This window comes from Choloepus didactylus, chromosome 10 (genome assembly GCF_015220235.1).
Source record: "Choloepus didactylus isolate mChoDid1 chromosome 10, mChoDid1.pri, whole genome shotgun sequence".
NCBI lineage: Eukaryota > Metazoa > Chordata > Mammalia > Pilosa > Megalonychidae > Choloepus > Choloepus didactylus.
In genome coordinates this window covers 12,561,596-13,138,311 of record NC_051316.1, presented here as the reverse complement: position 1 = coordinate 13,138,311, position 576,716 = coordinate 12,561,596, and the positions used below count along the sequence as shown (strand labels likewise).

Here is a 576,716-nt window from a genome sequence, read left to right as displayed (position 1 = left end):
ATGAATGTCAACATTGCAAGGTGTTAAAAATAGAGTGGTCTTGGGGAAAATACAGTCAAAGCAAACTAGTTAACAGACACATGGTATTATGCTTCCTTTAACGTAAAACAAATACAATATACCAGAAAGGATTGGCTTTTATAAAGGGGATATTAGGTTACAAATTTAGAGTTCTAAGGCCACAATGGTGTCCATACTAAGGCATCAACAGGAGGATACCTTCACTGTAGAAAGGCCAATGGCACCTGGAACACCTCTGTGAGCTGGAAAGGTGTATGGCTGGTGTCTGTTTGTCCTTTGCTCCTGGGTTGCATTGCTTTTATCTTCTGATTCCAGTGGCTTTCTCTTTAAGCATCTGTGGGTTCTCACTTTGCTTCTCCAGGGCAATCTCTGGGCTTCATTTCATAGCTTAGAATCACCAAACATCTTTCTCTACATTTGCAGACGTCTGGGTCTGCATGGGCTTTGAGAGTTCTCTCTCTCCCTGAGCTCCTGCAAGGACTCCAGTAAACTAATTAAGATCTGCCTTGAATGGCCAGGGTCACACCTCCATGGAAATAATCTAATCAAAATGTCCCACCCACAATTGGGTGGGTCAAAACTCCATGGAAACAACCTGATCAAAATATCCCACCCACATTAAGTCTGCATTCACAAGATTGGATTAAAAAACATAGCTTTTCTGGGGTATATAACAGTTTCAAACTGGCACAGTTGTACAAATACTCTTTTTCCGTTGGAAATATGGGAAGTTTGGTTTCCTTAACTTCTGGTATTTGGGAGTATTAATTTATATATAAGCACTTATTTTTCTTTAAGCCAATTAGAATAATGCTCTTTTAAGGAGTTTTATAAGTTGATTTGGTAGTACCATGTAGAAGCAGGAAAATACCATACAACAAACATATAGACAGCTCACAGCTTCGATGTAAATTCTTTTTCAGTCATGAGAAGACATAAAAACAGTAACACAGAAAACATAGAAATATATAACTCATCAGTTTATATTGAGGAGCTCACTTTCTGTCCTTTCCCACTCTTACATTATTTTTCAGAATTTCTTCTTAGCAGATGGGAAAGTTGATGTTATTTGCTTATAAAAGCTTCCCATAGATACTTGTATGGGAGAATTTTAAGATCATCTTGGCCCAGATAGTTAATTGTTTAGAGGATTTGCCCTATTTCTTGGGCCTCTTTGTCCCATAGATATCTTATGGAAAGAGAGATCCCATAGAACCCTTTCTAGAATAGTCCAACAGGGTTTTGCCTTCCAGGATTTAGGATCTGAGATTCCATACAATATGTGTACAAGCTGATATGCATCAGTAATCCTGGGTCATAGGCACCCAGAATAATACCAAATTCTTCTATGAATAGTTGTGCCTCTGAGTTTCATCTTTGACCATGGGTTAAAGGTGATGGTGGCTGGAATGCCAGGGTCTGTGGAGGGTCTAACATAAAAGGGCATCTGTCTAGTTTCCATTTATTCCTCACCCTCCAAGTAAAAAGTAAGAGGGTTAGTAGATTTGGAGTAATTAGGAAAGTAGGGAAAAGAGAAGGGAATGAAGGCACAGTTGGAACCAAGTCAGTTTCTCCACAGTCCTTGTCAGTTCTTTGGTTCTTGTTTCTTAAGGTTTTCTACTTGCTTTTGTAAGGAGATTTTATAGCTGTTTTGATAAAGGTTTTTTAAATGTTTTTGTTGAGGTTTTGTGATGGTTAGGTTCTTGTGTCAATTTGGCCAGGTGATAGTACCCAGGTATCTGGTCAAGCAAGCACTGACCTAACCATTACAGCAAAGACATTTGTGGCTGGTTAATAAACCAGAAGGCTGGCTTTTTAAATCATCAGTCAGTTGGCTGCAGCTGACTGATTACATCAAGGAAGCATGTGTCTTTCACAATGAGAGAATGCAATCAGCTGGATTTAATCCAATCAGTTGAAGACATTTGTGCCTGTTTGAATATATTATGTCCCCCAAAATGCCATTATCTTTGATGTAATCTTGTGTGGGCAGATGAATCAGTGTTGATTAGATTGTAACTCTTTGAGTGTTTCCGTGGAGATGCAGCCAACCCATCTGTGGGTGATGACTCTGATTGGATAATTTCCAAGGAGCTGTTACACCACCCATTCAGGGTGGGTCTAAATTTAATCACTGGAACCATATAAATGAGCTGACAAACAGAAGGAACTCGGTGCAGCTGAGAGTGTCATTTTGAAGAGGAGCTACAACCAAGAGGGACACTTTGAAGAATGCACAGGAGCTGAGAAGAGAGAGTAGCTGCAAATGAGAGTTTGAAGACGGCCATTGAAAGCAGACTTGCTCTGGAGAAGCTGAGAGGTCTGGAGAAGCTAAGAGAGGACAAAAACCCCAAGAGCAGCTAAGAGTGACATTTTTGAGGAGCTGAAGCCTAGAGAAGAACATCCTGGGAGAAAGCCATTTTGAAACCAGAACTCTGGAGCAGAAACCAACTATGTGCCTTCCCAACTAACAGAAGTTTTCCATATGCCATTGGCCATCCTCCAGTGAAGGTACTTGATTGTTGATGCATTAGCTTTGACACTTTATGGCCTTAAGACTGTAACTGTGTAACCAAATAAACCCCCTTTATAAAAGCTGATCCATTTCTGGTGTTTTGCATTCAGGCAGCATTAGCAAGCTAGAAAAGATTTTGGTACAGGAAGTGGGGTGCTGGTGCTGCTGAGTTTGCAAATACCAAACATGTTGGGATGGCTTTTTAAATGGATAAGGGGAACATCCTGGAAGAATGGTGAGGAGCTTGATAGAAAAGGCCTAAACACTTCAAAGAGACTGTGGAAAGATGGACTTTGAAGATACTTCTGATGAGGTCTTGAGCAGAAATGATGTATGTGTTGTTGCAAACTTGAAGGAAGGTGATCCTCATTTTAAGGTGGCAGAGAATTTAGCAAAATTGAGTCCTGGTGTTGGATGGGAGGCAGAATTTGAAAGCAATGACCTGGAATATCTAGCTGATGAGATCTCCAAGCAAAATATACAAGAATTAGCCTGGCTTCCCCTTGCAGCTTATAGTAAAATGAGACAGAACAGAGATAAGCTGAGAAATGAACTCTTGGTTTCAAAGAAACCAGAAATTGATGGCCTGAAAAACTCTGGGCTTCCAAGGTGTGAAATCCCAGAAGCTACAGCCCAACAAGAGGAAGTAACCAAACATGGAACCCAGCTGCCATTTCAGTACAAGCCAAGACTGGAGAAGGAGTTAAGCAGAAAGGATTTGTAGAAAGTCCTATTGTCTGATGGCTTTGACCCTAGTGTGCTTCATGTGAAGCCAACAGAATTTTTGCAAGCTCTTTGCAGACAGAGCCACTGCCAGTTGGGACTGTAGGAGAAAGACAAGGAACAAATTGAAAGAAAATTTTTCCAAAGACAAAGCCATGGAGGTTGAGGTCTGGAGTCAAGAAGCCTTGGGCTGGGAGAGCAGAGTGGCCCACATGCATGGAAAGGGTGAGTTTGCCCCGAAGGTCAAGGGTGGGCATTCTGCCTTGATGCTCCAGAAGACTTTTGCCACCCTAGGCCCCAAAGAGGGTGGAGCACATTCTCAGGGAATTGGGGAGAGCCTGGCTGCCAACCCAGTGTTCCATAAGGGATTGAGCATGTGCCCCAGAGATGGAAGGGAATCCAGGTGCTGCCCTGATGTTTGAGGAGAGTGGGGCTAAGAAGGTGGTCTCCCCAGTGTGTGGATATGTTGGAGAACTCACCCCAGCATTTGGAGAGGAAAGGGATGCCAAAAAAGGCCCTTAAGAAGGGTTAGAATCCTGCTCTCTCAAGCCCCAAGGATGCAACATCATTCTGTTAATGACTCTCAGACTTTGAAGTCTAATGGAGTTTGCCCTGCAGGTTTTAGAAACTGTTTTGTTCCTGTTGACTGTGTTTTCCTTTCAGTTTCTCCTTGTGGAAATGGGAATGTTTACCCAATGACTGTCCCTCCTTTATATACTGGCAGTACATAACTTGTTCAAAATTCCACAGGTCCACAGCTAGAGGGGAATTATGCTGTTGGATAGACAATGCCTGTAACTGATTTTGATGGGATCTTGTACTGAGCTATTGTTACTGAAATGATTTAAGTTTCTGTGATATTCTTGTGGGATGAATGCATTTTTTATATGGAAGGATCATGACATTTTGGGGTCCAGGGGGTGGAATGTGCCAGTCTGAATATTTTGTCCCCCAAAATGCCATTTTCTTTGATGTAATCTTGTGTGGGCAGATGAATCAGTGTTGATTAGATTGTAACTCTTTGAGTGTTTCCGTGGAGATGCAGCCAACCCAACTGTGGGTGATGACTCTGATTGGATAATTTCCAAGGAGCTGTTACACCACCCATTCAGGGTGGGTCTAAATTTAATCACTGGAACCATATAAATGAGCTGACAAACAGAAGGAACTTGGTGCAGCTGAGAGTGACATTTTGAAGAGGAGCTACAACCAAGAGGGACACTTTGAAGAATGTACAGGAGATGAGAAGAGAGAGTAGCTGCTGATGAGAGACAGATTGAAGATGGCTGTTGAAAGCAGACTTTTGCTCTGGGGTAGCTAAGAGAGGACAAAAACCCCAAGAGAAACTAAGAGTGACATTTTTGAGGAGCTGAAGCCTAGAGAAGAACATCCTGGGAGAAAGATATTTTGAAACCATAACTCTGGAGCAGACACCAGCCATGTGCCTTCCCAGCTAACAGGTTTTCCAGATGCCATTGGCCATCCTCCAGTGAAGGTACTTGATTGTTTTTTTGGTTTTTTTTTTTTTGTTTTTTTATTATTTTTATTTTTTATTATTCATTTTATTGAGATATAGTCACATACCACGCAGTCATACAAAACAAATCGTACATTTGATTGTTCACAGTACCATTATGTAGTTGTACATACATTACCAAAATCAATCTCCGACACCCTCATTACCACACACACAAAAATAACCATAATAATAATTAAAGTGAAAAGGAGCAACTAAGGTACAAAAGAACACTGGGCGCCCTTGTCTGTTTGTTTGTTTCCTTCCCCCACCTTTCCACTCATCCATCCACAAACTAGACAAATGGGAGTGTGATCCCTATGGCCCCCCCCAATCCCACTGTCCCCCCTCATAAGCCACATTTTTATACAATTGTCTTCAAGATTCATGTGTTCTGGGTTGTAGTTTGATAGTTTCAGGTATCCACCACCAGCTACCCCAATTCATTAGAACCTAAAAAGGGTTGTCTATATTGTGCATAAGAGTGCCCACCAGAGTGACCTCTCGGCTCCTTTTGGAATCTCTCTGCCACTGAAGCTTATTTCATTTCCTTTCACATCCCCCTTTTGGTCCAGAAGATGTTCTCCATCCCATGATGCTGGATCTACATTCCTCCCTGGGAGTCATATTCCACGTTGCCAGGGAGATTCACTACCCTGGGTATCTGATCCCATGTAGGGGGAAGGGCAGTGATTTCACCTTTCAAGTTGGCTTAGCTAGAGAGAGAGGGCCACATCTGAGCAACAGAGAGGCATTCAGGAGAGGCTCTTAGGCACAATTATAGGGAGGCCTAGCATCTCCTTTGCAGCAACAGTCTTCCCAAGGGCAAATTCAGTGGTAGAGGGCTCAGTCCATCAAACCACCAATCCCCTATGTCTGTGGGCATGTTAGCAGGCTAATACCCCTGCATCCTCCACCAGCTCCTCAAGGGGGCCCTGCATATTTTTTTCCTTGTTTTTTCCTTTTTTAAACTTTTTTTTTTTAAATCAACTGTTTGAAAAATAAAAAAAGAAAAAGAAAACATACAATAAAAGAACATTTCAAAGAGACCATAACAAGGGAGTAAGAAAAAGACAACTAATCTAAGATAACTACTTTACTTCCAACATTTTCTTACTCTACCCCAAGAAAGTAACCTAATATAGCAACATTTCTGTGAACTTGTTCCTACTATATCCATCAGAAATTAACAGAACATAGTCATTCCTGGGCATCCCCAGAACGTTAAATAGCTTATCTGTTCTTGGATTATTGTTCCCGCTTCCTTAATTGCTCTCTATTGCTAGTTCCCCTACATTCTACATTATAAACCATTTGTTTTGCATTTTTCAAAGTTCACATTAGTGGCAGCATATAATATTTCTCTTTTTTTGCGTGGCTTATTTCGCTCACCACTATGTCTTCAAGGTTCATCCATGTTGTCATATGTTTCAAGAGATCGTTCCTTCTTACTGCCGTGTAGTATTCCATCGTGTGTATATACCACATTTTATTTATCCACGCATCTGTTGAAGGACATTTGGGTTGTTTCCATCTCTTGGCAATTGTGAATAATGCTGCTATGAACATTGGCGTGCAGATATCTGTTCATGTCACTGCTTTCTATTCTTCCGTGTATATACCGAGAAGTGCAATCGCTGGATCGAATGGTAACTCTATATCTAGTTTTCTAAGGAACTGCCAGACTGACTTCCAGAGTGGCTGAACCGTTATATAGTACCCGCAGCAATGAATAAGAGTTCCAATTTCTCCACATCCCCTCCAGCATTTGTATTTTCCTGTTTGTTTAATGGCAGCCATTCTAATCGGTGTGAGATGGTATATCATTGTGGTCTTAATTTGCATCTCTCTAATAGCTAGGGAAGCTGAACATTTTTTCATGTGTTTCTTGGCCATGTGTATTTCCTCTTCAGAGAACTGTCTTTTCATATCTTTTGCCCATTTTATAATTGGGCTGTCTGTACTATTGTCATTGAGTTGTAGGATTTTTTTGTATATGCAAGATATCAGTCTTTTGTCAGAAACATGGTTTCCAAAAATTTTTTCCCATTGAGTTGGCTGCCTCTTTACCTTTTTGAGAAATTCCTTTGAGGTACAGAAACTTCTAGGCTTGAGGAGTTCCCATTTATCTATTTTTTCTTTTGTTGCTTGTGCTTTGGGTGTAAAGTCTAGGAATTGGCCGCCTAATACAAGGTCTTGAAGATGTTTTCCTACATTATCTTCTAGGAGTTTTATGGTGCTTTCCTTTATATTGAGATCTTTGGTCCATTTTGAGTTAATTTTTGTATAGGGTGTGAGGTAGGGGTCCTCTTTCATTCTTTTGGCTATGGATATCCAACTCTCCCAGCCCCATTTGTTGAAAAGACCATTATGACTCAGTTCAGTGACTTTGGGGGCCTTATCAAAGATCAGTCGGCCATAGATCTGGGGGTCTATCTCCAAATTCTCAATTCGATTCCATTGATCTGTGTGTCTATCTTTGTGCCAGTACCATGCTGTTTTGGCAACTGTGGCTTTATAATAAGCTTCAAAGTCAGGGAGTGTAAGTCCTCCCACTTGGTTTTTCTTTTTTAGGGTGTCTTTAGCAATTTGAGGCATCTTCCCTTTCCAAATAAATTTGATAACTAGCTTTTCCAAGTCTGCAAAGTAGGTTGATGGAATTTTGATTGGGATTGCATTGAATCTGTAGATGAGTTTGGGTAGAATTGACATCTTAATGACATTTAGCCTTCCTATCCATAAACATGGAATATTTTTCCATCTTTTAAGGTCCCCTTCTATTTCTTTTCATAGAGTTATGTAGTTTTCTTTGTATAGGTCTTTTACATCTTTGGTTAAGTTTATTCCTAGGTACTTGATTTTTTTAGTTGCTATTGAAAATGGTATCTTTTTCTTGAGTGTCTCTTCAGTTTGTTCATTTCTAGCATATAGAAACATTACTGACTTGTGTGCATTAATCTTGTATCCCGCTACTTTGCTAAATTTGTTTATTTGCTCTAGTAGCTGTATCGTCAATTTCTCAGGGTTTTCCAGATATAAGATCATATCATCTGCAAACAATGACAGTTTTACTTCTTCCTTTCCAATTTGGATGCTTTTTATTTCTTTGTCTTGCCAGATTGCCCTGGCTAGCACTTCTAGCACAATGTTGAAAAACAGTGGTGATAGCGGGCATCCTTGTCTTGTTCCTGATCTTAGGGGGAAGGCTTTCAGTCTCTCACCATTGAGTACTATGCTGGCTGTGGGTTTCTCATATATGCTCTTTATCATGTTGAGGAAGTTTCCTTCAATTCCTACCTTTTGAAGTGTTTTTGTCAAAAAGAGATGTTGGATTTTGTCAAATGCTTTTTCAGCATCTATTGAGATGATCAATTGATTTTTCCCTTTTGACTTGTTAATGTGTTGTAATACATTGATTGATTTTCTTATGTTGAACCATCCTTGCATGCCTGGAATGAACCCCACTTGGTCATGGTGTACGATTTTTTTAATGTGTCTTTGGATTCGACTTGCAGGTATTTTGTTTAGGATTTTTGCATCTATATTCATTAGGGAGATTGGCTGGGAGTTTTCCTTTTTTGTAGCTTCTTTGCCTTGTTTTGGTATTAGATTGATGTTAGCTTCATAAAATGAGTTAGGTAGTGTTCCATTTTCTTCAATGTTTTGAAAGAGTTTAAGTAAGATTGGTGTCAGTTCTTTCTGGAAAGTTTGGTAGAACTCTCCTGTGAAGCTCTCTGGCCCTGGGCATTTATTTGTGGGAAGCTTCTTGATGACTGATTGGATCTCTTTGATTGTGATTGGTTGGTTGAGGTCTTCTGTTTCTTCTCTGGTCAGTCTAGGTTGTTCATATGTTTCCAGGAAATTGTCCATTTCCTCTACATTATCCAGTTTGTTGCCATACAGTTGTTCATAGTACCCTCTTATAACTTTTTTAATTTCCTCAGGATCTGCAGTAATGTCACCTTTCCCAATCATTATTTTGTTTATATGGGTCTTCTCTCTTTTTGATTTTTTCAGTCTAGCTAGGGGCTTGTCAATCTTGTTGATCTTCTCAAAGAACCAACTTTTGGTGTTATTTATCCTCTCCATTGTTTTTTTGTTCTCTATGTCATTTATTTTGGCTTTAATCCTTGTTATTTCTTTTCTTCTACTTGGTTTAGGATTGGTTTGCTGTTCATTTTCTAGCTTTTTCAGTTGATCCATTAGTTCTTTGATTTTGGCTCTTTCTTCCTTTTTAATATGTGCATTTAGTGCTATAAATTTCCCCCTCAGTACCACTTTTGCTGCATCCCATAGGTTTTGGTATGTTGTGTTCTCATTTTCATTCGTCTCTATATATTTAGCAATTTCTCTTGCTATTTCTTCTTTAACCCACTGATTGTTTAGGAGTGTGTTGTTTAACCTCCAGGTATTTGTGAATTTTCTAAGTCTCTGATGGTTATTGACTTCTAGTTGTATTCCATTGTGGTCAGAGAATGTGCTTTGAATAATTTCAATCTTTTTAAATTTATTGAGGCTTGTTTTATGTCCCAGCATATGATCTATTCTGGAGAAAGAACCATGAGCACTAGAGAGGTATGTGTATCCTGGTGATTTGGGATGTAATGTTCTATATATGTCTGTTAAATCCAATTCATTTATCAGATTGTTTAGGTTTTCAATTTCCTTATTGGTCTTCTGTCTGGTTGATCTATCTATAGGAGAGAGTGATGTGTTGAAGTCTCCCACAATTATTGTGGAAACATCAATTGCTTCCTTTAGTTTTGCCAGTGTTTCTCTCATGTATTTTGTGGCACCTTGATTGGGTGCACAAAACATTTATGATTGTTATTTCTTCTTGTTGAATTACCCCTTTTATTAGTATGTAGCAACCTTCTTCATCTCTCAAAATATCTCTGCATTTAAAGTCTATTTTATCTGAGATTAATATTCCTACACCTGCTTTCTTTTGGCTGTAGCTGGCATGAAATATTTTTTTCCATCCTTTCACTTTCAATTTCTTTGTGTCCCTGTGTCTAAGATGAGTCTCTTGTATGCAACATATTGATGGATCATTTTTTTCGATCCATTCTGCAAATCTATACCTTTTAATTGGTGAGTTTAATCCATTTACATTCAGCGTTATAACCATGAAGGCATTTCTTGAATCAGCCATCTTATCCTTTGGTTTATGTTTGTCGTATATATTTTTCCCTCTCTCTATTAATATCCTTTATTGTACCCATACCGAATCTCTTTAGTACTGGACCTTTCTCCATGTCTCTCTCTCCTTTCTTTGTTTCTCTGTCTGTAGGGCTCCCGTCAGTATCTCCAGTAGGGCAGGCCTCCTTTTAGCAAACTCTCTCAGCATTTGTTTGTCTGTGAAAAATTTAAGCTCTCCCTCAAATTTGAAGGAGAGCTTTGCTGGATAAAGTATTCTTGGCTGGAAATTTTTCTCACTCAGAATTTTAAATATATCGTGCCACTGCCTTCTCGCCTCCATGGTGGCTGCTGAGTAGTCACTACTTAGTCTTATGCTGTTTCCTTTGTATGTGGTGAATTGCTTTTCTCTTGCTGCTTTCAGAACTTGCTCCTTCTCTTCTGTGTTTGACAGTGTGATCAGTATATGTCTCGGAGTGGGTTTATTTGGATTAATTCTATTTGGAGTTCGCTGAGCATTTATGATTTGTGTATTTATGTTGTTTAGAAGATTTGGGAAGTTTTCCCCAACAATTTCTTTGAATACTCTTCCTAGACCTTTACCCTTTTCTTCCCCTTCTGGGACACCAATGAGTCTTATATTTGGACATTTCATATTATCTATCATATCCCTGAGGTCCATTTCAATTTTTTCAATTTTTTTCCCCATTCTTTCTTTTATGCTTTCATTTTCCATTCTGTCATCTTCCAGGTCACTGATTCATTGTTCAACTTCCTCTAGTCTTGTACTATGAGTGTCCAGAATCTTTTTAATTTGGTCAACAGTTTCTTTAATTTCCATAAGATCATCCATTTTTTTATTTAGTCTTGCAATGTCTTCTTTATTCTCTTCTAGAGTCTTCTTGATTTCCTTTATATCCGGTACTATGGTCTCATTGTTCCTCTTTAGTTCTTTGAGTAGCTGCTCTAGGTGATGTGTCTCTTCTGATCTTTTGATTTGGGTGCTTGGGCTTGGGTTATCCATATCGTCTGGTTTTTTCATATGCTTTATAATTTTCTGTTGTTTTTGGCCTCGTGGCATTTGCTGAACTTGATAGGGTTCTTTTAGGGTTTGTAGACCTATTGTAGTCCTTATCTCTAATTTATCAGATCTACAGCTTCGTGGAGTACACTTTCTCTAACTAACCAGCAGGTGGCATCCACGAGCCACCTGTTCTCCACAAGCCAGTTCTCCCCTGCTTAGCCTTTTTGATGAGTGGGGGAGTGAGTCTTGTGGGGCCCAATTGGTGTACCAAGCTTGCGTGTGTTGTTGGTGTTGCCTGCCCTGTATATGGGGCGTGTTTCTGGGCAGTCGGGGAGGGGGGTGGCCCTAACAATCAAATCTCCCTGGTGATCCTAGAGTTTTAAAGCTGCTGCAATAGTCTAATCCTTCAGTTCAGTCCTGCCACAGTTTGTCTCTGCCACTGACCCACAAGTCCTTGGTATTGGCGTATGGCTCCTGAGACTTGCAAGTGGGCCCCTCTCCCAGGCTGTGCACCCTGGGTCCTCTGTTGAGGGATGACTGTGCTATGTCACAGGTGAGTGCCGTCCCCTCAGGGCAGTTCTGGGCTGCTGGGCTGTGTAGGGAGGCTCCCAGTCTGCTCAAATGATGGCTGAATGGGGCTTTGTTAATTCACACTGCTCCTCCTTCCGAACTCTGGGACAATCAGCTGAGGTTGCAGGGAAGGCTAATGTCCACGCCCAGTTTTGTGGAGTGTGCCTGTTATTTGAAGCACTTCCATCACACTGGGTTGTCTGGGGCAGCTCTGGGCTATGGGGCTGGCGATGGGCAGGAGTGTTTCCTGTCCACCAGGATGGTGGCTGTGAGCGGACACCCCCCTTTTCTTGGGAAGTTGTGGTGTTTAGTGAATTTTCTCAGCCACTGGATTATTGCCTTTTGTCTCAGAGCTCTCTTAATTCTGCTCTTGACTTGACGTGCCCAAATTGAAAGTCTTTGAAGCTTTCTGTATTGGGCTTCTTAGAGTAATTGTTTCAGAAAAAGAAAAAAGGATTAAAAAAAAAAAAAAAAAAAGGGCCCTCCTCAGAGATCTAATGGGTTATTGAAATGCTAAGAGACAAAGCAACCAGGGCCATTAAGGAAAGGTCCACAGGGCAGAGAGATCAGCTTTTCTTCGGGATTTCCATATGCACCTCAAGGCCTGAGCTCCGCCCTTCCTCTTTCTGTGTTCACCAGGACTCCAAAAATCCTCTGCTTTTATTTTGGAGTTTTTCGTGTTTTTTTTTTTTTTCTATGCCTGTCTCCTCTCTGCTGGGCTGGCTGCTCTCAGACTCTCTGGTGTCTGGTCTCAGTCTATCTATGTTTGGAGTTTGGATCAGTAGAATGAGTTTCCGATAAGGGCTGCCACTGCAGTTCTCCCTTCTCCTTCCCAGAGCTGACAGCCCCTCCTCCCCCGGGACTGAGCCTGGCAGGGAGGGGCGTGGGTCCCCTGGCCGCAGAAACTTACAGATTTCGCTGATCTCAGCAGTTCGACATTTTCATGTGTGTTGTATGAAGTATGCCCAAAGACAGATTGCTCTGTGGTGTCCAGTCCTCGCAGTTCCTGGCTTTCTACCTACTTTCCTGGAGGAGTAACTGAAACATACAGCTCACCAGTCTGCCATCTTGCCCCACCTCTGGTACTGTGGTTTATATTGAGATCTTTGATCCACTTTGAGTTAATTTTTGGGTAACATGTGAGGCAGGCACCCTCTTGCACCCTTTTGGATATGGATATTCCACTCTCCCAGCCCTATTTGCTGAAAAGACTATCTCCCAGTTTAGAGGCATTGGAGGCCTTATCAGAGATCCATCATCTGTAGATCTGGGGGTCTATCTCTGAATTCTAAATTCAATTCAATTGATCAATATGTCTATCTTTGTGCCAGTACCATGCTGTTTTGACAATTGTAACTTTATAATAAGCTTCAAAGTCAGGGAGTGTGAGTCTTCCCACTTTGTTTTACTTTTTTAGAGATTTTTTTAGCAATTCTAGGCATCTTCCCTTTCCAAATAAATTTGATAAGTAGCTTTTCCAAGTCTGCAAAGTAGGTTGTTGGAATTTTGATTGGGATTGCATTGAATCTGTAGATGAGTTTCGGCAGAATTGACATCTTAATGATATTTAGCCTTCCTACCCATGAACACGAAATATTTTTCCATCTTTTAAGATCCCCTTCTATTTCTTTTAGTAGAGTTATGTAGTTTTCTTTGTATAGGTCTTTTACATCTTTGGTTAAGTTTATTCCTAAGTACGTGATTTTTTTAGTTGCTATTGTAAATGACATTTTTTTATGGGTGTCCCTTCAGTTTGTTCATTTCTAGCATATAGAAACATTACTGACTTATGTGCATTAATCTTGAATCACACTACTTTTCTAAATTTGTTTATTAGCTCTAGTAGCTGTATCATCAATTTCTCAGGGTATTCCAGATATGAGATCATATCATCTGCAAATAATGACAGTTTTACTTCTTCCTTTCCAGTTTGGATGCCTTTTGCTTCTTTGTCTTGCCAGATTGCCCTGGATAGTACTTCCAGCACAATGTTGAATAACAGTGGTGATAGTGGGCATCTTTGTCTTGTTCCTGATATTAGAGGGAAAGCTTTCAGTCTGTCACCATTGAGTACTATGCTAGCTGTGAGTTTTTCATATATGCTCTTTATCATATTGAGGAAGTCTCCTTCAATTCCTACCTTTTGAAGTGTTTTTATCAAGAAGGATGTTGGATTTTGTCAAATGTTTTTCCAGCGTCTATTGAGATGATAATTGGTTTTTCTCTTTTGATTTGTCAATTGTGTTGTAATACATTGATTGACTTTCTTTTGTTGAACCATCCTTGCATGCCTGGAATGAACCCCACTTGGTCATGGTGTATGGTTTTTTTAATGTGTCTTTGAATTCAATTTCCAAGTATTTTGTTGAGAATTCTTGCATCTATATTCATTAGGGAGATTGGTCTGTAGCTTTCCTTTTTGTAGCATCTTTGCCTGGTTTTGGTATTAGATTGATGTTAGCTTCATAAAATGAGTTAGGTAGTGTTCCATTTTCTTCAAAGTTTTGAAAGAGTTTAAGTAAGATTGGTATCAGTTCTTTTAGGAAAGTTTGGTAGAATTCCCCTGTGAAGCCATCTGGCCCTGGGCATTTATTTGTGGGAAGCTTTTTGATGACTGATTGGATCTCTTTGTTTGTGATTGGTGGGTTGAGGTCTTCTGTTTCTTCTCTGGTCAGTCTAGGCTGTTCATATGTTTCCAGGAAATTGTCCATTTCCTCTACATTATCCAGTTTGTTGCCATACAGTTGTTCATAGTATCCTCTTATAATTTTTTTAATTTCTTCAGGATCTGCAGTAATGTCACCTTTCTCAGTCATTATTTTGTTTATATGGGTCTTCTCTCTTCTTGATTTTGTCAGTCTAGCTAGGGACTTGTCAATCTTGTTGATCTTCTCAAAAAGCCAACTTTTGGTGTTATTTATCCTCTCTATTGTTCTTTTGTTCTCATTTATTTCTGCTTTAATCCTTGTTATTCCTTTTCTTCTACTTGGTTTAGGATTTATTTGCTGATCATTTTCTAGCTTCTTCAGTTGATCCATTAGTTCTTTGATTTTGGCTGTTTCTTCTTTTTTAATATATGCATTTAGTGCTATAAATTTCCCCTCATACCACTTTTGCTGCATCCCATAGGTTTTGGTATGTTGTGTTCTCATTTTCATTCATCTCTATATATTTAGCAATTTCTCTTGCTATTTCTTCTTTAACCCACTGATTGTTTAGGAGTGTGTTATTTAACCTCCAGGTATTTTTGAATTTTCTAAATCTCTGATGGTTATTGACTTCTAATTATATTCCATTGTGGTCAGATAATGTGCTTTGAATAATTTCAATTTTTTAAATTTATTGAGGCTTGTTTTATGTCCCAGCATATGATCTATTCTGGAGAAAGTTCCATGAGCACTAGAGGAGAATGTGTATCCTGGTGATTTGGGATGTAATGTTCTATATATTTCTGTCAAATCCAATTCATTTATCAGATTGTTTAGGTTTTCAAATTCCTTATTTGTCTTCTATCTGGTTGATCTATCTGTAGGAGAGAGTGATGTGTTGAAGTCTTTCACAATTATTGTAGAAACATCAATTGCTTCCTTTACTTTTGCCAGTGTTTGTCTCATGTATTTTGTGGCACCTTGATTCGGTGCATAAACATTTATGATTGTTATTTCTTCTTGTTGAATTGCCCCTTTCATTAGTATTTAGTGGCATTCTTTGTCTCTCAATTCCTTGCACTTAAAATCTATTTTATCAGAGATTACTTTTGCTACTCCTGCTTTCTTTTGGCTGTAGCTTGCATGAAATATATTTTCCATCCTTACATTTTCAGTTTCTTTGTGTCCCTGTGTCTAAGTTGAGTCTCTTGTATGCAACATATTGATGGTTCATTTTTTGGATCCATTCTGCCAATCTATATCTTTTAATTGGGGATTTTAATCCATTTACAATCAATGTTATTACTGTGAAGGCATTTCTTGAATCAGCCATCTTATCCTTTGGTTTATGTTTGTCAGATATATTTTTCCCTCTCTCTATTAATGTCCTTTAATGTACCCATGCTGAATCTCTTTAGTACTGAACCTTTCTCCATGTCTCTCTCTCATTTCTTTGTTTCTCTGTCAGTATGGCTCCCTTTAGTATTTCCAGTAGGGCAGGTCTCTTGTTAGCAAATTCTCTCAGCATTTGTTTGTCTGTGAAAAATTTAAACTCTCCCTCAAATTTGAAGGAGAGCTTTGCTAGATAAAGAATTCTTGGTTGGCAATTTTTCTCACTCAGAATTTTAAATATGTCATGCCTCTGCCTTCTTGCCTCCATGGTGGCTGCTGAGTAGTCACTACTTAGTCTTAAGCTGTTTCCTTTTTATGTGATAAATTTCTTTTCTCTTGCTGCTTTCAGAACTTGCTCCTTCTCTTCTCTATTTGACAGTGTGATAAGAATATGTCTCAGAATGGGTTTATTTGGATTTATTCTATTTGGAGTTTGCTGGGCATTTATGATTTGTGTATTTGTGGTGTTTAAAAGATTTGGGAGGTTTTCCCCAACAATTCCTTTGAATACTCTTTCTAGACCTTTACCTTTCTCTTCCCCTTCTGGGACACCAATGAGCTCTTTATTTGGATGTTTTATATTATCTATCATGTCCCTGAGGTCCATTTTGATTTTTTTTATTTTTTCCCCATTCTTTCTTTTGTTTTTTCATTTTCTGTTCTGTTATCTTCCAGGTCACTGATTCATTGTTCAACTTCCTCTAGTCTTGTATTATAAGTATCCAGAATCTTTTTAATTTGGTCAACAGTTTCTTTAATTTCCATGAGATCATCTATTTTTTATTTACTCTGGCAATTTCTTCTTTATGATCCTCTTGGGTCTTCTTGATGTACTTTAAATTCTGTGCCATGGTCTTCTTCATGTCCTTTATCTCCTCTGATCTTTTGATCTGGGTGCTGGGGCTAGGGTTCTCCATATCATCTGGTTTTTTCATATGCTTTAAAATTTTCTGTTGTTTTTGGCTTCTTGGCATTTGCTTAACTTGATAGGGTTCTTTTAGGATTCGTAGACCCATTAAAATCTTTATCTCTAATTTGTCAGATCTACAGCTTTGTGGAGTACACTTTCTCTAACTAACCAACAGGTGGCATCCACAAGCCACCTATTCTCCTCAAGCCAGTTCTCCCCCACTTTATCTTTGTGGTGAGTGGGGGTGTGAGTCTTGTGGGGTCCAATTGGTGTACCAAGCTTGCATGTGTATTCGGTGTTACCCACCCTGCATATGGGGTATGTGTCTGGGCAGTCAGGGAGTGGTGGCAGCTCTAACAATCAAATCTCCCTGGTATTCCTGGAGATTTAAAGCTGCTGCAATAGTCTAATACTTCAGTTCAGTCCTGCCACAGTTTGTCTCTGCTGCTGACCCACAAGTCCTTAGTATTGGCATATGGCCCCTGAGACTTGCAAGTGTGTCCCTCTTCCAGGCTGTTCACCCACAGGTCCTCTGTGCTATGTTACAGGTGAGTGCTTTCCCCACAGGACAGTTCTGGGCTGCAGGGCTGTGTAGGGGGGGTCCCAGTCTGCTGAAAGTATAGCTGAATGGGGCATGTTAATTCACACTGCTCCACTTTCCCAACTCTGGGACAACCAGCTGAGGTTGCAGGGGAGGCTAATTTCCATGCCTGATTTTGTGGTGTGTGCATCCACCAAGGGAGGTTCTGGGCTGCAGGGCTGTGTTGGGGCATTTCCAGTCTGCTGAAAGGATGGCTGAATGGGGCATATTAATTTCCCCCTTTTCACACAGCTCTGCCTTCCCAGCTCCAGGAGAACTAGCTGAGGGTGTGGGAAAGGCTATTGTCTACACCTGATATTGTGTTGTGTGTGTGTGTGTGGTTGGAAACACTTCCCATCACACTGGGTTGTTTGGGGCAGCTCTGAGCAGTGGTGCTGGGGCCAGGTAGGTGCATTCCCAGCCCACCAGGAAGATGGCTGTAAGGGGATGCCCCCTCTTCTTGGGAAGTTGTGGTGTTTGGAAAATTTTCCCAGCCACTGGACTTATTGCCTTGTGTCTCAGAGCTCTCTTAGCTCTGCTCTTGTTTGGGCTCAAATTGCAAGTCTTTGCATCTTTTTGTAATGGGCTTTTCTTAATTGTTCAGAAAAAGAGAAAAAGGTAAAGAAAAAAAAGAAGGGCCCTCCTTGAAGATCTAATGGGCTTTTGAAATGCTAAGAGACAAGGAGATTAGGGCCATCAAGGAACAATCAAGAAATCAGAGAAACCAGCTCTTCAGACAAGGAAACTGAAACTCACCTTCTGGATTTGCACATGAGCCTGACTCTACTTAAGCCCTGCCCTTCCACATTCTGTGTTCACCAGAACTCCAAAAAGTCTCTGGTTTTATTTTTGTGTTTTCCTTGCTGTTTTTCCCAGCCCTGTCTCCTCTCTGCTGGGCTGACTGCTCCTGTATTCTGTGGTGTCTGGTCAGTCTATCTATGTTTGGAGTGTGGATCAGCCATCTGAGGTTTCAATAAGAGCTGCAACTGCAGTTCTTCCTCCTTTTCCCAACACCAATGGCCCTTCTCCCATGGTAGTGAGCCTGGCAGGGAGGGGCATGGGTCCCCTGGCCATGAGAACTTACAGGTTTCACTGATCTCAGCTGTTCCACACATTCATGAGTGTTGTATGAAGTATGCTCAAAGTCAAGTTGCTCTCAGGTGTCCAGTCCACACAGTTCCTGGCTTTCTACCTACTGCTCTGGAGGAGTAACTAAAACCTACACCTCACCACTCTGCCATCTTGCCTGTCATTACTTTTTGTGCCTTTGCATTTTACCTCCTGTAGGATGTAAGAAGTTGAGTTACATACCAAACCATTAAATCCAATAATATTTGCATTCATAGCTATTGGAATGGTTGCATTTATCACAGGTCTCTATTTATTTGTGCTTTGAACCCCTGTTTAATGTTCTTTCATTTCAGACTGAATTGCCTTCAGCATTGCTTTTAGGGAAGGCCTAGTGGTGATGTATTCCCTCAGCTTTTGTTTATCTGAGAATGTTTCAATCACTCCCTCATTTTTTTACATTTTTATTGTGAAATATTAACATACCTACAGAATGTTGATAACTTTCAAAGTATGGTTTAAAAGGAAATTAGAGATGAAATTTCAAAGAATGTTATGGGTTATACATTCCAAAATTTCAGTTATTTCCTTATTGTGAAATATTATGTATATACAGGAAGGTGACAACTTTCAAAGTATGATATAACAAGTAATTATACAGGTAATTTTCAAGAATCTTATGGGTTATAGTTCCACATTTTCAGTTATTTCCTTACTGTGAAATATTATATGTATACAGAAAGGTGATAACTTTCAAAGTATAAATTAATGAATAGCTATAGGGAAAATTTCAAAGAATGTTGTGGGTTACAGTTCCACAGTTTCAATTATTTCCTTCTAGCTATTCTAATATCCTAGATCTAAAAAAATTGTATAAAGATTCAGTATTCATAATCCTCTCTTATATCTTATCTTGTCTGTTGCTATCCCTTCCTCTCATTTAATCACTTTCTTGATCTTCAGGGATGTATAGGCAGTGACCACTCTAATTTCATAGTGAAATGGGGTGTCAACATTATGAGGAAGGGTTCTGTTTTGGTTGATGTTCTTGAAAAGACTGTTGCCTCTGGGTTTTGGAACACTCTGGAGAATTTAAGTTGCTGAAAAATAAACTTAATGAGTGAAACTTTTATAGAATCTCAAACAGGTATCTAGGTATTTCAGAAATACTGTTGGTTAGGGCTTGGCATACTGTGGCCATTTGGGATATCTAGTTGCATAAGAGTAACCTCTACGATAGCCTCTCAACTCTGTTTGAACTCTTAGCCCCTGTAACCTTATTTTGTTACCTTTCTTTTCCCCCTTCAGGTCAAGAAGGTGTTTTAAATCCCTTCATGCCAGGACCAAGATCATTCCTGGGAATCATGTCCCATGTCACCAGAGAGATTCACTTCCCTGCATTCCCTCATTTTTTTAGTTAAATTCAGTTTTATTGAGATATATTCACATACCATACAATCATCTATAGTGTAAAATCAACTGTTCACAGTACCATCATATAATTATGTATCAATCACCCCAATCTATTTTTTGAACATTTTCCTTACACCAGAAAGAATCAGAATAAGAATAAGAAATGAAAGTAAAAAAGAACACCCATCATCCCCCATCCCACCCAATTTTTCACTTAGTTTTTGTCCCCATTTTTCTACTTGTCCATCCATATACAAGATAAAGGGAGTGTGATCCACAAGGATTTCACAATCACACTGTCACACAATGGTTATACAGTCTTCAAGAGTCAAGGCCACTGGGTTGGAGTTTGATAGTTTCAGGTATTTACTTCTGGGTGTTCCAATACATTAAAACTTAAAATGTGTTATCTATATCATGTGTAAGAATGTCCACCAGAGTGACCTCTCAACTCCATTTGAAATCTCTTGGCCACTGAAGTTTTATTTTGTTTCAGTTTACATCCCCCTTTTGGTCAAGATGTTCTCAATCCAATGATATAAGGTCCAGATTTATTCCTGGGAGTCATACCCTTTGTTGACAAGGAGATTGACACCCCTGGGAGTCAGATCCCAGGTAGGTAGGATGGCAGTGAAATCACCTGCTGAGGTGGCTTAGCTAGAGAAAGAGGGCCACATCTGAGCAACAAAGAGGCACTCAGAGGGAGACACTTAGGCACAACTATAAGCAGGTTTAGCCTCACGTTTGCAGTAACAAGCTTCATAATGGCAAACCCCAAGACAAGAGGGCATGGCATACCAAGCCATCAGTCCTCAATATTTGTGAGAACCTCAGCAACAATCCAGGTGAGGAAGTCCAACACGTCCATATTTTCCCCCAGCTCCTCAGGGGGGCCTTGCATATATATTTTTATTCTCTGCCAAAATTACTTTGGGATGTGTTCCTATTTCACTTTAACCTATACAAACCTATCATATCTCACTTCCTATTTGAAGTTCAATATAATTGTGGTGTTTGGACAAACTGATATAGAAGTTACATTGTTTAGAAAATAAAGATCTTATACCAAATAAACACTTCTTCCCTTGGTCTCACATGGAAGTTGAACTTTTAACACACAGTCACTTTCAACATTTACCCTTTGGCCTGATTTGCCTTAGTCTTAAACAGATCTGCTTCATTCATATCTCTAATTAAAGTCTGGGCTTTTTTTCAGCTTTTTAAATAAATAGTTGCTGTATGCATTAATACTGACATTCATATCTGCAGAGCTCTAGATCTGAGTTTAAGGTGTCATGTAGATATCCAATGTTCCAGAGACCAATCAAGTTATACACAAAGGAGTAAGCATTACAGAGTTTGGAAGTAGCCATTGCAATTCAGAAATAGATTTGATGGCTGTAAGAGCTTACAATCTAGGGACCTTTACAATAATCATTTCCCTGTTAGACTGTGCTCTAAGATTCACTTCTGAATTTACACATTGTAGTTAGTCCATATTGGTGAGGCATTATAGTGTTTGCCTTTGTTTCTGGCATACTTCACTAAAAATGCTGTCTACAGGATCATTCACCTCATTGTATATCTCAGTTTCACTCCTTCCAGTGGTTGCTCAATATCTCATTGTATGCATACACCACAGTTCACCATTCTGTTCCTCAGTCAGTGTACCCTTAGGCCACCTCCAGCCATTGCAAATCATGAATACTGCCTCCATAAATACCAGTATGCAAATGTCCATTCATGTCTCTGTTCTCATATCTTCCAAGCATATACCCCAAAATGAGGTTGCAGGACCTTATGGCCCCCACATACTTAGCTTCTTGTAGAACCGCCATACTGACCTCCAGAAAGGCTGAACCATTGTTCCTTGTCATCTGCAGTAAATAGGTACATCCCTCTCTCCATGTTTTCTCCCACATATTTACCCCTATTTTATTTTTCTTATAATTTTATAGAGATATATTCACATACCATACAATTATCCACAGTGTACAGTCTGTTGTTAATAGTAACATCATATAGTTGTACATTTATCACAACAGTCAGCACTTGAACATATTGATTACTATGAAAATGTGGTGTTTTTTGGTGAATAATAAAAAGAAAAATAAAGTGTCACACAATACAGTATAATAGTAAGGACAGAAAACAACACTACTACAAAGAATTCCATATCCCTCTCTTATATCCCCCACTCATACACATTTAACTTTGGTATATTGACTTTGTTACATTTAATAGAAGCACATTACAATATTACTGTTGACCATAGACTCCAGTTTGCTTTGATTATGCTTTTTCCCAAATACCATCCCTTTTTCTACACTCTACATGGTTGACACTCATTTGTTCTCCCACAGGCAAAAACATTTTTATATTTGTACATTTAGTAATAGTCATTGGCCACTCCAGTTTTTGCCAAGTTATACAGTCCCAGTCTTTATCATCTATCTTTACCTCTGGTGTCATACATTCCCCTATCCAACCTCTTTAAACTTTACTCACAGACATCTTTGTTCAGTGTACTTACAATATTGTGCTACCTTCACACAGTATTATGCTATCTATTTCTGGATCTATACACTCAATCCTGATGAACATTCTATAATCCTTCAGCATCAAATGCCTGATCTCTAACCTCTTTCTACCTCCTGGTAGCCTGTATTATCAGCTTTTAAATCTCAAAGTTTGCTCACTAATGTTAGTTCATATTAGTGAGACCATACAGTATTTGTCCTTTTGTTTCTGGCTAACTTCACTCAACATAATGTCACCAAGGTTCACCTACATTATTATATGTCCCATGACTTTATTCTGCCTCACAGCTCCATAATATTCCATCATGTGTATATACCACAGTTTGTTTACTCACATATCCATTGATGGACATTTGGGCTGCTTCCATCTCTTAGCAATCATGAATAATGCTGTAATAAACATCAGTTTACACATGTCCATTTTTGTCCTAACTTTCAGTTCCTTTGAGTATATACCTAGCAATGGAATAGCTGGGTCATATGGCAAATCTACACTTAGCTTCCTGAGTAACTTCCACACTGTTTTCCAGAGTGATTGCAGCATTATACATTCCCACCAGCAATGAATAAGTGTATCTCTTTCTTTACATCCTCTCCAGGACTTGTAATTTTCTGTTTTTTGGATAATGGCCATTCTGGTAGGTGTAAGATGATATCTCATTGTAGTTTTCATTTGTATTTCCCTAGTAGCCAGTGAAGTTGGACATTTATTCATGTGTTTTTGAGTCGTTTGTATTTTCTCTTCAGAAAAGGGTCTGTCCGTGTCCTTTGTCCATTTTTAAATTAGGTTGTTTGTCTTTCTGTTGTTGGGTTGTTGGGTCACTTTATATATTAAGAATATTAAACCCTTATCTGATATGTGATTTCAAAATTTTTCTCCCTTGTGTAGGCTGCCTTTTTACTTTTATAGCAAAGTCCTTTGATGTACAAAAGTGTTTGATTTTGAGGAGATCCCATTTGTCAGTTTGTTCTTTGGTTGCTCATGCTTTGGGTGAAACATCTAGGAAACCACCTCCTATCACAAGATCTTTAAGATATTGCCCTATGTTTTCTCCTAAGAGTCTTATGGTCTTAGTGCTTATGTTTAGTCTTTGATCCAATTGGAGTTAATTTGTGTATAAGTTGTGAGGTAGGAATCCTCTTTCATTCTTTTGGAAATGGATATCCAGTTCTCCATACACTATTTATTGAAGAGGCTGCTCTGTCCCAGTTGCTTTGGTTTGACTGCCTTATCAAAGATCAATTGTCTATAGATGTGAGAGTCTATTTCTGAATATTCAGCTCAATTCTGTTGCTCAGTATCTCTGTCCTTATGCCAGTACCATGCTGTTTTGAGCACTGTAGCTTTGTAATATGTTTCAAAGACAGGTAGTGTGAGACCTCCCACTTCATCCCTCTTTCTCGAGATATTTTTGGCTATTCAGGTCCCCTTGCCCTTCCAAATAATTTTGGTTATTAGGTTTTCTATTTCTACAAAGTTGTTGGGATTTTATTTGGTATTGCACTGAATCTATAAATCATTTAAGGTAGAGTTGATATCTCAATTATATTTATTCTTCCAATCGATTAACATGGTATGTTCTTCCATTTTTTTAGATCCTGTTTAGCAGTTTCTTGTAGTTTTCTTTAAATAGGTCTTTTGTGGACTTGGTTAAGTTTATTCCTAAATACTTGATTCTTTTTGTTGCTATTGTAAGTGGATTTTTTAAAATTTCTTCCTCTTGTTGCACATTACTTGTGTATAAGAACTTTACAGATTTTTGTGTGTTGATCTTGTAGACTGTGATTTGCTGTATTCATTGATTAGCTCTAATAGCTTTGCTGTAGAATTTTCTGGATTCTCTACATATAGAATTATGTCTTCTGCAAACAGAGAAAGTTTTACTTCTTCCTCTCCAATGTGGATGACTTTTATTTCTTTTTCTTGCCTAATTGCTCTAGCTAGAACTTCCAGCACAATGTTGAATAACAGTGGTTATGGTGGGAATCCCTGTCTTGTTCCTGATCTTAGATGGAAAGCTTTCAGTCTCTCACCATTGAGTACTATGCTGGCTGTGGGTTTTTCATGTATTGCCTTTATCATATTGAGAAAATTCCCCTCTATTACTGTCCTTTGATGTGTTTTCATCAAGAAAAGATGTTGAATTTTGTCAAATACATTTCTGCATTGATCAAGATAATCATGTAGTTCTTTTGCTTTGATTTATTGATGTGGTGTATTACATTGATTTTCTTCTGTTGAAACAGCCTTGCATAACTGGAATAAACCCCACTTTGTCATGTTGTGAAATTCTTTTAAACTGCTGCTGGATTTGATTTGCAAGTATTTTGATGAGGATTTTTGAATCTATATTCATTAAAGAAATTGGTCTATAATTCTCTTTTTTGTAGTATATTTGTCTGATTTTGGTATTAAGGTGATGTTGGCTTCATAGAATTAGTTGGGTAGATTTCCCTCTTCAATTTTTTTGATGAGTTTGAGCAAGATTGGTATTAATTCTTTCTTGAATACTTGGTAGAATTCACATATGAAGACATCTGGTCCTGGGCTTTTCTTTTTGGGGAGTTTTTTGATGACTGACTCAATTGCTTTAATAGTGATTGGTTTTTTGGGGTCATTTATTTCTTCTCAGGTCAATGTTTGTTGTTTATGCTTTTCTAAGAAGTCCATTTCATGTAAGTTGTCCAGTTTACTGACATATATCTGCTGATAGTGTCTTCTCATTATCTCCTTTATTTCTGCAAGGTCTGTAGTTATATTTCCTTTCCCATTTATGATTGGATTTATTTTCATCTGCTGTCTCTTTTTTTTTTATTTGTTAGCCTAGCCAGGGGTCCATCAATTTTGTTGATTTTCTTGAAGAACCAGCTTCTGATTTTGTTGATTCTCTCTATTGTTTTCCCATTAGCCGTTTCATTTATTTCTGCTCTAATCTTTGTTATTTATTTCTGTCTTTTCCTTTGGGATTACTTTACTGTTCTTTCTCTAGTTCCTCCAGGTGGACAGTTAATTCCTCAATTTTTGCTTTCTCTCTTCTTTTAATATAGACATTTAGGGCAATAAATTTCCCTCTCAGCACCACCATTGCTGCATCCCATAAGTTTTGATATGTTGTGTTTCCATTGTCATTTGCCTCAAGGTATTTTCTAATTTCTCTTGTAATTTCTTCCTTTACCCACTGGTTTTCTATGACTGTGTTGTTCAGTCTCCACATATTTGTGCCTGTTATTTATTTCCAACTTCCTTACATTATGATCAGAGACAGTGTTTTTTAATATCTATTTTTAAATTTGTTGAGACTTGCCTTGTGATCCAGTATGTTGTCTATCCTAGAGAATGTTCCATGAGCACTTGAGAAAAAGTGTATCCTGCTGTTGTGGTGTATAGTGTTCTATAAATGTCTGTCAAGTCTAGTTCATTTATCATACAATTCAACATACCCATTTCCTTGTTGATCCTCTATCTAGATGTTCTATCCATTGATGATGATGTAGTGAGGACTCCAAATATTATTATGGAGTTATCTACTTCTTTCAGTGTTCTCAATGTTTGTCTCATGAAATTTTGGGCACTCTGACTTGGTGCATAAATATTTATGATTATGTTTTCTTGATGAATTGACCCTTTTATTAATGTATAGTGTCCTTCTTTCTCTCTTTTAATTATTTTACTCTGAAATTAATATAGCTTCTCCCACATTTCTCTTCTTGCTGTTTTCATGAGATATCTTTTTCCAACCTTTCACTTTCAGCCTATTTTTGTCCTTGTGTCTAAAGTGAGTTTCTTGTAGACAGCATGCAGATGGGCCCTGTTTTTTAATACATTTTGCCAGTCTGTGTCTTTTTATTGGGGATTTTAATCCATTAACATTTAGTTTTATTACTGTAAGGGCAGTACTTTCTGCTATCATTTCATCATTTGGATTTTATATGTCATGTCTTATTTTTTCTCTCTTTTTACCTTTCATGATAATCTTCATTTCTACACTCTTCTCCAAACCTCTTTCTCCTGTCTTTTCTTATCAGCCTGTAGCATTGCCTTTAGTACTTCTTGTAGTGCCAGTCTCTTATTCACAAATTCTCTCAGTGTCTGTTTGTCTGAAAATATTTTAATCTCTCCCTCATTTTTGAAGAACTGTTTTGCTGGATATAGAATTCTTGTTTAACAGTTATTCCCTTTCAGTATTTTAAATATATCATACCACTGTCTTCTTGCCTCCATGGTTCTGTGGAGAAATCTGTGCATAGTCTTATCAAGCTTCCCTTGTAAGTGATGGTTTATTACTTAGGTTTCTCTAGGGAAACAGAATCAATAGGAGATATCTATAAATATAAGATTTATAAAAGTGTCTCTTGCAACTGTGGGTAAGCATGAGTCCAAATTCCATAGGGCAGGCAGCAAACTGGCAACTCCAATGAAGATGCTTGGTGAGCTCCTCAGGAAACAAACTGGCACCTTTCATGAACATGTTTGATGAACTCCTCAGGAAATGAACTGGCAACTTTGATGAACTCCTCAGGAAACACTTTGCTAGTCAGTGTAGAAGAAGTGAACGTCCTCTATCTGTCTTGCCTAAAAGTCTTCAATTGATTGGATTAAATCCAGCTGACTGCATTCTCTCATTGTGGAAGGCATGCCCTTCATTGACATCATCAATCACAGCTGCAACCAATTGATTGATGATTCAATAAACCAGCCTGTTGATTTATTAACCAGCACAAACATCCACAAAGCAACAGGTAGGCCAGTGCTTGCTTGACCAGACAACTGGGTACCATCACCTGGTGAAGTTGACACATGAACCTAACCATCACAGTGCACACCTTGTCAACATGGCAGTTATACACATCACCTAAAACCATACTTTATCAAGTAGAGAACAATAACTCATATGTTTTGCCTAACAATACTCTGCTGTGCAGTGTGCAACCAGAAATCCACTAAATCTCTCCAGAATAGGGTGCAAGTCCTTGGGTGACATCAACACTTAAAATTGATTTCCTTTAGCATAAATACTGCAAAATGAACAATACAGCTTATGTCATATGATAAGGGGATAAGACAGAGAAGCAAGGATATTTGCTTTACAGACAAATACAAACATATTCATAACAAAACAAGGAGATATATTCATGCCACCGTAGTCCTCATTTCTGTAACTGGTCATGTGGCCATATTTCATATTTATATCTACCTTCCTCCACTACCCATTCCATTCTCCCTTTACCCTCAGCAAGCACTTCAGCTGGCCATGGTTCTTTGCCTGGTGGGATGACCCAAACCTTCATTCTTGAAGTTTCTTGGCCATTGGTAGTCCTGCCTGGATTGGGTTGTTGCAGTTTTCCATTGACTTTAATCACAGTTCATGGTAGTACTAAGAGACACCCTAGGGGATCTCCTGTATTCCAGGAAAACTCTTCTTTACTTCTATTGTGTAGTTGCAGTGCTATTTCCCCTTGATAGTCAGGATCAATCACCTCAGCCAGTACAGTAACCCCCTTTCTTGCTTGTTGATTCAGAGGCATAAGAAGCCCAAAGTGGCCAGGTGGCAGTCTTAACTTCCATTTCAGTGGGATTCTTGTTGTGTTTCCTGGTGGAAGCACTCCTATTCATGGAACAAAGAGTTGTAGGCCAACAGAGCTTAAGCTTGCAGGGACAGGAAACAAAAATTTACCTAGTGGATCACTAGGAGTGATAGTGAATGGTGCCACTCCTGTTTCCACCCTTTGATTACTGGACCCATGAATTCTGGCTATGGGAAAAATAGCACCACATAGTGGACACTGATTCAGAGCATACACACCCTCCTGGAGAACACTGCCCCAGCCCTGCAAGTATTGTCACCTAGTTGGTGCCATAGTTGAGTCTTCAACAGGCCATTCCACCATTCTATCAACCCAGCTGCCACTGGATGATGGGGAACATGGTATAACCAGAAAATTCCTTTAACATGTGCCCATTCCTTTACTTCATTTGCTGTGAAGTGGTTTCCTTGGTCAGAAGCAATGCTGTGTGGAATACTGTGCTAGTTTGAATGCTTTATGTCCCACTAAACACCATTATCTTTGATGTAATTCTCTGTGGGCAGACCTATTAGTGTTGATTAAATTGTAATTCTTTGATTGTTTCCATGGAGATGTGACCCACCCAACTGTAGGTGATAACTCTGGTTGGATGATTTCCATGGAGGCATGGCCCTGCCCATTCAGTGTGGACCTTGATTAGTTTACTGGAGCACTATAGAAGCTCAGACAGAAGGAGAGACCTTGCTACAGCCAAGAGGGACACTTCAAAGAATGCACAGAAACTGAGAGAGTAGCTGCAGATGAGAGACAGTATGAAGATGGCTGTTGGAAGCATATTCTTGCTCCAGAGAAGCTAAGAGAGGACAAACATCTCAAAAGCAACTAGGAGTGACATTTTTGAGGAGCTGCAGCCTAGAGAGGAACATCCTGGGAGAAAGCCATTTTGAAACCAGAACTTTGGAGCAGATGCCAGTCATGTGACTTCCCAGCTAACAGTGGTTTTCTGGACACCATTTGCCATTCTCAAGTGAAGGTACCTGATTGTCGATGACTTACTTTATGGCCTTAAGACTGTAACTTTGTAACCAAATAAACCCCCTTTATGAAAGCCAATCAATTTCTAGTGTTTTGCATTCTGGCAGCATTAGCAAACTAGAACCGATTTTGGTACCACGGGAAGGGTGCTGCTGTGTTGCAAATACCAAACATGTTGGAACAGCATTTTAAATGGAGAAGGGGAAGAATTCTGGAAGAATTGTGAGGAGCTTGATAGAAAAGGCCTAAACTGCTTTGAAGAGACTGTGGAAATATGGACTCTAAAGGTACTTCTGAAGAGGACTTGAGCAGAAATGATGAATGTGTTGTTATGAACTGAAAGAAAGGTGATCCTTGTTTTAAAGTGGCAGAAAATTTGGAAAATTGAGCCCTGGTTTCAGATGGAAGGCAGAATTTGAAAGCAATGACTTGGAATATTTACTGATGAGCTCTCCAAGCAAAATATAGAAGAAGTAGCCTGGCTTTTACTTGCGGCTTATAGTAAAATGTGAGAGGACAGAGATAAGCTGAGAAATGAACTCTTGACTTCAGAGAAACCAGAAATTGATGGCCTGAAAAATTCTGGGCTTCCAGAGGGTGAATTCCCAGAAGCTACAGCCCAACATGAGGATGTAACCAAACATGGAAGCCAGCTGACATTTCAGTACAAGCCAGGGTTGGAGAAGGAGTTAAGCATAAAGGATTTGTGGAAAGTCCTATTGTCTGATGGCTTTGACCCCTTGTGCTTCATGCAAAGCCACTAGAATTTTTGTGAGCTCTTTACAGGCAGAGCCACTGCCAGTTGGGACTGGAGGAGAAAGACAAGGAACAAATTGAAGGAAAATTTTCTTCAAAGACAGAGACATGGAGGTTGAGGTCTGGAGTCAAGACATCTCAGGATGGGAGAGTGGAGTGGCCCACATGCATGGAAAGGGTGAGTTTGCCCCTGAGGTCAAGGGTGGACCTTCCACCTCAATCTTCAGGAAAGGGGTTGCCACCTCAGGCCTCAAACAGGGTGGGGCACATTCCTAGGGGACTGGGGAGAGCCTGGCCACCACCCCACTCTTCTGAGGGGTTGAGCCTGTGCCCCAGAAATGGAAGAGAATTTGGGTGCTGCCTCAATGTTTGAGGAGGGTGGGGCCAAGATGGTGGTCTCCCCAATGTATGGATATGTTGGAGCACTCACCCCAGTATTTGGAGAGAAAAGGGCTGCCACAAAGGCCCTTAAGAAGGGTTAGACTCCTGCTCTCTCAAGTCCCAAGGATACATGATTCTGTAAATGATTCTCAGACTTTGAAATCTAATGGAGTTTGCCCTGTGGGCTGCAGGAACTGTTTTGGTCCCTTAAACCCTGTTTTCCTTTCAGTTTCTCTTTAGGGAAATGGGAATGTTTATCCTATGGCCATCTCTCCTTTGTATATTGAAAGCAGATAACTTGTTCTAAGTTTCACTGGTACAGAGCCAGAGGGGAATTTTGCATTAGAACAGACCAAACCTGTAACTGATTTTGATGGGATCTTGCTATTATTACTGAAATGATTGAAGATTTTGTCATGTTATGAAGGGATTAATGTATTTTGTATGTGGAAAGATCATGTCATTTTGGGGTTCAGGGTGTGGAATGTCCCAGTATGAATGAATGTATTATGTCCCCCTAAACACCATTATCTTTGATGCAATCTTCTGTGGACAGACCTATTAGTATTGATTAGATTGTAATTCTTTGAGTGATTCCATGGAGATGTGACCCACCCAACAGTAGGTGATAACTCTGGTTGGATGATTTCCATGGAGGCATTTCCCAGCCCATTCAGGGAGGACATTGATTAGTTTACTGGGGTACTGTAGAAGCTCAGACAGAAGGAGCAACCTTTCTACAGCCAAGAGGGACACCTTGAATGCACAGAAGCTGAGAGAGTAACTGCAGATGAGAGACAGTTTGAAGATGGCTGTTGAAATCAGACTCTTGCTCCAGAGAAGCTAAGAGAGGACAAACATCTCAAGAGCAACTAGGAGTGACATTTTTGAGGAGCTGCAGCCCAGGGAGGAACATCCTGGGAGAAAGCCAATTTGAAACCAGAACTTTGGAGCAGATACCAGCCACATGCCTTCCCAGCTAACAGAGGTTTTCCAGAGACCATTGGCCACCCTCCAGTGAAGGTACCCAATTGTTGATGACTTACCTTGAATATTTTATGGCCTTAAGACTGTAACTTTGTAAACAAATGAACCCCCTTTATAAAAGCCAATCCATTTCTGGTGTTTTGCATTCTGGCAGCATTAGCAATCTAAAACAAATGCCGTGATAGTGGATAATGCATTCTGTAAGTCCATGGATGGTAGTTTTGACAGAATCACTTCATGCAGGGAAGCAAACCCATATCCAGACCATGTGTCTTTCCAGTAAGAACTAAATGCTGCCCCTTCCATGATGGAAGTAGTCCAATGTAATCAACCTGCCACCAGGTAGCAGGCTGATCACCTTGGGGAATGGTGCCACATCAGGGACTGAGTATGGGTCTCTGCTCCTAGCAGATTGGACACTCAGCAGTGGCTGTAGCCAGGTCAACCATGGTGAGTGGAAGTCCATGTTGCTCAGCCCACACATAACCTACATCCTCCCACCATGACCACTTTGTTCTTGAGCCCACTGGGCAATGACAGTAGTTGCTGTTGAAAGCACCAAATGTGTCATTTTATCCACTTGGTTATTAAAAACTTCTTCTGAAGTCACCCACTGTTGAGCATTCACATGAGACACAAATATCTCCATGTTGTTTGCCCACTCAGAAAGACCTATACACATAACCCTTCCCCAGACTTCTTTGTCACCAATCTTCCAGACATGTTACTTCCAAGTCCCTGAACATCCAGACAAACCATTAGCAACAGCCCATGAATCATATACAAAGCAACAGCCCACAAATCATATACAAATGCACCTTGGGCCAGTTCTTCTTCCAAGCAAAGTGAACAACCAGGTGCACTGCTGGAAGTTCTGCACCATGGGAGGATTTCCCCTCACCACTGTCCTTCAGGGATGTGCCGGTTTGAGTGTATTGTGTCCCCCAAATGCCATTATCTTTATAGTCTTGTGTGGGGCAGAAGTTTTGGTGCTGGTTAGATTTGCCTGGAGTGTGCCCCACCCAGCTGTGGGAGATAATTTTGATGAGATGTTCCCATGGAGGCATGGCCCCACCCATTTGGGGTGGGCCTTGATTGGTGGAGCTATATAAATGAGCTGACTCAAAGAGAGAAAAGAGAGTGCAGCTGGGAGTGATGTTTTGAAGAGAAGCAAGCTTGTTAGAAAGGAACGTCCTGGGAGAAAGCCGTTTTGAGGCCGGAGCTTTGGAGCAGATGCCAGCTGCCTTCCTAGCTAACAGAGGTTTTCCGGAGGCCATTGGCCATCCTCCGGTGAAGGTGCCCGTTTGCTGATGTGTTGCCTTGGATGCTTTGTGGCCTTAATACTGTAACTGTGTAGTGAAATAAACCCCCATTTTATAAAAGCCTATCCATCTCTGGTGTTTTGCATTCTGCAGCATTAGCAAACTAGAACAAGGGACATACCAGAAAGGGGCTGCAGTGCTTCAGCTGTCCACTTTTGAGTGGTTCCTGCATATCATGCAGACCCATCTGTAAACCAGGCCTGAGTTTTCTCTTCCTCAGTCAACTCATTGTAAGAAACTCCCCAAGATTCCATAGCTGTGGGCTGGGAAAGAGAAGATAAGGTGGAAGGAGCATGGTCCATATGCATTTGGGCAACTTCCTCATGTAACTTATTTATGCCTTCAGGACCTGCTCAAGTTCTATCTCATTTATACCATTTCCATTTTATGATGGAGTGCTGCTGTGCATGCCTAACTTTATGGCTTGGTGGGTAGGACAACACCCAGCTCATGATAGGTAACTCAGGTCTCATGGTAACTTGGTGGCCCATGGTTAATAGTTCTGTCTCTACTAAGGCCCAGTAACAATCCAAGAGCTGTTTCTCATATTGAGTAGTTATCTGCAGAGGATGGTAAAGCTTTACTCCAAAATCCTAAGGGCCTGCATTGTGATTCTTCTATAGAAGCCTGCAAGGGCTCCAAAGAGCATCTCTGTTTGCCACTGACACTTCCAGTACTGTTGGGTCAGCTGGATCATATGGTCCGAGCAGCAGAGCAGCTTGAACAGCAGCCTGGACCTGTTGCAGAGCCTCATCTTTTCCCAATCCCCATTCAAAACTCAGCAAATGTACCAGAGTAGCACAACCAAATGAGGAATATGTTGTCTCCAAAATCCAAAGAGGCCAACTGTGTTGTGTCTCTTTTTTGTTTGTAGGAGGGGCCAGATGCAACAGCTTACCCTTCACCTTAGAAGGGATATCCCAACAGGCCCAAAACCACTGGACACCTAGAAATTTTACTGAGGTGGAAAGCCCCTGTATTTTTGTTGGATTTATCTCCCTTCCTGTGCCATGCAAATATGTTACCAACAAATCCAGAGTAGTTGCTACTTCTTGCTCAGTAGGTCCAACCAACATGATATCATCAATATAATGGACCCATGTGATGTCTTGTGGGAGGGAGAAATGATCAAGATCCCTGCAGACAATATTATGACATAGGGCTGGAGAGTTGATATAACCCTGAGGTAGCACAGTGAATGTAAACTGCTGGCCTTGCCAGCTGAATGCAAACTGTTTCTCATGGTCCTCACTAACAGCAATTGAGTATAAAGCATTTGCCAGATCAATAGCTGCATACCAGGTACCAGGGGATGTGTTGATTTGCTCAAACAATGATACCACATCTGGAGCAGCAGCTGCAATTGGAGTCCCCACCTGACTAAGCTTACAGTAATCCACTGTCATCCTCCAAGACCCGTCTGTTTTCTGTGCAGACCAAATAGGAGAGTTGAATGGGGGTGTGGTGGGAATCACCACCCCTGCATCCTTCAAGTCCTTAAGCATGGCATTAATCTCTGCAATCCCTCCAGGAATCTGGTATTGCTTCTTGTTTGCAACTTTGCTAGGCAGGAGCAGTTCTAGTGGCTTCCACTTGGCCTTTCCTACCATAATAGCCCTCACTCCATGAGTCAGAGAACCAATGTGAGGATTCTACCAGTTGCTCAGTATATCTATTCCAATTATGCATTGCAGCACTGGGAAAATAACAACAAAATGTGTCCAGGGACCCGCTGGACCCACGGTGAGATGGATCTGAGCTCAAACTCCATTGATCACCTGACCTCCATAAGCCCCAACTCTGACTGTTGGACCAGAGAGATATTTTGTGTCTCCTGGAATTAATGTCACTTCTGAACCAGCATTTAATAATCCCCAAAGTATCTGATCATTTCCTTTTCCCCAATACACAGTTACCCTAGTAAAAGGCCACAGGTACCCCTGGGGAAGGCTGGGAGGAAGATTAACAGTATAAGTGTTTGGCAGTGTAACAGGGTCCTTCCCCAAGAGTACCCAGCCTTCCCCTCATTCAAGGGGCTCTGGATCAGTAAGCTGTCTCAAGTATGGGAATTGATTAAGGGGCCATGACTCACTGCTTTTGTAATTCAAGGGAGACTTTTGTTCACTTGACCTAGAATTCTTTTGCCCATCTATTTTACTACTTGGTACTCCGTGATCTATGAGCCAATTCCATAGGTCTGTAGGGCAGGCAGCAAATGCAACTCCAATGACGATGTTTGATGAACTCCTCAGGAAATGAACTGGCAACTTCAATGAACTACTCAGGGAAAACTCTGATGCTCAGCCAAAGAAGTGAAGGTCCTCTATCTGTCTCACTTAAAAGTTTTCAACTGATTGGATTAAATACAGCTGACTGCATTCTCTCATTGTGGAAGTCATGCCCTTCATTGATGTCATCAGTCACAGCTGCAGCCAATTGACTGATGATTCAGCAAACCAGCCTGTTGGTTTATTAACCAACCACAAACATCCTCACAGCAACACTTAGGCCAGTGCTTTTCCGACCAGACAGCTTTGTACCATCACCTGGCCAAGTTGACACATGAACCTAACCATCACAGATGGATTGTTTTTCTCTTGTTACTTTCAGAATTCTCTCTTTATCTTTGACATTGAACAATCTGATCAGTAAGTGTCTTGGAGTAGGTCTATTGGGGTCTATTCTGTTTGGGGTGCACTGTACTTCTTGAATCTCTAATTTTCTGTCTTTCAGAAGAGTTGGGAAATTTTCAGTGATTATTTCTTCTGCCCCTTTCCCCCTCTCTTCTCCCTCTGGGACACCCATAACATGTATGTTTGTGCATTTCATGTTGTCACTTAGCTCCCTAAGACCCTGCTCATATTTTTCCATTCTTTTCATCATCTGTTTTTTCATGTGTGTGAATTCAGATGTCTGGTCTTCCAACTCATTGATCCTTTCTTCTGCCTGCTCAAATCTACTGTTGTATCCTTCCATTTTCTTTTTCATCTCCTCCATTATTCCCTTCATTCCCATAAGTTCTGCCATTTGTTTTTTTCAAGTTTATGAATTCTTCCTTATGGTCATCCAGTGTCCTCCTTATACCCTTCATCTCTTTTGCTATGTCTTCCCTCAGTTCATTGACTTGATTTTTAAATTGATTGAGATTTGTTTGAACATCTCCAGTTAGTTCTTCCTTCAGTTCATTGAATGTATTTAGCAATAATTGCTTCAACTCCTGTATCTTGGTTGAACTATTAGATTGTTCCTTTGGCTCTCCATATTTTCATGTTCCCTAGCATGGCTCTTTACCTTAAGCTGTCTAAGCATCTGGCTTTCTTGATTGGTTTATTCTGGAGCTCATTTTCACTCTTTTACCTAGGGTTTTCTTGTTGATTGGCTTTGTTCTCTAGCATTTGGTGTTCAGTTCAGCTTATTCTAGACAGTTAACTTAGATTCTGTTTAGCTGATCAGATTGTCACCTCTTGTTTTTCTGTTTCTTGCCCTGCCTCTATGTAGCCTTTTTGCATGATGGTCTCCTCAGATATGGTCAACCCCAGTCAGGTTTTCCCAGCCCAGAGAGGCCCAGGTCTCAGGAGGAGCAAATGGAGTTTCCTTGAGAATGAGACATTCCTGTGGGGCCTTTAGACTCTGTGCTTATCCTATGCTGTCCAGCAGTTGGTGCTTGCCATCCTGCAGTTCTCCATCTGTGTAAGGAGGCATGGAGCCTTTGGTTATCCCAGTGGCCCTGACCCTGTCAGGGGCATGGATGACTGAAACTGGTTCCTGAATTCCAGCCCCTGTGGTCTGAGTTCCCAAAAGGGGAGCTACAACAAGAGCTGGGCCATGCCCCCCTTTTCTTGGGAAGTTATTGTGTTTAGCAAATTTTCTCCACCACTAGACTTATTTCTTTTCTCACAGAGGTATCTTAGCTCTGCTCTTGCCTGGGCCCAAATTGCAAGTCTTTGAGCCTTTCTGTAATGGACTTTTTAGAGTAATTATTTTTTAAAAAAGAGAAAAAGTTAAAAAAAAAAATAAAAGAAAAAGAGGGCCCACTATGGACAATTTACAGTCCTTGCATATCTAATGGGCTATTGAAATGCTAAGAACAAGGAGTTCAGGGTGATTAAGGAACAACCAAGAAAGCAAAGAAACCAACTTTTCAGACAAGGGCTCTCATCTCCTGGATTTGTATATGTGCCTGATTCTGTTTGAGCCCTGACCTTCTCTATAGTATGTTCACTGGGTTTCCAAAAAGTCTCTGTTTTTATTTGTTGATTTTCTGTGGTATTTGCTAGTCCTATCTCCTCTCCACCAGGATGACTGCTCCAAGATTCTCTGGTGTCTGGTGTCTGGTTCAGTTTATCTATGGTTGGAGTTTTTGTTCTCCCTCCTGGTTCCCAGACATGATATATAAAATCCAAAATACAAAATGGTAGAAGAAAGTACTGCCCTTACAGTAATAACACTAAATGTTAATGGATTAAACTCCCCAGAGACTGGCAGAATGGATTAAAAAACATGATCCATATATATGCTTTTTACAAGAAACTCACTTTAGAAACAAGGACAAAAATAGGCTGAAAGTGAAAGGTAGGAAAAAGATATTTCATGAAAACAGCAACCAGAAAAAAGTGGGAATAGCTATATTAATTTCAGACAAATTATACTTCAAAAGTAAAACAATGAAAAGAGACAAAAAAAGACACTATATATTAATAAAAGGGTCAATTCATCAAAAAAAAAAAACAGTGATAAATATGCACCAAGCCAGAGAGCCTAAAAATTCATGAGGCAAACACTGAGAACACTGAGAGAAGTAGATACCTGTATAACAATAGTTGGAGACTTCAGTGCACCACTCTCATAATTGATAAAATATCTAGACAGAGGATCAATAAGGAAAAAGGGATGTTGAATTGTATGATAAATGAACTAGACTTGACAGACATTTATAGAACACTACACCACACAACAGGTGAATACACATTTTTCTCAAGTGCTAATGGAACATTCTCTAGGATAGACCACATGCTTGATCACCTAGCAAGTCTCAACAAATTTTAAAATATTGATATTATAAAAAAAACTTTCTTGGGTCATAATTGAATAAAGTTGGATATAAATAATAGGCACAAGATTGTAAAATTCACAAATATATAGAGGCTAAACAACATATTCTTAGAAAACCAGTGGGTAAAGGAGAAATTACAAAAGAAATTAGTGAATACCTCAAGGCAAATGACAATGAAAACACAACATATCAAAACTTATGGGATAAAGCAAAGGCAGTGCTCAGAGGGAAATGTATTGCCCTAAAGGCCTATATTAAAAGAGAAGAGAGATCAAAAATTGAGGAATTAGCTGTTCACCTGGAGGAACTAGAGAAAGAAGAGCAAACTAACTGTAAAGAAAACAAAAGGAAAGAAATAAAAAAGATCAGAGCAGAAATAAATGAAATTGAGAACAGGAAAACAATAGAGAGAATCAATAAAACCAGAAGTTGGTTCTTTGAGAAAATGAACAAAATGGATGGACACCTATCTAAGGTAAGAAAAAAGAGAGAGAGCAGGAGAGTGGATGCAAATAAATACAAACAGAAATGGGAATGAAGATTTAACTATTCACCCTTCAGAAATAAAGGAGATAATGAGAAGATACTATGAGCAACTATATGCTAATAAACTAGACAACTTAGATGAAATGGACAACTTCCTAGAAAAGCATATAAAACAAATATTGACTCAAGAAGAAATAGATGACCTCAACAAGCTAATGACAATTAAAATATTGAGTTAATCATCAAAAACCTCCCAAAAAGAAAAGCCAAGGACAAGATGGCTTCACTTGTGAATTCTACCAAGCATTCAAGAAAGAATTAGTACCAATCTTGCTCAAACTCATCAAAAAATTGAAGAGGAGGGAAAGCTACACAACTCTTACTATGAGGCCAACATCATCCTAATACCAAATATCAGGCAAAGATACTACAAAAAAATTATAGATCAATCTCTTTAATGAATATAAATGCAAATCTCCTCAATGAAATACTCACAAATCAAATCTAGCAGTACATTAAAAGAATTATACACCATGACCAGGTGGGGTTTGAGGTGAGCAAGGCTTGTTCAAAACATGAAAATTGATTAATGTAATACACCACATCAATAAATCAAAGGAGAAAAACCATATCATCATCTCAATCAATGTAGAAAAGGCATTTGACAAAATTCAACATCCTTTCTTGATGAGAACTCTTCAAAGGATAGGAATGAGGGGAACTTTCTCAATATATGAAAAACCCACAGCTAACATCATACTCAATGGGGACAGAATGAGAGCTTTCCCTCTAAGATCAGGAACAAGACAGGGATGCCCACTGTCACCACTGTTATTCAGCATTGTTCTGGAAGTTCTAGCTAGAGCAGTTATTTAAGAAAAAGAAATACAAGGCATCCAAATTGGAGAGGAAGAAGGAAAACTTTCACTGTTTGCAGATGACATGATTCTATATGTAGAAAATCCAGAAAAAATCTACAGCAAAGCTATTAGAGCTAATGAAAATACAGCAACATGGCAGGCTACAAGATCAACACACAAAAGTCTGTAGTGTTCTTACACACAAGAAGTGTGTAATAAGAGGAAGAAATCAAGAAAAAATTTCATTTACAATAGCAACCAAAAGAATCAAGTATTTATGAATAAACTTAATGAATGCCACAAAAGATCTATATTAAAAAAACTCCAAGAAACTGCTAAAAGAAAGCAAACAGGACCTTAAATATTGGAAGAACATACCATGTTCATGAATTGGAAGACTATATATAATTAAGATGTTAATTCTACCTAAACTGATCTATAGATTCATTGCAATAATAATTAAAATCCCAAAAACTTACTTTGTATAAATATAAAAACCAATAACCAAACTTATTTGGAAAGGCAAGGTGCCCTGAATAGCCAAAAATATCTTGAGAAACAGGAATGAAGTGGGAGGTCTCATACTACCTGACTCTGAAGCATATTATAAAGCTACAGCACTCAATACAGCATAGTACTGGCATACAGATAGTTATACTGACCAGTGAAATTGAATTGAGTGTTCAGAAATAGAACCTCTTATCTACAGACAATTGATCTTTGATAAGGCAGTCAAGCCAAAGCAACTGGGACAGAGCAGCCTCTTAAATAAATGGCATTTGGAGAACTGGATATCCATTTCCAAAAGAAGGAAAGAGGGCTCCTACCTCACACCTTATACAAAAATTAATTTGAAATGGATCAAAGACCTAAACTTTAGCACTAAGATCACAAGAATCTCAGAAGAAAATGTAGGGCAATGTCTTAAGAATTTTATGATGGGGGTCGTTTCCTAGACCTCACAACCAAAGCACAGGCAACCAAAGAACAAATAGACAATTGGGACCTCCTCAAATTTAAACACTTTTGTACATCAAAGGACTTTGTCAGAAAGGTTAAAGAGCAGCCCATGCAATGGGAGACAATATTTGGAAGCCTCATATCAGATAAGGGTTTAATATCCAAAATATATAAAGCAATTGTACAATTCAACAACAGAAAGACAAACAACCCAATTAAGAAATGGGCAAAAGACATGGACAGACACTTTTCTGAAGAGGAAATACAAATGGCTCAAAAACATATGAAAAAAATGCTAAACTTCACTGACTATTCAGAAAATGCAAATCAAAACCACAATGAGATATCATCTCACACCTACCAGAGTGACCATTATCCAAAAAAAACAGAAAATTACAAGTGCTGGAGAGGATGTGGAGAAAGAGGCACACTTATTCATTGGTGGGAAAGTAGAAGGGCACAACCATGCTGGAAGACAGTTTGGTGGTTCCTCAGGAAGCTAAGGATAGATTTGCCATATGTCCCAGCTATTCCACTTTTAGGTATATACTCAGAGGAACTGAAAGTTAAGACACAAGTGGACATTTGTAAACCGTGTTTACCATGGCATTATTAATGATAGCCAAGAGATGGAAACAGCCCAAATGTCCATCAGTGGACAGGTGGAAAACAAACTGGTACATAAACATGATGGAATATTATGCAGCTGTAAGACAGAACAAAGACATGGAACATATAATAACATGGATGAAACTTGGTGACATTATGTTGACAGAAGTTAGCCAGAAACAAAGAGACAAATGCTGTATGGTCTCACTAATATGAACTAACATTAAAGAGCAAACTTTGAGATTTAAAAGCTGATAACACAGGCTATAAGGAGATAGAAAGAGGGTGGAGATCAGACATTTGATGCTTAAGGACTATAGAATGTTAGCAATATTATATAGATCCAGAAATTGACAGCATAATACTGTGTGATGGTAGCATAATATTTTAAGTATACTGAACACAAAAGTCCATGAGTAAAGCTGAAAGTGGTGGGCTAGGAACATGTATGTCACCTGAGGTAAAGATAGAAGATAAAGATTGGGACTGTTTTACTTAGCAGAAACTGAAGTGGTTAATGATTGTGACTAAGGGTACAAATATAAAAAGTTTCTTGCATGTGGGAGAAAAAATGAATGTCAACCATGTAGAGTGTTGGAAATGAGATGGTATTGGGGACAAAATGTCAAAGCAAACTGGAGTCTATGGTCAACAGTAACATTGTAATATGCTTCCATTAAATGTAAAAAAGGCAATATACCAAAGCTAAATGCATAGGAGAGGGGGATATAAGGGAGGGATATGGGATTCTTGGTAGTGGTGTAGTTGTCTGACCCTACTATTACATTGCATTGTATGATATTTTATTTTTCTTTTTATTATCTTTTTATTATTCATTTAAAAACTTTTTTGTAGTAATCAATATGTTCAAGTGCTGACTGTGGTGATAAATGCACAAGTGTATTATGATACCATGAACAACTGATTGTATTCTGTGGATATTTATATGGTATGTGAATATAGCTCTATAAAATTATAGGGAAAATATAAACAGGGATAAAAGTGCTGGAGAAAATGTGGAGAGAGTGATGTATGTATTTACTGTTGGATAGGAGGCAGAATGGTGTAACCTTCCTGGATGACAGTGTGGTGGTTCCACAAGAAGCTAAGTATGCGGTTCCGTGAGGGCCTGCAACTTCATTAGGGGGCATATACTTGGAGGATCTGAGAGCATGGACATAAATGGACATTTGCACACTGGTGTTTACGGATACAGTATGCATGATTTGCAATGGGTGGAGGTGGCCTAAGTGTACATTGACTGAGGAACAGAATGTTGAACGGTTGTATGTGCAAACAATGGAATATTGGGCAACTGTGAGAAGGAGTGAAGCTGTAAGACATGCAACGAGGTAGATGGATCTTGTAGACAGCATTTTGAGAGAACTACACCAGAAACAAAGGCAAACACTACAATGCCTCACCTATAAGGACTAATGACAATGTGTAAACTCAGAATTGAATATTAGAGCACAGTTTATCAGGGGAATGCTTATTGTGAAAGTCCCTAGATTGTAAGCTCTTACACCAGCCACATATATTCTTGAATTGTAGTGGCTATCTCCAGATTCCAAGATGCTGATCCCTTTGTGTATAACCTGATCAATCCCTGGAACTTTGGGTATCTGTGTGACATCTGAAACTCAGAGGTAGAACGCAGCAGATATGAATGTCAGTATTAACACATACAGCAACTGTTAGAAAAGCTGAAAAAGAGTCCAAACTTCAACTAGAGATATGAATGAAGTATATCTGATTAGGACTGGGGCTAATTGGGCCAAAGGATGAAGGACAATACTGTGTTTTAAAACTTCAACTTCCATGTGACCCCAAGGGAAGAGATGTTTAGTTGGTGCCAGATCTATATTTCCTAAACAATTTAACTTGTACAGTTTGTTCAAACACCATAATTACATGGAACTTTGAATAGAAAGTGAGACCTGGCAAGTTTGTGTAGGTTAGTGTGAAATAACAACACATCCCAAAGTAATTTGGGCAGAGAATAAAAATATATATACAGGGCCCCCCTGAGGAGCTGGGAAAAATGCAGAGATATTGGACTTCATCACCTGGATTGTTCTTGATGTTCTCACAAACATTGAGGATTGGTGGTTTGGTGTGCCAAGCCCTCTATCTTGGGAGTTGCCTTTATGAAGCTTGTTACTGCATAGGAGAGGCTAAACCTGCTTATAATTGTACCTGTGTCTCCCCCTGAGTACTTCTTTGTTGCTCAGATGTGGCCCTCTTTCTAGCTAACCCAACTTGGCAGGTGAACTAACTGCCCTCCCCCCTATATGGGATCTGACTCCCAGGGGTGTAAATCTCCTTGGCAACACAGGATATAATTCCTGAGGATGAATCTGGACCTGTCATCATGGGATTGAGAACATTTTCTTGACCAAAAAGAGGATGCAAAATGAAACAAAATAGAGTTTCAGTGGCTAAGAGATTCCAAATGGAGTCAAGGGGTCACTCTGATGGGCATTCTTACACACTATATTGATAACTCATTTTGGGTTTTAATGCATTGGAATAGGTAGAAGTAAATACCTGAAACTATCAAACTCTAACCCAGTAGCCTTGACTCTTGAAGACAATTGTATAGCAATATAGCTTACAAGGGGTGACAGTGTGGTTGTGAAAGCCTTGTGGATCACACTCTCTTTATCCAGTGTATGGATGAAAGAGTAGAAAAATGGGGACAAAAACTAAATGAAAAATAACATGGGATGGGGGATGGTTTGGGTGTTTTTTTTACTTTTGTTTTCTTATTTTTACTTTTTCTGATATAAGGAAAATGTTCAAAAAATAGATTGGGGTGATGAATGCACAACTAACTATATGATGATACTGTGAACAGTTGATTGTACAACACAAATGATTGTATATGTGAATATACCTCAATAAATCTGAATTTAAAAAATAAAAAATTAATGACCATTCCAGTGGGTGTGAGTTGGTACCTCATTTTGGTTTTGATTTGCATTTCCCTAATGGCTAATGATGTTGAACATCTTTCCATGTGCTTATTGGCCATTTGTATATCTACTTTGAAGAAGTGACCATTCAAGTCTTTTGTCTATTTCTAAATTGGGGTGTTTTATTTTTTGTTGTTGAGTAGTGAGAGGTCTTTATAAATCCTGGGTACTAAATCCTTATGAGACGTGTGTTTTCCTCCCAATTCTGTTGGTTGACTTTCACTTTCTTGATAATGTCTTTACATGTGCAACATTTTTTTAATTTTGATGATGTCCAATTTATCTATTTTTTCTTTTGCTACTACCTATGAATTTCCCAAGAATGCTATTTATAGCTTTTGTTGTAGTTCAAACTGGAATCTAATCTAGATATATATGCTATTTTTGCTAGGTCTTTTTAGTCTAATTTAATATAAACTAGCCCCCCCTCCCAGCTTAATGATGTTTGCTTGGTTAGATTCAAGTTAAACATTTTAAACAAGAATTCTCTATAGTTGAGACTCTGAGCTGTACATTGCATCACAAAATGCAAATAATGACTGAATATGACACTAACAATTGGGTTTAGGTGGGGTTATTGCCTGATTCCTTCATTGTAAAAGTGCATTTTTCCTTATTTGACCAGCAACTCAAATATCAAAGCACCCATCAAACTTTCTTTTAATGGTCTTGCCTGATTTATTTATTTCATTAGTTGTTTTAAAACAGCAAATTTTTAATTGTATAATTCTTTATAAACTAGTTATAATTCACTTACAAAGAAGAGTGGTCATTCATCAATTAGGTCTAGTTTCTCTCAAATATGGTTCTTAATAGTCAAAAGCTTAAAAATTCCCTTTTGTAATTGAGGGAAAAAAGTGATATTTACTGAAAATTTGCCAAATTAGTTGTTCTGGTTTGCTAAAGTTGCCATTATGCAAAATACAAAATGGATTGGCTTTTATAAAGTGGTTATATTAGGACACAAATTTACAGTTTGAAGCCAAAAAAGTGCCCTAACTAAGGCATCAACAGGAGGATACCTTCACTGAAGAAAGGCCAATGGCATCTGGAACACCTCTGTCACTTGGGAAGGCATGTGGCTGGCATCTGCTTGTCTTTGCTCCTATGTTCTGGTTTCAAAATGGCTTTCTCCAAAATGTCTCTGGGATTCTGGCTCTCTTAGCTTCTCTCTCTCAGCTCCTGTGCATACTTGTTTGTCATCTCAGGGCATTTATCTCTAAGCATCTGGGGTTCCTCTCTTAGCTTCTCTGGGTCAAACTCTGGGCTTTTACTCTTAGCTTATCATCTCCAAGCATCTTTTTCTGGATATCTAGGTGTCAGGGCCTATGTCAGTCTGGGCTCTCTTAGGGACTCCAATAACCTAATCAAGACCCACCTTGAATGGACAGGGTCATACCTCCATGGAAATAATCCAATCAAAAAGTCTCACCAGCAGTTGGGTGAATCACATCTTCATGGAAACAACCTAATCAAAAGATCTTACCATAATAAGTCTGCACCCACAAGATTGGCTTTTGTGTGGGATATATTAGATTAGAACCAGCAAAGTAGTCCAGAGTGTTCCCTTACTCAGTTTTCCCTAATGTTAATATCTTACATAACTATGGTGCATATGTCCAAACTAAGAAATTAACTAAACTCTAGCCTTTATTCTGATGTCATCAGTTTTCCCACTAATGTCCTTCATCTATTCCAAGAACCTATTCAGGATACCACATTGTACTTAGTCATCATATCCCTTTAGTCTCCTCTCATCTTTGGCAGTTCCTCAGTCTTTTCCTTGTTTCTTATGACCTTGAGAAGTTTTAAGAGTACTGGTGTCATTGAGAATGTCCCTTAATTTAGTTTTTTTGATTATTTCTCATGATTATACTGGGTTTATGGGTTTGGGGGAATAATACCACAGAGGTGAAGTGCCCTTTTCATCACGTCATGTGAGGGATATATAACATGAGGTCACTAGTGATGTTAACCTTGATTGTTTCATTAAATTGGTGTCTGCCAGGTTTCTCCACTGTAAAGTTACTATTTTTTCCCTTTCTATATTCTTTTCTTTGTAAGTGAGTCATTAAGTCCAGCATATGTTTAAGGGGAGATGCATTAAGCTCCATCTCCTGGAAGAAGGACTATCTCATGCATTATATGCAATTCTCTAAGGAAAACTGAAATGAGCTGTCTTGTGAATTAGAGTAGGATTTACAGTTAGGCTTATGGTTAGGCTTATGTTTGGGGTTAAGGTTATGGTTATAATTGAGATTAGGCCTAGGGCTAGAGTTTAGTGTTGAGCTAGTACTAAGGCTAGTGTTAGGATTAAGGTTAATATTAGGGCTGTTACTGGGGATAGGACTATGCTTAGAGCTATAACTAGGTTTTTAGTTACAATGAGGGTTAGGGCTAAATCTAGAGCTAGAAAGAGGTGTACTGTTAGAGCTATAGATAGGACTATATTAAGGGTTAGAGTTAGGGTTGTGTTCAGTTTGAGGTTCAAGATCTGGATCCAATGTGTGAGTCCAAGGGCAAAGTCTAGTTCCAATGTCCAGGTCATGTCTAAATCTTGGTCCAAGACCCAGTTTCAAAGACCAATTTTAAGTTAAGGTCCAAAATCTAGATATAAGCCTAAAATCCTGATCCATGGTCCAGACCCAGGTCTAATATCAGTTCCAATTTCAAATCCACATCAAATGTCCAGTTCCCACATCCAGATCCAAAGTCCAGGTCCAGTGCAGAGGCCCAGGACCAAATTCCAAGTCCAGTCTCATGGTCTAGATCCAGAATTGGAGTCCATGTCCCAGGTCATGCCCAGTTCCAACCCATGGCCAAGATTCAAGAAAAATGTCCCAGTGTGAGATCCAGGTCTGAGATCCAAGCCAAAGTCCAAAGGGCATTTTAAATATACAGTTCTGAGATCCAAAATGCAGTTCTAAGTTCCAGGCCTATGGTCCAGGTCTAAAGTTGGGTCCATGGACCTGGTCATATTTAGGTCCAAGATCCAGAACCAGGGCTTAGATTGTGGAGCAAAAATTGGGGCTTGTCTCCTCAATCAAGAATTGGGAACATATCCTCTAGTGTCAGGAATGGAGGCTCTACCTCCTGGGGGTGGGAAGCTGTGTTTAGCCTCAAGGACCAGCATAGGGGATTTGGCCTCTGGAGCAAGGTGCAGTGCTTCAACCTAAGGGGCGGACAGCTCATGGAGGAAGTGGTGGGGTCTTAGCCCCTGGAGCCAATATTGATATTCAGTCTCTCTAGGGAAACACACTGGCTTGTGACCTTGGTTGGAAGTCTATTTCCGTAGTGGTAAGGGGAGACTCCTTGTTAGTTGGAGAGAGCATATCCTGGGAAAGGGAATGAGGTGAGTTCATCAGATAGCTGCTCAGAAATCAATCAGATATCTGGATTTCTCTGGGATTGATGAGTGACACAATGAGAATTGTGTCAATTAGTTATTTGAAGTGTTACTGAGGTGTCTGGATTAGTTTGTTGACTGGATATCCATCCCAGAGAATGGGTTGACCAAATAGACTACTGAGAATCCAATCAGCTTAAAAGTGTATGGGTTTCATCTGCCAGATTGGGGATTGGGGGGTCTGTTGTCAGCAAGGAGCATGTTTCAGAGCAGAATCACCTGGGTTCCCAGCACAACCAAGCCAGAGATCTCCAGAAGTTGGGGATTTGCCTTTGGAAAAGTGAGGTCAGGATGGAAGTGGTAGGGATTGGAAAGCCCATCTGGGCAGTGTCTGACTCCCAGTGTCCTGTGGTGCTATGCACTGAGTAGATCCCCTCCCTTCCATCAGCTACTCCAGCTGCCCTGCCTCTCAGTGTGGTGGTCAGACCCAGTTGGCTCCTGGTGGAAGTGGGCCCCAGCCTGCAAGAAGTTGGTACTGCCAGGAACTCGCCTTTGGTGATGAATATATAGGACTTAGAACCTGGCAGCAGGGGTCAGTACTTATACCCTGGAGCAAAAAGCAGGGATATTGGTTCTGGATAGAGAAGTGGAACTAGGACTCAAGATTGAAAACTGGTCATGTGGCCTCAGGCAACATATGGGCTCCTAACCTCTGGAAGCAAAATTGAGAGACAGCATCTGGAGGAAAGCAGAAACAAAGTCTTTTGTGGCTCAGGAGTAAGTTTCTGTGGTAAGATGCAAGTCCTTGAAGCCAGGCCCAGTGAAACTGTCCATGGTGCCTAGATCAAGAATTGTGGGCCTCCCATACTTGGTTTGAAGACATGGACCCAGTGCCTGTTGAAGCCAGGTACCAGTCCACTTGTCCTGGGAAAGGGGAGAAGACAAAGCTTCTGGTGTGGTTGTACTGGTTTGAATATATTATGTCCCCTCCAAAGCCATGTTTTTATCCAATCTTGTGGTATATTTGGATTAGGTCATTTCCTGGAGATGTGACTCACCCAATTGCAGGTGATACTTTTGAGTAGATGATTTCCATGGAGATGTGGCCCCACCCATTCAGGGTGTGTCTTCATTAGTTTAGTGGAGTCTTTTAAAAAGAGCTGACACAAACTGAGATGCTTGCTGATGCTTAGAGATGGTTGGAGATGTGGAGAGAAGGATTTTCAGAATTGCTAAGCTAAGAGATGAATCCCAGAGTTTGCCCTGGAGAACCTAATAGAGACACAGAGACATTTTGGAGAATGCCATTTTGAAATGCAACCCAGGAGCAAAGGAACAGCAGATGCCAGCCACATGCCTTCTCAGGAGACAGAAGTGTTCCAGACACCATCAGCCATTCTTTAGTAAAGGTATCCTGTTGTCGATGCCTTAGTTTGGACACTTTTAATGGCTTTAGAATATAAATTAGCAACCTAATAAATTCCCTTTCTGGTATTTTGCATAATGGCAGCATTAGAAAACCAGAACAATAGGTAAACAGTGTGTGACTCTAACTTGCAATAAAGTAATGGGTTTGAGATGTGCTTTTTTGCACTAGATTGCACACAACTTCATATAGTACTTATGAAAATTCTAAGTGTTCTTTGAAATGAATGGTTAATTTGGGGCTTAATTTCCATATACTGTGTAGATCCTAGTCTCCTGGTTGCTGTACTTTCTTCAGAAACTCAGCTGTCAATATGTCACAAGGAATACATGCAAATAAAAATTTGCAGGGAAAATCTTTCATTGAATGACTTGAGAAGTGTCTCCTCCTCCACTATTGCCTGATTGGTGTTTGTGCCACTTAAGAATTTATCCATTTCATCTAAATTGTATAAAATATTGCCACAAAGTGTTTTATGGTATTCCCTTACAATCCCAATTTTTGTAAGGTTGGTAGTGATGGCTCCTTTCATTCTTAATTTTGATAATTTTTGTCTTCTCTTTTTTTTCCTGTGTCAATCTAACTAAAGGGTTTGTCAATTTAGTTGACCTTTTCAAAGAACCAACTGACAGTTTCACTGATTTTCTCTATTTTTCTGTATTTGAGTTCCTTGATTTTCATTTAATCTTTATTTTCCTTTGAGATTAGTTTGCATCTTTTTAACTCATTTATTAAGGTTAAAGTTTAGATTATTGATTTGGTATCTTTCTTCTTTTCTAATATAGACATAATAGCTATAAATTTCCCTTTAAACATTACTTTTGCTGCATTCCATTAATCTTTTTACAATTGGTGTTTATTTAAAGTAATACATTTGCAACCCAAACAGTCCTCAAATTGTACATTTTAGATTTAACCAACTTCATTAAAATACTTTGAAGACAGCTGCAGCCACAGTTTCAATTACATGATTATTTATTTGCCAATTTTCCCTCTTTTCTTTCTCAAATTACCTCTCAGAATAGTTCAGTAGAATTTACACTCCTCATTTTTTTGTCTACACCCTTTTATGCAAAATCTGCTGCCTCACAGGTCCAGTGCTCTCTTAAAGTGAAACATCATGTTATTATAAAAGTACTCAGGGAGGAGAAAAAGATGTTGGCATAGAGAGAAGTGGAAGTTAGTCCCCATGCAACAACTAATAAACAACCAGGAACAACTAGTAAATAATCTGGAATAAATGCTGGGGGACAAACAAGACTGTCCACACATCATACACCAACCTGGATTGGGAGGAATGCCTGGGCTCACAGCATAAAATCTGTAAATAAAGACTGTGGACCCATGCTGAGGGCCCATCCCCCATGGCACCCCAAACTGCAAGACCTTGCTATGATAGAGAGCAGCAAGCACTCTCTGAGCAAGCAGATATACCTTAGTCCAGCTCCAACTGGGGTTTTGATTAACAAATGTGGATGGCTGAATACAAGCTACAAATACCCAACAAGCAGACAGAGACTTTTAGTGATGACTAAACTTAAAGAGCTAATGGATTTCTCTGTGCCAGGAGGGGGAGCCCAGAAGATTGGGTGCTATCTCTGGATGGCAAGTGAAGCTGGAAGAATTCTGGACTGGCCTTGAAGGGGGGATTTCTGTCCCTTTCTCTCTTAACCTGGGTGGCACAGTAGAGAAAGCTGCAGCCATTTTCAGTTCACAGACCTCTGATACAGACAAGGGTGGAGATAGAAGAATCAGAGAGACAAAGAGCCTATTTAAATGCAAATGAAAATTCCCTATGGGGTGTATCTTCCCTGAGAGTAAGGAGTTGCTGGCCAGCCTTACAACTGCTTCCCATTCAGAACCAGACCCCAGAGGCTGGGGAAAACAGCCAAAACAGAAATTGAGGACTAAGGGGGCCACAAATCCTTACACCAGTCAGGAGCTACAGGCTGACAAGTGCCACCTGCTGGGGAGGTTAGGAAAAGCACAATGAATTGAGGCCTCACAGGGTGTGTCAATCTTCTAAGACACACCCTCAGGGAGAACTGATATTGAATATTGCTCCCTTCTGAGATCTGAGCCCATTCTGGTCTGGGAATACCTGATTGGGGTAACCAAGGAAACAAGATTCCTAGACAACAGAAATCTACAACCTACACTAAGAAAAATGAAGTTATGGCCCAGTCAAAGGAACAACCTTACACTTCAAAGGAGACACATGAATTGAAACAACAAATGATAAATCAATTCAAAAAGTTTAGAGAAGATGTGGGAAAAGCGACGAAGTTCATAATGAAAACACTGGGTGAATATAAGGTAGAAATTGAAGGTTCAAAAAAACAACAGGCAGAATCTATGGAAATGAAAAGCACAATACAAGAGATGAAAGACAAAATGGAAACATACAAGAGCAGATCTCAAGAGGCAGAAGAAAACACTCAGGAACTGGAGAACAAGACACCTGAAATCCTACACACAAAAGAACAGATAGAGAAAAGAATGGAAAAATAGGAGTAACATCTCAGGGAATTGAATGACAACATGAAATGCATGAATGTATATGTCATGAATGTCCCAGAGGAGAAGAGAAGGGAAAGGGGGCATAAGAAATAATAGAGGAAATAATCAATGAAAATTTCCCATCTCTTAAGAAAGACTTAAAATTACAGATCCAAGAATTGCAGCATACCCAAAACAGAATAGATCTGAATTGGCCTATGCCAAGACACTTAATCAGTTTATCAAACATCAAAGATAAAGAGAGAATCCTGAAAGAAGCAAGAGAAAATTGATCCATCACATATGAAGGAAGCTTGATGAGACTATGTGTGGATTTCTCAGTAAAAAACATGAAAGCAAAAAGAAAGTGGTGTGATATATTTAAGATACTGAAAGAGTAATTCTGCCAACCAAGAATCCTATATCTGGCAAAACTGTCCTGCAAATGAGAGAGATTTTAAAATATTCTCTGACAGACAATGACAGGGTTTGTAAACAAGATACCTGCACTACAGGACATACTAAAGGGAACACTACAAAGACAGAGAGGAAAAGACAGGAGTGAGAGGTTTAGAACACAATCTTGGGTGATGGTAGAACAGCAATGTTAGTACACTGAACAATGGTGACTGTGAGTACAGTTGAAAGAGGAAGGTTAGGAGCATGTGGGACACCAGAAGGAAAAAGGAAAGATAAAGACTGTGACTGTATAACTCAGAGAAACCTAGAGTGCTCAACAGTTGTGAAAAAATGTACAAATATGTTTTTACATGAGGGAGAACAAATGAATTTCAACCTTGCAAGGTGTTAAAAATAGGGTGGGATTGGGGGAAAATATAATCAATGCAAACTAGGGACTATAATTAACAGAAACATTATGCTTCCTTTAATGTAACAAAGGCAATATAACAAGGCTAAATGCATATAAGAGGGGGACACAAGGGAGGCATATGGGACTCTTGGCATGGTGATGTCTGAATCTATTCTACTTTAGTTTAATGCTATCTTTCTTTTTGTTCCTTCCTGGCTGTCATATTTTGTTTTTTTATTCTCTCTTTTCTTTTTCTTTTGTCTCTCTAGCTTCTTTGACTCTTTTTCCTTCTTTGTGGAACAAATGGAGATGTCCTTACATGGATAGTGGTGAGGGTGGTGAATACATAAATACATGACTACAAAGGGAACCATCAATTGAAATATAAATTACCATGAAATATAAGTTACCAGGATATAGAATGAGACTAAAGAATGGGGGCAGTTGGTTATTATGAGCAGAATGCTTGACTGGGATCAACTTAAGTGTTTGAAAATGGACAGAGGTGAGAGTAGCACTTTGTGAGAATTGTGCTGAATTGTGTGTGAATGTAGTGGAAAGGGGAAGCTCAGAGTCACATATGTCACCAGAGGGAAAGTTGGAGGTTAAAAGATGGGAATGTATAAAACAGTGAATCCTGTAGTGGACAATGTCCATGATTAACTGTACAAATATTATAAATCTCTTTCATGAACTAGAACAAGTGTACAAAACTTTAACTGGAAGTTAATAATAGAGGGGCATATAGGGAGAAAAGTATACCTATTGCAAATTATATAACACAGTTAGCAGTATTTTAACATTCTTTCATCAACAGTGACAAATGTGCTATACCAACACTATGAGTCAATAATAGAGGGGGGTGGTTATGGGTAAGGGAGGATTTGAGTTTCCTTTTTTGTCTTTATTTCTTTTCTGGAGTAATGAAAATGTTCTAAAAATTGAAAAAAAATTAATTGTGATGGATGCACAGCTGTACAATGGTATCATGGGCAATTGATTGCACACTTTGGATCTTTGGATAATTGTATGGAATGTAAACAATTTCAATTAAAAAAAAACCTTAAAAACATACTCAGCAAGACTTCTTATGGCTTCTTTCATATTTTCATTCTCATCTATTGTTTCAAATTGCATTAATCTCAGTTTATTGAAACCTGTAGTATTGTAACACCATTTTTTTTTTTTTACATCCTCTCCGGCATTTATTGTTTCCTCTTTGTTTAATGGCAGCCATTTTATTGGTGTGAGGTGGTTTCTCATTGTGGTTTTGATCTGCATTTCCCTAATAGTGAAGATGAACATTTTTCATGTGTTTTTTAGACATTTGTATTTTCTCTTTGGAAAAATACCTTTTCATATCTTTTGCCTATTTTATAATTGGGCTGTTTGTACTAATGTTGAGTTGTAAGATTTCTTTATATATGCAGGATATTAGTCTCTTACCAGATATATAGTTTCCAAATATTTTCTCCCATTGAGTTGGCTGCCTCTTCACCTTTGTGACAAAGTTTTTTGAGGCACAGAGCTTTTGATTTTGAGGAGTTCCCATTTATCTATTTTTTTTTTTTTTTTGGTTGCTTGTGCTTTGAGTGTAAGGTCTAAGAAGCGACCTCCTAATTCTGGGTTTTGAAGATGTTTCCTTACATTATCTTCTAGGAGTTTTATGGTACTCTCTTCTATTGAAGTCTTTGATCCACTTTGAGTTAATTTTTTTTATCTTCATTTTATTGAGATATATTCACATACCACGCAGTCATACAAAACAAATCGTACTTTCGATTGTTCACAGTACCATTACATAGTTGTACATTCATCACCTAAATCAATCCCTGACACCTTCATTAGCACACACACAAAAATAACAAGAATAATAATTAGAGTGAAAAAGAGCAATTGAAGTAAAAAAGAACACTGGGTACCTTTGTCTGTTTGTTTCCTTCCCCTATTTTTCTACTCATCCATCCATAAACTAGACAAAGTGGAGTGTGGTCCTTATGGCTTTCCCAATCCCATTGTCACCCCTCATAAGCTACATTTTTATACAACTGTCTTCGAGATTCATGGGTTCTGGGTTGTAGTTTGATAGTTTCAGGTATCCACCACCAGCTACCCCATGTAACACCATTTTTTAATATGATGTTGCAACAGCTGGCCTGCTTCCCATTTGACTTGAGAGTGAAGTATTGTCTCCTCATTCCATTAATTTCTTACATATTGTTTTTATTTCCATTCAACCTAAGATATTTTCTAATTATTCCCCATCATTCAATCTTTGGCTCATGAACTATTTAGAAGTGTGTGGTTTAGCTTCTGAATATTTTTGGATTCCAAATATTCTTCTGTTCCTGATTTTTATTTTAATTCCATTGTGGATGGAGAACATACTCATATAATTTCAAACCATTTAAATTTATTGGGACTTGTTTTATGGCCTAGCATGTTGTCTATCCTGAAGAAATTCTATAAGCAATTGAGAAAAATGTGTATTCTGCTATCATTGAGTGGAGTGTTTTATATATATCAGATGTATCAAATTTGTTGTAGTGTTATTCAAGTCTTCTATACCCTAACCAGCTGTTATGTCCATTACTGAAAGTGGGTTACTGTAGTTTCCAAATATTATTGTTGAAATGTCTAATTTATCCCTTCAATTCAGCCAGCTATGGCTTTATATATTTTGGGGTTCTCTTGTTAGTGAATGAGCTAGACAGAATGTGTTATATGTACCACAGAAAATGCCATGTTCTTTTATTATATTCCTGTGGGTGCAGACCTATTGTGGGTAGGACTTTTGGTTAGGTTATTTTGATTGAGATGTGACCCACCCCATTCAAGGTGGGTCTTAATCCTTTACTAGAGTCTTTTATTGGGATAAAAGAAAAAGCCCAGACAGCTCAGAGAGAAATTCCCAGAGAAGTTTGGAGAGAGCTGGAAGAAAAAGCCCCCAGAGGAGTTGAGACATTGAAACCCGAACCCAGGAGAGAAGGACCAGCAGACTTTGCCATATGCCTTCCCATGTGACAAAGGTGTCCTGGATTCCAGCAGCCTGACTTCAGAGTCCAGGTATCATCTTGATGATGCCTTAATTGGGACATTTTCATGGCCTTAGAACTATAAAATTTTAAGTTAGTAAATCCCCATTGTAAAAGCCAATCCATTGCTGTATATTGCACCCCGGAAGCTTCAGCAAACCAAAACAGTGAATATATATTTATACTTGTTTATCTTCTTGATAAATTGACACATCTGTCACAAAACGTCCCTCTGTACATCTAGTAGCATTATTGTCTTTACCTCTATTTGTCTGATATTAGATAGCCACTCCAGTTCTCTTGGGGATACTGTTGGCATGGTACAAATTTTTCCATCCTTTAACTTTCAATCTATTTGTGTCTTTGAATCTAAGGTGTGTTTATTGTAGACAGTATATATTTAGATCTTTTTTATTTATTCAGTCTCACAATCTGTCTTTTTAATTCAAATTTTTAATCAAAATAATTCACATGCAATTGTAAGAAATAATATAGAGGTCACTTTTAAACAATACCCATTGTATCCCAATGGTAACATTTTGCAAAACTAAAGTATAACAACCCAAACAGGGTATTGACATTGATACAATCTATTGATCCTTTTCAGATTGCCCCAGTTTTCCTTGTACTCATATATATTAGTTCTATGCAATTTTATCACATGTGTAGGGTTGCATAACCACAGACAGGATACTGCAAATTCCATCACCATATGGATTCCACCATGCTGTCCTTTAATAATCACATCCACCTCCTACCTGCCCTCTCCTATTCTGAATGCCAGACAACCACTAATCAGACTCCCATTTCCACTTTTGTCTTTTCAAAATGATATTTAAATTGAATCATAATGTATGGAATCTTTGAGGATTGACTATTTCACTTGGCACAATCCCCTTAAGATTTATCCAAGTTGCATGTATCAATAGTTTGTTCCTTTTTATTGCTGAGTTTTTATTTTATTGTCCATTTTTATTGCTCAATAGTAATAACAAACCATGTATTATGGTTTGTTTAACCACTCACCTGTGAAGGACACCTGGTTGATTCCAGTTTTAGGTTACTACAAATAAAACTGGTATTAACATTCATGTACAGGTTTTTGGGTGAACATAAGTTTTTATTTCTCTGGGATAAATGTCCAAGAGTATCACTGATGGGTACATGGTAACTATTATTTTTATAAGAAGCTGCTAAAGTGTTTTCCAGAGCAGTTGTAATCTCTGTTTGGATTGGAATGTTTAACTTATTCACATTTCATGTAATTATTGATATGGTGGGATTTATGTTTGTCATTTTTGCAATTTGTTTCCTTTAGGCTGCAAGTCTTTTCTGTTCCTGCTCCTCCTTTACCACATTATTTTTCATTAGATGTTTCAAAGTGAAACATTTTAATTAATTTTATATTAAACTTTTTTCTTAATGGGTGCTTGTTCTAGTTTGCTAATGCTGCAGAATGCAAAACACCAGAGATGGATTGGCTTTTATAAAAAGGGGGTTTATTTGGCTACACAGTTACAGTCTTAAGGCCATAAAGTGTCCAAGGTAACACATCAGTAATTGGGTACCTTCACTGGAGGATGGCCAATGGTGTCTGGAAAACCTCTGTTAGCTGGGAAGGCATGTGGCTGGTGTCTCCTCCAAAGTTCTGGTTTCAAAATGGCTTCCTCTCAGGATGTTCCTCTCTAGCAAGCTTGCTCCTCTTCAAAACATCACTCACAGCTGCACTGAGTTCCTTCACTTTGAGTCAGCTCATTTATATGGCTCCACTGATCAAGTCCCACCCTGAATGGGTGGGGCCATGCCTCCATGGGAATATCTCATCACAGTCATCACCCACAGCTGGGTGGGTCACATTCCAAGCAAATCTAATCAGCACCAAAATGTCTGCCCCACAAGACTACATCAAAGATAATGGCATTTGGGGGACACAATATATTCAAACTGGCACATTCCACCCCCTGGACCCCAAAATGACATTATCCTTCCAAGTACAAAATACATTCATTCCATCACAATATCACAAAAACTTAAATCATTTCATTAACAAAAGTTAAGTACAAGATCCTATCAAAATCAATTACAGGCATGGTGGGTCCTAAGGTGTAATTCTCCTTTAGCTTTGGATCTGTGGACTTAGAACAAGTTATATGCTTCCAATACACAAAGGATGGACATTCATAGGATAAACATTCCCATTGCCATAAGGAGAAAGAGTAAGGAAAACAGGGTTAACAGGACCAACACAGTTCCTAAAACCCACAGGACAAACTCCATTAGATTTCAAAGTCTGAGAGTCATTTACAGAACAACATTGCATCCTTGGGGCTTGAGAGAGTGGGAGCCTAACCCTTCCTAAGGGCCTTTTCAGCAGCCCTTTCCTCTCCAAATGCTTAGGTGAGTGCTCCGAATATCCACACATTGGGGAGACCACCTTCTTGGCTCCATCCTCCTCAAACATTGGGGAAGCTCCCAGATTCCCTTCCATCTCCAGGGTACACACTCAACCCCTTCAGAACAGTGTGGTGGCAGCGAGGCTCTCCCCAATTCCCTGGGAATGTGTTCCACCCTCTTTGGGACCTTGGGTGGCAAAACTCTTCCAGAGCATTGAGGTGGAATGCCCACCATTGACCTCTGGGGCAAACTCACCCTTTCCATGCATGTGGGCTGCTCCACTCTCCCAGCCCAAGGCCTCTTGACTCCAGACTTCAACCTCCATGGCTCTGTCTTTGAAGAAATTTTTCCTTCAATTTGTTCCTTGTCTTTCTCCTCCAGTCCCAGCTGGCAGTGGCTCTGTCTGTAAAGATCTCACAAAAACTCTGTTGGTTTCTCATGAAGCATGCAGGGATCAAAGCCATCAGACAATAGGAGTTTCCACAAATCCTTTCTTGATAACTCCATCTCCAATCTTGGCTTGTACTGAAATGGTGGCTGGGTCCCATGTTCAGTTAAATCCTCATGTTGGGCTGTAGCTTCTGGGGATCCACCCCCTGGAAGTCTGGAGTTTTCCAAGCCATCAGCTTCTGGTTTCTTTGAACCCAAGAGTTCAATTCTAAGTTTATCTCTCTCCACTCACATTTTACTATAAGCTTCAAGAACAAGCCAGGGTACATCCTCCACATGTAGTCTGGAGATCTCCTCAGCTAAGTATTCCAGGTTGTCACTTTCAAATTCTTCCTTCCATCTGACACCAGGACTCAATTTTGCCAAATTCTCTGCCATTTTGAAACAAGGATCACCTTTCTTCCAGTTCACAACACATTGAACATATCTGTTCAGTGCCTTGTCAGAAGTATCTTTAGAGTCCATATATCCACAAACAGTCTCTTCAAAGCAGTTTAGGCCTTTTCTATCAAGCTCCTCACAATTCTTCCAGAGTCTTCACCTTATCCATTTAAAAAGCCACTCCAACATGTTTGGTATTTGCAAACTCAGCAGCAAAAGCACCCCACTTCCGGTACCAAAATCTGTTCTAGTTTGCTAATGCCGCAGAATGCAAAACACCAGAGATGGATTGGCTTTTATAAAAAGGGGGTTTATTTGGCTACACAATTACAGTCTTAAGGCCATAAAGTGTCCAAGGTAACAATCAGTAATCAGATACCTTCACTGGAGGATGGCCAATGGCATCTGGAAAACCTCTGTTAGCTGGGAAGGCATGTGGCTGGCATCTGCTCCAGAGTTCTGGTTTCAAAATGGCTTTCTCCTAGGATGTTCCTCTCTAGCAGCTTGCTCCTCTTCAAAACATCTCTCACAGCTGCACTGAGTTCCTTTGCTTTGAGTCAGCTCATTTATATGGCTCCACTGATCAAGTCCCACCCCAAATGGGTGGGGCCATGCCTCCATGGGAATATCTCATCAGAGTCATCACCCACAGCTGGGTGGGTCACATTCCAAGCAAATCTAATCAGCACCAAAACGTCTGTCCCAAAGACTACATCAAAGATAATGGTGTTTGGGGGACACAGTATATTCAAACTGGCACAGTGCTCTAGGGATTACAATATGTATCCTAATTTATCAAAATCTATTTTATATTAATACTAATTTGGTTCCAGTAAAATAATAAAATATGGAAGAATTTTACTCAAATATAGCTCCTTTCCCCCTCCTTTGTGCTATTATTGTCATATATATTACATCAATGTAAGCTGTACACCCAACAATACAGTTTTACAATTATTGCTCTATATCTTAGTGATTTTACCTCTTAAATATCCCCTGAATCCATTTACTTCTCTCTATCCCTACTACTATGTCCAAGTTAACATCATCTCCATCATTCACATGCACACACTTTCTCAACTGTTCTCCCCACATCCATTCTCTGCCTTATAGCCATGTGTATCTACTTAACAAACAAATCTGGTTACATTATTTCCATCTTAAATCCTGTAGTAGTTTTAAAACCTAGCTGAATATTCTTTGACACATCTCCCATTGAAAAGTGGGCTTTATGACCCTTCCTTTTGAATCTGGGTGGATTTATAACTGTTAAAAAATAGATTATGGGGGGATTCTGGGAAGATGGCAGCATAGAAAGAAGTGGAAGACTTAGTATCCCCCAGAACAATTCATAAATGAAAAACTAGTAAATAACCTGGAATAACAGTGGGGAGACAAACGTGACTGTACACTCAACATCCACCAACATGAATTAGGAGGAATGCCCAAGATCACAGCATAAAATCTGTAAGCAAAACTGCGGACCCATGCTGAGAGCCGAGAACCTAGAGCCGAGAGCCCCTCCCACACGGAAGCCATGCCGTGCACTTTCTCAGCCCAGCTCCAAGTGAGGTTTTAATATTAACTGCTCAATACAGACAGCAAATCCTCAACAAGCAGACAGGCTTTTGGTGACAACTGACCTTGGGAGAATCGGGGAACATATCTGTCTCAGGATAGGGAGCCCAGAGGATTGGGTGCTATATCTGGCTGAAAGGTGAAGCTGGAAGTTTTTTCTGTCCCTTGCTCTCTCTCTGTGGAGAAAACCTCAGCTGTTCTCAGCCCACAAGGCATTGCAGTAAAGACAGCCTCAGACATTGTGCAATCTGAAATGAGCTGAGAGCCCCGCAGCACAGCCCAGTGGCCCAGGGCTTCCCTTGAGGGATGGTGCACACTGATGACATAGCATGGCATTCCCTCAGCTGAGGGCAGATCATGGCTGGGAGGGGGGATCTGCTCGGAGAAACCAGGGGCGCTATGCCAAGTCCAGTGGTTTGTGCAACACTGAGAGAGAAGGTCTGTGAAGTGAAATGAAGGCTTAGTCCCCTGCAGCAGCCTTGAATCTCCTGGAACCTGGGAGATTTGAACATTAGAACTGCCCTTTCTCCCTGGCCACCCATACACATGCCCCACATTCAGGGCAGATGGCTCCAGCCACACAACCAAACTGAGTTCTCCAACTGAACCCACAAGAGTCATTTCCCCACACTCCATGGAAAAAAGGTTGAGAACTGATCTGAGGGATATAGGTGACTCACAGATGCCATCTGCTGGTTAGTTAGAGAAAGTGTACATCACCAAACTGTGTCTCTGAAAAATTAGATCGATATCTTTTTTGATACAACCTGAAAGAACCTTATCAAGCAAAACAAATGCCAAGAGGCCAAAAACAACAGAAAATCTTAATGCATATAATAAAACCAGATGATATGGAGAATCCAGCTCCAAACACACAAATCAAGATTTCGGAAGAAACCTTGTACCTCACATAATTAATCAAAGAATGAAAACATGGCAAAGGATTTAAAGGACATTAAGAGGACCATGGCCTAGGATATAAGTGCCATAAAGAAGACCCTAGAAGAGCATAAAGAAGACATTGCAAGAGTAAATAAAAAAATAGAAGATCTTATGGAAACAAAAGAAACTGTTGGCCAAATTAAAAAAGACTCTGGATATTCACAATACAAGACTAGAGGAAGCTGAACAACATCTCAGTGTCCTAGAAATCCACAGAAAATAAAATGAAAGAACAAAAGAAAGAATGGAGAAAAAAAATCAAAAAATCACAATGGATCTCAGGGATACGATAGATAAATAAAACGTCCAAACTTAAGACTCATTGGTGTCCCAGAAGGGGAAGAGAAGGGTAAAGGTCTAGAAAGAGTATTCAAAGAAATTGTTGGGGAAAACCTCCCCAACCTTCTACACAATATAAACACACAAAGCATAAATGCCCAGTGAACTCCAAATAGAATAAATCCAAATAAACCCACTCTAAGACATATTCTGATTCGACTGTCAAATACTGAAGAGAAGGAGCAAGTTCTGAAAGCAGCAAGAGAAAAGCAATTCACCACATACAAAGGAAACAATATAAGACTAAGTAGTGACTACTCAGTGGTCACTATGGAGGTGAGAATGCAATGACATGACATATTTAAAATTCTGAGAGAGAAAAATTTCCAACCAAGAATACTTTATCCAGCAATACTCTCCTTCAAATTTGAGGGAGAGCTTAAATTTTTCACAAACAAATGCTGAGAGACTTTGCCAATAAAAGACCTGCCCTACTTCAGATTCTAAAGGAAGCCCTACCAACAGAGAGACAAAGAAAGGAGAAAGAAATATAGAGAATTTTAACAGACATATATAGTACCTTACATCCCAAATCACCAGGACACTCATTTTTCTCTAGTGATCACAGATCTTTCTCCAGAAGGGACCATAAGCTGGGACATAAAACAAGCCTCAAGAAATTAATAAAAAAAAATTGAATATACTCAAAGAGTATTCTCCAAACACAATGGAATACAAATAGAAGTCAATAATTTTCAAACTATAACTCCACTATTTACTTCCTACATGATAAAAAATACACAAACTCTAAGTACAAATCAATGGTTTTGAACTCAATGTAAAATATGTAATTTTAGACAACTATATAAAGGTGGGGGGACTGAAGGAGTATAGGAACATAGTTTATGTGCCCTACTGAAGTGAAGGTGGTATCAAAGAAAAACAAGATTGATAGGGATTTAAGAGGTTAATATTAAGCCCCACAGTAAACACAAAGAAATTATCAGAGAATATAACCATAGAGATGAAAAGTAGAGTTTGGGTTAAGAGAAATGGGGGAAGGGGCAATGGGGAGTTAAGAAAGGAGTGTAGGGTTGCTGTTTGAGGTGAAGGGAAATTTCTAGTAATGGATGGTGGGAAAGAGCATAACATCATTCTAAATGTGATTAATCCCACTAATGGAAGGCTAGGGAGGGGTGGAATGGGAAGATTTAGGCTGTATATATGTTTCCACAATTGAAAAAAAAAAAAAAAAAAGTCTAACTAGATGACAATTGAATGCTAAGGATGAACTTGGATGGGATTGGAGGGTGGAGGACAGATGGCTCGAAGGGACTCAGTTGAGACATAAGGAAAAGGAAATATAGAATGTAAGCATTGTATCATTGTTGAATCTCTTACACTTCTTAGCTGCGCTTAATGGAATTACATAAAAGAATGTTCTTGTTCATGGGAAGTACATACATGAATTATGGTGTATGTTCAAGGATGTGTGCAGCTAACTCTCATATGTTCAGAAGACAGAGAAATAGATGATGGATGATAGGGAGGGAAGGAGGGAGGGAAAGAAATAGTGATTGACAGCATGTTATAGTTGGTTTGATTGAGCTATCAGGGGAGGGGGGGTCAGGTATGATGGAATTCTGTGCATGGGGCTAGTACTATTTTTGCAACTATTCATGTAACTTTGAATTTATTTCAAAATAAAAAAATAAAAAAATGATAGATTATGACAGAAATGATGCCTTGCAACGTCTAAGACTGGGTCTTAAAAGTCATGTGGCTTTGGGAAACACCCTCTCTTAAGCCCTGCCTGAACTGTCTTGTAAGATGTTCAACTACTCTGGAGAGGCCAAGCATAGTTGACCTGGCTGACAGTTATTAGTTTCCATATATCTGAAGCAGATGCTTTAAATTATACTGGAAAGACTGTTATAAAATACTTCCTAAATGCTACCCCAAATGGATGGGGAAATTAACAGAATTTAAGTCCAGATGCATCAACCTTAGTATGCATCTAAACAGGAGTAGGGGATCAACACCTCTTAAAGAAAATTAATTTAAGGCTCTTGCCTGAGACCTCTGTTAAAATCAGTTGAGCCAATGGATTTCCATCTATCTCAGCCCATGCTCAACTGTATAGAGCTCTACTGTTTCAGTTTTGTTTGCTGTAAAAGTACTTCACAGAGCTTTTTTGAAAATTAAGTGAAATAATGACTAAATATAGAAAATGCCAAATGGAAGCTGCTTTTCTAATCATCATCATCTCTTTATATCTATCACGGATTAACTAAGTGTGGGTCAGTGATACATATCAGTTATTTTCAGAAGACACTTCTTGGGCAGGGACCATACTTTAGTCATCCTGTACCCCTACTCACTATAGCAATGCCTAGTATACATAGGATGCACAATAACTGAGAGCCAAATAAGAATCTAACTGAAAATGATTTTAAAATCTTATAATAGAGGATCTAAGATAGTAGCATAGAGAGGAGTGGAAGCTAAGTAGTTCCCCTGGAACAACTAAAAAAAAAACAGAAACAACTAGTAAATAATCCATAATAACTGCAGGGGGAAAAACATGACTGTCCACTCATACACCAACCTGAATTGGGAGAAATGTCTGAGATCACAGCATAAAATCTGTAAGTAAAACTGAAGATCCAAGCCAGAAGACCTCTCCCACCACAGTCCAAGCTGCAAAGCCTTGTGGTGCCAGAGAGAAGCTCTTCCCAAGCAAGCAAATATGGCTCTGCTGAGCTCCAACTGGGGTTTCAATTAGTGAGTGTGAACTGTTCACTATGAGCTATGAATCCCCAAAAAGTAGAGTCTTTGGGTGATGGTTGACCTTGGAGAGCTGGAGGGTCACCACAGGCTAGCCCTGAAGGGGACTTTCTGTTTCTTTTTGGCTCAGTGGAGAAGCCGCAGCCTATTTCAGTTCCCATGCTCTGACCCAGACAAGGGTGGAGATAGCACAGGCAGAGAGACAATTGAAATTCTAATGACCTCGTGCTAGGGGGTCTATCTTCTTTAGGAGGAAAGGGGTGGGGCCCAGCTCTACTACCCACCTGCCATTCAAAACCAGACTGCAGAGCCTGGGGGAAAACATCCATGGGCCGCACCTCCTTATGCCATCCTAGAATTACAGGCTGACAGGTGCCAACTGCTAGGCAGAAAAGCACACTGACCTGAGGCATCACAGGGTGGACCAATTTTCTAAGACACACCCTCAAAACCAGATACTGAATATTTCTTCCTTCTGGGACCTGAGCCTATTCTGGTCTGGGACCACCTGATTGGCATAACCAAGGAAACCATGCCTAGACAACAGAAAACTACAGCCTACACTAAGAAAAAAGAAGTTATGGCCCAGTCAAAGTAACAAACTTACACTTCAACTGAGATACAGGAATTGAAACAACTAATAATAAGTCAATTCAAAAAGTTTAGGGAAGATATGGTGAAAGAGCTGAACCATATAATGAAAATGCTGGATGTATATAAGGTAGAAATTGAAAGTTCAAAAAACCAACTGGCAGAATGTATGGAAATGAAAGGTACAACACAAGAGATGAAAGACACAATGGCAACATACAACAGCAGATGTTAAGAGACAGAAGAAAACACTCAGGAATGGGAGAACAAGCCATCTGAAAGCCTACACACAAAAGAACAGATAGAGAAAAGAATGGAACAATATGAGCAACATCTCTGGGAACTTAAGGACAAAATGAAAAGCAAGAATTTATTTGTCATTGGTGTCCCAGAAGGAAAAGAGAAGGGAAAAGGGGCAGAAGCAATAATAGAGGAAATAATCAATGAATATTTCCCATTTCTTATGAAAGACATAAAATTACAGATCCGAGAAGCACATTGTACCCCAAACAGAATAGATCTGAATTGGTCTGTGCCAAGACACCTAATAATAAGATTATCAAGCATCAAAGATTAAGAGAGAATCCTGAAATCAGCAAGAGAAAAGCAATCTATCACATCCAAAAGAAGCTCGAAAAGACTATGTGTGGAATTCTCAATAGAAACCATGGAGGCAAAAAGGAAGTGGGGTGATATATTTAAGATACTGAAAGAGAAAAACCACCAACCAAGAATACTATATCTGGCAAAACTATCCTTCAGGTATGAGGGAGAGCTTAAAATATTCTCTAACAAACAGTCAATGACAGAGTTTGTGAACAAAATACCTGCTCTACAGGAAACACTAAAGGAAGCACTGCAGACAAAAAGGAAAAGACAAGAGTGAGAGGTTTGGAAAACAATTTTGGGAGATAGTAGCACAGCAATGTAAGTACACTGAAAAAAGATGACTGTGAATATGGTTGAAAGAGGAAGACTGGGACTGTGGGACACCAGAACAAAAGATGAACAATAAAGACTGGGACTGTGTAACTCGGGGAAACCTAGGATGCTCAATTACTGTAATAAAAGATATAAATATGTTTTTACATGAGGTAGAACAAATGAATGTCAACATTGCAAGTTGTTAAAAATAGGGTGGGATTGGGGGAAATACAATCAATGCAAACTAGAAGCTATAATTAACAGAAAAAAAATAGATTGGGGTGATGAATGCATAACTATATGATGGTACCATGAACAATCAATTGTACACTTTGGATGATTGTATGGTATGTGAATATATCTCAATAAAACTGAATTTTTTTTAAAAAAGTGGATTTTCCAAACCTCCCCATATCTCTGGCACATTCTCATACTTGCTCAGCACATTAATTTATTTCAGTTTTTTGCCCATTTTTAATTGGGTTGTTTGTCTTTTTATTGTTGAGTTGTAGGATTTCTTTACATATCCTTGAACATTAATTCTAATTGGAAATGTAGTTTCCAAATATTTTCTTCCATTGAGTAGTTGTCTTTTCCCTTTCATGAAAAAGTCCTTTGAGGCACAAAACTTTTTAATTTTGAGATCACATTTATCTATGATTTCTTTCATTGCTTGTGCTTTGGGTGTAAACTCTAAAAAATTGTTGCCTAACAGAAGATTATGAAAATGCTTCCCTACTTTTTCTTCTAGGAGTTTTATAGTCCTAGTTCTTATATTTAGGTTTTTGATCTATTTTGAATTAATTTTTGTGTATGCTATGAGATAGGGGTCCTCCTTCATTCTTCCAAATTTGGATATCCAGTTCTCCCAGCACCGTTTGTTGAAGAGACTATTCTTCGCCAATTGAGTGAATTGGCAGCCTTGTCAAAAATTAATTGACCATAGATGGGAGAGTCTATTTCTGAAATCTGAATTCAATTACATTGGTCTCTGTATCTACCCTTGTGCCAGTAGCTGCTGTTTTGACCACAATAGCTTTGTAATAAGTTTTAAGGTCAAAAAGTGTGAGTACTCTGACTTCATTCTTTTTTCATAAGATGGTTTTTGCTATTTGGGACCACTTACACTTGAAAAAAAATTGATAATTGGCTTTTCCATTTCTTCAAAGTAGGCTGTTGAAATTTTGATCAGGATTGTGTTGACTCTGCAAATCATTTTGGGTAGAATTGACATCTTCACAATATTTAGTCCTCCAATTCAAGAGCATGGAATGTCATTCCATTTATTTAGGTCTTCTTTGATTTCTCTTGGCAATTTTTGGTAATTTTCTGTGTGGAAGTCCTTTACACACTTGCTTAAATTTATTCCTAGATATTTGATTCTTTTATTTGCTATTGTAAATGGAATTTTTTTCTCCATTCCTCCTCAGATTGCTCTTTACTAGTACACAGAAACACGACTAATTTTTATGTGTTTATCTTGTCCTCTGCCACTTTGCAGAATTTGTTTATTAGCTCTAATAGCATTGTTATTGATCTTTTGGGTCTTTTTATATACTGGATCATGTCATCTGCAAATAATGAAAGTTTCACTGCTCCTTTCAAATCTGGATAATTTTTATTTCATTTTCTTGCTTAACTTCTCTGGCTAGAACTTCCAGTACAATGTTGAAAAAGAGTGATGACAGTGGACATCCTTATCTTGTTCCAGATCTTAGGGGGAAATCTTTCAGTCTTTCACCATTGAGTATGATGTTAGCTGTGGGTTTTTCATATATGCTCTTTATCATGTTGAGGAAGTTTCCTTATTTTCTTATTTTTCTAAGTTTTTTATCAAGAAAGGATGCCGGATATTGTCAAATGCCTTTTCTGTTTCAATGGAGATAATCATGTGGTTCTTTTCCCCTTCATTTTATTCATGTGGAATATTACATTAATTGATTTTATTATGTTGAACCACCCTTGCATACCTGGGATAAATTCCACTTGATCATGGAGTATAATTCTCTTAATGCACCGTTAGATTCAATTTGCAAATATTTTGTTGGGAGTTTTTGCATCTACAGTCGAAAGAGAAATTTGTCTCTACTTTTCTTTTCTCATAGTATCTTTATTAGGCTTTGGTATTAGGGTGATATTGGCCTCACAGAATAAGGTAGATAGTGTTCCCTCATGTTCAATTTTTTGGAAGAGTTTGAGCAGGATGGATATTAATTCTTCTTGGAATATTTGGTAGAATTCCCCTGTGAAGTCATCTGGTCCTGGGGTCTTCTCTGTTAGCACACTTTCAATATCTTTCAGTCTTTTTACTAGTAATTGGTTTGTTGAGATCCTCCATTTCTTCTTGAGTCAATGTAGGTAGTTTGGTTTCTAAGAATTTGTCCATTTCTTATAGGTTATCTAATTTATTGGCATACACTTGTTCATAGTATCCACTTATAGTCCTTTTGATTTCAGCCAGGTGAGTAATAACATCCTCCTTTTTATTTCTTATTTTCATTATTTGCACCCTCCCTCCTTTTTTCTTTGTCAGTCTAGCTAAAGGTTTGTCAATTTTGTTTGATTTTTCAAAGAGCCAACTTTTGATTTTGTTGATTCTCTCCATTGTTTTTTGTTTTCTTTCTCATTTATCTCCACTCTAATCTTTGTTATTTCCTTTCTCCTGCTTGCTTTGGATTTAGTTTCCTCTTCTTTTTCTAGTTCTTCCAGTTTTGAGGGTAGGTATCTGATTTGAACTCTTTCTTCTTTTAAATATTTAGAGCTATAAATTTCCCACCCCCCAGCACTGACTTTGCTGCATCCCATAAATATTTGTATGCTGTAATTTATTTTTTACTCTCCTTAAGATATTTTTTAACCACTGGATGTTTATGAGTACTTTGTTTAATTTCCCTATATGTGTAAATTTTCCAGTTCTCCCTCTGTTATTTCCTTCTAGCTTTATTCCACTGTCGTCAGGGAAGACAGACTGTACAAATTCAATATGTTTTAATTTACTGAGATTTATTTTGTGACCTGACATATGTTTTATTGGAGAATGATCCAAGTGCACTAGAGAAGAATATATATTCTGTTATTCTTGGGTGAAGTGTTCCATATGTGTCTGTGAGGCTCTATTTGTTTAGAGCATCATTCAAGTCTTGTGTTTCTTTATTGATTTTCTATCTAGATGTTCTATTCATTAATAAAAGTGATGTATTAAAAGTTCCCTACTATTAATTTAGAGTCATCAATTTCTCTCTTCAAATCTGTCAGTATTTGCTGCATATATTTTGGGGCTCTGCTGTTAGGTATATAAGTATTTATAATTGTTAGGTTTTCTTATTAAATTAACCCCTTTATTAGTATATAATGACCATGTTTGTTCCTTGCAGTGGCTTCTGATATTAGTATAGCTACCTCAACTCTCTTTTGATTACTACTTGCATGGCATATTTGCTTCCATCTTTTCACTTTCAAGCTACTGTGACTTTGAATTTAAGATGAGTCTCCTGTAGACAGTGTATCCATTCTGCCAATCTCTGCCTTTTGACTGGAGAGTTTAATCCATTTATATTTAAAGTCACTACTGATAATGCAGGACTTCTGACATTTTGTCACTTAGTGTCTGTAAGTCCAATGCCTTTTTTGTACCTCAATTTTTCCATTAATGTCTACTTTTATATTTATTTATTTGTATTACCATATTGAGGTCCTTCTCATATATATATATATATATATATATATATACACACACATACATATATATATATATTCCTTGTGGTTACCATGTAGTTAAAATTTAACATCCTATATATATCTGTCATATTTGATTTGATACCAACTTGACTCCAATAGTATACACATACAATGTTCATATACCTATTTGCTCTCCCACCTTGTTTTGTACTTGTTACAAATTATATCCCAGTATTTATTTAAATCATTCTTCACTAAATGTTTTCTTGGTGTTTAATACATGCCAATTAAAATTTTTGAACCGGTAATGAGAAAGCAATAAAGGATTAAAAAATTAAAAAATAAAAATGATTATAATAAATTTACAGATTTCAAGTCCCACAAATATTTTACAACTAGACTCTCCCCTCATATCTCATGAGATTTTTAAAAATAATTTTCAAGTTATGTATGTTCCTTTTTATAAATTTTAGAGCATGTAAGTCTTTTTATTCTAATTTCAAATGAATCTCTACCCATGTTTCAGACTTCCCTCCTCCTCCTGCTGCACCCATGGCTCCTGGCAGGATAGAGAGGAGGGGGCACCTACTTGATCCTTGGTTCCCACTGACTCCCTTCCTGCTCCCCTCCAGCTTCTTGCCCATACCTCAGAGCTTATATATTGGTTTTTAGTAATAAGGGAAACTCTCACATCAGAGAGAAGTGTGCTGCCACCCAAAGTCTGGAAAACTCTTGGCTCCTAGTCCTTGACACAGTGCTCACCCCACAGGTGAATGCAGTTCACAGACTTTATCTATGTCCCCTCCAGGGAAGACCTCAGGGGGTAAAGAGGGAAGAGAGACAAAGGTACCAGCCTCATGGAGGCCAGGGAAGACCCTATTCTGCACTTAGCAAAGAAAAAAGGAGAGAACAAACTGCTTTAGGGAGGAAGAATCATCTTCTTTGGCAGGAAGATACAGTTTGACAGTAGTTTCTTCTCTGAAACAAAAAGGAGAAAACAAACCTCTTTCTGGAGTAGGGCATTTCCAGAACAAATCAGTCTTCTTCAGAATAGCAGAGTGTCCTCTATTGGGAATTGGAGAGTGCATTTAGAAAGTAGACTCTAAAGGTCAGAATGGTTGCTGATTGGTATGTTACTAAAATGAAATGAAATGGAAGGATTTAACTTAATTGGATTTAGTAGCTGAAAAATTTGAAAATTGGAAGAAAATAGTACAGAGGAATTCACCCACACTGTGGCTCATTAATGCATTCAACAAGTATTTTATGAGGACCTACTGTGAGCAAGGCCTCTGTCTATAAGCTAGAGGTAATGCAGTGAAGAAAAATGGAAATGCATGCCACTCAGTTCTTGTGACCTAGAGAGGAGAGGTGAATGAATAAAGAAAATAATTCAGGGAAATAAGCAGCATGTTGGATAGTGATGATTGCTATGGAACAAATGAGAGCAGGGAGGGTCTGGGATATAGGGAGATGATGTGGTGATTTGCAGTAGAAAGGTCAGGGAAGGTAACATGAAAAGAATGAAATGAGTTCTTTTTTTGGAAATGAGCTGAGCAGACTCCAGACGAAGGACAGCCATGTGAATGCTCCAAGACAGAAGTGAACTAGTATGGAAGGCAATAGAACAGCAGGAGACCATGAGGGCCTGCAAGGCCACATTGAAGACAGCTGGAGGGATGGGTTGAGCAAATGAGGAACAAGATTTGACTCACTTTTCTATAGTATACCTCTAGTTATTGTGTGGAAAACATATTTAAAAGGATGTGGAGGGGAAGATGGTGGAATAAGAAGAGACAGAACTCACTCCAACAAAAACACCTGGAGAGGAGAGAATGAGGATGGCAGCATAGAGAGGAGTGGGAGTTAGTTAGTCCTCTGGAACAACTAATAAACAATCAGGAACAACTGGTAAATAATCTGGAATAACTGCTGAGGGATAAATGTGACTGTCCACTTGTCGTATACCAATCTGGATTAGGAGGAATGCCTGTGATCACAGCATAAAATCTGTAAGTAAAGACTACAGACCTATGCTGAGAGCCCATCACCCATGGCAGCCTGAACTGCAAAACCTTGCTGTGATAGAGAGCAGCATTCTCTGAACAAGTGAATATATCTCAGTCCAGCTCCACCTGGGGTTTTGATTAACAAATGTGGACTGCTCAATACAAGCTACAAATCCCCAAAAAGCAGACAGAGTCTTTTAGTGATGACTAACCTTAAAGAGCCAGCAGAATTCTCTGTGCTGGGAGGAGGAGCCCAGAGGACTAGGGGCTATCTCTGGCCAATGGGTGAAACTGAGGAGACTGGGGGCTGGCCCTAAAGGGGGGCTTTCTGTCCCTTTTTCTCTCTCGCAACCTGGGTGGTGCAGTGGAGAAAGCTGCAGCCATTTTCAGTTCACAGATCTCTGACCTAGACAAGGGTGGAGATAGCAGAGTCAGAGAAACAAAGATCCTATTTAAATGCAAATGAAAACACCCAAGGGTGTCTAGCTTCCCTAAGAGGAAGAAGGTGGTGCCCAGCCCTACTACTGGCCTCCAATTCAGAACCAGATCCCAGGGCCTGGGAGAAAACAGCCAAAACAGAAAATGTAGGCCACATGTTCTTACACCAGTCAGCAGCTACAGGCTGACAGGTGCCACCTGCTGGGCAGGTTAGGAAAAGCACAGAGGCTTGAGGACTCACAGGGTGTGTCAGTCTTCTAAAACACACCCTCAGGGAGACCTGATACTGAATATGGCCCCCTTCTGAGATCTGTTCCCATTCTGGTCTGGGAATACCTGATTGGGGTAACCAAAAAAACCAGATGCCTAGACAACAGAAAACTACAACATACACTAAGAAAAATGGAGCTGTGGTCAGTCAAAGGGATAAACTTACACTTCAACTGAGATACAGGAATTGAAACAACTAATGCTAAATCAATTCAAAATATTTAGGGAAGATATGGCAAAAGAGATTATGTGTATAATGAAAACACTGGGCAAATATAAGGTAGAAATCAAAAGTTTGAAAAAATAACTGGCAGAATCTATGGAAATGAAAGGCACAACACAAGAAATGAAAGACACAATGGAGACCTGCAGCAGCAGATCTCAAGAGGCAGAATAAAACACTCAGGAACTGCAGAACAAGACACCTGAAATCCTATACACAAAAGAACAGAAAGGGAAAAGAATGGAAAAATATAAGCAGGGTCTCAGGTAATTGAGTGACAACATGAAATGCTTAAATGTATGTGTCATAGGTATTCCAGAAGGAGACAAGAAGGGGAAAGGGGCGGAAGCAATAATAGAGGAAATAATGATAATTTCCCATCTCTTATGAAAGACATAAAATTACAGATTAAGGAAGCACAGCATACCGCAAACTGAATAGATCTGATTTGGCATATGCCAAGACACTTAATAATCAAATTATCAAATATCAAAGACAAAGAGAGAATTCTGAAAGCAGCAAGAGAAAAGCAATCCATCATGTACAAAGGAAGCTTGATAATACTATGTGCAGATTTCTCAGTAGAAACCATGAAGGCAAGAAGGAAGTTGTGTGATATATTTAAGATACTGAAAGAGAAAAACTGCCAGCCAAAAATCCTATATCTGGCAAAACTGTCCTTCAAATATGAGGGAGAGTTTAAAATATTTTCTGACAAACAGACAATGAAAGAGTTTGTGAACAAGATAACTGCTCTACAGTGTGGGAAACTGAGTTTTCCATGTTGCCTGAGGTATATCTAGGGTGGTGGCTTAGAACGCTGAGCTGCAGGCCTGCATAGATGCCATGCAGGCTCGCCCTGTAAAGACGTGTATACACCTAATGTAAGTCTTACGATATACACCTGATGTAAGTCTTGTGACTATGATGATGACGTTCCTAATGTAAATGTAAACAAGATGTACACACCTGATGTAACTACACCTGATGTAAACGTAGGTATCTGGTGGGCTTTCCCAAGCCCGAGGATCTTTAGCATATGTACGTGATCTGCTCTAATAAATAGCTGGAGCAAAGATGCATTGGCGTCCACTTGCCCTAGAGGCAGTGGGTCCCCTGCTCCCTTAACTCTTAGCTTTGTGTCCGTGTGTCATTCCTGCACCACCCTGTCAGCAATAAGTGGTGCCCGAACAGGAACTTAAGAACTGGATCTGGTTCCTGACAGAAGAATCGCTTGAATGAAGGAGGTACAGCGGCACAGGAACTCGGGTGGAGGTAGCGGCCGTGCATTTGTGTTCCTATGTAGAACGACCCCGAGCATTAAGCAGGGTAATGGGTAATGCTGAAGGACACAATAAATAGGTTTCCTATATTTCCCTCTTACGGCAGTGGCTGCGGGCCAGTGGCATTAGGGTGGGGAAATCATAGATTTTGGACATGGTCTTTGGTTGAGTCTGTTCTTGAAGCTTTGGAGGCTGAGGTTGATGAGGAAGAATATAAGTCTGATGATGATACTGGTCCCAATCCTCTTTCTGATGATAATGAGGGTAAAAAAGATCCAGTGAAATCTCAGGTTTTTTTGTTCTTGTCAGTGTTCCGGACCTCCTTCTGTGCCTTGCTGTGGGGAATGGCCTCTGCCTTCCCCCCGCTCCTCTTCCTGTGCCTGGCGGTGCTCCGCTGACCAGGCCAGCCAGTTTGTCAGGCGTTCAGCAGGGTCTTGCGGAGGTGAAACGGTGTGGAAATTTAGAGGCTATGAGTTATCCTGTTGCTTTCCCAGTCACAGTTACTGAGGAAGTGCCTCCTGGCCAAGATGCTAATCAATTTAAGACTTGGTAAATGGAATATGTTGAAATACAGGCTGTTAATAATCAACAAAGTGATGTAAACATATCAATTGGGCAATTACTGAAAACTGACATTTATTCTACCATTGATAATAATCTGGATATTGAACAAGTTTGGTGGTGGTGTTTAAAAGCTTGGAATAGAATCGAGGCTAAAGGGAGATGGAAAATGTTAACGAATATACGGAGTGTCAACTGTTTCTTTTCCATCCCTTTAGCAAATCAAGATAAAACAAAAATTTACATCCACTAAATTTGCAGCTTTCATGGCTGCTTGGCAGATTTGTCACACCACCGGTATTCCGTATAATGAATGGACAATGGGTACTTTATTAACATAGGGAAGAGGTTATGCTTGTGTTTCCCCAGGTAACAGACGAGCACCACTTTAGATACCGGCTCAACGACTGAAGCTGTACCATGAACCCAGCAAAGAAAATAAAATTCCTATGGGACATCGAGCCACCAGTGATGCAGTTCCAGGGTCTGACACTGAAGACAACAGTGATTGGGCCAACACCCCAAACTAGGGAAGCCTGACATTCAACTTGGGGACAGATAAAGAAATTGTCAGGGCACTTAAAAACAAGTCCACTGAGATAAGCTGCCTATGATGGGTTCTAATCTGATGGCAGCAATGTTGGCTCTTATTGCTATTGCTGTGAGTAAAAACAGTTCGTTCAGGTTTCCCTCCTCCTCATTTTGGCTGCCTGGGTCCAAACCATTGTTGGGCATGAAGGCCACGGGGCATGGGCTGTCAAGGAGACAGAGCTGACCCTCTTGGGGGGCATTGCCCCTCCCTTACATCACCCTGTATGGCCAGAGATGAGTAAGATTCCTCAGGGAAGGAACAACCTAAGACAGGCACAGTCACAGAGGGGCCATCAGGAGAAAACTTGGGGGCCAACAGAGGTGAGGCTCAGAACCTCACCCCCCCCAGCTTTGCAAGGGTCTGAACCGTCACCTCTTTTAAGAGAGGTCTCCTGCCCCCATGGCTCCTTTGTTTCCCATGCCCGGCTCAGATTGGAGCCCAAGTGGCAGACAGAAATCTAAGCAGCAGCTAAGATAAAAAGGGGGATATGTGGGAAACTGAGTTTTCCATGTTGCCTGAGGCATATCTAGGGTAGTGACTTAGAACGCTGAGCTTCAGGCCTGCATAGAATGCTGTGCAGGCCCGCCCTGTAAAGATGTGTATACACTTAATGTAAGTCTTACAATATACACCTGATGTAAGTCTTGTGACTATGATGACGATATACACCTGATGTAAGTCTTGTGCCTATGATGATGACGTTCCTAATGTAAATGTAAACAAGATGTACACATCTGATGTAACTACACCTGATGTAAACATAGGTATCTGGTGGGCTCTCCCAAGCCCGAGGATCTTTAGTATATGCACATGATCTGCTCTAATAAATAGCTGGAGAAAAGATGCATTGGCGTCCACTCACCCTAGAGGCAGTGGGTCTCCTGCTCCCTTAACTCTTAGCTTTGTGTCCATGTCTCATTCCTGCACCGCCCTGTCAGCAGTACTACAGGACATACTAAAGGGAGCACTACAGACAGGAAAAGACAGAAGTGAGAGGTGTGGAATACAATCTTGGGTGATGATAGCACAGCAATAGAAGTATACTGAACAAAGATGACTGTGAATATTGAAATAGGAATGTTAGGAGCATGTGAGACACCAGAAGGAAAGAGGAAAGATAAAGAATGGGACTGTGTAACTCAGTGAAACCTAGAGGGCTCAACAATTGTAATAAAATGTACAAATATGCTTTTACATGAGGGAGAACAAATGAATATCAACCTTGCAAGGTGTTTAAAATAGGGTGGTATTGGGGGAAAAATGCAATCAATGCAAATTAGAGACTGTATTTAACAGAAACATTGTATTATGCTTCCTTTAATGTAACAAATGCAGTATAGCAAAGCTAAAGTCATATAAGAGACATAGGGAGAGGTATGGGACTCTTGGCATTGGTGATGTTGTCTGACTCTTTATTCTGCTTTTGTTTAATGCTATCTTTCCTTTTTTTGCTTCCTAGCTGTCATGTTTTGTTTTTTTCTCTTTCTTTTTCTTTCTTTTGTCTATCTTCTTTTACTCTTCTTCCTTCTTTGTGGAAGAAATAGAGATGTCCTTATATAGATAGTGGTGACTATACAGGGAACCATTGATTATTTACTTAGGATGGAATGTATGGGGTGTGAACAAAACCATCTTAAAAATGGGTTGATGAAGAAACCTTGAGGACAGTATATTGAGTGAAATAATTCAGACACATAAGGACAAATATTGCATGGTCTCACTGATATGGACTAATTATAATATGTAAACTCATAGACATTAAACATAAGTTACCATGATATAGAACAAGGCTAAAGAATGAGGAGCAGTTGCTTATTATGAGCAAAATGTTCAACTAGGTTGTACTTAAGTGTTTGAAAATGGACAGAGGTGATGGTAACACTTTGTGAGAATAACTAACAGTGCTGAATGGTGTGTGAATGTGGTGGAAAGGGGAAGCTCAGAGTCATGTATGTCACCAGAAGGAAACTTAGAGGATAAAAATGGGAATGTATAAAAGTGAATCCTGGGGTAAGCAATGTCTGTGATTAACTGTACAAATATAAATCTCTTTCATGAACTAGAACAAATGTATGACACTATAACTAGCGGTTAATAATAGAGGGGCATATAGGGATAAAAGTATACCTATTTCAAGCTATATAACTCTATACTGCAGTTAGTAGCATTTTAACATTATTTCATCAACAGTAACAAATGTACTATACCAATATTATGAGTCAATATTGGAGCAAGATGGTTAGGAATATGGGAGGATTTAAGTTTCTTTTTTTGTCTTTATTTCTTTTCTGGAGTAATGAAAATGTTCTAAAAATTGAAAAAAATTAATTGTGATGGATGCATAGCTCTATGACGGTATCTTGGGCAATTGATTGTACACTTTGGATCTTTGTATAATTGTATGGAATGTGAGAAATCTCAATGGAAAAAAGCTTAAAAAGAAACACTTACAGAATAGGCAGAAACTGTCCAAGGCAGTGGTTCTGGGGCTCAGGAGACCAGGGAAGAACTACTGCAACGTACAAGGAAGAGCTGGATGAAGAAATGGAGAAACTATGATGGAGAAACTGCAGTGAGTGACTGAACTTGGCCATGGCTCTCAGTGCCCATCCTCCATCCCCAAGACTGGCAGCTTTAGGTTAGCCTTGTTCACTCCCAGCTGGCTGCTGTGGACTGGGAGTGACAGAGAGGCCCTTCCCCAGGAAAAGACGGGAATACAGCACAGTTCTGACCCAAACTGTTGGCCCAGTTTTCACCTGTCTGGCTGCTGCAGAATGGTAGAATCAAGTAAGTTTTCCCACCCAGGAATAGAAGGGGATTTGGCACAGTTCTGATCCAACTGTTGGTGAAATTGGATCACAGGGTTTGAAAGACTTGACCTTTTCTGGATGGGAATGCTTAGCAGTTCTGTGTCATTATTTCCACCTGCCTCAGAAACAGGGGAGAAAGAGGGTTAAAAATAACTTTCCTTTGTAGGGTGGAGGAGAATAGTTTGCTGAAGAGCACCATCTGCTGGGAAACCTGGGAAAGTGCAGTCTTGGAAGCTGCTTTCCAGACCCTCTCCCCAGGGCCCTTTAGTATTGGCCTCCACCCCTGCATGGGACCTACACCCTATTTGGGCTGGGAAATACTGATGATCCAAATGTCAAAGAAAACTTTCAATGAACCCAATCAGCAACAAAATCTTTGACAAGAGAGATGTTCTAGTTTGCTAATGCTGCTGTTATGCAAAATACCAGGAATGGATTGGCTTTTATAAAGGGGGTTTATTAGGTTACAAAATTATAGTCCTACAGCCATAAAAATGTCCAAACTAAGGCATCAACCACAGAGTACCTTCACTGGAGAAAGGCCAATGGCATCTGGAACACCTCTGTCAGCTGGGAAGGCATGTGGCTGGCATCTGCTATTCTTTTGCTCAAAATGGCTTTCTCCAAAATGTCTCTGGGCTCTCTTAGCTTCTTCAAATCCTGTGCATCTAAGCATCAGGGTCCTCTCTTAGTTTCTCTGGAACAACTTCTAGACTTGCATCTCCAAATGTTTCCAAATATCAGCATAAGTGTCAGCACTTAGTTTTTCTCCAAAATGTCCCTCTCAGCTGCTCTGAGATCCTTCTGTTTGTGAGCTCATTTATAGGACTCCAATGATTAAATCAAGACCCACCCTGAGTGGGTATGGCCCATATCTCCATGGAAATAATTTAATCAATCATTTCACCCACAGTTGATTGCATGACATCTCCATGGAAACACTCAATCAAAAGATTCCAACCCAATCAACACTAATACATCTGTCCCCACAAGATTGTATTAAAGAATATGGCTTTTGGGGGGAAATAATATATCTAAACTGGCACAAGAGGAAAAACAACATTCAAAATAATCTTATCAAGATAATCAGATGCTCAGATACCAGCATAAAATTACAAGACATGCTAAGAAACAAGAAGATACGGCCAAGTTGAATAATAATATTAAAATGTCACAGGAGACACAGAATGGAAAAACTAATCAAAGATGTTCAAACAAATCTCCTAAATAAAGTCAACAAGATTGATAAAGGGATAAAGGATATTATGTTATTAGGAGAGCATAAAGAATTGAAAAAATACATAGAAAATTAAGAAAACTTACAAAAATGAAACACACTGTAGATGAAATTAAAAATATACTAGAGACACACAATAGTGGATATGAGAGGCAGATAAAAGGATCAGTGATCTAGAAGACAGAGCAAAAAAAATTTGAACAGAAAAGAAAAAGTGGAGAAAAGAATGGAAAAATTTGAGGAGGGTCTCAGGGAAATGGCTGACAGAAGGAAGCATGCAAATATACATGTCAGAGGTATTACAGAATGAGAAGAGAAGGGAAAAGGGCAAAAAAAATATTTGAGGAAATAATGGCTGAATATTTCCCAACCCTCATGAAAGACATAAATCTGCAAATTGAAGAAGTTCTATGTAGCCAAATAGAATAAATCCAAATAGACCCACTCCAAGACATACTAATCAGACTCTCAAATGCCAACAAGAAGAGAATCCTGAAAGCAGCAAGGAAAAAGGCAATTCACCACATTCAAGGGAAGCCACAAAAGACTAACTGTTGACTTCTCTTCAGGCACCATGGAGGTGAGAAGGCACTGGTATGATGTATTTGAGATAATGAATGAGAAAAACTGCCAGCCAAGATTTCCTTATTCAGCAAAGCTGAACATTCCCCATGGAAACATCAGAACATATATTCTGATCAAGTGCTCATGAAACATTCCCCAGGATAGAACACATGGTAGGGCACAAAACAGATATTAATAAATTTAAAAAGATTCAAATTATACAAAGTACATTCTCTGATCATAATGGAATGAAGCTGGAAATCAATAACAGAGAACTGCAAAATTCACAAATGTGTGGAAGTTAAACAACATGTTCTTTTTTCAATTCAATTTTATAGAGACATATTCACATACCATGCATTCATAGAAAGTGTACAATCGATTGTTCACAGTACAATTATATAGTTGTGCTATCATCACGAAAATTAATTTTTGAACATTTCCATTACCACACACACAAAAATAATAAAAATTAAAGTGAAAAAGAACAATTAAAGTAAAAAAGAACACTACTTTTTTTTTTTTGCCCCCATTTTTCTATTCATCCATCCATACACTGGACAAAGGGGAGGGTGATCCATATGGTTTTCCCAATCACATTGTCACCCCTCATAAGCTACATTGTTATACAATCATCCTCAAGATTCAAGGTTCTGGATTGTAGTTTGATAGTTTCAGGTATTTACAGCTAGCTTTTCCAATTCATTAGAATCTAAAAAGGGTTATCTATATTGTATGTAAGAGTGACCTCTTGGCTCATTTTGGAATCACTCAGCCACTGAAACATTTCATTTCATTTCATATCCCCCTTTTGGTCAAGAAGATGTTCTCCATCCCAAGATGCTGGGCCCAGATTCCTCCCCAGGAGTCATATTCCATGTTGACAGGGAGATTTACATCCCTGGGTGTCAGATCCCATGTAGGGTAGGAGGGCAGCGATTTCACCTGCCAAGTTGGCTTAGCTAGAGAGAGAGTGCCACATCTGAGCAACAAAGAGGCATTCAGGAGGAGACACTTAGGTACAATTGTACCCGCTATTTGCAGTCATCCAAAGGGCAAGTCCCATGATAGAGGGCTCAGCCCATCAAACTGCCAGTCCCCAGTGACTGTGAGCACATCAACAACCATTGAGGTGGGAAAGCCCAACACCCTTGCATTCTCCCCCAGCTCCTCAGGGGGTTTCTGCATACTTTTTTAATTTTTTAAATTAACTATTAACTATCTTAAAAAATTTTTAAAAACATACAATAAAAAAACATTTCAAACAAACCAAAACAAGGGAATAAGCAATAGGCAACTAACCTAAAATAACTACTTTACATCCAACATGTTCCTACTTCACCCCAATAAAATAATCTAATATAGCAACATTTCTGTGAACTTGTTCCTACCATACCCTCCAGAAACTAACAAACCATAGTCATTCCTGGCCATTCACAGAACGTTAAATTTACCCATGATAGCTTATCTTTTCTTATTGGGTTGTTCCTGCTTCACTAATTGCTCTCTATCACTAGACCCCTACATTCTACAGAATAAACTATTTACTTTATATTTTTTAATATTATCATTAGTGGTAGCAAAAGATATTTGTCTTTTTGTGTCTGGCTTATTTCACTCAGCATTATGTCTTCAAGGTTCATCCATGTTGTCATATGTTTCAGGACATCATTCCTTCTTACTGCCATGTAGTATTCCATCATGTGTGTATACCATATTTTATTTATCCACTTATCTGTGGAAGGACATTTAGGTTGTTTCCATCTCTTGCCAATTGTGAAGAATGCTGCTATGAACATTGGCAGGCAGATATCTGTTCATGTCACTGCTTTTAGATCTTCTGGGTATATACTGAGAAGTGCAATTGCTGGATTGAAGGGAAAATCTAGATCTAGTTTTCGAAGGAACTGTCAGACTGTCTTCCAGAGTTGCTGAACAATTATACAGTCCCACCAACAATGACTAAAAATTCTAATTTCTCCACATCCTCTCCAGCATTTGTATTTTCCTGTTTGTTTAATGGCAGCCATTCTAATTGGTGAGATGGTATCTCATTGTGGTCTTAATTTGCATCTCTCTAACAACTAGTGAAGCTGAGCATTTTTACATGTGTTTCTTGGCCATTTGTATTTCCTCTTCAGAGAACTGTCTTTTCATATCTTTTGCCCATTTTATAATTGAGCTGCCTGTACTATTGTCATTGAGTTGTAGGATTTCTTTATATATGCAAGATATCAGTCTTTTGTCAGTTACAAAAGATACAAAAACTTTTTCCCATTGAGTGAGTTGCCTCTTCAACTTTTTGACAAATCTTTGAAGTATAAACACTTTGAAGTTTGAGCAGTTCCCATTTATCTATTTTCCCTTTTCTTGCTTGTGATTTGGGTGTAAGGTCTAGGAAGTGACCACCTATACAAGGTCTTAAAGATGTTTGCCTATATTATCTTCTAGGAGTTTGATGGTACTGTCTTTTGTATTTAGGTCTTTGATCCACTTTGAGTTAATTTTTGTGTTGGGTATGAAGTAGGGGTCTTCTTTCATTCTTTTATATATGGACATCCAACTCTCCCAGCTCCATTTATTGAAAAGACTGTTATGTCCCAGTTCAGTGGCTTTGGGGACCTTAACAAAGATCAGTCAGCCATAGATCTGGGGGTCTATCTCTCAATTCTCAATTTGATTCCATTCCAGTACCATTCTGTTTTGACTACTGTGGCTTTATAATAAGCTTCAAAGTTAGGGAGTGTAAGTATTCCCACTTCATTTTCCTTTTTTAGAGTGTTTTTAGAAATTCATGGCATCTTCCATTTCCAAATAAATTTGATAATTAGCTTTTCCAAGTCTGCAAAGTAGGTTGTTGGGATTTTGATTGGGATTGCATTGAATCTGTAGATGAGTTTGGGTAGAATTGATATCTTAATGACATTTAGCATTCCTATCCATGAACATGAAATATTTTTCCATCATTTAAGGACCCCTTCTGTTTCTTTTAGTAGAGTTATGTAGTTTTCTTTGTATAGGCCTTTTACATCTTTGTTTAAGTTTATTCCTAGGTATTTGATTTTTTTAGTTGTTATTGAAATTGGTATCTTTTTCTTGAGTGTCTCTTCACTTCATTTGTTTGTAGTGTATAGAAAGATTACTGAATTATGTGCATTAATCTTGTATACTGCTACATTGCTAAATTTGTTTATTAGCTCTAGTAACTGTATCATTGATTTCTCAGGGTTTTCCAGATATAAGTTCATATCATCTGCAAATAATGACAGTTTTAATTCTTTCTTTCAAATTTGGATGTTTTATTTCTTTGTCTTGCTGGATTGCCCTGGCTAGCATTTCTAGTACTATGTTGAATAACAGTGGTGACAGCAGGTATCCTTGTCTCTTTCCTGATCTTTGAGGTAAGGCTTTCAGTGTCTAGCCATTGAGTACTATGCTGGCTGTGGGTTTTTCATATATGCTCTTTAACATATTGAGGAAGTTTCCTTCAATTCCTACCTTTTGATGTGTTTTTATCAAAAAGGGATGCTGGATTTTGCCAAATGCTTTTTCAGTGTCTATTGAGATGATCATGTGATTTTTCTCTTTTGATTTCTTAATGTGTTGTAATATATCAATTGAGTTTCTTATGTTGAACCATACTTGCATGCCTGGAACAAACACCACTTGGTCATGGGGTATTTTTTAAATGTGTCTTTGGATTCAATTTCCAAGTATTTTGTTGAGAATTTTTGCATCTATATTCATTAGAGAGATTAGCCTGCAGTTGTCCTTTTTTGTAGCATCTTTGCCTGGTTTTGGTATTAGACTGATGTTGGATTTGTAAAATGTGTTCGGTAGTGTTCCATTTTCTTTGATGTTTTGAAAGAGTTTAAGTAAGATTGGTGTCAGTTCTTTTAGGAAAGTTTGGTAGAATTCCCCTGTGAAGCCATCTTATCCTGGGCATTTATTTGTGGGAGGTTTTTTGATGACTGATAGGATCTCTTTCCTTGTGATTGGTTGCTTGAGGTCTTCTATTTTTTCTCTAGTAACTCTAGGTTAATATGCTTCCAGGAAATTATCCATTTCCTCTATATTGTCCAGTTTGTTGGTATACAGTTGTTCATAGTATCCTCTAATAATTTTTTTTAATTCTTTGGAATCCACAGTAATGTCACCTCTCTCATTCACTATTTTGTTTATATGGGTCTTTTCTCTTTTTGATTTTTCAGTCTAGCTAGGGCCTGTCAATCTCATTTATCTTCTCAAAGAACCAACTTTTGATGTTATTTATTCTCTCTATTGTTTTCTTGTTCTTATGTCATTTATTTCTGCTTTAATCCTTGTTGTTTCTTTTCTTCTACTTGGTTTAGGATTAGTTTGCTGTTCATTTTCTAGCTTCTTCAGTTGTTCCATTAGTTCTTTGATTTTAACCATCTCTTCCTTTATGATGCATGCATTTAGTGTTGTAAATTTCCCCCCTCAGTACTACTTTTGCTGTCTCCCATAGGTTTGATATGTTGTGTTCTCATTTTCATTCATCTATATATTTAGCAATTTCTCTTGCAATTTCTTCTTTTACCCACTGATTGTTTAGGAATGTGTTGTTTAATCTTCAGGTTTTTGTGAATTTTCTAAATCTCTGATGGTTATTGACTTTTAATTGTATTCCATTGTGATCAGAGAATGTGCTTTGAATAATTTCAATTTATTTAAATTTATTGAGGTTTGTTTTATGTCCCAGCATATGATCAATTCTGGAGAAAGTTCCATGAGCACTAGAGAAGAATGTGTATCCTGGTGATTTGAGATGTAATACTCTATATATGTCTGTTAAATCCAATTCATTTATCAGATTGTTTAGGTTTTCAATTTCCTTATTGGTCTTCTGCCTGTTGATTTATCTATAGTAGAGAGTGATGTGTTGAAGTCTCCCACAATTATTGTGGAAACCTCAATTGCCTCCTTTAGTTTTGCCAGTGTTTCTCTCATGTATTTTCTGGCATCTTGATTGGGTGCATGAACACTTATGATTGTTATTTCTTCTTGTTGAATTACCCCTTTTATTAGTATGTAGTGACCTTCTTTGTCTCTCATAACATCCCTGCATTTGAAGTCTATTTTATCTGAGATTAGTATTGCTACTCCTACTTTCTTTGGGCTGTAGCTTGCATGAAATATTTTTTCCATCCTTTCACTTTCAATTTCTTTGTGTCCCTTGTCTAAGGTGAGTCTCTTGTATGCAACAAATTGATGGTTCATACTTTTTGATGCATTCTGCCAATCTATATCTCTTAACTGGGGAGTTTGATCCATTTGCTTTCAATGTTATTACTCTGAAGGCATTTCTTGAATCAGCCATCATATCCTTTGGTTTATGTTTGTCAGATATATTTTCCCTCTCTCTTAATGTCCTTTAATATTCCTGTGCCAGTTTGAATTATTATGTCCCCCAAAATACCATTATCTTTGAAGTAATCTTGTTTGGGCAAATATATCGGTGTTGATTAGATTGTAATTCTTTGAGTTTTTCCATGGAGATGCACCCCACACAACTGTGGGTGATGACTCTGGATAGTTTCCATGAAGGTGTGGTCCTGCCCATTCATCATGGGCCTTGATTAGTTTACCACAGCACTATACAAGCTCAGACAGAAGTAGCAAGCTTGCTACAGCCAAGAGTGATCCTTTGAAGAATGCACAGGAGCTGAGAGAGGAACTGCAGTTTACAGAAACATTTTGGAGATGGCCTTTGAAAGCAGACTTTTGCTCCAGAGAAGCTAAGAAAGGCCAAATGCCCTAAGAGCAAATGAGAGTGACATTTTGGAGAGAAGCTGAAGCATAGCAAGGAACATCCTGGGAGAAAGGAATTTTGAAACCAGAACTCAAGAGCAGACACCAGCCATATGCCTTCCCAGCTAACAGAGGTTTTCTGGACACCATTGTCCATCCTCCAGTGAAGGTTCCCAATTGTTGATGACTTACCTTGGACACTTTATGCCCGTCCGACTGTAACTTTGTAACCAAATAAACCTCCTTTATAAAACCCAATCCATCTGGTGTTTTGCATTTCAGCAGCATTACCAAACCAGAACAGTACCCAGACTGAATCTCTTTAGTACTGAATCTTTCTCCATCTCTCTCTCTCTCTCTCCTTTCTTTGTTTCTCTGTCAGTAGGGCTCCCTTTAGTATCTCAAGTAGGGCAAGTCTCTTGTTAGCAAATTCTCTCAGCATTTGTCTGTGAAAAATTTAATATCTCCCTCAAATTTTTTTATCTTCATTTTATTGAGATATATTCACATACCACGCAGTCATACAAAACAAATTGTACTTTTGATTGTTTACAGTACCATTACATAGTTGTACATTCATCACCTAAATCAATCCCTGACACCTTCATTAGCTCACACACAAAAATAACAAGAATAATAATTAGAGTGAAAAAGAGCAATTGAAGTAAAAAAGAACACTGGGTACCTTTGTCTGTTTGTTTCCTTCCCCTATTTTTCTACTCATCCATCCATAAACTAGACAAAGTGGAGTGTGGTCCTTATGGCTTTCCCAATCCCGTTGTCACCCCTCATAAGCTACATTTTTATACAACTGTCTTCGAGATTCATGGGTTCTGGGTTGTAGTTTGATAGTTTCAGGTATCCACCACCAGCTACCCCAATTCTTTAGAACCTAAAAAGGGTTGTCTAAAGTGTGCGTAAGAGTGCCCAGCAGAGTGACCTCTCGGCTCCTTTTGGAATCTCTCTGCCACTGAAGCTTATTTCATTTCCTTTCACATCCCCCTTTTGGTTAAGAAGATGTTCTCCGTCCCATGATGCCGGGTCTACATTCTTCCCCGGGAGTCATATTCCACGTTGCCAGGGAGATTCACTACCCTGGGTGTCTGATCCCACGTAGGGGGGAGGGCAGTGATTTCACATTTCAAGTTGGCTTAGCCAGAGAGAGAGGGCCACATCTGAGCAACAAAGAGGCATTCAGGAGGAGGCTCTTAGGCACAACCATAGGGAGGCCTAGTCTCTCCTTTGCAGCAACTGTCTTCCCAAGGGTAAAACTTATGGTAGAGGGCTCAACCCATCAAACCACCAGTCCCCTATGTCTGTGGTCATGTTAGCAACCATGGAGGTGGGGTAGGTGAATACCCCTGCATTCTCCATAGGCTCCACAAGGGGGAACTACATCTTTTTTTTTCCTTGTTTTTCTTTTTTTTTTTTTAACTTTCCCTTCTTTTTTAAATCAACTGTATGAAAAAAAGTTAAAAAGAAAACAAACATACAATAAAAGAACATTTCAAAGAGACCATAACAAGGGAGTAAGAAAAAGACAACTAACCTAAGATAATTGCTTAACTTCCAACATGTTCCTACTTTACCCCAAGAAAGTTACATAATATAGTAACATTTCTGTGAACTTGTTCCTACTATATCCATCAGAAATTAACAGACCATAGTCATTCCTGGGCATCCCCAGAACGTTAAATAGCTTATCTGTTCTTCTTGGATTATTGTTCCCACTTCCTTAATTGCTCTCTACTGCTAGTTCCCCTACATTCTACATTTAAACCATTTGTTTTACATTTTTCAAAGTTCACATTAGTGGTAGCATATAATATTTCTCTTTTTGTGCCTGGCTTATTTCGCTCAGCATTATGTCTTCAAGGTTCATCCATGTTGTCATATGTTTCATGAGATCGTTCCTTCTTACTGCCGCGTAGTATTCCATTGAGTGTATATACCACATTTTATTTATCCACTCATCTGTTGAAGGACATTTGGGTTGTTTCCATCTCTTGGAAATTGTGAATAATGCTGAACATTGGCGTGCAGTTATCTGTTCATGTCACTGCTTTCTGATCTTCCGGGTATGTACCGAGAAGTGCAATCGCTGGATCGAATGGTAACTCTATATCTAGTTTTCTAAGGAACTGCCAGACTGACTTCCAGAGTGGCTGAACCATTTTACAGTCCCACCAACAATGAATAACAGTTCCAATTTCTCCACATCCCCTCCAGCATTTGTAGTTTCCTGTTTGTTTAATGGCAGCCATTCTAACCGGTGTTAGATGGTATTTCATTGTGGTCTTAATTTGCATCTCTCTAATAGCTAGTGAAGCTGAACATTTTTTCATGTGTTTCTTGGCCATTTGTATTTCCTCTTCAGAGAACTGTCTTTTCATATCTTTTGCCCATTTTATAATTGGGCTGTCTGTACTATTGTCATTGAGTTGTAGGATTTCTTTATATATGCAAGATATCAGTCTTTTGTCAGATACATGGTTTCCAAAAATTTTTTCCCATTGAGTTGGCTGCCTCTTTACCTTTTTGAGAAATTCCTTTGAGGTGCAGAAACTTCTAAGCTTGAGGAGTTCCCATTTATCTATTTTCTCTTTTGTTGCTTGTGCTTTGGGTGTAAAGTCTAGGAAGTGGCCGCCTAATACAAGGTCTTGAAGATGTTTTCCTACATTATCTTCTAGGAGTTTTATGGTACTTTATTTTATATTGAGATCTTTGGTCCATTTTAAGTTAATTTTTTGTGTAGGGGGTGAGGTAGGGGTCCTCTTTCATTCTTTTGGATAAGGATATCCAACTCTCCCAGCCCCATTTGTTGAAAAGACCATTATGACTCAGTTCAGTGACTTTGGGGGGCCTTATCAAAGATCAGTCGGCCATAGATCTGAGGGTCTATCTCTGAATTCTCAATTCGATTCCATTGATCTATATGTCTATCTTTGTGCCAGTACCATGCTGTTTTGGCAACTGTGGCTTTATAATAAGCTTCAAAGTCAGGGAGTGTAAGTCCTCCCACTTCGTTTTTCTTTTTTAGAGTGTCTTTAGCAATTCGAGGCATCTTCCCTTTCCAAATAAATTTGGTAACTGGCTTTTCCAAGTCTGCAAAGAAGGTTGTTGGAATTTTGATTGGGATTGCATTGAATCTGTAGATGAGTTTGGGTAGAATTGACATCTTAATGACATTTAGTCTTCCTATCCATGAACATGGAATATTTTTCCATCTTTTAAGGTCCCCTTCTATTTCTTTTAGTAGAGTTATGTAGTTTTCTTTGTATAGGTCTTTTACATCTTTGGTTAAGTTTATTCCTAGGTACTTGATTTTTTTAGTTGCTACTGAAAATGGTATCTTTTTCTTGAGTGTCTCTTCAGTTTGTTCATTTCTAGCATATAGAAACATTACTGACTTATGTGCATTAATCTTGTATCCCGCTACTTTGCTAAATTTGTTTATTAGCTCTAGTAGCTGTATTGTCAATTTCTAAGGGTTTTCTAGATATAAGATCATATCATCTGCAAACAATGACAGTTTTACTTCTTCTTTTCCAATATGGATGCCTTTTATTTCTTTGTCTTGCCGGATTGCCCTGGCTACCACTTCCAGCACAATGTTGAATAACAGTGGTGACAGCGGGCATCCTTGTCTTGTTCCTGATCTTAGAGGGAAGGCTTTCAGTCTCTCACCATTGAGTACTATGCTGGCTGTGGGTTTTTCATATATGCTCTTTATCATGTTGAGGAAGTTTCCTTCAATTCCTACCTTTTGAAGTGTTTTTGTCAAAAAGGGATGTTGGATTTTGTCAAATGCTTTTTCAGCATCTATTGAGATGATCAATTGATTTTTCCCTTTTGACTTGTTAATGTGTTGTAATACATTGATTGATTTTCTTATGTTGAACCATCCTTGCATGCCTGGAATGAACCCCACTTGGTCATGGTGTATGATTTTTTTAATGTGTTTTTGGATTCGATTTGCAAGTATTTTGTTGAGGATTTTTGCATCTATATTCATTAGGGAGATTGGCCGGTAGTTTTCCTTTTTTGTAGCATCTTTGCCTGGTTTTTGGTATTAGATTGATGTTAGCTTCATAAAATGAGTTAGGTAGTGTTCCATTTTCTTCAATGTTTTGAAAGAGTTTGAGTAAGATTGGTGTCAGTTCTTTCTGGAAAGTTTGGTAGAATTCCCCTGTGAAGCCACCTGGCCCTGGGCATTTATTTGTGGGAAGATTTTTGATGACTGATTGGATCTCTTTGCTTGTGATGGGTTGGTTGAGGTCTTCTATTTCTTCTCTGGTCAGTCTAGGTTGTTCATATGTTTCCAGGAAATTGTCCATTTCTTCTACATTATCCAGTTTGTTGCCATACAGTTGTTCATAATATCCTCTTATAATTTTTTTAATTTCTTCAGGATCTGCAGTTATGTCACCTTTTTCATTCATTATTTTGTTTATATGGGTCTTCTCTCTTTTTCATTTTGTCAGTCTAGCTAGGGGCTTGTCAATCTTGTTGATCTTCTCAAAGAACCAACTTTTGGTGATATTTATCCTCTCTATTGTTTTTTTGTTCTCTATGTCATTTATTTCTGCTTTAATCCTTGTTATTTCTTTTCTTCTACTTGGTTTAGGATTGGTTTGCTGTTCATTTTCTAGCTTCTTCAATTGATCCATTAGTTCTTTGATTTTGGCTCTTTCTTCCTTTTTAATATATGCATTTAGTGCTATAAATTTCCCCCTTAGCACTGCTTTTGATGCATCCCATAGGTTTTGGTATGTTGTGTTCTCATTTTCATTCGTCTCTATATATTTAGCAATTTCTCTTGCTATTTCTTCTTTAACCCACTGATTGTTTAGGAGTGTGTTGTTTAACCTCCAGGTGTTTGTGAATTTTCTAAGTCTCTGATGGTTATTGACTTCTAATTGTATTCCATTGTGGTCAGAGAATGTGCTTTGAATAATTTCAATCTTTTTAAATTTATTGAGGCTTGTTTTATGTCCCAGCATATTATCTATTCTGGAGAAAGTTCCGTGAGCACTGGAAAAGTATGTGTATCCCGGTGATTTGGGATGTAATGTCCTGTATATGTCTGTTAAATCTAATTCATTTATCAGATTGTTTAGGTTTTCAGTTTCCTTATTGGTCTTCTGTCTGGTTAATCTATCTGTATGAGGGAGTGATGTGTTGAAGTCTCCCACAATTATTGTGGAAACATCAATTGCTTCCTTTAGTTTGGCCAGTGTTTCTCTCATGTATTTTCTGGCACCTTGATTGTGTGCATAGACATTTACAATTGTTATTACTTCTTGTTGAATTGCCCCTTTTATTAGTATGTAGTGGCCTTCTTTGTCTCTCAAAACATCCCTGCATTTGAAGTCTATTTTATCTGAGATTAATATTGCTACACCTGCTTTTTTTTTGGCTGTAGCTTGCATGAAATATTTTTTTCCATCCTTTCACTTTCAGTTTCTTTGTGTCCCTGTGTCTAAGATGAGTCTCTTGTATGCAACATATTGATGGTTCATTTTTTTTTGATCCATTCTGCGAATCTATATCTTTTAATTGGGGATTTTAATCCATTTACATTCAACGTTATAACCGTGAAGGCATTTCGTGAATCAGCCATCCTATCCTTTGGTTTATGTTTGTCATATTTTTCCCCTCTGTCTATTAATATCCTTTATTGTACCCATACCGAATCTCTTTAGTACTGAACCTTTCTCCAAGTCTCTCTGTCCTTTCTTTGTTTCTCTGTCTGTAGGGCTCCCTTTAGTATCTCCAGTAGGGCAGGTCTCTTGTTAGCAAATTCTCTCAGCATTTGTTTGTCTGTGAAAAATTTAAGCTCTCCCTCAAATTTGAAGGAGAGCTTTGCTGGATAAAGTATTCTTGGCTGGAAATTTTTCTCACTCAGAATTTTAAATATATCGTGCCACTGCCTTCTTGCCTCCATGGTGGCTGCTGAGTAGTCACTACTTAGTCTTATGCTGTTTCCTTTGTATGTGGTGAATTGCTTTTCTCTTGCTGCTTTCAGAACTTGCTCCTTCTCTTCTGTGTTTGACAGTGTGATCAGAATATGTCTCGGAGTGGGTTTATTTGGATTTATTCTATTTGGAGTTTGCTGAGCATTTATGATTTGTGTATTTATGTTGTTTAGAAGATTTGGGAAGTTTTCCCCAACAATTTCTTTGAATACTCTTCCTAGACCTTTACCCTTTTCTTCCCCTTCTGGGATACCATTGAGTCTTATATTCGGATGTTTCATATTATCTATCATATCCCTGAGGTCCATTTTGATTTTTTCAATTTTTTTCCCCATTCTTTCTGTTATGCTTTCATTTTCCATTCTGTCATCTTCCAGGTCACTGATTCGTTGTTCAACTTCCTCTAGTCTTGTACTATGAGTGTCCAGAATCTTTTTAACTTGGTCAACAGTTTCTTTAATTTCCATAAGATCATCCATTTTTTTATTTAGTCTTGCAATGTCTTCTTTATGCTCTTCTAGGGTCTTCTTGATTTCCTTTGTCTCCCGTACTATGGTCTCATTGTTCATCTTTAGTTCTTTGAGTAGCTGCTCTAGGTGCTGTGTCTCTTCTGGTATTTTGATTTGGGTGCTTGGGCTTGGGTTATCCATATCGTCTGGTTTTTTCATATGCTTTATAATTTTCCGTTGTTTTTGGCCTCGTGGCATTTGCTGAACTTGATAGGGTTCCTTTAGGATTTGTAGACCAATTGAAGTCCTTATCTGTAATTTATCAGATCTACAGCTTCGTGGAGTATACTTTCTCTAACTAACCAGCAGGTGGTGTCCACGAGCCACCTGTTCTCCACAAGCCAGTTCTCCCCTGCTTAGCCTTTTTGGTGAGTGGGGGAGTGAGTCTTGTGGGGTCCAATTGGTGTACCAAGCTTGCGTGTGTAGTTGGTGTTGCCTGCCCTGTATATGGGGCGTGTTTCTGGGCAGTCAGGGATGGGGGGGTGGCCCTAAGAATCAAATCTCCCTGGTGATCCTAGAGTTTTAAAGCTGGTGCAATAGTCTAATCCTTCAGTTCAGTCCTGCCACAGTTTGTCTCTGCCACTGACCCACAAGTCCTTGGTATTGGCGTATGGCTCCTGAGACTTGCAAGTGGACCCCTCTTCCAGGCTGTGCACCCCGGTTCCTCTGTTGAGGGATGACTGTGCTATGTCACAGGTGAGTGCCATCCCCCCAGGGCAGTTCTGGGCTGCTGGGCTGTGTAGGGAGGCTCCCAGTCTGCTGAAATGATGGCTGAATGGGGCTTTGTTAATTCACACTGCTCCACCTTCCCAACTCTGGGACAATCAGCTGAGGTTGCAGGGAAGGCTAATGTCCACACCCAGTTTTCTGGTGTGTGCCTGTTATTTGAAGCACTTCCGTCACACTGGGTTGTCTGGGGCAGCTCTGGGCTATGGGGCTGGTGATGGGCAGGAGTGTTTCCTGTCCACCAGGATGATGGCTGTGAGCAGACACCCCCCTTTTCTTGGGAAGTTGTGGTGTTTAGTGAATTTTCTCAGCCACTGGATTATTGCCTTTTGTCTCAGAGCTCTCTTAGTTCTGCTCTTGTCTTGACCTGCCCAAATTGCAAGTCTTTGAAGCTTTCTGTATTGGGCTTCTTAGAGTAATTGTTTTAGAAAAAGAAAAAAGTATTAAAAAAAAAAAAAGGGCCCTCCTCACAGATCTAATAGGTTATTGAAATGCTAAGAGACAAAGCAACCAGGTCCATTAAGGAAAGGTCCACAAGGCAGAGAGATCAGCTTTTCTTCAGGATTTGCATATGCGCCTCAGGGCCTGAGCTCTGCCCTTCCCCTTTCTATGTTCACCAGAACTCCAAAAATCCTCCGTTTTTATTTTGGAGTTTTTCGTGTTGTTTTCTTTTTCTATGCCTGTCTCCTCTCTGCTGGGCTGGCTGCTCTCAGATTCTCTGGTGTCTGGTCTCAGTCTATCTATGGTTGGAGTTTGGATCAGTAGAATGAGTTTCTGATAAGGGCTGCCACTGCAGTTCTCCCTTCTCCTTCCAGGAGCTGACAGCCCCTCCTCCCATGGGACTGAGCCTGGCAGGGAGGGGCGCGGGTCCCCTGGCCGCAAAAACTTACAGATTTCGCTGATCTCAGCAGTTCGACGTTTTCATGAGTGTTTTATGAAGTATGCCCAAAGTCAGATTGCTCTGTGGTGTCCAGTCCACACAGTTCCTGGCTTTCTACCTACTTTCCTGGAGGAGTAACTAAAACATACAGCTCACCAGTCCGCCATCTTGCCTCTCCCTCAAATTTGAAGGAGAACTTTGCTGAATAAAGAATTCTTGGTTGGCAATATTTCACTCTCAGAATTTTAAATATGTCATGCCACTGCCTTCTCACCTCCATGGTGGTTGATGAATAGTCACTACTTAGTCTTATGTTGTTTCATTTGTAAGTGGTGAATTTCTTTTCTCTTGTTGCTTTCAGAACTTGCTCCTTCTCTGCATTTGATAGTCTGATGAGAATATGTCTCTGAGTGTGTTTATTTTTATTTATTCTATTTAGAGTTTGCTGGGCATTTATGATTTGTGTATTTATGTTTTTTAGAAGGTTTGGGAAGTTTTCCCCTAACAATTTCTTTGAATACTCTTCCTAGACATTTATCCTTCTTTTCTGGAACACCAATGAATATCATATTTGGACATTTTACATTATCTATCATATCCCTGAGGTCCATTTTTTATTTTTTTGATTTTTCCCCATTCTTTCTTTAATTGCTTCATTTTCTGTTCTGTAATCCTTGAGGTCACTGATTCATTGTTCAGCTTCCTCTAGTCTTGTACTATGAGTATCCAGAATCTTTTTACTATTGTCAACATTTTCTTTTATATCCATAAGATCATCTATTTTTTTATTTACTTTTGCAATTTATTCTTTATGCTTTTCTAGGGTCTTCTTCATGTCCTTTATATCCCATACCATGCTCTCATTGTTTATCTTTAGTTCTTTGATTAATTGCTCCATGTACTGTGTCTCCTCTGAACTTTTGATTTGGGTATTTAGGTTTGGGTTGTCCATATCATCTGATTTTTCCATACACTTTAAAATTTTCTGTTGTTTTTGGCCTCTTAGTGTTTGCTTAACTTGATAGTGTTCTTTTAGGATATGTAGGCTGATTCAAACACTTGTCTCTAATTTGTCAGGTCTACAGCTTTGTGGTATACACTTTAACCATCATGTGGCATTCATGAGCCACCTATTCTCCTCAAGCCAGTTCTCCACAACTTTGTCTTTGTGATGAGTGGGGATCTGAGTCTTGTAGGGGTCCAATTGGTGCACCAAGTTTGTGTGTGTTGTTGGTGCTACCTACCCTGAATGTGAGGTGTTTCTGCAGTTAGGGATGGAGGGTGGCTTTAATAATCAAATCTCCCAAGTGTTCCTGGAGATTTAAAGCTCTTGCAAGAGTCTAAACCTGCAGTTCAGTCTCACCACAGTTTGTCTCTGTCACTGACCACAAGTGCTTGGTATTGGCATATGGTCCCTGGGACTTCTGAGTGGGTCCCTCTTCCAAGTTGTGCCCTCCTAAGGCCTCTGATGAGGGAAGACTGCTACATCACAAGTGAGTCCCCTCCCCCAAGGGAAGTTCTGGGCTGCAGGGCTGTGTAGGTTGTTCTCAGCCTGCTGAAAGGATGACTGTATTGGGTATGTTAATTTCCCCCTTTTCACACAGCTCCACCTTCCCAGCTCTGGACAATTAGCTGCAGGTGTGCAAAAGGCTATTGTTGATGCCAGTTATTGTGGCATGTGCATGTGTTTCTGGAAACACTTCCTGTCACACTTGGTTGTTTGGCACAGCTCTGGGCTTTGGCATTCATGCTGGGCAATAGCATTCCCAGCCCACTGGGAAGATGGCTGTAAGGAGTGTGTTTATTTTCCACTTTTGGCTAACCTCTGCCTTCCTCACTCTGAGACAATTAGCAGCAGGTGTGCAAAAGGCTATCATCCATGCCAGGTACTGAGATGTGCCCACAGGTTGTGGGGATTCAGTTTCTGTCACAAAGTGAACTTTGTGGTTCTCACTGCCATATCTGCATCTGCTTTTGGGTTTTTAAAACTAGCCCAACTGCAAACACCAACCCATGGTTTCCCCAGACTGCAGTGTGGCTGCCAATTTTTCAGCAGGCTTACTCACTCATTTCCAAGTGCATAGTCCCTGTGGATTTAACAAACTTTGTCCAGCTGCTGCATTGCAGGAACTGGTGTTCTGGGTCACATTCTGTCTTTTATCTAGCATTTTTCATGGAAACTTTTTTTGCCCTGTCTCTCCTAATTGCCATCTTCCCAAAGCCTCTCAAACATGTTCTTAAACAATCAGTGGGTCAAAGAAATTGCAAGGGAAAACAGTAAATATCTTGAGATGATTGAAAATGAGAGCATAACATATCAAAAATGGGATACAGCAAAAATCAGTGCTGAGGGGGGAATTTATAGCCTTAAATGCCTACATTAAAAAAGAAGAAAGGAAATCAAAGTCCTAACTGAATGCCTGGAGAAACTAGTAAAAGAATAGCAAACTAATCCCAATGCAAGCAGAAGGAAACAAACAACAAAGATTAGAATGGAAATAAATGAAATGGAGAAAGAAAAACAATAGAGAGAATCAATAAAACCAAAATATGGTTCTTTAAGATGGATAAAATTGACAAATCCTTAAGTAGACTGACAAAGAAAAAAGAAAAGACGCAAATAAATAAAATCAGAAATAAGAAGGGAGTCATTAACACAAGCCATAAGAAATTAAAAAGATCAAAGAAGGTTATTATGAACAACTGTACACCTACAAACTAGACAACTTAGATGAAATGGACAATTTTCTAGAAATACATGAACAGCATACACTGATTTGAGAAGAAATTCAAGACCTCAACAAATCAATCACAAATAAAGAGATTGAATAAAAAACCTCCCTGTGCTGGTTTGTATATATTATGTTTCCCAGAAAAAGCCATATTCTTTAATGCAATTTTGTGGGGGCAAACATATTAGTGTTGATTAGGTTGGAACATATTGGTTCAGTATTTCCATGGAGGTGTGGCCACACCCATTCATCATGGGCCTTGACTAGTTTACCATAGCCTTATATAAGCTCAGACATAAGTAACTCACTGCTGTAGCAGAGACAGACATTTTGAAGATGGCCATTGGAAGCTGATGCAGGCATTTTGGAGAATGCCATTTTGAAACACAACCTGGGAGCAAGAAGATGTCAGCCACCTGCCTTCCCACTTTAACAGAGGTTTTTCAGATGCCAGCAGCCTTTCTCCAGTGAAGGTAACTTTGTTGATAGACACTTTGTGGCCTTAAGTCTGTAACTGCATAACCAAATAAACTCCCTCTAAAAAAGCCAGTCCAATTCTGGTGCTTTGCATTCCAGCAGCATTAGCAAACTGGAACACTCCCCAAAAAGAAAATCCCAGTACCATATGGCTTCACAGGTGAATTATAAGAAGCACTTCAAGAAGAATTAATACCAATTATGCTCAAACTCCTTCAGAAAACTGAAAAAGAGGGAATACAACCTAACTCATTCTATGAAACCATCACCCTAATACCAAAGCCCAATAAAGATAGTGCAAGAAAACTGCAGATCAATCTCACTAATGAATACAGATGCAAAAATCCTCCACAAAATACTTGCAAAATTTTATCAAACAGCACATTTAAAACATTATATACCATGATCAAGTGAGCTTCATCCCATGTATGCAAGTGTGGTTCAACTAAGAAAATCAATTAATGTACTATACAACATTAACAAATAGAAAGGGAAAAATCTTATGATCATCTCAATTGACACAGGGTTATTTGACAATATCTAGCATATTTTCTTGATAAAAGAGACTTTGAAAGGTATTTCAACATGCTAAAGGGAATACATGAAAAGCCACAACTAACATCATACTCAATGGTGAGAGACTGAACGATCCCTTTCCATCTAAGAGCTGGAACAAGACAAGGATGCCTACTGTCACCACTTTTATTCAACATTGTTCTAGAAGTTCCAACTAGGGCAATTAGGCACAAAAAGAAATAAAAGGCAGAAGAAAGAAAGGAAGAAGTATAACTTTCACCATTTGCAGATGACATGTTCCTATATGTACAAAACTCCCCTCAAGAAAACTATGACAAAACTACTAGAGCTAATAAATAAGTCCAGCAAAGTGGCAGGATTCAAGATCAACATGCAAAAGTCAGTAGTATTTCTATACACTAGTAATGAGCTCTCCAAGGAGATAATCAAGAAAAAGAAATTCCATTCATAATGACAACTAAAACAATCAAATATGTAGGAATAAACTTGACAAAGTATGTAAAGGACCTGTACACAGAAAATTACAAAAAAAATGCTAAATCAAAGAAGACCCATACAAATGGAAAGACATTCCATGTTTATGGTTTGAATGGTTAATGTCATTAAGATGTCAATCCTACCCCAATTGATCTACAGATTAATACAATGCCCATAAAATTCCAACAGTTTACTTTGCTGAAAAGCTAATTATCAAATTTATTTTGCAGGGAAAGGGAACTCAAATAGCCAAAAAACATCTTGAAAAAGAATGAAGTGGGAGAAATCATACTTCTTGGCATTAAAGCACATTACAAAGCCACAGTTGTCAAAACAGCATGATACTGACATAAGGATAGATGTATTGATCAATGGAATCAAATTGAGAGTTTAGAAATAGATGCTCAGATCTATGGTCAACTAATTGTTGGCAAGGCTCCCATGTACACTCAACTGGAACAGAACAGCCTCTTCAGTAAATGGTGCTGGGAAAACTGGATATCCATATCCAAAAGAATGAAAGAAGACCCCTACCTCACTCCCTATATGAAAATTAAGTCAAAATGGAATCAAAGACCTATATATAAGAGACAATGCCATAAAACTATTAGAAGAAATTGTAGGAAAACCTCTTCAAGATCTAGTGATAGGCAATAGTTTCCTAGACCTTAAACCCAAAGTACAGCTACAAAAGAAAAAAATAGATAAATGAGACTTCCTCAAAACTGAATACTTCTGTGTTTCAAAGGACTTGGTCAAAAGGCAGCTGACTCAGTAGGAGAAAATATTTAGGAACCATACCTGTGATAAAGGTTTGATATCCAGTATACACACAGAAATCCTCCAACTCAACAATAAAAGGACAAACCCAAATAAAAATGGGCAAAACACAGGAATAGACATTTTTCCAAAGAGGAAATACAAATGGCTAAAAAGCACATGAAAAGATGCTAATTTTCACTAGCAATTAGGGAAATGCAAATCAAAACCACAATGAGATACCATTTCACAACTATTAGAATGGCCACTATTAAACAAGCAGGAAACTACAAGTGTTGGATAGGATATGGAGAAATAGGAACATTTATTCATGATTGGTTGGAATGTGAAATGGCACAGTAACTGTTGAAAACAGATTGGAAGTTCCTCAGAAATCTAACTATAGACTTGCCCTATGATATGGCAATCCCACTACTCATTATATACCCAGAACTGAAAGCAGGGACACAAACACACATTTACACATTGATGTTCATAGTGGCACTATTTATAACTGCTAAAAGATGGAAATGATCCAAGGGTCCATCAATCAATGACTTGCTAAACAAAATGTGGTATATACATATGATGGAAAATTATCCAGCAGTAAGAAGGAATGAAGTCCTGAAGCATGCAACAACATGGATGAACCTCGAGAACTTATGTTGTGTGAAATATGTCAGGAAAAAAAGGACAAATATTGTATGATTTCCCTAACATGAATCAATTATACTATGTAAACTCATAGGCATAGAATCTGGAATATAGGATACCAGTAGATAGAATGAGGCTAGAAAATGGAAAGCAGCTGCTTACAATGATGCAGAATTTTTAGCTAAGTTGAATTTAATGAGTGGAAATAGAAGCGATGGTAGAACATTATTGTGAGTATAATTAATAGTGCTGAATGGTGTGTGAATGTGGCTGATAGGGGAAGATTAGAGTTATATATATCACCAGAAGGAAAGCCAGAGAGTAAAAGATGGGACTGTATAACTCAGTAAATATGGGGAATGATGACTCTTATTAAAAGTACAAATACAAAAAAATTCTTCCATGAACTAGACAAATGTACAAAATTATTACAAGAAGTTAATAATAGAGTGGTAGATGGGGGAAAATGCACCTTTTGCAAACTATCAACTATGATTAACAGTAATATCTTAATATTCTTTCATCAAGAGTAACAAATATACCACACCAATGCTAGGGATCAATGATGAGGGGATAAGGTTTATGGGCTGGTTTTGTTTTGTTTTTTCTTTTCCTTTCTTTCTTTCTTTTTCTTTGCTTTTCTTTTCTTTTTTTTTTTTTTTTTTTTTTTTTTGTAGTAAAGCAAATGTTCCAATATTGATTGTGGTGATAAATGCACAGTGATGAAACTGTGACCCATTGATTGTATACTTTGGGTGGATTGTATGGTATGTGAATATATTTGAATAAAGTTGCATTAAAAGAGCTTCTGGGAAGATGGTGAATTAGGAGAGACAGCAAAATTCTTTTCCATGAAAAATACTACAGGACAGAAAGTGCTCCAGAACAGCAGTTCCAGGGTTCCACCAGCTGAGCAGGGACTTCTACATGCATAGTTAATATGTAGTTGGAGAACCTGAGAGACTGCATTTAAGGGTGGTGAGTGTTTGGCCCAGAACACTGCTGGGGAATGGGTAGCTGGAGACAGCTGATGAGCATGGAGGGGTGCAGCCTTACATGTACCAGACACCCTCCTGAGCACTTGGCTAGGGTGGTAACCCTCTGGATCCATGTCCAAGTGCACCTGTGTCAGGGAATGGTGGTTGGAGCAGGCAGACAAGCATGGAGGGGGGGCAGCTTTCCATGTCTCATGCAGCCATCTTTGCAATTGGCTGGGGAGATGGCCCTTCACAGCTCCATGGCTGAGAGCTTCCTTAATGAAATTTGGGATTCAGAGGGCTTGTGACAGCATCTACTCTTCCTTCATGGAAGCACATGGTACACACAGCCTAAAGGCAAGGGCACTGCATGGAAGTGCAAGGAGCCCTCCACCAGTCCCAGGAACTTGTGGCTGTACAGCAGAGACTGTGGAGCATTTGAGCTGGAAGGTGAGACACAAATATGTGTAGGCACAGAGTACTCCGTCCACAGCCCCAGGAATGGCTGGGACCACTGTGTCCTGGAGTGTACTCCTTGTCAAACTGCAGAGGACTTGTCCCCCCCACTCAGTGCTGACAGTCTCCAGTGCTCACAGAGAGGCGGGGCAAGATGGAAGACTGGTGAGCTGTATGTTTTAGTTACTCCTCCAGGAAAGTAGGTAGAAAGCCAGGAACTGCGTGGACTGGACACCACAGAGCAATCTGTCTTAGGGCATACTTCATACAACACTCATGAAAATGTCGAACTGCTGAGATCAGCGAAATCTGTAAGTTTTTGCGGCCAGGGGACCCGCGCCCTTCCCTGCCAGGCTCAGTCCCGTGGGAGGAGGGGCTGTCAGCTCCGGGAAGGAGAAGGGAGAACTGCAGTGGCTGCTCTTATCAGAAAATCATTCTACTGATCCAGACTCCAACCATAGATAGACAGAGACCAGACACCAGAGAATCTGTGAGCAGCCAGCCCAGCAGAGAGGAGACAGGCATAGAAAAAAAAAAAACAACACGAAAAACTCCAAAATAAAAGCAGAGGATTTTTAGAGTTCTGGTGAACACAGAAAGGGGAAGGGTGGAGCTCAGACCCTAAGGCGCATATGCAAATCCCGAAGAAAAGCCGATCTCTCTGCCCTGTGGACCTTTCCTTAATGGCCCTGGTTGCTTTGTCTCTTAGCATTTCAATAACCCATTAGATCTCTGAGGAGGACCCTTTTTTTTTTTTTTTTTTAATCCTTTTTTCTTTTTCTGAAACAATTACAATAAGAAGCCCAATACAGAAAGCTTCAAAGACTTTCAATTTGGGCACGTCAAGTCAAGAGCAGAACTAAGAGAGCTCTGAGACAAAAGGCAATAATTCAGTGGCTGAGAAAATTCACTAAACACCACAACTTCCCAAGAAAACGGGGGTGTCCACTCACAGCCATCATCCTGGTGGACAGGAAACACTCCTGCCCATCACCAGCCCCATAGCCCAGAGCTGCCCCAGACAACCCAGTGTGACGGAAGGGCTTCAAATAACAGGCACATACCACAAAACTGGGCGTGGACATTAGCCTTCCCTGCAACCTCAGCTGATTGTCCCAGAGTTGGGAAGGTGGAGCAGTGTGAATTAACAAAGCCCCATTCAGCCATCATTTCAGCAGACTGGGAGCCTCCCTACACAGCCCAGCAGCCCAGAACTGCCCTGAGGGGACGGCACTCACCTGTGACATAGCACAGTCATCCCTCAACAGAGGACCCGGGGTGCACAGCCTGGAAGACGGGCCCACTTGCAAGTCTCAGGAGCCATACGCCAATACCAAGGACTTGTGGGTCAGTGGCAGAGACAAACTGTGGCAGGACTGAACTGAAGGATTAGACTATTGCACCAGCTTTAAAACTCTAGGATCACCAGGGAGATTTGATTGTTAGGGCCACCCCCCCTCCCCGACTGCCCAGAAACACGCCCCACATACAGGGCAGGCAACACCAACTACACACGCAAGCTTGGTACACCAATTGGGCCTCACAAGACTCACTCCCCCACTCACCAAAAAGGCTAAGCAGGGGAGAACTGGCTTGTGGAGAACAGGTGGCTCGTGGACGCCACCTGCTGGTTAGTTAGAGAAAGTGTACTCCATGAAGCTGTAGATCTGATAAATTAGAGATAAGGACTTCAATAGGTCTACAAACCCTAAAAGAACCCTATCAAGTTCAGCAAATGCCACGAGGCCAAAAACAACAGAAAATTATAAAGCATATGAAAAAACCAGACGATATGGATAACCCAAGCCCAAGCACCCAAATCAAAAGTTCAGAAGAGACACAGCACCTAGAGCAGCTACTCAAAGAACTAAAGATGAACAATGAGACCATAGTACGGGATATGAAGGAAATCAAGAAGACTCTAGAAGAGCATAATGAAGACATTGCAAGACTAAATAAAAAAATGGATGATCTTATGGAAATTAAAGAAACTGTTGACCAAATTAAAAAGATTCTGGACACTCATAGTACAAGACTAGAGGAAGTTGAACAACGAATCAGTGACCTGGAAGATGACAGAATGGAAAATGAAAGCATAAAAGAAAGAATGGGGAAAAAAATTGAAAAAATCGAAATGGACCTCAGGGATATGATAGATAATATGAAACGTCCAAATATAAGACTCATTGGTGTCCCAGAAGGGGAAGAAAAGGGTAAAGGTCTAGGAAGAGTATTCAAAGAAATTGTTGGGGAAAACTTCCCAAATCTTCCAGTGCTCACAGAAAATTGGTGCATTGATTAGACTCAGTGCATAGACAAAGTTGTGAGAGAACTGGCTTGAGGGTAAGAGGTGGCTCAAGAGTGCCATCCGCTGGTAGATCAGGGAAAGTGCACTCCACCAAGCTGTAGCTCTGCCAAATTATATATAAAGGTTCAAATACTCCTGCATATCCTGAAAGAACACTACCAAGATAAGCAAATGCTGAAGCCAAAAACAACAGAAAATTATAAAGCATATGAAGAAACCAGAAGATATGGATAACCCAAACATTCAAATTAAAAAGCCAGAGGAAACACAGAACTTGGAGCAATTAATCAAAGAAGTCACACAAACACCAATGTCATGGCTCAGGATATAAAGGACATGAAGAAGACCCCAGAAGTGTATAAAGAAGAATTCAAGAGTAAATAATAAAATAACCAATCTTATGGAAATAAGTTACTGTTGGTCAAATTAAAAATATTATTGAGATATAACAGCAAATTTAAAGAGGAAGAGGAATAAATTAGCAATCTCAAGGAAAGAGCAATGGAATGTGAAAGGATAAAAGAATGAATGGTGAAAAAAATTGAAAAATTTGAAATGGAGCTCAGGGAAATGATGGACAACATAAGCACCCAAATACAATAATCACTGATGTGTCAGAAGGCAAAGAGTAGTGTAAAGGGCTAGGAAGAGTTCTCAAAGACATTGTTGGGAAAAACTTCCCAACCCATTTAAATGACATAAATATGCAAATCAAGGATGCCCAGTGAACTCTAAATAGAATAAATCCAAATAAACCCACTCAGATTGTCAAATGCTGAAGAGGAGAAAGTTCTGAAAGCAACAAGGGAGAAGTGATTTACCACAAAAAAAGGGAAACATTAGACAAAGTACTGTCTACTTAGTGGGCACCATGGAGGCAAGAAGGCAGTGGTATGACATATTTAAAATTCTGAGAGACAAATTTCCAGCCAAGAATTCTTTATCCAGCAAAGTTCTCCACAACTGAGGGAGAGTGTAAACTTTTCACAAACATTTGTGGAGAGAATTTGTTAAAAGGAGACCTGCCCTACAAAAATACTAAAGGGAGCTCTACTGGCTGAGAAAGAAAGATGGGAGAAGAGAGGCCTGGAGAAGGGCACAGAACTGAAGCATATTAGTAAGGGTAACTTAAAGGAAATAAAGAGAGGGAAAAAATATATCTCACATTTAATCACACTCATTGACCACTCTAGATTTGACTAAGTTATAGAGTTCCAGTCTTTATCTTCTATCTTCTCTTCTGGTATCATACAGACCCATAACCTTCCTCTTTCAAATGTATTCACAGTTGTCTTTTTTCAGTGTACTTACAATTTTGTGCTGCCATCACACAGTTTTGTGCTATCCATTTCTAGATCTACACAATCAATCCTCTACAACATTCTATATCCCTTCAAACATCAAATGTCTGATTTCTATCTTCTTTCTACCTCCTGATATCTTCATTTCTACACTCTTCTCCAAACCTCTCTCTCCTGTCTTTTCCTAGCTGTCTGTAACACTCCCTTTACTATTTCCTATAGAGGAGGTCTCCTCTTCATGAACTCTCTCAGGGTCTGTTTATCTGTAAATATTTTAAATTCTCCCTCATTTTTGAAGGACAGTTTTCCTGGATATAGGATTCTTGGTTGGCAGTTTTTCTCTTTCAGTAACTTGAATATATCATACCACTGCCTTCTTGCCTCGAGGATTTCTGCTGAGAGAACTGCACTTAGTCTTATCAAGCTTCCCTTTTATGTGATAGGTTGCTTTCCTCTTGCTGCTTTCAGAATTCTCTGTCTTTGACAATTGAAAAGGTAATTAGTAAGTGTCTTGGAGTTGATCTATTTGAATCAATTCTGTTTGGGGTATGCTGTGCTCTTGGACCTGTAATTTTATGTCTTTCATAAGAGTTGGGATATTTTCATTGATTATTTTCTCTATTATTCCTTCTGCTGCTTTTACCTTCTGTTCTTCTGGGACACCTATAACATGTATACTCATGCACCTCATGTTGCCATTCATTTCCCTGAGACTCTGCTCATATTTTTCCATTCAGATAGGGATTTGTTCTTTGTGTGCATGATTTCAAATGTCCTGTCCTCCATCTCACTGATCCTTTCTTCTGCCTCTCCAAGCCTATCGCCAATGTGTTTTCCATCTCTTCCATTGTGCCTTTCATTCCCATATGTTTTGCCATTTGTTTTTTCAAGCTTATTACTCAGTGTCTTCTTTATATCCTTAATCTCTTTTGTCACATTATCTCTCACCACATTGATTTGATTTAAAAGATTTGTTAGTTGCTTCAACTCCTGAATTTCAATTGAAATGTTAGTTGTTTCCTTTGACTGGGCCATATCTTCCCATTTCCTGATGTGGCTCATGATTTTTGCAGGTGTCTAGGCATCTGATTTTCTTGATTGGTTTATTCTAGAGATTGTTTTCTCACTTTTGCCTATGTTTTTCATGTTGGTTGATGTTGATCTCTGTCTTTTTTTTCTCTACCTGGCCAGTTGTCAGATTGGTTCTGCCCCCTAGACTTCACCCCCAAATCAGGGGTCCAATGTGGCCTGTCACCAGGATGCAAAGTAGGCACTGGGCACCCCAGCAAGTTCACTATGTGTGGTATTGCAAATCTGCTGGCTCCCAGTGGTACTCTATTTTCCACTGGCTCACAAGACCTGGGTTTGTTTTTGGACCCTGCTTTAACAGTTGGGTCTTCCCTATTTCTCAGCCAAAGCAAGGCTGGGTTTATTTTCAGGGCATGTAGACTAGCTCCTGTGTTCCTACAAAAGGGTCTGAATTAAAAAAGTATTTTCTTGCCTTGCACTTTCCAGGCTATCCAGCAGATGGCACTTTTTGTAACTTAATCATCCTCAGAGGCTGCTTTGCCTCTGAGCACAGACCTTGTATGATCCAGCTGGGTGAAATGGCAGGATTCCTATTCCCTCAATTTTCTGGCCAAAATCTGACTCAAAATGGAGCTCCACCTGTGGCAAAGCACTCTGTCAGCTGACCCAGCACACCAGTTGTCTCCAAGGCAAGGAAATGGCCACCAGCTGCTGCTTCCCTCAATGTTGGGGGAAGGGCTTTCAGACCCAGGGCTGAAAGTCCATCTCTGTCCTCATTTACTCAGTCTCTTTGTCCCTCACTGATCTGGACCTTGAAATGTCCTCCCCTGTCCACTGGGTCTTCAAACTGTGAAGATATTTTTCACTGCTGTGAGATTTTTAAATCTGTTTCCCTTGTGGGAGGGTTCCCATCTGCAGTTTCTGTGCCTTTCCCACACAGAGATCGAGTGATGGGATTTGTTTATTTAAATCTTCTCTGATTTAAACTGTTAATGTTTTGCAATTTTCTGCATACATATCCTTTACTTGTTTTGTTAGATTTATACCCAATTTGGGGGAAGCTAATGTAAATGGTAATGCTTTTTTCATTTTCTAGTTGTTCATTGCTACATACAGGAATACAATTTTTTACATTTAAGTTCAATTGTTCCAGATACTTATGTTAATGTACTCATTATCTCATTGTTTCAAACTTCTTAAGATGGTGAACTTCAGCTATTTCAAACACTTTAAACAATAAAATGAATCATTCTGAACCAAGAATGTTAGCCCAAGAAAAATAAAAAAATAAAAAGAAAACAACAAAACTCCAAATCTTAAAAGACAGAGTTCTAATAGGATGCAGTCTGCTTCAAATCAGAGACAATCTACAGTGCTGTCCCTCTTAAAGCCAGAAAACCAGAGTCTGGGCCTTAAGGGAGAAGCAGAATGGCTCCTCTCACCATTACACCTATAACCCAGCTCTGCAACTATAAGTGTTGCTGGTGGGAGGTCTAAGTTTCTAAAGGAGTGATGCTGCCACAACGTGACACAACTATGGTGCCAATAAATTGGAAGACTAGACAGTCACTTGGCCATTTTGACCTCCTGATTCTGCTGAAACAGGAAGTTGGCTCATGTGACTGATCCTCATTTCCAAGGGAAAATGGGTTGCTGCCACACAATGGGGGCAAGAAACACAGGGAATTCTCTGAGACACCTTTTGCCAATTCCATTCCCAGTAGAAAGGTTAATGGAAAGTCACAGAAACTAAAAAGGGCAGGGACATTTAGGATTCAGATCCTTGAGGAATGAAGGTTTGGGTCACCCATCAGGTAAAGAACCCCAATGAACTGAAGTTCTGATGAGGACAAATGAAATATGGAATAGGTGGTAGAAGAAGTTATAAGTATCAGCTATGGCCATGTGACCAGTCACAGAAATGAGGACTGGAGCAGCTATGCACATTTTCTTCCTTGCTTGTTATGTGTGTATTCAAATATAGTAAGTGTTTTCTTCTTATCTCTCCTTCATATTTTATACAAGTTTTACTGAGGTTAATTTTACCTTTTAGTAAGAGAATATTCAGGTGGGACTATGAGTGATTTTGGAGGAGTAATCAATATGGTTCAGAAATGGATAAAATGACTGATGGGACTTTGCATCTCTTCATTTTGGGGAAAATGTGAGTGCATTGTTTGCATATAAGAAAGCTGCATCTCACTGGGTGGAAAAATGAATTTAGTTTTTGGCTGCACTGAAGTGCAACTCTGTGTAGAAGGGTGCCCATGGACAAGTATCTACTACCAATTATTCAGGTACTGTATCCCAGCTCCAAATTGCCTTTTTGCACTTGGCACCCAACTTCTGCTTTGCCCATGAATCTGTTAGCTCTGCCAATAGAGGGTGCTAGAGGAAGATTGCAAGGCTCAAAAGGAACAGGAACTGACTTGTTCCTATCTGCTTCTCATTTCTCTGAGAATCATCCCAGTGACAATTCTTCATCCTGGTAGAGGCAGTTCGTTTCCATAGCTACACAGCTGAACCCAGTTTTCAGTTTTCTAACATGTACCAAAACAGCTAAACTGTGCCAGCTCCAGCTTCCATCACCATGGACCCTTCCTCCAAGCCTAGAATAACCAATGCCAGCCAGCTGGTGGCCCTCTTCAGAGGTCTGAGTTTCAACTCCCTGGGGACCCTTCTCTAAGATTCCAAGTTTTAACAATTCAAATCTGTACCTTTTGATCCCTCAGCCCTGGGGGAACTGCAGTTGTGATGCACATATTTTAGACCAGTGGTTCTCAACCAATCATTCTGGTATCAGCAAATCAGTATCACTTGGGAACTTGTTAGAGATGCAGAGTCTCAGGCACTCCCCCTGCCTACTTAAGCAGTAACTCCAAGAATCTGTGTGTAACAGGATCCCCAGATGATCCTGGTGGATGCTGAAATTTTCAAACCATTGCCTACTACCACCTTAATGTTCTGGTGTAACTCTTTCAGTTGCCTAGCTAACAGTATAGCTAACAATTCTTCATAGGACAGTCTCTGGTGTGGTTTCTAATTGAACCCTGACTGGTACAGTAGCTATTTATGAATAAATAGACCAGATGGCTTCACCAGTGAATTCTACTTTTAAAGGCAAATTAACACAACTCCTCCATAAATTCTTCCAAAAAATGCAGAGGAGGAAACATTTCCCAACTGTTCTATGAGGCCAGCATTATGCTGATACCAAAGCCAGACAGACATCACAAGAGAAGGAACTACAGACCAACATCCCTTAAGAATATTGATGCAAACATCCTCAGTGAAATATTAGTGAACTGAATCCAGTAGCATATTAAAAGCATTATACACCAAGATCAAGTGGGATTTAGCTCAGGAATGAGAGTGGGGTCCAACATAAAAAAATCACTACACCAGATGAATAGAATGAAGGGAAAAAATCACATGATCATCTCAATTGACAGAGAAGAATTTGACAAAATCCAACACCATTTCATGATAAAAACACTTTAAAAAACCAACAAGAAAGCAGTAATAGAAAGAGGACTTCATCAATGGGATTATGAAGGTTAATTTAATTTGTGAGCTTGGTTAGGCTATGGTGTCTGGTTGTTTGGTCTGCCAAGCACTGCCCAGTTGTTATTTTGAGGGTCTTTTATGGATTTAAATCAATAGGCATATGATTGCATCTATGGCTGATTACATCTACAATCAACAAAGGAGCCTGTCCTTAGTAATGAGAGGAGTCTCCTCATCCAATCAGTTGGAGGACTTAAAGCAAGAATTGAGGCTTTCAGTAGTCAGAAGAATTTCTATCTTTGCTTTACACAGCCAGCTTTTCTGGGGGAATTCAGCATCATTTTCATCAAGTTTCCAACTTGCAGCCTGCCTTACAGAATTTGGACTTGACAATCCCTACAGATGCATGTTACAATTCCTACAATAAATCTTTTACATATCTGTATCTATATATCTATCTCCTGTTGGTTCTTTTCTCTGAACCATGTCTAAAATGAGGATAAAGGGAATTTATGATAAACCCACAACTAGGGGTTGAGGTCCCATCCAAGCTGAGGTATTGAAGACACTTTTCTGAAGTAATCTGGAAAAAATTCCACAGACAATGCTCATCAGTTTCCTCATCTCTTGTTCTCAAAATTCTTTATTACATCACTGAATAGTGGATGAGGATAAGCAAAGGGAAAAGAGTGGGGAAGTATGAGATGAATCTGTCTTGTGTAGACAACTGTGTGCAATGTTGCACAATAATGATTACCCTTTAAAAGTATACAAATCTAAGACATGGCAGAACACTATTGACTTTTCACAGGAAAAGAGACAGTCAACCCAGAAACTTCTCAAGAGAAACAAAATTGGAATTCCTAAATTCATAGCTGTGAAGAATTCATCAATAGGTCTCTACAGTTATCAGATGGCTTTATGATTATACTGAGCACATATGGAGTGATAATTTTTGTGGCCAAAAACTCTTCTCTACTTGACCATTTACCAGATAAGGTCATGGGAAAAAATTAAATTTTCTGCCTGATGAAGCAAAAAATAATTCTATAAATGGATTACTCTCAAACATCCTTTGTCAAGCTCAGAAGGAAATCATATTGAAAGCCTGTCATTTCAGGAGAGGGATTATGTATTCTAATGCCTCTGATCCTAAGGAAATGCTGCACTGTGAAAGAATGAAGAAATTCCACTGGGAGAAAATTTGGATGAGGAACATATATTGGTCACCACAGAAGCATTCAAGTTGAAAGAAGAAATTCAAGAATGAAAGCCCAGTCTGCTGAACCTGCTGATGTCATCAAAATTCAAAATCATAATGGAGATATCAAGTACAATAGGGCATTAATGACATTATAATTAAAGAAGAGTCTGAATCATCTGATGAGTCCAGCACATCTCCCACCGAAATCATTCCTGATGTGCCAGTCACATTACGCATGCAATATTCTGAAGCTAAACGTCAGGAGGGTCAGGTGGGTCAGCTGGTGCAAGAGGTCCTCCCTTTCTCCAGTGTGCCACCAGCACCAGATTCAGCTGTCACAATCATTATCAATTGCATCCTACATTGACTGCTGTGAGTGAGAACTGATGCAGAAGTTTAAGGAGCAACTAGAAGAGATAACTCAGGTGCTTCTGACTGAGATAAGAAGCCACTGAGATAATGAAGATGACCAAAGATCTGCTTCAGACAATGCAAGATTCTAAGTTTCAGATAGAGTCAAGCACATCACTGCACATTGACAATTCCCAGCCCCAGTCTTAAGGAGTTGTGCCCTAGAAAGAACCCACTGGGCAAATGAAGAAGACTCACCCAGATCTTATGGAAGCCAAACATTTCTGTGGTTCATGATTATCCCCCTTTTGAGGTCCTTGGAGAGTCTTGTGTTGCCTGCCTTCAGCAGCAGCAACTGCCAGAGCAGCATTCTGCCCTGATGGGAAGCCAGTAACTGCAGAAATGCCTGCCAACCCACACCAGCATATCTACACCCTTTTTCAGTAGCCCTCTGGCTATTAATGAGATGGAAATTGTAAGCACCATGGAGATGAGTCATAATTTTCTTTCTGAGGAGAGGCAGGTGTCCTCCATGGATTTGTGGTTAATGGCTCATAACCCAGGTTCTGAGACAGTTTCTTCTTCAGGTCATGCTGTCTTCTGGAAGACCAAACAAACCTTACCATCCTGGAGAACCTGCAGGATTACATCCAAGTATGGCAACAACCATCAGACCCTCAGCATCTTTTCTTTCATGTGAATACCTGGCCTGCTAATGGACAGGCAGCCCCACATGGCCAAATAGTCTGGCACCAGAGGAAAAGTCCTGAGGAAGCAGCCCAGGAACTTCCATGTCCACAGGATTTCCCAACCCTGGATATGAACCCATTAGACCAAATGAGCTATTTCCTGTTTGCAGAGAAACCCAACATAGAGGAGCAGCAGCAGCAGTAACTCTTTCACTAAGGAATGAGAAGACAGGGGAAACTAGATGAATGAGGTCTGCATGGACAGGGGCCTCTGAGGTGCAGAGTCCCTGCAGGAGGGGTAGTAGGTGGAGACTTTCTTTCATGGCATGATATCTTTGTAATTATTGCTTGAATGAACATAGCTTGTTTCTTGGAAGTTGTGTTGTAGAAGTAGTGCCTGATCCCTGATGTGTAACTGCTGTGCCCTGCCTGTCCTGCCCAGCCTCACACATGTGTGCTGACATAGGCAGGCAGGCTGCAGAGTCTGGTCAAGTTAAGAAGCACTTTCTGCCAACTTTCTTCAAGGTGGTTAAAATCTGGTAAGAAGCTATTCTGCCTTAGCTGTGGAAATTCTGAGGCATTAGCCTTGGTGACCAAGCCCTGCTTCTCATTTATGGTCTTGCTGGGGAAACCCAAAGTGTATAGGATTTTTACTGTGGGAACCTGAAATTAGGTCGACCATTTAATAGTTAAAATAGTGGAGCACAGGTGCAAAATGACAGAGTAGGAAGTTTTACAAATTGTTCCCTCTTCTAGAAAACAGAATGAGCTGAAAAAAGATTGAAATAACTAGGTGGTAACCCTGGAACCAGAATGATAATCTAGAACAACTAAAGGAGGGTCAAAGAATCCAGAGGCTGCTTGCATTCACCTTTTGTAAATGAAAGTGAGAACCAATGACCAGCCTTCATTTCTCAGCAGCTGTGGAAATGTGGTTGGTTTCTGGCAGCAACCAGATGGGGCCAGGTTTGGCAGAGGAAACCTTCTTCTTCTGGGATATAAAGACCTAGTGCACGTTCTTTGATGTGTCTTTTTTTTTTCTTTTTTTCTTTTTTTTTCCTTTCTGTCTGTTTTCCTTCTCTGTGTGGATGTTTGCTGGTCTGGCAAATCCATTGGGGCCCAGCAAAGATGCTGACCTTGTTTTAGCACTCTTGGTAGCAGCAGCTTCTGGTCTCACACCAGCATTTACCAGAATTTAAAGACTTTGTGCATCATTTTTTTAGGTTGGGTTTCTTCTTTCTCTTTCTTCTTTTGCTTAGTCTGGCAGACCTCTGAGGGCCCAGGGTTGACCTTGGTCCCAGAGCTCTTGGCAAAAGCATCTTGTGGTCTTACACTAGTATCTTTTGGAACACAAAGAGCCAGCAATTCTTTTATTTTTCTGTTGGTTGCTTTTTTATTTATTTTGTGTTTCTGGGACTAGCAGTTTCCTGAGGGATGAGCAGAAACACTGATATACATTATTACCTTAACAGCAGCAGCTTCTGGCTTCCTATTGGCATGTAACAAGACTTGGAAAGGAAGTGTGCCTTTCTCCTTGTGTTTTTTTTTGTTGTTGTTGTTCTTTTTTTGTGTGTGTATGTGTACTGTTTGTTAATATCTTTTTCTATTTTTCTTCCTCTTGCTTTTTATTTTTTCCTTCTTCTACTTGGTGTGGCAGACTGAAGAGTGGGAGAACTAGATCTCCAGGGTGGTCACAATGTAATAGAATGTCCAGTTCTCAACAAAAAAAATTACAAGATATGCAAAGAGACAGAAAGTGTGTCCCAGTCAAGGAAAAAAGGAATTTCAGAGAAAATATTCCAGAGATGCACAATCATTGGAATTATTAACCAAAGACAACATTCATCAATAGCATTAATGAATTAAAGGAAAACATGGACAAAGAACTAAAGGAAACCAAGAAAACAATATATGAGCAAAATGAGAATTTCAGTACTGAGAAAGAAATTATAAAGAAGAACTTAATGGAAATTCTGTAACTCAAATGTACAATAACTGAAATGAAAAATTCAACAGAGGGGTTCAACAACAGATTGGAAGAGTTAGAAGTAAGGATCAGTGAACTTGAAGATATGACATTTATAATTTCAGGTTGAGGAGCTGAAAGAAAACAGAATGAAAAAAAAAATGAACAGAGCCTGAGGAACCTGTGGAACATCAAGCACACCAATATACCTTATCATAGGAGTCCCAGAAGGAGAAGAGGGAGATAAAGGGGCAGAAAAAAATAGTTGAAGACAGAATGGCAGAAAACATCCCAAATATACAAATTCAAGATGCTCAACAAATGCTAAGCAGGAGGAACCTAAACAGATCCACACTGAGGTACATTATAATCAAATTCTCAAATGCCATGAATAAAGACAGAATCTTAAAACCACAAGAGCAACATGTCACATATAAGGGATTCTTAAATAAGATTTTATTTGCTTTCTCAATAGAAACCATAGAGGACAGAAGGCAGACATATTTAATGCATAATGATGCAATTTGTGAACAGAACATAAAAGGGAGGGATGGTGAGATAAATGTAGACTATTGAAGTCAAATTGGAATTAACACAAACTAAATTGTAATAGATTTAGGATGTTAAATTCCCTTGGTAACCACAAAGACAAAATCTAAAAAATCTACACAAAAAGAAAGGAAAAGAGATTCAAAATGAAAAAAAAAATCTAAACAAAAAAAAGAGTATCTAGACAAAAAGGAAGGCAGTAATGGAGGAAAGAAGGGACAAATAAAGGCACAAGACTCACAAAAAGCAAAATGGCAGAAGAAAATGTTGATGTATCAGTAACTAACTTAAATGTAGATGGATATAACTCTCCACTCAAAAGGCAGAGATTGGCAGAATGGATAGAGAGACATAACCCGATTATATGTTGTTTACAAGTAGTGACCCATGTTAGATCCCTAGATACAAATGGGTTGAAAGTTAAATGATGAAAAAACATATTTAATGCAAACAACCAAAAGAATGCTTGAGTGGCTATATTAATAACAGACAAAATAGACTTTAAGTCAAAAACTGTTAGAAGAGACAAAGAAAGACATTATATATAGATAAAAGTGTCAATTCAACAAGAAGATTTAACAATGATAAACATATACACACCCAACAATGGGGTGCCAAAACATATGCAGCAAATATTGGTAGAACTGAAGGGAGAAGTAGTTCTATAGAAATAATTGGAGATTCCAATACATAATTTTCAATATAGGATAGAACATCTAAGCAGAAGATCAGTTAGGAGAGGACTTGTGTGCACTGAAGGAAATTAAGGGCTTCATATCCAGAATATATAAAGAACTACAACTCAACAAAAATAAGAAAACCCAATTAAAAATTGGGCCAAGGTCTTCAATAGACATTTTTCCAAAGAAGATATACAAATGGCCAGTAGATACATGAAAAGATGCTCAACATGATTAGCTATTAGGGAAATGTAAATTAAAACCATAATGTTATCACTTCACACCCACAAGAATACTACTATTAAAACAAACACACACACAAAAAAAAAAAAAAAAAACAAGAAAAAAAAAAAAACCACACATGATGAAGAGGTTGTGGAGAAATTGGAATTCAAGTGCACTGTTGGTGGGAATGTAAAATGGTTAAGGTGTTATAGAAAGGATGATGGCAGCTCCTCAAAAATTTAAATAGAGAACATCCAAATCACCCACCTATTCCACTTCTAAATATATACAAAAAAGAGTGAATACAGGGCCTAAAAGAGGTACTTGTACACCAATGCACACAGCAGCATTATTCATAATAGCCAAAAGGTGGAAACAATCCAAGTGCCCATCAAAAAATGAATGGGTAAACAAAATGTGATGCATATACATTATTATTCACCATAAGAATAAATGAAGTAATGAGACATGCTACAACATGAAAGACCCTTGAAAACATTATGCTCAGCGAAATACCCAAGGCACATAAGGATAAAATTTGCATATCACTTAGAAGAAATGACTAGAAATAGCAAATTCATAGAAAGCAGATTGGCAATTAATGGGGGTAGTAGATACAGATAGGAGTGTGTGTTAAAATGAAAAGTTAAAAATAATTGGTGTAGGGTTCTACCATTTAATAATTTTTTTTTATGCTGCAAAAACCAAACAAAAACAAAAAAATCCTCCCAGGTAATATCATATTTAATGATGAAAGACTAAATACTTTCCTCCCCCTAAACTCAGGAGCAAGACAAGGATGCCCACTTTCCCCACTTGGATTCAATATTGTACTGGAAGTTCTAGCCAGGGCAATTAGGCAAGAAAAAAGAATGGGTCCACCCTGATCAAGATGGCAGAGTGAGATGATTCAAGGCTCCTCCCCATCCCCAGAAGCTTTGAACAACCAGTAAGAACTGGCAGAAATATCTTTCTCAAAGTTCCAGAAAACAGTTAGAGGATTACAGTAACAGGGTTAGTGTCAAATCAAGAAAAAAGAAACTTAAAAGCATCAGTATCTCATGGAACACTGGCTGGCCTCTCCCTCACCCCTCACTGGCTTAGTGCAGAAATGGCCCATGCTTCCAGTGCAGACTGCTGATCCTGGTTCTGGAGACAGCAGAATAACCCTCATGTACACACTGGGAGTATGTATGTCTGGTCCAATGTGTCTGGTGGTGGCTTGAGGGACTTGCCATCCCAGAATGTGCCCTGCTTTTAGAAGGAAGCTCACAAAACTCTCCTACAGAATGCCATGGGAGGGCACTCAAATCATGAAGTGGGGCATACAATGCAGTGCCTGAAATTGTGAAGAAATGGTTTCCTAATGTGCTCATTTGAATGTATTATGTTCCCCCAAACTCCATTATCTTTGACGTACTCTTGTGTGGGCAGAGCTCTCAGTGTTGATTAGATTGTAATTCTTTGAATGTTTCCATGGAGATGTGCCCCACCCAACTGTGGGTGATGACTCTGAGTGGATAATGTCCATGGAGGTGTGACCCCACCCATTCAGGGTGGGTCTAAATTAAATTACTGAGCTATATAAATGAGCTGACAAACAGAAGGAACTCAGTGCAGCTGAGAGTGACATTTTGAAGAGAAGCTACAGCCAAGAGGGACACTTTGAAGAATGCACAGAAACTGAGAGAGTAGCTGCAGATGAGAGACAGTTTGAAGACAGTTGTTGAAAGCAGACTCTTGCTCCAGAGAAGCTGAGAGGACAAACATCCCAAGAGCAACTAGGAATGACATTTTTGTGGAACTGCAGCCCAGAGAGGAATGTCCTGGGAGGAAGCCATTTTGAAACCAGAACTTTGGAGCAGATGCCAGCCACGTGTCTTCCCAACTAACAGAGGTTTTCCAGACACCACTGGCCATCCTCCAGTGAAGGTACCCAATTGCTGAATGTGTTACCATGGACACTTTATGGCCTTAAGACTGTAACTGTGTAACCAAATAAACCCCCTTTTATAAAAGCTAATCCATCTCTGGTGTTTTGCACTGTGGCAGCATTAGCAAATTAGAACACCTAGGGAAGAGAGAACATTTAGAACATGATACATGGGGAATTTCTAGGGCCACACATACATGCCCAGGATAAGATCCATGCACAGAAGTATCTGGGAGGCCTCTATACTTTGGAGCTATTATCTAAATTCAGGGTATGGAAAAATCCTGAAGGAGAGGGCTTGCACATTATCAATCTGCAGGAACTGAGGAAGGTATTTTTTCTCTTTCTTTCTTATTTTTGGTTAGCTCCTGGTATTCAAGGAGAGCTCAGTCATAAAACTGGCTGGATGTAAGCTTAAGGAGCAGATGTCTCAGAGTCTAAGTTCCAGAGATACATTAAAATATCAAAATGTCTAGGTTTCAACAAAAGCTTACGAAATATAAAAAATAGGGGAGAAAGGGGCAAAATGGTGGCATAGAGAGGTATAGAGTTTATTTAGTCCCCTGGAGCAAATAATAAACCACCAGGAACAACTAGTAAATAATCTGGAACAACTGCTGGGGGACAACCGTGACTGTCAACACATCGTACACAAACCTCAATTGGGTGGAATGGCTGAGATCGCAGCATAGAATCTGTAAGTAAAAACTGCAGAACTGCACCAGGAGTCCCCTCCCCCCATGGCAGGCTGAGCTGCAAGACCTCACTGTAGGAGAAAGCAGCATTCCCACAGCAGCGAATACAGCTCAGCCTAACTCCAACCAGGGTTTTAATTAACAAATGTGGACTGCTGGATACAAGTTACAAACTTAGACAACCCCATAACAAGCAGCAAAGTATCCTGAGGTTGCTCCCAGTGGAGAGGAGGTGGGGCTCATGGAGAGAAAAAAATTAATTAAAAAAAGCAAAAAATACAGAGACTTTTAGAAATGAACCTTAGAGAGCCAGAAGTCACCTGTGCCCTGGGAAAGAGCGCCCAGGAGACCAGTTGCTGCCTCTGAAAGGGGGCTTTCTCTCCCTTTTTCTCTCTTTCAACCTCAGTGGCTCAGTGAAGAGCCTCAGCCATTTTCAGTGCTCTGACCCAGACATGGGTAGAGTCAGCAGAGAGACAAAGGAACTATTAAAATGTAGAAGATAACTCCCTAGGGGATGTATCTTCCCTAAGAAGAAGGAAGTGGGGCCAAGCTCTGGGGTTGGCCCTCCCTTCAGAACTCAGACCTCAGGGCCCGGGGGAAAACAAACAATCCAGAAACATGTGAAAGTTAAAGGGACCATGCCTTTTTACATGAGTGGGAGAGACAGGCTGACAGGCGCCACCTGCTGGGCAGGTTAGGAAAAACAGCAGCTAGAGACCTCAAAGGAAAGTCTGTCAATCTTCTAAGACACACCTTCAGGGAAACCTGACACTGAATATTGTTCCCTTCTGAGACAATAGGAAAAACAAAGATATAGTCCAGTAAAAGGAACAAACCTACATCTCAATTAAGATACAGTTGAGATACTGTTTCACTTTAACAAAACAATTAAAGATATTCAAAGAAATGTGCTAAATCAAATAAAAACCAAATCAATGAGTTCAGGGAAGATATGGCAAAAGAGATGAAGGATATAAAGAAAACACTGGGTGAAGATAAAGTAGAAATTGAAAGTTAGAAACAACTGGCAGAATCTATGGAAATGAAAGGCGCAACACAAAAGATGAAAAACACAGTGGAGACATACAACAGCAGATCTCAAGAGGCGGAAGAAAACACTCAGGAACTGGAGAATAAGACAACTGAAATCCTACACACAAAATAATAGATAGGGAAAGAATGGAAAAATAGGAGCAACGTCTCAGGGAATTGAATGACAATATGAAGCATATGAATGTATGTGTCATGGGTGTCCCAGAAGGAGAAGAGAAGGGAAAAGGCACAGAAGCAATAACAGAGAAAATAATCAATGAAAATTTCCTATCTCTTATGAAAGACACAAAATTACAGATCTAAGAAGCATAGCATACCCTAAACAGAATAGATCTGAATAGACTCATGACAAGATACTTAATAATCAGAATATCAAACGTCAAAGACAAAGAGAGAATCCTGAAAACAGCAAGAGAATAGTGATCCGTCACATGCAAAGAAAGCCTGATAAGACTATGTGTGGATTTCTCAGTAGAAACCATGGAGGCAAGAAGGAAGTGGTGTGATATATTTAAGATGCTGAAAGAGTAAAACTGCTAACCAAGAATCCTATATCTGTCAGAATTGTCCTTCAAATATGAGGGAGAGTTTAATATTCTCTGACAAACAGACAATGACAGAGCCTGTGAACAAGATACCTGCTCTACAGGAAATACAAAAGGAGCAACAAAGAGAGATAGGAGAAGACAGGAGCGAGAAGTCTGGAACACAATTTTGGGTGATGGTAGCACAACGATGTAAGTACACTGAACAAAGATGACTGAGTATGGTTGAAAGAGGAAGGTTAAAGGCATGTGGGACACCAGAAGGAAAGAAGGAAAATAAAGACTGTGACTGTGTAACTTAGTAGAACCAAGAGTACTCAACAATTGCAATAAAATGTACAAATGTTTTTACATGAGGGAGAACAAATGAATGCCAGCCTTGCAAGGTATTAAAAATGGGGTGGTATTGGGGAAAAAATACAAGCAATGCAAACTAGAAACTATAGTTAACAGAAACATTGTATTATCCTTCCTTTAATGTAACAAAGACAATACACCAAAGCTAAATGCCTATAAGAGGGGGACATAAGGGAGGGATATGGGACTCTTCACATTGGTGATGTTGTCTCTTATTGTACTTTAGTTTAATTCTATCTTTTGTTGCTTTTTAACTCATTTTTCTTTCTTTTTCTTTTGTCTCTCTACCTTGACTCTTCCTCCTTCTTTGTGGAAGAAATGGAGATATTCTTATATAGATAGTGGTGATGGTGGTGAATGCATAAAAACATGGTTATACAGGGAACCATCGATTATTTACTTAGGATGGGATGGTGGGTGAACAAAACCATCATTTAAGAAATGGGTTGATGAAGAAATTTTGAGGGCACTATATTGAGTGAAACAGGTCAGACACAAAAGGACAAATATTATATGGTCTCACTGATATAAATTAATTATAATATGTAAACTCGTAGACATGAAATATAAGTTACCAGGGTATAGAATGAGGCTAAAGAATGGAGTGTGGTTGCTTATTATGAGCAGAACGTTTAACTAGGTTGAACTTAAGTGTTTGGAAATGGACCAAGGTGACAGTAGCACGTTATTGTGAGAATAACGAACAGTGCTGAATGATGTGTGAATGTGGTGGAAAGGGGAAGTTTAGAGTCACATATGTCACCACAAGGTGACACTATAACTAGAAGTTAATACAGGGGTATATGGGGGAAAAATATACTGATTGCAAACTATGTACTAATGTAGTTTTTTAACATTCTTTTATCAACAGTAACAAATGTACTATACCAATACTATGAGTCAATAACGGAAGGGGGTGATTAGGGATATGGGAGGATTCAAGTTTTCTTTTTTGTCTTTATTTCTTCCCTGCAGCAATGAAAATGTTCTAAAAATTGAAAAAAAATTATTGTGATGGATGCACAGCTGTATGGTGGTACCATGGGCAATTGTTTGTGCACTTTGGATCTTTGGATGATTGTATGGTATGTGAACTATTTCAGTAAAATTAAAAAAAAAAAGCAGCTGTAGACTATACATAAATGAATGAACATATGTTCCAAAAATACTTTATTCATAGAAAAAAATTAGTGATTGAGACATTTCCATATAAACAAAAGTTGAGGGGCTTCATGATCTGTAGGCCACCCCTACAAAAGATGCTAAAGAGAGTTCTGCAGGTAGAAAGGAAAGACACTAGACAATAGATCAAAGCTGTGTGAAGAAATAATCTCCAGTGAGGATACACAACATGGGTAAATATAAATGCTAGCGTTATTGTAATTTTGGTTTGTAACTTCACTTTATACTTCCTACAGGATCTAAAAGGCAAATGCCTAAGATGTAACAATAAATCAATGGGGACTCATAGTGTATATATATGTAATTTTGACAAGAACTAGATAAATGTGAGGGGATGGAGGGACACGGAGAAAGTTTGTACATACTATTGAAGTTCTGTTGCTATCAAAGAAAAGGAGATTGTTATACATTCAGGATGTTAAATTTAAGCCCCACAGTATGTACAAAGAACATATTGGAGAATATGTAAGCTCATACAGACAGAAATTAGAGTACAGGTTGCTAGGGGTGGGAGTTAGGGGAATGGGGAAAATAATACATAATGTGTATAGTTTCTGTTTGGAGAGAAGGGAAAACTTAGTAATGGAAGGTTATGAGGGTACTGCAATACTGTGACTGTGATTAGTCCCATGGGGGATGGATGGTGTTCCAGCTTACTAATGCCACTTTTATGCAAAATACCAGAAATACGTTGGCTTTTATAAAGGGGATTTATTTGGTTACAAATTTACAGTCCTAAGGCCATAGAAGTGTCCAAACTATGGCATCAAAAAGAGGATACCGTCACTGAAGAACGGTCAAGGACATCCAGAGCACCTATATGAGCTGGGAATGCATGTGGCTGGTGTCTGCACTTCCTTTGCCCCCAGGTTACATTTCAAAATGCATTTTCCAAAATGTCTCTAGGTTTCTTTTCGCTTAGCATCTCCAAACATCCTTCTGCCTGTATCTCCAAGCTAAGTGCAGTAAGCATCTCAGTCGGCCCCCAGGGTCTAACATCTGTGTCCTGGCTTAGTATATCCCAGGGCATTTTCATCACTCTCATCTCTGTGAGTTCCCTTTAAAGAACTCCAGTAAATGAATCCAGATCTACCCTGAATGGGTGGGGTCAAATCTCCAAGGAAACATTCAATCAAGAGGTCATAGCCTAATTAAAAAGATTAATATGACTGTCCTCACAAGATAGCATTAAAGATTATGGATTTTCTGGGAGACATAATATATCCAAACCGGCACAGATGGATGGATGGATGGATGGAAGGAAGGAAGGAGAGAACTAAAGAGACATTGACAATGCAATATATGATCCTTGATGGGATCTAGCAAGGGAGGAGAAAAGTCTCAAGGAGACACTATTGGGACAGATGAAAAAATTATAGCCTGTAAGCTTTGTATCAATGTTAAATTTCTTGAGCCTGATAACTGCACTTAAAGTGGTTACATAAGAGACTGTTCTTATTTGTAGGAAATGTACATGGCAGTCCTAAGTATTCAAGGAGCATGACATATAAAACCTATACTCAAGTGTTCAGAAAATGGACTGATAAATAGACAGATAAGACAAAGAAACATAGGATATGATAAATGTGGCAAAATGCCAAAATTGGTGGAACTGGGTATCTAGGGTATTAGAGGTATATTGGAGTTTTCTGCATGGGTTTTGTATTACTTTTGTAACTGCCCTGTATGTTTGAAAGTAGCTCAAAATAAAAAGTTAAAAAAAAAAAAAAGAAGAAATGAGAGGCATCAAAACTGGAAAGGAATAAGTAAATTATATCTATTCACAGATGTTACCATCTTATATATAGAAAAATCCTAATGAATCCACAAAACAATGATTAGAGGTAATAAACAAACTTAGTAAAGTTACAGGACACAAGAAAAAAAAATAAACTGCATATCTATACACTAGCAATAAACAATTCAAAAATAAAATTAAGAAATTCCAGTTGCAATAGCATCTAAAAGAATAAAATATCTAGGAATACATTTAACCAAGAACACAAAAGACTTGTATAGTGAAAATTACAAAACACTGCTGAAAGAAATAAAAGACTTAAATAAAAGGAAAGAAATTCTGTGTTCATGGATTGGAAGACAATATAGTTAAGACGGCAATACTACCTGAAGTGATCTACAGATTCAACGCACTCTCTATGAAAATTCCAATAGCCTTTTGCAGAAATGGAAAAGTCAATCCTTAAATTCATATGAAATTGTAAGGCACCCGAAACAGCCAAACAATCTTGAGAAAGAACAAAGTTGGAGCACTTAGACTTCCTAAATTCAAAACTTACTACAAAACTGTAGTAATCAAAATGGTGTGGTACTGGCAGAAGGTCTGAAGTACAGACCAATGGAACAGAATTTGAGAGTCTAGAAATAGAACCATACATCTATGGCCAACTGATTTTTGACAAGGGTATAGAGACCACTAAATGGAGAAAGAATAGTCTCTTCAACGAATATTGCTGGGAGACATGAATATACACATGTGAAAGAATAAAATTGGATCCCTACGTCAAACCATATATAGAGGAACTAAAATTGGATCAAAGATGAAAACGACAGAACTCTTAGGAAAAACACAAGAGCAAATCTTCATGACCTTGGATCTGGCTATAGATTTTAGATAGGACACCAAAAGCAAAAGTAACAACAAAATAGATTAGACTTCATCAAAATTTAAAACTTTTGTGGATTAAACAACAATAGCAAGAAAGTGAAGACAATCCACAGAATGGGAGAAAATATTTGCAAATCATGTATCTTATAAGAGCGTAGAATCTAGAATACATAAAGAATCCTAACAACTCAACAATAAAATGACAAAACCCCAATTTTAAAAATGGGCAAAGGAAATGAATACATACTTTTCCAAAGAAGATATACAAATGGCCAAAAAAGCACATCATTAGAAAAATGTAAATTGAAATCACGAAATACCACTGCAAATCTACTAGGATGGCTATTAAACAAAAACCAGAAAAGTGTTAATGAGGATGTGAAGAAATTAGAACCCTGATGATAGAGAGAAATTGGAACTCTCATGCACTGCTGGTAGAAATGTAAAATGGTGCAGCTGCTGTGGAAAAGTTTGGAAGTTCCTCAAGAAGTTAAACAGTTACCACATGACCCAGGAATTCCACTCTTAGGTATATATACTCAGATAAACTGAAAGCACATGCTCATGCAAAAACTTGTACAAGCTACATTATTCACAAAAGCCCAAAAGTAGAAACCACCCAAATGTCTAAAAACTGATGAAATGATTAATAAAAAAGGTGTATATCCATACATTGGAATATTTTTCAGCCATAAAAGGGAATGAAGTACTAATATATACTACAACATGGATAAAATTTGCAGACATTGTATGATTCCACTTATATGAAATGTTCAGAGTAGGCAAGCCCATAAAGACAGAGAGTAGATTAGTGGTTGCTAGGGGATTAGGGGAAAAGGAATTAGGAGTGAGTGCTAATGGTACAGTGTTTCTTTTTTTGGGAGATGGAAATACTCTGTAATAGGCAATGGTGATGGCTGCATAACCTTGTGATTCCACTAAAAAACAATGACTTATACACTTTTAGTTAAAATGGTAAATTTTATTTTATGTGTATTATTTCAATTTTTAAAATCTACCTAATTAAAAGTAAATAAATAAATGACATTTGTTACACTGGGACACTTGTTATACTGGGTAAAGTAATTGCAGTTGCTATGCACAATGGTAAAAGCAGAAGTAAAGTCACTAAGAGAGTATTTTAAAAAATAAAAATAGATAGCTGAGTTTGCAGGAAATTTGCTAAAAAAAAAACACAGATATCATCTGCATTGGCTGAAAGATTAGTAATTCATTTAAATTGAAATTACCCAAAACAGAAACCAGAAGACCAATGGTCTTATCTCCTTTAAAGAAGCACAAAAGACATAAAAGTATACATTGCAAATTTATTATGCATTAGGAAGCTTAACTTAAAAACCAACAGCATAGTAAAAAGATATGTTATCTCTGTTCATGGCAGAACAGGTTTCAAAATATATTTTCTTTTAAATGTATTCAGTCAGTACACAATCCTTTATAAAAGTTGTATATATATTTTTTGTCAATACCTTCATTACATTTATAAATACAAGATTTACACAGCACCCCATCAAAAAAAAAATTAAAACTCGTTACAAATATCTACATATATTTCACACCTATAAAACTTTCAAAGGAGTGCTCTGTTAAAGGTGTGCTCTATTTAATGGTCCATTTACTGGTGCAGCAAAATACATATAAATATGTAAAGTTTTCTTTGTCCATAAAACATCTTGAAAAATTAGCAAGACACTTGTGAAACTGAGCTTCACTAAACCATCATTTTAGGAAGGAATCTGAGGTGTGCTGTGAGATTCAGAAGTGAGATAAACAGACAGAAATGAAGAGTATGATTGAAAACAAAGGCATACTACAGAGCAGTTAAGGCAGGAGTGTGATGGATGAGACATGGGAAGGAAAAGTAATAAAGTAGTATGTGTGCCTGAACTTGGATATAAATTCCACTGGTATCCAGTTACTAATTGCCATTCACACTTAGGAATGTTCATATTTGTTCAAAAAAATTTTAGAAGCACCCTCTAATTTCTATGTTGCCTCCAGAATGCTTGATCTGTGTTTTCTTCTGTAAAATTACCCTGGATCACCAAGATTCTAAGTCCAGGAATCTAAGTTCGTAGTCCTACATGATTTAAATTTATAAGAAAATTATTTTCTTCTGGTAAAGATGATCAGTGATCAACATTATTAATGCCCAGAGCTGAACATGCTAAATTTCATTCTAGCCAAGAATAGGAAGTGGAGAGAATGAAAGGAGAATAAAACTAGGTTTAGTTTGACCTTTGATAGATCCCTGATAAGAGTGGCTCTTAGAGTGACCACTCATAAACACCTATGGGCTAAGTGGGCATGTGTTCAGAGAAACAGGAAGAAATAAAACGAAAAGATTCTTTCCCTGAAATCTTGCCAACATGGCAGTCCCACTACAATCTTGCACCTTCTGCTGAAAAGGGTGGGGAACAACTGCTGACACCCTTACTCTAAGAAAAGCCACCCTTTTCTACCAGGTATGACTTTTTCCATTTGAGTTTCAAAATTCAGACTCCAGATAACCTTGGGAGTTGCACATCGTTTGCAGGAAAGTATTTCAAATCTTATCTTGTTCTAATGTACAAAAAAAATAGAAGAGAAAAAAAGAAAAGAAAAGAAAAGAAAGAAAAGGAGGCAGGAGGAGAAAGAAGAGGGAGTGAGGAGTCACTTATCACTTGGCATCTCCCCCACAGCACCAGGAAGTCCCCATGTGGTGTGGCTCCCTCCGTGGCTCTCAGAGATAGGGTCTGCAGAATCCCCCTTCCTGCTGCTTTTACAGCTCAGTGCACTGATTCCCAGGCTCCTCAAAGGAAGAGAGCTCCCAGATGCTGCTGTCTTGCAGCAGGGGCTCAAAGTCCTCCTCGCTGCCTCGTCCTGGGGTGTTGGTCAGGCTGCCACTGATGCTGCTGCTATGCTTTCGAATTCCACTGGCTTTACTGTATTCAGGGATAAATAAGGCAACCACAAAAGACATAAGAACTATACATGCCCCAAATAAAAACGGTGGGCCTGGGATGACAGCTCCCTGATGGGATAGGAAACAAATGGAGACAAAGAATTCAGTTAGTCTTTTCAATCCAAAATTGGTTCCAATGACCCAACAAAGCACACCACCAAAAAACTGAATCATTTTCTGGGTAAGACAACATTTCATTAAATGACAAGGCAAGTTCTAATAGAGCCCAGTGCCTGAAATATGATAAATGACAACTAATCACTGATTTCTGTACCATTTTTAAACAGCTTAATCAAACCTGTTAGCCTGTAAGTGACAGCTCTTGATCTCTAATCCCATTGTATGACCTTAGATCACACACTTCTGTACAGGAATATTAATTCTAGTTTCCTCTGTCACTGACTGTATATGTCTGACCCTCAGCTTCTTCATCTGTTAATAAGGACAATCATCTTTCCCTTGCCTTTTTTTTGTAAAAAACAACTAGTAACGTGCCCAGCGCAGAGTTCATCACATGAGATACGCTCAATCAACAGTTGTTCCATTCCTCATATCACCATCTGCTACTAGGATGGCCCCAGGTCTCCTGCCTAGGATCCAGCTCCTGACCCTTTTTGGTCTGGTCTATCTTGCTGCCAGCTGTTAGCAATTGGGAGAATCCTCAACCCATGGGCATATGACAAAATAGTGTCATCCTGCCTCCATTCCTCCCTCTGCCAAGACCCCTTGTGAGGAACAAGCAAGTAACATTACACACAAGCTCCAGCTAAGAGCTCGAATTAGAGTTTGTATGAGACTTCCAAACAGGCACAAGCCACTAAGCATTGCTGTGGAAACAGTTTTATTATTCCTCTTCTGTGTCATTTGTTTCCTGGCTCAGCTGAGGTTGTGGTACAGAGGGAAGGGCAGTGGACTAAGCATCAGAAGATAAGATTCCTAGTGTGGCCTATGTGCCCACTGAGCTGTATGACCATGGATAATCTTTGCCTCTCTCTAGGTTTTACCTTCTCCACCTTTAAGAAATAGGCCTCTGTTTCTCAAACTGTGGCCGGATGACCATCTGCACTTGTTAAAAATACAGAATCCTCGTACCCACCCCAGACCAAGTGTCAGAGTCTCTCCTGGTGATTCTGCTGCACACAGAGTTTGAAAACCAGTATAGGGGTTTGACTAGCTAACTTGTTTTCTATCTCCCCCACCCAAAAAAAAAAAAAAAAAAAAAAAATCTAGTTTTGTATGGAACTCTATACCAAGTATTGCTTAGAAAGGAGGGAAAAATTATCAATGATAGAGAAAGCACTCTAGATCAATTTCTAGATGAATTTTTAAGTCATTTAAATTATATTATATTTCACCTGAACTATGCCAGGGAATACAATTCTAATCAGGGTGATTGTGTAGGTGAAAACAGAATCAGAACAAAGTTAAGAAAAATCTTTTACACCAGACATTAAATCTATGAAATGTCTGTTCCCTGATCCCAGAAAGCACTGAACACAGCACTTACCATTGTCAATACAATAGTAACATTATATAAATAAGAACTCTTTTCAATCTTAAGGTCAAACAATTTTGCTGTAATAAAGCAAAATCTGCTGTTATAAATCTATATTCATTACCAATTTACCTGCAGGGTAACTTTGTTGGAATTCAAATCTGGTTCCGATTCGGTTAGCTCGACGTGGAACATGTAGAATATGAAGCCATACAGTGCTGGCCCCAGGCCATTGCACAGCCCTCTTATTCCAGTTATGATCCCCTGGGCAACTCCTACATCAGAACAAAGAAAAGTGAAGAAGCCAATCTTTGTAATAAAGGAGCTCAAGACTTGGAGCTTACGAGCACTTGCTTATAAACTATGATATACAGATTCAGCTGAACCGAGTAGAAAGCATGCTGAGAAAAAGAGATTAAACATAAGTCATCTTCTCAAGCATTCCACAAATGTTTTCTTGCATTTCATTTCATATGTCCTTTCAATGGGTTCCTCACTGTCTGTCCTAAGATCTATCTATAAGGAGATGAAATGACAGCAAAGTTTCTGAAATTGCATTTAGGCTGAATTCCCCCTGCAACAGCCAGATTTGCCTATAAATGAGGAGAAATAAAAAGCAAAATTTAAAAATTCCCCACTTACAGGCAATTTCTACTTTTCAGCTAATTGAGATTTCCCTGCTCTGCTTATTTGTTCTTGCACAATTAAACGTTGCCCTTCACCTCTTACAACCTGAGGCGGCTTGGCTGCTGCATGTCCCAGGCACCCCTGGTGCAGACTCCATTTCCTAACAGCTGCCTCTACATTCTGGGCAGCAGGTCCCTGAAGACCTGTTATTGGAAAATCCCAGAAAAGCCAATTTCTAGAGAACTCTGGTTCCTTCAGTGGCAAGTAAAAAATTAGCTTGAACCATATGAAAAGGATAAGTAAAAAATGGTCTAATATCAGCAATTCAATATAATTCAACCTAATAAATGTGCTCTAATAATTTTGTGAGCTGACATTTAGAAACATCTGTATTGATACATGTAAGTACAAAAACAGTCAAAGGAAATTCATGCCCCAATGACAGGAGGCACAGAAGGTGACTGTCAGACCAAGGCAGTGTCCATCCTCCACTAGACGGTACACCGTCCCTTCAGACAGGACACCTCAGGAGGACACCTGGCCATCAGCCTCCAGGCTGAGTTATCATAGCCAGAGGTGACACATGGAATCTGCAGTTTTCAAGTGACACTGTTTAAAAATGGTTAAGGATAAGATGGCTAATTTCTGATGTGGAAAAACAGGTGCAATGAATAAACTATCTTTTCCAGTCTGGGTTTTCACCAAAACTTTTTAAAGGATTCTTAGGCATTTTTGTTTTTTAGGTTTTCCCTCTGAAATTCTCTACTTTCTGACAACTGTAAGGTGAACCATTAGGAGATGAAGAAGGAAAAGGATTAATTCTGGTAGCTGGGGGGAAAGCCAGAGGCACAAAGGAAGACAAACTAAGAGTCTAGATGGTGGAGTGCTACTCTCTACATAACACTCCTAATTTTAATTTTCTTTTTCACTCTGCATCCAACTATCAACAACCACACTGAGTTACTTTTTCTTTTTCCCTTCAAGAACCATTTTGCAAATTAAGCTAATGGACTTGGAGTGATTCCATTTTTAAATATAAATAACTTACTGCTTTACTAACTGGTCAGTCATTATTTCACATCTGTTACAATGTAGTACAGTCTAGTTAATTCTGATAGTAATAGACATAAGAAGAGTCAAAACTAAAAAGGGAAAATGGATATTTCTTGTTAATTCTTAGCATCCTGAACTGCTGAATCCAGGTTTTAAAAATGAGTATAACATCCAAGCAGGAAGGAATGGAGAGTCTAAGGTAAGGAGATGGCTGTCATCTCCTGCTCTGTCCACATAGAGAAGAGCATCAAGCTTCTTAGGCTTTGGGGCAGGCAGGTCTCAGTTGAAGGAAGGAGACAGTGAGGGTGACAGTGACCTCACCTTGCTGATCTGACTCTGCGTTTCGTGAGACGAGGGCACTGATAGCTGGAAACGTGATGCTGGACATAGCGGCCACAGTCCCTGCTGCCCACATCATCCTGCGGTGAGAAGACAGGCTCTGGTCAGGCAGCAGGCCAGCCCAGGAGCTTGCAGTTTGGAGGACCAGCAGGGTTTTGCAAAAGTACCAATAATTTCTATTTTCTCATGCTAAGCTTTATTTTTTTCCCTCTTTAAAAAATGGACTTTTTCTTTCCTCTTTTTTTTTTTTCTAATATGGAAGATTCCTTATCACACTGAATACTGATTACCTTAGGGCCTGGGATGGGGAAATAGAGAAGCAGAAAGGGTTTCATTTCTTAATTTTATTTTACTTCTTTCAAAATCTCTTCTCCCTGGTTTCCCTATTTCCACTTTTAGAAGTAAGCTCAATTAAATTCATGAGGGGATTCCTTTTGTTTATATACATAGTACATTTTGCCCACTCACATCCAATTTTTGCTTTGTGGTTTGCAAAGGCTCATCTTTACTTTGGCCCTCAAGCTGCTCAGTTTGCTACCGCTGACCAAAGCCAAAGCACACTGTGTCACCAACTGATAAAACAGAGATCTGAAGTTTAGGATAACATCCTGCAGGCTTCCAACCCTGCTTCTTTTAGACCTTTGACCTTTGCTCAATGAATGGGGCTTAGCATGTGTATTAAGTGGGAGTGTGAGGAAAGTGGGGCCCTAACTGGACTTGTGGCTGGTTGGCCAGACTTCTGTGGGGCTGGCTGAGCCACACACCCTTACCGAAAATAAAAAGCTCCTCATGTCTACAAAGTCTTTTTAACATGTGGGTGTATGACTGCATCAGCTGCTGAACCAAGGTTCAAATCTTAAGGAAAAAGAAGAATCAACTAAGTTAGTCTGATACGAAGTCACACAGAGAGAATGACAGAGACTCTTTCCTAAATAATTTACCAGGTGGTTCAACTGAAATCACAGAATTTCAGAACAGGCACATATCTTTGCTCCTCAAAATGACTGCTGACCACCAAAGCATTTCTAATAGTTTCTATAAACCATGTCATCCATTTATGTATGTAAAGTAAAGAACAATTCAAATGTTTAAAATGAGATATGCAATCCAGTATTTGGCAACAAGGCACACAGGAAAGCTTACCACATAATAAAACAGCACTGGAGATTCGTTTTATTCCTTCTTATTCCACAGGGTTTATTATGACTTTCTTTCCCATTTAAGGAAACCTAATATGCTAGCAGTAATCACTGCCTCAGAACACACCAGACTTTGGAAGAGATCGCCATGTTCATCTAAATCAAATGATTTATTTTATAAAGATTATATTATTACCCAAGGTTGCTCAGCTAATTATAGCAGTGAAGCCCACCATAATCAGTCATTTTACCTTGTCTTTTTTGTGTTTTTGTTTTTAACTACATGTGATGTCTCTAAGAGTTGACAAGTGTGTTTTAAAAAGTAGACATAAAACTTTATTGGGGGGTGGGGGAGAGGTACATGCATTCAATTAAGTAACTGCTTACTTAAAAGCCTGCTAAGGTGATCTTTACACATAATCCTGAATTACCTAGCTCCGTCTTTCCGCAAATTAAAACCTGAACAGTTTTTGAAACGTTGAATACACTTAACCAGTAAAATTCCATAATGTTCCAAAAAATCATGCAGCAACAAAATAACCTTTGCTTTCTTCTCATCACACCCAATCAGCTTGAACTCCTCTAAAAGGTGCATTTGTCAATTAGTTCATGATAATGTAAGGGAGAGGCTTACCAGGCCTGAGATCCAAAACCGTACCAGGCTAACTGCAGCATCTGGAAGCCCAACCCAAGGAGGACAGTATTCTTATTGCCTAAAGATTTCATCAAGATGCTAAGAAAGACTGTCTGCAAAGTAAAGGAGACAATCGTGAGAAACCACAAAAACACACAGAATTTGAACGCAAGCTCTGTAAGTGGAGCCCAGTCGTCAAAACCAGGGACCTCCACAGGCGTACTGCATGATACCAAATCTCAGAGAGTGGGCAGTATTGATTTCTTCTAAAGGTATGAGTATTCAAGGGCTTCTGGACTGACCCAGGGCTCAGGGCCTGCAGCCACCTCCCTAACAAGCCCATCTATCTGGGGGTCTTCTGGCATCCCCCCCCCAGAATTATTAGACCCTTCTTATCTCCTATGGAATAGCCTTTCACCAGTGATCATGATTGGGGGGGATATGCCTCACCTCTCTGGAGATATGCCAATCATTCAACAATCAGTGAATAGCAAATCTGTGCTGAACATTCAGAGAGTAAGTGGAATTTTGCTGGAGGTTAAATCTTACAAACTTGAGACTGATATAATTTGATTGTAACAAATATACTCTGTTAAGAATAACTAAATGGGTAGTCTGAACAGGAGTGAAATAAAAGACAACTCTGGACTTATCAACTGATTTGAGTTAAACAAAAACCAAACTAAAATCATGAGCAACTTGAAAGTTTAAAATAATTTACATTTGCCAATATAACAGTTGCCTCTTTGTTGCTCAGATGGGGCCCTCTCTCTTTAACTAAGCCACTTTGGCAGGTGACTTCACTGACATCCCCCCACTTGGGACCTGACTCCCAGGTGCATAAATCTCTCTGGCAATGCACGATATGACTCCCAGGGATGAACCTGGACCCAGCATCATGGGATTGAAAACATCATCTTGACCAAAAGGGGGATGTGAAATGAAATGAAATAAAGCTTCAGTAGCTGAGAGATTTCAAATGGAGTCGAGAGGTCACTCTGGTGGACATTCTTACGCACTACATAGATAACACTTCTTAGGTTTTAATGTATTAGGATAGCTAGAAGTAAATACCTGAAACTATCAAACTTCAACCCAGTAGCCTTGACTCTTGAAGACGACTGTATAACAGTGTAGCTTACAAGGGATGACAGTGTGATTATGAAAACCTTGTGGATTGCTCTCCCTTTATCCAGCATATGGAGAAATGAGTAGAAAAATAAGGAAAAAAAGTAAATGACTAATAGGGTGGGATGGGGGAGATGATTTGGGTGTTCTTTTTACTTTTATTTCTTATTCTGATTCTGATTCTTTCTGGTGTAAGAAAAATGTTCAAAAATAGATTGGGGTGATGGATGCACAACTATATGATGGTACTGTGAACAGTTGATTGTACACCATGGATGATTGTATGGCATATGAATATATTTCAATAAAACTGAATTGAATTTAAAAAAAAAAAAGACAAAAAAACCAAACCAAACCAAAATCATGAGGAACTTCAAAGTTAAAAATAATTTACATTTGCCAGTACAATAATTCACCAAAAATCAAAAAATCAAAGTCTTTTGCTTTGATGCATTCCCATGAGCTTTGTCAATTCCAATATTTGGGGGAAACAGTTTTGCAGCCTTCCCCATTTTCTTCTCAAGAGTCAATGCAGAAGGGTCCTCTGTTCAGCCAACCAACTTTTAAAAGACATATGGTGGCTGCTTCAGGGGATAGCTTGTAGGTAGTCCCAGTTGAGTGGGTATAGTTGAGTGAATTTAAACAGTATATGCCCTGCCTTCTATAGGCCTATATTTACAATAGATAGGGAAATTTTATTGCTATTTATTCACTACATATATTCTAATGCACTGATTTACCACATTTTTTTTACCACATTTTTTTTAACCCTGAGGATAGCAGAGTTGGAATAGTTACATATTTTCAGTTCTGCTTTTCACTTCTATTTACTTTTCAACACTAAAATAACATTGAGACATTTTACTGGCTAAGCTTATTTTGCCATATGGGCATTCAGATTGTAATTATTCATAACTTTGGTTGTTGTAAAAGCAAATGGAAGAATTGACCAAGCAGAAGTTACAAGTACATTAAAAAGTACTGAAAGCTTGTATACAAATTTCTCCTAGATTGTAACCTCATTGTTATATTAAAAATGGTATGGCCCTGGGCATTGTGTCAGTGTCAGTTTCCTGGTTTTGATATTGTAAAATAATTGTGTAAGATGTCACCATTGAGGGTGGTGGTGCTGGGTGAGGAGTGAGCAGGATCTCCGGGCAGATTTCTTTGCAGCCTTCCATGAAACCACAATCATAATTACAGTTATTTAAAAAGCTAAAATATACAATGATATGGTCAACATGACACTCACCTGAGCCACAATAGACAGAATTCCCACCATAGCTATGAATGCTGCAATTTTAACAGATCCAAAACCTATGACCTGTGGAAGTGGAAAGAGAACTCTTTAGTAACACAGATGTAAAAGTAGTTAACAAGAATTGTTATCTTCTATTAAATCCAGAAGAAAAAATAGTTGAGGAAAGCACATAAACCTTGACAGTGGTAACTTAAGGCAGTACTGAAAACCGAGGCTCTTTAATCCAGAATTTATATCTAAATCTGATATAAGAAATCATAAGAAATATAAGAATATAAGAAATCATTATAAGCAGATACAACTTTATTTTCTATTACACGTCTACCTATTGTTTCATATTCTCTCTCCATCTGCAACAAACCAACAGACATATATAATGGATATCAAGCACTGAAGAGAACATTGAAGAAAATTATTTGACTTTAGATGCTGCCAATACATAATTTGCTCATCAGTAAAGCCAGTGGCTCTCTCGCACATGAAAATCATGTGGGGAACAGAGAAGGGGAGAGGGAAGGGAGAGGGATGGATGGCGTCGGTGAGATGCTACAATAGAATCGAGACCAATTAAATAAAACTCTCTAGGGGTATGACCCAGGCACAGGTATGTTTTAAAAAGCTCCCTGATGATTGTAATTAGCAGCGAAAGTTAGCTGACAATGATTTCTAAGCCTCTTTACCTTAACAGTAGGTCTGAAATGCTTAAAAACTTTCAAGTTTTAAATACCAACTTTAAAAAGTTAAATAATTTTTCCTGCAACTGAAATTCTATAAAATTCAGAAATAGGACTTCAGAGACTATTTTACACATTCTTCTCATTTCTTAAATGAGTATATTGCTTCAAGCCACACAACTAGTTTATGAAAGAGCTAGGGCTAGAACCTCTGGCTCCCAATCCAGTACTGCTGTCATTAATAAAATTCTATTACCCACTAATCAAATGCAATTATTTTTAAAAAACTGGAACTGAAAATGTGGGCTGCTTTATTTAGGGACTGATTATTTCTCAGCCTATATTTGTTATTTATTATACAGTTTACCCATTTTAAATGAGCAAGTGAATGATTTAGTATATTTACAGAGTTGGGCAATCATCATGCAACCAGTTTTAGAACATTTTCATCCCCCCAAAAGAATCCCTATAATCAATGGCAATGAATCCTCATTCTGCTGCCCCTCCACACTTTGCCCATCCATTTTTTCAAATGGGCTATTTGTCCATTTGAGTTGTAAGGGTTCTTTATATATTCTGGGTACATGTTCCTTACCAGATATATGATTTACAAATATCAAATGTAATTTTCACTAAAAAAAAAAAAAAGTGTATGTTAATATCTCTTAAAAGTGAGCACAATTACAAAGTAACAGAATGATTCTGATTTGTTGTTGTAATTGTTTCTGTTGATGACATAAGGATATATACAGGAAAAAAAGGCTGGAAGAATAAAATATCTGTCATTTTATCTGGATGAAAGAATGTAATATGGCTTTTTACTTTCTTCCTTGGGTATTCCCATTTTCTCCCTAATTTTTCTACATTAAATATAATCCCATCATTCTTCCTTCTAAGTCTCTACCATTCACCCAACAAAATCTATCAAACCAGAAACAGAACTGATTAAAGAAAAGTTTTACTTAAATGCCACCACAGAAAACACATAGGCTCATACTCTCAGGAAAGCCATCAGAATGGAGAATTTAACAAGTTTCATTAAAAATATCTCCAAAAATAGAGAAACTTATCTTTCAGGAAGAGGTCTACTCTGCCACAGTGGATTAAATCATTAGCGGAAGGTATCCCTTCCAGAGAAATCAGTAAAAAACCAAAGCAGGATTCTAATGGAAAGGCAACTCATATCTGAGCAATCCCAGAATACTGAAAGAACAGTTGGCAAAGGGAACTTTCTAGAAAATTGTCTTACATCACTGCCTATTTTTGAGAACAAGATACAGTATAAATTTTTAAAGATAAAAAAAATCAGAAGAAAGAAAAGATTATACTGATTAGTGCTTGCTAGCCACCTTGACATCTCAAGCAGCAACTGAGCCATACATGGACTAGAATATTGGTGCCTTCTGAAGGTAATTGTGCCAGTTTGATTGTGTTATGTCCCCTAGAAAAAGCCATATTCTTTGATGCAATCCTGTGGGGCAGACATATTAGTGGGGATTAAGTTGGAACATTTGGATTAGGTTGTTTGCATGGAAATGTGCCCCACCCAACTGTAGGTGATAACTGATTAGATATTTCCAAGGAGGCATGGCCCCACCCATTCAGGGTGGGCCTTGATCAGTGGAGCCATATAAATGGGCTGACAAGCAGAAGGAACTCAGTGCAGCTGAGAGTGATATTTTGAAGAGGAGCCACAGCCAAGAGGGACACTTGGAAGAAAGCACAGGAGCTGCAGATGAGAGACAGTTTGAAAACAGCTGTTGAAAGCAGACTCTTGCTCCAGAGAAGCTGAGAGAGGACAAACATCCCAAATGCAACTAAGAGTGACATTTTTGAGGAACTGCAGCCTAGAGAGGAACGTCCTAGGAGAAAGCCATTTTGAAACCAGAACTTTGGAGCAGATGCCAGCCACATGCCTTCCCAGCTAACAGAGGTTTTCCAGACACCATTGGCCATCCTCCAGTGAAGGTATCCGATTGCTGATGTATTACCTTGGACACTTTATGGCCTTAAGACTGTAACTGTGTAACAAAATAAACCTCTTTTATAAAAGCCATCTCTATGGTGTTTTGCATTCCGGCAGCATTAGCAAACTAGAACAGTGATGTTCCTTCCAGCTCAGAAAACTGGTCATGATCAGACACAGATCAAGGGCATCCCTGAAATAAACCTTAGCTCTTTGTGAAATCTAATGGTTATTACTAAAAAATTCAAACATTATGATAAATTCTACTTCTGCTAATTTTTTCTTTCTGTGTAACTGTAAAGGAAATTTCCTCCATATTTTAAAACATTGTTGCATTAAAGGTCCCTTGTTTACTGTCATATGTCAGCTCCTATATTTATAACCACAGCAAACTTATACATGTCTTCTCTCCCAAAATACCTTTACACAGATTCCAATCTTTGATGTTCCTCATGTTCAAAGGAGACTAAACAACTATTACATACCTGCCTGAGATACAGAAAAAAACTTGAATACTGTCCAGCTTCAGGAAGATATGAAAGAAACACGGTGATGCAGATTAGCAAGACAGTAGAATCTTTTCCAACTTTCTTCAATGACTGGGAAAAAGCAGAGAAACACACAAAAAGCCAATAGATACTAATGTCATCAATGTACTGGGGTATTAGCTTCATCTTTTGATCTTATTAATAAGGTGAAGATAACGAAAGTTGACTGGATTATAAAAAGAAGTGAAAGAACCTTAACAATAAACCCATTACTATCTCTATGGAAGTCACAAGCCCTAATTTCAGAGATATATGAATTATGGATTATAAATTACAGGTTACAAACATTACAGATTTAGCTGGAAATTTTGTTTCTTCTAAACTTGCTGATCTTTGTTAACAACACTGGTTGACATCTCGAAGATAATGAACAGATTCTGAAAATATATTCCTTAGGAACCTTTAAAAGAATTGCTTCTCTCATTCATAATATAACTCCTTATAATCTATAATCAGCTCAAGATTTTCACAGATACAAATTCACTCTATTCTTTAAAACATTAATATTCAAGTTGCCTGTAAAACTGATAGACATATAAGTATGCTCCAGCTGTGGGCTCAATGACAAGTCACTCTCTGACCAGTAACAACTTCTTGAACATTTGTTACAACCTCATTGGAAAGTTCTTCTTATATTCCTTTCTATGCAGAATTGCTGACTAAAAGGTGCCTTGTCACTAAGGACTGGTGAGTGCTGCAGTGCAGGCTAGGTCACCATAGCTGTAACCTTTATATTATTAATAGCAAGAGCAACTAGTATCTATGGAGACATGCTACACACTGGACATTAGAAGAGTTCATTTACATACATTATCTGTAATCATCACAGCAGCCCCGAAAAGCCAGCCACAGGGCCTGTTTCCATTCTACAGGGAGTTCTGGGTGTAAACTGACAAGACAGTGGGGGCACCTGCCCAGCTCCCAGACCCCCTCCTGACTTCCTTCTCTGAACACATCTTCTTACTGTCTGACACAGTGGCACAAACAGAACTGGCAGAACTCCCCAGGTAATGCCCTGAGGGGTTGTTAGAAAAGAATTTGTGATGATATGAGTTCATTTTCTTATATGTGTTTTTCCTAAAAGGAAAAACTTGGGAGATAAAAAGCAAAAATCACCTCTGGCCCTTTTTTTCCATATTTTCTTCAAGAACAATTTCCAACCACATAAGGTAGGGCGAAGGGGGTGGGGGACTAAGCTACTTACTCTCAGTACTTTTTCCAATGGTTAGTGTGGACCCCTTCTCCCCCAAGAAAGAGTATAGAAAACAAAGAATCTATTCAATCTGTATCTATAAGTTAAAAGCCTCTGGTAAAAGTCAATATGTATTAACGACTTAGAAAATAAGTACTGTAGTCAGACCAAATGCATTTATCCTTTTTGAATTAAAGTGAATGAACATGACTACTTTATTTTGTTAACAAAGGATGAAAACAACTTTAGAAACAAAAAACAAAACAAAACACCTTCCTTCCCAAGCTCTCAAAGGGAATAACTGGACATTTTCTCTCTTTCCTTTATTATCCCTAAATGCTTGACTTAAGAAGTACCAACTTTATGTATTTCTTGGTACGTTTTCCCTCAATGCCCTACTTGCAATTGAACTTTTCCTATTTTTACTGGAGGAAAAAAATGAATCGAGAACTGGTAGTATCCTTGAGACTGCAGAATGTTCTTTTAGTTACATGGCTTAGAAAAATATTTAGGAAAGTAAACATTTTCATGTTTTTATTTACCGCAAATGGGTCTGCTTGTTTCCATGAAATCCGAACTCCCCAGGAAACAGGTCTCATTTTCTCTGGCAGAGATTCTGGAACAGCTAATAAGATGAAGCAGATATCCAAAAGGGCAACCACCGTGGCCACCAGCACAACGAGGCTGTCTCCGTAACTGGCAGACAGGTACGCTCCAATGGCCGGGCTGCTGACCAGACTGGCTGCGAAGGTAGCTGAGACCTACAGGGAAACACACAGTCATTCAGTCCTACCAGTGGGAAAGCGTGCTCACTCAGGGTCCCACGGGTTCACACCCACAGCCATCCTTCCTTGGATTTAAACAAGACCAAAGGAGTGTGTCACCACACAAAATTTAAGAATGAAACAGAATTCAAATAATTTTGTTTTAAGAGTTTGTCAACAAACTATTAACTAATTTGAGAGACCCTGGAGATCCGTAAGAGTAAAAACCCAATATTAGAGGTGAAAATGTGAAAACCTTTCCAACAAAGAAAGCATACAATCCTTGGTCTTCTTTAATTGGGGGGGAACTGGGAATGGGAACGTGAGGAGGAGAGGCATGAAGAAGTTTTCTGTGGGGCTAACAATAAAATCTGTAAATTACTCAGTGGCTGGGCTTGAGTTTGTCTTCCAAAAACACTGTTCTGTTGCCCATTTTATTTGGTGACCATTTTATTAGCACTGAGATAAGGAAAAAATCCCTGATATTCTTAGAAAGAAAAAAATGATAGCAAAAAAAAAAAAAGTACAAAAAAATTTGTGGAGTGATTGAAGCTCCACGCTGTGGATTTCGGCCATCCCGCACTCCCTGACCACCCACCCAGTCAGTACTGAAGATTGCAGATACAGTTGACTATGCCTGCAACCTTAAGCCATGCTGAGCCTCTTCTCACCAAACCTATAGGAATGTGGGATGCCCACTTCATCCTCCGATGCAATCTGAATGTCTAAAAGCAAAAATGGGCAGTTTCCAGATTATAAGCAGATTTAGTGACAAAAGCCTATGTGTAAGTTGTTCAACCTTCTAATGGATTTTAATAGAAACTCCAGAAATCATTACCTATGGTTATAATTATGATTCCTGGTAAGACAACGACATTCCTCCTTCATCCATCATCCCACACCAAATACAAAATTATAGTGAACTTGAAATCAGTATTAGACTGAATATATTACAACAGCTAATAACAAAAACAGCATTTCTGCAAAAACAAAGTGGAGAATTCTAATTTGGGGAATAGACATTCCTTTGACTGATATTTATGAGTACCTACTATGTGCCAGGAAAATTAGACAAAAGCTCTGGCTCTTGAGATTTTCTACATTGTTTGAGGAGCTCAAGGCAACCACATAACTGTAATAACATGCAATGAGTTAAGGGAGCATTGCTGTGCTGTCCTCAGGTACTAAGGGAGCATACCATAGGGTCCTTAGGTACTAAGGGATAACTGCTCACTGTCCTCAGGTACTAAAGGAGCATTGCTACAGAGCCCTCAGGTACTCAGGAAGCCCTGCTATAGGGTCCTCAGACACTAAGAGAGCACTGCTGCAGGTCCTCAGGTACTAAGGGAGCATTTCTACAGAGTCCTCACGCACTGAGGAAGCATTGCTGCAGAGTCCGCAAGATACTAAAGGAGCACTGCTATAGGGTCCTCAGGTACTAAGGGATCACTGCTCACTGTCCTCAGGTACTAAAGAAGCATCACTACAGAGTCTTCAGGCACTAAGGAAGCATTGTTATAGGGTCCTCAACTACTAAGAAAGCATTGCTACAGAGTCCTCAGGTATGAAGGGGGGCACTACATAGGGTCCTCAGGTAAGAAGGAAGCATTGCTACAAGGTCCTCAAGTACTAAGGGAAATCACTGCAGAGTCCTCAGGTACTAAGGGGGCACTGCAGCACAGTCCTCAGGCACGAAACGAACACAGCTGCAGGGTACTCAGACACTAAGAGAGCACTGCCACAGAGTCCTCAGGCATCAAGGGAGCATTGCTGCAGGGTCCTCAGTCACTAAGGATGCATTACTACAGGGTTCTCAGGTACTAAGGGAGCACTGAGACAGGATCCCCAGGCACTAAAGAAGCATTGCTATAGGGTCCTCAGGTATAAGGAAACATTGCTGTAGGGTCCTCATGTACTAAGGGAGCATTGCTACAGGGTTCTCAGGTACTAAGGGAGCACTATGGCAGGATTCTCAGGTACTAAGGGAGCATTGCTATAGGTCTTCAGCCCTAAGGAGGCATTGCTGCAGGGTTCTCAGATACGAAGGGAACATTATGGCAGAGCCCTCAGGTACTAAGAGAGCATGTCTGCAGTGTCCTTGGGTAGTAAGAAAGCATTGCTCCAGGGTCTTCAAGCACTAAGGGAGCATGCAAGCAGTGTCCTCAAGTACTAAGGAAACATTGCTATAGGGTCTTCAGGTACTAAGGAAGCATTGCTACGGGGTCCTCAGGGACTAAGGGAGCACTGCTATAGAGTCTTCAGGTCTAAGAAGGCATTGCTACAGGGCCTCAATCCTAAGGAAGCATTGCAACAGAGTCCTCAGGTACTAAGGGAACACCGCTAGGCACTAAGGGAGCACTTCTAGGTACTAATGGCGCAGTGCCGCAGGGTCCTCAGGCACTAAGCGTGTGTTGCCATAGGGTCCTCAGGTACTAAGCAAGCATTGCAGCAGAGTCCTCAGGTACTGAAGGGGCATGTCTGCAGTGTCCTTGGGCACTAAGGGAGCAGTGCCGCAGGGTCCTCAGGCACTAAGGGGGCATTGCTACGAGTTTGTCAGGTGAGAGATTCTATGACCTGCCGCTCTATAGCAATCAATGTTACATGGTTCTACAATAACACTAACAATCTCATATCTGCATAAAATCATTCAATCATTAATTAGTTTATTCATAAGTGCTTTTCATTCTCTTAGTCCTCACTGCAATCGTGGATGCAAATTGACAAGGTACTCTATTTGTAAATGAGGAACTGGCAATAGAAAAGATTTAATAGCTTTCTTAAAATCACAGAGATGTGCAAGAATTAGAAGACATTTTCCAATCTTTCAAATTAATCTTTTCTACATTTGCAGAGTCAGATTTAGGGCTGCTAAATTGCAGCTGAAACTAGTGTTTTTTTAATTCTTCAGCAATTCAAATATCTCTGCTTGGTTGAATAGTGTCCCACCCCCCAAATTCCTATCCACCCATAACCTCTGAATGTGATCTTATTTGGAAATAGGGCCTTTGCAAGTGTAATCAAGTTAAGATGGGGCCGTACTGGATTGAGATGGCCCCTAAATCCAAAGAGGGTGCCCTTATAAGAGGGAAATGTGGGCACAGGCATACACACACGGAAGACGGCCATGTGAAGATGCATCTACAAGCCAAGGAAGGGCAAGGATTGCTGGCAAACACCAGAAACTAGAGGAGCCAAGGGAAAACTCTTCGCTACTGCCTGCAGAGCGCACGGCCCTGCCAACACCCTGATTCTGGGATTCTGGCCTCTAGAACGGAGGGAGAATAAGTCTGTGGTTCTTTGATACGTTAGCCCTAGGGAATTAATACATATGCTAATTACTGCTCTGGTTAAAAAATATAAAGTCTATTCCTTACCCATCCATAAGCAGTACTTCGCTCATGCTCCTGAGTGATATCAGCTACATAGGCAAATATCACAGAGAACGTGACAGAGAAGATTCCAGACACGGAAATCATGGCAAAATACCACCTATAAAAAAGACCATTTTTATTACTCAGGAGAGAAGTTGTATATGTACACTGATTTACTTATCTTCTGTAACCAGAGAAAAAGTTATCACATAAAGATTATAAATCAAGAAATATATGTGTATATTTAAGATACAGAGGACAACTAATTAAGTAAACTCAACATGGAAATGAAGTAAAAACACTAATTTTGCCACTGCTCAAAGAGGGTCAGAACATGCAGTCTAAAAGAATGAAAAAGTAAGAAGACTAAGTAAAGTTATAATTTGAAAGGTAACTGTTAACAAAAGAAAAATAAAAATTTTCTGAATTTCTTGGCTTTAACTAAGAAAAAGACATACATAGTAACTGATTTTAAAAAGAGCTACAGAAAAACAGAAAGCATAAAAATATTAAGAACCAACATTTCCATCATAAGCACAGATGCTAAAAACAAAAAAAATAGAAATGAGTATTTTTCAGCCCCAAAGCTGGACTAACATTTAATGAAAAAAACATTACAATGCTGCCTTTATATACATGAAGAAAATAAGCCTGGAATCATCACTTTTATTTAGCATTATTCATCAGTCAACACAATTAGCAAAAGCAATGACCAACATGAAAACTGGAAGGAAAGAAGATGATTTACAGATGGCATTAATATACCAAGCAATAAAAGAGCCAATTTTTAATAGGATAAACATGATAAAATTTATTACAAAAGTTTAACAGGAAATGGAGCAGATCTAAAGAAAGAAAAATTTGTAACTATTGAGAGGACATTAAAAAAAAAAACCCTAACTTTTTAGAAAAGGAGGACATGTTCTTGGGCAGAAAGACTCAGTACCAAAAAGGTATTTTATAAAAACTCATACCTGGTAGGATTCATTATGAGTACCCTACAAATTTAGACTGTGACAAATGCTGACAATAACATTCCTATCAGATAAGTGAATGAGGATATTTTATTTATTAATAGTACCATAAAAAAAGACTTCCTATTCTTCAGAGGAAAAACATCTCGGCAACAGTAACACTGGCCATTTCTCTGGCCACCAGAAAAACAACTAAGTTAACAGCTCATGTGCAGATTCCAACCCACAACCCAGGCTGCTCCATCTTTGGAAACTAAACAGATTTTAATTTTATTATTTCTCCCTATTTATCACACTGAAGGAAAAAAATGAAATCAAATTAAAATTGCATCATGATTTAGAATAGGCTGCCCCACTATAGTATATACAAAAGTGACTCCTGCCTAGCATGATATGCTATGTTTACATCAGTGTCCCAAAGCAGTGAATGAGCTGACATAAAAAAACTTCAAGTCAACTGAACTGCAATGGTGAGTGCAGAGATTGTCAGCTCACTCCCAGAAATGAACTCATGGCAATAGTGGTTGCCCTTAGAGCCATGTTTTATTTCTATTTCTTCCCCTAAGTTACTCGTCTTAAGACTTAGTTTTGTAAGGTCCTCACTTTCCCATTTGAATAACAGGCATGATTGCCCTGCCCAGCCTGGCTTTCAGTATTACCAGGGAGAGAAAACAAAAACACAGGTACAACTGCTTTGGAATGATTACCAGTGCGATGGAGATGCACATATTATTCACATGTGATCCAAAACAGCCATGAAGGGGAGGACACCGAGCCACTCACCATGGGCTGACTCTCATCAGGGGGATTGGGAAGCAGGTGAAGAAGACTGTGACGAGGAGAAAGGGCTTCCTCCCCCACACATCAGACAGAGCACCTATGAGTGGGGCACTCAGAAAAGATAACAGGCCCTGGTGAAGAAGAAAGAAACAAAGGTTACATTTATAACTTCATCCTCCAATTAGTTATAATTATTATTTTCTAAATGCATTAGAAAATGCATCAGCAATTCATTTTATTGCTCCCAAAACAGAATTGGAAACATTTCATACAAACTGCTATTTTTAAAAAATTCCAACAAAATTTGTAAACATGCTGTTACAAAGGGAAGAAAGGAGTAAAAGTAGCTGCTTTTTTTCCCCCAGAAGGAATTAGAAAAGAGGTGATATGAAATACATGTATCCACAGTTGGCACTTAAGATGAGCATGTACCAGGCACATGGGAAGAAGCCAGAAACTCAATTCAATTCAATAGTAAGTACTGCATATCTAATGTCTAAAGCTCTGAGTTAATGAACAATGAAGACACCCAAATGAACACTCACTTTCTGCCCTCAAAGGACCTGTAATTTAATAGGGATAAGTAAGATGAGTATGCATATACTAAATGTGGAAAGAAAAGTAGATTTGCTATCAACCAACATAAAGGTTCTATCTGCCTGGTAAGTTTAGGAAGAAGGAAATAATGCAACGTGAACAACAGCAGAGTTGAGGCTACAAGGAGGCAAGTTTTAGATAGAAGGAATACCACAGAGAAGCAAAGGAAGTAAAGAAGCTAACGTCACTGTGGCAGCTAGCCCTTTTCCTATCACTTACGTATCTACCTGACCTCAAAGCCGTGTGAGGTAGTCACAGGTACCACTCAGACCCTGGTAGTGCCTGGGATGTGTCCAGCCTTGGTCCTCACTTCACGTTTTGTCTGCATACACAGCCACTACCACCTGCCGTACATATGGGCACTTTCCAAACTCTCCCTAGCAGGACTTTGCTTCAAGCTCCACACCTACAGCCAAATGCATTTTTCTACTTGGACACCTCACGAGCTCACCATTCCCTGTATACCTGACCATCCTCCCTTACTTCCCACCTTGGAAAAAGCCATCCAAAGATTTCTTCCTCCATCCCTCCCCTCCCCAAAGGCTATTTTTCTGACCAGTCTCTAATAAAGATGTCTCTTCTACCCATTCTCTCCTTCCATCTCCTGCTATGGACACACTTCAGCTCAGAGGCCCTCGGCATTTCTTACCTGGCTTAAAATAAAACAGTGTCTTAACTGGCCCCCAACCCCAGCTCTGTCTCCCTCCAATCTGTCTCCCACACATCCACCACTTTTATAAACACAAACCTCTAAATTCTTCAGGAAGTATTTATACATGAAATGATGAGTGTCTGGCATTTACTTTAAATACCAGAAAATAAAATGGGAGGGGAGAATGGGATGGATGAGACAGAGTGGGAAAATGGTAATAAAACTGGATCATGGGTACATGGGCATTGCTTATATTATTTTCTCTACTTTTTAATGTGTGAATTTCCGTAACAATATGCATAAAAAATTCTTTGGCTTGGCAAACAAATAGGGCCCTCCAAAATCTCCACCACCCCCCCTCATTCTATGCTTTGGCTATTTGCAGAGCCCCTGATTTTCTGAACATACCACATCCCTCTGTGCCGAGGGGCACTGCCAAGGGCCTCCCTGTGCCTGCATGTGCTTCCCACACTTGTCCTCGTAAACTACTGGTCATTCTTCATGCCCCTGGGCCAGGAGCCCCGCCTTTTCTACAAATAGTACCCCTATTAAGTTAAGCACCATTCATCGCACCTTTTCAATAGGGCAAAACAAATTCCCACCTGCTGCCTATTTCTTCAGCTGTAATTGTTATGCTCTATTACAATTACTTGTTGTTTGTCTATCTTCCCTATTGAACAAGAAATTGAGGTAAGGTCAAGAGAGATAAGGACTCTTCATCTCTGGATGGCAGGTACCTACCACAGGGCCTGGTAAATACAGACTTTCAAAAACGTTTTGTGAACCCAACAAAATTTTTAAGGAAAAATAAGTTCAAAAAAGTTTCCGAGTTCACATAGCTAGGAAGAAAAAGGAACGGGATTCCAAACCCCTTAACCCAGTGTTCCCTACTGTGAAATGTAAAAAAGACACATAAAACAAAGGGGAGGCAGGAGGCAGATTCCATAGAGGGAAGGCAAGTGAGGAGATAAAGCTTTTGGCTCCTCTAAAATTAAAAATCAGTCCATGCCCCAGGGGTCAAATTTTGTCATTTCTGAGCCAGAATGGACTTCAAGGGTACTCAGTCTATTCTCATAGCTACAGAGATTAATAGACTGAGGATTAATTTCCTTATTAAATGATTTTCCTTTAGTTCAGAACTAAAACACTACACAAGCAGGGCTCAAATTTAAGACTTACGACTCTCAGCTCCATAAATTTTAGATACAAGATCCATAATATTGCTTCAAAATTCTCTAAAACTATGAAGTACCCAAGTAGCTAGACAGTATAGGCTGGCCAAGAAAATTACACAATGAAATTTAAGAGGGCAAGGCAGTAGAAATAACCACCACAAAAACCTCCAAAGCAGCAACAAATCTTTTTAAGGACAAAAACCCAGGAAAAGTTTTTAGACAGTTCTGATTTCAGATTTCATACACTGCTTTAAAATATGGAATGCATGCCATTTTTTAAACAAAGATTACGAAAAGACCAAGCATTAAAATTATACATATATAAATGCAGTTTCTGTAGAAGACATTTCCTTCTAGATTATGGATTTAAATTGTAATCTAATCCATTCTTCAAATAATGTTATTTAAATAAAAGTCTCAGTGACAATAATATAAAAATATCCTCTGAAGGAATGGGGATAAAAACTAAAGGACAAATGGGGTGGGATGGGGGGATGATTTGGGTGTTCTTTTTTCACTTTTATTTTTTATTCTTGTTCTGGTTCTTTCTGATGTAAGGAAAATGTTCAGAGATAGATTGCGGTGATAAATGCATAACTATGTTACCATACTGTGGATAGTGGATTGTATATCATGGATGATTGTATGGTGTGTCAATGTATTTCAATAAAACTGAATTTAATAATAATAAAAAAATATCCTCTGAGAGAATGAATCCACTTTTCTATTAAGGTGCTAAAATACCATTTTAAAAAAATACATACCTCCTTGGAAAACTTATATTTCCTACAAATCAAAGACTGCCTCCTATTCCAGAGCTGTTTCTTCATTAATCAAATTGGTCTTAGATCCCATCAGATCACATTATCAGAGCTATAGTTGAGCAGGGCACTTTGTACCTTAATTGGACAAGTGCTTCATTAGCCCTAAAGAGCACAATTTGCAAATAGGAATAAGATGTATAAAAATGAAAACAAGACTGACATCAAAGCCCTGTTCTTTATATGAAATACTCAACATAATACAACTATAGCCCAATGAGTATTGGATGGTGTGTGGACCTCAGGTTGTGAACAGCAAAGCTAACCAACAGTTAACCACTGTCATTTTGGTTATAATTGGCTTCCTAGTCCAACTAGATGTTTAAGGTTGTAAGACATAGGTTCTGATTTGACAAAATAGCAATTAAAGCTTATCATTCAATTAAATGCATTATCCAACAAACTTTTAAATGCATACAAAGAATGGCAAATACAACTGACTTGCAGCAAACATATATATATTTATACACATATAAATTTAACAATTTATATAACAATCACAAAAGGCTTCAAGGCTTCAATATATATTTCCCTTAATGTATGGAGTTGGCAAAATATTAACTGAAAACAGTTTGGATCAGTATCCTTAAAAAGCTTTAAAGCTAAAAATAGATTTTTTGTTTTGCTTCAAATATTATAATTAACCTTGAAAATGAGTTTGAGGAAGAAACAGAGCCAGTGAATAAAAAGTACAAAGTCATTTAAACAATTGTGAATTTTTTAAAAAATTCACATCTTATGATAAATTTTCAGTTTCCCTTAATCAGCTAGAAGGAACTGCGATATGTAGAATAGGTTACCTCAAAGTTAGATTCATTTGTTTTGACTTCTCATAGAGTATTTTACCAATAATGACATTTTTCTCTTATTTCTTTAAAGTAGATCAAAGAGAAAAATCTCATGCCAATGGAACTGTGATTCTTATTTACACAACCGATAAACAGAAATCTTTTCACATAAATACATTAAAACAGGGGTCACCTTTCTAACCTAGGACATACTAAGATCCTGCACAGAACTTCCCTTCCGAGTGCATATAAACCGAGAGGGCAAAGGAGAAGCGAGTCACAAAAAATGAGTTTAATTCAATCACGTGATTAGTGGGAAAGAGGGTTTGTGAGACACGGGGAGGGGGTAAGAGAAAAGCTGCATGACTGGGAAACAGCAATTTGGACAAGAGGGCTCGAGTTTGTTTGGGAGTTAGGGGAGAGAAGCAGGGAAGATTCACTGAAAGGAAAAAACTAACAAATGCAGAACGAAGTGCAAATCAAATTTATCTAATTAAAATATAAAGAAATAGGCTTTTCCTTCCAATCTTAGAAATATGGCCAGTGCATAAATTTCTGATTCCAAGAAACCTCAGCACGTTTTAAAATAAGAACAGCTCACGTTCATTTCTGTTCTCTGCATTTCACACAAATCTGCCTCATCCTGTGAGGTGGACTCTACAGGGTAAGTAATTAGCCCGAGGCTCACGGCTCATAGGTGTCGTGGATTCAGCTCGGTGTCTGTGTGGCTCCAGAACCTGAGCCCTAACCCCTATTTAATTTGTCACTGACACTTCAATTTCTCTAACCTCAAGCATATAAAATACCAGGCTTACCTACTTGTGAGTTCTCTTGAACATGTTTCAATAATGGATAAATTAGCATTTTGTTATAAAAGACTGTACTTAAAATATATGAAGTCATCCCTCTTGCAAACTGTCTTAACAATTTTATTTACAGATACTAAAAAAGGATAGTCTTTATTCCAGGTCCTGTCCATATTAAGAAATCAAGTGTCATTCTCTACAGAAGCATTCTATACCCACAGAGCTATGAAGGGTCTCTGAAGGTATCTTTTTTTGTTGTTGTTGTAACAAGAATTTTTAACCACATCAATATTTTCTGGGTGCTTATGCTGAGCTACCATGCTAACTAAGCACTGCTGCATGGCTTATCTCAGGAGACAGTTCAGATGCAACTCTTAGTACTACAGAAACCCTTAACCTATTAAAAGTCCCTGGAAGAGTGTCCTGGAAAAGGCTCTACTTGGCCATCTCCTTAAACAGACTTGACAATTAGGTCTGCGACTGGTAGGAAGCACATCTGGATCAAAGAGAGCCTGTGAAGGCCTCCTGTAGCTTGCCGGGTTTCACACCTTCTCCCCTTTCCAACCCTGTTCTGTGATGTCAAAACTAAGTGTCTACAGGGCACCAAGTGTCTAGACAGAATTAAGACTGCCTGTTTTTACAGCTGCCTTTATCACCCCAGACATAAATCAGCCTTGGATATCTGCACCCGATTCCTCTGGTTCACTTAGTTTTAGCTGGTTTGGGATATTTATACAGACTTCTAGCTTTGTAATACATAGAAAGCACACTGAAGGAAACTTTCTTCTCATCTATTAATTCTGAGGCTGCACAGAGTTTCAAGACAGATCCTGGGCAATCAGATCCGCTGGATTTAATGCAGAAAAAGAATTAGGCAGCCATTCCAATTGCTCTCACCAACCAGCACTCACAACTGGCAGTGCATCTGCTGGGTCAAACCAGGGCATCTCAGTTCCGTGTTTTAATTGACCAAATGTAGGCACAACTTCTTATTGCTAATCATATAACATTTGTTGCGAGTTTTGATTTCGTAAAAGGAAAAGCTGCTGTAGAAAAAGGATTAGAAAGTAAGAGTATGGGAATCTGAGAGGTGAGATCAGGTCTGAGTGTTTTCTTTTTGTTTTGTTTTGTTTTTTTCTTTTCAATTAAGAGAAAATAGTACTAAACTAATAATCATTAAATTAAAATATGGGATGATACTCATAAAATAAAGTATGTTTCTTAAAAATAAAGAATTGAGCAATCCTCATTAGCAAAAATAAACAAAGAATTTGAAAGATAATTCAAAGAGTAGCCAGCAAACATTTGGAGAAAATACCCAACCTCATTTGTAATCAAAGAAATACAAATAATGAGAAATAAAACAATGAGATATCATATTCAGACTATAAAATTGGTAAAGATCTGAAAAATAGTTCTTGTGTTAGATTGTGATAAGGTAAGTCTTACATACTGCTGGACTGTGAAAAGACATAATCTTTCTAGAAGATAACTTGGTACTATATGTACAAGACCTTTAAAAATGTCCAAACTCTGACTCACTAATTATACTTTTACAACTCTATTTTTAGGAAATGACAAAAAATGCAGGTAAACATTTATTATAAACATTTTATTACAGAATTATCTCCATCAGTTTGAATTGGAAACCATCTCAATAGGGAAATGGGTAAACAAATTATGGTATATTCATAAAATGGAACAGTATAAAGCATTACAAATAATACAGACAGTCCTTGCTTTGCATGGTAGTGCAGGATTGTAAAAATGACTGTGCAAGCTAAACCCATGTAAAGTGATCTTAATGGGAAAAACAATGGTTATTCCATGATCTTTAAAAACACTGAAAATTAAAGTGCTTTGTTTCTTTGTAAAAAAAAAAAAATGTATCAAGTGTAGTTTGAGCAGCACTTGCCCTCTTTTTGTGGCATAACTTACACAGAGCATGCATCTTTCTTATGTCTTGGAGAATTGTCATGCTCTTTTCTATGTTTGGGTCAGCTTCCAACATTTTACCCTTTGCACTTTCAATGTTACAGTGCTGGTTTGAGACTGTTGTGTACCCCAGGAAAGACTATGTTCTTTTGATTCACTCTGGTGGGTGCAGTCTTACTGTGGGTAGGATCTTTCCATTGGGTTGTTCCAATGGAGATGTGACCCACCTATGGGTGGGACTTTTGATTAGATTATTTCCATGGAGGTATGACCCCACCCATAGTATTCTGGCATCCTCTATGAGAGGATAACAGGCAGAGAGACACTCTGAAGAGAGCTGAGAGAGACGTTTGGAGATGCAGACAGAAAGACATTTGGAGATGCTAAGCAAAGAACTGTGCCGGTTTGAATGTATTATGTCCCCCAGATTCTTTGATGCAATCTTGTGGGGCAGACATATTAGTGGGGATTAAGTTGGAATATTTGGATTAGGTTGTTTGCATGGAAATGTGCCCCACCCAACTGTGGGTGATGACTCTAATTGGATAATTTCCATGGAGGTGTTACCCCACCCATTCAGGGTGGGTCTAAATTAAATCACTGGAGCCATATAAATGAGCTGACAAACAGAAGGAACTCAGTGCAGCTGAGAGTGACACTTTGAAGAGGAGCTACAGCCAAGTGGGACACTTTGAAGAATGCACGGGAGCTGAGAAGAGGAGCTGCAGATGAGAGAAAGTTTGAAGATGGCTGTTGAAAGCAGATTTTTCCTCCGGAGAAGCTAAGAGAGGAGAAACACCCGAAGAGCAACTAAGAGTGACATTTTTGAGGAACTGCAGCCTAGAGAGGAACATCCTGGGAGAAGCCATTTTGAAACCAGAACTTGGAGCAGACGCCAGCCATGTGCCTTCCCAGCTAACAGAGGTTTTCCAGACACCATTGGCCACCTCTAGTGAAGGTACCAGATTATGGCCTTAAGACTGTAACTGTGTAACCAAATAAACCCCCTTTATAAAAGCCAATCCATCTCTGGTGTTTTGCATGCCAGCAGCATTAGCAAACTAGAACAGAGATGAAGCTCAGAATTTGCCCAGGAGAAGCTAAGTAAGAACCCACAGATCCTTAAGGAGAAAGCCACTGGAATCAGAGCTGAAAAGCAATACAATGCAGGAGCAAAGGACCAGCAGATGCCAGCCACGTGCCTTCCCAGATCACAGAGGTGTCCCAGAAGCCATTGGCCTTTTCCTCATAGAAAGTAGCTACCTCTAGATGCCTTAAATTTGGACATTTTCATGGCCTTAGAACTGTCAATTTGTGAAATAATAATCCCCCATTGTACAAGCCAATCCCTTTCTGGTATTTTGCATTTTGGCAGCTATAGCAAACCATAATAGTCATCAAGTATCTCCATGCGTTCCTTGAATGTGAAGGTTTTTACCAATGTCACTTCCTCTAGGACATCACTTTTCTCACTTAAGTTGAGAATTTCCCTTCCTTGAGTTCCTGTGGCTGCATATCTACAGTCCCTTGAACAGAAGCAGGTCAACATTCCCACAGTCAGCTGTGTCTTCTGTAACTCCACTGATGTTTGATTCAAATTTAATTTCTAGCATCATCACTTCTCACTTCTTTGTGGCATATTCTTCCTTGTTGGCCAACTTTCTCTTTCAATTATCCCCTTTTGTAAAAAGTCATGTAGTTTTGCCACTGGGAGACAAGGGGCAACACAACTACATGCTTTGCTGACTGTGAATGAACTATCAGAAGCACAGTGATAACTGTGGAGACTTTGAAAGAAGTGGTGGGACTGTGCACTGATCATGAAGGGCCTGTTATTTACAGTGATTTGTGAACTGAAGAGCTAGCAACAAAGTTTATTATTCATGCAATTACTCACAGTGAATAGCAGTGGTAACTGAAATCTGAAAGGGTAGATATGGTGGTCTGTGAAGGCTTCACTAAAAACTGACATTTGAGCCAAGAGGGAAGGGATTTAAGGGAGCGATTCTGCCAGTACCTGGGGAAAAGCAAGCCAAGCAGAAAAAAACAGTACCTGCAAAGCTCTTAGCAGGCGTACACTGAGGGGTCATGTAGCTGCAAGGTCAGGAGGGAGGAGGAGGAGGACAGGATGCCACTGGACCTGGGTGCAGAAGTCATGTGGCTGCTATAACTTCTGAGCAAGAGGAGAAAACTTTGGGAATGTTTTGAGAAGAATGCCACACACTGGCTTGTATTTTATCAGGATTTCTATGGAAAGTGGTCTAGAGAAGAAGGGACAGTGGCCCAGACCACGGTACTGAAGAGTGTAGACCTATTTTGAAGGTAGGACCACAGAATTTGCTGATGGATTGGATTCAGGATACGGGAGACCAAGTTAAAGCTGACTTCGGGGATTGTGGTCTGGGGAACGATGGCATGTACAGCAATTAAAATGGGGAACACTTTTGAAGGGTCAGGATGGAGGGGAAGATCAGGGGCTTAGTTTCTGAGATGTTAATGTTGATATGCTTATTGGACAAGGAAATAGAGATGTCAAATAGGGAATGGATATACAAGTCTGGAGCTCAGGGCTGAAGTTCCAAAAGATATCTATTTGAGGGTTCCCTCTGCCGCCAGCATCGCTGGCGTCCAGAGGGCAGTAGTGGACCCAGTCTGAAGAGGACGGAGGCCGGGCCACAAAGGCGCTCACCATGCCCTGAAATTATGAGGACAAGCCAGAGGGAGGCACAGGCGCGAAGGAGACCTGGGCACCTGACTGCTGTGCTCAGACTGTGTGCCCCAGGAAGGAAAAATGAGGCCCTCAGCAGCGTTTCAAGGAAGGGAACTGCAAAGCTTTGAAATACTCATTTTTCGAATGTAAAAAGTCAATGTTGGATATCAGATCAAGATTCAGAGGAAGAAAAGGATATTGATACTATTATGTTGAAAGCAAGATGAAAACAACAGTGGATTTTCTCTGGTCATTAATACAGAAAAGCCAAAATAGGAAACACCATTTGCTGTATCTGGTTGGATCAATTTTTCCCTCCCGGGAAAATGGAAGAAAATGGATGAATTCTGTTTTTGAATAGGTGTAAATTAAATAAACATTCTCTTCCTCTAAGTTACATTTAGAATAAAAATTTAGTTGAGACAGGTATGGGCATATAATAAATATGTTTTGAGAATTGTTCTAAAGCACAAAGAATAGAATGATTATTATCAAACTTGACTCTTCATTCAAATAGCACAATTTGTACATCCTTTGTGAATATTATGAAAGCCACCAATGTGACTGATACAATCAATAATATAGATCCTGGTGAGAAAGTGTCTATTGCAAAAGTTTAGGCTAAAATTTTCTTTTCTTTTAGTCAATCTGTCCTATCTAGTTCTTTTTAAATTTGGTTTTATTGATGAGATGTACTCACATAACATATAATCATCCAGGTGTACAATCAACTGTTCACAGTACCATCATACAGCTGTGCATTTATCAGCCCAATCTTTGAACATTTTCCTTACACCAAAAAGAACAAAAATAAGAATAAAAACTAAAAGCAAAACAGAACACCTAAATCATTCTACTCCCCCCACCCCTTATTTTTCATTAAGTTTTTTGTCCCCATTTTTCTACTCATCCATCCATACACTGGATAAAGGGAGTGCAATCCATAAGGTTTTCACAATCACACTGTCATCCCTTGTAAGCTACACTGTTATACAATCATCTTCAAGAGTCCAGGCTATTGGGTTAGAGTTTGATAGTTCAGGTATTTACTTTTATTCAATACATTAAAACCTAAGAAGTGTTATCTACATAGTGTGTGAGAATGTCCACCAGAGTAACCTCTCGACTCCATTTGAAATCTCTCAGTCACTGAAGCTTTATTTCATTTCATTTCGCATCCCCCTTTTGGCCAAGAAGACTTTCTCAATCCCATGATGCTGGGTCCAGGCTCATCTCCAGGAGTCATATCCTGCATTGCCAGGGAGATTTACCACCCTGGGAGTCAGGTCCCACATAGCAGGGAGGGCAGTGAGTTCACCAGCCGAGTTGGCTTAGCTAGAGAGAGAGGGCCACATCTGAGCAACAAAGAGGTTCTCTGGGGGAGACTCTTATGTCCTATCTAGTTTTAAAGTAAATTGTATTTGATTCCTTGGAGAAGAAATGTTTCATTTGCACTGAATCACTGAAATAAACAATTTGAAAACCTTAAAAAAAAGAGAGAAAGATATCTATTTGAGAGTGCAAAGTGACGAGTCTGGACAATATTGTCAAGGGGATGAGTGTAGACAGAAAAGAAATTGTTGGCCAAGGCTTGAGCCATCTATTTCAGAAGTCCAGGAGACAAGGAGCACATAATGCTTGTCAGAATCAGGGTTAAAAAAGAAGTTAATCTGAAAATGTAATAATAAAATGTGTACCACATGACCCAGCAATTCTACTCATAAGTACATACCTAAGAGTTATAAAACATTATGTCCACCCAAAACTTGTAAATTAATGTTCACAGTGGCATAAAAGTAAAAAAGTGGAAACTAAAGGCCCGTCAACTGATTAACTATGGTAGATCCACACAATGCAATATTATTTGAAAAAAAGGAACCAAGTACTCACATATACTACAATATGGTTGACCCTGAAAACTGTATGTTTTAACACTATGTTAAATTAAAGAAGTCAATCAGAAAAGACCACACATTTATGATTCCACATATATAAAATGTCCAGAATAGGCTCATAATTTGGTGTTTTTTAAACACGCTTCTAAAATGCCTGTTTTGAAAAGCTGTACCACTACATATTTAACTATACTTTTAATTTTAGGCATTTTAATTGTTTCTATTTTTACCATTATAAAGGAAACTATAACAAATAGGCTTGTACCTGAACTTCTGAATAACTCTATAAGAACAATTTTCTAGAAATGGAATTACTTTGTTAAAAGACATGAATATGTTCTTTTCAAAAATAGTGCTAGAAAAACTTGATATCCACCTGCAAAAGAATGAAACAGAATCCCTACCCTATACCACATATAAAAATTAACTCAAAATAGATCAACAACCTAAATGTAAGAGCTAAAATTCTTAGAAGAAAACACAGGGTAAATCTTCATGACCTTGGATTCGGTAATTGATTTTTAGACTTTGTACCAAAAGCACAAGCAACAAAGGAAAAAATGGATGAACTGAAACTTCACAAAATTAAAAACTTTTCTGCATCAAAGGACATTATCAAGAAAGTGAAAAGACAACATACAGAATAGGAGAGACTATTTACAAATCAATTTTTCTGGTATAGGTTTAATTTCCAGAACATATAAAGAACTTCTACAAGTCAAAATAAAGAGACAATCCAATTAAAAATGGGCAAAGGACTTGAATAGACATTTCTCCCAAGAAGCTATACAAATGGCTGAAGCACATGATTAGACACTCAACATCATTAGCCTTTAGGGAAATGCAAATAAAATCATACCATTTCACACTCACTAGGATGGTGATTCCTTTAAAAAAAAAATACATGAGAAATAACAGATTTTGGCGAGGATGTGGAGAAACAGGAAGCCTTGTGCAATGCTGGTGGAAATGTAAAATGGTGTAGCTGTTTGGAGTTCTTCAAAAAATTAAACCATATGATCCAGCAATTCTACTTCTAGGTATATATCCCAAAGAACTGAAAACAGGGACTTGAAAAGATATTTGTACACCAGTGTTTATAGTAGTGGAAACACTCAAGTGTCCATCAACAGATGAATGGATAAACAAAAACAAAATGTGGTATTAACATATAACAGAGTATTATTCAGTCATAAAAAGATACATGCTACAACATGTCCCGATACATGCTATAACATACATGAAATTGACAACATCATGCTGTGTGAAACAAGCCACACATAAAAGGACAGATATTGTATGAGTCCAATTATGTGAGTCCATGAGAATATGCAAATCCACACTAGGGGCAGGGAAAGAAGGAAAGCAGGAGTTATTGCTTAATGGATACACAGTTTCTGTTTCGGGTGATAAAAATGTATTGGTAATGGAAGGTGGTGATGGTAGCACAACATTGTAAATAATAACTAATGCCTCTGAATTGTATTCTTTTTTTTTTTTTTTTTTTTAATCATCATTTTATTGAGATATATTCACATACCACGCAGTCATACAAAACAAATTGTACTTTCGATTGTTTACAGTACCATTACATAGTTGTACATTCATCACCTAAATCAATCCCTGACACCTTCATTAGCACACACACAAAAATAAGAAGAATAATAATTAGAGTGAAAAAGAGCAATTGAAGTAAAAAAGAACACTGGGTACCTTTGTCTGTTTGTTTGCTTCCCCTACTTTTCTACACATCCATCCATAAACTAGACAAAGTGGAGTTTGGTCCTTATGGCATTCCCAATCCCACTGTCACCCCTCATAAGCTACATTTTTATACAACTGTCTTCGAGATTCATGGGTTCTGGGTTGTAGTTTAATAGTTTCAGGTATCCACCACCAGCTACCCCAATTCTTTAGAACCTAAAAAAGGTTGTCTAAAGTGTGCGTAAGAGTGCCCACCAGAGTGATCTCTCGGCTCGTTTTGGAATCTCTCTGCCACTGAATTGTATTCTTAAAGATACATACACATGCACACACACACACATACATATAAAACATATACAGACATACCTCGGATATAATGTGGGTTTGGTTCTAGACCTTTGCCTTAAAGTCACAAGAATTTTTTGGTTTCCCAGTGCATATAAAAGTTGAATTACACAACACTCTAGTCTATTAAGTGTGTAATAATAGTAGCATAAGGTCTAAAAAAATCAATGTACATACCTTAATTAAAATGTGACAGAGACACAAAGTGAGCACAAGCTGTTGGGAAAATGGTGCCAACAGACTTGCTCAATGTAGGGTTGCCACAAACATTCAATTTGTAAAAAACCCAGTATGTCCAAAATGCAATAAAGCAAAACAAAATTAAAACAAAGTATGCCTATACATACATATGCATATGTATGTTACCATAGTAAATATTTTTTAAAAGATATTAATATTTTTAAGGCTTTTAAAATATTGCCTTCCATTTGAAAGGTGTACTAATTTATTCTTCCCTCAGCAGTGCCTGAGGACACAATTTACACACATTGAACAACCAGTTCTTGTCAGTTTAAACCTTTTACCAATCTGATAGATGAAAATATTATCTCGTTTTAATTTGGGATTCTTTGCTTACTAGTGATAACCTTATTATTTTATATTACCATCTTTACAAATGGCTAGCTTATGTCCTTCTTTGCCTTACTGGGGTATCAGTCATTTTCTTAAGATTTTAACTCGAGAGAGCTTTCATGTCAAGAGTATTAATCCTCTGCTTTATATAATGAAAATAACTTTTTTAAAAAAAGTAATCTCAGCTATCTATTTAATTACATTTATCTCTCTAGGAAGAGAAATGCTCAATAAATAATATCAATATATTGGGATTTAAAAGAAAGTGCCAGGCAGGTGAACTTGCCACCCTCCCCCCTACATGAGACCCTACTCCCAGGGGTGTAATCTCCCTGGCAACACAGGATATGACTCCCGGGGATGAATCTGGACCCGGCATCGTGGGATTGAGAATATCTTCTTGACCAAAAGGGGGATGCAAAATGAGACGAAACACTTTCAGTAGCTGAGAGATTTCAAATGGAGTCAAGAGGTCACTCTGGTGGACATTCTTATGCACTATATAGATAATACCTCTTAGGTTTTAATGTATTGGAATAGCTAGAAGTAAATACCTGAAACTACCAAACTCCAACCCAGTAGTCTGGACTCCTGAAGACAATTGTATAATAATGTAGATTGCAAGGGGTGACAGTATGATTGTGAAAACCTTGTGGATCACACTCCCTTTGTCTAGTATATGGATGGATGAGTAGAAGAATGGGGATAAAAACTAAATGACAGGTGGGGTGGGATGGGGGAGATGGTTTGGGTGCTCTTTTTTTTTTTACTTTTATTTTTTGTTCTTATGCTGATTCTTTCTGATGTAAGGAAAATGTTCAGGAATAGACTGTAGTGATGAATGCATACCTAGATGATCATATTGTGAACAGTTGATTGAATACCATAGATCACTGTATGGTATGTGAATATATTTCAATAAAACTGAATTTAAAAAAAAAAGTAGAGTACATATTATAATTTTAGAGTATATCAGAACAGTAGCAATGAACGTGGATTTAATTTATTCAAAACAGCATGTGAAAGAACTACTACTTATAAATACATAATTATTGATTAAGTCATGACTTAAACATACTCTGTAGAACCTTTATCTCATGAAGTTTAAAACATGTTTAGCCTTGTTCTAATTGTGATGATAAAATTTTTCCTCAAAATAAAGACTACTTACAATGAAGAAAATACAGCAGCAAAATAAAATGATTTGCCATGGACCCAGTGAATGTAGAAGTTAGATTTATGTATGGTGAATGTATGCAAAGTAAAAGAGGGGAATAAACTGAGTTGTGGAGGGGAAAAAAAAAAAAAAGTGCCAGCATATACTGACAGCAGGAGTTTTTTTTGTAGGTTTGTAGAAAAGTCATACAGAAAGTACAGAGTTCCCATATAACCCCAGTATTAGTCAGGACTCTCCAGAGAAACAGAACACACAGGATATACCTATATATATATAAAATGTAAATATTATGAGACATTATAGGAATTGGTTGACATGACTGTGGGGATGGGCAAGTCCAAATTATGTAGGCAAGGCGACAAGCTGGGAACTCTGGTGAGATTTTCAATGAATTGCCCACGAGAAGCTGGCTGGTTGAAGCAGAGATGGAAATTCTTTCTTCTGACTGCTGAAACCACCAGTTCTCAGAACGCCTTCAACTGACTGGATGAGACTTCTCTAATTGTGAAGGCAATTTCCTCAGCTGATTATAGATGTAATCTGCCATACATGCAATCAACTGCTGATGATTTAAACCCATGAAATAACCTCACAGTAACAACCAGGCCAGTGTTTGCTTGACCAAACAACGGGACACCATAATCTAGCCAAGTTAGACACAAGAACTTAATCATCACACCCACTCTCACATACACAGTTTCCCTATTATTGATCTTTTCCATTAGTGTGGTACTGCAAACAGCATTTTGTCATTTGTCTTCTAATTTCCATTATGGGGTTCTTGACTTACAAAGTTTAAAATACCAATGTAACTAACTCAGTCTTTTTCTTTACAAATTCTTTTTCTAAAAAAAAATAACCTTATAAGAAAAATAGCCACCAATAATTTCTTCTAATAGTTTTGTTTAATGTATTTTATTTTTCTTTGTAATGTTTATTTAGTATTTGGCACATAAATGCATTGTGCTAAAAGCTTTACACATACACTCTCATTTAATCCTCACAATCACTCTATTAGAAAGGTACTTTTATCTTTCCCATGTCATGAATAATGAAAATGAGGTATGGTAAGGTTAAAATTATTTGATTAAGATAACACTGGGTGGGGTGGGGGCAAGATGGTGGCATAGGGAGGTGTGGAATTTAGTTAGTCCCCTAGAGCAACTAGCAAATAGCCAGGAACAAACAGAAAATAGTCTGGAACAACTGATGGAGGGACATCTGTGACCAGACAACATCATACACCAGTCAACCGTACAAGAAGAAATTGCAAAAGTAAATAAAAAAATAGAGGATCTTATGGAAATAAAAGAAACTGTTGGCCAAATTAAAAAGACTCTGGATACTCATAATACAAGATTAGAGGAAGTTGAACAATGACTCAGCGTCCTTGAGGACCACAGAATGGAAAATGAAAGAACAAAAAAAAGAATGGGGAAAAAAATCGAAAAAATCGAAATGGTCTCAGGGATATGATAGATAAAATAAACCGTCCAAATTTAAGACTCATTGGTGTCCCAGAAGGAGAAAAGAAGGGTAAAGGTCTAGAAAGAGTATTCAAAGAAATTGTTGGGGAAAACTTCCCAAATCTTCTAAACAATATAAATACACAAAGCATAAATGCCCAGTGAACGCCAAATAGAACAGAACAAATCCAAATAAATCCACTTCAAGACATATTCTGATTAGACTGTCAAATACTGAAGAGAAGGAGCAAGTTCTGCAAGCAGCAAGAGAAAAGCAATTCACCACATACAAAGAAAACAACATAAGACTAAGTAGTGACTACTCAGCAGCCACCACGGAGGCGAGAAGGCAGTGGCATGACATATTTAAAATTCTGAGAGAGAAAAATTTCCAACCAAGAATACTTTGTCCAGCAAAACTCTCCTTTAAATTTGAGGGAGAGCTTAAATTTTTCACAGGCAAACAAATGCTGAGAGATTTTGCTAATAAAAGACCTGCCCTACTTCAGATACTAAAGGGAGCCCTACCAACAGAGAAACAAAGAAAGGAGAGAGAGATATAAAGAATTTTAACAGACATATATAGAACATTACATCCCAGGTCACCAGGACACACATTCTTCTCTAGTGATCACGATCTTTCTCCAGAATGGACCACATGGTGGGACATAAAACAAGCCTCAATAAATTAAAAAAAAAACACACACAAAAAAACTTGAATTTGTTCAGAGTACATTCTCTGACCAGAATGGAATACAAATGGAGGTCAATAACCACCAGAGGCTTGGAGAATTCACAAACACCTGGAGGTTAAAAATGAGGGGGAGATGAAAAAATTCTCAGATAATCAAAAGTTGAGGGACTTCATCACCAGTAGAGCAGTCCTATAAGAAATGCTAAAGGGAGTTGAGCAGGCTGAAAAGAAGGGACACTAAACAACTGACTGAAACTACATGAAGAAATAAAGATTTCCAGTAAAGATCACATGGTAAATATCAATACCAATACTACTGTATTTTTGATTTGTAAGTCTACTATTTATTTCCTACAGGATCTAAAATACATAAACTGTAATGATAAATCAGTGGTTTTGGACTCAATGTAAAATATGTAATTTTTGACAAGAACTACATACAGGTAGGGGAATGGAGGAGTATAGGAACATAGTTTATGTGTCCTGTTGAAGTTAAGTTGGTATCAAAGAAAAACAAGATTGTTACAGACTTAAGAGGTTAAATTTAAGCCCCACGGTAAACACAAAGAAAGTATCAGAGAATATGACCATAGAGATGAAAAGTAGAGTATGGGTTACAAGAAATGGGGGAAGGGGCAATGGGGAGTTAAGAAATGAGTGTAGGGTTTCTGTTTGGGGTGAAGGGAAATTTCTAGTAATGGATGGTGGGAAGATGATAGCATTGCAACATTCTAAATCTGATTAATCCCACTAATGGAATACCAGGGAGGGGTTGGAATGGGAAGATTTAGCTGTATATATGTTTCCACAATTGAAAAAAAAAAAAAAAAAAAAGTATAAATAGATGACAATTAAATGCCAAGGATGACCCTGGATGGGATCTGAGGATGGAGGAAAGGAGGCTCAAAGGGCACAGATGGGACATAAAAAAAATAAATAAATAAAAATAAAGGAAATATAGAATGTAAGCTTTGTAACAATGTTGAATCTCTTACTTCTTATCTGCGATTAATGGGACTGCATAAAAGAATGCTCTTGTTCATGGGAAATATATGTGTGAATTATATTGTTTGCTCTCGTATGTTCAGAAGACAGCAACAGATGATGGATGATAGGGAGGGAGGGAGGGAGGGAGGGAAAGAAAGAAATGGTGGTGTGACAGGATGTTAAAGTTGGTGGATTGGGGTATCAGAGGAGGGGGGTTGGGGCATGCTGGAATTCTGTGTATGGGGTTCATATTGTTTTTGCAACTGTCCCTGTAAGTTTGAATTTATTTCAAAATAAAATTAAAAAAAAATACCTTCTTGTTTCAACTTTTATTCCAATTGCCCTATTTTACATGTTATTGTTAGCATCCTCAAATCATTTTTGAAATTAGGCAAAGAATATATAACACTCTTTACAATTAGTGTTGCTCAAATCAGTGAATTCAGCAAATTCCTAGAGCTGAATTCTGCAAATTTCACGGTATATTAAAATTAAATGTGTTGTTCAGCACAAAGTAAAATTATGTACAGGCTGACATTATCTAAGCTGGGAAGGGCAAAATAGGCCCTGTTCCCATATTAAGACTAAGTAAGTCAGTGGATGAGAACTCAGAACACTATTGCTAAAACACCAGACTTGCCGAAAAACTATATATTCAAAGAGAGCTCATGGAGAAACACCCAGAGAGAGGTGACAGAGAAAAGCCCCAAGAGGAACTGAGAGAGGTGGGAACGGAAGCCAGAAGCTGAAAGCAACAGAACCAAGAGAGAAAGAGCAGCAGATGCCAGCCATATGCCTTGCTATCTGACAGAGGAACCCTGGATGCCAGCAGCCTTCTTCAGAGAAAGGTAGGTGATGATTCCAGTTCACAGCTTTGGAGGGATCAGTAGCACAAATCAGCTTGCTTATAGTTCTGCCACTGCTGCATCAGGGTACGTATAGCTTCAAACTACCAAAGATGTAAATGAGAGAAACTCATCACAAACTACCCATAAACCAAAAGAAAAGATTAGCTTTCTCTCCAGGATTCTCTGCAGACTTGATGGGTGAGAGACGCCATCCCTACAAAATCCTTAGTTTGTATTACCTCAGAACAAGTAAACATCTCATATTAAAAAGAACATCTGAGAAATGTAAGACAGCTACTGAAAACCTCTCCCAAGAGATTCAGCAAAATAAGAACAAATCTCACTTTCTTAGGACTCTGGAGGAAGGTAAAGACTGGAGAAGAATCCCACATATGCTGAATCAAAGAAAGAGAACAATATTAGGTAGGAAACTTCTGCCCTGCACTGGCCAGTCCTCTTCTCTTCCCTTCCCTCCATCCCACTCAGCTTGGGAAGTGCCCAGAAGCAATGGCTGGGATCCCTACTAGTGGGGACATAGACTATAAAATCTCTCACAGCAGCGAGACAGATCCCTACTTATATCCAGACACACACCCAAGTCCACAGGGACCCATGGCAGGACTCAAGCCACTGAGGAGTGTAATACAAAAGGCAGCAAGGAAAAGCTTCCAAAATAGAGGATAAGGGAGGTGTTCGAGTTTGCTAAACTGCCATTATGCAAAATACCAGAAATGGATTGGCTTTTATAAGAGGGATTTATTAGGTTACAAATTTAGTTCTAAGGCCATAAAAGTGTCCAAACTAAGGTATCACTTCTTTACTGAAGAAAGGCTGATGGAGTCTAGAATACCTCTGTTAGCTGGGAAGGCATGTGGTTAGAGTTTGCTGGTCCTTTGCTTCCAGGTTCTGGTTTCAAAATGCCTTTTAGGTTTTAGCGTATTGGAAAAGCTAGAAGAAGATACCTGAAACTGTCAAACTGCAACCCAGTAGCCATGATTTTTGAAGACTGTATAGCTATGTAGCTTACATGGTGTGACTGTGTAATTGCGAAAAACTTGTGGCTCACATTCCCTTTATTCAGTATATGGACAGATGAATAGAAAAATGGAAACAAAAATTAAATGAATAATAGGGAGGAAGAGGGGGATGGGATGTTTGGGGGGTTCTTTACTTGTATTTTTATTCTTTTTTTTCAGTAATGAAAATGTGCAAAAATTGATTATGATGATGAATGCACAACTATTTGATGGTACTGTGAACAACTGATTGTATACTGGATGATTGTAGGGTGTGTGAATATATCTCAATGAACTTAATTGAGAAAAAAAACTGAAAGAAGCAATTGACATCTCTACAATAATAGTGGGAGACTTCAACACACCACCCTCCTCAATAGATAGATCACCTGAACAGAGGATCAATAATGAAACAGAGAATCTGAATAATATGATAAATGTTAGGTCTATATAAATCTAACAGAAATAAATAACAACATTACACCTCAAAACAGCAGGATATACATTCTTCTCAAGTGCTCATGGAACATTCTCCAGCATAGACCATATGCTGGAGCACAAAATAGTCTTAATAAATTTAAAAAGATTGAAATTATACAAAGCATTTTCTCTGATCATAATGGAATGAAGGTGGAAATCAATAACTACCAGAGAACCAGAAAATTCATAGATATATGGAATTTGTACAACAAGTTCTAGAACAATCAATGGGTCAAAGAAGAAATTGCAAGAGAAATAAGTAAACATCATGAGATATATGAAAACGAGAACATAACATATCAAGATTTACAGGATACAGGACAAATGTTGCAAGATCTCACTAATATGAGCTACTTATATAAAGTCACAGACATAAAATATAGAACACAAGTTACTAGGATATAGAATGAGGCTAGAGTATGGAGAGCAATTGCTTAATACATGCAGTATTTTTAACTAGGTCAACTTAAACATTTGGAAATAGACAAAGGTGATGGTAGCATGTTAATTAACAGTGCTGAATTGTGGGTGAATGTGGTAGAAAGGGGAAGTTTAGAGTCATCTAAATCACTGAAGGAAAACCAGAGGTTAAAACATGGGAATTTATAACACAGTGTATCTTGTGGTGGATGATGACTGTGATTAACTATACAAATATAAAATAGTTCTTTCATGACTAGAACAAATATATGGCAATATTACAAAGAGTTAAAAGTAGAGAAGTATATGGGAAAAATTTACCTATTGCAAACTACTTAACAGTAATATCTTAATATTCTTTCATCAGCAGTAAGAAATGTACCACACCAATACTATGGGTCAATAATAGGGGGTGATTAGGGGAATGGAATGTTTTGGGTTTTCTTTTTATTTCTTTTTCTGAAGTAATGAAAATGTTTTAAAATTAATCATGATCAGTGTACAACTTTGTGATGATAATGTGAGCCATTGATTGTACAGCTTGGATGGTTTCTATGGTGTCTGAATATATCTCAAGAAAATTACATTAAAATATATATTCAACTAAATCATGATATTTCCTTCTTTCCCAATCTCAAAGTCTCAATCTAAAAAGAAGACAGCAGCTTTTTTAACTCCATTCAGTTAAAAAGCAGAGCAATTAGAAGTTAAAGTAGTCAAACCCATTTAAAAAGAGCTGTGCATATCTTAAAAAAAATGAAGTAGAGCATATTAAGTATTCACACTGCTTTTATCAGTATGCATTCCATGACCTACAGATTTGTATTGTGCTTAGTTTGGAATTTGGTAATGCAGCTAAGAATCTAGATGAAGGTTTCCAGAATAAACAGTAATTGTTCCCCCAAGTTTCACTTAAACCTCCAGAAATAATTTACTAACAATTCCTAGCTTTAGTTCATTGCAAACCACACACAAAAAATTGTTCTTACCTTTACACCTTGAATTAGACCATTCATGAGGAATGTGTGTTGTGGAAATGTTTCATGTAGAACCTACAAAAAGCAAAGAAACATCAGGACAAATTCAAAATCAAATTAAAGGGGAAGATTTCTGCCTTTAATAAAGGCAGATAAAATAAATAAGATCAGCCTTATAATGAAAATTTTAAAATATGAACAAAATATGAAAAATATCTTAAAAGGATGAAAAGCTAACAAGATAGTAAGGCAAGAATCTAAAATAAGATAAAAATCTGAACTGGTAAACCTAGCACCCAAAATTGCTTCTGCCACAAAAGCAACTACAGCAAAAATAAGTTATTGATTGACTACCCATCTCAACCACCACCAATCTTAACCTCACACACCAAACTCAGGTATGGATTGGGCCTGTGGCCCAGCTTCATTCACCAAGGAAGCCCAGAAAACCTCAAGCTTTGAATTTGGATTACAGAGATGCCAGACTCTTAGCACCTGCAGATGCCTACTAGGAAAATGTCAAAATCACCTCTGAAGAGACCATCATGTAGACCTCAAATTGATTATACATATATTCCTTCAAATACGGTGACCAGCACACAATCAAAGAAAACCAGATACACAAAGAAATAAGATAACATGAGCATAAAAGAGCAAAAAACACATACACAAACACACAAAACAATCAAGCAAAAAAAAAAAAAAAGAAAAGAAAAACAAAAAACCCCACGAAAGCCAGAAATAGACTATCAAGGATTTCACTTTTCTGGATTTAACCAAAATTTTAAAATGAATATGCTTAGTATGTTCCAAGATATAGAAGACAAGATTGAAACTCTTGAACTAGAAATTGTACAAAAAGTATACAGCAGATCTAAAAAAGAAAAAGAAACTCCATTATGGAAAAAAAATATATTAACTTTCATTAGGAAATCAATGAGCTTGTTTAACAGAACATTAGACACAGCTGAAGGGAGAATTAGTGAACTGAAAATATGTCAGAATATAAATAGAATGCAGCATGGAGAGACAAAAAGATAGAACATAGAAGAGAATAAGAGAAACAGATGATCCAATAGGAACACATGAGGGAAGTTCAATTAAACTTGTCCTTTAAGGAGACTGAGGCAGAGACAATGTTTCAGGAGACAAGGACTGAGAATATACCAGAACTGATGAAAGATATCAACCTAGAGATTAAAGCAGACTAACAAATCCTAACTGGTATAAAAAGAAATCCACACTCACACATAATCAAATTAAAATTGTTGAAAGCCAAAGGCAAAGAAGTCAGAGGCAAAAATACTTATTCTCTTCGAACAAGCAAGTTACCCTAGTAGAAGACTCCTTAACAGCACCACTGGAATCCAGACAAGGAGCATACTAACATCAATATCATGAGGAAAACAAAACAACTTCTAAGCTAAAATATTATACCCAGCTAAAGTGTCCTTCAAGCAAAAACTGCACGAGTTCACTACCTTACTGACAGGATTGTATATATTATGTCCCCCAGGAAAAGCCATGTTCTTTGATGTAATCTTGTGTGGGCAGACGCATCAGTGTTAACTGTATTGTAATTCTTTGAGTGTTTCCATGCAGATGTGCCCCACCCAACTGTGGGTGATGACTCTGGATAGTTTCCGTGGAGGTGTAGCCCCGCCCATTCAGCATGGGGCTTGATTAGTTTACTAGAGCACTATATAAGCTCAGACAGAAGGAGCGAGCTTGCTACACCCAAGAGGGACACTTTGAAGAATGCACAGGAGTTGAGAGAGGAGTTGCAGATGAGAGACAGTTTGAAGACAGCCACTGAAAGTAGACTCTTGCTCTGGAGAAGCTAAGAGAGGACAAATGCTCCAAGAGCAACTGAGAGTGACATTTTGAAGAGGAGCTGCAGCCTAGAGAGGAACGTCCTGGGAGAAAGCCATTTTGAAACCAGAACTTGGAGCAGACACCAGCCACATGCCTTCCCAGCTAACAGAGGTTTTCTGGACAACAGTGGCCATCCTCCAGTGAAGGTACCCAATTGTTGTTGCGCTACCTTGGATACTTTATGGCTTTGAGACTGTAACTGTGCAACCAAATAAACTCCCCTTATAAAAGCCAATCCGGACGAGAAAACTAAGATGGCATCTAGGCGAGACAGGGCAAAAAAACACCTCCATAAAAAATACTAGATAAAAACTAGAAAGCAACCCAGAATACCAGTTACAGCAATGCGCCAGCTGGACAAGTTCTGATAGTTCCACAGGGGCTGTATACTTGGTGAAACCAGGAGTCTGCATTCTGAAACGAGTGAGTAAGCTTGCTGGAAGACCCGCAGCCACACGGCGGTCTGGGAAACCCAGGGCTTGGTGTTTGGAGAGCAACTGGCTCTTTTTTTAAAAAAAAAGGGAAAAACCCAGGAGCGGCTGCAGTTGCGATAGTGGGAACCACGCAGTAAAACACAGCAAGAGGGGGCTGGGCCAGCCTCTCAGTGTCTGGCCTGGAAGACAGTCCACTGCATATACCCTCAGGGCCCAGGGAATGGAGGGGAGAGCCAGAAGCTGAAAGAAACTCCGCAGCTTGCAGCTGGCTCCCCGGAGGACTGGATGAACTCCTGCCCGGGGTCATGCCCACAGCGCAGAGCCCTGCCAGTTGTCCCGGAGCTGGGAAGGAGGAACTGTGCGAGGAGGGGGGGGTTGAGATGCCCCATTCTGCCATCTTTGCATCAGGCTGGGAGCACTCCTGCACGGTCTGGTGGCCTGGGGCTTCCCTTGAGGGATGGCGCGCACTGGTGACGTAGCAGGCATTCCCTCGGCAGAGGTCCTGGAGGATCGCGGCTGGGCGGGGGGACCCGCTCGGAGAACCCAGGGGCACTACACCAAGTCTGGTGGTTTGTGGGACAGCGAGAGAGAGGGTCTGGGGCTGAAATGAAATGAAGGCTTAGACTCTTGCGGCGGCCTTGAATCTCCGGGAACCTGGGGGATTTGAATATTAAAGCTGCCCTTCCTCCCTGGCCACCCGTACACACGCCTCACATTCAGGGCAGAAGGCTCCAGCAACGCACCCAAACTGAGTTCTCCAACTGATCCCCACAAGAATCATTTCCTCACACACCGCGGGGACAAGGTGGAAAACTGACTTGAGGGGTATAGGTGACTCACAGATGCCATCCGCTGGTTAGTTAGAGAAAGTATACATCACCAAACTGTGTTTCTGAAAAATTAGATAGGGTTCTTTTAAGTTGTAAAAAAAAGATACCAATCAAGCAAAGCAAATGCCAAGAGGCCAAAAACAACAGAAAATCTTAATGCATATGATAAAACCAGATGATATGGAGAATTCATCTCCAAAGACACAAATCAAGATATCAGAAGAGACACAGTACCTGGCACAATTAATCAAAGAACTATAATCGAGGAACGAAAACATGGCAAAGGATTTAAAGGACGTCAAGAAGACCATGGCCCAGGATATAATCGACATAAAGAAGACGCTAGAAGAGCATAAAGAGGACATTGCAAGAGTAAATTAAAAAGATAGAAGATCTCATGGAAATAAAAGAAACTGTTGGCCAAATTAAAAAGACTCTGGATATTCACAATACAAGATTAGAGGAAGCTGAACAACGTCTCAGTGTCCTAGAAGTCCAAAGAACAGAAAATGAAAGACCAAAAGAAAAAATGGAGAAAAACATCAAAAAAATCGAAATGCATCTCAGGGATACGATAAATAAAATAAAACGTCCAAACTTAAGACTCATTGGTGTCCCAGAAGGGGAAGAGAAGGGTAAAGGTCTAGAAAGAGTATTCAAAGAAATTGTTGGGGAAAACTTCCCCAACCTTTTACACAATCTAAATACTCAAAGCATAAATGCCCAGCGAACTCCAAATAGAATAAATCGAAATAAACCCACTCCGAGACATATTCTGATCAGACTCCCAAAGACTGAAGAGAAGGAGCAAGTTCTGAAAGCAGCAAGAGAAAAGCAATTGAACACATAAAAAGGAAACAACATAAGACTAAGTTGTGACTACTCAGCGGCCACCATGGAGGCGAGAAGGCAGTGGCATGATATATTTAAAATTCTGAGAGAGAAAAATTTCCAACCAAGAATACTTTATCCAGCAAAACTCTCCTTCAAATTTGAGGGAGGGCTTAAATTTTTCACAGACAAACAAATGCTGGGAGAGTTTGCCAATAAAAGACCTGCCCTACTTCAGATACTAAAGGGAGCCCTACTAACAAAGAAACAAAGAAAGGAGAAAGAGATATAGAGAATTTTGACAGACATATATAGTACCTTACATCCCAAATCACCAGGACACTCATTTTTCTCTAGGGATCACGGATCTTTCTCCAGAAGGGATCATAAGCTGGGACATAAAACAAGCCTCAAGAGATTAAAAAAAAAAAAAACCTGAATATACTCAAAGCACATTCTCCAACCACAATGGAATACAAATAGAAGTCAATAATTTTTGAACTGTAACTCCACTATTTACTTCCTACATGATATAAAATACACAAACTCTAATGACAAATCAGTGGTTTGGAACTCAATGTAAAATATATAATTTAGGTAACTATATAAAGGTGGGGGGATGGAGGAGTATAAGAACATAGTTTATGTGTCCTATTGAAGTGTAGGTGGTATCAAAGAAAAACAAGATTGGTATGGATTTAAGAGGTTAATTTTCGGCCCCACAGTAAACACAAAGAAATTACCAGAGAATATACCCATAGAGATGAAAAGTAGAGTATGGGTAAAGAGAAATGGGGGAAGGGGCAATGGGGAGTTAAAAAATGAGCGTAGGGTTGCTGTTTGAGGTGAAGGGAAATTTCTAGTAATGGACGGTGGGAAAGAGCATTACAACATTCTAAATGTGATTAATCCCAGTAATGGGAGGCTAAGGAGGGGGTGGAATGGGAAGATTTAGGCTGTATATATGTTTCCACAACTGAAAAAAAAAAAAGACAGTCTAAATAGATGACAATTGAATGCCAAGGATGAACTTGAATGGGATTGGAGGATGGAGGACAGGAGGCTCAAAGGGACACAATTGAGACATAAGGAAAAGGAAATACAGAATGTGAGCTTTGTATCATTCTTGATCTCTTGTACTTCTTAGCTGTGCTTAATGAGACTGCGTAAAAGAAATGTTCTTGTTCATGGGAAGTGTATACATGAATTATAGTGTATGTTCAAGGATGTGTGCAGCTAGCTCTCATATGTTCAGAAGACAGAGCAATAGATGATGGATGATAGCGAGGGAGGGAGGGAAAGAAATAGCGATGTGACAGCACATTAAAGTTGGTGGATTGGGCTATCGGGGGAGGGGGGTCAGGGTATGATGGAATTCTGTGTATGGGGTTAGTATTGTTTTTGCAACTGTTCCTATAACTTTGAATTTATTTCAAAAAAAAAAGAAAAAAAAAGCTAATCCATGTCTGGTGTTTTGTATCCCAGCAGCACCAGCAAACTAGAAAACTTACTAACTTCAAAATGAAAGAAGAAAAAAATATATATATGAAAAGAAGGAAAATATCCAGATGTAAGGTTAGAGATGCAAAATGAAAAATGAGAAAAAAAGGTAAATATAAATGAATACTGATGCTACAAAACAATAAAGTGTCTGTTGAGTTTTAATTGTACAAGATTAAAATGCCTCACAATATTAGCACAAATTAGGCAAATGAACTTCAAGTATTATAGGGTCTTTTATTACGCTGGATGAGGGTAAAGATATTATTATTAGACTTTCATAAGTTTACATGTTGTGATACCATGGTAACCACTAAAATAACAAGAATAGAATAGAAAACTTCCAATCCAAAAAGAGAGCAATATAATGATAAAAACTACCAATTCAAAAGATGGCAACAAGAAAAGAAAAACTAAGATGTGTGGTACTAAGTAAAAAATAATATGGTAATTGAATTTAAAAAGACTACATCAGTTAAAAGACACAGAAATGTTCTCTATAACAAAATTTGGGGAAGGATGTAGACCCTTAGGATCTCTTATACACTGCCAGTGGGAATCTGAATCAGCAAATGTACTTTGAAAAAATAATTTAGAAAAATCTTATCAAACTGAGCTTTTGCATACCTATGGTACAAAACCCCAAAAGAAAATCATGCACATAAACACAGGATATGTACGAGAAGTTTATAGCAGCAGTGTTCAAACAATGAAGAAACTGCAAACTCAAATACCCTTCAACAGGAGAATGGAAAAATGAACTGTGTTAAAATTGCACAACAGAAAAAAAGCAGGTCCCAGAAGAGTGTGAGTATTACACCGAGGATAACCTTTTTATAAGTTCAAAAACAGCCAAAGTTAAATAATAAATTATATATATGCATATGTGCTTATGTATATAATAATAAACAGTAAAACTATAAAATAAAAATAAAGTAAATGATAAAACGCAAAATTCACAACTGTGGTTACCTCATGTATGGGGAGGGGAGAGTAGGGGAAAGGGATAGGCAAAAAAGACATGGTAGATATACATTGTTGTCAATGCTCCACTATTTGGGTAGAGTATGGCTTAACAGGTAGTCAACACATCAAGAAATAAAAAAGCTTTTTAAAAATTTAAATAAAATAAGAGGACCATGGATAGACCCATGGTATTTATGTATCAAGTACCAAATGTTATCATTAATCTAACTCTATGCAACTATGAATTACAAAAAAGGTGGAAGGGGTAGATAATATAGATAGAGCAACTGTCCCTCACTTTTAGACAGGCAATAACAAAATGTTTCATCTCCATAGCTTTAAAAAAATGAAATCAAAACCCATTCAAGGAGAGTATTTCCAGCCTTTCTCTTAACAAGATTTTAAAGGTTTAGAAAAATTTTGTCATCTCCTAAGTGGCATTTGAACTCTATCTGCTTGTACTGAAGACACAGAAAAATACAGAACACCAAATACCACAAACAGAAAACAATCACATTTCTCACAAAAATCTTTCCAAAATAACAGATTTCATTGCATAAAGATACACACAAATTTTCTTTGGAAAAAAAAAAAAAAAGGAAAGAAAATCAAGATTAGAACTAGTCAATAAATTAAGGTATCACATGCATCACAAAAATGTGAAAATAACAAAAAACAAGTCAGCATATTTTTAAAAATGCTTCCCTAAATCTCAGTATGCCAGTTATTTATCCACTGTGTTTTAGCCCAACCCTCTCCCTTCTACACTTTACTCTGTCAAACCAAGGCTGAGAGCTTACAGACATTTTTCAGACTCCTCTGGCCATTGGCTTCCTCTTAGATTCTGCCAATGGAAAATTAGAGAGTTGGAAGAGTCCTTATGAACACTGCTCCAATAACTCCAGGACAGCCCTCTTGCTATCACATGGGACACAAATATCTTCCTGTTTTTTGCCCACTCAGAAAGGTCTATCCACATACCTCTTCCCCAGACTCCTTTGTCACCAATTTTCCAATCATATTCCTTTCATGTCCCTGACCATCCAGCCATATGATTAGCAACAGCCCATGAATCAGTATACAAACGCACCTCAGGCCAGTTCTTCTTCTAAGCAAAATGAATAACCAGGTGCACTGCTCAACGTTCTGCCCACTGGGAGGATTTCCCCTCACCACTGTCCTTCAGGGACATCCCAGAAAGGGGCTGCAGTGCTGCAGCTGTCCACTTTCAGGTGGTGCCTGCATATCATACAGAACAATCTGTAAAACAGGCCCAAGTTTTCTCTTCCTCAGTCAACCAATTGTAAGGAACTCCCCAATAGGCCAAAGCTGTGGGCTAGGAAAGAGAAGGTAAGTGGAAAGAGTGGAGGCCATGGGCATTTGGGCCACTTCCTCATGTAACTTACTTGTGCCTTCAGGACCTGCTCAAGCTCTATCTCATATATACCATTTCCATTTTATCATGGAATGGTGCTGTGCACATCCAACTTTATGGCTTGTTGGGTTGGACAACACTCAGCTCATGATAGGTAACTCGTGTCTTGTGGTAACTTGGTGGCCCATGGTTAAGTGTTCTGTCTCTACTAAGGCCCAATAGCAGATCAAAAGCTGTTTCTCAAATGCAGAGTAGTTATCTGCAGAGGATGGTTAAGGCTTTACTCCAAAATCCTAAGGGCCTGCCTTATGATCCTCCAGTAGGAGCCTGCCAAAGTCTCCAAACCACATCTGTATTTGCCACTGACACTTCCAGTACCATTGGATCAGCTGGGTCATATGGTCCAAGAGGCAGAGCAGCTTACAGCAGCCTGGACCTGCTGCAGAGCCTCATCTTGTTCTAGTCCCTACTCAAAACTAGAAGCTTTTCTGGTCACTTAGTAAATGGGCTGGAGTAGCACACCCAAATGAGGAATGTGTTGTCTTCAAAATCCAAAGACCCCAACTAGGTGTTGTGCCTCCTTTTTGGTTGTGGGAGGAGCCAGATGCAACAGCTTATCCTTCACCTTAGAAGGGATATCTTGACATACCCCACACCACTGGAAAACTAGAAACTTTACTGAGGTGGAAGGCCCCTGTATTTTTGTTGGATTTCTCTCCCATCCTCTGTGATGCAGATACCTTACCAACAAATCTAGAGTAGTTGCTACTTCTTGCTCACTAGGTCCAATCAACATGATATCCTCAATATAATGGAGCAGTGTGATGTCTTGTGGGAGGGAGTAATGATCAAGATCCCTGCGGACAATACTATGACATAGGGCTAGAGAGTTGATATAACCCTGAGGTAGTACAGTGAAGGTATACTGCTGGCCTTGCCAGCTGAATGCAAATCCTTTCTGGTGGTCCTTACTAACAGCTATTGAGAAAAAAACATTTGCCATATCAATAGTTGCATATCAGATACCAGGGCTTGTCTTGATTTGGTCAAGCAATGATACGACATCTGGAACAGCAGCTACAATTGGAGTCACCACCTGGTTAAGCTTACGATAATCCACTGTCATCCTCCAAGACCCATCTGTTTTCTGCACAGGCCAAATAGGAGAGTTGAATGGGATGTGGTGGGAACAACTACCCCTGCATCCTTCAAGTCCTTAACAGTGGCATTAATCTCTGCAATGCCTCCAAGAGTCCAGTATTGCTTCCAGTTTACTATTTTGCTAGGCAGAGGTAGTTCTAGTGGCTTCCACTAGGCCTTTCCTACCATAATAGCCCTAACACCATGAGTCAGGGAACCAATGTGAGGATTCTGCCAGTTGCTGAGTATGTCTATTCCAATTATGCATTCTGGTACAGGGGAAATAAGCACAGAATGGGTCCAGGGACCCACTGGACCCATTGTGAGATGGACCTGAGCTAAAACTCCATCGATCACCTGACCTCCATAAGCCCAAACTCTGACTGGTGGACCAGAGTGATGTTTTGGGTCTCCTGGAATTAATGTCATTTCTAAACCAGTGCCTAATAATCTCCCAAATATCTGACCATTTCCTTTTCCCCAATGTACAGATACCATGGGAAAAGGCCATAGATCCCCCTGGGGAAGGCTGGGAGGAAGAGTAACAATATACATTTTTGGCAGTGTAACAGGGTACGTCCCCAAGGATGCCTGGCCTTCCCCTCATTCAAGGGGCTCTGCGTCTATAAACTGTCTCAAGTCAAGGAAATTAATTAAGAGTCCTTGACTCTTTTTGTAATTCATGGTAGATTTCTGTTCACTTGGCCTAAAATTCTTCTGCTTATACAGCTCTAACAAGAATTTAGTAGACTACCCATCAATTTTACTGCTAGTTACTCCATGATTTACTAGCCAACACCATAAGTCTCTGCGAGTGATTATTTTGACTGCTGCTGTGAGCCCTTTTTCCATTATGGTAGCCAAGCCCACCTTGTCTTTGATGATTTAACTGCAGCCACATGGCTTCTGCCAACTTGGGATCCAATTATCCCCATTGTTTTTAAGGAATCCAGCTCAGCGACAGCAGTTCCCACAGTAATATCTGACCTACAGAGAAGGGTGACTACAGAGCTCTTCAGGGATGATAAAGCTAGTCTCACAAATTTATTCCTCAGTCCTGGTAAAAGGCATGTCCTATGGACATTCCAGGGGTCTGAAAACAGGTCTTCCATGATAAATCCACTCTAACACTCCAATCTCTCTAAGCCTTTGAATCCCGTCCTCTACATTATACCACAGCAGTTCTGGCATTTCGATGTCAGGTAATGCTGGCCACCTTTTGATCCACATTTCAGCTAACCAACCAAGCAAACTGTTAACAACCTTTCTAATCCCTTGAGCTACAACACTGAATGCAGAATCTCTGCTTAATGGGTCCATATCAATAAACTAAGCCTGATCCAACTTTATATTCCTTCCACCTTATCCCATTACTTTAATATCCATTCCAACACATATTCCCAATTTCTACCTATATAAATTGGAAAAGTCATGCAGTTCTTTTGGCATATAGCATAGTTCCTCATGAGTCACTTTGTACATCACCCTTCGGGGCCTGTTGGGACTTTGGTTATACGTCTTGAAGCAAAGACTGGTGTTGGGGGTGGATCTTGAAAAGAATTAGAAGTATCCCTCAAGCCGTTTACCTCAGGGCATTCCATTGCAGTTTCATCTCCTGAAACAAGATTAATCTCTCCAGACAGAGGAGTGAAGGCTGTTTCTTGAGGGTAGGTGATTACAGGTTTAGCAGGCACTGACAGGTTAATCTCTTTAGGTGGAGCTTGGCTGGAAGGCTCCTCAGGGCAGACTGGAGGTTGGGAAGCTATTTCCTCAAAGCAGGCTGGAGGCTGGGTACCTGTCTCCTCAGGGCAGACTCCAGGTGGGGGTGGCTGTTTCCTCAGGGCAGACTTGAGGTGGGAGGGGCTGTTTCCTCAGGGCAGACTACTGCAGATATATCTAGCAAAGACTCAGCAGAATCCCGGGAGCCAGCCAAGGGCCAGTGACAGAAACAGATCCTTCTGGGAACAGACAAGGTTTGAGCATCTCAGGCCTGCTGAGTTAAACCTTTTCTGTACAGGATTAAGAGAAAATCTTATAGAGTCCTACAATGACATACTGGACAGCAATGAAATGTTGCTACATACAACACAGGTGGATCTCATAAACCTACTAAGCTAAAAAAAAAGCCAGATAACAAAGAATACACACTGTGTGATTTCACTTATATAAAATTAACCACATACAGAGAACTAACCTGTCATGTTGGAAAGCAGGATAAAAATTACTTATGGCTGTTGGGAGATAGGAGGGATTGTACTGACTGGGAAGAGGCTCAAGTAGCGCTGGATATACGGGTGTGTTTACTTTGTGAACATTCACTGATCTGCGTATTTATGATTTGCTCATCTTTCTGAACATGTTATGCTTCAGTTACATGTTTACACAAAAACAGAGAGGATCCAAGATGGCGGCATAGAGAGGAGTAGAAACTAGTTAGTCCCCCTGGAACAACTAATAAAAAACCAGGAACAACTAGTAAACAATCCGGAATAACTGCAGGGGGACAAACGTGACCATCCACTCATCATACACCAACCTGAATTGGGAAGAATGCCCAAGATCACAGCAAAAAATCTGTAAAACTGTGGATCCAAGCCAGGAGACCCCTCCCCCACAGTCCGAGCTACAAAGCCTCATGGTGTTAGAGAGGAGCTCTCTCCCAGCAAGCGGATATAGCTCAGTTGAGCTCCAACTGGGATTTTAATTAGCAAGTATGAACCACTCACTACAAGCTATGAATCCCCAACAAGCAGACAGAGGCTTTGGGTGATGACTGACCTTGGAGAGCCGGAGGGTCACCACGGACTAGCCCTGAAAGGAACTTTCTGTCCCTGTTTGGCTCAGTGAAGAAAATCTCAGCCATTTTCAGTTCCCAGTGCTCTGACCCAGACAAGGGTGGAGACAGCACAGGCAGAGAGACCGATGAAATGCTAATGACCTCTCCCTAGGGGGTCTATCTTCTCTAAGAGAAAAGGGGTGGGGCCCAGCTCTACTACCTGCCTTCCATTCAGAACCAGACCCCAGAGCCTGGGGGAAAACAGCCACTGGCCATATCTCCTTACACCAGTCTGGAATTACAGGCTGACAGGTACCACCTGCTGGGCAGAAAAGCACAGTGACCTGAGGCAGTTTTTTAAGACACACCCTCAGGGAAACTGGATACTGAATATGTCTTCCTTCTGGGGCCTGAGCCTATTCTGCTCTGGGAAAACCTGATTGGGGTAACCAAGGAAAACATGCCTAGACAACAGAAAACTACAACCTACACTAAGAAAAACGACGTTATGGCCCAATCAAAGGAACAAACTTACATTTCAACTGAGATACAGGAATTGAAACAACTAATAATAAGTCAATTCAAAAGTTTAGGGAAGATATGGTGAAAGAGATGAACCAGATTATGGAAACACTGGGCGTACATAAGGTAGAAATTGAAAGTTTGAAAAACCAACAGGCAGAATCTATGGAAATGAAAGGCACAACGCAAGAGATGAAAGACACAATGGAAACAGACAACAGCAGATCTCAAGAGGCAGAAGAAAACACTCAGGAACTGGAGAACAAGGAACCTAAAAGCTACACACAAAAGAACAGATAGAGAAAAGAATGGAAAACTACGAGCAATGTCTCCGGGAACTTAGAGTCAAAACGAAAAGCAAGAATGTTCGTATCGCTGGTGTCCCAGAAGGAGAAAAGAAGGGAAAAGCGGCAGAAGAAATAATAGAGCAAATAATCAATGAAAATTTCCCATCTCTTATGAAAGACATAAAATTATGGAACCAAGAAGTGCAGTGTACCCCAAACAGAATAGATCTGAATAAGCCTACGCCAAGACACTTCATAATCAGACTATCGAATGTCAAAGATGAAGAGAGAATCCTGAAAGCAGCAAGAGAAAAGCAATCCATCACATACAAAGGAAGCTTGATAAGACTATGTGCCAATTTGTCAACAGAAACCATGGAGGCAAGAAGAAAGTGGGGTGATATACTTAAGATACTGAAAGAGAAAAACCACCAACCAAGAATACTATATCCGGCAAAACTATCCTTCAAATATGAGGGACAGCTTAAAATATTCTCTGACAGAAAATGACAGAGTTTGTGAACAAAATACCTGCTCTACAGGAAACACTAAAGGAAGCACTGCAGACAGAAAGGAAAAGACAGGAGTGAGAGGTTTGGAAAACAATTTTGGGAGATAGTAGCACAGCAATGTAAGTACACTGAACAAAGGTGACTGTGAATATGGTAGAAAGAGGAAGGCTGGGACCATGTGGGACACCAGAACAAAGGATGAACGATAAAGACTGGGACTGTGTAACTCGGGGAAACCTAGGGTGCTCAACGATTGTAATAAAAGGTACAAATATGCTTTTACATGAGGTAGAACAAATGAATGTCAACATTGCAAGGTGTTAAAAATAGGGTGGGACTGGGGAGAAAATAAAATCAATGCAAACTAGAGACTATAACTAACAGAAACACTGTATTATGCTTCCTTTAATATAACAAAGGCAATATACCAAAGCTAAATGCATATGGGGGGGTAACAGGGGAAGGGTATGGGACTCCTGGCATGGTGATGTTGTCTGACTCTTTATTCTACTTTAGGTTAATGTTATCTTTCCTTTCGTCATTTTCTAGCTATCGAGTTTTGTTTTTTGTTTATTTGATTGTTTTTCTCTCTGTCTCTTTTCTTTTTCTTTTGCCTCTCTGCCTTCTTTGACTCTTCCTCTGTCTTTGTGGAAGAAATGGAGATGTCCTTATATAGATGGTGGCGATGGTGCTGAATACATAAATACGTGATTAAAAGGGAAACAACGATTGTTTACTTGCGACGGAATGTATGGTGTGTGAACAAAACCATCTTAAAAGAAAAGGGTTGATGAAGAAACCCTGAGGGCACTATATTGAGTGAAATAAGACAGAAACATAAAGGCAAGTATTGCAGGGTCTCACTGATATAAACTGATTATAATATGTAAACTCATAGACACGAAATATAAGTTACCAGAATATAGAATGAGGCTAAAGAATGGGGAGCTGTTGCTTATTATGAGCAGAATATGTTCAACTAGTGTGAACTTAAATGTTTGGAAATGGACAGTGGTGATGGTAGCATGTTGTGTGAATAACTAAGAGTGCTGAAAGATGTGTGAAGGTGGTAGAAAGAGTAAGCTCAGAGTCACTCATGTCACCAGAAGGAAAGCTGGAGGTTAAAAGATGGGAATGTATGAAACAGTGAATCTTGTGGTGGACTCTTGTATAGTTAATCTTGCAATTAACTATACAAATGTTAGAAATCTCTCTCACAAACTAGAACAAATGTATGACACTATAACTAGAAGTTAATAATAGAGAGGCATATAGGGAAAATATATATACCTATTGCAAACTATATACTTCAGTTAGTAGTATTTTAACATTCTTTCATCAACAATAACAAATGTACATACCAAAACTGAATCAATAATCGAGGGGGGCGTGGTTAGGGGTATGGGAGGATCTGAGTTTCCTTTTTTTTGTCTTTACTTCTTTTCTGGAGTAATGAAGATTTTCTAAAAATTGAAAAAAAAATGTGTTGATGGATGCACAGCTGTATGATGGTACCATGGGCAATTGACTGTACACTTTGGATCTTTGGATAGTTGTATGGTGTGTGAACAATCTCAATAAAAAATTTAAAAATAAAGTTTACACAAAAAGAAGTCTACATTTACTACTTAATTTTAGTCATAAGGAAACTTTTAAGAAAATAAATCATTCCATAGAATTATTTTTTCCTAGGATTAAACTCCCAACAGAGCTTAAAATCCTATAATTTTATATTGTGAGGGTACAAGAGCAGTTTTCCTATTTTCTGGCATTCTGAACAGAGACATACAAATTGAAATGATCATAGAGTCACAAGAAACCAGCTATTTCAGTAGTTTTCCAACTACATTTCTCAGAAATGTTTTAGAGACCCTATTAAGGTTTGATTTGAATTGCCTTTTTAAAAATGTATTATAAACAAATTAAAAAATCTATATGAAAAGTACTGGTAGACTTCTGGCTTTTGACACAGTTAATGCTCATTATATCTTCACAGCTGTGTTAGAGAAAGAAAAAATCAATGTATTTCACTGTGCTGATAAATTACAGATAATTTAAGTGGCATTACTTATCTGATTTTAACAATTATAAGGCCCACAAAGCAGGTAAGTTCTAGGTACTCTGGCCATAACAACTATTAGAAAATTATCAAAACCCTAAGGTGAGCCTGGAACAACTGTGATGTTCTTTCTCCATGTGACTACAGCTAGAATGTTTCCTTTACTTCCTTTTCACCTGGAGAGCAAATTAGCCCAAGTACCTGTGTACTAAGCCCAAAATGCCTGACAAACAATCCTGTCCTACCCCACTCTAACTCCCAAGGAATACTAGTTAAGTGAAGGAAAGAGGAGGGCTGGATGGCAGAGTGAAAAAGGGGATGACAAGATAAAATATATATTTGATGAATGAATGAATGGATGGGAACATATTTTGAGAGTCAGGAAGGAGGAATGGGAAAACTGAATATGGAAGGAAAGCGTTTAAAGAGCATCTCTCGGTTATCAGATCACTACAATGGAGAGGATGGGGTAGTGGTGAGCACTGGGCCCTTGATTCTTTAGCAGGATTTCAAGGTGGTCAACTTGCAACAGATGATCTGCAAACTGCAAGAAATGAAATTTTGCACTTTCAGGAGTTAACATTAAGAGTACCTTTATTGAAATCAGTGCACAATTTAAAAATATCTGAGGATGCTTAAATTAATTTACTCAGATTACTTTATTTATGATAACATGAAATCAGGCCCCCTAAAAGGATGCACAACCTGACTAGAGGGTAGAATGCTAGGCAAGGACGTAAAAGGACAAGAGAGAAGTAATTTTTATGTGCCAACTACTACTACTAGATGGTAAGGACTTTGTATGAGGCCTATTTAATAAACGTGATCCAATGTTTTGGAGGTGGAAACCTTTTTCATGGTCCTTAATAAAAAACTCAAGTTGTGATCTAGGGCATGGCTACCTGATACAGACAACAAATCTCAAAGAGAAAACAGCTGACAATTAAGAAGTGAATTACTTTATATTAATACAAATAGAAGGTCCTAATTAGTGCTGGCATGCAGGATCACTCAGTCTGGACAAAATATTAATATGTAAGTACTGTTCTGCATCTCCAGAACAGAGCTCAAGACTGCTTCATTCGCCTTAATGAAAACAGGACAGAGTATTGTAAACTGGATATGGTAAGGGAAAAAAAAAAAAAAAAAAAAGACCACACATGAACCACAGTGGGTAATGGGTTTAAGATGCCCCAACTAGAAACTAGACAAGAGGAAAGGTCCAAATAAAGCATTAGAATAACTGAACACCAGTTCTAATGAAATAAATCCTAATATTGTGCCTTCTTTATTAAACAACCCAACTTTATCACTTCTCTATCTAACTAGAAAGGGCAGAAAAAACAGGATATGCCAGAGAAAATACACTTTTCCCAAAGGGAGAAGTAAAGCAGCTTCTCCCCATCAAAAAAGAAATAAGGTTAGCAAGCTTTGGTGTATTAAGGGGGGGCAGGGTGGAGAAAACAAAGGATATTGAGCTTAATTTAGCACCACCAAAGAACCCAGAAAAACAAAATAAACAAATCTATTAACTCAGCAACTCTTCTTTCATGATGATGTAGAGTGATACTAGCAACTCTGTACTCCACATAACTAAATGTTCATTTTAACCAAATCTTTGTACACAGCGTAACTGCTCAGAATCCTCAAAGAAGCAGTAAAGCAGCATTTCCCCTGGCTCTAAGAATGCATTCCAGGGTCTAGCAGGGACAAAAAAATCCTAGAAAAATTACCTGTTTTGAGTAGTAAGAAGGAACGTGCATCAGTCCCTGAAGGCTACTAACGTTAATTAACCCTGGAGGCTACTAAAGTTAATTAACTAAAGTTAATTAGTAAAGTTAATTAAGCTAATTAAAATTAAAAAAGGATCTAGCATTCTGGTCTAGGGTCAAAAAGGCTTAAGGACTTTAACTATCTGGAAGGAGGTTTTAGAATTTCTGACAAGACATCAGTCATGTTAATGTATTCTTTCTTTATTTTAATGTGAATTCTTACCAAAGAATGATCACAGGATTATTTCTGTATTGGGAAAACTGTGGAACCACTAGAACGGATCATAGGCAACTGATTGCATATTATTTTGAAACTCTTAATTTTGTAACCTAAGGGAGGTGGGGGGAAACATCAGAGTGCTAGGGCCAAAGTTAAAAAGTAAAACAGTTCCTTAAAATGAGTAGCCTGATGTGTCTATATTCATACTAAAAATATTTTCTGGAGAAATAATCACTCTAGGTCACATATATGTATGCCTGCAACACATTTATTTGGTCAAAGAAAATACTTAATTAGCACCAACTGCATCCCAAGCAACAATAGGCACTAGGAAGGGACACAGTGATGAACAAAGCAGTAGGATCTCATGAAACTTACAACAGAGACCACTATGTCCACTAACTAATAACTATATATTGTAGTAAGCACTATAAAGGAAATGGCAGTGAAATACGAAAAAATAAAAATGGATTAAAGATGCAGGGAGGAGTTTTATAAGTTTTTAAGTGAACTATTCCATACAAGTTGCAATTTTAATCAAACAAATTGTATTTAAAATGCGGAAGAAGGATTAAAAATGGTAAAATGCTTAAGGCAAAGCTGACAGTAAGGCTATTAGACATGCTGCAAAATTCTCTATTCTCTAAACCAATTTGGGAAGAAATTTTACCTGTCCCCAATCTTTTGGTAAGGCAAAATGGAGATTGGGAAGAGTTAACCACTAACAGGTTTTAAACAACAACCAGAATAACTGAAAAGACCTATTAAAGAATCTTTATCAAAATTAAGTGTTAAATAGTTACTAGGCAACTAAAATTTGATACCTTCTAGCCAATCATTTCTTTGGCATATTCTAACCACACCATACATCAAACATCCAAATTCTTGCTAAGAAATTCAATATAGACTTTGCAAAGAAATGCAAACCTACCAATAACAGAAACCTGGATATTCTTACAATTATCACTTTCATTGTTATAAGGTACTTACCAATCTTCTATTATAATGTTCTTAAGTCAAAGGCTGCTAACAGTCACATAAAGCGAGTTACAAACTTGAGCAATGCTGTGTGAGTATTTCCTCCTCTAGGGTATCTTAAAGATCTTCCTAAATGTAGCTCATTCATATGATAGCATCTCTGAGATTCTACTTCAGTGAGTGCAGTGCTACTTGGGAATATCTGAAGAGCAGCCCAGGTGTTGATGCAGATGGATCACAGACCACACAGTGGAAACAGCACAACGGAATAACGAGTTTTAACTCACTGTCAAGAGCTACTCCCAAACACATACCCAGGCACATAGCCCTGGGAATGAATGCTTAAGAATTTCTCTTTTGCTCTCATAAACAAGGACCCAGTTCAGCAATACTTACAGTTAACATTGGAGTTGTCAACAGGCCCCACGCAAAGAATTCAAGGAAGATGACAATAGCAGCATGGTATACACTTGGTCGACCAAAGCCTTGTAGCTAAAAAAAAAAAAAAGTTATTATGAAAAATAATAAACAGATATAAGAAGTCCATTATCCTAAAATGGTCTCTATAACAAAAAATAATTATAATAAGTTTAAGACCTACCTTATATTATTTAAGATAAAACTTCATTTTGTGGTATCATTGATTCCTTCACTTCCCCAATCATGGTAGGTACCAAGATTATAGACTTTCTCCTTGTTCAGTCAATGCAAACTACGTGAGCTTTGATAGAAAATCAACTGGGTCGTCAAACACCAAGGTTCAAGGACTTGATTCTGTTCCTTACTAATTCTATGCTTCTCAGAAACCTCAGACTTCTCTAAGCCTTCAGTTTCCTTAGCTACATAGTAAGAGAGATGAGCATAGGGGTCATATTTGCAAAAGCTTCAGGGGCAGCACAGATGACTGGGGGGAAAAGGGTAGGGAGGAGGTGGAGATGACAATAGGAAATGTAAGGATTCAGTCAAATTTGAAAATATATTCCATACTAAAAGGTATTAAAATCCAGGTTTTTATTTTTTTGTTTTAAAGACTGTGCCTAAACTGCAGCTGCCAGATTATAACTTCTGAAGATGAAACCTAACATTTCTTTCAATTTAATATTCTTTGACACTGACATTGCTTATTACAAGATCAAGTGCTTTGCTTAGCATTTGGTTTAACTGGAAGTGATCCTTACAAGGCTTTTTAAAACCCGTATCATTCCCATGCTTATATTTACAAATTTTCAAAAGTTAAAACTACACCTGCATGATTTAACTAGAATCTAACCATGAAAAAGTGATCAGACAAAACCAAACTGTGAGACATTCTATATATAAGACAACTGTACTGGTCTTAAAAATGTCAATGTCATAAAAGGCAGGGAGACTGCTCCAGGTTAAAGGAGACTACCTGCAGCCAAATAGATGATTCTGGATTGGATCCTGGATGAAAAGCAGACAATAGGAAACATCTGAATATGGACTATATATTAAATGATAGTATGACATTAATGGTAAATTTCTTGGGTTTGGCAATATCCTTATTCTTGATGTCTGTAACACTGTCAAACGGAATACCAAGGAAACAAATGGCACAAAAATACAAAGAAAGCAAATGTTACAAAATGTTAATTACTACACTTAGATGAAGGGAATAAGACTGTTCATTATTATCTTTAATTTATTTTAGTTTTGAAAATTTTCGAAACAAGAGCTAAGAATTATTAAAAATTCAAATGTGCAAATGTTTAAATCTTTGCAATTTCAAATAGCACTTTTAAAAAGCCATTAAATAAGAAGACATCTGCAAAACATAAAGCATTCACAAAATTTTATAAGTATATATGTATGAATGTGTGTATTTAAGCATCTGACTTAACACAAACCAATCAAAAGACCCTTAACATATTACACAACCTTCAAAAAAGCACCAGTTTTTGCTAGTCCTTTACCAACAGAATAGTAAATGAAAATGGAAGTAACTATTCAGCCTCTGCAGGCAACTAAGTGTTCCAAAACATTCTACAGTTGAAGGCAATGACATCCTTCCAGGGGCTAGAGCCAGAAATCTTGCTATCATCCCTGACTACTCTTCTCATTTGTCTGTCTCTCTGTCACACAAACACTCATATCCCTTCCTTCCAGAAATCCTGCAGGCATGACCTTCAAAACATATCCAGACTCTGACTACTCCTCACCATCTCTGTTGCTCTCACCCTGATCCAATCCTCTACCATCTTCTGCCTGGATTAGAGTAGCCTTCTAATGGGTACTCCTGCTTCCACCCTTGCTCCTTTACCCACCACAAATCATGGTATTTACTCTTGTGTTCCTCCAAACGCATTCAGTCAAAGTTCTTTCAAGTCCAACAAGGTCCTACACTGCAATTCCCTCATTATGTTCTATTTGTCCCCCAGAGGATTTCTACCATCCTTCACAATTTATTTTTACTTGTCTGCTCCACTGCCCTCCAAATGTAAATTCAGCTAAGCGAAGGATTTTTTTTTCAATGATGTATCCCAAACGGCCCTTCTCTCACCCCACTATAGTAATAAATACTCGACAACATATCCATAATATCTGTGGGACAGAAGAAGGATCATTTCTCAAGCTAAAATCTTTTCCTCTGCCCTTTTATTTTAAAAAGCAAAATCCAGAAAGAAGAAAATTCAATGACCCAGTTTCTTCAACAAAGAAACAACATGAGTAAAGAGAAAAAGGAAGTACTATGTAGTATACAGATTAAAAAAAAATTAGGAGATACTGAAAATGGTTGTGGTACTGAATGATACTAAGCAATTATACTGGCTGTGATAATAGAGACATTAAGTTTTTTTTTAAAAAAGTCCTTGTCTCTTAAAGAATCATATTAAAGTATTTATTTGTAAAATGAGATGACATCTGGAATCTGTTTTCAAATCTCCAGCAAAAACAAACAAAAAAGATGGATAACATAGATGAAAATAATAAGGGTGAAGAGTGATGGTTAACTCAAGACAAGTGACAGATAAATGGCAGGCAGAGATCACTGCACTTCTCACTAAGTGTAACAAAAATTCCATAATGAGAGATTTTTTTAAAGTTTGGAAGATCAATAGCAAAGATGACAACTTGTATAAAACTATTCCAAGTATGGGTTTAACCTACATTCTATAAAATTCAGTTTATAATTTATTTGGCATTCCATCAGAACTGGTAACTCTTCACTACACCAATGTTTAGATATTAACTTTCAGTGACTGTTTCAGGTACCTTGTCTTCATGAGAAGGACACAAGTACATCTGCGATCTCAGAAACAATGTTAAGGCAAGTACATACTTGGACTTAGCACTTCTCTGCTACCTAATGCTTTATAATATAACAATAGAATCAAATAAATTTATTGGTTTTCCACTTTCTTTTTCATGGAATATACATATATATGGATCATATGTTTTTATATATACTTAATTACAACTGTTACATGAATATATGCAAGTTGTAAAACTTTAAAATAAGGAAATATATTCTATTCTCCATAGGTAATCACATGGTTAGAAGTCTGGCATATATTTTTATGCATGTACATTCATAGCTAAAATATACTTTTACTTAAGTGGTAACAGGTTATATATATTCCGTGGCTTGCCTTTTTTTTTACTTGAATCTATTTCTTTCCATGTCACTGTATTTAGCGCCTCATTCTTTTTAATAGCTACATGATATTTCATTGTATGAATATACAATTTTAATTTGCCACTATTGCTAGTTATCTAATTTCTACTATTTAAATACTGTTACAATAGACTCATAAGAAATATTTAAAAATTTTATTTTGAAATAATTTTAAATCTACAGAAAAGCTGCAAAAACCAAGTACAGAGTTCCCAACTATTCCAAATATTATCACCTTGCATAACCTGGAATATTATCCAACCAGGAACTTAACATTGATACAATACTTTAATCTATGTAGCTTATCTGAATTTTGCCACTCTTGCTAATAATTTCCTTTTTCTGGCTCAGGATCTAATCCATTATTTCACAATGCCTTTAGTTCTCATGTTTCCCTAGGCTCTTCCAAAGAGAAAATTCCTAAAGTCTTTTACTTTTTACTTCTAAGATCCTGACATTTTGAAAATTACTAGTTGGTGTTCTTTTCATCAACTATTTTGTAGAATGCCCCTTAATTTGGATTTGTCTAATGTTCTCTCATGTTTAAATTGAGGTCATAAATTTTTATTGTTTTTTAATTGAGATATAATTCACAGGTCATAAAATTCACTGCTTTAAAGGACACAAATCAGTCATTTTTAATATATTCACAAGTTTGTGCAACTATAATCAGTATCCAATTCTAGAACGTGTTCATTACACCCAAAGAATCTCCAGACCCACTAGCAGTCACTTCTCATTCTTCCCTCCCCCTCTTTTCTTTCTCCGTGGATCTTCCTATTCTGGAATCATAATAAAGGAATTTATAAATGTAATCATACAATATGGGGCCTTCTGTCTATGGCTTTTTTTCACTTAGCGTAACAATTTAAAGGTTCAATCATGTGGTAGTATGTATCAGAACTTCACTCCTTTTTATGGCCAAATAATATTCCATTGTATGGATAAATTACATTTTGTTTCTCCAGTCATCAGTTGATGAACATTGGGGTTGCTTCCACCTTTTGACTATTACAAATAATGCTGCTTTAAACATTCATGTACAAGTTTTTGTCTGAATGTGTTTCCAATTGTTTTGGCTATACACCTAGCAGTGGAGCTGCTGGGACAACTAATATCCTCTTACATATACACTTGCACAGCATTCTAGGAATTAAACTAGAATTTAAGCAACAAAAGAAAATCTGGAAAACTCACAAATATGTGGATATTAAACAACACACTCCTAAATAACCAATGGTTCAAAGAAGAAATCACAAGGGAATTTACAAAATCTTGAGGTGAACAAAAATGAAGGGAACTTCCTCAACCTGATAAAGGATATGTATGAAAAACACACAGCTAACACCATAGTGAATGGTGAAATACTGAACACCTTCCCCTTAAGATCAGGAATAAGCCAAGAAAGGATGAGCACTTCCATCACTGTTACTAAACACTGTACTAGAGGTTTTTAGCCAGAGCAATTCAGAAAGATAAAGAAAGAAAAGTCACCCAGATTGAAAGGAGAAAGTAAAACTATCTCTATTCACAGATGAAATGATCCAGTATATACAGACAAATCCTAAGGAACCCACTAAAAAACTATTAGAACTAATAAATGAGTTAAACAAGGCCGTAGGATACAAAATCAAGATGCAAAAGTCAATTGCATTTCTATACACTAAGCAATGAACAATCCAAAAAAGAAACTAAGAAGATAATTCCATGTACAATAGCATAAAAAAAATTCTTAGGAAGAAATTTAACCAAGGATATAAAAGATTTGTATACTGAAAACTATAAAACATTGCTGAAAGAAATTAAAAGACCTAAATAAAAAGAAAGATATCCCATGTTCATGGATTAGAAGACTTAATATTGTTAAGATGGCAATACTACCCCAAGCACTCTACAGATTCAATGCAAACCCTATCAAAATCCCATTTTTTTTGTTTTGGCATAAATAGAAAAGCTAATCCTAAATTTCATATGAATTGCAAGAGCCATCAAACAGCCAAAACCATCCTGAAGCAGAATAAATTTGGACTCGTATTTCCTGATTGAAAAATTAATACAAAGGTACAGTAATCAAAATTGTGATAGTGGTGCAAGGATACACACAGAGATCAATGGAACAGAATTGAGAGTCCAGAAACAAATGCACACATGTGTGGTAAGTTGATTTTGACAAGAGTACAAACACCATTTAATGGGGAAAGAAGTCTTTTCAAGAAATAGTGCTGGGATAACTGGACAGTGACATGCAAAAGAATGAAAGTGGACCCCTACCTCATCATACCATATACAAAAACTAATGCAAGATGGATGAAAGGCATAAATGTAAAAGGTAAAACTATAAATCTCTTCGAAGAAAACATGGGGCATATTTTTATTCAGATTTGACAATGGGTTCTTATAAATGACACTAAAAGTATGAGCAATGAAAAAAAAACAAATAAATTAGACTTCATCAAAATTAAAAACTGCTGCACTTCAAAGGACACTATATTAAAGAAGTGGAAAGGTGACCCACAGAATGGGAGAAAATAACTACATATCATATATCTGTTAAGGGACCTTTATATAGACTATACAAAACTCTCATAACTCAACACCAAAAAAGACAAATAGCCCAATTATAAAATGGGCAAAGGGCTTGAACAGATATTTCTCTAAAGAAGATATACAAATGGCCCAACAAGCATGGAAAAGATGTTCAACATCATTAGCCATCGGGCAAATGCAAAGCAAAATCATGATAACATACCACTTCATACTCACTAGGAGGTCTAGAATCAAAAAGTCAGATAATAGCAAGTGTTAATGAGGATACAGAGAAATTGGAACCCTCATACACTGCTGGTGGGAATACAAAACTGTGTGGCAGTTCTTCAAATGATTAAACATACAGCTACCATATGGCCCATCAATTCCACTTCTAGGTATATTCCCAAGAGAATGAAAACATATGTCCATGCAAAAACATGTACACAATTGTTCTTAGCAGTGTTATTCATAATAGCTAAAAGGTGGAAACAACCCAAATATCCATCAACTGATTAATAGATAAACAAAATGTAATCTATCCATACAATGGAATATTATTTGGCCATAAGATGAATAAAGTACTGATACATGCTACAACATAGGTGAACCTTGAAACCATCATGCTAGGTGAAAAAAAGCCAGACACAAAAGACCACTTTTTTTGAGAGGATGGCTAGGGTGGGGGTGGGGTGGGATGCTGAAGAAGAGAAAAATCACTGTGCTAGAGTATGGGAAAAAACATTCAGACTGAAATAGTGATTTTTATAAGATGAGGTAGTATTTTTAACCACAAACAGGCAATTTAAAATGAGTATAGCTGTATATGAGAAAAGAAAGCCTACAAAACAAGGAGCTAATCACCTATGTTAAGAAGTGAGAAATAAACTTTGGACAGGGTTGTAAAAACTAAAGATTAACAGCAGACATTAACAAAATGAAAAAGTTGGTTTATTTGAAAAGACTAATAAAATTGATACATCCCTAGTAAGGTGAGTTAAGAAACAAGAGAGGCTTTTCTGCAGATTTACCCATCCTACTTGAAGTAAGCAAAACAATAAATAAATAAACCAGACAAAATACACAACACAACAGATTTTAAGACACTGGACCCAGGCAAGGAAAGACAGAGTTACCTGAGAGACAGGAGATATCAAGTTGTGCTTTATCATTGCCCCACATTACTGTCTTGGTACTTTCCAGGCTTCAGCACGGGGAGAAACCCAGGCAAAGCCCAGTGGACTCCCTCTCAGATAAGAGTTGAAAGCCCAAAGAGACCAACGCAGCTAGAGTTTGCAGACACAGTTTCAGAGAGAAGAGATACAGAGAAGTCCAGAATTCAGCAGATTACTGATCAGCACATGCATGTGAGGAAATTGCCCAAAGCCAGGAAGAAAAATCTGAACAATGTCTCAGATGTGGCTACATGCCACACTGGGCCCATGCCTGTTTCCATCAGTAAGACTGAAAGAACACATTAATCAAAAGGCATGGGTAGAGTACTCACTAAGACCTCGCCTCAATAGTAGAGAATATTTAGCCCTACAATTTACCTAATAAAGTAACAGCAGACTAGGCAATGATGAAGAAATGATTAGTGAACTCGAAGGTATACAATGGAAACTACCCAAAACTTAACTCAGAAATAAAAAGTATTTTAAAAGTATGTTAAAAAGCATCAGTGAGCTGTGGGACAACTTCAATTGGCCTAAAAATATATGGATAGCTAGAGAGTCCCTGAAAGGGGAGGAGGGAAGTATTTAAAGAAATAATGAATAAAAAATTTAAAACTTGATGAAAACCGTAAATTTACAGATCCAAGAAGCTCAGTGAAACCCATGGACACGAAACACAAAGAAGCCTACTCCAAAGCATATCATAATCAAATCACTCAAAATCAGTGATAAAGATAACAATTGCAAAAGCACCAAAGGAAAAAACACATTATGTACAGAAGTACAAAGATAAAGCCCAGAGAAGATTTCTGATTAGAAAGAATGCAAGCAAAAAGACAGGAGATAAAGTACTTTAAAGTACTGAGGGAAAAAAAAAACAAAAAACAAAAAAAAAAAAAAACTGTTAACTTAAATTCTATATCCAGCAAAGGAATCTTTCAGAAAAGATGATGGAATAAATCTTTTTTAGACATGCAAAAGCTGAAAAAAGTAACCACAAGCAGATCTGCACTACAAGAATATTGAAAGAAGTCCCTCAGACAGAAGAAAAATAATATCAGACAAAAATATGATTCTACTCAAAGGAACAAAGAACACTGGAAATGATTAATACATGGGTAATAGCCACAATTGTTTCCCTATTATTTAAATCTCTTTAAACAATAATCAACAATTTAAACAAAAGTGACATCTGTATAGTAAAAATAAAATGACAAAAATTACATACTGTGAACCCTAAAGCAATTACAAAAAAAGGGGAACACAAGACATACAATGGAAACCCAAAAAATACACATAAGACATAAAAAGAAAAAAAAGGGAGCAAAAAGCAGATGCAACAAAAAGGAAACTGCAGCAAGATGACATAGTAACCAAGTCACTATTCCCAATAAATGTAAATAATCTACACACCTCAATTAAAACACACAGATTGTAAGATTGGATAGAGATCCTACATTGGGGTTCCGGAAGATGGCGGTAGGAGAGACAGGGCCAAAAAACATCTCCATGAAAAAGACTAGATAAAAGTCAGAAAGTCACCCAGGACACCAGTTCCAGCAACGAACCAGCTGGACAAGTTCTGCTAAATCCACAGGGACTGTGCACTTGGTGAAACCAGGAGTCTGCATTCTGAAACGAGTGAGTAAGCCTGCAGCAGCCACACTGCACATTGGGAAAGCTGTGGGTTGGTGTTTGGAGTCGGGCTAGTTTTAAAACCCCAAAAGCGGCTGCAGATATGGCAGCGAGAACTGCACAGTGAAGCAGGGCAGGGATGATAGCCTTTTGCGCACGCACTGCTAATTGTCTCAGAGAGAGGAAGGCAGAGGTTACCAAAAGGCAAAAATAACCACGTCCCTTATAGCCATCTTCCCAGCGGGTTAGGAATGCTCCCACCCAGCACCACCACCGCAGCCCAGAGCTGCACCAAAAAACCCAATGCGACAGGAAGTGTTTCCAGCAACAAGCGCACACGAACCAATATCTGGCATGGACAACAGACTTTCACGCACCCACAGATAACTGCCCTGAAGCTGGGAAGGTGGAGCTGTGCGGAAAGGGGGAAATCAACACGCTCCATACAGCCATCCTTTCAGCAGACTGGGAACACCCCTACTGGGCCCTGTGGCCCAGAACTTCCCTTGAGGGATGGTGCTAACTTGTGACATAGCACACCCGTCCCTCAGCAGAGACCCTAGATGGGCAAGGCTTGGAAGAGGGACCCACACGGAAGTCCCAGGGACCGTACGCCAATACCAAGGACCTGTGGGTCAACGGCAGAAACAAACTGTGGCGAGACTGAACTGAAGGTTTAGACTATTGCAACAGCTTTAAACCTCCAGGAACACCTGGGAGGTTTGATTATTAAAGCCGCCCTCCCTCCCTAACCGCTCACACACCACACATTAAGGGCAGGCAGCACAAACCATAGATGCAATTTTGGTGCACCAATTGACCCCCACAAGATTCAGACCCCTACTCACCACAAAAACAAAGTTGGGGAGAACTGGCCTGAGGGGAATAGGTGGCTCGTGGATGCCACATGCTGGTTAGTTAGACAAAGTGTACACCACCAAGCTGTAGATCTGATAAATTAGAGATGTGTTTGAATAATTCCACACGTCCTAAGAGAACCCTATCAAGTTAAGCAAATGCCAAGAGGCCAAAAACAACAGAAAATTTTAAAGCATATGAAAAAACCAGACAATATGGATAACACAGATCCAAACACCCAAATCAAAGCTCAGAAGAGACACAACACTTGGAGCAATTAATCAAAGAAATAAACAACAAGAGCATGGCACAGGATATAAAGGACATGAAGAAGACCCTAGAAGAGCATAAACAAGAAATTGTAAGAGTAAATAAAAAATAAATGATCTTATGGAAATTAAAGGAACTGCTGACCAAATTAAAAAGATTCTGGATACTCATAGTACAAGACTAGAGGAAGCTAAACAAAGAATCAGCAACCTCGAGGACAACAGAATGGAAAATGAAAGAATAAAAGAAAGAACGGGGAAAAAATTTAAAAAAACTGAAATGGACCTCAGGGATATGAGAGATAATATAAAACGTCCAAATATAAGACTCATTGGTGTTCCAGAAGGGGAAGAGAAGGGTAAAGGTCTAGGAAGAGTATTCAAAGAAATTGTTGGGGAAAACTTCCTAAACCTTCAAAAAACAAAAATACACAAACCATAAATGCCCAGCAATCTCCAAACAGAATAAATCCAAATAAACACACTCCGAGACATATTATGATCAGATTGTCAAATACTGAAGATAAGGAGCAAGTTCTGAAAGCAGCAAGAGAAAAGCAATTCACCACATACAAAGGAAACAGTTTAAGTCTAAGTAGTGGCTACACAGCAGCCACTATGGAGGCAAGAAGCCAGTGACATGACATATTTAAAATAGAGAGAGAGAAAAATTGCCAACCAAGAATTCTTTATCCAGCAAAGCTCTCCTTCAAATTTGAAGAGCTTAAATTTTTCACAGACACACAAATGCTGAGAGAATTTGCAAACAAGAGACCTGCCCTACTTGAGATACTAAACGGAGCCCTACTGACAGAGAGACAAAGAAAGGAGACAGAGACATGGAGAAAGGTTCAGTACTAAGGAGATTCAGTATGGGTATGTTAAAGGACATTAAGAGAAAGACAGAAAAAATATATCTGACAAACATAAACGAAAGGATAGGAAGGCTGATTCAAGAAATGCCTTCACAGTAATAATGTTCAACATAAATGGATTAAACTCCACATTAAAAGATACAGATTGGCAGAATGGATCAAAAAATATGAACCATGAATATGTTGCATACAAGAGACTCATCTCAGGCACAGGGACACAAAGAAATTGAAAGTGAAAGGATAGAAAAAATATTTCATGCAACCTACAGCAAAAAGAAAGCAAGAGAAGCAATATCAATCTCAGATAAAAAAGACTTTAAATGCAAGGATGTTATGAGAGACAAAGAAGGCCACTACATACTAATAAAAGGGACAATTCAACAAGAAGAAATAACAATCATAAATGTTTATGCACCTAATCAAAGTGCCACAAAATACATGAGACAAACACTGGAAAACTAAAGGAAGCAAATGATGTTTCCAAAATAATTGTGGGAGACTTCAACACATCACTCTCTCCTACAGATAGATAAACCAGACAGAAGACCAATATGGAAACTGAAAACCTAAACAATCTGATAAATGAATTGGATTTAACAGACATATATAGAATATTACATCCCAAATCACCAGGACAAACATTCTTCTCTAGTACTCATGGAAGGCTCTCCAGAATAGATCATATGCTGGGACATAAAACAAGCCTCAATAAACTTAAAAAACTTGAAATTATTCAAAGCACATTCTCTGACAACAATGGAATACAATTAGAAATCAATAACCATCAGAGACTTAGAAAATTCAAATACCTGGAGGTTAAACAACAGTAAGAAACAATAGGAAAACAATCAGTGGGTTAAAGAAGACATAGCAAGAGAAACTGCTAAACATATAGAGACGAATGAAAATGAGACCACAACATATCGAAACCTATTGGATGCAGCAAAAGCAGTACTGACGGGGAAATTTATAGCACTAAATGCATACATCAAAAAGGAACAAAGAGATAAAATCAAAGAACTAATGGAGCAACTGAAGAAGCTAGAAAATGAGCAGCAAACTAATCCTAAACCAAGTAGAAGAAAAGAAATAATGAGGATTAAAGCAGAAATAAATGATATACAGCACAAAAAAAATAGAATGAATTACACCAAAAGTTGGTTCTTTGAGAAGATCAACAAGATTGACAAGCCCCTAGCTAGACTGACAAAATCAAGAAGAGAGAAGACCAATATAAACAAAACAGTGAATGAGAAAGGTGACATTACTGTGGATCCCAAAGAAATTTTAAAAATTACAAGAGGATACTATGAACAACTGCATGGCAACAAACTGGATAATGTAGAGGAAACAAACAATTCCCTGGAAACATATAAACAACCTAGACTGACCAGAAAAGGAACAGAAGACCTCAACCAACCAGTCACAAGCAGGAGATCCAATCAGTCATCAAAAAATTTACCACAAATAAATGCCCAGGGCCAGATCGCTTCACAGGGGAATTCTACCAAAGTTTCCAAAAAGAAGTGACAACAATCTTATTTAAACTCTTTCAAAACACTGAAGAAAATGGAACACTACATAACACTTTTTATGAAGCTAACATCAATCTAATACCAAAACCAGGCAAAGAAGCTACAAAAAAGGAAAACTATAGGACAATCTCCCTAATGAATATAGATGCAAAAATATGCAAAAAAATAGTTGCAAATCAATTCCAAAGACACATTAAAAAAATCACATGTCATGACCAAGTGGTGTTCATTCCAGGCATGCAAGGATGGTTCAACATGAGAAAATCAATGTATTACAACACATTAACAAATCAAAAGAGAAAAATCAAATGATCTCGATACATGCTGAAAAAGCATTTGACAAAATCCAACATCCCTTTTTGATAAAAACACTTCAAAAGGTAGGAATTGCAGGAAGCTTCCTCAATATGATAAAGAGCATATATGAAAAACCCACAGCCAGCATAGTACTCAATGGTGAGAGACTGAAAGCCTTCCCTCTAAGATCAGGAATGAGACAAGGATGCCCGCTGTCACCACTGTTATTCAATATTGTGCTAGAAGTGCTAGCCAGGGCAATTGAGCAAGAAAAAGAAATAAAACGCATCCAAATTGGAAAGGAAGAAGTAAAACTGTCATTATTTGCAGATGATATGACCTTATATCTGGAAAACCCTGAGAAATCAATGATACAGTTACTATAGCTAATAAATTTAGCAAAGTAGCGGGATATAAGATTAATGCACATATGTCACTAATGTTTCTATTCGCTAGAAATGAAAGAAGTGAAGAGACACTCAAGAAAAAGATACCGTTGTCAACAGCAACTAAAAGAAAATCAAGTACCTACGAATAAACTTAACCAAAGATGTAAAAGACCTATTAAAAAAAACTACATAACTCTACTAAAAAAAATGGAAAGGGATCTTACAAGATGGAAAAATATTCCATGTTCATGGATAGGAAGGCTAAATGTCATTAAGATGTCAAGTCTACGCAAACTCATCTACAGATTCAATGCAATCCCAATCAAAATCCCAACATCCTACTTTGCAGATTTGGAAAAGTTAGTTATGAAATTTATTTGGAAAGGGAAGAGGCCTCGAATTGCTAAAGACACTCTAAAAAAGAAAAATGAAGTGGGAGGACTTACACTCCCTGACTTTGAAGGCTATTATAAAGCCATAGTAGACAACACTGCATTGTACTGGCACAAAGATAGATATATTGATCAATGGAAACGAATTGATAATTCAGAGATAGACCCCAAGATCTATGGCCGACTGATCTTTGATAAGGCCCCCAAAGCCAATGAACTGGGACATAACGGTCTTTTCAACAAATGGGGCTGGGAGAGTTGGATATCCATATCCAGAAGAATGAAAGAGGACCCCTACCTCACACCCTACACAAAAATTAACTCAAAGTGGATCAAAGACCTCAATATAAAAGACAGTACCATAAAACTCCTAGAAGATAATGTAGGAGAACATCTTCAAGACCTCGTATTAGGAGGTCACTTCCTAGACCTTACACCCAAAGCACAAGCAACAAAGGAAAAAATAGATAAATGGGAACTCCTCAAACTTAGAAGTTTCTGTACCTCAAAGGAGTTTGCCAAAAAGGTGACGAGGAAGCCAATTCAATGGGAAAAAATATTTGGAAACCATGTATCTGACAAAACACTGATATCTTGCATATATAAAGATATCCTACAACTGAATGACAATAGTACAGACAGCCAATTATAAAATGGGCAAAAGATATGAAAAGACAGTTCTCTGAAGGGGAAATACAAACGGCCAAGAAACACATGAAAAAATGTTCAGCTTCACTATTAGGGAGATGCAAAGTAAGACCACAACGAGACACCATCTCACACCAGTTACAATGGCTGCCATTAAACAAATAGGAAAGTTCAAATGCTGGAGAGGATGTGGAGAAATTGGAACTCTTATTCATTGTTGGTGGTACTGTATAATGGTTCAGCCACTCTGGAAGTCAGTCTGGCTGTTCCTTAAAAAACTAGATATAGAGTTACCCTCCAATACAGCAATTGAACTTGTTGGTATATACCCAGAAGATCTGAAAGCAGTGACACAAATGGATATCTGCATGTCAATGTTCACAGCATTATTCACAATTGCCAAGCGATGGAAACAACCCAAATGTCCTTCAGCAGATGAGTGGATAAATAAAATGTCATATATACACACAATGGAATACTACACCGCAGTAAGAAGGAACTATGTGCAACATATGACAACATGGATGAACCTTGAAGACATAATGCTGAGTGAAATAAGCCAGGCACTAAAAGAAATGTTATATGCTACCACTGCTGTGAACATTGAAAAACGTAAAATAAATGGTTTATAATATAGAATGTAGGGGACGTAGTGATACAGAGCAATTAGTGAAGGGGGAATGATAACCCGGTAATAAATGTTAAACTATCGTGGGTAAATTTAATGTTCTGGGAATGCCCAGGAATGACTAAGGTTTGTTAATTTCTGGTGGGTATGGTAGGAACAAGTTTACAGAAATGCTACTGTATTAGGTTACTTTCTTAGGGTAGAGCAGGAACATTTTGGAATTAAAGTAGTTATATTAGGTTAGTTGTCTTTTTCTTATTGCCTTGTTTTGGTTTGTTTGAAATGTTTTTTTATTGTAAGTATTTTTTTTTAATTTTTTTATATAGTGAATAGTTAAAAAAAAAAAGAAAAAAAAAATATGCAGAGCTCCTCTGAGGAGCTGGTGGATAATGCAGGGGTGTTGTGCTTCTCCACCTCAATGGTGGTTGATGTGCTCACAGACACAGGACTGGCGATTTGATGGGCTGAGCCGTCTATCACTGGACTTGCCTTAGGAAGACTGGTACTGCAAAGGAGAGGCTAGGCCTGCTTCTAACTGTGCCTAAGTGTCTCCTCCTGAATGCCTCTTTGTTGCTCAGAAGTGGCCCTCTCTCTCTAGCTAAGCCAACTTGGCAGGTGAAAGCACTGCCCTCCCCCCTACATGGGATCTGACACCCAGGGGTGTAAATCTCCCTGCCAACGTCAAATATGACTCCCGGGGAGGAATCTAGACCCGGCATCGTGGGATAGAGAACATCTTCTTGACCAAAAGGGGGATGTGAAATGAAATGAAATAAGTTTCAGTGGCTGAGAGATTCCAAAAGGAGCCCAGAGGTCACTCTGGCAGGCACAATATAGATAACTTTTTAGGTTTGAATGAATTGGAATAGCTAGCAGTAAATACCTGAAACTATTAAACTACAACCCACCCTTGAATCTTGAAGACAACTGTACAACAATGTGTAGCTTATGAGGGGTGACAATGTGATTGGAAAAGCCATATGGACCACACTCCCCTTTGTCCAGTGTATGGATGAATGAGTAGAAAAACGGGGGCAAAAAAAAAAAATGCACTCAGTGTTCTTTTTTACTTTAATTTCTTTTTTTCACTTTAATTTTTATTCTTCTTACTTTTGTGTGTGTGGTAATGAAAATGTTCAAATATTCATTTTGGTGATGAACACAACTATATAATGGTACTGTGAATGATTGTACACTTTGTATGACTGCATGGTATGTGAATATATCTCAAAATTGAATTAAAAAAAAAAGCAAGCCCAACTATATGCTATTTAAGGAAAATCTATTTCATAAAGGCACAAATAAGTTAAAAGTAAAAGGATGGAAAAGACATACCAGGCTAACTAATCAAAAGAAAGAAGGACTGGCTATAGCAATATCAAGCAAAGTAGACTAAGAACATTACAAGAGATAAAGAAGGTCATTTCATAAAGAGAAAGGGTTCAATTCATCAAGGGGACTTATGTATCTTAAACGCCTGTGCACACAGCAAAACTGAGAAGATCTCAAGAACTAGAAGAATTTACTATTATAGTTGAGGATTTCAATACCCCTTTCTCAATAATTAATACAACAAATAGACAGAAAATCAGCAGAGATATAGAATACCTGAACAACACTATCACTCAAAATCACCAAATTGACTTTTAAGCAAGCATGTTCTTTTCAAGTACCAATGAAACATACACCCAGCTAGACCACTTTCTGCACCATAAAACAAGCCTCAATAAATTTTAAATGATTCAAGTGAATACAAAGTAGGTCCTCTGATCACAATGGAATTAAGTTATAAATCAATAACAGAAAGATCTCTGGGAAATTCCCAAATATTTGGAAGCTAGATAACATAATTCTAAATAACCCATAGGTCAAAAAAATTCAAAGAGAAGTACAAAGTATTTTGAACCAATAAAAATAAAAACAACATATCAAAATGTGGTGGATGAAATTTATAACAATAAACACGGCTATCAGAAAAGATCTCAAATCAATGACCTCAATTTCCACCTTAATAAACCAGAAAAAGAGCAAAGTGAACTCTCAGTAGAAGAAAAGAAATGAAAATCAGAGCAGAAGTCCACTGAATAGAAAACAGAAAAATAGCAGAAAAAAACAATGACATGAAAAGCTGGTTCTTTGAAGAAATGAATAAAATTGATCAATTTCTAGTTGACAGGACAGAGATGACACAAATTACCAATATGAGGAATGAAAGAGATGATATTACTACTGATTCCACAGATATTAAAATAATAATGAGATATTATTAAAAACTTAATGCAAAAGATTTCAAAAGCTTCAAATGGACTAATTCCTTGAAAGACACAAACTATCAATGCTCACTCAGGTAGGAATCCACAGCCCTGCCTCTGTTAAAGAAGGTGAATTTGTATGTAAAAATCCCCATGGAAGAAAACAAACAACCAAAACAAATCCCATCCCAGATGGCTACAATGGTGAATTCTACCAAACATTTATGGAAGAAATGATGTCAATTGTACATCCATTCCTCCAGAAAATGAAGAAGAGGCAATATATCTCAAGTCATTCTAGGAGAATATTATTCTGATATTGAAGCCAAAGATATTATAAGAAAACCACAAATATCTCTCATGAACATGGATGCAAAAATAGCCAAGTAAATTATGACAAATCAAACCCAAAAATATATGTAAAGGAAAATACATCATGAACAAATGGAGTTCAATCTCTAGAATGCAAGGGTGGTTTGACATTCATAATCAATGCCATTTCTAAATCAATAAAGGAAAACCATATGATCATCTCAAAAGATCCTGAAAAAGCATCTGATATAATATAAATTCCATTCCTGACACTAAGTCTCAGAGCCCTAACCTGATAAAAAGCATCTATGAAAAACCTACAGCTAACATCAAATTTAATGGTTAAAGAGTCTTGCTAGTTCAGAAACAAGACAAAGATGTACATTCTCACCACTTCTATTCAACATTGTGCTGGAGATTCTAGCCAGCACAATCAGAAAAAAAGAAATAAAAGCATCCAAGTGAGAAAGGAAGAAATAAATTTACTTTTATTTGCAGATGACATGAACAATATGTAGAAAATCCAAACAAATCTTTAAAAAGCTGCTAGAATTAATACATGAATTTGGCAAGGCTTCAGAGTCCAAGATTAATACGTAAAAATCAACTGCATTTCCAAATATTAGCAAAAAAAATTGTGAATTGAAAATTGAAAAAAACATTTATCATTTACAATATCATCAAAAATATGAAATAGGGATTAATCTGACAAAAGATGTCACTAAAACTACAACACACAACTGAAAGAAATTAAATACATAGATAAATGGAGAAACACCTCCTTTCTGGGTCAGAAGACCCAATTTTGTTGACAAATTTTCCCAAATTGATCTTCAGGGTCAATGCAATCCCACTGAAAATCCCAGCAGGATTCTTTGTAAAAATTGACGAGCTGATTCTAAAATTCTAAAATATAGAAGACCTAAAATAGCAGAAACAACCTTGAAAAGAACAAGATCACAGGACAAACTCTACTTGAAACAAAGACTTATTATGAACCTCTAGTAATCAAGATAGTATGGTACTGACATAAATACAGACAAATAGATGAACGGAACAGAATAAAGAGTCCAGAAATAGATGTACACATAAATGGACAGCTGATTTTTGACAAAGGTACACAGGCAATTTGGTGAATTTTTTTTAAAAAAGTGTCTTCAACAAATGATGTGACAATTGGTTATCTATATGAAAGAAATTTCCATCCGTACCTTGCACCATACAAAAAATTAAAAAATGGATCATAAATGTAATTATCAAATCTAAAACTAGAAAACTGCTAAAAATATGGAAGGAAATCCTTGTGACAATGGATTAGGCAAACATTTCTTAGATATGAAACCAAAAATACAATCCATAAAAGAACAAATTGATAAATTGCATTTCATCAAAATTTAAGACTTCTGTTCTTTAAAAGACACTGTTCAGAGAATGAAAAGACAAAGCATACACAGGAAGAAAATATTTGTAAAGTGTATGTCTGATAAAGGACTTGCATTCCAAATATATAAAGAACTTTCAAAACTCAATTATACAGAAAAAAACAGAGCTGTAGCTGAGACAGACATTTTGAGGATGTCTGTTGGAAGCTGATGCAGGCGTTTGGGAGAACGCCATTTTGAAATGCAGCCTGGGAGCAAGCAGACGCCAGCCATGTGCGTTCCCAGCTAACAGAAGTTTTCCAGACGCCATTGGCCATCCTCCAGTGAAGGAACATTGGGTATGTCTGTGACACCTGAAGCTCAGAGCTAGAGTTCGGCAGATATGAATGTCAGTATTAGCGCATACAGCAACTGTTAAAAAAAAAAAAAAAGCTAAAAGAGAGGCCAGACTTCAATTAGTGATATGAATGCACATCTGGTTAGGACTAGGGCAAACCAGCCAAAGGATAAAGGTCGAAACTGACTGTGTTTCAAAACTTCAACTTCCATGTGTGACCAAGGGAAGAGATGTCTATTTGGTGCAGGATCTATATTTTCTAAACCTTATAACTCTACAGTCAGTTTGTTCGAACACCACAATTACATGGAACTTTGAATAGGAAGTGAGGTATGATAGGTTAGTACAGTATAGAGTGAAATAGTGACACATCCTAAAGTAATTTGGGCAGAGAATAAAAATATATTTGAGGGCTCCCCTGAGGAGCTGGGGGGGATGCGGAGGTGTTGGACTTCCTCACCTGTACTGATGCTGGTGTTGTCACAGACATTGAGACTGGTGGTTTGATGTGCTGAGCCCTCTTGTGGGGCTCATTACTGCAGAGGAGAGGCTAAGCTTGCATATAATTGTGCTTAGGAGTCTCCCCCTGGGTGCATCTTTGTTGCTCAGATGTGGCCCTCTCTCTCTGGCTAGGCCACCTCGGCAGGTGAACTCGCTGCCCTCCCCCTACATGGGACTCGACTCCCACAGGTGTAAATCTCCCTGGCAACATGGGCTATGACTCCCAGGGATAAGTCTGGACCCAGCATCATGGGATTGAGAATATCTTCTTGACCAAAAGGGGGATGCGAAATGAAACAAAATAAAGTTTCAGTGGCTAAGAGATTTCAAATGGAGTTGAAAGGTCACTCTGGTGGATATTCTTATGCACTATACAGATAACACCTCTTAGGTTTTAATGTACTGGAATAGCTAGAAGTAAATACCTGAAATTATCAAACTCCAACCCAGTAGTCTGGACTCCTGAAGACAACTGTATAACAATGTAGCTTACAAGGGGTCACTGTGATTGTGAAAACCTTGTGGATCACACTCCCTTTGTCTAGTGTGTGGATGGATGAGTAGAAGAATGGGGACAAAAACTAAGTGAGAGGTAGCGTGGGATGGGGGCATGATTTGGGTGTTCTGTTTTTACTTTTATTTTTTGTTCTCGTTCTGATTTTTTCTGAAGTAAGAAAAATGTCCGAAAATAGATTGGGGTGATGAATGCATAGCTGTATGATGGTGCTGTGAACAGTTGATGGTGCACCGTGGATGACTATATGATGTGTGAATGTATCTCAATAAAACTGAATTTAATTTAAAAAAAAAAAAAAAAAAAAAAAGAAAAAAACAGTATCTTTTTTTTTAATGGGCCAAAGACTTGAACAGACGTTTCACAAATGATGTTTCACAGATGGCAAATATGCTTATGGAAAGATGCTGAACAACATTAAAATCACAGGGAATTAAAATTAAAAACACTATAGACCTATTAAAAAGGGTAAAATTAAAATGACTGACCAACTGTTGGTGAAGATGTGATGTACCGGAACTCTTGATACTGCTAGCATCAATGTAAAACTGTACAATTACTTTGGAAAATAGTACAAAAAGTTAAACATACCTGCCATATGATCCAGCCATTCCACTTCAAGTTATTTACTTAAAAGTAAATGTATACTGTATGACACTCTATTTTTCTTTATATTATCTTTTTCATTATTCACCAAAAAGAAAAAAAACTTTTTCATAGTAATCAATATGTTCAAGTGCTGACTGTGGTGATAAATGTACAACTGATTGTACACTGTGGGTAATTGTTTGTTATGTGAGTATATCTCTATAAAATTGTAGGAAAAAATATAAATAGGGGTAAAAGTGCTGGAGAAAACATGGAGAGAGGGATGTACCTATTTACTGTTGATGAGGAGGCAGAATGGTGTAGCCTTTCTGGAGTTCACTGTGGTGGTTCCACAAGAAGCTAAGTATGAGGGGGCCATAAGGTCTTCTAACCTCATTATGGGGTATGTACTTGGAAGATCTGAGAGCAGAGACACGAATGGACATTTGCACACTGGTGTTTATGGAGGCAGTATTCATGATTTGCAATGGATGGAAGTGGCCTAAGGGTACACTGATTGAGGAACAGAATGGTGAACTGTGGTGTATGCATGCAATGGAATACTGAGCAACTATGAGGAGTGAAGTTGTGAGACACACAAGGAGGTGAATGGATCCTGTAGACAGTATTTTGAGTGAAGTAAGCCAGAAACAAAGGCAAACATAATGCCTCACCAGTATCGACTAACTACAATGTGTAAACACCATGGATGATTACATGGTATATGAATATAACGCAATAAAACTGAATTTAAAAAAAAAAAGTAAATGTAAACTTCTGGGAAGATGGCAGATTAGGAAAGACAGAACAAAATTCCCTTCCATAAAAAACACTTTAGATAAAAGGACAGAAAGTGCTCCAAAACAGCAGTTTCAGGGTTCCACTGGCTGTGCAGGAACATCTACACCCATAGTGAGTGTGTATTTGGAGAAGCCAAGAGACTTTTTAAGACCGATGAGTGTTGGGCCTGGAACACCACTGGGGAATGGGCAGTTGGAGCTGGCTGACAAGCACAGATGTGAGCAACCTTCCAAGCCCTGGGCACCCTCTTCAGCACATGGCTCAGGTGATAACCCTTCACAGACCCATGGCCAAGAGCCCCCATGCCAGAGACTGACAGTTGGAGTAGGCAATCGAGTGCAGAAGAGGGCAGTTTTCCACACCCCATGAAGCCATCTTTGAGTTGGCTAGGGAGATGACACTTCACAGCACCACGGTTGAGTTTCCTTGAGGGAATTTGGGATTGGGCGGGCTCCTGACGGCATCGACTCTTCCTCCACGGAAACCCATGGTGTGCACAGCCTAGAGGCAAGAGAGTTGTATGGAAGTGCTAGGAGCCCTTCCCCAACCCCAGGGACTTGCGGGTGTATGGCACACAGGGACTGTATGCCATCTGAACAAGAAGGTGAGATGCGCAGATCTGCAGACCCAGAGTACTCCACCCACAGCCCCAGGAACAACAGAACCACTGTGTCCAGGAGCGGACTCTCTGCCAAACTTGCACAGGGAATGCCCCCCCACCCACAGGGCTGGCAGTCCCAAGTGCACACAAACTTGGAGAACTGACTGGACTTCCACATGGTTCGGAACCCCACTCACTGCAGAGACAAAAGTTGGGGGAAAACTGTCTTAAGGGTAAGAGGTGGCTCAAGAGTGCCATCTGCTGATAGATCAGGAAAAGTGCACTCCACCAAGCTGTAGCTCTGGTAAGTGATGGATAAATGTTCAAATAATTCCACATATCCTAAAGGAACCCTAAAAAGATAAGCAGATGCCAAGAAGCCAAAAACAACAGAAAATTATAAAACATATGAAGAAACAAGAAGATATGGATAACCCAAACATCCGAATTAAAAAGTCAGAAGAGTCACAGAATTTGGAGCAATTAATCAGAGAAGTACACACAAACATCAAAGTCATGGCTCAATATATAAAGGATATGAAGAAGACCCTAGAAGAGCATAAAGAAGAATTTGCAAGAGTAAATAAAAAAATAGCAGATCTTAGGGAAATAAAAGATACTGTTGATCATATTAAAAATATTCTTGAGACACGTAACAGATTTCAAAAGGTAGAGGAATGAATTAGTGAACTCAAGGACAGGATGATGTATTGTGAAAGCACAAAAGAAGAAATCGTGAAAAAAACTGCAAAATTTGAAATGGATCTCAGGGAAATGATGAACAGGAAGCACACAAATATAAGAATCACCAGTGTTCCAGAAGAGGAAGAGAAAAGTAAAGGGCTAGGAGGTGTTTTCAAAGACACTACCGGAGAAAATTTCCCAACCCTTCTAAATGACATAAATATGCAAATCAAAGATGCCCAATGAACTCCAAATAGAATAAATCCAAATAAACCCACTCTGAGACATATCCTGATCAGACTGTCAAACACTGAAGAGGAGAAAGTTCTGAAACCAGCAAGGGAGAAGCGATTCACCACATAGAAGCGAAACAAGTGACTAAGTACTGACTACTCAGGCACCATGGAGAAGAGAAGGCAGTGGTATGACATTTAAAATTCTGAAACAAAAACTGCCAGCCAAGAATTCTTTATCCAGCAAAGCTCTCCTTCACAACTGAGGGAGAGCTTAAAATTTTCACAGACAAATGCAGAGAGAATCTGTTAACAAGAGACCTGCCCTACAAGAAATACTGACGGAGGAGATAAGATGAAGGCATAGAGAGGAGTGGAAGCTAGTTATTCCGCCCTGGAACATTTCATAAACGATAGAAAAATGAGTAAATAACCTGGAATAATTACGGAGAGACAAACATGACTGTCCACTCATCATACACCAACCTGAATTGGGAGGAATGCCCAAGATCGCAGCATAAAATCTGCAAATAAAAACTGTGGACCCACGCTGAGAGCCAAGAGTCCCTCCCTCACGGAAGCCTCATGGTGCTAGAGAGCAGAATTCTCCAAACAAGCAAGTGTACCCCAGCCCAGCTCCCACTGGGGTTTTAATATCAACCGCTCAATACAGACAGCAAATCCCCAACAAGCAGACAGAGGCTTTTGATGATGACTGACCTTGGGAGAGTAGGAACATACCTGTCTCAGGATGGGGAGCCCAGAGGATCGGGTGCTATCTTTGGCTGACGGGTGAATCTGGGAGCTTTCTGTCCCTTTCTATGTCAACCTGGGTGGCTCAGTGGAGAGAAAGCCTCAGCCATTTTAAAATCACAGCACTTTGACCCAGTCAGGGGTGGAGGTAGCAGAGTCAGAGAAACAAAGAATCTATTTATATGCAAATGACGTCTCTCTAGGGGGCATAGCCTTACATTCAGAACCAGAACCCAAAGCCTGGGGGAGGAGAGCCATGGGTCACACCCCCCACACCAACCTGTGACAGGTTGACAGGCACCACCTGCTGGGCAGAAAAGCACAGGATGTGTCAATCCTCTAAGACATACCATCAGGAAAACCGGATACTGAATATTTCCTCCTTCAGTGACCTGAGCTTGGCTTCATCTGGGAAAACCTGACTCGGGTGGCCTGGGGGGTCAGATTCCTAGACAACAGAAAACTACAACCTACACTAAGAAAAATGAAGTTATGGCCCAATCAAAGGAACAAACTTACACTTCAATTGAGATATAAGAATTTAAACAACTAATGCTAAATCAATTCAAAAAGTTTACAGAAGATATGGCAAAAGAGATAAAGACTATAAAGAAAACACTGGGCATACATAAGGCAGAAATCAAAAGTTCAAAAAAATAACTGGAAGAACCTATGCAAATGAAAGACACAACACAAGAGATGAGTGACACAATGGAAACATACAACAGTAGATCTCAAGAGGCAGAAGAAAACACCCACGAACTGGAGAAAAAAACACCTGAAAGCCTACATGCAAAGGAGCAGATGGAGAAAAGAATGGAAAAATATGAGCAACGTCTCCGGGAACTTAAGGACAAAATTAAATATAAGAATGTACTATCATTGGTGTCCCAGAAGGAGAAGAGAAGGGAAAAGGAGCAGAAGAAATAATAGAGGGAATAATCAATGAAAATTTCCCATCTCTCATGAAAGACATAAAATTGAAGATTCAAGATGCGCAGCATACTCCAAACAGAATAGATCTGAATAGGCCTATGCCAAGACACTTACTAATCAGATTACCAAACATCAAAGACAGAAAGAATACTGAAAGCAGCAAGAGAAAAGCGATCCATCACATACAAAGAAAGCTTAATAAAACTATGTGCAGATCTCTCAGCAGAAACCATGGAGGCAAGAAGGAAGTGGTGTGATATATTTAAGATACTGAAAGAGAAGAACCGCCAACCAAGAATCCTATATCCAGCAAAACTGTCCTTCAAATATGAGGGAGAGCTCAAAATATTTTCCAACAAACAGACAATGAGAGACTTTGTGAACAAGACACCTGCCCTACAGAAAATACTAAAGGGAGCACTACAGAGTGACAGGAGAAGACAGGAGTGAGAAGTCTGGAACACAATTCTAGGAGATGGTAGCACAGCAATGTAAGTACACTGAACAAAGATAACTATGAATATGGTTGTGAGAGAAGGGTTGGGAGCATGTGGGACACAAGAAGAAAGGAGGAAAGATAAAGACTGGGACTGTGTAACTCAGTGAAACCTAGACTGTTCAACAATTGCGATAAAATGTACAAATATGTTGTTTCATGAGGGAGAACAAGTAAATGTTAACCTTGCAAGGTGTTAAAAATGGGGAGGCATTGTGGGAGTGATGCAATCAACATAAACTAGAGACTATAATTAACAGAATCATTGTATTATGCTCCCTTTAATGTAACAAAGGTGATATACCAAGGTAAATGCAGGTAAGAGGAGGGGAGAGGGGAGGGATGTCAGACACTTGACATTGGTGGTGTTGTCTGACTCTTTATTCTACTTTGATTTAAGATTATCTTTCCTTTTGCTGCTTCCTAGTTGTCATGGTTTTTTTGTTCATTTTTTTCCTCTTTCCTTTTTCTTTTTCTTTTGCCTCTCTACCTTCTTTGACTTTTCCTCCTGCTTTGTGGAAGAAACGTAGATGCCCTTATAAAGATAGGGGTGAGGGTGGTAAACACATAAATATGTGACTATACAGAGAACCATCAACTGTTTACTTAGGATGGAATGTATGGCATGTGAACAAAACCATCTTAAAAAAAATGGGTTGATTAACTGTACAAATATTAGAAATCTCTTCCATGAACCAGAACAAATGTATGACAATAAAATGAGAAATTAATAATAGAAGGACATACAGGTAAAAAATATATACCTATTGCAAACTATATACTACTGTCAGTAGCATTTCAACATTCTTCCATAAACAGTAACAAATGTATTATACCAATACTACGAGTCAACAACGGAGGGGGGTGGTTAGGGGTATGGGAGGATTTGTTTCCTTTTCTTTTTTTTTTTTTTTTTCACTTCTTTGTCTTTTATTTCTTGTCTTGAGTAATGAAAAGGTTCCAAAAATTGAACAAAAATTAATTGTGGTGATGCATGCACAGCTGTATGAGGGTACCGGGGCAACTGATTGTACACTTTGGATCTTTGGATAATTGAATGGTATGTGAACAATCTCAATAAAAATTAAAATTTAAAAAAAAAAAAGCTATTGCTAAAATAATTAAATCATTATATTTGCCACCAAAAAAAAAAAAAAAGAAAGAAAGAAATACTGAAGGGAAGTCTACTAGCTGAGAAAAAAAGACAAGAGAGAGGCCTGGAGAAGGGCATAGAAATGAAGAGTATTCATAAGGGTAACTTAAAGGAAATAAAGAGAGAGAGAGAGAGAGAGAGGGAAAAAAGAGATCTGACAAATAAAAACCAAAGGATAAGACAGCTGATTCAAGAACTGTGAATGGATTAAACTCCCCAGTTAAAAGATAGATTGCCAAAATGGATTAAAAACTAAGAACCATCAATATGCCATTTACAAAATTCACCTTAGACCCAGAAACAAGAAGAGACTGAAAGTGAAAGAATAGAAAAAAATATTCCATGCAAGCTACAGCAAAAAGAAATCAGGGGTAGCAACAGTAATTTCAGATAAAATAGACTTTAAATGCAAGGATGCCGTAAGAAACAAAAAAGAACACTGTATACTAATAAAAGGAACAATTCACCAGGAAATAACAATCATAAATGTTTATACACCCAATCAAGGTGCTCCAAAGCACGAGACAAACATTGGCAAAACTGAAGCAAGGAATAGATGTTTCCACAACAATCATGGGAGACTTCAATACACCACTCTATTCTACAGACAGATCAACCAGACAGAGGACCAATGGGGACACTGAGAACCTAAACAGTGTGATAAAGAACTACACTTAACAGAATATATAGAGCATTACATCCCAAATTACCAGGATATACATTCTTCTCTAGCATTCATGGAATATTCTCTAGGATAGATCATAAGCTGAGGCATAGAAAAAAAAAAGCCTCATTAAATTTAAAAAGATTGATATTATCAACAGCACATTTTCTGATCACAATGGAGTGTAACAAGAAATCAATAACCATCAAAGAACCAGAACATTGACAAATACGTGGAGGTTAAACAACAGATTCCTAAACAATCAGTGGGTCAAAGAAGAAATTGCAAGAGAAATTGATGAATATAGAGAGACAAACGAAAACAAGAACACAATATATCAAAGCTGAGGGAATGTAGTGAAGGCAGTATTGAGGGGGAAATTTATAGCTCTGAATGCATACATTAAAAAGGAAGAAGCAGTCAAAATCAAAGAAACAGCCAAAATCAAAGGAAAACCTGAAAAAGCCAGAAAACAATCAGCAAACTAATCCTAAAGCAAGTAGAAGAAAAGAAATAACAAGGATTAAAGCAGAAATAAATGATATGGAAAAAAAATAGAATAAAACCAACACATGGTTCTTTGAGAAGATCAACAAGATTGACACACCCTTAGCTCAACAAAGTAAAAAAGCGAAAAGATGCAAATAAACAAAATAATAAATGAGAGGGGAGACATTACTGGGGATCCTGAAGAAATTAAAAAAAAAAATCATAAAAGAATACGATGAACAACTGTATGCCAACAAACTAGAGAATTAAGAAGAAATGGACGGTTTCCTGGAAACACAAGAACAACTCAGACTGACCAGAGAAGAAGTAGAAGACCTCAAAAAACGAATCACAAGCAAAGAGATCTAATCAGTCATCAAAAAGCTTCCCACAAATTAAAGCCCAGGCCCAGATAGCTTCACAGGGCAATTCTACCAAACTTTCCAAAAAGAATTGATACCATTCCTACTTAAACTCAACAAAATACTTGAAAATCAAATCCAAAGACACATTTAAAATATCACATACCATGACCAAGTAGGGTTCAACCAGGCATACAAGGGTGGTTCACCATAAGAAAATCAATGTAATACAACACATTAACAAATAAAAAGGAAAAAATCCAAAGGGAAAAACCAAATGATCTCAATAGATGCTGAAAAAGCATTTGACAAAATTAAGCATCTTTTTTTGATAAAAACAATTCATAAGGTAGGAATTGAAGGAAACTTCCTCAATATGATAAACAGCATATACAAAAAACCCATAGCCAGCATAGTACTCAATGGTGAGAGACTGAAAGCCTTCCCTCTAAGATCAGGAATGAGACAAGGATGCCTACTGTCACCACTATTATTCCACATTGTGCTAGAAGTTGTAGCCAGAGCAATACGGCAAGACAAAGAAACAAAAGGCACCCAAATCAGAAAGGAAGAAGTAAACTCTCAATATTTGCAGGTGATATGATCTTATATTTGGAAAACTCTGAGAAATTGAAGACACAGCTACTTGAGCTAATAAATTCAGCAAAATGGTGGGACATATGATTAATGTACATAAGTGAGTAATGTTCCTATACACTAAAAATGACCTAACTTGTTGGGGACGATTAAGGTAGCATGTATAAAATCCACCCTCAGCAATGCCGGAGATATGCAACATGACCGCTAGGGCTGATGCAATAGCGGCTTAAGTTGCCCTCAGCCTTCTATGGAAGTGATAGCCGTTCGTGCCTAAGATTCGCACCTAGAGTGCTAGCTTTACTACCTGCCTTCTACCCCAGCAACAGTAGCCAACAATCCTGTGCTAGCCTTACATCTGCCATCCGCCCTAGCAACAGCAGCCACCAATCCTAGACTGCCACCCGCCCTTGCTAGCCACACCCCCTCTCTCCTAGAGTATATATGCTCTGCCCCTTCAATAAAGATTTGCAGCTTGATCAGAAACCTGTCTTGCTGTCGTTCTTCGTGTCTCTTGTCCCATACCATTCTTCCCTCGCAGGAGCTGGAGACTCGGTTGATCGTCCCGTGGGCCGGGACAAACTGGCGCCCAACGTGGGGCTCAAGCTTTGCGAGGGACAGAAGGCCGCACTCAAGGAGAGAGCTCTCACACTCACCGCACCCGGGATCGCCGCGGGGAAGCGCGCTCGCGAGACAGATCCGTTCACCAGTCGATCAGTGCCGGCGAAAGGAAAGAAGAAGAACAAAAGAAAGCAACAAAAGGTAAGCCCCCACCCTCATCATGGGACAAGGAATTTCCCAACATGAATTATATGTTAGTCAAGTTAAGCAATCACTCAAGGCACGAGGAACACGAGTAAAGAAAAAAGATCTCACGCGCTTTTTTAATTTTCTGTTAAAAACCTGCCCTTGGTTCCCTCGAGAAGGTACTATAGACCACCAGTGCTGGCTAAGAGTTGGAGATTGTTTAAAAGATTATTTTCCAACTTTTGGTCCTGAAAAGGTCCCGGTTACTGCCTTTTCTTATTGGAACCTAATTAATGAAATTCTAAAAGTCCACTCTTCAGCTCCAGACGTTCAAAACCTCTGTAAATTAGGAGAGGAAGCTTTGAGAGAGCACTCTCGCCCTGCTTCAGCGTGTGGCTCAGTAATTATTAACATGCCTGAATATCCCTTAAACGAAAATCCTAACAGGGATAGGCCAAATACCCCAACCAGTCAAGTCAGTTTGTCGCCCGATCAGCACAAAATCGACCCAAAGGCTAAAATTTCTCCCTCTTTGGAGGAACCGGAGGTTAAAATTTCTCCCTCTTTAGAAAATAACTCCCTTCCTCCGTTCCGGCCACCCCCTTACGCACCCAATTTTCTCAAACCATATTCTCATTGGTATCCAGTCACGCCTTTATCCCAGTTTTGCGCTTTAGAAGAAGCCACAGAAAATCTCCGGCTACACGCCGATAATTTTAGAGAAACTTTTAAACAGGAGCAGCAGCATGCCGCCGATTTGCTCGCCGACCTCCGGTCGGCAACTCAAAGCATTGCAGCCCTTTCGCTTCCAGAAAACACCCGCTCATCGCGCCTCCATTGTACTCGCCGCGCCTATGCTTTTCCGGTTACGCGTAGTCAGACTCAACATTCTCAAAATGGCGCCACCGGCTCCCAAAATGGCGCCGCCGGCTCCAAAAATGGTGTCGCCGGCTCCAAAAATGGCGATTCTAGTAGCGATAGCGAGGAGGGTAATAAATCAGATTCCCCCAACTCTAGCAAAGGAGAGTGGGAGGAAGCTAGTTCCACCTCAACAGCTAAATATAAAAAAGTTAGTCTAAAATATCTAGAGAAATTAAAAAAGGCAGTGAGTAATTATGGCGCTACCACCCCCTTCACGCTCGCCCTGCTGGAAAGCCTTAGTGAAAAGGAATTTATTCCTAACGATTGGTTCCAGCTAGCCAGAGCTGCCTTGTCTGGCGGTGATTTCCTGTTATGGAAATCCGATTATGAAGAGCATTGTAAAAAATATGCCGCCCGTAATGCCCGTAAGACCACTTCTAAAACTTGGACCTTAAATAAATTTTTAGGTCAAAGTCCCTACCATCAAAGTGATAAGCAGGCTCAATTCCCCCCAGGTCTCTTAGCGCAAATACAAACGGCTGCGCTTAGAGCATGGAAAAAACTTCCGCAAAAGGGTGCCGCCACTGCCTCTCTCGCTAAATTAAGACAGGGGCCCGATGAGCCATATACGGATTTCCTTAGCCGTTTGCAAAACATGGCTGAGCGTTTATTTGGGGCTAGCGAAAACGAAAGTGATTTTATCAAGCACCTGGCCTATGAGAATGCTAACGCTGCCTGCCAAGCAGCAATCCGTCCCTTTCATAATACCAATCTTAATAATTACATAAAGCTCTGTTCTGGCATCGGGCCCACTCAAACCCTTGGAATAGCTATTGGCGCCGCTCTTCAAAATTTTGCAGCGCAGTACAAAAATTTTGTGGCACAAGCAAGGCCTCCAACATGTTATAACTGTAAGCAACCTGGCCATTTCTCAAAAAATTGCCCTGTGCCACGGATTAATTCCCCCTTACCCACTATCAACAAACCCCTATTGCCACCCTCTATTTGTCCCCGCTGTAAAAGAGGGTTTCACTGGGCGTCTGAATGCCATTCTCAGACAGACATAAACGGCCAACCCCTTAAGCCTAAGCCTCAGGGAAACTTCCAATGGGGCCGGCCCCAGGCCCCAACCAGAACGAACCCAGGGGCAGTACGGTTTGTTCAGCCATCCCCAGTCGCAGTACCCGCGCTCCCAATCATAAACCACGCTGCTATGTCTCAGACTTATGGAGAGCAACAGCAGGGAGCACAGGAATGGACCTCTGTACTGCCTCCGAATCAATATTAACCCCAGAAAACAGTCCTCTCCTCATACCAACAGGAGTCTATGGACCTTTACCCCCTAATACTTTTGGTCTCATTCTAGGAAGAGCTAGTGTCACCCTGCGCGGAGTACAAATCATCCCAGGTGTGCTAAATAATGATTTTAGAGGTGAAATACAAATAATCGCAGCCACCTCAAACAATATTATCTCTATTCCTTCTGGCACTCGAATAGCGCAACTTATAATACTCCCCGTTCAGCATGTCAACTCGAACTTCAAAAAACTCCAGCGCCCTACAGAGGCCCCTGGATCCTCCAATATTTTTTGGGCACAGCCAATATCCCATAATCGGCCCATCTTACGATTGAAATTAAATGGTAAATCTTTTGAAGGTATCTTAGACACAGGGGCTGACACCACAATTATATCTTCAAATCACTGGCCTAAATCCTGGCCTCTCACGGCCGCTGCCACCCACTTACAAGGAATAGGCGAAACCACAAATCCTTTACAGAGTTCACAAACCCTGAAATGGGAGGATGAGGAAGGAAACACTGGTACAGTTATACCATATGTTATCCCCCATCTCCCCGTCAATCTATGGGGCAGAGATATATTAAATCAAATGAAAGTTTTTATGTGCAGCCCTAGTGATACAGTCACTGCTCAAATGCTTAAAATGAACTTTCTCCCTGGCAAAGGCCTGGGCAAAACTAATCAAGGGATGAAACTGCCCATCTCTGTAACACCTAATATAGCTAGAACAGGACTTGGGCTCTCCCAAAATTTATCCTAACGGCCATTGACATCCCTGTACCCCATGTTGAAAAAATTTCCTGGAAATTTACGGAACCAGTGTGGGTTGATCAATGGCCTCTGACTCAGGAAAAGACCCTAGCGGCTATAAAGTTAGTACAGAAACAACTTAATGCCGGACATATTGAACCTACTCAGTCCCCTTGGAACACTCCTATTTTTGTCATAAAAAAGAAATCAGGTAAATGGAGATTGCTGCAAAATTTGCGAGCCGTAAACAAAGCTATGGTACCTATGGGAGCACTGCAACCTGGCCTCCCTTCGCCAGTTGCTATCCCTATTAATTTTCACAAAATAGTTATAGATTTAAAAGATTGTTTTTTCTCCATACCCCTTCACCCGGAAGATAGACAATATTTTGCCTTTAGTGTCCCTCAAATTAATTTTCAAGGCCCTATGCCTCGATTTCAATGGAAGGTTTTACCGCAAGGCATGGCTAATAGTCCAACTTTATGCCAAAAATTTGTTGCTGACGCCGTTAACCCTGTCAGACAACTATGGCCACAAATTTACATTCTCCATTATATGGATGATATTCTATTAGCAGGCCAGGACATATCTAAACTGCATTCTTGCTTTCAGAATCTTCTTAAACATCTAACAGCAAAAGGTCTTCAAACAGCCCCTAATAAGATACAAACTTCAGATCCCTTTTCCTATCTAGGATTCGAACTTTGGCACCAGCAAGTTTTAACACCTCGCATTCAATTGCGAACCTCCCATCTCTTAACGCTAAATGACTTCCAAAAACTTTTAGGGAATATTCAATGGCTTTGCCCCTACCTAAAACTGCCCACTGAAACTCTCCTGCTGCTCAATAATATCTTAAAGGGAGATGCAAACCCCTCCTCTCCCAGAAACCTAATTCCAGAAGCAAGGCAGGCGCTCACCATCATCAATCAGGCTATCCAAAATCAAATTTGCTATCAAATAAGCTACCACCAGCCTTTAGTCTTTATAGTTCTTGCCACAACCCACACACCTACAGGTGTATTCTGGCAATCCAATTTAAAATCACCAAACGGGCGAGGTCACCCATTGCTCTGGGTTCACCTCCCTGCTACTCCAACAAAGGTGCTCTCACCGTATATTTCTCTTATAGCTGCCCTCATAACTAAAGGCCGACAAACTAGTTGCCAGTTGTTTGGAAAAGACCCTGATTCCCTTATCGTCCCGTACACGCAAGATCAAATCCATTGGCTTTTCCAAACCAACGACGAATGGGCTATCGCATGCTCTTCGTTTCTGGGTGATATTAATAACCATTACCCCAGCGATCCGTTAATCCAATTTGCTAAAATCCATCAGTTCACCTTCCCAAAGGTCACCAAAACAAAACCAATAAACCCTGCTGTTTTGGTCTTTACTGACGGTTCAGCAAATGGGACCGCAGCATATGTCATCCAAGGCCAGGCATTTTCCCTGCACTCTCCCTATACCTCCGCTCAACTCGTCGAGCTCTATGCAGTCCTGCAGGTCTTTTCCCATCTCCAAGACCGACCTTTTAATTTATACACTGATAGCGCGTATATAGCTCAGTCTGTGCCGCTATTAGAAACAACTCCATTTATCAAACCATCCACCAATGCAGTTCCCTTATTCTCAAAGTTACAAAAACTAATTCTTAAACAACAGCGTCCCTTTTTTATAGGACACCTCCGTGCCCACCAGCACCTGCCAGGCCCTCTAACGGAAGGCAACGCAATGGCAGATGCTGCCACCCAATTAATATGTCCTAATTTTTCTAACTCTCTAACCTTAGCTTCTCAAGCCCATGCTCAACACCACCTAAATGCAAATACCCTTCGCTTAAAATTCAGTATTACAAGGGAACAAGCAAGGGAAGTTGTTAAAGCCTGCAGAAACTGTGTAACCCAACTGCCAGTCCCTCATTTGGGAGTCAATCCAAAAGGACTCATTCCAAATGAAATCTGGCAAATGGATGTCACCCATTTTGCCGGTTTTGGGCAACTTAAATATATCCATGTTTGTATTGACACATATAGTGGATTTATTCAAGCTAGTTTGCAAACAGGAGAAGCTTCGAAGCATGTTATTTCTCATTTACTACATTGCTTCACTACTTTAGGCTAACCTAAAATCATTAAAACAGACAATGGGCCTGGATATACTGGAAAAAATTTTCAAACCTTCTGTCAACAATTACAAATTAAGCCTATTACGGGAATACCATATAACCCCCAGGGGCAAGGAATAGTAGAACGAGCACATCGCACCTTAAAAAATGCCCTGTGCCGCCTAGCCGAAAGTACTCTCAATCTCACAAAACAACGACCTCGAGACCTTTTACATCATGCTCTTTTTGTTCGTAACTTCCTAACTCTGGATGATGAAGGACAATCTGCAGCTGACAGACATTGGCATCCCAAAGCACAGATGCAGCAAGCCACTGTTATGTGGCGTGACCCCTTAACGTCAGAATGGAATGGGCCTGCCCCGTGATTATTTGGGGACAAGGCTCTGCTTGCATATACGATCAAAAAAGGGAAGGCCCTCGTTGGCTTCCAGAATGGCTGATAAAACATATTAATTCCTCATTGCCGAAAGGAACCCATGAGACACTTCCCTCCCCTCCTCTTAATGATAACCTTTCCAGGGTAGAAGCCTCTCCCTGAGAAGAATATCTTCCTTCTCTCTTCCAGCACATCAATAACTCCTGCTATAACCCATCCAGAGACGACCAGCCCGCACACAACCGGAAGTGGAAAGAAGTCCTGCTTACAGGTTTATTCCATCACTAATCACATGAATTACCACTTGAATTACTATTGGCTTTTATTAATTGGTTTTCTGGCTTTGCTGTTTGCAGCCGGATTAGCAACCGTTGCCCCAAAAGATTGGAATCCGTTAGAAAGATTCCTGCTTGCTATAGCATATTTGTGCGTCGTAGGGTGTATTACTTTGCTAGCTTGTCTCCCTTAACAGGAAGAACCAATAGCCTCTATTAGTATGGCGTTGTTACGCCTACTGCCATTTAAAGTTGCCACCTTATATTTTTTCCTGCAAAGTGTGCGTGCCACCTTCGGCAATTCCAACCCCCATCAGCCTTGGAAATGGACCTTGGCACGATGGGAAGATTCCACAGTTGTGCAAACCCAAATTACAGCAGGACGCCCCTCCTTCCTTGTTTATGCCAGTGATCTAATTAAATGTTCAGACGGCGCACCATGCCTTAACAAAGCCCAATATTCCATGTGCCCGGCCTCCAACCCCAGAAAACAATATTGCAATACTCCCAACCAGTACTATTGTACATACTGGGGGTGTGAAACATTAGCTACCAATTGGAAACCTTCCACCCCTGATCACTACCTAACTTTAAAATGGTCCCCCCTTGGCTGCACACTCGGTAAACACACCACCTTATCTACATTTGGTGACTCAAACTGTGAAAAACTAAATCTCACCGTACAACTCCCCACTGATAACTCTTGGTTAAACGGTCGGACATGGGGCTTTAGAATCTACTTATTTTCATCAACCGACCCAGGAACTCTTATAGTAATAAAAAAGGAAGCAGTACAGCAAAAACCTTCTGCCATTGGACCAAATATAGTGCTCGCGCCTCCAGCTACCCCTCCTGTCCCGAGCACGCCCAGTACAAATCTTTCCAAAATTCACCCCACTACCCCCCCCTTTTACTAACATTCCAATATTGTCGTCCTCAAGCCCATCCATATCATTTGACAGCCCGCTTTGGCCACTACTCCAAGCCACCTTTCTCTCTCTAAACTCCTCCCAGCCTAATTTTACTCGTAGTTGTTGGCTGTGTTTCTCTGCCAAGCCTCCTTATTATGATGCTATAGCTCTTAATGTTACATTTAATACTTCTAATGAAGACAATCCTTCCCAATGCCCTTGGAATGCAAGAAAAATCAGTCTCACTATGCAATCCGTTCTTCACTCTGGGCATTGTATTGGTAATATTTCTGCCTCCTTAAAAACAGTCTGTGCACAGTCGTCCTTTCCATCGCCTGGCAAATTCTATATCCCCCCAACAGGGGCAAAATGGCTGTGCTCTTCTATGGGGCTTACTCCTTGCGTATCAGCAAAAGCCCTAACGGAAACAGGGGAAATGTGCCTCTTAGTGGCTGTGTTACCCCATGTCCTCTTTCATACAGAGGAAGACCTTTATCACCACTTGGTCGCGCAATCTCCAGCCACGCTGAGAAAGAAAAGAGAACTTGTTACGGTTGTTACTATTGCTTCTCTTTTAGGTATCACTAGCCTAGGCACCGGAATCGCCTCTATCGTTCTCCAAAACCAAGGCTTCTCCCACCTAAGAGCTGCTATAGACGAAGATTTAGCCCGCATTGAAACCTCCATTACCCATCTTGAAAAATCCCTTACGTCCCTATCAGAGGTTGTTCTCCAAAACAGGAGAGGCTTAGATCTGCTTTTCCTTAAGCAAGGAGGGCTTTGTGCTGCGCTAGGTGAGGAATGTTGCTTTTACGCTGACCATTCTGGCATAGTTAAGGATTCCATGACCAAACTTAGGGAAGGAATTGAAAATTGCAAACGTGAGCGAGAAACCCAAGGGGGTATCTCCTGGGGGCTTAATGGAATCCTCCCCTACCTCCTCCCTATATTAGGCCCCTTAATAACCATAATCCTTATAATATCTTTTGCTCCTTGGGCCATAAAAAGAATAATACAGCTAGTTAAGGATCAACTTGACTCTGCCCTAAGCAAGCCTATTCAAGTGCATTATCACCGGCTTCACCTCGCTGACCAGGGTTTGGATCCAGATCATCTGACTGCTACCCACCCTTACGGGTAAGAAACCCCCTCCTACGGGAGCAGCATATAACTCAAATTATGCTTCTAGCGTATGCTATGATTGGTACCGCTGGGTGCGAGGCAAAGCACTGCAAAGGAGGGCCAAAGCAACTAAAGGCCATTTTCGAGCTCCTTGAGAAATATGCCTCATTTGCATAGGGGTTTTGCTCTGCCAAAAACTCCCCTCCCCAGAAAAACAGAGCCACAAACAACTTGGGGAATGAGGCCTCTATTTCCCCCAGCAGGTTAATGCCAAAAGAGTGCTCAATCAGCATTCTTCCTCCATCCTTTTGAAAAACAAAGGGAGGAGATGTTGGGGATGATTAAGGTAGCATGTATAAAATCCACCCTCAGCGATGCCGGAGATATGCAACATGACCGCTAGGGCTGATGCAATAGCGGCTTAAGTTGCCCTCAGCCTTCTATGGAAGTGATAGCCGTTCGTGCCTAAGATTCCCACCTAGAGTGCTAGCTTTACTACCTGCCTTCTACCCCAGCAACAGTAGCCAACAATCCTGTGCTAGCCTTACATCTGCCATCGCCCTAGCAACAGCAGCCACCAATCCTAGACTGCCACCCGCCCTTGCTAGCCACGCCCCCTCTCTCCTAGAGTATATATGCTCTGCCCCTTCAATAAAGATTTGCAGCTTGATCAGAAACCTGTCTTGCTGTCGTTCTTCGTGTCTCTTGTCCCATACCATTCTTCCCTCGCAGGAGCTGGAGCCTCGGTTGATCGTCCCGCGGGCCAGGACACTAACTGAAAAGACACTCAAGAAAAAGATTCCACTGACAATAGCTACTAAAAAAATCAAGTATCTAAATCAAGTAACCAAGGATGTAAATGACCTCTACAAAGAAAATTACATAACTTTACTAAAAGAATAAAAGGGGGCCAAAAGAGATGGAAAGATATTCTGTGATCATGGATAGGAAGGACAAACATCATTAAGATGCCAATCCTACCCAAACTGATCTACACATTCAATGCAATTCCAATCAAAATTCCAACAACCTAATTTGCAGACTTGGAAAAGCTTATTTGGAAAGGAAATTTATTTGGAAGGGAAGGGGGCCTTGAATTGCTGAAAACATTCTAAAAAAGAAAAACAGAAGTGGGAGGACCTATACTTCCTGACACTGAAGACCACTATAAAGCCACCGTAGTCAAAACAACATGGTATTGGCACAAAGATAGACATATTCATAAAGGGAATCAAATTAAGAAGTTAGAAACAGACACCCAGATCTATGATCGACTAATTTCTGATAAAGCTCCAAATCCACTGAACTGGGACAGAACAGTCTCCACAACAAATGGGGCTGGGAGAACTGGATATCCGTATCCAAAAGAATGAAAGAAGGTCAGATGCCTGGACAACAGAAAACTACAACCTACACTAGAAAAGGCGAGGTTATGAACAGTCAGGGGAACAACCCTGCACTTCAACTCAGATACAAGAATTTAAACTAATGCTAAATCAATTCAAAAAGTTTAGAGAAGATATGGCAAAAGAGAAAAGGCTATAAAGAAAACACTGGGTGTACATAAAGCAGAAATCAAAAATTCAAGAAAACAACTGGCGGAATCTATGGAAATGAAAGGCACAACACAAGAGATGAAAGATACAATGGAAACATACAACAGCAGATCTCAAGGGGCAGAAGAAAACACTCAGGAACCAGAGAACAAGGCACCCGAAAGCCTACACACAAAAGAACAGAGAAAAGAATGGAAAAAACATAAGCAACGTCTCCAGGAACTTAAGGACAAAACTAAATACAGGAATGTACATATCATTGGTGTCCCAGAAGAAGAGAAGGAAAAGGGGTAGAAGCAATAATAGAAGAAATAATCAATGAAAATTTCCCATCTCTTATGAAAGACATAGAATTACACACCCAAGAAGCGCAGCATACTCCAAACAGAATAGATCTGAACAGGCCTATGCCAAGACACTTAATAATCAGATTATCAAACATCAAAGATAAAAAGAGAATCCTGAAAGCAGCAAGAGAAAAGCGATCCATCACATACAAAGGAAGCTCAATAAGTCTATGTGCAAATTTCTCAGCAGAAATCATGGAGGCAAGAAGGAAACGGTGTGATATATTTAAGATACTGAAAGAGAAAAACTGCCATCCAAGAATCCTATATCCAGCAAAACTGTCCTTCAAATATGAAGGAAAGTTCAAAATATTCTCCGACACACAGACAATGACAGAGTTTGTGAACAAGATACCTGCTCTACAGGAAATACTAAAGGGAGCACTACAGACTGATAGGAAAAAACAGGAGTTGAGAGGTTTGGAACACAAATTTGGGTGATGGTAGCACAGCAATGTAAGTACAATGAACAAAGATAACTATGAATATGACTGAAAGAGGAAGGTTAGGAGCATGTGGGACACCAGAAGAAAAAAGGATAATGACTGGGACTGTATAACTTAGTGAAACCTAGTATTTAACAACTGTGATAAAATGTACAAATATGTTTTTTCATGAGGGAAAACAAATGTCAACCTTGCAACGTGTTAAAAATAGGGTGGTATTGGGGGAAAAATACAGTCAACATAAACTCGAGACTATAATTAACAGAATCATTGTATTATGCTTCCTTTAATGTAACAAAGGCAATATACCAAGGTAAATGCAGATAGGAGGGGAGCATAGGGGACGGGTGTGAGACTCTTGGCATTGGTGGTGTTGTCTCTTTAATCAACTTTTATCTAAGGTTATCTTTCCTTTTACTGCTTCCTAGCTGTCATGTTGTTGTTGTTTTCTTTCTTTCTTCTTTTTCCTTTGCCTCTCTACCTTCTTTGACTCTTCCTCCTGCTTTGTGGAAGAAATGTAGATATCTTATATAGATAGTGGTGAGGGAGGTGAACTCATAAATATGTGACTATACAGGGAACCATCAATTGTTTACTTAGGATGGAATGTATGGGGTGTGAACAAAGCCATCTTAAAAAAAATGGATGACAAAAGCTTGAGGGCAATATAGTGAAGAAATAAGCCAGACATATAAGAACAAATATTGCAGGGTTTCACTGATAGGAACTAATTATAATATGTAAACTCATAGACATGAAATATAAGTTACCAAGATACAGAATGAGGCTAAAGAACGGGGAGTGGTTGCTTAGTATGAGCAGAATGTTCAACTAGGTTGAACTTAGATGTTTGGAAATTAACAGAGGTGACGGTATGTGAGAATAACTAACAGTGTTGAATGGTGCATGATTGTGGTTGGAGTGGGGAAGCTCAGAGTCATGTATGTCACCAGAAGGAAAGCTGGGGGTTAAAAGATGGGAATGTATAAAACAGTGAACCTTGTGCTAGGCAATGGCTGAGATTAACTGTACAAATATTAGAAATTTCTTCCATGAACCAATACAAATGTATGATACTACAACTAGAAGTCAATAATAGAGGGGCATATAGGAAAAAAATATATACCTACTGTAAACTAGATACTACAGTTGGTAGTATTTCAATATTCTTTCATAAACAGTAACAAATGTACTAAACCAATACTACGAGTCAACAATTGAGGGGGGTTGGTTAGGGATATGGGAGGATGTGAGTTTCCTTTTTTGTGTCTTTATTTCTTTTCTGGAGTAATGAAAATGTTCTAAAAACAGAACAAAAATTAATTGTGGTGATGGATGCACAGCTGTATGACGGTACCAGGGGCAACTGATTGTACACTTTGGACCTCTGGATCATTGTATGGTATGTGAACAATCACAATAATAAAAAAATCCAAATGAGGGAGAGTTTTCAGACAGACACTGAGACTTTGTGAACAAGATACCTGCTCTACAGGAAATACTAAAGGGGGCACTACAGGCAGATAGGAAAAGACAGGAGAGAGTGATTTGGAGCACAATATTGGGTGGTGGTAGCACAATATTGTAAGTACACTGGACAAATATGACTATGAGTACTGTTGAAAGAGGAAGGTTAGGGGCATGCAGGACACCAGAAGGAAAGACAGACGATAAATACTGGGACTGCATAACTTAGTGAAACCTAGAATGGTCAATGATTGTGATTAAATGTACAAATAAAAGAATGTTTTTACATGAGGGAGAACAAATGAATGTCAACTTTGCAAGGTATTAAAATGAGGAAAAAATACAATCAATGCAAACTAGAGTCTGTAATTAACAATAACATTGTAATATGCTTCCATTAATTGCAACAAAGGCAATATACCAAAGTTAAATGTTTATAAGAGGGGCATATAAGAGAGGGGTATGGGATTCTTGGCATTGGTGTTACTGTCTGACTTTTTTTATTGCATTTTAATTTTATTTTTCTTTTGTTGCTTTTTAGTTGTCATTTTTTTTCTTTTTCTTTTTTCCTTTTCACCTCTTCCTCTTTCTTTGTGGAAGAAATGGAAATGTCCTCATATATACAGTGGTGGTGAATGCCTAACTATGTGACTCTACAGGGAGCCACTGATTGTTTACTTAGGAGGGAATTTATGGTGTTTGAATGAAAACATCTAAAAAATAAAAGGAGGGATACAAGTGCTGACAAAAATGTGGAGAAAGGGATGTACCTAATCACCGTTGGTGGGAAGAAGAATGGTGTAGCCCGTCTGGAGGGCAGTGTGGTGGTTCCACAGGACGCTAAGCATGAGATTGCCATATGGTCCTGCAACTCAGTTATTGGGTATATACTTGGAAGAAATGAAAAGAGGGACATGAATGGACATCTGCACAGAAAGATTTATGGCATCAGTATTCACAATTTGCAGTGGATAGAGGTGGCCTAAGGTACGTCAACAAATGAAAGGAATGGTGTAATGTGGTGTATACCTACAATGGAATATTGAACTGCTACAAGAAGGAGTGAAGCTGTGAGGTGAATGGACATTGAGGACACTGTTGACTGAAACAAACCAGAAATGAAAAGAAAAACATTATAATGCCTCACTAATATGGACTAACTATGATGTGCAAACTCTGAGAATTGAGTCTGAGAGCATAGGTTATCAGGGGAAGGCTTACTGTAAAGGTTCCTTGATTGTAAGCACTTACAGCAGTTACACCTACTCCAGAGCTGTAATGGCTATTTCTAAATTCTGAGATGCTGAGCTCTCTGTGTATAACCTGGTCAGTCCCTGAAACTTTGGGTATCTGTGTGACACCTGAGACTCAGAGCCAGAGTCTGGCAACTATGAATGTTGCCAGCAAATGTTACCCCATAGAGCAAATGTTAAAGAGTCTGAAAAAAGAGATCAGACTTCAATTAGAAATATGAGCAAAATGGACTTGGTTAGGACTAAGGTAAATCAGACTATGGGTAAAGGACAATAATGACAGTGTTTGTAAAACTTCAACTTCTGTGTGAGACCAAAGAAAGAGATGTTTACTAGGTGCAAAATCTATACTTTCTGTAATACATTATAAAATTTAACTTGTATGGTCAGTTTATTCAAACACCATAATTACATGGAATGTTGAATAGCGAGTGAAATATTTGGCTTATACAGGTTAGTGTGAAGCTCCAATACATGCTAAAGTATTTTGGGCAGAGAATTAAAATGTATTTGCAAAGCCTCCTTGAGTAATTGGGGGAAAATGTGGAAATATTAAATCTCCCCCCTCTGGGGAATTAATGATATTCTCACAAGCACTGGGAACCACCAATTTAGAAGGCCAAGCCCTCGATCTTGGGGCTTGCCCTTATGAAGTTTTTTACTGCAAAGGAGAGACTAAGCCTACTTAAAATTGTGCTTGTCATCCCCAGAGAACGTTTGTTGTTGCTCAGATGTGGCCTCTCTCAGCCAACTCTGCAGGTAAACTCACTGTCCTCCCCTCTACGTGGGACATGACTCCCAGGGGCATAAAATCTACCTGGCAACATGGGACATGACTCCCAGGGATGAGCTTGGCCCTGGCATCATGGGATTAAGAGACCTTCTGGACCAAAAGGGGGAAGACAAATGAAACAAAATGAAACTTCAGTGGCTAAGAGATCTCAAATATAGTCGCGAGGTCATTCTGAAGGTTATTCTTATGCATTATGTAGATATCCCTTTTTAGTTTTTAGTGTACTGAAATAGCTAGAAGGAAATATCTGAAACTGTTGAACTACAAGCAAGTAGCCTTTATTCTTGAAGATGATTGTATAACTATATAGCTTACACTGTGTGACCGTGTGATTTTGAAAACTTTGTTGCCCCCATTTCCTTTATCCAGTGTATGGACAGATGACTAGAAAAATGAGGACAAAAAGTAAATGAATAATAGGAAAGGATCAGGGGAATGGGATGTTTTGGGTGTTCTTTTTATTTTAACTTTTATTCTTATTCTTTTATGTGTGTGGTACTGAAAATGTTCAAAAATTGATAGTGGTGAATGCACAGCTATATGATGGTACTGTGAACACTGATTGCAACACCATGGCTGATTGTATGGTATGTGACTACATCAAATTGAATTAAAAAAAAAAAAAGAATGAAAGAAGACCTCCTCCTCACACCCTATACAAAAATTAACTCAAAGTAGATCAAAGACCTCAACATAAGAGACAGTACCATAAAATTCCTGGAATATAATGTACGGAAATATCTTCAAAACCTAGTATTAGGAGGTTGCTTCTTAGACCTTACACCCAAAGCACAAGCAATGAAAGAAAAAAATAAATGAGAACTCCTCAAGATCAAAAGCTTCTCTACCTCAAAGGAATTTGTCAAAAAGGCAAAGATGCAGCGAATGCAGCGGGAGAAAATATTTGGAAACCATGTGTCTGATAAGAGACTAATATTTTGCATACATAAAGAAATCCTGTAATTCAACGACAATGGTACAAAGAGCCCAATTACAAAATGAGGAAAAGCTATGAAAGGCATTTCTCTGATGACCAAATACAAATGGCTAAAAAACACATGAAAAAATGTTCATCTTCACTCGCTATTAAGGAGATGCAAATCAAGACCACAATGAGATAGATATCATCTCACACCAATAAGAATGACTCCCATTAAACAAACAGGAAACTACCAATGCTGGAGAGGATGTGAAGAAACTGGAACTCGTATTCACTGCTAGTGGGACTGTATAATGGTACAGCCACTCTAGAAGACAGTTTGGCAGTTCCTCAGAAAACTAGGTAAGAGTTACCCTATGATCCAGCAATTTCACTTCTCAGTATATATCCAGAAGATCTGAAAGCAGGCACACAAACAGATATTTGCACACCAATGTTAATAGCAGCATTGTTCACACTTGCCAGGAGATAGAAACAATCCAAGTGTCCAACAGATGAGTGGATAAACAAAATGTGGTATATACATACGATGGTATATTATTCAGCAGTAAGAAGGAATGAGGTTGTGAAACATATGACAACATGGATGAACCTTGAAAACTTAATGCTGTGCGAAATAAACCAGAAACAAAAGAAGAAATAGTTTATGTTACCTCTAATGTCAACCCAGGGAAAAACATAAAAAAGTATTGTATAATATAGAATACAGGGGACCCAGAGATAGAAAGAAGCTACTGAAGGGGGAATGATAATCTAATATGTACAGATATGATAATGAGGGTAAACTTAATGGTATGGGAATGGTCAGGTGTGATAATGGTTTGTTAATGAGATTATAAGTATCAGTTATGCATTGAAGATGAACATATTCATAAATGGTTGTTTAAAGGCATGTAACCCACAGAGTAGCACCACAAACCTAAGTGTTAGCATGATATATTCATTAAGTATGACACTGGTACAAAGGGTTAACATCAGAGTGCTACGCAAAAACTACCCATTACATATTAAAGACTGTATTTAATAGGAATATCTTACCAACAGTACATTAATACTAAGGATGAAAAATTAACAGCTGCTAAAAGCTCTGGGACGTATTATGTTAATTTGAAGATGAACATTTTTTCATCTGTTTTTTAGCCATTTCTATTTCTTCCTCAGCTGCTAAGAGCTCTGGGATGTATTATGTTACCTGTACAATCATTATCACTCTCAACTTTCACATCTCAGTGTTTAAAGTTGAGAGTGGTGACAATTGTATAAGTGAAGACAACATAAGAAACTGACAGTTTATCTTGGTATATAATATATATTAAGTGAAATTAGGAACCCACAATTTAAAAATATCAAGCCCTCAACTTGAGGCTTGCTCTTGTGAAATTTAGGATTGAAATGGGAGCCTGAGCCCTCCCATAATTATGCCTGAGAGATACCTCCAAGGAACCTCTTTTGTTACTCAGATGTGGCCTTCCTCTTTCTAAGTCCAACTTGGCAAATAAATTCATTAACCTTCCCCTCAGGAGGGAAATGACTCTCAGGAATGAGCCTGGCCCTGGCAGCGAGGGATTGAAAATGCCTACTTGACAAAAAGTGGGGGAAAAGAAAGGTAACAAACTGACGTCTCAGGGGCTGAGAGATCCAAAATAGAGTCAAGAGGCTATCCTAGAGGTTTCCCTTACACAAGCTCCAACTAGACATCCCAAATGGCCACAGTATGCCAGGCCTTTACCAAAAGTAGTTCCCAAATACCTAGGTCTCTACCTGAGATTCTATAAAATACTCACTCACTAAGTTTTCTCTCTCAAAAACTTAAATCCACCCGTGTTCCTATACCAGACAAGTCCTAAAACAGATATGATAATGAGGGTAAACTTAATGGTATGGGAATGGTCAGGTGTGACAATGGCAACAGCCTCTTTAAGACCAACAATCTTTAAGATCAACAATCCCCATACTGTCAACACCCCCTTCAGTATAAACAAGTTAGGATGCTCACCCCATAGATATCCCTGAAGATGGAAAAAGAGATTAAGTGTGAGGAAGGGGTAGCAACAAACAAGATAAGATTTAAAAAAGATCTACGAATACTGAAACTTTATATATATATATATATATATATATATATATATATATATATATTTGGATGCTGGGGTGTTAGAATAGCCGGAAGGAGGTAAATGAGATGGTGGAACTGTAACCTATAACATCCTTTAAAATTTGCTCTATAGCTACTCATTGAATTGTGCTCTGAAAGTCTTTACTTTTCTATATATATCCTATAAGGCATAATAAGGAAAGAACTGAATGGAAATAGCTGAAGTTGTGGAACTGTGACCCATGACATTCTTTGAAATTTGCTTTCTAACTACTTGTTAAATCATATTTTCAATGCTATCACTGTTATGTATTTATATTAAAGTTCACAATAAAAAAAACATTAAAAAAAGTAAATATCCATATAAAGATTAGTATACAAATGTTCATAGCAGCTTTATTTGTAATAGCCAAAAACTGGTGATAACCCAAATGTCCAACAGATGAATGGATAAATATATTGTGGTACACCATATAATAAATACTACTCAGCAATAAAAAGAACAATCTATTGATATATACAAGAACATGGATAAACCTCAAAATAATCGATGCTAAATTTTAAAAAGCCTTATTTAAAAAAAGGGCATACACTATATAATTTCATTTACTTAAAACTCTAGGAAATTCAAAGTAATCTATAGTTACAGAATATATACCAATGCTTGCCTGGGGAGCGGGACTGGAGAGAGGAGTAGTAAAAAGGGACACGAAGAAACTTTTGAGGGTAATGGATATGTTCACCATCTTGACTGTGGTGATGGTTTCACAGGTATATACACTTGTCAAAACACACAAAAAACTGTATATTATAAACATGAACCATTTATTTTATGTCAAGTACAATTCAATAAAGCTGTTTAAATTAAAAAGCAAATACAAAGCTAACTATAAAAAAGTCAGGCAGTAAGCTAGATAGTTGACCCAACTTCACAGATATTACATGTGTTTGCAGGGATAGAAGATTAAAGATAATAGAGATTTCTCTCCAATTCTCATAAAGCAATGCCCTTGTTATGCCATACTCCAGGGATACATGTCAGACCTTATAAACCATTTGTGAATGTCCTGTGACGCTGAACTGGAGAGACAGAGAGTAAGGTGAGAGCATGAGGAGAGAAACGTGCTCAAGAAAGACAATGAGAAAGAAAAAGATGCTTCCATAGTGTAATTAAACACATTTACATCACACAGATAGCTAACAGTAAAAAATAAATGCATGCCAGTCATGCCAAGAACAATGTACACTTTTACCATTACTACTGAACATTTCCCTGGATAGTCTACTTAATCATAGCTATAAATACAGAAGAAACTACTATAAGTCCTGTACAGAAGTTAAAAAGACTCTGTGAGGCTATTATGAATGTCATACCAATTAATTTGAAATTTTAGACAAAATGGACAAATACTTAGCAAAATATGACTTACTAAGTGACAGAAAAAATAGAAAATCAAATAGAAACCTGAATCGTTCTAGAACAATCATGCCCCAAAAGGTCAAACTAAGCACATTACATAAAAGGAAGCTAGAAACTAATCACATTCATAAGCATAATTTATTGGTTTAAAGACAAATTGATTTATTTCTGAATTAATAAATACTTATTGATCACGTACTTATAATTATGAGGTGATATATATACTTATTGACCACAGTTCAGTGACACACTCTTTCAGATACAAAGATGCATAGCCATAGACCTTCCTTGTCCTTAAAGACTGAATCTAGTAAGAAAAATGGTGGGAAAGGATGGTAAATTATCCTAAGAATTCTGCCTGTACAAGACTTAAGAACCACCACAACACATCTGTGTTATGATAAAGGATAGGTTTGATGATAGTGAATTGACTAAAGAGTTGCATAATTCTAAACATGAAATGTAGATGTTTCTGCCACAAAAGCATGATGTATTTGTTTTTATAAATTGCAATAGATAGCTCAAAAATGTTTTTGCTTTCTCCCCTTGTTTATCTGCTAGTTTGCTTACAGGGTCTGGTTGTGCCAATGTCCCAGTACTATTATATCATTATTGAAACAATCATACTGGTTTCTAACAGTATTAAGAAAGAAATGAAAGATGATAATTATAAAATTTTCCCTAACATGTCCCTAGGTACTCTTTCACTTCTTTAGAAGCAATAGTCGAACCTACTTAATTCAGCCTTTTTTTTTTTAACAGAAGCTGCTTGTGCCGGTTTGAATGTATTGTGTCCCCCAAATGCCATTATCTTTGTGGTCTTGTGGGACAGACATTTTGGTGCTGGTTAGATTTGCTTGGAATGTGCCCCACCCAGCTGTGGGTGGTGACTTTGGTGGGATACTCCCATGGAGGTGTGACCCCACCCATTCAGGGTGGGCCTTGATCAGTGGAGCCACATAAAACATGCTGACTCAAAGAGACTGAACGGGGTGCAGCTGTGAGTGACGTTTTGAAGAGGAGCAAGCTTGCTAGAGAGGAATGTCCTGGGAGAAAGCCATTTTGAAACCAGAACTTTGGAGCAGACGCCAGCCACGTGCCTTCCCAGCTAACGGAGGTTTCCCGGACACCATTTGCCATCCTCCAGTGAAGGTACCGGATTACTGATGTGTTACCTTGGACACTTTATGGCCTTAAGACTGTAACTGTATAGCCAAATACACCCCCTTTTTATAAAAGCCAATCCATCTCTGGTGTTTTGCATTCCGCAGCATTAGCAAACTAAAACACTGCTCTTCTGTATTATTTCCATTTTGTCTATATAATATTCTTGATCTCAAAAATCAACAATAGAAGGACAGCCTACTGCTATATGACACAAGATGCAAGCTGAGGAACTCCAGAAATCGCTGGCTGCCAATACCAGAATGTTACAGACTTGAGAAAGAAAGCATCCATTTGCTGACGCCTTGATTTTGGACTTCTCCAAGCCTCAAACCTGTGAGCCCTTATTGCTTGCTTCTGATTTTTCTCATTGAGAGAATTATACTCCTCCTCACCCAAACTTTTTGAAGATTGAAACCCATCTTCTCCATGGAGCATGCCCATTTTGACACCACCGAAGCCATCTATCTTGGTATAAGGGACAAGATGGCTCTGGGCATGACTCATGGCTGTATGCTGGGAAGATTCCGACAGGAAACTTGCTCATGCTGGTTGATACATACCTTACATGGACTTAAGGTCACACTCAGCTTTTATTAACATGTGTGTTTTGCTTGTTAACGCTCAAGCTTTCTTTTCCTTCCCAACTTAAGCCCTGTCTGTGTTTCACATGCACCTGATTTGGAATCTCTGTCTGGGACTGAGAGAGGCTTGGGAATAATAATTTGGAAAAATCTCTGATTATTTGTCAGCTGCATTGGGAAGATGTGTTCTCAGCTGCAGCTGGAAAATGGACTGTTTCTCTGCAGGGGAGCAGATTTCAATGGCCAAGTTCTAGTTCTTTCAGCCTATGTCTCTCCATAAGGCAGGTTCGGTGCAAATCAAAATTGACCTTAGGCCAAGAAAGGTACAAACAAGAGCCCAGATAAGTGCTTTTCAAAATTGCAGGCAGAGTTGTTTTAGAAACAGCTGTCAGATATAATTTTCCTAGTTAAAACTTCTTTGCCCCACTTGCCCTTATGACGCTTGTTACTGAGAGAAAGAGAAAACTAAGCCTACTTACAATTATGACTAAGAGTCACCCCCAGAGAACCTCTTTTGTTCTCAGATGTGGCCTCTCTCTCTTAGCCCTCTTGGCAGGTGGACTCGCTGCCCAACCCCTACAAGGGACATGACTCCCAGATGTATAAACCTCCCTGGCAATGTGGGACATGATTTCTAGGGATGAGTCTGAACCCGGCATCATGAGACTGAGAGTCTTCTTGACCAAAAATGGGAAGAGGAATGAAGCAAAATAAAGTTTCAGTGGCTGAGAGATTTCAGATGGAGTTGAGAGGTCATTCTGAAGGTTATTTCCATGCATTATATAGATATCCCTTTTCTGTTTTCAGTGCATTAGAATAGCTAGAAGGAAATACCTGAAACTGCTGAACTGCAATCCAGTAGCCTGTATTCTTGTAGACAAGTGTATAACTAAATAGCTTATATGGTGTAAACATGTGATTGTGAAAACCTTGTGGCTCATACTCCCTTTATCCAGTGTATGGACAGATGATAGAAAAATGGGGACAAAAATTAAATAAATAATGGGGGATGGGAATAGGGGATGTTTTGTGTGTTCTTTCTTACTTGTATTTTTAGTCTTATCTTTATTTTTTTGAGTAATGAGAATGTTCGAAAATTGATTGTGGCGATGAATGCACATCTATATGACAGTACTATGGAACAACTGATTTTACACAGTGGATGACTGTTGAGTATGTGAATATATCTCAATAAAATGAATTTTAAAAAATCAACATAAACTTTCATAGGGACCCTCTGAAGCAGTCTGAGGAAAAACAAAGAAAAAGAAAGAAACATCAAATGTCACCAGAAGAATACCGATCCTACCTTGGAACTCTCAACTGGGTAAGCAAGTACAGTATCGGTTTCCTGGAATACACTAAACTTTCTTCTGTCCATGCATTTTTCTTTGCAGCAAATCCTTAATTCTCATCATATGCCCAACTGTAAATGACCCCAAAAGGACTTTCCCTTAATCAGACTACGAAGGCTGAGAGTAATGCAAAGTCTGCATTCACTGAAAATGCAAATAATTCTGCTAAAATAACTCCCAAGTATATGGATATACATATACTTTAGGGAGGGACACAGCAGAGAGGACAATAAAGCAAGAGTTTATTTGATGCGCACACACCTCCCTTTTCTGAAGGGCAATGTTCTCTTGGAGTAAATATTTGATTTTCTTCTATTTTTCAGGTCAATACATCTCTTTGCCATAAAATATAAGGGAGAAGAAAGATGATGCATACGTTTTCCTGTGCATCTAAGAACCTGAAACCATAAGTGTTACCAGAACCAGGCTATAAGAAAATACCTACATATTAAATGATACCAAATTACAGGAGCTGTAGGCCGTAGCAACTGGAAGTATTCTAGACAGAAACCACAAGCAGGAAAAATGCATAATTTGGGGGCACTGGCATATGACACAAGCATGTATCATTACAGGTATTCAGATTCCACACACTCAGAAAAGCACCAGTGCCTGAGCTGCCATCTGCCCATGCCAGTAATCTAAGCACAGAAAGCACAAAGAAAACTCATTCTCAGTATTCATCATAGTTCATCACATCATCAACACCAACTCCATGCTACATGCTCAGGGACAATGAAAGACTGAGCAGGAATCTACTTCTGGCCAAAATTACCATCAGGATCTAAAAGAGAAGGAAATGGCAAATAAACTGAGTGTTGGTAAACTAGCAACTTCAATTAAGGTTGGGATATAGTTCCTATCTAGATTAGAAAATGGGAGAGAAAGGTATACTTTCATCACAAGTGAGAAGATCACCTGTACATTCTGACCATTCAATCATTCATGTAAAAAATTGAGAAATGATAATAACAACTAATATTTATTAGGTATTTACTAGGTGCCTGCTTGCAGCAACTCTTGCAATCCTATGAGGTAAATACTATTATTAATTTGCTCAAAGTTACACAGATAATAAAAGGTGGGACACTGTGATTCCAACCATGCTTAACTAATCACTATGCTAAAGTGCTTTGACTTGTCAGTTTATTTTTCATCATATAAGCCATGGGGAGCCAATGAAAAATTTCAAGGACAGCAGTAATGATTATATTTAAATGACAGATCATGGCTAATCAGCTACGTGGATGTCAGACTGAAGGTAAGACAGGTACAGCAAGGGCCTAAAAGAGAAGATCAGAGTCTTGGTCAAAAATGCTGAGGATGACATGTTGACTGAAATAAGCCAAACACAAAAAGACAAATATTGTATAAACTCACTTACATGAAATATCTAGAAGAAGCAAACTTCATACAGACAGATGGTGGTTTATAGTTGGGGTGTGGGGGTGGGGTTTGGGGGAAGAGGAAGTTGGAAATTTTGAGCTGGATATTTGTTTCTACAATAAAAAGTTTAAAAAAAAAAAAGTTAACCACACACACGCACACAAAATGCCGAGAAACTTAACTATAGGAATGCAGAGAAGACAAAAACCTAAACTTTTTACCTGATAAACTTAAGTGGACTTAGTGATGGACTGGATGTTGTAAGTGTGGGGAGTATATGAAGGAGGCAACCTCTCAAGATTACTAGCTTGGCCACTAGTTAGTAATTACTGTCTGTCAATTCAGAGGGGAGTAGGAGCTGGTAGTTTCGTTTTATTTAGGGTGCAGGAAGATGACAAGCCTATTTCTTACATATCAAATACAAAATGAGAGAAACCAATTGTACAGAATTTCCCTCCCCCTGCCAAAGTAAGCTTCCACATTACAGAGAGCTTATCTTTGAAATGCGGGGACCCCAAAGCTTTTCAAAAAACAACGAGTCACTTGGGCTGGGAGAGGCTTTCAACATCACCAAGCCCTCATGTTACTTTAGACACTAAGTGGCAAGGCTCAGAGTGCAAACTGGTTCTGGTACAGCCAGGACTAGAAACCAGCTCTGCTGACTCCACTCTGCTTACTGCTCCTACTTCACCCACCTTCCCAACTCTACTGCGGACACACCTCACCAAATACGCATGTGTAATCTTTTAGTGGTCGTCTACTAAAAGCAAAATTAGATATGAACACTAAAAAATCTGACGACTATTGCAGATATTTAATTTTCCTAAAATTTCTATTTCTCTTTGGAAAAACTTTTCCATGGTGTCAGGGTTTCTATTAATTGTAACGTTTCCTATTGTATTTCATGTGCCAAATAAACAAAAAAAAAATCTTTTTTAAACTCAGGCACTGAAAAAATGACAGACCAACACAGATCCTCTCTGCTTAGTATTCCACAAGAAACCAAAGCGCCATTGACAAGGCCTGTTTTGCGGAATCCAGTCCAATTAAACCAGGGCTTCCCTTTACGGCTGTCAGAACCCAGCTCGAGCTTATGTAAACCCAGAGAAAGGGACCGGCCCGAACGTGCTGCTCATCTGGGTCTTGGGAGCGGCAGTTTCCTCTGAAATTCCGCTCCTCCGACTGGCCTCGAGAAGGAAGAAGGCTGCGGAAAGGCACTGCCCAGCCTCCACCGCCAACTTCCCGGTCTGCTGTTTCACTCTAGGGGCGTCTTGTTCTAGAGGCTCCTACATATCATCTAAGCAGGCTTGGGCACAAACGAGAGTCCTGAAATAACCGAATTATTGAGATAAACTGCCCCATGCTTGGCTCCTTTTGTCACCAGAAGAGTATGTCTCAGTGAGGAACCCCGAAAGGAGTCCCGGCCCGGCGCTAACTCCGAGCTTCCTCCTTCCAGCTACCTGGCGGGAGGCCCAGGGCCTGCGCGGCCACGTCCCGCTCCTGGCACGACCCCCTTCCACCTCCCACGTCCTCGGGGTCCTCGGGCTGAGGAGACGCGCGGGACGCCGCGCCCGCTCACCGTGCTGTCGCCCGCGGCCTGCGCGCCCGCGCGCTTCTCCGGCATGGCTCCCGCCGCGGCCTCCGACACCGCCTTCTCCCGGGGCTCGGGCGGCGGCTCTACGCTCATGCCGCGGCCATGTCCGCGCCGGTTCGCGGCGCTTCGGGACAGCGGTGACGCCGCGGAAGCGGCGGCGGGGCCCGCGTTCTCATGGGCTCCGCGGCCCGCGGCGGGCTGCGGGTCTGACGGCGGCGCCAGCGGCGACGCGAGGGCTGAAGAAAGGCGACCGAGGATGGAGCCGCGGAAGACCTGAGGAGCCAAGCCGCTGAGCCGGGAGCCGCCGCTCGGGTCGCAACGACTGCGTTAACGCGGCTGCCGGAGGCGTCAGTGGTGGGTCCCGGCGGTTAGGGGATCGTGCCCCACCCCCGTTCCCGTCCCCGTCCCGGCTCCAGCTTCCTTACAGGCCAACGTCCCATAGGAGGCCCCGCCTCGCGCCTCTGCGCCCGGCCTCAAGTCAGGGCCCCCGCACTCGCAGACTCTAGCCCCGCCCACCTCCGGTCCCGCCCACACGCCTTAACGACCCGGAGTCGCAGGCCGCCAGAAATACGTCATCTCCAGGGGTCCCAACTGTTTCTTTTTCTCGAAAGCTGCGGGTGGGGTCTGGCGTGTCATTTCTGGGGCTTTTAGTCGTGCCTGCGTTGATCTTGGTTTGGCGCCAACCCGCCAAACAGATGATTGCTGACTCGCCCAGCAAGTATGTAGGTGCACATGTTCTGACACGGAAAGAGAACCTACAGGTTTGGAATCCCGACTTGGGGGAGTAGCATATGCACTGCTGTAGTCGCTCCTCACCCAGTATCTAAAGAGAACTTGAAGGAGAACTTACCTAAACCGTGGGATGCGTGCGAAGAGCACAGTCTTAGGAATCTCTTGCCTCAGCCCAGAGCCATTTGATACCAGCAATGTGAACTTGAACTGGTTACTTACTCATGGACCTTCATAGGCAAACTGGGAAAATAGTTTACTTGACGTAAATCCACTTTGATCATGTACGAAAATCAGCTGACACTAATCCCTACTCCATGAATGTTATTATTATTATTACCATGACGCAAGAACCTCGGGAGATACCACATCCTATTTTGCATATGTCAACCCAAAGCCTCATAAGGAAAGCTACTGACCGTTTACAAAGCTAAGGTAACAGGACATTATCCTCAAATTTGGGGTCCAAATATAGTCAGGATTTTTTCCTGTAAGATACTTGAGCATCCACTGCCCTTTTCGGAAGAAGAGTACCTCCCTTAAAACGTGAAGACTGCAGAGCTTAGAAACAATGGAGGGAAGTTTTCCTCTACTAGTAGTTTGTTTTCTTAGTTTTTTGTTTTGTTTTAACAATGCAGTGCTCCATAAAAGGCTTGCTCTTCTTGGCTTCTTTGAGGGAGTGTTTTCAAAGCCTGAGGAAGGAAGACAGGTTAAATAGATACTTTCCTCTTCCTCTGTCGTCTTTCTTTAGTTTAGAGGAACGGTTACTAAACTTCTACCATCATCTAGGCTTTGTGCCAGCCACTGGGGATTCCATGTTGAAAAGTTATGTTCACTGCCTTTGAGTAGCTCACAGTCTACTAAGGGAATGCAGACAAAATCACACCTCCTGTTTATAGAGGCAGGCCTACTTGTGGATGCATCGGTGGGTTGTCACATCTAGCTTTCATGATGCTGAGAGCGAGACCCTATTCCTGGCACCCCCTGGGGCTCCAAGGAGCAAGGTGATTGCTCTTGTGTAGCAACCAGGACCATATCCCTGGGCCCCATGCAGCACTAAATCCTGAGTGAGCTAATGAGCCATGTGCACAAGAAGAGTGAGTCACAAAGGGTGGCTCAAAGGACCAATGCTCTAGCTGAGTTTTAGAGCAGTAAATTTTTAGCAGAAGCTGGTTTCCTAGGAAGCTAATGAAACTTAAATTTCAAGGCTCCTCACTTGTATGGGCTCCTTCTAACGCCCTGGGAGGGAGCCGGCAATGTGTTCACCTGCTTATATATATTGGTGAAGTTTCCAAACATAGGATGTTTAACTGCGATCAGTTAGCATCGCCAAATCTATCCAGTCCTCGTGATGTGACTAAGAGCTGAGCCAACACAGAACCAGAGGACTCACAAAGAAAATTTGGGATCACCTGGTTATGAATTCTTTCCTCTCTAACTTTTTATATTGACACAATTCTCTATATTCTGTAAAGTTTTACTTCACTGAAATACTTTGATGCTAAATAAGAAAATGAAAGGTAGTTAGTTGTGTCATCTTTTGATTCAACAAGTTGAATCTATTTAATAAAGAAAAAAAGAAAACCATTGTATAAGGTGTTTTATGCATTGTCCCAATCATAAAGTGCATTTTTATCCTATTGGCCAAATATCTGGATAGTTGATAACTATGCATCAATTGATCTTAACCCTACTACTTGGCTTATTAAAGTGAAATACACACACACAATACACCCATATATACTTACATACACACACACACACACAATTCAATTTACCTTTATTTCCTTAACAAAGTAAATGCTTTCATTAGGGGAAAAATAGAACCTGAAATATAAAACATCATATGTATTCTCAAAATATCAGCCAAAAGGCTCTTACAATCTTCTTTATTCAGTGTTTCATTATTCTGAAGTTTCTTTTTAAGTTATGGAAATACTGACACCTTTAACCTTTTAAGGGTATGTCAGTGCGTTTTTCTGTGTGAACCCAACTCATAAGTATACAGGCAGAGGACAAATTCATAAAGTCAATCATTTAACATCATTTTTTATTTTAATTTAAAGACACAAAAAACAAGGGCTAAGGGAAATTATGCCCAGAGTGGTTTCACATTAGGTAAGCAGAGCAAAGAACGGCAAAGAAAATAATCAACCCACTACAAATAATTTATTCTGTCATTTAATTCTATTTAGCCCCATACCAAGATTACAGTAGTATGAGTGTTTCTAGGTACTTATGCAGTTTAAATTACCCACTTCTAAATGATTGGCTTTCATTTTTGTGTAGAGAAAATTCCTGTAGGATTAGTGGAAGTTGCTGTGAAGAAGGTCAAAACTGATTTTTCTTTTAGAAAAATCTTAGAAATTCTCCTTCAGAACTCATCCAAGGTCAGGCAATTTTGATAGGAGGTTGAGAGAGGGCTACCTTTATCTACAACAGAGGTCACACACACTGGCAGCCAGACAGATTTAACTCACTGCTGTTATTTTTTTTTTTCTTGGCACATTCAATGTTTTTTATTTTTTGCTTGCTGTTTCCTTTTATCTTTAGTTGAGGTGTTCATGCAATAAAGAATACAAATCTTATATCTTGTTTCAGTTTGCTAAAGCTGTCAGGATGCAATATACCAGAAATGGATTGGCTTTTTCAATGGAGTTTTTTAGGTTACAAATTTGCAGTTCTAAGGCCATGAAAATGTCCAAATCAGGGCATCAAGAGGAAGATAACCTTCTCTGAGGAAAGTCTGCTGGCATCCAGGGTTCCTCTGTCGCATGAGAAGGTACATGGCAACATCTTCTTGTCCCTTCTCTCCTGGTTCTGGTTTCAATGGCTATCTCCAAATGTCTCTGCACATTTCTTTCTAGCTCTCTGGGCTTTTACCATCTTTTAGCCTTCTACAAAGACTCCAGTAAAAGATTAAAACCCACCTTAACTTGAGTGGGTCACATCTCCCTAAAAACAACCTAAGCAAAAGGTTCCACCCACAATAGGTCTTCATAGGGTTTTCTGGGGTACATAACAGATCCAAACCACCACACATGTATGCATCATTGATTTTTCACACCCCAATCAAGACATAAAACATTTCTAGCAGTCCAAAAGATTCCCTTGTGACACTCCCACTCAGTGCATGACCCTCACCCTAAGAAGAACCACCCAAGATTACATTTGCAACTTTTTGAACTTCATATAAATGAAAACATACAGTGTGTTCTTTTGTATCTCAACATTTTATAATTGCAATATTATATATATAAGATTTGTACATGTGACTTGGTGTATCAGTAGTTTCATTGCTGTGCAGTATTTAATTGCATGACTATACCACAATTCATTTTCCCATTCTACTATTAGGGATATTTAGGTCATTTCCGTTTGGGACCATTTCAAGTACAGCTGCTATGGACACTCATGTGCATATCTTTTGGTGCACATGTGCATCCATTTCTCTTGGAGAAGATTTGCTGGGTCCCAGGGTATGTACACATTCAAATTTAGTGGATACTGCTAAGTATTTTTCCAAAGTGATTGTACCAATTTATGGTCCTACTAGCAGGGTAAGATAGTCCAAGTTGTTCCACTGTCTTGCCAATACCCTGTATTGTTGGGCATTTTAATTTTAGCCATTCTGGATGGTATGCCACTCAGAGTTTGAAGATATTTAAATTAGTTACCTACTTAAAAAATAGTAAGATTTCACATTTAAAAAACCAAAATTTGATTTCTTTTGAACAATAGATCATCTAACATCACTAGACTGCTACTCCTATATGACAACAATAGGTTGCCCATTTGGATGGTGCTCTATTGTACCAGTGTCCACCTGCCATCATGTTCTAACTTGTGTGCCCCACCCCCATCTATAGAGGAGAAGTCATTAAGGAAGGCTCCCTCCCCACCATATTCTTCAACTTGCTAAGAAATGAGTGAATGTGATTCCTTTGATGAGAGTGTCAGATGTTGAGGATAGGATGATGGAAGACTTTGAATCCAAAAAGAGATAAACCTTAAAATGTAAATTCCTTTAGAAGAAATACCTTCCAAATGTAGTTCCACCTGAAATATAAATGGCAATACCCAGCATTGGTAGCTTGACTAAAGGGCTGATTTTATAATGTGGTCTAGAAGCAGGGTTTGATATGGATGGTAGAAACAGGTACACAAAGAAAAGATAGAAGGGATAAAACAGTGTTAAAAGATGAGACTGAAGCTTCAACGAAAACCTCCTACTTCACTCTCAATATCAGTACAAGAGTGAATTCCTAACCCAGAGTTAGCATCATACTTAATGGTGACCACTGCTATTCAAAGTTGTACTGAAAGTTCTAGGCTGAGCAATTAGGCAAGAAAAGGAAATAAAAGGCATTCGAATAGGCAAGGAGAAGCAAACTACCTCTATTTGAAGATAAATGATCCTATATATAGAAAATCCCAAATAAAGCTACTAGAGATAAATTCAGCAAAGTTGTGGAATATAAGATTAATATGCAAAAATCAGTTGTGTTTCTAAACATCTGATAAACATGCAATAAACAATATGGAAAGGAAATCAAGAAAACAATTTCATTTAAATAGCGCCAAAGAGAATAAAATATATAGGAATAAATTTAACAAAGGATGTGGAAGACTTCTACACTGAAAGCTACAAAACATTGCTGAAAGAAATTAAAGAAGACCTAATTAAATAGTAAAACATCTTGTGTTCATGGATTGGAAGACTTAGTATTGTAAAGTTGTCAATACTATCCAAAGCCATCTATAGATTAAATGCAATACCTATCAAAATTCAAGGAACCTTTTGCATAAATGGAAAAGCCAATCCTTAAATGCATATGAAACTGTGAGAGGTCCTATTTCAGTATGCTAAAGATGTCAAAATGCAATATACCAAGAAATGGGTTGGCTTTTATAATGTGGATTTATTAGTTTACACATTTACAGTTCTAAGACATGAAAATGTCCAAATTAAGTCATCAAATGGAAGATACCTTCTCTGAGGAATGGCTGCTGGCATCCAAGGTTCTGTCACCTGGGAAGGTACATGGTCGGCATCTTCTGGGTTCTGTTGCTTTCAGCTTCTGATTCCAGTGGCTTTCTCTATTTGCTCCTGTGAGTCCCTGCTTGCTTCTTCTGGGGCATTTCTCTGTAAACTCTTTCTCTTTGTGTTTTGCCTTTTATCCTGTCATAAAGGGCTCCAATAAAGGATTAAGATCCACCTTGAACTGGGTGGGTCACATCCCAGTTGAACCAAATTTCCTACCCACAATAGGTCTGCACCCACAGGGATGGATTAAAAGAACAGGGCCTTTCCTGGGAGTACATAACAGCTCCAAACCAGCACAGGTCCCAAATAGCCAAAACAATCTAGAAAACGAATAAATTTGGAGGCCATCTACTTCCCAATTTCAAAACTTACTACAAAGCTACAGTAATCAAAATATAATTACACACATATAGACCACTGGAACAGAATTGAGAGTCCAGAAATAAACCCATACATCTATGGGCAATTTGTTTTAGACAATTCAATGGGGAAAAGAATAATCTCTTCAACAAAATTAGATATCCTTGCTGGGAAAAGAGAAAACTCACTTGCAAAAGAATGAAGTTGGATCCTGTGATGGTTAGGTTCATGTCAACTTGACCAGGTGATGGTATCCAGCTGTCTGGTCAAGCAACCACTGGCCTAACTGTTGCTGTGAGAATGTTTGTGGCTGGTTAATAAACCAACAGGCTGCTTTATTAAATCATCAGTCAATTGGATGCAGCTGTGACTGATGATGTCAACAAAGGGCGTGTCTTCCACCATGAGAGAATGCAGTTGGCTGGATTTAATCCAATCAGTTGAAGACTTTTAAGTGTGACAGATAGAGGACGTTAACTTCTTCAGCTGACCAGCAAAGTGTTTCCTGAGGAGTTCGTAGAAGTTGCCAGTTCATTTCCTGAGGGGTTCATTGAACACATTCATCGAAGTTGCCAGTTTGCTGACTGCCCTACAGAATTTGAACTCATGCATACCCACAGTTGCGTGAGAACCTTTTATAAATCTTATATTCATATATATCTCTGGCACTGATTCTGTTTCCCTAGAGAACCCTAACTAATACAGATCCCTCTCTCACACCATATACAGAAATTAGGCCCAATTGGATCAAAGACCATAGGGACAAACCTTCATGTCCTTGGATTTGGCAATGGATTCTTAGATCTGACAACAAAAGCACAAGCAACAAAAAGAAAAATAATTTGAAATTCATCAAAATTAAAACTTTTGTTCATCAAAGTATATAATCAAGAAAATGGAAAGAAAATTTACAAGATGGGAAAAATATTTGCAAATCATATATCCGATAAGGGTTTATTATCAAGGATATATAATGAACTCCTACAACCCAACAACAAAAAGACAAACAACTGAATTTAAAATGGGCAAAGAACTTCAGTAGACATTTCTCCAAAGAAGATATACAAATAGCCAATAAGCAGATGTTCATAATTTTTTATCATTAGGGAACTGCAAATCAAAAACACAATTAGATACCACTTCACACCCACTTGGATGGTGATTATTTTAAAATTGGAGAGGTGGAGAAATTAGAACCCTTGTTTGTTGGTGGAAATGTAAAATATTGTAGTGACTGTGGAAAATAGTTTGGCAGTTCCTCAAAAAGTTAAACATAGAAGTACCATAGGGCCCTATAATTCCACTCCCAGGTATATATCCAAAAGTGTTGTAAACAGGAGCTCAAACTAATAGTTGTACACCAGTGCTTATTTGCAATAGCCCAAAGATGGAAGCAACCCAACTGTCTATCAAAAGATGAATGGACAAACAAAATGTGGAATATACATAAACTGGAATATTATTCAGCTGTAAAACGGAATGGAGTTCATGACATACTCCAACATGGGAGAACCTTGAAAATATTATGCTAAGTGAAATAAGCCAGAAATAAAAGGACAAATATTATAGGATTCCACCTACATAAAATATCTAGAAGAAGCAAATTCATAAACATAGAAAGTATATTAGAGGTTGCCAGGGCCCATGAGGAGGAAGGAATGGAGAGTTATTACTTAATGGGTACGGAGTTTTTGTTTGGGTGATGGACTTTTTGGAAATAGATAGTGGTGATGGTAGCACAGCATTGAAAATATAATTAATGTCACTCAATTGTATATTTCAAAATAGTTAAGATGGTAAAATTTATTTTATATTCACTTTTCCACCATAAATAAAATTTACTTTTTAAAAACTTTCTATTTTTGAGATAAATTGAAACCCACAGGACAGTTGCAAAAATAATTCAAAACCCACCTAGAGAACTCCATCATACCCCCCACCCAGATACATACATCCACCAACTTTTAACATTTTGCCGTATTTGCCATATCATTCTATCTATTCATCTATCTTTGTCTACATTTATATATTTTCTAAACACACAATGAAATGAAATTTTCTAAAAAAAAGTTGAAAATGATCTTAAAATCTTAAATACAGAAGTTCTTGTTTAGTCATATTCAGATCCCCACAATATGAGGTTTGTGTGAGTAAGTAAATCTCATCATGAGAAGAAAATATTCACTAATGAATTGACCTCATTCAAGTTCTCATTCACACAGCATTCTAGGCTCACCTTTAGCTTCTCTACCTCTCCATTGTGTCTCCATTGGTCTGCTTTCCTGCCTCTCCTCCTCCTCATGTGAGATGATATCAAACTTTCTTGCAATATTTGTCTAAACATTTAAACTTCACTTGACTCACTTTTGTTTGTACAAATCACTAGTTCATAATTGCAATTATAACCTAATATGTGTTAAATGAAACAAACTTACTTTTGTAAATTTTAGTTTAAGATTAACTGCCAATTAAACTTGTTTTTGGTATTTACCATGAAGCTATCATTCCTGTTGAAAGGATTCACTTTAGTCACCCACCCCACCCCCACCTTGATTCCTTACAGCACTAGGCTTGAAGGCAGATATGGGTTATTACCTTCTGAAAGGTAAGGTTGTTATTCATACTAGGATGATTCGGAACCAGATCAAGTGGGCAAACATTTCATAAGGAAGGATGGAGTTTTGTTGTAGCCAGGCAGACAAAGGGTTTATTTTTCTGTACATATATTTTTTTCTCTGTAAATGTGAATACACTCCAAAGCCAGCTGCTTTTCTGTGTGTGTAAACCATGTAAAGTTGGGAATTTAAGGACTTTTCCCCTTGCTCTATTTCCCCCTGTTGCATAAGCTGGAAATGTGTGTTGCTGCCACTTGCTCTCCCTGTCATCTTTACAATAGAAGTGATACAATCTTGATGCACAAAGCAGGGATTGTTGCTGATATAGGTCAGCTCCTCCTTTTCCCTGCCACACCCTCATAATCAGTTATCAAGTCTTAGTTTCTTTTCCACTTCTTCCCTCTCTTTCCCCACTCTCACATCCAAGCAGCCATTATGTATTATTTGTTCATTATCTCAAATTGTTCCATGTTTGTTCATCACCACTGTCACCACTGCCACTGCTTTAGTTGATACCCTTTTCCTTTCTCAGTAATTTAGTTTCTTTATCTTTGGGTTTGCTTCCACCTGTGCATGTCCGCTTCACACAAAATTGGTCTTTCTAAAGCACAACTCCATCTGATTATGACACTTCCTTGCTAAAGCTTCTTTGGACTCTCCTGTTTTCCTCCACTCCATTGGCATGACAGGCACAACTCAGAAACTGGTGCATACTCACCCCTAGGCCTCACCTGACACCATTCCACGTGTAAGTCATTGTACTCCCATACCTCTGTGAGCCTCCCTCTGTCTGGAATAGCCTCTTTCTCCTCCCTCTCCATACAATGATCTAACTCCTACTAACAGTTAGATTCAACTCAGGTATCATCCTACCAGGTCTCTGCCATATACCCTCTTCTTTATTACATATCCTTTCCCTTGAAACCTCTTTGCACTTTGATTAAATTTTTCTGTCAATATATAATTCTCAAAATGTTAAAAACATAATTTTTATACAAATAGATAATGAGCACAGGCCAACATTTTGACTCAATAATGAGGAAAGGAGATTTTGAAAAACTAGGATTGTTACAGTCAATAGGAACTATTCCATTTTGCTCCAGCTTCCAGAATGCAAAATACCAGAAAAGGATTGGCTTTTACAATGGTGGTTTATTAGGTTACAATTTACAGTTCTAAAGCCATAAGAGTGTCCAAACTAAGGCATCACTGGGAGGATACCCTCACTGAAGAAAGGCTGATGATGTCCAGAACACCTCTGTCAGCTGGGAAGGCACATGGCTGGTGTCTTCTGGTCCTTTGCTCCCAGATTATGGTTTCAAAATGACTTTCTCCAATATGTCTCTAGACTTCTGTCTTTCTTAGTGTCTCTCAGCTCCTGTGCATCCTTGCTTGTTATCCTGAGGTGTTTCTCCCTAAGCATCTGGGGGTCCTCTCTTAGCTTTTCTGGGGTAAATGCTGAGCTTCATCTGTTACCTCAGCTCTCCAAACATCTTTCTATCTGCATCTCCAAGTATCTGGGTCTGTGTTGGATCTTAGCTTCTCCCAGGGCAAACTATGGATTACTTATCTTAGCTTCTCTCCAAAATCTTTCTCTCAACTTCTCTGAGCTCCTCTCCATGAGCTCTCTTAAAGGACTCCAGTAAACTAATCAAGACCCATCCAGAATGGGCAGGGTCACACCTTTATGGAAACATTCAGCCCAAAGGTCCCACCCACAGTCAAATGGGCCACATCTCCATGGAAACAACCTAATCAAAAGGTCCCACCCAACAAGATTGGATTAAAAGATCATGACTCTTCTGGGGTCCATAACAGTTTCAAACTGGCACAGCAATAAAAAGGAATACTGAGTTAAGTTGGCTAAATTAGATATAGTCCTATTTACTGTCTTGTAGGGCAATTAAACTGTAACATTGGGCATTACTTTCCTTCTGCAGAAAAGAAAATTAACATCCATTTCTTCTAGGAGAAATTCTAACTTTCCAGGGCTGTAAAGTAACTAAGCCTAAGCAATAATATATATACATAACAAAGAGTCAAACTTTCTCCTAGAGAGTCAGGAGACTTAGGTGGGCTTGTTTGATGTTCCAGTTTGGATATATTATGTCCCCCAAGAAAAAGCTATGATCTTTTAATCCAATCTCATGGGTTATTGGGATTAGGTTATTTCCATGGAGATGTGACCCACACAACTGTAGGTGATAACTCTGATAAGATAATTTCTGTGGAGGTATAGCCCTGCCCATTCAGCCTGGGCCTTGATTAGTTTACTAGAGCCCTATATGAGAGCTCAGACAGAAGGAGTTTGCTGCTGCAGCTGAGACAGACATTTTGAAAATGGTCAATGAAAGTTGACATTTTGGAGAATGCCATTTTGAAGCACAACCTGAGAGCAACTGAGAGTGACATTTTGGAGGAGTTGCAGCTTACAGAGACATTTTGGAGAACACAACCCAGGAGAAAGCAGATGCCTAAGGAGGAACATCATGAGAGAGAGCCATTTTAAAACCAGAACTCCAGAGCAGATGCCAGCCACATGCCTTCCAAGCTAACAGAGGTTTTCTAGATGCCATTGGCCATCCTTCAGTGAAGGTACCCTATTGCTGATGCCTTACCTTGGACGCTTCATGGCCTTAAGGCTGTAACTTTTAACCATATAAACCCCCTTTATAAAAGCCGATCCATTTCTAGTGTGTTACAAAATGGCAGCACTAGAAAACTGGAACATTCAAGAATAGTCTTGCAGCATGACATTGATGGATATGGTATGTCTTTGCTTTATTTCCAAGTTTGGTGTAATTTTTCTTAACACTATTATTGCCTACCCTGATGCTGTACTTTTTAGTTAATGCAATCTAAGCACATGCTATGAACCTAAAGGAACTTAGAGTACTGTTGTTCAAACTGCTATATATATATATAGATAAAACCTTGGGGGATGGGAAGACTTTCCAGTGGGGTACATGGCCATGGAGAGCTTTTTTCCCCACCTTCCCTTCCATAGTCACCCTTTTCCCACTTCAGCAAAACTTATCCCATTCCAAATCTTTTTGTGGAGCACACCCTGGGATTTAAACATTTTCAAAGTGTCAAGCAAAAGGATACTTTGAGATAGCATTGCCCCTAAAAGAACCTTTTTTCATCTAAGCTGTAGATTCTCACAAGTCTTCTGTCACAAAGACTCTCTAAAAATAAATAAAACAAAATAGAGTTACTATAACTAAAAGATTTAAAGTCATTCTGAAGATTACTTAGGCAAATATCAGCCAGATATCACAAACTGCCAAAGTATGCAAAGCCTCAAGTGATAATGTTCCTCAAAACCCTAAGGACCTTTGGACACCACTAATAAACCACAAGATAAAAAACTCAGTTAACTATCTAACCAGAAGGACAATTGAAGGAGAACCCCAAATATCTGACAACCACAAACAACTTGTCAAATCTTCTTTTTCTTTAAAAAACAAAACAACTTGCCTGGAAATGCCAAGATGGGATAACATTTGGGTTGCTACCTGAATCTGTTCCCTGAATTGCAATTCTAAGTCCCCAAATAAATGTCTTTGTTGCATTGCAGCTTAGTTTGCTATTCCTTGATTGACAACTCCTAACACATTGTTTATTTAAGGTAAAACATAAAATCAGAATTTTTCTGTCAGAAATTGTTCCTGTTTGCCAATGCTGCCATTATGCAAAATACCAGAAATGGATTGACTTTTATAAAGGGGGTAAGGGGGTATTTGGTTATGCAGTTACAGTCTTAAAGCCATAAAGTGTCCAAGACAAGGCATCAGCAATAAGGTACCATCACTGGAGAAAGGCCATTGGCATCTGGGAAACCTCTGTTAGCTGGGAAGACACATAGCTGGTGTCTGCTTGCTCCCAGGTTGCATTTCAAAATGGCATTCTCCAAAATGTTACTCTTGGGGCATTTTGTCCTCTCTTAGCTGCAGCTCCTCTTCAAAATGTCACTCTCTGTTGCTCTGAGGTCCTTCTGTCTGTGAACTCCTTTATAGGACTCCAGTGATCTAATCAAGACCTACACTGGATGGTTGGGGCCACACCTCCATGGAAACAGTCAATCAGAGGTCACACCCTAAACAAAGAAGTCACTCACAGTTGGGTGGGTCAAATCTCCATGGAAACCTAATCCCAATAGCCCATGAGATTGGATTAAAAGATCATGGCTTCTCTACCACAGGACTTGCCCTTGGGAAAACTGTTGCTGCAAAGGAGAGACTAGGCCTCCCTATAATTGTGCCTAAGAGCCTCCTCCTGAATACCTCTATGTTGCTCAGATGTGGCCCTCTCTCTCTAGCTAAGCCAACCTGAAAGGTGAAATCACTGCCCTCCCCGCTACATGAAATCAGACACCCAGGGGAGTGAATCTCCCTGGCAATGACTCCTAGGGAGGAACATAGACCCAGCATCATGGGATGGAGAACATCTTCTTGACCAAAAGGAAACGAAATAAGCTACAGTGGCAGAGAGATTCCAAAAGGAGCAGAGAGGTCACTCTGGTGGGCAGTCTTATGCAGAATATAGACAACCCTTTTTTGGTTCTAGTGAATTGGAGTAGCTAGCATTAAATACCTGAAACTATCAAACTACAACCCAGAACCCATGAATCTTGAAGATTGTTGTATAAAAGTGTAGCTTATGAAGGGTGACAATGGGATTGGGAAAGCCATATGGACCACACTCCCCTTTGTCTAGTTTATGGATGGATGAGTAGAAAAATGGGGGAAGGAGGAAAACAAACAAAGGCACCCAGTGTTCTTATTTACTTTAATTGCTCTTTTTCACTTTAATTATTATTCTTGTTATTTTTGTGTGTGTGGTAATGAAGGTGTCAGGGATTGATTTTGATGATGAATGCACAAATAGGTAATGGTACTGTGAACAATTGAATCTATGCTTTGTTTTGTATGACTGCATGGTATGTGAATATATCTCAATAAAATGAATTTTAAAAAAAGACCATGGCTTTTTCTTGGGGGACATAATATATCCAAACTTGCACAGAAAGTGAGTTGGATTTGGCAACTGTTTTGATGATGTGGACTGTCTTCGTCAGATAGATTAAAAGGTGGTCATTTTCCATTAAGTAAAAGAGTTGAATCAGCCCAAAGAGTCTGACAAAAATATATTGTAAACTTGTCTGCAATATTCTGAAAAATACATTCTTGTATCTATAAACAAATGATAAATAATGTAAATGTCAATTTAAAAATGTGTGCAGGGTTGCATGGTTGTTTTTTCCCTTTTACCATTCCTTTAAGTGGCAATAGACAAAAATTGAAGATAACTGCCTGGGAAGAAAATTCTGGATATTGAACTCCAGTTGAAATCACATCAACCCTCATATTTTGCTGTGGACTTACCTTGCGATCATGCAGGTGCCTCCCTTGTTCAGTGCTGTGTCTCCCTTAAGCCTCGGTTCTATTGATTTGATTTGATTTGTTCTATTGATTGATTTGATTTTTGGGGGGAATTTAGATGTTATTTTACTTTACTGAAATAAACTTCCAAAATTTTGTCAACGCTTACAGTATGTACTATTATTTCTCACTAAAACCTTTAGGTAATCCAAAAGACTGGCATTAAAAGTAGTCATTTTTCTTCTTGAATATTCTAAAACATGCCAGTTTGAATTAGCCTTCAGATTTTCAGAGCATAAAAGAGATGTACATAAGAGGACCCAGAATATGTTTTAACACATTTATCATAAATTTACATTATGACAGAAATACCTTCAACTTTTAGATACTGAAAAAGTATACCCTAAGTAAACAAAACTGGTATGATTCGTCAAGTCACTTCTTAGTAAAAGTGATACATCACATCAATCAATTTTTACATCAAATTCTTAAAAGCATTCAAAAAACATTTGCATCTTGTAATTGTTGAACAGTGATAATGTGGAGGAAGAAGATGCAAGACAATGAATAGATATAAAAAATCTCAAATTATTCCAATTCATGAAATTATAAATAAGAATTTATTGTTGTAGCTTGGAAAATAAGCTTCACTTTTCATCTCAAATTCACTTTAAAGACTTGATATATAAGTTAATACCAAAAAATATTCTGTTACTTTCCTGGATAGACTTGTTCCACAAAACAGTTTTCAATTAATGTTGAAAAAATTACTTGATAATTTTAATCACAATTAATGACTGATTAGTGGATCAACAATTTATTTAGTAATATAGATGGCATACAGACCTATGCACGGAATGATCTGATAATTATTTGCTGTGTAATTCTTGGCTTATGTATTACTGCACGTTAGTAATACATAAGCCAAGAATTTGAGTTCCATTCAGTTACAGTACCTGTTTCTGTGTGATTTGATCAACAAAACACTGTGTACATAATATCAAGCTTTTTTATTTTTTCTTTTCTTAAAGAGCAGCTCAATGATTTGGGGGATGGCTAGTACAATACAGAGAACCTAAGGGGCAAAATACAAAATGGCACTTAACACCAATGCTAGTCCTCATCTCATATGGTTGCAACTAAGGATAAATTAATTTTCATGTTACTCACTTTTTTTAGAACATAAATCAAAGCCATTAACTTGAACTTGAAGTATATACAATATATACACAACCTTATGCAAAATACTTTTCATAAGTAACACTACACATTAAAATATTGGGAACTAAATATCTGTGCTGATTTGTATTTTCACTTAATAGAAGAAGAAGAGAACATTCAACTAGGGAGATTTATACTGATAGTAAAGCTCTTAAAATTAACAAAGTCTTCCTCCTTTTATACTTACCACAGGCTACACAGTGTCCTGAGAGGGTTCATTATGAGAAAAATATCAGCCACAGCTTTAAGACCTTACTTTGGAAGGGACTAATGAGAATTCCATTTTTTATAAATATATCTAAACCATTAATTTTTGCAGCTTTCTGGAAAAGTCCAGAACTTGCCTTATAAAAAATGTATGGGAAGAGGTCACTAGAGATCATCTAATCTTAAGTCATGACATTATCCATTTAAGTCCTTGTCACAATCCCTCACCTGTAAGAGCACAGCATGCCTGGGTATGCTACTGGTGATCTTTAATAGAAGTTAGTTTCAAAAACTGGAAGATTTCTGCTAGAGTCATATTATTTATTAGCAAAAATCAGCAATCCAGCTTTTCTTATGTCCTCATGCACTAATATTTTATAGAGTTCTTCTCTAGTTACAGAAATCCTTTCTCTGTACTGTCTACAACAATTATTACAAACTCAGTGTTTGTATAGTAAGTGTTCCAGGAAGAATTAAGAGATTCTTGGCCACCAATATCCCATGTTAGGAAATGTGTATTATTAATGACTAGCTCTTCTACGTTACTTCCTACTGTAGGGGACGTATGTACAACTTCATTAATAGAAAATTGATAAAGGATGGTAGTTTTCCCAGAATCATCCAGCCCCACAATGATAGCTGAGTGCTCCTGGTGACTGAGCAGTCTCCATATTATGGTGAAGACAATTCCAATTCTTGAGCAGCAGATACCCCTCCAGCTACTCAGGTGCCCATTCTTGGCTCAAGCTGAGGGGGAGGAGAAAAATGAGGCAAAGCCTCTGCCTCTGCTGCTGCTGCCACTCCCATGCTTGCTGCCAGCCTGCATGCTAGGAACCAGAGAGAGACCAAAGCCCAGGTCACCTTGCCAGGCATGAGGACCCACCACTGCTGCCACTGCACTTGCCTGGCTAATGGACATTACCATGTGTTGTCTGTGACAAGCCTACAGTTTTGATTTTCTTTTTCAATTCAGTTTTTTTTAATTCAGTTTTATTGAGATATATTCACATACCATACAATCATCCATGGTGTACAATCAACTGTTCACAGTACCATCATATAGTTGTGCATTCATCACCCAGTCTATTTTTGAACATTTTCCTTATATCAGAAAGAATCAGAATCAGAATAAAAAATAAAAATAAAAAACACCCAAATTATCCCCCATCTCACCCTATTTTTTGTTTAGTTTTTGTCCCCATTTTTCTACTCATCCACCCATATACTAGATAAAGGAGTGTGATCCACAATGTTTCACAATCACACTGTCATCCCTTGTAATCTACATTGTTGTACAGTTGTCTTCAAGAGTCAAGGCTACCAGGTTGGAGTTTGGTAGTTTCAGGTATTTCCTTCTAGCCATTCCAATACATTAAAACCTAAAAAGTGTTATCTATATAGTGCATAAGAATGTCCACCAGAGTGACCTCTCAACTCCGTTTGAAATCTCTCAGACACTGAAGCTTTATTTCATTTGATTTCACATCCCCATTTTGGTCAAAAAGTTGTTTTCAATCCCATGATGCTGGGTCCAGATTCATCCCTGGGAGTCATATCCTGCATTGCCAGGGAGATTTACACCCCTGGGAGTAAGGTCCCACATAGCGGGGAGGGGAGTGAGATCACTTGTCAAGGTGGCTTAGTTAGAGAGAGAGGCCACATCTGGGCAACAAAGAGGCACTCAGGGGGAGACTCTTAGGCACAATTATAAGCAGGTTTAGCCTCTCCTTTACAGTGACAACTTCATAGGGGCCAGCCCCAAGACAGAGGGCTCAGCATGTCAAGCTGTTAGTCCCCAGTGTTTGTGAGAACACCAGCAACAATCCAGGTGAGGAAGCCCAACACCTCTGCATCCTACCCCAGCTCCTAAGGGGGGCCCAAATGTATATTTTTATTCTCCACTCAAATTACTTTGGGATGTGTTGCTATTTCACTCTAACCTATACAGACCCACCATATCTCACTTCCTATTCAGAGTTCCATGTAATTGTGGAGTTTGAACAAACTGACTGTAGAAGTTATATTGTTTAGAAAATATAGATCCTACACCAAATAAACATTTCTTCCCTTGGTCTCACATGGAAGTTGAAGTTTTAACACACGGTCAATTTCAACTTTACCCTTTGGCCCGATTTACCCTAGTCTTAACCAGATCTGCTTCATTCATATCTCTAATTGAAGTCTGGGTGGCTTTTCAGCTTTCTTTTTTTTTTTTTTAATGGTTGCTGTATGCATTAATACTGACATTCATATCTGCCAAGCTCTAGCTCTGAGTTTTAGCTGTCACACAGATGCCCAATGTTTTAGAGACCAATCAGGATATACACCAGGGGATCAACAACTCAGAGTTTGGAGATAGCCATTACAACTCAGGAATAGATTTGACTGCTGTAAGAGCTTACAATCTAGGGACCATTACAACATTCATTTCCCTGTTAGGTTGTGCTAGAAGATTCAATTCTGAGTTTACACAGTGTAGTTAGTCCATATGGGTGAGGCATTATAGCATTTGCCTTTGTTTTTGGTGTACTTCACTCAAAATGCTGTCTACAGGATCCACTCACCTCCTTGTGTGTCTCACAACTTCATTCCTTCTCATATTTGCTCAATATTCCATTGCATGCCTACACCACAGTTCACCATTCTGTTCCTCAGTCAGTGTACCCTTAGACCACCTCCACCCACTACAAATCATGAATCCTGCCTCCTTAAACACCAATGTGCAAATGTCCATTCATGTCTCTGCTCTCAGATCTTCCAAGTACATACCTCATAATGAGATGGCAGGACCTTATGGCTCCCACATACTTAGCTTTTGTGGAACCACCACAAAGACCTCCAGAAAGGCTACACCATTCTGCCTCCTCATCAACAGTAAATAGGTACATCCCTCTCTCCATGTTTTCTCCAGCACTTTTACCCATATTTATATTTTTACTACAATTTTATAGAGATATATTCACATAACGTACAATTATCCACAGTGTACAATCAGCTGTTCATGGTGTCATCATATACTTGTACATTTACCACCACACTCAGCACTTGAACATATTGATTACTATGAAAAAAAATTTTGATGCATAATAAAAAAGGTAATAAAGAGAAAAATAAAGTGTCATACAATAAAATGTATTAGCAAGGACAGAAAACAACACCACTACAAAGAATCCCATATCCCTCCCTTATATCTCCCTCTCATACACATTTAACTTTGGTATATTGCCTTTGTTACATTTAATGGAAGCATATTACTCTGTTACTGTTGACCATAGGCTCCAGTTTGCTTTATGTTTTTTTCCCATATACCATCCCTTTTTCAACACTTTTCATGGTTGACATTCATTTGTTCTCCCACATATGAGAACATTTTTATATTTGTACATATAACACTCATTTGTCACTCCAGTTTTTGGCAAGTTGTACAGTTCCAATCTTCATGATCTATCATTACCTCTGGTGTCATACATTCCTCTAACACACCTCTTTCAGCCTCACTCACAGACATCTTTGTTCAGTGTACTTACAATATTGTGCTACCATCACACAATATTATGCTATTGATTTCTGGATCTATACAATCAATCCTGCTGAACATTCTGTAGTCCTTCAGCATCAAATGCCTTATCTCTACCCTCTTTTTATCTCCTGGTGGCCTGTGTTATCAGCCTTTAACTCTCAAAGTTTGCTCACTAGCATTAGTTCATATTAGAGAGACCATACAGTATTTGTCCTTTTGTTTCTGGCTAACTTCACTCAACATAATATCCTCAAGGTTCATCCATGTTATTATATGTTCCATGTTTTGGTCTGTCTTATAGCTGCGTAGTATTCCATCATGTGTATATACCACAGTTTGTTTGTCCACTCATCCATTGATGGACATTTGGGCTGCTTCCATCTCTTGGCAATTGTGAATAAGGCCACAATAAACATCAGCTTACAAATGTCCATTTGTGTCTTAACTTTCAGTTCCTTTGAGTACATACCTAGCAATGGAATAGGTGGGTCATATAGAAGATCTATACTTAGCTTCCTGAGGAATCTCCACACTGTCTTCCAGAGTGGTTGCACCATTCTACATTCCCACCAGCAATGAATACGTGTGACTCTTTCTCCATGTCATGTCCAGCACTTGTAATTTTCTGTTTTTTGTTTAATGGTCATTCTGGTAGGTGTGAGATGATATCTCATTGTAGTTTTGATTTGCGTTTCCCTAATAGCCAGTGAAGTTGAGCATTTTTTCATGTGTTTTTGAGCCATTTGTATTTCCTCTTTGGAAAAGTGTCTGTCCATGTCTTTTGCCCAATTTTTAATTGGGTTGCTTGTCTTTCTGTTGTTGAGTTGCAGGATTGCTTTGTATATTCAGCATATTAAACCCTTATCTGATATGTGATTTCCAAATATTTTCTCCCATTGTATAGGCTGCCTTTTTACTTTTTTTTTAACAAAGTTCTTTGATGTACAAAAGTGTTTGATTTTGAGGAGGTCCTATTTTTCTATTTGTTCTTTGGTTGCTGGTGTTTCGGTTATAAGGTCTAGGAAAGCACCTCCTATCACAAGATCTTTAAGATATTGCCCCACATTTTCTTCTAAGAGTCTTATGGTCTTAGCACTTATGTTTAGGTCTTTGATCCACTTGGAGTTAATTTTTGTATAAGGTGTGAGGTAGGAGTTCTCTTTCATTCTTTTGGAAATGGATATCCAGTTCTCCAAACACCATTTGTTGAAGAGGCTGTTCTGTCCCAGTTGCTTTGGCTTGACTGCCTTATCAAAGATCAATTGCCCATACACCAGTCTATTTCTGAACACTCAATTAAATTCTATTGGTTGTTATATCTGTCCTTATGCCAGTACCATGCTGATTTAAGAACTGTAGCTTTGTAATATGCTTCAAAGTCAGGTAATGTGAGATCTCCCACTTCCTTTCTCTTTCTCAAGATATTTTTGGCTATTTGGGGCACTTGGCCTTCCAAATAAATTTAGTAATTGGTTTTCCTATTTCTGCAAAGTAAGTTGTTGAGATTTTAATTGATATTGCATTGAATCTATAAATCAATTTAGGTAGAGTTGACATCTTAATTACATTTAGGCTTCCAACCCATGAACATGGTGTGTTCTTCCATTTTTTTTAGGTCCTGTTTGATTTCCTTTAGCAGTTTCTTGTAGTTTTCTTTGTATAGGTCTTTTGTGGCCTTTTATAAGTTTATTCCTAAATACTTGATTCTTTTGATTGCTATTATAAATGCAATTTTTTAATTTCTTCCTCTTGTTGAACTTTACGTGTATATAAGAACACTACAGATTTTTACATGTTGATCTTGTAGACTGCCAGTTTGCTGTATTCATTGATTAGTTCTAATAGATTTGCTGTAGATTTTTCTGGATTTTCTACATATAGAATCATGTCATCTGCAAACAGTGCAAGTTTTACTTGTTTCTCTCCAATTTGGATGCCTTTTATTTCTTTTTCTTGCCTAATTGCTCTAGCTAGAACTTCCAGCACAATGTTGAATAACAATGGTGGCAGTGAGCATCCCTGTCTTATTCCTGAACTTAGAGGGAAAGCTTTCAGTCTCTTCCCATTGCGTATGATGTTAGCTGTGGGTTTTTCATATATTGCCTTTATCATATTGAGAAATTTCCCTTCTATTCTTATCCTTTGAAGTGGTTTCATCAAGAAAGGATGTTGAATGTTGTCAAATGTATTTTCTGCATCAATCAAGATAATCATGTGGTTCTTTTGCTTTGATTGATTGATGTGATGTATTACATTAATTGATTTTTTTGTGTTGAACCAGCCTTGCATATCTGGTATAAACCTCACTTGATCATGGTGTATAATCCTTTTAATATGCTGCTGGTTTCTATTTGTGGGTATTTTGTTGTGGATTGCTGCATCTATATTCATTAAAGGAATTGGTCTATAATTCTCTTTTCTTGTACTATCTTTGTCATATTTTGGTATTAGGGTGATTTGGGCTTCATAGAATGAGTTGGGTAGCTTTCCCTCCTCTTCAATTTTTTTGAAGAGTTTGAGCAGATTGGTTTTAATTCTTTCTTGAGTGCTTGGTAGAGTTCACATGTGAAGCCATCTTGTCCTGAGTTTTCTTTTTGGGGAGCTTTTTGATGACTGACTCAATCTCTTTGCTTGTGATTTTTTGTTGAGGCTGTCTATTTCTGCTCAGGTCAATTTTGGTTGTTTATGCTTTCCTAGGAAATTGTCCACTTCATGTAACATGTCCAGGTTATTAGCATATAGTTGCTCATAGTATCTTCTCATTATCTCCTTCATTTCTGCTGGGTCAGTAGTTGTGTTTCCTTTCCCATTTCTGATTGCATTTATTTGCATCTGCTCTCTCTCTTTTTTGATTTGTTAGCCTAGCTAGGGGTCCATCAATTTTGTTGATTTTCTTGAAGAACAAGCTTCTGGTTTTGTTGATTATCTCTATTGTTTTCCTGTTCTCAATTTCATTTATTTCTGCTCTAATCTGTGTTATTTCATTTCTTCTGTTTGCTTTGGGGTTTATTTGCTGTTCTTTCTCTAGTTCCTCCTGGTGGACAGTTAATTCCTCAATTTTTACTCTCTCTACTCTTTTAATATAGACATTTAGGGCAATAAATTTCCCTCTCAGCACTGTCTTTGCTCCTTCCCATAAGTTTTGATATGTTGTGTTTTCATTGTCATTTGCCTTGAGGTGTTTACTAATTTCTCTTGTAATTTATTCCTTTACCCACTGGTTTTCTAAGAGTGTTGTTTATTCTCCATGTATTTGTGAATTTTACAATCTTCTGCCTGTTATTTATTTCCAACTTAATTCCATTATGATCTGAGATAGTGTTTTATATAATATCAATATTTTTAAATTTGTTGAGACTTGCTTTGTGACCCAGCATGTGGTCTATCCTAGAGAATGTTCCATGAGCACTTGAGAAAAATATGTATCCTGCTGTTGTGGGGTGTAGTGTTCTATAAATGTCTGTCAAGTCTAGTTCATTTATCATACAATTCAGCATCTCTGTTTCCTTATTGATCCTCTCTCTAGATGTTCTATCCGTTGATGAGAGTAGTGTACTGAAGTCTCCAACTATTATTGTGGAGTTATCTACTACTCCTTTCAGTGTTCTCATTGCTTGCCTCATGAATTTTAGGGCACTCTGGCTTGGTCCATAAATGTTTATGATTGTTATATTTTCCTGATGAATTTACCCTTTTATTAATATATAGTGTCCTTCTTTGTCTCTTTTAACTGTTTTACTTTTGAAGTCTACTTTGTCTGATATTAATATAGCTACTTCTACTTTTTTCTGGTTGCTGTTTTCATGAAATATCTTTTTCCCACCTTTCACTTGCAGCCTATTTTTGTTCTTGTGTCTAAGGTGAGTTTCTTGTAGACAGCATATAGATGGGTTCTGTTTTTTAATCCATTCTGCCAGTCTGTGTCTTTTTATTGGGGAGTTTAATCCATTAACATTTAGTGTTATTACTGTAAAGGCAGTACTTTCTTCTATCATTTTGACTTTTGGATTTTATATGTCACATCTTATTTTTTCCTCTCTCTCTTTTTTACCCTTTCTGATAATCTTCATTTCTACATTCTTCTCCAAACCTCTTTCTCATGTCTTTTCCTATCAGCCTGTAGCACTCCCTTTAGTATTTCTTGTAGTGCCAGTCTCTTATTCAGAAACTTTATTCGTTTCTGTCTGTCTGGAAATATTTTAATCGCTCCCTTATTTTTGAAGGACAGTTTTGCTGGATATAGAATTCTTGGTTGGCAGTTCTTCTCTTTCAGTATTTTAAATATATCATACCACTATCTTCTCACCTCCATAGTTTCTACAGAGAAATCTGTACATGGTCTTATTGAGCTTCCTTTGTACATGATGGATTGCTTTTCTCTTACTGCATTCAGAATTCTCTCTTTGTCTTTGACATTGGACAATCTGTTCAGTAAGTGTCTTGGAGTAGGTCTATTGGGGTCTATGCTGTTTGGGGTGCACTGTACTTGTTGAATCTCTAATTTTCTGTCTTTCAGAAGAGTTGGGATATTTTCAGGGATTATTTCTTCTATTATTCTTTCTGCCCTTTCCCCCCTCTCTTCTCCCTCTGGGACACCCATAACATGTATATTTGTGTGTTTCATGTTGTCACTCAGCTCCCTAAGACCCTGCTCATATTTTTCCATCCTTTTCACCATCTGTTCTTTCATGTGTGTGAATTCAGATGTCTGGTCTTCCAATTCACTGATCCTTTCTTCTCCCTGTTCAGATCTACTGTTGTATTCTTCCATTGTCTTTTTCATCTCCTCCATTATGCCCTTCATTCCCATAAGTTCTGCCATTTGCTTTTTCAAGTTTATGAATTCTTCTTTATGGTCACCAGTCTCCTCCTTATATCCTTCATCTCTTTTGCTACATCTTCCTCCAGTTCATTGACTTGATTTTTGAATTGATTTATCTTTGAACATCTCCGATTAGTTCTTCCATCAGTTCATTGAATTGATTTAGCAATAACTGCTTCAACTCCTGTGCCTTGGTTGAAGTATTAGTTTGTTCCTTTGGCTGGTCCATATTTTCATGTTTCCTAGTATGGCTCATTATCTTAAGCTGTTTAGGCATCTGACTTTCTTGATTAGTTTATTCTGGAGCTTGTTTTCACTCTTTTACCTAGGGTTTTCTTGTTGGTTGGCTTTTTTCTCTGTCCTTGGTGTTCAGTTCATCCTATTCTAGACCTTTAACTTAGATTCTGTTTAGTGATCAGAGTTTTTCACCTCTTGTTTTTCTGCTTCTTGCCCTGCCTGTATGTAGCCTTCTTGTGTGATGGCCTCCTCAGATATGGTCAACCCTAGTCATGTTTTCCCAGTCCAGAAAAGCCCAGGTCTCAGGAGGAAGTTATGGAGTTTCCTTGAGAATGAGACACTCCTGTGAGGCCTTTTAGAGTCTATGCTGCTTCTATGCTTTCCAGCAGGTGGTGCTTACCATCCTGCAGTTACCCCACCAATGTAAGTAGGTGTAGAGACTAGTTCTCCTGGTGACCCTGCCCCTGTTGGGGTGTGGCTGACTGAAGCTGGTTTCTGAATTCCAGCCCCTGGGGTCTGAGTTCCCAGAAGGAGGGCAGCCACTGGAGCTTGGCCATGTCCCCTTTTTCTTGGAAAGTTATGGCATTTAGCCAATTTTCTCTGCCACTAAACTTATTGCTTTGTTTCTTAGAGCTATCTTAGCTCTGCTCTTGCCTGGGCCCAAATTACAAGTCTTTGAAGCTTTCTGTAATGGACTTCTTAGAATAAATTTTAGAAAAAGAGAAAAATATAAAAAAATAAGAATAAAAAAGAAGGGCCCATTATGATCTATTTACAGTCCTTGCAGCTCTAATGGGCTATTGAAATGCTAAGAGACAAGATGTTGAGGGTCATGAAGGAACAATCAAAAAAGCATAGAAACTAGCTCTTCAGACAAGGGTCCTCATCCTTGTTATTTGCATATGTGCCTGATTCTTTTTGAGTTCTGCCCTTCTCTGTATTATGTTCAACTGAACTCCAAAAAGCCTCTGTTTTTATATTTGGGGTTATTTTACTGTTTTTGCCAGCCCTATCTCCTCTCTTCTGGGCTGACTGCTCCCAGATTCTCTGGTGTCTGATCTCAGTCTATCTATGGAGGTTTTGATAAGCAGTCTGAGTTTTCAATTAGAGCTGCAACTGTAATTCTCCCTCCTGGTTTTCAGCACTGCTGGCACCTCCTCCCATGGGACTGTGCCTGGCAGGGCGGGGTGTGGGTACCCTGGTCATTAGAAGTTACAGAGTTCACTGATCTCAGCTGTTCCATGTATTCATGAGTGTTGTATGAAGTATGCCCAAAATCAAATTGCTCTGCAGTGTCCAGTCCATACAGTTCCTGGCTTTCAACCAACTGCCCTGGAGAAGTAACTAAAACCCACACCTCACCACTCTACCATCTTGTCCTACCCTCTCAATTCAGTTTTATTGAGATATAATCACACATCCTACAATCATCCACAGTGTACAATCAATTGTTCATAGTACCATCATGTAATTTGTGCATTCAACACCAAAATCAATTTTTGAATATTTTCATTACTTCAAAAAAATTAAAATAAGAATAAAATACAAGTAAAAAACACACACAACATCCCATCCCCCCTTCCCCCCTATTATTCATTTTTATTCCCATTTTTCAACCCATCTGTCCATACACTGGCTAAAGTCACAAGGTTTTCATAATCACACAGTCCCAGCATGTAAGCTACTTAGTTATACAATCATCTTCAAAAATCCAGGCTACTAGGTAGCAGTTCATCAGTTTCAGGTATTTCTTTCTAGCTATTCCAATCAACTAAAACCTAAAAAGGGATATCTGTATATTGCATAAGTGTAACTTCCAGATGACTTCTCAACTCAATTTGAAATCTCTCAGCCACTGAAACTTTATTTTGTTTCATTTCTCTTCTCCCTTTTGGTCCAGAAGACTTTCTCAATCCCATGATGCTGAGTTCAGGCTCATCTCTGGGAGTCACGTCACACATTGCCAGGTAGATTTACACCCTCAGAGTCATGTCCCATGTAGGGGGAAGGGCAGTGAGTTTACTTACTGAGTGAGCTTAGAGAGAGTCCACATCTGAGCAACAAAGAGTTTCTCTGGGGGAGACTCTTAGGCACAATTATAAGTAGGCTTAGCACTCCTTTGCAGAAACAAGCTTCATAAGGTCAAGCCCAGGATCAAGGGATTGGTCCTCTAAATTGGTAGCTCCCAATGCTTGTGAGAATATCAGTAATTCCCAAATTAATTGATTAAATTAAGTAAATCATGAACAAAATGGCCTTGTGCTACTGACTTGGTTTTTTTTAATATTAATATATTTAGAGGGAAAAATGGCTTACAAAACAGCATGTACTGCATAATACCATTTTGTTAAAATATGTGTATGCATATACAAAAAGTCTGGAAGGGTATATTCTCTCAAATGTTAGCCATGCTTATTTTAGGGTGTTAGGATTGAGAATGATTTCTACTTTCTCTTTAATATAACTTTCTGGCTTGCCTGAATTGTTTTTTATAGTAAGCACATACTGCTTTTATAATCAGCAAAAATAGTACTACCAATTTCATCTTGAGAATTAGAAAATAAAAGAGGAAGGGAGGAAAAAAGAGAGGGGAGAGTAAGGGAAAGAGGACAGGAGAAAAGGAAAGAAAGGAAGGAAACCTCTCCTGGACCATGCAATTCACTTCCTTCATTTGGCCCTGTGAGACATAAGGTCCAAGTTATACAGGCTCAGAAGGGACCCTGTCAAGAGGGGCTCCAGCCTCTGCTGTATACCTCTGAGCATGGGGAACTCACTACCTAAAAGGCAATTCATTCTAATTTTCAAGGTAATAGAAATAGTCAATGGCAAAAGTAGTATTAGGACTTAGTATGAACCCAAGACTCTTTCACCTGACTATACTTCTTCCTCTTTGTTTGTTTGTTTGTTTCCTTCCCTATTTTTCTACTCATCCATCCATAAGCTAGACAAAGGGGACTGTGGTCCATATGGCTTTCCCAGTAACATTTTCACTCCTCATAAGATACATTTTTATACAATTGTCTTCAAGATTCATGGGTTCTGGATTGTAGTTTGATAGTTTCAGGTATTTACTGCTAGCTATTCCAATTCACTAGAACCTAAAAAGGGTTCTGACTTGGTTTTAATAGGCAGGAAGGGGAGTAAGGGCCCAGGTGACCCACCCTGAGCCAAAGGGTGAAAGGGGCATGTTTGGTCTGGGCCCTGGGCCCTTCCCCCATCTTCCTGTTTTGTAAAATCAGGCTGCAGATCAGACCATGCCTCACGTTGCTGCCCCCTCCCTTCCCCCCACTTTGTATGCCACATTTTCACACCACTTTCTTTGTTCAGGCCCATTACTCCTCCTACCTTCCTTTCCACCACTTTGCCCACCACAACTTTACTACTTCCCTCCCCACCTTTCCTATTTAAATGTACAAACCAGGCATTGCCAAAGTTACAAGATAGCTGTTTATAATCCCCCATTGGCCAAAGCTCACCTACCTTACATGTCCAAGACATGGTGTAAAAATCCAAATAAACCCACTCCTAGACATTCTGAACAGATTGTCAAATGCTGAAGAGAAGGAGCAATTTCCAAAAGCAGCAAGAGAGATGCAATTCACTACATACAAGGGAAACAACATAAGACTAAGTACTGACTACTCAGTGGGCACCATGTAGGTGAGAAGGCAGTGGCATGACATATTTAAAATGCTGAAAGAGAAAAATTGCCAACCAAGAATTCTTTATCCAGCAAAGCTCTCCTTCAAATTTCAGGGAGAGCTTAAAATCATCACAGGCAAACAAATGCTGAGAGAATTTGCTAAAAAGAGATCTGCCCTACAAGAGATTCTAAAGGGAGCCCTACTGACAAAGAAAAAAATGAAAGGAGAGAGGGGTATGGGGAAGGGCTCAGAACTAAACAGTTCTAGTAAGACTATGTTAAAGGAAATAAAGAGAGAGAGGGAAAAATATATCTGACAAAAAACAAAGTATATGATGCCTTATTCAAGAAATACCTCCACAGTAATAACACTGAATGTGAATGGATTAAACTCGCCAATTAAAAGATATAGATTGGCAGAATGGATTTAAAAATATGAACAATCAATATGTTGCTTAAAAGAGACTCATCTTAGACACAGGGACACAAAGAAATTGAAAGTGAAAGAATGGAAAAAATACTCCATGCAGGCTACAGCCAAAAGAAAGCAGGAACAGCAATACTAATCTGAGATAAAATAGACTTTAAATTCAAGGATGTTATAAGAGACAAAGAAATTCACACTATACTGATAAAAGGGACAATTCAACAGGAAGAAATAAAAATCATAAATGTCTCTGCACCCAATCAAGGTGCCCCAAAGTACATGAGACAAACATTGGCAAAACTGAATGAAGCAATAGATGTTTCCACAATAACTGTGGGAGACTTCAACACATCACTCTCTCCTATAGATAGAACAACCAGAAAGAGAACCAATAAGGAAACTGGAAACCTAAACAATGTGATAAGTGAATTTGACCTAACAGACATATATAGAACATTACATCCCAAATCACCAGGATACACATTCTTCTCTAGAGCACATGGAACTTTCTCCAGAATAAATCATATGCTGGCCATGAAACAAGCCTCAATAAATTTAAAAAGATTAAAATTAATCAAAGCACATTCTCTGATCACAATGAAATACAATAAGAATTCAATAACCATAAAAGATTTAGAACATTCACAAATACATGGATGTTAAACAACACACTCCTAAACAATCAGTAGGTTAAAGAAGAAATAGCAAGACAAATTGCTAAATATCTAGAGATGAATGAAAATGAGAGCACAACATATCAAAACTTGTGGGATGAAGTAAAGGTGGCATTGAGAGAGAAATTTACAGCTCTAAATGCATACACTGAATAGGAAGAAGGAGCCAAAATCAAAGAACTATTGGAACAACTGAGGAAGATAGAAAATGAACAGCAAAATAATCGTAAACCAAGTAGAAGAAAAGAAATTACAAGGATTAAAGTAGAAATAAATGACATAAAGAACAAGAACAACAATAACAAAACAATAGAGAAAATAAATAAAATGAAAAGTTGGTTGTTTGAGAAGATCAATAAGATTGATAAGCCTCTAGCTAGACTAACAAAATCAAAAAGAGAGAAGACTCAAGTAAACAAAATAATAAATGAGAGAGGTGACATTTCTGCAGATCCCAAAGAAATTTAAAAAAAAGTATAAGAGGATACTGTGGACAACTGTACGCCAACAAACTAGATAATTTAGAGGAAATTGACAATCTCCTGGAAACACATGAACAACCTAGACTGACCAGAGAAGAAATAGAAGACTTCAACAAACCAATCACAAGCAAAGAATCCAATCAGTCATCAAAAAGCTTCCCACAAATAAATTTCCAAGGCCAGATGGCTTCACAGGGGAATTCTACCAAACTTTCCACAAAAAACTGACACCAATCTTCCTTAAAATCCTTCAAACCTGGAAGAAAATGGAGCACTACCTAACTCAATTTATGAAGCTAATGTGAATCTAATACCAAAACCAGGTAAAAATTCTACTAGAAATGAAAACTACAGGCCAATCTCCCTCATGAATATAGATGCAAAAATTCTCAACAAAATACTTGCAAAATGAATCCCTAGACACATTGAAAGAATCATACACCATGACCAAGTGGGGTTCATTCCAGGCATGCAAGGATTGCTCAATGTCAATGTATTACAACACATTAACAAATCAAAAGGGAAAAATCAAATGATCATGTCAATAGATGCTGAAAAAGCATTCAACAAAATCCAGCATCCTTTTTGATAAAAACACTTCAAAAGGTAGGAATTGAAGGAAACTTCCTCAATATGATAATAAGCATACATGAAAAATCCACAGCCAGCCTAGTACTCAGTGTCCTAGAGACTGAAAGCCTTCCCTCTAAGATCAGGAATGAGACAAGGATGCCTACTGTCACCATTGTTATTCAACATTATGCTTGAAGTGCTAGCCAGGGCAATTAGGCAAGAGAAAGAAACAAAAGACATTCAAATTGGAAAGGAAGAAGTAAAACTCTCATTATTTACAGATGATATGACCTTATATCTGGAAAACCCTGAGAGATTGATGACACAGCTAATAAACAAATTTAGCAAAGTAGCAGGATACAAGATTAATGCACATAAGTCAGTAATTCTCCTATACACCAGAAGTGACTTAACTGAAGGGACACACAAGAAAAAGATTCCATTCTCAATAGCAACTAAAAAAGTCAAGTACCTAGGAATAAACTTAACCAAGGATGTAAAAGACCTATATATAGAAAACTATATAACTTTACTAAAAGGAGTAGAAGGGGACTTAAAAAGATGGGAAAATATTTTGTGTTCATAGATAGGAAGACTAAATATCATTACTATGTCAATTCTACCCAAACTTATCTACAGATTCAAGGCAATTCCAATCAAAATTCCAACAACCTACTTTTCAGACTTGTAAACCTATTTTATTTGGAAGGGAAAGTTGCCTTGAATTACTAAAAGCATTCTAAAAAAGAAAAATGAAGCGGGAGACATAGACTCCCGCACTTTGAAGCTTATTATAAAGCCACAGTAATCAAATCTGTCGGAAATAAAGTGGTACCTGTAAGGGAATAAATGTTCTCTCGGTTCTGGAGGAGAAAAGAATTTATTTACAATCTTGCAAGATAGGGTGTCCAGCCAAACACGTGGAAGGCTGGCGCGCCAGAGGAAGAGAATGGCGATCTTTAAATCTCCTACTCCTAATTCGCAAGTCCCTCCCCTGTTTCCCCATTGACTGGGTACTACAGAGGTTACAGCCTATCCGAGAACACCAACTAATTCATCTTTTGAGATTTTAATTTGTACAGCCAATCGCAGAGAGCCAACTAGCTCATTATTAAGATTTTGAACTGATCAGCCTATCCCCCCCCAAATTTTTATTTTTTTGCTGTGAGTTCCTGCCTCTGATATTACCTCATATCTCTTTACATTCTGGTAACTATGGTTACTTTTCCATATAAGGAGCAGGCAGATTCTCTCTTCTCTTTGTCTGGGGCTTGTTTAAACTGGTTTTGCCTCCATTTCCCTTATTCCATGCTGTCTCTATGTGAAAACGAAACTTATTCCTTTCTTACAAATCAGCATGGTACTGGCACAAAGATAGATATATTGATCAATGGAATAAAACTGAGGATTTGGAGATAGACCTCCAGATCTATTGTTGACTGATCTTTGATAAGGCCCCCCAAACCACTGAACTGGGTTATAACAGGGTCTTCAACAAATGGGGATGGGAGAGCTGGATATCCATATCCAAAAGCATGAAAAAGGACCCATACCTCACACCCTACACAAAAATTAACTCAAAATGGATTAAAGACATCAATATAAGAGACAGCACCATAAAACTCCTAGAAGATAATGTAGGAAAACATCTTCTAGACCTTGTATTAGGAGGTCACTTCTTAGACCTTACACCCAAAGCACAAGCAACAAAAGAAAAAATAGATAAATGGGAATTCCTTAAATTGAAAAGCTTCTGTACCTCAAAGGAATTTGTCAAAAAGGTGAAGAGACAGCCAACTCAATGGGAAAAAATATTTGGAAACCCTGTACCTGACAAAAGACTGATATGTTGCATATATAAAGAAATTCTACAACTCAACAACAATAGTACAGATGGCCCAATTATAAAATGGGCAAAAGATATGGAAAGACAGTTCTCTGAAGAGGAAATACAAATGGCCAAAAAAAAAAAAATACATAAAAAAATATCCGTCTTCACTACCTGTTAGGGAGATGCAAATTAAGACCACAATGGGATATCATCTCACACTAATTAGGTTGGCTGCCATTAAACAAACAGGAAGTTACCGATGCTGTGGAGGATGTGGAGAAATTGGAACTCTTATTCATTGCTGATGGCACTGTATAATGGTACAGCCACTCTGGAAGACAGTCTGGTGGTTCCTTAGAAAACTAAACATAGATTTACCCTTCAATCCAGCAGTTTCACTTCTCAGTATATACATGGGAGATATGAAAGCAGTGACATGAAAAGATATCTGTACATAGCAGCATTAGTCACAATTGCCAAGAGATGGAAACAACTCAAATGTCCTTCCACAGATGAGTGGATAAACAAAATGTGATGTATACACATGATGGAATACTATGTGGCAGTTAAAAGGAACAAGGTCATGAAACATATAACAACATGGATGAACCTTGAAGACATAATGCTGATTGAAATAAATGAGGCACAAGAGAGATATTGTACATTTCCACTAGTGTGAACTCTGTGGAAAATGTAAAATAAGGTGTTTATATTGTAGAATGTAGGGGACCTAGCAATAGACAGCAAACAGTGAAGGGGGAATGATAATCTAATAACAGATAAGTTATGGAGGGTAAACTTAGTGTTATGGGAATGCTCAGTAACAACTATGGTTTGTTAATTTTTAGGGGGTATGGTGTGGTAGGAACAAGTTGCAGCAATGTACTTATTTTAGCTTAATTGGTTTTCTTATTACTTTGTTTGGTTATAGTTTGTTTATTTTCTTGGGGTAAGGTAGGAACATGTTGGAAGCAATGTAGTTATTTTAGGTTATTTATTTTTCTTATTCCTTTATTCAGTTATAGTTTAATTTTCTTGGGGTATGATAGGAACATGTTGGGAGCAATGTAATTTTTTTAGATTATTTGTTTTTTATTATTCCTTTGTTTTGATTTTGTTTGCAAATTTGCTTATTGTTTTTAAATTTTTTGTAAAGTTAAAAAAACAATGAATGAGTGATTAGAAAAGTAAATAAGTAAATGAACAATGGGTGCAGGAGGGGAATGGAATGTTTTGTATGTTCTTTTTTATTTTAATTTTAATTTTATTTTTTGGAATAATGAAAATGCTTGAAGATTGTGGTGATGAATGCACAACTATATCATGATACTATGAACAACTGATTGCACACTTCGGAGGATTGTATGTTACATGAATATATCTCAATAAAATCACATTTTAAAAATTGAAAAAAAAAGAACACTTTTGTAGATCAGTTTATGAAGTCATTGCCCTCATACTTTGACTCATTGGCTTGAAACCAGATTCCAGTACTATTGTAAATCTCTAACAATACCATTGTTTTCTAGCAAACAATGACTGGGAGCATAATCCTTTAACTGCTTAAGGTTTAGATTAAGATTATTGTATTTTGTTGTATTTTTGCCTTTAAGACCTTACTTATCAAGTTATGACTTATTTGATAATAAGCCTTTGGCTAGAGTGTGATTCCAAATTTATATCTTTTACTTTCTTTTTTGTTGTGATAACATATATATAATACATAGATTTGCCATTTTAACCATTTTAAGTAGGCAATTTAGTGGCATTAATGACATTTACAATGTTGTACTCTCATCACCACTATCCATTGCCAAAACTTTTTCACCACTTCACAAAGTCCAGGTTTAGTTTTGTTTTCATAGAAATGCAACTGCTCTGCCACAGCCTGAGTTAAGAACAATGGCCAACTGCACTAAGTGTGGAAAACTTGGATTTCTTGTAATCCAACTTGAGGAACCCATAAAACAGAAAAGATAATCTCAGAATAAAATACAATGTAAGTCATCATTGAAGCAGACTGCTTTGCACTTCGTCAATTGATCAATAAACTTCAACCAAATAGATGTATTGAAAGATTATAAGGTACTGAGTGGGCAGAGAAATGATCAGGGATTCTATTTATATTCCAAAGGATGATGTTTCATTGATGCTGAGATACAAGAAATATAACAACTAAAAGAGATTGCCACCTTCCTCCCCCAACCCCAAGAACTCTCAGTAGTGGAATTCCAGAGTAAACTTTTCTAAATATGTGGACAGAGTTCTTTGTACAAATGTTTTCAAAGGAGTAAATTATAAACTATTTCAACAGCTCACAATCCACTAGTGGAGACATAGAAAAAATAATCGTGATACTTGGTGTCTTTGTATAATGAAAAATAAGGTAAATATGTAGACCATACATGGTCCAATTTAATTACCAAATATGAGCAAAACTATTAGCTCACTGTCTAACTTTCTTGTAGACACCAAATTTATTGAATAGCACCTCATGCTATTATTGTAACAGGGAGGGGAAGATTATGCTATAACTCACCTGCTGCCTTGCAGTCTCTAATCAGAGTGACCAACTGGCCTAGTTTACTGTCAGTGAGGGTTTCCCTGGACATGGAATATTAACATTGAAACCAGGGCAACCTCAGGCAAACCAAGATGATTGGTTATCAGCCCTCCTCTGCTTCTTTTAAAATGTATGGAAAATTCATTTGTTCTTTATCCTGAAACTTTTCTGCTTGTACATAATAATCTCACAGGCAGTCATTGACTGGTGAGCAGCCACAGGATGAGTAGGCTGAAGAATCCCCCAAGCCTGTGAACCTTTAGCATTGGAAAGTCTTGAGCAATAACCAGAGATGACCTTGCTCCATGAGAGCTGGGGGTGGGAACAGCTGTGCCAGAACTGTACTGGGTGACCTCTGTCTTGGTACTCTTTCCCTTCCTTGTCAACACTGCCACCTTTACCCAAATGGGGACCTTACATTGGGTCTCTGTGACTTGTGTCCCTCACAGGTGGGCCTTTCAGCAACTGGGGACACCCTCCTAGAGGGACTTGACAAAAATGCCAGCTATTGAAGCTTGTGGTGTGACCTCTTCCAGGAGTTTTGAGGTTTTAAAAGGGAATTCATGGAAGAGGATGGCTGGGGACATGTATGACACCAGAAGGAAAGATAGAAGATAAGGACTAGGACTGTATAACTTGGTGAAACCTAGAGTAGGCAATGATGGTATTCCAGTTTGCTAATGTTGCCATTATGCAAAATACCAAAAATGGGTTGACTTTTATAAAGGGGATATATTTGGCTACAAATTTACAGCTCTATGGTCATGAAAGAGTCCAAACTAAGGCAACAACAAGAGGATAACTTCACTGTAGAAAGGATGATGGTGTTTGGAACACTCTGTCAGCTGGGAAGGCACATGGCTGGTGTCTGTTGGTTCCAGGTTGTGTTTCAGCTCCTATATGTCCTTAGCTTAGAGTCTCCAAACATCCTTCTGTCTGCAACTCCAAGCATCTCTGAGTACCTCTGTCAGCTCCCAAGTGTCTCTCCAAAAGTCTCTGTCAGCTGCTCTTGGGGCATTTTGTCCTCTTAGCTTTTCCAGAGCAAACTGTGGGCTAGCATCACCAAACATCTCCAAGCATCTCAAAGTGTCAGCAAGCATCTCTCCAAAAGTCTCTCAGCTACCGTTAGCTCCTTCTGTCTGTGAGCTTCCTTATAGGACTCCAGTGATTTAATTAAGACTCACCCTGACTGAGCAGTGTCCACATCTCCGTGGAAATAATGTAATCAAATGTTTCCACCCTAATCAAACAATTAATGTCTGCCCTCACAAGATTGCATTAATGAATATGGCTTTTTGGGGGACATAATATATCCAAACCAGCATAGATGATGATTAAATGTACAAATACAAGAATGGCTTTACAAGAAGGAGAACAAATGAATGTCAACATGGCTAGGTGTTGAATATGGGATGGTATATGGAAAATTACAATCATTGCAAATGAGAGTCTGTTAGAAATAAGCATTATACAAAAAATGCTCACCCAGTTCTGGAGGAGAAAAGAATTTATTTATGAACTTGCAAGAAAGGACACACAGCCAAAAATGTGGTAGGCTGATGTGCCAGAGGAAGAGAATGGCGATCTTTAAATCTCCTACTCCTAATGCGCAAGTCCCTCCCCTGTTTCCCCATTGACTGGGTACTACAGAGGTTACAGCCTATCCGAGAGAACTAATTCATCTTTGAGATTTTAATTTGTACAGCCTATCCAAGAGAGCCAACTAGCTCATTATTGAGATTTTGAACTGATCAGCCTATCCGAGAGAGTTCAGTTTAAAATTTTTTTGCTGGGAGTTCCTGTCACTGATTTTACCTCATATCTCTTTACATTCTAGTAACCATGGTTACTTTTCCATATAAGGAGCTAGCATAGATTCTCTTTCTTCCCTTTCCCATAGGGCTTGTTTAAGCTGGTTCTGCCTCCATTTTCCTTATTCCATGCTGTCTCTATGTGAGAACTGAACTTATCCTTTTCTTACAGAGTCTATAGTTACTGGTAGCATTGTAACATACATCCATGAAATGTAACAAAGGCAATATACAGAAGCTAAATGTCAATAAAGGGGGATATAAAGGGGAGTGTGGATTTTCTGGTGATATTATTGTTTTTTCTCCTATTTTATTTTATTTTTTATTCTTCATTTTTTTTCTCTTCTTTCTTTGTGGAAGAAATGGAAATGTCCTCATATAGGTTGTGGTGGTGAATGCATAATTATGTGCATAGACCAGGAACCATTGATTGTTTACTTAGGATGAATTGCATGGTGTGTGAATAAAACTATTAAAAATAGATACAAATGCTGGAGAAAATGTAGAGAGAGGGATGTACCTATTCACTGTTGGTAGGAAGTAGAATGGGGTAGCCCATCTGGAGAGCAGTGTTGTGGTTTCCTACCAACAGTGAATGAAAAAGCATTTGCTGGAGTGTCATGACTGTGAGCAATATATTGGAAGCTGAAGCCAGAGAGGGGAACAGCCTCAGTAAGTCAAGTTAGCTTTTCTCGAGTGCGCTGGAAGCCTATGGAAGATTTCAAGAATGACACAGTGATTTGTATTTTGAAATGAGCTCTCCATTTCTAGTGTGGTGAATAGGCTATAGGAGACAAGTGTGGACAAAGGAGACCAGTTGGGAGGCTGTTTGCAGGTTCTAGGTAAGAGGTGGTGGTGGATTCAGTGAGTGAGGGGAATGATGAGGGGCTGAACTCTGAAGGTTTTGGATGTGAGACCCAAGGGGGTTGGAGTAGAGAATAGGACATGAAGAGTATGTGGATATTTACTTCATGAGGATGCTGGGATGCTATTTCTCTGACTGTAGTGGAGGACAGCAGGGAACATGAGGGGAGGTCAGGGCAGGATGGCCTCATTGAGAGAGCAAGTGCTGAGTCATCTGAAAGCAAACAGCAGATGATGAACTTCTGCTCTTGAGAGTCCATGGCTGCTGCAAAGCTTGGGTGGCTAGTGTGGCTGTAACCATTTCTTGTGAGCATCCATATATCTCACAGTCTACATAGGTCATGGCTTACTCATTCCTCGTCTCATGGGTAAGCATGAACTTGGTTCCAAGTCTGTTTTCTTTTATTGCTATAATCAGTAAGGCTGCATATATCCCCAATGTACTGGTAAATTCACGGTGCCTGGAGTAGTTGGCCAATTCCAGTGGTATGTTATTATCAATTTTAATTAACAATGTTAAGTTGCCTTCCCAAAATATGGTTGTGTAACACTTATGGATTTACCAATATTCTGTTTACAATGTTTAAATACAAAAATTGGGCTTTCAGCTGAGAAGGGAACATGGGGTGTTTTAGGGAAGAAGCATACACAGGAGCCCACATTACTGAAGGGAAGAAGCTGACAGATGGTACTATCTGGTGAGTGAGAATTTGGCCTTGGAAGTCAGGCAAACTTAGCTCATCACTTCCATTTACATGAATTTCTCAACCTCTCCAAGGGTCCCATTCATGTGCAAAATAGGAATAATCCTCTTCACTGTGGGGGGGGGGGGGATCAGTTGGCCAAAGACTAGCTCCTGGCCTTCTGATTCCCACATTTCATTGAGGCTCTCCTCTTTAGTTTAGTTTAAATTTTTTCTGCTTGGTCTGCACTCTGGTCTCCAGGCCTTTGTTCAACCTTAAAGAGCCTTTCCTTTTTCAATTGAGGTGAATGCCATAAAAATAAAATTAACCAATTTAAAACATACTGTTCAGTGGCATTTAGTATATAAACAAGTTCCAAAATATTTTCCTCATGCAAAAGGAGTCCCTGCACTCATTAAGCAGTCACACACAATGCCCCCTCCCCCAAGCCCCTGGCAACCACCAATTTGCTCTCTGTCTCTTTGTGTGATGGTTGGGTTCATGTGTCAACTTGGCCAGGTGATGGTACCCAGGTGTCTGGTCAAGCAAGCACTGGCCTAATCATTGCTGTGAGGATGTTTGTGGCAGCTTGATAAACCAGAAGGCTGGTTTATTAAATCATCAGTCAATTGGCTGCAGTTGTGAATGATGATGTCAATGAAGGGTGTGTCTTCCACAATGAGAGAATGCAGACAGCTGGATTTAATCCAATCAGTTGAAGACTTTTAAGAGAGACAGATAGAGGACCTTCACTTCTTCTTTGGCTGACCAGCAAAGCATTTCCTGAGGAGTTCATCGAAGTTGCCAATTTGTTTCCTGAGGAATTCATCAAACATTTTCATTGAAGTTGTCAGTTCATTGCCTGAGGAGTTCATCAAACATCTTCATTGGAGTTGTCAGTTTGCTGCCTGCCTTACAGAATTTGGACTCATGCATACCCACAGTTTCATGAAACACTTTTATAAATCTTATATTTATAGATATCTCTTGTTGATTCTGTTTCACTAGAGAACCCTAATATACTATGTATTTATTTATTCTGGATATTTCATATAAATGGAATCATACAATATGTGGTCTTTTGTGACTGGCTTCTTTCACATAGCATAATGTTTTCAAGGTTCATCCACATTGTAGCATGTGTTGGGACTTCATTCTTTCTTAAGACCAAATAATATTCCATTGTGTGTGTGCTGGTTTGAATGTATTATGTCCCCCAAAACTCCATTATCTTTGATGTAATCTTGTGTGGACAGAGATATCAGTGTTGATTAGATTGTAATTCTTTGAGTGTTTCCATGGAGATGTGCCCCACCCAACTGTGGGTGATGACTCTGATTGGATAATTTCCATGGAGGTGTTACCCCATGCATTCAGGGCAGGTCTAAATTAAATCACTGGAGCAATGTAAATGAGCTGACAAACAGAAGGAACTCAGTGCAGCTGAGAGTGACATTTTGAAGAGGAGCTACAGCCAAGAGTGACACTTTGAAGAATACTCAGAAGCTGAGAGAGGAGCTGCAGATGAGAGAGTTTGAAGATGGCTGTTGAAAGCAGACCCTTGCTCCAGAGAAGCCTAAGAGAGGACAAAAACCCCAAGAGCAACTGAGACATTTTTGAGAAACTGCAGCCTAGAGAGGGACATGCTGGGAGAAAGCCATTTTGAAACCAGAACTTTGGAACAGATAGCAGCCACATGTCTTCCCAGCTAACAGAGGTTTTCCAGACACTATCGGCCATCCTCAAGTGAAGGTACCCAATTGCTGATGTGTTACCTTGGACCCTTTATGGCCTTAAGACTGTAACTGTGTAACCAAATAAATCACCTTTATAAAAGCCAATCCATTTCTGATGTTTTGCATCCCGGCAGCATTAGCAAACTAGAACAGTGTGTATAAACCACATTTTGTTTGGCTATTCACCTACTGATGGACATTTGAGTGTTTCCACCTTGTGATGATTATCAGTAGTGCTACTATGAACATTTATGTACAAGTTTTTTTGAATGCCTGTTTTCAATTCTTTGGGGTATATATCTAGGAGTATTACTGCCAGGTCTTATTGTAATACTATGTTCACCTTTTTGAGGAACTGCAAACCTGTTATGCACAGCAGATGCACTATTTTACATTCCCAACAATATAGGAAGAAGGGTTACAATTTCTTTACAGCCTTGCCAATGATTGTTATTTTCTGAGTATTTTTTTCCAATCCTAGTGAGGATGACATGGTATCATTGTGGCTTTTATAATGATTAATGTTGTTGAGCATCTTTTCATGCACTTGTTGGCCATTTGTGTATCTTCTTTGGAGAACTGCCCATTCAAATCCTTTGCCCAATTTTTAATTAGGGTACTTGTTGTGTTATAAGAGTTCTTTATATGTTCTGGATACTAGACTCAGGGTCTCCCTTTAAATCCCTTTAAATGAGATCTTGAACCATGTAGTCCTCACTAGGAGTCTAGACTTGCCAAATGTCTTCATGAGGACTTATGAAAAGTTTTCCCTTCATTCTCTGATAGTCCAATCTTTTACTTCCTTTTCTACCAAATAGTGCCTTGACTTCTCCCAAACAGCAGCTGGGAAATACAGTCTAACCATCCACAAATGTTTGTTAGCTGGTGAGGTTTGAATTCTGGAATGAGTCTACTTCTTGGGGAAAGATAGCTAATTCCAAATATGGTTTAGACTAGATCAAAATGTCCTCTGTAACAGCCCTTAACATCTGGGATACCAAATAAGCTTACAGAGCTGGGTCCTATGCAAACCTGCTTGGTCAGAGCCTTTGTGAAGCCATGCCCAGTCTAGCCCCATGGTGTGGGAACCTGCCCCAACATTTGCATTGCCCAACCCTTGCAAAGGGAGGGGAATTCCTCTTTTCTGATGTTGCAATCAGCCCTGTCACAATTTCAGAGTTTGGGGTTATATGCTTATTACTAATGGCCATTCTCAAACTGCTTATAGATTTCATGAAGTTTTTGAGGAAGTAAAACTTTCTGAGTTTCAGACTATAAATGACTTTCAAGCAGAAGAGTTCTGCTTGCTGAACAGTGCAGTTATGACCTGATGTGGGCTAAGAAAGTATCTTTTCAACAAAGGGGAGTCTCTTCTTACAAGAAACCCTATTAGTCACTAAAAAAAAGAAACAGTGTTTTGAAGGAAAATGTTTAATATTTTTTCTTCCATGTAATGAAACCAACATCTTTGAAATGTTCCCAGGGTAGTTCATTGCTGGAAATCATAAAGTGATTGTTTAACTGCAATAAACATCCAAGTTTCTGTATATCATAATTCAAGCAATAAATTACTTCCATTTCTGTGGAGAATAAGGAAATATTTTTCCCAAAGCCAATCTTAAGAAAAGTACTTCTGCCAGTACAAAGTTACAAAATAGACCTATGGTTCTCAAAGAACCCTGAGGTCCCCAAGACTTTGGTGGGGGGAGGGAGGTCCATGAGGTTAACACTATTTCAAAATCATGCTAAGATATTATTTATATTATTTTCCCTCATTTTCTTATGAGTGTACAGTAAAGTTTTCTAGAAGCTACATGATAGATGAAATCACAACAGATTGTAGAATGCAGAAGCAGAGATGACAATCCAAGTGTCTTTATTTTGGCAGAAATTGAATAGATTTGCAAAATTGTAAAACAGTCCCACTCTTCTCACTAAATTTTTTTCTTTGGCAAAATATAGTTATTTCTCATAAAAATAAGTTATTTATATTAACATGTGATGGATTTGTTATTGTTATTTTATGTATTTTAGTTTTTTTAAATTAATTAATTTTACTTTTAAATTAACTTACAGTAAAATTGAATTTTTAGATGTACAGTTCTATTAGGTTTTTAAAATACATAGATTTATATAGCCACTACCACAATCAGGAGAACTACCATATGACCCAGCAATCCTACTATTAGGTATATACCCAAAAGAATTGAAAGCAAGGACTAGAACAGATATGTGCACACTGGTGTTCATAGTGGCATTATTCACAGTTGCCAAAAGATAGAAGCAACCCAAGTGTCCATCAAGTGATGAATGGATAAACAAAATATGATACATTCATACAATGGAATATTATTCAGCTGTAAAAAAGAATGAAGTCTGATGCATGGGAGAACACGGATGAACCTTGAAAACATTATGCTGAGTGAAATAAGCCAGGCACAAAAGGATAAATATTGTATGATCTCACTGATATAAACTAATGATTTTGAGTAATTTCACAGAGTTAGAATCTAGAATCTAGGTTATCAGGGGATAGATTGGAGGTAGACAATGTGGTGTTAATGCTTAAGTTGTACAGGTTTTCTATTTAGGTTGATTTTAAAGTTTTGGAAATGGATAGTGGTGATGAAAACACATATTTATGAGTGTAATTAACAGGAACAAATTATATATGTGAATGTGGTTGTAAGGGGAAATTTTAGGTCATATATGTTACGAGAATAAAAATTAAAAGATAAAACATAGAATTGTTTAACAGTGAACTCTCTATTGTAAACAATGGACTATAGTTAATACAAGTATAAGAATGCTGTTTCATGAGTTTTAACAAATGTATGACACTAATACAAGGTGTTAAAAATAGGGTGGTATATGGGGAAAAATACACCTAATGTAATCCATGGACTATAAAAAAGTAAAACCATAACAATTTTTTTTATCTTCATTTTATTGAGATATATTCACATACCACGCAGTCATACAAAACAAATCGTACTTTCGATTGTTTACAGTACCATTACATAGTTGTACATTCATCACCTAAATCAATCCCTGACACCTTCATTAGCACACACACAAAAATAACAAGAATAATAATTAGAGTGAAAAAGAGCAATTGAAGTAAAAAAGAACACTGGGTAACTTTGTCTGTTTGTTTCCTTCCCCTGTTTTTCTACTCATCCATCCATAAACTAGACAAAGTGGAGTGTGGTCCTTATGGCTTTCCCAATCCCGTTGTCACCCCTAATAAGCTACATTTTTATACAACTGTCTTCGAGATTCATGGGTTCTGGGTTGTAGTTTGATAGTTTCAGGTATCCACCACCAGCTACCCCAATTCTTTAGAACCTGAAAAGGGTTGTCTAAAGTGTGCATAAGAGTGCCCACCACAGTGACCTCTCGGCTCCTTTTGGAATCTCTCTGCCACTGAAGCTTATTTCATTTCCTTTCACATCCCCCTTTTGGTCAAGAAGATGTTCTCCGTCCCACGATGCCGAGTCTACATTCCTCCCCGGGAGTCATATTCCATGTTGCCAGGGAGATTCACTCCCCTGGGTGTCTGATCCCACGTAGGGGGGAGGGCAGTGATTTCACCTTTCAAGTTGGCTTAGCCAGAGAGAGAGGGCCACATCTGAGCAACAAAGAGGCATTCGGGAGGAGGCTCTTAGGCACAACCATAGGGAGGCCTAGCCTCTCCTTTGCAGCAACCGTCTTCCCAAGGGTAAAACTTATGGTAGAGGGCTCAACCCATCAAACCACCAGTCCCCTATGTCTGTGGTCATGTTAGCAACCATGGAGGTGGGGTAGGCGAATACACTTGCATTCTCCACAGGCTCCTCAAGGGGGCACTACATCTTTTTTTTCCTTGTTTTTCTTTTCTTTTTTTTTTTTAACTTCCCCTTCTTTTATAAATCAACTGTATGAAAAAAAAGTTAAAAAGAAAACAAACATACAATAAAAGAACATTTCGAAGAGACCATAACAAGGGAGTAAGAAAAAGACAACTAACCTAAGATAACTGCTTTACTTCCAACATGTTCCTACTTTACCCCAAGAAAGTTACATAATATAGTAACATTCCTGTGAACTTGTTCCTACTATATCCATCAGAAATTAACAGACCATAGTCATTGCTGGGCATCCCCAGAACGTTAAATAGCTTATCTGTTCTTCTTGGATTATTGTTCCCCCTTCCTTAATTGCTCTCTACTGCTAGTTCCCCTACATTCTACATTATAAACCATTTGTTTTACATTTTTCAAAGTTCACATTAGTGGTAGCATATAATATTTCTCTTTTTGTGCCTGGCTTATTTCGCTCAGCATTATGTCTTCAAGGTTCATCCATGTTGGCATATGTTTCACCAAATCATTCCTTCTTACTGCCGTGTAGTATTCCATCGTGTGTATATACCACATTTTATTTATCCACTCATCTGTTGAAGGACATTTGGGTTGTTTCCATCTCTTGGCAATTGTGAATAATGCTGCTATGAACATTGGCGTGCAGATATCTGTTCGTGTCACTGCTTTCCGATCTTCCGGGTATATACCGAGAAGTGCAATCTCTGGATCGAATGGTAACTCTATATCTAGTTTTCTAAGGAACTGCCAGACTGACTTCCAGAGTGGCTGAACCATTATACAGTCCCACCAACAATGAATAAGAGTTCCAATTTCTCCACATCCCCTCCAGCATTTGTAGTTTCCTGTTTGTTTAATGGCAGCCATTCTAACCGGTGTGAGATGGTATCTCATTGTGGTCTTCATTTGCATCTCTCTAATAGCTAGTGAAGCTGAACATTTTTTCATGTGTTTCTTGGCCATTTGTATGTCCTCTTCAGAGAACTGTCTTTTCATATCTTTTGCCCATTTTATAATTGGGCTGTCTGTACTATTGTCATTGAGTTGTAGGATTTCTTTATATATGCAAGATATCAGTCTTTTGTCAGATACATGGTTTCCAAAAACTTTTTCCCATTGAGTTGGCTGCCTCTTTACCTTTTTGAGAAATTCCTTTGAGGTGCAGAAACTTCTAAGCTTGAGGAGTTCCCATTTATCTATTTTCTCTTTTGTTGCTTGTGCTTTGGGTGTAAAGTCTAGGAAGTGGCCGCCTAATACAAGGTCCTGAAGATGTTTTCCTACATTATCTTCTAGGAGTTTTATGGTACTTTCTTTTATATTGAGATCTTTGGTCCATTTTGAGTTAATTTTTGTGTAGGGTGTGAGGTAGGGGTCCTCTTTCATTCTTTTGGATATGGATATCCAACTCTCCCAGCCCCATTTGTTGAAAAGACCATTATGACTCAGTTCAGTGACTTTGGGGGCCTTATCAAAGATCAGTCGGCCATAGATCTGAGGGTCTATCTCTGAATTCTCAATTCGATTCCATTGATCTATATGTCTATCTTTGTGCCAGTACCATGCTGTTTTGGCAACTGTGGCTTTATAATAAGCTTCAAAGTCAGGGAGTGTAAGTCCTCCCACTTCGTTTTTCTTTTTCAGAGTGTCTTTAGCAATTCGAGGCATCTTCCCTTTCCAAATAAATTTGATAACAAGCTTTTCCAAGTCTGCAAAGTAGGTTGTTGGAATTTTGATTGGGATTGCATTGAATCTGTAGATGAGTTTGGGTAGCATTGACATCTTAATGACATTTAGCCTTCCTATCCATGAACATGGAATATTTTTCCATCTTTTAAGGTCCCCTTCTATTTCTTTTAGTAGAGTTATGTAGTTTTCTTTGTATACGTCTTTTACATCTTTGGTTAAGTTTATTCCTAGGTACTAGATTTTTTTAGTTGCTACTGAAAATGGTATCTTTTTCTTGAGTGTCTCTTCAGTTTGTTCATTTCTAGCATATAGAAACATTACTGACTTATGTGCATTAATCTTGTATCCCGCTACTTTGCTAAATTTGTTTATTAGCTCTGGTAGCTGTATCGTCGATTTCTCAGGGATTTCTAGATATAAGATCATATCATCTGCAAACAATGACAGTTTTACTTCTTCTTTTCCAATTTGGATGCCTTTTATTTCTTTGTCTTGCCGGACTGCCCTGGCTAGCACTTCCAGCACAATGTTGAATAATAGTGGTGACAGCGGGCATCCTTGTCTTGTTCCTGATCTTAGAGGGAAGGCTTTCAGTCTCTCACCATTGAGTACTATGCTGGCTGTGGGTTTTTCATATATGCTCTTTATCATGTTGAGGAAGTTTCCTTCAATTCCTACCTTTTGAAGTGTTTTTATCAAAAAGGGATGTTGGATTTTGTCAAATGCTTTTTCAGCATCTATTGAGATGATCAATTGATTTTTCCCTTTTGACTTGTTTATGTGTTGTAATACATTGATTGATTTTCTTATGTTGAACCATCCTTGCATGCCTGGAATGAATCCCACTTGGTCATGGTGTATGATTTTTTTAATGTGTCTTTGGATTCGATTTGCAAGTATTTTGTTGAGGATTTTTGCATCTATATTCATTAGGGAGATTGGCCGGTAGTTTTCCTTTTTTGTAGCATCTTTGCCTGGTTTTGGTATTAGATTGATGTTAGCTTCATAAAATGAGTTAGGTAGTGTTCCATTTTCTTCAATGTTTTGAAAGAGTTTGAGTAAGATTGGTGTCAGTTCTTTCTGGAAAGTTTGGTAGAATTCCCCTGTGAAGCCATCTGGGCCTGGGCATTTATTTGTGGGAAGATTTTTGATGACTGATTGGATCTCTTTGCTTGTGATGGGTTGGTTGAGGTCTTCTATTTCTTCTCTGGTCAGTCTAGGTTGTTCATATGTTTCCAGGAAATTGTCCATTTCTTCTACATTATTCAGTTTGTTGCCATACAGTTGTTCATAATATCCTCTTATAATTTTTTTAATTTCTTCAGGATCTGCAGTTATGTCACCTTTTTCATTCAGTATTTTGTTTATATGGGTCTTCTCTCTTTTTGATTTTGTCAGGCTAGCTAGGGGCTTGTCAATCTTGTTGATCTTCTCAAAGAACCAGCTTTTGGTGATATTTATCCTCTCTATTGTTTTTTTGTTCTCTATGTCATTTATTTCTGCTTTAATCCTTGTTATTTCTTTTCTTCTACTTGGTTTAGGATTGGTTTGTTTTTCATTTTCTAGCTTCTTCAGTTGGTCCATTAGTTCTTTGATTTTGGCTCTTTCTTCCTTTTTAATATGTGCGTTTAGTGCTATAAATTTCCCCCTTAGCACTGCTTTTGCTGCATCCCATAGGTTTTGGTATGTTGTGTTCTCATTTTCATTCGTCTCTATATATTTAGCAATTTCTCTTGCTATTTCTTCTTTAACCCACTGATTGTTTAGGAGTGTGTTGTTTAACCTCCAGGTATTTGTGAATTGTCTAAGTCTCTGATGGTTATTGACTTCTAATTGTATTCCATTGTGGTCAGAGAATGTGCTTTGAATAATTTCAATCTTTTTAAATTTATTGAGGCTTGTTTTATGTCCCAGCATATGATCTATTCTGGAGAAAGTTCCGTGAGCACTAGAAAAGTATGTGTATCCTGGTGATTTGGGATGTAATGTCCTGTATATGTCCGTTAAATCTAATTCATTTATCAGATTGTTTAGGTTTTCAATTTCCTTATTGGTCTTCTGTCTGGTTGATCTATCTATAGGAGAGAGTGATGTGTTGAAGTCTCCCACAATTATTGTGGAAACATCAATTGCTTCCTTTAGTTTTGCCAGTGTTTCTCTCATGTATTTTGTGGCACCTTGATTGGGTGCATAGACATTTACGATTGTTATTTCTTCTTGCTGAATTGCCCCTTTTATTAGTATGTAGTGGCCTTCTTTGTCTCTCAAAACATCCCTGCATTTGAAGTCTATTTTATCTGAGATTAATATTGCTACACCTGCTTTCTTTTGGCTGTAGCTTGCATGAAATATTTTTTTCCATCCTTTTACTTTCAGTTTCTTTGTGTCCCTGTGTCTAAGATGAGTCTCTTGTATGCAACATATTGATGGTTCGTTTTTTTTGATCCATTCTGCGAATCTATATCTTTTAATTGGGGAGTTTAATCCATTTACATTCAACATTATAACCATGAAGGCATTTCGTGAATCAGCCATCTTATCCTTTGGTTTATGTTTGTCATATTTTTCCCTCTCTCTATTAATATCCTTTATTGTACCCATACCGAATCTCTTTAGTACTGAACCTTTCTCCAAGTCTCTCTGTCCTTTCTTTGTTTCTCTGTCTGTAGGGCTCCCTTTAGTATCTCCAGTAGGGCAGATCTCTTGTTAGAAGATTCTCTCAGCATTTGCTTGTCTGTGAAAAATGTAAGCTCTCCCTCAAATTTGAAGGAGAGCTTTGCTGGATAAAGTATTCTTGGCTGGAAATTTTTCTCACTCAGAATTTTAAATATATCGTGCCACTGCCTTCTTGCCTCCATGGTGGCTGCTGAGTAGTCACTACTTAGTCTTATGCTGTTTCCTTTGTATGTGGTGAATTGCTTTTCTCTTGCTGCTTTCAGAACTTGCTCCTTCTCTTCTGTGTTTGACAGTGTGATCAGTATATGTCTCGGAGTGGGTTTATTTGGATTTATTCTATTTGGAGTTCGCTGAGCATTTATGATTTGTGTAATTATGTTGTTTAGAAGATTTGGGAAGTTTTCCCCAACAATTTCTTTGAATACTCTTCCTGGACCTTTACCCCTTTCTTCACCTTCTGGGACACCAATGAGTCTTATATTCGGACGTTTCATATTATCTATCGTATCCCTGAGGTCCATTTCGATTTTTTCAATTTTTTTCCCCATTCTTTCTTTTGTCCTTTCATTTTCCATTCTGTCATCTTCCAGGTCACTGATTCGTTGTTCAACTTCCTCTAGTCTTGTACTATGAGTGTCCAGAATCTTTTTAATTTGGTCAACAGTTTCTTTAATTTCCATAAGATCATCCATTTTTTTATTTAGTCTTGCAATGTCTTCTTTATGCTCTTCTAGGGTCTTCTTGATTTCCTTTGTCTCCCGTACTATGGTCTCATTGTTCATCTTTAGTTCTTTGAGTAGCTGCTCTAGGTGCTGTGTCTCTTCTGGTCTTTTGATTTGGGTGCTTGGGCTTGGGTTATCCATATCGTCTGGTTTTTTCATATGCTTTATAATTTTCTGTTGTTTTTGGCCTCGTGGCATTTGCTGAACTTGATAGGGTTCTTTTAGGATTTGTAGATCAATTGAAGTCCTTATCTCTAATTTATCAGATCTACAGCTTCGTGGAGTACACTTTCTCTAACTAACAGCAGGTGGCGTCCACGAGCCACCTGTTCTCCACAAGCCAGTTCTCACCTGCTTAGCCTTTTTGGTGAGTAGGGGAGTGAGTCTTGTGGGGTCCAATTGGTGTACCAAGCTTGCGTGTGTAGTTGGTGTTGCCTGCTCTGTATATGGGGCGTGTTTCTGGGCAGTCAGGGAGGGGGGGTGGCCCTAACAATCAAATCTCCCTGGTGATCCTAGAGTTTTAAAGCTGCCGCAATAGTCTAATCCTTCAGTTCAGTCCTGCCACAGTTTGTCTCTGCCAATGACCCACAAGTCCTTGGTATTGGCGTATGGCTCCTGAGACTTGCAAGTGGGCCCCTCTTCCAGGCTGTGCACCCCGGGTCCTCTGTTGAGGGATGACTGTGCTATGTCACAGGTGAGTGCCGTCCCCCCAGGGCAGTTCTGGGCTGCTGGTCTGTGTAGGGAGGCTCCCAGTCTGCTGAAATGATGGCTGAATGGGGCTTTGTTAATTCACACTGCTCCACCTTCCCAACTCTGGGACAATCAGGTGAGGTTGCAGGGAAGGCTAATGTCCACACCCAGTTTTGTGGTATGTGCCTGTTATTTGAAGCACTTCCGTCACACTGGGTTGTCTGGGGCAGCTCTGGGCTATGGGGCTGGCGATGGGCAGGAGTGTTTCCTGTCCACCAGGATGATGGCTGTGAGCGGACACCCCCCTTTTCTTGGGAAGTTGTGGTGTTTAGTGAATTTTCTCAGCCACTGGATTATTGCCTTTTGTCTCAGAGCTCTCTTAGTTCTGCAATTGAGTTCACCTGCCCAAATTGCAAGTCTTTGAAGCTTTCTGTATTGGGCTTCTTAGAGTAATTGTTTTAGAAAAAGAAAAAAGGATTAAAAAAAAAAAAAAAGGGGCCCTCCTCAGAGATCTAATGGGTTATTGAAATGCTAAGAGACAAAGCAACCAGGGCCATTAAGGAAAGGTCCACAGGGCAGAGAGATCAGCTTTTCTTCGGGATTTGCATATGCGCCTCGGGGCCTGAGCTCTGCCCTTCCCCTTTCTATGTTCACCAGAACTCCAAAAATCCTCCGCTTTTATTTTGGAGTTTTTCATGTTGTTTTTTTTCTATGCCTGTCTCCTCTCTGCTGGGCTGGCTGCTCTCAGATTCTCTGGTGTCTGGTCTCAGTCTATCTATGGTTGGTGTTTGGATCAGTAGAATGAGTTTCCGATAAGGGCTGCCAGTGCAGTTCTCCCTTCTCCTTCCCGGAGCTGACAGCCCCTCCTCCCATGGGACTGAGCCTGGCAGGGAGGGGCACGGGTCCCCTGGCTGCAAAAACTTACAGATTTCGCTGATCTCAGCAGTTCCATGTTTTCATGAGTGTTGTATGAAGTATGCCCAAAGTCAGATTGCTCTGTGGTGTCCAGTCCATGCAGTTCCTGGCTTTCTGCCTACTTTCCTGGAGGAGTAACTAAAACATACAGCTCACCAGTCTGCCATCTTGCCCCGCCTCCTCATAACAATTTAAAGAAAGTGGGGAAAATCTTCATGAACTGGGGATTAGACAACTGGTTCTTAGATATGATGTCAAAGGCATGATCCATTTTAAAAAAAGATATTGAACTCTCTGAAATTAAAAAGTTTGCTCTGTGAAATGCACTGTTAAGAGACTGAAAAGGCATGTCACAGACTTGGAGAAAATATTTTCAAATCAGTTATCCATTGAAGATGAGTATCCAGAATATATAAGTAAGTCTCAAAACTCAACACTGACATGAGCAAGGATACGAAGCAACTGGAACTTGCATATATTGCTGGTGGGATGGAAAAATGTTGCACTTTGGGAAAAAGTTTGGCAGTTTCTTATAAAGTTAAACATACACTTACTATATGATCCAGCAATCCCAACTCCTAGTTATGTACCCAGGAAAAAGGAAAGCTTAAATTCACACAAAAACATGTACAGATATATTTCATAGCAGCTTTATTTTCATAGCCCAAATGGGAAACAACCTAAATGTCCTTCAGCTGGTGGATGGATAAAGAAACTGTGGTACATCTATACAAAGGAGTATTACTCAATAAAAATAAATCAATGACTTGGTTGGATCTCAAAGGCTTTATGTTGAGTGAAAGAAACCAATCTCAAAAGTTACATATATTATAATTTCATTTATATGACAGTCTCAAAAAGACAAAACTATAGTAATAGAGAGAAGAACAGAGATGGCCAGGGCTTAGGGTTGGAGCTAGGGTAAGTGTGTGATTACAAAGGGGTAGCATGAGGGACTTTCTCAGCTTTATGGAACTATTCCAAGTGGAAGAATTTCTTTATATATTCTGGATATTAAACACTTATTGGAGTTGTGGTTTCAAAATATTTTCTTCCATTGTGTAGGTTGTCTTGTTACTTTCATCACAAAGTCCTTTTATGCATGCAAGTTTTTGTTTTGAGGAAGTCCAATTTATCTATTTATTCTTTTGTTGCTTGTGCTTTGGGTATAAAATCTAAGAAATCATTGTCTAACACAAGATCATGAAGATGCTTTCCTAAATTTTCTTCTAGGAGTTTATATTCCTTGTTCTTATATTTGGAACTTTGATCCATTTTGAGTAAATTTTTTGTAATATTGTGTGAGGTAGGGGACATCTTTCATTCCCTTGCATATGGATATCCAGTTCTGACAGCACCGTTTGTTGAAGAGGCTATTGTTTTCTAATGGAGTGTACTTGTTAGACTTTTCAAAAATAAATTGACCCTAGATGTGAGGGTCTACATATGAATTCTCAATTCAATTCCATTGGTCAATAAATCTACCCTTGGGCCAGTACCATGCTGTCTTGAACTCTGTAGCTTTGCAATATACTTTAAAGTCAGAAAGTGTGAGTCTTCCAAATTTGTTCTTATTTTTCAAGATGTTTTTGGCTATTTGGACCACTTTACCCTCCAAAAAATTTTGATAATCAGCTTTCCCATTTCTGCAAAGTGGGCTGTTGGAATTTTGATTGGGATTGCATTGAATCTGTAAATCATTTTGGGTAGAATTGACATCTTAATGACATTTAGTCTTCTAATCAATGAACACAGAATATACATACATTTATGTAGATCTTCTCTGATTTCCTTTAGCAAATTTTTGTAGTTTAATGTATACAAGTCCTTTATATCCTTGATTAAGTTTATTCCTAGATATTTAAGAATCAAATTGCTATTGTAAATAGTTCTTTTTCTTGATTTCCTACTGTCATTGCTCATTACCAGTGTATGGAAAGACTACTGATTTTTTTTCCATATTTTTTATTGTAGAATATAACATATACATGAAAGTGATAACTTTCCAAGTGCAATTTAACAAGTTATTAGAGAGCAAATTTCAAGAATATTATAAGCTACAATTCCACAGTTTCAGTTATTTCCTTATTATGAAATATAACATATATACAAAAGGGTAATAACTTTCAAAGTATAATTTAACTAGTAGATATACAGGAAATTTCCAAAGTTATTATGAGTTATAGTACCATAGCTTCAGTCATTTCCTTATTGTGAAATCTAAAATATATACAAAAATGTATGGCTTTAAAATTACAATTTAACAAGTAGCTATAGAACAAATTTAAAATCATCATGGGTTACAGTTCCACCATTTCAATTTTTTCCTTCTAACTATTCTAATACCCTAGCAACTTAGGAAAAGTTTATAAAGATTCAGTATTCATAATCCTTTGTTAAATTCCATCTTGTCTACTGCTACCCCTTCCTCTAGTTTACTCACTCTCCCAATCTTCAGAGATGTCTAGGCAGTGTCCACCCTAATCAGTATGTATTGAAAAGGGGTGCCAACTTTTTGAGCAAAGAGGACATATCTAGTTGATGTTCTTGAAGAGGCTATTGCCTCTTGTTTTGGGGGCTTACCTGGCATAGGGGCACTCTGAAAGATTTAAGTTTCTGATGAATAAACTTAGTGAGTAAAATCTTTTTAGAGTCTGGTATTCCTATTGATTATAGTCTCTATTATGCAGTGTGTAGTTTTTTCCCATGTACCCTTCTGTTGTCAACTCTCTGTGCCAAGTGTCGTACCTTAGAAGTATATCATGCAAGCCCCTATCTATATTTGTGGTACTGATCTTTGGGAAACATGCCTTTAAACAACCCTTTTCATTCCTATTCATCTTCAATACAGCTCTGTTACTTAAAATCCATTAATAATCATCACCCCTTTCTATTACCACACCTTGAATTAACCATTAACATATCTGAACATATTAGACTACCATTCCCCCTCACTAGCTACTTCTATCACTAGGTCCCTGTTCCAGTTTGCTAATGCTGCCATTTGCAAACTGCCAGGAAATAGATTGGCTTTTATAAAGGGGGCTTATTTGGTTACAAAGTTACAGTCTTAAGGCCATAAAGTGTCCAAGGTAAAGCATCAACAGTCAAGTACCTTCACTGAAAAATGGCCATTGGCTTCTGGAAAACCTCTGTTAGCTTGGAAGGCTCATGGCTGGCATCTGCTTGCTCCCATGTTGCATTTCAAAATGGCATTATCCAAAATGTTGCTCTTGGGGTGTTTTGTCCTCTCTCAGCTGCATCTCCTCTTCAAAATGTCACTCTCAGTTGCTCTCCAAAATGCCACTCACAGCTCCACCAAGTTCCTTCTGTCTGCGAACTCCTTTATATAACTCCAGTGATCCAATTAACTACCCACCCTGAGTGGGTGGGGTAACACCTCCATGGAAATTATCCAATCAAACGTTTCACTCATTCTTGATTGAGTCACATCTCCATGGAAACACTCAAATAATTCCAATCTAATCAACAGTAATACATTTGCCCCCACAAGATTGCATCAAAAAACATGGAATTTTGGGAGACAAAGTACACCCAAACTGGCACATTCCACCCCATGGGCCCCAAAATAACACATTCTTTCCATAAACAAAATACATTCATCCCATCACAATATCACAAAACCTTAAATCATTACAGTAACAATAGGTAAGTACAAGATCCCATCAAAATCAGTTATGGCCATGTCTCTCTAGCTGTGGATCTGTGGAACTTAGAACAAGTTATCTGCTTCCAATATACAAAGGACAGAAAGTCATAGGATCAGTATTCCCATAGCCATAAGGAAAAACTGAAAGGAGAACAGGGTTCACAGGTACAAAACAGTTTCTAAAGCCTACAGGCAAACTCATTAGATTTCAAAGTCTGAGAATCATTCACAGAATGAGGTTTTTATCTTCAGGGCTTGAGAGAGCTGGAGTCCAACCCTTTCCAAGGGCCTTTGCAGCAGCCCTTTTGTCTCCAAACATTGGGGTGAGTGCTCCAACATATCCACGCATTGGGGAGACCACCTTTTCTTGGCCTCACCCTCCTCAAACATCAGGGTGCCACCAGACTCTGCCTCTCTGGGGCAAAGTCTCTCCCATCTCTGAACAGTGGGGTGGCAATAAGGTTTTCCCCAATCCCAAGGGAATGTGCTCCACCCTCTCTGGGATCTGGAGTGGCAGCATTCTTCTTAAGCATTGAGGCAGAAGGCCTGTGCTTTGCCTCTGGGGCAAACTCACCCTTTCCACATGTATGGGTCGCTCCACTCTCCCAGCCTGAGTCCTCTTGACTCCAGACCTCAATCTCCATGGTTCTGTTTTTGAAGAAATTTTTCCTTCAATTTGTTCCTCTGTCCCATCCAGTCCAGATTAGCCATGGTTCTGGCTATATGATTCTCCCATAAATCTCACTGGCTTGGTGTGAAGCACACAGGGGTCAAAGCCATCTGACAATAGGACTTTCCACAGACCCTTTCTGGACAAATCCATCTCCAATCCTGGCTTGTACTGAAATGGCAGTTGGGTTCCACGTTTGGTTAAATCCTCATGTGGGGCTATAGCTTCTGGGGTCTCACATTTTGGAAGCCCAGAATTTTCCAAACTATCAGTTTCTGGTTTCTTTGTACCCAAGAGTTCATTAATCAGCTTATCTCTGTCCTGTCGCATTTAACTATGAGCTGTAAGGAGAAGCCAGGCTGCACTTTTCATATTTAGTTTCAAAATCTGCTCAGCTGAGTATCCCAGCTCATTGCTTTCAAATTATGCCTTCCATCCAATACTAGGACAAAATTTTGCCAAATTCTCTGCCACTTATAAAACAAGGATCACCTTTCTTCCAGTTGGCAATGACAGTCATCATTTCTACTCAAAGCCTCATCAGAAGTATCTTTAGAGTCCATATTTCCACAAAGAATTTCTTCAAAAAAATTTAGGCCTTTTCTATCAAACTCCTCACAATTCTTCCAGAATCTTCCCCTTATCCATTTAAAAAGCTATTCCAGCATGTTTGGTATTTGCAAATTCAGCAACACCCCACTTCTCTGGTACAAAAATCTGTTCTGGTTTGCTAATGCTGCCATTTGCAAAATGCCAAGAAATGGATTGGCTTTTATAAAGGGGGTTTATTTGGTTACAAAATTACAGCCTTCAAGCCATAAAGGGTCCAAGGCAAGGCATCAACAATCAGGTACCTTCACTGAATGATGGCTATTGGCATCTGGAAAATCTGTTAGCTTGGAAGGCACATGGCTGGTGTCTGCTTGCTCCCAGGTTGCATTTCAAAATGGCATTCTCCAAAGTGTTCTTTGGGCATTTTTTCTTCTCTTAGCTGCATCTTCTCTTTAAAATGCCACTCTTGGTTGCTCTCCAAAATGTCACTCACAGCTCCTCCAAGTTCCTTCTGTCTGTGACCTTCTTTATATGACTCTGATGATCCAATTAACACCTACCCTGAATGGGTGAAGTAACACCTCCATGGAAATTATCCAATCAAATGTTTCATTCACAATTGATTGAGTGACATCTCCATGGAAACACTCAATCAAAGAATTCCAACCTAATCAACAGTAATACATTTGCCCCCACAAGATTGCATCAAAGAACATGGCATTTTGGGGACATAATACATCCAAACTGGCACAATCCCCAATATTCTTACATTATAAGACATTGATTTTACATGTTTCATAGAAGTGGTAACATACAGTATCTCTCCTTTTGTGTCTGAGTTATTTCACTCAGAATTTATCTTCAAGGTTCATCCATGTTGCCATATGTTCCAAGACCTTGTTGTTCTTACTGCTGCATAGTATTCTTTTGTATGTATATACCACATTTTGTTTATCCACTCATCTGTTGAAGGACACTTGGATTGTTTCCACTTCTTGGCAATTGTGAACAATGCTGCTATGAACATCGTACAAATGTCTATTCATTTCATTGCTTTCAAAACTTCTGGGTATGTACTTAGAAGTAGAATTGTCAGATCATAGGGTAATTCAATATCTAGTTTTCTAAGAAACTGCCAAACTGTATTCCAAATGGCTTTACCATTATACAATCCCACCAGCAATGAATAAGAGTTCCAATTTCTCCACATTCTGTCCAGCATTTGTAGTTTCTTGTTTGTTGGATGGCAGCCATTCTTATTGGTGCAAGATGATATCTCATTGTGGTCTTGATTTGCATCTCCCTAAAAGCAGGTGAAGATGAATATTTTTATGTGATTTTTAGCCATTTGTATTTCCTCTTTGAAGAAATGTCTTTTCATATCTTTTGCTCCTTTTGTAATTGGGCTGTTTGTACTGTTGTCATTGAGTTGTAGGATTTCTTTATATGTACAAGATATTAGTCTCTTATCAGATACGTGGTTTCCAAATGTTTTCTCCCATTGAGTTGGCTGCCAACTACTGAGTTTTGTGTGCTGTTCTTGTACGCCACCACTTTGATGAATTCACTTATTAGCTCTAGGAGTTTCTTGTAGGTTTTTATAGACTTTCTAGGTATAGGATTATGTCATTTGCAAATTAAAGTTTTACTTCTTCCTTTCAAGTTTGGGTGCCTTTCATTTCTTTTTCTTGTCTAACTGCTCTGGTTAGAACTTCCATTACAATGTTGAATAACAGTTGTAACAGTGTTCCAGATCTTAGATCTTAGAGGGAAACCTTTCAGTCTTTCACTGTTAAGCATCATGTTAGCCATGGGTTTTTCATATATGCCCATTATCATGTTGGAGAATGTTCATTCTATTCCTATTTTTTCTAAATGTTTTCTTAAATTCATTTTTATTGAGATATATTCACATATCATGCAGTCTTACAAAACATGCATTCAGTTGTTCACAGTACCATTATATAGTTATGTGTTCATCACCAAAATTAATTTTTGAACATTTTCATTACAACACACACAAAAATAATAAGAATCAAAATTAAAGTGAAAAAAACAATTAAAGTAAAAAAGAACACTGGGTGCCTTTTTTTTTTTTTTGGCCCCCATTTTTCTACTCATCTACCCATACAATGGACAAAGGGGAGTGTGGTCCATATGGTTTCCCCAATCACATTGTTACCCCTCATAAGCTATATTTTTATACAATTTTCTTCAAGATTCATGGGTTCTTGGTTGTAGTTTGATAGTTTCAGGTATTTACTGCTAGCTATTCCAATTCATTAGAACCTAAAAAGGGTTGTCTATATTGTGCATAAGAGTGTCCACCAGAATGACCTCTTGGCTTCTTTTGGAATCTCTCAGCCACTGAAACATTTCATTTCCTTTCACATCCCCCCTTTGTTCAAGATGTTCTCCATCCCATGATGCCATGTCCAGATTCCTCCCAGGAGTCATATTCCATGTTGCCAGGGATATTTACACCCCTGGTGTCGGATCCCATGTAGGGGGGAAGGGCAGTGATTTCACCTGCCAAATTGGCTTAGCTAGAGAGAGAGGGCCACATCTGAGCAACAAAGGGGCATTCAGGAGGAGACTCTTAGGCAAAATTATAGGCAGGCCTAGCCTCTCCTTTGCAGCAACAGTTTTGCCAAGGGCAAATCCTGTGGTAGAGGGCTCAGCCCAACAAACCACCAGTCCCCTATATCTGTGAGCACATCAGCAACCATCGAGGTGGGGATGTAAATGTTTTGTAAATTGGTTCTCTTATGTTGAACTACCCTTGCATACCTGGGATAAAGCTCACTTGAACACGGTGTATAATTCTTTTAATGTGCTGTTGGATTCAATTTGAAAGTGTTTTTTTTTTTTTTTTGAGGATTTTTCATCTATATTCAAAAGAGAAATTGGTCTGTACTTTTCTTGTAGTATCTTTGTCTGACTTTGGTAATAGGGTGATGTTGGCCTCATAGAATGAGTAAGGTAGCGTTTCCTCCTCTTCAACTTTGTGGGATGAGGTTGAGGAGGTGTGGCATTAATTCTTCTTGGAATTACTGGTAAAATTCATTTGTGAAACCATATGGTCCTGAGATTTTCTTTGTTGGGTGGTTTTTGATGACAGGTTCAATTTCTTTTCTTAGTCTGTTGAAGTCTTCTCTTTCTTCCAGAGTCGGTGTAGGTTGTGGCATTAATTCTTCTTGGAATTACTGGTAAAACTCATTTGTGAAACCATATGGTCTTGTGATTTTCTTTGTTGGGTGGTTTTTGATGACAGGTTCAATTTCTTTTCTTAGTCTGATGTAGTCTTTTCTTTCTTCTAGTGTCAATGTAGGTTGTACATGTGCTTCTAGGAACTTACCACTCCTTCTGGGTTGTCTACTTTTTTGTATACAATTGTTTATAGTATCCTCTTATAGTCATTTTTATTTCTGTGATGTCAGTAGTAATGTACCCCCTCTCATTTATGATTTTATTTATTTGTGTCTTCTCTCATTTTTTGTCAGCATAGTTAAGGATTTGTCAACTTTATTAATCTTATCAGAGAACCAACTTTTGGTTTTGTTAATTCTCTATACTGATTTTTTAAATTCTCAATATCATTTATTCCTTCTCTAATCCTTGTTATTTCTTTCCTTCTTCTTTCTTGGTTTGCTGTTCTTTTTCCAGTATCTCCAGGTGTACAGTTAGGTCTTGACTTTAACTCTTTCTTTTTTTTTTTAATGAAAGCATTTATGGCTATAAACTTCCCTCTCAACACTGCCTTCACTACATCCCATAAGTTTTTAAATTAAATTTAATTATTATTTACATTTTTTATTGCAACATATAACATATATACAGAAAGTGATAACATACAAAGTATGATTTAACAAGTAGTTGAGAACAAATTTCAAAGAATATTATGGGTTATTTACAGTTCCACCATTTCAGTTACTTCTTTCTAGCTATTCTAACACCCTAGCAACCAAAAATAAATAAAAAAATAAAAAACCATTTATATAAATATTCAGTATTCATAACCCTTTGTTAAATCCTATCTTGTCTGTTGCTACCCTTTCCTCTTGTTTAATCACTTTCTCAATCTTTAGGGATGTCTAGGCAGTGTCCACCCTAACTTGTTCATATTGAAAAGGGGTTTAACATTACGGAAAAGGGGGATGCTTCTGGTTTATGTTCTTGAGGAGGATGATGCCTCTGGTTTTAGGACATAGGAACACTCTGGCAGACTTAAGTTTCTGAAAATAAACTTAGTGAATCTTTTATAGAGTCTCAAATAGGGACCAGAGTATTCTTTAAGGTTTATGGGAGTACTGTTGACTTGGGCTTGCTCTACTGTGGCCATTTGGCATGTCTAGCTGAAGCTTGCATAAGAGTAACTTCCAGGATAGCTTCTTGACTCAATTAGAAATCTCTCAGCCACTATAACCTTATTTTGTTACCTTTCTTTTTCCCACTTTTGGTCAAGAAGACATTTTCAATCCCTCAATGCCACAACCAATCTCATTGTTGGGATCCATCTTCCACACCACCAGGGAGACTTACTCACCTGGGAGTTGTGTCCCATGTCAGGGGGAGGGTGATGAATTTATTTGCAGAGTTGGGCTTAGAGACTGAAAGGCCACATCTGAGTAACAGAAGAGGTTCTCTGGAGGTGACTCCTAGGCTTAATTATAGGTGGTCTTAGTCTCCCCTTTACAGCCATATGTTTCACAAGAGCAAGGCTTAAGATCAAGGGCTTAACTTAATAAGTAGGAGGTTCCTCATTTCACATAGCATAAAATTTGTTCAAGACAATCAATGTCTCACGTTATCTTCACATACTGTAAGTTTTGATATGTTGTGTTCTCACTTTCGTTCACCTCAAGATATTAACTGATTTCCCTTGCCATTTATTCTTTGACCTGCTGATTGTCTAAAAGTGTGTTTTTTAACTTCCATTTATTTGTACATTTTACAGTTCTCTTCCTGTTTTTGATTTTCAACTTCATTCCATTATGGTCAGTGAAGATGCTTTACATAATCTCAATCATTCTAAATTTATTGACATGATTTTTTGACCAAACATGATCTACCCTGTAGAATGATTCATTTGAACTTGAGAAGAATGCATATCCATTTGTTCTGGTGTGCAAAGTTTTGTATGTGCTTTTTAGGTCTAGTTAATTTATCATATTATTCAAGTTCTGTTTCCTTATTGATCTTCAGTCTAGATGTTTTATCTATTGATGACAGTTGTGTATTGAAATCTCCAACTATTATCATATAGGTCTCAGTGTTTCCCTCATGTATTTTGGGGCAATGTGGTTAGGTGCATAAATATTTATGATTGATATTACTTCTTGATTGCCCCTTTTATTAATATATGGTGTCCTTCTTTGAGTTTTATAACAGCTTTTGCCTTAAAGTCAATTTTGTCCCATATCAATATAGCTATCCCAGCTCTTTTTTGGATACTATTTGCATGGAATATCTTTTTCCATCCTTGCACTTTCAACCTATTTGTGTCTTTGGGTCTGATGTGAGTCTCTTGTAAACAGCATATAGTTAGATCATGATGTTTTTATCCATTCTACCAGTCTGTGTCTTTTGATTGGTGAGTTTAATCCATGAACATTCAGTTTTGTTACTGCAAAAGCAGTGTTTACTTTAACAATTTTGTCCTTTAGTTTTTATATCTATCTTTTTTCTCTCTCTCTTTCTGTTTATTGCAACTTCCTTTTCTGTAGAGTTGACCTTTTGTGATGTATTGACTGATCCCTTTCTCATTTCTGTTTCTGTATATTTTTAAAATACTTTCTTTGATTTGCTCTTTAACCCATTGATTGTTTAAGAGTGAATATTTTCTTTGTGGTTACCCTGGAGTTTATATTATGCTATCTACATCTATAACCTACTAATTTGAAAAGATACCTACTTAGCTTCAATAGCATACATGTTCTCTGCTGCTATATCCCTCTGTTTCCTATCTTTATGTTGTTTTTTTCCCATTTTACCACTTTATGTTTTGCCTGTCCATTATCAGGAAATATGTTTTGTTGTTTAATGTATTCTGATTTCTATGGTAAACAAAGGGTGGAATTGTATATTGAAGATACGGTTCTATTGGGTTTTGCATTTATACCTTAAATTTCCCTTACTAATGATCTTCAGTTCTTCACAGTACTCCACACACACCACACTCTTCAGTCTTTTCCTTTCAACCTGCACAATTTCCTTTAGTGATACTTGTAAGGCAGGTTTTCTGCTGATGAAAATTTCAGTTTCTGTTTGTCTATGAATATTTAAAACTGTCCCTCATTTTTGAGGGATAAAGAATTTGGGGCTGGTAGTTCTACTCTTTCAGTACCATAAATTTATCATATGATTGCCTTCTTTTTTTTTTTTTTAATTCAGTTTTATTGAAATATATTCACAAACCATACAGTCATCCATGTTATACAATCAACTGTTCACAGTATGATCATATAGTTATGCGTTCATCACCACAATCTATTTCTGAACATTTTCCTTACATCAGAAAGAATCAGAATAAGAATAAAAAATAAAAGTGAAAAGAGAATACCCAAACCATCCCCCCATCCCACCCTATTTGTCATTTAGTTTTTACTCCCATTTTTCTACTGATTTTTTTTCAATTTTTTAACTTTGTTTATCAAAAAATTAAAAACAAACAGGCAAACAACAACCAAAAAAACCCCACAACATTTCAAACAAAGCAATGGATTAAGGAAAACAAATAACCTAAAATAATTACTTTGCTTCCAATATGTTCCTACCATACCCCAAGAAAATTAATAAACCATGTCCAAACAGAGGAGTAAGAAAAACAAATAATCTAAAATAACTACATTGCTTCCAACATGTTCCTACCATACCCCAAGAAAATTAACAACCCCTAAGAAAACAAAGGAATAAGAGAAAAAAAAACCTAAAATAACTCTATTGCTTCCAACATGATCTTACTATATCCAAGAAAGTTTACAAACCATAATCATTCCTGAGCATTCCCATAACATTGAGATTACCCTCCATAGTTTATCTGTTCTTATTAGATTATCATTTCCCCTCCACTAATTGGTATCTCTAGGTCCCCTACATATGATTGCCTTCTTATCTCCAAGGTTTCTGATGAGATATCAACACTTACTTAGTCTTTCTGAGAATCCCTTGTATGTGATGAATTGCATTTCCCTTGATGCTTCCATAATTCTCTGTCTTTTGCATTTCACATTCTGATAAGGAGGTATATTAGGATTTATTCTGTTTGGAATACATTGTGCCTCTTGGACATATATATTTATGACCTTCATAAGAGTTGTGAAATTTTTGGCCAATATTTCCTCAAACATTCTTTCTGCCCCTTTTCCCTTCTCTTCTCCTTTTGGGACATTCATAATGCATACTTTTGTGCACTTCATCTGTCAATCAAATCCCTGAGACACTACTTAATTTTCTTCTATTCTTTTCTCTTTCTGTTCTTTTGACTGCATGACTTCTACTATCCTGTGTTCTCATTCACTGAATCTTTCTTCTGCCTTTTCACATCTGTTGTTGTGTGCCTTTAATGTCTTTTAAAACTTAATATATTCCTATATTCTTTTTGATTTTCTCCCATATATACAATATCAGGTTTATTTTATATAGTTTTGCAACTTGCTATTTCAAATACAATGAACACCCTAAAAGGTAAGTAAATGGTTAATGGTAGAAGTATTCTTAATTGTTGAAAGAATTCGTCTAGAGAATAGTTGTTATGCAAAGATTTAAAGAGGATCTTGGAACTAATCTACTTTAATATATCCTTTCAAAAAACACCTTGTTTAAGATGATATAGCTGGTGATGGTAGCACAGCATTGCAAAAACAATTAACAGTCCTGAAACATATATCTAAATATGATTAAAAGGGGAAATGTTAGATTGTACATATGATAACAGAATAAAAAATTTAAAAAAATTCATGGAACTACACTACCAGTGAATCCTGAGTTTAACCGTTTAACCACAGACTTCAGTAAGTAGTACAATTATAAAAATGTGCTATCATCAATAGTAACAAATGTTCAACACCAATGCAAGATATTGGTGGTGGGGCGATGTATGTGGATCCTGTATTTTATGCATAATTGTTCTGTAAACCCACAACTTCTCTAATAAAAACATTAAAATCAATTTAAGAAAAAAAGATGAAGATTTAATAGATTTAGATACTCAACATAAGGGTGTTAGATTTTTGGATCACATTTGCTGCTTTTTTAATGCATTTTTTTATTGTGAACTTTAACATATATGCATAACAGTGATAATGTTCAAAGTACAATTTAACAAGTATTTAGAGAGAAAATTTCAAAGAATGTTATGGGCTACAGTTCCACAATTTCAGTTATTTCCATTATTATAAAATACAACATATGCACAGAAAGGTGTTAACTTTTGAAGTACAGCTCAATAAGCAGTTATATAGGTAATGTTAAAAAATGTTATGGATTACAGTTCCACAGTTTCAGTTCTTTCCTTATTGTGAAATATTGGGTATATATAGAAAGGTGAAAACTTTCAAAGCAAAATTCAATGAATAGCTATAGAGCAAATTTCAAAGAATGTTATAGATTACACTTCCACCATTTCAGTTATTTCCTTCCAGCTATTTAATACCCTAGTGTTCCAGTTTGATGAAACTGCTATCATGCAAAATACCAGAAATGAATTGGCTTTTACAAAGAGGACTCATTAGATTACAAATTTACAGTTCCAAGGTCATAAAAGTGCCCAAACTAAGGTATCAACATGAGGATACCTTCACTGAAGAATGGTCAATGGTGCCCAAAACACCCCTATCAGCTAGGAAGGCATGTGGATGGTATGTGCTTGTCCATTGCTTATAGGCCATGTTTCAAAATGGCATCCTCTAAAATGTCTCTGTATTTCTCTTCGCTCCTCTCTCTCACCTCCTGTGCATCCTTGATTCTTTCTCCCAGAATGCTTCACTCTAAGCATCTGGAGATCCTCTCTTAGCTTCTCCAGAGCAAACTCTGGGCTTCATCTCTTAGAATAGCATCTCCAAATATCCTGTCCATATCTCCAAATATCTCTAAGCATCTCCAAGCATCAACAAGCATCTGTACCTGCGCTGGCTCTTGGCTTCTCTCTTAAATACTACAGTGAACTAATTAAGTCCCACCCTGAATGGGTGGGGCCACACCCCCATTGAAGTAATCTAATCAAAAGTATCACCCACAGTTGGGTGAGTCACATCTCCATGGAAACACTCAAAAGATTTCACCCTAATCAAAAGACTAATAAATCTGTCCCACAAGATTGCATTAAAGAACATGGCTTTTTGGGAGACATAATATATACAAACCAGCACATTACACCCCCTGGATGCCAAAAAGACATGTTCTTTCTAAATGCAAAAATACATCTATTTCATGACAATAAAGATAAGTACAAAGTCCTAACATTCTCCTCTGGCTATGAACATATGAAACTCAGAACAAGTTATCTGCTGTGAATATACAAAGGAGGAACAGTCATAGGATAAATTTTCCCATTGCCATAGGGAGCAACTGAAATGAAAACAGTGTTCATGGGACCAAAAACAATTCCTAAAACCTGTGGGGCAAACTTCATTAGATTTCAGTCTGAAAGTCATTTATTGAATGATGTTTTATTCTCAGGGCTTGAAAGAGCAGCCATTTAAGCCTTTAAAAGGGACATTGCAGCATCCCTATTCTCTCCTAATGCTGGGGTGAGTGCTCCAACAAATCCACACATTGGGGAAACCACCTTCTTGGCCCCACCCTCCTCAAACATCAGGGTGCCACCCAGACTCTGCATTTCTGGGGCAAAGTTCTCCCTTCTATAAAGAGTGGAGTAGTGGCCAGGCTGTACCCAATCCCTGGGGGATGTTCTCCATCCTCTCTGAGGCCTGGGTGGCAGCACTCTTCCTGAGTATCAAGGCAGATGTCCTGCCTCCAGGACAAACTCACACTTTCCACGTGCATCAGTTGCTTTGTTCTCCTTGCCCAAGATTTTTTCACTTCAGAACTTGACTTCCATGGTCCTGCCTTCTCTGAAGAAATTTTTTCCTTCAATTTGTCACTTTTCTGTCCCATTTAGTCCAGACTGGTAGTAGTTCTGTGTGTGTGTGTGTGTGTGTGTGTGTATATATATATATATATATATATATATATATATATATAAATTTGTTGGCTTCTCATGCAGCTTACAGGATTCAAAACTGTCAGACAATAGGACTTTCCACAGATCCTTTCTGGATAACTCCTTCTCAAATCCTGGCTGGTACTGAAATGACTGGCTGGTTCCAGGATTCATTAAATCCTCACATGAGGTTGTAGCCTCCAGGATTTCACTTTCTGGAAGCCTAGAGTTTTTTAGACCATCAATTTCTGGATTTTTTTGTACCCAAGAATTCAATTCTCAGCTTATCTCTTTCCTCTCTCATTTTATCATAATTTGCAAGGATAAGCCAGCCTGCATTTTCCACATTTAGTTTTAAAATATCTTCTGCTAAGTATCCCAGCTCATTGCTTTCAAATTCCACCTTCTATCTGACACCAGGACTCAATATTGCCAAATTCTCTACCACTTTAAGACAAAGTTCACCTTTCTTCCAGTTGGCAATGACACATTCATCATTTCTGTTTAAGGTCTCATTGGAAATATCTTTAGAGTCCATATTTCTACCAACAGTCTCTTCAAAGCATTCTAGGCCTTTTCTATCAAGGTCCTCACAATTCTTCCAGAATGTTTCCCTTATCCATTTAAAAAGGCATTCCAACATGTTTGGTATTTGAAAAAGCAGCAGCACCCCAGTTCTCTGGTACAAAATCTGTTCTGGTTTGCTAGTGTTGCCACAATGTAAATTATCAAAACTGGATTGGATTTTCTAAAGAGGATTTATTAGGTTACAAATTTACAGTACCAAGACCATAAATGTGTCCAAACTGAGGTATCAGCATAAGGATACCTTCAATGAAGAATGGCAATGTTGTCTGGAAAAACTCTGTCAGCTGGAAAGATGCATGGCTGGCATCTGCTGGTCCTTAGCTCTTAGGTTCTGTTTCAAAATGGCATTCTCCAAAATGTCTTTGGGTTTCTCTTAGCTCCTCTCTTTCTCCTCCTGGACATCCTTGCTTCTTTGTCCCAGGATGCTTTTTTTAAAGCATCTGAGGCTCCTCTCTTAGCTTCTCGAGAGCAAACTCTGGGCTTCATCTCTTAGTTTAACATCTCAAAATGTCCTTCTGTCCATATCTCCAAGCATCTCTAAGCATCTCCAAGCATCAGCAAGCATCTGGGTCTGTGTTGACTCTTAGCTTCCATGCCAGTGTGAATGTATTATGTCCCCCAAAACACCATTATCTTTGATGTAATCTTGTGTGGGCAGATGTATCAGTGTTGATTAGATTGTAATTCTTTGAGTGTTTCCATGGAGATGTGACCCACCCAACTGTGGGTGATGACTCTGACTGGATAATTTCCATGGAGGTGTGGCTCTGCCCATTCACTGTGGGCCTTGATTCATTTACTAGAGCACTATATAAGCTCAGACAGAAGGAGAAAGCTTGCTACAGCCCAGAGGGACACTTTGAAGAATGCACAGAAGCTGAGAGAATAGCTGCAGATGAGAGACAGTTTGAAGATGGCCATTGAAAGCAGACTCTTGCTCCAGAGAAGCTAAGAAAGGACAAACACCCCAAGGGCAACTAAGAGTGACATTTTTGAGGAACTGCAGCCTAAAGAGGAACACCCTGGGAGAAAGTCATTTGGAAACCAGAACTTGGAGCAGACACTAGCCACGTGCCTTCCCAGCTAACAGAGGTTTTCCAGATGCCGTTGGCCCATTGGCCATCCTCCAGTGAAGGTACCCAATTGTTGATGCATTACCTTGGACATTTTATGGCCTTAAGACTGTAACTGTGAAACCAAATAAACCCCCTTTATAAAAGTCAACCCATTTCTGGTGTTTTGCAGAAGGGCAGCACTAGCAAACTAGAACAGCTTCTCTCTTAAATACTCCAGTGAACTAATCAAGACCCACTCTGAATTGGTGGAGTCACACCTCCATGGAAATAATCTAATCAAAAGTATTACCCACAGTTGGGTGAGTCACAACTACATGGAAATACTAAATCAAAAGTTTCTACTCTAATCACAAGATTAATAAATCTGCCCCCACAAGATTGCATTAAAGAACATGGCTTTATGAGGGGCATAATATATCCAAGCTGGCAATCTAAATTTATATTTATATAAATTTTCAGTATTTGTAATCTTTGTTAAATCCTATCTTGTCTGTTGCTACCTCTTCCTCCCATTTATTCACTTTATTGATCTTCAGGGATGTCTAGGCAGTGAACACCGTAAGTTGTTCATATTGAAAGTGGGTATTGACAGTATGAGAAAGGGGGTTGCATCTGATTGTTGTTCTTAAAGAGGCTGTTACCTCTGGGTTTTAGGACTTGTCAGGCATAGGAACACTGTTGTGGATTTACATTTCTGAGAGAGAAGACTTAGTGAATCTTTTATAGAATCTCAGGTAGAGACCTCGGTATTTTGGGACTACTGCTGGTACGGGCATGACATACAGTGTCCAATTGGGATATCTAGCTGGAGCTTGCATAAGAGAAACCTCCAGGATAGCCTCTCAACTCTATTTGAGATCTCTTAGCCACTGTAACCTTATTTTGTTACCTTTCTTTTTCTTCCATTTGGTCAAGTAAGCATTTTCAATCCCTCACTGCCAGGGCCAGGCTCAATCTGGGGGTCATGTCCCAATCACCAGGGAGATTCATTTGCCTGGAAGTCATGTCTCACATGAGGGGGAGTGGGGTTAATGAATTTATTTGCTGAGTTGGGCTTAGAGACAGGCCTTATCTGAGCAACACATTTGGTTCTCGGGATATGCCTCTAAGCATAATTATGGTAAGGCTTAGCCTTCCATTTACAGCCCTAAGTTTCACAAGAGCAAGTGTCAAGTTGAGGGCCAGATTTATTAAGCAGCGGGTTCCTAATTTACATAACATATATTCTGTCCCAAGATAAATGGTCAGTTTTTCACATTATTTCACTAAAAGTTACAATCATTATCACTACCAACTTTAAGTAATTATCATCACAAAAAGCATCCCAAAGCTCTTATCAGCCACTAATTATTTATCCTTAATATTAGTGTGGTGCTGGTAAGATATTCCTATTAAATATAGTCTATAATATGTGATGGGTAGTTTTTCCATATACTACTCTGTTATTAACTCTTTGTACCAGTGTCATACCTTATATCATGCTGTGTTAGGGTTCTCTAGGGAAACAGAATCAACAACAGATATCTATAAATATAAGATATTATAAAAATGTCTCATGCAACTGTGGGAATTCATGAGTCCAAATTCCATAGGGCAGGCAGCACACTGGCAACTTGATTGAAGATGTTCAATGAACTCCTCAGGCAGTGTACTGACAATTTCAATGAACGTGTTTGATGAACTCCTCAGGAAACCAAACTGTCAACTTTGATGAACTCCTCAGGAAATGCTTTTGCTGGTTAGCCAAAGAAGTGAAGATCCTCTGTCTCACTTAAAAGTCTTCAGCTGATTGGATTAAATCCAGCTGATTGAATTCTCTCATTGTGGAAGACATGACCTTCGTTGATGTAATCATTCACAGCTGCAGCCAACTGATTGATGATTTAATAAACCAGACTCCTGGTTTATCCAGCCACAAATGTCCTTGCAGTAATGGTTAGGCCAGTGCTTGCTTGACCATATAACTGGACACCATCACCTGGCCAAGTTGACAAATGAACTTAATTATCACAGTCCACTCCTTGTCAACTTGGCAGTTATACACATCACCTTAAACCATACTTTACCTCTAAATAGAGAACAATAACAGACATATATTTCACCTAACAATACTCCATTGTCCTGCATCCAATGAGAAATGCACTAAATCTCTCCAAAATAGGGTGCAAGTCCTTGGGTGACATTAACCCTTAAAATTGATTTCCTTTAACACAAATGCTGCAAAATGAACAATACATCTTATGTCATATGAAAAGGGGATAAGATAGATAAGAAAACAAAGATATTTGCTTTACAGAGAAATACAAACATATAGCAAAACAAGGAGGAAATATTCATGCCATCATAGTCCTTGTTTCTGCAACTTGTCACATGGTCATAGTTCATATTATCACTACCTTCTTCCACTACCCATTCCATTCTCCCTTTACCCTCAGCAAGCACTTCAGTTGGCCATGGTTCTTTGCCTGGTGGGGTGACCAAAACTTCATTCCTAAGTTTGTTGACCATTGGTAGTCCTCTATGGATTGAGTTGCTGTCATTTTCCACTGACTTTAATCACAGGTCGTGGTAGTAATAAGAGACTCCCTAGGGGATCTCCTGTATTACAGGAAAACTCTTCTTTACCTCCATTGTGTAGTTGCAGTGCTATTTCCCCCTTGACAGTCAGGATCAGTCACCCCAGCCAGTACAGTAATCCCCTTCCTTGCCTATTGATTCAGAGGCATAAGAAGCCCAAAGTGGCCAGGTGGCAGCCTTAACTTCCAGTTCAATGAAATTATTGTTGTTTTCTGGTGGAAGCACTCCTTTTGGAACTAAGACTTTTAAACCAGCAGAGCTTAAGTTTGCAGGGAGAGGCAGCAAAAATGTTCCTAGTGGATCACTAGGAGTGATAGTGAGTGGTGCCACTCCTGTTTCCACCCCTTGATTCCTGGACCTGTGAATCCTGGCTATGGGAGAAACAGCCCCATAGAGTGGATGCTGATACAGAGCATACAGAGCCTCCTGGAGAACACTGCCCCAGTCCTGCAATGTATTGCCACCTAGATTGTGCCATTATTGTGTCTTCAAAAGGCCATTCCACTGTTCTATGACCCAGCTACCTCTGGATGATGGGGAACATGGTAAGACCAGGGGATACCATGAGCATATGCAAATTCCCTCACTTCGTTTGCTGTAAAGTGGGTTCCTTGGTCAGAAGCAATGCTGTGTGGAATACCATGATGGTAGGTAAGGCATTTGGTAAGTCAATGGGTGGTAGTTTTAGTAGAAGCATTGCATGCAGGGAAGGCAAACCCATATCTGGAGTATGTGCCTATTACAGTGAGAACAAATCACTGCCCCTTCCATGATGATAGTGGCCCAATGTGATCAACCTGCAACCAAGTAGCAGGCTGATCACTGGGGAATGGGGCCATATCAGGGACTGAGTGTGGGCCTCTGCTGCTGGAAGATTGTGCACTCAGCAGTGGGTGTGTACAGGTCAGCCTTGGTGAGCAGAAGTCCATGTTGCTGAGCCCATGCATAACCTCCATCCCTACCACCATGGCCATTTTGTTCATTAGCCCATTGGGCAATGAGAGGAGTGGCTGGCAAAAGAGTCTGGTATCCAGGCAATGGGTCATCTTATCCACTTTATTATTAAAATCTTCTGCTGAAGTCATCCTCTGGTGAGCATTCACATGGGACACAACTACCTTCATGTTTTTTCCCACTCACAAATATCTCTCCACATACCTCTTCCCTAGAGTTCTTTGTCACCAATTTTCCAATCATGTTCCTTCAAAGTCCCTGATCATCCAGCCAAACCATTAGCAACAGCCCATGAATGAGTATACAAATGCATCTCTGGCCAGTTCTCCTTCCAAGCATAGGGAACAACCAGGTGAACTGGTCAAAGTTCCACTCACTGGGAGGATTTCCCCTCTCGACTCCCTTCAGGGACATCCCAGAAAGGGGCTGCAGTGCTGCAGCTGTCCACTTTCAGGTGGTGCATTCATATCATGCAGAAGCATCTGTAAACTAGCCCTGAATTTTCCCTTCCTCAGTCAACTGAAAGAGAAGGTAACGTGGAATGAGTGGGGGCCATGGGCATTTGGGCCACTTCCTCATGCAAATTACTTGTGCCTTCAGGACCTGCTCAAACGCTATCTCATATATACCATTTACATTTTATGATGGATTGCTGCTGTGCACACCCAACTTTATGGCTTGGTGGGTCAGGCAACACTCAGGTCATGATAGGTAATGCAGATCTCATGATATACTGGTGCACCATGGTTAAGCATTCTGTCTGTACTAAGGCCCAATAGCAGGCCAAAAGCTGTTTCTGAAATGGAGAGTAGTTATCTGCAGAGTATGTTAAGGCTCTACTCCAAAATCCTAAGGGTCTGCATTGTGATTCTCCTGTAGGAGCCTGCTAAAGTCCCCAGCAGCATCTGTATTTGCCACTGACACTTCCAGCACCATTGGATCAGCTGGATCCTATGGTCCAAGAGGCAAAGCAGCTTGTACAGCAGCCTGGACCTGTATCAGAGCCACATCTTGTTCTGGTCTCAACTCAAAAATAGAAGATTTTCTGTTCACTTGGTAAATGGGCTGGAGTAGCACACCCAAATGAGGAATATTTTGTCTCCAAAATCCAAAGAGGAAAACTAAGCATTTTGCCTTTTTTTTGGTTGTAAGAGGGGCCAGATGCAACAGTTTATCCTTCACCTTAGAAGGGATATCTCAACATGCCCCACACCACTGGACACCTAGGAATTTTACTGAGGTGCAAGTCCCTATATTTTTGTTGGATTTATCTCTCATCCTCAGACACACAAATACCTTACCAACAAACCTAGAGTAGTTGCTACATCTTGCTCACAAGCTTGAATCAACATGATATCATTAATGTAATGGACCAGTGTGATGTCATGGAAGGAGAAATGATCAAGATCCCTGTGGACAATGTTATGTTATGACGTAGGGCTGGAGAGTTGATACACCCCTGAGGTAGCACAGTTAGTGTATACTTCTGGACTTGCCAGCTGAATGCAAACAGTTTCTGGTGGTACTCACAGCTATTGAGAAAAAAATCATTTGCCAGATCAATAGCTGCATACCAGGTACCAGGGATTTGTTGATTTGCACAAGCAATGATACCACATTTGGAATAGCAGCTGCAATTGGAGTCACCACCTGGTTAAGCTTATGGTAATCCACTGTCATTCTCCAAGACCCATCTGTTCACTGCACAGGCCATACAGGAGAGTTGAATGGGAGTGTGGTGGGAATCAGCAGCCCTCCATCTTTCAACTCCTTAACAGTAGCATGAATCCCTGCAAACCTCCAGATTATGCATGGGCTCAGCAACATGGACTTCCACTCACAAAGGCTGACCTTCCCACAGCCACTGCTGAGTGCACAATCTGCCAGCAGCAGTGACCCACACTCACTCCCCAACATGACACCATTCCCCAAGGTGATCAGCCTGCTACCTGGTAGCAGGTTGATTACATTGGATCACTTCCATCGTGTAAGGGCAGTGATTTGTTCTTACCGGAATAGACACATAATCCAGATATGGGTTTACCTTCCCTGCATGATATGCTTCTGCCAAATCTACCATCCATGGACTTCCAGTATGCATTATCCACCATCATGATATTCCACACAGCATCTTTTTTTATTTTTTATTTTTTTATTTTGAAATAAATTCAAAGTTATGTGAACAGTTGCAAAAACAATACTAGCCCCATACACAGAATTCCATCATACCCTGACCCCCTTCCCCAATAGCTCAATCCACCAACTTTAACATGCTGTCACATCGCTATTTCTTTCCCTCCCTCCCTCCCTCCCTATCTATCATCCATCATCTATTGCTCTGTCTTCTGAACATATGAGAGTTAGCTGCACACATCCTTGAACATACACTATAATTCACTTATACACTTCCCATGTACAAGAACATTCTTTTATGCAATCCCATTAAGCGTAGCTAAGAAGTACAATAGATTCAACAATGATACAAAGCTTATGTTCTATATTTCCTTTTCCTTATGTCTCAACTGTGTCCCTTTGAGCCACCTGTCCTCTATCCTCCAGTCCCATCCAAGTTCATCATTAGCATTCAATTGTCATCTAGTTAGACTGTCTTTTTTCACTTGTGAAAACATATATACAGCCTAAATCTTCCCATTTCACCCCCTCCCTAGCCTTTCATTAGTGGGATTAATCACGTTTAGAATGGTGTAATGTTCTTTCTCACCATCCATTACTAGAAATTTCCCTTCACCTCAGACAGCAACCCTACACTCATTTCTTAACTCCCCATTGCCCCTTCCCCCATTTCTCTTAACCCAAACTCTACTTTTCATCTCTATGGTTATATTCTCTGATAATTTCTTTGTGTTTACTGTGGGGCTTAAAATTAACTTCTTAAATCCATATCAATCTTGTTTTTCTTTGATACCACCTTCACTTCAATAGGACACATAAACTATGTTCCTATACTCCTTCATCCCCCACCTTTATATAGTTGTCTAAAATTACATATTTTACATTGAGTTCAAAACCCCTGATTTGTCCTTAGAGTTTGTGTATTTTTTATCATGTAGGAAGTAAATAGTGGAATTACAGTTCAAAAATTATTGACTTCTATTTGTATTCCATTGTGGTTGGAGAATGTGCTTTGAGTATATTCAAATGTTTTTTTTTTTTTTTAATTTCTTGAGGCTTGTTTTATGTTCCAGCTTTTGGTCCCTTCTGGAGAAAGATCTGTGATCACTAGAGAAAAATGAGTGTCCTGGTGATTTGGGATGTAAGGTACTATATATGTCTGTTAAAATTCTCTATAACTTTTTCTCCCTTCCCTGCCTCTCCACCAGCAGTGCTCCCCTCAGAATCTGAAGTAGGGCAGGTCTTTCATTGGCAAAGTCTCTCAGCATTTGTTTGTCTGTGAAAAATTTAAGCTCTCCCTCAAATTTGAAGGAGAGTTTTGCTGGATAAAGTATTCTTGGTTGGAAATTTTTCTCTCTCAGAATTTTAAATACGTCATGCCACTGCCTTCTCGTCTCCATGGTGGCCACTGAGTAGTCACTATTTAGTCTTATGTTGTTTCCTGTGTATGTGGTGAATTGCTTTTCTCTTGCTGCTTTCAGTACTTGCTCCTTCTCTTCAGTATTTGAGAGTCTGATCAGAATATGTCTTAGAGTGGGTTTACTTGGATTTATTCTATTTGGAGTTTGCTGGGCATTTATGCTTTGTGTATTTATATTGTTTATAAGGTTGGGGAAGTTTTCCCCAACAATTTCTTTGAATACTCTTTCTAGACCTTTACCCTTCTCTTCCCCTTCTGGGACACCAATGAGTCTTAAGTTTGGACATTTTATTTTATCTATCGTATCCCTGAGATCCATTTCAATTTTTTTGATTTTTTTCTCCATTCTTTCTTTTGGTCTTTCATTTCCTGTTCTGTGGGCTTCTAGGACACCGAGATGTTGTTCAGCTTCCTCTAGTCTTGTATTGTGAATACCCAGAGTCTTTTTAATTTGGCCAACAGTTTCTGTTATTTCCATAAGATCTTCTATTTTTTTATTTACTCTTGCAATGTCTTCTTTATGCTCTTCAAGGGTCTTCTTTATGTCACTCATCTCCTGGGCCATGGTCTTCTTGATGTCCTTTAAATCCTTTGCCATGTTTTCATTCCTTGATTGTAGTTCTTTGATTAATTTTGTGAGGTAAAGTGTATCTTCCGATATTTTGATTTGTGTGTTTGGAGTTGGATTCTCCATATCTTCTGGTTTTATCATATGGATTAACATTTTCTGTTGTTTTTGGCCTCTTGGCATTTGTTTTGCTTGATAGGATTCTTTCAAGTTGTAAAGAAAAAGGGATATCAATCTAATTTTTCAGGAACACAGTTTGGTGATGTACGCTTTAACTAACCAGCAGATGGTGTCTGTGAGTCACCTATATCCCTCAAGTCAGTTCTCAACCTTTTTCCCGTGGTGTGTGGGGAAATGATTCTTGTGGGTTCAGTTGGAGAACTCAGTTTGGGTGAGTTGCTGGAGCCGACTGCCCTGAATGTGGGGCGTGTGTATGGGTGGCCAGGGAGGAAGGGCAGTTTTAATGTTCAAATCCCCCAGGATCCCAGAGATTCAAGGCCACCACAAGAGTCTAAGCTTTCATTTCAGTTCAGCCCCAGACCCTCTCTCTCACTGATCCACAAACCACTGGACTTGGTGTAGCATCCCTGGGTTCTCCGAGTGGACCCCCCCCTCCCAGTCGTGCTCCTCCAGGAGCTCAGCTGAGGGAATGCTGTGCTACTTCACCAGTGCACGCCGTCCCACAAGGGAAGCCCTGGGCCACCGGGCCGTGCAGGAGCGCACTCTCAGCCTGAGGCAAAAATGGCTGAACAGGGCATCTCAGCCCCCTCCTCCTTGCACAGTTCCTCCTTCCCAGCTCTGGGACAACTGGCAGGGCTCTGGGCTGTGGGCACAGCCCCAGGCAGGAGTTTATCCAGCCCTCCTGGGGGGCCAGCTGCTAGCCGCGGGGTTTCTTTTTGCTTCTGGCTCTCCCCTCTGTTCCCTGGGACCCAAGGGTATCTGCTGTGGGCTATCTTCCTGGCCAGACACTGAGAGGCTGGCCCAGCCCCCTCTTGCTGTGTTTTACTGCGTGATTCCCACAATCACAGATGCAGCCGCTCCTGGGTTTTTCCCTTTTTTTTTTTAAGAGCCAGCTGGTTTCCAAAGGCTGAACCCTGGCTTCCCCAGCCTGCCGCATGGCTGTGGGTCTTAAAGCCAGCTTGCTCACTCGTTTCAGAATGCAGACTCCTGGTTTCAACAAGTATATGGCCCCTCTGGAGCTAGGAACCCTCGTCCAGCTGGTGCATCGCTGTAACCGGTATTCTAGGTCACTTTCTGGTTTTTAGCTAGTATTTTTCACGGAGGCATTTTTTTCACCCTGTCTCAGCTAGCCACCATCTTAGTTTCTCCAGCATTGCTTCTTGTCAAGGAACCCACTTCACAGCAAATGAAGTGAGGGAATGGGCACATGGTCATGGAATTTTCTCATCTTACCATGTTCTCCATCATCCAGAGACAGTGGAATGGCCTGTTGAAGACTAAATTATGGTGCCAACTAGGTGGCAATACCTTGCAGGGTTGGGCAGTGTTCTCTAGGAGGCTGTTTGCTCTGAATCAGTGTCCATTCTATGGAGCTGCTTCTTCCACAGCCAGGATTCATGGGTCCAGGAATCAAGGGGTGGAAACAAGACTGGCACAACTCACTATCATTCCTAGTGAGCCACTAGGTAAATTTTTGCTTCCTGTCACTGAAAGCTTAAGCTCTGCTGGTCTATAAGTCTTTGTTCCAAAGGGAGGACTGCTTCCACCAGGAAACACAATAATTCCATTGAACTGGAAGTTAAGGCTGCCACCTGGCCAATTTGGGCTTCTTATGCCTCTGAATCAATAGACCAGGAAGGGGATTACTGTATGGCTGGGGTGATTGATCCTGACTATAAAGGGGCAATAGCACTGTAAGTACACATTGGAGGTAAAGAAGAATTTTCCTGGAATATAGGAGATCTCCTAGGGTGTCTCTTATTACTACCATGACTTGTGATTAAAGTCAATGGAAAACTGCAGCAACCCAATACAGGCAGGACTACCAATTGCCAAGAAACTTCAGGAATGAGGGTTTGGGTCACCCCACCAGGCAAAGAAACATGGCCAGGTGAAGTGCTTGCTGAGGGTAAAGGGAGAATGGAATGGGTAGTGGAAGAAGGTAGTGATAAATATGAACTATAGCCATGTGACAAGTTACAGAAATGAGGACTATGATGGCATGAATATTTCCTCCTTGTTTTGTTATGAGTATGTTTGTATTTGTCTGTAAAGCAAGTATCTTTGCTTTCTTCTCTGTCTTATCCCCTTATCATAAGAAATAAGCTGTATTGTTCATTTTGCAGTATTTAAGCTAAAGGAAATCAATTTTAAGAGTTAATGTCACCAAGGACTTGCACCATATTCTGGAAAGATTTAGTGCATTTCCAGTTGTATGCAGCATAGCAGAGTATTGTTAGGCAAAATGTATGTCTGTTATTGTTATCTACTTAGAGATAAAGTACGGTTTTAGGTGATATGTATAACTGCCAAGTTGACAAAGTGTGGACTGTGATTGTTATGTTTATGTGTCAACTTGGCCAGGAGATGGTACCCAGATATTGGGTCAGGCAAGCACTGGCCTGTTACTGCAAGGACATTTGTGGTTGCTTAATAAAGTGGAATGCTGGTTTGTTAAATCATCAGTCAATTTGCTGCAGCTCTGACTGATGACATCAATGAAGGGCGTGTCTTCCACAGTGAGAGAATGCAGTCAGCTGGATTTAATCCAATCAGTTGAAGACTTTTAAGTGATATGGATAGAGGACCTTCTTCTTCTTCTTCTTCCTCCTCCTCCTCCTCCTCTTCTTCTTCTGCTGCTGCTGACCAGTGAAGCATTTCCTGGAGTTCATTGAATTTGCCAGTTCATTTCCTGAAGACTCCATCAAACACATTCATTGAAGTTGCTAGTTTGCTGCCTGAGGAGTTCATCAAACATCTTTATTGCAGTTGCCAGTTTGCTACCTGCCCTATGGAATTTGGACCCATGCATACCCACAGTTGCATGAGACACTTTTATAAATCTTATATTTATAGATATCTCTTGTTGATTCTGTTTCCCTAGAGAACACTAACTAATACACCAGGAATGTGAGGAATAAATTTGTGAGGCTAGCTCTGACATCACTGAAGAGCTCTGTAGTTGCCCATCTCTGTAGGTCAGTTACTACTGTGGGAACTGCTGTCACTGAGCTGGAATCCTTAAACACAATGGGGATACTTGGATCCTGAGTCAGCAGAAGCCACGTGGCAACAGGTAATCATCAAAGACATGGTGGGCATGGCTACCATTAGAGAAACAGGTTCAAAGCAGCAGTCAAAGTAATCTGACTCACAGAGACTTTTGGTGTTGGCTAGTAGATCATGGAGTACCTAGCAGTAAAATAGATGGGCAATCTACCTAATTATTGTTTGAGCTGTAGAAGCAGAATTCTAAGTCAAGTGAACAAAAGTTAACCTCGAATTACAAAAACAGAGAGTCACAGCTTCATAATCAATTCCCAGACTTGAGACTGTTTACAGATCCAGAGCTCCTTGATCAACAGGAAGGCCAGGTACCATTGGGGAAGGGCCCTGTTACACTGCCAAAAAATTGATACTGTTAGTCTTTCTCCCAGCCTCCCCCAGGGAGTACTTATGACCTTTAACTAGGGTAACTGTGCATGGGGAAAACAAAATGATCATATATTTTGGGAATTATTAGGCACTGCTTCAGAAGTGACATTAATACCAGGAGACTCAAAATGTCACTCTGGTAAGCAAGTAAGAGTTTGGGCTTATGGAGGTCAAGTGATCAATGGAGTTTTAGTTCAGGTCCATCTCACAGTGGGTCCAGTTGTTCCCTGGACCCTTTCTGTGATTATTTCCTCAGTTCTGGAATGCCCAATTGGGACAGACATAGTTAGCAACTGGCAGAATACTCACATTGGTTCCCTAACTCATGGAGTGAGGGCTATTATGGTAGAAAAGGCCAAGTGGAAGTCACTGAACTGCCCCTGCCTAGCAAAATAGTAAACCATAAGCAATATTGAATTCCTGGAGGGATTGCAGAGATTAATGCCACTCTTAAGGACTTGAAGGATGCAGGGATGGTGATTCCCACCACAACCCCATTCTACTCTCTGATTTGGTTTGTGCAGAAAACAGATGGGTGTTGGAGAATGACAGTGGGTTATTGCAAGCTTAAGCAGGAGGTGACTCCAATTGCAGCTGATGTTCCAGGTGTGGTATCATTGATTGAGCAAATCAACACATCCCCTGGTACCTGGTATGCAGCTGTTGATCTGGCAAATGGTTTGTTCTCAATAGCTGTAAATGAGGAACACCAGAAACTGTTTGCATTCAGCTGGCAAGGCCAGAAGTATATATTCAGGGGTACCTCATGGGTATATCAACACTTGAGCCCTATTTCATAATGTCTGCACAGAACTTGATCATTTCTCCTTCCCACAAGACTTCACACTGGTCCATTATATTGATGATATCATGTTGATTCAACCTAGTGAGCAAGAAGTAGCAACTACTCTAGATTTGTTGGTAAGGTATTTGGATGGCAGAGGATGGAAGATACATCCAACAAAAATACAGAGGCCTTGCACCTCAGCAAAATTCTAGGTGTGTCCAGTAGTGTGGGGCATGTCAAGATATCCCTTCTATGGTGAAGGATAAGCTGTTGCATATGGCCCCTCCTATGACCGAAAAAGAAACACAGTTGGCCTCTTTGGATTTTGGAGACAACATATTCCTCACTTGGGTGTGCTACTCTGGACCATTTACCAAGTGACCAGAAAATCTTCTAGATTTGAGTGAGGACTGGAACAACATATGGCTCTTATACAGGTACAGACTTCTGTGCAAGCTGCTCTGCCACTTGGACCATACATCAGTGGCAAGTAGAGATGCTGTTTGGACACTTTGGCAGGCTCCTATAGGCGAATCACAATGCAGGCCTTTAAGATTTTGGAGTAAAGCCTTACCATCCTCTGCAGATAACTACTCTCCATTTCAGAAACAGCTTTTGGATTGCTATTGGGTCTTAGTACAGACAAAATGCTTAACCATGGTGCACCAGTATACCATGAGACCTGAATTACTTATCATAAGCTGGGTGTTGCCTGACCTGCCAAGCCATAAAGTTGAGTATGCACAGCAGCACTTCATCATGCAATGTAAATGGTATATATGAGATTGAACTTGAGCGGGTTCTGACACCGCAAGTTACATGAGGAAGTCGCCCAAAAGGCCATGGTCCCACTGCTGTTACCTTACCTACTCTTTCCCAGACCACAGCTGTGGCATCTTGGGTAGTTCCTTACAATCACTTGACTAAGGAAGAGAAAACTCAGGCCTGGTTTACAGATGACTCTGCATGATATGCAGGCACCTCCCAAAAGTGGACAGCTACAGCACTGCAGCCCTTTTCTGTGATATCCCTGAAGGAGAGTGGTGAGGGTAAATCCTCCCAGTGAGTGGAACTTCAATCTATGTCCCTGGTTGCTCACTTTGCTTGGAAGGAGAGCTGGCCAGAAGTGCATTTTATACTGATTCATATGCTGTTGCTAATGATTTAGCTGGATGGTCGGGGACTTGAAAATTGGTGATAAAGAAATCTGGGGAAGATGTATATGGATAGACCTTTCTGACTGTGCAAAAAAACAGGAAGATATTTGTGTCCCGTGTGAATCCTCACCAGATGGTGTTTTCAGCAGAAGGAGATTTTAATATTCAAGTTGATAGGATTACCTGTTGGCTGGCTACCAATCAGCCCTTCCCCACCCACTCCTGTCTTTGACCAATGGGCTCATGAACAAAGTAGTCATGGTGGTAGGGATGTAGGTTATGCATGGGCTCAGCAACATGGACTTCCACTCACTAAGGCTGACCTGGCCACAGCCACTGCTGAGTGCCCAATCTGCCAGCAGCAGAGACCCACACTCAATCCCCAACATGGCAGCATTCACTGAGGTAATCAGCCTGCTACCTGGTGGCTGGTTGATTACACTGGACAACTTCCATCATGGAAGGGGCAGGGATTTGTTCTCACTGAACTAGAGACATACTCCAGATATGGGTTTGCCTTCCCTGCATGATATTCTTCTGGCAAAACTATCATCCATGGACTTACGGAATGACTTATCCAGCATCATGGTATTCCACACAGCATTGCTTCTGACCAAGGAACTGATTTCATAGCAAATGAAGTGAGGGAATGGACACATGCTTATGGAATTCTCTCTTCTTACCATGTTCCCCATCATCCAGAGCCAGCTGGGCTGATAGAATGGTGGGATGGTCTGTTGAAGACTAAATTACAATGCCAACTAGGTAACAACACTTTGCATGGCTGGGACAGTGTTCTCCAGGAGGCTGTGTTTGCTCTGAATCAGCATCCACTCTATGGGGCTGTTTTTCCCATAGCTAGGATTCATGGACCCAAGAATCATGGGGTAGAAAGAGGAGTGACATCACTCACTATCACTCTTATTGATCCACTACGAACATTTTTTCTTCCTGTCCCTGAAAGATTAAGCTCTGCTGATTTACAAATCTTAGTTGTAGAAGGAGGACTGCTTCCACCAGGAAACAACAATAATTCTATTGAACTGGAAGTTAAAACTGCCACCTGGCCACTTTGGCCTTCTTATGCCTTTGAATCAACAGGAAAGGAAGGGGATTACTGTACTGACTGGGGTGATTTATCCTGAATATCAAGGGGCGATAGCACTGTAACTACACAATGGAGGTAAAGAAGTGTTTCCCTGGAATACAGGGGATCCCCTAGGGTATCTCTTTTTACTACCATGCCCTGTGATCAAGTCAATGGACAGCTGCAACATCCCAATCCAGGCAGGACTACCAATTGCCAAGAAACTTCAGGAATGAAGGTTTGGGTCACCCCACAAGGCAAAGAACCATGGCCAGCTGAAGTGCTTGCTGAGAGTAAAGGGAACTTGGAATGGGTAATGGAAAAGGTAATGAGAAATATGAGCTACAACCATGTGATCAGTTATAGAAATGAGTAATATGATGGTATGAGTATTTCCTCCTTATTTTGTTATGAGTATGTTTGTATTTCTCTCTAAAGCAAATATCTTTGTTTCCTTATCTATCTTACCCCCTTTTCATATGACATAGGATGTATTGTTCATTTTACGGTGTTTAAGTTAAAGGAAATCAATTTTAAGAGTTAATGTTGCCCAAGGACTTGCACCCTATGTTGGAGAGATTTAGTGCATTTCTGGTTGTATGCAGGGCAGTGGAATATTGTTTGGTGAAATATATGTCTGTTATTTTTCTCTATTTAGAGATAAAGTATGGTTTAATGTGATGTGTATAACTGCCAATTTGACAATGGGTGCACTGTGTTGGTTAGGTTCATGGGTCAACTTGGCCAAGTGATGGTGTCCAGGTGTCTGGTCAACAAGCACTGGCCTAACCATTATTGCAAGGACATTTGTGGCTGATTAATAAACCCAAAGTCTGATTTATTCAATCATCAGTCAATTGGCTCCAGCTGTGACTGATTACATCAACAAAGGGCATGTCTTCCACAATGAGAGAATTCAATCAGCTGGATTTAATCCAATCTTTTGAAGGCTTTTAAGCAAGACAGAGAACCTTCACTTCTTCAGGTAGCCAGTGAAGTGTTTCCCGAGACATTCATCAAACATCTTCATTGAAGCTGCCAGTTTGCTGCCTGAGGAGTTCTTTGAACAACTTCATTGTAGTTGCCAGTTTGCTGCTTGCCTTATGGAATTTGAACTCCTGCATAGATACAGTTTTGTGAGACACTTTAATTAAATCTTATATTTATAGGTATCTCTTGATTCTGTTTCCCTAGAGAACCCTAACTAATACAGTCCCCAATATTCTACATTATAATACACTTATTTTACATTGTTCATGATGTTCAAATTAGTGGTAACATACAATATCTCTCCTTCTGTGTCTGGCTTATTTCACTCAGCATTGTATCTTCAAGGTTCACCGATGTTGTCATATGTTTCAAGAACTTGTTCCTTCTTACTTCTGTGTAGTATTCCATTGTATGTATATGCCACATTTTGTTTATCCACTTCTCTGTTGAAGGACACTTGGACTGTTTCCATCTCTTCACAATTGTGAAAAATGCTATTAACATTGGTGTGCAAATGTCTGTTCAATTCACTGCTTTCAGATCTTCTTGGTGTATAACAAGAAGTGAAATTGCTGGATCATAGAGTAACTCGATATCTAGCCTTCTTAGGAACTACAAAACTGTTTTCCATAGTGGCTGCTCCATTATACAGCCCCACCAGCAATGAATAAGAGTTCCAATTTCTCCACATCCCCTTGAGCACTTGTAGTTTCCTGTTTATTTAATGGGAGCCATTCTTATTTGTGTGAGATGATATCTCATTGTGGTATTGATTTGCATCTCCCTAACAGCTAGTGAAGACGAACATTTTTTCATGTTTTTTAGCCATTTGCATTTCATCTTCAGAGGAATGTCTTTTCATATCTTTTGCCCATTTTATAATTGGGCTCTTTGTAATACTGTCATTGAGTTCATGGTTTCCTTATATATGCAAGATATCAGTTTCTTTTCAGATACATGGTTTATTTGTTCAGGTTCTCTAGGGAAACAGAATCAATGAGAGGTGTCTATGACTATAAAATTTGTAAAAGTGACTCACACAACTGTGGGTATGCATGAGTCCAAACTCTGTACAGTAGTCAGCAAACTGTCAACTCCAAGAAAGATGTCCAATGAACTCCTCAGGAAATGATCCAGCAACTTTGATGAACTCCTGAGGAAATGCTTCACTGGGCAGCCAAAGAAGAAGTGAAGGTCCTCTATCTGTCTTGCTTATAAATCTTCAACTGATTAATTGGATTAAATCCAGCCAATTGCATTCTCTCATTGTGGAAGACATGCCCTTTGGTGAGTCATCAGTCACAGCTGCAGTCAATTGGCTGATGATTTAATAAACCAGCCTGTTGATTTATTAATCAGCCACAAACATTCTCACAGCAATTGTAAGCTGGGTAATATCACCTGGCCAAGTTGACACATGAACCTAACCATCACAGTCCACACCTTGTCAACTTGGCAGTTATACACATCACATAAAACCATACTTTATCTCTAAGTAGATAAAAATAACAGACATATATTTTGCCTAACAATACTCTGCTATGCTGCATACAACTGGAAATGCACTAAATCTCTCAAGAATAGGGTGCAAGTCCTTGGGTGACATTAGCTCTTAAAATTGATTTCCTTTAGCTTAAATACAGCAAAATGAACAGTACAGGTTATGTCATACAATAAGGGGATAAGACAGAAAAGAAAGCAAAGATATTGGCTTCACAGACAAATACAAACATAATCATAACAAAACAAGGAGGAAATATTCATGCCATCATAGTCCTTGTTTCTGTAACTGGTCACATGGCCACAGTTCATATTTATCACTACCTTCTTCCACTCCCCATTCCATGTTCCCTTTACCCTCAGCAAGCACTTCAGCTGGTCATGGTTCTTTGCCTGGTAGGGTGACCCAAACCTTCATTCCTGAAGTTTCTTGGCAATTGGTAGTCCTGCCTGTATTGGGTTGTTGCAGTTTTCCATTGACTTTAATCACAGGGCATGGTTGTATTAAGAGATGCCCTAGGGGATCTCCTGTATTCCAGGAAAACTCTTCTTTACTTCCATTGTGTAGTTGCAGTGCTTCCCCTTGATAGTCAGGATCAATCACCCCAGCCAGTACAGTAATCCTTTTCCTTGCCAGTTGATTCAGAAGCATAAGAAGACCAAAGTGGCCAGGTGGCACTCTTAACTTCCAGCTCAGTGGGATTATTGTTGTGTATTGTTGTGGATGATGAAGAACATGGTAAGATCACAGAATTCCATGAGCATGTGCCCATTCCCTCACTTCATTTGCTGTGAAGTGAGTTCCTTTGTCAGAAGCAATGCTGTGTGGAATAACATGATGGTGGATAAGGCAATCTCTAAGTCCACAGATGGTAGTTTTGGCAGAAGCATGTCATGCAGGGAAGGCAAACCCATATCCGGAGTATGTGTCTATTTCAGTAAGAACAAATCACTGCCCCTTCCATGATGGAAGTGGTCCAATGTAATCAACCTGCCACAAGTGCTGATCACTTTGAAGAATGGTGCCATATTGGGGACTGAGTGTGGATCTCTGCTGCTGGCAGATTGGACACTCAGCAGTGGCTGTAGCCAGGTCAGCCTTGGTGAGTAGAAGTCCATGTTGCTGAGCCCATGCATAACCTCCATCCCTACCACAATGACCACTTTGTTCATTAGCCCATTGGGCAATGACAGGAGTTGCTGGGGAAAGAGGCTGATTGGTACCAACCAAATGGGTCATTTTATCCACTTGGTTATTAAAATCTTCTGCTGAAGTCATCCTCTGGTGAGCATTCACATGGGACACAAATATCTTCATGTTGTCTGCTCACTCAGAAAGGTCTATCCACATACCCCTTCCCCAGACTTCTTTGTCACCAATCTTCCAATGTTACTCCCAAGTCCCTGACCATCCAGCCAAACCATTAGGAACAGCCCAGGAATCAGTAAACAAATGCACTTTTGGCCAGTTCTCCTTCCAAGCAGAGTGAACAACCAGGTGCACTGCTTGAAATTCTGCCCACTGGGAGGATATCCCCTCACCACTGTCCTTCAGGGACATCCCAGAAAGGGGCTGCAGTGTGCAGCTGTCCACTTTTGGATGGTGCCTGCATATTGTGCAGAACCATCTGTAAACCAGGCCCAAGTTTTCTCTTCCTCAGTGAACTGATTTTAAGGAACTCCCCAAGATGCCACAGCTGTGGGCTAGGAAAGAGAAAGCAGGGTGGAAGGAGTGGGGGCCGTGGGCATTTGAGCCACTTCCTCATGTAACTTACTTATACCTTCAGGACCTGCTCAAGCTCTATCTTATATATACTATTTCCATTTTATGATGGAGTGCTGTTGTGCACGCCCAACTTTATGGCTTGGTGGGTCAGACAATACCCAACTCATGATAGGTAACTCATGTTTCATGGTAACTTGGTGGCCCATGGTTAAGTGTTCTGTCTCTACTAAGGCCCAGTAGCAGGCCAACAGCTGTTTCTCAAATGGAGAGTAGTTATTTGCAGAGGATGGTAAAGCTTTACTCCAAAATCCTAAGGGTCTGCATTGTGATTCTCCTATAGGAGCCTGCCAAAGCCTCCAAGCAGCATCTCTATTTGCCATTGACACTTCCAGCACCATGGGGTCAGCTGGATCATATGGTCCAAGTGGCAGAGCAGCTTGCACAGCAGCCTGGACCTGTTGCAGAGCCTCTTCTTGTTCTGGTCCCTACTCAAAACTAGAAGCTTTTCTTGTCATTTGGTAAATGGGTTAGAGTAGCACACCTAAATGTGTTGTCTCCAAAATCCAAAAAGGCCAACTAAGCATTGTGCCTCTTTTTTGGTCACAGGAGGGGCCAGATGCAACAGCTTATCCTCCACCTTAGAAGGAATATCTCAACAGGTCCCACACCACTGGACACCTAGAAATTTTACTGAGGTGGAAGGCCCCTGTGTTTTTGTTGGATTTATCTCCCATCCTCTGCCACACAAATACCTTACTGATAAATCTAGAGTAGTTGCTACTTCTTGTTCACTAGGTCCAATCAACATGATATCATCAATATAATGGACCAGTGTGATGTCTTGTGGGAGGGAGAAATGATTAAGCTCCCTGTGGACAGTATTATGACACAGGACTGAAGAGTTGACATAACCCTGAGGTAGCAAAGTGTAAACTGCTGGCCTTGCCAGCTGAATGCAAACTGTTTCTGGTGGCTCTTACAGACAGTAATTGAGAAAAAAGGATTTTCCAGACCAATAGCTGCATACCAGTTACCAGGGGATGTGTTGATTTGCTCAAGCAATGATATCACATCTGGAACAGCAGCTGCAATTGAAGTCACCACCTGGTTAAGCTTACGATAATCCACAGTCATTCAAGACCCATCTGTTTTCTGCACAGGCCAAATAAGAGAGTTGAATGGGGATGTGGTGGGAATCACTACCTCTGCATCCTTCAAGTCCTTAAGAATGACATTAATCTCTGAAATCCCTCCAGGAATCCGGTATTGCTTCTGGTTCACTATTTTGCTAGGCAGGGGCAGTTCTAGTGGCTTCCACTTGGCCTTTCCCATCATAATAGACCTCACTCCATGAGTCAGGGAACCAATGTGAGGATTCTGCCAGTTGCTGAGTATGTTTATTCCAATTATGCATTCTGGCATGGGGAAATAACCACAGAATGGGTCTGGGGACCCACTGGACCCATGGTAAGATGGACCTGAGCTAAAAATCCATCAATCACCTGACCTCCATAAGCCCCAATTCTGACTGGTGGACCAGAGTGACATTTTGCATCTCTGGGAATTAATGTCACTTCTGAACCAGTGTCTAATAATCCACAAAATATCTGATCATTTCCTTTTCCCCAATGCAGTTACCCTGGTAAAAGGCTGTAGGTCGCCCTGGGGAAGGCTGGGAGGAAGATTAACAGTATAAATTTTTGGCAGTGTAACATAGTCCTTCCCCAATGGTACCCGGCCTTCCCTTCATTCAAGGGGCTCTGGATCTGTAAACTGTCTCATCTGGGAATTGATTAAGGGGCCATGACTGTTTTTGTAATTCAAGGGAGACTTTTGTTCATGTGACATAGAATTCTTCTGCCTATATATTTCAAACAAGAATTTAGTCAATTGCCCATCTATTTTACTACTTGGTACTCCATGATCCACTAGCCAACGCCATAAGTCTCTGCAAGTCATATTATTTTGATTGCTGCTTTGAGCCTGTTTTCCATTATGGTAGCCACACTCACCTTGTCTGTGTGATTAACTGCAGCCATTGGCTTCTGCCAACTCAGGTCCTGATTATCCCCATTGTGTTTAAGGATTCCAGCTCAGTGACAGCAGTTCCTACAGTAATATCTGACCTAGAGAGAAGGTCAACTATAGAGCTCTTCAGGGATGATGGAGCTAGTCTCATAAATTTATTCCTCACAGTCCTGGTAAAAGGTGTGTCCTCTGGACATTCCAGGGCTGTGTGAGCAGGTCTTCCATGATAAATCCACTGTAACATTCCAGTCTCTCTAAGACTTTCAATCCCCTCCTCCACATTGTACCAGGGAAGTTCTGGCATTTCAACCTCTGGTAATGCCAGCCACCTTTTGATCCATGTTTCAGCCAACCACCCAAACAGTTAACACCCTTTCTAACCCTTTGAGCTACAACACTGAATGCTGAATCTCTGCTTAGTGGGCCCATATCAGTAAACTCAGCCTGACCCAATCTTATATTCCTTCCACCATTATCCCACACTCTTAATATCCATTCCCACACATATTCCCCTGGTTTTTCTGTCTAAGTTGGAAAACTCATACAGTTCTTTTGGAGTATAGTGTACTTCTTTATGGGTCACACTTTGTACCTCACCCTTTGGGGCCTGTTGGGACTTTATCTAGTTATAGGTCTTGAAGCAAAGACTGGTGGTGGGGGTGGGTCATGAAAAGAGTTAGAATTATCCCTCAAGCCATTTACCTCAGGACATCCTGTTGCATTTTCAGTTCTTAAAACAGGATTAATCTCTCCAGAGGAGTGAGAGCTTCTTCCTTGGGAGGGGGTGATTATAGGATTAGCAGACACTGAAGGGTTATTCTCTTTATGTGGGGGTTGGATGGCAGACTCTTTGAGGCAGACTGGAGGTGGGGAGGCTGTTTCCTCAGGACAGCCCTCTACAGGTAAATCTATAATGACTTAGCATAATCCAGGGTTCCAATGTCCTCACTGCCATTATTATCAATCCATATGTCCCCATCCCAAGTTTCTGGATCCCATTCTTTTCCAATCAATGCCTTTACTTTAGCAGCAGACACTCTAAGAGGTTGATATTTTAGTTTACATTGTAAATCTGCTACTCACACAATGAGAGTCTGCATCTGGTTTTCAGAAACCTCAAGTCTGCAGGCACAGGAAATAAGATTTTCTTTCAGGGCACACATAGAAAGCTTTACATTATCATACAGCATTTAAGTTTTGAATTTGAAGCCTTTAGCTCATCCATTTCTCTTACAACTTTATCCAAAGTATCTAACAGCTGCCAGCCAACATCATTATACCTCTAAATTCTGCAAAACTCTGTGAAGGTGTCAAAAACACTGTCACCCAAAGCCTTGCTTCATACTAGAGTATGATTAGGAGAATCAAATGGTGCTATTTTGCATATCTCCTTTGCCAACTCATGCCATGGACTGTCAGTGCCCTCTTGATTATTGGAAATAGAGTTATTAGTGCCTTTGAATCTAATCAGAGTAGAAAACAAATTGTAAAAGCCCATTTTAAGATTCTGTTCCTCAAGAATCACTCCTGGTACCAAGTAGTATTAGTTCCGGTTCTCTAGGGAAACAGAATCAATGAGAGGTGTCTATGACTGTAAAATTTATAAAAGTGACTCACGCAACTGTGGGTATGCATGAGTCCAAATTCTGTAGAGCAGTCAGTGAACTGTCAACTCCAAGGAAGATGTCCAATGAACTCCTCAGGAAACAAACCAGCAACTTCGATGAACTCCTCAGGAAATGAACCGGCAACTTCAGCAAACTCCTCAGGAAATGCTTCACTGGGCATCCAAAGAAGAAGTGAAGGTCCTCTATCTGTCTCACTTATAAGTCTTCAACTAATTAATTGGATTAAATCCAGCCAATTGCATTCTCTCATTGTGGAAGACATGCCCTTTGGTGAGTCACCAGTCACAGCTGCAATCAATTGACTGATAATTTAATAAACCAGCCTGTTGGTTTATTAACCAGCCAGCAATGTCCTCACAGCAACTGTTAGGCCAGTGTTTGCTTGATCAGACAGCTGGGTACTATCACCTGGGCAAGTTGACCCATGGACCTAACCATCACACATGGTTTCTGAATATTCTCTCCCATTGAGTTGGCTGCCTCTTCACCTTTTGACAAATTCCTTTGAGGTACAGAAGTTTTTGATTTTGAGGAGTCCCCATTTATCTGTTTTTTCTTTCACTGCTTGTGATTTGGGTGTAAAGTCTAAGAAGATACCCCCTAATTCTAGGTTTTGAAAATGTTTCCCTACATTATCTTCTAGGAGTTTTATGGTCCTTTCTCTTATTTTGAGGTTTTTGTTCTGCTTTGAGTTAGTTTTTTTATAGTGGATATGGATATCCAGTTTTTCCAGCCCCATTTGTAGAAGAACTGGATCTCCCCAGTCTAATGTGGAGACCGTTCTGTCCCAGTTCAGTGGATTTGGGGGCCTTATCAGAAATCAGTTGACTAGATCTGGGGGTCTATTTACAAATTCTGTATTTGATTCCATTGATCAATAAGTCTATCTTTCTCCCAATAACATGCTGTTTTGACTACTGTGGCTTTATCCTAGGCTTCAAAGTCAGGAAGTGTAAGGCCTCCCACTTCATTTTTCTATTTTAGAATGTTTTTAGCAATTCAAGGCCTCTTTTCCTTCCAAATAATTTTTTCTTTCAAGTTCTTTATAAATTTATTCTACATTATATACAGATCATAAAAAAGCTACAGCAGTTTTTCAACATACAAACATTTTAAAGTAGACAGCATTGTGAAGGATATAGAAGTATCAAAGTGAGGTCCAATAATGAGGGCAAGTTCTCAGTGCAGTATTTCTGAGGAATAAGAAAGCAGATATCAAGTCATCCATATTTAGCTTGCAACTATTCCATAGGTTATCATAAATCTCTCTGAGATTTGTTAACAGCCTAAGTGTGCCAGGTTGTCATTTATTTCAAAAAGTAGAACCAGAATGAAAGAATAATGACCTTTGCAGCATACGCTTCCCAATTCCAGTAATTTATAGCTCTCTGAGAAGGACAGTCTCAATTCTTTATCCATTTCCATTTCTTCCAGCCACTAAGCATAGAAAACAAAAATGGAAGAAAAAGTTCAATATTCCACATTCTTTCTGCTTATTTAGAATTTTCCTTTTTTCATGGAGGTTCCTCCTAAGTATACCTTCATCTTTCTAAGAATTAGTTTCAGTTTTCTGAACACCTAATATTGCAACCCCCCTTGAACACTAATTCAAAAACATTGATTTCTGCTCTATGAAAATACAATCTTTAAACATATACCTGGTTTCAGAGGATCAATATAAAAATACAGTACCAATCCACACTGGCATATTTCCATATTAAGAACTTCAAAATATACTTTTCACTGAGACCACAGTCTTTGCATTAGTTTTCAGTCTACTATGAACTGCTGCATGTAAACATGTCTCAAACTATAGATAAAATATATTAATCATATTTATATAATAAAATATCCTTAAAAATCAAAATGAGCTATTCTTGCTTTGTTTCCAATTCTATGAAAATGGAACAATCTTATGGTTATTACCAGTTCTGAGTTCATTGTAATAAAAATGGCCCAGAAGGATGAGCAAGTTGACAACATAGAGAAGTGTGGAATTTAGTTAGTCCCCTGGAGCAACTAATAAACAACCAGAAACAACTAATAAATAATCTGGAAGAACTGCTGGGGGACAACTGTGACTGTCAGCACACCATACACCAACTTGGATTGGGTGGAACTGCTGAGATCACAGCATAAAATCTCTGAGTAAAAACTGTGGACCCCCTTCCCCCATGGCAGGCTGAAATGCAGGAATTCACAGTGGGAGAAAGCAGAATTCTTGGAGTAAGCAAATATAGTTCAGCCCAGCTCCAACTGAGATTTTAATTAACAAAGTGGACTGTTGAATAATACAAGCTACAAACACAAAACCCTAACAAGCAGCAAAGTACACTGAGGTCACTCCCAGCAGAGAGGAGATGGGACTAATGGAAAAAAATTAATTTAAAAAAAGGAAAAGTATTGAGGCTATTAGAGACTGACCTTGGAGAGCCAGAGGACACAAGTGCCCCAGGAGAGAGAGCCCAGAGAACTGGCTGCTGTTTCTAACTGAAGGGCAAAACTGTGTGTGTGTGTGTGTGTGTGTGTGTGTGTGGATTGGCACTGAAAAGGGACTTTCTCTTTTTCTTCCTCTTAACCATTTTCTGTGGCCATTTTCAGTTCACAGCTCTCTGACCCAGACAGAGGTGTAGTTAACAGAGTCAGAGATACAAAGGAGTATTTCAAATGCAGAAGATAGCTCCCTAGGGGGTGTACCTTCCCCTAGAGGAAGGAGGTGGGCCTCAGCTCTAGGGGCTACCCTCCCTTCAGAGCTCAGACCCCAGGGCCTGGGGGAAAACAGTCAAAACAGAAACAACCTAAGCTGAGAAGCAAAGGGGCCACACCTCCTTACACCAGTCAGGAGTGACAGGGTGACAGGTGCCACATTCTGGGCAGGTTAGGAAAACATAGTAGCTAGACTCCTCACAGAAAGGTCTTTCAGTCTCCTATGACACACCCTCAGGGAAACTTGACACTGAATATAGCCCCACTCTGAGACTTGAACCCAATCTGGTCTGGGAAAATCTGATTGGGGTAACCAAGGAAACCAGATGCCTAGACAACAGAAAACTACAAATTACACTAGAAAAAACAAAGATATGACCCAGTCAAAGGACAAACTTGCACCTCAATTAAGATACAGTTGAGATATTGTTCACTTTAATGAAACAATCAATTAAAGATTTTCAAAGAAATATGCTAAATAAATTAAAAAAACCAAGTCAATGGGTTCAGGGAAGATATGGCAAAAGAGACGAAGGATGTAAAGAAAACACTAGGTGAATATAAGGTAGAAATTGAAAGTTTGAAAAAACAACTGGCAGAATCTATGGGAATGAAAGACGAAACACAAGAGATGAAAGACACAATGGAGACATACAGCAGCAGAGTTCAAGAGGCAGAAGAAAACACTCAGGAACTGGAGAACAAGACACCTGAAATACTACACACAAAAGAACAGATAGACCCCCCCCCTTGGTGACCCAACCCGCGCAACCTTCGCGGGCCCGTGGTCCAGCCTCGGCCGCCACCCAGGAGTCCACGAGGGCTAGCGGTGTTAACCCGGTGGGTTCCTCTCAACGCCGGGACGGGTTGTCCTCGGAGAAAGTCTCCAGACAGGGAGGCTCAGATCCGGTGGGCGCAATTGGACCGCAGGGAAGAACAAAAGGTGCAGATTTTGTCTGTTCAGATGGAAGCTCAATTGAATGCTTTGCCTCCTTACTTTTAAAAATCAACTTTATTGAGGTATAGTTTACACGCAGTAAAATATATCCATTTTAAGTGGACATTTCCATGAGTTTTGACATATTTATATACTACTACCATGATAAAAATACAGAACATTTCCATCTCCTCAAATGTCCCCTTCTGGAGGGTGGGGCAAGATGGCAGACTGGTGAGCTGTATGTTTTAGTTACTCCTCCAGGAAAGTAGGTAGAAAGCCAGGAACTGCGTGGACTGGACACCACAGAGCAATCTGACTTTGGGCATACTTCATACAACACTCATGAAAACGTGGAACTGCTGAGATCAGCGAAATCTGTAAGTTTTTGCAGCCAGGGGACCCGCGCCCCTCCCTGCCAGGCTCAGTCCCGTGGGAGGAGGGGCTGTCAGCTCCGGGAAGGAGAAGGGAAAACTGCAGTGGCAGCCCTTATCGGAAACTCATTCTACTGATCCAAACTCCAACCATAGATAGACGGAGACCAGACACCAGAGAATCTGAGAGCAGCCAGCCCAGCAGAGAGGAGACAGGCATAGAAAAAAAACAACACGAAAAACTCCAAAATAAAAGCGGAGGATTTTTGGAGTTCTGGTGAACATAAAAGGGGAAGGGCAGAGCTCAGGCCCGAGCTCAGGCTCTGAGGCGCATATGCAAATCCCGAAGAAAAGCTGATCTCTCTGCCCTGTGGACCTTTCCTTAATGGCCCTGGTTGCTTTGTCTCTTAGCATTTCAATAACCCATTAGATCTCTGAGGAGGGCCCTTTTTTTTTTTTTTAATCCTTTTTTCTTTTTCTAAAACAATTACTCTAAGAAGCCCAATACAGACAGCTTCAAAGACTTGCAATTTGGGCAGGTCAAGTCAAGAGCAGAACTAGGAGAGCTCTGAGACAAAACGCAATAATCCAGTGGCTGAGAAAATTCACTAAACACCACAACTTCCCAAGAAAAGGGGGGTGTCCGCTCACAGCCATCATCCTGGTGGACAGGAAACACTCTTGCCCATCGCCAGCCCCATAGCCCAGAACTGCCACAGACAACCCAGTGTGACAGAAGTGCTTCAAATAACAGGCACACACCACAAAACTGGGCGTGGACATTAGCCTTCCCTGCAACCTCAGCTGATTGTCCCAGAGTTGGGAAGGTAGAGCAGTGTGAATTAACAAAGCCCCATTCAGCCATCATTTCAGCAGACTGGGAGCCTCCCTACACAGCCCAGCAGCCCAGAACTGCCCTGGGGGGACGGCACTCACCTGTGACATAGCACAGTCATCCCTCAACAGAGGACCCGGGGTGCACGGCCTGGAAGAGGGGCCCACTTGCAAGTCTCAGGAGCCATATGCCAATACCAAGGACTTGTGGGTCAGTGGCAGAGACAAACTGTGGCAGGACTGAACTGAAGGATTAGACTATTGCAGCAGCTTTAAAACTCTAGGATCACCAGGGAGATTTGATTGTTAGAGCCACCCCCCCTCCATGACTGCCCAGAAACACGCCCCATATACAGGGCAGGCAACACCAACTACACACGCAAGCTTGGTACACCAATTGGACCCCACAAGACTCATTCCCCCACTCACCAAAAAGGCTAAGCAGGGGAGAACTGGCTTGTGGAGAACAGGTGGCTCGTGGACGCCACCTGCTGGTTAGTTAGAGAAAGTGTACTCCACGAAGCTGTAGATCTGATAAATTAGAGATAAGGACTTCAATTGGTCTACAAATCCTAAAAGAACCCTATCAAGTTCAGCAAAAGCCACGAGGCCAAAAACAACAGAAAATTATAAAGCATATGAAAAAACCAGACGATATGGATAACCCAAGCCCAAGCACCCAAATCAAAAGATCAGAAGAGACACAGCACCTAGAGCAGCTACTCAAAGAACTAAAGATGAACAATGAGACCATAGTACAGGAGACAAAGGAAATCAAGAAGACCCTAGAAGAGCATAAAGAAGACATTGCAAGACTAAATAAAAAAATGGATGATCTTATGGAAATTAAAGAAACTGTTGACCAAGTTAAAAAGATTCTGGACACTCATAGTGCAAGACTAGAGGAAGTTGAACAACGAATCAGTGACCTCGAAGATGACAGAATGGAAAATGAAAGCATAAAAGAAAGAATGGGGAAAAAAATTGAAAAAATTGAAATGGACCTCAGGGATATGATAGATAATATGAAACGACCAAATATAAGGCTCATTGGTGTCCCAGAAGGGGAAGAAAAGGGTAAAGGTCTAGGAAGAGTATTCAAAGAAATTGTAGGGGAAAACTTCCCAAATCTTCTAAACAACATAAATACACAAATCATAAATGGTCAGCGAACTCCAAATAGAATAAATCCAAATAAACCCACTCCAAGACATATACTGATCACACTGTCAAACACAGAAGAGAAGGAGCAAGTTCTGAAAGCAGCAAGAGAAAAGGAATTCACCACATACAAAGGAAACAGCATAAGACTAAGTAGTGACTACTCAGCAGCCACCATGGAGGCAAGAAGGCAGTGGCACGATATATTTAAAATTCTGAGTGAGAAAAATTTCCAGCCAAGAATACTTTATCCAGCAAAGCTCTCCTTCAAATTTGAGGGAGAGCTTAAATTTTTCACAGACAAACAAATGCTGAGAGAATTTGCTAACAAGAGACCTGCCCTACTGGAGATACTAAAGGGAGCCCTACAGACAGAGAAACAAAGAAAGGACAGAGAGACTTGGAGAAAGGTTCAGTACTAAAGAGATTTGGTATTGGTACAATAAAGGATATTAATAGACAGAGGGGAAAAATATGACAAACATAAACCAAAGGATAAGATGGCTGATTCAAGAAATGCCTTCACGGTTATAACATTGAATGTAAATGGATTAAATTCCCCAATTAAAAGACATAGATTCGCAGAATGGATCAAAAAAAATGAACCATCAATATGTTGCATACAAGAGACTCATCTTAGACACAGGGACACAAAGAAACTGAAAGTGAAAGGATGGAAAAAAATATTTCAGGCAAGCTACAGTCAAAAGAAAGCAGGTGTAGCAATATTAATCTCAGATAAAATAGACTTCAAATGCAGGGATGTTTTGAGAGATAAAGAAGGCCACTACATACTAATAAAAGGGGCAATTCAGCAAGAAGAAGTAACAATCGTAAATGTCTATGCACCCAATCAAGGTGCCACAAAACACATGAGAGAAACACTGGCAAAACTAAAAGAAGCAATTGATGTTTCCACAATAATTTTGGGAGACTTCAACACATCACTCTCTCCTATAGATAGATCAACCGGACAGAAGACCAATAAGGAAATTGAAAACCTAAACAATCTGATAAATGAATTAGATTTAACAGACATATACAGGACATTACATCCCAAATCAACAGGATACACATACTTTTCTAGTGCTCCTGGAACTTTCTCCAGAATAGATCATATGCTGGGACATAAAACAAGCCTCAATAAATTTAAAAAGATTGAAATTATTCAAAGCACATTCTCTGACCACAATGGAATACAATTAGAAGTCAATAACCATCAGAGACTTAGAAAATTCACAAATACCTGGAGGTTAAACAACACACTCCTAAACAATCAGTGGGTTAAAGAAGAAATAGCAAGAGAAATTGCTAAATATATAGAGACGAATGAAAATGAGAACACAACATACCAAAACCTATGGGATGCAGCAAAAGCAGCGCTAAGGGGGAAATTTATAGCACTAAACGCATATATTAAAAAGGAAGAAAGAGCCAAAATCAAAGAACTAATGGATCAACTGAAGGAGCTAGAAAATGAACAGCAAACCAATCCTAAACCAAGTACAAGAAAAGAAATAACAAGGATTAAAGCAGAAATAAATGACATAGAGAACAAAAAAACAATAGAGAGGATAAATATCACCAAAAGTTTGTTCTTTGTGAAGGTCAACAAGATGGACAAGCCCCTAGCTAGACTGACAAAATCAAAAAGAGAGAAGACCCATATAAACAAAATAATGAATGAAAAAGGTGACATAACTGCAGATCCTGAAGAAATTAAAAAAATTATAAGAGGATACTATGAACAACTGTATGGCAACAAACTGGATAATGTAGAGGAAATGGACAATTTCCTGGAAACATATGAACAACCTAGAATGACCAGAGAAGAAATAGAAGACCTCAACCAACCCATCACAAGCAAAGAGATCCAATCAGTCATCAAAAATCTTCCCACAAATAAATGCCCAGGGCCAGATGGCTTCACAGGGGAATTCTACCAAACTTTCCAGAAAGAACTGACACCAATCTTACTCAAACTCTTTCAAAGCATTGAAGAAAATGGAACACTATCTAACTCATTTTATGAAGCTAACATCAATCTAATACCAAAACTAGGCAAAGATGCTACAAAAAAGGAAAACTACCGGCCAATCTCCCTAATGAATATAGATGCAAAAATCCTCAACAAAATACTTGCAAATCGAATCCAAAGACACATTAAAAAAATCATACACCATGACCAAGTGGGGTTTATTCCAGGCATGCAAGGATGGTTCAACATAAGAAAATCAATCAATGTATTACAACACATTAACAAGTCAAAAGGGAAAAATCAATTGATCATCTCAATAGATGCTGAAAAAGCATTTGACAAAATCCAACATCCCTTTTTGATAAAAACACTTCAAAAGGTAGGAATTGAAGGAAACTTCCTCAACATGATAAAGAGCATATATGAAAAACCCACAGCCAGCATAGTACTCAATGGTGAGAGACTGAAAGCCTTCCCTCTAAGATCAGGAACAAGACAAGGATGCCCACTGTCACCACTGTTATTCAACATTGTGCTGGAAGTGCTAGCCAGGGCAATCCGGCAAGACAAAGAAATAAAAGGCATCCAAATTGGAAAAGAAGTAAAACTGTCATTGTTTGCAGATGATATGATCTTATATCTAGAAAACCCTGAAAAATCGACGATACAGCTACTAGAGCTAATAAAGAAATTTAGCAAAGTAGCGGGATACAAGGTTAATGCACATAAGTCAGTAATGTTACTATATGCTAGAAATGAACAAACTGAAGAGACACTCAAGAAAAAGATACCATTTTCAGTAGCAACTAAAAAAATCAAGTACCTAGGAATAAACTTAACCAAAGATGTAAAAGACCTATACAAAGAAAACTACATAACTCTACTGAAAGAAATAGAAGGGGACCTTAAAAGATGGAAAAATATTCCATGTTCATGGATAGGAAGACTAAATGTCATTAAGATGTCAATTCTACCCAAACTCATCTACAGATTCAATGCAATCCCAATCAAAATTCCAACAACCTACTTTGCAGACTTGGAAAAGCTAGTTATCAAATTTATTTGGAAAGGGAAGAGCCTCGAATTGCTAAAGACACTCTAAAAAAGAAAACGAAGTGGGAGGACTTACACTCCCTGACTTTGAAGCTTATTATAAAGCCACAGTTGCCAAAACAGCATGGTACTGGCACAAAGATAGACATATAGATCAATGGAATCGAATTGAGAATTCAGAGATAGACCCTCAGATCTATGGCCGACTGATCTTTGATAAGGCCCCCAAAGTCACTGAACTGAGTCATAATGGTCTTTTCAACAAATGGGGCTGGGAGAGTTGGATATCCATATCCAAAAGAATGAAAGAGGACCCCTACTTCACCCCCTACACAAAAAGTAACTCAAAATGGACCAAAGATCTCAATATAAAAGAAAGTACCATAAACCTCCTAGAAGATAATGTAGGAAAACATCTTCAAGACCTTGTATTAGGCGGCCACTTCCTAGACTTTACACCCAAAGCACAAGCAACAAAAGAGAAAATAGATAAATGGGGACTCCTCAAGCTTAGAAGTTTCTGCACCTCAAAGGAATTTCTCAAAAAGGTAAAGAGGCAGCCAACTCAATGGGAAAAAATTTTGGAAACCATGTATCTGACAAAAGACTGATATCTTGCATATATAAAGAAATCCTACAACTCAATGACAATAGTACAGTCGGCCCAATTATAAAATGGGCAAAAGATATGAAAAGACAGTTCTCTGAAGAGGAAATACAAATGGCCAAGAAACACATGAAAAAAATGTTCAGCTTCACTAGCTATTAGAGAGATGCAAATTAAGACCACAATGAGATACCATCTAACGCCGGTTAGAATGGCTGCCATTAAACAAACAGGAAACTACAAATGCTGGAGGGGATGTGGAGAAATTGGAACTCTTATTCACTGTTGGTGGGACTGTATAATGGTTCAGCCACTCTGAAACTCAGTCTGGCAGTTCCTTAGAAAACTAGATATAGAGTTACCATTCGATCCAGCGATTGCACTTCTCGGTACATACCCGGAAGATCGGAAAGCAGTGACACGAACAGATATCTGCACGCCAATGTTCATAGCAGCATTATTCACAATTGCCAAGAGATGGAAACAACCCAAATGTCCTTCAACAGATGAGTGGATAAATAAAATGTGGTATATACACACGATGGAATACTACGCGGCAGTAAGAAGGAACGATCTGGTGAAACATATGACAACATGGATGAACCTTGAAGACATAATGCTGAGCGAAATAAGCCAGGCACAAAAAGAGAAATATTATATGCTACCACTAATGTGAACTTTGAAAAATGTAAAACAAATGGTTTATAATGTAGAATGTAGGGGAACTAGCAATAGAGAGCAATTAAGGAAGGGGGAACAATAATCGAAGAACAGATAAGGTATTTAACATTCTGGGGATGCCGAGGAATGACTATGGTCTGTTAATTTCTGATGGATATAGTAGGAGCAAGTTCACGGAAATGTTGCTATATTAGGTAACTTTCTTGGGGTAAAGTAGGAACATGTTGGAAGTTAAGCAGTTATCTTAGGTTAGTTGTGTTTTTCTTACTCCCTTGTTATGGTCTCTTTGAAATGTTCTTTTATTGTATGTTTGTTTTCTTTTTAACTTTTTTTTATACAGTTGATTTAAAAAAGAAGGGAAAGTTAAAAAAAAAAAAAAAGAAAAACAAGGAAAAAAAAAAGATGTAGTGCCCCCTTGAGGAGCCTGTGGAGAATGCAGGGGTATTCACCTACCCCACCTCCATGGTTGCTAACATGACCACAGACATAGGGGACTGGTGGTTTGATGGGTTGAGCCCTCTACCACAGGTTTTACCCTTGGGAAGACGGTTGCTGCAAAGGAGAGGTTAGGCCTCGCTATGGTTGTGCCTAAGAGCCTCCTCCCGAATGCCTCTTTGTTGCTCAGATGTGGCCCTGTCTCTCTAGCTAAGCCAACTTGAAAGGTGAAATCACTGCCCTGCCCCCTACGTGGGATCAGACACCCAGGGGAGTGAATCTCCCTGGCAACGTGGAATATGACTCCCGGGGAGGAATGTAGACCTGGCATTGTGGGATGGAGAACATCTTCTTGACCAAAAGGGGGATGTGAAAGGAAATGAAATAAGCTTCAGTGGCAGAGAGATTCCAAAAGGAGCCGAGAGGTCACTCTGGTGGGCACTCTTATGCACACTTTAGACAACCCTTTTTAGGTTCTAAAGAATTGGGGTAGCTAGTGGTGGATACCTGAAACTATCAAACTACAACCCAGAACCCATGAATCTCGAAGACAGTTGTATAAAAATGTAGCTTATGAGGGGTGACAATGGGATTGGGAAAGCCATAAGGACCACACTCCACTTTGTCTAGTTTATGGATGGATGAGTAGAAAAATAGGGGAAGGAAACAAACAGACAAAGGTACCCAGTGTTCTTTTTTACTTCAGTTGCTCTTTTTCACTCTAATTATTATTCTTGTTATTTTTGTGTGTGTGCTAATGAAGGTGTCAGGGATTGATTTGGGTGATGAATGTACCAGTATGTAATGGTACTGTAAACAATCGAAAGTATGATTTGTTTTGTATGACTGCGTGGTATGTGAATATATCTCAATAAAATGAAGATTAAAAAAAAAAAACAGATAGAGAAAAGAATGGAAAAATATGAACATCTCACGGAATTGAATGACAACATGAAGTACATGAGTGTACATGTCATGGGTGTCCCAGAAGGAGAGAAGGGAAAAGGGGCAGAAGCAATAATACAGGAAATAATGAAAATTTCCCATGTCTTATGAAAGGCATAAAATTACAGATCCAAGAAGTGCAGCATACCCCAAACAGAATAGATCTGAATTGACCTACACCAAGACACTTAATAATCAGATTATCAAACATCAAAGACAAAGTCCTGAAAGCAGCAGGAGAAATGTGATCCATCACTTACAAAGGAAGCTTGATAAAACTATGTGTGTATTTCTCAGTAGAAACCATGGAGGCAAGAAGGAAGTGTCATGATATATTTAAGATACTGAAAGATAAAAACCACCACCCAAGAATCCTATATCTGGCAAAACTGTCCTTCAAATATGAGAGCTTAAAATACTCTCTGACCAACAGGCAATGACAGAGCTTGTGAACAATATACCTGCTATACAGGAAATGCTAAAGGGAGCACTACAGACAGAGGAAAGGACAGGAGTGAGAGGTTTGGAACACAATTTTGGGTGATGGTAGCACAATAATGTAAGTACACTGAACAAAAATGACTGTGAGAATGGTTGAAAGAGGAAGGTCAGGAGCATGTGGGACACCAGAAGGAAAGAGGAAAGATAAAGACTGGGACTGTATGACTCAGTGAAACATAGAGTGCTCAACAAGTGTGATAAAATGTACAAATATGTTTTTACAGGATGGAGAACAAATGAAAGTCAATCTTGCAAGGTGTTACAAATGGGGTGGTATTGGAGAAAAGTATAATTGATGCAAACTAGACTATAGTTAACTGAAACTTTGTATTATGCTTCCTTTAATGTAACAAAGGCAATATACCAAAGCTAAATGCCTATAAGAGGGGATATAAGAGAAGGGTATGGGACTCAGCATTCGTGATGTTGCCTGAGTCTTTTATTGTAATTTAGTGAATTCTATCTTTCCTTTTGTTGCTTTTAGCTGCCATTTTTTCTTTTTCTTTTGTCTCTCTACCTTCTTTGGCTCTTCCTCCTTCTTTGTGGAAAAAATTGAGATGTTCTTATGTAGATAATGGTGATGGTAGTGAATGCATAAATATTTGATTATACAGGGAACCATCAGTTGTTTATTCAGGACTGACTGTATGGTGTGTGAACAAAACTGTGTTAAAAAAATGAGTTGAAGAAAGCTTGAGGGCACTATATTGAGTGAAATAAGTCAGAACCAAAAGGACAAATATTGTATGGTCTCACTGATATGAACTAATTATAATATGTAAAGTCCTATACCTGAAATACAAGTTACCAGGATATAGAATGAGGCTAAAGAATGGGAACCAGTTGCTTTTTATGAGCAGAATGTTCAACTAAGTTGAACTTGATTGTTTGGAAATGGACAGAAGTGATGGCAGCACATTATTGTGAGAATAACAGTGCTGAATGGTGTGTGAATGTGGTGGAAATGGGAAGCTTAGAGTCACACATTTCACCAGAAGGAAAGTTGGAGGTTAAAAGATAGGAATGTTTAAAACAGTGAATCTTGTGGTGGACAATGTCTGTGATTACCTGTACAAATACTATGTCTCTTTCATGAACAAGAATATATGTATGACACTATAACTAGAAGTTAATAATAGAGGGGTATATAGGGTGAAAATATACCTAATGCAAACTATATACTACAAGCTGAGGCTCTCTCCACTGAGCCACTCAGGTTGAGAGAGAGGAAAAGGGAAAGAAACTCCTTTCAGAACCAGTCCATGAACCTCCAGTTTCACCCATCTGTCAGAGAGAGCACTCAGTCTTCTGGGATCCCTTTCCTGGGGCACCGGGATTTTCTGGCTCTCTAAGGTCAATCATCTCTAAACACCACTGTATTTTTCCTTCTTTTTTTAAATTATTTTTTTTTTCTGTCAGCTCCATCTCATCTCCTCTGCAGCTACCTTAGGGTACTTTGCTGGTTGTTAGGGGTTTGTATATATTTATAGCTTGTATTTAAAAGTTCATATTTGTTAATTAAAATCCCAGTTGGAGATAGGTTGTGCTATATTTGCTCACTGCAGGAATGCTACTTTCTCCCACATTGAGGTCTTGCAGCTCAGCCTGCTCTGGGGGAAGGGGGCTTCCAGCATGTTTCCACAATTTTTACTTACAGATTTTATGCTGCAGTCTCAGTCATTCCACTGAATCCAGGTTGGTGTATGATGTGTGGACAGTCATGGTTGTCCCCCAGCAGTTGTTCCAGATTATTTAGCAGTTGTTCCTCATTGTTTATTAGTTGCTCCAGGGTACTAACTAAATTCCACACCTCTCTATACTGCCATCTTTCCCTTCCTCTTGAAAAACTGGTTCTTAATAAGCCCGGTTTATAGGAAACTTGAATGTCCAATTTATTTTGCATACAGAGTTGAATTTCAAGTTTAATTTTGGCCATTTGGAATTCTTAGTTGAGCTTTTTATTCTATTTAGTACACATTTCACAGGCTTTATTTTCCTACTGGGGAATAAAGGATTACATTGAACATCCTGATTTGTTTCCTTCTGATTAAGTATTTGTCTTTCAACATCAGTCTCTTCCAATTTTATTTCTGTAGGCTTCTCTTTTGTACCTCCCATTTGTGAAGATTCTCTTCTTCTCTGTACAGTATCAGACTCAATTTCACCAGCAATTTCTTCACAGAGTTGAAGAATGCTACCTTGTTTGCTCTTTCCTGCTTGCTCTACCTCATTTTCTACACTTGTTCAGGCACTGAAGGCTGTGGACTTTTTGGGATTTTGCACAAGCATTCACTTGTGTTTTAACTGACTTGGCCTTCTCACTCTTTCTAGAGACTACTGAAGTAGCCACTTTTGATCTTTTTATCTCAGAAGTTACAGGCACAGGTTTCATTTCCTCTTTTCAACTAGTCTTCTGAAGACACTTTTCAGATTCTTACAGGTACTGAGAACTACAAATATAAGCTCTCTGATGCTCTACTTTGCATTTTTTCCTTTGGGGGAATTTATTATTTCATTAATTACTGGATTTTCATCCTCTTTAGAGTCAGGTTTTATTTCCAGTATTTTTCTTTTCACATGTTTTTTAATTTGTTTTAACTATTAGATTTACTTTGCATATTGCAACTGTGGTCTTTTATTGTTGATGGTAAACTCTGTTTAACTGATTGAACTTGATTCCAAATTTCTCTACTGCACAAAGACCTTTTTGACACTTCTGTTAACTGTTGTAGTCTTTTCAATCTCCAGTTAAGCTGTTCATTTGATTTAAGGGTTTCATATACTGATTTTTTATGAGATGATTTTTTTCTTTTTTTTCCTTTTTTTGCAGATTCTTGTGAATATCCTTTCACAGTCACCATGGTTTTATTAATGGGTTTAGTAGCCTTTTGATCACTGGATGCTGCCTTTGCTGAACTTGTACTCACACATGTCCCCAATTTTAGGCTGATTTGTTTTAATTTCACTGGAAGATTTAACTAATGACTTTATGGTTTCCTTTGGACCTGATTTTATTTTGTTAGATTCTTTTGAGAACTTTGATGCTGTGCTTCTAAATTCTGATATTATTTAAAAAATAACTTTAGAGGAATTTTCCTTTGATTTCTGGTGAATGGACATCATTCCTGAGTAAGGTCCTCCATTTCTGAGTAGCTTTTAAGAGGATTTTTGTGTCCTGATAGGTGTGAATGCTGTATGTCTAGTATTATTTCAGAAAACAGGTATTAAAAATCTGACTAATGCTGATGTGCATTTTCAACAAAAATATTCATTGCTTCAAGTAAGTTTTCTGTCATATCTATGACATAAGTTGGCATGAAAGTGGAACGATATTTTATTTACTTTGGACAAGGCAATAAAAATCTGAAGAAAATTAATTCTAATTTGAAGGTTGTATGAAAAAAATTGAGTTAATTCAGGTTCAATCTATTTTATTAATTTAGTGATTAATTTTGGTATTAGGCCTAGTCCTATTGGAGGACTTATTAATCACTGACCAGTATGCTTTGACAAAATTTTTGATAACTTTTTTCTTCTGAATTCTAGTTATTGGACTTTCATTCGAAACGTCTTAAAGCTAAAATGTTCCTTTCCTTGTTTGCTGAATCTCTTGACCAGCAGCTATTATATAACCTCCTTTATTTAATAAAATACTTGGTTAATATAGATTTCCTCTTGTGCTGTTGTTTAGTTCTTTTCCCACAAGTTAGAATTGATGTTTCAGCCACCATAACTCATAAAAATCTGACAAGATCATTCCTTATGTTCTTATCACATTACCCAGCACCTTCCTTAGTCATGGCTGACTGTCCCACTGGAGCTGGCAGCCTACCTCACATATGGGTAATGAGAGACATTCAGCTGCTTCTGCCACAACTCTCCTGTGGTGCGGAACACCCTCCAAATAAATTTGAAAAGTAGCTTTTCCAAGTCTACAAAGTAAGCTGTTGGAATTTTGATTGGAATTGCACTGAATCTGTAGATCAGTGTGGGTAGGATTGACATCTTAATGACATTCAGCCTTCCTATCCATGAACATGGAATATGTTTCCATCTCTTTAGGTCCCCTTTTATTTCTTTTAGTAAAGTTATGTAATTTTCTGTGTAGAAGTCTTTTACATCCTTCGTTAAGTTTATTCCTAGATAGTTGATTTTTTTTAGTTGCTATTGTGATTGGAATTTTTTCTTGAGTGTCTCTTCAGTCAGGCCATTTTGTAGTGTATAGGAACATGACTGACTTTTGTGCATTAACCTTGTATCCCACCATTTTGCTGAATTTGTTTATTACCTCAAGTATCTGTGTCATCAGTTTCTCAGGTTTTTCCAAACATAAGATCATATCATTTGCAGATAATGAGAGTTTTACTTCTTCCTTTGCAATCTGAATGCCTTTTATTTCTTTGTCTTGCTGCATTGCTCTGGCTAGAACTTCTAGCAGAATGTTGAATGACATTGGTGACAGCAGACATACTTGCCCATTCCCAATCTTAAGGGGAAGGCTTTCAGTTTCTCACCATTGAGTAGTATTATGGCTGTGGATTTTTCACATATGCCCTTTATCATATTGAGGAAGTTTCCTTCAATTCCTACCTTTTGAATTGTTTTATATCAAAAAAAGGATGCTGAATTTTGTCAAATGCTTTTTCAGCTTCTGTTGAGAAAATCATTTGGTTTTTCCCTTTTGACTTGTTAATGTGTTGTATTACATTGATTTTCTTAGGCTGAACCACCCTTGCATGCCTGGTATGAATGCACTTGGTCATGGTGTATGACTTTTTATGTGTCTTTGGATTTGATTTGCAGGTATTTTGTTGAGAATTTTTGCATCTATATTCATTAGGGAAATTGGCCTTTCTTATAGCATCTGTTCTAGTTTGCTAATGCTGCCAGAATGCAAAATACCAGAGACAAATTGGCTTTTATAAAAGGGTGCTTATTTGGTTACACAGTTACAGTCTTAAAGCCATAAAGTGTCCAACGTACCATATCAGCAATCAGGTACCTTCACTGGAGGATAGCCAATGGTGTCCAGAAAACCTCTGTTAGCTGTGAAGGGATGTGGCTGGTGTCTTTCTCCTAGGACATTCCTCTTTAAGCTGCAGTTTCTCAAAAATGTCACTCGTAGTTTCACTTGGAGTATGTGTCCTCTCTCAGCTTCTCCAGAGCAAGAGTCTGCTTTCAATGGCCATCTTCAAACTGTCTCTCATCTGCAGCTCCTGTGCTTTCTTCAAAGTGTCCCTCTTGGCTGTAGCAGCTTATTCCTTCTGCCTGATCTTATATAGTGCTCCAGTAATTTAATTCAGACCCACCCTGAATGGGCAGGCCAATACCTCCATGGAAATTATCCAGTCAGAGTCATCACCCACAGTTGGGTGGGGCGCATCTCCATGGAAACACTTAAAGAATTACAATCTAATTAACACTGATAGGTCTGCCCACATAAGATTACATCAAAGATAATGGCATTTGGGGGACATAATACATTCAAACTGGCACAGCAACTTTATCTGGTTTTGGTATTAGAGTGAAGTTAGCTTCATAAAATTAGCTAGGTAGTGTTCCATTTTCTTCAATTTTATGAAAGATTTTGAGCAGGAATGGTGTCATTTCTTTTTGGAAAGTTTGGTTAAATTCCCTTGTGAAGCCGTCTGGCCCTCGGCTTTTATTTTTAGAAAGTTTTTTTTTTTAATTTTTTAACTTTATTTCTCAAATAAAAAGCATTTCAAAGCAAAGCAATGCGAAAAACTAAGAAGTAGTTTTGCGTTTACAATATAAATCATTATTTTTTTGTTGTTGGGCTTATATCTTTTTTTTTTACTCTTTTTTTTTATTAAATTCAGTTTTATTGAAATACATTCACACACCATACAATCATCCATGATATACAATCCACTGTCCACAGTATGATAACATAGTTATGCGTTCATCACCACAATCTATCTCTGAACATTTTCCTTACATCAGAAAGAACCAGAACATAGAATAAAAAATAAAAGTGAAAAAAGAACACCCAAATCATCCCCCCATCCCACCCCATTTGTCCTTTAGTTTTTATCCCCATTCCTCCACTCATCCATACACTAGATAAAGGGGGTGTGATCCACAAGGTCTTCACAATCACACTGTCACCCCTTGTAATCTACATTATTATATAATTGTCTTCAGGAGTCCAGACTGCTGGGTTGGAGTTTGGTAGTTTCAGGTATTTACTTCTAGCTATTCCAATACATTAAAGCCTAAGAGGTGTTATCTATATAGTGCATAAGAATGTCCACCAGAGTGACCTCTCGACTCCATTTGGAATCTCTCAGCCACTGAAACTATTTCATCTCATTTTGCATCCCCCTTTTGGTCAAGAAGATACTCTCAGTCCCATGACGCCGGGTCCACACTCATCCCCGGGAGTCATGCTCTGCGTTGCCACGGAGATTTACACCCCTGGGAGTCGGGTCCCACGCAGGGGGGAGGGCAGTGAGTTCACCTGTCGAGATGGCTCAGTTAGAGAGAGAGAGGGCCACATCTGAGCAACAAAGAGGTACTCAGGGGAAGACTCTCAGGCACCATTACATACAACTTCAGACTCTCCTTTGTGGTAATGAGCTTCACAAGGGCAAGTCCCTTGCTCGAGGGCTCAGCACATCAAACCGCCAGTCCCAATGTTTGTGACAACATCAACACCAGTCCAGGTGAGGATGTCCAACACATCCACACCTTCCCCCAGATCCTCGGGGCTGGGGAGGGGGAGGCTGTAAATATGTTTTTTATTATCTGCCCAAATTACTCTAGGATGTGTCACTATTTCACTCCAGCCTATACTAACCTACCGTATCTCACTTCCTATTCAAAGTTCCATGCAATTGTGTTTGAACAAATTGACTGTAGAGTTGTACCATTTAGAAAATTTAGATCCTGTACCAAATAGATATCTATTCCCTTGGTCTCATATGAAAGTTGAAGTTTTAAAACACAATCAGTTTCAACCTTTATCCTTTGGCCTGGCTTGCCCTGGTCTTAACCAGACCTGCTTCATTCATATCACTAATTGAAGTCTGGGCTCCTTTTCAGCTTTTTTTTTTTTTTTTTTTTTTTGACAGGGGCTGTATGCACTAATACTGACATTCATATCTGCCGAGCTCTAGCTCTGAGTTTCAGGTGTCTCAGAGATAAGCATTGTTCCAGAGACCAATCAGGTTATACGCTAGGGGATCAGCATCTCAAAGTTTAGAGATAGGCCTTACAATTCAGGGATAGAGTTTTAACTGCTGTAAGAGCTTACAATCTAGGGACTATTACAATTATTGTGTCCATGTTAGGCTATGATCTAAGATTCAGTTCTGAGTTTACACATTGTAGTTAGTCCATATTGGTGAGGCATCATCCCTCTCACCATGTTTTCTCCAACACTTTTACTCCTATATATATTTTTTCCTACAATTTTATAGAGTTATATTCACATACCATACATTTATCCACAGTGTACAAGCAGTTGTTCATGGTATCATCATAAAGTTGTACATTTATCACCACAATCAGCACTTGAACATACTGATTACTACAAGAAAAATTTTCTTTTTTTAGCAATAAGAAAAAATGATAAAAAGAAAAATAACATGTCATACAATACAATATACTACTAAGGACAGCAAATAACACCACTACCAAGAATCCCATATTACTCCCCTATATCCCCCTCTCATATACATTTAGCATTGGCATATTGCCTTTGTTACATTTAATGGAGATATATTACAATGTTACTGTTGACCATAGACTCCAGTTTGCTTTGATTATGTTTTTTCCTGAATACCATCCCTTTTTCAAATTTCTACATGGTTGACATTCATTTGCTTTCCCACATGCAAAAACATGTTTATATTTGTATATTTAGTAACAGTCATTGGCAACTCCAGTTTTTGCCACGTTATACAGTCCCAGTCTTTATCATCTATCTTTACTTCTGGTGTCATACATTCTCCTATCCCACCTCTTTCAGCTTTACTCACAGACATCTTTGTTCAGTGTACTTACAATACCATGCTACCATCACACAGTATTATGCTATCTATTTCTGGATCTATGCAAACAATCCTAAACATTCTGTAGTCCTTCAGCATCAAATGGCTTATCTCTGCCTTCTTTCTATCTCCTGATGGCCTGTGTTGTCAGCTTTTAACTCCCAAAGTTTGTTCATTAATGTCTGTTCATATTAGTGAGACCACACAGAATCTGTCCTTTTGTTTCTGGCTAACTTCACTCAACATAATGTCCTCAAGGTTCATCCACATTATTACATGATCCATGTCTTTGTTCTGTCTTACAGCTGCATAATATTCCATCATGTGTATATACCACAGTTTGTTTATCCACTCGTCCTTTGATGGACATTTGGGCTGTTTCGATCTCTTGGCAATTGTGAATAATGCTGCAATAAACATTGGTTTACAAATGTCTGTTTGTGTCTTAAGTTTCAGTTCCTCTGAGTATATACCCAGCAATGGAATAGCTGGGTCATATGGCAAATCTATATTTAGCTTCCTGAGGAACCTCCATACTGTCTTCCAGAGTGGTTGCACCATTCTACATTCCCACCAACAATGAATAAGTGTGCCTCTTTCTCCACATCCTCTCCAGCACTTGTCATTTTCTGTTTTTTGGATAATGGCCATTCTGGTAGGTGTGAGATGTGGTTTTGATTTGCATTTCCTTAATAGCCAGTGAAGTTGAGCATTTTTTCATATGCTTTTGAGCCATTTGTATTTCCTCTTCAGAAAAATGTCTGTTCATGTCTTTTGCCCATTTTTTAATTGGATTGTTTGTCTTTCTGTTATTGAGATGCAGGATTCCTTTATATATTTGGGATATTAAACCCTTATCTGATATGTGGTTTCCAAATATCATCTCCCATTGTGTAGGTTGCCTTTTTACTTTTCTGACAAAGTCCTTTGATATGCAAAAGTGTTTAATTTTGAGGAGATCTCGTTTGTCTATTTGTTCTTTGGTTGCTTGTGCCTTGGGTGTGAGGTCTAAGAAACCACCTCCTTTCACAAGATCTTTAAGATATTGCCCTACATTTTCTTCTAAGAGTTTTATGGTCTTGGTGCTAATGTTTAGGTCTTTGATCCACTTGGAGTTAATTTTGGTATAAGGTGTGAAATGGACATCCTCTTTCATTCTTTTGGAAACGAATATCCAGTTCTTCAAACACCATTTATTGAACAGGCTGCTCTTTCCCAGTTGCTTTGGCTTCACTGCCTTTCAAAGATCAGTTGTCCATAGATGTAAGGGTCTACTTCTGAACACTCAATTCGATTCCATTGATCAGTATATCTGTCCTTATGCCAGTACCATGCTGTTTTGAGCACTGTAGGTTTGTAATATGCTTCAAAGTCAGGTAGTGTGATACCTCCCACTTCATTCCTCTTTCTCAAGACATTTTTGGCTAGTCGGGGCACCTTACCCTTCCAAATAAATTTAGTTATTGGTTTTTCTATTTCTGTAAAGTAAGTTGTTGGGATTTGAATTGGTATTGCATTGAATCTGTAAATCAGTTTAGGTAAAATTGCCATCTTAACTATATTTAGTCTTCCAATCCATGAACATGGTATGTTCTTCCATTTTTTCAGGTCTTGTTCAATTTCTTTTAGCAGTTTCTTATCCTTTTCTATGTAAAGGTCTTTTGTGTCCTTGGTTAAGTTTATTCCTAAATACTTGATTCTTTTGGTTGCTATTGTAAATGGGATTTTTTTCCTGATTTCCTCCTCTTGTTGCACATTACTTGTGTACAGAAACACTACAGATTTTTGCGTGTTGATCTTGTAGCCTGCTACTTTGCTGTATTCATTGACTAGTTCTAGTAGCTTTGCTGTAGATTTTTCTGGATTACCTACATATACAATCATGTCATCTGCAAATAGTGAAAGTTTTACTTCTTCCTCTCCAATTTGGATGCCTTTTATTTCTTTTTCTTGCCTAACTGCTCAAGCTAGAACTTCCAGCACAATGTTGAATAACAATGGTGATAGTGGGCATCCCTGTCTTGTTCCTGATCTTAGAGGAAAAGCTTTCAGTCTCTCCCCATTGAGTGTGATGTTAGCTGTGGGTTTTTCATATATTGCCTTTATCATATTGAAAAAGTTCCCTTCTATTCCTATCCTTTGAAGTGTTTTCATCAGGAAAGGATGTTGAATTTTGTCTTATGCCTTTTCTGCATCAATCGAGATGATCATGTGGTTCTTCTGCTTTGATTTATTGATGTGGTGTATTACATTAATTGATTTTCTTGTGTTGAACCAGCCTTGCATACCTGGAATAAATCCCACCTGGTCGTGGTGTATAATTCTTTTAATGTGCTGCTGGATTCGATTTGTGAGTATTTTTTTGAGGATTTTTGTGTCTATATTCATTAAAGAAATTGGTCTATAATTTTCTTTTTTTGTAGTATCTTTGCCTGGTTTTGGTATTAGGGTGATGATGGCTTCATAGAAAGAGTTAGGTAGCTTTCCCTCTTCAATTTTTTTGAAGAGATTGAGCAGGATTGGTACTAATTCATTCTTGAATGCTTGGTAGAATTCACATGTGAAACCATCTGGTCCTGGGCTTTTCCTTTTTGGGAGCTTTTTGATGACTGACTCAATCTCTTTATTTGTGATTGGTTTGTTGAGGTCATCTATTTCTTCTTGAGTTAATGTTGGTTGTTTATGCTTTTCTAGGAAGTTGTCCATTTCATCTAAGTTGTCTAGTTTATTAGGATATAGTTGCTCATAGTATCTTCTCATTATCTCCTTAATTTCTGCAGGGTCGGTAGTTATATTTCCTTTCCCATTTCTGATTGCCTTTATTTGCATCTGCTCTTTTTTTTTTTTTTTTTTTTTTTTTTTTTGTTAGCCTAGCCAGTGGTCCATCGATTTTATTGATTTTCTCAAAGAACCAACTTTTGGTTTTGTTGATTCTCTCTATTGTTTTCCTGTTCTCAATTGCATTTATTTCTGCTCTAATCTTTGTTATTTCTTCCCTTCTGCTTGCTTCGGGGTTAGTTTGCTGTTCTTTCTCTAATTCCTCCAGGTGAGCAGTTAACTCTTCAATTTTTGCTCTCTCTTCTCTTTTAATATAGGCATTTAGGGCAATAAATTTCCATCTCAGCACCGCCTTTGCTGCATCCCATAAGTTTTGATAAGTTGTGTTTTCATTGTCATTTGCCTCGAGGTATTTACTAATTTCTCTTGTAATTTCTTCCTTTACCCACTGGTTTTCTAAGAGGGTGTTGTTTAGCCTCCATATCTTTGTGAATTTTATGACCTTCTGCCTTTTATTTATTTCCAACTTCATTCCATTGTGGTCTGAGAAAGTGTTTTGTATAATATCAATATTTTTAACTTTGTTGAGACTTGCTTTGTGACCCAACATGTGGTCTATCCTAGAGAATGTTCCATGAGCACTTGAGAAAAAAGTGTATCCTGCTGTTGTTGGATGTAGTGTTCTATAAATGCCTGTCAAGTCTAGTTCATTTATCATACAATTCAACATCTGTTTCTTTAGTGATCCTCTGTCTAGATGTTCTATCCATTGATGAAAGTGGTGTATTGAAGTCTCCAACTATTATTGTAGAGGTATCTATTTCTCCTTTCAGTGATCGCAGTGTTTGCCTCATGAATTTTGGGGCATTCTGGTTTGGTGCATAAATATTTATGACTCTTATGTTTTCTTGATGAATTGACCCTTTTGTTAATATATAGTGTCTTTCTTTGTCTCTTTTAATTGTTTCACTTTTGAAGTCTAACCTGTCTGATATTAATATAGCTACTCCCGCTTTTTTCTGGTTGTTTTTTGCATGAAATATCTTTTTCCAACCTTTCACTTTCAGTCTATGTTTGTCCTTGTGTCTAAAGTGAGTTTCTTGTAGACAGCATATAGATGGGTTCTGTTTTTTAATCCATTCTGCCAGTCTGTGTCTTTTTATTGGGGAGTTTAATCCATAAACATTTAGTGTTATTACTGTAAGGGCAGTACTTTCTTCTATCATTTTGACTTTTGGATTTTATATGTCACATCTTATTTTTTCCTCTCTCTCTTTTTACCCTTTCTGATAATCTTCATTTCTACATTCTTCTCCAAACCTCTTTCTCATGTCTTTTCCTATCAGCCTGTAGCACTCCCTTTAGTATTTCTTGTAGTGCCGGTCTCTTATTCACAAAATCTCTCAGTGTCTGTTTCTCTAATTTTCTGTCTTTTATAAGAGTTGGCAAATTTTCAGTGAATATGTCTTCTATTACTCTTTCTGCCCCCTTTTCCCTCTCTTCTCCTTCTGGGATACCCATAACACGTATATTTGTGCATTTCATGTTGTCACTCAGCTCCCTAAGACCCTGCTCATATTTTTCCATTTTTTTCACCATCTGTTGTTTTGTGTGTATGAATTCGAATGACCTGTCTTCCAGTTCACTGATCCTTTCTTCTGTCTGTTCAAATCTACTGTTGTGTCCCTCCACTGTGTTTTTCATCTCCTCCATTGTGGCCTTCATTCCCATGAGTTCTGCCATTTGTTTTTTTAAGTTTATGAATTCTTCTTTATGATCAGCCAGTGTCTTCTTTATATCCTTCAGCTCTTTTGCTATATCTTCCTTCATTTCATCAAATTTATTTAGCATTAGTTGCCTCCACTCCTGTGTCTCAGCTGAGCTATTAATTTGTTCCTTTGGCTGGTCCATGTTTTCGTGTTTCCTGGTATGGCATGTTATCTTAAGTTGTCTAGGCATCTGATTTTCTTGATTAGTTTATTTTGGAGCTTGTTTTCTGTCTTTTACCTAGTGGTTTTCTTGTTGGTTGGCTTTGTTCTCTGGCCTCTGTTATTCAGTTCAACTTATTCTAGACCTCTAACTTAGGTTCTATTCAGAATTTTTCCCCTCTTGTTTTTTCTGTTCCTTGCTCTGCCTCTATGTAACCTTTTTGTGAGTGGGTCTTGTCAGATATGGTCAACCCTAGGCAGATTTTCCCAGTCTAGTGAGGCCCAGGTCTCACTGGGAGGGTATGGAGTTTTCCTGAGAATGAGACCCTCCTGTGAGGCCTTTAGAATTGGTGCTTTTCCTCTCCTGTCCAGCAGGTGGTGCTGGCCAGCCCGCAGCTCCCCCACCAGTGTAAGGAGGTATGGAGCCTTTAGTTCTCCTGGTGACTCTGATCCTGTCAGGGGCGTGGCTGACTAAAGCCAGAATCTGAATTCCAGCCCCTGGGGTCTGAATTCCCAGAAGGAGGACTGCCAGTTGAGCTGGACCTCCCTCCACTCTCCCAGTCCTCAGAACTCCAGTTGTCTCTCAGGGGCACTATTCCCTTCTCCTCTCTCCTCTTTGGGGCCTCTCCATGTAGATTCCTTGGTCAGCCTGAGTTGCCAATTAAAGACGGGGGTGGAGGCCTTCAGTAGTGAATATGGAATTCAAAGACACTGTGGGTACTCTGTCTCCCCCAAGCCCAGCCTAGTCCCTCAACCTGGGCTTTCCAATAGAAAATAACCACATATATTACTTTTAGATTTAAAAAAAAAAAAAAGTAGAAAAGAAATCAAGAAAAAGAAGAAAGGGAAAAAAAAAAAAAAAAAAAGTGTCTCTTTTAAAAGTCTTTCTCCAGCCTGGAAGTTTTGTCAGTGTCAGAATAGAGCATTTAAATATATGCTTTGGGCTACTGTCTGATAATTACTCTCCAACCACTTCAGTTCCACCCCTGCCGGGGGCTACTGAAATGCAAAAAGATAAGAGATCAGTGAGAAGCCAGAAGGGACAAAATGTAGGGGGAAAAATAAATGGCTTTTTTGGAGTCTGGGAATGGGTGCCCACTTTTATGTGCCCCCACTTCTCAGAGTTCAGCCCTTCTTTAGCACCCCAGCTCCCAAAGTTAATTAATTAATTTGTTAATTAATTCTGCAGTTGAGGCTGGGTTGAGCCTCCCTTCTTGCCCTCAGCAGATTGCTGGTTTTTGGTTCCTCCCCCCCCTTTCAGGGAGCTGGCAGAAAGACAGTCTGTGTGGTCTGGGTGGGGAGGGGTGCCAGACCCCTGGTCCGGGGAACTTACAATGTTCCCTGCGATCTCAGCTTTTCCTCCAATTCCAAACTTGTGTCCAATGTGTGACTGGTTACTGGAGACCCTGAAAACACTGTTTCTTATAGTTCTTGGGTAATTGCCAGCTGCTCTAGGGGAGAGATGAAATTCTGCTCCTCACCACTCTGCCATCTTGCCCCGCCTCCTCTATTTTTAGGAAGTTTTTGATGAATGTTTGGATTGCTTTACTTGTGATTGATTTATTGAGGTCTTCTATTTCTCCTCATGTCAGTTTAGGTTCTTTTGTTTTCAGGAAATTATCCGTTTCCTGGAAATTATCCATTTCCTCTAATTTGCCTAGTTTGTTGGCATATGGTTGTTCCTAGTATCCTCTTATGATTTTTAAAGTATCTTTTGGATCTCCAGTAATGTCCCCCCTCTCATTTATAATTTTATTTGGGTCTTCTCTCTTTTTGACTTTGTCAGTCTAGCTAAGGGTTTGTCAATCTTGTTCCCAAAGAACCAACTTTTGGCTTTATTTATTCTATTATTTTTTTGTCTTTCATATTATTTATTTCAACTTTAATCCTTGTTATTTCTTTTCTTCTACTTGCTTTAGGGTTAATTTGCTGATCATTCCCTAGCTTCTTCAGTTCTGTTAGTTCTTTGATTTTAGCTCTTTCTTCCTTTTTAATGTATGTGTTTAGAGCTATAAATTCCCCCCTCAACACTGTTTTCACTGCATCTTACAGGTTTTGATATATTGTGCTCTCATTTTCATTCATTTCTAGACATTTAGCAATTTCTCTTGCAATTTCTTCTTTGACCCATTGATTGTTTAGGAGTGTGTTGTTTAACATCCACGTATTTGTGAATTTTCTGGATCTGTGATGGTTATTGACTTCTAGTAGCATTCCATTGTGGTCAGAGAATATGCTTTGAATAATTTCAATCTTTTTAAATTTATTGAAGCTTGTTTTATGCCCCAGTATATGATCTATCCTGGAGAATGTTCCATGAGTGCTAGAGAAGAATGTATATCCTGGTAATTTGGGATGAAATGTTCTATACATGTCTAAGTCTAATTCATCTATCACTTTATGTTCTCAGTTTCCTTATTGGTCCTCTGTGTGGTTGTTCTATCTATAGGAGAGAGTAGTGTATTGAAATATTTCAATATTATTATAGAAATGTCTATTGCTTCCTTCAGCTTTGCCAACGTTTGTCTCATAATTTGGAGTACATTTATAATTACTTCTTCTTGGTGAGATGTCCTTTTTATTAGAATATAGTGTCCTCCTTTGTTTCTTATGACATTCTTGCATTTAAAGTCTATTTTTTTTCTGAAATTGGTATTGCTACCCCTGCTTTCTTTTGGCTGTACCTTGCATGGAATGTTTTTTATCCATCCTTTCACTTTCAATCTCTTTTGCCTGTGGGTCTAAGATGAGTCTTTTGAAAACAGCATGTTGATGGTTCATAGTTTTTAATCCATTCTGCCAATCTATGTCTTTTAACTGGGGAGTTTAATTAATTCATATTCAATTTTATTACTGTGAAGACAGATCTTGAATCAGCCATCTTATCCTTTGGTTTTTAGTTCTCAGATCTATTTTTTTTCTCTCTCTCTATTTCCATTAAGTTACCCTTTCTAATACTCTTCAGTTCTGTGCCCTTCTCCAGCCCTCTCTCTTCTGTCATTTTTGTCAGCTGCTAGAGCTTCCTTTAGTATTTCTTGCAGGGCAGGTCTCTGTTAACAAATTTTCTCAGCTTTTGTTTGTGAAAATTTTAAACTTTTCCTCAATTTTGAAGGAGGGCTTTGCTGGATAAGGAATTTTTGTCTGACAATTTTTTTTTTCTTTCAGAATTTTAAATATTTCATACCATGGCTTTCTTCCCTCCATGGTGCCCTCTGAGTAGTCAGTACTTAGTCTTGTGTTAGTTCCTTTGTATGTGGTAAATCACTTCTCTCTTCCTGCTTTCAGAACTTTTTCCTTCTTTTTGGCATTTGTCAATATAATCACAATATGTCTCAGAGTGGGTTTATTCGGATTCATTCTATTTGGAGTTTGTTGGGCATTTTTGATTTGCATATTTATGTAGTTTAGAAGGGTTGGGAAGTTTTCCCCAAAAATGTCTTCAAATACTCTTACTATTCCTTTACACTACTCTTCATCTTCTGGAACACCACTCATTCTTATATTTGTGCACTTCCTGTTGTCCATCATTTCCCTGAGATCCATTTCAAATTTTTTTTTCACCATTTGTTCTTTTTTGCTTTTGCATTCCATCATTCTGTCCTCTAGTTTGCTAATTCTTTCCACTGTCTCTTCAAATCTGCTGTGTGTCTCAAGAATATTTTTTAATTTGATAAACTGTATCTTTCATTGTCATAAGATCTTCTATTTTTAAGTTTACTGTGTCAAATTCTTCTTTATGCTCTTCTAGGTCTTTTTGACGTCCTTTATATCCTTAGCTGTCACACTGAAGTTGCTTTGGAGATTTGTGTATACTTTGATTAATTGCTCAAAGTTTTGTGTCTCTTTTGGCTTTTTAAGTTGGACGTTTGGGTTGTCCATAATTATATTTTTCTGTTGTTTTTTTTCCTTTTGGCATATGTTTATCTTGATGGAGTTAATTTAGGATATGCATGATTATGTAGACATTTATCTATAATTTGAAAGAGCTATAGCTTAATGGAGGTCACTTTTCCTGTAATACCAGCAGATGGTGCTCTTGAGCCACCTCTTCCCTAAGCCAGTTCTCCCCCAACTTCATCTATGCACTAAGCATGGTTGAAACTAGGTGGAAATCCAATCAGTGCACCAATTTTCTGCATGCACTGGGGACTGCCAGCCCTTTGGTTGGGGTCAAGCCCTGCACAATTTGGCAGGAAGTCCATTCCAGAACACAGTGTTCCTGGGAGTTCCTGGGGCTGCAGATGGACTACTCTGGGGCTGCAGAGATGTGTGTTTCATCTTCCAGCTCAGATGCCCCTCAGTCCTTGTTTGCTGTGTGCCTGCAAATCCCTGGATTTGGAAAGGGGCTCCTGGCACTTCCATGAAGCATCCTTGCCTCTTGGTTGTGCATGCTATGGACTTCTGTTGAGGAAAAGTGGATGTGTTCACAAGACTAGCAAATCCCAAGTTCTCTCATGGGAGCTCTTGGCCATAGGCTGTGAAGTGTTATCTCCCCAGCCAACTGCTGAGCCAGGTGCATGGGGCTTAGCTGTTTACTCCATGCTCAGCAGCCAATTCCCAGCTCATCAGCTCTCAGCCATGGAGCTGTGAAGGGTTGTCTCCCCAGCCAACTGCTGAGAAGGGTGCATGGGTTGTGGAAGACTGCTCCCTTCTGTGCTTGCCAGCCTGCTCCAACCACCTGTTCCTGGCAGCATTCAGGTCTGAACCCTCACCTGTCTTAAGTGCAGTCTCTTGGCTTCTCCAGCTACATCCTCACCATGTGGTATAGATATCCCTGCCCAGCCAGTGGCACATTGGAACTGCTATTCTGGAGCACTGTCTTTAGTGTTTTTCATGGAAGAGAATTTCCTCTGTCTCTCCTAATCCACTTTCTTCCCAGAAGTCCCCAAATGTATAGCTTTTTGTAAATTGCAAATAAGAAAGATAACTTCCAGGAATAAATTTATCCTAAACATTAGCCCAAGTTGTTTCTTCAAAATTTAGTTATTATGGGGCCATGTTCTATCTTCTTCACAAATGTGAGAAAGTCTACCTGACTCTATCCCATGGTGGATGAAAATACACCTTTCTGTGTCCTATTTAGTGAATCTTTAATCTCCATCATTGTGCCTTTCATCCCCATAATTTGTTATGTTTCTTTTTATACTCTCAAACTCTTCATGTTCACACATCTTGGTGTCCTTCAGCTCTTTGTCCATATTTTCCTTTATCTCCTTCAACTGGTTTAGGAGATTTGTCTGAACATCTTTCATTAAGTGTTCCAAGTTTGGCATCTCCTCTGACGTTTTAATTTGTTCACTTGACTGAGCCGTATCTTCCAGTTTCTTAGTATGTCTTGTAATTTTTTGTTGATGTTAAGGCATCTGAATATCTTGATGAGTTAAATCTGCAGATCCATTTCTCCCTCTAGGGATTTATGGCTGATTGGCTTTGTATTATGGGTCTTCATTGACACTTGCTCCAATTTATTCTAGCCTTTTTTTACTTTTCAGATTTTTTTCAGCTCTTCTTCCTCTGATTCTTGTCCTGGATAAACAGCACAATTTTTAAGATTGCCCTTTTTGTGCAAATGTTTCACATCCAGGAGAAAGTTTCCTTTCCTCTGTTCCCTTCTCTAGGAATCTTGATCTGTTTTGTTCATTTTTGTGCAGAATTTTCTCTCCTGCTCCTATGATTTTTAAAAATTCTCTCCCTCACTCAGTGCCCCATTTTCCTTAGTTTTCTGTTCTGAGACTGATCTAAGAGCCATTCAGTTTAACCACCCCCCTCCTATTTTTTCTTTCAGGATTTTCTGCTTCCAGTTTCTTCCCTGTTATGGTATCCCATCTAAGGAGCCAGATGGGTTCAATTCAGTAAAGTATGTTTTGGGCTTAGGAGTCCAGCCAATAGGAACTGCACTGAATGAGGGAACAACAGTTTTTGCTACCAGTTCTACCAGCATCTTCCTCCCCACATCCCATGGGATCTTTCATATGCAGCACTCTTCAGCAGTTTGTGTTCTTCCATAAGTCTGTGCAGATTTAGGTCTCTGTGCCTGGATATGCATTGGGTTTTAACTTTCTACTGCAAGTGGCTCTATGGGCTTTGTCCATGGTGGGAGGGACCCAGGCTGCTGTCTTTGCCAAGATGCACAGAACCAATGGGGAAGGGAACAAGATCAAACCCACATGTCCCAGAAATCTTTTTTCTTTGATTCAGCACTTATGGTGTACTTCTCCAGTCCCTATCATCCTTCAGAGCTCTAAGCAAGTGGGATTTGTTCATTTGCTAAATCTTTTGTGAGTCTTTCTCAGGGTATGCCCTACATTGCCATGTTGATGACATCACTCATGCCCACTAATGACAGTATTTCTGAGCTCCAATTTAATGTTTACTATGGGCAATAATATTGGATTTCATGAAAAAGTATTCCAATATATAGTAACCAGAGCCTACAGCTGGCACTTGAGAATCTAGCATGTGCCGTACAACTGGGTTCTGGAGATCTACAAGTGTCCCCATAAGAGTAGAGCACCACATAGTTAATTGGACAGAACTTAAGTGTGGGCTCACCTGGCCTGACAATAACAGCACCCTATTTAGCTATCGCCAATATAAAAAAGTGTACTGTTCATACAAGGTGGCTGGATGGACTTTTACTGACATCCAGCTAACTAAAAAGAGATACTCATTTGCCACATAACTGGTGGGTCAAGGGGACTACTCTATAACTAGCATTAAAAGCTGAGCGTTATATGTGGGGCTCATTTATATAATGGTTTTCCCCCATTCAGGTGGAGGTGATACAGTTAAAAACATTTAGTTCCCAATATCACTGAAGAAACATATCACCCTCTAAAATCACCAATGTAGGCTGTTTTGTACATTGTCACCATTGTACAAAGGATAAACCCCTCTTGCAGCACTGCACTATTCAGCATCAGTGTATATTTATTATCTCTGGAAACAGGGTACATGAACTACAAGAAATATATATAACATCCATTATTATTGAAAGGGAATTTAATTCTATATTAGATTCACTGGGGCCCCTCCAACATGAGGTAGACAGTGCAGAGTCCTTTGACCTCCAAACTGCAATACTGGATATTATGGCATAATTGGGTTCATGCACTATGCTGGGAGAGAAATGTTTTCACATAAGTAAATCAGGACATGTAACACAGAGAACATAAAAAAATGCCATTCAATCCTCCATAAAATTGGGGAAATATAGCCCTTTGACCTATTCAGCTGGATTGTGCTAGGCACTGGATGAGGTATCTGGTTGCAATACCTCACCAAGCAGGCCTAGTCAATGTGGTGATTACACTGATCACACTGCAGGCCAATTGTGTATGTGTATATGTATGTGTGTGTGTATGTAACACCTACTTACTGCAAGACTAAATTGCTTTATTTCAAAGAAATTTAAAAATCTAATATTGGAATAAACAGAAATATGAGTTTCTCTCTGTGGAGATTGGGTTGAGGTGTCTTCTCTGTTATCAGCATTCACAGTAACTGAATCAGACTTCTGAGATAGAGAAGCACAATTCCTGATAGTCTGCTACTGTGTGTAGCCTCATCTGATAATCTGTCTTTACCATTAGCTGAAATGCATGAAAAAAAAAAGATCACTATGGCAAATTGATAAAATATTTTTGAGGAATCCATTCCAGCAATGAAAAATGGCATTGGCATTGTCCTGAAAGTAATAAAAAATGCTTTATATGTAAATAATAAACTTCAGGACAATTACATGAGCAGAAGCACACTTAAAAGTCAGTTCCAATATGAGCAAAGATTAGAAAGCTTAAGAAGTAATGATTCAATTATGTTTTAGAAACTCACTAATAAATGTGAGGGTTAACAGCATTTGACTTGGCTTTCAACTACTGACAAGGTCACATAACAGTGCTTTCTATGGGCTACATATTAGTTTTGCTGGTTTACTTCCTGCTTCACAATAAAAATGGTTTCATATCCTGTTACATTATTTTTTCTTACTTAAAGGGCAATTATTTCATACAAATGGGAATTTTTCAATCTTATGGTAATAAAAACCAAGTATTTTTCCATCTGCTTTCATGGATCACCTGTAATTCAATGCTGAAATGTTACACTTTCTGTTAATCTGGTGGGAGTGTCAATAAAGAAAAATTCCCCTCATGTAGGTGCCCCGTGTCTCTTTAGCATCCATACAGTTTCAGAAAGTACTTGACTATGCAAGTGAGGAAATGCCTCAGGCTCTCCACAGTTCTTGACAAACCAGACGTAGACTGGAATTGTACTGAATCTTAGATCACCTGTAGAACTAGTACCTTAAGTATTAGTTCCTTGGGTCTTTGAATCCATGTATGGATTCAAATAGATCTTTAAGTTATCTCTAAAAAATCTGATATAATTAGATATTCTTTAAGTCCTTCAATATTTTAATTTTCAGTATAAAGCTTTACACATCTTCCATTAAAATCATCCCCATTTTTAAATTTTGAAACTATCATAAAGGCTTCTATTTTGTGTAACATTTTTAATTGCTAGTAAATAGGAATACAATTGAATTTTATTTGTATTTGTAACTGTGACCTTCCTAAATTTACTAAACATTCAAAAAGTTTAATTTAATTAACTTAAAGGTTTCTACATAGCCAATCATGCCCTCTGCAAATAAACAGGATTTCTCTTTACCAAGCCTGTTCCTCCTCCTACACTGATATATTGCACCAAGTCCTCCACTATAATATTAAACAGGTGATGAGAGAAGATAGACTTTCCTTATTCTCTAGGGGCAAAACATTCAGTCTTTCAATATTATGTACGATTTGAGCTGTATTGGTAAGAATAGACATAATTCTTGTGACCTCAACTTCGTGGGAATACATTGTTTCTTAAATTTATGAATGATGGCTGAAAGGGATATATGCATGCTCTGAATCACAATTTTTCCCAAGTTAATGTCTTCATGGACTGGTTTTCCACAACTGGTCCCTCTAAATGGCAGTACTTTTGGTTTGCTAAAGCTGCTGCAATGCAATATACCAGAAATGGCTTTTACAATGGGGGTTTATCAGTTCATGGATGTACAGTTCTAAGGCCATGAAAACATCATAATTAAGGCATCAAGCATCTGGGGTTTCTCTGTCACACAGGAAGGCACATGGAATCTTCTGGTGCTCTCCCAGGGTTTAGCTTTTGGTTTCTGTGGCTTTCTCCAAACTGTCTCTTGGCTTCTTTCTTAGCTTCTCTCTTAGCTTCTACCAGAGATAAACTCTGGATTACATATCTCAGTTTCCCTCAACTCTCTGCTTGTTTTTCCTGGGGCATTTGTAAGTGTCTCTCTACTCTATTCAAAATGTCCCTGCCTTTTATCCTCTTGGAGATTCCAGCAAGGAGATTAAGACCCACCTAGAACGGGCAATGACATATCTCCATGGAAACAACCTCATCATGAGTACCCACCCACAGTAGGTCTGCCCCACAAGATTGGATTAAATGGACATAAGCTTTTCTGGGGTACATAACAGATTCAAACCAGCCCAGTACCCATGGGTCTTGTAGGTTTTGGGAACCGTTTTACATACTTGATTAACAAGACTTGATTCTTGTAGTGAGTTCTTACACTCTTTAATGGTAATGGTAACCACATGGAATTCCTCTTGACTTAGTGAACACTGAGGGTCAAACCTTCTCACCCAGTGAAGATCCTCGACACTCAGATGAAGTACTGTTCCCTCTAAGATAAAACAAGGCAAAGATATCTGCTTTATCCTTCAGATTCTTAATCACTAACTCAAAAGATGACCCTTACCTTGTAGAGGCACCCAAAGTGCTGTCCCATTCAACTACACATGCTTACCCAAGATGCCCAAATTAAACTTCACACATCCTCCAATCCCCAAATGTATTACATTTCCACCAGAGATCTCCATAACCCAGTCTGCAGACACCCAATCTTTTGCACCAAACCATCAACCACTCTCCATCAGAGTAACAATCAATAGTGTCCACAGGCTCCCTAATCTGACCTTTTCCCCCTGAATGCTGGTCAATAGTCAAGACTGTCCCCTGCCACCTCAATAGCTTTCTTTCAATTACAGCTGCCCTCTTCACTGTTCCGAGGCCCAGGCCCCTTGGAGTCCTCTTTGGATGTGTACTCAAATCACTGGTGCTCTGGGTGTGTTGTCTACTGAAAGCCAGGAAGTCCATGATTTGAAATCCCACATATCCATGATCACATACTAAGCCCCTAGGTTACCACCTACTGAACACATAAACAACAGACACAGAGCTTCCAAATGACTGCAAACAAGACTGGCAACACACACACATACTCTGATCACACCTCCATACAGACCACCCACATGGCTACACTCTTATCAAAGTATCTGCAATGACAACAATGGAGTTTATACTAGGCAGTCCACAAAGCCAATGAGAAACCTGGATAAAACCATCAAAACTGTTGGAAGGCATTGGAGATTAGCCAGTAGATAGGACTTGAGGGGTTACAGTCTCTTTGAAGAAGAGAAGCACAGTTTTGAGTGCCAAGTCTACACTGGATTTTCTGCTGAAGCACTTGACAATTTTCAGGGTTGGATTATAAAATTCCAAAAGGAAGAGTCAGCCTTTCTGGGCTGACAACAAAGAGGGTAACATTTTCTGTAAGCAAAACATAGGGACTTCTGATTCCAGGTGAGATGTGGAGTAGAGGCAAGGCAACAACTAAATAAATGATTCATTAAAACATTCATGCATTAAAGATTGTGCCAGTTTGGATGTATTATGTCACCCAAAATGCCATGTTCTTTGATGCAATCTTGTGGGGGCAGACATATTAGTGTTGATTAGGTTGGAATCCTTTGTTTCCATGGAGATGTGACTCAATCCACTGTGGGCTAGACCTTTGGTTAATTTCCAAGGAGGTGTTACCCCACCCATCCAGGGTGTGTCTTAACTGAATTACTGGAGTACTATAAAAGTGCTGCAGCCAAGAGAAACACTTTGAAGAATGCACAGGGGCTGAGTGTGGAGCTAGAATCAGCAGATGCCAGCCACATGCCTTCCCAGCTAACAGAGGTTTTCTGGATGCCATTGGCCTTCCTTTGGTGAAGGTATACTTGTGTTGATGCCTTCATTGGACATTTTCATGGCCTTCAGTGTAACTTTGTAACCAAATAAACCTCCTTTATAAAAGCCAAGCCATTTCTGGTATTTTGCATAATGGTAGCATTAGCAAACTGGAACAAAGTTCAAGGAACTGTGCACTAAGAGTTCAGAAAAGGAAGAGCCCTTGTGAGAAGAGGGGAGATCCCCAAACATTTCCACACATGGGGGAATTTGTTCTACACATTAGTGCAGACAATGAAAACCACTACCAGAGCATTAAAAGGAGATGGACATGTAGATGGTGAGTAGGTAGATTGGGTTGAAATTCAGAGCACCCCCAAATCAGGATGATTTTCCCCACAGGCATTAGCTGGGGGATGGAAAAGAAAGGCAGCATACCTCTTGCACTTCCATGGTCCTTTGGAGACAGTGTCCAACTGCTGGAATGTGCCTGCAATAAATTCATTAGACTGACCTTAAAAGTAAGAGGATTAGGCTGACTATAATCAAAGCAGCAACCTAGCAAGAGTTCAACTCAATTCCTAAGAGGAAGAAAGGATGAGCCCTCCATTTGCCCAAGAAAGTTAACAGTCAAACTTTTTGAGTTAAAGAACATTTTCTTCAATCTCTGCCTGATTAGTAGTATCTGACATTCAATAAAAAATATGGTCTTTGCAAATCAGGGAATGTGAGACAAGACACATAGATACCATGATATTGGAGTCTGAAGAAAAATGTAGAATAATTATTTTAAGTATATGCAGCAGGTTGCATTATGTACCCTAGAAAAAGTCCTGAATCCATTCCTGTGGACATGAGCCCAGGTAAATAAGACCTTGTGAAGATGTTTTTAGTTAAGGTGTGGTTCAACTGAATGAGTTTGGGCCTTAATCCTACCACTAGAGGCTTTAAGAAAAAAAAAGTCACAGGCAGGAGCAGAAGCTGAACATCAACAGAACTGAGATGAGAAAGAAGATATCACCATGTGACAAGAAATCCAAGGAACTTCAAAGATTACCAGCAATCCAGAATCAAAATGCCATAGTCTTTGGAGAAAGCAAGCCTTCTAGACTCTGAATTTGTTAATCAATAAATTCCTAATGGTAAACAAAAACATTGTATGCTCTTTGTCTTAGCAGCTTAGAAACTAAGATAGTATGTTACATAAAATTGAGGAAATGGTTAAAAAATGATTAAAATAAAAAGTGCACCAGCATAGTTTAGCAAACTATTGCCCTCAAGTAAACTCAATGGATGAAGTTCACAGACCTTACATATAGAAGCCAAGATTAGTCAACCTGAATATCCATCAAAATAAAATATTCAAACAAAAGTATAAAAATAAAGGGGGAAATATGAGGGCATTTTATAACCTCATAAAATAGGCTAATTAACTATAATCATTGTAGTCTCATTTTCCCACTCAATTAACAGGGATAATGCTCAATTACAGATGGGTACAAGAAATATGCCTTCTCTTGTCACCCCAGTAGTGGAGAGCACCACCATTTTCTTTCCTACCCTTCTGTACATGTGTATATTAGAGGCTGAGAGTCACTCCCAGTGAATGACTTGAGGATTCCTGAATCTTGTGTCTGGCAAACATGGACTAAATCAGATTCCCATGGCTTCTTTTTACTCTCTTGGCTTTTCCAGTTTTCTGCCTAGTCTAAGAAGGGCAGTTCTTTGGATTACATAAATTTGTGTAATAAAAGGCATTCTGAAAATTGGACACTCCCCACATCCTCATTGTATTTCCCTGTACTCGTGTGTTGTGATTTCTGTATTCTTGTTGACAATAGCCCTTTTGCAACAAAATTCAAATGTATGGAATGACACAGTACCAGATAATACATTATGAGAATTTTCTTGTCAATGTACTCACAATGCTCAAGGGCTGACACATTATTTTAAATACTTCTATTTTTAACTACTTCCTAAATTTTTTTGAGAAGTAATCCTTTATTTCCTTGTTTCACAAGTAAATCTAGTTGAGTTGGCTGCTTGTTGATGACTAGTCAAAGAGGCCAAATCCCATATCCTCATCTGACTCCTCTAACTCTTCCTTTGCTTCAGCCTTGGCTGGGGCTGCAGCGGCAGAGGAGCAGCGGTGGCGGCGGGGACACAGGGGCAGCAGTCACAAATGCAGATGGATCAGCCAAGAAGGCCTTGAGCTTTTCAGCAAGTGGAAAGGTATAATCAGTCTCCACAAAGCCAGAACTCACTTGTACCCACTGATGATAGTGATGTACTGATGCAACAGTTGGGTAACCAAACTGAAGACATACAGTGGCAACATTGTGGACACCCTCCAGGAAGTGAGAATGCAGTTTCCTCTGTGATGTCAAGTACTTCAGGGTTGTAGTCAAACACCTGCTGGATGATCAGCCCAAAGGAGAAGGGAAGGGAGAGATGTTCAGCATGTTCAGCAGCATGGCTTTGCTGGCTCCCACTTTGTCTCCAGTCTTGATCGGTTGCACATCACTCAGGATTTCAATAGTACCCCTGGAGATCTTAGTGTTGATGCCTAAAGCCTGGAAGGTCTTCTTGGCACCCAGACCAGTGTTCTGGATGGGCACAGTGACTTCGCATGGAGCAATGGCACTGGCACAGGTGGCAGCTGGCACCTTGTTGGCCATCAGCATGTCTCTGATTTCAATGAAGTCCTCCTTGGTGAACATAAAGCCCACATTCTCCTGGATATGAGGCAAAAGTTTCTCCAGGGCCAGGTTGTTTTCCAGATGCCCTTGGATGGCCTTGCACATCATGGTATTCTTGCCCATCAGCACCACAGCCTTCCCACGGAGGGACATGCAGATCTGCTGCATCTGCTTGGAGCCCATGTTGTCTACTCCCACAATGAAACATTTTGGATAATCATCCAGAAGTTGGATTATCTTTAGGAAGTAGTTGGACCTTCAGGTCACCCTGTCTTCCCTGGGGTGCATCAGGGATTGCCATGCAGGGTTTAAAGACAATATCACTCGAAATAAGCTTCAGTGGCAGAGAGATTCCAAAACGAGCCGAGAGATCACTCTGGTGGGCACTCTTACGCACACTTTAGACAACCTTTTTTAGGTTCTAAAGAATTGGGGTAGCTGGTGGTGGATACCTGAAACTATTAAACTACAACCCAGAACCCATGAATCTCGAAGACAGTTGTATAAAAATGTAGCTTATGAGGGGTGACAGTGGGATTGGGAATGCCATAAGGACCAAACTCCACTTTGTCTAGTTTATGGATGGATGTGTAGAAAAGTAGGGGAAGGAAACAAACAGACAAAGGTACCCAGTGTTCTTTTTTACTTCAATTGCTCTTTTTCACTCTAATTATTATTCTTGCTATTTTTGTGTGTGTGCTAATGAAGGTGTCAGGGATTGATTTAGGTGATGAATGTACAACTATGTAATGGTACTGTAAACAATCGAAAGTACAATTTGTTTTGTATGACTGCGTGGTATGTGAATATATCTCAATAAAATGATTAAAAAAAAAAAAAAAAAAAAAAAAGACAATATCACTCTCACAAGGATGCCTGGTGAGAGAAGGCCTTCCTAAATTTTGATAGCAATTTTAAGTGGCATTTTAAAAGAGGAGAATTTATGTACCATCAGACTACATTTCTTAAGTGTTTACTTTTCCATGTTTGTTTTCATTCTTACCAGGCACCTATAAGACTAAAATAATAGTTAAGATACATATCTTTGTGCTCTAAATGTTACAATTTATTGTCAATTATTTTTTGATGGATCCGTATACTGGACTTGAACAATTTCAGCAACTTTATTTGTAAGTACTAATCTTTTGAGTTTAATCTCATTTAATATTGCTTCTTAAAAATTCTTCATACATATTCCCAGGCCACTACATAATCATCATCCTACATGTTTCCAATACTTCTTGTTCAAAATTCTGGATTCTTTGCTGAAATGTGTGTTCAAGGGTCCTTTCAGTGTTTTAGAAAACACTAGCTTTATGATGTGAGCTGAAGGTTTTCCAATTTTGATTAAAGGACTGTTCTTTCTTCTGTGGAAGAATACTAATGCCAAGGAATGAGTGATCATTGAAGACTTTCATTCATTCATGACACTGAGATAAATCCTCACATGCCAACAAGGGCTGCTGCATGGATAACATGATTTCTCATGATTTTCACTTAATAACTTCTCCTGTATGAATTATCTGGCAATCACCCACAGAGTTCTGTCTCACTATTAAAGACTTATCTCTCTCATCTTCTGTTTACATAGCTATTCCCACACTGAATTTTCTTTTGCACACCAAAGTCAGTGCTTGGTTGAATGGTAGTGCAATGATTATGGACCTAGTGTATCTCACCAGTGGTATAAACTTACTTTATTTAAAGGATAAATTGTATTGAGTCAATTCCACATTGAGTACAACTTCTCACATGTGATTGCTTTGTTTATGAGAATAGTGGATGAGGACTATTACACTTTCATTACAAACATATTTTGAGTTCACTCATGTTATATATCATCAGTCCATCAAATGAAGGCTTTGCTAGATACATTCTTTTTGCTATGAATGACCTTAGACCAACTGAAGTAGTAACGATGACAAAAGCTTTTCCATATTGATTAGTGTTTCTTCAGTAAGTATGTGAGCTTTCTGGCATGTTAAAGGTTAACTCCATGGTTTAAATTTCTTCCATATTCAAAGCAATAATAGTGTTAGTTTTATCATATCATCCAAGATCACATCTTTCCCTAAAGGCTTTCTCCCATATATGGTACTAAAGGGTTTACTCCCATGTTGTCTATGGTTACAAAAATTCTGGTTTTCCCACATGGATGATGCTGTAATGGTTTTTCTTCAAAGTGAATTCATTCATGTTGCCCAGGATTAGAGAAATAATGGAAGGTTTTCCTATACTGATGACTTTCACAGGTTTCTTTCCAGTGTGAGGTCTCCTATGTTCTCTAAAGCCAAAACAATGAGCAAAGGGTGAATTCTTTCATGTTAAGATAAAAACATGTATGAAGGCTTTCCCACATAGATGGCATTTGTATGGTTTCTCTTCATTGTGAGTTCTCCCATGTCACCTGAGGGGAGAACAATGAGTGAAGGCTTCCTCATTTTGATGATATTCTTTCAGCTTCTCTCCAAAGTAAGTTCTCTCATTTTGTCTAAGATAACATCGAGTGAAGGCTTTCCGTCATCAGTAGCATTCAGTTTCTATGCAGTCTGAGTCCTCTTGTGTCATCTAAGGTCAGTATGAGTGAAATCTTTCCCACACTGATGACATTCATAGGGTTTTTCTCCAATGAATTCTCTCATGATGTACAAGGCTAGAACAATGAGTGAAAGCTTTCCCACATCGATGACATTCATATGGTTTCTCTCCAGTGTGTATTCGCTCATGATGCCTAAGGGCAGAATACTGTGTGAAAGCTTTCCCACATAAGTGACACTGATGTGGTTTCTCTCCTGTGTGAATTCTCTCATGTTCTTTAAGGTTAAAACATGTACTGAAGGCTTTCCCACACTGGTGGCATTCATATGGTTTCTCTCTAGTATGAATCTTTTCATGTCGTCTAAGGCCAGAACAATGAGTGAAGGCTTTTCCACAAAGATGACATTGATTTGGTTTCTCTCCAGTATGAATTCTCTCATGTCGCCTAAAGGCAGAACAATGAGTGAAGGCTTTGCCACATAGATGACATTCATATGGTTTCTCTCCAGTGTGTATTCTTTCATGTTCTCTAAGATGATAAGGTGCACTGAAGCCTTTCCCACATAGATGACATTGATATGGTTTGTCTCCAGTGTGAGTTCTCTCATGTTGTTTAAGGGCAGAACAGTTAGTGTAGGCTTTCCCACACAGATGACATTCATAGGGTTTTTCTCCAGTGTGAATTCTCTCATGGTGTTTAAGGTGAAAAGATCTACTGAAGGCCTTCCCACACTGATGGCATTTATATGGTTTTTCTCCATTGTGAATTTTCTCATGTCGTTTAAGTGTAGAACAACGAGTGAAGGCTTTCTCACATAGATGACATTCATAAGATTTCTTCCAAATGTCAGTTCCATGATACTCTTTAAGACTAGAATTTTGATTAAAGGTTTTATCACTTAGATGATATTTATATGATTTATATCTAGTATGAACTTGCTTATATTGAGTAAAAGATAACTGGTCACCGAGGGCTTTTCCAAATGGTTTGCTGAAATAGCATTTCTTTTCCTGGTGACTTAACACATGTTGAGTAACTGTGGATCTGTGAGTGAAATCTTGCAAATCATTACAGTTAAAAGGCTTCTTTTGAATGACGTGAGATCTCTGCATCTGGGAAGTACATGAAGAGACTTAAAAGGTTTGTCCATATACATTCACACATCAGTTTCTCTACACTGAGAGTAATCATTCAATGACAATCTTCAATTAAAACATTATTCTGCATGCACAGAGAATTTCTATTTTGAAACAGTCTACTGCAGATCTATGTGATCAGTGTCAACATCTTCAAGATGTTTCAAAGATTAGGTATATGACCCATGTTTACACAATTTTTTTTTTTTTATAAGAAGTCAGGATATGGCTATGTGTTCAGGTTAATTTTTCCCTAAACTCAAAATATCACAGACTTTTTATCAGTTAGCCTTTAATTGAAACTTTAATTACAGCAAGATGATTGTACTCTATCCACAATTTATTCCATTCTTAGTTATCTATTTGAAAAACCAGAAAGAATTTGAACCTATGAAGCTTACCAATGACACGATGGTAGTTGCATCTTTCCTGTAGACATGTTGTATGGATATCATCTCCTGTTTTTGAAGGCCACTTTCACTGCCTGAAATAATTGAAAAAATATAAATTAGAGGAATGAAAATGTTGAAAACACCCAACATGTCCCTCTGAGAATGTTTCAAATAATGACCCTTAAGCTGGGAATGAATATCAAATTAGGGAATACTCTGGGCAATAGAACACATTAGAGGATGGTCATAATTAGAAAAGATTTTAGGTATTAAAACATATATAGGATATTGGAGAATAGAAAATAAAAACCTTCACAATGGAGGACTAGGGCAAGGGTTATTATGTGAAAGCTTAACTCCAGTAATACATGACTATTTCCCTAAAACCAAAGACACCTGAATGGAGATTGATGATAATGACCGTGTCTGAGGAAAATTTCTTCAACATCCTCAGCTACATTTCAGAATATATATCTCTCTTAAGGAATTCTGTAGTTGGTACTTCCAAAAACCTATCACTCACTGAATAGGCTACTCCCTGCACAGAAGTACCAGTCGCTAGAGCTCACCTGAACCCAGATTTTGTAGACATCCCATTCCTTCTCTCCACAGTTCCTCTTTTTGCTCTAATTGGGAAAGCACACCTGATTTGAAGACCTGATATTCTGTTTGTGGGAAAAAGAGGAGTAGATTTTTGAGTTCTGTGCAGAAAAAAGTGCATTATCATCAAGACCAGGAAGGTTACAAAGAAGAATGAGGTAACAAAGGTCAGTCAAGGGAAAAGTACAGAAGACTGACAATAATTCACCATCAATGGGGCAACTTTTGAGTTTGTGTGCAATTCAGTGAGGATGCCTGGTAGTACATGTCCAAGGCCAAGTTCAAAAAGACACTGCAGAATCTTCCATATTTTCACACATGGTGAAATTCTATTTTTCCTCCTTGGTTGATTATTTTCAAAAAGAAGCCTAGAAAAATAAGTGCCATCAGAACAATAAGACCAGAAAGGATAGGTCTGTTGTATTTACTACTATGGTCTGAAGCCCCAGCATAGTCACTAGAGCAGAATAATTATTTAGGAAATACTTAATCCAGTTATTTATCATTTCAAAAGATATATTCATTGAGTTTCCAGCAGTGTTGGACTGTTGGAGACTGAGTAGCAACAACAAATTGTGGTCAACAAGATCACATTCTGATAGGGTGAAAAACTAGAAATAAGTAATAAGAAAACAAATATTTCTTTTAGGTAGCTTTCTGTTAAAGAAACAATAAAAAGTATATTTTGAAGATAAAGTATAAAAATATAATAAAATATAAAAATATAAAATATGGAGATGTTCCAGATATTTGTTGAATAAACTGATGACAAATTAGATGACAGATGGATAGAGACATAAATTTTGAGAGGCTTACCCACTGAGACCAGATGACTGATAATCTCCAGCATCACATCTCTGAACAGTTTTCTCTGGGACATGTCCAAAAGAGCCCACTCCTCCTGGTGGAAGTCTATAGCTACATCTTTGAAGGCTACTGATTCCTAAAACATCAGACATTTGCAATGTTCAGAGTAGGATATCCAGGATGACAGCACTAAGGAAGTGGGAACTGTGTATAGAAAGTGCAAACTATTTTGGGGGTTCCAGTCAGGTAATTCTCAGTGGTGAAGTGCCATCTGCCTTTCAGGTACATTCAGAGGCTGAATACATAAAACTCCATTATAAAGGAATAGTACATGACATGTGGTACGATAAAAGCTAGAAATTCCCCAATCAACTAGTAATTATGAGTTCCCGATGGAGATCATACTATTTGCACCTGAGCACTAATTTAACACATTCTTTTCTACCAATTTCATGTAAATTTACACAGGCAATACAAGGTAACCAATACCCAGGATATGCTACTTTTAAACCATGAACATGGTTAGATTAGTCCTAATCTACTACCCAACACTCAACTTATGTTCCTCTAAACAGTGAACAGCTGCCACCCTAGCATCTGAAACACTAGACTGATTTATCTCACCTGCTGAAACATTACTGACTATATATCCTTACCAACCATAAACTTCTGCTCTCCCTCACCTCTTCATAAATTTTAAAAAAGCAATACTTCCTATTCACTGCTTCCATTTATAAAATATGAATAAATGTTATTGACAAAAATGGAAGCTAGGCAATTGGGGATAAGCATGGAAAGGAAAATTTAATTAAATTTCTAAATGTTTGGATAGAATGGATCTGCATATTTTGAAAACTTCACAGAAAGATAAGATCGGAGATAATAAATCAAAGATTCCTTCTTTCCTTTGGTTACCTAACCCTCATCTATGCTTTTCTCAAAAATGCACAGCCTCCCATTCTAGCAACTTTAATACTTGATTAAACTCACTTGTTGAAACAGCTACTCAACTGACTGTACCTTCCACTCTTAGTCATCTCTATGTTCACATGCCTAAACCAACTGAAGACACTGAGTGCATAATTTCTCCAATGTGACCATGGGTTGAATGAGAAAAAGAAAGCCTCTCATCTTTTCAGTGAATACAGTCTTAATGGAGGCTGGAACAAATTGGTATAATGTTGGAAAGGCGATAACTTATTGATGAACTCCTAACCTATCATAACTATCACAAAGGCCTGGATAAATGTAAACTGGAGCTCATATCCTTGAAAAGCACCCTAATGTGCTTAGAATGTCCATGCCATTAGGGGGAACCTGCACATCTGCTGGCAAGATAAATGTAGTATCAGTTGAAAGGAGAATTCCCTACTCACCAGTAGTTGCATTGTCAGTAGTTCAGCTGACAACTGTCTTACTCTGGGTTTTCACTCACAAACAGAAAATCAGTGGGTGAGCAAAGCTGAGAATGGAGAAAGAAGTTATGAAAGTCCAGTCTTTTCCACAATTTCCAGACCCACCTGTCATGAATCCCAACTCTTCATTTGAGAATAACCCTACCAAATCAGCAGGAACATGGTGTGCCCCAAGAGAAATACGGGGAGGGCCTGCTTCTCCCAGAGCCAAAAGGTGCCAGCTAATCTGACTAATAAAGAAGACAAGAAATACCTTTATTGTACAGATAAGTTAATGAAAATTTTTGCTTATTTTTTTTAATTAGACAAATTGTACATTTACAGAAAAACCACACATAGTTTCCATGTGTTTCCCTTGCTTGCATACAATTTTCTCTATTATTAACACTCTGCATTAGTGTGGTACTTTTGTGATCATGAAACATTATTTTAATTTTATAATAATAATGTTTACATCATGACATTCCATTGAGATCAGTGTTTGTGTTGTAAAGTTCTATGGCTTTTAAATTTTTTTACTCTGGTAAATATATACAACCTGAAATTTCCTATTTTAACCACTTTCAAATATAAAATTCAATGGTGTTATTACATTTACAATGTGCTACCATCATCACCATCTTGACCACAACTTTTCCATCACCCCCAACAGAAACTCTGAACCAACTGGGCATCAACTCCCAATTCCCTACACTCACCCAAGACTCTGGTAACCTGTATTCTGGTTCATGACTTTATGAATTTGCATATTCTAATTATTTCATATAAGTGAGATCATTAAATATTTGTCCTTTTGAGTATCCTTTTTTCGCTCAACATGATGTCTTCACGGTTTACCTATGTTGCCACACTTACCAGAACTTCATTTCCTTCTAATGGCTGAATAATATTCCATTGTATGTATATACTACATTTTGTTTATCCATTTATCTGTTGATGGACACTTGTTTGTTTCCATTTGGGGGGGGGGGCAATTGTGAATAATGCTGCTATGAACATTGGTGTGCAAATATGAGTCCCTACTTTCAATTATTTTGGGTTTATGCCTAGAAGTTGGATTGCTAAATCACAAGGTAATTCTACACTTAACTTTCTCAGGAACTACCAAATGGTTTTCCACAATGGTTGCACTATTTTAGGTTCCCACCAACAATGAATAAATGTTCCTTTTTCTCCACATCCTTTCCAACCTTTCTTAGTTTCCATTTTTTGAATAGCTTTTGGGGTCTGAATCATGTCTACAGAAAAAGACATGTTCAGGTCCTAACTCTCTGTTCCTGTGGGTGTGAACTCATCTGTAAATAGGACCTCTAAACATGTTACTAGTTTTAGGTGTGCCCAAACTAAATGAGGGTGGGACTTAATCCAATATGGCTGAAGTCCTTATAAGCAAAGGAAATTGAACACTGAAGAGGAAGCCGTGTGATGCAGTCAGAAGCTGGAAGTCAATGGAAACTTGACCAAGAAGGGGAAGAATACCCCACCATAAGCATTGCCATGTGAGGGAAAAGTGAAGGAATCCTAAGATTGCTGGCCAACCAGAAGATACCAACAAGCATTCTAGCCTCTGAAATTGTGAGCCAATAAATTTCTGTGCATAAGGCAACTCATTGTAGGGTGTTTGCTGTTAGAAGAAAGGAAACTAAGACAGTTTTAGGACAGTTTTAGGGTGCTGCTGCTATTGCAAATATCTAAAAATGTGGAAATGGCTTTAAAATTGGGTAATGGGTAGAGGCTGAAGAATTATGGGGTCTTAAAAATGAATGAGAGCTGTGGAGAAAGTTTATATCCCTTAGAGAATACACAATTTCTCATGCACTGAATGCTGGTTGAAATATGGATGTTAAAGATGATGACTTAGAAGGAAATAATGAGTGTATTATTGGATACTGAAGGAAAAGTGATTCTCATTATACAAAGGTAGCAGAGAACTTGACAAAACTGCATTCTGACATTGGATGGAAGGCAGAATGTGTAAGTGATGAACCTAAATATTTAGCTGAAGACATTCCCAAGGTAAGTGTGGAAGATGCAGGTTGGTTCCTCCTTGCAGCTTTTAATAAAATGCTATAGGAAAAGGATAAGCTAAGAATTAAACTCTTAAGCACAAAGGAACTAGAAATTGATGACTTTGATAATTTTTAGCCTAGCCAGATAGTGTGCTCTGAGACTACGGCTAGAGGGGACTCTAATGACATTCCTCCCTGAACTTTTACTGAGTCCCCAGAGAGTAGGTCCCCATTTGAGAGTTTAACTGAACAAACCTTGCTAAAGAAAGAATGGCTGAACATGGATCTGGCTCGCCATTTCTGTGGAAGTCAGGATTAGAAATGCAGTTATACAGGAAAGATCTGTACAAGTTCAACTGCCTGATGATTTGGACCCCTAAAATTGCATGCAGAGCTAAAGTTTTTGAAAAATGAATATGGACAGAAGCAATGCCTAAAAGGAACAGAGAAGAGATGAACTGAAGAGTGATTTTAAGGGCAGAACCATGGAAGTAAAGGCATGCACTGAAAAGATATCCCCACGCCAAGAGACCAGGCCCAATCATGTAGATGGAAATGGCAAATTGTTGAGTTGTAGGATTTTATGCATTCTGGATACTAAACCCTTTTCAAGTGTGCAGTTTTCAGATATTTCTCCCATTCTGTAGGATGTATTTCATTTCACGATAAAGTCCTTTGATGTACAAGAGCTTTTAATTTCAATGAAGTATCATTTACCATTTTCTTGTGCCTTTGGTGTAAAGTCTACAAAACAGTTGCCTACACAAAATCCAAAGTCCTGGAGAGAATTCCATAGTTTTCTTCTAGGAGTTTTATAGTTAGTGGTTTTGTAACAAGTACAAGATGGGAGGGCAGAGGGGTATAGGAACAATGCTTACAAATGCTACTGAAGCAAAGTTGGTATCAAAATATGATATTCTAGATATAGGATGTTAAATTTGAGCCTTGGAAACTACAAGGAAAATATCTGAGAAATATGTACAAAAGAAAAAGAGAGAGGCCTCAAAATCGTAAACTGCAATAATCAAATATATATATAAGTAGGCATTAGGGGAAGAATTCAGGTACACAAAAGGTAAGTGTGGAAGGTGCAGGTTCATTCTTCCTTGCAGCTTTTAATAAAATGTTACAGGAAAAGGAAAAGCTCAGAATTAAACTCTTAAGCACAAAGAAACCAAGACCAAATAGCAAAATAGCAAGAGAAAATTGTGCATTATTAGTAGCTCCTTTAAGTGTAAATGGATTAAACTCTCCATTCAAAAGTCACAGATTGGCAGCAGAATGATGAAAAAGCATGACCCAACTATAAGCTGTTTGCAAAAGACTCACTTTAAAGTCAAAGATAAAAGTAAGTTGAAAGTGAAAGGGTGGACAAAATATTCCATCCTATTCATAATCAAAGGATATTGGATTACCCAGACACTAAGTAAAAAACTGTTAAAAGGGGTAAAGAAGGACTCTACTGATAAAGGAATCAATTCAACATGAAGATATATATATATAAATATACATGTATAAAATATATATATAATCTAACAGATCCCCCAAATTTATGAAGCAACCCCCGACAGCTCTGAAGTGAGAAATAAGTTCCAAACTACTAGTAGGAGACTTCAATACACCATTTTCAATATTGGATGGAACACCTAGTCAGAAAAACAAAAGGAAAGAGAAGATTTGAATGACAGTATAAATCAACTAGACCTAACATATATAAAACACTTCACACAGCAGAACACTTCTCTGGTGTACATGGGTCATTCTCTAGGATAGACCATATGTTAGGTCACAAAAAAAGTTTCAATAAATGTAAAAATTAAACAACTAAACAAAACATGCAATGTATCTTCTTCACCCACAATGGGTTGAAGCTAGAAATCAGTAACAGAGAAATGGAAAATTCACAAATACATGGAAATTAAACACAATCTTAACCGATGGGCCAAAGAAGAAATCTCAAGAGAAATTAGGAAATATCCTGAGACAAATGAAAATGAAAACACAACATACAAAAGCTTATGGGGAGTTTTGGGTCAGCATCATTCTCACCTAACTTGTGGTGGGTGATGACTAGTATAAACAGTAGAAATAAAAAAAATTCTTCCATGAATTAGAACAAATGTAGGAAACTATTACAAGGAGTTAATAGACTGCTGTTATTAAATAGCACTATTATTAAAAATGCACTTATTGCAAACTATGGATTATAGTTAACAGTAATATCTTAAATATTCTTTCATCAACAGTAACAAATGTACTACACCAATGCCAGGGGTCAATGATGGGGGTGAATAAGGGGTATAAGATGTTTTGGGTCTTCTCTCATTTTTAGAATAATGAAAATGTTCTAAAATTGATTGTGATGATGAATGAAAAACTATATGATGATACTGTAAGCTGTACTGTACTGATGATACCATATACTTTGGATGGACTGTATGGTGTGTGAACATATATCTGAATAAAATTACATTAAAGGTAGGAGGCAGGGCAAGATGGCAGAGTGGTGAGGTGTATGTTTTAGTCACTCCTTCAGGGAAGTAGGTAGAAAGCCAGGAACTGTGTGGACTGGACACCACAGAACAATTTGACTTTGGGCATATTTCATACAACACTCATGAACACGTGGAACTGCTGAGATCAGCAAAATCTGTAAGTTTTGCGGCCAGGGGACCCACGCCCCTCCCTGCTAGGCGCAGTCCCATGGGAGGGGGGGCCGTCAGCGCTGGGAACAAGGGAGAACCTGCAGTTCGGAAACACATTCTACTGATCAAAACTCCAGTCACAGACTGAGACCAGATACTGGAGAATCCGGGAGCAGCCAGCCCGGTGGAGAGGAGATAGAGATAGCAAACACAGTAAGAAAACCCCAAAAATAAAAGCAGAGGGTTTTTGGAGTTCTGGTGAACATAGAAAGGGGAAGGGCAAAGCTCAGGCCCTGAGGCTCATATGCAAATCCAGAAGAAAAACTGATCTCTCTGCCCCCTGGACCTTTCCTTAATGGCCCTAATTGCTTTGTCTCTTAGCATTTCAATAACCCATTAGATCTGCTAGGAGGGCCCTTTTTTTTTTCATCTTTTTTTCTTTTTCTAAAGCAATTACTCTAAGAAGCCCAATACAGAAAGCCTCAAAGACTGGCAATTTGGGCAGCTCAAGACAAGAGCAGAACTAAGAGAGCTCTGAGACAAAAGGCAATCCACTGGCTGAGAAAATTCACTAAACACCACAACTTCCCAAGAAAAGGGGGGTGTCCTCTCAGAGCCATCATCCTGGTGGACAGGGAACACTCCTGCCCATCACCAGCCCCATAGCCCAGAGCTGCCCAAGACAACCCAGTGTGATGGACGTGCTTCCAATAACACACACACACCACAAAATCAGGCATGGACATTAGCCTTCCCTGCACCCTCAGCTGGTTGTCCCAGAGTTGGGAAGGTGGAGCAGTGTGAATTAACATGCCCCATTTAGCCATCTTTTCAGCAGACTGGGAGCATCCCGACACAACCCTGCAGCCCAGAACTGCCCTGGGGTGACAGCACTCACCTGTGATATAGCACAGTCATCCCTCAACAGAGGACCTGGGGGTGAATATCCTGGAAGAGGGACCCACACGCAAGTCTCAGGGGACATACACCAATACCAAGAACTTGTGGGTCAGCGGCAGAGACAAACTGTGGCAGGACTGAACTGAAGGATAAGACTATTGCAGCAGCTTTAAAACTCCAGGAACACCAGGGAGATTTGATTCTTAGAGCCACCCCCACTCCCTGACCTCCCAGACACACGCCCCATATACAGGGTGGGCAACAGCAACTACACACACAAGCCTGGTACACCAATTGGACCTCATAAGACTCTTTCCCCCACTCACCACAAAGACAAAGTGGGGGAGAACTGGCTTGAGGGGAACAGGTGGCTTGTGGATGACACCTGCTGGTTCAAGTGTACTCCACAAAGCTGTAGATCTGACAAATTAGAGATAATGATTTCAATCAGTCTACAAATTCTAAAAGAACCCTATCAAGTTAAGCAAATGCCAAGAGGCCAAAAACAACAGAAAATTTTAAAGTATATGAAAAAAACAGATGATATGGATAACCCAAACCCAAGCACCCAAATCAAAAGATCAGAGGAGACACAGTACCTGGAGCAATTAATCAAAGAACTAAAGATGAATGACAAGACCATGGCACAGGATATAAAGGACATGAAGAAGAGCATGGCACAGGATATAAAGGACATAAAGAAGACCCTAGAAAAGCATAAAGAAGACACTGCAAGAATAAATCAAAAAATAGATGATCTTATGGAAATTAAAAAAACTGTTGACCAAATTAAAGAGATTCTAAATACTCATAGTACAAGACTACAGGAAGCTGAACAACGAATCAGTGACCTGAAAGATGACAGAATGGAAAATTAAAGCACAAAAGAAAGAATGGGGAAAAAAACTGAAAAAATTGAAATGGACCTCAGGGATATATGATAGATAATATAAAACATCCAAATATAAAACTTGGTGTTCCAGAAGGGGAAGAGAAGGGTAAAGGTCCAGGAAGAGTATTCAAAAAAATTGTTGGGGAAAACTTCCCAAATCTTCTAAACACCATAAATACACAAATCATAAATGCCCAGCAAACTCCATATAGAATATACCCAAATAAAACCACTCCGAGACATATTCTGATCACACTGTCAAATACAGAAGAGAAGGAGCAAGTTCTGAAAGCAGCAAGAGAAAAGAAATAGACCACATGCAAAGGAAACAGCATAAGACTAAGTAGTGACTATTCAGCAGCCACCATGGAGGTGAGAAGGCAGTGGAAAGAAATATTTAAAATTCTGAGTGAGAAAAATTTCTAAACAAGAATACTTTATCCAGCAAAGCTCTCCTTCAAATTTTAGGGGGAGCTTAAATTTTTCACAAACAAATGCTGAGAATTTGCTAACAAGACACCTGCCCTACTGGAGATAATAAAGGGAGCCCTACAGACAGAGAAACAAAGAAATGAGAGAGAGACATGGAGAAAGGTTCAGTACTAAAGAGATTCAGTATGGGTATATTAAAGGATATTAATAGAGAGAGGGAAAAAAATCTATGTGACCAACACAAACCACAGGATAAGACGGCTGATTTAAGAAATGCCTTCACAGTTACAACATTGAATGCAAATGGATTAAACTCCCCAATTAAAAGATATAGATTCGCAGAATGGATTAAAAAAAAATGAACCATCAATATGTTGCATACAAGAGACTCATCTTAGACACAGGGACACAAAGAAACTGAAAGTGAAAGGATGGAAAAAAATATTTCATGCAAGCTACAGCCAAAAGAAAGCAGGGGTAGCAATATTAATCTCAGATAAAATAGACTTTAAATGCAAGAATGTTATGAGAGACAAAGAAGGCGACTACGTACTAATAAAAGGGGCAATTCAACAAGAAGAAATAACAATCATACATATTTATGCACCCAATCAAGTTGCCACAAAATACATGAGAGAAACAGGCAAAACTAAAGGCAGCAATTGATGTTTCCACAATAATTGTGGGAGACTTCAACACATCACTCTCTCCTATAGATACACCAACCAGACAGAAGACAAATAAGGAAACTGAAAACCTAAACAATGTGATAAATGAATTGGATTTAACAGACATATATAGAACATTATATCCCAAATCACCAGGATACACATTCTTCTCTAGTGCTCACAGAACTTTCTCCAGAATAGATCATATGCTGGGACATAAAACAAGGCTCAATAAATTTAAAAAGATTGAAATTATTCAAAGCACATTCCCTGACCACAATGGAATACAACTAGAAGTCAATAACCATCAGAGACTTAGAAAATTCACCAATACCTGGAGGTTAAACAACACACTCCTAAACAATCAGTGGGTTAAAGAAGAAATAGCAAGAGAAATTGCTAAATATAAAGAGATTAATGAAAATGAGAGCACAACATACCAATACCTATGGGATGCAGAAAAACTGGTACTGGGGGAAATTTATAGCACTAAATGCATATATTAAAAAGGAAGAAAGAGGCAAAATCAAAGAACTAATGGATCAACTGAAGAAGCTAGAAAATGAACAGCAAACCAATCCTAAACCAAGTAGAAGAAAAGAAATAACAAGGATTAAAGCAGAAATAAATGACATAGAGAACAAAAAACAATAGAGAGGATAAATAACACCAAAAGTTGGTTCTTTGAGAAGATCAACAAGATTGACAAGCCCCTAGCTAGACTGACAAAATAAAAAAGAGAGAAGACCCATATAAACAAAATAATGACTGAGAAAGGTGACATTACTGCGGATCCCACAGAAATTAAAAAAATAATAAGAGGATACTATGAACAACTGTATGGCAACAAACTGGATAATGCAGAGGAAAAGGACAATTTCCTGGAAACATATGAACAACCTAGACTGACCAGAGAAGAAACAGAAGACCTCAACCCACCAATCACAAGCAAAGAGATCCAATCAGTCATCAAAAAGCTTCCCAAAAATAAATGCCCAGGGCTAGATGGCTTCACAAGGGAATTCTACCAAACTTTCCAAAAAGAACTGACACCAATCTTACTCAAACTCTTTTAAAACATCGAAGAAAATGGAACACTATCTAACTTATTTTATGAAGCTAACATCAATCTAATACCAAAACCAGGCAAAGATGCTACGAAAAAGGAAAACTACCAGCTAATCTCTCTAATGAATATAGATGCAAAAATTCTCAACAAAATACTTGCAAATTGAATCCAAAGACACATTAAAAAAATCATACACCATGACCAAGTGGGGTTCATTCCAGGCATGCAAAGATGGTTCAACATAAGAAAATCAAAGTATTACAACAAATTAACAAATCAAAAGGGAAAGATCAAATGATCATCTCAATAGATGCTGAAAAAACGTTTGACAAAATCCAACATCACTTTTTGATAAAAACACTTCAAAAGGCAGGAACTGAAGGAAGCTTTTTCAATATTATAAAGAGCATATATGAAAAACCCACAGCCAGCATAGTACTCAATGGTGAGAGACTGAAAGCCTTCCCTCTAAGATCAGGAACAAGACAAGGATGCCTGCTATCACCACTGTTATTCAACATTGTGCTGGAAGTACTAGCCAGGGCAATCGGGCAAGACAAAGAAATAAAAGGCATCCAAATTAGAAAGGGAGAAGTAAAACTGTCATTGTTTGCAGATGATATGATCTTACATCCGGAAAACCCTGAGAAATCAATGATACTGCTACTAGAGCTAATAAACAAATTTAGCAAAGTAGTGGGATACAAGAATAATGCACATAAGTCAGTAATGTTTCTATATGCTAGAAATGAACAAACTGAAGAGACACTCAAGAAATAGACACCATTTTCAATAGCAACTAAAAAAATCAAGTACCTAGGAATAAACTTAACCAAAGATGTAAAAGACCTATACAAAGAAAACTATATAACTCTACTAAAAGAAATAGAAGGGGGCCTTAAAAGATGGAAAAATATTCCATGTTCATGGATAGGAAGGCTAAATGTCATTAAGATGTCAATTCTACCCAAACTCATCTACAGATTCAATGCAATCTTAATCAAAATTCCAAAAACCTAATTTGCAGACTTGGAAAAGCTAGTAATCAAATTTATTTGGAAAGAGAAGATGCCTCGAATTGCTAAAGACACTCTAAAAAAGAAACAGAGTGGGAGGACTTACACTCCCTGACTTTGAAGCTTATTATAAAGCCACAGTTGTCAAAACAGCATGGTACTGGCACAAAGATAGACATATAGATCAATAGAATGGAACTGAGAATTTGGAGATAGACCCCCAGATCTATGGCCGACTGACCTTTGATAAGGCCCCCAAAGTCACTGAACTGGGTCATAATGGTCTTTTCAACAAATGGGGCTGGGAGAGTTGGATATTCATACCTAAAAGAATGAAAGAGGACCCCTACCTCACACCCTACACAAAAATTAACTCAAAATGGACCAAAGATCTCAATATAAAAGAAAGTACCATAAAACTCCTAGAAGATAATGCAGGGAAACATCTTCAAGACCTTGTATTAGGCGGCCACTTCCTAGACTTTACACCTGAAGCACAAGCAACAAAAGAAAAAAGATAAATGGGAACTCCTCAAGCTTAGAAATTTCTGCACCTCAAAGGAATTTCTCAAAAAGGTAAAGAGGCAGCCAACTCAATGGGAAAAAATTTTTGTAAACCATGTATCTACAAAAGACTGACATCTTGCATATATAAAGAAATCCTACAACTCAATGATGATAGTACAGAGAGCCGAATTATAAAATGGGCAAAAGATATGAAAAGACAGTTCTCTCAAGAGGAAATACAAATGGCCAAGAAACACATGAAAAAATGTTCAGCTTCACTAGCTATTAGATGCAAATTAAGACCACAATGAGATACCATCTCACACCAATTAGAATGGCTGCCATTAAAGCAAGAAACTACAAATGCTGGAGGTGATGTGGAGAAATTGGAACTCTTATTCATTGTTGGTGGGACTGTATAATGGTTCAGCCACTCTGGACCTTAGAAAACTAGATATAGAGTTACCCTTCGATCCAGCGATTGCACTTCTCAGTACATACCCAGAAGATTGGAAAGCAGTGACACAAACAGATATCTGCATGCCAATGTTCATAGCAGCATTATTCACAATTGCCAAGAGATGGAAACAACCCAAATGTCCTTCAACAGATGAGTGGATAAATAAAATGTGGTATATACACACGATGGAATACTACGCGGCAGTAAGAAGAACGATGTCGTGAAACATATGACGACATGGATGAACCTTGAAAACATAATGCTGAGCGAAATAAGGCAGGCACAAGAAGAGAAATATTGTATGCTACCACTAATGTGAACTTTGAAAAATGTTAAACAAATGGTTTATAATGTAGAATGTAGGGGAACTAGTAATAGAGAGCAATTAAGAAGGGGGAACAATAATCGAATGAGAACAGATAAGCTATTGTGGGTAAATTTAACATTCTGGGAATACCCAGGAATGACTATGGTCTGTCAATTTCTGATGGGTATAGTAGGGACAAGTTCACAGAAATGTTGCTATATTAGGTTACTTTCTTGGGGTAGAGTGGGAACATGTTGGAAGTAAAGTAGTTATCTTAGGTTAGTTGTCTTTTTCTTACTCCCTTGTTATGGTCTCTTTGAAATGTTCTTTTATTGTACATTTTTTCAATTTTTTCAATTTTTTTATTTTTTATACAGTTGATTAAAAAAAAAAAGTTTAAAAAAAAAATGCAGAGCCCCCTTGAGAAATTGGTGAAGAATGCAGGGGTATTGGCCTGCCCCACCTCGATGGTTGCTAACATGCTCACAGACATAGGAGACTGGTGGTTTGATGGGTTGAGCCCTCTAACACAGAATTTGCCCTTGGGAAGACTGTTGCTGCAAAGGAGAGGCTTGGCCTCCCTATAATTGTGCCTAAGAGCCTCCTCCTGAATGTCTCTTTGTTGCTCAGATGTGGCCCAACTTGAAAGGTGAAATCACTGCCCTCCCCCCTAAGTGGGATCAGACACCCAGGGGAGTGAATCTCCCTGGCAATGTGGAATATGATTCCCAGGGAGGAATGTAGACCCGGCATCGTGGGATGGAGAACATCTTCTTGAACAAAAGGGGGAAATGAAAGGAAATGAAATAAGCTTCAGTGGCAGAGAGATTCCAAAAGGAGCCGAGAGGTCACTCTGGTGGGCACTCTTATGCACAATATAGACAACCCTTTTTAGGTTCTAATGAATTGGGGTAGCTGGCGGTAGACACCTGAAACTATCAAACTACAACCCAGAACCCATGAATCTTCAAGACAATTGTATAAAAATGTAGCTTATGAGGGGTGACAATGGGATTGGGAAAGCCGTAAGGACCACACTCCCCTTTGTCCAGTTTATGGATGGATGAGTAGAAAAATGGGGGAAGGAAATAAACAAACAGACAAAGGCATCCAGTGTTCTTTTTTACTTTAATTGCTCTTTATCACTTTAATTATTATTCTTGTTATTTTTGTGTGTGTGGTAATGAAGGTGTCAGGGATTGATTTTGGTGATGAATGTACAACTATGTAATGGTATTGTGGACAATCAAATGTACAATTTGTTTTGTATGACTGCATGGTATGTGAATATATCTCAATAAAATGAATATTAAAAAAATTACATTAAAAAACTCAAGGGATGCAGCAAAGTCAATGCTTCAAATAAAATTTATAGCTCTAAATGTTTACATAAAAAGTTCTCAAATGAGAGACCTAAGCTCACAATAGGAGGAACTAGAAAAAAATCAAACCAAACCCAAAACAAGCAGCAGGGAGGAAATAGCTAAGATTAGAGCACAGATAAATAAAAGAATTAATAAAATAGAGTCAATGAAACCAAAAGTTAGTTCTTTGAAAGGATCAAAAAATTGCAAACATTTAGAAAGACTGACAGAAGAGAGGGCACAAATAAAATCAGAATGAAAGAGGACATTACTACTGGCCCCACCAGAACAACAACAAAAGATTATAAAAGGACAGTATGAACAATTATATGTGAACAAATTAGATATTCTGGATGAAGCACAAATTCCTACAAACAAATGAACCTATCTACACTGGCTCAAGAAGAAGTGATCTCAAGAAACCACTAACAAGTGAAGAGATTCAATCAGTAATCAAAAACCTCCTAATACAGGAAAGCCAAGAAGTAGATTGCTTCACTAGTGAATTTTAACAAACATTCCAAGAACAATTAAAAAATTGAAGAGGAGGGAACACTTACCAACACATTCTATTAAGTATCACCCTAGTACCAAAGCTAGAGAAGGCACCATGAGAAAATTATAGACCAAAATCCCTTGGGAATATAGATGCAAAAATCCTCATCAAACCCTAGCAACCTGAATCCAATTACACATTTAAAGTATTATACAACACGACCAAGTGGGATTTATCCCAGGTATACAAGGGTGGTTCCACATAAGCAAATCAATTAATGTAATACAATACTTTAAAAGAATGAAGGGAAAAAAATCACACAATCATCTCAATGCAGAAAAGGCACCTGACAAAATCCAGCACTGCTTTGTAATGAAAACACTCAGAAAACTGGAAAGAAGGAAATATCCCCAACATGATATAGGGCATATATGAAGACAAGGATGGCCCATTGCCACCACTGTCATTCAACACTGTTCTAGGCAGAGTAACTGGGCAAGGAAAAGAAATAAATGGTATCCAAATTGGATAGGAAGAAGAAAATAAGTAAATCTTTCCTATCTGCAGATGTCAAGATTCAGTACACAGAAAACCAGTTTTATATATTAATTAACCTATGGTGCTCATAGATTTTCAATACCCCTCCCTGATTACAAAACCTAAGAATTCCTGATCCATGTCACATCTGGAATTGTGTCCTCCTCTAGAAAACTAGTGTGGAATTTCTTGGCTTAGGCACTAGCACTGATTCTCCTAAATCCTTCTTAATGCTCTGGACTCCCACTCCCTTCCTGCTGTACCCTGCACCTCCATTTCTGGGTACACTTGCTCTAAATCATCTTGGTTCTTTCACTTGGGGTGTCTAGGAATATCACTCCTTCAACACAGTTCTACATCTCTCCTTCCCCCTAACAGACTTGGAAGCCAAGCAACCAACTTAATATATTTTATTATGGGGTTGATCAATTCAAGGACTTGTTCCATTTAGAAGGATCAATGGCTCCATTGTGAAAATCTAGCTCTGAAAACCCTCTGGATAAGATTTAAAAAGTGGCAGAAGTATATACATCATAAGGTAACACTCCTGTCATGTCCCCAAATCCCCATAGGATTAGGAAGCTCTGAAGATATAGACTGAAGGGATCTGGGAGAAAATGTTCTTGTACTTGACTTCATATTTCAGGAAAGTAGTATGTGAAATCTTGACTTATATTAATCATCCACAGGTATAATAACCCTGCATTTCATAATTTATATATGTGAAAGAATTTCTATACTGTAAATTGTCCCTGTTCTGGCTTGTAAAGCTGCTATTCTGTAAAATACCAGAAACAGATTGGCCTTTATAAAGGGGGTTTATCTGGTTACAAATTTACAGACCTAAGGCCATAAAAGTGTCCAAATTAAGGCATCAACAAGGGGATACCTTCACTAAAGAATGGCCGATGGCATCCAGAACACCTCTGTTAGCTGGGAAGGCATGTGGCTGGCAACTGCTGGCCCTTTGTTTCCAGGGTGGGGTTGTGTTTCAGCTTCTCTTGCTCAGCTCCTGTGTGTCCTTACTTCTTTCCCAGGGCATTTTTCTCTAAGCATCTGGAGGTCCTCTCTTAGCTTCTCCAGGGTAAACTCTGGGCTTCACCTCTTAGCTTGGCATCTCCAAACATCCTTCTGTCCCCATCTCCAAGCATCACTAAGCATCTCTGTCAGCTACTGCTCCTGTCTCTCTTCCTGAGCCTCTTAAAGGACTCCAATGATCTAATTAAGAACCATATTGAATGGATGGGGCCATACCTCCATGGAAATAATCTAATCAAAAGGTTTCGCCCAGAGTTGGGTGAGTCACATCTCTATGGAAACAATCTAGTCAAAAAACCTCACCCTAATTAGAAGACTAAAAGTCTGCCCCGCAAGATTGCATTAAAGAACATGGCTTTTCTGGAGGACATAATATATCCAAACTGGCACAGTCCCCCAAATCATTTTTTATTATCCCATTCAGTTTTATTGAGGTATTTTCACATACCATACAATCATCCACAGTGGAAAATCAATTCACAGTGCCATCACATAGTAGTGCATTCATCACCAAAATCAAATTTACAGTCCTAAGGCCATAAAAGTGTCTAAACTAAGGCATCAACAAGAGGATGCCCCACTGAAGAATGGCCAAAGGCATCTGGAATACTTCTGTCAGCTGGGAAGGCATATGACTTGCATCTGCTGGTCCCTTGTTCCCAGGTTGTGTTTCAGCTCCTCTATCAGCTCCTATGCATCCTTGCTTCTTTCTCCCAGGGCATTTCTCTCTAAGCATCTGGGGGTGTTCTCTCAGTTTATCCCAGGCAAAAACTCTGGGCTTCATTTCTTAGCAACTCCAAATGCCCTTTTGTCCACATCTCCAAGCATCTCTCTGCATCTCTGTTGGCTCCCAAGCATCTCTCCAAAAGTCTCTCTCAGCTGCTCTTAGGTGTTTTGTCCTCTCTTAGCTTCAATGGAGCAAACTCTGGGCTAGCATCTCAAAACATCAGCAAGCATCTGGGTCTGTGTCAGCTCTTTTTAAAGAACTCCAGCAAACTAATCAGGACCCTCCCTGAATGGGTAGGGTCAAATCCCCATGGAAACATTCAACCAAGAGGTAACACCCCAATCAAAAAAAATTAATCTGCCCCCACAAGATTACACCAAAGAACACGGCTTTTTCTGGGTACAAACCAACACACCCCCTTTATAAAAGCCAATCCATTTCTGGTATTTTGCAAAAGGGCAGCATTAGCAAACTGAAACAGATTTTGGTACCAGAGAAGTAGGGTACTGCTGAGCTTGCAAATACCAAACATGTTGGAATGGCTTTTAAACAGACAAGGGGAAGGTTCTGGGAGAATTGGAAAGAGCTTGATAGAAAAGGCCTAGACTGTTTTGAAGAGATTATTGGTAGAAATATGGACTCTAAAAATACTTCTGAAGAGGCCTTGAGCAGAAATGATGAATGTGTCATTGCAAACTGGAAGAAAGGTGATCCTTGTTTTAAAGTGGCAGAGAATTTGGCAAATTGAGTCCTGGTATTGGATGGAAGGCAGAATTTGAAAACAATGATCTGGACACTTAGCTGAAGATGTTTAGATACTAAATATCAAAAGTGTGGCCCAGCTTCTCCATGCAGCTTATAGTAAAATGCAAGAGGACATAAACTTAGAACTGAACTCTTGGGAAAAAATAAACCAGAAATTGACGGCATGGAAAACTCTGAGCTTCCAGGTGGTGGAACCCCAGAAACTACAGCCTTATGTGAGGATTTAAACAAACATGGAACCCAACTGCCATTTCAGTACAAACCAGCATTGGAGATGGAGTTATTCAGAAAGGATTTGTGGAAACTCCTGTTGTCTGATGGTTTTGACGCCTGTGTGCTTCATGCCAAGCTAACCAGATATTTGCAAGATCTGTATATACAGAGCCACTGCCAGTCTGGACTCAAGGGACACTGAAGGAAAAATTTCCTCAAAGACAGAATCATGGAAATTGAAGTCTGGAGTAAAGAAATCTCAGGCAAGATGGAAAGGGTGAGTTTGCCCCAGAGGTCAAGGGCAGGCCTTCTGCCTCCATGCTCAGGAAGAGTGCTGCCACCCCAGGCCCCAGAGAGGGTGAAGCACATTCCCTGGGGATTGGGGAGAGAGTTTTTGTGCCTGAGAGGCAGAGTCTGGGTAGCACCTTGATGTTTGATGGGGGTGGGTGGAGAATGGGGTATCCCCAAAGTGTGAATGTGTTGGAGCACTCACCCCAGCATTTGGAGAGAGAAAGGCTACCACAAAGGCCCTTGGAAAGTGTTGGACTCCTGTTTTCTCAAGCCCCAAGGAAAAAACATCATTCTATAAATGACTCTCAGACTTTGAAATCTAATGGAGTTTGCCCTGAAGATTTTGGGAATTGTTTCAGTCCCTTAAACTGTTTTCCTTTCAGTTTCTCCTTATAGCTATGGGAATGTTTACCCTATGACTGTCCCTCCTTTGTATACAGGAAGCAGATAACTTGTTCTACATTTCACAGGTCCAAAGAGGGGAATCTTGCTTTTGGACAGACCATGCCTGTAAATGATTTTGATGAGACCTTGTATTTACCTATTGTTAATTTAAGTATCTATGATATTGTGATGGGATGTATTTCGCATGTGGAAAGATGTCTTTTTTGGGGTTCAGGGAGTAGAATGTGCTGGTTTAGATATACTATGTCCCCCCAAATGCCATATTCCTTAATGAGTCTTGTGGGGCAGACATATTTAGTGTTGATTAGGTTGGAATCTTTGGATTAGGTTGTTTCCATGGAGATGTGATGCACCCAGATCTCCATGGAAACAACAATGGATAGGATAGATTATTTCCATCATCTGCCAAATACCTTACCAACAAATCTAGAATAGGTGCTACTTCTTGCACACTAGTTCCAATCAACATATCAATATAATGGACCAGCGTGATGTCTCGTGGCAGGAAGAAATGATCAAGGTCCCTGCAGACCATATTATGACATAGGGCTGGAGAATTGATATACCCATGAGGGAGCACAGTGAATATATACTGCTGGCCTTGCCAGCTGAATGCAAACAGTTTCTCGTGGTCCTTACAGCTATTAAGAAAAAAGCATTTGCCAAATAGCTGCATACCAGGTACAGGGGATGTGTTGATTTGCTCAAGCAATGATACCACATCTGGAATAGCAACTGCAATTGGAGTCATTACCTGATTAAGCTTAAGATAATCCACTGTCCTCCTCCAGGACCCATCTGTTTTCTGCATAGGCCAAATAGGAGAGCTGAATGGGGGTGTGGTGGGGATCACCACCCCTGCATGCTTCAAGTCCTTAAAATTGGCATTAATCTCTGCAATCCCTCCAGGAATCTGCTATTGCTTCTGGTTTACTATTTTGCTAAGCAGGGGAAATTCTGGCAGCTTCCACTTGGCCTTTCCCACCATAACAGTCCTCACTCCATGAATCAGGGGACCAATGTGAGGATTCTGCCAGTTGCTATGTCTATTCCAATTATGCATTCTGGACCTGGGGAAATAACCACAGAATGGGTTTGAGGACCCACTGGACCCACTGTGAGATGGACCTGAGCTAAGAGTCCATCGATCACCTGACCTCCATAAGCCCCAATTCTGACTGGACCACAATGACGTTTTGGGTCTCCTTGAATGTCACTTCTGAACCAGTGTCTAATAATCCCCCGAATATCTGATCATTTCCTTTTCCCCAATGCAGTTACCATGGTAAAAGGCTGTAGGTCCCCCTGGGGAAGTCTGAGAGGAAGATTAACAGTATAAATTTTTGGCAGTGTAAAAGGGCCCTTCCCCAAGGGTACCTGGCCTTCACCTCATTCAAGAGACTCTGGATCTATAAACTGTCTCAAGTCTTTGTAATTCAAGGGAGACTTTTGTTCACTTGAACTAGAATTCTTCTGTTTACATAGCTCAAACAAGAATTTAGTCGACTGCCCATCTATTCTACTACTAGGTACTCCATGATCTACTAGCCAACACCTTAAGTCTCTGCATGTCAGATTATTTTGATTGCTGCTTTGAGCCTGTTTTCCATAATGGTAGCCATGCCCACCTTGTCTTTGGCGATTAACTGCAGCCATGTGGCTTCTGCTGACTCAGGATCCAATTATCCTCATTGTGTTTAAGTATTCCAGCTCAGTGATAGCAGATCCTACAGTAATATCTGACCTACAGAGAAGGGGGACAGAGAGCTCTTTAGGGATGATGGAGCTAGTCTTACAAATTTATTCCTCACAGTCCTTGTAAAAGGTGTGTCCTTTGGACATTCCAGGGGTGTGAGAAGTCTTCCATGATAAATCCACTGTAACATTCCAATCTCTTTAAGCTTTCAATTCCCTCCTCTAAATTATACCAGGGCAGTTCTGGCATTTCGACCTCAGGTAATGCCGGCCACCTTTTGATCCAAGTTTCAGCCAACCACAGGAACTATTAATGCCCTTTCTAACACCTTGAGCTACAACACTGAATGCAGAATCTCTGCTTAGTGGGCCCACATCAGTAAATTCAGCCTGATCCAACTTTATATTCCTTCCACCATTATCCCACACCCTTAATATCCATTCCCACACATATTCCTCTGATTTCTGTCTGTATAAGTTGGAAAACTCCTATAGTTCTTTTGGAGTATAGCATACTTCCCCATGGGTCACACTTTGTACCTCACCCTTTGGGGCCTGTTGGGAATTTATTCTAGTTATAGGTCTTGAAGCAAAGACTGGTGATAGGGGTGGGTCATGAAAAGAATTAGACATATCCCTCAAGCCATTTACCTCAGGACATCCCGTTGCAGTTTCATCTCTTGAAACAGGATTAATCTCTCCAGAGGAGAGCTGCTTCCTCAGGGGGTTGATTACAGTTTGGCAGGCACTGAAGGGTTAATCTTTTTAGGTGGAGGTTGGATGGTAGGCTCCTCAGGGCAGACTGGAGGTTGGGAAGCTACTTCCTCAGGGCAGGCTGGAGGTGGGGGGGGGGCTATTTCCTCAAGACAAATCACTACAGGTATAGCTAACAAAGATTCAGCAGAATCCAGTCCACACTGCCATTATCAATCCATATGTCCCCATCCCAAGTTTCAGGATTCCATTCTTTTCCAATCAATGCCTTTACTTTTATAGCAGATACCCTGCGAATTTGAGATTTTAGTTTACATTGTAAATCTACTAGTTGCACAATGAGACTCTGGGTCTGGTTTTCAGAAATCTAAAGTCTGCAGCCACAGGAAATAAGATTTTCTTTCAAGGCACACATAGAAACCTTTATATCTGTCATACAGTGCTTAAGTTTCAAATTTGAAAGCTTTAGCTTGTCTCTTTCTCTTATAACTTTATCCAGCATTTCCAAGAGCAACCAGCCAACATCATTATACCTCTTAACTCTGCAAAACTCTGTTAAGGTGTCAAAAACACTATCACCCAGAGCCTTGCTTCATACAAGAGTATTATTAGTAGAATCAAATGGTGATATTTTGCATATCTCCACTGCCAACTCATGCCATGGACAGTCAATGCCATCTTGATTTTTGGAAATGGAGTCATTAGTACCTTTGAATCTAGTCAGAGTAGAAAACAAATTCTAAAAGCCCATTTTAAGACTCTGTTTCTCAAGAACCACTCCCAGTACCAACTTGTATTACGGTTCTCTAGGGAAACAGAATCAACAAGAGGTATCTACAAAAATAAGATTTTATAAAAGTGTCTCATGTAACTGTGGGTATGCAAGAGTCCAAATTCCATAGGGCAGGCAGCAAACTGGCAAATCCAATGAAGATATTCGATGAACTCCTCAGGCAGCAAACTGACAACTTCAATGAACATGTTCGATGAACTCCTCAGGAAATGAACTGGCAACTTTGTTGAACTCCTCAGGGAACACTTCGCTGGTTAGCCAAAGAAGAAGTGAAGGTCTTCTATCCGTCTCGCTTACAAGGCTCCAACTGACTGGATTAAATCCAGTTGATTGTATTCTCTCATTATGAAAAACACATCCTTCATTGATGTAATCATTCACAGCTGCAGCCAACTGACCGATGACTTAATAAACCAGACTTCTGGTTTATTAACCAGCCACAAATGTCCTTGTAGTAACAGTGTTTGCTTGACCAGACACCTGGGTACTATCACCCAGTTTAAGTTGACTTATGAACCTAACCATCACAAGTATCCTCCAGAATGACCTCTCAACTTGATTTGAAATCTTAGCCACTGAAATTTTATTTCTTTTTCCCCTTTTGATCAACCAAACCCACAGTGCCAAGGCCAGACATCTCTGGGAGTCATGTCTCACATTGTCAGGGCCAGGCTCATCCCTGAGAGTCATGTCCCACATTGCCAGGGGGACTTACATCCCTGAAAGTCATGTCCCAGATGGGGGGAAAATTAGTGAGTTAATTTGCAGAGGTTGGCTTAGAGAGAGAAGTCATATCAAAGCAACAAAAGAGGTTCTCTGGAAGTGACTCACAGGCATTAATAATTAGGCTTAGCTTCACTGCTACAGAAGTAAGTTTCATAAGGGCAAGCTTCAAGATCGAGGGCTTGGCTTGTTAAATTGGGAGCATCTATTGCTTAAGAGAATAGCAGGAATACCCTAGGTGGGGAAGTTTAATAGTTCTGTTTTCCAGTCCTTCAAGGGACTGTGCAAATACTTTTCCATTTTCTGCCCCAAATACTCTGAAATGCATCAAAGTATAACATTTTGGAAAAAATAAACATCTCTTCTTTTGGTCTCACACAGAAGTCTTAAAATACAGACATAATCTTTTACTCTGTATTCTGATTTACCTTAGTCTTAACCAGATCAGCTTCATTCACAACTCTAATCAAAGTGTGATCTCTTTTTCACCTTTTTTACAAGTTGCTGTAGGAGTAATGCTGTCTTTCAGAGCTGGAGAACTCGAAATGAGTCTCAGGTGTCACACAGATACCTACAGTGCCAAGGAACTACCAAGTTATACAAAGAGCAAAGCATCACAGAATTCAGAAATAGCAGTTAAAGCTCAAAAATAAATGTGACTGCTGTAAGAGCTTATAATCCAAGCCCTAATTTTCTTATAAGCATTTCTAAATGAAGCTACTTTCAGAAACAAAAACATTTGATAATTGTCTTATATTGGGGTCATCAACCACAAACCATAGCAGAAGTTTTGTCCTGTTTCACCTTTACACATTTACCAGGGTTATGTTAATTAAAAGGTAAACCATAATTTATGTAATTGTTTTGCTTCTCTTTTAAAGTCCCTTTTTGTGGCAAATGAAGTTCTGACCTATAGCTGACCACATATACTTTCAGAGAAGTATTAGAACAAAGTAGTGCAACTGACAAGTAAATCTGATTGTTTCCATGATCTGTAACCTTTTTCTAAAGAATTAACTAAAACTGTAACTACAACATCATACTATTGTCTAACATACAAACCAGTATCAGGATATAACATGGATAGTGAGAATACTGTGAAGTCTTCAGGGATTTTAAACAATCTCTAAATATATGAATAACATTTTACCCATACAAATTTAGCTAACAAAAGGATAAAAAAATCTTTTAATTATTGTAATACTTCCCAAATACCTGCTATGTAATGTTAGATTGTTTCAGCACTTCACTGTTACAAGGTGAAAGACAAAATCCTTTGTAGCAGTTTTCCTTTAAAAGGAAAATACTTGTCTTCTGAATAAGGTCAACATAAACATTAATAGCAATATTATTCTGATGTAAAATCTTTGTCTTCTAGACAGAGTACTCAGATGGTTAAGAAAAATTATTTATAACTTTTCATTAAAAGCAGACTAACAATCCACATTCTTTCAACAGAGAGAAAGCTAAACTTTAGTTTTGTATGAATATGCAATTTGACAAAAAAAGCTCTTTTTTAGAAAAAAAATTTATAAACAGGCTTATCAAATTTTGGTCAGCATTGACTATGACAATTTACTTCCACAAACTTTCTATAACTTTCCATATCCATCCATGGCTTGCAGTCAGCAAAAACTACAACAAACAAAATTTACTTTCTCAAACCTTTTACAACTTTCCAGTAACAGTATTTGTGAAGGCGAGAAGAAATGGAGATACCACAGAATAGTAAAAGAACAGAAAAAATTTATCCTTGGTTTTGGAATACAGCAAGGCATTTATATACTTTATACTCACAACACAGAAATTATTACATTACAATATGCCTAAAATCTCTCAGTCCAATTCAGCACTACGTTCAATGATCAGAAGAGCCCACGTTTGAAATTAGGAATTTATATTCAGAAGAAAACTCAAATTTTTCTCAACATTATTCCAAGAACTAAGTAATACCAAGAAAATGTTAGTTGACAAAATTAAGTCATGGCTTCTAAAAAAACTAGTTGAGACCTCTACTTATCCAAATGCTACTTTCTTATTCAAAAGTCTTTCAAGAGTCATCTTTTCTGAGTCTTCCCCTAGGTCTTTTTTTTTTTTTTAAGTTGTCTTCATATTTTTATTTTTCCAATGTCTACTTTTTTGTCTTCTAATATATATATTAGCACAGGAGTACATACATATGAGTTATACAACTTCACATTGGGGCTGTGTACATGATTTATCTTTTGGTAGGATGCAAAATCAAATATTTGTAAGGCCTGTGATTGAAGAGGGTTAAACTGGAGTTGGTTTCCAATCTTAGCAAATTGGGAAGTGAATCCCTAGGTCATTCTTTATGTCCTTTAAAAAAAATTCTTCCATCATTTTTATTCCTTTATTAAGATAATTAGCAGGTACTTTATATACTACTGTCTTATACCATGCCCCATACAAGTGTATTCTTACTAGAATATAAACTCTTTGAAGTTAAGAATTATGTCTTTCCCATTCATGACAGCACTTACTAACCTCATCAAAATATACTGCCTGACATTAACAAAGCTACTACAAATTCAAATTCTTCCACATACTGGAGTAACAAATGGCAATGTAATTAAAAAGCCAAATTCTTTGAAATCCAGGAAATTAAGGTTACAAAAACCTTAAATTCTTACTAAACTCAGCTGGCTCTTTAAATAGCACATATTTGAAGCATCTGCATATTCTGACTTTATTATATTATATAAATGTCATTATTACCAGGTACATTGCTCAGTTTATTCAACCTGTCCAGTTAGGCTACTTTTCAAGAGGAATTCTGAGAATGTACTTATTATACTAGCTTATTTTATCAGTCAACTTCTATAAATTTAGGGAGAACATACAAAATTCTGTTTGATGCAAAAAATCATAAAAACAGGAATCAGACTAGACTATCACTGCAACTTTTGCAGCTGTACTTGTTTTTCCTTTGTATTGCAGGTTAAAAAAACTTTGTTTTCGTATCTTAAAATTACAAACAACCTTAAAAGTACACTACGAAGCTCTGGAAAATATACTATAATTGTTTAATTAGACCCAAGCCTAAATCCAGGAAAACTTTTCCATAGCTCTCAAGGACCTTTCATTTTACTTAACTGAAATTTGGCAATTAGATTTTATTCAATTACTCCTATCCTAAGGCTATTTATATTTTAATAATGATCTGGTTACTATGGTTACCACTATAAAGGTATTGAAAAATTTTTTTAACAAAAACGGCCTATTTCATACCATTTTTTCTATGACTACCACTTCTAATCTCCAGGTCCAGTGGATCTAATTCCAAACTACACCTCTCCCACCTTTTTGCACCCAGCCCTTCCCTCATAGCTGCCTTGGGTAGTTAGGCCCTGGGGGAAGAGATAGGTGGAAAAGAAATATCTGGTCAGTTGAACTTGTTTTTTCTTGTGTTTTTTTTTTTGTTTGTTTGTTTGTCTTTATAGAATTTTTGATGTAACTTTACTGAAATATAGTCACATACTATACTATCACCTAAAGGGTACAACTATTCACAGTTTCATCATATAGTTGTGCATTCAACACCACAATTTTTGCAAATTTTCATTATTCCAAAAAATAAAAATGAAAAGAAAGAAAGGTAAAAGAGAACACTCAAAACATCCCATAACCCTCCTTCCCTCATTTATTTTTTTTTAATTTTTTAATTGAAATATATTCACATACTATACAATCACCCAAAGTGAAAAACAATTATTCACAGAAACATCATACAGTTCTACATTCATAACAATCAATTTTTGAACATTTTCAGTACTCCAAAAAAATAAAAATGAGAATAAAAATTCGAGTAAAAAGAACACCCAAAATGTCTCATACCCTCCTCCTCCAAATTATTCACTTTTTGTCCTGATTTTTCTACTCAATTGTGCGTATACTGGGTAAAGGGAGTGTGAGCCATAAGGTTTTAACATTCACACAATCACACCATATAAGCTATACAGTTTTGTATGATCACCTTCAAGTATCAAAGATACTGGATTGTAGTTCAACAGTTTCAGATAAACTAATAAACTAAAAACTAAAAAGGGATTTTTATATAATCCATAAGAGTTATCTCCAGAATGACCTCTTGACTCCATTTGAAATCTCTCAGCCACTAAAACTTTGTTTAAATTCTCCTCCCCCTTTTGGTCCAGAAGGGTTTCTCAATCACATAATGGGAGTCAGGTTCCACATTGCCAGGGAGATTTATAATTTAGAGTTATGTCCCAGGTAGGGGGTAGGGAGATGAGTTTAACTGCCAAGTTGGCTTCAAGAGAAAGACCACATCTGAACAAGAGAGGCCATCTGGAGGTGATTCTTAGGCCCAATTATGAGAAGGCTTAGCCTGTCATTTGCAGTGATAGGCTTCATAAGGGCAAGCCCTAAGATTGAGGGCTCGACCTACTAAGCTGGTGGTCCCCAACGCTTGTGAGAATATCAGGAATTTCCCAGCTGGGGAAGTTTAATAATTCCACATTTTTCCCACAGATCCTCAAGGGGGCCTTGCAAATACTTTTTATTCTCTGCCCAAATTATTCTGGGTTGTACTGAGGTTTCATGCTAACCTGTACAAACCAACAAAGTCTGGGTCTCACTCTCTAGTCAAGGTTCCATGTAATCATGGCATTTGACTAAATTGACCACAAAAGTTAGGCCCTGGGGGCAGAGATAGGTGGCAGAAAATATAGATTTTGCACCATATAACCACCTCTTCCTTTGGCCCAACAGAGAAACCAAGGTTTTAAAACACAGTTAATATCATCCTCTATTGTTTAGTCTGATCTACCCCAGTCTCAACCAAGTCCATTTCATTCAAATCTCCAAAGTGTGATCTCCTTTTCAACCTCTTTAACAGGTGATTCATGGGGTGATACCAACACTCACAGTTGCCGAGCTCTGGCTCTCAGTCCCAGGTGCCACACAGACACCTGAAGCTCCAGGGACTGACCATGTCACATAAAAACAGTTCAGAATCTCAAAATTCAGAAATCACTGTTACAACTCATAAATAAATGTGACTCCTGTAAGGGCCTACAATCTAGGAACCTTTACATAAGACTTCCCCTTATAACCCATGCTCCCAGATTCAATTCTCAAAGTTAACACATAATTATTAGCCCATATTAGTGAGGTATTATGTTTGTCTTTTCATTTCCGGCTTACTTCACTCAACCTACTGTCCTCACAGTATATTCACTTCATTGCATACCTCAAAACTTCATTCTTTCTTGCTGCTCCCTCATGCAAAAACATTCTTGTATTTGTACATTTAATCACACTCATTGACCACTCTAGCTTTCACTAAGTTATACAGTCCCAGTCTTTATCTTCTATCTTTCCTTCTGGTGTCATACAGACTTCTAGCATTCCTTTCAATCATATTCACAGTCATCCTTTTCAGTGTAATTACAATATTGTGCTACCATCACACAGTATTGTGCTATCCATTTCCAGATTTACACACTCAATCCTCTAGAACATTTTATACTTTCAACATCAGATGCTCGATCTCTACCCTCTATCTCCTGATATCTTCATTTCTACACTTTTCTCCAAATCTTTCTCTCCTGTCATTTCCTATCTGTAGTAAGCTCTTTAGTATTTCCTGTAGAGGAGGTCTCCTGTTTATCTGTAAATATCTGAAGGACAGTTTTGCCAGATATAGGATACTTGATTGGTAGTTTGTCTCTCAGTATTTTGAATGAATATGTCATACCACTACCTTCTTGCATCCTTGGTTTCTACTGAGAGATCCACATTTAGTCTTAGTGAGCTTCCCTTGTATATTATGGATTGCTTTTCTCTTGCTTTCACAATCTTTGTCTTTGACATTCAAAAATCTGCTTACTAAGTGTCTTGGAGTAGGTCTATTTGGATCAATTCCATTTGGGGTATGCTGTGCTTCTTGGACCTATAATTTTATGTTTCTCCTAAGAGTTGGAAAATATTCATTATTTCCTCTATTATTCCTTCTACCACTTTTTCCTTCTTTTCCTTCTGGGATACCTATAATGCGTGTATTCATGAGCTTCATGTTGTCCTTCAGTTCCCTGAGCCCCTGCTCATATTTTTTCATTCTTTTCCCTATCTGTTCCTTTGTGTGCAGGATTTCAGATGTCCTGTCCTCCATCTCACTGATCCTTTCTTCTGACTAAGTCTGCTGTCGTATGTGTCTATTGTTTTTCATCTCTTCTATTATGACTTTCATTCCCACAAGTTCTGCCACTTGTTTCAAGCTTAAGAATTCTTCCTTATGATCACCCAGTGTCTTCTTTATAGCCCTCACCTCTTTTGTCATATTCTCACCTCCTTCATATAAAAGATTTCTTTGAGCAACTATAATTAGTTGTTTCAACCCCTGAATCTTAGTTGAAATGTTAGTTTCTAATTTTGACTGGGCAATATCTTCTTGTTTCATAATGTGGCTCATGATTTTCTCCTGGTGTCCTGGCATCTGACTTTTGTTTATTCTGGAGGTTTTCTCTTTTGCCTAAGGTTTTCTTGTTGCTTGACTTTGATCTATATCTTTTCTTTTTTCTCTCCTTGGCCAGCTGTCAGATTGCTCTGCCCCCCCAGACTTCTCCCCAAAATCAGGTGTCCACCATGTCTTGCCACAGGGATGGCAGGTAGGTACTGAGCACCCCAGAAAGTTCACAATGTGTAGTAATACATATTTGCTGGCTTCCAGTAGTGCTCTGTTTTCCACTGGCTAGCAAGACCTGGGTTTGTTTTGGGGCCCTGCATTAACAGTTCAGTCTTCCCTATTTCTTAGCCAAAACAGGGCTGGGTTTCCATACAGGGTATGTAGACTGTCCAGCAAGTGGTGCTGTTCAGTAACTTAATTGTCCTCAGAGTCTGTTCTGCCTTTGAGCACAGGCTTTGTCTGACTGAGCCAGGTGAAACTGCAGGATTCCTATGCCCTCAAGCCCCCCCCCCCCAGGCCCTGGGGTCTGAGTTCTCTGAGGGAGGGTTGCTGCTTGAGCTGAGCCTCACCCCCTTTTCTTAGGGAAGATTCACCCCTCAGGATGTTATCTTCTAAACTTGAATTCCTCCTTTGTCTAACTCCACCCTTGCCTGGGTTAGCACTGACAACTGAAAATGCCTGAGGCTTTCTCTAATGGGTTGCTTAGAGTGAGAGAGAAAAAAAGGAAAAAGAGCAAAAGCCCCTTTTCAGAGCCAGTCCCCAGCCCATTTCCCACCAGTGGACCAGTGTTTGTACCCAGTTCTCAGCACCCCTTTTCTTGGGACACAGCTGTTTTCTGGTATTCTGAGCTCAGCCATCTCCAAAAGCCTCTGTTTTTATTTAGTTATGTATTTGTTTTTCCTTCAGCCCTGCCTCCTCTCTGCAGTGAGGAACCTCAGATCCTGCTTGCTTAGGGCTTACTGTTCTTGTGGCTTACATTCAATAGTCCAAAATTTTAAATTAAAACTGCAATTGGAGTTTGGTTGAGCTACTTTCCCATGATCCAGGCAGGGACTGCTTCTTTCTCCTGTTGAGAAGTTTGGCAACTCAGCCTGCCATGCTGGAAAGGGAGGGGTGCCAGCTCTGCAGTCTTACTTAGTTTTCATGCTGTAATTTCAGCTGTTCCACCCATTCCTGACTGGTGTATGATGTGTGAACAGTCACGGATGTCCCCTAACAGTTGTTCCAGACTATTCACTAGCTGTTCCTGGTTATTTACTAGTTGCTCTAGAGGACTAACTAAATTCCACAACTCTCTGCCATCTTGCTCCACCCCTGAATGTGGTTTCAAAAGCTTTAAATGAGAGAGGTAGGATTTGAGAATTCCTATGTCCATCTTTTAGTTGTTTCCAATTATTGTATTTATTTTACTTAATGCTGTGACTTGGAAAATTGGGAAAAGTCTTGCCTTTTCCCAAGGCAGCCCTCTGCTGGCTTATGGTAATTCGGGAGGTGGTTTCTTTCTAATGTACAGGTTTGCTTACAGTAATTACAAAAACTAAGGCTTTAAACACTGCTGTCCAGAGAGTTTCTTTCTTTCTTCCTTTCTTTCACTTTTTTTTTTTTTTTTTTTTTGGACTTCAGGAGTACTAATTTATATATTTATATAAAAGTGCTTATGTATTTTTAAGCAATTTGATTAGAGCTGTTTATGAATTTTTTCTGTTAATTGCCATTATCATCTGGAGGTATGAGAATACATTGAACAGGCAGATAGAAATAGAAAGTCACAAGAAACAAAAACACAGAAATACGTTTGAGAGGGACAAATAAAGAATCAAATAAACATTTTTCCAGTTTGCTAAAGCTATCATTAAACAAAATACCAGAAATGGATTGGCTTTTATAAAGGGGATTTATTAGGTTACAAATCTACGGTTCTAAAGCCATAAAGAGTCCAAACTAAGGCATCAACAGGAAGACACCTTCACTGAAGAAAGGCCTATGGGCATCCAGAACATCTCTGTCAGCTGGGAAGGCATGTGGCTGGCATCTGCTGGTCCTTTGCTCCCAGGTTCTGTTTTCAAAATAGCTTTCTTCAAAATGTCCTTGAGCTTGTCTCTCTTAGCTTCTCTCGGCTCTGTCCTTGTTCTCCCGGGGCATTTTTCTCTAAGCATCTGGTGGTTCTCCCTAAGCTTCTCTAGAGCAAACTCTGGGCTTCATCTCTTATGTACCATCTCCAAACACCTTTTTGTCTGCATCTCCAAGTTTCAGATGTTTGCCCCTGAGCTCTCTTAAGGACCCCAGTAAACTAATCAAGACCCACCTTGAATGGGCAGGGTCACACCTCCCGGAAATAATCTAATCAAAAAGTCTCACCCACAGTTGGGTGGGTCACACCTCCCTGGAAACAAACTGATCAAAAGATTCACCTGTAAGTCTGCACCCACAATCTGGATTAAAAGAACATGGCTTTTGTGGGGGAAATAATAGATTCAAACCAGCACAATTAAATCATCCCATTTCTGCTCTCTTTTGCAGAACTCTAACTATAATATAGTACCTTTCCATAGAGTCTTTCTCAGGCTATTTCTCTCCTGATTCTAAATCATACTGAGGCCTGATTGTGTTGCAGAAATAAACCTTTTTCTCATAGACTAATAACTAAAACCTTTCAAATATTTCAATAAAGTCCAAAAGGTCCCATTTTAAAGAATTTCTGTAATCAGTAAGACTCCAATACACTTCAACACACTTAACTATTACTATATATTTAAGCAACACACCAACTAATAACTAAACTGAATACACCAATTAATAAAACAGGCAATAGGTACTTAATCTAAGTACCATACCAGTTAACCGTTAAACAAGCACACTTAATTTCATTAAATACCAATTATTTGTTGGATGACTTATTTTCCAGGAGTATACTCAACAAACTCAGGTCAGGGCCTCAAACCCCATAGAGAATGGTGCCCAAAAAAACAGAAAGGTGTAGCAGTCAGAGCAAGGTGGCTCATTCCGGAAGCATGATGAAGGCCTTCAAGTCTAGGTCTAGGGGACTTGAATTGCCAAACTTCCTGATCCACTTTTACCTTGATGACCCATTCACCCAGTCAGATGTCTGGACTTGGAACGGGAAAGTGTTTCTCTCTTTGAAACTTTTTAAGGTGCCAAAAGGGACTGAAGTAATGGCAGAAGAGAATAATCTGATTGCCAAGCCTCTAGACAAGAGTGTCCAGCAGCTGCAAAAGACTCAGTTTGCTAATGCTGCCCTTTTGCACACACCAGTGCCAGTTTGCTAATGCTGCCCTTTTGCACACACCAGAAATGGACTGGCTTTTATAAAAGGGGGTTTACTTGGTTACACAGTTACGGTCTTAAGGCCATAAAGTGCCCAAGGTAAGGCATGAGCAATAGGGTACCTTCACTCAAAGAAAGGCCATTGGTGTCTGGAAAACCTCTGTTAGCTGGGAAGGCATGTGGCTTGTGTCTGCTTGCTCCCAGGTTGTGTTACAAAATGGCATTCTCCAAAATGTCAGTGTCAGCTTCCAACGGCTGTCTTCAAAATGTGTCTCTCAGCTGCAGCTCCTCTCAGCTCCTGTGTGTTCTTCAAAGTGTCCCTCTTGGCTGTAGCAGGCTCGCCCCTTCTATTTGAGCTTATATAGTACTCTAGTAAACTAATCAAGGCCCATACCAAATGGGCAGGGCAATACCCCCAAGGAAATTATCTAATCAGAGTTATCACCTACAGTTGGGTGGGTTGCATCTCCACGGAAACACTCAATTACAACGTAATCAACACCAATAACATCTGCCCACACAAGATTACATCAAAGATAATGGCATTTGGGGGGACATAATACATTCAAACTGGCACAGCCGGTTATTCATTAATCCAGGCATAATTGGCCATTTTATGAGTTCTTCAGGTCCTTTGTTTTCTTCTTTTCTGTCTTATTGTCCATCAAGTTGTTTCTACCACACAGAAATATTTCCACCAAAAAGTTGAATACAGAGAACTCTTGCTACTTGCTTTCAGTTCTGCTAGAGATTCTTGCACACCTTCTTTTGCTAAAAACCCTCAGAAAACTAGAAAGAAAACTCCCTCCACACGATAAATGGCATATGTGAAAACCCCCCAGCTAACATCATAATCACTGGTGAAAGACAAGTTTTCCCCCTAAAATGAGGTACAAGACAAGGATGCCCACTTTCAACCCTGCTATTCCACAATGTACTTTAAGAGCCAGAGCAAGTATGAAAGAAATGAAATTCATCCATACTGGAAAGGAAGATATAAAACTTTTCCTATTCACAGATGGCATGAACCTATAAAGAAAATCCCAAAGAATATGCTAGAAATATACTACAGGTAATAAACAAATTCAGCAAAGTGGAGATGTACAGGATTTATATGCAAAAATCAGTGGCATTTCTGTACAGCAAAAATGAATTATGAGAAATCAAGAAAAAAATGTGATTTACAATAGCAACTAAAAGAATCAAATATGTAACATAAATATATAACAATAAATATATAACAATAAATTAAACTAAGCTGTAAAGAATTTTTTTTTCCTTACATAGATCAGAGAGCACCCCAGAATATAAGAATAATGGATAAGACCATATGAAGGACACCCTGCTGAATGTGCCTAGTCAGGGTAACTGTTAATACACAGGAGGCAGTCCTTGTACTGGGGACTCCATCATAAATGTATCATTACTGAGGTCTAACATGATTAGACCTGTGTCAGACCTCAGCAACGAGGTCTGTTTCTGCATTTTCTTCTCTGCCTGTTTTGGCAGAGAAGAAAATGCACAAAATTAGGCCAAGGACTGACACGTCTTTCTTATCTTGCAGAGTCAGAACTTCAGATGACGGTGCTCATTAGGGCTCTGATTTATGTTCCAAGGTTTCACCTACATTTTCCTCTCAGTCTTGTGTCACATGCAGCACTCGTGTCATTTCAGACTCCTCAAGTGTTCATCCAGCTTCTGCCTGCCTGACCTTTTCATTCTGATTTAGGATGGAAGGAGATCAGCTACTTTGTCAACACTGTTGAAGAATTCATCCAAGAAATATCTGGCATCAGCCCCTTCGGAGGTTTTCTTTCCTACTTGGGTGTTCTAGAAACAGATTCTGCAACACAGAGCTGTCTTTCACTACCTCACTTCTATTCCATTTGTAGCCAGAGGTACCGAGGCTTTCTGAGATTCCTGTGGTTTTTATTAGGGCCACGGAGCTCTCAGTGGCACTCATTATGCTGATGTGTTGCCTGTTGTCATTGTCATGGGCATTTGAATTTTTGTATTTCCTTTCCCCAAAATGAGGTTCAGCTTGGCGTTGTTTTTAGCTACCCCAAGACTTGAAAAGGTGGATGTTGGCAGGGAGCAAGACACCTGTTTCTATGCCTAAGACAGGAGATTGGTGGGTCATGGTGGCCTCCACCACAGGGCCAGCACTGAACATCAGAAGGAGGGTCCAGCAAATGAACAGGAGTGGGGAACAGACTTTTTTTTACTCCTTCTCTTCTTTCTGTCCACATTGGAACTTGGACATTGGACTTTTATCCCTACCTCCACCCACTAAGCCCATGCCAATTCCTGGCTGATGCTCTGGATGCATCTTAATGGCACATCTGTGACATGATGCTTGACCCAATACCACAGGACTCACTCTGAGGCAGCCCCTTCTACCTAGAATCCCTTCTCTACAGTGACCTTCTGTCCCTGTCTAATCAAAATATTATTGAATTTACTGAGACTCAAGTAGGATGACTTTACCGTGTCACACCACTAGTTCGTAGTGGGGTAGGCCCCCAATCAGGTTTCCCCAAACTGGGGTGTGGGGGAAACAGGAGTCTCAGGAGCCCAGCAAGGGGGACTGCTTAACCTGTGAGGGTGATTATGGCTTCTGCCCCACAACTTTAGACCCTGGCCATTCAGAGCCCCACTCCATTCATGGTTCCCACGGTGATGGTAAACAAACCTCAACAAACTTTCTTTATTTTTGCATAAGTGTGGCTAAAGATTTCTTCTTGTTTGTCCTTTATCAGCTTTATATATGGTGCCATTTTTCCATTTGTTAATTTTTCTACATATTATTGTGAATTTTATTTGACTGCAGGCATTCAAGCTTAGGATGATGTTTATTAACAGAAAAATAGCAATGATTAGACTACAAAGATCCTTGTATTTACAAAAGAAGTTTTGCTGGAAGACTACTTCCTTGAATAATGCCCATTAATTCCTATTACCCATTATGGCTGAGATGAGGTTTTTTAAAAGAATAGACCTGAGAAAAAAATCTAAGAATGCAGGAATTAAGACAAAAATAACTCAATGTTGATCCTTATTTCTGGAAGGGTATGCAATCTGTGGATTTCATTCTTATAACTGACTCATGATAGCTCCTACTATGTTCAGTGAATACAGTTCCTAGGGAGGGAAAAAGTAAATGAATGAGAAATGTGAATATTTTACTCTGAGAACAAAACATTCTCTGTATTTACAAAGGGCTCTACATCAAGGAATCTGAGTGTGGTAGGCAAGAGATAAATCAATTGAAAAATAACAGACACCTCTACGATTTTCTTTTTGTAAATGTTGCTCACCAATGTATCTCCCAGAATCTTCACCTCAATAAGCTAAGGTCACCAGCACCTAAAATGAGCTGAGGTAAATAATGCGCACACACTACAAGGTGTAAGCAACTTGATATGAAGCTGAACAGAATGAAATTTGGTCAGTAACTGTCCCAGCCATCATCTATGTATATGGGGTGTATATTAAGCTTCCCCTGCCTTTCTCTCACCATCCGTATACAAAAAGGCGGCAAACAACCTCATTCAGGTGCTATGATAAGGGTAGTTCAGGAACCAAGTAAACCTGCAGAATAATACCTATGCTCTATGTTAGTTTTTTTTTTTAATTCATTTTATTGAGATATATTCACATACCATGCAGTCATACAAAACAAAGCATGCATTTGATTGTTCACAGTACCATTACATAGTTATGCATTCATCACCAAAATCAATCCCTGACACCTTCATTACCACACACACAAAAATAACAAGAATAATAATTAAAGTGAAAAAGAGCAATTAAAGTAAAAAAGAACACTGGGTGCCTTTGTTTTTTTCCTTCCATTTTTCTACTCATCCATCCATAAACTAGACAAAGGGGAGTGTGGTCCATACGGCTTTCCCAAACACATTGTGGCCCCTCATAAGCTACATTTTTATACAATCCCTGTCTTCAAGATTCATGGGTTCTGGGTTGTAGTTTGATAGTTTCAGGTGTTTACTGCTAGCTACTCCAATTCACCAGAACCTAAAAAGGGTTGTCTATATTGTGCGGAAGAGTGCCCACCTGGATGACCTCTCAGCTCCTTCTGGAATCTCTCTGCCACTGTAACTTATTTCATTTCCTTTCATTTCCTTGACCCTTTTGGCCAAGATGTTCTCCATCCAATTCCTCCCCAGGAGTCATATTCCATGTTGCCAGGGAGATTCTCTCCCCTGGGTGTCAGATCCCACATAGGGGGGAGGGCAGTGATTCCACCTGCCAAGTTGGCTTAGCTAGAGAGAGAGGGCCATATCTGCGCAACAAACAAGTATTCGGAAGGAGGCTCTTAAGCACAATTATAGGGAGGCCTAGCCTCTCCTTTGCAGCAACAGTCTTCCCAAGGGCAAGTCCTGTGGTAGAGGGCTCACCCATCAAACTGCCAGTGCCCTATGTCTGTGAGTACATCACCAACCACCGAGGTGGGGAAGCCCAATACCCCTGCATTCTCCACCAGCTCAAGGGGGCTCTGCATATTTTTTCATTGTTTTTTTCCTTTAATTTTTTTTTTAAAAAAATCAACTATATAAAAATTTTTTTTAAAAACATATGATAAAAAAACATTTCAAACCATAACAAGGGAGTAAGAAAAAGACAACTAACCTAAGATAACTACTTTACTTCCAACATGTTCCTACTCTACCCCAAGAAAGTAACCTAATATAGTAACATTTCTGTGAACTTGTTCCCACTATACCCATCAGAAATTAACAGACCATAGTCATTCCTGGGCATACTCAGAAAGTTAAATTTACCCACGATAGCTTATAAGTTCTTATTGGGTTATCATTCCCCCCTTCCTTAATTGCTCTCTATCACTAGTTCCCCTACATTCTACATTATAAACCATTTCTTTTACATTTTTTAATGTTCACATTAGTGGTAGCATATTTCTCTTTTTGTGCCTGCCTTATTTCACTCAGCATTACGTCTTCTAGGTTCATCCATGCTGTCATATGTTTCATGACATCACTCCTTCTTACTGCCGTGTAGTATTCCATCGTGTGTATAAACCACATTTTATTTATCCACTCATCTGTTGAAGGACATTTGGGTTGTTTCCATCTCTTGGCAATTGTGAATAATGCTGCTATGAACATTGGCATGCAGATATCTGTTCATGTCACTGCCTTCAGATCTTCTGGGTATATATCAAGAACTGCAATCGCTGGATCGAAGGGTAACTCTATATCAAGTTTTCTAAGGAACTGCCAGACTGACTTCCAGAGTGGCTGAGCCATTATATAGTCCCACCAACAATGAATAAGAGTTCCAATTTCTCCACATCCCCTCCAGCATTTGTAGTTTCCTGTTTGTTTAATGGCAGCCATTCTAATTGGTGTGAGATGGTATCTCATTGTGGTCTTAATTTGCATCTAATGGTTAGTAAAGCTGAACATTTTCTCATGTGTTTCTTGGCCATTTCTATTTCCTCTTCAGAGAACTGTCTTTTCATATCTTTTGCCCATTTTATAACTGAGCTGTCTGTACTACTGTCATTGAGTTGTAGGATTCCTTTATATATGCAAGATGTCAGTCTTTTGTCAGATACCATGGTTTCCAAATATTTTTTCCCATTGAGCTGGCTGCCTCTTCACCTTTTTGACAAATTCCTTTGAGGTGCAGAAACTTCTAAGCTTGAGGAGTTCCCATTTATCTATTTTTTCTTTCGTTGCTTGTGCTTTGGGTATAAAGTGTAGGAAGTGTACACCTAATACAAGATCTTGAAGATGTTTCCCTACGTTATCTTCTAGGAGTTTTATGGTACTGTCTTTTACCTATGGAGACCTTTGATCCACTTTGACTTAATTTTTCTGTAGGGTGTGAAGTAGGGGTCCTCTTTCATTGTTTTGGATATGGATATCCAACTCTCCCAGCCCCATTTGTTGAAAAGATGGTTATGTCCCAGTTCAGTGGCTTTGGGGGCCTTATCAAAGATCAGTCAGCCATAGATCTGGGGGTCTATCTCCAAATTATCAATTTGATTCCATTGATCAATATGTGTATTTTTGTGCCAGGACCATGCTGTTTTGACAACTGTGGCTTTATAATAAGCTTCAAAGTCAGGGAGTGTAAGTCCTCCCACTTCGTTATTCTTTTGTAGAGTTTCTTTAGCAATTCGAGGCATCTGCCCTTTCCAAATAAATTTGATTACTAGCTTTTCAAAGCCTGCAAAGTAGGTTGTTGGAATTCTGATTGGGATTGCATTGAATCTGTAGATGAGTTTGGGTAGAACTGACATCTTAATGACATTTAGCCTTCCTATCCATGAACATGGAATATTTTTCCATCTTTTAAGGACCCCTTCTATTTCTTCCAGTAGAGTTATGTAGTTTTCTTTGTATAGGTCTTTTACATCTTTGGTTAAGTTTATTCCTAGGTACGTGATTTTTTTAGTTGCTATTGAAAATGGTATCTTTTTCTTGAGTCTCTTCAGATTGTTCATTTCTAGCATATAGAAACACTACTGACTTATGTGCATTAATCTTGTATCCCGCTACTTTGCTAAATTTATTAGCTCTAGTATCGGTATCATCGATTTCTCAGGGTTTTCCAGATATAAGATATCATCTGCAAACAATGACAGTTTTACTTCTTCCTTTCCAATCTGGATGCCTTTTATTTCTTTGTCTTGCTGGATTGCCCTGGCTAGCACTTCCAGCACAATATTGAATAACGTGGTGACAGCGGGTGTCCTTGTCTTCTTCCTGATCTTAGAGGGAAGGCTTTTCAGTCTTTCACCATTGAGTATCATGCTGGCTGTGGGTTTTTCATATATGCTCTTTATCATATTAAGGAAGTTTCCTTCAATTCCTACCTTTTGAAGTGTTTTTATAAAAAGGGATGTTGGATTTTGTGAATGCTTTTTCACCATGTATTGAGATGATCATTTGATTTTTCTCTTTCAATTTGTTAATGTGTTGTAATATATTGATTGATTTTCGTATGTTGAACCATCTTTGCATGCCTGGAATGAACCCCACTTGGTCATGGTGTATGATTTTTTTAATGTATCTGTGGATTCGATTTGCAAGTATTTTGTTGAGAATTTTTGCATCTATATTCATTAGGGAGATAAGTTTGTAGTTTTCCTTTTTTGTAGCATCTTTGCCTGCCTCTGGTATTAGATTGACGTAAGCTTCATAAAATGAGTTAGGTAGTGTTCCATTTTCTTCGATGTTTTGAAACAGTTTAAGTAAGACTGGTGTCAGTTCTTTTTGGAAAGTTTGGTAGAATTCCCCTGTGAAGCCCTCTGGCCCTGGGCATTTATTTGTGGGACTGATTGGATTTCTTTGCTTGTGATTGGTTGGTTAAGGTCCTCTGTTTCTTCTCTGGTCAGTCTAGGTTGTTCATATGTTTCCAGGAAGTTGTCCATTTCCTCTTCCTTATCCAGTTTGTTGGCATACAGTTGTTCATAGTATCCTCTTATAATTTTTAAAATTTTTTGGGAATCCACAGTAATGTCACCTTTCTCATTCATTATTTTGTTTATATGGGTCTTCTCTCTTTTTGATTCTGTCAGTCTAGCTAGAGGCTTGTCAATCTTGTTCATCTTCTCAAAGAACCAACTTTTGGTGTTATTTACACTCTCTATTGTTTTTTTGTTCTCTATGTCATTTATTTCTGCTTTAGTCCTTGTTATTTTTCTTCTTCTTCTTGGTTTAGGAATTATTTGCTTTCATTTTCTAGCTTCTTCAGTTGATCCATTAGTTCTTTGATTTTGGCTCTTTCTTCCTTTTTCATATACGCATTTAGTGCTATAAATTTCCCCCAGTACCACTTTTGCTACATCCCATAAGTTTTGGTATGTTGTGTTTCATTTTCATTCATTTCTATATATATATAGCAATTTCTCTTGCTATTTCTTCTTTAACCCACTGATTGTTGAGGAGCATGTTGTTTAACCTCCAGGTATCTGTGAATTTTCTAAGTCTCTGATGGTTATTGACTTCTAATTGTATTCCATTTTGGTCAGAGAATGTGCTTTGAAAATTTCAATATTTTTACATTTATTGAGGATTGTTTTATGTCCCAGCATATGATCCATCCTGGAGAAAGTTCCATGAGTACTAGAGAAGAATTTGTGTCCTGGTGATTTGGGATGTAATGTTCTATATATGTCTGTTAAATCCAATTCATTTATCACATTGTTTAGGTTTTCAATTTCCTTATTGGTCTTTTGTCTGTTTGATCTATCTATAGGAGAGACTGATGTTTTGAAGTCTCCCACAATTATTGTGGAAACATCAATTGCTTCCTTTAGTTTGGCCAGTGTTTCTCTCATGTATTTTGTGGCACCTTGATTGGGGGTATAAGCATTTATGATTGTTATTTCTTCTTGCTGAATTAACCCTTGTATTAGTATGTAGTGGCCTTCTTTGTCTCTCATAACATCCTTGCATTTAAAGTCTATTTTATCTGAGATTAATATTGCTACTCCTGCTTTCTTTTGGCTGTAGCTTGCATGAAATAATTTCTTCCATCCTTTCACTTTCAATTTCTTTGTGACCCTGTGTCTAAGATGAGTCTCTTGTATGCAACATATTGATGGTTCATTTTTTTGCTCTGGAGAAGCTAAGAGAGAACAAACACCCCAGGAACTAAGAGTGACATTTTTGAGGAGTTGCGCCCTAGAGAGGAACGTCCTGGTAGAAAGCCATTTTGAAACCAGAACTTTGGCGCAGACATCAGCCACGTGCCTTCCCAGCTAACAGTGGTTTTCCGGACACCAATGGCCATCCTCCAATGAAGGTACCCAATTGTTGATGTGTTACCTTGGACACTTTATGGCCTTACGGCTGTAACTGCGTAACCAAATAAACGCCCTTTATAAAAGCCAATCCACTTCTGGTGTTTTGCATTCTGGCAGCATTAGCAAACTAGAACACCACCCTACAGAACTGCAATTAAGAAACACCTGGTGATAAACCAGTTTCATTCTAATACAGAGATTTATGAGAATGCACCAACATACCATTCTAATCTATGTATTCTGCTCCCCACTGTAAACACAACCCTATGTAAAATGGAAACTTAACACACGCCAATCAGAACATTCCCTCCCTTCTTTCTGCATATGTCCTATATAAACTTGCCCTTTCCAGTCCTTCAGTGGAACTCCTTGCCAGTTTTATCATGCAACTGACCAATCTGCAAATTTCTTTTTGCCCAAATAAGTGAATTAAGATTTTTTAAATGCCTTAGTTTATCTGTGATAGACTCTGGTGTCTGAAGTGAAAGACAAGGAGACTGCTGGCAGCCCCCATGAGCAATGGGTAACCAAGCAAAGCTATTTTGTGTTCACTGCTTTCTAGCTGCATGTCAAGATCATGGATAAGTCCCTCTTAGAACCAAGCTTTGTATCATGCTGAGTTTTTTGGACAAATTAAACTGTACAGAGAGAAAGATCCAAGATGGCAGATTAGGAGAGACAGAGCCGAGAATTCTGTGAAAAACACTAGATGGAAAACAGAAAGTGCTCCAGAATAGTGGTGCCAGGGTTCCACCAGCTGGGCAGGGACTTATATATCCATACTGATTGAGCACTTGGAGAAACTGAGAGACTGCATTTGGAGTCGTGTGTTTGATCCAGAGAGCCACTGGGAAAACAGCAGAGGGATTCGTGTTGCAGTGGGGGAGAAACCGAGAGACTGTGTGCCTTCCATGCCCTGGGCACCTGCCTTGGTATCTGGTGGGTTGATAGCCCTTTGCATACCCACAGCTGAAGGCCACCAAGCCAAAGGCAAGTTACTGCAGCAGGTGGACATTCATGGAAGTGAGTAGTTTCCACACCCCATGCAGCCATCTTTGCAGCAGGCTTGGAGATACCTGTTTGTAGTGCCATGGCAGAATGCTTCCTTAAGCAAATTAGGGATTTGGCTGGCTTATGACAGCAAACACTTCTCTGCAGCAGCCTGCTGGGTGCACAGCCTAGAGGCAGGGGTGTTGCACAGAAATGCCAGGGGCCCTACACCAAGCCAAAGGACTTGTGGGCCATGGCAGAGAAGGACTGTGGGGAGTCTGAGCTGAAGGGTTGGATGTGTGCTGCAGTCCCAGGGCATTCCAGCCACAGCCCCAGGAATGGCTGAGAGTACTGGGTTTTAAAGCCCTCTTCCCTGCCAAATTGCACAGGGCACACCCCCCCACCCACAGGGCTAGTGGTCCCCAATGCACATGGAAAATTGGTGCACTGATTGGACATCCACATGGTTTGGACCCCCACTCACTGCATAAATGAAGTTGGGGAGAATTGGATTGACAGTAAGAGGTGGGTCAGGAGTGCCATCTGCTGGTAGGTCAGGGAAAGTGCACTGCACCAAGCTGTAGCTCTGTCAAATTACAGATAATTGTTTAAATAAGCCTGCATATCCTAAAAGAACCCTATCAAGTTAAATGCTAAGAGGCCAAAAACAACAGAAAATTATAAAGCATATGAAGAAACCAGAAGATATGGATAATCCAAATGCCCAAATTACAAAATCAGAGGAGATACAGAACTTAGAGCAATTAAAGAAGTTAATAACAAACACAATACCATGGCTCAGGATATAAAGGATACCAAGAAGACCCTAGAAGAACATAAAAAAGAGTTTGCAAGAGTAAATAAGAAAATAGAGGAGCTTATGGAAATAGAAGAATCTGTTGATCAAATTTAAAAGATTCTTGATACCCACAGCACTAGATTAGAGAAGTAGAGGAATGAATACACAAACTTGAAGAAAGTAGGTTGAAAAATGGAAGCACAAAAGAATAAACAGTGAAAAAAACTGAAAAATTTGAAGTGGATCTCAGGGATATGGACAACATGAAGTGCACAAATGTAAGAATCACTGGTGCTCCAGATGGGGAAGAGAAGGGTAAAGGACTAGGAAGAATATTCAAAGACATTGTTGGGGAGAATTTCCCAACCCTTTTACATGACATAAATACACAAATCACAGATGCTCAATGAACTCCACACATAATACACTGAAACAAACCCACAACTAGAAGTCAATAACCATGAAAGATCCAGAACATCCACAAATATCTGGAGATTAAACAACACATTCCTAAACAATCAGTGGGTTAAAGAAGAAATAGCAGGAGAAATCACTAAACATCTAGAGATGAATGAAAACGAGGTTTTCATGGAGTTTTGACCCACCCAACTGTTGGGGGGGCCCTTCTGACTATATTATTTGAGGTATGACCCCGCCCACTCAATGTGGGTCTTAATTAGCTTACTGGAATCCTTAACAGACCTCAGGGAGAGAGAGAGCTCAGAGCCAACACAGACCCAGATGCCTGGAAATGCAGAGAAAGCTGTTTGGTGATGATAAGCTATGAGATGAAGCCCAAAGTTTGCCCCAGAGAGGCTAAGAACCCACAGATGCTTAAAGAGAAAGCCACTGGAATCGGAAGCTGGAAGCAATGCAATCCAGGATCAAAGGCCCAGAAGACAACAGCCACGTACCTTCCCAGCTGGCAGAGGTGTTCCAGACTCTACTGGCCTTTCTTCATTGAAGGTATCCTCTTGCTGATGACTTAGTATGGCTTTAGATCTGTAAATCTGTAAGATAATAAATCCTCTTTATAAAAGCCAATGCATTTCTGGTATATTCCACTTTGACAGCTTTAAATGAAACAACTAAACCCAATGTTTTTTAAAAAACTCTAGTTCCCAGAATTTAGGTAAACCTTTGGCAAACATAACTGGTGTAATATTGTTAGTTAAATAAAAAGTTATATTTTCTGAGCTGCCTATGTTAAGTACAGTACAAAACATACAATTTTGTACTAATTGGGTATAATCTTACTAAACTTAAACACTTCACTGATCAAATAAGCTAAAGCATTATGTCTGGATGTTTAAAATGATAAAAAAGGTGAATTTGTGCTTAATTAAACTGAGTTATTACACTGAAAAACTTTATTCACAAATGTGAAGGATAAAACCTGAACAGATAATAGTTTGGGAAGAAAAGGAATTTTATGATGAACTTTGGCTAAAAGTTTACAAAATATTTTATATTTTTATCAGACAATATCCTGATGCAAAATTAGAATTTGCCTTTCTCTGTGTAAAAATGACAGAATTTTCTTGGATTATCAGTCTGCTCTTAGTAAGAAACTGTAAAAGGTTCTACTCAAAATGTAAGTAATCTGCCTAGAAAGATTCTGTATGTTATGAGACTAATCTCCAGTGCTTTATATTGACTTCATTATCTTTACTGTTTCAGGTAAGTCTTTTCCTTTTGAAAAAATAAACTTTTTGTTTTTTGTGTGTGTGCATTTTTTTTAATAATCATGTTAATGCCTCTATTCCCTTTTGAAAGCTTTTATGGTCACTTTGGTTAAATAGGGAACCCAGTAATCATATTCAACAAAATGTTCGAACCTGACAACTGACAACAGACAACAGTATAGTATTATTAGTCATAATTTCAGTTATTCTTAACATACATGGTTAATGAACTCTCATTAGATCATTCACTTTTGTAAAAGCACAATAAGTAAACCACTGTCATTTTAAGTCTAAAAACTCTTCCAACCAGTTGTAGGCCAAAGTGCTTCCTCTTAAACAAAAGAATATCTCAGAGACTCATGGAAAGGACTGTGCCAGCTATTCTGGGGAAAGATGTCTAACAAATTATTAAATAAATTTAAAACCATATCAATGAACTGAGTCAAGATTTTTGCAGAATTCTAGTGAAGAAGCTGATGGACTCAGGAGATTTCTAACACAAGATCGAGCAGGACAAGGGTTTAATGCTGAGGTATGATTATGCATTTTGTTTGGATTTTTGATGTTTTAATGTTCTATTTTCTAAATATATGGGATACCTTACTCTTTTGCCTTAAGCAATCCTACAATTGGTAAAACATTAATCTCTTTCTCTCTGCCTGATCCCACCAGAATTGCAAAACTATTACTGAATACTCTTATTTTTTATGGCAATATAATTACTTGCCTAAGTTCAATTAGAATCAGTTCTCTTCATTAACAGGACATAATTGGAGACACTGGTACCAAGGTTTTGATTGGGACTTCATGCTTGAGAATGATGCTCAATTAATCAATGAACTAAGATGGTTGGCTGATCAAGATGACACTGAGTAATCCTTCAGAACGTGATGGACTAAAGAGTGAAGAAACAAATGAGAAACATATAAATTCTACTGAAGAGTGAAAATGGAACCCCTAAATAAACTAGTCTGAAACAACTTAATCCAGAAATATTTTAAATTAATAGTGCAGAGAGATCTATTGTAACTTTTAGCAATCCCAACAGGAAAACAAACTACTTGTTCCAACTATGCTATTGACAGAAAATACTCCGTAAGTCTCTAATGATAGATAAACACAATATGTATCTTTTTCATATCACCCAGTGATTTAGACTAAAGATCTAGTTATTATATTCAGAATTCAAGAAATTATCCAAGGTAAAAACTACTTGTAAAAATTATGTAATTCAAGGAAACATTGTTATCTTAAGCCTTATATAATATTGTAATTTGCTTACATCAATCCCTGGATTTGGGTCAAAATACTTAATGATATTTTCATTGGAAATAACTGGGAGTGGAGATAAGTTTTTGTTAGTTGTACAGTGTCAGATGAGGAATGGTTCTATCTTAATTTTGCAATATACCATGTTTGCTGGTGCTATTTTCATACAGGGAAGCAACAGCCTTGCAGAAAAATAGGAAATCATCTAATAATAAAATTATTATTTATAAAATAAAAATTTAAAAAACATTCAACTTCTCCATTAAAAAAAAAATCCAACCTGAGATTCTACATGAAAACTTCCAGCAAAGCAAACTTTAAAAGATCTGTATGGTAAATCACCATTCTTGCTGCACCTATGTGAAAAATCAGGCCAATCTAATGATGAAGAATAATCTTTCTTGGTATGAACTTTGATCAAAAGGATGGTGATTGTAGAGAGAAATGTTTCAATAGGAAACTACAGCACACTCCTGTGGGTTGTCAGATTTTACTCCTGATGATTTTGTAACCTATCTGTAACTAGTGATCTTTGTCTACCCTAAATGCCAGTCAGATAGCTAACTTACGGTCTTTTGTACATCAGAAGTCAAACATGATCTACCATAATACAGGGTTTCACCGTTTAACGTGCACCATCACATCTTTGCTAGGAAATATGACCTGGAGTGATACATAATACCTAAGATAATGCCATATTGCTTTAACACCACCATGAATGCTTTACACATCCTGCAGCCTTAATTAAATGAACAGCTTAACCTCAGTGGTCTTGCAAAACAGAGGGCTCTAGATACCCTGACTACCCATGAACAATGTTGCTTTTATGTCAGTAAGCCTGGTACAGTGACACATAACCTAAATTTTTTAAAGGACCAAGTTAAAGGTATTTCATGGTATCAGTCAGAGTGAAACATTTCAATGGACAGACCTATTTCCTGATCTAGGTTCTTAGTTTAATGGAATATAAGGACAACTAGTACACCTTGGATTTACAATTTTAATTGTGATTATTAGTTTATATGCTTTTATTTCTTTTTGTACAAACCATGTTTCCAGATTCTGTTAAAATTCCTTGTCACCCTCAAGACAGATGGTTGCTTCTAAGATAGCTAATCAAAAGAAAATGAGAGAGGAATGGGACTGTTTCTAGTGGACCAAGATTAAAAATAAAAATAAAAATAGACAATTTGACTCAGAAATGATTGTACATGTAAGTGCTGAATTGAGTAAAAAACCCTGTTCCAAGAGTCTTAAATGTAATTTAACAGTCACTGCAATCTAGAAAGAAAAAGAAACAAAATGACTGAAGAAGCCTACTGGACAAAAAAAAAAAGAAAGAAAGAAATCAATGGAGATGACCAAAAGGGGGTACAATTAAGTAAAAGAAAATGGTCACCTGCATTGGGCATTGGAGGAGGGACCACTTTCTGAGAAAGCATTTTCCAAAAGACAAAAATAACTTACATGCAGGAGCTTTCTGGGAAAAAAAAAAAAAGGGACAATGGAATGCACTTTCCAAAACTGCAGATATGCAACACCTGATGATGAACCAATTTGGGTCCAGTAGGGATAGCTTATCAGAAAGAACAAGGATACCATACTAGTCAATGTATATCTGCTTCCCACTCCATAAGATTCCATTATGTAAAAATGGAAATGTAGCATCAGCCAATCAGAACATTTTCTTGCTTCCACATTTGCCCTATATGTGCTTCCTCTTTCCAGTCACTAGGTGGAGCTACTCACCACTTTCAGTCTGGCACTTCCCATTTGCAATTGGCTTGTTGCCCAAATAAACTTTAACAAAATTTTCAAAATGCTGCAGTTTATCTTTGACACCTTTAAGGAAGACAAAAAGTAAAAAATGTGTGCCTCTAGGTCAATGGTTCTCAGGTAGTTTCCTGGGTTAGGGAAAGTGGGTTACTCAAATACCCTACCAGTATAAACCTGTAGTCTGGGGGCGGGGAAAATGAAGAAATTCTTTTACTGCAGAGAAGCCTGAGACTATATAACAAATTCCAATTTACAAGAACTTCTAGCATTCAGTATTACTGCAAAAGGAACTTCTAGCACTATTTCTGCATTTGAATTAAGTGATTAAAATCACTGTTGGACTCTGGAACAAAAGCAAGAGATGCTTCTTACCTGGTGAACTAGGCCACTAGTTCATTCATAGGTATCCATCAGAAGAGGATGAGAGCCTGTTCTGGAAAACTGCACTAAACTGCATTGATAAGCTTCTATCTAAGCTCAGAAACTTCCCATGGAATATCAAATACAATACTATCACCATCTATAAAAATTTGAGAAGAGGGAGAGTCAGTGATAGTAAACAGATCATTCCCTCAGTTTTTCTATTTTACATGCATTAATTTAATATTTACAATGTACAATTATATAATCTATAAAAAGTAGAAAAGCCTAATTCATTTTGCACACCGAGTCAGAGCCAAGTTGTCAAAAAGATCAACAAGAGGGAAATATCACTGCAGACTAGTATAGCCAGAAACACAAGACTCCTTCCTCTCCCAATCCCCCAGTCAAGGGGCCTTCTTCCCAGGAGAAGCAGGTGGTCAGCATTACCCACCCTTCCCCAGCTACTTGTGGCATACACTAACTTCAGGACTAGTGCAGGGAGGGGGGTGGGGGCTCTACACTTCCAGCCACCCCCCCATTCATGGAGTAGTCACCATTGAGTATAAGGGGATCCTGATCCCCAATGCCCTGGCTCCTCAGGTGGTTCTATGCCAGGGGAAGCAAATTGAGAGTACCTCAGTCTACTGCTCTTTACCATCTTTTCCCAAGAGCTTAGCTCCAAAGGAAGGCATGTCTTGCCACTGTCCCACTCCCAGTTCCTAAACCTTGGGTAAGAGATTTTAGATTTTTCCAGGGGAAGCAACCTATAAATCAAATGCCAACTAATCTCTTTCCAAGAGAACCGTGTCTATTCACAACACGGTTAAGAATTTCAAGGTGTTCTGAAAACAGTGGAAAATGTGATGGAAGCAACTGGAAGGAGATATATGGATTTAGTGAGCATACAAGCTAAACTGTTAGTTCGCTGGTTTGTAAGAGATAACCTGGGAAGGAGATGTCTGAGAGAAGCCCTCCTGGTCAGAATGAATATCAAACACTGTCCTCAGATACCCTTCCTTCCAGGGCACTGAAAGTGATTGGATTAATCTGTAGAGGTAATTATGCATCAAGATATGACTGAAAGAAATGGAGTAATGGGCCTGTAGTTAGTGGAATTTAACTGCCGGGCTGCTCAGGAAAAGGGAATGAGAGACATTCCAAAGCAATCATCCCAGGGTGATTACTACTGTGGGAAGGGAGGGATAGAATTTTCTAATATAGTCCAATAGGAGGTCATCTAATGATAACACAGGAATACTAAAGCATGACTCCCAGTCTCTGTCACATCACTAGCTGGTTACAAAATCAAGAAACAGACATCTCAGGAAATAAATCCCAGTGTAAGCATTTTGAAATACTCAAAGGTACACTGAAGCTTATCAATGCAGTTTAGTACAAGGTCCATCCAAAGGAAGAAGGGAAAAATCCAGAAAATATCACTGAAGAAGACCAGACTATGGACACACAGGACAAAAACTTTAAAAAATGATATTCAATATGCTCAAGGGGATGAAAGCAAATACAGAGAAAGAAATAAAGGATAACAGAAAAACAATGAATGATCATTATGAGAATCTTAGTGGATACAGAAATTTTAAAAAGGAACCAACCACAGAACTACTGGAGTTGAAGACCACAAAAACCGAAATGAAAAATTCTCACGAGGGTTGTGACAGCAGATTGTAGGTGGAAGAAGAAAGAATTGGCAAACACAAACGCAAGACAATTGATATGAGTCAGGCTGAGAAGCAGAAAGAAAAAATTATAAAAAATGAAAATACCCTAAAAGACCTCTGAGACACCATCAATCATACCAATATACACATTACAAGAGTCCCATAAGCAGTAGAGAGAAAGGGGCAGAAGGAATATTCAAAGAAATAACGACGGAAAACTTTCCAAATGTAGAAAACACGTGAATATGCCCAGAGAACACCAAACAGGAAAAAATGGAGGAAAAATACCCCATATCACATATTGATCACACTATCAAACAAAAAGGACAAGGAAAGAGTTCCGAAAGCTGCAAAAGAAACCCAATGTGTTATATACAAGGGAGTTCCAATTAGATTGAGTGCCAATTTTCTCACCAGAAACCATGGGGTCAATAAGGCAGCGAGTTGAAATACTTAAGCGCTGAGAGAAAACAACTGCCAACCAAAAACTATATATCTGGCAAGATTTTCTTCAAAAATTAGGGAGACAATTTAATAAGCCAAGCCATTAACCTAGAGGCTTGCCCTTAGGAAACTTATCTCTCCAATGGCAAAACAAAGCCTACTTAAAACTAAGCCTAAGAGTCACCCCCAGAAAACCTGTTTTGTTGCTCTGATATGGTCTGTACCCCCAAGCCAACTCTGCAAATTACCTCACCACCCTGCCCCCTACATGGGACATGATTCCCAGGGGTGCAAGTGTCCCTGGCAACGTGGGACATGACTCCCAGGGATGAGCCTGGCCCTAACATCATGGGATTGAGAATGCATTCTTGACCAAAAGGGAGAAAAGAAACAAAATAAAGTTTCAGTGGCTGAGAGATTTCACATAGAGTCAAGAGGTCATTCTGGAGGTTATTCTTATGCTTATATAGATATTCCTTTTTAGTGTCTACTGTATTAGAATGGTTAGAAGGAAGTACCTGAAACTGAATTGCAGTGCAGTAGCCCTGATTCTCAATGATAATTGTATAACTATATAGCTTTTATCATGTGACTGTGTGACTGTGAAAACCTTGTGACTGACACTCCCTTTACCTGGTGAATAGGCAGATGAGTAATAAAATTTAAAAATATATAAATAATAGGAGGTGATAAGGGATATGGGATGTTTTGGGTGTTCCTTTTTATTTATTTATTTTTATTATTTTTGGGGGAGTACTGAAAATGCTCTTAAATTGATTGTGGTGATGAATGCACAACTGTATGATAAAACTGTGAGCCAGTGATTGCATATTTTGGATGGGTTATATGGTGTATGAATACATCTCAATAAAATTGCATGCTAAAAAATTATGCAAAAAAAAATTAGGGAGAGATTAAAACACTCCCAGATAAACAAAAGCTGAGAGAGTTCACCATTAGACCTACCCTACAAGCAATGATAAGAACACTTGACAGTGGTTCCAAGTGGCATAAAGAAATAAAGAACTCCAATAAATGTAATCATGTGGGTAATTATAAATGCTAGTACTATTATACTGTATTTTTGGCATATAACTCCACTTCTCCCTACAGGTTTTAGAATACAAACCATAAAAAGGTAATGATAAATCTATGGTTTTACACACACAAGATACAAAGAAATAATGGCTAACATGCAGAGAAAAAGGTGGGGGATAGATGTAAATAGGAATCGTATATGTATATACTAGTGAAGTCAAGTTGATATAAACCAAATATAGTTATTATGTATCTAGGATGTTAAATTTTAACCTCATGGTAACTACAAGGAAAATACATGAAAAGTCTATTCAAATAGAAATGAGAAGGCAGTCAATATGGTACAACAAAAAATAACACATAATTATGAAAGGAGGCATTAATGGAAGAGTTGAGGGGCAAAAAATGTATAGGACTTACAAAGATTAAGTAACAAAATGGCAGAAGAAAGCCTTCCATTATCTGTAATGACTTTAAATGTAAATGGATTTAACTCTCCAGTCAAAAGGAAGAGTTTTGCAAAATGAATATAAAAGCATGACCCAACTATATGTTGTCTGCAAGAAATTCACCTTATACTGAAAGACCTAAGTAGGTTGGAAGTGAAAGAATAGGGAAAAAAAAAAAAACCACACAAATAGTAACCAAAAGAGAACTGGGGTAGCTATACTAGTATTAGTTAAAATACACATTAAGTAAAAAATGGTTACTAGGAACAAAGAAAGTCATTATATACTGATGGAAGGGTTAATTCAACAAGAAGACCTAATAATTACAAATATATATGAACCTAACAGAAGAACCCCAAACTATATGAAGCAAATACTAACAGATTTGAAGGGAGAAATTGATTGTTTTACATTAATAGTAAAAGACTTTGGTATACCACTTTCAATAATGGATAGAACATCTAGACAAAAGATAAATAAGGAAAAAGAAGACTTGAAAGATACTCTAAACCAATTTAAACCAACAGACATACAGAGAACACTTCACCCATCAACAGAATAAGCATTCTTTCCAAGTGCTCATGGATCATTTTCCAGGATAGCACATATCTTAGGTCACAAAACAAAACTCAATAAAAATTTAAAATGAAATAATACAATTTATCCTTGCCAACCACAATGCAAAGAACATAGAAATAAACAACAGAAAAAGAGGTGGAAAATTTACAAATACATGGAAACTAAACAATGTACTCTTATCCAAACAATGAGTGAAAGAAGAAAGCATAAGGGAAATTAAGAAATAACTTGAGGTGAATTAAAATGAAAATATAACATATGAAAACATGGATAAAGCAAAGGCAGTGCTGAGAGGGAAAACTGCAGCTCAAAATGCTTACATTAAAAATAAGAAAGGAGGGTAGCCAGTAAATAGCCAGGAACTGGATGGAATAGCCATTCCAGGAACTTCTATGATCACTCGTCATACACCAATGTGGAAAAGGTGGAACTGCTGAGATCACAGTGAAAAACTGCAAGTTTCCCCAGCCATGGGGCTGGCACCTCTCCCCCCAAGCATGGCAGACTAACTTGGAGCTGCTTTCCCCAGGGAGAAAGAAACAACCTGTGCTGTGAGCAAGGAGGGGTGCTCAATCTGGCCCCAATTGCAGAATTAATTAACAAATTTGGACTGCTGAATAAGACCTCTGGGCACAGATAAACCAGGGGGAGGCAGGAACCTGAGGAATCAGTCCAGCAGAGAGGAGGCAGGGCTGATGTCAACAACAACAGGAAAAAAACAGAGACTTTTGGAGTCAGGTGTTCAGAATACTGGAAAGGGGCTGGGCTCCAAGAAAAAGGGGCACATAGAGATGGCTATCAAATCAAGCCTTGGCTTCCAAACCCGGGGAGCTGGGGACCAGCTCTGAAAAGGGATTTTTTTTTTTTTTTTTACTTTCTTGCTCTCCAAGTCTTCATCTTTTTACTTTTCAATAGCCCATCAGAGCTCCTGCTTCAGCACTGCTCCAGGCAAGAGTGGAATTAAGAATTAAAGTTGTCTGAGAGTAACTATTCAGGTAAAAGAGAGATAAGAGCCTAAATGGCTTATCTTTAAATAGACCATACTGGGAAGGAGAAAACTTGGGCGTTGAGGAAAGGTCTTGAAAAGGGTTTCCCTTCCTTCTCTCTCTCAATCTCTCTCTCTCTCTCTTTTTTGAAAGAACTATTCTAGGTAGCTCATTACAGAAAGCCTCAGATATTTGAAATCGGCCCCTGGATCCAGGTAAGGGTGGAGCTAAGATAGGTCTGAGAGACAAAGCAATGAGTATAGTGGGAGAGACAATTCCCTAAAGGGCAATTACATCCCCAAGATAAGGGGAGTGGGGCCCAGCTCAAGTGGCTGCCCTCCCTCAGAGAACTCAGATACCAGGGACTTGCAAATGGAAACTAGCTTGAGTAAACACACCCCTGGCAGGGACAGGGTCTGCAGAGAATCAAAGGCACCTGTGGCACCTGTTTACACTGGTGAGGAGCTGCAGGCTGATGAGTGCCACCTGCTGGACAGGATAGGAAAAGCACCGAGTCTAGAGGCTTCACATGAGGGTCTGACAACCTTTGATATCTCATTCTCAGGGCAACTTTATACCCTCCTCTTGAGACCTGGGCTTCTCTGGAATGGGTAAATCTGATTAGGGTTGATCATATCTGAGGAAACCATCTCACAAAAAGGTTACATAGAGGCAGGGCAAGAACCAGAAAAACAAGAGTTGAAAAATTCTGATCAAACCAACCTATATGCTAATACTTAGCGGTCTAGATTAAGTTGAAATGGATACCAAAGAACAGATAGAGAACAAAGCCAAACAACAAGAAAACCATAGTAAAAGAGGGAAAATGAACTCCAGAATAAAATAATCAAGAAAATCTGATGAACCTAAAAATAATGAGCCATATTAGGAAAAAGGAAAATACGGACCAGCCTAAGGATAAAACTAACACTTCAACTGAAATATATGAAGTGAAACAACTAAAGATGTTCAAACAAACATGATAAATCAATTCAAAAATCAAAACAAATGGCAGAACTTATGTGAATGAAAGGCACAAAAGAAGAGATGAAAAACACAATGGAGATTTACATCAGATCTGAAGAAGCATAAGAAAGGATAAGTGAACTAGAAGACAAAACATATGACATCCACACAAAGAAACACATAGGGAAAAGAATGGAAAAATGAGCAGAGTCTTAGGGAACTGAATGACAACATGAGTGCATAAATACACGTTATAGGTGTCCCAGAAAGAGAAGGGAAAAGGGGCAGAAAGAATAATAGAAGAAATAATCACCAAAAATTTCCAATCTCTTATGAGAGACATAAAACTACAGATTCAAGTAGTGAAGAGTACCCCAAACAGAACAGATCCCAACAGATCCAGTCCAAGACACTTACTGATCAGACTGTCCAATGTCAAAGATAAAGAGAGAATTCTGAAAGCAGCAAGAGACAAGTGATCCATCACATACAAGGGAAGCACAATAAAACTATATACAGATTTCTCAACAGAAACCATGGAGGTGAGAGTCAGTGGTTGGATATATTTAAGATACTGAAAGAGAAAAACTGCCAACCAAAATTCTATATCTGGTAAAACTGTCCTTAAAAAATGAGGGAGAGATTAAAATATTTTCAGACAGACACTGAGAGAGTTCGTAAATACGAGACTTGCACTTCAAGAAATACTAAAGGGAGTGCTACAGGCTGACAGGAAAAGACAGGAAGACAGGTTTGGGGAAGAGTGTAGAAATGAAGACTATCAGTAAGGGTAAAAGGAGAGAGAGAAGAAATAAGAGATGATATATAAAAAACAAAAGACAAAATGGTAGAAGAAAGTACTGCCCTTACAGTAATAATACTAGATTTTAATGAATTAAACTCCCCAATAAAAAGACATGGACTGGCAGAATGGATTAAAAAACAAGACACATCAATATGCTGTCTACAAGAGACTCACTTGAGACACAAGGATAAAAATAGGCCGAAAGTGAAAGGCTGGAAAAAGATATATCATGCCAAAACAATCAGAAAAAAGCAGGAGTAGCTACATTAATATCAGATAAATTAGACTTCAAATGTAAAACAATTAACAGAGACAAAGGACACTCTAAATTAAAAAAAGGGACAATTCATCAAGAAAACATAACAATCATAAATATTTATACACCGAGCCAGAGTATCCCAAAATACATGAGGCAAACACTGAGAACACTGAAGGGAGAAATAGATACCTCTACAATAATAGTTGGAGACTTCAATACACTGCTGTCATCAATGGATAGAAACATCTAGAAAGAAGATCAACAAGGAAAAAGAGATGTTGCATGGTATGATAAATGAACTAGACTTGACAGACATTTATAGAACACTACACCCCACAACAGCAGGATACACATTCTTCTCAAGTGCTCATGGATCATTCTCTAGGATAGACCACATGTTGGGTCACAAAGCAAGTTCCAATAAATTAAAAAAAAATTGATATTATACAAAACACCTTCTTGGATCATAATGGAATAATGCTGGAAATCAACAACAGGAAGACGATCAGAAAATTCACAAATATGTGGAGACTAAATAGCACTCTTAGACAACCAGTGGGTAAAGGAAGAAATTATAAGAGAAATTAGTAAACACCTTGAGGTAAGTGAAAATGAAAACACAACATATCAAAACTTATGGGATGCAGCAAAGACAGTGTTGAGAGGGAAATTTATTACCTAAGTGCCTATATTAAAAGAGAAGAAAGACCAAAAATTGTGGAATTAACTGGTCACCTGGAGGAACTAGAGAAAGAACAGCAAATTAGCCCAAAGCAAACAGAAGGAAAGAAATAACAAAGATTAGAGCAGAAATAAATGAAATTCAGAACAGGAAAACAATAGAGAGAATTGACAAAACCAGAAGTTGGTTCTTTGAGAAAATCAATAAAATTGATGTACCCTTAGCTAGGCTAACAAAAAAAAAAAACAAGGAAGAACATACCGTGTTCATGGATTGGAAGACTAAATATAGTTATGTCAATTCCACCTAAACTGATCTGTAGAGTCAATGCAATCCTGATAAACAGAGGCAAAGGACACTCTAAATTAATAAAATAACTTACTTTGCAGAAATAGGAAAACCAATAACCAAATTTATTTGGAAGGGCAGGGTGCCCCAAATAGCCAACAATTTCTTGAGAAAGAGGAACAAAGTGGGAGGTCCCACACTACTTGACCTCAAAGCATATTACAAAGCTACAGTGGTCAAAACAGCATGGTACTGCCATAAAGATAGATATACCAACAAATGGAATCGAATTGACTGTTCAGAAATAGATTCTCTTATTTAAGGACAATTGATCACTGACTGATAAGGCAGTCAAGCCAAAGCAACTGTCACAGAGCATCCTCTTCAATAAATGGTGTTTGGAGAACTGGATATTTATATCTAAAAGAATGAAAGAGAACTCCTCTCTGACACCTTTTAAAAAAATTAACTCAAAATGGATCAAAGACCTAAACATTAGCGCTAAGATCAAAAGACTTTTAGAAAAAAATGTAGGGAAGTATCTTAAAGATCTTGTGATAGGAGGTGGTTTACTAGACCTTACATCCAAGCACAAGCAATGAAAGAAAAAATAGATAAATGGGATCTCCTCAAAATTAAACACTTCTGTAAATCCAAGCAGTTTGTCAGAAAAGTAAAAAGGCAACCTACCCAAAGGGAGACAATATTTGGAAACCACATATAAGATAAGGGTTTAACATCCAGACTATACAAAGAGATCCTACAACTCAACAGAAAGACAAACAACCCAATTAAAAAATGGGCAAAAGACATGGATAGACAATTTTCTAAAGAGGAAATACAAATGGCTCAAAAACATGAAAAGATGTTCAACTTCACTGGCTATTAGGGAAATGCAAATCAAAATCACAATGAGGTATCATCTCACACCTACTAGAATGGCCATTATCAATAATAGAAAATTTCAAGTGCTAGAGAGAATGTGGAAAAAGAGGCACACTTATTCACTGTTGGTGGGAATGCAGAATGGTACAGCCACTCTGGAAGGCAGTGTGGCAGTTCCTCAGGAAGCTAAGTATGAACCAGCAATTCCATTACTAGGTATATACTCAGAGGAAATGAAAGCTAAGACATGAAGGGACATTTGTAAACCGATGTTTATAGCAGCATATTCACGACTGTCAAGAGATGGAAACAGCCCAAATGTCCATCAACGGGCTAGTTGATAAACTGTGGTATATACACATGATGGGATACTACGCAACTAAGAGAGAACAAAGTCACAGTACATATAATAAATAACATGAATGAACCTTGAGGACATTATGAATGAAGTTAGCCAGAAACAAAAAGACAAATACTGTATGGTTTCACTAATATGAACCAACATTAATGAGCAAACTTTGAGTTAAAAGCTGAGAACACAGGTTATCAGCAGATAGAAAGAGGGTAAAGATCAGGCACTTGATGCTTGGGGAGTATACAATGTTCAACAGGATTGATTGTATACATCCAGAAATGGATACCACTATACTAGGTAATGGTAGCACAATATTGTGAATACACTGAACAAAGACGTCTGTGAGTAAAGCTGATAGAGGTGTGCTGGTGGCAAGTATGATATCAGATGGAAAGATAGATGATAAATACAGGGACTGTATAACTTAATGAAACCTAGAATGGTCAATGATGGTGACTAAATGTGAAATATAAAAATGGTGTTACTCATGGGAGAACAAATGAATGTCAACTTGCAAGGTGTTGAAAAAGGGACAGTTGTGGGGGAATATATAATCAAAACAAACTAGAGTCTATGATTAACAGTTAACAGCTTCCATTAAAAGTGGCAAAGGCAATATACCACAGCTAAATGTCTATGAGGGGGAAAAAAGGGAGGGGTATGGGATTCCTGGAAGTGGTGTTGTTGTCTGGCCTTATTATTATTTTGTATTCTGTAGTATTTTAATTTTTTAATCTTTTTCATTATTCTTTAAAAAACTTTTTTGAAGTAATGAGTATGTTCAAATGCTGATGAATGCACAACTATATAATACTGTGAACAAATGTACACTGATTATATGGTATGTGAATATATCTCTATAAAATTGAGGCATTCAAGTGCTGGAGAAAACATGGAGACATGGATGTACCTATTCACTGTTGGTGGGGAAGTAGAATGGAGTAGGCTATCTAGAAGACAGTGTGGTGATTCCACAAGAAGCTAAGTATGTGGGTGCCATAAGGTCCTGCAACCTCATTATGAGGTATACACTTGGAAAATGAGAGCAGGGACATGAACGGAGGTTTACAGACTAGTGTTTACTGCAGCAGTACTCATGATTTGCAATGGATGGAGGTGGCCTAAGGGTACACTGACTGATGAACAGAATGGTGAACTGTGGTATGTGCTTACAACAGAATATGAGTGGCTGCAAGAAGAAATGAAGGTAAGACATGCAAGTAAGTGAATGGATCTTGAGGTCAGCATTTTGAGTGAAGTACACCAGAAAGGAAAGGACAAACATTATAATGCCTCACTAATATGGACTAACTATAATGTGTAAAGTCTGAGAAGAATCTTAGAGCAAAGCTTATCAGGGGAATGCTTATTGTAATGGTCCCTAGATTGTAGGCTCTTACAGCAGTCACACCTATTCCTGAGTTGTAATGGTTATCTCTAAACTTTGAGATGTTGAGCTCTAGTCGGTCTCTGGAACTTTGGGTATCTGTGTGACACCTGAATCTCAGAGCTAGAGCTTGGCAGCTATGAATGCCAGTATTACCTCATACAGCAACTGTTTAAAAAGCTGAAAAAGAGTTCAGACCTCAATTAGAGATATGAATGAAGCGGATATGGTTAGGACTAAGGCAAATCAGGCCAAAGCACAAAGGATGATACTGACTGTGTTTTAAAACTTCAAATTCTATGTGAGACCAAGGAAAGATGTTTATTTGGTGCAGGATCTATATTCTCTATAGCACACTAAATAACCTAACTTGTATGGTCAGTTTGAATAGGAACTGAAATCTGATAGATCCGTGCAGGTTAGTGTAAAATTCCAATACATCCCAAAGTAATTTGGGCAGAGAATGAGGATATATTTGCAGGGACCCCTGGGAAACTAAGGAAGAATGTGGAAATGTTGGACTTCCCCACCTGGGTTGTTACTGGTGTTCTCGCAAATGTGGAGGACTAAGTTTGGTAGGATGAACCCTCAATCTTGGGGCATGCCCTTGTAAAGCTTGTTGCTGCAAAGGAGAGGCTGAGCCTACTTATAACTGTGCCTAAGAGTCTCCACCAGAGAATCTCTTTGTTACTCAGATGTGGCCTTTCTCGAAGCCCACACAGCAGCTGAACTCACTGCCCTCTCCCCTATGTGGACTTCAGTCCCAGGGGTATAAAGCTCCCTGGCAACGTGGGACATGACTCCTGGATCTAAGCCTGGACATGGCATTATGGGATTCAGAAAATCTTTTTGACCCAAAGGGGGAAGTGAAATGAAACAGTTTCAGTGGCTGAGAGATTTCAAAAGGAATCGAGAGGTAAATCTGGAGGGCATTCTTATGCACTGTAGAGATATCCCTTTTTAGTTTTTAGTGTATTGGAATAGCTAGAAGGAAATTCCTAAAACTGTCAAACTGCAACCCAGTAGCCTTGATTCTTGAGGACAACTGCATAACTATGTAGCTGACAGGGTACGACTGTGTGATTGTGAAAACCTCATGGCTCATACTCCCTTTGTCCATGTAGACAGATGAGTAGAAAAATGGGGACAAAATCTAAATGAAAAATAGAATGGGATGAGGGGGGTGGAATGTTTGGGAGGTTCCTTTTTACTTTTATTTATTTTGGGGGGGGCAGAGTCAGAAAAATGTTCAGAAGTTCATTCTGGTGATGAATGCACAACTATATGATGGTACTGTGAATAGTTGATTGTACTCTGTGGATGAACGTAGGGTATGTAAATATATCACAATAAAACTGTATTAAAAAGAAAACAAATTAAAAAAATAAAGACTTCACATCAGACACTTACCCTTAAAACTGAAGAACTAGAAAAAGAAGAGCAAACTAAACCCAAAGCAAGCAGGAAGAAGGAAGTAACAAAGATTAGAGCGGAGATAAAGTAGAGAATTAAGAAAAATAGAATCAACAAAAGTTGGTTTTTTAAAAAGATAAATAAAATTGAGAAACCTTTAGTAGACTGATGAAGAGTAAGAGAGTACACAAATAAAAATAAGAAATTAAAAGGGGACCATTACTACCAAAACCCATTAAAATAGAAAGGACTATAAAAGGATACTATGAAAACTGTCTGCCAACAAGTTGCATAATCTAGATCAAATGGACAAATTCCTGGATAAACAAATTAACTATATTGACTCAAGAAGATACAGAAGATTTCAATAAATCAATAAGTAGTAAAGAATGTGAATCAATAATCAAAAAACCTCCAAAAAAAACAAAAGCCCAGGACGATAGATGGCTTCACAGGTGAATTTTACCAGACATTCCAAGAGGAATTAACACCAATCCTGCTTTAAGTCTTACAAGAAATTGAAGAGAAGGGAACACTCCCTAATGCATTCTACAAGGCCAACATCACACTCATTCCAAAGTCAGATAAAAATACCACAAGAAAATTATAGACCAACATATCTTATGAATATAGACACAAAAATTCTCAACAAAATACTAGCAAACTGAATCCAACAGCAGATTTAAAACATTATATGCCACAATTAAATGGTATTTATTCCAGGTACACAAGGATGCTTCAACATGAGAAAATCAATATACATCATTAACAGAATGAAAGCAAAAAAAAAAAAACAAAAAAAAAACACATGATCATCTCAATTGACAAAAAAAACAAGGCGTCAATTGATAACAGACACTTAGAAAACTATGAATAGCTTCACCAATGTAATAAAAACACTTAGAAAAGTAGGAATAGAAGGGAACTTCCTCAATATGATAAAGGGCATATGTGAAAAACCCACAGTTAACATTATACTTGATGGTGAAAGACTGGAAGTTTTCCAAGATCAGGAACAAGACAAAGATGCCCACTGTCACTGTAGTTATTCAACACTGTACTGGAATTATTAGCCAGAGCAATTTGGCAAGAAAAGGAAAAAAAAGAAAGGGATCCAAACTGGAAACGAAGAAGTACAACTTCTTCACGCAGATGACATGATCCTACGTGTCCTGAAAAATCCACAATAAAACTACTAGAGGAGGCCAGAGGTAATAAATGAATTCAGCAACATGGCGGGGTACAAGATCAACATCCAAAAATTGGTAGTAACTGAGATGTAACTGAGAAGCCAGGATTTAGGGGATGATTATGATTACTGAATCATTATATAGTTATTCCTTTTTTACTTTCTGGTATATTAGAGTAGATAGAGGGAAATACCTGACATTTAACTGTTTTCCAGCTACCTTGATCTCTGATGATTGTATAGCCTCTACGTTGTACCCTTGATCACAAAAACTTTGTCACTTGTGCTCCCTTTATCCATTTTTTTAAACTTTAGAGTCATAATCAGAAAGGTAACCCCCTAATGTTAATGGAGGAACTTGAATCAGTCAGAACTAACCACTGACTTTTTCTTGTAATGGTTAGTTTGCTTCTAGCATAGCTCCACTCCTTTACATTTGTAAACTGTTTCTCCTTATACTTGCTATTGAGATAGTAATACCATTTCCCCCAGGTTTCTGCTTATTGTAATGGCAACAACTCCATCTTCTGTCCTTCGAATACATAAAAACCTTGAACTCCTTAGACAGATTTTTAGGCCAATAGGCCATCTGATCTCATGCTTCAAACCTAGCAATAAACTCTTTGAAATCCCAGTGTCTCAGGAATTGGTCATTTGAGCACAACAGGCAGAGAACCCACTGCTTTGTCCAGCAACATGAACATAAGAAGAAATCAAGAAAAAAATTCCATTTACAGTAGCAACTAAAAGAATCAAATATCTAGGAATAAATCTAACCAAGGATGTAAATGACTTGTACACAGAAAACTACAAACACTGCTAAAGAAATCAAAGAAGCAATAAATAAATGCAAGGACATTCTACGTTCATGGACTGGAAGATTAAATATTGTTAAGATGTCAATTCTACTCAAAGTGATTTACAGATTCAATGCAATCCCAATCAGAATTCCAATGACCTTCTTTACAGAAATGGAAAAGCCAATCACCAAATACATGTGGAAGGGTAAAGGACCCCAAATAGCCAAATCCATCTTGAAAAAGAACAAAGTTGGAGGACCCACATTTCCAGATCATAAGCTTATTTCAAAAGCACAATAACTCAAACAGCATAGTACCGGCACAAGAACAGACACAGAAATTAATGATATCAAATTGAGAGCTTGGAACTCAAACCTTCAAATGATTTTTATAGCCAACTGATTTTTTTTTATTAAATTCAGTTTTACTGAAATACATTCACACACCATACAATCATCCATGATATACAATCCACTGTCCACAGTATGATAACATAGTTATGCGTTCATCACCACAATCTATCTCTGAACATTTTCCTTACATCAGAAAGAACCAGAATGAGAATAAAAAATAAAAGTGAAAAAACACCCAAATCATCCCCCCATCCCACCCCATTTGTCCTTTAGTTTTTATCCCCATTCCTCCACGCATCCATACACTAGATAAAGGGGGTGTGATCCACAAGGTCTTCACAATCACACTGTCACCCCTTGTAATCTACATTATTATCTAATTGTCTTCAGGAGTCCAGACTGCTGGGTTGGAGTTTGGTAGTTTCAGGTATTTACTTCTAGCTATTCCAATACATTAAAGCCTAAGAGGTGTTATCTATATAGTGCATAAGAATGTCCACCAGAGTGACCTCTCGACTCCATTTGAAATCTCTCAGCCGCTGAAACTATTTCGTCTCATTTTGCATCCCCCTTTTGGTCAAGAAGATACTCTCAGTCCCACGATGCCGGGTCCACATTCATCCCCAGGAGTCATACTCTGCATTGCCAGGGAGATTTACACCCCTGGGAGTCGGGTCCCACGTAGCGGGGAGGGCAGCGAGTTCACCTGTCAAGATCAGCCAACTGATTTTTGATGAGGCAAAACTACTCAAAGGAAAAGAAGTCTCTTCAACAAATGGTGCCAGGGAGACTGGATCTTCAATTGCAAAAAAATGAAGGTGGACCCCCTACCTCATACTATATATAAAAATAAACTCAAAATGGATCAAAGACCTAAATATAAGAGCCAGAATTATCAAACTTCTAGAAGAAAACATAGGGAAGCATCTTCAGGACACTGTGTTTGGCAATGGTTTCTTAGATTTTAAGCTCAAAGCAAGAGCAACAAAACAAAAAATAGATAAATAGGACCCCATCAAACTTAACTTTTGTGACTCAAAGGACTTTATCTTGAAAATGACAACCTACACAATAGGAGAAAATGTATGGAAACACATATCTGATAAAGGTTTAATATCAAGAACATATAAGGAAATTCTTTAACTCAACAATGAAAAAGACAACCCAATTTAAAAATGGCTAAAGGATGTGAATAGACAATTCTCCAAAGAAGATACACAAATGGTCACAAAGTACATGAAAAGATGCTCAATATCATTAGCCATCAGGGAAATGCAACTCAAAACTACAATGAGATAACATTTCATACCCACCAGAATGGATATTTAAAAAAAAGAATTACAAGCACTGGAGAGCATACAGGAAAAAGGAACATTCATTCATTGCTGGTAGCAATGTAAAGCATTGCTACTGCTGTAAAAGACAGTTTGGTAGTTCCTGAAAAAGTTAAGTACAGAATTACCATATGACCTGGCAATCCCACTTCAAGGTATATACCCAATAAAATTGAAAGTAGAAACTAAACAGATATTTGAACACCAATGTTCATAGCAGCATTATTTACAATAGCCCAAAGATGGAAGCAACCAAAGTGTCCATCAACAGATGAATGATAAACTAAATGTGGTTTATACATATAGTGGAATAGTATTCAGCCATAAAAAGGAATGAAATTCTGATACATGTGAAAACATAGATGAATCTTGAAGACATCATATTGAGTGAAATAAGCCAGAAAGAAAAAGACAAATATTATATGATCTCACTGATATGAAATAATTAGATAAGCAAATTCAAAGAGTCAGAATCCAGAAAGGTTACTAGGGGATGGGGTGCTGGTAGGGAATAGGGAGTTAAGGCTTAAATTGAACAAAGTTTCTATTTGGAATAATGGAAATGTTTTGGTAATGGATGGTGGTGATCGTAGCATAACACTGGGTAATTAACAGCACTGAAATATATATTTGACTGAGGTTAAAAGGGGAAATGTTAGGGTGTATAAATGTACTAAAATAAAAACTAAAAAAAAAATCCATGGAACTGCACAACACAAATAGGGAATCCTATATTAAACAATGGACTGTAGTTAACAGTACAATTATAAAAATGTGCTTTTATCAATTGCAACAAATATTCAGTAATGCAATGTGTTAATAATAGAATGGTATATGGGAATATTCTGTAAAACCACATCTCTAAAAAAAAAGGAAAAAAGTTACATAGCAGATTAAAGAAAAACACGAATATTAAAACTTAAAAATATCATTGAAATATGAAGAACTCAATGAATAGGAAAAAATGACTAAAAACAGCAGAAGAGAATTAATGAACCAGAAGATTAAGGCTGAAAATATTAAAAAACAGTAGGAAGAGATAAAATTATGAAAATATGAAGGGAATTAGGAGTGGCAGAGGTTATAGTGAGAAGTTACAATGTATATATCTATTTGGGAGGGCTAGAGGAGACTAAAGATGGAATAGGAGGGCTTGAGGAGACTAGAGACGGAATAGGGTGGAAGTAATATTTGAAGAGGCAATGACTAATTGCAAAAATTGATGAACGACTGATTGATGGGATCAAGAAACTAGAAAATTTGGAAGGAAAAAGGTAAAGAAATTCACATCCAGACACACATTTGTACAACTTCAAAAAAATTTAAAAGTAACAAATGAGCTAACTGACAGACAAGAAAACAGTGACAGACAGACCAACAATGATAGACAGGAAACAGTGAATGGCATGCGATCATTTCACTACCATTAGAAAATAACTGCCAAAGTAGAATTACGATGAAAGTGAAATCCTTAGGATAATGTGAAATAAAAACTATTTCAGAGAAATCAAAACTGTGAGAGTTTGCTAGCAGGAACTAATTCTAATAGAAATGTAAAAGGACATTCTTGAGGCACAAGAAAAATGATTCCAGATAGAAATTTCAAGATTTGGGTAAGACTGAGAGCAGTAAGAATTGTTAATTAATTGCATGAATTGTGATGAATATCAAATGTATGAAAAAATATCTATCAGCTACATCAATAAAGTACTTTACAACACTCAAAAATCATTCATGTCATAAGAGTGAGATGTGGAGATAATTCGTTTTAAAATACATGAAGAAGGAATAAAATAGCGTCTTAACTTTAGATTTGATAATGCAAGCAAAAATAGTTTAATTTCTCAAGTAACTTCTAAAAGAAGATTAAAATAGTGTATCTCTTCCAATTAAATACAAGAGAAACATTGAACAAAAATAGCCAGACCTAAGTAAGGCACTTAGGAGAAACAAAACAAAAGGGACAAACAGAAAACCCATGAAATGAAGGTAGATTAAAATGCAAATTTAATAGTAATTAAATACAAAATGATCCACCTAATCAATATTGTCAAGAGGATTTAAAAAGAAAATGCATGAGGTTCATGAGAAATTCACTTAAAACACAGCTCAGCGTTGTCAGTAAAAGGTGGAAGAAATATACAATGCAAACATTAAAAACAGAGCTTATGTCACCATGCTAATTTCAAATAGGCAACAAGAAAAAATTCTAGAGTCCTCTCATAATAAGAAAATATAATTAAAACTTGTATTCACCTAATAACATGTCTTTTGAAAAGTGAGAGAAATACAATAGGTAATAGAGAAACCTAAATCAGAATTGGAGATTTTTGTACAACTCTGTCAGCAATTGGTAGAATCGACAGAGAAAATATCAGAAAAGATAGATTTGATCATGAATATAAATTCTACTTAATGCATGATATATGTAACACTGCAAACAACAACAAAATAGACATTTTCCATGCACTTAAGAAACTGGAGAGGTGATGAGGCAAAATGAGAAGGGTTAGGTCACCACAGTCATTCTGACAGAGCTGATGGCAGCTACAACAAGGGAAGAAAGGCATCAGGTATGGACGTCCTCTGAAGATAATGCATGGGATTTGCTGACTGGGTGGATATGAAGTGGAAAAAAAAAGTCAAGAAATGGGGCAAAGCTGAGGTCTGAACACCTGTCAGGATGGTAAGGAGGAAACAGAGGAGCAGGTCCAAGAATTCTAGAGTTCACTTTCAGCATGTTAGATGTCCACATGGAGATGATCTATAAGCAGCTGTGTGTGAAACTGGACAGCATGGATCGGATTGGGATGGAGTGATAAATACACAATCATGTCAGTACAGATGGTGTTTAAAGTCAAGCATCTGGATGCGATCAGGAAGAGAACAAATTGCTGAAATAGGAAAGCAGTCCAAGGGAGACTACCTCTTAAAGGTTTAAGAGAAAAGGCAGGGGAGAGAGAGAAGGAAAGGATCATGAAGTCAGATAAAAAAAAGAAAAAAGAAAATGTGATGAACTGGAGAATGTGATGAACTGGAGGCTAAGAATTTCAAGAAGTAAACAGGAAGCAAATGTGTCAAACGCAGTGGATGGAATAAATCAGAGAGGACAGAGGGATATTTTTGGGGTTGTGCAAATGACCTACAATTAGCTTGTGATGATGGTTTAACTCTGTATATTTACTAAAAAAAAAAAAACAATCAATGAATTGTATATTTTAGACAGGTGAATTTTAGGTCATGTAAGTTATACTGCAATAGAGTTGCTTAAAAAAAAAAAAAAAAGAATTTCACAGACACCTGCCATGTGATTAAATGTTCTTACACCCAGGTGTTCACCCAGGGGAAATGAAAACACCTGTTTATATTAAGAACATGTACATTTTTAATGTCCACCAAGAGGAAAATGGATAACCATTCTGTGGCATAGTCATTTAATAACATCAAAGTCAATGATAAAAACAGAAGGAACTAGCTGGTTGTTGAAGATGGTGGCATGAGACACCGAGGGTTCTTTTCCCCCACAGAATATTTGAACTAGCAAAAACTGGCAAAATCATCTTCCTCACATATCTGGAAAACAGTTAAAGGGTCACAACAACTGCCCTAGGACAGAATCAAGAAAATAAAACTAAAAAACAGCAATAGAGAAGATGGCAGCATAGAGAGGAGTGGAAGCTAGTCAGTTCCCTGGAACAACTAAAAAACAATCAGGAACTAGTAAACAATCTGGAATAACTGGGGGCGGGGGGACAAAAGTGACCATCCACTCACCATACACCAACTGAAATTGGGAGGAATGCCCGATATCCCAGCATAAAATCTGTAAGTAAAAACTGCGGATCCAAGCAGGGAGCCCCCTCCCCCCACAGCCTGAACTGCAAAGCCTGAGAGCCCCCCTCCTCCCACTGCAAACTGCAAAGCCTCACTGTGCTAGACAGCAGCACTCTCCAAGCAAGCAAATATAGCTCAGCTGAGCTCCAACTGGAGTTTTAATTAATGCATGGACTGCTCACTACAAGCTACAAATCCCCAACGAGCAGACAGAGGCTTGTGGTGATGACTGATCTTGGAGACCTGAAGGACCTCTCTGGGAGGGAGGGGTAGCCCAGAGGACCAGGTGCTGTCTCTGGCCAATGAGTGAAACTGAGATGGGCTGCAGACTGACCCTGAAGGGGGGCATTCTGTCCCTTTTCCGGCTCAGTGGAGAAAGCCTCAGCCATTTTCAATTCCCAGCACTCAGACCCAACAAGGGTGGAGAAAGCAGAATCAGAGACTATTTGAATGCTAATGACCTCTCCCCAGGGGGTGTATCTTCTTTAAGAGGAAAGAGGGAGTACCAAGCTCTACTACCTGCCTGCCATCCAGAATCACACTCCAGAGCCTGGGGGAAAACAGCCATGTGCCAAACCTCCTTACACCAGTCTGGAGTTACAGGTTGACAGGCATGACCTGCAGGACAGAAAAGCACAATGATTTGAGGCCTCACAGAGTGTATCAAAGACACTCTCAGGGAGACATGATACTATTGCCTCCTACCAGATGTGAGCCCGTTCTCATCTGGGAAAACCTAATTGGAGTAAACAAGGACACCAGATGCTAGACAACAGAAAATTACAACCTACACTAAGAAAAACAAAGTTATGGTCCACTCAAAGGAACAAACTTCCACTTCAACCGAGATACAGGAATTTAAACAACTAATACTAAATCAATTCAAAAAGTTTAGGGAAGAGAGGTTCTAAGATGGTGGCACAGAGAGGAGTGAAAGCTAGTTACTCCCTCTGGAACAACTAATAAACAATCAGGAACAACTAATAAATAACCCAGAATAACTGCTGGGGGACAAACATGACCCTCCACTCATCATATACCAACCTGAATCGGGAGGAATGCCCAAGATTGCAGCATAAAATCTGTAAGTAAAAACTGTGGATCCAAGCCAGGAGCCCCCTTCCCCCGTGGCCCGAGCTGCAAAGCCTCATGGTGCTAGAGAGCAGCACTCTCTGAGCAAGTGAATACAGCACAGCTGCGCTCCAACTGGGGTTTTAATTAATAAACGTGGACTGCTCAATACAGGCTGCAAATCCCCAACAGGCAGACAGAGCCTTTGGGTGATGGCTGACTTTGGAGAGTCAGAGGGCGGCACTGGACTGGCCCTGAAGGGGGCTTTCTGTCCCTGTTTCAGCTCAGTGGAGAAAGCCTCAGCCATTTTCAGTTCCCAGTGCTCTGACCCAGACAAGAGTGGAGATAGCACAGGCAGAGAGAGACCTTCCAATTGCTAATGAGCTCTCCCTAGGGGGGTCTATCTTCCCTAAGAGGGAAGCGGTAGGGCCCAGCTCTACTACCCCTCTTCCATTCAGAAGCAGACCCCAGAGCCTGGGGGAAAACAGCCATAGGCCACACCTCCTTACACCAGTCTGGAGTTACAGGCTGACAGGCACCACCTGCTGGGCAGAACAGCACAGTGACTTGAGGCCTCACAGGGTGCACCAATCTTCTAAGACACACCCTCAGGGACCTTCTGGGACCTGAGCCTGTTTTGGTCTGGGAAAACCTGATTGGAGTCACCAAGGAAACCATGCCTAGACAACAGAAAACTACAATCTATGCTAAGAAAAATGAAGTTATGGCCCTGTCAAAGGAACAAACTTACACTTAAACTTAGATAAAGGAATTTAAGCAAATACTAAATCAATTCAAAGAGTATAGGGAAAATATGGCAAAAGAGATGAACCATATAATAAAAACACTGTGCATACATGAGGCAGAAATTGAAAGTTAAAAAACCAACTGGCAGACTCTATGGAAATGAAAGGCACACCACAAGAGATGAAAGACACAATGGAAACATACAACAGGAGATCTCAAGAGGCAGAATAAAGCACTCAAACTGGTGAACAAGGCACCTGAAAGCCTACAGACAAAAGAACGGATAGAGAAAAGAATGGGAAAACATGAGCAAAGTTTCCGGGAACTTAAGGACAAGACGAAAATCAGGAATGTACATGTCACTGGTGTCCCAGAAGGAGAAGAGAAGGGAAAGGGGGCAGAAGCAATAATAGAGGAAATAATCAATGAAAATTTCCCATCTCTTATGGAAGACATAAAATTACAGATACAGGAAGCGCAGCATACCCCAAACAGGATAGATCTGAATAGGCCTACCCCAAGACACTTAATAATCAGATTATCAAATGTCAAAGATAAAGAGAGAATCCTGAAAGCAGCAAGAGAAAAGCGATACACTGCATACAAAGGAAGCTTGATAAGATTATATGCAGATTTCTCAATACAAACCATGGAAGCAAGAAGGAAGTGGAGTGATATATTTAAGATACTGAAAGAGAAAAATCACCAACCAAGGATCCTGTATCTGGCAAAACTATCCATCAAATATGAGGGAGAGCTTAAAATATTCTCTGACAAGCAGACAATGACAGTTTGTGAACAAAATACCTGCTCTACAGGAAACACTAAAGGAAGCACTGCAGACAGAAAGGAAAAGACAGGGGTAAGAGGTTTGGAACTCAGTTTTGGGAGATAGTAGCACAACAATCTAAGTACACTGAACAAAGATGACTGTAAGTATGGTTGAAAGAGGAAGGTTAGGACATGTGGGACACCAGAACAAAAGATGAAAGACAAAGACTGGGACTGTATAACTCAGGGAAACCAGTTTGTAACAAAAGGTACAAATATGTTTTTACATGAGGGAGAAAAATGAATGTCAACATTGCAAGGTGTTAAAAACAGGGCAGGATTGGGGGGAAAATACAATCAATGCAAACTATAGACTATAATTAACAGAAACATTGTATTATGCTTCCTTTAATATAACAAAGGCAATATACCAAAACTAAATGCATATGGGTGGGGGGTACAGAGGAAGGGTATGGGACTCCTGACATTGGTAATGTTGTCTGACTCTTTATTCTACTTTAGGTTAATGATATCTTTCCTTGTGTTGCTTTCTAGCTGTCATGTTTTGTTTTGTTTTGTTTTGTCTCTCTTTTTTCTTTTTCTTCTTTGACTCTTCCCCCTTCTTTGTAGAAGAAATGGAGATGTCCTTATATAGATAGTGGCAATGGTGCTGAATACATAAATTCATGACTATACAGGGAACCAATTGTTTACTTAGGATGCAATGCATGGTGTGTGAACAAAACTGTCTTTAAAAAATGGGTTGATGAAGAAACCCTGAGGGCAAAATATTGAGTGAAATAAGACAGACACATAAAGACAAGTATTGCAGGGTCTCACTGATATGAACTAATTATAATATGTAAACTCATAGACATGAAATATAAGTTACCAGGATATAGAATAAGGCAAAAGAATGGGGAGCGGCTGCTTATTATGAGCAGAATGTTCAACTAAGGTGAACTTAAATGTTTGGAAATGAACAGAGGTGACGGTAGCATGTTGTGAGAATAACTAACAGTGCTGAACAGTTTGTGAATGTGGTGGAAAGGGGAAGCTCAGAGTCACATATGTCACCAGAAAGAAAGCTGGAGGTTAAAAGACGGGAACGTATAAAACAGTGAATCTTGTGGTGGACAATTGCCGTGATTAACTATACAAATATCAGAAATCTCTCTCATGAACTAGAACAAATATATGACACTATAACTAGAAGTTAATAATAGAGGGGCATATGGGAAAAGACATACCTATTGCAAACTATATACTACAGTTAGTAGTATTTTAACATTCTTCCATCCAGAGTAACAAATGTAGTATACCAAAACTATGAATCAATAATGGAGGGGGGGTGTTTAGGGGTATGGGAGGATTTGAGTTTCCTTTTTTTGTGTGTCTTTATTTCTTTTCTGGAGCAATGAAAATGTTCTAAAAATTGAAAAAAAAATTTTAATTGTGGTGATGGATGCACAGCTGTATGATGGTACCATGGGCAATTGATTGTACACTTTGGATCTTTGGATAATTGTATGGTATGTGAACAATCTCAATTAAAAAAAAAAGGCAAGCAAAAACATCTCCCTTTAGCCAGTGTTCTTCTCAAGCTGAGGGCATTCTCCACTTTCTTTCTCAATTAAGTATTTTAAAAAGTTATACACCCATGTTGAATTTCCCCTCTCACCACTCATTCATTTTTTACACATCCAAATCCAAGAGTTATTTGAATCTTTTTATTACTGGAACATTCAGTTACATTAGACATTACTGGTGATAATGCACCCTATTTAAAAAGCCTAATTAACCACCACTTCAATAAAGGTGTTGCCCTGGGTTCTAAGCTTATCTGCTGTTCTTGTCTAACTACATCTTCTCCTTGGATAATCTCAATTTTAAATGCAGCTACATGCTTGAAACCATTCCTCCTGAATTCAATCTCAAATATTGGCACTGCTACACACGCAGTAAACAAAACCTGAAATAGATATTTCCCTCTTCCTTATTCCCAAACCCACCAAACAAGTTCTGCTCATTTTTTACTTCCATAGTATTTGTCAAATTTAACTCTTTTTCTCCATTCCAATTATCAATCTCCAACTCAAATATACACAATTTTTTGTACCATCTCCAGTGCCATCTTTAAATGCCATTCTCTGCACTAAAGACACAGTAATCTATCATCTGATTGGGTTAACTTACCCACCCACCTGCCACCACAGTTAATATTTTCAGTAGCTCCCCATTGCTAATAGAATAAAATCCAGACTCCTTGGTTAGAGTTTCAACCACAATTCCCCATCTCATACATAATCATCTATTAATACCTCTATACATCATGATTTATATAGTTGTGCTCATGCTTTCCCTTTGCAGGAACATGCTTTCAATTACTCTTCTCCTGGTTAACTCTAATTTTTTCTTCAAGTTCTGTTCACATTATTAGCTCCCGCAAGAAACCTTTTCAAGCCCAGCAGAAGATAAGCGCATCTTCATTTGTCTTCCTGCAGTACTTTATACAACTTTAGCATGTATCATACTGTTATTTCTGCATCTATTTCTCTCATAGGCTGTAAACTAGTGATACAAGCAGTGCCGTACACACAGTGAACACTCAATAAATGTTTGTGCCACTGAACTAAACGAAAAACATACAGACGTTTCCTAGTATTTTTCTTTCATATAGTATATATCATCTAAGAGTATAAAAAGCACTATAAAATAAAATTAAAAATTATATCTCCTCTATTTGCAAAGAGTATCAGTAAGTTTGAAAACACTACTTAATAAAAATTTTACATATACGAATACAGAAAAAAAACAACCCACACTCAAATAAAGTACATTGGCCACTTGGTGACACTCTTGCTCCATAATTTTAAATATTATTAAATACTTGAAATCAGTTTCATCCTAAAAAAAAATAGTAACAAAAGCTCTGACACCCTGGCTGGACCCTCCCCCAACCCCTCCCAGCTCAGTGTGCACCTAGCCTGCACTCTTAGTCTGGGTCCTTGGCATGTTGCAGAGGCAGCAGAATGACCCCTATGTGCATTCCAGGGTGCATGTATGCCTATGAAAATCTACCAAGTGGTAGCCTGAAACACAAAACCAGGACATCCTTTCTGGCTTGCCATCCAGAACTTGCCCTGGACAGAGAAGCAGTTTTCGGACAACTTAATCAGTGTAAAAAACAATCAAATCAAAGTGGCTTGGGGTAAAGGATTACAATATTTAAGATACACAAATAGAGGACCCAGGAGAGAGGGAAAGTCTATTTTTAAGACTTCAGAGATCCCTCTAAAGGGGGGGAATTCATAATGTCAGGAGTATATGCCCAGGACAAGCATACTCAGAATTCTAAAACTGGAGTGAATCCTGTGCTTTCACCCCACATTGATCTTCAGGTAGGAGAGCTCATCTCCGAAGGACAGCACCAGTCAACACAAAGCCAATTTGCAAAGACTGGGAAAGGTGATCTTTGTGTCGGTTTGTTGGTTAACTTGTGCACATAATCCTGAAGGACATCATTTGTGGAGATGGGAAAAACCTCTTGGAAAGCATAGTTGTGATAGCTGAAACCTTAAGAATTCAGCTGGACAAAGTCTTAGGAAACCAGAACATGCCCTCATAAAAACAAAACGTTTTTGTGTGTGGAGGAACCTGGCAGAAATTTTACTGGGTTATCAAGTTCACATCACTAGTGTGGGGGTTGGGTGGATCTCATGTCCCTCCTCCTGGGCTATACTGGGGAGAATACAGCTTCAGGCTGGGGCACTCCTGCTGGGAATGCAAAGCCTGAATGGGCTCAGCAGGAAACACTGGGCAGACCCAGGTTGGTGTCATCTGTGCTCCTTAATTCTGTCAAAGATGTGAAAGTGATGAAGCATCTCAAGAGGAGTTCCAGATTGAAGCAGACTGGATGACAATGGAAAAAGAGATACTGTTGAGGCAGCTGGGGATGGTTGGGACAGTGGGTCAAAGTTAAAGGGCTCCATGGATGAGATTACACCATTAAAACAATTTCCTGAATTGTGGTTTTCTAGGAATATCTTTGGTTTCTGGAAGAAATACACACAAATAATTTTTGTGAAATGTAATAGGCAAATGTGGTAAAATGATAACTGGGGATCTGGGTGAAGGGCTCAGGAGTTCTTTGTACTACTCTTGGGAAAGAGATAATGACTTGATCATGGCTGGGATTTGCAAGGTGAAGAAGGACTTGGGATTGTAAAATGCTGGAATTTACCTTTATGTGCCAAGCTAGGAGGGGAACAAATGTAATCAGAGCACTTTGTGCACAAATGAACATTTACCAAATATGCATATTATAGCAGATGGATCTAGTGTTTCATGCAGATGAAGAAATATACTATGCTGAAATAAAAAACTTCTTGATGCAAATAGATTACAAATATTTATGCAACTTAGTGTGGGATGATATATTGAACCAAGAGAAAAAAGGAAGCTCAAGAAAAAATCCCGACAACATATAAAGGTAGATGGTTATATGAAAGTCTATCCCCTTGCTTACCACAAGTGAGAGCAAGTAACTTTGAAGTTATATTTGATTAAGGTAAAATTTATTAAGACATATGACTGTATTTTCGAATTTGAAAGCAGAGAAAGAGAAAAATAAAGAATTTGAAAATGGTTCATCACCAAGTGAAAAAATTTATTATGAGAAAAAGGCATATATAAAATAATGAGATTATAAACCTCCCAATTTCACCTATCCAATGGAGATATACATAATTAAACTAAGTGCTTTCCGATTTACTTTCAACAAAAGCAATCTCTGACATGGCTCTTTAAGTCAACCGTAATTTAACTTCCCAAGAAATTTCATCTTAAATAGCTTTAAGCAGTGCCCAATAGTAGGAATTGAAAATCACCATCTTGTTTCAATCTTCAAAAACTGATTTGTCTCATTGCATGAATTTTACTTAGTGCCACTTTATCCTAATTTGGAGGTGGCAATATGCACATATATCTTTTTGAGGTAAAACTCACATAACATAAAATTAACCATTTTAAAGCATACAATTCACTTCTACCTATTTTTCGATCTGTATGTCTGTGTTTGTGTGTGTTTTGCTTTGTTTTAAACAATATCAGTCGCAGTGAAACGAAAGACATTTCAGTAAACCGAACTTCCTTAAAAATAACAAGATCATCACCGGACAATGAGAAACTGTCCAAAGTGGCAACTTTCTCCATTGAAAACAAGATAAAAACGAATGTTTCAAAAGTTTTATTGATGAGTTAGCTTTCATTAAAGGCAGGGAAGGAAAACTATCATAAAATTTGTTTTTTTCTGAATAAATAACATAAAATTAAAATAATTGTGGGGGTTGTTATTACCCGTACTTGTAAATTTTCAACATTTTTTCAACGTTAAAAAGTGAATAAAATCGTACACATAGGGGCACGATTTTCCCGTTCCCCTCGGGCTTCGATATAGCTCAGCCAGGATCTGCCTGTCCCCAACATATTCCTTTCAGTTTTGTATACGCTTTTCCCGATTCTCTGACTCTGTATCAGGACTATCTCCAGGAATAAACCGAATCAGTAAAAAGTCCTACAGCGCGCCAGATTTCGAGTTTGCAAACCTCTCAACGATCCGAAGCTTTAGTGCAATAAGTACTGCTAAAATATTAATTAAAAAAAGGATAAGCCATACGGGACTGTGCCGAAAATGGAGGTTCTATGCTCGCCCGTTAAAGAAAAGCATCTCGAAAAAGCGGCGACAACGTCCCTTCCTCGACACCGGAGGCGAACAGAGAGCTTTTTACTCACTGTGATAGCGACCCAAAATGGCCCAGAGCCGGCGGCACCCACTCGGTGGGCCCTGCGGGGACGAGGTTCTCGCCCTCACTGTGGGGGCGGGGCCACGGTCCCCGGGCTGAACAAGGAGGCGCTTCCGGGCGGTTTGGTCGCAACAGGTGGGTGCGCGCGCCCCCTCCCGGCCGGCGGTGCGCAGCGCAGGAAGCGGCGAGCTCCGGTGGTGACAGCGCGGCCGCTCCGCGGCCTCTGGACCAATCTCTGGGATCGTGATCAGATGTTTCACGGACAGTGCCCGAGCCGGGTGAAGTGGACCCTCAGCAGAGTCCACACTGAAGTTCTCGGGGAGGAAAGACCTGCGGAAGGAGTAGAAGCGGCGGAACCTCCTCTCGGCCCGCAGACTCCCCACCGCCCCTGGGTAACACACCTGGCACATCACAATGGGTGTCCATGACGTCCCAATGTGACTCCCCGCGGAGACCCCGCCCACCGAGAGTCCACCCCTCCTCCATCCCACCCACCCTCCGCACGGTCCCCTCAGGCTCAAGGAGGCTAAGGATCTTCATCTGGAAGCCGTGCAGGCCAAACCCCATGTTCCCAGCCTGGGGCACAGAAAGCTGCAGAAGCGGTGGTCGAGGCCTCCCCACCCCACCCCCCCCACCCCCAGACTGTCCCTGCCAGGTGCTCACTGTGAGGATTACCAGGTATAGGTAAAGAAACCTCTTTGTTTTTCATTCCTGTGAACTTCTCCTGTTAGTTCTTACTGTGATAAGGAACATTGACCCCATGGGGAGAAAAATGAACAAATTAATTAGAATTGCAAAGCTTGTTTTATACTGAGAAACTGAACTGTGTTCCTGCAAGGTTTCCCATTATGGGATCGATCCATCCCCCAGCTCCTTGAAGTATACAATGCCCATACCCTATAAGGTATACTCAGGTGTCCTAAGAGCTGGACTGCCGAGCATTAGTTTCCACCTGTCGCTGTGTCTGGAGTGTATTTTAAGATGTCTCGGCCTCTCTGTCACCATCTGTATACAAAGAGAAGGAAAACAGAACCTGACTTAAGGGGTTCCTGAAGGAACACAGTAAAGAACCCAGAATAGTACCTGTGCTCCCCATTAGCTTTTTTAAGGTCTATTCTGATTTTTAAAAACCCTGGGGACAAGTCTCAGAATTACTCAATTCGTTTAGTCAGTGTTTACTTTGAAGTTACCATTTGTGGGATTCTTGTTTTTCCATCTTCCTCTTTGCAGCAGTACAAGGCAAACGAAGTTGCCTAAGTTCCTGCTATTCGTGTGTGAAATTAGACCAAGGATATCCCTTTTTAGTTTTTAGTGTATTAGAATAGCTAGAAGAAAATACCTGAAACTGTTGAACTGCAATCCAGTATCCTTGATTCTTCAAGACAATTGTATAGCTAAATAACTTATATAGCATGACCATGTGATTGTGAAAACCTTGTGACTCACACTCCCTTTATCCATTGTATGGATTTTTCCCAGGAAAGCTGCTGGGAGAGTGAGAATGAATCATTTAACTAGAAGATTAATTATAAAATCTACACAAATATCAGAGTGTTGCAGTAGTACGCTGGGCCCATAACCCAGGCTGAAGGGTCAAAAACATATTCTTCTAGGTCTTTGAGCCTCATCTCTCCTCTCCTGTGTTTTAACTATGAACTCTAGGGTAACAAGAAAACCTGCTTAGCATCATTTGATTTGAGCACTCCCAAGGAAAATATAAAAATATCTCCCCAGAAACCCCAGCATCTATATCCAATCTTCATATTCTTCTAATCTTTACTCCCACTTCTTTCACCTGATAATCTTACCTAATTATTCATTGAGGAAATACATCCCTTCAGGCAAGAGCTGAGTTGCGTTCTCACAACCCCCTAAAATATTATGCACAGGCTTGCTCCACTTTAATAGAAAAATATGTCCCTTCACTAGTCAAAAGCCAAATCCTAAATAAAAATTTAGATAGCACTGTGTCTCACTTTTAAAAAGATATAGGTTACATCTTTCCAACATTTTCAAGTTCTACTCTTCATCTTATTATTTCTTCACAGTAGCTATGTTAATTTTTAATGTAATTTTATTGAGCTGTATACACATACAATACAATTATCCAAAGTGTACAATCAGTGATTCACAGTATCATCATATAGTTGTGCATACTTCACTACAATCGATTTTTAAACATTTGCATCACACCAAAAAATAAAAATAAGAATAAAAATTAAAATAAAATTAAAAAAAAATACCCAAAACATCTGGACTCCTCCACCTCTCCTATTATTCATTTACTTTTTGCCCCCATTTTTCTATTCATCTGCCCATACACTGGATAAAGGGAATGTGAACCACAAAATTTTCACAATCACATGGTCACTGTTACGGTGCCCCGAGTTAAGGCACGAGACAGCCAAACGGAATTTAAAAGAGCCTTTATTAGTCAGCTAGCTGGCAGCTGCTGCCTGTCACTTCGCGCAGGGAGTTCAGTGAGCAGCAGCCGCCTGGAGAGTGCTTGAGACTTATATAGGCAGAAATCACATCCTGAAAATGCAAGCAAGCTACTTTGACAAAAGCAGGGTTGACGGCTAATTAATGGGTGCTTAAGATCTTTAGCAACCTTGAGAAATTTTATCAAGGCTGGTGCAATGGTTAATTATTGGAATGGTTATGCTTGGCTAATGCATACATCCGCAAGTCTCACTCCCTAAAATGGCACAGTTTCACTTCCCAAAACAGCAGTTTCACTCCCTTCCTCTCAGGGCTTTAATGTTTACTTTGCAGTCATTACCGGTTGAAGGGGAAGGGGACTCTCTTGTTACAGATTAAGGGGAGGGAGCCCACTTCAGTCCCCACTTGTTTTTAGGGAGAATCAAATCATTGTTTCTTCTGAGGGTAAGAATTAATATTGGTATTGGGACTGCAAAACCATAAGCTTCACGCTTTGAATACGTCGTTGGACAAATTTAACTAAACTGTTTATGACACAGGGGCCTATGATTAAGGCTAACATGATAAGAGCCAGGGGTCTGGCAACTGCTGATATTAAGGTAGTTAACCATGGAGATTGAGAAAATATACTTTCAAACCAATTTGCCTCCTTTTTCCTTTGCTCTTCTCTATCCTGTATTCTCTTTCAGAGTTGGCTTAAACTTTCTTTAATTACACCTAAGTGGTTAGAACAAAAACAGCATGCTTCCCCCAAGGCTAAACAAAGCCCTCCCTGCTTTAAGAATACAAGGTCGAGTTCCCTCCGATTCTGGAGCACTACTTCTGCCAATGAGCTTAAGGACTCCTCAAATTTAGTAACGCTCTCTTCTAAGGTTTTTAGATCCTGGTCAATCTGAGTACTAAGGCTTTTAAAATTTTGGTCTCCTGTGACAAGTGCTGTGGTTCCTACTGAGGTTGCCCCGGCTACCCCAAGTCCCAGGAGCACTGGCACTAGTATTGGTCCCCCTCGCTTGACTCGTTTGAAGTTAGTTAGCCCGAAGTGCTCCCTACCTCCCTCACCAGAGTAGAAATATACTTGGGGAAGGACATGGGTGAGAATGCATAGTCCTGGAGCCTTAGGTTGCATGAGGGCGGGGGGGTATAAACACGGCGTTAACCCCTTTGTACAGGCAAACCGTGTTCCTTTGGGCGCTACTAAGTAGTATCTGGTATGACCTGCTGGGCTGTTGCTAAAAATGGTTACAGAGGTGCAAGAATTAACGTAAGGAGAAGTAGAGGGAATTGAGGGGACTGGAAGCATGTTCCTTGTCCTTGAAAGTCACCTAAATTAAGCTTAGGGGTAGTGCCCCAGGGACAATAGTGTGAATTTTGGTGAATATTTGATAGGGAGATATTTTTAATGTCATTGTTAGTTACTCCTATACTCTGGTTAGTTCCCAGGCCTGTATAATAGGGTGGTTCGGGGTTTAGACATAGCCAGCAATCTTCAGTTAAGTTTGGGGAAGTTTGGCTTAAGAATTTAAACATGAGTTTAAGTGTATTGAATAGAGACTCTTGTCGGGAGTTTGGAGGTGGAGGGAGGGGAGTTGCTTTTGGAGATAAGAAGTGGCTTTTTATGGTGGAGTAAGGACAGGTAAGTGGGAAAGGAGTAGTTGTTACAGGTATTTTGATGTTGATAGGGTCCAGGGGGCCTATTGGATTTAAGGGCTTAGGAATTTTCCTTTTTTGAATAGTGAATAACACTCCGGGGTCATATCCTGATACATATAGGCGCAATCCCCACGTTTTTTCCCCCAACCACTGGGAATCTTCCCAATACTACTGTGGTTCAACAGTAATAGGGTTACAGTTCCCAATTACACAATTTTTAATAGGAGCTTCTGGCCTTATCTCCCTGGTGACCTTTAATAAATGATCTACATTTTTCCATGGGGCTATGGTTTCACAGCCCCGACTATAACAGAAATAATCATCCTCTCCCCCACACTTTGAGGCACTTCTTTGAGGACAGATGTAATGTTGACTATGCCATAACCCTCGTTCCGGTTCTAATTTACCACAACCAAAGCCCCTAAGCTCTACCCTTCCCCCTCTCAAATAGGTATTTACAGCTTCTGGTAGATTCCAGAGTAGGTCAAAAACAAATTTAGGGCTGCCAGGGGTGCTAATCTGGCTGACCACTGTTCCATCAATGGTGCGAGTTAACTGCCACTTATAATTAGTGGCTTGATGGGGGTTCTCGGTGGCTAGCATTGTTACTAGAGTCAGCATAATGGCGTACATCCCTGCAGCCGAAGTTTTAGGGGATCTGATGTTTTTTGTATGGACCATTCTGCGTTCTGGTCGGAGTCTGCCTTTTTAATTTGTGAGCGATGTATCCAAAATCTTTTACCTGTGACTTTCACAGCAGTCGGTGTACTTAGAATCACCTGATAAGGCCCAGCCCAGCGTGCCTCGAGGGAGGAGGGATTCCTTTTTCTGACCCACACTAAATCACCAGGTTCAGCAGTAGGGGTTTCTTCTTCCGCGGTGTCAGGTTTCGGATGGTGGGCGCTGACAATGTGATGGATGTTTTTGGAGCTGTAGTGTAAAGCCTGTAAGGACTTCAGAAGTTCAGAGTTAGACAGGGAGGCAAGCTGCTCCTCCCCTAACTTGGGGAGGAGAAGGGGTGGCCTGCCGAACATGGCTTCATATGGAGTAATACCTTTTACATAAGGAGTACACCTAGCTTTAACTAAGGCAAACGGAGGAAGGCTCACCCAGTTTCCGCCAGTCTCTAATTTAAGTTTGGTGAGGGTTTCCTTAAGTGTCCGATTCATTCTTTCTACCTGTCCTGAGCTTTGCGGTCTGTAGATGCAGTGTAGCTTGCATTTGATTCCTAATGCTTTTACCAAGTTTTGGGTAACTTGGGCTATAAAAGCCGGACCATTGTCAGACCCCATTGCTACTGGTAGGCCAAACCGAGGGAAAATTTCAGCCAATAATTTCTTAGCTACTACCTGAGCTGACTCTGACCGAGTTGGGTAGGCCTCAACCCATCCTGAGAAGGTGTCCACCAACACAAGTAAGTACTTATATCCCCCTGGTCCAGGAGGCAGTTCCGTAAAGTCTATTTCCCATTGCTCTCCTGGGAGCTGACCTCTTAGGTGGTGACTGGGGGTAGCATGGGTACTTACATGGCTTGGGTTAACTTGGGCGCAGACGTGACATCTTCTGCTTACCTCTTTTGCAACCTGAAAAAGCTTAGGTAAGTAGAAGTCAGTTTTTAGCAATTCAGCTAATTTTGTCCCTCCCAGGTGTGTACTCTGATGCATTTTTGAAATTAATTCTCTTCCCAGTGCCTCTGGTAGGAGAATTCTAGAGTCGGGGAGGACTTTCCACCCCTTTGGATTTTCTCTAGCTTGGAGTCCTTGACCTAGACGAATGTCAGAGTCTGAGTAAGTTGGAACAGCTTTTAGTACCCGAGGTGGTAAGAGGGGCAAGACTTGGAGGGGCCCCACTGGTTTTAGGGCCGCTTCTTTGGCCGTCTGGTCGGTGAAAGCATTTCCCTTTGCTTCGGGTGTGTTTGAAGTTTGATGTCCTTTGCAGTGGATTATGGCTACTACTGTGGGAAGCCAAAGGGCTGTTAAAAGCTCTAGTATTTCTGAGGCATTTTTAATGTCCTTTCCCCCACTGGTTAGGAGGCCGCGTTCCTGATAGATGGCCCCATGCACATGTGCGGTGGCGAACGCGTATCGGCTGTCTGTGTAGATGTTCACCGCCTTTTCCTTGGCCCATCGAAGAGCTTGGGTGAGGGCTATTAGCTCAGCTTTTTGCGCAGACATCCCATGGCTTAGGGCTTGAGCCCATATTACCTTAGAGGCCGTTACTACTGCCGCTCCAGCGACCCTAGTCCCATCTTGAATGAAACTGCTCCCGTCAGTATAGAGAGTTTCGTCTGGGTTTTGAAGTGGCAGGTCAGTTAGGTCTTCATGCAGATTGGTGGTTGCAGCTAAGGTTTCGACACAATTATGAATGGGTTGGCTGGGATTATTCTCTGGCAGCAAAGTAGCTGGGTTTAAAGCTGAGGTTTGGAGAAACTTTATTCTGGATGGATCAAGGAGAAGAACTTGGTATTGAGTAATTCTTGCATTAGAGAGCCATCTGTCCGGGGGGCTTTTGAGAAGGGTTTTGACCGTGTGGGGGGCGATGATTTGCAGTTCTTGCCCAAAGGTGAGTTTAGAGGCTTCTTTAACTAATAAGGCGGTGGCCGCAATGGCCCGGAGGCAGTTAGGCCAGCCTGCCGCAACCGGATCGAGGCGCTTTGAAAGATAAGCCACTACCCATTTCCATGGCCCTAAGCGCTGTGTTAGCACTCCCTTTGCTATCCCTTGCCCCTCAGCTACATGGAGCTGAAATGGTTTTCTGAGATCTGGGAGTGCTAAAGCTGGGGCTTGGGTAAGTGCCTTTTTTAAGGTCTGGAAAGCCTCTTCCTCCTTGTCAGTCCAAGTTAGTTCTGCTCCCTTCCCCCCGGTACTGGCATAAAGAGGGCGGGCTATTTCGGCAAACCCAAGGATCCATAGCCGGCAATACCCAACCGCTCCTAGAAACTCCCGGACTTGTCGCTTTGTCCGGGGTGCTGGAATTTGGAGAATGGCTTGAATACATTTATCAGACAATGTTCTCTTTCCTTCAGTTATATTATACCCAAGATAAGAGGCTTGTGAAATGCAAAGCTGTGCCTTCTTTGCTGACACCCGGTATCCTAATAGCCCGAGGGTTTTCAATAACCCCTCTGTTGCTTTCTGGCACTTTTCAGGAGATTCTGCTGCAAGGAGGATGTCATCCACATATTGGAGGACAGTAACTTCGGGGTGTTTTTCTCAGAATTCCAGTAGGCCCCGGCTTAGGGCCTCGTTAAAAAGAGTGGGGGAGTTTTTAAAACCCTGGGGCAGTCTAGTCCAAGTTAATTGTCCTGAATCCCCTACTTCGGGGTTCGTCCACTCAAAGGCGAAGAGGGGCTGGCTGACGGGGGCAGGGGTAGTGAGAAGAAAGCATCTTTTAGGTCTAGTACGGTATACACTTTTCGATCGGGGGGGGAGTAGGCTGAGCAGGGTATATGGGTTAGGGACCGTTGGATGGATGGTTTCGATTCTTTTGTTGACCTCTTGTAGGTCTTGTACTGGCCTGAAGTCCTCAGTCCCTGGTTTCTGGATGGGTAGGAGCGGGGTGTTCCAAGGGGACTTGCAGGGCACAAGAATCCCCACTTCCCTTAGTCTTCTAATATGGACAGCTATTCCTTTCTTAGCTCGGTAGCTCATTGGGTACTGCTGGACGCGGACAGGTGTGGCACTGCTTAGGAGCTGAACAACAATGGGGGGTTGGTGGCCAGCCAGCCCCGGGGGGTTCGTCTCCGCCCACACCTCCGGTATTTCTTTCTGCCACTTCACTAAGAGTTCAGCATTTTGTTTATTAGTATCCTCCCCGGCTAGGAGGAGGTACTCTTCGGACAGAGGGCAGGTAATTAAGATGGAACTTGGTTGCTTTGGGAAGTTTACTTCTGGCCCTTCGTCTCGGAAGGAGATGGTTGCTCGCAGTTTGTGGAGCAAGTCGCGGCCAACTAGAGGGTAGGGGCATTCAGGCATAACTAAGAAAGAGTGAGTAATAGTTTTCTCCCCTAAGTTACTTATTTGGGCCTATGTCCATGGATAGGACTTGATTCCTCCAGTGGCCCCTTGGATCGGGGTCCGTTTTTGCAATAAAGGGCCTTCTGCCTCTTGGAGTACAGAGAAAGTCTCCCCACTGTCCACTAAAAAGTCAACATTTCGGCCCCCTACTGTAAGAGTGACCCTGGGCTCCTGGGGGCCAAGGGTGGAGCCCGGGCCTCGTCAATCTTCCTTCTCAAGGAGAACCTTTGGCGGCCCTGGGTAGGATTTCTTTGGGCACTCGTTCTTCCAATGCCCCTGTTCCTTACAGAAAGCACACTGGTTTTGGCCTAGAGAGGGCCCCTTTCACCCTCCTCTCCCACCGGACAGCCTATTTCCTCCCCCAGACTTTCCTCAGAAATTCTGACCCCCTCCTCGGTTTTTATTCCGCGTTTGGTCTTCACTCATAGCAAGTAAAACCTTCGCCATTTTTTTGTTTAAGTCTTCGGAACTTTCTCTATTATTGAAAACTCGTTGAGCAACCTCCACCAACTTGCTCAGTACTTTTCCCTCAAAGCCTTCTAATTTTTGTAACTTTTTTCTTATATCTGGGGCCGACTGGGCGACGAAGGCAATATTAATTGCTCGCCTGTTTTCTGGCGCCTCCGAATCTATAGGATCTATATAACCTCCTGGAGGTGCTCTAGAAAAGCGGTGGGGGACTCAGTGGCCCCCTGAGTCACCTCAGTTACCTTGGACATATTTGTAGGCCTCCACGCTGCTGCTTGGAGAGCCCCCATTAGAGTCTGGCGGTACCGTTCGAGAGCTCCCTTACCTTGGTCAGTGTTAGGGTCCCACCGGGGTCGGGTGAAGGGAAAAGCAGCCTCGAGGCGGTCTACTTCCATGGTTGGCAGACCGTCTGGCCCCATGACTAATTTTTGTCCCTGGGCACGGATTCTTTCTCTCTCCTCTGATGTAAAAAGGGTCTGCAGAAGTTGTTGACAGTCATCCCATGTGGGCTGATGGGTAAAGAAAATGGATTCTAACAAAGAGATTAGTCCTTGTGGGTTTTGAGAGAAAGAGGGGTTTTGATTTTTCCAATTGTACAGGTCACTGGTGGAAAAAGGAACATAGACCATAAAGGGTTTTGGGTTTTCAGGTGGGCCTTGAATGACTTGTCTCAGGGGTAATTGAGCGGGGACAAAGACCTGACCCTGCGGTCCATATGAACTCTCGGAACGGGTGTGGGGGGGGGCTGGAGAGAGTTGTCAGGGGCGTGGTAGAATCCAGAGTGGGAACGAGGGGTCTTTCTGTACTTAGGGTAGGGGGGCCCGAACTGGAAGCAGAGGGTCCTGTGCCGGAGGCAGAGGGCCCCAAGCCAGAGGCAGAGAGCTCCGGGCTGGAGGAGGAGGGCCCTACAGAATATGGTGGGGGCCGTGACAAGGGGGGACTTTCCTGTGGGGAGTCGAGGACTGGGGGCCTTTTGGGTGGCCCCTTTAGAACAAGCACATTTCACACTTTAGACAATTTAGGTGGTGAGCAGTTTTTAAGCCATTTGGGGTGGTCAGCAAGGACATCGATCCAGGTTTCAATATAGGGAATCTGATCCAGATGTCCTGGTCTTCTATAAATTACTCTTTGAACCTGAAAAGCAATCGACAAATTTAGGGTGCCCTCGGGGGGGCCAATTAGAGTCTGGAAAAGTTGGCCATTCGCACTCACAAAGGGCCTTAAGAGTTTTTGGGTTGACCATGGCACCCGACCCAGCAGCTCGTCGGCGGAAATCCTGAAAATTTTTTAAGAAACACTGCAATGGAGAACAAGTGGAAGCAGACAGAGACTGACCCATTGCGGGGTTGACAAAACAGAAACAGAACAGAACAAAGACACTAACAACAAAACACAAAACAGAGACTAGGTCTGCGCTAGGAGACCAATTCCAAACCTGTACCAGAACCTAAAACCTGAGGTCACCAGCCACCGTCATGGTCTGAGGCCGGGTCTCAGAGTTATGACTGCGTCCAGCCCTCCTAAAGACCCTAAAGCGGTACCCCACCAGACCAGATTAGAGATCTCTTACCATTGTGGGCCCATGTCCAGATGGCTCCAGAGGCAGATTTTCGAATCTCGAGGCCCGACCACTCGGTTCTCCGCCGGGGCTGAGGAACGTCTCTCATGCACGCCCCCCTGGGGAAAGACCGGTAGTCGGACCTTGTCTAGACCGATAAGCCTCGGAATACACCGAGGAGAAATTCTCGCTGGGGCCTCCAAATGTTACGGTGCCCGCGAGTTAAGGTACAAGACAGCCAAATGGAATTTAAAAGAGCCTTTATTAGTCAGCTAGCTGGCAGCTGCTGCCTGTCACTTCGCGCAGGGAGTTCAGTGAGCAGCAGCCGCCTGGAGAGTGCTTGAGACTTATATAGGCAGAAATCACATCCTGAAAATGCAAGCAAGCTCCTTTGACAAAAGCAGAGTTGACGGCTAATTAATGGGTGCTTAAGATCTTTAGCAACCTTGAGAAATTTTATCAAGGCTGGTGCAACGGTTAATTATTGGAATGGTTATGCTTGGCTAATGCATACATCCGCAAGTCTCACTCCCTAAAACGGCACAGTTTCACTTCCTAAAACAGCACAGTTTCACTCCCTTCCTCTCAGGGCTTTAATGTTTACTTTGCAGTCATTACCGGTTGAAGGGGAAGGGGACTCTCTTGTTACAGATTAAGGGGAGGGAGCCCACTTCAGTCATGCTATATAAGTTATTTACTTATACAATCATCTTCAAGAATCAAGGCTACTGCATTGCAGTTCAACAGTTTCAGGTATTTTCTTCTAGCTATTCTAATACACTAAAAACTAAAAAGGGATATCTACATAATGCAGAAGAATAATCTCCAGAAACCTCTTGACTCGATTTGAAATCTCTCAGCCACTAAAACTTTACATTGTTTCATTTCTCTTCCCCTTTTTGGTCAAGAAGTCTTTCTCTGTCCCAGGATACCAGGTCCAGGCTCATCCCCCAGAGTCATGACCCATGTTGCTAGGGAGATTTACATCCCTGGAGTCATGTCTCACATGGAGGGGAGGAGAGTGAGCTTTTCTGCAGAGTTGGCTTAGAGAGAGAGGCCATATCTAAGCAACAAAAAAGGTTCTCTTGTGGTGACTCTTAGGGATAATTCTAAGTAGGTTTAGCTTCTCCTTTGCAGTAACAAGCTTCAGAAGGGCAAGCCTCAAGATTGAGGGCTCAGCCTACTAAACTAGTGGTCCCCTATGCTTGTGAAAATATCAAATATTACCACATTTTTCACCAGTCCCTCAAGAGGCTTTGCAAATACCTTTTTATTCTCTGCCCAAATTACTCTGGGATGTATCAGGGCTTCTCACTAACCTGTATACACCAACCAGATCTCACTCCCTATTTGAGGTTCTGTATAATTATGGTGTTTGAATAAACTGACCATACAAGTTAAATTATGCAGTATGTTACAGAAAATATAGATTTTGCACCAAATAAACATCTCTTCTTTGGTCTCACATAGAAGTTGAAGTTTTAAAACACAATCAGTATCATCCTTTACCCTTTAGTCTGATTTACCTTAGTCCTAACTAAGTCTATTTCCTTCATATCTCTAATTGAATTCTAATCTCTTTTTCAGCTTCTTTAACAGTTATTCTATGTGTATAGCTGTCGAACTCTGGTTCTGAGTCTCAGGTGTTATTCAGATACCCAAAGTTCCAGGGACTGACCAGGTTATACATAAACAGCTCAGCATCTCAGAATTTAGAAATAGCCATTAAAACTCAAGAACAGATGTAACTGCTTTAAGAGCTTACAATCTAGAAACTTTACAGTAAGCCTTCCCCTGATAACCTATGCTCTCAGATTCAATTTTCAGAGTTTGCACTTTATACTTAGTCCATATTAGTGAAACATTATAATGTTTGTCTTTTTGTTTTCAGTTATTTCACTCAGCATACTGTCTTCAATGTCCATTCACCTAGTTACATACCTCACAACTTCATTCCTTCTTGCCACTGCTCAGTATTCCATTGTATGTTTATACCACAGTTCACCATTTTGTTTATCAGTCGATGTACCCTTAGGCCACTTACATCCTTTGCAAATTGTGAATAATGCTGCCATAAATACCAGCATGGCACTGTCCATTCATGTCCCTGCTCTCAGTTCTTCCAAAACTGTGCCAGTTTGAATGTACTCTGTCCCCTAAAACACCATTATCTTTGATGCAGTCTTGTGTAGGCAGGAAACTATTGGTGTTGATTGAGTTGGAGACTTTTGATTAGATGTTTCCTTGGAGATGTGATCACTCAACTGTGCGCAAGATCTTTCAATGGATAATTTCCATGGAGGTGTGGCCCTGCCCATTCAGCATGGGCCTTGATTAGTTCACTGGAGTACTATGTAAGCTCAGACAGAAGGAGCGAGCTTGCTACAGCCAGGAGGGACACCTTGAAGAACTCACCTGGGAGAAAGCCACTTTGAAACCAGAACTGTGGAACAGATGCCAGCCACGTGCCTTCCCAGCTAACAGAAGTTTTCCGGACACCATTGACCATCCTCCAGTGAAGGTACCTGACTGAGACCATACAGTACCTTGGACATTTTATGGCCTTAAGACTGTAACTTTGTAACCAAATAAACCCCCTTTATAAAAGCCAATCCATTTCTGGTATTTTGCTTAAAGGCAGAATTAGCAAACTAGAACCATACCCAATAACAGGGTTGCAGGACCATATGGCAACCCCATTCTTAGCTTCTTGTGGAACCACCACACTGCCCTCCATATGGGCAGCACCTTTCTACTTTCCCACCAACAGGGAATAGGTACATGCCTCTCTCCACATTTTCTCCAGCACTTGTATCCCTCTGTTTATTTTTTAAAAAGTTTTATTCACACACCATACAATCCATCCTAAGTAAACAATCATTGATTCCTGGTAAAATAGCATAGTTATGCATTCACAACCATAATCTATATGAGGATATTTCCATTTATTTCACAAAGAAAGGAGAGAAACAAATGAAAAATAAAAAACAAAAGATAGAAGTAAAATAAAATAAAATAAAATAAAATGAAAAGGTCAGACAAAAACAACACCAAGAATCCCGTAGTGCTCCCTTATATCTGCCTCTTATCGATATTTAGCTTTGGTACATTGCCTTTGTTACAATCAATGGAAGCATCTTATAATATTACTGTTAACTATCAGACTCTAATTTGCATTAGTTATATTTTTTCCCCACACACCATCCAATTTTTTAACACCTTGCAATGTTGACATTCATTTGTCCTCCATGTAAAAACATTCTTATACGTTTGTACATTTTATTATCATTATTGACTACTTTACGTTTTGCTAAGTTATCCAATCCCAGTTTTTATCCTCTATCTTTCCCTCTGGTGTCATACATGCCCCTAGCCTTTCTCTTTCAACCGTACTCACACTAATCTTTGTTCAGAGTGCTTACAAAATTGTGCTACCATCACAAATTATTGTGCTATTCATTTCTGGATCTTTACAGTCAATCTTGTTGAACCTTCTGTACTCTTTCAGCATCACATGCCCAATCTCTAACCTCTTTCTGTCTCCTGACAGTCTGTGTCCTAAACTTTAACTCTCAAAGTTCATTCATCAGTGTTAGTTCATATTAGTGAGACCATATAGTACCCATCCTTTTGTTTCTGGCTAATTTCACTCAATGTAATGTCTACTGTCTACTGTTTTGTCTTTTGGATCTTATATGTCATATTTTGTTTTATTTTTCTCTTCTTCTCTCTCTTGTTACCGTTACTGATATTCTTCATTTCCACACTCTTCTCCAAACCTCTCTCTCCTGTCTTTTCCTATCTGCCTGTAGTGCTCCCTTTAGTATTTCTTGTAGCACAGCCCTCTTGTTCACAAAATCTCTCCATGTCTGAAAATATTTTAACTCTCCCTCAGTTTTGAAGCACATTTTTGCCAGATATAGAATTCTTGGTTAGCAGTTTTTCTCTTTCAGTATCTTGAATATATCACATTGCTGCCTTCTTGCCTCCGTGGTTTCTACTGAGAAATCTGCATACAGTATTATCGAGCTTCCCTTGTATGTGACGGATCACTTTTCTCTTGCTGCTTTCAGAATTCTCTTTGTCTTTGAAATTTGATAATAAGAATATTAAGTGTCCTGGAGTAGGTGTATTTTGATTTATTCTGTTTGGGCTATGCTGTGCTTCTTGGATTTGTAATTTTATGTCTTTCATAACAGATGGGAAATTTTCATTATTTATTCCATTATTTTTTCTGCCTCTTTTCCCTTCTCTTCTCCTTCATGGACACCCATGACATCTATAGTCATGAGCTCCATGTTGCCATTAATTCCTGAAACCTGTTCATAATTTTTCCATTCTTTTCCCTATCTGTTCTTTTGTGTGTAGGATTTCAGATGATCTATCCTCTAGTTCATGAATCCTTTCTTCTGCCTTTTCAAATCTGCTATTATGTCTCTGTTGTGTTTTTCATCTCTTCTAGTATAACTTTCATTCCCTTAAGTTATGCCAATTGTTTTTTCACTTTCAAGTTCTTCCTTATGTTGCCCAATGTCTTCTTTATATCCTTTATCTCTTTTGCCATATCTTCCCTCAACTTGTTAATTTGATTTTTGAATTAATTTAGCATATTTGTTTCAACATCTTTAATTAATTGTTTCAACTCTTGTATCTCATTTGAAGTATAAGTTTGTTCCTTTGACTGGGCCATACCTTTGTTTTTCCTAGTGTAATTCATAATATTTTGTTGTCTAGGCATCTTGTTTCCTTGATTACCCCAATCAGATTTTCCCAGAAGACCTGGTGGGCCCAGGTCTCAGGAGGAGGGTGTATTATTATCAAGTTTCCCTCAGGATGAGACCCAGGAGATTGTCACATTTTCCTGGAAGGCCTCTAGAGTCTGTGCTTTTCCTATCCTGCCCAGCAGCCTGCAGTTCCCCACCATTGTAAAGAGATGTGGTGCCTTTAATTCTCAGCAAACTCTGTCCCTGCCAGGGACCAAGGATGAGTCAAAATCCAAGCTTAAGCTTTTAGTTTTCCCCAGGCCCTGGGGTCTGAATTCTCTGAGGGAGGGCAACCACTTGAGCTGGTCCCTGCCCCCCTCTTCTTAGTGAAGAAGATAAGCCCTTTAGGGTGTTATTCCCTTCACTTGAACTTCTTCCTTGGTTTCTCTATTTTAACTACACCCTAACCTGGTCAGTGCTGACAATTGAAAATGCCTGAGACTTTCTCTAATGAGCTATACTTAGAATGAGAAAAAAAAGAGAGAAAAGAAAGAAGTTCCCCTTTTCAGAGATAGTCCCTAGGCCCCCAGTTTCACCAGTCAAGAGCTATAGTTGGTTCCCAATTCTATGTGCCCCTTTTCTTGGGACACAGCCTTTTTCCAGTATTCTGAGCTCAGCCCACTCCAAAAGCCTCTGTTTTTATTTATTTATTATTTTTCTTTCTGTCAGCCCTGCCTTCTCTCTGCTGTAAGAGACCTCAGGGTTCCTTTCCTTCTTGCTCTGGGTTTATCTGTGCTCACAGCTTGTATTCAGTAGTCCAAATTTGTTAATTAAAAGTGCAGTTGGAGCTTGGTTTAGCCACCTTCCTTTGATTCTAGTAGAGACTGCTTATTTTTCCCACATGGAAGTGTTCTAACTCAGCCTGCCATGCCATTGGGGGAGAGGAGCCAGCTCTGCAGTTTGAGCCTTATTAATAGTTCTATGTTGTGATCCCAGCCACTCCACCCATTCCAATCTATTGTACAATGTGATGCGTGTCTGGTCACAAATGTTCCTCAAACAGTTGTTCCAGACTATTTGCTAGTTGTTCCTGGCTATTTACTAGTTGCTCTAGAGGACTAACTAAATTCCACATCTCCCTATGTCACCAACTTAACATGTTAACTTTATCTACTATCTTAAAAAATGTATAGATATGTGCATAGAGGTTTTGTGTAAGTGTAAGTTTTTATATATAACATTTTATTTTGAAATATTGTATAACTTGTAGACAGTTGCAAAAATTATACAAAATTCACAGAATTTCAATATATCCCCCACCCAGGTCCCCAGATCCACTAAATTTTAATATTTTACCACATTGGCCATATCATTCTATCTATCCATCTATCAGTCTATTTTGTAAACTTTTGAGAGTAGATTATATACATTATGTTCCTTGAACACTTAATTCCATAAACATTTCCTACAAACAAGGGCATTCACATATATAGCCACCTTAAGTACAATATCAAGTTCAAGAAATTCAACATTGATATAAAGTTTTCATTCCACATACCAATTTTTACACGTGTTCTAATAATATCCTTCAGGGCATTTTCTCCTCCCTTATTTGATCTAGTCAGTATCATGTATTGCATTTAGTTTTTTATTGTCTTTTTAATCTTTCTTAATTTTTAATTGTGGAAATATATATACAACATGAACGTATGCATCTCAACCACTCTGAAGCATACCGTTCAGTGGGATTAATAACATTCACAATGTTGTGTTATGCTCACCACCATCCATTTCCAGAACTTTACCATCACCCCAAATAGAAACCCTGTACCCTTTTATGCATTAACTCTCCATTCCTCCTTGGCCCCTTCTCTTGCCTCTGGTAACCTATATTATACTTTATGAAACCCAACATTTTACCACTCTGGGATAAATACCCAGGAGTGCAAGTGCTAGGTCATATGGTAGTCACATATAGTTTTTTTAAAAAACTGCTAAACTGATTTCCAGAATGACTATATCATTTTCCATTGCCACCAGTAAAATGAAAGTGATCCAGTTTCTCTGCAGACTTACCAGCATTTGGTGCTATCACAATTTTTTGTTTTAGCTATTCTGATTTGTATGTAGAATATGCCAGTGACTTTAATTGCCTTTCCCTGATGTCTAACATTCACTAATTTGTCTGCTATATCTATATAGCCTCTGCAGTGAAATAGTGTTTGTAGCTTTATCTGTTTTATGATTGGATTGTTTTCCTTACTGTTGAGTTTGAGGGTGTTGTGTCTCAAAGTTTGGTGGACTTGAAGAGAGTTAAGGGGAGGAATGCTTGAGATGGGGTAAGGGACAAGGTATATCCTTGGTCGGGTAGGAGATGTTATATGTATCATACAGGGGGTTCTTCCCTAGGTAAAGTCCTTGGTCAGATATGTTTTCCCAGTCTGTACCTTATGTTTTTATCCTTTTATCAGGGCCTTTTGCAGAGCGAATTCTTTAATTTTGTTGAAGTCCAACTTACCAGTTGTTCTTTTATGGATGACACTTTCAGTGTCAAGTCTAAAAACCCTGCCTAACATGAGATCCTAAACATTTACTCCTAGGATTTTAAAAATTTTTTTTATAATTTTATGTTTTACATTTAAGTTCATGATCCATTTTGAGATAACTTTTGCATAAGTTCATTTTTTTCCAGTTGCTCCATCAACATTTATTGAAAATTGAAAATTTTCTGCCCATTTGTGAAAAAAATCATTTGCACATACTTACGTGGATGTATTTCTGAGTGCACCGTTTTGTTCCATTGATTAATGTGTGTATCCTGCACCAATACCAACCAGTCTTTATTAGCTATACAGAAAGTGTTGGAGTCAAGGAGATTAGATTCCCTCAGTTTATTCTTATTTTTAAAAATAGTTTTGGTATTGTAGTTCATTTTTCTTTCCATATAAACTTTTTTTAAAAAAAAATCTTGACTACACCCTAGCGGCCGGGGCGCCCGGGGGTGCTGTCACCGGGATGCCCCGCAGGTAAACGCGTCGCCTTCCTCCAGAACGAGCGAGCGCAGGTGAAGCAGACACAGACGCCGCCTGTGACAGTGGCAGTTCCCAGCGCCCCACATCATATTTGTCTGCTACAACAGCAACACAGAAAAGCGGAGAGAGGGATAAGGGAGGAAGGGAGCGGAGCTCTCAAGTCTTCGACTTGGCGTGGAGCCTGCGTTTGGCTGACGCTCTGATCCCGGGCTCTTTGGCACCCAAGCTCTCTCCGCGCAGCACCCGGCAGCCGGAGGCGCTCCCCAGCGTGAGCCCCCGACCCCCTGGCGAGCGCGCGTGGGCGAGTGGCCGCGGACACTCTGGTCTGGCTAGGGAAGCAGCGTCCTCGATCCGGAGGCGACGGAGGTTTTATTTGCATCTTGGAGCCTGTGGCAGATGGTGGGACTCTCTGGCCCTGTGCAGTATCCACAATGCTAGACTCACCCATGGATGACAAGACGCAATCTAGGCTGACTCCTCCAACGATGCCACCTTCCCTTCCTACGCAAGGAGCTCCAAGAACCAGTTCATTTGCGCCCACAACGTTAACTAATGGCACGAGCCATTCGCCTGCAATCTTGAACGGCGCTCCCTCGCCGCCTAGTGGTTTCAGCAACGGGCCTTCTTCCTCCTCTGGCTGATCAAAAGCTGCCCCCAAACTGTGGCGCCAGGCAACTCAGTAAACTGAAGCGATTTCTCACCACCCTGCCCCGGTTTGGCAATGCCACTTCACAGGACATAGGAGGGAGTCTGCACCCTGGTACTAGGACTGGTGAACTCGACTTTGACTATTGAAAAATTTCATTCCAAACTGCAAGAAGCTACTACTTTCAACAGTGACCTTTTGTCATCCCATTTTTTGAAGGACAGCTTGCTCCTGCTGCAGCTTGAGCTCCTCCATTGTGCAAGACTGACCGAACAGAACCCTGCCCAGGAACTGGCCCAGCAGGGAAAGCTGCTTCTGGATGCCAGCACCACCTTACCTGTTGACTTCTCGGAGCTGCTTCTTGATGTGAATGAAAAAACAGGAAGGGGTGAACTCCAGACAGAACCAATGAAAATGGCTTTGACAGAGAGCCTTTGCACTCAGAATATCCAAGCAAGCAACCATGCACTGTTAGCCCAGGTCAGCCAATAGTGCATCCAAATAAGGGCTTATCCTACCATCTCAGTGGCCTGCCTCACCCCAACCCACCCCACCCCACCTCCAACTTAGCATTACTGTTTGAGTGGTGTGGCCATTGCCGGCCACTGCAGGGACTCCTATTGACACTGAGCTACAGGGACCTCAAGGGACAGAAACAGATCTATGGGGTTTCATGGTACATGTCAAGAAGAAATGACTGATTACAGACTAATGGAGAAAGGGCAGAAGAATGGAAACATCTTGACCGTTAAACTGCATAATAGGCATGGAGGCATGGTAGAAAAAAGCCGTCTCTCACTGTACTATGGTGATATGCATAGCGGACTGTGAGGAACTGAATTACTGGATCTGGTGGTATGGTGACTCCAAGGATTTAAAAAATGGCAGCAGCAGTAGCAGCAGCCACTCTTGGCAGCAGAATCCCATCAACCCAGACCTAGCTGCTTTAGATGCCCACCAGAATTTCCTTCACAAGCCTTCTTCTGGATATGTGCCAGAGGAGGTCTGGAAGAAAGCTGAGGAAGCCATCAGTGAGGAGAAACACCAGGCGATGATGGAGCTGCAAAAGGCTGTACCCAAGGCCTAGCAGAAAACTCAAGAAGTGATTGCCACAGAGCAAGCCAAGCTGGAGCACACAGTCATGGAGGCCAAGCAGGAGGCTATGGAGAATGGGCCTGCTGTCATCAATCAGCAGGAGGATTCCATTAAGAGTTGCTGAAATTATGACCATAAAGCAAGTGAAACCTGCAGTGACAGCCACACGGCCTGATACTGTGGCTCATATTGCCAGCACAAAGACTGGGAGAAGCACCACCACATCTGTGAACAAACCCTGTAGGCCCAGCAGCAGGGGGACATGCCCACCATCAGCTCCTCTTTCATGCCCAACAGCAGGGCTGGGAGCCACATGGACATATAACACCAGCTACCACTCCTGGGTGACCACCTGAGGGACTCTCTCCACTGTAGAGACGACCCCTCACTACACATGAACTCAGAACCTTCTAACATGAAATGATAGATTTGGCCTCCTCCTGTTAATTTCCAGTAGCTGGGATTTTAAACTAGATGACCTCATTGACCAGTGGTTTACCAAACAGCAGACCAAGAGATTGCTAATTTCTGTTGAAAGCAAAAATGCTAATATTAAAAATGACAATGTTCTTTATATATACTAATTGAAGAAAAGAGGAAAACTCTCAAGGGCATGAACATTGGATGCAACAGCAGACATTTTAACGAGAAGATGAATGGTGTCCCTGGGTTGCTAACTGAACTTTGAAGACCTGCTACAAAATGTGTATATGTGCAACTGATTGGAAGGAGAAATGGATGTTCAGTGGTTTGTTTGTTTGTTTCTGGATATGGGCTTTTTATTTTGAAATACTTTCAAACTTACACAACAGTTACAAAATTGAACCCTATACAGGAAACTCCAATATATATCTCTATCCCTGCAGATATCCAGATCCACCAATTTTAACATTTTGCCACATTTGTTGAATCATTCTATCATCTATCTATCTATCTATCTATCTATCTATCTATCTATCTGTCTATTTATCTATACATTTGAGTGTAGGTTGTATTCATCATGCTTCTTGAACACTTAATACTGCCATGTACATTTCCTAAGAACAAGGATATTCACTTATGTAACCACCTTAAGTGCAGTTACCAAGTTTAAGCCATTTAACACTGATATGAACTTATAGTATATACTCCAATTTTTTCATATGCCCCAACAATGTCCCTTTGATTCTTTTCTTCTCCCTTGATAGTTCCCATCCAGGAATTAATTGCATTTAATTGTCATTGTCTCTTTAGTTGCTCTTTCTTTTTAAAAATTATGTGAACATATACACAACACAAACTTTTCCATCTCAACCATTCCCTGGCATACTATTCAATGAGATTAATCACAATTCACAATATTGCAGTACCCTCGCCACCTTCCATTACTAAAATGTTCCCATCTTCCCAAATAGAAACCCTATAGCCATTGTGCATTAATGCCCCATTCCCTCTGCCCCCACTCCAGCAACCCGTACTCTAATTTCTCTACTTATGAGCTTGCATATTGTCCAATATTTTCTTTGTAGTTATCATGGGACTTAAACTTAACATCCCAAATCTATAACCTCTTGTTTACTTAGATACCAACTTAACTTCAATGCTATACACAAACTGTAGCCCTCCAACAACCCACCTTTGTGTAGCTATTGTCACAAATTACATGTTTTTACATTATAAGTCCAAACCCACTGATTTTTCATTACATTTTATGCATTTGCCTTTTAGATCCAGTAGGACATAAAAAGTAGAGCCACAAACCAAAAAGACAACAGTACCACATTTATATTTACCCATGTCATTAGCCTCATGAGAGATCTTTATTTTTTCATGTGGCTTTGATCTATTCTCTATTTTCATATCCTCTCAACCTACAGAACTCTCTTTATCATCTCTTGGAGGGCCAGCTAGTGGTGATGAACTCCCTCAGCTTTTATTTATCTGGGAACATCTCAATCTCTCCCTAATTTTTGAAAGCTAGTTTTGCCAGGTATAGAATTCTTCACAGTTTTGTATTTTTTTTTATTTTTTATTTTTTGCTTTCAGCTCTTTAAATGTGTCCTCCCACTGCCTTCTTGTCTCCATGGTTTCTGAAGAGAAATTGGCACCTAATTCTTAGTGAGGCTCTCTTTAATGTGACATGTTGCTTGTCTCTTGTGGCTTTCAGAATTCCCTATCTTTGGCATTTGACAGTTTGATTACAACATGTTGATGTGAGTCTATTTGAGTTTATACTGTTTGAAGTTCACTGAGCATCTAGGATATGTATATTCATGTCTTTTGTTAAATTTGGGAAGTTTTCAGTCATCATTTCTTTGAATATTCTCTCTGCCCCTTTCTCTCTTTCTTCTCCTTCTGGGGTTCCCACAATTCATGTATTGGTACCCTTGATGGTGTCCCACAGGTTCCTCAGGCTCTGTTTACTTTTCTTCATTCTTTTGTCTTTCAACTCCTCAGACTGAATGATTCCTATTGTCTTATCTTCAAGTTCACTGATTCTTTCTTCTGCCAGCTCCAATTTGCTGTGGAACCCCTCTAGGGAATTTTAATTGCTATTCCCATGGTCTTCAGTTCTGTTTGCTTCCTTTTTATAATTTCTATCTCTCTACTGATATTCTGTTTGTATTCATCTGTCATTTTCCTAATGTCCTTTAGTTCTTTGTCCATGTTTTCCTTTAGCTCTTTGAGCATATTTAAGACCATTTTTTAAAAGTCCTTGTCTGATATGTCCCAGGTCTGGTCCTTCTCAATTTGGTTTCTAATGCTTTAAGCTTCTCCTTTGCCTGGGCCATTGCTTCCTGTTCCTTTTTTTTTTTTTTTTTTTTTTTTTTTTTTTGTATGGTTTGTAACTTTTTGATGAAACCTGGACATTTTGATATTTTAATGTCCTTAAACTTGTATACAACTTGTGTTATGACAGAGCTTTCCTTGATTGGTAGGAGCTAACAACAACAATACAAAAAGGCAAAAAAGAAAACACCTTTTCCAGTCTTTGCAGATTGCCCTGTGCAGGTATCTCCTTCAGAGCTTATCCATACAATGAGTTTAGGGAAGAGCTCTAGGCCAGTGTAGGGGCCTCCTTGATCTTTTCTGTACATGCATCCTTTCCTGGACATGTGTGTAGGGCCCTAGGAATTCTCCCATTTACCTGGTTCCAGATGTCCCTTCTTCTCTAGGAAACAGTTTCCTCTGGTCCTGGGCACTGCACTGTTTGTCCTAAAGCCAGCAATCCCTTGCCCCAGGCAGCACAGCTTGACTGCTCTCCCACAGCATTCTGTAGAACAGTTCTCTGAGCCACCTTCTACATGCAGGGCAAGTTCTGGAACAGTGAGCCCCTGGGCCACCACCAGACCGAACTGGGCCAGACACACTTGCTCCTAGTATATGCCTGAGGGCTACACTGCTCCCTCTGGAACCAGGACCAGGAATCCACACAGAAGTGCAGGCCAGCTCTGTGCTGAGTGGGAATGCAGAAGGGGAGAGGCAAGTCAGGGTGCTACAAGTTCCTACTAATTTTAGGTAGCCTTTTTATTGCTTCAGCATTCATCTTGTTACTTCAGTCCTTTATCTGTTTTCTGGAGCTTGGGGAAAGATGTTTCTGCCAATTCTTGCTGTTTTTTCAAAGCTTCTGGGGGTGGGGTGGGGGGATGGAGCCCTGCAATCATTTCTGAATGCTTCTTCTTTCTTGGTCTTTTCTTCATGGGCATGGTTGGTATCTGGCACCCAAATGGCCAAAGTGAGGGCCGATGACTGTCACCAAGCAGCAATATCTCTCCATTGGGGGTGGTTATGATTTATCACAGTGAAAGGAGACAAAGCAAAATCAGCAAAAAGAAAAGGTGAATGCCATCAAGTCCTGAGGAGATCAGGTGCAAGCCTCCAACAGTCCTCTCCCAGTGGAGTCACACAGGAAGTCCTTAATTCTTCCAGCAACTATGTTTGATGACACATGTGATGGGTTGTCTCCAGGGAAGCTCACCTGAGTCCAGGAATGCAGGGTTTTATAGGACTTCCTGTAGACATACAATGCCTGCATGACTGGCTGCAGTTACTGAAGCTCCAGACCCCTGTCCTGGCGCTCACCTGGTCACCAGCTTGGAGGTGGCAGCCATGATGTAGCAAGCCTCCTCAGGTCCCCTCTTCCCAAACCCACCCTGGGGATGGCAGGCAGGTTGGCATGAGGTGCCAGGAACATCCAGATCTGTGGGATCCAGGGCCCTGGCTGTCTGGGGATCCTGTAACCCTGAGGCAGCCAGCTCTTCTAAGGTTGGAATGGCTGTGGGAGGCAGGAGGCCTGGGTGCCTGCAAACTCATAAATACCACTGTGGTGCTGGTGGCGGGCGCCATGTGTGTGGGGCAGCCAGTGCCCCAGAAGGTGAACTGGGGTCCTGGAGGGCACCCCCGTCCCAGCTCCCCTGTTCAGAGTTCCCCCCTCCCCACCATTTCTGAAAAGAAATACTATCCAGGTGAACAGAATGAAATATGAAAGATGATTTGCTGTGGGATGTATGAATACAGCAGCAAGAAAAAAATGACATAATACAGTCTCCTATGTACATGTGGGATCTGCAGGCCCAGGGCTTTTCCTAAATGCCTTTAAGACTGTGCACAGCAGCTTGCATGACCTAGGTCAGTTAAGGTTTAACCTACCCTCCTTGTAAACCCAGGCTTCCAGCTCTAAATGTAATCTATAGCTTAACCTCCTTCCCAAAGTCCCTGAGATAGTATCACTGGCGTTATATACAAGATAACCTATGATCCTCCCCTCTTTCCTGTTGACTACAATCAATCCTTCCATATGCCACACAAGACCCCTGTTCCCATGCTTATGCTCTCATACCCATTGGAATGTCTTTGTCACAAGCCCCTATAACTGTCTTGACCAGTTCCCCCCAAAGTGTGCAGTACTTTGACACTGAGCTCTGAACTGGCTACCATTCAGAGAAGATTGACTGACTTCCTGCTCCAATCCTGTAAGTAAACCCCAAATAAAAGCTGCAAAGGAGAGGCTAGGCCTCCCTGTATTTGTGCCTAAGAGTCTCCTCCTGAATGCCTCTTTGTTGCTCAGATGTGGCCCTCTCTCTCTGGCTAAGCCAACTTGAAAAGTGAAATCACTGCCCTCCCCCCTACGTGGGATCAGACACCCAGGGAAGTGAATCTCCCTGGCAACGTGGAATATGACTCCCGGGGAGGAATGTAGACCCGGCATCGTGGGATGGAGAACATCTTCTTGACCAAAAGGGGGATGTGAAAGGAAATGAAATAAGCTTCAGTGGCAGAGAGATTCCAAAACGAGCCGAGAGATCACTCTGGTGGGCACTCTTACGCACACTTTAGACAACCTTTTTTAGGTTCTAAAGAATTGGGGTAGCTGGTGGTGGATACCTGAAACTATTAAACTACAACCCAGAACCCATGAATCTCGAAGACAGTTGTATAAAAATGTAGCTTATGAGGGGTGACAGTGGGATTGGGAATGCCATAAGGACCAAACTCCACTTTGTCTAGTTTATGGATCGATGTGTAGAAAAGTAGGGGAAGCAAACAAACAGACAAAGGTACCTAGTGTTCTTTTTTACTTCAATTGCTCTTTTTCACTCTAATTATTATTCTTGTTATTTTTGTGTGTGTGCTAATGAAGGTGTCAGGGATTGATTTAGGTGATGAATGTATAACTATGTAATGGTACTGTAAACAATCGAAAGTACAATTTGTTTTGTATGACTGCGTGGTATGTGAATATATCTCAATAAAATGATGATTAAAAAAAAAAAAAAAAAAAAAAAAAAAAAGCTCATGTCTCAGACTGTGCCCAGTGCCTTCTTTAGTCCTTTGGCAGCAAAAACCCCCTTAGGCCATGAAAAAACTATATATATATGTATATAACAAACACAGAAGTAGGAGACTCAGCCTGAAGTTAATTAGCATCCTGGCAGCTTTGACATCAGCCAGCTGCTCTAAAGAGCCCTTCAAATGTTTCTTCATTTTTCCAAGGTTCCACAGAGTAAGATATTGAATCTATTCCAGCTCATTCATTTTAAATTGAAAAGCAGTTTAAAAAAATTGTGGCTATAGCTCCAGCCTGTTTCCAAAAAATTTCAACCTTACCCTGTATGGAGTTTTAATAAAAAAAACTCATAGTTCCCTTGGTGTTAAAACACTTCTGTCCTATAAAGTTTCTCAAAGGTATTTTTTTTGTAAATGTGTTGGTCAAATGTGAAGATGCATTGCAGATTAACCATATGCCAACATTTAGTCTCTTTATTTCTAGTATGTGAGAAACCTGTATCTTTCTATGCTGCTTTTATACCTGTACATATTAGTGACGTTTCTCTAGTAGGTCAAAAAAATAAAAAAAGGAAAAAATACTCTTTTTTGGTCACCCTCAAGAAAAGAAAAGAAAAAGCTATCTTTCAGAGCTGCTATTTCACTCTCTTATCGAATTTTTTTTCCCTGAAAACCAGCATGTTTCACAGAATGCTAACATAAGGGTGTTTTTGTAAGAAGGATGTACATAAATATATTTTGCACTGTCACAATGACTCCCTAATACGCTTTTTCTCCTGCACAAACTCTTTTAAAATATGCTAGAGCCATTTCACTAAGTTTAGTTGTAGCATAGAGTAGTAGTGGAATTTTTCTTTCATTTTTTTGGGGAATAATCATTATTAGGGACTTAAAAAAAAGATATCCAACTTTAATAACAAGAACAGTGCTTTCATATTGCTGTAAGATCATTCGGGTATTTATAACTCTATATAAAAATGATAAATCATTAGTGCTCCAAATGCTGAAGTGTAGATTGACAGCCTTAACACTGTCAAATGCCAGGTTATACAGTATTCTTACAAAAGGGGAGTCAGCCAAAGACTTATCTGATGGACAAACAATGGAATTTTGAAAAGCACTAGTGCTACCTTCCAAATGATCAGCAGGTTAAACATGTTCAGCAAGTTATAGTGTGGATCTATTAACACTTCATTGTCTAGGTATGTGTCATATCTCTAGATGCTGTGATGTATGTGAAACCACTGTTATTATTAACACTAGTGTGTAAAATAAGGATTGATACAGTATGTCTTAGTACTTTTAATTCAAGGCACCTTGAGTGAAAACAAATACCAAAAAACCTCCTAACTCTAAGCTCTATCTCTGATTCCTCTTCCTCCTTCCCTTCTTCTTATCTTTCCTATTTTGCTACATTTTCCTCAGTGGCAAAATGTTTCACTCTACCTCTGACAACATGTATATAGCACCAGTAGCTAAGAAAAATTGGTCTAGTCCACTCAAATGGGCACAAAAGAACCAGGACACCAAAAGTTAAGCTCATATGGCTACAAACCATATCACTTGTTTGGTAACAATGCAGACCTCATAAAACTAAAGAAGAGAGAAAAAGAAAACTTTTGTTACTTTTTTGCTTGTCCCTTACAGTCAGGTTATGTGAGAGTATAATTTGTATGTGTAACACATTTTTTTTAAGTTGTTCTCATTGGATAGAATTGAATGGTGGTTGTTGAAAGGAATAGGATGTTCTCTATCTCTTATTTCTGTTTCTTAGTCTTTTTCCTTTTCTATGTCATGATATTATGTTTGACATGGCCATCTGCATTTTTAATTTTTTTCCTAGCATTTTTGTGTGTATGTAGGTGCATGTCTTGGGGATTTAAAAATTCCAGTCCTGGTTTACATGTATAAAGCATGCCCATGTCTGAAATGCTTAGGAAAAGAAAGAGACTCCATGTTGTCTAAATTCCTCAAGGAACAGAGGAAAAATTGGAGACTATCAAAATGCAGACTTGAAGTAATTTTTTTAGTGTGCTAGAGAAAATATAGATTTTGCCCCAAATAAACATCTCTTCCTTTGGTCTTACATAAAAGGTGAAGTTTAAAAACACAGTCAATATCATCCTTTACCTTTTAGCCTGATTTCCCTTAGCCCCAACCAAGTCCATTCCATTCATATCTCTAATTGAAGTCTGAGCTCTCTTTTTCAGCTTTTTAAACAATTTCTGTATGAGGTAATGCTGACATTCATAGTTTCCAAACTCTAGCTCTAAGTCTCAGGTGTCACTTAGATACCCAAAGTTACAGGGACTGACCGGTTATACACAAATAGCTTAGCATCTCAGAACTGAGAAATAACTATTACAACTCAGGAATAGATGTGACTTCTGTAAGAAATTACAGTTTAGGAGCCATTAGAATAAGCCTTCCCCTGATAACCTTGCTCTGATTCAATTCATAGAGTTTGCACATCATGGTTAGTCTATATTAGTGAGGCATTATAATGTTTTTCTTTTCATTTCCAGTTTATTTCACTCAAGATACTGTCCTCAGGGTCCATTCACCTAGTTGCATGCCTCACAACTTCATTTATTCTTGCTGCCACTCAATACTCCATGTCTGTATACATGACAGTTCACCATTTTATCAGTTGATGTACCCTCAGAGCACATCCATACGTTGAAAGTTGTAAATACTGCCATCATAAACACCAGTGTTTATGCTTGTCACTTACAGTCAGGTTACTGACTCAATTCTTCCAAGTATATACCCAATAACAGGGTTTCAGGACTGTATGTCAACCACATTCTTAGATTCCTGTGGAATCCCCACACTGCCTTCTAGATAGGCTGCACCATTCTACTTCCTCACCAACAGGGCATAGGTACATACCTCTGTCCAAATTTTCTCCAGCACTTGGAACACTCTGTTTATTTTTAAACAGTTTTATTCAAACACCATACAATCCATCCTAAGCAATCAATTAATGATTCCCAGTGTAATCACATAGTTACACATTCACCACCACAATCTCTATGAGGATACTTCCATTTCTTCCACAAAGAAATAGGAAAAGGAGGGGAAATGTAGAATAAAAAATAAGATAGAAGGAAAATAAAATAAAATAAAATAAAATAAAATAATAAAATGAAAGGGTGAGACAAGATCACCACCACCAAGAATCCTATATCCCTCCCTTATATCCCCCTCTTATTAGACATTCAGCTTTGGTATATTGCCTTTGCTACAATTAATGGAAGCATATTACAATGTTACTTTTTACACTGATTGTATTTTTCTCCCTATACCATCCAGTTTACAGCACCTTGCAATGTTGACATTCATTTGTTGCCCCTCATGAGAAAAACATTTTTATATTTGTAAATTTAATCACCATCATTGACCAATCTAGGTTTCTCTAAGTTATACAATCCCAGTCTTTATCTTTTATCTTTCCTTCTGGTGTCATACATGCTCCTAGACTTCCTCTTTCATCCGTACTCACACTCATATTGTTCAGAGTACTTACAGTATTGTGCTACCATCATACAGTTATATGCTATCCATTTCTGGATCTATACAATCAATTCTGTTGAATCTTCTGTGCTCCTTCATCATCAAATGCCCAATCTCTAACCTCTATCTCCTGATAACCTGTGTTCTCAACTTTAACTCTCAATGTTCACTCATCAGTGTTAGTTCACATTAATGAGAACATACAGTATTTGTCCTTTTTGTTTCTGGCTAATTTCACTCAACCTAATGTCTACCATCCACCATTTTGTGTTTTGGATTTTATATGTCATATTTAATTTGTTTTTCTCTTCCTTTCTCTCTTTTTACCCTTACCAATATTTTTCATTTCTACACTCTTTTCCAAACCTCTCTCTCCTTGCTTTCCCTATCTGTCTTTAGTGTTCCCATTAGTACTTCTTGTAGAGCAAGTATCTTGTTCACAAACTCTCTGTGTCTGTTTCTCTGCAAATATTTTAAACTCTGTCATTTTTGAAGGACAGTTTTGCTGGACATAGAATTCTTGGTTGGCGGTTTTTCTCTTTCAGTATCTTAAATATATCATACCACTGTCTTCTCACCTCTATGGTTTCTACTGGGAAATCCACACACAATCTTCTCAAGCTTCCCTTGTATGTGATGGATTGCTTTTCTCTTGCTGCTTTCAGGATTCTCTTTGTCTTTGACATTTGATAATCTGATTGTTAAGTGTCTTGGAGTAGCTCTATTCTGATCTATTCTGTTTGGGGTATGCTGTGCTTCCTGTATCTGTAATTTTATGTCTTTCAAAAGAAATGGAAATTTTCAGGGATTATTTCCTCCATTATTTTTTTCTGTCCTCTTTCTCTTTTATTCTTCTGGGACACCCATGACATGTATATTCATGTGCTTTATGTTGTCCTTCAATTCCCTGAGACCCTACTCATATTTTTCCATTCTTGCCCTATCTGTTCTTTTCTGTGTAGGATTTCAGATGATCTACACTCTAGTTCATGAATCCTTTCTTCTCCAACTTCAAATCTGCTTTTGTACATCTGCATTTTGTTTTTCATCTTTTCTATTTTGTCTTTCATTCCCATAAGTTCTGCCATTTGTTTTTTCAAATTTATGAATTCTTCTTTATGGTTATCCAGTGTCTTCTTTATGTCCTTCATATCTTTTGCCACATTTTCCTTCAGCTCATTGATTTGATTTAGAACTTTGAACATATTTAAATTAGTTGTTTTAAATCCTGTGACTCAATTGAAGTGTAAGTTTGTTCCTTTGACTGGGCCATATGTTCATTTTTCCTTCTGTGAATCATAGTTTTTTTTGTCTAGGCATCTGGTTTCCTTGATTTCCCCCATCAGATTTTCCTAGACCAGATGGGCCCAGGTCCCAGGTCCCAGGAGGAGTGTGTAATCAGTATCAAGTTTCCCTGAGGATGAGATCCAGCAGGTTGTCAGACTTTCCTGTGAGGCCCCTAGACTCTCTGCTCTCCCTATGCTGCCTGGTAGGTTGTGCTTGTCAGCCCACAGCTCCCCATAGGTGTAAAGATGTGTGGTGTCTTTAATTCTTAACAGATTCTTGGTCCCAGCCAGGGGCTGAGGGTGAATGAGAAACCAAGTTTAAGGTGTTCCTGTTTTTATTTTATTTTCCCCCAGACTCTGGGGTATGAATTCTCTGAGGGAGGGCAGCCCTGAAATCAATTTTTAAAATATTATTTTGGGTTCTGTGATGTTATCATAAGGAATTAAAGTTGTGCAATACTTAATTCAGACATGTACCAGAAGGTAATAGTAGACTAACACTGGAGGATTGATACCAAACAAATGTAGTGTTCTTTGCCCAAGTGCACAATAGCCAACCCAAGACACTGGAGTTTCAAAGAGAGAAAGAGTTTTGTTATGTGAAGCAGGAGATCAAAAAATCAGCCCAAAAAATCTGTCTCCCCAAGTCTAAGGAGTTCAGGATTTTTATGGATTCAAACAGGAGGAGATGGGATTATCATTACTATATAGTAAGTATAAACAAGGCTGAGACTTCACTAGAATAACCATTAAAATGGTGGGTATGAATATGGGTCAGACCAGGCTAGAAAAACCATTACAATAGTAAATATAAACAGTGTTGAGGCTAGGCTAGAATAACCATTACAGTAGTGAGTAAACACAGGGCTGAGACTACGTGAATTTCAGTAATTTCAGGTATAAGCTGCCTATTGTACAATAGAAAGAAAAAATTCTATACAATGATTCAGTTATCATAATCATTTACTTCTTAATTTCTTGGTTACAGGGTGGGGTCCAGGTGTCATGTTTTCATCAACATACTTGAGCTTTTATGTCTACTGTATATGAACTGTGATTTCTTGTTTATCCTTTTTTCCTTAGTTGGACAGTGAATCTTTATAGTTCAGGCATTGCATCCTTTACTGTATAATAAAAAAGTTTAAAAGTTAAAAAAAATCTTGACTACATCTTCAGTATAGTTATATATTTATACATTTATACACTTATAGTTATACAGCTATATAGTTATACAATCATTTTCAGGAATCAAGGCTACTGGGTTGCAGTTCAACATTTTCAGGTATTTCCTTCTAGCTATTCCAATACACTAAAAACTAAAAAGGGATATCTAAATAATGTATAAGAATAGCCTCCAGAATGACTTTTCAACTCTGCTTGAACTCTCTCAGTCATTGAAACTTTATTTTGTTTCATTTCTCTTTCCCCTTTTGGTCCAAGAAGGCTCTCTCAATCCCACAATGCCAGAGCAAAGCTGATCTCCATGAGTGATGTACCATATTGCAAGGGAGGTGTATATCCCCTGGGAGTCATATCCCATGTAGAGGGGAGGGCAGTAAATTTACCTGCAGAGTTGGCTTAGAAGAGAAACCACAACTGATAAACAAAAGAAGTTTGTTGGGGATGACACTTAGGCACAATTTTAAGTAGGCTTGCATCTCCTTTGCAATAACAAACATCAAAAGAGCAAGCCCCAAGACCGAGGGCTCAGCCTTCTAAATTGGTAGTCCCTAATGCTTGCAAGAATATCAGCAATTACCCAGGTGAGGAACTTTAATTGTTCTACATTTCTTCCAGTCCTTCAAGGGGGCTTGACAAATACATTTTTATTCTCTGCTCAAATTATTCTGGGATATAATGGGGTTTCACACTAACCTGTAAAACCAACCAAATTTCACATGCTATTCAAAGTTCCATGTAAATATGGTGTTTGAATAAACTAACCATGCAAGTTAAAATAAATAGTATGTTACAAAAAGTATAGATTTTACACCAAATAAGCATCTCTTCCTTTGGTCTCAAACAGAAATTGGTGTTTTAAAACACTGTCAATATCATCCTTTACCTTTTAATCTGACTTACCTTAGTCCTAACCAAGTCCATTTCATTCATATCTCTAATGAAGTCTGAATCTTTTCAAGACTCTTTAACACTTGCTGTATGGGGTAATGCTGGCAATCATAGCTGCCAAGATCTGGCTCTGAGTCTTCAGAGTCACACACTTGCACTAAGTTCCCGGGACTGACCAGGTTATACAAAAACAGCTCATCATCTCAGAATTTAGAAATAGCCATTACAACTCAGGAATAGATGTAAATGCTTAAGAGCTTACAATCTAGAACCTTCACAATAAGCCTTCCCTGATAACCTATGCACTCAGACTCAATTCTCAGAGTTTGTACATGATAGTCAGTCTGTGCTAGTAAGGCATTATAATGTTTTTATTTTCATTTCTGGTTTATTTCACTCAACATGCTGTCCTCAATGTCCATTCACCACACAACTTCATACCTTCTTGTAGCAGCCCAATATTCCATTGTAGTATACACCACAGTTTGCCATTCTGTTCATCAGTTGATGTACTCTTAGGCCACCCCCATCCACTGTGAATCATGAATACTGCCACCATAAACCTCACTGTGCAATAGTCCATTTGTGTCCCTCTTCAGTTCTTCCAAGTATATACAAAATAACAGGGTTTCAGGACCATATGGCAACCCCATGCTTAGCTTCCACCACACTGCCCTCCAGATGGGCTGCACCACTCTACTTCCCCACTGTGCCAGATTGTATATATTATGTCTCCCAGAAAAAGCCATATTCTTTGATACAATCTTGTGGGGGCAGATGTATTAGTATTTGGCTAGATTGGAATACTTTGAGTGTTTAAATGGAGATGTGACATAATTTGATTGGATAATTTCCATGGAGGTGTTACCCCATTCACTCAGGGTGGGTGTTAATTGGATCACTGGAGTCTTATAAAGGAATTCACAGACAGAGGGACTCAGAGCAACTGAGAATGATATTTTGAAGAGCAGCTGCAACTAAGAGAAGACAAAATGCCCCAAGAGAAACACTTTGGATAATGCCATTTTGAAACCCAACCTGGGAGCAAGCAGATGCCAGCTATGTGCCTTCCCAATTAACAGAGGTTTTGCAGATGCCAATGGACTTTCTCTAGTGAAGGTAACCTTTGTTGATGCCTTGCCTTGGACATTTTATGGCCTTAAGACTGTAACTGTATAACCAAATAAACCCCCTTCATAAAAGCCAATTCATTTCTGGTGTTTTGCTTTCTAGCAGCATTAGCAAACTGGAACAGATTTTGGTACCAGGAGTGGGTATTTGCTGAGTTTGCAAATACCAAACATGTTGGAATGACTTTTTAAATGGATAAGGAGAAGATTCTGGAAGAATTGTCAGGTGCTTAAACAGAAAAGGCCTAGACTGCTTTGAAGATACTGTTGGTGGAAATATGGACTCTAAAGATACTTCTGATGAGGCCTTGAGCAGAAATGATGGATGTGTCATTGCCAACTGGAAGACAGGCAATCCTTATTTTAAAGTGGCAGAGAATTTGGCAAAATTGAGTCCTGGTGTCAGATGGAAGGAAGAATTTGAGAGCAACAAGCTGGGATACTTGGCTGATGAGATTTTGAAACTAAGGTTGTAGATATAGCATGGCTTCTCTCCTTGCAGCTTATAATAAAATGCAAGAGGACAGAGATGAGCTAAGAAATGAACTCTTGGGTACAAAGAAACTGGAAACTATAGTTTGGGAAATTCTGGGCTTCCAGAAAGTGTGACCCCAGAGGCTATAGCCCCACATGAAGATTTAACCAAACATGGAACTCAACCACCATTTCAGTATAAGCCAGGATTGGAAATGGAGTTATCCAGAAAGGATTTGTAGAAAGCCCTATTGTCTGATGGTTTTGACCCCTGCATGCTTCATGCCAAGCCAATGAGATTTTTGAGAGAACTCTTTAGCTGGAGCCATGGCTGGTCTGGATTGGAGGGGACAGAGGAAGAAATTGAAGGAAAAATATCTTCAAAGACAGATCCATGGAGATTGAGGTCTGGAGTCAAGAGGTCTTGGGCAGGGAGAATGAAGCAGTCCTCACACATAGAAAGGGTGAGTTTGTCCCGGGGGTTGAGGGCAGGCATTCTGCCTCAATGCTTAGGAAGAGCACTGCCACCCCAGGCCACAGAGAGAGTGGAACATATTACCTGGGGATTGGAGAGAGCCTAATCACCACCCCACTGTTCAGAGAGGGTAGAGCCTTTGTCCTGGAGTGGCAGAGTCTGTGTGGCACCCCAAAGTTTGAGGAGGGTGGGGCCAAAAAGTGGTCTCCCAAATGTGTGGATATGTTGGAGCACTCACTCCAGCCTTTAGAGAGAAAAGGTCTGCCATGTAGGCCCTTGGAAAGTGTGGGAAAGCTGCCCTCTCAAGCCCCTAGGATAAAACAGCATTCTATAAATGACTCTCAGAATTTGAAATCTAATGGAGTTTGCCCTGCTGATTTTAGAAATTGTTTTGGTCCCTTAAACCCTGTTTTTCTTTCAGTTTCTCTTATGGCAATGGGAATGTTTATCCTATGACTGTCCCTCCTTTGTATATTGGAAGCAGATAACTTGTAAGCTTCACAGGTCCACAAGTAGAGGGGAATGTTGCTTTAGGACAGACCACACCTGCAACTGATTTTGATGGGATATTGTACTTAACTATTGTTACTGAAATGATTTAAGTTTCTGTGATATTGTGATGGGATGAATGTATTTTATATTTGGAAAGAATATGTTTTTCTGGGGTCCAGGGGGTGGAATGTGCTGTTTTGTATATATTATGTCCCCCAGAAAAAGCCATATTCTTTGATGCAATCTTGTGGGGGCAGACATATTGGTGTTGATTAAATTGGAATTCTTTGGTTGAGTGTTTCCATGGAGATGTGACCCAACCAAATGTAGTGAAATGTTTGATTGGATAATTTCCATAGAGGTGTTACCCCACTCACTTAGGGTGGGTGTTAATTGGATCACTGGAGTCATATAATGGAATTCACAGACAGAGGGTCTCAGAGAAACTGAGAGTGATATTTTGAAGAGCAGCTGCAGCTAAGAGAGGACAAAACACCCCAAGAGCAACACTTTGGGGAATGCCATTTTGAAACCCAACCTGGGAGCAAGCAGATGCCAGCTATGTGTCTTCTCAACTAACATGGGTTTTCCAGAAGCCAATGGCCTTTCTCCAGTGAAGGTACCCTTTGTTGAGGCCTTACACTGGGCATTTTATGGCCTTAAGACTGTAACTGTGTAACCAATAAACCCCCTTTATAAAAGCCAATCCATTTCTGGGGTTTTGCATGCCAGCAGCATTAGCAAACTGGAACACCCACCAACAGTGATTAGGTACATCCCTTTCTTCATCTTTTCTCCAGCACTTTTATTTCTCTGTTTATTTTTTTAATTGAGATTGTTCACATACCATACAATTATCCAAAGATCCAAAGTGTACAATCAATTGCCCATGGTACCATCATACAGCTCTGCATCCATCACCACAGTTAAATTTTTTCAGTATTTAGAACATTTTCATTACTCTAGAAAAAGACACACAAAAAAAGAAAACTCAAATCCTCCTATACCCCTAACCAGCCCCCTCCATTATTGATTCATCATACTGTTGTAGTCGCATTTCTTACTGTTGATGAAAGAATATTAAAATACTAGTAAATGTAGTATGTAGTTTGCAATAAGAATCTATTTTTTTTCCTATATGCTCTTGTGCCAGTTTGAATGTATTATGTCCCACAGAAACAGCCATATTATTTAGTGCAATCTTGTGGGGCAGATGTTTTACTGCTGATTAGATTGGAATCCTTTGAGTGTTTCCATGGAGATGTTACTCACCCAACTGTGGGTAATGACTCTAATTGGACAATTTCCATGGAGGTGTTACTCCACCCATTCAGAGTGGGCATAATTAAATCACTGGAGCCATATAAATGAGCTGACAAACAGAAGGAATGCAGTGCAGCTGAGAGTGACATTTTGAAGAGGAGCTACAGCCAAAGGGACACTTTGAAGAAGGCACTGGAACTGAGAGAGGAGCTTAAGCTTTACAGAGACATTTTGGAGATGACCTTTGAAAGCAGACTTTTGCTCCAGAGAAGCTAAGAGAGGACAAACACCCCAAGAGCAATTAAGAGTGACATTTTTGAGGAGCTGTGGCCTAGAAAGGAACATCTTTGGAGAAAGCCATTTTGAAACCAGAACTTGGAGCAGATGACAGCCACGTGCCTTCCCAGCTAACAGAGGTTTTCTGGACACCATTGGCCACGCTTCAGTGAAGGTACGCAATTGTTGATGCATTACCTTGGACAATTTATGGCCTTAAGACTCTAACTGTGTAACCAAATAAACCCCTGTGCTGATTTGAATGTATTATATCCCCCAGAAAAAGCCATATTCTTTGATGCAATCTTGTGGGGCAGACATATTAGTGGGGATTAAGTTGGAATGTTTGAATTAGGTTGTTTGCATGGAAATGTGCCCCACCCAACTGTAGGTGATAACTGATGAGATATTTCCTTGGAGGTGTGGCCCCACCCATTCAGGGTGGGCCTTGATCAGTGGAGCCATATAAATGAGCTGACAAACAGAAGGAACTCAGTGCAGCTGAGAGTGACATTTTGGAGAGGAGCTACAGCCAAGAGGGATGCTTTGAAGAATGCCCAGGAGCTGAGAGAGGAGCTGCAGATGAGAGACTGTTTGAAGACAGCCATTGAAAGCAGACTCTGGCTCCAGAGAAGCTAAGAGAGGATGAATGCCCTAAGAGGAACTGAGACACATTTTTGAGGAACTACAGCCTAGAAAGGAGCACCCTGAGAGAAAGCCATTTTGAAGCCAGAACTTTGGAGCAGACACCAGCCATGTGTCTTCCCAGCTTACAGATGTTTTCCAGACACCATTGGCCATCCTCCAGTGAAGGTACCCAATTGCTGATGTGTTACCTTGGACACTTTATGGCCTTAAGACTGTAACTGTGTAACCAAATAAACCCCCTTTATAAAAGCTGATCCATTTCTGGTGTTTTGCATCCTGGCAGCATTAGCAAACTAGAACAGCCCTCTATTATTAACTTCTAGTTATAATGTCATACATTTGTTCTAGGTTCATGAGAGAGATTTCTAATATTTATGCAGTTAAACATGGACATTGTCCACCACAAGATTCACTGTTTTATACATTCCCATCTTTTAACCTCCAACTTTCCTTCTGATGACATATCTGACTCTGAGCTTCCCCTTTCCACCACCTTCACACACCATTCAGCACTGTTAGTTATTCTCACAATGTGCTACCATCACCTCTGTCCATTTCCAAATGTTTAAGTTTACCCTAGTTGAACATTCTGCTCATAATAAGCAACCACTCCCCATTCTTTAGCCTTCTTCTATATCTCAATAACTTACCTTTCATGTCTATGAGTTTACATATTATAATTAGTTCATATCAGTGAGACCCTGCAATATTTGTCCTTATGTATCTGTCTTATTTCACTCAATATAGTGCCCTCAAGGTTTCTTCATCAACCCACTTTTAAGACCCTTTTGTTCATATACCATACATTCCATCCTAAGTAAACAATTGATGGTTCCCTGTATAGTCACATATTTCTGTATTCACCACCATTGCCTCTATCTATACAAGGACATCTCCATTTCTTCCACAAGGGAGGAAGAAGGTCAAAGAAGGTAGAGAGACAGGAGAAAAAGAAAAAAAAAGAAAGAGAAAGGAAAAAAAACGTGACAGCTAGGAAGCAGCAAAAGAAAGATAGCATTAAACTGAGGTAGAATAAAGAGTCAGACAACATCATCAATGCCTAGAGTCCCAAACCACTTCCCCTATGTCCCCCCCCCATATACATTTCACTTTGGTATATTGCCTATGTTATATTAAAGGAAGCATAATACAATGTTTCTGTGAACTGTAGTCTCTAGTTTGCATTGGTTGTATTTTTCCCCCAATCCCACACATTTTTAACACTTTGCAATGTTGACATTCATTTGTTATATCTCATATGAAAACATATTTGTACCTTTTATCACAATCATTGAGCACCCTAGGTTTCATTGAGTTATACAGTCCCAGTCTTTATCTTTCCTCTTTCCTTTTGGTGTCCCACATGTCCTAACCTTCCTCTTTCAACCATGCTCACGTCATCTTTGTTCAGTATATTTATATTGCTGTGCTACTATCTTCCAAAATTGTGTTCTGAACATCTCACTTCTGTCTTTTCCTTTCTGTCTGTATTGCTCCCTTTAGTGTTTCCTGTAGAGCAGGTACCTTGTTCACAAACTCTGTCATTGTTTGTCAGAGAATATTTTAAGCTCTCCCTCATATTTGAAGGACAGTTTTGCCAGATATAGGATTCTTGGTCAGTGGATTTTCTCTTTAAGTATCTTAAATATATCACCCCACTTCCTTCTTGCCTCCATGGTTTCTATTTAGAAATCTGCATATAGTCTTTTCAAGCTTCCTTTGTATGTGATGGATTGCTTTTCTCTTGCTGCTTTCAGGATTCTGTTTTTATCTTTGATGTTTGATAATCTGATTATTGTCTTGGCATAGGCCTATTCAGATCTATTCTGTTTGGGGTACACTGTTCTTCTTGGATCCATAATTTTATGTCTTTCCTAAGAGATGGGAAATTTTCATTGATTATTTCCTCTATTATTTCTTCTGCCCCTTTTCCCTTCTCTTCTCCTCCTGGGACACCAATGACATGTAAATTCTTGCTTTTCATTTTGTCCTTAAGGTCCTGGAGACATTGCTCATATTTTTCCATTCTTTTCTCTGTTCTTTTGTGTGTAGGCTTTCAGGTGCCTTGTTCTCCAACTCCTGAGTGTTTTCCTCTGCCTCTTGAGATTTGCTGTTGTATATCTCCATTGTGTCCTTCATCTCATGTGTTGTGCCTTTCATTTCCATAGATTCTGACATTTGTTTTTACAAACTTTTGATTTCTACCTCATACACACCCAGTGTTTTCATTATACACTTCATCTCATTTGCCATACCTTCCCTAAACATTGTGAATCAATCCACCACTAGTTGTTTAAATTTCTGTATCTCAGTTGAAGTGTAAGTCTGTTCCTTTGTGCCATAACTTTGCTTCTCCTAGTGTTGATTGTAGTTTTCTATTGTCTGGGCATCTGGCCTCCTTGGTTACCCCAATCAGGTTCTCCTAGACCAGAACCAGCTCAGGTCTTGGAAGAAGGCAAAAGTGTCAGGTCTTCTGGAGATTGTCTTAGAAGATTGGTGAACCCTGTGAGGCCTCAAGTCACTGTGCTTTTCTGCCCAGCAGTGGCACCTGTCAGCCTGTCCCTCCCAATTGGTGTAAGGAGGTGTGGCCCATGGCTGTTTTCCCCCAGGCTCTGGGGTCTGGTTCTGAATGGAAGGTGGGTAGTGGAGTTTGGCACCACCTCTTTACTCTTAGGGAAGATATACCCTCTGGGGAGAGGTCATTTGCATTTCAATCTTCTCTGACTCTGCTATCTCCACATTTGTCTGGGTCTGAGTACTTAGAATAAAAATGGCTGTTGCTTTCTCCACTAGGCTCAAAAAGGGACAGAAAAACCCCCTTAAGGGTCAGTCTGTCACCCCCCTCAGTTTCACCTATCAGCCAGAGACAGCACCCAGTCCTCTGGGCTCCCCTTTCTCCCAGAGAGGTCCTCCAGCTCTCCAAGGTCAGGTGTCACCAAAAGCCTCTGTCTGCTTGTTGGGTATTCATAGCTTTCTAATTAAAATCCCAATTGGAGCTCAGCTGAGCTATATTTGCTTGTTCAGAGAGTGCTGATCTCTAACCCAGTGAGGCTTTGCAGTTTGAGTGAGTGCTGCTCTCTAGCCACGGGGGGAGGCAGCTCCCAGCTCAGATCCACAGTTTTTACTTACATACTTTATGCTGCAATCTCTGGAATTCCTCCCAATTCAGGTTGGTGTATAATCAGTGGACAGTCACATTTGTCCCCCCAAAGTTATTCCAGATTATTTACTATTTGTTCCTGGTTGTTTATTAGTTGTTACAGGGAGACTGACTAAGTTTCACTCATTTCTATGCCACCATCTTCTTCTCCACCCTCTGTTTATATTTTAAACAATTTTATTCACACACAATATATTCCATCCCAAATAAACATCCAATGGTTTCCTGTATAATCACATAGTTATGCATCACCATCACTATCTATAAAAGGACATTTAAATTTCTTCCACAAAGAAAGAGCAAAAAGTGGAAAAAGAAAAAGAAAAAGAAAAAGAAGGAAAAAAATGACACCTAAAAAGCAACAAAAGAAAACACAAAATTAAAACACAATTAAAAAGTCAGACAACACCACCAATGCCAAGAATCCCATACCACACCCTTCCCCCTCTTATCAACATTTAGCTTTGGCATATTGCCTTTGTTGAAATTAATAGAAGCATATTACAATATAACTTTCAACTATGGACTCTAGTTTGCATTGATTGTATTTTTTCTCCAATACCATCCCATTTTTAATGCCTTGACAAGTTGACATTTTTGTTTTCCCTTATGTAAAAACATTCTTATATTTGTACATTTAATCAAAATCATTGACCACTCTAGAATTCATTAAGTTACACCATCCCAATCTTTATCTTCTATCTTTCCTTCTGGTGTTCTACATGCCCCTAACCTTGTTCTTTCAACCATACTCACAGTCATCTCTGTTCAGTGTACTAAAAATGTTATGCTACCACCAACCTATATTGTGCTATACACTTCTTGTTCTATGCAATCAATCCTCTTGAACCTTGTTTTCTCTGTCAACATCAAATTCTCAATCTTATCCTCTTCCTATCTCCACTTCTACATTCTTCTCCAACTGCTATCTCCTTTCTTTTCTTAACTGTCTGTAGCACTCCCTTTAGTATTTCTTGTATAGGATGTCTCCTGTTCATGAACTCTTTCAGCATCTGTGTATCTGTAAATATTTTATTAAACTCTTCTTCATTCTTTTTAATAATTTTTACTTTTACTGTGAATATAAAGTTTTGATCAAACCTCTTGAAAGGAGAAGTATGAAAGTCATATTTTTAGATCAGCCTGTGTGATGGTGGATATTATTGATTACATTTTTGGAAAATACAGTCTACCTTGATAATTATTCTAAATGATCTATCAAGTTAGCTTTTTTTCAGTGCATTATAGTTGTACTTTTTAATTGTGAACTTCAACATATATACATAACAGTGACAAATTTCAAAGTATGATTTCACCAGATGTTAGCAAATTTCAAAGAATATGCATCACAGTTCCACAACTTCAGCCATTTCCTTTATTGCAAAATAAATGAACAGCTCAACAGGCAGTTACATAAGTAATTTCAAAAACTGTTATGGGTTACAGTTCCAGAGACTCAGTCCCTTCCCTATTATGCAATGCAATGTATATTCAGAAAGGTGAACACCTTCAAGGCACAATTCAATAGGCAGCTAAAGAGCAAATCCCAAAGGGTGCCATAGGCTTCAGTACCACCATGTCATATACCTCTTTCTAGCCATTCCAACAACCAAACATTTAAAAAATATATAATAATATAAAGTTTAAGTATTCATAGACCTTTGTTAAATCTTATGTTGTTTGTTGCTAGCCCTTGCTCTCACTTAATCTCTTTCTCCATCTTCAGGGTTGTCTAGGCAGTGAGCATCCTAACTTGTTCATATTAAAGTGGGTATCAACAGTATGGGAAAAGGGACTGCATGTGACTGTTGATCTTAAAAAGGCTGTTGCTTCTGAGATTTAGGACTCATCTGGTATAGGAACACTCTGGTGGATTTAAGTTTTTGAAAGATAAAACTTAGTGAGTGAATGTTTTAGAAGATCTCATTTAAAGACCTCATTATTTGGGAACTACTTTTATTAATAGCTTGGAATTCTGTGGCCATTTGGGGTGTCTAGCTAGAGCTTGCATAAGAGAAACATCCAGGATAGCCTCATGACTCTATTTGAGAACTTTCAGCCACTGTGACTTCAGCTTTGTAAACTTTTCCCCCCCTTCTGGTCAAGTAGGCATTTCAATCCCTCACTGCCAGGGCCAGGCTGACTCCTGTAAGTCATGTCCCATGTCTCCAGGGAGATTAATTCCCCTGGGAGTCATGTCTCTCATGGGGAGGGGGTATGTTATTTGCTGAGTTGGGCTTATATAGAGAAAGGCCACATCTGAGCAACAAATGAGGTTCCCTGAAGGTGCCTTTAGGCATATTTATAGGAGGGCTCAGCCTCCTATTTACAACCCTAAATTTCACAAGAGCAAGTCTCAATCTATATTCTATGCCAAGATAAATGCTCAGTTTCTAACATTATCTTCAATTTGTTGTACAATCATAATCACTCTCAACTTTAAACAATTATCATAACATAATACATCCCAGAGTTCTTATCAACTGTTAATTATTCATGCCAAGTATTAGTGTAGAGTTGGTAAGATATTCCTATAAAATACTGTCTTTACTACATAATGGGTAGTTTTTCCATACCACTCTATTGTTAACCCTCTGCACCCATATCACACCTTATAAGTATACCATGCTAACACTTATTTAGGTTTGTGGTGCTACTATGTGGTTTATATGCCTTTAAACAACCATTTACAAACATGTTTGCCTTTGATGCATTACTGAAACTTATAATCCCATTCACAAACCATAGTCTTACCTGACCATTCCCATACCATTAAGATCACCCTCATTTTAATATCAGTTCATATCAGATTATCATTCCTCCTTCACTAGCTTCTATCTCTAGATCCCCTATATTCTGCATTATAAGACACTTATTTTACATTTTTCACAGAGGTCACAGTGGTAATATACCATAACTCTCCTTTTTGTCTGGCTTATTTCACTCAGCATTATGTCTTCAGGGTTCATCCATGTTGTCATATGTTTCACATCCTCATTCCTTCTTACTATTGTATAGCATTCCATTGTGTGTATATATCACATTTTGTTTATCCAGTCATCTGTTGAAGGACATTCAGATTGTTTTCATCTCTTGACAATTGTGAACACTGCCACTATGAATATTGGTGTGTAAATATCTGCTTGTGACTGTTTTCAGATCTGCTGAGTATATACCAAGAAGTGCAATTGCTGGATCATAGAGTAATCTATCATAGGGTATCTAGTTTTCTGAGGAACCAAAAAAATTGGCTAGACAGTCCCACCAGCAGTGAATAATAGTCCCAATTTCTCCACATCCTCTCCAGTATTTGTAGTTTCCTGTTTGTTTAATGACAGCCATTCTTTTTGGTGTGAGATATCTCATTTTGTTCCTGATTTGCATCTCCCTAATAGCTACTGAAGATAAACATTTCTTTTCCTTTTTTTTAGCCATTTGTATTTCCTCTTCAGAGAAATGTCTTTTCATATCTTTTGCCCATTTTATAATTGGGCTGTTTGTACTATTGTCATTGAGTTATAGGATTTCTTTATATATGCAAGATATCAGTCTCTTATCAGATACATGGTTTCCAAATATATTCTCCCATTGTGTTGGCTGCCTCTTAACCTTTTTGATGAACGCTTTGAAGTTCAGAAGATTTTAATTTTGAGGAGTTTCTATTTATCTAATTTTTCTTTTGTTGCTTGTGATTTGGGTATAATGTCTAAGAAGCAAACTCCTAATAATAGGTATTGAAGGTGTTTCCTTATATTATCTTCTAGGAGTTCTATGATACTGGCTCTTTTATTGAGGTCTTTGATCCACCTTGAGCTAATTTTTATATAGGGTATGAGGTAGGGTTCCTCTTTCATTCTTTTGGATTCAGATGGATATCCAGTTCTCCCAGCCCCATTTGTTGAAGAGACTATTATGTCCCAGTTCAGTGGGTTTGAGAACCTTATAAAAATCAGTCAACTGTAGATCTTGGGGTCTATTTCCAAATTCTCAATTTGATTCCATTGATCAATATCTCTATCTTTGTGCTAATATCATGCTTTTCTGAGTACCATGGCTTTATAGTAAGCTTCAAAGTCAGGAAATGTAAGTCCTCCCACTATTTTTCTTTTTAGAATGTTTTTAGCAATCTGAGGCCTCTTTCCCTTCCAAATAAATTTTGATAGCTAGCTTTTCCAAGTCTGCAAGGTAGGTTGTTGGAATTTTGACTGGAATTGCATTGAATCTGTAAGTCGCTTTGAATTGGATTGACATCTTAATGATATTTAGCCTCCCTATCTATGAACATGGAATATCTTTCTCTTTAGGTCTCATTTTATTTCTTTTAGTAAAGTTATGTAATTTTCTGTGTGGGGGTGTTTTACCCCCTTTGTTAAGTTCATTCCTAGGCACTTGGCTTTTTTAGTTGCCATTGAGAATGGAATCATTTTCTTGAGTGTTCCTTCTGTTGGGTCATTTCTAGTGTATAGGAACATTACTGACTTAAGTGCATTAATCTTGTGTCCCACCATTTTTCCCACCATTTGCTGAATTTTTTTATTAGCTCAAGTTACAGTGTCATCGATTTCTCAGGTTTTTCCAAATATATGATCATCTCATCTGCAAATAATGAGAGTTTTACTTCTTGCTTTCCAATTTGGATGCCTTTTATTTCTTGTCTTGCCAGATTGCTCTGGCTGGAACTTCTAGTACAATGTTGAATAATAGTGGTGACAGCAGGCATCCTTGTTTCATTCCTGATCTTAAAGGGAAGGCTTTCAGTCTCTCACCATTGAGTAATATGCTGGTTGTGGGTTTTTCATATAAGCCCATTTTCATATTGAGGAAGTTTCCTTCAATTCCTATCTTTGAAGTGTTTTAATCAAAAAAGGATACCGAGTTTCATCAAATGCTTTTTCAGAATCTATTGAGATGATCATTTGATTTTTCAGTTTTGCTTTGTTAATGTGTTGTATTACATTGATTCCTTTTCTTATGTTGAACCACCCTTGCATGCTTGTGATGAACTCTGCTTGGTCATGCTGTATGATTTTTTTAATGTGTTTTTGGATTCTGTTTGCAAGAATTTTGTTGAGAATTTTTGCATCTATATTCATTAGAGAGATTGACCTGTAGTTTTCCTTTCTTGTAGCATATTTATTTGGTTTCGGTATTACAGTGATGTTGGCTTCATAAATTGAGTTAAGTATTGTTCCATTTTCTCCAATTTTTTGAAAGAGTTGAAGTAGGAATGGTGTCAGTTCTTTTTAGGAAGCTTGGTAGAATTCCCCTCTGAAGCCATCTGGCCTGGTCCTTTATTTGTAGGAAGCTGCTTGATGACTGATTGGATCTATTTGCTTGTGATTGGTTTGTTGATGTCTTCTATTTCTTCTCTGGTCAGTCTAGGTTTTTCAAGTTTCCAGGAAATTATCCATTTCCTCTAAATGCTATAGTTTGTTGGTGTACAGTTTTTCATAGTATCCTCTCATGATTTTTTAAAATTTCTTTGAGATCTGCAGTAATGTCCTCCTCTCATTTATTCTTTTCTTTATTTGTGTCTTCTTTCTTTTTAACTTTGTCTGTCTACCCAAGGGTTTGTCAATTTTGTTGGTCTTCTCAAATAACCAACTTTCAGTTTTATTTATTCTATTTTATTTTTTGTTTTCCATATAATTTATTTCTGCTTTAATCCTTGTTAATTCTTTTCTTCTACTTACTTTAGGATTAATTTCCTGATCATTTTCCAGCTTCTTCAGTTATTCCACTATTTCTTTGATTTTAGCTCTTTCATCCTTTTTAATGTATGTATTTAGAGCTATAAATCTCCTCCTCAATACCACCTTCACTGCATCCCATAAATTTTGATATGTTGTATTCCTTTTTAAATTCATCTCTAGATATTTAGCAATTGCTCTTGCAATTTCTTCTTTGACCCACTGATTGTTTAAAAGTGTGTTGTTTAACCTCCAACATTTGTGAATGCTCTAGATCTTTGATGGTTATTGATTTCTAGTTGCATTCCATTTTGGTCGGATAATGTGCTTTGCATAATTTCAATTTTTTTAAATTTATTGAGGCTTGTTTTATGCCCCAGCTTATGATCTATCTTGGAGAAGGTTCCATGAACACTCAAGAAGAAGGTGTATCTTCATAATTTGGGATGTAATGCTCTATATATGTCTATTAAGTCTAATTCATTTTGCACATTGTTCAGAATCTCAATTTCCTTATTGGTCCTCTGGTTGATCTATCTATAGAAGAGAGTGATGTATTGAAGTCTCCCAAAATTATTGTGGAAACATCTATTGCTTCCTTCAGTTTTGCTAATGTTTGTCTCATGTACTTTGGAGCACCTTGTTTGGGTGCATAAACATTTATGATTATTTCTTCTTGGTGAAATGTCACTTTTATTAGTATATAGCATTCTTTTTTGTCTCTTATGACTTCCTTGCATTTAAAGAAATTGCAAAAGCAATTGCTAAATATCTAGAGATGAATTAAAAAAGGAACACAACATAGCAAATACACACAAAAAATTGTATTTTATCTGAAATTAGTACTGCTACCCCTGCTTTCTTTTGGCTGTAGCTTGCATGGAATATTTTTTCCATCCTTTCACTTTCAATTTCTTTGTTTCGCTGTGTCTGAGATGAATCTCTTGTAAACAATATATTGATGGTTCATATTTTTAATACATTCTGCAAATCTGTATCCTTTTTTCAAATAATAGATGATTTTTTATTGTGGTAACACACATGTATTCATATATAAATATATAATTTGCCTTTTTAACCATTTTAAGTGTATAATTCTATGGTACCATGAACACCATCCATTACTAAAACTTTTCCATCATCCAAAACCAAAATTCTTTAAGCTATAGCTCCTCACTTCCCCATCCCCCAACTCCTAGTTACCTCTAACCTATTTCCTCTATGTATTAATTTGCTTATTCTAGATATTTCATATGATAGATTCATACAATATTTGCACTTTTATGTCTGGTTTATTTCACTAGCATAATATTTTTAAAATTCATCCATGTTATTTCATGTCAGTACTGCACTCCTTTTTACACACTTGAATGATATTCCATTGTATGCATATACCACATTTTATTTATCCATACATCTATTGGTGTTAATCTTTTTTAATGTAACTTTATTAAAATATATTCACATATCATACCATCATCTAAAGTGTAAAACAGTTGTCCCCAATTTCATCATATAGTGGTGCATTTAACATGGCAATCAATTTTTGAACATTTTTGTTACTCCAAAAAATAAAAATGAAAATAAGAAAAAGACACAAGAAAAAGAGAACACGCAAAACATCCCAAACTGCTTCTCCACCCTCATTACTTTTTTCTTTTTTTTTTGTTGAAATACATTCGTATACCATACAATCATCCAAGGTGTAAAACAGTGGTTCACAGTATCATCAGATAATTGTGCATTCATTACAATTTTTGAACATATTCATTAATCCAAAAAATAAAAATGAGAATAAAAATAAAAGTAAAAACACTCAAAACATCTCCTACCCTCCTTCTCCATATTATTCTTATTCTTTATGTTCCCATTTTCTACTTATTTGTCCATACACTGGGTAAAAGGAGTGTGAGCCATAAGGTTTTCACATTCACACGTTCACATCATATAAGCTATATTGTTATATGATTGCCTTCAAGTATCAAGGATACTGGATTGCTGTTCAACAGTTTCAGATATTTCCTTCTATCTATTCTAATAAACTAAAAACTAAAAAAAGATATCTATATAACACATAAGAGTTATCTCCAGAATGACCTCTTCACTCCATTTGAAATCTCTCAGCCACTGAAACTTTATTTTCTTTCAATTATCTTTCCCCTTTTGGTCCAGAAGGCTTTCTCAATCACACAATGCAGGGTCCAGGCTCATCTCCAGGCGTCATGTTCCACATTGCCAGGGAGATTTACACCCCTGGGAGTCATGTCCCATGTAGGGGGAAGGGCAATGAGTTTACCGGCTGAATTGGCTTGAGAGAAAGACCACATCTGAGCAACAAAAGAGGCCCTCTGGCAGTGACTCTTAGGCCCAATTATGTGTAGGCTTAGCTTCTCCTTTGCAGTAATAGGCTTCATAATTGCAAGCCTCAAGATTGAGGGCTTGACCTACTAAGCTGGTGGTCCCAAATACTTGTGAGAATATGAGGAATTCCCCAGATGGGGAAGTTTAATATTTGCACCATTTCCACAGTCTCTCAAGGCAGCTGTTATGGTTTGCTAATGCTGTCATTTTGCAAAACACCCAGAAATGGATTGACTTTTATAAAGGGGGTTTATTTGGTTACAAAATTACAGTCTTAAGACCATAAAGTGTCCAAAGTAAGGCATCAACAATAAGGTATCTTCACTGGAGGAAGGCCATTGGACTCCAGAAAACCCCTGTTAGCTGGGAAGGCATGTGGTTGGCATCTGCTTGCTCCCAGGTTGCATTTCAAAATGGCATTCTCCAAAATGTCAGCATCAGCTTTCAATGGCCATCTTCAAAATGTGTCTCTCAGCTGCAGCAGAGAGCTTTGTCTGTCTGAGCTTTTATAGGGCTCTAGTAAACTAATCAAGACCCATGCTGAATGGGCAGGGCCACACCTCCATGGAAATAATCTAATCAAAGGTGTAACCCATGGTTGAGTGGGTCACATCTCCATGGAAACAACCTAATCCAAAGATTCCAACTTAATCAACATTAATGTGCCTGCCTGCACAAAATTTCAGTAAAAAACATAGGATTTGGGGATACATAATACATCCAAATCAGCACAGGAGCTTTGCAAATAATTTTTATTCTCTGCTCAAATTACCCTGGTTTGTATTGGGACTCCATGCTAACCTGTACAAACCAACAAGATCTCACTTCCTAGTCAAGGTTCCATGTAATTGACATTTGAGTAAACTGACCATACAACGTGCTACAGAAAACATAATTTTGCAACATATAACCATCTCTTCCTGTGGTTGCACCCAGAAGACAAAGTTTTCAAATGTGATTAATATCGTCCTCTACTGTTTAGTCTGATCTACCCCAATCTCAACCGAGTCCATTTTGTTCAAATCTTCAAAGTCTGATATCCTTTTCAGCCTCTTTACCAGTTGCTCATGGGTAGATGCTAACACTCACAGCAGCCAAACTCTGACTCTGAGTCCCAGGTGCCACACAGATATCCAAAGCTCCAGGGATTGACCACATCACATACAAACAGCTGAGAATCTGAAAATTTAGAAATCACTGTTACAACTCATAAATGAATGTGATTCCTGTAAGGTCTTACTATATAGGAACCTTTACATAAGACTTCCCCTTATAATTCATGTTCCCAGATTCAGTTCTCAGAATTAACACATAATTATTAGTCCATATTAGTGAGGCATTATAATGTTTGTCTTTCATTTCTGGCTTATTTCACTCAACATACTGGCCTCATGGTCAATTCACTTCATTGCATATCTCACTTCATTCTTTCTTGCTGCTCCCTCATGCAAAAACATTCTTATATTTATACATTCAATCACACTCATTGACCACTCTAGGTTTCACTAAGTTATACAGTCCCAGTCTTTATTTTCTGTCTTTCCTTCTGGTGTCATACAGACCTCTAATGTTCCTCTTTAAATCATATTCATAGTCATCTTTTTTCAGTGTACTTACAATATTGTGCTACCATCACACAGTATTCTGCTATCCGTTTCTAGAACTATGCAATCAATCCCCTAGGACATTCTATGCTCCTTCAACATCAGATGCACAATCTCTACCCTCTATCTATCTCCTTATATCTTCATTTCTACACTCTTCTCCAAACCTCTCTCTCCTGTATTTTCCTGTCTGTAGTGCTCCCTTTAATATATCCTGTAGAGGGGGTCTCCTGTTCATAAACTCTCTCAGTGTCTGTTTATCTGTAAATATTTTAAACTCACCCTCATTTTGAAGGACAGTTTTGCCAGATATAGAATTCTTGTTTGGCAGTTTTTCTCTTTCAGAATCTTAAATATGTAATACCACTGTCTTCTTGCCTGCTTGGTTTCTGCTGAGAGATCTGCACTTAGTCTTATTGAGCATCCCTTGTATGTGATGGATTGCTTTTCTCTTGCTGCTTTCACATTTCTCTTTTTGTCTTTGACATTTGAAAATCTGATTACTAAGTGTCTTGGAGTAGGTCTATATGGATCAATTCTGTTTGTGGTACACTGTGCTTTTTGGACCTGTAATTTTATGTCTTTCCTAAGAGTTCGGAAATTTTCAGTGATTATTTCCTCTATTATTGTGTCTGCCCCTTTTCCTTTCTCTTCTCTTTCTGGGACACCTATAACAAATATATTCATGTGCTTCATGTTGTCCTTCAGTTCCTTGAGCCGCTGCTCATATTTTTCCATTCTTTTCTCTATTTGTTCCTTTGTGTGAAGGATTTCAGATGTCCTGTCCTCCATCTAACTGTTATTTTCTTCTACCTCTCTAAGTCTGCTCTTGTATGTCTCCATTGTGTTTTTCATCGCTTCTATTGTGACTTTCCCATAAGTTCTACCATTTGTTTTTTCAAGCTTACAAATTCTTCCTTATGATCACCCAGTGTCTTCTTTATATCTTTCATTACTTTTGTCACATTCTCCCTCACCTTCTTGATTTGATTTAAAAGATTTCTTTGAACATTTATTATTAGTTGTTTTAACTCCCAAATCTCAGTTGAAATGTTAGTTTCTTCTTCTCACTGGGCCATATCTACCCATTTCCTAATGTGGCTCATTATTTTTTATTGGTGTCTTGGCATCTGATTTTCTTGATTGGTATGTTGTGGAGGTGGTTTTCTCTACTTTGCCTATGGTTTTCTTGTTGGTTGGCTTTGATCTCTATCTTTTCTTTTTTCTCTCCCTGACCAGTTGTCAGATTGGCTCTTACCCAAGTCTTTCCCCCAGAATCAGTTGTCCACTGTGGCCTTCCATAGGGATGGGAGGTAAGCACTGGGCACCCCAGCAAGTTCACTATGTGTGGTAATACAAATCTGCTGGCTTCCAGTGGTGCTCTGTTTTACCCTGGCTAGCAAGACCTGGGATTGTTTTGGGATCCTGACTTAATAGTAGGGTCTTTCCTGTTTCTCAGCCAAAACAGGGCTGAGTTTCCATACAGGGTGTGTAAAGTGTCCTGCAGATGGCAGTTTTCAGTAGCTTAATCATCCTCAGAGTCTGTTTTACCTCAGCCAGGTGAAACAGTGGGATTCTATGCACTCACATTTTCTCCTCCAGGTCCTGGGGTCTGAGTTCTCTAAGGGAGAGCTGCCATTTGAGCTGAGCCCCACCCCACTTTTTCTTAGGGAAGTTACACCACACAGGGAGGTATCTTCCACACTTGAATTCCTCCTTTGTTTCTTTGATACTCACCATTGCCTGGGTCAGCACTGACAATTGAAAATGCCTGAGGCTTTCTCTAATGAGCTGCTCAGAATGAGTGAAAAAAAGAAAAGGAGTAAAAGCCCTTTTTCAGAGCCAGTCCCCAGCCCCCCCCCCCCACTTTCACCATTCAACTGGTGTTTGTACCCAGTTCTCTGTGTCCCTTTTCTTGGGGCACAGCCATTTTCCAGTATTTGGAGCTCACCCATCTCCAAAAGCCCCTGTTTTTTTAATTCATTTTTATTTAGATATATTTGCATACCATGCAGTCATACAAAACAAAGTGTACATTCAGTTGTTTACACTATCTTTATATAGTTGTGCATTCATAAGCAAAATTAATTTTTGACATTTTCATTACCAGAAACACAAAAATAATAAGAATAAAAATTAGAGTGAAAAAGAACAATTAAAGTAAAAAAGAACACTGGGTGCCTTATCCCCCCCCCCATTTTTCTACTCATCCATCCATAAACTGGACAAAAGGAAGTGTGATCCATATGGCTTTTCCAATTACATTGTCACCCCTCGTAAGCTACATTTTTAGACAATCATCTACAAGATTCATGGGTTCTGGGTTGTAGTTTAATAATTTCAGGTATTTACTGCTAGCTATTCCAATTCATTAGAACCTAAAAAGCATTGTCTATATTGTGCATAAGAGTGCCCACCAGAGTGACCTGTCAGCTCCTTTTGGAATCTCTCTGCCACTGAAGCTTATTTCATTTCCTTTCACATCTCCCTTTTGGTCAAGAAGATGTTCTCCATCCCACAATGCTTAGTCTAGATTCCTCCCCAGGAGTCATTTTCCAAGGTACCAGAGAGATTTACTCCCCTGGGTGTCAGATCCCATGTAGGAGGGAGGGCAGCAATTTCACCTGCCAAGTTGGCTTAGCTAGAGAGAGAGGGACACATCTGAGCAACAAAGAGGCATTCAGGAGGAGGCTCTTAGGAACAATTATAGGGAGGACTAGCCTCTCCTTTGCAGCAACAGTCTTGACAAGGGCAAGTCCTATGGCAGAGTGCTCAGCCCATCAAACCACTAGTCCCCTATATCTGTCAGCACATCAGTAACCACTGAAATGGGGAAGCCCAACACCCCTGCATTCTCCACCACCTCCTCAAGGGAGCTCTGCATATTTTTTCAGTTTTTTAATTAACTTTTTTAAATTAACTATATCAAAATTTTTTAAAAGATATAAAATAAAAAGCATTTCAAATAAACCATAGCAAGGGAGTAGGAAAAAGGCAACTAACCTAAAATAACCTACTTTACTTCCAACATGTTCCTACTCTGCCCCAAGAAAATAACCTAATATAGCAACATTTGTGTGAACTTGTTCCTACCATACCCATCAGAAAGTAACAAAGCATGGTCATTCCTGGGCATTCCCAGAACATTAAATTTACCCACAATAGCTTATTTGTTCTTATTGGGTTATCATTCCCCCTTCATTAATTGCTCTCTATTACTAGTTCCCCTACATTCTACATTATAAACCATTTATTTTAGGAGTGTGTTGTTTTACCTCCAGGTGTTTGTGAATTTTCTAAGTCTCTGATGGTTATTAACTTCTAATTGTATTCCATTGTGGTCAGAGAATGTGCTTTGAACAATTTCAGTTTTTTAAAAATTCATTGAGGCTTGTTTTATGTCCCAGCATATGGTCTGTTCTGGAGAAAGTTCCATGATCACTAGAGAAAATGTGTATCCTGGTGACTTGGGATGTAATGTTCTATATGTGTCTGTTAAATCCAATTGATTTATCAGATTGTTTAGGTTTTCAATTTCCTTATTGGTCTTCTGTCTTGTTGGTCTATCTATAGGAGAAAGTGATGTGTTGAAGTCTCCCACAGTTATTGTGGAAACATCCATTGCTTCCTTTAATTTTGCCAGTGTTTGTCTCATGTATTTTGTGGCACCATGACTGGGTGCATAAACATTTATGATTGTTACTTGTTGAATTGCTCCTTTCATTAGTATGTAGCATCCTTCTTTGTCTCTCATAACATCCTTGCATTTAAAGTCTATCTTATCTGAGATTAATATTGCTACTCCTGCTTTCTTTTGGCTGTAGCTTGCATGAAATATTTTTTCCATCCTTTCACTTTCAATTTTTTGTGTCCTGTGTCTAAGATGAGTCTCTTGTATGCAACATATTGATGCTTCACATTTTCTATCCATTCTGCCAATCTATATCTTTTAATTGGGAAGCTTAATCCATTTACATTCAATGTTATTATTTCAAAGGCACTTCTTGAATCAGCCATCGTATCCTTTGGTTTATGTTTGTCAGTTATATTTTTTCCCTGTCTCTCTCTTATTATCTGTCCTAGTTTGTTAATGCTGCAGAATGCAAAACACCAGAGATGGATAGGCTTTTATAAAACGGGGGTTTATTTCACTACACAGTTACAGTCTTAAGGCCACAAAACGTCCAAGGTAGCACATCAGCAATCAGGTACCTTCACCGGAGGATGGTGAATGGCGTCCGGAAAAACCTCTGCTAGCTAGAAAGGCAGCCGGCATCTGCTCCAAAGCTCCAGCCTCAAAACGGCTTTCTCCCAGGACGTTTCTCTAGCAAGCTTGCTCCTCTTCAAAACATCACTCCCAGCTGCACTCTCTGAGTTTCCTCTCTCTGAGTCAGCTCATTTATATAGCTCCACTGATCAAGGCCCACCCCGAATGGGTGGAGCCACACCTTCATGGGAACATCTCATCAAAATGATCATTACCCATAGCTGAGTGGGGCACATTCCAAGCAAATCTAACCAGCACCAAAAACATCTGCCCCACACAAGACCACAAAGATAATGGCATTTGGGGGACACAATACATTCAAACTGGCACATTCCACCCCCTGGAACCCAAAATGACATTATCTTTCCAAATAAAAAATACATTCATTTCATCACAATATCACAAAAACTTAAATCATTTCAGTAACAAAAGTTAAGTACAAGATCCCATCAAAATCAATTATAGGCATGGCCAGTCCTAAGGCATAATTTTTCTTTAGCTGTGGATCTATGAACTTAGAACAAGTTATGTGCTCCCAATATGCAAAGGAGAGACATTCATAGGATAAACATTTCCATTGCCATAAGGAGAAACAGTAAGGAAAACAGGGTTAACAGGAGCAAAACAGTTCCTAAAACCTGCAGGACAAACTCCATTAGATTTCAAAGTCTGGGCGTCATTAACAGAACAACGTTACATCCTTGGGGCTTGAGAGAGTGGGAGCCTAACCCTTCCTAAGGGCCTTTTTGGCAGCCCTTTCCTCTCCAAACGCTTGGGTGAGTGCTCCAACATATCCACACATTGGGGAGACCACCTTCTTGGCCCCACCCTTCTCAAACATCAGGGCAGCTCCCGGATTCCCTTCCATCTCTGGGGCACATGCTCAACCCCTTCAGAACAGTGTGGTGGCAGCCAGGCTCTCCCCAATTCCCTGGAAATGTGCTCCAACCTGTTTGGGACCTGAGGTGGCAAAACTCTTCCAGAGCATCAAGGTGGAATGCCCATCCTCGACCTCTGGGGCAAACTCACCCTTTCCATGCATGTGGGCTGCTCCGCTCTCCCAGCCTGAGACCTCTTGACTCCAGACCTCAACCTCCATGGCTCTGTCTTTGAAGAGATTTTTCCTTTAATTTTTTCCTTGTCTGTCTCCTCCAGTCCAGACCGGCAATGGCTCTGTCTATAAAGATCTCACAAAAATTCTGTTGGCTTTGCATGAAGCACACAGGGTTCAAAGCCATTAAACAATAGGACTTTCCACAAATCCTTTCTGCTTAACTCCTTTTTCAATCTTGGCTTGTACTGAAATGGTGGTGGGGTTCCATGTTTGGTTACATCCTCACGTTGGGCTGTAGCTTCTGGGATTCCACCCCCTGGAAGCCTGTAATTTTCCAAGCCATCAGCTTCTGGTTTCTTTGAACCCAAGAGTTCAGTTCTAAGTTTCTCTCTCTCCACTCGCATTTTACTATAAGCTGCAAGGAGAAGCCAGGATACATCCTCCACATGTAGTCTGGAGATCTCCTCAGCTAAGTATTCCAGGTTGTTGCCTTCAAATTCTTCCTTCCATCTGACACCAGGACTCAATTTTGCCAAATTCTGTGCCACTTTAAAACAAGGATCGCCTTTCTTCCAGTTTGCAACAACACATTCATAATTTCTCCTCAAGTCCTCATCAGAAGTATCTTTAGACTCCATATTTCCATAAACAGTCTCTTTAAAGCAGTTTTGGCCTTTTCTATTAAGCTCCTCACAATTCTTCCAGAATCTTCCCCTTATCCATTTGAAAAACTGTTCCAACATGTTTGGTATTTGCAAGCTCAGCAGCAAAAAGCACCCCACTTCTCTGGTACCAAAATCTGTCCTAGTTTGCTAATGCTGCTGAATACAAAACACCAGAGATGGATAGGCTTTTATAAAACGGGGGTTTATTTCACTGCACAGTTACAGTCTTAAGGCCACAAAACGTCCAAAGTAACACATCAGCAATCGGGTACCTTCACCGGAGGATGGCAAATGGCGTCCGGAAAAACCTCTGCTAGCTAGAAAGGCAGCCGGCATCTGCTCCAAAGCTCCAGCCTCAAAACGGCTTTCTCCCAGGACGTTTCTCTAGCAAGCTTGCTCCTCTTCAAAACATCACTCCCAGCTGCACTCTCTGAGTTTCCTCTCTCTGAGTCAGCTCATTTATATAGCTCCACTGATCAAGGCCCACCCCGAATGGGTGGGCCACACCTTCATGGGAACATCTCATCAAAATGATCATTACCCACAGCTGAGTGGGGCACATTCCAAGCAAATCTAACCAGCACCAAAAATGTCTGCCCCACACAAGACCACAAAGATAATGGCATTTGGGGGACACAATACATTCAAACTGGCACATTATCCTTTAATGTACCAATTTTGAATCTCTTTAGTACTGAACCTTTCTCTACATTACTCTCTCCTTTCTTTGTTTCTCTGCCAGTAGGACTCCCTTTAGTATCTGAAGTAGGGCAGGACTTTTATTAGCAAAATCTCTCAGCATTTGTTTATCTGTGAAATATTTAAGCTCTCCCTCAAATTTGAAGGAGACCTTTGCTGGATAAAGTATTCTTGTTTGGAAATTTTTCTCTCTCAGAATTTTAAGTATGTCATGCCACTGTCTTCCGTGTCCATGGTGACTGCTGAGTAGTCACTACTTAGTCTTATGTTGTTTCCTTTGTATGTGGTGAATTGCTTTTCTCTTGCTGCTTTCAGAACTTGCTCCTTCTCTTCAGTATTTGGCAGTCTAATCAGACTATGTCTCTGGGTGTGTTCATTTGGATTTATTCTATTTGGAGTTCACTGGACATTTATGCTTTGTGTATTTCTATTGTGTAGAAGCTTTGGGAAGTTTTCACCCAAAATTTCTTAGAATACACTTTCTAGACCTTTACTCTTCTCTTCCCCTTCTGAGACAACAATGAGTCTTATATTTGGATGTTTTATTTTATCTATCAGATCCCTGAGGTCCATTTTGATTTTTTCAATTTTTTCCCCATTCTTTCTTTTGTTCTTTCATTTTCCATTCTGTGGTCCTTGAGGTCACTGATTTGTTGTTTAGCTTCCTCTAGTCTTGCACTGTGAGTATCCAGAATCTTTTAAATTTAGGCAACAGTTTCTTTTATTTCCATAAAATCATCCATTTTTTAATTTATTCTTGCAATTTCTTCTTTATGCTCTTCTAGGGTCTTCCTCATGTCCTTTATATCCTGTACCATGCTCTTCTTCATGTCCTTTATATCCTGTGTCATGCTTTCATTTTTTGTCTTTAGTTCTTTGATTAATTGCTCCAAGTACTGTGTCTCCTCTGATCTTTTGATTTCGGTGTTTTGGTTTGGGTTATCCATATCATCTGGTTTTTCATATGCTTTAAAATTTTCTGTTGTTTTTGGCCTCTTGGCATTTGCTTTATTTGGTAGGATTCTTTTAGGATATGTAGGATTATTCAAAGACTAATCTCTAATTTGTCAGATCTACAACTTGGTGTGTACTCTTTCTCTAACCAGCAGATGGAGTCCACGAGTCACCTATTCCCCTCAAGTCAGTTCTCCCCAACTTTGTCTTTGTGGTGTGTGGGGTTCTGATTCTTGTGGGGTCCAACTGCTGCACCAAGTTTGGGTGTCCTGTTGGTGCTGTATGCCCTGAATGTGGGGCATGTGTCTGAGTGGTTAGCGAGGGAGGACAGCTTTAATAATAAAGCCTCCCAGGTGTTTCTGGATATTTAAGGCTGTTGCAAGAATCAAAACTTCATTTCAGTCTCACCACAGACTCCCTGCTGCTGACCCACAAGTCCTTGGTATTGGCCTATGGTCCCTGGGATTTCTGAGTGGGTCCCTCTTCTAAGCCATGCCTTTCTAAGGCTTCTGCTGATGGAAGGTTGCAGTGTATCACAAGTGCATACCATCCCTCAAGGGAAGTTCTGGGCTGCTGGGCCATGTAGTTGTATTCCCAGCCTGCTGTAAGGATGTCTGTATGTGGCATGTTAGTTTCCCCCTTTCACACAGCTCCACCTTCCCAGCTGCAGGACAATTAGCTGTGGGTGCATGAAAGGCTATTGTCCACACCTGATATTGTGGCATGTGCATGTGTTGCTGGAAACACTTCCTGTCACACGGGTTTTTGGCACAGCTCTGGGCTGTGGCACCTGCACCATGCAGGACCATTCCAAGCCCACTGGGAAGATGGCTGAAAGGGGCATGGTTATTTTCCCCTTTTGGCTCACCTCTGCCTTCCTCTCTCTGAGTCAATTAGCAGCAGGTGTGTGAAAGGCTATCTTCCACGCCAGATATTGAGACATTTGCACAGACCTTTCCTGCCATGCTTCACTGTGAGGTTCTTGCTGCTGTATTTGCAGCTGCTTTTGGGTTTTTTAAAAAAGAACTAGTCCACCTCCAAATGCTAACCCACAGTTTCCCCACACTGTAGCATGGCTGCCAGATATTCATCAGGCTTAGTCACTCATTTCAGAATGCAGACTCCTGGTTTCACCAAGTGCATGGTCCCTGTGGATTTAGCAGAACTTGTCCAGCTGGTGCATGGCTGGCACTGGTGTTCTGGGTGACTTTCTGGCTTTTATCTAGTATTTTTCATGGAGGTGTTTTTTTGCCCTATTCTCCTAGCTGCAGTCCTAGGTTCCTCCTCTGTTTTTATTAAGTTATGTATTTTTTTTTTATTAGCCCTGACTCCTCTCTGCAGTTAGGAACATCAGATTCCTGCTTGCTCAGCGTTTATCTGAGCTTGTAGCTTGTATTCAACAGTCCAAATTTGTTAAATTTAACCCACAATTGCAGTTTGGTTGCCCTGCTTTCCCTTGTTCCTGGCAGGGACAGCTTATTTCTCCCATAGCAAAGTTTTGCAACTCTGCCTGCCATGCTGGGGGTGAAGAGGTGCCAGCTGCAGTTTTCAGAGCTTTACTTACAGTTCTTATGCTGCAGTCTTGGCTGTTCCACCCATTCCTGTCTGGTGTGTGATGTGTGAGCAATCATGTATGTCTCCCAACAGTTCCAGATTATTTACTAGTTGTTCCTGGTTAGAGGACTAACTCAATTCCAAACCTCTTTATGCCACCATCTTGCCCAATCTATATCTTTTAATTGAGGAGTTTTATCCATTGACATTCAATGTTATTACTGTGAAGGCAGTTCTTAAATCAGCCATCCTATCCCTTGGTTTTTGTCTGATATACTTCCCCCCCCCTCTTTTTTCTTTAAGGTACCTGTATTAAAATTCCAGTCTGTGCCCATCTCCAGAGCTCTCTCCTTTCTTTTTTTCTCAACAGGTAGAGCTCCCTTTGGTATTTCTTGTAGGGCAGGTCTCTCATTAAAAAATATTCTCAGCATATGCTTGCCTGTGAAAAATTAAGCTTCCCCTCAATTTTGAAGGACAGCTTTGCTGGATAAAGAATTCTTGGCTGGCAATTTTTCTCTTTCAGTATTTTAAATATGTCCTATCACTGCCTTCTCACCTCTGTGTTGCACATTAAGTAGTCAGTACTTAATTTTATGTTGTTTCCCTTAGATGTGGTAAATCTCTTCTCTCTTGCTGCTTTCAGAACTTTTTCCTATTCAGCATTTGGCAATCTGATCAGAATATGTCTGAGTTGGTTTATGTGGATTTATTCTAGTTGGAGTTCTTTGGGTATCTTTAAATAGCACATTTATGTCATTTAGAAGTTTTGGGAAGTTTTGCCCAACAATGTCTTCAAATACTTTTCCTAGCCCTTTACTCTTCTCTTCCCCTTCTGGAACAGCAATGATTCTATTTGTGTTCTTCATATTATCCATCATTTCCCTGAGATACATTTCATGTTTTTCAATTTTTTTCACCATTTATTCTTTTGTGCTTTCACTTTCCATCACCTATTTGCAAGTTCTCATCACCTTATTTCCTCTACCTAGTCAAATCTGATGTTATGTATCTGAAGAATCTTTCTAATTTGATCAACATTATCCTTTATTTCCCCAAGATCCACTATTTTTTAATTTAGTCTTGCAAATTCTTCTTTTTGCTCTTCTAGGGTCTTCTTCATGCTTTTACATCCTGAACCATGATATTGTTTGTGTGTGCTTCTTTGATTAATTGCTCCAAGTTCTGTGTTTCCTCTGACTTTTTAATTTGGATGTTTTGTTTATCCATTTCTTCTAGTTTCTTCATATGCTTTATAATTTTCTGTTGTTTTTGACCTCTTGCCATTTGCTTATTTTGATAGGGTTCTTTTAGGATATGCAGGATTTTTTTGTATATTTTTCTATAATTTTTCAGAGCCACAGCTTGGTACAGTGCCCTTTGCCTGAACTACCAGCAAGTGGTGCTCCTGAGCCTCCTCTTACACTCAAGCCAGTTCTCTCCAGCTTCATGTATGCACTGAATGGGGGTCCAAACCATGTGGAGGTCCAATCAGTGCATGAATCTTCTGTGTGCACTGGGGAATGCCAGCCCTGTGGGTGGGGGTTAAGTCCTCTGAAGTTTGACAGGGAGTCTGCTCCAGGATACAGTGGCCCCAGCTATTCCCAGAGCTGTGGGTGGAGTACTTTGGGGCTGCATAGCTGTGCATCTCACCTTTCTGCTTAAATGCCCCACAGTCCCTCAGCTGGGAGCCCATGGGTCATTGGGATTGGGGGAGGGCTCTTGGAACTTCTATGTGGCTCCCCAGCCTCTGGGCTATGCATACCATGGGCTTCTGTGGAGGAAGTGTGGATGGTGTCATAAGCCCACTGAATCCCAAATTCCCTCAAGTAAGCTCCCAGCTATGAGGCTGTGAAGGGTTGTCTTCCAGCTAGATATAAAGATGGCTGCATGAGGCATGGAAAGCTGCCCTTTTTGTGTTTTTTTTTTTTTTGCCTGCTCCAACCTCTAGCCCCTGCACAGGGGCTCCTGGCTGAGGGTCTGTGAAGGGTTATCACCCACGCCAGGTAGTGTGGAGGGTGCCCAGAGAGTGGAAAGTTTCTCCCCACTGCACCGTCTGCCAACTCCATCTGCCTGTTCCCTAGTGGCATTTCAAGCCAAACACTCACCTGTCTTGAACACAGTCTTTCATTTTCTCCAAGTACATACTCCCTGCCTGACTGGTTGAACCCTGGAACTGCTGTTCTGGAGCACTTTCTATTCTATATCTAGTGTTTTTCATGGAGAATAATTTTGCTCTGTCTCTCCCAATCTGTCATCTTGGATCCCTCTCTCCTTCATTCTTGAAGGAGAGTTTTGCTGGATATAGAATTCTTGGTTGGCAGTTTTCCTGTTTCAGTATCTTGAATATATCATACCACTGCCTTCTTGCTTCCATGGTTACTACTGAGAAATACACTCTTAGTCTTATTTAGCTTCCCTTATATGTGATGGATTGCTTTTCTCTTGCTGCTTTCAGAATTCTCTTTTCATCTTTGGCATTTGACAATCTAATTAGTAAGTGTCTTGGAGCAGGTCTATTCAGATCTGTTCTGTTTGGGTTATTCTGTGCTTCTTGGGCCTGTAATTTTATGTCTTTCATAGCAGTTGGAAAATTTTCATTGATTATTTCCTCTATTATTCTTTCTTCCCCCTTTCCCATCTCTTCCCTTTCTGGGACACCTATAACATGCATATTCTTGTGCTTTGTGTTGTCATTCAGTTCCCTGAGTCCCTGCTCATATTTTTCCATTCTTTTCCCTGTCTTGTTTTGTATATAGGATTTCAGATAATCTGTCCTCTAGTTCAGAAATCCATTCTTCTGCCTCTCCAAGTCTGCTGTTGTTGGTCTCCATTGTGTTTTTCATCTCTTCTATTGTGCCTTTCTTTCATGTAAGTTCTGCCTTGTTTTTTCAAGCTTGCGAATTCTTCCTTAGGGTTACCCAGTATCTTCTTTAAATCCGTCATCTCTTTTGTCGCATTTTCTTTCTACTCATTGATTTGATTTATAATATTTGTTTGAACATCTTTAATTAGTTGTTTCAACCCTTGAATCTCAGTTGAAGTGTTAGTTTGTTCCTTTGACTGGGATGTATCTTCACATTTCCTGGTGTGGCTCATGATTTTTTGCTGTCTAGGCATCTGATTTTCTTGATTAATTTATTCTGGAGGTTGTTTTCTGTCTTTTGCTTTGGGTCTTCTTGTTGGATTTCTTTGATCTCTGTATTTTTTGTTTCTATCACTGGCTGGTTGTCAGTATGCTCTTGCACTTTCCAGACCATCTGGAAGATGCCTGTTTAATTGTTAATTGTTATGTTCAGTCTATTTATTAATTGTTGAGTTACTTAAATATATATTAAGTGTAAAGCATCTGTTTAAATTTGTTAGTTGGCATGTTACTGCATTTGTACTCTTCAAGTGTTTTAATTGGTTATGGATTATGGAAATTTTTTAAAATGGGAAATTTTAATTCTAATACCATTCCTCAATATAGCCCTTTGGAGCTGCATTTTGAAAAATTGGAAAGATTTTAGTTATGAACCTATTAAAAAAATAACAAAAAACAGTTTATTTCTGCAAGACACCCTGGCCTCAATATGGTTTACAATCACTAAAGAAATGGCCTGAGAATGGCTCTATAGAAAAGTATAAAGTATTAAAGTTAGAGTTGTTCTGCAAGAGAGAGCAGAAATGAGATGAAATGACACATATTCAATCTTTATTTGTCTCTCTTTCCCAGCAATCAATATTGATGAGAAAATGTAAAATTTTACCTGTAAAGATTAATGGAGAAAAGAAAAATATCCCTGACTTTACTGGAGGACCTAATAGACCCTTTATTAACTCCTTCCTCTGTTCCACTTCTACCCTATAGCCAAGGGGCCAATTGACCAGGAAAAGAAGAAGCTCTCATACCTCTTCATCATCCTTCTCAGTATCTCTCTTTATTGGGGCTAAAAGAGCCAAAGATAGAAATGGTGCCCCCTCCCATACCCACAAAGGTACTCAATTTGGCAAGGGCTGCTCTGTAAACCAGCAGCAGAGCCACTGGAAAAATTTCTATCCCTATGACAAGTAGATATAGGCGTAGATAAACAGGGAGGCACAAGAGTATTTGTATATGTACACACCCCATTCTCCACACTGAATTTATATTACTGGAAAACTAATACCTCACTCTATAGAGAGGATGCAAAGAAATTGGAAAGCTTAATTGCTTTGATATTTGCAACATATAACTCAAATTGTGCTGATATTCAGGCCTTGTTAAATTCTGTGATAACAGGGGAAGAACAGAGAATGATAACAGAAAAGGCAAGGCAGGAAGCATGTAAGAACCAAAGAGAAAATCCTGGCAACCCAGTATATGCTGGAGCAAATTTAGCAGTACCAACAAGGAATCTTGAATGGAATATGAATGATGTGGGTGATTGGGCTAAATTAGAGCATTATAATGAGTGTATTGTTGTGGGTTTGTAAAGGGGGTCCCTAAAGTTATAAACTTACAAAAGATAAATGAAGTAAGACAGGGTCCAAAGGAAAACCCCTCCACTTTCCTTGAAACAATTTACATACCTACAAGCAATACATGGTATAGATCCAGAAAGTCCAGAGAATACCAGAAATTTAAATATGACTTTTATTACTCAGAGTTTTCCTGATATAAGGAGAAAGCTACAGAAAATTGATGGAGGACTAGAACTGCCTATCTCTTGGTTGATTGAAATCACTTAAAAGTTTATAACAATGGGACCAAGTTAAAGAAGACCTGTACTTCCAAAAGCAAGCAGTGAATGAGGATTGATACATTAAGAGGCAAATGATAGTTCTTAGCACTATAATGACCAAGGACAACCAGGGCAAGTCAACAGCAAAAAGGTAAGACCATTGCTTCCCCCCAAGAAATGGGAGGAATTCCTAAGGAAATAGGAATCAATCAATGTGCGTATTGCAAGAAAGAAGGGCCCCAGAGAAAAAACCCAAGGGAACTAGACAACCTAAATTCCCACCAAGATCCTTGGGTAACAATACAGTTGGGAAAACAATTAATAGGCTTCCTTGTTGATACAGGAGCCACATACTTAATATTATATTTAAAAATTAATGTGATTTCCAACCAGTTACTATAATATAATGGGAGTATCCACTAAAAGGCAGCAGTGAGACTGCCTAATTGGGACCATATATTTAAAGCATAGTTTCCTGTATATACCAGAATGTCCAGTTCCCTTGCTGGGAAGAGACCTGTTTACCAAGTTGAATGCCCAGATAACCTTTCCCCAAGATTGTTGATAGAAGTTCCTCCACAAGTTTGTGTACTGCAGGCTTCATTGTTGTTCCCTGGGAGAGATAAGCAGCTCACCCTCTTCCCAGAAGAAATCTCGAAAGCTGTAAAACCAGAGGCGTGGACTGATGGAAATTCTAGACATGCAAAAACAGAAAGACCTGTTCAAGTGAAAATTCAAAAGCCTGGTACTGTATATCATGTTAAACAATATCCACTTAAGCTAAATTACAGAGATGGAATTTCTCCATTAATAGAGATGTTTTTGAAATATTAATACAACCCTGTCATTCACCAAGTACTCAAACACTACCAGTACAAAACTCAGGCACTGCCTATGAATACCAGTTTGTGCAAGTTCTCTGAGCTATTAATCAAATTGTAGAAGACATCTATCATGTAGTTTCAAATCCATATACTTCACTCACTACCTTATCTGGAGACCTTGTTGGTTCACAGACTAAGATTTGAAAGATGCCTTTTACTGCAAACTCCTTCATCTGAAATCTCAAGAACTTTTTGCTTTTGAATGGGAAGACCTTATTACTAACATAATTGTTCTTCTACAAGGAATTAAAAATGCTTCCACAATATTTGGAGAAAACTTAGCTAGAGATTTAAGGGAATTATATTTGCAAGAGTATTATTACAGTATGTAGATATTTTAATTGAAAGTCATACCAGCAAAACATCAGATAATAACACTGTTCAAACTCAATTTCTTAGCAGATCAAGTTAACAAAGTCTCAAATAAAAGAGTTCAAATTTCACAAACATCAGTAAAATATTTAGGTTTTGAATTGTCCAAAGGATGGAGAAATCTATTGACAGATCAGAAGGAGGCTTTAGCTTGAATAGCAGAGCCACTTACAAAAAGGCAGCTTCAAGGATTCTTAGAAACAGCAGGATTCTGTAGAATCTGGATACCTAATTTTGGATTCATAGCAAAACACTTATATAAAGCTCTGGTAGGATCTGAGCAGGAACCTCTAAATTGGACTACAGAATGTAAAAATGCCTTCCAGGAAATAACAAGGGAACTTTTAACAGTCCCAGGCCTAGGTCTTCCAGACCCAAGAAAAATCTTTTACCTTTTCGTACATAAAAGAAAAGGAATTTGATTAGGAGTGCTTACTCAGAAATTAGGAAATGCCAGATATCCCATAGCCTATTTCTCTAAACAGTTGGGTAGTACTACCCAAGGATGGCTGATATGCCTAAGGGCTGCCGTGGCCACCTGTGACATTCTCAAAGAAGCTGAAAAATTCACTTTGGGACAATCCACTGTGCATACACTGCACTATGTGTTATGCAGTGTATGCACCATGTATGCACAGTTCTATTACTAGAAAAGAAAATTGGATATTGGCTTGTGGGACAATTAGGTAAATATCAAGTGATTCTATTAGATAACCCAAACATCATGCTAAAAGCTTCCAGTTTAAACCCAACTACCTCACTTCCAAGTGAAAAAGGGGAATCTGTGTGCATGATTGTATACAGATAATTGATGAAGTCTGTTCCAACCAACCAGATTTAGTCAACCAGCTTTTAGAACATCCAGACATTGAGTTGTACACTGAGGGAAGCAACATGGAACAATGACTTTAAAAAGCCAGTTATGCAGTGATAACTCTACAAACAGTACTGGAGAGTGGAGCCTTCTAAACAGGCAGTGGGCAGAAATCTTTGCACTCACCAGAGCTTTCCACCTGGGAAAATGATAGCAAATAAACATAGATACAGACTCTAAGTATATTTTTAATACATTTTATGGTCATGGGGCCATCTGGAAGGAAATGAGACTCTTAACATCTCCTAAAAAGGAGAGTAAACACACAGATATAATCTTAGCCTTATTGGAAGCAGAATGTCACCTAAAGAAGTGCCCATAATACATTGCTACAGTCATCAAAGGGGAGAGATAGGTAATAGAAGAGCAAATATAAAAGCAAAAATAGCAGCAAAGTTAAAACCTCCACCCTCATCATTAGTACTTTCTTTTATACAAGATATAAGACTAAAAAACTTTTCTCCTCAGTATACCACTCAAGATCTATTGAGAGCCAGAGAGTAGGGCTTTGCTAGTTCTCAATCAAACATTCCATTCAAAAGAACCAAGGAAGGATTCCTTTATAATAAAGATGGAGAAATTCTTATTCATGAACACTTAATGGAAAGCGTTCTTACTCATTTTCTTCATAGCACTCATTATGGAAGGGATGCCACATATCCATGGCCAAAGAATCATACTATAGAACTAAAAATGCAAAAAACCATTCAGAAAATAACACAGCTGTTTAACTTGCATTAAAAATAATCCCAAAATTGGACTACCATACCCTATAAAAGGAGTGCAAGCCAGGTAAGTCACAGCCAGGTAAGGACTGGCAAATAGACTTTACTGTTATGCCAAAAGCATGTGCAAATTATAAATATCTTATTGTTTTTGTAGATATGTTTACCAGATGGGTAGAATCCTTTCCATACAGGACAGAGTGAGCTTCAGAAGTAATTAAGGTGCTCCTGAAAGAAGTAATCCCACAGTTAGGGTGTCTATAATCTCCTTATTTTGTATATGCCTTTCCCATAATAATCAATATTTTCACCTAGTGATGAACAATTTCCAAATTTTGTTATTTTTTCTATATTAAAATTTGAAAATGTATTCCTATGTCTTAAGTTTTACAACATCAAATATGCTTTCAAATTTACTTTCTCTCACTTGTCCTAATAAACTTGCACATTTATATATTGTCAGGATTTTTTACTGAAGAGCTTTATTAACTATTTTCACCAAGGAAGGATGGCTTTATAATAAAGATGGAGAAATTCTTATTCCTGAACACTTAATGGAAAGGGTTCTTACTCATTTACTTCAAAGCACTCTTTATGGGAGAACCTAAGATGGTGGCTAGGAGAGACAGGGCAAAAAAACACCTCCATGAAAAATACTGGATAAAGGCCAGGAAGTGACCCAGAACACCATTTCCAGTGATGCACCAGATGGACAAGGTCTGCTAGGTCCACAGGGGCCGTGCAATTGGTGAAACCAGGAGTCTGTGTTCTGAAATGAGTGAGTAAGCCACTGAATACCTGGCAGCCATGCTGCAGTGTGGGGAAACTGAGGGTTCATGTTTGGAGGCAGACTAGTTCTTTTTTTTAAAAAAAAAAACCCAAAGTGGCTGCAGATACAGCAGCAAGAACCACACAGCGAAGCGTGGCAAGAACGGGCTGTACAAAAGCCTCAATATCTGGCATGGAAGATAGCCTTTCATGCACCCACTGCTAATTGTCTCAGAGTAAGGAAGGCAGAGGTTAGCCAAAAGGGGAAAAACACCATGCCCCTTGCAGCCAACTTCCTGGTGAGCTGGGAACACTCCTGCCCAGTGCTGGGGCCACAGACCAGAGCTATGCCAGGAAACCCAGTGTGAGGGTGTGTTTCCAGTGGCATGCACACATGCCACAGTGTTGGGCATGGATAGTCGGCTTTCATGCACCCAGAGCTAATTGTCCCAGAGTTGTGAGGGTGGAGCTGTGTGACAAGGGGGAATTGGTATGCCCAGTACAGCCATCCTTACAGCAGGCTGGGAACACACCTACATGACCCAGCAGCCCAGAACTTCCCTTGAGAGATGGCATGCACTTGTGATGTAGCACAACCTTCCCTCAGTGGAGGCCCTAGAAGGGAATGGCTTGGAAGAGGGACCCACTTGGAAATCCCAGGGACCATACACCAATACCAAAGACTTGTGGGTCAGCAGCAGACACAGTCTGTGTCAAAACTGAAGTGAAGGCTTAGACTCTTGCAACAGCCTTAAATCCCCAGGAACACCTGGGAGGTTTTATTATTAAAGCTGCCCTCCCACCCTAACCACTCAGACACACACCCCACATTCAGGGCATACATCATCAAGAACACACCCAAACTTGGTGCACAAATTGGACCCCACAAGAATCAGATCCCCACACACCACAAAGACAAAGCTAGGGAGAACTTACTTGAGGGGAATAGGTGACTTACAAATGCTATCTGCTGGTTAGTTAAAGTGTATGCCACCAAGCTGTAGATCTGACAAATTAGGAATTAGTCTTTGAATAATCCTACATATCCTAAAAGAACCCTATCAAGTAAAGTGAATGCCAAGAGGCCGAAAACAACAGAAAATTTTAAAGCATATGATAAAACCAGATGATATGGATAACCCAAACCCAAACACCCAAATCAAAAGATCAGAGGAGACACAGTACTTGGAGCAATTAGTCAAAGAACTAGGGACAATGAGAGCATGGTGCAGGATATAAAGGACATGAAGAAGACTCTAGAAGAACATAAAGAAGAAATTGCAAGAGTAAATAAAAAATAGATGATCTTATGGAAATAAAAGAAACTGTTGACCAAATTTAAAAGGTTCTGGATACTCATAGTACAAGACTAGTGGAAGCTGGGACAATGAATCAGCAACCTCATGAACCACAGATTGGAAAAGGAAAGAACAAAAGAAAGAATGGGGAAAAAATTGAAAAATTTGAAATGGACATCAGGGATATGATTGATAAAATGTCCAAATATAAGACTCATTGGTGTCCCAGAAGGAGAAGAGAATGGTAAAGGTCTAGAAAGTGTCTTCAAAGAAATTTTTTAGGAAAATTTCCCAAACCTTCTACACAATATAAATACACAAAGCATAAATGACTAGAGAACTTCAAATAGAATAAATCCAAATAAACCTACTTCAAGACATTTTCTGATAAGACTGTCAAATACTGAAGAGAAAGTGCAAGTTCTGAAAGCAGCAAGAGAAAAGGAATTCACCACATAAAAAGGAAACAACATAAGGCTAAGTAGTGACTATTCAGCAGCCACCATGGAGGCAAAAAGGTAGTGGCATGACGTATTTAAAATTCTGAGAGAGAAAAATTTCCAAGCAAGAATACTTTATCCAGCAAGGTCTCCTTCAAATTTGAGGGAGAGCTTAAATTTTTCACAAACAAATGCTGAGAGTTTTGCTAATAAAATTCCTGCTCTACTTCAGATACTAAAGGGAGCCCTACAGACTGGGAAACAAAGAAAGGAGAGAGAGAGATATGGAGAAAAGTTCAGTACTAAAGAGATCCAATATTGGTTCAATAAAGGACATTAAGAGAGAGAAGGGAAAAAATATATTTGACAAACATAAACCAAAGGATAGGATGGCTGATTCAAGAAATGCCTTCAGAGTAATAACATGGAATGTAAAATGGACTAAACTCCCCAATTAAAAGATATACATTGCCCTGGCAACGTAGAATATGACTCCCGGGGAGGAATGTAGACCTGGCATAGTGGGATGGAGAACATCTTCTTGACCAAAAGGGGGATGTGAAAGGAAATGAAATAAGCTTCAGTGGCAGAGAGATTCCAAAAGGAGCCAAGAGGTCACTCTGGTGGGCACTCTTATGCACAATATAGACAACCATTTTTAGGTTCTAAAGAATTGGGGTAGCTGGTGGTGGATACCTGAAACTATCAAACTACAACCCAGAACCCATGAATCTCGAAGACAGTTGTATAAAAATGTAGCTTATGAGGGGTGACAATGGGATTGGGAAAGCCATAAGGACCAAACACCACTTTGTCTAGTTTATGGATGGATGAGTAGAAAAATAGGGGAAACAAACAAACAAACAGACAAAGGTACCCAGTGTTCTTTTTTACTTCAATTGCTCTTTTTCACTTTAATTATTATTCTTGTTATTTTTGTGTGTGTGTTAATGAAGGTGTCAGGGATTGATTTAGGTGATGAATGTACAACTATGTAATGGTACTGTGAACAATCGAATGCACGATTTGTTTTGTATGACTGCGTGGTATGTGAATATATCTCAATAAAATGAAGATTAAAAAAAGATATAGATTGGCAGAATGGATCAAAATATATGATCCATCAATATGTTACATACAACAGGCTCACCTTAGACACAGGAACACAAAGAAATTGAAAGTGAAAGGATGGAAAAATATTTCATGCAAACTACAGCCAAAAGAAAGCAGGGGTAGCAATATTAATCTCAGATAAAATAGACTTTAAATGCAAGGATGTTGGAAGAGACAAAGAAGGCCACTACATACTGATAAAAGGGGCAATTAAACAAGAAGAAATAACAATCATAAATGTTTATGCACCCAATCATGGTGCCACAAAATACATGAGACAAACACTGGCCAAACTAAAGGATGCAATGGATGTTTCCACAATAATTGTAGGAGACTTCAACACATCACTCTCTCCTATAGATAGACCAACAAGACAGAAGACCAATAAGGAAATTGAAAACCTAAACAATCTGATAAATCAATTGGATTTAACAGACATATATAGAACATCACATCCCAAGTCACCAGGATACACATTCTTCTCTAGTGATCACAGAACTTTCTCCAGAATAGACCATATGCTGGGACATAAAATAAGCCTCAATAAATTTTAAAAAAAATTGAATTTATTCAAAGCATATTCTCTGACCACAATGGAATACAGTTAGAGATCAATAACCACCAGAGACTTAGAAAATTCACAAACATCTGGAGGTTAAACAACACACTCCTAAAATAAATGGTTTATAATATAGAATGTAGGGGAACTAGCAATAGAGAGCAATTGGTGAAGGGGGAATGATAACCCAATAAGAACAGAGAAGCTATTGTGGGTAAATTTAGTGTTCTGGGAATGCCCAGGAATGACTATGATTTGTTAATTTCTGAGGGGTATGGTAGGAACAAGTTCACAGAGATGTTGCTATATTAGGTTATTTTCTTGGGGTAGAGTAGGAACATGTTGGAAATAAAGTAGTTATTTTAGGTTAGTTGTCTTTTTCTTACTCCATTGTTATGGTTTGTTTGAAATGGTTTTTTTACTGTATATCTTTAAAAAATTTTTTTTGATATAGTTAATTTAAAAAAAAGTGTTAAGAGTTAATGACAATCAATGCAATATATGATACTGGAGTGGATCTAAGAATGGAGGAGGAAAGCTCAAAGGGGTCATAAGGAAAAATTGAAACATAGAATTTAAGCTTTATATCCATATTAGTTTTCTTGAATTAACTGCAATTAAGTTAATGACGTAAGTGAATATCCTTGTTCATAGGAAATGTACATGGAAGTGTTATGAGTTCAAGGAGTATGATATGTGCAACCTGCTCTCAAATGTTCAGAAGATGATAAATGGGTAGATAGATAATTGATAGATAATAGACATAGTTGAAAGAAAGAGAGGGGGAGGGAGGGAGGGAGGGAGAGAGAGAGAAAGGAAGGAAGGAAGGAAGGGAGGGAGGGAGGAAGGAAGGAAGGAAGGAAGGAAGAAAGGAAGGAAGGAAGGAAGGAAGGAAGGAAGGAAGGAAGGAAGGAAAGAGAAAGAAAGATACTGCAAAGGTAGCAAAATGTAAAATTGGTAGATACAGATATCTGGGGGTGGGGGGGTGTTGGAGTTCTCTGTATGGCCTTTGTGTTGTATTTGCAACTGTCCTATACATTTGAAATTATTTCAAAATAAAAATTTTAAAAAGCACTCTATATGGAAGAGATGCCACATATCAGTGGCTGAAGAATTATACTATGGAACTAAAAATGCATAGAACCATTCAGAAAATAGCACAAAGCTGTTTAACTTGCACTAAAAATAATCCCAAAATTGTACCAACACACCCTATAAAAGGAGTGCATATTTGATGGTTGTAAAACTTAACAAGACATATACCATACTGTTTACTTGCATAAATATTTGCATTCTACTTACAGGATTTTAGCATAGAATATGTCTTCCCTTGATATTATTTTATATATATTAGTGGAAATTGCCCTGATTTCATTTCACCTTCTTCAAGCTTCACACAATAAGGGAAAATTCCAGCAGCTTATAATTCCCAACCACTTTTCCACCTTGTAAATCCCTGTCATGAACTAGTTATCATTTCATGGCCCCATAGTTACTAAAATCTCCCAACTGAATTTTGCACAAGAATGACCTAGAAGTAAAAGTTCCACAAAGCATTTCCAGTATTTTTCTTAATTCAGTATTCACTTGGGTCATGGTAAACATTTGACTGTTTTCCAGAGTTTTGACAAAAATAGTTCTGACAATATCTGTTCTAGTTTTTTATTGCTGCCAGAATGCAAAACACCAGAGAGAGATTGGCTTTTATAAAAGGGGGTTTATTTGGTTACACAGTTACAGTCTTAAGGCCATAGGGTGTCCTAGGTAATGCATCAGCAATTGGGTACCTTCACTGGAGGATGGCCAATGGTGTCCAGAAAACCTCTGTTAGCTGGGAAGGCATGTGGCTGGTGTCTGCTCCAAAATTCTGGTTTCAAAATGGCTTTCTCCCAGGATGTTCCTCTCTAGGCTGAAGTTCCTTAACAATGTCACTCTTAGTTGCACTTGGGATATTTGTCCTCTCTCAGCTTCTCTGGAGCAAGAGTCTGCTTTCAACAGCCGTCTTCAAACTGTGTCTCATCTGCAGCTCTTGTGCTTTCTTCCAAGTGTCCCTCTTGGCTTTAGCTCCTCTTCAGAATGTCACTCTCAGCTGCACTGAGTTCCTTCTGTTTGTCATCTCATTTATATGGCTCCACTGATCAAGCCCCACCCTGAATGGGTGGGGCCATGCCTCCACGGAAATTATGTCATCAGAGTTATCACCTACAGTTGGGTGAGGCGCATTTTCATGGAAACACCCAAAGGATTCCAATCCAATCAGCACTAAAATGTCTGCCTCACAAGATTAAATCAAAGGATATGGCTTCTTCTGGGGGGCATAATTCATTCAAACTGGCATAATATCTATTGTATTTTTTTTAACATTTAAAAAAATTTATTGAGATTGTTCACATATGATAGAATTATCCAAAGATCCAAAGTGCACAGTCGATTGCCCATGGTACCATCATACAGCTATGCATCCATCACCACAATTAATTTTTTCCCAATTTTTAGAACATTTTCATTACTCCAGAAAAGAAATAATGACAAAAAAGGAAACTCAGTTCCTCCCCTACCCCTAACCACCCTCCTCCATTATTGACTCATACTATTGTTATAGTACATCTGTTACTGTTAAAGAAAGAATGTTAAAATGCTGTTAACTCTAGTACATAGCTTGCATAAGGTATATTTTCCCCTGTATACCCCTCTAATATTAGCTTCCAGTTTTAGTGTCATACATTTGTTCTAGTTCAGGAAGGAGATTTCCAATATTTGTACAGTTAATCACAGACATTCTCCACCACAAGATTCACTCACTGTTTTATACATTCCCCTCTATTAACCTCCAACTTTCCTTCTGGTGACATACATGACTCTAAGCTTCCCCTTTCCACCACATTCACACACCATTCAGCACTGTTAGTTATTCTCACAATAACATGCTACCATCTCCTCTGTCCACTTCCAAACACTTAGGTTCCACCTAGTTGAACATTCTGCTCATAATAAGCAACTGCTCTCCATGCTTTAGCCTCATTCTATGTCCTGTTAAATTGTATTTCATGTCTATAGGTTTTCATATTATAATTAGTTCATGTCAGTGAGACCATGCAGTATTTGTCCTTATATGCCTGACTTATTTCATTCAATGTACTGCCCTCAAGGTTTCTTCATCAATCATTTTTTTAAGACAGTTTTGTTCACCCATGATACTTTCTATCCTAAGTAAACAATTGATGACTCCCTGTATAGTTACATATTTATGTATTCACCACCATCAGTACTAGCTATATAAGGACATCTCCATTTCTTCCACAAGGAAGAAGAGTCAAAGAACATAGAGGGAAAAAAGAAAAAGAAAAAGAAAGAAAAAAAGAACAGAAAAATGACAGCTAAAAAGCAGCAAAAGGAAAGATAGAATTAAACTAAAGAAGAATAAAAGAGTCAGACAACATCACCAATGCCAAAAGTCCCATACCCCTCCTTTATATCCCTCTCTTAAAGGCATTTAGCTTTGGCATATTGCCTTTATTACATTAAAGGAAGCATAATACAAAGTTTCTGTTAACTATAGTCTCTAGTTTGCATTGATTGTATTTTCCCCAATACCACCCTATTTTTAACACTTTGCAAGGTTGACATTCATTTGTTCTCCCTCATGTAAAAACATATTTGTACATTTTATCACAATTGTTGAGTGCTCTAGGTTTCACTGAGTTATACAGTCCCAGCCTTTATCTTTCTTCCCTTCTGGTGTCCCACATTCTCCTAACCTTCCTCTTTCAACCATACTCATAGTCATTTTTGTTCAGTGTACTTATATTTGGGTTGCTACTATCACCCAAAATTGTGTTCCAAACCTCTCACTACTGGCTTTTCCTATCAGTCTGTAGTGCTCCCTTTAGCATTTCCTGTAGTGCAGGTATATGGTTCACAAATTCTCTCATTGTCTGTCTGTCAGAGAATGTATTAAACTCTCCCTCATATTTGAAGGACAGTTTTGCCAGAGATAGGATTATTGGTTGTTGGTTTTTCTCTTTCAGTATCTTAAATATATCACACCACTTCCTTCTTGCCTCCATGGTTTCTACTGAGAAATCTGCACATAATCTTATCAAGCTTCCTTTGTACATAATGGATCACTTTTCTCTTGCTGTTTTCAGGATTCTCTCTTTATCTTTGACTTTTGATAATCTGATTATTAAGTGTCTTGGCATAGGTCTATTCAGATCTATTCTGTTTGGGGTACACTGCACTTCTTGGATCTGTCATTTTATGTCTTTCATAAGAGATGGGAAATTTTCATTGGTTATTTCTTCTATTATTGCTTCTGCCCCTTTTCCCTTCTCTTCTTCTTCTGGGACACTCATGACACATATATTCGTGCATTTCATGTTGTAATTCAGTTCCCTGAGATGTTGCTCATATTTATCCATTCTTTTCCCTATCTGTTCTTTTGTGTGTAGGATTTCAGGTGTCTTGTTCTCCAGTTCCTGAGTGTTTTCTTCTGCCCCTTGAGATCTGCTGTTGTATGTCTCCATTGTGTTTTTCATCTCTTTTGTTGTGCCTTTTGTTTCCTTATATGCTGCAAGTTGTTTTTTCAAACTTTTGATTTCTATCTTCTGTTCACCCAGTGTTTACTTTATAGCCTTTGCCTCTTTTGTTATATCTTCCCTGAACTCATTGATTTGGTTTAGTGCATTTCTTTGAAAATCTTTAATAGATTGTTTCAATAAAGTGAAATATTGTCACAACTGCATCTTGATTGAGGTATAAATTTGTTCTTTTGACTGGGACATATCTTCATTTTTCTTAGTGTAGGTTGTAGTTTTCTGTAGTCTAGGCTTCTGGTTTCTTTGGTTACCCCAGTCATATTTTCCCAGACCAGAATGGGTACGGGTCTCAGAATGGGTTATATTTTAGAAGAATGACAGACTCTTCTGTGAGGTTTCCAGTTGCTGTGCTTTTCCAAACCTGCCCAGCAGGTGGCACCTGACAGCCTGTGGCTTCTGACTGGTGTAAGAAGGTGTGGTCTCCTCAGTTTCTCTTTTGGCTGTTTTCCCCCAGGCTTTGGGATCTGGTTCTGAAGGGAAGGATGGGCTCCACCTTCTTACTCTTAGGGAAATACACCCCCTAGGGATTTATCATCTGCGTTTGAATAATCTCTATCTCTTTTATCTCCACCCCTGTCTGGGTCAGAGTGCTGGGAACTGAAAATGGCTGAGGCTGTCTCCACTGAAAATGGCTACAGCTCTTTCCTCTGAGACCCTCAGGTTGAGAGAGAGAAAGAGGGACAGAAAGTCCCCTTTTGGAGCCAGTACATGGCCCCCCAATATCACTCATTGGCCAGAGGTAACACCCGGGTTTCTGGGCTCCCCCTCCCAGTACAGATGAGTCTTTTGGTGCTTTTTGATCAGTCATCACTAAAAGCCTCTGTCTGCTTGTTGGGGGCTTATTAGCTTGTATTCAGCATCTACATTTGTTAATTAAAATGACACTTGGAGTTCTGCTGAGCTATATTTGCTCATTCTGCTCACTCAGAGAGTACTATTAGTTTCTAGCACAGCAAAACATTGCAGCAAAGCCTGCCATGGGGGAGGGGACTCTTGGCACAGTTCCACAGCTTTTACTTACAGATTCTATGCTGTGATCTCAGGTATTCCTCCCAGTCCAGGTTGGTGTATGATGTGTGGACAGTTACAATTGACCCTCAGCAGTTATTCTGGATTATTTACTAGTTGTTCCTAATTGTTAGTTGTTCCAGGGGACTGACTGAATTCCACTCTTCTCTATGCCATCATCTTGTCCCTTATCTCCTATTTTTTAATACACTTTTTATTATGAAACTTAACATATATACATAATAGTGAGAACTTTTAAAGTACCATTTAACGAGTAGAGAGCAAATTTCAAAGAATGCTATGCATTACAGTTCTACAATTTCAGTTATTTCCTTATTGTGAAATATAACATACACAGAAAGGTGATAACTTTCAAAGTACAACTTAATGAGTAGCTATTTCAAAGAATGCTATGGCTTACAGTTCCACAATTTCAATTATTTCCTTCTACCTATTCTAATACCCAAGCATCTATAAATCTTGCCCTTTTTAAAAAATATTAAATTCAATTTTATTGAGATATAGTCACATGCCATACAATCATCTATGGTGTGCAATCACCTATTCACAGTACCATCATATAGTTATGCATCCATCACCCCATTGTATTTTGAACATTTTCCTTACACCAGAAAGAATCAGAATCAGAATAAGAAATAAAAGTAAAAAGTAAAAAGAATACCCAAAGCATCTCCCCCATCCCATTTAGGTTTTGTCCCCATTTTTCTACTCATCCACCCAAACACTGGACAAAGAGAGTGTGATCCACTAGGTTTTCACAATCACACTGTCACCCCTTGCAAGTTACATTGTTATACAATCATTTTCAAGAGTCAAGGATACAGGAGTTGGAGTCTGATAGTTTCAGGTATTTACTTCTAGCTATTCCAATACATGAAAACCTAAAAAATGTTATCTATATGGTGCATAAGAATGTCCACCAGAGAGACATCTTGACCCCATTTGAAATCTCTCAGCCACTGAAGCTTTATTTCATTTCATTTCACATCCCCATTTGGTCAAGAAGATGTGTTCAATACCATAAGGTCAGGTCCAGATTCATCCCTGGGAGTCATGTCCTGTGTTTCCAGGGAGATATACACCCCTGGGAGTCAGGTCCCATGTAGGGAGAAGGGCAGTGAGATCACCTGCTGAGGTGGCTTAGTTAGACAGAGAGGGCCACATCTGAGCAACAAAGAGGCATTCAGGGGGAGACACTTAGGCACAATTATATGCAGGTTTAACCTCTCCTTTTCTGTAACAAGCTTGATAAGGGCAAGCCCCAAGATAGAGGGCTTGGCATACCAAGCTGTCAGTCTTCAATATTTGTGGGAACATCAGCAACAATCCAGATGAGGAAGTCCAACACTTCTGCATTTCCCCCCAGCTCCTCAGGGGGCCCTGAATATGTATTTTTATTCTCCACCCAAATTACTTTGGGATGTGTTGTTATTTCACTCTTACCTATACAAACCTGTCACATCTCACTTCCTTTTCAAAGTTCAACATAATTGTGGTGTTTGAACAAACTGTAGAAGTTATATTATTTAGAAAATATATATCATACACAAAATAAACATCTCTTCCTTGGTCTCACATAGAAGTTGAAGTTTTAACACACAGTTCAGTTTCAACCTTTATCCTTTGGCTCAATTTGCCTTAGTCTTAACCAGATCTGCTTCATTCATATCTCTAATTGAAGTCTGGGCTCTTTTACCGCTTTTTTTTTTTTTTAAATAGTTGCTGTACACATACTGACATTCATATCTGCAGGGCTCTAGCTCTGAGTTTCAGGTGTCACAGAGACACCCAATGTTCCAGAGACTAATCAGGTTGTACACAAAGGGATCAGCATTGCAGAGTTTGGAAATAGCCATTACAATTCAGGAATAGATTTGACTGCTGTAAGAGCTTATAATCTAGGGACTATTACAATAATATTTTCCCAGTTAGGCTGTGCTCTAAGATTCAATTCTGAGTTTAAACATTGTAGTTAGTCCATATTGTTGAGGCATTAAATTGTTTGCCTTGGTTTCTGGCATACTTCAATCAAAATGCTGTCTACAGGGTCCATTCACCTAGTTGCATGTCTTACAGCTTCACTCCTTCTGGTAGTTGCTCAATATTCCACTGTATGCATACACCACTGTTCACCATTATATTCCTCAGTTGGTGTACCCTTAGGCCACCTCCAGCCATTGCAAATCACAAATACTGCCTCCCTAAACACCAGTGTGCAAATGTCCATTCAAGTCTCTGCTCTCAGATCTTCCAAGTACATACCCCATAATGAGGTTGCAGGACCTTATGGCACCCACATACATACTTAGCTTCTTGTGGAATCCCCACACTGGCCTCCAGAAAGGCTACACCGTTCTATCTCCTCATCAATAGTAGATAGGTACAATCCTCTCTCCATTTTCTCCAGCACTTTACCCCATTTATATTTTTCCTACAATTTTATTGAGATATATTCACATACCATGCAATTATCAGCAGTGTATAGTTAGTTTTTCATGGTATCATGATATAGTTATACATTTATCACCGTAGTCAGCACTTGAACATATTGATTACTATGAAAAAGTTTTTGTCAAATAAAAAAAGATAATAAAAAGAAAAATAAAATGTCATAAAATGCAATGTAATAGTAAGGACAGAAAACAACACCACTACCAAGGATCCCATATCCCCCCCTCATATCCCCCTCTCATACACATTTAACTTTGGTGTATTGCCTTTGTCACATTTAATGGAAGCATATTACAATGTTACTGTTGACCATAGACTCCAGTTTGCTTTATACTTTTTTTTCCCAATTGCCATCCCTTTTTCAACACTCTGCATGGTTGACATTCATTTGTTCTGCCACAGGTAAAAGTATTTTTATATTTGTACATTTAGCAACAGTTGTTGGCCACTCCAGTTTTTCCCAAGTTATACAGTCCATCTTTATCATCTATCTTTCATGTCATACATTCCCCTATCCCACCTCTTTCAGCTTTACTCACAGATATCTTTGTTCACTGTACTTACAATATTGTGCTACATTCACACAGTTTTATGCTATCCATTTCTGGATCCATACAATCAATCCTGCTGAATGTTCTATAGTTCTTCAGCATCAAATGCCCAATCTCTCTCTTTCTATCTACGGGTAGCCTGTGTTATCAGCTTTTAACTCTCAAAGTTTGCTCATTAATGTTAGTTCATATTAGTGAGACCATACGGTATTTGTCCTTTTGTTTCTGGCTAACTTCACTAAACATAATGTATCCACATTATATGTTCCATGTCATTGGTCTGTCTTATAGCTGCATAATATTCCATCATGTGAATACACCAGTTTGCTTATCCACTCATCTGTTCATGGACATTTGAGCTACATCCATCTCTTGGCAATCATGGATAATACTGCAATAAACATTGGTTTACAGATGTCCATTTGTGTCTTAGCTTTCAGTTCCTTTGAGTATATACCTAGTAATGGAAGAGTTGGGTCATATGGCAAATCTATACTTAGCTTCCTGAGGAACCCCCACACTGTCTTCTAGAGTGGTTGCACTATTCCACATTCCCACCAATAATGAATAAGTTTGCCTCTTTCTCCACATCCTCTCCACCACTTGTAATTGTCCAGTTTTTGGATAATGGCCATTCTGGTAGGTGTGAGATGATACCTCATTGTGGTTTTGATTTGCATTTCCCTAATAGCCAGTGAAGTTGGGCACTTTTTCATATGTGTTTGAGCAATCTGTATTGCCTCTTCAGAAAAGTGTCTGTCCATGTCTTTTGCCCATTTTTAAATTGGGTTGTTTGTCTTTCTATTGTTGAGTTGTAGGATACTTTTGTATATTCAGGATATTAAACCCTTATCTGATATGTGGTTTCCAAATATTGGCCCCCATTGTGTAGCCTGCCTTTTTACTTTCCTAACAAAGTCCTTTGATGTATAAAAGTGTTTGATTTTGAGATCCCATTTGTTTATTTGTTCTTTGGTTGCTCGTTCTTTGGGTGTAAGGTTGAGGAAACCACCTCCTATCACAAGATATTTAAGATACTGCCCCACATTTTCTTCTGAGTCTTATGGTCTTAGCACTTATGTTTAGGTCTTTGATCCAATTGGAGTTAATTTTTATATACGATGTGAGGTAGGAGTCCTCTTTCATTCTTTTGGAAATGGATATCCAGTTCTCTAAACACCATTTATTGAACAGGCTGCTCTGTCCCATTTGCTTTGGCTTGACTGCCTTTTCAAAGATAAATTGTCTGTAGATGCAATAGTCTGTTCCTGAACACTGAATTCTATTCCATTGGTCAGTATCTCTGTCCTTATGCCAGTACCATGCTGCTTTGAGAACTGTAGCTTTGTAATGTGCTTCAAAGTCAGGTAGTGTGAGACCTCCCACTTTGTTCCTCTTTCTCAAGATATTTTTTGCTATTCAGGGCACCTTGCCCTTCCAAATAAATTTAGTTATTTGTTTTTCTATTTCTGAAAATTAAGTTGTTGTGATTTTAATTGGTTGTAGCAAATCTATAAATCAGTTTAGGTAGAGTTGACATCTTAATTATATTTAGTTTTCCAATTCATGAACACAATATATTCTTCATTTTTTTAGGTCCTGATTGATTTCTTTTAGCAGTTTCTTATAGTTTTCTTTAAAAAGGTCTTTTGTGGTCTTCATTAAGTTTATTCCTAAATACTTGACTTTTTTGGCTGCTATTGTAAATGGAATTTTCTATTTCTTCCTCTTGTTGCACATTATTTCTGTATAAGAACGCTACAGATTTTTGCATGTTGATCTTGTAGCCTGCCACTTTGCTGTATTCATTGATTAGCTCTAATAGCATTGTTGTAGATTTTTCTGGATTTTCTACATATAGAGTCATGTCATCTGCGAACAGTGAAAGTTTTACATATTCCTCTCCAAATTGGATGCCTTTTATTTCTTTCTCTTGCCTAATTTCTCTAGTGAAGACTTCCATCACAATGTTGAATAACAATAGTGATATTAGGCATCCCTGTCTTGTTCCTGATCTTAGAGGGAAAGCTTTCAGTCTCTCCCCATTGGGTACAATGTTAGCTGTGGGTTTTTTATATATTGCCTTTATCATATTGAGAAAATTCCCTTCTATTCCTATCCTTTCAAGTGTTTTCATCAAGAAAGAGGGTTGGATTTTGTCAAATGCCTTTTCTGCATCCATCGGGATGATCATGTGGTTCTTTTGCTTTGATTTATTGATATGATGTATTACATTAATTGATTTTCTTGTGTTGAACCAGCCTTGCATACCTGGCATAAATCCTATCTGGTCATGGTGTAGAATTATTTTAATATGCTGCGGGATTCAATTTGTGAGTATTTTGTTGAGGATTTTTGCATCTATATTCATTAAAGAGATTGGTCTAAAATTTTCTTTTTTGTAGTATCTTTGTCATTTTGGTATTAGGATGCTGTTGTCTTCACAGAATCAGTTGGGTAGCTTTCCATCCTCTTGAATTTTTTTTGAAGAGTTTGAGCAGGATTGGTATTAATTCTTTCTTGAATGCTTGGTAGAATTCACGTGTGAAGCCATCTGGTCCTGGGCTTTTCTTTTTGGTGAGCTTTTTGATGACTGACTCAATCTCTTTACTTGTGATTGGTTTGTTGAGGTTGTCTATTTCTTCTTGGGTCAATTTTGGTTGTTTATGCTTCTCTAGGAAGTTGTCCATTTCGTGTAAGTTGCCCACTTTATTAGCCTATAGTTGCTCATAGTATCTTTTCATTATCTCCTTTATTTCTGCAGGGTCAGTAGTTATGTTTTCTTTTCCATTTCTCATTACATTTATTTGCATCTGCTCCCTCCTCCTCCTCCTCCTCCTTCGTCTTCTTTTTGTTAGCCTAGCTAAGCATCCATCAATTTTGTTGATTTTCTCAAAGAACCAGCTCCTGGTTTTGTTGATTCTATTGTTTTCCTGTTCTCAGTTCCATTTATTTCTGCTCTAATCTTTGTTATTTCTTTCCTCCTGTTTGCTTTGGGGTTAGTTTGCTGTTCTTTTTCCAGTTCCTCCAGGTGGACAGTTAATTCCTCAATTTCTGCTCTCTCTTCTCTTAATATAAGCATTTATGGCAATAAATTTCCCTTTCAGCACTGTCTTTGCTGCATCCCATAAGTTTTGATATCTTGTGTTTCCATTGTCATTTGCCTCAAGGTATTTACTAATTTTTCTTGTAATTTCTTCCTTTACCCACTGGTTTTATAAAAGTGTGCTGTTTAGTCTCCATATATTTGTGAATTTTACAATCTTCTGCTTGTTTTTTCTTTCCAACTTCATTCCATTAGAATCCTAGATAGTGTTTTTTTATAATGTCAATATTTTCAAATTTTTTGAGACTTGCTTTGTCACCCAGCATGTGGTCTATCCTAGAGAATGTTCCAAGAGCATTTGGAAAAAAACATGTATCCTGCTTTGTGGGGTGTAGTGTTCTATAAATGTCTGTCAAGTCTAGTTCATTTATCATACAATTCAGCATCTCCATTTCCTTATTGATCCTCTCTCTAGATGTTCTATCCATTGATGAGAATGGTGTGCTGAAGACTCAAACTATTATTCTGGAGTTATCTACTTCTCCTTTCAGTGTTCTCAGTGCTTACCCCATGAATTTTGGGGCACTCTGGCTTGGTGCAGAAATATTTATAATTGTTGTGTTTTCTTGATGAATTGACCCTTTTATTAATACATAGTGTCCCTCTTTGTCTCTTTTAATTGTTTTATTTTTGAAGTCTACTTTGATATTAATAGGGCTACTCCCACATTTTTCTGGCCACTCTTTGCATGAAATATCTTTTTCCAACCTTTCACTTTCAGGCTATTTGTATTCTTGTGTCTAAAGTGAGTTTCTTGTAGACAGCATGTAGATGGGTTCTGTTTTTTAATCTATTATGGCAGTCTGTGTCTTTTTATAGGGGAGTTTAATCCATTAACATTTAGTGTTATTACTGTAAGGGCAGTACTTCTATGATTTTGTCTTTTGGATTTAATATGTCATGTCTTATTTTTTCCTCTCTCTTTTACTCCTTCCTGATAATCTTCATTTCTACACTCTTCTCCAAACCTCTTTCTCCTATCTTTCCTATCAGCCTGTAGCAGTTCCTTTAGTATTTCCTGTAGCACTCATGTCTTTTTCACAAACTCTTTCAGTGTCTGTTTGTCTGAAAATATTTTAATCTCTCATTTTTGAAGGACAGTTTTGCTGGATACAGAATTCTTGGTTGCCTGTTGTATTTCAGTATCTTACATATATCATACCACTTCTTGCCTCCATGGTTTCTGCAGAGAAATCTGTACATAATCTTATTCAGCTTCCCTTGTATTTGATGGATTGCTTTTCTCTTGCTGCTTTAGGATTCTTTCTTTGTCTTTGACATTGGACCATCTGATCAGTAAGTGTCTTGGAGTAGGTCTATTGGGGTCTATTATGTTTGGGGTGTGCTGTACTTCTTGAATCTCTAATTTTCTGTCTTTCAGAAGAGTTGGGAAATTTTCAGTGATTATTTCTTCTATTCTTTCTGCCCCTTTTACCCTCTCTTCTCCCTCTGGGACACCCAAAATGTGTATATTCATTTGCTTCATGTTGTCACTCAGCTCCCTAAGACTCTGCTCATATTTTTCCATTGTTTTCACCATCTGTTCTTCTGTGTGTGTTCCTAGAGAGGAACATCCTGGGAGAAAGCCATTTTGAAACCAGAACTTTGGAGCAGGCACCAGACATGTGCCTTCCCAACTAACAGAGGTTTTCTGAACACCATTGGCCATCCTCCAGTGAAGGTACCAATTGCTGATGTGTTACCTTGGACACCTTATGGCTTTAAGACTGTAACTGAATAAACCCCCTTTTATACAAGCTGATCCAGTTCTGGTGTTTTGCATCCTGGCTGCATTAACAAACTAGAACAGATTTTGGTACCGGAGAAGTGGGGTGCTTTTGCTGCTGGCTTTGCAAATACCAAACATGTTAGAACGGCTTTTTTAATGGATAAGCGGAAGGTTCTGGAAGAATTGTGAGGAGCTTGATGGAAAAGGCCTAAACTGCTTTGAAGAGACTGTTTGTGGAAATATGGACTCTAAAGATACTTCTGATAAGGCCTTGAACAGAAACGATGAACGTGTTGTTGTGAACTGGAAGGAAGGTGATTCTTGTTTTAAAGTGGCAGAGAATTTGGCAAAATTGAGTCCTGGTGTCAGATGGAAGGAAGAATTTGAAAGCAACAACCTGGAATACTTAGCTGAGGAGATCTCCAGACTACGTGTGGAGGATGTACCATGGCTTCTACTTGCAGATTATAGTAAAATGTGAGAGGACAGACATAAGCTGAGAAATGAACTCTTGGTTTCAAAGAAACCATAAACTGATAGCCTGAAAAACTCTGGTCTTCCAGGGGGTGGAATCCCAGAAGCTACAGCCCAACATGAGGATGTAACCAAACATGGAACCCAGCCACCATTTCAGTACAAGCCAAGATTGGAAAAGGAGTTAAGTAGAAAGGATTTGTGGAAAGTCTTATTGTCTGATGGCTTTGACCCCTATGTGCTTCATGTGAAGCCAACAGAATTTTTGTGAGATCTTTATAGACAGAGCCATTGCCAGTCTGGATGGGAGGAGGCAGACAAGGAACAAATTGAAGGAAAAATTTCTTCAAAGATGGAGCCATGGAGGTTGAGGTCTGGAGTCAAGAGGTCTCAGGCTGGGAGAGCAGAGCAGCCCACATGCATGGAAAGGGTGAGTTTGCCCTGGAGGTCGAGGGCGGGCCTTCCACCTTGATGCTCAGGAAATGTTCTGCAACCCCAAGCCCCAAAGAGGATGGAGCAAATTCCCAGGGAATTTACGAGAGCCTGGCTGCCACCACACTGTTCTGAAGGGGTTGAGCTTGTACCCCAGAGATGGAAGGGAAACCAGGTGCTGCCCTAATATTTGAGGAGGGTGGGACTGAGAAGATGGTCTCCCCAATGTGTGGATATGTTGGAGCACTCACCCAAGCATTTGAAGAGGAAAGAGCTGCTGCAAAGGCCATTAGGAAGGGTTAGACTCCCACTCTCTCAAGCCCCAAGGATGCAACCTCATTCTGTTAATGACTCCCAGACTTTAAAACCTAATGGAGTTTGTCCTGCATGTTTTAGGAACTGTTGTGGTTCTGTTAACCCTGTTTTCCTTACTGTTTCTCCTTATGGCAATGGGAATTTTTATCCTATGAATGTCCCTTCTTTGTATATTGGAAGTACATAACTTGTTCAAAGTTCCACAGATCCACAGCTAGAGTGGAAAGTATGCCTTAGGACTGACCATTCCTATAATTGATTTTGATGGGATCTTGTACTTACCTATTGTTACTGAAATGAGAAAAAGTTTTTGTGATATTGTGATGGGATGAATGTATTTTTATTTGGAAAGAATATGTTTTTCAGGGGTTCAGGGGGTGGAATGTGCCCATTTGAATGTATTATGTCCCCCAGAAAAAACCATATTCTTTGATGCAATATTTGGGGCAGACATTTTAGTGCTGATTTTATTGGAATTCTTTGAGTGTTTCCATGGAGATGCACCCCATCCAATTGTGGGTGATGACTCTGATTGGATAATTTCCATGGAGGTGTAACCCCACCCATTCAGGGTGGGTCTAAATTCAATCACTGGAGCCATATAAATGAGCTGAAAAACTGAAGGAACTCAGTGCAGCTGTGAGTTACATTTTGAAGAGGAGCTACAGCCAAGAGGGACACTTTGAAGAAAGCACAGGAGCTACAGATGAGAGACAGTTTGAAGATGGCCAATGAAAGCAGACTCTTGCTCTGGAGAAGCTAAGAGAGGACAAATAACCCAAGTGCAACTAAAAGTGACATTTTTGAGGAACTGCAGCCTAGAGAGGAACGTCCTGTGAGAAAGCCATTTTGAAACCAGAACTTTGGAGCAGATGCCAGCCATGTGCCTTCCCGGCTAACAGAGGTTTTCCAGACACCATTGGCCAGCCTCTAGTGAAGGTATCTGATTGCTGATGTGTTACCTTGGACACCTTATGGCCTTAAGACTGTAACTGAGTAACCAAATAAACCCCCTTTCATACAAGCTGATCCAATTCTGGTGTTTTGCATCCCGGCTGCATTAGCAAACTAGAAATATGTGTATTCAGATGTCTGGTTATCCAATTCACTGATCCTTTCTTCTGCCTGTTGAAATCTACCATTGTATCCCTCCATTGTCTTTTTCATCTCCTCTGTTATGCCCTTCATCCCCATAAGTTCTGCCATTTGTTTTTTCAAGTTTATGAATTCTTTCTTATGGTCATCCAGTGTCCTTCTTATACTCTTCATCTCTTTTGCTATGTCTTCCCTCAGTTCATTGACTTGATTTTTTAATTGATTTGGATTTGTCTGAACATCTCCAATTAGTTCTTCCTCCAATTCATTGAATCAATTTAGCAATAATTGCTTCAACTCTATCTCAGTTGAACCATTAGTTTGTTCCTTTGGCTGGCCCATATTTTCATGTTTCCTAGTATGGCTTATCTTAAGCTGTATAGATATCTGATTCATTTTTCTGGAGCTTGTTTTTACTCTTTTACCTAGGGTTTTCTTGTTGATTGGCTTGGTTCTCTAACCTCTGGTGTTCAGTTCAGCTTATTCTAGACCTTTAACTTTGATTCTGCTTAATCAGGGTTTTCACCTCTTGTTTTTCTGTTTCTTTCCCTGCCTCTGTGTAGCCTTTGATTGTGATGGTCTCCTCAGGTATGGTAACCCCAGTCAGATTTTCCCAGTCAGAGAGGCCCAGGTCTCAGGAGGAGTGAGTGTACGGAGTTTTCTTGTGAATTAGATCCTCCTGTGAGGCCTTTAGACTCTGTGCTTCTCCTGTGCTGTCCAGCAGGTGGCACTGCCAGCCCATAGTTTCCCCATCAGTGTAAGGAGGCCTGGAGACTTTAGTTCCCCTGGTGACCCTGACCCTGTCAGGGGCATGGCTGACTGAAGCTGGTTTCTGAATTCCAGCCCCTGCAGTCTGATTTCCCAAAAGGAGGGCAACCACTGGAGCTGGGCCATGCCCTTGTTCTCTCGGGGATTTATGGTGTTTAGTGAATTTCCTCTGCCACTAGACTTATTTCATTGTCACTCAATTCTATCTTATCTCTGCTCTTGCCTGGGCCAAAATTGCAAGTCTTTGAGGCTTTTGTAATGGGCTTCTTAGAACAATTATTTCTGAAAAAAGAGAAAAAGATTTTTTAAAAAAAAAGAAAAAATAGAAAGAAGGGCCCAGTATGGACTATTTACAATCCTTGCAGATCTAATGTGCTATTGTCATGCTAAAAGATAAGGAGTTAAGAGTGATTAAGGAACAATCAAGAAATCAGAGAAACCAGCTTTTCAGACAAGGGCTCTTGCCCCCTGGATTTGCATATGTGCCTGATACTGTTTGAGCCCTGCCCTTCTCCATATTATGTTCACCCAAACTCCAAAAAGTCTCTGCTTTTATTTTGGTTCTTTTTGTTTTGTTTTGTTTTGTTTTTTGCTAGCCCTATCTCCTCTCCACTGGGCTGACTGCTCCAAGATTCTCTGGTTTTTAGACTCAGTTTATCTATGGTTGGAGTTTTTGTCTTCTTTCCTGGTTCCCAGCACTGATGGCCCCTCCTCCCTCAGGATTGTGCCTGGCAGGGAGGGACATTGGCCCCCTGGCCACAAGAACTTACAGATTTCACTGATCTCAGTTGCTCCACATGTTTGTGTGTGTTGTATGAAATATGTCCAAACTCAAATTCCTCTGCAGTGTCTAGTCCATGCAGTTCCTGGCTTTCTCCCAGCTGCCCTGAAGGGGTAAATAAAACCCACCCCTCACCACTCCACCATCTTACCCCTTGCCCCTATCTATTATATTTTGATGTTTCTGTCTAAAGACAGGAGCTTAGAGCTCTCTACTCCACTATTTTGCTGAGTCAGCATGATATATTTTTTAATTAATTAAATATATGGTCTTATTTTTTAAATGGAAATAAACCAATAGAGGAATTTCTGTTAGATGTTCATCCAAGTAAGTGGATTTGTTTTTATTTAACAATAACACCTTTACTCTTTTAGAATTTCATAATAAGAACAAAGGTAATGATATAACAATAAAACCCACTACTTTTTAAATGCCTTACATTTGATTAGTCATCTTATTTAGAGAGATTTCTGTAAGAGGTCTATGTTAGATCCCAGAAAGACAGGAACTAACATGTAGAAGGAGTTTCTAACCCAGAGGTCCCGCAGGTTATCTCACAGAAAACAGGCACCCCATAAACTAAAGAATGAAGGCTGTTTAAGGCTGTCCCCACCACAGTGGTGCCCCAACCCCAAAAGGTGGGTAAAAGCAAGATCAGATATTTCTGTAGGACAAACAACTGAAAAGCCCTGCTCTCCCTAGATAGAGAATGTAGCTGCTTTTCTGAGAAGAATAATGGGCTAGAATCCTAACAACCTATCAGCATAGAAGTTGACAGACACCCACCCAATTGAGACACAGGACACACTCAGCAGGCACCCTTCTCCCCCAACACCCTTCCCTCCCCATGTGGATTTTTCCTTTTAAAAATGCTGCTCTCAGATAGAGGGCTGGAGCCATTTTTCCTTTCTTTCTTTTCTGATGGCTCCCACCTGCTTTCTTCTGCTTTCTTCCTTCTAATAAACCTTAAATTCTCTACTTAAACCATGACTCGCTTTGTTTGTGTGGATTCTTGAACAGCTCTGGACCTAACAGTCTACAGTTAATGCACTTTTTTTTTGTATGTTTAGTTAATGCACTTTTGAAATAGTTTTTAAAAAAGGAAATTCCATGGTTAAGTTTATTTATTTACTGTTGATAATAACCATGACCAAATGAATTTATTTCTTGGCATGGAGTTCATTGTGGAAGATTATTTTGCAAGGATCAATAATCAGGGACATTTGGAATTTATTTTAGTGAAATAAATTTCTGATGTTGTCTTATGAATGAAAATAATAACTACAATCTTTTTCAAGTCCTGCTTATCAGCAGGTATTTTATTTTGAGGGATTTATGTAAAAGTTTCAATTAGCACTGAGATTTTGCTTTAATAATTAACCTACAGTCATGATTTAATTTAATAACAACAATAAGTGAAAAAAAATAATGATAAAACTTCTTAGTTTGGAGTGCAATTCCTCATTTGATTGGGAACAAAGAAAGAATTAAACTTAGAAGCATTTCCATGAAGTCTTCCATTGGTTATAGTGCTCTCATGTTTACCTCTAAATAGGACTCCTAAGCCTTTAATTATGTCATTAATGTGTGGCCATTTAAAAATTCTTCTCTGATATAGATCTTCTTTTTGGAGACAATGTCAAGGCAACTATTGCCCTGTTGGAGGGACCAAGGTCTGCCTGTGAGGGAGTTTGCTTCATAAAACCCACCATGTTTCCTACAGCAGTGGTTTGCATGGGCCACTTTTACTGCATTTAGCCAACTGTGATAGGAGATAATGAAGGCCTCCTCATTATCTAAATCTAAGGGAGGTGGTGGTGAGGTTTATATAATGTACAATAAGTATAGGGACAGTGGGGTTGAGCAGCATGATCCTGGGGCTCAGGGAGTACAGTTCTGTGACCTGAATAGCCCTACCTTCTTCCCACATCTGCCCCAAAATTGATGTAATATTGGTGCTGGAAATTTGGGAGCATGCTCTTGTGAACAAAAATTCTTCATTGCCATGTTTTGTAGTTTAAATCCTCCCTCAGTGTCAGTGTTCTGCCAGAGTATTCTGGTACTTGTGACTGGAAGCAATTTTCATGGAGAATTTCCTAAAATGGGACTATTTATAGTTCTGTCTGACAACAGGTAGGTTTCTGATTAGCTTCCCTAATTCTATTCTGTGGTCAGATCATCTGTTACATCACTTTTGTTTTTGTCATTATATTCTTGATTCTTGGATCATATTTTCTTCCTCAGATTTACAAGTAGGAATCGATATTTCTCTACACTAAAATTAACTGTGTATTTACATTTTTACTATAAATTTTAATTATTTCAAATTCCTTCAATTCATAGAGGCAGACTGGAGAGAACAGTGTAATAACAATGAAAATTTACCATTGGTTCATTTTTATTAAGAAATAAAAATATTTTTGTTTTAATATGAATTTCTTTTAATGTATCTCCAGCAATGAATGCATAGTTTTTCCTGGTATTGTAGGAGGAAAGGACATTCTCTGGTGAGAGCAGGAGCAGGTGGGAGTGAGGAGGGAAGGTCAAGGTGGAAGTGGGGTTGTTCAGGAGAGAAAGCAGAGCATTTACTACCCCAAGGCTGGAGTTTATTTTTCTAGGAAGTCCCTTTAATGCCAAAGATTTGCCATTGCTATTGTTTTGTATTTCTCTAAGCTCAATCTCATATTCACAGGTTGATCAGAAATGTTTGATTCTTTTAAAATATTACAAATTATAATAATTTTATTGCCAGTTTTTACTATTTGTCCTTATTCACAACAGCAAATGTAAGAAGATATTTTTGTCTGTTATATTTTCTCTTTTCTATATATTCCTCTTTCATTAATTTATTTATACAGTATTTAACTTTTCTCCTGTATTATTTATAAATATCATAATCAATGAAGCTATAGTTTCTTTGAGTCCTGAAGGATGAATGGGCTTTCCACAAATACATCACAAGTGCTTTTGTTCCTGTTGTTTCCATATTTTTTGCCACTTCACCCTCAGTTTGTAATTCATATGGAGGGACATGTTTCACTGAGTTAAAACAATTGTAAATGTTAATATATGAATAGATCCAGTTAAGATGTTGACAGAGGATGATTCAATCAGTAATATGGCATGTATAAATAGATAAAGGCTTGAGGGCAATAATCTGGAGAGTATCTTTTTTTGACTTGAGAAAAAATGTTTATCACTAAATGGGGCAAAGAGGGCAACACAAAGCATTGAAAATGACTGGCTCACAAAAAACAGGCAACTTGTTACCTTCTTGGTTGCATTTGTTTATTTTACAAGGCTTTATTCACACATGAAAACAAGATGCTAATTCAATTCAAGTTCATAACAATTATACACATAAACATCTGTTGGAACAATGTACAATAAATTGCGCTTTTCTTAACAAACATCACATTTACATTTATAAAGTGTACTTAATACATGGAGTTATGGAAACATCTAATCAGTCAGGTCAGTGTTTATACAGAAGAGGCAATCACTAATGTTTCTTTTGTAGTCAATTAGTGCTGTTGGGGTTAGTCAGCTCCCTTATTATAGAACTTGTTTTCATTAGAGAAATCCTGGACAAAATCATAATAATTCATAAAAACAGTATGGAATTTCTACCTCCTCAGCAAGGGAAAGGCAGAAGTTGGAAAGAGGAAGTGAGGCTGATGAGAAACTTTTTAATAATCTGGAGAGTATCTTTAAGAGAAAGTTTCTATCTTTTCTTTTTAAAAATTCCTGAATTCTCCTTCCATTTTCCCTTTTATTCCATGTTTTTCTCTTTTAATTTTAAGTTACCTTCATACAGATTTTCCTAAAATGGTGAACTTTTTACTCCTCTTTCTGCCCAAGTCCTATTCTGGGTAACTTCCTTCATCTGTTTGTCCTAAAATTTGGGTCATTTATTTTGTGTGTGCTTTCTTTCTTGTTTCTGTATTTTTCCACTTTTCCCTCAGTTTTAATTAACATAGTGGGACATATTTCACTGAGTTAAAACATTTATAAATGCTAGTTTTTATTTTCTCCTACAATATTTAAAATAGTTCATTCTTCATTTATACCATCAATTTTGGAGATTTATTTCTAGAGGGCATTTTACACATTTCATACATTTTTCATACATAAATGGAACAAGAACTTATTTAAAATGTCAATAAATAATTTCATCACATTTTCTTTACTTAATAGATGACTTTTGTGATTCTTGAAGGTCAAATGGCTTTTGTCACTTGCTAAGTAGGCTCTTATGAATGGAGAAAAGAGAGTATTTAGATATCTATAGTAAAAATAAAATACATATTAGTGAATATTTTAACACAGCAAATATTGGCCCCTACATATGCCATTCATTTCTGCATGCCTTTAAGTCCAAAGATTCTATGTCACCATGGTGGCTTGTGTTTATTGGAATCCCAAGTTGCATGGTTTTCTATTCTTTGAAGTCTTCCTCAGTGTTTCTGATCACTCAGTTCCTTGGTCTCATTAACTTCTGGATATTTTAAAGAAATTTCTCTAAAATGGAGAATCCTTTTCTAGCTCACAGCTAGCTATTTTCTGAGTAGTTTCTCTGATCCTGTTCTTTCAATGGCCAGCCCAATGTTTGCTTGATTTTATTTCAGTGGCTCCTTGGTGAACATTATCTCATTTTCACCACAGTTCATAATTTAGTTTGGAATGCTAATGACAAATTTTATATTTCTAGATAAATATTATAGTCAATAGAACACTATACCATTCCAACAGTAAACAAAGACATCTTAAAATGTTCCACTGAGCAAAATGGCAACTGGTGCTGCTAAAAACCATCCCATCCAAATATGAATTACCTTAAAATTAATTTATTATTGACAAAAATTAGTGCCTGATAAATCAGTGGAAGTTTTCTGAATTTGGGAATTTTTTCAAATGCATTTTAAGCAAATTGCTTGCAGACAATGTGTTGTGTTCAGTAGTTATGATGAAAATGCTATTCTAGTGCAGATGACTATGCTGATACATTACCCTTCTGTATAGAATCAAGTTATTATAAGGAACAGCTTATTCTTATTATCAAATCTCAGTCTGCAAAATTCAGAACAAATCAATATAAGGTTAGCAATGTATATTATTTCTCTGTTTTCCTTGACCTAAAGGTCCCATATAGCTTCTTTACACCTTTTGAAGCAAGGCACCACACTTATGGTTGCATTGAATTCCACTAAAGCAAAATTTAAAGTGATTCTTCATGTATCCATTTTCCCCCATCTAAGATTAGTACACCAGAGCAAGAACCCCCAGCTCTAGGCTCTTGTATGCCTCATATTTAGCACATGGGCCTGGGGAAAATTACTGAAACTCTCAGTATGTTTATTTCTCCACCTGACAAGAAATTTTGAAAAGGATGAAATCATTGGCTTTTAATTTCTTATTTCCTAAAAAGTCAATGGAAATTAAATGATTGAAAATCAATATATAAGACTGATAAAGGCAGAAAATCTATGACTGGAGGCAGAACTAAGCACCAGATCTGATCAGACTTGCCCCTCTCTGTGATTGTTGCCCTCTGGAGAACCATCCCTGATACCCTCTGGATTTTATCCCAGTGACCATATTTTGTCATTTTTTTAAACCATTCATTTATGTAAGTACAGTGATTGTAAATAAAATGGGTCACAGAAATATGCTCATTCCTCATATTTTATCTAAACTCATCTTACCTTGATCTAATGATAGCAGAGGCATGCTTAGCAAAGTTGGCAGAAAGTCCTCATGACTTATTTTGTTTTGTAAAAATTTTTTCTATTTTTCTTTTAGAAATAAATATTGTCTCTTGTGTTCTTAGTTCTAGTTTGCTCTCATTAAAAGTTTAGGTAACTTCACACAAGGCCTAAGTTTTGTGTTCTTATATTTTTTATAATGAAATGATATGTATCATTTTCAAGAAATAGTGTGGTATGTGTCTTAATGTTACACCTTATTTAGAAGAGTATTTTAAATAAAACAGTACATTCTAAAATTATGCTTTGATTTTTAAGATTCCTTTTTAATGAAAGTAGTAATAAAAATATTTTTCTTTAAGGTTTTTGTGAGTTGGAGGAGAAAGGAAGAATTGAGCTGAAGAAGCATAAAAATTAGAAGAGTAGATAAATTTGTTTATACATATTTCTAAATTTTCAATAATTTTATTCCCATCAGATTAAAAAATATACTGTAAGCATAAGCATACCAATAACATTTGATTATTCATATTGGTCATGGGTTATCACTTGTTAAAGCTCAGGGATATGCAAGCAAATTAGTTTAAAAGTTATTTTCACTCTTGAAATGTATTTTGGCTCCACCAATTTCCATTTGCTTAATCCATGCACATGACCACTTGTTCCCAAATGTCCCCTATTGGTAAAGTGGATATTATGATAAATGACTGTGATTCATAGAATGAATTTTCATTTAGAGATTAGCACAGCCCTGACCTCCTTAGGAAAGGATTTCTTGGTTAGAGATGACATTGTGGGTAAAAGAAAATGGAGAGAGGAGAAAAGACCTAAGGAATGTATGGAAACTAGAAATCCAAAAGTGGGGAAGCTACATGAACCTTTCCCCAGGAGTGTGTCTGGAACTCCAGTAATTTAGAGACTATAATTTAACAAAGAACTTATTGGAGGAGTTCAGTAAAGTCCCTTAATGCATGGTTCAGATGGGCATAAATTGGGAAAACATATTGGACAACTATAAAAAATAATCACACTATTTAAAAATCAAAATACCTGAGATATTATTGAAATTAATTTTGGCACAATTTATATCACTTCTTTTAACACTGCCTTCCCTCAAGGTGGAATTTTGTTCAATAAGAACAACTATTACCACCAAGTGGAAGAGGAAGAAGCCAGAAAAGACTGTGGCACACCTCTGGAGCTCAGTGTTGGGGAGAACAATCAGGGATGAGACATCTTCAGTCCTTGCATTTTTGTAGCCTTGGCCATTTGTTCCACTAGATGTGAATGTCACTGAGATGATGTGGCCAGTTTTGTGGGGCTTCTCTGTATTGAGGCAATGTTGGTGTCATCATTGTGCACAGTTGGGTGGTTTTGGTTGGTAGAGACTCCATGACACTTTCTTCAATTACCTATTTCTACTGCATTTCTTTAATTGTGTGAATATATATGTATGCATGTATGTGATATCAAACTTTCTCATTTTAACCATTTTAAGTATACAATTCAGTGATATTGATTACATTCCAAATGTGCTATCATCACCACCATCCATTATCAAAACTTTTTCATAATTCCAAACAGAAATTCTATACATATTATGCTGGTTTGTATATTTATGTCCCCCAGAAAAAAACCATATTCTCTAATGCATTCTGTGGGGGGTCAGATGTATTAGTGTGGATTGGGTTGGAACCTAATTGTTCAGTGTCCATGGAGATGTGACCCAACACAACTGTAGGTGATAACTCTGATTGGATAATTTCCATGGACGTGTGGCCCTGCCTATTCAGTATGGGCCTTGTTTAGTTTACTGGAGGATTATATAAGCTCAGACAGAAGGAGCTCATAGCTAGCTGGAGCTGAGAGACATTTGAAGTCCATTGGAAGCTGATGCAGACATTTTGGAGAATGCCATTTTGAAACACAACCTGGAAGCAAGCAGATGCCAGCCACATGCCTTCCCAGCTAACAGAGGTTTTCTGGATGCCAATGGCCTTTCTCCAGTGAAGATACCCTTTGTTGACAGACACCATATGGCCTTAAGACTGTAACTGTGTAACCAAATAAACTCCCCTTTTTAAAAGCCAATCCATTTCTGGTGTTTTGCTTTCCAACAGCATTAGCAAACTAGAACACATATTAAGCAATAATACCTCCATTTCCTCCTATCTCCAACCCCTGATAACCTCCAATCTACCTTTTGATTCAATAAATATTCTTATTCTTGATGTTTCATATACATGCCATCACACAATATGCCTTCTTTTGCATCTGGCTTATGTCACTTATCATAAGCTCTTCAAGATTCTTCTATATTGTGGCATGTAACAGAACTTCATTCCTTTTAATGGATGAATAATATTCTATTGCATGTATTTACCATATTTGGTTAATCAATTCATCTGTTGATGGAAACTTAGGTTGTTTCCACCTCTTAGCTAATGTGAAGAATGGGGCTAAGTACAAGAATCTGTTTGAGTACTTGCTTCAACTTTTTTAGTTATATATCTAGAAGTGTAATTGCTAGGTCAATTCTGTTTAACTTTTTGTAGAACTGCCAAACATGTCTACACCATTTTACATTTCCACTGACAATGTACAAGTGTTCCAATTTCTCTGCATCTTCATCAAATTTTGCTATTTTCATTTTAAAAAAATAATGATCATCCTACTGGGTGCAAAGTGGTATCTCATGGTAGTTTTTATATGCAGTTCCCTAATGACTACTGGTGTTAAGAATCTCCCTGTGTGTTTATTAGCCATTTGTATATTTTCTTTGGAGAAAAGTGCACATTTAAAATTGGATTATTGGTGTTTTTGTTGTGGAGTTAGAGGAGTTCTTTATATATTCTGGATATTAAATCTTTATCAGATATTTTCTTCCTTTCTACAAATTGTTTTTTACATTCTTAAAAAATTGATTTTCATGAAGTCCAGTTTATCTACTTTTTCTTTTGTTGTTTAAGAATTTCATGTCAAATAGAAAGTCCTAGAAATTATGTCTTGTGATTTCTTCCATGAGTTTTATGGTTTTAACACTTATATTTAGATAGTTGATACATTTGAGTTAATTTTTGTATATGGTATGAAATATTCACTTTTTGCTTGTGTTTTTCCAACATGATTAGTTGAAGAGACTATTCTTTCCCCATTGTATTGTCTTGGCACCCTTGTCAAAAATCAATTGGCCATACAGAGAATAAAAAATATATTTACAGCCTCCCCCCCCCCCAACCCCGAGGAGCTGAGGGAAGGTGCAGATGTGTTGGACATCCTCACCTGGACTGGTGTTGATGTTGTCACAAACATTGGGACCGGTGGTTTGATGTGCCGAGCCCTCAATTATTGCTGACAGGGCAGCGCAGGAATGAGACACAGACACAAAGTTAAGAATTAAGGGAGCAGGAGGCCCACTGCATCTTGTGCTAAGTGGACCCCAATGCATCCTTGCTCCAGCTATTTATTTCAGAAGATCAGGTGTATATGCTAAAGGTCCTCAGGCTTGGGAGAGCCCGCCAGATACCTATGTTTACATCAGGTGTATACAATCTAGGTTTACATCAGGTGAATACAATCTAGGTTTAAGACAATGGTAGTCACAAGACACACATCTTTACAGGGCGAGCCTGCATGGCATCTATGCAGGCCTGCGGCTCAGCCTTCTAAGCCACCACCCCAGATATGCCTCAGGCAACATGGAAGACTTAGTTTTCCACACTCAATCATGGGACTTGCCCTTATGAAGCTCGTTACTGCAAAGGAGAGGCTAAACCTGCATATAATTGTGACTAAGAGTCTGCCCCTGAGTACCTCCTTTTTGCTCAGATGTGGCCCTCTCTCTCTCTCACTGAGCCACCTCAACAGGTGAACTCACTGCCCTCCCCCCTAGGTGGGATCCGACTCCCAGGGGTGTAAATCTCCCTAGCAATGCAGGATATGACTCCCAGGGATGAATCTGGACCCAGCACCATGGGATTGAGAATATCTTTTTGACCAAAAGGGGGATGAAAAATGAGACAAAATAGTTTCAGTTGCTGAGGGATTTCAAATAGTCAAGAGGTCACTCTGGTGGACAGTCTTATGCACTATACAGATAACACCTCTTAAGTTTTAATGTATTGGAATAGCTAGAAGTAAATACCTGAAATTACCAAACTCCAACCCAGTAGTCTGGACTCCTGAAGATGATTATATAATAATGTAGATTACAAGGGGTGACAGTGTGATTGTGAAAACCTTGTGGATCACACTCCCTTTATCTAGTCTATGGATGGATGAATAGAAAAATAGGGATAAAAACTAAATGACAAATAAGGTGGGATGGGGGATGGTTTAGGAGTTCTTTTTTATTTTTATTTTTTATTCTGATTCTGATTCTTTCTGATGTAAGGAAAATGTTCAGAAATAGATTGTGGTGATGAATGCATAACTATATGATCATACTGTGAACAGTTGATTGTATACCATGGATGATTGTATGGTATGTGAATATATTTCAATAAAACTGAATTTAAAAAAACATACAAAAAAAGCAATTGGCCATAGATGCATAAATTTATTTTTGAACTCTCAATTACATTACACTGGTTTATATGTCTCCTATGCCAGTAAACGCAGTTTTGATTATGATAGCTTTTTTGTAAGTTCTGAAATCACAAAGTCTTGGGTTCTCCATCTTCATTCTTCTTTTTCAAGATGGTTTGTCTCTGCTGTGTCCCTTGTGATTGCATATGGATTTGAGGATTGGCTTTTCCATTTCTGCAAAATAGGCTACTGAATTTTTGATAGGGATTGCATTAAATATGTAGATTTTGGGGGAGGGTTAGTACTGATGTCTTAACAATATTAATTATTCCTACCCATGGACATAGTATATCACTCCATTTATTAGATCTTCTTTAATTTTTTTCAATATTTTTGTACTTTTTCATATAGAATTCCTTTACCAATCTTTGGTAAAATTATTCCTAGATATCTTATTCTTTTTGTTGTTATTTCAAATGGAATTGTTTTCTTGATTTCAATTTAGGATTGCTCATCACTGCTGCATAGAAACACAATTTATTTTGGGGTGTTGATCTTGTACCCTGCAACTTTACTGAAAACATTTATTAGCTCTAATTGTTTTCTTGTGAATTCTCTGGGATATTCTATACAGAATATAGATTCTTTATAGAGGGTTATGCCATCTGTGAAGATAGTTTTACTTCTTCCTTTCCTATTTGGATGCTTTCCAAATTCTTTATCTTGTTTAATTGCCCTAGCTAGAAGTTCCAGTACTATGCTGAGTAGCAGTGGTGAAAGTGGGCATCCTTGCCTAGTTCTTAGGGGGAAATCTTTCAGTCTTACATCACTGAGAATGTGTTTTTCATAAATGTTCTTTCTTATGTTGAGAAAACTCCTTTATATTCCTATTTCTCTGAGTGTTTTTTCATGAAAGTGTGTTGGATTTTGTCAAATTTCTTTTCTGCATCAATTATATGACCATGTGTTTTCTTTCCTTTGTTTCATTATGTGGAGTACTATATTGATTGATTTTCTCATGTTGAATCATCCTTGAATTCTCAGGATACACTCTACTTGGTCATAGTGTATAATTCTTTATAGTATGCTATTGAATTCCATGTCCCAGAATTTGTTGAGGATTTTTTACTATTGAGTTTTTAAAAGGTACCTTTAAAGTTTGTTTCCTCTTTTTAAAAACTTGAAATAAAATATAGAAACACTTGAGAGATTTTCGCAAACTGAAACCACTGCACATGGCATTCTGATTAGGAAACAGGTATTACCAGCACATCCCAAGCCACCCTTTAATTCTCTTACAGACTTTATTATCTTTAAAGTAAACCCTTCTCACAACATCTGACAGCATGCATTCATTTAAATTATGAATTTGCAGAGCATGTGTCCTTTTGTGTCTGGATTCTTTCACTTCACATTATGTCTATGAAATTCATTCCAATTATTTTAGATTTATAGAGCATTCACAGTGCTGAAGCATGGGCCTATAATGTGATCCTTTCTTTTGTTTCAGGCATATATGACTATTATAGGTTTTAACAGTTACAAATTGTGCTGCTATAAAGGTTCTTTTACATGTTTTCTGGAGACCATATAGAAGAATTTCTGTAGAATGTGACCCATTCTTTATTCTTTATTCTTTATTCTTTATTATAAAGTGCCAAATTATTATAAAGTGCCAAATTATTTGCAGAGCAGTTTTCCCAATGCATACATTCCCCATAGTGTAAGAGTTCCAACATGGAAGTCAAACACTATGTTGTAGAATTTAAATGTTTTCTGTTCCTTGCATTAACAATATAGAATATGTCCCTGTCATGTGGAGATGATATAAACCATGATTTTTAGATGTGTTGTGAGTCAGAGCTCCAGTAGTTGACTCTCTGATCTTAGATGTGAAACTGCAGTACAAAACTTGCATAGTTTCTCAGTGTGCTACTCTCCTTTGTCCTCAATCCATATGTGTTCTCAAACTTTGGGATGGCCTTTTCCTTCAAGAACTAAATTCACTCATGGGCATGATCATGGGAAAAGTTAAATCCAACCATTTTGTGTCCAAATTAAACCACTGAGGAGATATAAAGGAAAACAGTTTCCCAGCATTGCTATTTATCACCTTACATAATTTATGAAAGCAGTTGCTCATGGAATAGCAATAATACAGAGACCCTCTCAATGTCTTGCACTATAAACCTTCATGAAGTACTTTTATTCCAGTTCTCAGTACATGTTAGTAGCAGTCTCTTACTGTAGTTTTCCACATAGAAAGTGAAACTGACCCTTTGTGTTGCTGTGTATCATCACAATAAAAAATCTCTGCAGAATGTGGTAAAGTGGACAACAAAAAGTCAAAGCAGATTGAATAGGATAAGAGCTACAGTTAGAGTTCCCCGATTGAGAGGTGCTTGCCTCTCTTTGCAGTGGTCAATGATATCTTCCCATAGACTGAAGCAGAACATGTGGGGGGGGGGGGGATGGAGGGCTGAGTACACCCTTGAGATGCCAGCTGTTTTATCAACTCACAATCTGATACACACTATAAATCACAATGAAAAGAATATTTATCTAATAATCTACTCTAAGCAGACATTCTGCGTTCTTATTGTATAGTATTTTAATATTGTGCATCTGTGGTAATCCCTGTAACCTAGTTTTTCTCTACTTATAAGTACCAGTAACTGGCACTGCAGTTACATACGGGCACATCCTACCAAATTAGAAAGGAATGCCTCAAACTCTTTGAAGATTTCCTCTACAAGACTTGTATGAGACCTGGAAATTTTTGGAGTTACAATATATGAGGTATTTAATGACAAAGTAAAATGCCTCCAAAACTGGTACTTGTGTGGCCAATACATGCAAAGAATATTTATATACATGATTCTCCCCTTATCCACTGCTCAGTGACCCTCATTATAGTACTCATCGCCCATTCACAGCTTAGGAGCAAATTAGCCCGACCTACATTGAGGAGAAGAAACTTTCCAGATTCTGGACTTTTCATGGGGAAGGGGTGCTCTCAAGGTTATAAAGTATGTTGCATTTAGAATACTAATATCAATCATCAATTCAAACATGTCTCTTAATCAGTTGATCAGTTTCTGAAGACAAATAAACAAAGACAAATACTTTGGGAAAAATGGTAGCCCAGATAAATGACCCCCAACATCTCCACAATATCATGACATTTTACTTGGTCACAAGATTGAATTTCTTCATGGATCACATTGAATATTTAATGCTTTGTCAGATGTATCCCTAATTAATGCAAATATATGGGGTCACCATGAGTTGATATACTTTCATCCTAAATGATGCTGAAGAATTGTTTCTGTCTGGAGACTTCTGAAAGAATCTGCTTCTAAATGCACTTCTCACTCTAGGCTGGGCATGAACTGACAGGAACTTTAGTCTAGGGGAACACTCTCCAGTCTCCAGGGAGGAGTGAGAAAGGAGAGGCTGGTAAATTGCAGTGAAAACCAGTGAGTTTCACTCTCCCTGTATTGGCTACCATCCCCTTCCTCCAGTGTTGTTGCAGGCAGTAGTGGGGCTCCAGCTCCTGGAGCAGCTTGCTTGTGGCATGGTGGGACATAAAGAACTATTCCTCCAAAATCCAGAGATGAATGGTCTGATCCAAAATCTCCACCTTTTATCAGCTACTTCAGATCACTAGGAGATGGCTATGAGGGACATCTCATGAAAATAAAAAGAGAGCCTACTCAATGGAGAAAATATTTGGAAATCCACATATCTAATAAGGGTTTAATATCCAGAAAAATATTTTAAAAACACAACTCTACAATAAAATGGCAAACAGCCCATCTTAAAAATAGGCAAAAGACTTAAATAGACATTTCACCAAAGAATATATAGAAATGATCAAAAAGCACATGAGAAGATGGTCAACATCATTAGCTGTTAGGGAAACGCAAATCAAAACCACAACGAGGGAAAGCTTTCAGTCTCTCACTGTTGAGAATGATGTTAGCTGTGGGTTTTTCATATATACCCTCTATCATGTTGAGGAAGTTTCCATTGATTCTCACATTTTGAAGTGTTTTTATCAAGAAAGGATGCTGAATTTTGTAAAATGACTTTTCTACCTCAATTGAGGTGGTCATGTGGTTTTTCCTTTCAATTTGTTAATATGATATATTACATTAATTGATTTTCTTGTGTTGAACCACCCTTGCATATGTGAATAAAACCCAATTGGTCATGGTGTATAATTCTTTTAATGCACTGTTGGATTTGATTTGCAAGTAGGTTTTGAGGATTTTGGCATCTATATTTGTTAGAGAGATTGGTCTGTAGTTTTCTTTGCTTGTAGAATCTTTATCAGGCTTTGGTATTAAGGTGATGTTGGCTTCATAGAATGAGCTGGCTAGTGGTGTTCAATTTTTTGAAGAATTTGATCAGGATTGGTGTTAAATCTTCTTGAAATACTTGGTAAAATTAGCCTGTGAAGCCATCTGGTCCAGGGCTTTTCATTGTTGGGGGATTTCATGACTGATTCAATCTCTTTACTTGTGATTGTATTGTTGAGAGCTTCTATTTCTTCTAGAGTCAGTGTAGGTTGTTTTTATGTTTCTTGGAAATTATCCATTTCATCTAAGTTGTCTGTGGTAATGACCACTCTCTCATTTCTGATTTTATTTGCATCTTCTCTCTTTTTGTCTCTTTCAGTCTAGCTAAGGGTTTGTTAATTTTATTGATCTTCTCAAACAAACAACTATTTGTTTCATTGATTCTGTTGTTTTTCTTTTTGTTCCCCATTTCATTTAATTCCACTCCAATCTTTATTGTTTATTTCCTTCTGCTTGCTCTGGGTTTAGCTTGCCATTCTTTCTCTACTCTTTCCAGATTCAGTTAGGTCTCTAGTTTTAGCTCTTTCTTCCTTTTAAATATAGGCATTTAGGGCTACAAATTTCCCTCTCAGCACTGCCTTTGCTGCATTTCATAAAAATTTTTAAGCTTTTTACATTTAATCATATTTTTATTGTAGAATATTACATATATACTTTCCAAGTGCAATTTAATGAGTAGTTACAAAGCAAATTTCAAAGAATGTTATGGATTAAAGTTCTACAGATTCAGTTAATTCCCTTATTGTGAAATTATAACATATATGCAAAAAGGTAATATCTTTTAAAGTATGATTTGGCAAGTAGTTACAGAGGAAATTTCCAAAAATATTGTGTGTTACAGTACCATAATTTTAGTTATTTCCTTATTGTGAAATATAACATATATACAAAAAGGTGATAATTTTCAAATTACAATTTAATAAGTAGCTATAGAACAAATTTCAAAGGATGCTATGGGTTACAGTTCCACCATTTCATTTCTTTCCTTCTGGCTATTCTAATATGCTAACAACTAAGAAGAAGAAAATTATACAGAGATTAGGTAATCCATTGTTAAATTCCATCTTGTCTGTTGGTACACCTTCCTCCATTCCATTCACTTTCCCAGTCTTCACAAATGTCTAGGCAGTGGCCACCCTAATACATAAATTTTGATATGTTTTGTCCTTGTTTTCATTTTTTTGGGATATTTATTGATTACTCTTGCAATTTCTTCTTTGACCCACCTGTTGTTTAAGAGTGTGTTGTTTAACCTCCATTTATTTGTGAAATTTCAATTTCCTCAGGCTGTTATTGATTTCCAGCTTCATTCTGTTATGATTAGAGAAAGTTCTTTGTGTAATTTCAATCTCTTAAAATTTATTAAGACCTGTTTTATGTCTCAGCATTTGGCTATCCTGGAGAATGATCTATGAGCACTTGAGAAAAGGTATACTGTACTGTTTTGTGGTGCAGTGTTCTAATATATCTGTTAGAGCTTGTTCATTTCTCATATTATTTAGATTCTCTGTTTCTCTATTGATCCTCTGTTTAGATGTTTTATCTATTGAAGAAAATGGTGTGTTGAAGTCTCCAACTCTTATTTTAGTGATGCTGATTACTCTACTCAATTTTGCCAGTATTTGCCTCGTATACTTTGGGGCACCTTGATTAGGTGCATAAATATTTTTGATTATTTCTTCTTGGTGAATTTCCCCCTTTATTAATATATGGTGACTTCCTTGTCTCCTATAATCTTTATGCATTTAAAGTCTATTTTGTCTGATATTAGTATATCTACCTCAGCAATTTCTTTCTTTTATTGCTTTTGTGGAGTATCTTTTTCCATCCTTTTGCTTTAACCTATTGTGTCTTTGGAACTAACATGAGTCTCTTGTAAAAATCATTCTGACATACAATGTTATTACTGTAAAGGTGGTACTTCAACAATTTTATCCTTTGGCTTTTATTTGTCAGCTCCATCTGTCTTGGTTCCTCTCTCTCAGCTCCTGTGCATCCTTGCTTCTTTCTCCCAGGACATTTCTCTCTAAGTATCTCAGGGTTGTCTCTTAGCTTCTCTGGGGCAAACTCTTGGCTTCATCTCTTAATTTTGCATTTCCAAATGCTCTTCTGTCTGCATCTCCAAGTGTTTCCAAGTGTCCACAAGCATCTGGGTCTGTGTTGGCTCTTAGCTTCTCTCTTAAATACTCCAGTGAACTGATCATGACCACACTGAATGGGTTGGGCCACACCTCCATGAAGATAATCTAATTAAAATACCATCCACAGTTTTGAGTCATATCTCCATGGAAATACTCAATCAAAAAGCTCCACCCTATTAAAAAGACTATAAATCTTCCTCCACAAGATTACATTAAATAACATGGATATTTTGGGGGGACATAATATATCCAAACTGGCACAGACTGTCCATGCCATCTTGATTATTGGAATTAGGGTCATTAGTGCCTTTGAATCTAATCAGAGTAGAAAACCAATTGTAAAGCCCATTTTAAGATTCTCCCAGTACCAATCTTTATTAGTCAGTGTTCTCTAGGGAAACAGAACCAACAGTAGATATCTGTAAATATGAGATTTATAAAAATGTCTCATGCAACTGTGGAGATGCATGAGTCCAAATTTTGTAGGGCAAGATGCACAAGTCCAAAGGCTGTGAGCTGGCAACTCTGATGAAGGTCTTCAATGAACTCCCCAGGAGATATTGACTGGCTGAAGAGGAAATGAAAGTTCTCTCTTCTCCCTTAAAAGTCTTCAGCTGCTTTGATTAAATACAGCTGATTTTATTTTCTCATTGTAGAAGACACTCCCTTAGTTGATCATAGATATGATCAGCCACAGATGCAATCAATTGATTGATGATTTAATAAACCTATCTTCTGGTTTATTAACCAGCCATGAAATGTCCTTTCTGTAACAGTTAGGCTAGTGTTTGCTTGACCAGACATCTGGGCACCATCACCTGGCCAAGTTGACACATGAACCTAACAATCACAGTCAGTTTCTATCTTGTCTAGGATTTTGTTGTTAATTGGGTTTGTGTTAAGGCTCTTATTTTACAGTTGGTTCATCAGTATTTCCCAGCCCAAAACAGGACTAGGTACCCATGCAGTGAGCACAGACCACATCTGAAGGGCCCTTTGGCTAGAGTCAGGAAAGGCTCCATAAAGTCTTTTCTTTTTCTTCAGTTTCCCAAAGATGCACTTTCCTGGCCTGTGCAGTAGGTGTCACTCATTGCCAAAATGCCTTTTTGATGTTTTTCCCAAATTGTGCTTACCTGATTTGCCCCAGCAGATGGCACCTTTTGACAACCTATTCCCCTCAGGCCTACAAAGGAAGGATATTTTTAACCTTTTACAAAATCCACCTCTGATCCAGCTCCAAAAATGGCAGTGGAGGTGCCTGACCAGGCTAGAATAGCAGGATCCAGTGGTCTAAATTCACCAGTTAATAGCTGATTACTACTGGGCTGTGTCACTCTCTGTACTTGGAGTGGAGTATTCCTAAGGTCATCCCAGTCCACAGCAGCCCACCAGAACAGATTTGACTGCCTGAAACTGCTTGCCTTAAGGATGGGGTTGGGCACCAGAAGCTATGTCTGGAATTACAGACTCTCACAATGGTTTCTCAATCTCTTTGTCCCACACTTCCCTGGGTGCTGCACTGAAGTCTCCTGGTCTCCAGAGCCCCAGTACAGTTGATTCAGATAGTTTCTTCCTGTCCATTTGCTGTTTGGGGGAGATGAGTGAGCCCTGAATCTCCCTCCCTATTCTGCCATTTCCCCAGAAGTCTACATGCCTGCATTTTGGACCAGATTACATAAGCAATACATTTTTGCTTCCCTCTTAATGTGCTAATAATTAAGTCAAAAATATATGCAATTCTTAAAAAGGTACAATTTCTGATTTCTTTATCTGTACAATTTGGAAACTAATCAAATGAAACTACAAAATTAGCAAATGTCTTGAAATCTGTATATAAAACATAAATTATCTCTAATTTTAAACTTTCATTTATTCATGCACCACTCAATCTTTAAAAAAGGCAGCTCAAAAGATAGGTATACTGTTCTTTAAAAAAGAAATTGTTCTTTTAACTTTACACACACATAACTATGCTCCCAATTTCAAAACACATCATTTAATTGTCTTGGTCATGGACATTTCTAAGATGTGATTTTATATTTTGCTCCCATAATTTCTGGTTATCAGAAAACCCATGCTTTCCTTTGTTGACACTTGGTCTTGCTGATGTTTGTGTATCCCTTCCAGTATTCTTCATCCTCCTCTTAGTTTCTGGGGGCATTTCCTCTGGCTCACTACCTTCATCTTCATTAAAAGCAATTGCTACTAAAAGGGTTTTCAGAGCAAGAGTTGGAACAGTTTCTTTAGGCTTTCTTCATCCAAGTTTGATGGATATGACTGATGCTTTCTTTTCCTTCTGACTACCTATGGCAAATTTAAACTTGATTTTGTAGGCTTGTACGGCAGTAAGAAGCACCACAAGTTAGGGGCCATTTTTCTTGTAGTTTCTCAGTGCTGGGTTTCCTTCATTCCATGGTGGTAATAAATTTGTGGAATTTTATTTATTTCTATATTTCTCATAGAAATGTGAGAGAGCAGCCTATTACTGGAAACCTTTAGGGTAGGCCATTGTTATTGATAACTTTTTCTCTCCACTGAGTTCACAGGAGAGACAAATTGGTGGGCAAATTTTTTTAGTTCAATCTTTCATTAATGAGGTAGCCTAGTTTGAAGATCTTGACTTAATGAAGCAATCCCATTTAACTTCTTCATGTTTCCTCACCAATTTTCATCCCTAAAACTGATTTCACCCCTTCAGGAGAAGATTTTGGCCCCAGGGAAGTCCTATTTCCACATGTCCTTAATGTGCTGACTTCCTCTCACTGGTCCTTTTGGGCAGTGAGGCATAGGGAACTCAATTTCTTATGCGATTAAACAATGCATTTAAATATGTTTGCTGTGATTCATCCTGGATTACTTATCTGTTTGTGGGTATCCCACACCGTTTCCTACTTCTGGAAATAAATGCCTCCATGGATTTTTTGGCACCCTGATCTGTTGTTAAGAAAACAGATGCCACCCTGATTCCTGGCCCTTCATATGTAACCTCTTTTCCTAATGGAAAGATTTTAAGATCTTCTCTTTATCCGTGGTATGCCCTCATTTCATTTAGTTGTTAAATGTCTTTTTTTTTGTTTCCTTTAACCATCTAGGTCACTTTTTGGATCATTTTTATGACTCTTTAATGGACTTACTTCTCCTTTGGCAGCTGCATTTTCGTGTTCCATGCTGTCAAAGAAAATTTACTTCCATTAACTGTTTTAGCAATGCTTAATCAGATGACATCATTGCCCTAATGTGATCAACCCTGAGCTTGTATCAGAAATGGGAATGAGGTAAAAACCAAGGACCCTGATGATTTGGATGTGTTATGGAGAAACCTCAGGAGAGGGAATTTAACTGAGCCAGGATGGGGCCAGACCACACTTGGCACAAAATCTCAAGGGGGTTAGAATGGCAATTGGTGCAGTTTCAGTGGAGTAAATCCATTTATCCATAGATCTTCATGGTCTGGCACAATGGATTATTGTATTTTGTGAGATTAGATTTAAAGAAAATGTTCATCAGAGGAAAGGGACACAGAATTGACTTTCTACTTATAGTGACTGCTTTCAAATGGGAAAATGAAAAAGACTTCACTGAGAAATTTAAAACATAATAATAACTGTTTTGCATGCGATTCCACCACAGGCAGGTAGAGTGTTTCCCTGAACATGTTGGGGGTGGGGTGGGGTGGCAAATGAAACTCCATAAAATTATCCAAATTATCAAGCTCATTGTAAAGATGAGTTTTAGAACTCCAAATACTGCAAAGCTAATCACGGCATTTTCCAGAGCCCCTTGCAGCTAGGATTCCTCTGTTACATATAAGCCAACAACCTGGTTGCACCACATGACAGTTACAAGGAAGAAGTGAGCAATATAAAGTGGCAGAGAAATGTCAGGAGATCTGATGTTCCAGCAACCACCAAGGCAGAATCATTTGGTTCCTCTAGACTCAATGTAGGTGGCAGCAGTTTCTGAATATGGTAGCTCTTTCAGTTCAGCAGAGGCTTTGCAGTCTGAGAAACAGAGTGCCAGTAGCTACCTCAGGAGGCCAGTTCTGTGATGTGTTTCTGGATCAGAGTTTAAAAGTTCAACCTAGAGTCTACTGCAATATGGATTCCTTATACCACCCTATTATTAACAACTTGCATTGCTGTAGAACATTCATTACAATTGATGAAAGCACATTTTAATAATTGTACTATTAACTATAATCCATGGTTTAGCTTAGAATTCACTGTTTTGTAGTGCAGTTCAATGGATTTTAAAAAAATTATTCTCTTACCATATATACAACCTAACATTTTCCCTTATAACCACATTGGGATATATATTTCACTGCTGTTAATTATATTCACCACAATCCATTAGCAAAAAATTTCCATCATTACAAATAGGAACACTGTACATTTTAATCCTTAATTTCTCATTCCCTATCAGCCCTCCCACTCCTGGTAAACTATATTCTAGATCCTGACTCTATGAGTTTGCTTATTCTAAATGTTTCAAATCAGTGAGATCATACAATATTTGTACTTTTGTGGTCTGGATTATTTCACTCTACATTATGTCTTCAAGTTTCATCCATGTTGTCACAAATATCAGAAATTCATTCTTTTTATGGCTGAATAATATTCCATTGTAAGTATAAACCACATTTTATTTATCCATTCAACAGTTGATGGATACTCGTATTGCTTCCATGTTTTGTCAATTAGGAACAATTCTGTTATGAACATTCGTATAACTATCTTACCTTTCTGTTGATTTCTACTTGCATGGTGTATTATTCCATCTTTTCACTTTCAACATACCTGTATATTTTAATTTAATGTGAGTCTCTTGCAGACAGCATATAATTGGATCCTGCTTATTTATCCATTCCACCAATCTCTACCTTTTGACTAGAGAGTTTACTCCATTTACTTTTAAAGTCTCTACTGATAATGCAGAATTTATTCTGCTATTTTGCTGTTTAGTTTTTGTCTTACACCTCTTTACCCTCAATTATTCTATTAATGCCTGCTTTTATATTTATTTGAACTTTTGTGCTGTACCATGCTCAGTGCCTTCTCCTTTCTGTCTGGGTATGTTTTCCATATATGTTACTTGTGATTTTCATGGGTTAAAATTTAACATCATAAATATATAAAAATCATATCATTTTGACACAATAGCATATATTTATCCTTTCCTACACACTTCCACACCCTCACCAATTTTGTACTTGTTACCACTTGTATCTTTGTACATTTTATGTCTAAAATAATAGATTTATTCTCTTTATGCATTTGCATTTTAACACCTATAGGAGGTAGAAGACTAGTTATATAACAAACAATACAATACAAAAATACTGGCATTTATAATTACACAAATGGTTACTTTTACCTGGTTCTTTATTTCTTTATGCCACTATGAACAACAGTCTAGTGTCCTTTCCTTTCAGTCTGAAGAACACTTTTTAGCATTGTTTCTAGGGCAGGTCTAGTGGCAATGAACTTCCTGTTATTTTATCTTGGAATTTTTAATCTCTCCATTTTAAAAATAACTTCTCACTATTCAATATTCAACACTTGGTTGGAAGTTGTTTTCTTTCAGCACTTTCAATTTTTCAGCCCAGGCCCTCTTGTTTCTATTGTTTCTGATGAGAAATTGATACTCAATATAACTGGGACTCCATTGTATATACATTGCTTTTCTCTTGCAGTTTTCAGAACTCTCTCCTTGTCCTTTGCATTTGATAGAGTGATCAATATATCATGGAGTGTATTTTTCTTATGTTTATCCTGTTTGGTGTTCTCTGGGCTTCTTGGATGTGCACATTCATGTTTATTTTTGCACAGTTTCACATGTTCTCTGTCATTATTTCTTTGAATATTCCTTCTGCCCCTTTTTCTCATTCTTCTCTTTCTCCCACAATGCATATCTTAGTACACTTGAAGGTGTCCCAGAGGTCTCTTAGTCTACTGTTGCTTTCTTTTTAAACATTTTAGTTGTGAAATATGACATATACACAGAAAAGTGATAAATTTCAAAGTACAGTTTAACAAGTAGTCATGGAGCATGTTTCAAAGTATAGTTTAAAAAGTTACAGAGAAAACACCTGTCAAGGGTATAACATTGCCAACACCCTAGAAGTCTCATTTTGTATTTATTTCTTGTCACAACCTCCTTTTTCTCCACAAAAGTATGCACCACTAAATGATATATATAGCTTGGTTTTGCCTATTTTTGAACATTGTATATTGGAATCATCTTTGGGAATTGATTTTTTTTGTAAGATTAACTTTTTCATATGTTTCTTTTAATTTTATTGTTAATTTTTCCCCATGTGTGTCTTTATTTTATTACTCATTTAACCATGCCCTAGACAAAGGGGGTATCAGTCACAAGGTTTTACAATCACATAGTCACAAGATAAAAGCTGTATAAATTATACAATCATTATCAAAGATCAAGGCTACTGTGTTACATTTCAACAATTTCAGGTATTTCCTTCTGGCCATTTTAATACAGTAGAAGCTAACAAGAAATAACTATATGATTATTCATAGTCATAATCATTTGTTGAATCCTAACTTCTCTGTTATAACTCCTCCCTCTCATTTGATCATTCTTTCAATCTAAAGGGATATTTGTACAATGACCATTATAACTTCTCCACATGGTAAACAGGTGTCAACATCATGAGCTAGAGGAAAAAAATGACTGAGTGACATTTTGGAGAGAAGCTGAGGCCTAGAGAGGAATGTCCTGGGAGAAAGCCATTTTGAAATCAGAACTCTGGAACAGATGCAAGCCACATGCCTTCTCTGCTAACAGAGGTTTTCCAGATGCATTTGGCCATTCTCCAGTGAAGGTACCCAATTGTTGATGCATTACCTTGGACACATTATGGCCTTAAGACTGTAACTGTGTAACCAAATAAACCCCCTTTTATAAAAGCCAATCAATTTCTGCTATTTTGCAAAAAGGCAGCATTAGCAAGTTGGAACAGATTTTGGTACCAGAGAAGTGGGGTGCTGCTGTGTTTGCAAATACCAAACATGTTGGAATTGCTTTTTAAATGGATATGGGGAAGATTCTGGAAGAGTTGTGAGGAGCTCAATAGAAAAGGTCTAAACTGCTTCAAAGAGACCATTGGTAGAAATGTGGACTCTAAAGATACTTCCAATGAGGCCTTGAGTGGAAATGATGAACATGTCATTGCCAACTGGAAGAATGGCAATCCTTGTTTTAAAGTGGCAGAGAATTAGGCAAAATTGAGACCTAGTATTGGATGGAAGGCAGAATTTGAAAGCAATGACCTAGAATACTTAGCCAAAGACATTTTGACACTACATATTGAGAGTGTAGCCTGGCTTCTACTTGCAGCTTATAGTAAAATGCAAGCAGAAAGAGATAAGCTAAGAACTGAACTCTTGGGTACAAAGAAACCAGAAACAGATGGTTTGGAAGATTCTGGGTTCCAGAAAGTGAGACCCCCAGAGACTATAGGCCCATATGAGGATTTAACCAAACATGAAACCCGGCTGCCATTTCAGTACAAGCCGAGATTTGAGATGGAGTTATCCAGAAAGGATTTGTGGAAACTCCTATTGTTTGATGGTTTTGAGCCCTGTGTGCTTCATGCCAAGCCAATCAGATATTTGCAAGATCTGTATATATGGAGACACTGCTGGTCTGGACTGGAAGGGACACAGAAGGAACAAACTGAAGGAAAAATTTCTTCAAAGACAAAGCCATGGAAATTGAAGACTGGAGTCAAGAAGTCTTGGGCAGGGAGAATGGAGCAGCCCACACACATGGAAAGGGTGAGTTTGCACTGGAGGTCAAGAGCAGGCATTCTGCCTTGATGCTCAGGAAGTGTTGCCCCCCCCCCCCGCCTCAGAGAGGGTGGAGCACATTCCCTGGGGATTGGAGAGATCCTGGCCACCACCCCACTGTTCTGAAGGGGTTAAGCATATGCCCCAGAGATGGAAGAGAATCTGGGTGCTGTCCCAATGTTTGAGGAGGGTGGGGCCAAGAAGGTGGTCTCCCAATGTGTGGCTATGTTGGAGTGCTCACCCCAGCATTTAGAGAGAAAAGAGCTGCTGCAAAGGCCCTTAGGAAGGGTTAGACTCCTGCTCTCTCAAGCTCCAAGGATAAAACATAATTCTGTAAATGACTCTCAGATTTTGTAATCTAACAGAGTTTGCCCTGTGGGGAACTGTTTTGGTCCTGTTAACCCTATTTTCCTTTCAGTTTCTCTGTATGGCAATGGGAATGTTTATCCTAAGACTGTCCCTCCGTTGAATATTGGCAGTACATAACTTGTTCTAAGTTTCATAGGTCCACAGCTAGACGGAAATTATGCCTTAGGACAGACCATGCCTGTAACTGATTCTGATGGGATCTTGTACTTACCTGTTGTTACTACAATGATTTAAGTTTTGTGATATTGTGACAGGATGAATGTATTTGTATCTGGAAAGATCATGTCATTTTGGGGTTCAGGGTGTGCAATGTGCCAGTTTGAATGTATTATGTCCCCCCAAATGCCATTATCTTTGATGCAATCTTGTGTGGATAGCCATATTAGTATTGATGAGATTGTAATTCTTTGAGTATTTCCATGGAGATGTGACCCACCCAACTGTAGGTGATAACCCTGATTAGAGAATTTCCATGGAGGTGCAGTCCCGGCCAATCAGCATGGGACTTGATTGTTTACTAGAGCACTATATAAGCTCAGATAGAAGAAGCAAGCTTGCTACAGCCAAGAGGGACACTTTGAAGAATGCACAGGAACTGAGAGAGGAGATGCAGCTTACAGAGACATTTTGGCGGTGGCCTTTGAAAGCAGACTTTTGCTCTGGAAAAGCTAAGAGAGGATAAATGCCCCAAGAGCAACTGAGAGTGACATTTTAGAGAGAAGCTGAAGACTAGATAGGAACATCCTGGGAAAAAGCCATTTTGAAACCAGAACTCCAGAGCAGATGCCAGCCACGTGCCTTCCCAGCTAACAGGTTTTCTGGATGACATTGGCCATTCTCCACTGAAGGACATTGACTGTTGATGTGCTACCTTGAACACTTTATGGCCTTGAGACTGTAACTGTGTAACCAAATAAACCCCCTTTTATAAAAGCCAATCCATTTCTGGTATTTTGCAAAAAGGCAGCATTAGCAAACCAGAGCACTGATATTCTTGGAGCCACTAGTTCCTCTGGATTTCATGGCTTATCTGGCATAGGAACAATCTGGAGGTTTTAATTGTCTGAAAAAATAAACTTAGTAAGTAAAACTTTTATAGAGTCTTAGATAAAGCCCAGGTTATTCTTTAGAATTTACAGGAATACTGTTGGTTAGGTCTTGGCATACCATGGCATTTTGCAATATCTGGCTGAAGCTTGCATAAGTGTAACCTCCAGAATTACCTCTCAACTCTGTTTGAAATCTCTTAGCCACTGAGAACTTATTTTGTTTCATTTCTTTTCCCCTTTTTGGGTACCTGTGGTACCTGTGTGACAGGCCTTGTCAATTCCATGATGCCAGGACCAGGCTCATCCCTGGGAGTCATGTCCCAGGTAGGGGTGAAGGTAATGAATTTGTTTGCAATTTGGCTTAGAGAACAAGAGAGAGAGGCCACATCTGAGCAACAAAATAGATTCTCTGGAGGTGACTCTTGGGCATAATTATAAGTAGGCTTAGCTTCATCATTACAGAAATAAGTTTCATAAGGGCAAACCTCAAGATTGAGGGTTTGGCTTATTCAATTGGGAGTCCTTGATGCTTGAGAGAATATCAGGAATTTCCCAGGTGGGGAAGTTTAATAGTTCCATATTTTCCCTCTAATTGCTCAAGTGGCTTTGCAAATACTCTTTTTATTTACTTCCCCAAAATACTCTGGTTGTATCAGGGTATTACATTAAGCTATACAGAATAACAAGATCTCATTCTCTATTCTAGGCTCCTTGTAAAATTAGGTTGTTTAAATAAACTGACCAGACAGGTTAAGTTAGTGTGCTACAGAAAATTTTAATTTTGGACAAAATAAACATCTCTTTCCTTGGTCTCACACAGAAGTTGAAGTTTAAAAATACAGACAATAATATCCTTTACCTTTTATTCTGATTTACCTTAGTCCTACCATATTTGCTTCATTCGTATCTTTATTTGAAGTCTGATCTCTTTTTCAGCTTCTTTAACAGTTGCTGTATGGAGTAATGCTGACTTTCAGAACTCCAGAACTGTAACTCTGAGTCCAAATTTCCAGGGAACTACCAGGTTTCTTTGAGTGTTTCCATGGAGATGTGCCCCACCCAACTGTGGGTGATGACACTGATTGAATAATTTCCATGGAGATGTTGGCCCACCCATTCAGAGTAGGTCTGAATTAAATTACTGGAGCACTATATAAGATCAGACAGAAGGAGAGAGCTTGCTACAGCCAAGAGGGATACTTTGAAGAATGCACAGGAGCTGAGAGAGAAGTTGCAGATGAGAGACAGTTTGAAAATGGCTGTTGAGAGCAGACTCTTGCTCTGGAGAAGTTGAGAGGATAAATGCCCCAAGAGCAACTGAAAGTGACATTTTGAAGAGGAGCTGTGGCCTAGAAAGGAAAATCTGGGGAAAAAGCCATTTTAAAACCAGAACTTGGAGCAGACACCAGCTACATGCCTTCCCAGCTAACAGAGGTTTTCCAGACACCATTGGCCATCCTCTAGTGAAGGTACCCAATTGTTAATGCATTGCCTTGGACACTTTATGGATTTAAGACTGTAACTGTGTGACCAAATAAACCCCCTTTATAAAAGCTAATTCATTTCTGGTGTTTTGCATTCTGGCAGCATTAACAAACTAGAACAGATTTTGGTACCAGAGAAGTGGGGTGCTTTTGCTGCTGAGTTTGCAAATACCAAACATGTTGGAACAGCTTTTTAAATGGATGTGGGGAAGATTCTGGAAGAATTGTGAGGAGCTTCATAGAAAAGGACTACACTGCTTTGAAGAGACTGTGGAAATATGGACTCTAAAGATACTTCTGATGAGGTCTTGAACAGAAAAGATGAATGTGTTTTTGCAAACTGGAAGAAAGGTGATCCTTGTTTTAAAGTGGCAGAGAATTTGGCAAAATTAAGTCCTGGTGTCAGAAGGAAGGAAGAATTTGAAAGTGACAACCTGGAATAAGCTGAGGAGATCTTCAGACTATGTACAGAGGATGTGGCCTGGCTTCTCCTTGCAGCTTATAGTAAAATGCAAGCAGAGATAAACTTAGAACTGAACTCTTGGGTTCAAAGCAACCAGAAGCTGATGGCTTGTAAAATTACAGGCTTCCAGGGGGTGGAATTCCAGAAGCTACAGCCCAATGTGAGGATGTTACCAAACATGGAACCCAGCTGCCATTTCAGTACAAGACAAGATTGGAAAAGGAGTTAAGCAGAAAGGATTTGTGGAAAGTCCTATCATCTGACAGCTTTGACCCCTGTGTGCTTCATGCGAAGCCAACAAAATTTTTGTGAGATCTTTATCAACAGAGCCATTGCTGGTCTGGACTGGAATAGACAGACAAGGAACAAATTGAAGGAAAAATTTCTTCAAAGACAAAGCCATGGAGGTTGAGGTCTGGAGTCAAGAGGCCTTGGGCTGGGAGAGCGGAGTGGCCCACATGCATGGAAAGGGTGAGTTTACCCTGGAGGTTGAGGGTGGGCATTCTGCCTCAATGCTCTGGAAGAGTTTTGCCACCCCGGGTCCCAAAGATGGTGGAGCACATTCCCAGGGAATTGTGGAGAGCCTGGCTGCCACTCCACTGTTCTGAAGGGGTTTAGCATGTGCCCCAGAGATGGAAGGGAATCTGGGTGCTGCCCCAATGTTTGAGGAGAGTGGGTCTGAGATCGTGGTCTCCCCAATGTGTGGATATGTTGGAGAACTCACCTCAGCATTTGGAGAGGAAAGGGTTGCCAAAAAGGCCCTTAGGAAGGTTTAGACTCCCACTCTCTCAAGCCCCAAGAATGCAGCATTATTCTGTAAATGACTCTCAGACTTTGAAATCTAATGGAGTTTGTCCTGTGGGTTTTAGGAACTGTTTTGGTCCTGTTAACCCTGTTTTCCTTACTGTTTCTCCTTCTGGCAATGGGAATGTTTATCCTACGAATCTCCCTCCTTTGTATATTGGAAGCATATAACTTGTTCTAAGTTCACAGATCCACAGCTAAAGGAGAATTATGCCTTAGGACTGACCATGCCTGTAATTGATTTTGATGGGATCTTGTACCTAACTATTGGTACTGAAATGATTTAAGTTTCTGTGATATTGTTGTGGGATGAATATATTTTGTATATGGACAGATAATGTCATTTTGGGGTACAGGGGGTGGAATGTGCCAGTTTGAATGTGCTATGTCCCCCCAAGTGCCCTTATCTTTGATGTAATCTTGTGTGGGCAGACCTATCAGTGTTAGATTGTAATTCTTTGAGTGTTTCCATGGAGATGTGCCCCACCCAACTGTGGGTGATGACACTGATTGGATAATTTCCATGGAGATGTTGACCCGCCCTTTCAGAGTGAGTCTGAATTAAATTACTGGAGCACTATATAAGATCAGACAGAAGGAGAGAGCTTGCTACAGCCAAGAGGGACACTTTGAAGAATGCACAGGAGCTGAGAGAGGAGATGCAGATGAGAGACAGTTTGAAAATGGCTGTTGAGAGCAGACTCTTGCTTCAGAGAAGTTAAGACAGGATAAATGCCCCAAGAGCAACTGAGAGTGACATTTTGAATAGGAGCTGTGACCTAGAAAGGAACATCTTGGGAAAAAGCCATTTTAAAACCAGAACTTCGAGCAGACACCAGCCACATGCCTTCCCAGCTAACAGAGGTTTTCCAGACACCATTGGCCATCCTCCAGTGAAGGTACCTGATTGTTGATGTGTTACCTTGGACACTTTATGGCCTTAAGACTGTAACTATGTAACCAAATAAACCCCCTTTATAAAGGCCAATCCATTTCTGGTGTTTTGCATTCTGACAGCATTAGCAAACTAGAACAGGCCACCTCCATCCCTTGCAAATAATGAATACTGGTGCCACAAACACCAGTGTACAAATGTCCACTCATGTCTGCTCTCAGTTCCTCAAGTTTACAATCAATAGCAATCATGCAGGACCATATGGCAACCACATATTTAGCTTCCTGTGGAACTACCACATGGCCCTCCAGATGGGCTGCACCATTCTACTTCCCTACCAATAGAGAATACCTACATCCCTCTCTTCACATTTTCTCCAGTACTTTTATCTCTCTGTATTTTTTTAAACAGTTTTATTCACACACCATACAATCCATTCTAAGTAGACAATGATTCCCAGTCTAGTCACATAGTTATGCATTTACCACCAGAATCTATAAGAGATGATTTCCATTTATTCTGCAATGAAAGAAAAAGAGGAGAAAAAAATGAAGAATAAAAAACATAGAGGAAAAAAATAAAATAAAATACAATGAAAAGGTCATGCAACAAAAAACACCAAGAATCCCAATACCACTCCCTTATGTCTCTCTCTTTTAGACATTTAGCTTTTGTATATTGCCTTTGTTACAATTAATGGAAGCATGTTACAGTGTTACTGTAAACTATAAACTCTAGCTTGCATTGATTGTATTTTCTCCCTACACCATCCATTTTTCAACACCTCGCAATGTTGACATTTATTTGTTCTCATGAAAAAACATTCTTATTTTTGTACATTTAATCACCATCATTGACCACTCTAGGTTTCTGTATCCCAGTCTTTATCTTCTGTCTCTCCTTCTGGTGTCATACATGCCCCTGGCCTTTCTCTTTCACCCATACTCACACTAATCTTTGTTCAGAATACTTACAGTATTATGCTACCATCTTACCATTATATGCTATCCATTTCTCGATCTATAAAATCAGTCATGTTGAACTTTCTGTACTCCTTCCAAATCAGATGCCTGATCTCTACCCTCTTTCTAACTCCTGATAGATGTTCTCAACTTTAACATTCAAGGTTTGCTCATTAATATTATTTCATATTAGTGAGACCATATAGTATTTTTCCTTTTGTTTCTGACTAATTTCTCTGAATGTAGTGTCTACTGTCTACCATTTTGTCTTTTGTATTTTATTTCTCATATCTCATTTTATTCTTATTTTTCTCTCTTTTTTACCTTTAGTCTTCATTTCTACACTCTCCTCCAAAACTCTTTCTCCTGTCTTTTCCTACCTGCCTCTAGTGCTCTTTTAGAATTCCTTGTAGAGCAGGGATCTTGTTCACAAACTCAGTATCTATCGGAAAATATTTTATATTCTCCCTCATTTTTTTGATTTTTTTTATTTTGAAATAAATTCAAAGTTATAGGAACAGTTGCAAAAACAATACTAACCCCATACACAGAATTCCATCATACCCTGACCCCCCTCCCCCAATAGCCCAATCCACCAACTTTAACATGCTGTCACATCACTATTTCTTTCCCTCCCTCCCTCCCTCCCTGTCATCCATCATCTATTGCTCTGTCTTCTGAACATATGAGAGCTAGCTGCACACATCCTTGAACATACACTATAATTCACGTATACACTTCCCATGAACAAGAACACTCTCTTATGCAATCCCATTAAACACAGCTAAGAAGAACAAGAGATTCAACAATGATACAAAGCTTACATTCTATATTTCCTTTTCCTATGTCTCAACTGTGTCCCTTTGAGCCTCCTGTCCTCCATCCTCCAATCCCATTCAAGTTCATCCTTGGCATTCAATTGTCATCTATTTAGACTGTCTTGTTTTTTTTTCCGTTGTGAAACATATATACAGCCTAAATCTTCCCATTCCACCCCCTCCCTAGCATTCCATTAGTGGGATTAATCACATTTAGAATGTTGTAATGCACTTTCCCACCATTCATTACTAGAAATTTCCCTTCACCTCAAACAGCAACCCTACACTCATTTCTTAACTCCCCATTGCCCCTTCCCCCATTTCTCTTAACCCAAACTCTACTTGTCATCTCTATGGTTATATTCTCTGATAATTTCTTTGTGTTTACTGTGGGGCTTAAAATTAACGTCTTAAATCCATAACCATCTTGTTTTTCTTTGATACCATCTACACTTCAATAGGACACATAAACTATGTTCCTATACTCCTCCATTCCCCCAGCTTTATATAGTCTAAAATTACATATTTTACATTGAGTTCCAAACCACTGATTTGTCATTAGAGTTTGTGTATTTTATATCATGTAGGAAGTAAATAGTGGAGTTACAGTTAAAAAATTACTGACTTCTATTTGTATTCCATTGTGGTTGGAGAATGCACTTTGAGTATATTCAAAAATTTTTTTTTAATTTCTTGAGGCTTGTTTTATGTCCCAGCTTATGGTCCCTTCTGGAGACAGATCTGTGATCCCTAGAGAAAAATGAGTGTCCTGGTGATTTGGGATATAAGGTACTGTATATGTCTTAAAATTCTCTATATCTCTTTCTCCTTTCTTTGTTTCTCTGTTGGTAGGGCTCCCATTAGTATCTGAAGTAGGGCAGGTCTTTTATTGGCAAACTCTCTCAGCATTTGTTTGTCTGTGAAAAATTTAAGCTCTCCCTCAAATTTGAAGGAGAGTTTTGCTGGATGAAGTATTCTTGGTTGGAAACTTTTCTCTTTCAGAATTTTAATATGTCATGCCACCGCCTTCTTGCCTCCATGGTGGCCACTGAGTAGTCACAACTTAGTCTTATGTTGTTTCCTTTGTATGTGGTGAATTGCTTTTCTCTTGCTGCTTTCAGAACTTGCTCCTTCTCTTCAGTATTTGACAGTCTGATCAGAATATGTCTCGGAGTGGGTTTATTTGGATTTATTGTATTTGGAGTTCACTGGGCATTTATGCTTTGTGTATTTATATTGTGTAGAAGGTTGGGGAAGTTTTCCCCAACAATTTCTTTGAATACTCTTTGTAGACCTTTACCCTTCTCTTCCCCTTCTGGGATACCAATGAGTCTTAAGTTTGGATGTTTTATTTTATCTATCATATCCCTGAGATCCAATTTGATTTTTTCAGTATTTTTCTCCATTCTTTCTTTTGTTCTTTCATTTTCTGTTCTGTGTACTTCTAGGACACTGAGATGTTGTTCAGCTTCCTCTAATCTTATATTGTGAATATCCAGAGTCTTTTTAATTTGGCCAACAGTTCCTTTTATTTCCATAAGATCTTCTATTTTTTTATTTACTCTTGCAATGTCTTCTTTATGCTCTTCTAGGGTCTTCTTTATGTCACTTATATCCTGTGCCATGGTCTTCTTGATGTCCTTTAAATCCTTTGCCATGTTTTCATTTCTCAATTGTAGTTCTTTGATTAATTGTGCCAGGTACTGTGTCTCTTCCGATATCTTGATTTGTGTGTTTGGAGTTGGATTCTCTATATCATCTGGTTTTATCATACGCATTAAGATTTTCTGTTGTTTTTTGCCTCTTGGCATTTGCTTTGCTTGATAGGGTTTTTTCAAGTTGTTAAAAAAAGATACCGATCTAATTTTTCAGAAACACAGTTTGGTGGCATACACTTTCTCTAACTAACCAGCAGATGGCGCCTGTGAATCACTTATACCCCTGTGAGTCACTTATACCCCTCTCCACCTTGTCCCTGCAGTGTGTGGGGAAATGATTCCTGTGGGGTTCAGTTGGAGAACTCAGTTTGGGTGTGTTGCTGGAGCCATCCGCCCTGAATGTGGGGCGTGTGTACGGGTGGCCAGGGAAGGGCAGCTTTAATATTCAAATCCCCCAGGTTCCTGGAGATTCAAGGCCACCGCAAGAGTCTAAGCCTTCATTTCATTTCAGCCCCAGACCCTCTCTCTTGCTGTTCCACAAACCACCAGACTTGGCATAGTGTCCCTGGGTTCTACAAGTGGGTCCCCCTGCCCAGCCACGATCCTCCAGGAGCTCTGCCAAGGGAATGCTGTGCTACATCACCAGTGCATGCCATCCCTCAAGGGAAGCCCCGGGCTGCTGGGCCATGAAGTGGCACTCCCAGCCTGATGCAAAGATGGCCAAATGGGGCATCTCAACACCCCCCTCCTTGCACAGTTCCTCCTTCCCAGCCCCGGGACAACTGGTGGGGCTCTGGACTGTGGGCACAGCCCTGGGCAGGAGTTTATCCAGCCCTCTGGGGAGCCAGCTGCTAGCTGTGGGGTTTCTTTCTGTTTCTGGCTCTCCCCTCCATTCCCCTGGCCCCAAGGGTATCTGCAGTGGGCTATCTTCCAGGCCAGACACAGAGAGGCTGGCCCAGCCCCCTCTTGCTGTGTTTTACTGCGTGGTTCCCACTATTGCAACTGCAGCTGCTCCTGGGTTCCCCCCCCCTTTTTTATAAAAAGAGCCAGTCGGTCTCCAAACACCAAGCCCTGGCTTCCCCAGACCACCACACAGCTGCGGGTCTTCCAGCCAGCTTACTCACTCATTTCAGAATGCAGACTCCCAGTTTCACCAAGTATATGGCCCCTGTGGAACTAGCAGACCTTGTCCAGCTGGCGCATCACTGTAACCAGTATTCTGGGTCACTTTCTGGTTTTTATCTAGTGTTTCTCACGGAGGTGTTTTTTTGCCCTGTCTCACCTAGCCATTCTTAGTTTATCCTCTCTCCCTCATCTTTAAAGAACAGTTTTCCTGGATATAGAATTCTTGGTTGCTACTTTTTCTCTCAGTATCTTAAATATATCACACCACTGCCTTTTCACCTCTTTTGTTTCTACTGAGAAATTCACCCATATTCTTATGGAGCTTTCTTTATGCGATGGATCACTCTTCTCTTGCTGTTTTCAGAATTATCTCTTTGTCTTTTATATTTAATAATCTGATAATTAAGAGTCTGGGAGCAGGTCTATTTGGATCCATTCTGTTTGGGGTATGCTGCACTTCTTGCATCTGGAATTTCATGCCTTCATAAGAGATGGGAAATTTTCATTGATCATTTCTCCATTATTGTTTCTGCCCCTATTCCCTTCTCTTCTCCTTCTGGGGCACCCTTGACAAATATATTCATGTGCTTCATGTTGTCATTCAGTTCTCTGAGACACTGCTTGTATTTTTCCATTATTTTCCATGTCTGTTGTTTTGTGTGTAGGATTTCAGATGTACTGTCCTCCAGTTCATGAATCCTTCCTTCTGCCTCTTCAAATCTGCTGTTTTATATCTCCATTGTGTTTTTCATCTCTTCTATTGTGCCTTTCATTCCCATAAGTTCTGTCATTTGTTTTTTCAAGCTTGCAAATTCTTCTCTATGGTCACCCAGTGTCTTTTTTATCTTTCATCTCTTTTGCCAAATTTTCCTTCTGTTCATTGACTTGATTTAGAAGATTAGTTTAAACACCTTTAATTAGTTGTTTCAACTCCTGTATCTCATTTGAAGTGTACATTTGTTCCTTTGGCCCATATCTTCATTTTTTTCTAATGTGACATAATTTTTTGTTTTCTAAACTTCTGGTTTCCTTGATTACCCAAATCAGATTTCCCCAGAGCCAGTGGGCCTTGGTCTCAGAAGGAGGGTGTAATCAGTACCAAATTTCCATGAGGATGAAACCCAGCAGGTTGTCAGACTTTCCTGTGAGGCTTCTTCATCTGTGCTTTTCCTATCCTGCCCAGCAGTTGGTGCTTGTCAGCCCACAGCTCCACTGGTGTAAAGAGTTGTGATGCCTTTAATTCTCAGTGGACCTATCCCAGCCAGGGGCTGAAGGTGTCAGAAGCCAAGCTTAAGTTATTTCTGGTTTTTTTTTGTCCCCAGGCACTGGGGTCTGAATTCTTGAGGGAGGGCTGACACTTGAGCTGGGATTTGCTGTCCCCTTTTCTTAGGGAAGATACACCCTTTAGGGAATTATCTCCTACACTTGACTTCTTTTGTCTCTCTGACTCTCTTAATTCCTGTCCTGCCTCAGTCAATGCTGACAACTGAATATGCCTGAGGCTTTCTCTAATGAGCTACTTAGAATGAGAGAAGAAAGATAAAAGGAATAAATTACCTTTTTAGAGCATGACTCCAACCTCCCAGCTTCACCAGTTAACCAGATTTGGTACTTGGTTCTTTGTGCCCCTTTTCTTGGGACACAGCCATTTTCCAGTATTCTGAGCTCAGCCATTTCCAAAAGCCTCTGTTATTTATTTATTTATTTATTTATTTATTTATTTATTTATTTATTTATTTATTTATTCCTTCAGTCCTGCCTCCTCCCTGCTGGGAGAGACCTCAGGATTCCTTTCCTGCTTGCTCTGGGTTTATCCATGCTCATAGCTTGTATTCATTAGTCCAAATTTGTTAATTAAAACCACAATTGGAGCTTGGTTGAATTACTTTCCTTTTTTCCCAATAGACTGCTTCTTTTTTCCACAGGGAAGTGTTCCAACTCAGCCTATCATGCCAGTGAGGGAGGAGTGCCAGCTCCACAGATGGGCAAGCTTTACTTACACTTCTATGCTGCAATCTCAGCCACTCCACCTATTCCAGAATGGTGTATGATGTGTGTCCAGACATGGATGTCCCCCAACAGTTATTCAAGACAATTTGCTAGATTTTTCTGGCTATTTTCTTGTTGCTCTAGAGGACTAACTAAATTCCACACCTTCCTATCCTGCCATCTTGCCTCCTCCCATCCCTCGCTTTTTTAATGAAATTTTATTTAGATATATTCACATACCATACAATCATCCAAAGTGTAAATTGTTTACAGTTTCATCATATAGTTGTGCATTCATCATCACAATTTTTGAACATTTTCATTACTCCAAAAATACAAATAAGAATAAAAATTAAAATAAAAGTAAGAAAGAACACCAAAAATATCTTATACCCCACCTCCCCACCTATTATTCATTTACTTTTTGTCCCAATTTTTCTACTCATCTGTCCATACACTGGATAAAGGGAGGGTGAGCTATAAGTTTTCACAATCATACAGTCATACTGTGTAAGCTATATAGTTGTATGATTGTCTTCAAAATCAAGGATATGGGATTGCATGTTTCAATGTTACTTATAATCATAGACTCTAGTTTGCATTGATTATATTTTCCCCAATACCCTTCCTTTTTCAACACCTTGCAACGTTGAAATTCATTTTTTCTCCCACATGTAAAAACATTTTTTATATTTGTACATTTAGTCACCATAACTGGCCACTCTAGGTTTTGCTAAGTTATACAGTCCCATTCTTTATCTTCTATCCTTCCTTCTAGTGTCATACCTACCCCTAGCCTTCAACTGTACTCACACTCATCGTTGTTCAGTGCATTTAGAGTATTGTGCTACAATCATGAAGCATTCTCCTATCCATTTCTGAATCTATACAATCAATCCTGTTGAACATTCTGTACTCCTTGAACACCAAATGCCTGATCTCTATACACTTTCTATGTCCTGATAACCTGTGTTCTTAACTTTAACTATCAAAAATATTCATTAATGTTAGTTCATATTAATGAGACTGTACAGTATTTGTCCCTTTGTTTCTGGCTAATTTCACTCAACATAATGTCCTCAAGGTTCATCCACACTTTTGCAAGCTTCGTGACTTTATTCTCTCTTACTGCTGCATAATATTCTGTTGTATGAGTATACCACAGTTTGTGCACTCTTCCATTGATGGACATTCAGGCTGTTTCCTTCTCTTGGCAATTTTGAATAATGCCACTGTAAACATTGGTGTGCAAATGTCCATCCATATCCCTGCCTTCAGTTCCTCCAAATATATGCCTTGTAATGGGATTGCCAGATCATATGGTAGTTCTATGCTTAGCTTTCTGAGGAACCACCAAAGTGCCTTCCAGAGTGGTTGTGCCATTGTGCATTCCCCAAAACAGTGAATGTGTGTGCCTCTTTCTCCACATCCTTACCAGCACTTGTAATTTTTTTTGATAATTGCCATTCTAGTAGGCGTGAGATATCTCATTTTGGTTTTGATTTGCATTTGTCTAATGGCCAGTGAAGTTTAGCATCTTTTCATGTGTTTTTGAGTCATTTCTATTTCCTCTTGAGAAAATCATCCATGTCTTTGGACCACTTTAAAATTGGGTAATTTGTCTTTTTGTAATTGAGTTGTAAGATCTCTTTATATATTCTGGATATTAAACTATAATCTGCTATGTGGTTTCCAAATATTGTCTCCCATTGTGTATGCTGCCTTTTTACTTTTCTGACAAAGTCCTTTTATGCACAAAAATATTCAATTTTGAGTAGATCCCATTTATCTATTTCTTCTTTCATTGCTTTCAATTTGGGTGAAAAGTCTATGAAATCACCTCCTATGACCAGATTTTTAACATATTTCTTTATAGTTTCTTCCAAAATTTTATGTTCTTAGCTCTAATGTTTAGGTCATTGATCCATTTCAAGTCAATTTTTGTGTAAGTTGTGAGATAGGAGTCCACTTTCTTTCTTGTTGATATGGATATCCAGTTCTCCAAACACCATTTATTGAAGAGGATGCTATATCCCAGTTGCATTAGCTTGGCTGCATTATCAAAGATCAATTGTCCATAGATGGGAGGTCTATTTCTGAACACCCAATTTTATTCCATTGGTCAATATATCTATCTTTATGCCAGTACCATGCTGTTTTGAACACCATAGCTTTGTAATATTCTTTAAAGTCAGGTTGTGTGGGACCTCACACTTTATTCCTTTATCAAGACATTTTTGGCTATTCAGGGCATACTGCCCTTCCAAATGAATTTGGTAATTGGTTTTTCTATTTCTGTAAAGTAAGTTGTTGGGAATTTAATTGTTATTGCATTGAATCTATAAATCACATTAGGTAGACTTGATATCTTAACTAGATTTAGTCTTCCAATCCATGAACATGGCATGTCCTTCCATTTATTTAGGTTCTGTTTGATTTTCTTTTGCAATTTCTTGTAGTTTACTGTGTATAGGTCTTTGTGGCCTTGGTTAAGTTTATTCATAAATACTTTATTCTTTTCATTGCTATTGTAAATGGATTTTTTTCTTGATTTCCTCTTCAGATGGCTCCCTACTAGTGTATAGAAATACTACTGAGTTTTGCATGCTGATCTTGTACCCTGCCACTTTGCTGTATTCATTTATTAGCTCTAGTAGCTTTATTGTAGAGTATTTGGGATTTTCTACTTTTACTATAATTTCATCTGCAAGCAATGAAAGTTTTACTTCTTCCTTTTCAATTTCAATGCCTTTATTTCTTTTTCTTGCCTAATTAGTCTAGCTAGAACTTCCAGCACAAGGTTGAATAACAGTGGTGACAGTGAGCATCCTTGTCTTGGTCAACGTCTTAGAGGGAAAACTTTTAGCCTCTCCCCATTGAGTATGATGTTACTTGTGTGGTTTTAATATATTGCTTTTATTGTATTGAGGAAGGTCTATTCTATTCCTATCCTTTTGTGTGTTTTCATCAAGAAAGTATGTTGAATTTTTTCAAATGCCATTTCTTCATCAATTGAGATGACTGTGGTTTTGCCGCTTTGATTTATTGATGTGGCATATTACATTAATTGATTTTTTTGTGTTGAACTGGCCTTGCATACCTAGAATAAACCCCACTTGATCATTGTGCATAATTTTTTAATGTGTTGTTGGATTATATTTGTATTTTGTTGAGGATTTTTGCATCTATATTCATTAGAGAGATTAGTCTATAATTTTCTTTTCTTGTAGTATTTGTCTGGCTTTGGTATTAGGGTGATGTTGGCTTCATAGAATAAGTTAGGTTGCTTTCTAACCTCTTAAATTTTTTTGAAGAGTTTGAGCAGGACTGGTACTAATTATTTCTTGAATGTTTGGTAGAATTCACATGTGAAGCCACCTGGCACTGGACTTTTCTTTTTTGGGAGCTTTTTGATGACTGATTCAATCTCTTTACTTGTGATTGGTTTGTTGAGGTCTTCTATTTCTCCTTGAGTCAATGTTGGTTGTTCATGCTTTTCTAGGAAGTTGTCCATTTCATATAAGTTGTCTAGTTTTTTAGCATATAGTTGCTCATAGTATCCTCTTATTTCCTCCTGTAGTTCTGTGGAGTCATTGGTTATGTCCCCTCTTCTGATTAGCTAAAGCCACCATTATGCAAAATACCAGAAATGGATTGGCTTTTATAAAGGGGACTTAGGTTACAAATTTGCTGCTCTCAGGTCAAGAAAATGTCCAAATTAAGGCATCTCACTGAACAAATGCTGATTTCATCTTGAACAGCTCTGTCAGCTGGAAAGGCTCATGGTTGGCATCTTCTGGCCCTTTGATCCTGGTTCTGGTTTCAAAATAGCTGTCTCCAAAATGTCTCTGGGATTATGTCTCTCTTAGCTTCCCTCTCAGTTTCTGTGCATCCTTGCTTGTTCTCCCAGGGTGTTTCTCTCTAAGCTTCTGGGAGTCACCTCTTAGCTTCTCTAGGGCAAACTCTGGGCTTCATCTCTTAGCTTAGCATCTCCAAACCTCTTCTATCTGCACCTCCAAGAATCTGACTCTCTGTCATCTCTTGTGCTCTTTTAAGTACCCCAGTAAACTAATCAAGGACCACCATGAATGGGCAGAGTCACACTTCCATGGAATAATATAATCAGAAGTCTCACATACAGTTGTTTGTGTCATAACACCATAGAAACAATCTAATCAAAAGATCCCACCCATAATGTCTTCCCCCACAAGATTGCATTAAAGTAGATATTCTTTCCTGGAGTGTACAACAGTTACAAACTGACACATTCCCACTCCTATTTTTTTATTTTATTTGCATCCTCTCTCCCTCCCCTCCATCTCTCTCCTTCTCTCTCTCTCTCTCTCCTTTTTTTTTGTTAGCCTAGCTAAGAGTCCATTGAGTTTATTGATTTTCTCAAAGAACCAACTTCTGGTTTTGTTTTTTTTTTTTACATTCTCTATTTTTTCATGTTCTCAATTTTCTTAATTTCTGCTCTAATATTTGTTATTTCTCTTCTTCTGTTTGCTTTGAGGTTATTTTGTTGTTCTTTCTCTAGTTCCTCCAGGTGAAAAGTTTATTCCTCAATTTTTGTACTTCTTTTTTAATGTGGACATTTAGGGCAATAGATTTCCCTCTCAGTGCCACCTGTGCTGCATCCAGTACATTTTGAAATGTTGTGTTTTCATTTTCATCTGTGTCAAGATATTTACTAATTTCTCTTTTAATTTTTTTTCTTGAGTCACTGGTTGTTTATGAGTATGTTGTTTAGCTTCCATGTATTTGTGAATTTTCTGGCCCTCCACCTGTTATTGACTTCTCACCTCATTCCATTATGATCCAAGAAAGTGTTTTGTATGATATCAATATTTTTAAATTTATTGAGACTAGCTTTGTGACTCTACATGTGGTCTATCCTGGAGAATGATCCATGAGCACTTGAGTAAAGCATGTATTCTGCTGTTTTGGGGTGTGGCATTCTACAAATATCTGTGAAGTCTCATTCATTTATTGTACTATTCAACATCTATGTTTCCTTATTAATCCTTTGTCTAGATGTTCTATCCATTGATGAGAGTGGTGTATTGAAGTCTCCAAATATTATTGTAGAGGTATCTACTTCCACTTTCATTGTTCTCAGTGTTTGCCTCATATATTTTGGGGCACTATGGCTTGGTACATAAATATTTATGATTGTTTTGTATTCTTAATGAATTGATCCTTTTATTAATATACAGTGTCCTTCCTTGTCTCTTTTAGTTGTTTTATTTTTGAAGTCTAATTTGTCTGATATTCATATAGCTACTACTGCTTTTTTCTGGTTGTGTGAAATAACTTTTTCCAAACTTTCACTTTCAACCTATTTTTGTCCTTGTGCCTAAGATGAATCTCTTATAGACAGCATATAGATGGGTCCTGTTTTTAATCCATTCTGCTAGTTTATGTTTTTATTGGGGAATTTAATCCATTAACAGTTAAAAATTTTATTGTAGACTATAGCATATATACATAGAAGTGATAACTTTCCAAGTGAAATTTAACAAGAAGTTAAAGAGCAAACTTCAAAGAAAATTATAGGTTACATTTCCACATTTTCAGTTATTTCTTTAATGGGAAATATAAAGTATGTACCAAAAGGCAATATCTTTCAAAATATGATTTAACAAGTAGTTACACAGGAAATTTCCAAAGTTTTTATGAGCTATAGTACCATAGTTTCAGTTATTTCCTTATTGTGAAATATAACATATATACAAAAAGGTGATAGCTTTCAAATTACAGTATAACAAGCAGCTATAGAAAATTTCAAAGGATGCTATGTATTACAGCTCTACCCTTTCAATTCTTTCCTTCTAGCTATTCTAATACCCTAGCAACTAAGGAAACTAAAATTATATGAAGATTCAGTATTTGCAATCCTCTGTTAAATTCCATCTTATCTACTGCTACCCCTTCCTTTAGTTTAACAGTGACATTTAATGTTATTACTGTAAGTGCAGTAATTCCTTCTACCATTTTGTCTTTTGGATTTTATGACATATCTTATTTTTTCTCTCTCCCCTTTTACCCTTCCTGATAGTCTTCATTTCTACTATTCTCCAAACCTGTCTCTTGTCTTTTCTAATCAACTTGTAGCACTCCCTTTAGTATTTCTTGTAGAGTGGGTCTCTTGTACACAAACTCAGTGTCTGTCTAACAACATTTTAAATTCTCCATCATTTTTGAAGGACAATTTTGCCAGATATGGAATTATTTTTGGCAGTTTTTCTCTTTTAATATCTTGAATATATCCTACCTTCTTGCCTCCACGGTTTCAGCTGAGAAATCCATACATAGTCTTTTCAAGCTTCCCCTTTATGTGATGGATCACTTTTCTTTTGCTACTTTCAGAATTATCTCTTTGTCTTTGACATTTGACAGTCTGATTAGCATCTTGGAGTAGGTCTATTCAGATTTATTCTGCTTGGGGTATGCTGCACTTCTTGGACATGTAATTTTATGACTTTCATAAGAGTTGGGAAATTTTCAGTGATAATTTCCTCTTTTATTCTTTCTACCACTTTTCTCTTCACATCTCCTTCTGGGACCTCCATGACATATATATTCATATTCTTCATGTAGTCAATCAATTAGCTGACACCCTGCTCAAAATTTTCTATCTTTTATCTACCTGTTCTTTTATGTGTAGGATTTCAGATATACTGTTTTCTAGTTCACTCATCCTTTCTTCTGCCTCTTCAAATCTGCTATTGTATGTCCCCATTTATGTGTTTTTCATCTCTTCTATTGTGCCTTTCATTCATAAGTTGTACCATTTAGTTTTTCAAACTTTTGAGTTCTTCTTTATATTCAACCAGTCTTCATGTCTTCTTTATGTCCATCATCTCTTTTGCCATATCTTCCATCAACTCATTGATTTGATTTTTTGATGGTTTTGCATGTTTGTTTGAACATCTTTAATTAGTTGTCTCAACTCCTGTTTCTTATTTGAAATATTAGTTTGCTCTTTTGACTGTGTCATATCTTAGTTTTCCTACTGTGACAATTTTTTGCTGCTGTCTAGGCATCTGATTTCCTTGATTAGTTTATCTTGGGAGTTGTTTTCACTCTTTTACCTAGGATTTTCTTGTTGTTTGGCTTTGCTCTCTATCTTCTCTTTGTCATTCAGTTCAAATTATTCTAGACCTCTAGCATATCTTCTATTTCATTCATCAGAATTTTTCAGCTCTTGTTTTTCTGGTTCTTTCCCTACTTATATGGACTCCTTTTGTTTTGAAGAGGGTCTACCCAGATATGATCAACCCCAATCAGATTTTCCCGGACCAGACAGGCCCAGCTCTCAGGAGGAGGGTGTAATCAGTATCAAGTTTCCCTGAGGATGAGATCTAGCAGTTAGTCATACTTTCCTGTGAGGCCTCTAGACTCTGCTTTTCCTATCCTGCCCAGCATGTGGTGCTTGTCATCCCACAGCTCTCCACTGGTGTAAAGAGGTACAGTGCTTTTAATTCTCAGCAGGCTCTCTCCCTGCCAGGGGCATGGTTAAAGTTAGCTTAAGCTGTTTCTGTCTTCTGTTCCAGCCACTAGGGTCTGAATTCTCAGAAAGATGGCCACCTCTTGATCTGGGCCCCACACTCCATTTTATTTGGGAAGATATGTCCTTTAGGGAATTGTCTCTTTCATTTGACTCCTTACTTTTCCCTTCAGACCTAACTTAACTCTACCCTTGCCTGGGTCCACATTGACAATTGAAAATGCCTGAGGCTTTCTCTAATAACTACTTAGAATATCCTTTTTTAAAAAAGGCAAAGGGAGAGAGAAAAAGGGAATACTCTTTTCAGAGCCATTCACCAGCCCCCACAGTTTGGCAGTCAAGAGCCAGTATTGGTAGCTGTCTCTCTGTGGTCCTTTTCTTGGTGCACAGCCATTTTCCAGTATTCTGAACTCCTTCAACTCTAAAAGCCTGTTTTTTTTCTTGTTAGCCCTGCCTCTTCTCTGCTGGGGCAAAACCTCCTGGTTCCTTTTGTGCTTGGTTTATCTGTACTCTGAGCTTTTATTCAGCAGTCCAAATTTTTTAATTAATTCTGCAATTGGAGCCTGGTTGAGCCATCCTCCTTGCTCCCAGCAGAGGCTGCTTCTTTTTCCCTTGGGGAACCAGC

At 38.9% G+C, this 576,716-nt stretch overlaps 2 protein-coding genes and 3 pseudogenes across 7 annotated transcripts; 1 reads left to right on the top strand and 4 right to left on the bottom strand.

Annotated features, from left to right (window-relative positions):
* Positions 1-122,562: 122,562 nt before the first annotated feature.
* On the bottom strand, positions 122,563-236,129 carry MFSD14B (major facilitator superfamily domain containing 14B). 2 transcript variants are annotated; one of them, XM_037797219.1, is made up of 12 exons: positions 235,683-236,124; positions 182,704-182,799; positions 164,243-164,305; positions 142,168-142,295; positions 140,414-140,528; positions 136,818-137,036; positions 135,021-135,134; positions 131,887-131,958; positions 129,507-129,619; positions 127,716-127,813; positions 125,847-125,989; positions 122,563-124,288 (listed from the first exon to the last, which is right to left on the bottom strand). In XM_037797219.1, exons 1-12 carry the CDS (start codon positions 235,788-235,790, stop codon positions 124,037-124,039), a joined length of 1,521 nt encoding a protein of 506 aa, XP_037653147.1. In that variant the 5' UTR covers positions 235,791-236,124; the 3' UTR covers positions 122,563-124,036. The 2 variants fall into 2 exon arrangements, with proteins under 2 accessions (XP_037653147.1, XP_037653148.1); XM_037797220.1 differs by lacking the exon at positions 127,716-127,813 and having other exon boundaries at positions 124,054-124,288; positions 235,683-236,129.
* Positions 236,130-236,199: 70 nt separating this feature from the next.
* LOC119505237 lies at positions 236,200-340,115 on the bottom strand (annotated as a pseudogene).
* LOC119504660 lies at positions 325,611-363,698 on the bottom strand (annotated as a pseudogene).
* Positions 363,699-364,115: 417 nt separating this feature from the next.
* On the bottom strand, positions 364,116-412,139 carry LOC119504659 (zinc finger protein 596-like). 5 transcript variants are annotated; one of them, XM_037797021.1, is made up of 6 exons: positions 412,042-412,137; positions 370,098-370,183; positions 368,731-368,857; positions 367,884-367,979; positions 367,324-367,406; positions 364,116-366,898 (listed from the first exon to the last, which is right to left on the bottom strand). In XM_037797021.1, exons 2-6 carry the CDS (start codon positions 370,107-370,109, stop codon positions 365,858-365,860), a joined length of 1,359 nt encoding a protein of 452 aa, XP_037652949.1. In that variant the 5' UTR covers positions 370,110-370,183; positions 412,042-412,137; the 3' UTR covers positions 364,116-365,857. The 5 variants fall into 5 exon arrangements, with proteins under 5 accessions (XP_037652949.1, XP_037652952.1, XP_037652951.1 ...); XM_037797024.1 differs by lacking the exon at positions 412,042-412,137 and adding an exon at positions 387,632-387,996; XM_037797023.1 differs by lacking the exon at positions 412,042-412,137 and adding an exon at positions 384,925-385,066.
* Positions 412,140-462,635: 50,496 nt separating this feature from the next.
* Positions 462,636-463,551, top strand: LOC119505235 (annotated as a pseudogene).
* The last annotated feature ends 113,165 nt before the right edge of the window (positions 463,552-576,716 follow it).

Excerpts from the sequence above, each read along its gene's own strand:
- MFSD14B (XM_037797219.1), bottom strand. The coding sequence starts at position 235,790 with ATGAGCGTAGAGCCGCCGCCCGAGCCCCGGGAGAAGGCGGTGTCGGAG. Across the intron at positions 164,306-182,703 it reads TGACAACTCCAATGTTAACT|GTTCTACATGAAACATTTCC; the intron begins GTAAGTATTGCT and ends TGCTTTTTGTAG. Across the intron at positions 131,959-135,020 it reads TTTTTCTGTATCTCAGGCAG|GTCATAGGTTTTGGATCTGT; the intron begins GTATGTAATAGT and ends CCACTTCCACAG.
- LOC119504659 (XM_037797021.1), bottom strand. Across the intron at positions 367,980-368,730 it reads CAGTCATCTGGTCTCAGTGG|AATATCAGGTCTTCAAATCA; the intron begins GTAAGCCTCTCA and ends TCCCACAAACAG. Across the intron at positions 366,899-367,323 it reads CAACTACCATCGTGTCATTG|ATGCAGAGATCTCACGTCAT; the intron begins GTAAGCTTCATA and ends TGTACTTCCCAG.